Source organism: Oreochromis aureus, linkage group 14, assembly GCF_013358895.1.
Source record: "Oreochromis aureus strain Israel breed Guangdong linkage group 14, ZZ_aureus, whole genome shotgun sequence".
NCBI lineage: Eukaryota > Metazoa > Chordata > Actinopteri > Cichliformes > Cichlidae > Oreochromis > Oreochromis aureus.
Genome location: NC_052955.1, coordinates 19291642 through 19866251, shown reverse-complemented (window position 1 = coordinate 19866251; position 574610 = coordinate 19291642). Strand labels below are relative to the sequence as shown.

Sequence of the window (574610 nt, the reverse complement as noted above, 5' to 3'; positions counted from 1 at the left end):
GGCATGTTGTATAGAGCACTTTGAGTAATCTGGGAGAGTAAAAAAGGGCTATATAAGACTCAGTCCATTCACTGTCTGAACAGAGTTTTGTCATGTTACTTTTGCACTATTATGTTCCGGCACATGTTGTTATTACATGGCTTGATTAAGGTACACATTAGGCTGACATCTGGGGCCAGAGCTGAAACTGGTCTGGATCAGCACAGGGCCAGCTGTGTGTCTGCAACTGGCCCGTGGCTGCACACATCTTACACAAGGCCCACATACCGCAAAGAATGACGGCCCTTTGGTGGCCCACATCAGGTTTGCCAGAGGTAATCTATGCATGGGCCAGCACAGGACCACCATTGTGTCTGCAACTGGCCTTGTGCTGGTCCATGTGTGGGCCACCTCTGGCAAACCTGATCTGGTGCAGGTGGAAGAGAGCCTATAGAGGTGGAGGTGTGCTCTGGAGAGAAAAGGAAAGAAAGTCAGTTGAAGCAAGACAGAATATATGTGTGTGTAAATGAGAGGGAGAAGGCTGGAAAGCTGAAGGTGCATAGAGCAGCGGCAGTAGGGATGGGTACCGGTATCCGGTTCTGGCATAAACGGTAGTAACCAGACCAAAAAGCAGCACACATTTCGGTGTTTTATTTCGGTGCTTTTTTTTCTTTTAGAGCAGAGCTACAGATTAAAAATGCCCAAGGCGAAGCGGTCGAAGTCTGGCTGTACTTCACAGCAAAAGATGCAAACTCAGCAGCCTGCAACAGGTGCTTTAAGGTGATACTGTGCAAAGGACGTAACTCCTCGAATCTGATGAAACACCTGGCGACGCATAATTAAATTAAAAGCCGAGAAATGCACCGTATTTGATAGCTTGCTGCAAGACCTCACACCGAGCACATCTACTGCGGGTGTGGTGCCTGTTATCGGACCCAGAGTTAGCAACATCCCCCAAGAACCCGAAGAGTAGAGTCCTGGCCCCTAGCCCTGTCAGTGTAGCAGAAATGATGACGGATGATGATGGCAGCAGCAGACGTTCTTCTCTGGGTGAGTAGCTTAATGTTGTTCGTGTGTAATTTACGTTGAGTAGGCTAACCACGTTATTAAATTAATGCATGTAGGTGCATGCAGGTGAACTAGCAAACACCGTCGTAGTTACATGCGGCTGTCTTCTTGTTTGATGGCAGATACTCCCTTCACCCTGGCCAAAAAGGCTAAAATGACCAAAGAAAAAGTGGAAAACAGCTAAACATGAGAGGTTTTTGGACAAAGTTTGTGTTTTTTCCATTGATTAAGCACTGCTTCCAGCCAAGAGTGATACCATATATCCCCTATAGCTGCAGAAAAGGCTAACATTGTTATCATTTTACAAAAAAACAGCTGAACATGAGAGGTTTTTGGACCAATTTTGTGTTTTTTCCATTGATTAAGCACTGCTTCCAGCCAAGAGTGATACCATATATCCCCTATAGCTGCAGAAAAGGCTAACATTGTTATCATTTTACAAAAAAACAGCTGAACATGAGAGGTTTTTGGACCAATTTTGTGTTCTCCATTCTTTAAGCACCGGTTCGAGCACCATTTAAGCACCGGCACCGTTTCAAAAGTACCGGTTTGGTACTGGTATCGGCTAAAACCTAAACGATACCCATCCCTAAGCGGCAGTGAAGGTAGATGAGTTTAAATACCTGGGGTCAACCATTCAAAGAACAAACAGAGCACAAGAAAAATGAAGAGTGGTGGAGTAGGTGGAGACACGTGTTAGGGGTTATTTGTGACAGAAAAATAGCAGCCAGAGACAAGTCAAAGTTTATATCTAAAGAACATAAAAAAAACCAAAAAAAACCTCACTAAACAAACAACAAATATACACTAAAAACCCTAAATAACACTGTGTTTGTTAAACTAGAATGGAAAGCACCTGAGAATACAATAACAAAATACCAACGGAGATAGGATATAGGACAGGAACCCCCAGAGTCTAGACACTGGCGGTGGTGAAGATGAAGAGTGAGGCTTGGCTGGAGCTCTGACTGAGGTGTCAGATTTGAACCATGCAAAGTGGCAGCTGATTGGCCCAAGGAAAGGGAACTGATGCATAAGCTTCATTTGCTTTGTAAACCCCAGTGCTCTGGCAGGAGTGTAGGGTTGCAAAAGTTCAGTTAACTATGGTGGCAGCAAACTATTGAGACTCTTAAAAACAAGTAAAATTTTAACCTGGATCCAGAAATGGACTGGAAGCCAGGGTAAGTAAGTAAGTAAGTAAAACTTTATTTATATAGCACCTTTTAAGATAAAAATCACAAAGTGCTTCACAGAAGCTAAAACCTAAAAATAAAAATCAACCAAAAGCAAGTTTAAAAAGATGAGTTTTTAGCTGTTTTTTAAAAGCGACCACGGAGTCCACAGATCTCAGGCTCAAAGGGAGAGAGTTCCACAATCTGGGGGCCACAGTTACAAAAGCTTTGTCGCCTTTTGTTTTCAGCCTCGTGTGTTGGACAACCAGCAAGCCCTGGTCACATGACCTCAGGGACCTGCTGGGAATGTATGGATGTAAAAGTTCACTTATATATGTTGGTGCTTGTCCATGTAGAGCCCTGAAAGTCAAGGTCAAAACCTTAAAGTGGATTCTGAATTTAACGGGGAGCCAGTGCAGCTGAATCAGCAGGGGTGTGACATGGGAATACTTGGAGGACTTGGTCAGAAGCTTTGCAGCAGTGTTCTGAACAACTTGCAGATGCTCCAAAGAGGCTTTACATGAACAAGTAAACAAAGAATTACAATAATCCAGACGAGATGAAACAAATGCATGAATGACAATTTCTAATTCGGAGCGCGATACAATGGGACTCAGCTTAGCAATGTTTCTCAAGTGATAAAAACAGGAGAGAACCAGAGATTTTACATGAGCATCCGAAGTCAGAGCTGAGTCAATAGTAACACTAAGGTTCCTGATAGACGGTTTGGCAAATGTAACAAGTGGACCCAAGTTTTCCATAACACTAGGTACAAAATTTTTAGGAGCACAAACAAGAACTTCAGTCTTCTCCTCATTTAGTTGAAGAAAGTTTCCAGCCATCCAACCTCTAATGGAGTCTATGCACTTATGCAAAATCTGTAGCTTGGAAACTTGGCTTAAAGGAGATATATAACTGAATATCATCTGCATAGCAGTGATACGAAATGTCCTTAAAAGTGCTCAATAAGTGTTGAAGAGGAAGTAAATACAGCAAGAACAATAAAGGCCCCAAAACTGAACCTTGTGGCACACCATAGGCAAGAAAAGTAGAAGAGGAACTGTACTTAGAGGTAGCCACAGAAAAGGATCGTTCATGCAAATAGGATTCAAACCAGTCCAAAGCAGCCCCTGATATACCCACCCAGTGTCTCAGCCTATCTAGCAGAATATGATGGTCCACAGTATCAAAGGCGGAAGTCAGGTCCAACATCAACAGAACGGAGCATTCTCCTGCATCACATCTCATCAAAATGTCGTTGGAGACTCTAAGACAGGGGTCCCCAATCCCAGTCCACGAGGGCCGGTGTCCCTGCAGGTTTTAGATTTCACCCTGGGTCCACACACCTGAATCACATGATTAGTTCATTACCAGGCCTCTGGAAAACTTCAAGACATGTTGAGAAGGTAATTTATCCATTTAAATCATCTGTGATGGATCAAAGACACATCTAAAACCTGCAGGGACATCAGCCCTCGTGGACTGGGATTGGGGACCCCTGCTCTAAGAAGTATAGTTTCAGTAGAGTGAGCTCTACGTAAGCCAAATAAAGTACTGTGATCACACCATTTCTTTCTTGCCAAAAAGCAAGCTGCTGCAGGCAACAAAGTAACGACTAATCAGAGCCAAAATATAAATGACTGCAACAGTCTAAGTGAGAGGTAATAATAGAGTGAACTGATCTCTCAAAGTTATGTTACAGGAAGCAGGCCTTGACTTTACTGAGGAGCCTTAGTTTAAAAAAGCTCATCTTAACAGAGTTAATCTGTTTATCTAATTTTAAAGAGTCAAAAAATCACACCAAGTTTCCTTGCCATTAGGTAACAATAAGAAGCGACTCTCATACTTATCTAAAAGAGTTAAAGGAAAGGTTTATAAGATGGTAGTGAGTCCTGCTACCTCTGCCTCCTCCTGTCAAGCTGATGTGGCAGAGGGAAAAATTTTCACTGGGAGTAACCAGAATGGACAGGATTAGAAATTCTTATATGGGAGGGACAGCTCAAGTTCAGTGGTTTGGAGACAAAATTATAGAGGCAAGGCTGAAATGGTTTGGACATGTTGAGAAGAGGGATAGTGGATATATTGGACAAAGGATATAGAAGATGGAGCTGCCAGGCAGGAGAAAAAGAGGAAGACCTCAGAGAGCATGGCTGGTGTGACAGAAGAAGGGATACAGTGAAATTGGGGGAAGATGATCCGCTATGGTGACCTCTAAAGGCAGCAGCTGAAAGAAGTATGTTACTCAGCACTAATTCACAGGTATCTTTATATAGAACGGCCTGCTTACCAAGCTAGCTAGCATTAGCTGATAACGTAGCACTCCCACCTCTTGCTTAAATTTGTTAACTTCTGACTCCTAAAAAAGTAGTGTTAGCGGTGGCAATGTAAAACAGAGGCTGTAAAGCAGCAGTTTATGTGGCTACGTCCGTCTTTCGGTGCCATGCAAACTGTATAATGAGTCCTCTGTTACTTTAACTCTACCAGGACACTGGGAAGAAAATGCAATATTGACCCTCAGCAGCTCTTAAGTCATGTTCTCCTTATTATCTGTGACTGCAATGGTGATGAAAAGAAAGAAGTTGGCTTTAAATCAACCACAATAAGCCCCACTGGCATTCACAGCTCTCATTAACTCAGCAGAAAAGCAGCTAGCAAAACGCCTTCCGATTAGTTTCGACTTGAATTAAACTCGGTGTATTTTAATTGTCTGTCTTCACAGAGCTTAAACACATATGTACAGAGGGGTTTTATTCCGTGGGAAGAGAGCTCCTTCAGATATGCAAAGTCAGAGGGGCTGCGGAAGACAAAAAGACAGCAAAAGGCGAAGGTACTGGCAGGGAGAAATAGATGAAAACCGGCACTTAAGAGGGATGTGATGTATGTTGCTCTTTTAGCTAGCCGTGACCCACAGCAGTGACAGATATAGCAGCAGCTGTTGTTATAGCAACCCAGGCATGCCTGAAGCAAGGCAGATTGCCTGGAAAAGATATTACCATGTGATAGTTGAGACACATTAAGTTTTGCACTAGAGAAAATCTGGAGTGCTTGTTATAAGCAAAGTATAAAGACGCCACCGGTCACATAACATCTGCTCCAGGTGGAAGTAAAAAGCCTTGGCAGATTATTCCAGAACATAAGTGAACACAAACCAAGGTCAGCTATACTGTCCGAATGGGAAACAGGTAATGTAACCAGTGTGGCCTTTATCCATCCATCAAGTTCACATAAATTGGTTATTGATTGTGGGACACATCCCATAAACTCTGTAACAATGTGCCATTATGGATTTGAGATACATTGTGAAAGTGCAATTCTGCCTCCTCCTCGCACCACCCCTCCTCACTCTGTCTTCCTCTCTCCTCGCCTCACCATGTCTCTACCTTCGCCTGCTCTTTTGTTACAATATGCCTCCCTGAGGATACAACCCAGTAATACGGCCCACATTCTACTAAAATATGTTTCAATTAAACTGCCATGCCCCGACTGCCTCAGTGCTCCGGTAAGCATTTCAAGTTGCATAGGTTTAAGAAGGCAGGACAAGCTGTGACAACAAACACTCTTTATTTGGAGGTAATTTCCTTTAAAATCACATAAAGCATCGCTAATAGTGGAGAGGGATCTTGAAACGTAAAAGTCCATGGATGAAACAGGCTGTACACATGGCATTTTAAACACATAAAGTGGATGTCAGTGGATTCAAAGACTTTTTTTCATCTACACAAACATCATACAATGTGACCTTAAATCATTAATCATGCAAGTGTAGCTGAGTGCTTGTCATCTGTGAAGGGTCTTTGTCTCCCTCTAGTGTGAAGCATATTATGTAATAAAAAAAAGCAGTGTAATGAATTTAGAGCTTTCTGTTCCTCTGTCAAGAAAGATTACAACACCTAAAGCAACATCTGTTGGACAGCTCAAGATTATTGTAATATTTCACGATGAATTCAGACATGTATTTAATTAATTTATTCACACTTTCTGAATTGGAAGGCTGATCAGAAAAGCTCGGCTGTGGCCTCTCTATTGATACAGCAGCAGGCTGTAGGCTACCAGACATTACAGTCACCCAGAAACAAAGCCTATTGATTGGCGATCAATAGTCACTTTGGTGGATGTGAGCTCCTATCTGTTTTAGCATTACATTGTCATGATAGATGGGAACATGCTGAGTGAGTAAAGTGAGCAATTATTATGCTTTGATATTCTGGTTTTTAAACATTTCTTCTCTGAACAGCATGCTGCTTGTTTCTGGGAGAGATTTAACCTTTCCCCCTTTAACTGCTGTTTATAAACTCATTATAAAGCTTCTTTTGGGTCCTCAGTTACTCTCTCTTTTAGACATGGTTTCGATTCTTTTGGCTATTGAAGAAAAGATAAAAATATTACTTTGGGAACAGATAAAAGAAAAGGTAAAAATATTACTCGGGGCTCTCGGATAAACAAGCCCAAAGTAGTTTTCATGAGAGAAGATAAGGCCTGTTTGTCCTCCATGTGTTTGTATCACTGACATTTATTCTGAATGAGTTCACTGAAAACAATCCTATTTCAGAAATTGGTTTTCTTGGCGATTAAGTCCTGATTGTAGCACACTCAGTCTCTGCTATAAACTGTATCTAGGATGGATTTGGCAACCCATTTACTTTGTCCATTTTGAAGCCCCCACGTTAGTATTGGGCAGGGTTGTAGCCATCATGGTCTTTCAGAAATGACCAAATTTGGATGAGAAGGTAGAGTCCTAAGCTATCAGATGACTCTTGCAAGCTCAATCCATGGATTTTATGGGTTCAGGCAAAGTCAGATGAATGCTTCAAATAAAATTCAAGATTCTGCTCCAAAGCTCAAGGACCTCTTGATGACCCACCTGTACAGTTTATTAGTTATTTGTCAGACATTTACAAATTACTCCAAAAACATCAGCGGCACATGCACAGTTGAGTTCAGTGATTCAAATAAACTCAGTGAAGTCATTTTAACATAGGAACCAGCCTCAGATGGTCATTCGATGAACATCAGATACCTGCATCCCCATATGACCTCAACAGAGCACAAGCTGAAGGTATAAAAAACCAATGTGCTAATGTACCTAAAGAGGAAAGAAATCACGTTCTTTTTGTAAAGAAGTACAAACATTGTGGCATTGTGAAAAAAACATTCACATTTAACAAGCCACTGGAAATCAGAAGATGAAAAGCCTGAGATTCCTCGAGAAACATTAGAGCTATTTCAGCAATATGTCTCGCTTTTTCCACATTCACTCAGTCTACTGTCATTACAGAGAAACTCTGCTGTTGTAAATCATAGAAACATGCTGGCATGGGTCCTTGACTTCACCATTTTCAAAGTGGTATGACAAGCTATTGGTAATGTCTGTGTTACGAAGAAGGCTGTAAAAATGATCATGGTTCAGACCTCAGGCCCGGATAATATCTCAGATAAGCTTTTTTGTGATGTGGTAGACCGGTGAAAAAAAAAGTCCAAACATTATATCCTCATTCTCTTTTATTTTCACATTTTTATATTCATATAGCATTTTATGCTTTATATGCAAGCTCTGGCAGCAATGACGTCACTTGAGGGCTGTGACGTTGGGCTTGGATCATGTCCACAGGAGGAATAGGTAGCAGGGAGTAGCTCAGGTAAGCAACAGGTGACAGGTAACACGCGAAGCAGCAGATAGTGGAGGAGACCATAGCCAGTGACCCGCAACCTGAAACCAGGAGCAACGCATCAAATGATGTAAAAGTAATAGAAAAATATAATGAGTGACAGGCCCCGGAGGAAAACTGAAGCAAACTGAGGGAGCTGGTGACACAGTGGCAGGTGAGGCTGTACGAGCTGCTGCAGCAGCACAAAGACAAATAAATAGGTGATGACATGCTGCCTCGTTTTCTGACATGTAGCACAAGATGATCAACAGTGCTATTCATTAAAAGACATAAATGATTTTCTGCATGACAGATACGGCTGACTAAATCTGAAATTACTTTTTCTTTTCTCTGACTTTCAGAAGTGGAGTGAGAGTTAGACGGACAGCAGGATCTAAGGAAAGCAAGAACATAAAGGAGATGAAGATGCCTCTAAATAAATATCACTACTCTGATGGGAATTTTAACTGGAATAATGTGTGCGTGTGTGACTTGGCCTCTGCTTGGAGGCTTCCAACATATTACAAATGAATGTCAGCGACAGACAAAAACTGTTTTAAGGAGCTAAAATGACAGATTATCTGCTAAAGAACAGGATCATCAAGAGCTAATGTAGTGGAAATAATTATGCTGCCTGAGCAGTTCTAAAAGAAACTGCTAACTATACAGTAGATGCAATACTGAAGGGTCTGTCTAAGTTGAGTGTGGCAGCTCTCTTATGGGGTTCTCTCGCCCCCCTCTCTTCTTTCCGCAGCTCATCTGTGACTGTGTTTCAAAAACCTAAGGACTTCCTGCAGATCTCTAAAGAAGATAGAGCTGGGAGAGGACCTGTACAGAGTTTTCAAAGACTTTTTAGACTCTGGGACGATGACATTGTGCTGTAAAGAAAGCTGCTCTTCTCATGCTGTTTCAAAAAAAAAAAGAAAGAAAGGAAAAGAACTACTTAAAATTTGAGTACATTTCAGCTCATTTTCACATCGAATTCCTGTACACACAAGTATGAACATTTATGTATTGCATTTTGTGTTTTTGTGACATCAAAAGAGCTGTCTGGATGTGACACTTGTCAGTAGCTCAAATGAAAGCTTTAAGTCTGGTTGATCGTGTGTATTTGTTTAGGAGACTTGAAGCATTTGACTATGTAAAATAAGATCAGTTCATGGGCTAATTTGTTATGCTCAAAACACTGGAATCGCTTTGACGACAGGAGGAAGGCGTAGTTAACTCCACTTTCTGCATTTGTAAGTAAGCGAAGGAGACAGTCTAAGTTGCATAAATGTCCTCATCAGGAGGTGCAAGATAGGATATCTGCAAAAGTCTGAGCACGCACCTACTACAAGAGCACCAATTTTCGAGCTTTCACCTAGCAGGCTATAAGAGAAAGATACTTCTAATTATAAACTAAAGATACCTAGACAGGATCTCATGAGGTGAACTTTGCAGCAGATACCAAATACAGGTCAGCTCATCTGCTTTTGCTGCTAATGTTACAGCGTTTGTTACCAGCCAAAACTGATATTAACAGACCTGAGCAATAAATGGAAAAATATGAAAGCATGTATCCTCTGAAAGTGTTGGATAAAGTATAAGGACATACTGTTAGCAGGCTGTGAAAATTAAACAGCAGGCAAAAGTTCCAGCTGTGCTGCAATGGAGCAGAGAGGGATGAGTGTTTCTAGTGAATGATATCAGTAAGAAAAAAAAACTATAAAAAAAAATATTTTGAGGCACATCTTTACTAAATTAAGCATAAATAAATGAATAAATTAATGATGTTTGTGTTTGGATTAATCTTGTCCCAGGTTTTGATTAATTTGTGAGGTTTTCACTGGTATTTTGCACCATGGCATTTTTTGCAAAATACATGGATGCAGCTGGTCCCCAATGATGCATCCATGTATATACGTTTATCTAATACCCAGAAATAAATCATTACGTGGACACAAATTAATCAGGATGTGCAGACAAATTAAGCAGGCCATGCACAGGAGTTGTATTTTGTGAGCCATTTTATTATCATTGACTGTCTTTTTATAGGGAGGATTAACTGGAAAAAACTGGGAATGAGACAGTTGGTAAACTCAGTGCTCATATATCAGCTGCTCAGGCAGGCCACTGAGAGTGAGGTGTGGACGACCGGGGGAAAACATGGAGTGAAACTAAAATGAATGAATATGATTTTTTGTTGAGGAAAAAAAGGAAAACACGAGCTAAATCACTTGTGCACAAACTTTAACTGGAATGGTGTCTTTGATTCATTAGAAAATACAGGATGTTGGCCATGAGCTTTTGAAATGGTGCACTGGGCCAGATGGACCTTTTTCCTATTGGAGGGGGTGTTTGTGAATAATAGCTGGCTCAATGCCCTGCCCAAATCAGCATCCGAAGGTGGAGAGCAAAAACCCCTGAATCTATATTTTCTGATGAGCATCCGTTTTGTTAATAAATACAGATCTAGACTGAAACAGCTTCTGTGTTCATGCATAAAGTAACAATCTTGGCTGCGAAAAACATCAGTTTATGCTGGAGCTGACTGGTTTGGAGACATTCAAGAGCACACCTCTCTACCCGTCTGTTGAAGGACCACAGTTTTAAATGCTAAGAGAGATTGTTCTGAATTATATGGTAATGTGTGCTGCTCCATAACAGTTAAAGGTCAAGTTCTCCTCCTCTCCTGAAAAGTCCACTCTGCAGAATCATCTAAAAGGATTTTCAAACCATTGTATCACAGGCTAAAGTGAGAAAGGTGTTACCACTAATTCCACAGCCTACTGATTTCTTTTAGCTGGAGGAACGCAAACATTTGAAATGGAGGGAAAGAAATTGAATTTTTCCCAAAGAAGCTTTCCCAAGATTATCACTGGCAATCCACTTATAATTAAATCTTCACACATTTCATGCTGTATAGTTAGACAAGCACTAGTGTTGACTTTGCCACACATAAAAAGTGCACAGTTATTAAGCCATTTCTAGAGTGTGCAGCTTGATTGACTTCCAGCCAAAGAACATAATTTGTTGGTCTATTTTAGCAGGCATAAAGTAAAAAACTGGAATGTACAGCTTTAAACCAAATACGGAGTAAAAGCCAGACTCTTCGTTTAGGCTGTGTCGATAATAAATCAGTAACAACTAAACTCTCTTCTGAAAACATGTAGTGGCTTATTTTAAAAGGTAAATCAATGATTCAAAGGATCCTTGAAAACTATTTTTATTTTTTGACTCCAGATAAATATGTCTGGAGCTACACCATATTAAACATCAGTATTGATCTGGCAGTCAAAGCAATCACATTTGGCAACCCCCACCCTCCAAAAATACAAAAAATCAAAGTCACATTTAATTGAATTGTTTGACATTTTCAAAAATGAACATATTTATTGTGAGATTATTGTGAGAACATGGATAAAACTGGAGAGGCCACAGCCATTTTGATGAGCCTAATATAAAAAGAAGAAGAAACTTAGCTCTTTATAAATGTAATATTCAACCAACCAATCACAAATCAAGCTCTAACATGTTCATTTGTGATTTAGTGGTTGTAATGGCTTACCAGTATGTCACTTGGTCATTTTGACTAATGTATGATGTATGTTGTAAAAAAAAATGAGGGGTTACTCAGTGATTGTTTTAAAGTTTTTTGTTGCCTGAAACTGAGTGCAAGTAGCTGAGCATGCAACACCTTCAACTTCTGGATGATGACTTTCAGTGACAAGGTAATTGCACAAGTTGCCTGGTGCAGGCGTGCAACCCATCTCCCAACAATTGCAGTCCAACTTGGACTGACTGCAGTCACTTGCAGACATATTGTAGTCCACCCTGATTTCATGGCAAAGCATGCAATAGACACACTGGTCCACATTGTGATTGTCACGCTTTGATTTGCTTAAGTTGCATGTAGTAGTAGTATCTATTTAAACCTTTGTTTTCCTCTTGGCTTGAAATAAAATATTTGCAGCTGCTGGTACCGTAGCTTATTGTAGTTATATAAGGAGAGATCACTTTTAAGAGTTGAACATGTCTAGATTGTGATGATGATGGTGGTGGTGAAGATGAAGACTAAGGCTTGACTAGAGCTCTGGGTGAGGTGTCTAAGGTGGAAATGGGGAGTCGTCTTTGACGTCTGTCTTTGCAATAGGGGAATCAAACTTCTGGTTGTATTCCTATATAAAAGCAAGGCTGCCATGTGCCATGCCATTTCTTAAACTACTGTGCTGCAGTAAAAAAATTACTATTCTTTGAGGAATTTCTCTTTTTTCAAATCATCTGGGTTCTGGCTGGACAGATTTGCAAAAGACAGAAATAGATTTGCGATGTTCACTGATTTATTACAGTTATTCACAAATGGCTTGCATGTTATTGCCATTCAGTGACAAACTGATAGCAGGACTAACTCCATCTTCTTGAGGCACCAAAGTCACTTTTTGCAACAGACTGCGAGTTGCCGCAGGCCTGCTCTCTGTCTTCAAAGCGAGCATTTCAAAGGTGATCAGATGGGCAACTCTGCACATGGTCACAATATTTTAGCCCTTGTTGCGTGTCTAACTGCTGTTTTCATTCCTTTCCCTACCATTAGACATCACTTTGCTGGTTCTTATAAATTAATTCATTACACAGACTTTACCACTGTTGCTATCATAACTGTTCGCATCATGGTCAATAAAATTATTTATCTCATGTATTAACCGTTGCTTTGTGCACACATTCACACTACATGTGACTGCACCCTAGTGTACAAAATGTGCATTACAGCAAAACAAATGCAAAGCGACACAAAAGGGAACACATGGCTCTCTGTGACCCTGAGAGAGATTAGCGCTCTCAGCTTGCAAACTTCTAATCGAACTCATGCTCAGAATAATAAAAATAAGCAAATCCCCAATTTTTAATGACTGAAATTAAAAATCAGTCTGAAAATATTTAAAATTTAAATAAAATGAAAAAAAAAATCAATTACTCTTAGACTTCTGCTCTTGAGAGGAAAAGCTCAACAGCTGCTCACTGACTTATTTCCGCTGATTTTGCTGATACACGTTTTGTCGTAAGCCAGACGAATAATTACAAAAATAAACAAACAAAAACTCAATTTTTGCTTCTGAATGTGATGCTTTGTCATCAGTCACGCTACCTGGCTGTGTTAATTGGCTATATTGGCACACTATTATTTGGTCAACATTTGATTAGAGGTTTAACTTTGTCCCCTGACTCATATATTCTTCAAAGTTAATGCCCATTATGGAAACAGAAAGCTGCTGGCACAACACATCATTCAACAGTTCATAGGCTCCCTGACAGCAATTATATTACCTGAACAACTTTGAAGCACCTTTGGAGAATCTTTTCACTTAAGTTTAGCATAATCTAACTTTGGACAATGTATACCGTGCCCATGAATGAAACCCGAGTGCCTGTATAATTATATCTTTCTTGCAGTTACAGGGTTCTTATCATCACCTTGTGGTGTCATTGGCATAAAGGGGAGCATGGAGGTGGAGGTTTTTAACAAACAGAGGGCTGCTCTGGACTACTCAATGAGCAGCCGGTCTTCTCAGGAATATTCATTTACTGTCATGCAATCCATCAAAGCTGCTTTTTAGCAGAAGTCCCCCACTGGGTATGTTATTTTCCTGAAATCTAGCTTCAGTAGCAGATTTCTGTCATGCATATATCTCACTTTGATCTCCTTGTAATTCCACACAGATGCATGATATTTCTATGGCAATATTCCTCAGCCCTGCCATGCCTTTTTCGATATGGGAGTTAAGGAATTCTTTCAGCTTTAGTATAAATAAAGTATATTATATAACCACAAAGAGCTTGTGGATTCTTTGTTTCCTTAAATACAGCACACAGGGAAAAAAGCAGATGCAAAATCAGCAATAAACCACATGGAGAATTATTCTTGAGAGGCACATTGTCACCCTCTCCATCTCATCTGTTGTGTGTATTAGAGGAAGCAGGTGCCGTGTTTACTTTCTCAGTGGCATTAATCTTATGGAGTAGCCGATATTGGCTGTTTCTTTTATCTTTAGTGCGTGTTCCCAAATAAATCACCGAGCTCAAGCCTTCCCATTGTCTTTGTTAGTCATTACACGATTGTCACAGCGGGCTGATACTGGGTAAGGGGGGGAAAAAAGAGATAACATATCAAAACCCCCAGCTGTTTAAAACTTCTAAACAGACCTGAATCCATGAATTAAACAGGAGGCCTTTCACCGTGTACCTTAACCTTTCCTCTCTCCCATCCATCGCTCCTATCCATCATCCCATTCTTCATTTCATTCACCCGCTTTTTAAACAAGTGGCATCTTTGATTAGCAAAACAAAGGGGATGCCTTAAATAAAAAGACCATTTACAAGTCAGACTGGGAAGCGAGGCAGTGACTGGGCCCTGCTCTTTCATTCGTGATGAGAGGATGGAGCTGGCCCATAGTACAATGACGTTGCAGCGCCATTGTTAGTGAAATGAACACCTGGCTGCCAGAGAAGTGCTAAATCACTGCTGTGTTTAGCCACACCTGAGGTTCGCTGCACAGACTGGCACAAAGCAGAACATTACATTGCAGGCTGGTTGAATTCAAAGGTAATGAGCACTGGATGCAGAGTGTACTTTATTATTTAATCAATCATCTGCTGGTCTGTCAATTAGATGATTTACTGTTTTTGTTGTTTTTTTTACATATTGCTATACTAACTGCAAGATTATTTCCCGAGAGAAGAAGCACTGAACCAAACTGGATTATAAACACACAGTGGGCTGGGTAATTAATCCACTGGATTTGCAAAGATTTGCAATTATGCTACGAGGTCTAAAGTTAATATGGGGAGAAAAAACCCCAGAAGGTTTTAAAACACAACCGAGCATCTGACAAACCCGCTGATTTACTACTTCTGTGGTGCAGCCAAAGAAGCAGCTGACTGATATCCTTCCCGACACTACTAGTTAGAGAGAGCCCCAATATGTCCGATAAATGGTATTTTGGCCCCATGGCTATGAGTGCAAACATACCTGAGAAACCTCACACTCAGTCAGGGCAATCACTAAGAAATATATATATATCTCACAACCCAAGATTCGACTCACTATTCCACAGATAAAACCCAGATAATTAAAGTCGCTTGCTTCTCACCCATACAGGTTTAATCTGTGGGGGTTAACGTTATACACCGGCAGCGAGAAATAACAGGTGCTCTTTTTTTACTGCTATTTCATGCGATGTGGGAGACCGTCCTCTGGGATTACTTAACACAGGGTGCACGTAAACAGGAAATTTCAACCACATCTTTAATCATATTTCAGGTTTTTATGTTTTTAAATAATTTGCAATATGCCCTCTGTACTTTAATTGAGCCTTCAAGCTTCCCTGGCAGAGACGAATGCGTGCATCCTCTGTGACTCAACTAATAATTTTGGGGCAGCGACTAATGAACACTTTGGATCAATAGGAAACCACACAGCATAGCCGGTTACTGAGGTATCCATGCTTTTAAATCCCTGCAGCGGTTTACTGCCAGTGAAAACAGCTGACGTTATCTGCCTCGACTTAGGTCAAAGGCCCAAAATCAGGAGAAACTGTGAGATGCAGGAAGAAGTGGAAAAAAGCAGATGTTGAAGCAGTTTTGTAGGCAAAACCTCAAAAACAAAACAAGCCACTTCGAATAAAATAGGATGAATGATTGAAGTATTTTGGTGTTAGACAGGGAAGGGAGCTGTTTACAAAAGTCACATTTTATTTTATGTGTTTATTTATTTATTTTCAGCTTCAGTCTTTTTTCTTGTGGGCTGTAATTTCCTACAAAACCATGAACCTATTTAATAATGTAGTCAGAGTAATAATACGAGGAAATCGTAGCGCTGCTGTTGTGTGCTTGTAGCCAATCTGATCCCAGTGATCTTTTTTAAAAGTTCTGCCCTTCAAAGGGAGAGTGAAGTAATTACAGAAGCAGTGAAGTTTTAAAGAGTGCCTAGTAAATGATCTTTTTTAGTATTTACCGAGAAAATTGGCCCTCTCAGTTTTCTCATTTTAACTACCCTGTGGAAGAACATTAACTTTCATTTGATTACTCAAACCTTGTCCTAAAAAGCTGGGAAAACATGTGAAATGTCAATAAAAGCACAAAAAATTATTTTATAAATAATTGCATTGTACTGGCCCTGTGATAGATGTGTAACTGGATCAGGGTGCACCCTGCATCTCCCCCAAAGTAAGCTATGATTTGCTCCAAACCTGCTGTGGACCCGAATTGGATAATTAGTTAAGAAAATGCATGGAATGATTGATGCATTCTTATATACATATAAATATTAATACAATTCATTAATTTACAGTCTGCTCTTAGTAGGTCAGTAATATAAAAGTATGAATGTGTTTTGACTTGAAACCCAGTAACTCTCTGAGCCTTTCTTTTAAACATGGTTTTGTAGTTACAGAAAGAAAGAAGTCCAGTTACTACAGGAAATATAGATTAGACCTCCACTAATATACTGTCCTCATCCACCAAAGCATAGTTTAATTATTCATCTTTCAGTTGTACAAGTGCCCAGATTTCTGGAACTTAAACTAGGGACTTCAGCACCTGTGGACCATGGCTGAGGATGGTTAATGGCAAGCACAGCGAGAACACTTATGAGAAGGATAGAAGAACACTGGAGCAAAAGCAGACGCTGACAATTGGCTGGCAGTACGCAATGTTCACACTTACCAAATGTGCTGGACTTTTGGCTTAAACATATTCGAACACCATCCAGATCTCCGAGTGTGAAAACAATCTTTATTTACATCACATAATCATGAGTGCTGGCTAGCTATGCTGCCATAAACCCTTAGAAGAAAGCCTTTTCACATTGTTCTGTTCATTATTGCTAAAAAATCCAGCAATTTAGAATCAATTGGAGGAAAAACACTGACTCATCAGCAGATATAATGTATGTATGGAAGTAGGCTAAATAAGTAAAAACTCAAATTTGAATCATTAGTGGAATTGTAAAATGGTTTAATGCCTCCTGAACTTGACTAGGTACAAAAGGATTACAGAAACAGTATGTGTAAGATTTGCTTTTATTTTAAAATGGTAAGTCATGTCCTAAAAGTTCTCTTATGTCACAATATCTGGACATAAAACTGACTGTTCCACACAGAGTGTATGCAGTCTGAACAGGGGACTTAAGACAATTGAGTTTCCTAGATGACATAAGTGCATTTCTGGTGTCTTATTCATTTTTCTTTAAGCAGAACTGCTTCCCTGTAAAAAGCCACCTTAACTGAGTGTGCAGGGATCATGCACAAACACACACACACACACACACACACACACACACACACACACACACACACACACACACACACACACACACACACACACACACACACACACACACAAACAGACATTTCACGGCACATATTTGTCCTGCAGTAAATTTGTTTCCTGAGGAAAAAAATGAGTTATGCAAGCTCTTTTCTTGTTTCAATCTTGTTGTAAAAGCTAGACTGAATATATTAGTCTCCACAGTCACACAATGAATTATACTGTGTACCTTTCCTCTTCACTGCAAAAGCCAGAGGATAGACTAAATATTTCAAAGTAAAAATGGCTAGGCTTTGATGCAGTATGTGTCACTGAATACCTTTAAAAGAATAGGGAAAAAACACCCAACAATAAAACGATGCGCTGCCACTTTTTCGCTGTTTGGGATTAGACAAAACATCAAGTTCATATCTTGGCTTTTTACTTCTTTACATTCATGCAGCGACATGAACGTGCGTCGGCGCTCTATGAAGTTTTTATCCTTACAAAAGCTCTCGCTGTAACTCCTGACATGTGTTATCGATGACACAGGTAAACATGCTTTTTACATTCCTTAAACACTCTTTTTAAATATATGGTTTTCCAATATGGAAAATAGCCAATGTCCATGGTTATTTGTCTTCTAATAGTTTGTGCAAATACATGCTCGTAGACATTCTGGGTAGCTTGAAAAAAACTAACGCCAGAGTGCATATATAGATTTATGCACAAAGGATTCCAATCTGCAGCCTTGAGGTCTCCAGGTTTTCCAACAGGAACTGCTGGAAATAAAGCAGGTAAAGCTTGGTGAGAAAGTGAAAAGCTTTTTGACCGTGCTCCTAATAGATCTACTTGATTGGTAACAGCTCTGCAGAACCAACAGTGGGGGTTGGTGGAGGCTTTCATGCTGGAAAACAAGACCGAGCAGCAGGGGAGCTGCGCATGGGTTCAAAATCACTGATGCGCAAGAGAAATTAATGTGAAGGGGTGATTCTTATCATTCTCCTGTCGCCAAGCAACAAATATCCATGTGCCTATGAGCAAAGCATCTATCTCCAGCTACTAATGGAGCCACTCATGCTGCATTTGTGCTAAAAAAGAGCATAAAAGACAAAAACATGCCTATCACTTATTTTCCTATCTGTGTCTCTTTCTTTTGATTTATAGACAGATCTTACCTGCACAGCACTGCGATGTCTGAGTGTACAGTATCTAATTCCACTTGCCACATGCCTGGCTGTGTACACATAGCGACTCATGAGCAGCTCTTTCAGAAGGTGATGTTTGCACTGCTGGCTGTGAGACGTAAACCTGAAGCAGTTGCAGTAAATCAATATTAATATAGCCTCTGTACGAACATCACTCTGAACTGAATGCAATTCAAAACAGTGCAAGGGATCAGTTAGCAATCTAGTTTCAAGGTGTCTTACACTTTCATGGGTCTTGCATTTTGTGGTGAATTCATTTTCCATAAAAGAGGAAATAACACACACAACTAATAACACTCATTATAATTGTGTGTTGAAATTGTGAAATCTACTAGAAAACTAAACAAAAGAGTGAAATTTAACAGAAACCTCAACATGTCGTCAACTTATTCATATTATGTGTTAACCAAGCAGCTGAGAGGCAACATCAAATGCTGACTTTACAATATGTCTTAGTATATGTCACTTCCAAAGTGTTTTTTTTCTTTTACTTCATTTCATGTGTCCTGATAAATCAGCCAGTTCTATTTGTGCTCCCTGGGCATGTCAAACGTATAGACAAGGTGGCCTTTGGCATCTGTTCTATGACTCACCATCGGCCTTTGGCAAAGGTTATCAACAGTCTCTCACCAACTTGTCACAGATGGGTGATTGTTATGGGCCCAGTTTTCAAAGTGCAGGATTATTGTTGTTAAAGGGTCTGTTTTATACTTCATACTCCCCCTAAACCGAGACAAATGATGTATGAGTGAAAGTTAAAAAAAGAGACAGTGAAGGACTAAGTGGATGATTGAAATGAAAGCGTAACAAATAACAAACGACAAAACTCCTAAACTGGATACAAACTGTAGTCTCATGACTGGCAAACTAATGACTAATCATTTTACCACATTTTTAATTTTTTTTCCCGTTCTGTGTCAATATAAAATGTTTTCCTGAATTAAATCCCTGCAAACTAAACTTAATGCAGGTGTTAAAATAAATACAATAACATATGTTCATCATTTTTAACAGTGACTGATAAAAAATGACTCCCTGTAATTAACTGGTGCATTTGGGGTCATTTTATTTATAAAATATTGCCTTCTTCTCACAGTATGTGCTCCTGGGAAGACTTGGCAGAAAATACGGCCCTTCTTCAAGTGATAGTGATTAATAGCCCCTTTTCACTACTACCTACTCAGATCAGCTCGGTTTTTAGGGTTTTCCATTAGGTGGTAGTACCTGGTACCAGGTAATTTTTTCATACTCAGGCTGGGATTTCAAGTGATCTGAGGCGATCTGAAAATGTAAGTTATGAGAGTGACCCCTTCATAAAAATCAAAAGTGCCATGTTTGAAACCTGGCATCGAGGGAAACAGCTACACTAAAAACAACACTGTGGTCCCGAGTCTGACAAAAGCCACACACCGAGCTGCAGGTATGTCACCCCCTCAACTTCTTCCACTGTTGTGCTTGTGTAGCACACAAATGATGTCACAGGACTTTCAGCCACGTTGTGTTAACAGCCCTGCACACTTTAGAGGGTTCTTAATTGTAATGGAAAGTGAGTTGAGTCAAGCCAAGTAGGTACTTGTGGAAAAGGACTATAGCACACCTTACTGGACTGGCCCTTTGTACTTTTTGGTTGTTTTAATCTTTTGAAGAAAAGACCCATTAACTATACATAAGTCTTGAAAAAATATTGTGCGTTACAGATCTGGAGCTGGTTTCTAACACCAGCACCAGTGTGGTGGTTAGCATCATTGCCTCACAGCAAGAAGGTTCTGAGTTTGAATCCAGGCTTCCTCCCACAGTCCACAGGCATGCTGTTACTAACAAAGCAGCAAAAGCAAAATAACACGCTTACAAAGTTTATGTAACTGAGCTGTTTCAAAAGGAAACTACAGCTCCAAAATGCACCTACACATCTCAGTTGCTTTTCTTTCTTTTTTTTAGCCATACAGCCTTTTCTTTGTACTACCTGGTGATTAAGGATGAGGAAGGAAAGACAGATTACTAATGAGCATTGACTGCTGAAAGTGGACACATACAGCATAAGCAGCAGATTGAATGTCGTTAAATAATTCTGTTTTTCTTCTGTACGTGAAATTGATCCCCGTTACTCCCTTGTTTTTCTCCAAGTCTTATTTTGTTTTAAATGGACTTTCTGTCTTTGGCCGGCCTCAATGACAAACTGCGCGAGTGGATTACTCAGCTCATCTGTGTTGCCCTTGAAATCAACCCACCATAGAGACATTTCTACCCACTTCTTGGCTATATGATAAGACGTTAATTGATTGTGATGGTTATGAAGGTCCCGGTGAGTGACAGTCAATAACACATTGCGTAGCGATGACTTCTGTCAGCAGTCATTCCACCAGATAAAGGCCACTCTCAAACACACAAACATATACAAACACAGCCACTCACTCACACGCACCCATGCCAATCAAGTGGCACTATCACAGAGGGACAGCGTGAACAGGCAATGCCACAAACGCTCCAAATCATGTCGTTCCCTGTAGACCTTTGAGGCTGCAGTACCCTGTACAGTAAGTCTCCCTTTTAAGACTGCATCACTAAATATTTCAAAGGTTCTCGTTGCCCAGAGCCATTCGTTCAAACCTGCTGCTAAAAAAAAAAGAAAAAAAAAGTTTTTTAATGCCCATAACCAGTAGAGTTTGTGCTGCAATGCTTACAGGATGAAATACCTGTGGACTATCATGGTACTTGAATACAACTGAATAAATGCCTGAATCAAAACGATGTTTAAATGTTTATGGGAAATTTTTGAAACCACATGCCTCGTAGCTTTCGAGACAGCAGGGTACTTCTGATCTTTCCTTTGTGGTGTCATTTCATATTATTCATGGACTCCCCCCAGCCTCTATTGGTTCCTTGCCCATCCCAGCTTCTTATCTTTCTCTTTTTCTTCTCCTCCTATCTCTCTGAATCCTCTTTCTGCATCCTCGTCCTATCCTCTCCTGCCTCACAGCATGGCAGCAGCAGCAAAGCAATGGCTTCTGTACCCCAATCAATCAGAACACTAAAGGATAACTAATAGACGACCTGCTGCCATACACATACAGGTTTATGGCAAAGAGGAATTTTCTGAGACAGGCAATCAATGAGCAGAATGGCTCCTCTGTAAGTTCTCCCAACAGACGCCGTGAATTCAGTCCAACACAAAATGCGAGGAGGAGGAAGAGAGAGAACAGAAAAGGCAGACACAAAACATTGACTTCCAGCTCCGAGATGACAGTGACAGTGTAAAGTGCACTCAGTGAAGTGAGAGAAGACGGAAAGAGAGATTAAAACAAAAGAGTGAGGAAGAGAGAGACAGCATGACAGTTTTGAAGTTGACACACTCCGTGGATCAACACAGGAAGTACATAGGTTGCCTGAGGATGCATGTTTAGAGTCAGAGGAGACGGCACTCGGGCACACCAACACACCCAGGGCAAGGAGACCTCTTGCCTGGTCCAGACTCCTTATGTAAATACAGATCACAGCTTCTCAGTGTTTGGGGCTTATGAATAATTGTAAAGATGCAGATGAGGACAGTGTTTGCACTGTAATCCCCCCTCCCCATCGTCTCTGCTGTAAGGCGATGAATAACACTGTCCCTGCCTGGACATGAAAAGAGAGAGTCTGAAAAGAGCAATGCTGCAATGTAAGCAGGTGAGGCTAAACCAGTGTGTACAGATATTACATGAAAATCATGAAAATTCATGTGTGGCCTTTGACTCAGACTGCATGCCTCACTTGTAAACCCCATGTCTCCACAGCACCATTCTTTAGACATGGTTCATTTGTCCATCTTTAATGCATTTGTTGTTTGCTGACACATCTACAGAGGTCTGTGCTCCCGGACCGTTCTCTTCATTATTTTTCTTAGAGTAATGCAAAATGATTCCTGTTTTGGTCACGGTGCCTGGCTTTGATAATTGCATAAATTAAGGCGTTTTCTTAAATCGCATCCTATACGGGGCTTCAACACGACCTTCACTGCAAGATAAAATATTTAGCTCGAGTGGTGGTTCTACTTGGAACTAATTAGAGGAGGGCGCTTGAGTCAGTTGGCAAGATCAGGACAATCTATGGCTCGGTGCAGTGTTAAAGGATGGGAGATGCACTTTATGTGAGTGACAGATAGCAATGAATCAAGTTTAATAGAAATAGAAATATATAATAGCAGCTAAAGCATCCTTTCTCAGGCCCACAACTGCAAGGTAAGTACCTTTTTTGATTGATTGATTTTTATTGATTAGCATACAGAATACAAAATAAAGATTACCAAAAAGCAAAAAAAAAATCATGAGACAAGGCTAATCAAAGGGTATTGGCTGAAGCATTTGCTTATTATGCCAACCCTTTTTAAAAAATCTTTTGCATGCAGCTCCTGTACACAGGGCTCAAGCAAAGAATAAAAGAAAGCAAAGCAAAAAAACAAACAAACAAACAAACAAAAATTTTTTCCACCTAGATAATTACATCAAAGCAAAACAATCAAGAGTTTCAGAATTATTATTTTTGCTCTTTTCATTCTTGATTAATATATTTTTCTAATACTCTATTTTTAAACATGTTTTTAAACAAGGAAAATGAACTACACCTTTTCAAATCATTGTCATAACTATTCCACAGGTTAACTCCTCTAACAGAAACACATCTTTGCTTTATGTTTGTCCTTATCTTGTTTGTTTTAAAGACATCTGTTCCCCTTAAGTCATATTGACTCTCTCTGACTTTAAACAGCTTCTGAATACTGCGGCAAAGCAAGTTATTTTGTGCTTTATACATTATCTGTGCCATTTTATATTCGACTAAATCATAAAATTTCAGGGTATTCAGATTAATAAACAAAATGTTAGTTGGTTCTATATAGTTTGATTGATTTATAATTCTTATAGCTCTTTTTGTAACTTGAAAATAGGAAGAGTATTTGTTTTATATGCATTACCCCATATCTCCAGACAATAAGTCATATATGGAAGCAACAGAGAACAATAAAGTGTGTATAATGATTTTTTGTTCAGGACATGCTTTGTTTTGTAGAGAATAGCAATGGTTTTTGACATTTTTGTTGTCACATGATTTATATGAGACTTCCAGCTCAGCTTATCATCAATTAGCACTCCAAGAAATTTATTTTCGAACACTCTTTCAATTTCAATTCCATTAACCCTGATTTTAGATACATTTTTCATTTGTCTAGTGCCAAAAATAATCAATTTTGTTTTCTTTATATTTAATGATAACTTATTTACATCAAACCAGTTTTTAATATATTTAACTCCTTTTCCACTGTAGTCAGAAGCTGTTCTAGGTCTTTACCTGAGCAATACAGAGTGGTATCATCAGCAAACAATACACATTTTAACAGTTTGGAAACACTACATATGTCATTTATATATAATATGAATAATTTAGGGCCCAGCACAGAGCCCTGAGGAACACCACAAGTTACCTTCAACTGATTAGATTTTACATTATTGATTTCAACATATTGATATCTGTCATCCAGGTAACTTTTCATCCACTTATATGCTATCCTCTTATACCATATCTCTCTAGTTTATTCATTAATATAGAATGATCAATTGTATCAAACGCCTTTTTAAGTCTATAAAAACACCAACGGTATATTCCTTATTATCTATTGCATTAGATATCCCTTCTACAAGTTCCATCACTGCCATCGAAGTGGACCTTTTCACTCTAAAGCCATATTGGTTATCACTTAGGAGATTATGCTTTCTATATATTTATCAAGTCTATTAACAAATAACTTTTCTAAAATTTTTGAGAACTGTGGGAGTAGTGATATTGGCCTGTAATTGGTAAACTGACATCTCTCTCCGTTTTTATGGATTGGAATAACTTTTGCTGTTTTCATTTGTGAGGGAAACACACCAGTTCGAAAGGACAGATTACAAATGTATGCGAAAGGTTGCACTATATATTCTATAATACTCTTAACTAATTTCATGTCAATACCAAAACAGTCAGTGGACTTTTTATTTTTGAATGTCTTCACAATGTTAATTATTTCTCTATGAGTTACAGCACCAATAAACATGGAGGACACATTCTGAGTAATATGTTTATTTAGGTCATTATTATTTCTTGACTCTGGAATTTCTTTTGCTAAATTAAAGCCAACATTTACAAAGAAATCATTAAATTCATTTACAATGTCTTTAGTTTTATCAAGCACAATATCTTTATCTTTTTAAAATAGTCTGGATAATTCTTATTTTTTGAGCCCTTTTGATTATGCTATTTAATATCCTCCATGTTTCTTGTGTGTTACTTCTATTTTGCTCCAATAATGTGTGGTAATATTCTTTCTTACTTGTTCTTATAATATTTACTAATCTATTTTTATATAACTTGTACTTTATTTCAGCATCTTTTGTCCTCAGTTTTATGAATCTCTTATATAGATTATTTTTCATTTTACATGCATCTTCTATCCCTTTGTGATGCATGGCTTATTTGATCTGTGATGCTTTCTGGTGATTTTCATTAAAGGACAATGTTTTTCATATAGTGAAATTACAGTTGATAGGAATGCATCATATGCACTACTTGAATCTTCATTTGCAAAAACCTCATTCCAATTGTGTTCCTTTAAGTCCGCCTGGAGGGCAGCAATGGCTCTTGTTGTTCTATGTGGTATCATATCAAATGTTTGATTCTTTTTTTAGTTTTAATCCCAAAATAATTTTGAAAAATTGCAAAAACAGGAAGATGATCGCTTATATCAGTTATAAGAAGTCCACCTACTATTTCATGGTCAATTTTATTTGTGAATATATTATCTATCAATGTAGCTGTATCAATTGTTATTCTACTTGGTTTTATAATTACAGGAAAAGGCAGTTACTATACATTGTACTGATGAAATCTGTTGTTTTCTGATGTCCATTTGGGTTTAGCAAATCTATATTAAAATCACCACAAATTATTTGCACTTTTTATCATTTAGGTTGCTAAACATAGCAGCAAGTTTTTCATTGAATGTGTCAAGGCATGATCCTGGTGTCCTATAGATGCAACTTATAATTATATTGCTAGCTTTTTCAACATGGATTTCAATAGTAACACATTCCAATACGTCGTCTATGGTGCTTGACATACATTCAATCAGACTACATTTCAAAACTTTATCTACATATAAAGCAACACCGCCTCCTTTTTTATTCACCCTGTTCATTGTAAATAATTCGTATCCTTCCAGTCCCATTTCACTAACTTTCTCATTATCGAGCCATGTTTCTGATATTGCAATTATATTAAACTTTTTAACTTACTTAAACATTCCGTAATTTTAGAGAAATTTTATACAGGCTTCTACTATTGAAATGTATGACTGACAATGCATTTGCCATTTTAATATTCATATTAAATTGGTCATCTGTATAGTACTCACAAGTACTATTATTGTTATTGTAGAAGTAATTATCTGGGTCAATGTTAGTTTCAGGGTCATGCATGTTGTGCTCTGCATAGTTAAACATTTTGAAGTTCATCTTCTCAGCGTGTGTGGCAAAATAACCTCCTTGACAGTCCTTCTCATAATCAAAGTCTTCCTCTTCAATATCTCTGAATGGAAACCTATAATCTGTGTCCAAACTTGTCATTTATGTGTTTTTGTTGTTGTTTTTCCCATTGTTTTTTGAGCCATAAGGCCAGAAACACTTTCCATACCCATTGTTCATTATCCAGTCGTCACTTTTCCAATAGATTCCATAGCAGATTCCTGATTATTTATATTGCTCCAAGTCTTTGAGTTCTCTTATCATCACAACTTTCGCTTCTTCTGGAGTGCCATTTAGTCTTATCATTACTTTGCAGTTCCTCGTCCATGTCGCTTGTATCTTATTTTGTTTTCTCAGGCTGCGTGCCTGTCTTGCAATTTCAGCAGTCTTTTTTGTTAAATGTTCATTTAAATACACACCGGTCCCTTTTAGCTTCTTACCCTGTTTCAGTAACTCAATCTTTGTTTTGCGACTCACAAACCGAAGAATAATTGCTGGCTTTGTTTTACTGTCTTTTCTGGGGAGCGTGTGACATGCTGCGATATGATGGCTCTGAATACTTACATTCTTCGTTTGAAGGAATTTTATCACTTGCTGTTCAAGCGTTTGCAGCTCCTCAACCGGGGCATCTTCACCGTCTTTACCTCCGCCAGCTGTTACTCTGGCATAGGTTCGGTGTTGCGTCTCCAGTCCACTTATGACTAAGTCATCCATTCTTGTGTACTGTTCAAGATCCTCGAGTCGCCGTTCCAAGTCGTCTATTTTCTTGTCCTTCTCCTTTATCAAGTTTTTTAGTTGTTTTATTTCATCCATTAGGTCATGTAGCATACCTTGTTGTTTAGCCACTTTGCTCAGTTCATCAGACATGAAATTAAGTGATTTCCTAATCTCCTCCAACTCCTCTTCAACTCCTGGGTTTGCTTTTTTAGGCGGCATTTTGACAATGGTGAGATTGGTATTACCTTGTGATGGCCCGTTGAAGTCACTGTCGATTTACTTGTTGGTGCCTTGCTAGAGGAGCCTGGGCCCAGCGGTTGCTGGAGGATCCCGGGCCTGGTGGAGCAGGAGGATCCTGGGCCTAGCAGCTGCTGGAGGATCCTGGGCCTAGTAGCTGCTGGAGGATCCTGGGCCTAGCAGCTGCTGGAGGATCCTGGGCCTAGTAGCTGCTGGAGGATCCTGGGCCTGGTGGAGCAGGAGGATCCTGGGCCTAGCAGCTGCTGGAGGATCCTGGGCCTGGTGGAGCAGGAGGATCCTGGGCCTAGCAGCTGCTGGAGGATCCTGGGCCTAGTGGCTGCTGGAGGATCCTGGGCCTGGTGGCTTCTGGTGGATCCTAGGCCTGGTGGAGCAGGAGGGCCCTGGGCCTAGCAGCTGCTGGAGGATCCTGGGCCTGGTGGCTGCTGGTGGATCCTGGGCCTGGTGGAGCAGGAGGGTCCTGGGCCTGTCACTGCTTTTTCTCCCGTCAATTCGAGCCTGTCATCAAGGTGATGTTTGTTTTTCCGCAGAAGCTCTTCATCCTCCTCATCAGCCTCATCTTCTCCACAGTCAGTTGTTGCTTCTCAGTAACTGCTCAGGTGTGTTTCCTCTGTGTGTTCATTACCTGTGATCAGTGAGGAGGCATTCACTGTACCTAGGGTTTACATGTCCATTTAAAACAGGTGATAATGACTCATTTACTGCGATCATTGGTGTAGTGGCGTTAACACTAATACTACAGTTGTCACACTGCAAAAGCGAATGCCTTAATCCGCACGCTCTCCATTACCTTTACCAAACCAATGCCAGGTATTACAAAGGAGCACCAACAGTCCCATTTTTCTTGTTGCCACACAGTCCAAGCACAAGAAGCTGCTCCCTGCTGCCTTTTTCTGACACAGATGTATTGTTTTACTCTGTGTTCAGTCCTCGCAGGTTGGTGGATGAAGTGTCAGCGGATGTCCTGGATGAGTGTGATTATTCTTGGGTATTTTCAACCTCTGTCAGGTCTGACTGTGAGCTTCCTTCCTCCTCCATCTCTCCATCAAGACACTTGCGGTTTTGCACTTTGGTGCCTGTTTTCTGTTTTAAAAAACAACAACAAAACCCAAAAGAAACCTTCCCCCCTTTGGCTTTACTAGTCTCTCTATCTCTGTTCATCGTCCTTCCTCTCCCCTCACTCACTACACAGGAGCCCTCCACACTTGGCCTAATGATCACATCATAGATTCACTTCTCAGCACTCACTAGCTTCCAATTATAGTCAAGAGTTGGGTTCTTTAAAATGAAGATCCTTATCCTCCTGCTACTGAGGGCATTTGAACTCTTTATGCCTTTATTACCTGAGGTTTTGTGTTTCTGTACTTGTCCAGCAGTCTTTGCAGCCCTACCATCTCTCATCCATCTGCCCTTCTGTTTGTGATCTTTTTCTCCCCCCCCTCCCAATCTTCTACTGTTTGTTTATCTGTTTCCTTATAATGAGCCAAAGTTTTCCTAAGAACTCGAAAAGTCTTGTTCAAAACTTTGCCCTTTTTATCGAGCGATGCTGAGCAAAGAAAATGCCCAGCTTTTGTCGACGTAGTCAGCTGTAATGGAAATAATTCTTCATTCCGAACAGAAGAAAAATGTCTTCTTTTGTACATCGCTGTAATTTTTACCAGCAAGATTGATAGTTCACCTAATCGAAAAGGACTTTGTCACACAATCCTTTGAAATGACGTACAGAATGCAAATGGGAATAAGCACGCTCACAGCTGGGAGCTGTGGAAATCAGAAAGAATTGACAAACTTTTCAATTTAATAATTTCTTTCGGCACAATCTATTTAACTGCATTATATTGTGTAGACTGTGCGAAAGAGCCTCGGAAATATTCCCGCCAGGCCCTGCAGCTATAAAAGTGTCTTTCAGGCAAACTTTGAATATAATGAGCCTATCTGGGCATTAGCATGGAAATAGAGGGCAGTCGCAAGCTGTGCACTACTGGGGTTAAAATGTTCAAATTAAATATTTAGGAGAAATGATGCATGCATACATTATTTATTTATTTGTTTTTAAAAAATGACAAGGTTTTCTCAAACTAAACGAAAACACACGGCGGGCTGCATTCCAAATGCTGCTCGAACTCACCCCGGCCATTATAGGCTCCAAAAGACTACAGAATGAGATTTTAAAGTAAAGTGCAAGTGTTCCTTTGATACTAAACAAGATTTGACTTGACGTTAGTGAAAAATGAATGCAGAAGTGGCATTTTTGCAACAAAAAAAGTGGTGGAATGAAGGTAGGAGAAAAACAGAGGCAAAACGGAATTTGAAAACTCTTCCTCTCACATTGTGTCGCTTTATGTCCTTTCATCTGTCCTCTCCAGTCTTGCACACGCTGTGTTTTTAGTTGCGGCAGTCTATAAAGGCCGTAGGCCAATCTCTGGGATTCTGGAAAAGCAAAACTGCTGCTTGTTTTCTCATCTTAACAAATGACAGTTGGTCTCAGCGGGAAGGTGAGACCATAGATGGTGACTGAATGCGGTTCGCTTTATGTTGGTAATAGCAGAAGCATCAGCAGCTATACTGTTAGTACATGGGCTGTAAAACACATGCACAAACACAAGCCCACACTGGCAATTTATAGCAACGTTTCTCAAACTTTTTTCAACAATGAACGCCCTTTAAAAACCGAATAGTGCAAAACATGTTTTGGTAGAAATAAAATCTCGTAAAGGGTTATAATATGTGCCATCTGTGTCTGATTTATTAAAACCCATTATGAAATGAACAACAAATCATTTCTGTAATGTGATGACATTGTGGATGTGATGAGTTGAGCCTGTGCTGCACTTAAATCTTAGTGAGAAGAATTGGCTTATGCTTCACTGAGGGTCTTTTTTAGAGGGTTGGGCAGTGGCTCCAGTCATCAAACTATTTCTCAGGTACAGTCTTATTCTTTGTAACAACAGATTAGATTGATTAGGCTTCTTATAGAAAAGGAGACGTCACAGAAATATAGGGATCCATTCTTTGTGTGTTTTTTACCATTAAATATTGTAAACTGACATTGGTTTTGTTTTTTTCTTCTCATTTTGTGAAGTTTTAAGGACATCAAAATCTCAGACTTTGCATGAAAGATTAATGCAACCATTGGAAATCCTCTGTTGTTCCCTGGGTTTTAGCGTCAAGGCTAAAATCGATGGCGACTCATAGCCGGTAGTGCACATATTTGTACCAAAGTGTGGAGTGCTAAGTAATGAAACTCATGTGTAAGTTCAATAAGAAAGATCTGTAATCACTTATCTGCCTGCTTTGCTGGGTGTTAGGCTGCTAGTCTATTCATTATCCTACCACTACCATCACTACCACTTTCTCATGCTGTCAATCTCTATACTAACGCCACTACTCTAATCATCTCACCCACCCCCTTTTGAGCCAATCAGTGACCACTCTGCATTGTTTAAATCTATGCTCTCTTTCACTCTCCCTTTCACATGCTCACTTTTGCAACCAACTTTCAAACCATCTCCATATCACCCAAGTCACTCAGAGCTCCATCCAAGCCGCAGTCTTCACCTCCACCACCACCAGCATCTGGACTCCAAGGGGATCCTGTCCTAAATCCTATCACCATTGTGGTTTCATTCTGCCATCTGATGGGTCATCGGAGTCTAATCTCCAAATACACTGACTAATTTCTCTATTTCATTTTGATTCTTCAAAATAATCTTTCCTTATTGAAATCGTGTTAGATTTTCTTTGCTTGGAGCGTTGCAGCAGTTGTTTAACACTGACAAGAAAGAGGTTAAAAACCTTTAGACCTTTAATTATAATATAACAGGGCCCACACTGTCACCATTTTTCACTTGCAATAGTTGCAACAGGAATATTTGCAAATGGGGATAATTTACTTACATATGTAATTAATATTCACAACATTTAATCAGGTAATTCATCTTACCCTCCCTCCCAGTTATGTAGAAGAAGCTGTTAATGACAGAGCTAAGAAACATCACATGCATCCCTCTGTGGCTCTGGGCCCACATAGAGCTGATTAAACTAGCAGTAAAGCCACTGGAGGAATCAGTGCTCAAGTCTGAGGCACACAAAAGAGCCAATACATGCAGTCACATGCCACAGCACAGCTGCAATTAATGCTGATATGGTGCGCAGCATTGGCTTGTTTATTTTCTAAAGCCTTTTTATGCTTTTCTTTTTATCTGCTGTTTATGTAGCAGCTGTCTGCTCCAGGAGGTTTAATTATACCTCCTGGTCATCTATCTATCTATCTATCTATCTATCTATCTATCTATCTATCTATCTATCTATCTATCTATCTATCTATCTACCTATCTACCTATCTATCTATCTATCTATCTATCTATCTATCTATCTATCTATCTATCTATCTATCTATCTATCTATCTATCTATCTATCTATCTATCTATCTATCTACCTATCTATCTATCTATCTATCAAATGTCCCATCATTTAAAAAATACCAAACTGTATTGGAAGCCAAAGAGATCTATACAAAAATACAGAAATATATAATTGTATAGAAACAAAATAAGCAATGCTGAATGTGTACACGCTACAGGCAAGTGAAAAACAAAGACAAAAATGTAAATCGATTTTGGATTGAATCAAACTGTTAACAGCTACTTTGAAGCAAAAGCCTTTTCAATTTGAAATCAGTGTGCAATCAGTTCCCAGCAGCTGGAACGGGATAAATGAAAGCATCTTATCAAGTTCTTCCCAGGCAAACACTCAAGTCACTTCCTTGCACTTACTCATAGTTGGCCATAAGGCTAACAAACTGTTTGTGAATGCAGAGGCAACTCCACTGTGCCCCATCAGACTGTCCACATGCTGCTTGGCTTGGCAGCTACAGTGGCTATTGACCTTGAGCTTTACAATTCCCAGACTGTTTTCTGTTCACCCTGCCTCTCTCTCTCTCTGTTCTACCAACCACAGTGTGAATCCACTTTTACTTTGGACAAACATGTACGGGTCAGTCATCATAAAGCAAAGTATGGCTCATTAGATGTTTTCTAGATTTCTGGAAATAATCATTAACATTGCTGTTTCTCCCACTACCTGCAGCACATCACTTCCTCTCCCATCCGTAGTTTCCTGTACTGCTCTAGCGTACCGTCCAATAAAATGTAACAATGATGCCGTGTTTTTTGTACAGCTCAATTCAAATGTAGTGAGGAAAGTTCAATTCCACATTCCACAGGAAATGGCGCAATTGAACATGGATGTGAAATAAACAAAAATCCTGCCTGCAGAAAGCGGATTCTTGTTTTTGTTTATGGCTACATCCTTCCCCATAATGTCCTCTAAGATGCATAATTACTTTGCCTGAGAGTACAAGTTGAATCAGTATCAGTGAGGAAGAGACAAACTTAAGCAGCTCTGCAGTTGGTTTCTAGGGCAAGCTATGGCTTGCCTTCACATTAATTTAAATTTTTTCTAATGTAAATTCACTTAAAGCCTTTTTCCACATTGTTTTTGTGTCTTATGCATACTTCTGGGTTTCATGTTGTTAAACAGCTTTGCATTCAGTTTTCAGAAGTTAACAGTGCTTTCTTCATTAATGCGTTTAACTGACTATCACCATTTCATCATTTCATTTACTATTGTTTTCTTCTCCTTTTTAAATTCTTTCACCCCTTTATGTTTTTATTTCTTTCGACCACCAGATTGTGGTACATTATGCAGTTGTAACACTATATTACAAGGAATTAGTGAGCCATGTAACAATTTGCTTAGTTTATCTTTTACAGTTTGTTCTTATTAAATGATAACGAGGGACTTATTATCAATATTTTGATAGCTGTCAAGGAATTAAAAACCCCATAACCAACAATGTGTTGTTTAGTAGCATTGGAAGTGCATGGATGAGTGCAAGTGTTTGACGGTGTTGGATGAGACATTAAACGGTCTCTAACCTTGCTGCTGCTGCTGCTGCTGCGTGCCAATCTAAGAGTAGTGCAGGAAATAGAAGTCACAGTTAGCGAGTGATCGTGTTGTGTCCTGCCTCCTGCCTTCTCTGCCCAGGCAGCAACCTCATGTAAACTAAACTGAGCATTTCTAGTGAAGAGAATGCGACTGACACTGACTACATCCTTTTACATAAGAACTTCAGACAGGATCCCGAGTTTATTTGCTCACTTCCCGAGTGACCCTTTAAAATTAGACTATAAGCGTTTAATTTAGTTTTTACAGATTCTTTTTTTTTTTTTAAACAGGACTCAAGCAAATCTGATTTTGTGAGGCCCACATTGTTTTAGCTGACTTTGAAAATGAATTTGGTGGCATGACTGTACTGCCCATGAAGCTTCTGAAAGTAAAATGTATATGTACAACTTAGCATGTTATCACACTGGCTGCTTTCACACTCACTTTCAGTCTAGTGCCTTTAAAGCTACTTTGCTCCCAAGCGGTTGCTGGAGCAGGTAGCACCAGGTAGTATGTACTTGGTAAAGTACCCCAAATGGGATTTGTGCCTTCAGCTGGAGTTGAACCAGCAACCCTTCATTTGTTAGGTGAATGCATTAAGCTACATTATGGAGCCACCTTTCAGTTTTGTACCTGACCATTTTCACAGGAATGTTTTATTAAACCACCACTGACCTATAAATCATTCACGCATGAAAAGAACACCCATCTCAAGGAATGAACTGGTTTTGTCCGATTAAGCAAAGTATTAGTTTTACATTGTATCATTAGGGACTTTATTACCAGCAGCCTGTGACAAAAACACACAAATTCTTTAGCTGCATTCATAAAAAATGCCAAAGATAACATGGTAGCATTGTGGTTTTCAAAGCCAAGAAAAACTTTGCATAACTCAGTTTCTTGTGAAGAGTGTACTTAAAATTTTTAAAGAAACTGGACAAGTGGGAGGACAAAAGATAAATAGCCAGGCCTAAAAAAGATGTCTACAACAGATGAATAGCATCTGAAAGTCATGCCCTTGAGAAACAGGAGACAATTCATCTTACTGTTCACTGAAGATCACCAGAAATGATCTAATTGGAAAGCTTGCTGTCAATAAACCAGGAGAAAGAAGTTGAGTTATGCCAGATAAAACAAGAACTGGACCGAGAATCAGTGGTCCTATAGAGTGAGATTAATGAGGTCAGGAGAGAGGTACAAAGTGTCTGCAGCCATCTGTAAAACATGGTGAAGGCTCTGTCATGGTTTGGGGCTGCATTTCCACCAGTGATGCTGTGGATCTTGTCAAAGCTGATGGAATTATGAGCATCAGATTTTGATCCACCATGCAATACCATCTGGAAAGCATTACATTTTCAACAGCTTCATTTTTCAGCATGAGAATAACCACAAACACACAGTCATGCACTATACCTGGATAAGAAAACACACAGTGGAACATCATCACTCATGGATTGGCCTCCCCAGAGCTTGGACCTCAACATTACTGAAGCAGTGTGGGATCACACTGACTTTCAAGCTAGTTAAAATTATATGTGTTTCCATTTATTTTTCCACATGTTTTGCACACCCACGTGAGGGGCGCCTGAGACTTTTCTACAACACTGTTAGGGTCTAAAACAAAAATATCAGAGCTTATGAATTTCACATTTTGACATGTTGCAAGACTGAAGGTGAAGTGATCATCAAAAGAAGTCATCCTTAAGTGATGCTTGTTGTTATACATTTTAGTTTGGGGCAAAGACGTGCAACGTGTAACATCCTCATTTCTGGTGTTAGACTACTTGCATGACTAAAAAGATTAAATCGTCAACAACTTGAATCTGCCGAGCAAATGTTACCTAGACGGAAGTGGCAATGTCTATGTTTTGGATTCATTACAGCTGCAAGTTAATGCATATTTGATGCGCTTGTTAATGAACATAATTGCATTATCGGTCTTTATCATCATAAAGAAATACACAATGCAAATCCAAGGTTTGTGTTTTTCAGTCATGTCTGGCCAACAGTGGATTGCATGAAGGTATTATTGCTTTCAGTCATACTGTGGGATATGTTGAAAACAGAATATTAAATTCTGTAATTTACATGCCTCAACCCTACTGCTGCGAGCACGTCTCCTATATCTGGATATCTCTAATCTCATGCTTCCTCATCATGCCCTAAGTCCTTTCTGCAGAGCAACTGCTGTCACTATTATCTCCCAAACAGATAGTCATGCCAACACTGTCTCCCTCTTTGTCACTCTGTTTCGCTCAGCATACAGTGTGACAGGGTATAGTGCAAGTGTTAAACCAGGGAAAGAGCTCAGAAACAAGCACACAATGTCACACCAGTGTCACACCATATAAATTCTTTATAGGATGAGTTCAAGTTTAAAGCATTGACTGCTGGTGTGTAAAATATGATTCATTTTAAGGACTAGTGAATGGGAAATATGTGCATGCTTTTTGTGCTCATGTGAGTTAAATAGGGACTGAACGTCTTTTCTGTCACAGTAGGGCCCTCCTTCATGCCAGGTCAATGTGTTTTTTTCCACAGCTCACCTAAAGCCAGCATCTGCTCACTGGTGGTGGCTCTGTGCTTGGCGAGGCTTAGAAAGGCGTGCATGTGTCTAGAATGTACAATATTTCTCCAAGCTCCATTCAAGGCTGAAAATGCATGCCAGTTGGAGACGAGAACTTAGCGCCATGACATCAAGACTATGCTTTGTGGTTCTCTTGTCTGGAAGGAATCTTTTTGTGGGTTGTGAGATGTTCATTAGCGTGACATGTGGGTGAAACTGGTTTGTAAATTAATCTGATTTGGGGGGCGTCAAAGTTGTTGTCATTTATTTTGCGATCTGCTGACATCCACTCATCGTCACAAATTAATAGAGGCCGTATCAGTTACCATCAGGCTCCAGCGTTACCTTATGGCAGTTAGCAGTTAGATGTGTTTGCGCCTCCCACAGATAGCCTGGGGAGTGTGCATATTTGTGTGTGTGCAGTATGAATTTATGTGCCTGTTTGTGTCTGTGTTTATGTGTGATTCAGACATAAAGTCAAAACTGGCTATCTGCCTCAGTACAGACGTCCCCACAAGAGTGCAAAAGCAAAAAAAAAGAAAAGCTGCTTCTTGTGAGGGCTGCCTCCAACAGAGGAGAATTTTAATGCTCTGGTTGTGTCACTAATATGTGACATTTCATCCGCTGTGAAGATTTGGGGTGTTGTAATCTAGCTTTTTTTTTTTTGCTTTGTCTGTGTTCTCTCAGCCGTGTTGCCATGTTTTAGTCACACTTCAGTTACTTATTTCTTATAACTGAGTATGTAGATGATGTCTCCAAACTTTTCCCTCAGCTGAACTGCCCACAGAAGCAATACAACCAAAACATTATCTGTGTTTTAATTACATTTGCAGCAAAGGGAAAACATCTATCTGGTAGTGGGTTGCCATTTCCTTTTCTCTTGAATGAAAAAAATATGCACATGCAAAATGATTACTTTTGGAACCATGTGAAAGCAGTCATAAAGCTTGATGTTAAACATTAAATTTATCTTCTTATTGCACTTGAATTATATTTGAAAAATGTCAGGTTTGCTAATCAATGCAAAGAAATGTCACCCTTTAAAAAAAATGAGGCAAGCTTCATTAAACATAACATTTGTGCATTCAAATAGTGTTAATAGTGAAGAAGTGCACTTAGGAAAACTGCACGTGAGAAATTCCAAGTCAAAGTATGCATGATGAGGAATTCATTTGGAAAAACATATTTAAAAACTGTAGGTGATTCGTCTGCCACCAAGTATAACATACTGTTGGACTTATTCTACCTCTTCCTTTTTTAATGTATTTCTGTGCCTACAGGCAGTAATTAATATTTTATTTCAATGTCAAATGAGATATGAATATATTATCCAGGTCTTACTTAAATGGAAGTTCTTATTTAAGTCACATGTGTAAAGGGTAGAGAGCAAGATGATATAAAAGCTAGATTTTAAGTGCTGCAGTTGGGCAGGACTGCACTTAATATAACTATTCATGTACTTCCTAAAGTGCCAAAACATTGCATTTCTAGTTGTAAAATAATGGATAAATGGATCATCAATGGATTATCAACAACTATGTTTCTTTCCAGGAGGTTCTGTCTAACACACACACACAGTCATTAAAAGAGAGCGACGGTCCAATGCCACTTACAAAGAGTCAAAAATTGATCCTGATGTAACATTTATATTTCTGGTTTGGACTTCCCTATACATGCACACACTCAGGAAGGTGGTTTGTGTCATTTGTATTGAATGGAACCAGCAGGTACAAATAAATCTCAGTGGTGTAATATGAAATTGTACATTCTTTCCTTATTACTTGTCCCAAGGACAAACAAAACGGTTTGCTTCCTGTCCTTTCACTTGGCTTGGTAGCATTCACTGTGTAAAATTGCTGGGATGAAAGCCAACAGAATCCTAAGAAATGCCAGCAATTAACAATAATGACAAGGTTTGGCAATAGATGAAAAAAAAAATACATATATAAATATAAAAGATCATTATCTAAGAAAATGACAATGAGGAATGCGTGGGATGGATTTGTAAGTCCATGTGTTCGCTTATTTCTTTCATTACCATTTTTCACGGCTTTTGCTGATCCACCAACTCACATCCTAACAGAGCATGTGCCCACTTATTAACCAACTGTTTCTTTAGTGATCAAAAGATGTCCAAAAATGTTTTAAATCCCACACTGTCATTTTCCATTATTTACTTATTACACAAAAAGCGCAAACCGTGCCACGGAGAGAAGACTGAACTGTGGAAAATCGGAGGCAAACATAAGGGAATAGGGTTTCACTTACACCGGTGACATTAAAAAAAAAAAAACATGCATCCCTCTTAGGAATTAAACAGATGTAACCCCGCCTTGATTTTCCACAGTTCTTCACAGCCGCCGCGTCTCCCGTCTCCGTCAGTGCAGAAGGTAACTCTTAGCTCTCTGCGTAAAGCTCCTGGACACCAGAAGGGCACCGCTCAGTTTCCGCTTCTGCTTCTCCGCTCTCTCAAGATCAGAACTGATTTAAAAAAATTAAAAAAAAAAAAAAATCAAACCTCGAGGCTTTAATTAAACGACCGGAAAACAGCAAGTGATCCTAGGTGTTGTTTTAAATCATTCTTTCACTGTTAGGCTATGTATTTTGGCTCCCAGTAGTGCGTTTATTTTTTACCTACCAGCTTGAACTAATGCCTCGCACCAGAGACGACGCGCAGAGACTGTTCTTTCTTTAAAGAGTAAGCAATGAGTAAAGCAAATAAAGGATACAGTGGGAGCTAACTGTGGATGATCTTGGATTTAACAGCCGCTTCCCGTGAAAACAAAGATTCAGAAACTTATGGCGTGAAGGTAAGACAGTTCTTACTGTTTTCTCTGTGTGATGTATTAAACTTAAGAAAAATAAAATAATCCAGGGTATAGCTTATAATCTATGACATGTCGCTCAAAGATGCATACATACATTAACTAACACTGCAGGTAGCGCAAGCGGCTGTGCACTGTGGGGAGGATTTATTTGTATGACAGGTCTACTGTTTACCTTATCGATCCTGGCTGGGCGTTAATATAAGACATTTTTAACCACCCCAAGAAAGAGTGGGGGGCTGGGGGGCTATAAGTGAGTTATACCCTAGTTTCAGACTTGAGAGTGGCGATGTGTCTGTGTCATGGTGCCCTTCCCAATCCGCGAAGCGCTGATTTCAGATCTGTTCGTGCTTTCTAATTTGTAATTAGTGCTGGGTTTTCAGAGGCACAAGCTTCGTGCTGCGCAGGTGACTGCTGTACACGCTGCACACTCCGTCCTGTATCAGCATTGCTAAGCAGCTTTAACAAGTTACCAACAACAGGGGAAATAAATGAAGTGGAAAATTTATCTAAACCTCTCCTGATAAGCCTGCGTGCCTCGAAAGCGCCTTTGATGGAGTTTGTTACCCATTTATGATCTATGTGAATATTAAAAAAAACCAAATGTGTATATTATATGCATGTTCCGAGTCACTGCCATATTCTAAATAACACATAAACAGCATAACAAATAACTGAATAATGCTAATGATTGTGGTGATTTTGATTTAAGACTTGTCACTTTTGATTGAGTCAGTGCTAAAAGGGGAGAAAGAAAGGAAAGAAAAGTGTGACTGCCTTCTGGAAAATATTAATAAGCCACCATAACAACAAAAACCTGCTTTGACATTTGGTCAGCAGCTGCTCTGTACCCAGCAGGTATGGATATCTGAATAGGTCAGGTGGTTATAACACCTGGTTGGCAAATTGGTGGTTTCATCAAAAGGGACACTGTCAGGCTTTATTTGTCAAGGAAAATTGCTCATGTCAACTCCACTTGACTAGAATTAACTATTTAAATCTTCTTTAAAATAGAAACCAAACCAGTAATCCTTAGTGAAACCATCTTAGGTTAAATGGATAGAGGCTGAGCCTGGTTATTGAATTCCCTTGACACATTTTGAATTCTATACATTCCTGTGTCTGATCTGCTGGACCGTTTTGTGTGGAAAACAGTCTGACCGGAGCTGCCTGATGCAGGTTTGTCAAGCCTAGCTGTTTGGCCACAAGCAGATTTTCTGAAACAAATCTCCTGGATGCTTCGAGTCAAATGTCTGTATACACAAATTAATCCCTACACGGATTATTTGAATTAATACTAGGGAAAAAACATTAACAATGGTTCAGATTCCATAAGATTCCATAAGATGCATTGTGAGAGATTTGATTTCATGGCAACATTTACGTTAAGGTGGTGCACAGACTTTGAATGGATTAAGCGCATAAAGATCTAAAGGGAAATCATTTGATTCGGCCGGTCGATCGATAAAATGCTCAGATTCAATGCATTGCTCTCAAATGACATGCAGTCAACAGAAACAACACTGTGTCGCAGCTTGTGCTTGTTAAATCCAATTACAAACCCAAACAAAAGTTGTTTGGGTGCAGGGAGCTGCTGCTGTGAAACCACAGCGTCTTTTATTAATCAGACAGATTTGAAAGTCATTCACAGGAGAAATCTTACGTCGGACTGGGGTGGTGCAGTTGTTTTGTTTTGCAAAAGAAGAAACTGTAAGGAATTCAAATTTAATTTTGTTGTCTGTATATATTTATACTGTATATATATATCTATATTTGTATAATGCTGTGCACCTTCTGTAAATCTGTTTGCAGTCTTGTATAGTTTATGCCTTGCCATGGTCTGGAGGAACATTTAATTTCATGGTGTATAGTATTACCTGTACATTATATGGCTGAATGAAGCCGCTTGGCTTGCCATTTCAGAAAGGAATACACTTTAAAAAGTGATGTATTTTTTTTTACTAATCAAGTCTTACGTGACTTCATGCATCTTGCGAAGTGCAACTTCATAAATGTATAGGTGCAGAAATTAAACCACATATATGCCAAGATCTATAAACACTTTTTAATCATTGTGTATAGAAGATGCAGCTCAGACCCAGAATGTCATGAAGCACTTGATGATACTCAGTTGGGCCTCAAAGAACAGCACACCTGACCTTTGCTTGTGGTGCCATCTGACATCAAAGATGAAATATAAATAGTTTAGATTTTCAGCGGAACATAGAGCTTACTAACCACCATGGTAAATGGCCTGTATTTATATAGCGCTTTACTAGTCCCTAAGGACCCCAAAGCGCTTTACACACCCAGTCATCCACCCATTCACACACACATTCACACACTGGTGATGGCAAGCTACATTGTAGTCACAGCCACCCTGGGGCACACATCCACAAGCTCTAACTCAGCTATAGGGTTCTTCTTGTATGTCTCGCAGATTTTATATCATGGTCATGAGCCACAAACATCCCTGTAAGTAAATTACTTAATTGTATTGGATCTCTGAGACTTTATCCAACTCGCTTACAGTCTTTCTCTCCTGAAACCCATTTCCCAGCATGTCAAATACATCAACACTCAAGGGACACACACAATTACTGACAGGATGGATGAGCCAATTAGGTCCAAAACCAATAGGAGATCTATTATGATCATGGTTCTACTGTTATATGCTGCGATAGTCAGGTTAGCTGGTTGGTCTATATATGCATTAATGGTGTGTCCATATTACATATTGATCTAAATGGTTTAAACAGTATTTACATTGACTAGGCTTTGTTTGTTGTGAATAACTGGATATTGAATTTTTTATTACTCATTTAACACTTTGCAATCACACATATTTTATTTTTAAATATAGTCACATGGAGAGGGGTACACACACAGTAGTTTGTTTTTTTTTGTTTGCAATTACAGTGCACTTCATAACATTTGAAAATCACTAACACCTTCACAAATTCAATTTTATATTTAGAAGAGATGCACAAACATACAGAAAAAAGCTGCAAAACTTACTCGCTTGCATTTAGAAACAGACAAAAATAACTTCTGCATACTTACTGCTCTGCTGGATAGAAATCCACCATTGTACATTTTTAATAAAAAAAAGAGCCTGTTGGTCTTTATGTTTTTAAGCTTGAGCAACAGGCAGTCAAAACTTAGAATGCCTGGAAAACACATTGAACCTTTGAACAGTTCTCTAGCTCACTAATCCACAGATATACACACACATACAATATTTTCCCAGAGGTATGATTCTGCTTTACCTGCAGTTAGAGAACAGTGTCAGAAAAAATTAGGATGCTCCCTAATTTCTGCATGATTGTACGCATACGCCATCCATTTTTGCTTTGTTTCACATTGCTGATACTAGGTTTCACCCACCTTTGGAACTCAGAACTGTGGCATAGATTCAACAAGGTGCTGGAAACAATTCTCAGAGATTTTGGTCCATAATGACATGATATCATCACACAGTTAGTGCACATCTGTGTGAGGTGAATTTTTCATTCGACCACATCGTAAAAGTGCTCGACTTGATTGAAATCTTTTGATTGTGGAATAGAGCCTGACCAATATATTGGCAAGTTGATTTTATCTGCCAATATGGGCTATTTGCTGATCGATCAGTATCTGCTTTTATAACAGCCTATAAATGAAAAAGAAAAAGTAAAGAAGAGACAGGAGAAACACTCTTCAATCATGTTACGAGTGTTGATGTTGTGTAGTTTTTCCTTGTTGGCAGCACATTTGCTTGTAAAGTGTAAACAGTGAATAAATGAATAAATAAGTCAATAAATGATAACCAGTTAATTTGTGCTGTGTGTGTGTGATAAAATGTAAAAAAAACAACTGCGCAAATGTCCAAACATCAGTATCAATCTTACAAATCCTATATCAGTTGGGCTCTCCTGTGGAGGCAGTTTGAGTAAACCAAATAAATCTTCATGTTGAGGAAACCAGTTTCAAATCATTTGAGCTTTGGGACATGGGGTGGTCATAAAGCAACCCGATATCACGCCAAAACATGTAATAGACACGCTGGTCCACCGTGTCTATTTCACACTTTGCTTCTCCAAAATGTGAAATGGACACACATGCAGAAGTTGCATTACCAGCAGGGGGAGATAATCTATTAAAGACAAGAAGTCAGTAGTGAACAAAAAATGTATGAAGTAAATCCAGGGTCCTTAATCATCAGAAATGAATAAGCTGAGTGCCTAATATGTATATACATGTAAATGGGTAATAATGTCTGTCTAGCACTTTCCTGTGGTTATTTTCATGTTGGATTGAAATAAAGTATCTCCCTCTGCGGTTGCAGCAACTTACTGCAACTTCTGTCTTTTTCATGCTTTGGAAAGGCGTGAAAAGGGTCAGATGGATCCATGCTTTCATGGTGTTTATGCTAAATTCTGACCCAACCATCTGCATGTAGATGAAGACTTTTCTGATCTTCTATTGTCCAATTTGGGTGAGCCTGTGTAAACTGTAGACTCAACTTCCTGTTCTTAGCTGGCAGGAGTGGGCAAGCCAGTGTGGTCTTCTGCTGCTATACCCAATGTTTTCGTACCTCTGGCATCAATAACACATTTTAACTGACCAATTTATGTAAATCCTAGAGATGGTTGCGAGGGAAAATCCCAGTAGATCACCAGTTTCAGAAACACTCAAAACCAGCCTGTCTGGCATCAACAACCATTTGTTAAGAGTCACCTTTCTTCCCGATTCTGCTCTGTTTAAATTTCTGAAGGTTCTTTTGACCATGTCTACGCGGTTAGATGCATTGAAACACAGTGATGTAAATAGCTGAGTAGAAATTTGCATTAATGAGCAGGTGAACAGGTATACCTAATAAAGTGACCAGGGAATATGGACAGTAGACATCATTGGCTAATTGGCTGTAGCTCCTATAGAGCTTCATAAAATATAAGAGGCTTAGAAACCTTGGCTCAATATGCAGGAGAATTTTTTCTGGTGTAAAACTGGGTGAGACAGATGAAAGACTTTGGGTTGGTATTGACAGGATGATCATTATAAGACAAGGATTGAGGATTAATAGCGAAATAGAAATAAATAAATAATTTCTCAGGAGAAATGAACTTACTTCACCGTTCTCTTGTTGTCTGGACGGTTTGGTATGAAAAGCTTTTAAAAACCACAAATATGTGGTTCACCAAGGGTTTCTCACTGTAGACTTTAAATTAGCGGCACTTGTTCGAAATCATTCCAAATTCTGCAGATGATGCTTGACACCCAGAGACCCTGTAGGTGGTGTAGAAAGAAAAAAATACTCTTCTTGGCTGTGAATGTCAACCTTAACAAGGGCCAAAATTAAAAGGTGAAAGTGAGATGAAGTAGGGCGATGTGTCAGTTTTGATACAGCACGTGACTCACTCGTCTCTTTGAACTATTTCTTTTTAAGCTATGTCAAATGCCAAATGAAAGCTGGGTTTGTATTATGTTAAAGACTCTTTCATGGAAGTTCCCTTGACATTTTCCTCAGCAGCTCGGGAGTCTTTTGTTTTCAAAAGCAAAACAAGCGTTTATTCTGAATAACTTAAGTCTTACTCTTTGTGAACTTGATGTCCAGTCAAATACTATTTCATTAAAAGTGACATTTTTAGATGCTTTCCTCTAGTTAGGTATTCATAACCACAGTCAGGAGCATAGTATAAGAAAACTGAAGAAGTGATTTACTGCAGTTATAATACTTTAATTGATCAGTCCTGGTTATGTAAACGGTTGCTTGCAGTAACAATCTCACTGAAACCAGCCCTTTGATTTCATTATTCTTGCTGTTGCTTTGAACTCATTGTCTTGGTTTTCTGGTATGGATTTTTTGGTTGCTTGCCATAGTTTTCGCCAGCTCTGAGCACAAAACCATAGACAGCTATTTAAAACAGACAAGCTTAGATTAGCTTTGCGCCCAGCGTGAAACTGCAGCAAAACAAAGGTATTACTGGTGGCTGCTAAAAAATGTGATCAAACACTGAGCATTTTAAGATTTTCTTCAAAAAAGAAAAGAAAAAAGATCTAAGTTAAGGCAGGGATTAAAAATAAATGGATTACTGGACTGCTCTTGTTTTTGTTGTACTGTGTAAGCAGTAGAAAACTGACTCCTAACAATATGGGGACATTGGGCGTCATTCAGTAATATTTTCATAGAAATGTTATCAGTATGCGTACACAATAAGTTTGCACTCACTTCATTTAGTGAATCAGGTTTATTCCTCATTTCACTATATGAGAAACTATATTTGTCTACACGTGCATAACAGAAGGAGAAATCAACAACGTAAAATAATATAAAGAGCACTTTGGAGGAAGTACTCTAAAATACTTCGAGGTCGTGATCATAGCTATAAAAAGCAAGTGTTGCTTATATAAAAAGGTCTTACACTTAAGTGTTGCTTAGGTATTTTGGCCCTTTGGAAAGACAGCTTGGTTCCTAGAATCCGCTTAAGCCTTTCTCCCAATACTTCCGTGTAATTCATGTTACTAATGGGACCATTCTGGATTTCACCTTTCATACCCTTCATCAGACCGTGAGACTTTGCTTTAATTTTACTGTGTGCTTACCTGTTCTGCTCTTTGTCAATAACCACTGTGTTTGGTTTTCCAACAGTTGCTAGTCAGACTAGAACTTGAACCCCACAAGATAAGCGACATTTTGTTGTGCAACCCCTCAGAACCTGAGAACTTCTGACACATAGTCACATGTTCCCATACACTTTTGTGGGTAATTGTGTTTCTCAGCAGGACTGCTTTGTTCTACATTTTTCTGTGTCATCATTACACACCCTGTGCCACTAGGCCTTATGTGGAAGGACCCTGGTCGGGGCCTGGTCTTGAGCTTCTCTGAACTGATACAATACGCTTTCTTTCAGACTTGTAGGATTGCTTTATGTCAGCGATCTCCTCTTTATGCCAGTGAGACTTTCCAAGAGCCCGAGATACTCATTTGTTAGTTCAACCCATGGATGAGTATCTTTTTAATTCATGCAATAAATATGTGTAGTATATAGGAAGAAGTAAAATAAGTACTAACACTTGAATATTTCTTGTGTTTCAAACTGCAGATAGGGCTTTCGTTCTTTCACATCTCAGTGATCACAGAACAGCTTGAGAGTAAATAAATAAAGTGAAACCACCACAAGACGCCATTACGGTTTCTGTTTTCACAGCCAATCCATCTGGCCACCTGACCTTTGGCAGACTTACACTTGTTGCACCTCATTTCCCACTGTGGAAATGTGAGAAGCAGCTGCTCAGAATCTCCATTTAATGACATACAGTTAAAAATTCACCTTGAAACAAAGCGACATATTTTCATGTGTTTAATTAAAAAATCCAGGACAAATCCAGGGAATCGTTGGTACGTTTCAAGTTTCTGGTATAATAAGACCTAAAGCGTGTGAGCAAAAAAGAAGGGGCAGATACTCAACATTACAGGTGCATGCACTTCTGTTCACCTGTTTCTGGCACTGTGTTAAATGGGATGAAATGGAAAAGTAGTAAACGGTGTGTGTGTGTGTGTGTATGCAACCTCACAAGGGACCACACCAGTTGTTAGGTTGGAACTACCCTATCACCTAATGAGGTCAAGGGAGGATTGTTACCAACCTCTGTTTCCTCTTTTGGCAGTGGGTGGATGTCCTTCCATTTTTACTTTTATGGCTTGATCTGAATAGAGAATAGCTTGAATGTTCACAACAGTAACCTTTATGTCTTACTGTATAAGCAACGTTGTAGCATTGGTAGAATTTCGTAACCTCTGCGGTTAAGCCTTCACGGTTGACTCATCGGTGCTTTTTATTTAGCCCTTTATGTATCTCTTTCACTCTGTTTCAGTGTGCCGTGTCTTGACGCTTCCTGAATCTCCAATATATCATTTGTTTTCACCTCCTTCAGACAGCATATTCACAGTGAAAGCTCCCTTGCCAGTGTTAAAACTCGTACTTTGATTTCCCTTGATATGGGTTATTGCATACTATATCTCAACCAAATAAATGGCTGGGTGGTCTCTTATGTAAGTCAAGTTGGCGCTTCTGCATCCTAATGCAAACTGCTGAGTGCCTTTCTTCTTTCTTCTGTTTAAACAGAGATATGCTAACCTGGTGCACACTGTGTGAGAATGATGGATTTGATTTATTATGATACATATATAAATATAAATACAGCTTTCAAACTTCTCCAACACCTCTTTGTTATGAAATTTGATTGTCCACTTTCATTTGAACAGAAAACACAGCTTACCAATTATTTTTAGTAAACAAGCTCCACCTTTTCCTTTTTATGTCAAATGTTTATTGCTTTTATGTCAGAGGTGTGCCCGATCAAAGCAAATGCACCCCATATGGATGTTGCAAGAAAAACTTGTTATAATTGCAAGAGCCGAGAGAAAGGCGGCATAATTGCAACGACAAGATAATGACACACTAATTGCTACCCGGAATGAGCAGGTTTATTTTAGGCACAGTAAAAGTCATACCAGCTACCACCTACACAGCCGGTCCGTAGAACGTGGCTTCACATTTGCAACGAGCTGCTTTTTCACTCACACAGCAACAAAGGGGAGCTATTTTCTGAGAAAGCAAATTTACAACATAGTCACTGACTTCCCCAGCTTCGGTCATTCTGACCCAACAACAAACAGGGCTGTGCTAGATAGAAAACTAATTAGGATGAAGGTTATCATGGGCTTAAATCAAACATTTCGTTGGTATTGACAGACTGATATCAGTTTAAGCTTTTGTTTTCAGCTTGTATAGGCTGTTACTAAAAATTAGACAAAGATTTAACAATGAAGGGTCTGAAGAAGGTTAACTAAGACTAAATCCCTGTCTGCACATAGAAGAGCATAAGCTTGTTAACTTATTTCACGAAAAAGAAAAACAGGCGTGACTATTTGGCATAATCAGTTTAGAAAAGGCAATTACCTTGATCCAACATCCGCAAATTAGATTTATGTAACAGAAGAGAAGATGGGGGAAAAAAGGCAAAAAGAGCCACAACAGACAATGTGTATCTCCAGAAGCATAATGACGGTTGTGTAGTACAGTGAGGGAAGTTATTTATTTATTTATTATCCTTCTTTTCTCCAAGTTAAAGTCTCATTGAGATTTAAATCTCACTTCCAGGAGAGACCTGGCCATCATGGCAGCAAAGGTCACAGCAAATACCACACATAACAAGTAAAAAACAAATACAATATTTCACACAAACATACATTAAGAGCCATATTTAAAAACAGTCCCAGACTAAAAGAGTTATTCTCTCGCTCCTTTAAAATGGACCTAAACTCCCCCATGGTAACCATTTCTGACAATTTCAGTTCCTTCTGTAGACTATTCCAGGAAACAGGGACAGCCTTTTATTTAAATGCCTTTTTTTCCCAGTTCTGTTCCGATTTTCAGGACAACTTATTTGCATGGCGTTGTGACAGCGAAGGCTATATTGGTTGTAGTTTTTACACATATAAACACACAGATAAGAGGGAACTAGCCCGAGGAGAGAGTTATAGATAAAAACCAAACAATGGGAACGTCTGCTTATATGCAGAGATGGCCGATTTCCACAGCCAATAATAAAAAAAAGGCACAATGATAGACAGTATTCAACCTCTTTATGTACTGGGCAGGTGCATTCATAAAAAGCAGATCACCATAATCTAATAACGGTTAAAAAAAAGTTTCATAAATTAAGTGTTTTCTCACTTGAATAGAGAAACAAGATTTCTAAAAAACTTCACTTTTACTTTCACCTTGGACACAAGCCTTTGGATGTGAGTTTTAAATGACAAACTTTGATCTCTAATGATACCTACAATAGATAGAAACACAGATAACAATTCTTTGCCATTTGAGAATAACGTGAACTTGGATTTATCCACATTTAACAAAAATATATATTGAGTTAAATGTTACTGAACAACATCAAAGGCAGACTGTAAAAATTCAAGGGGATTGTGCTACTGAAGGAAATGAGCAATAGATGTATCATCTGCATAAAGACGGAATGGAGCATTAGATACATTTTCACAAAGGTTATTTATATAGATAGAAACGATTATTTGATCTCATTCAGAATATGTAAGTTTGCTCACTTGTAAAGAAATTAACAGTCTCTGATTTTTAGGGTAGCTTCATTTAATGGAGAGAGACAAAATTTCAAGCCAAAATCCAGAAATCCAGAGTGACCAGCATTTGATCCCTAAGCAAATCACGATTTAGTACTTGGTGAAGAAACCCTTTACACATCTCAATAGAGGTTTTGTTCCACTTTATAAATCCTTTAGGTTTCTTGGCTGCTGCTTGGTAACTCGAAGCTGCAGCTCCCTCCACAAATTTTCTATAGGATTGAGGTGTGAAGAACAACTTGGTTACTCCATTACCTTAATGTGTTGCTTTTTCAGCCACTCTTTTGTTGCCTTGGTGGTATGTTTTGGATCATTGCATACTGGAAGATCCATCCATGATATGGCCTCCGTTTATTGGCTTGTCATTGTAGTGAAGTCATATTGTACCCTCAGCAGAAAAATAGCCCCAAAGCATAAAGTTTCCAGCTCCATGTTTTACTGTGTTCTTTGGGCCATCCTCAGTATTTCCCATACAAAAATATCAGGACAAATTGATACAACTCATCTTGATTTTGGTTTTATCTACCGCAGCACTTTCTCTGAAGCCCTTTCTGAATCATTTAGATGTTCACTAGTAAACTTAAGATTGGCCTGTACATGTGCCTTCTGGATCAGGGGGACCTTCCAGACACTCCAACATATGCTGTAGTGTGTTGCTATTGGTTATCTTGGTGACTGTGGCTAGATCTTCCATGGAGCTCTACACTGAGGGTGATAGATGGTCATTTTTACTTCCATTTTTGAGTCGTTGCACCAACAGTTTTACCTTATCGCCAAGCTTCTTGCCAATGCTCTTGTAGCCCATTCCAGCATTGTACAGGTCTACACTCTTGTCCATAGAGGTGGAGAGGATGGAATAGAAGAATTTGACTGAAAAATTAATTGATTCTGTGCTCAGGTGTGCTTTATACATCGATCTAATAAGTTGAGATCGGGAGTATCTGTAATTGACTGAATGATTGATTGACTGTAATCTGTGTGCTGCATGATCATGACTTGTAGAGGTCAAATGCTAAATACATAAGGTACTAAATCCTGTTTTGCTTTGGGATCAAATAGTTGTCACTCAGTGGCATGCAAATCAATTTGTAACTTTTATATAATGTGTTTTTTCTACATTTTTGGTTGATTTTGGTTGATGTCTCTCTCCATTAGAATGAAAATATCATAAAAATTAAAGACTGTTCATTTCTATGTAAGTGACCACACTTACAAATTCAGCAAGGAATCAAATAATTATTTTTCCCCACTGTAAATGTTTGAGTTTGAGTGCTTCTGTGAGATTAATAATCAACTTTGAAGGCTCTTAAATAGCAGCAATTTAATACAGCTGCTATTAAATGGGGCTTACTGTAAGATTAACAGGGTAGTTGCGTGGTTTATTAAACTGAATTTTCACAACTGGTACACGACTGAATGAGATCAGTACTTAATGCCAACATTTGTTGTTGTTTAATGTCGTTTAATGCCAACAGAGTTGTGTGTTTTTCCTAATTAAAGTTGCAGGCTAGGTGTGCATTTATGAGAGGATTATAAAGTCATTATGCTTAAACTATTTTCAGATTATGAGGGAGATTTATAATTACAGGGTGTGTTTTGTAAATGCTCTATTATTAAAAGGTAATTACAACATATATTTGCTAGCTGAAATTTTATCCAATAACACAGAAACTAGGGAACTACAAAAAAATGACCAATATATATCAGTATGCATGCTTATGAGTCTATTCAATCTTTTATAATGCATGAATCAAAACCTGTCTGGGGGGGAATAAAAATCCTTATTTTATACAATTAAAGAAAGTGTCCAAAAGCCCAAAGTGAAGTTACTATCTGTTGTTTTTTAGAGGGTCGACTTGGCAGTGTGAAGAGGAAAATCACATTCAAGATAGTTAGATAATGCCTTATGCTCCCATAGATCACTGTTGGGTCACCTGGGAATAAGAGGATGCAGTTAGATGTGAAACTGAGGGATTGTGGGTAGAAAGTGAGGTCAAGCTATTTAAAGATTTTATTCAGGACCGGTCAACTGCGCACAATTCAGAGGTCATCTGGTTGGATAGAGTGCTACATAAAAGCTGGAACAGGCAACATGTTGTTAAAATCGCTGAATAATAAATCTGTAATTTCCTTTTAGCAAATTTGTTTGTTTGTTTTAGAGAAGATCACAAGTAAGGGGTGACTTTGGCAAGTTACAGGTGTTTTACAGCCAGATCTACTGGGAAATGTGAAGCATTATCCAGAACAAAGTGTGGTGGAGTGAGTGAAAAGGGACAGATGAAGCCAAATCTGAGCGCGGACTTATTTCAAATATACTTGGATAGAAAAGAAGAAGGAATGGTTTTGGGGGAATTGTTGAATTCAAAATTTGGCCTTTTTTCCTCTTTAGATTTTAGCACAGAGAGCTGGATGTACTTCATCCGCTGTTCTGTGGTGCAGCTGTTCAATAATGCAAACGTGCCATATGTCTAAGACTGTGTAAGACGCTTTATAGCATGAACAGCTCTCAGTAGGTTGGCAATCTTAGCCGGTCTCTATGGATAGTGGTTGCACAGTGTGTGGGAGAAAAAAAAGGAATTTTCAAACTAACAGTGCTTCTATTGACCATGAATCTATTCAACTCACTCACTGTCTCCACATCAGCGCCGTAAATATATTTATGCATTGTCACCAGTCACTTTAAGGAACATTCAGTTACCATTATTTTGTGAAATGCAGTGCATTTAAAAACACCGCTTTCACTTTTGTCCAAACAATCACAAGTCAAGGTTTTCGATGGACTTTCTGATAACATTTTTTTTTTTTAACAAATGGCTGTTTTTGTTGTTGTTAAGTTTAATAGACAATTTCACAATGTTTCTTACTAATTCATCTTGTGAGTCGTAATGTACTACAAAATCGCTCTTCTACTAAAACACATTGTAAAAAAAAACTTAAAAAAAAATTACAAATTACAAAGCAGCTGATTCTATTATTCCTGAGTTACAGAAAAGGAAAAAACGAGTTGCATTGAGTTTATTGTGGCTGTTTTTCTGTCAAGAGTTTAAAAAAAAAGAAATTATATTGGTCTTCACAGGTTTCCTTTCAACAGGAAAAAGAGAGAGGTGTGGGGAAAGGTTTGAGGACAAAGAAATCTCCCAAAAGACTGTGCAGCTGTATTATTTACAGATCCATTTGATACATGTAGTCAGCTAAAGAGCTCAAAAATACCACTGCTTATAAGCAATGACCACATCATAATGTCAGCCTGCAGTTTTCTCCCACAAGCAGTGAAAATGCCCCCTGGACATGAGTGAACACTACATGACACATGGGAAATATTAGATTTCCTGCAAGCTAGTAAGCCATCCTCTATGGCAGCTGCTGCCTCTAAAAGGGAACCAATGGTGATGACCCTTATCACCGAGGAGCCTAACAATCTGCCTGTTCAGTCAGCTCAGTGTTCTCAAATAAAGGCCAATACACGTCGGACGCAGATGTACGGGAGTCAGCAGATGTGAGTGAACTGGCAATTATGGAGCATGTTTACGAGTGTGAACAAGCAATTGACTGGGATTAAAAAGCAGAGGAGGACTACATTACAGACCTGTATGTTTATGTCTGAAATTAAGCTCTCCCTCCCAGTTAGTAAGCTGTTGCTGTTTGTTACCTGTGTCACAAAAATGGCAGCAGTTTGCCCCATTTTTACCTTCTGGCCTCGCTCATGGTTTTCTTCTTTTATTTACTTGTAAAAAACATATACACAAAGATTAAAAATGGCTTAAAAAGGCAGGTAGATAATGGAACAAACATCTTTTAATCATTCAATTCAATTCAATTTTATTTATATAGCGCCAAATCACAACAAAAGTCTCCTCAAGGCGATCATACACAAAAGTACTATATCTACACCACAAGGAGCATTCTTGGGTTTTATTTAAGTTACTCTGTTTTTTGTACTTGTCCTCTTGGTTCTCTTGGTTCTCTAACTCATTTGCTAGCTTGTAGCTCCCTTCCAAGAATCTGCTTTTTAATAGTGTCAATCCAAATAGGAGCTATCAGTCAGCTCTTGGCCACATGTGAGCTCTTTCATGCAGGAACTTTGTTGTTTGAGCATGCAAATAATTCTTAGATTTCACTGCGGAAGCACTGCTTGCCTTGAGCTAAAAGGCGAACTGTACCACTCAGTGTCAGATTTTCTTTAAAATCTTATGACTTCCTGTCTGACTTTTCAATTAATCAGTTTACTGGCAACACTGATCTCCAACAGACAAATGCACAATGCTCACAGTTCACACTTACGTCATACATTACACATCTTATGATAATAACTGATGCAACTGGTGCAACAATTTTCACATAATTTCATCTGTAATGGTCCACTTGATTCCTTTTTTACCCTTGCTTTGTTTACTGCTCTATGTTTACTGTTCTGGCTGTCAGCTTTGTTTCATAGGACACTCACAACACCCAGGGGGTTACTTCAGTTTTTATCTGTGATTGTAAACTCACACTTTAAAGTTAAAGCTCTTAGGCACACCGTGGTCATTTTGTGTATCCGAGCGTGTGTGCAAGCGCTGTCCTACCAGCAGCTTTCTGACTGCTGCTCTCATTTACATGCCACAGACACACAGAAGCTTCTGAGCTGAGAGGACAATAATGCAGAGGATTGTAACACCACTGACAGGTGTCTGGCGTCGCATGCTGCGGCCCCAGATAGACGTGACTAAAACAAAAGACATAAATTTAAGAGTAAAAAACAAAAAACAAAAGCAATGAAACTGACAGCTAATTAGTGGTGCGCCTCAATGGAATTAACACCATAATGGGCCGCAAAAAATCGCATAGTAACAGCTTGTTTTTAACCGCATCGTCTTTTGTTAGAGGATCACAAAGTGCATGTTTTTGTTAGGAAACAGAAAACAGTCTGAATGGTGGGTTTTTAAAAGCAGGAAACAGTTCGCCTATATAAGTAATTGCAAAGAAAAGTGATATTGATCAGCAGTACAGGCAAACCTTTGCAGATGTTGAAAGGAAAATCTGTGCTCAGAGAGAGAAAGCTCCTTTATGGCCATTCTGACAGTGTTATTTGTATATCAATCATAGTGATCATTTAAGTTAGTTTTGTACCCCCGTAAACATCTGACAAACAACTAACAACAACAAGTAGGATCTAAAAATTGACATGGACAAAAATCTTTTTTTTTAATTACTTTTACTTTAAAATTGAAAGAAAAATAATTATATATTATATATAATAATTGTTTTTCTGGGCTGTTGGCTCCCCAGACCACAGGCAGCAATTCGGGCCTGCAACACTCGGACCTGGGTGATTTAGGCTTGATGTGTGAGTGTGTGTGAGTGGGGCCCATTAAGGTAAAGTAGTAAATCAAATCATAAGTTAATTTGGGACTTTATTCTAGTGAATTTTGATACTGTCAGTCGCTGTTTGATTTCTTTTTTCTTTCTGTTTATTTTTCGTCTGTCACTCTGTAAACAACTTTTGTTTAACTTGAAGATCTTGCTGCATTTTAATGTGTCCCATTTCCAGATAAGTATTTAGTAAGTAGTTATTTGTGTGACTAGAGTGGGAAGTGTATATATATATATAAAAAACACCCATCTCGCCCCTGCGGGCGGTCAATCCTTCAAGCTCGGGTCCTCTACCAGAGGCCTGGGAGCTTGAGGGTCCTGCGCAGTATCTTAGCTGTTCCCAGGACTGCGCTCTTCTGGACAGAGATCTCCGATGTTGTTCCCGGGATCTGCTGGAGCCACTCGCCTAGCTTGGGAGTCACCGCACCTAGTGCTCCGATTACCACGGGAACCACCGTTACCTTCACCCTCCACATCCTCTCGAGCTCTTCTCTGAGCCCTTGGTATTTCTCCAGCTTCTCGTGTTCCTTCTTCCTGATATTGCTGTCATTCGGAACCACTACATCGATCACTACGGCCGTCTTCTTCTGTTTGTCTACCACCACTATGTCCGGTTGGTTAGCCACCACCATTTTGTCCGTCTGCATCTGGAAGTCCCACAGGATCTTAGCTCGGTCATTCTCCATCACCCTTGGGGCATCTCCCATTTTGACCTCGGGACTTCCAGGTTATACTCGGCACAGATGTTCCTGTACACTATGCCGGCCACTTGGTTATGGCGTTCCATGTATGCCTTGCCTGCTAGCATCTTGCACCCTGCTGTTATGTGCTGGATTGTCTCTGGGGCATCTTTACACAGCCTGCACCTGGGGTCTTGCCTGGTGTGATAGACCCCAGCCTCTATGGATCTTGTATATATATATATATATATATATATATATATATATATATATATATATATATATATATGCTGTGTGATGTGGTCTCAGTTATAATCATTAAGCTGTAGTTTCTGACTATTATGAAGCAGTTTGCACTGTTTAAATTTTCTGTTAAAAAAAAAAACCCATTGTTGCCTTAGTGCCATCAAATATTTGCAAGGGGAAAAACACATGACATGACTAGGCACTAAGCTAATTGCTCAGACACCCCCCGCTGTTGCCACAAAGTATTTAATGTCCACACAGCCCCAGATAGCACTGGCCATCCTGTCCAAGAGAGTTTTGCTTTCTGTGCTGTTTGTGTAATTTGGGATTTTCATTAATTCAAAGTCCTTACTTATCCTGATCGTAATATGTTCTTTGCTTGAGATTAATGCAGTTATGCAGTGTGGCAAGAGCCTGATATTGAGACTAGGCCTAGTTCCAGAACAAAAATAAATTACGGTGCATCTGCGATAACTGCTTATGACAGTCATGTGGACACCTAAAAGCAATCCTCATCTGCCAAAAAGTGGTTATCACTGACTTTACGTCTGCAGCTGCTTTTTAATTTAATTTTATTTTTTTATCTAGAGCAAACAGACATAACATTCGCATACACATAACTTTATTTCTATGGGAACAGGAAGGTTGCGTGTTTGTTAAATTTTAACACTTCTTTAACACTTCAAAGCCAAAGAAGCATTTCCAGTATACAGCTTAACAACATGTGGCATGTGTGGGATTATAAGCAATACAGTAGTGCTACTTGAGTTAAATTTGTATCTACTTGATATTTCTAATCTTCTTTTTTAAGCCTATATATTTGAAAACTAGATCATAATTGATACGATTCATATACTAGTCATATATAACATGATAACAGCAATTATTTTATTAAGAAAAACTTAATGATGTTGCAAAATATTCACTGACAGTGCAATGTGTGCGTTTGCATCCCTGTAGAATTTAGCCTGATTGAGATGGAAACATTCATTTAGCAATTTGTGTGAAACTACTCCCCGTTACCATGTGTGCCACAGGCCTCATTTACTTATATGTCCACAGAAATGTTCTTACCCTGCACAAAAAATAATAATAGTACATGCAAAAATTACCATCAGATTCATAAAACATTGCCCTCCAGCCAATTTTGTTCTTCTCACAGTGCAAATGTTAGTGAATCAGAATCTGCATCCTGTCTACATGCTGCCATACTCTTTGTAAGGAAGCAGTTCACTTCAAGGTGAAGTGGAGAAGGCAGGGAGGATGTTGCAAAAGATAAGTGTAGTGTCTGAAGGGAAAGAAAGAAATGGCACACCTTTGCAAAGTGTTTTCTACAGAAGTGATGATAGTTTTAAAAAAACAAAAAAGGGTAAGGCTCGGGTTGAAATGATAGTGCTGAATATCATTTGCCCTGAGACGCTCACTGTGCTACAAGTAAAATAAAAAAAAAAGTTTGACAAAAAAAATAAAATAAAATACTGGACATACTGGACTGTAAGTGATAGCATCCAGCATGAATGATAACATAAAGTAAGATAACGCTAATGTGATATGTTTAAAAATGTTGAAGGTTGTGGCCATTACATGTCATTTAATATCTTACTTCTATACATTTCATTCTCATTATGAGGATTTTTGGCTCATGGTGATTGGGAAAACTGTAACTAATAGCCAAAGGAAATAGAGAGAGATAATAATATCCCCCCCATGCATCTATCAGTTATCTTCCACTTATCTGATGTCAGGTTGCACTGCAGGGGATTTTGCAGACAACCTTCTCCCCAGCCACATTTTCAAGCTTTTGCTGGGGAATCTCATTGCATTCCCAGGCCAGATGAGAAATATCATCTCTAGTGGGTTCTGGGTCCGGGGTCTCTTCCCAGTTGGGCGTACCCGGCGCACTTCCAAAAGGGGAGGCATCCTCATGACCTCTTCTGGCTCTAGGGATCTGTGCATCTAGTCAACTCGACATTTAAACTAAATTCCTGCCCTTGCTTGTCATTACCAGAAATACTAGTCATTAAAATATATTATTTTTATTTATTATTGTACAGTGACAGTAATCAGCTCAAAGATGTTACCATGCCACCGGCCACTGCCCAACACTGCAGCCCTGACAGGCAGTGGCACCTTGCCCCCGTCTCACTCTCTGTGTGAATAAAACTGAAGAAGCTTCTCGGATGAGAGGTTAAACATCTTCAAGCAACTTAAAGGAGTCCAGATGCTTTTCTTTCCAAGCTCCTTTGACTCAGTGAGCGATGGTTAGGTGAGGTCCTTATCAAAATTGATTTTGACCCACCATTCAATACAATCTCAGTGGCAACAGCTTTATTTTTCAGTATGACAATGATCCCAAAGACACTGCACATGCAGTAAAAGCAAACCTGGGTAGGAAAACACACAATGGAACACTATCAGCCCTGGATTGGTCTCCCCAGAGTCCAGATGTCAACATTACTAAAGCAGTGTGGGATCATCTTGACAGAGAACAGAACAAAAGGCAGCCAACATCCAAAGAAGAGCTGTGAATGTCCTTCAAGAATCCTGGAGGACTATTGCTGAAGACAGCTTAAACAAATGAAAAGGAAGCTGCCTAAGAGAGTTCAGCTGAAGGTGGACATACCCCATGAACTGTTTTTGCTTTATATAATGTTTTTCTATTTCTATTTGCATGTCTTGATAAATTGCTGCTATTTTCCATTTTCCTAACAAAATACAAAAAAATGACAAGACTCAAGAGTCTCAAGAGTATGTTCTAATTTTTGGATTAGTCACCCAGTTTATTTTATTTTCTCTTGTTTAAATTACTAGCAAATGAGTTCCCAGAAGCATCCAAAGCATTAACATGTGCGACATGGTAAGTTAAACTTTAAATTTCCAGAAGCTTCATGGACAAAAATAAAAGCATATGCCTTTTTAAGGAATACGTACATTCAAAAAATGCTTTCAGGCCCTCGCCTTTCATTTATTTTCTTCGGTGTACCAATTACAGAGCTGTTTTTTTTAGTCATTTTACAACAGCTATAAAAATCTGCAGTGTTTGAATTCTATACTGAGACTGCTTGTTAATATTAATTGGTTGTTACCAATCCAAGATTTTACTGAACTGTGCAGAACCCTTACGTCTTGTAATGAGTAACTTGCTGGTGAGATTATGTATCAGATCGCTTTGCTTGCTTTACATGTAAAAGTTTAAATGTTAAAAAGTGACGTGAAAGCAAATCTCATGCAATCTGCTCAAAACAGAAACAGCACAGGACCTGAGAAACCCGACAACCTACAGTGTTTGGGGCCAGGTAGCTGGCTGGGGATTGGCAAGAGCAATCTTACAGATGACAGCTGCTTTCACAAAGTTGAAAGGCTCTTTCCAGTGTTGTTTGTTCAGAAGAACACACAAAATATCCTAAATATATTCAACGGTGTATTTCAATATTCTATTAGATATTTTAATATAAGCACTCAGCAAGTGTTCTTTGGTGAAAACTTCCTGCGTGCAATGACTTTGAAACGTTTTGTTGACCACCTATAATGTCTCTCTTACCTGTCTGAAAGATATACTCTATTTTATTAACCAAACAGGTCACAGAGGGTGGAATTCAAAGTATATGAGCTATTTAAGGCAGCACAGAGAGCGTGGATGTTTTTGTTTATAAGCAGGCACCAACTATCAGGCCAGCAGTGGGAACAGTCTCACGTACTGTATCTAAGTAAGTAGAGTGGGAAAATAAATAAGATTAGACAGCACAGGGCATCTGCAGGGTACACACACAGACTGGTGCCCTAGAGCACCGCTTACACATCCTAACGGGAGCATGCTTCCCTCCCTTCTACTTCTCTCACTGCTTCTCACTTAATCCTTCTTTACCCTCTCCCTGGCTTTTGGTTTTCCTCTGCCCTCCGCTGGTAACTTTTCTTAATAATTCAGCTGGCTTCTGGGCTCAAGAAATAGAAAAACAGAAAGAAAGAGACCTAGTTTTTGGTGTTGTTTTTCACTGTACTTGGTTGCATAAATATGATCACAATGTGGGGATAGTATAGTTCCATCTCCAAGGTCAAAATAATTGAGGCCAGAACCAGTGTGTGAACCTCTCAAAAATATAAATAATCTAATCATTGCAGTGACCACAGACCCTATTAAAATTCCTAACAGTGTGTCCTTTGCAATGTCCTGATCAACAGAGATTTTCAAGGATGTCAAAATAAGAAACTTATTTGAAGGGCACAAAAAACATCTGCAAAAAGATACGTCCTTTACACACCAATTGTTGCAAGCAGGTGTTAAAAGTCTTCAGAGAAACTTGATGAAGAAACTAGATTCAGTAAAGACACTATAAAGAACACAAGCCTGAAAAACAAAACATTGGCTGACATGTCTGGTTTGCTACAGGTGACCTGGATGGATGTTTCCCTATTTTGTCAAGGCAAGCAAGGCGAGCACTGCTTGCCAAAACTCCACCTTCTTTGTTCATTCATATTTTCAACCCTGCTGTATATATTGACAGTTCACCATGTCACACACTGCTCAAGGCTTTTAATTCAGCTGTTTAGTTTTTTATTATTCATATATTTAATATGCTAAAAAAAATAATCAGGACAGCAACTATAATCTGTGATTTGTAGAATATGATGCTGGACACTGAACAGATATTATAATATTATATTAAATATATAAAGTATAAAGATACGTATCTGCAAAAGTAACTGCATGTCACTTGGTTTCATGTTGTATTATTTTAGGAAGGCAACTTCACAGCAACACTTGAACATAGAGTAGATTCACATTTTCACATTCCCATTAAATATTCTGTTCATCAAAACAATATTCTAGTAAAATGTAGAATTATAGATCATATACCTAAAGTTATCTTAATGTTATCTTAAATTTAAAAGTCATTTTTCCTGTAAGTAATGTTACATAAAATCAGTAAACATGTAGAAAAGAAAACAACAGTAGAAACAGTAGCAGTTTCCACACAAAACCTCCATTTGAAAATAACACCGAACCAGATATGCAGCTCTGCCTTTGGCCGTAAGCAAGGGGGTAACACTGACTGATGACGGTCATAACCCAGCAACAAAGCAAAAACAAAAACAACCAACCGAAACAATTAAAGGACAAGAAAATAATTGTTGGCTTTAGAAATGAAATTAGCTGAAGAGATAAAGCGAGTTGGATCCAGATGGGGATTTGAAGTAGATTTCTGTCAGCAGAAGTGGCAGCTTGAAAGGCTGTAGAACCAATTAGTGCGTGAGTGAGGAGGAAAGAGGGGGTGAAAATGGAGCTTGGAAAGTGGAGGATGACATAAACATTAATCTAGACAGGTATGTGAGGGTAAAACCACTGCTAAGGGTATTGTAAAATAGGATGCGCTTTGCAGTGGATGAGTTCATTTTGTGACTATGACAAATCTGAAGGCACGATAATATTTAGTGTAACTTTCACTGAGAAGTAGCAATATTGTAGTCAACCAAAGATGAATGCACAGCACACATCAGAGTAAACAGACTTTCATATCCCAGAACCATCTGGGGTTCAGTCATATTCCCTACGGCATGATTTTTAGGCAAGCTGCAATTTTGCTTCTAGCACAAGCTCTCTAAATCAGTTTAATAGATAAGGGAATGTTTCATAAACTGTAACATATCAAGTGTTACAACTGGACTTAGATGACAGAGAGATATAAAGTTGCTTACACATGATAATGAATTGTGGCTTGTTTGTGATTGCATCTATATTACAGCTTTGTGGAAATTTAAGCATACCACAGTACTGAAGACACTTCATTGCCTCCAAGTACAATATTCAATTACCTTTAAAATTGTTTTATTAGTTCATAAGGCCCTCGCTGGTTTGCCCCCCCCCAATACCTCTCTGACTTTCTCACTGTTTACAGCCTCTCAGGTCATCAGGTGCAGATCTTTTAATTGTTCCTAGAGTTAGATCTAAATGTGCTGAAGGTGCTATCATGTATTGTGTGTCTGTTCTTTGGAAAAAGCTGTGTTCTAACCTGAGATCAATTACAGCTGTGCATACATTTAAAAACAAATTAAAACTTTTATTTACACAGGCTGACACTCAAGAGTTTTTACTCTTGAGTGTATATATATATATATACATATATATTATAGTAAACATTTAAAGTCAATATATTATATAGACTTAAATGTAATAATACGTCTTTTGTGTGTTTGCCTAATTTATTATTATTTATTTATTTATTTTATTGAGGTGCATGATATATAAAATTAACAGGTTAGTAGAATTGTACTATCAGACACGATTGTGTAAAGGCGCACATATAAGGAGGGACACATGGAAATTTATGCAGCATTAAAAGCACCCTAAAGCACAGGTCAGATTTTAGAGTTTGGAGCTACTGATGAATCCAGTGAGATTCGGAGCTCCTTTGTGGAGACAGGAGAACCTTACAGAAGTACAATCTTCAGTGCATCGCTTCAACCATCAGGCCTTTTTGTTAGAGTTGGCAGAAAACCCATTCTTCACTAAAAGGCACATAACAGCCCCCAGGGAGTTAGCTAAAAGACATCTGAACAACTCTCAGACCATGAAAAGCCAAAGCCTCAGGTTTGATGAAACAAAGGTGGCCTTTGGTCACAGTTCCCAAGGGCATGTGTAGAGGACAATCAGGCACCAAGAATCACCTCATAGGACTTTTTTTCCCCCCACAATTGCTTTGTCTCATTCTGAAAGCTTTTTAAGTACAATTGTCAGAGCTGTATCATGGGACATAACAACTCTATTGTGTGTCTGCAAGCAGTAGTCGATCTAGTTATTGTTTCACCGAACTAAAGAATGCCTCTAATTGTTTTTCAGTGCTTTAACAAAAATAAGCTTTGTTCTTCTTGCTGATACTGATTGCTTATTGTACTGTATAAGGATGAGTTTTGTCCAGCTGAATGGCATTCAGTATCACACTGGGATTTTTAGATTCTCATTTTAAACTGGGAGACAATTCATGAGAAAATTCCATGCTGTACAGTATATTAATTACAGATAGGCATGAACAATAGTATTTGAATCCTAGCTCCAAGATTAATGTTATCATTTTATTATTGAGCCACTGGCTGGCCCATTAATAAATGACGACTAATGTGGCTGCAGGATAATCGCTAATAGTTAAATGGCTAACATTAACATTTGCACTGGTCTGGTTAATAACTGTTTGATACTTTAATCTTGTTGAAACATGAGCTCCACTGACCTCTAGAAGTTCCTCAAAGTGTCCTTCAGTGTTGTGAATGGTGACTACTTCGGCTGCTGGTGAGGGGAGGGGCTTTGTGCCGTCCTGTCTGCAGATGCTGTGTGAAATTGTGTCAACTGGAGGAGGTGAAGATGGCACTGTTGGTATGTTACTGCTGCAAATAAGTAAGCCAAGTAAGCCAAGAAAATAAGCCAAGATTTTTTATTTATTTATTTATTTATTTTTGCACTGATTAGTATCCGAGTGTTGGCTTCTTTTTTTGACAACAATGATTTACAGTAAAAATCATGGTTGTCAGAATCAGTCATCCATATGTAACACGTGCACTCCTTCAGCAAAAATCAACAGATTGCACCTCCAAACAGCTTAAAATTCCACAATTTGCCATATTTTTATGGACATCTGTTTCTCTTATTAATAATACGTATTTGATGTCTTCCCTCACAGTGGACCAGGGAAGAAGTCTCCTGCCATGGTGCAGCCATACCCTAAAATAACTTTTCAGTGTCCTCACGGCTAGCATTCATGGTGTATAACAAATGATGTTGTGGCTGGTGGTTGCATACTTACCAACATCATGCTAAAAAGAGCTCCTCTCTCATATTTTATTCAGAACAGTGGAAGGAACTTGGTGGAAGTGAACATTATCCAACACAGTTACATAATTTCGCATCTAGTGTTCTCCCACTAGGGTCTCTTTAGGTCAGGTGGGGTGTTATAGGGACCAATGTGTAGAAGTACCAGTCATAAACATGGCAGAATACATTGGTTTGATATGTCAGTCAAAATCCATCAAAGCTCAGCTGAGAGGAGTAATGTTTACATCCTGTATGTCTGTCGCTAGCATGAGCTTGTTGTCACTGGAATATGGATGGATGCAGACTGAAGAAGTCGATCGATATAGTTCAATATATAGAAAATAGTTCATGCTCACAACAAGGTTTGTGGATTTTTTATATCCATTTTTATTTCTGTGTAAATGGTCCTGTTAACTTTTGCACCGATAAACAGTTCTTAATGCCATTAGTCACTTGTCAGATGCAGCACTTATTCCACTTCAGCCGTCAGGGCCTCTGTACTCCAAACACTACCAAGATGATGTTGTGTGATCTGGTAGGAAGGGTTCTGTCCCCCTTGTAGCCTGAAAGATTGTCGCATTTGAGGGTTTATCATAGATCACCATGTCCTTCTCACATCATGTCAGCAGGCTACAATCTAAAGATAAACCTAATGATGTAGTATTCCCAAACAGATTATTCTCCACCTTACCTTTGATGGATAAACCGACCATTCTCGTGCTAGACTAACGCCGGTCAGCACACAACGGTGAACTACGGAGACAGATATTCTTACTTCTCATACTCTGTATTTCTCTGGTAAGTGGTTAACCTCATGAACCTGTTGTAATATGCATTAGTTCGTGCTCTTCATACCTTTACCGTGTCACTGAGATCACTGCTCTTCTTTCTCTTTAAATTTTAAAAAGCTGTTAACTGAACAAAGTCATCTTCAACTAAAATAATAGGGATCACTCCATATATTGCCACTTTTGCAGCTGTTTCCCAATCTGCCAGTATCCTGCTAACTTTTTACGGCTAATGCTTTTGCATTTTTTTCTTTTGGTGTTTTTTTTTCCTATTTGTCTGCTTCTCTGATGTCTTTCTGTTGTTTATCTTGATGATGTTGCCTCTTAATTACATGTGTTATGTTTATATAATGCCCATATGCTTGTATGCGTCTTCTTATGGCACATAACTAGTGGTTGGTTGAAATGGTTTCAAATTTGTGCAGGTGCCCGTTTAGCTTTTGATATTTCTGCCATCAAATGTTCTTAAAGTCTTCCCAGGTTTTAAAAAAAAGGTAAATGAATATAATAGTTAAAAAACACAAAAGAAACCAAAAAAATCTACCTGGAGAGAGTTGAAAAAGACTGTCCATCCAACCAATCAGGTTAAACTTTGAACGATTCTACCAAGAAAATCGATGTGTCAGACTTGTTAGATAATTCCACACCAGATTTGATGCTCTAACTGCAGCCAAAGATGCCTAAGTACCTACTAAGGAATGCACTTAGGAAAACACTTCGAAGGTCTGTTTTTGCTTTGAACTGGAGTACAGTGTCTGAGGAAAGATATTAATTTTACATTTCCATTACAAGATAAACCTGTATCAAAATCTTGAAAACTTAACCCCAGATGCCATCCTGTAGCTTTTTATTTCTCAGTCGGCAAACCCTAAATGTATACAACATTAATAAAGTGTTTCTTTCCTTTTGCATATTTTGCAGGGCCCATTCTTGGCCTTTGTCACTCACAGCTAATGGATGTCTTTACCCAGTATGCCTACAATGATAGTTTCTATGATAATGGAACATGGAGCTTCAACGACACAGACCAAGAGCAGAAGCACCCCTACAACTACTACGCCATGCTGCTTACTCTCCTCATCTTCGTCATCGTCTTCGGCAACGTGCTGGTGTGTATGGCTGTGTCCAGGGAAAAGGCTCTGCAGACCACCACAAACTACCTGATCGTCAGCCTGGCTGTCGCTGACCTTCTGGTGGCCACACTTGTTATGCCCTGGGTCGTCTACTTAGAGGTAGGATTGTAGAAATGCACGCACACACACACTCTTTGCACATATTCGAAGAGACATATAGCCTGACATGACCTATGCAGCAGACATGCTGTTTTATTTCTTTTTCTTAAACCTTTTTTCCCTCCTCTGCATCTCAGGTTTTCAGAAAGCAGAAAATTGCCATCTTAAAGAGCAGTATTTAGTTTTCTTTTTAAAACGTTCTTTTTAGAAAGGGGTTAAAAACTGGAAAGGGCAGGACTTTAAGTGAAATTGCATGCCAGTAAAATAATCTTGGTGAAAAGGGTTTGAGCCAAACAGTCACCCACAGTTAACTACAGGTCACGGGCTCAAGGTGATACAAAGGTGAAGACTAATGTGTTCACATCAGTCCTGCAGTGGATAAAAGCCTGTAATGTAGTCCCAGTATGTGACAACAGCAAAATGTCAGAGCAGCCTATTTGAACAAGAGCTGGATGTTAGGCTATAATTCCCCCAAATACTGGGCTACATCCTTTTGCATTCAGAGAATTGCTGCATTTGTTTTTTAAATGAATTATGATACATCATTTAAATATGACACATCGGAATCACATTTTTAAAGAGAAGGCAGACTTCGATGTTTCATAATATCATGCACATCCTGCCAAATCACTAGTGAGTGGGATGTGGTCGGTCTTTTTGAGAAATCTTTGCCCATCTCTTGAAGCTACCTCCTTCATCCTGCGGTTATTTCTGACCATTAGGCTTTAGGTCACGCTGTCTGATGTAGAAAAAAAGCAATCTTAGACTGCAGGGACTTTAATCCCCCGTGTTTCTCAGAAACTCTTGATGATTATCACTTTAACCAGATTATATTGCATTTAAAGAATTTCATAGCACAACTCTGTCCGTATGCCTGGGCATATTTTTTTCAAATAAACAAAAGAATATTTTTGTGGTCATTGTTAGAAATGATCAGATTAAAGCTTGTTCATGCATAAAGTATCCAACCTGCGCATTCTGTTTGTTTTTATCCAAATTATTTACTTGTTGTCTCTGTTGATTTGGCCAGCTGGATACACGCAGAGGGAGCCTACATCAAAGCGGATCGCATAAGTGGGAGATGAATTGTAATCAGCAACGTATCAAAGCCCACAAATTACAGCATAAAACTTTATCAATAAAAGATAGCATTTGATATCAGAAAAGTAAGTCTTTGATGGTGTAAAGGGATTTAACTGAACAAGTGTGTGTTACTAACTGTAACACATTTGGAGTGCGGCGAACACTAAAACCACTCAGGATCTTTCATCAAATATAAGTCACAGCATGCTTTTGGACAAAAATCTGACTGTTTGCTGCTCCTCTATAGGATCGGTTGTGTGCAAACATAACATCAGATTACAAAACACTCACCGAGTACTTGGCTGCTCTTGTTTCTCCTGATGCCCTACACTTATTTCTGGCTCTACACATCATAAATGTAGTTTGGCAAAATTATTCATGTAAATCTATAGGAATCAAAGTCTAGCTCTATAGGATTATTATTTTATTTAGCTAAATGTTTGGTGTCTGTGTTTCCCATTCAATCTACATCTCTTACAATTCAATGGGGGGAAAAAGACCCACGTGAGCTGTTTGGTGCATTAAGAAACACAGATTTTATCAGTTTTATAGCCATTTAATCCAAACACAGGCTAATAACAGCAATTTGGAGAGTGAAGTCCTCCTTAGAATAATATGCTGGGAAGCAAGTGCTGGCTGTTTGTCAAAGTCAAAAGGGATTACTTCCCAGCATGTGTTTAGAGTGGGATGCTCATCTGATTCTGGTGTGTCCCTCCAAGGCTGTCAGGCCTCCTACTAATGTGAGATGGGATAAAGTGAGATGCTAGTAGTTGGTCTGCTGGAAATCCTTACAAATAGGAAATTATTTGGAACTGCTGCACAGTTCACGTCATTTTGAGGTAAACACCAGACAGTTTCATAATCTCTGGATTTGCGTGTTGAGTGAAGATGGCCTTATATGTTCAGAGCTCACAACGGAGGAATTTAGGCAGAGATTTGTTAGTTATTCACCTCATGTTCTTCATAACATCTTTCTTCCATCACGGACACTATCTGAAATTAGGCTTAGTTTCAGATGATTAAGACAAACAAACTTCATGACAATATTTTGACAATATTGTGTTTGTTTTGTTTTTTTGCTGAACTCGGGGAGGCCTTTCTTCAAGTCACATCTTTCCTTTTCGTTCCTGTTTTTCTGTATTCATGTGTAGGCACTGAATTTCTTTATAATGCCACTGACTGTGGTCATCATGTAACTCGTGTATTAACTCGTGTTAAGGATGTAACAGCATGAACTACAGCGGGAACATAGTCACAGAGTGTGGGCAGGTTATTCAACTTGCCCTTTATTATTAAATACTAAATTTGCATTAATTAGTGCAGGTTTCGCTTTCTGCCTAGTGTGACTGATTTAGAAAGTGTACAGAGGGAACATTTTGCATAACTAGAAGTTGAGAGTTAGTTTAAAGTAAGGGTGAATAAAAAGTGTACATTGTAGAATATTTGCTTTCAAGGTGCTGCCTCATATGTCGTTATAGCATCCACACAGCAGGTAGATGTTTGAAAAACTACTGCAAACCAAATGGCTCATAAATGTAATCAGTGGAGAATTTATCATGCCAAGAACTAAACCTGTTAGTCTATTACCTTGGAGTGCATAATTGGCGATCAGCTGCAGTGACCTGGTCAGAGCCGTGAATTTAATGAAGGCTATGAACAGTGTTGCACAAAAAACTGCAGGAATAAACACCTGCCTTACCTGCGGAGGCAGCTAATGCTGTAGTTTAAATCCTGTTTAAGGCTTTGTAAAGAATATGCTGTCAGGCTCTGTGGCTGACATGTGTACAGAATTTCAATTTGGAAACCAGAGGAAGTTGGTAGAGTAGAGTGATGGCTCCTGTTGTATTTGCTTCTTTTGAAATTTTCAGGGAAAAATCCCATCTGACTGATGAGTGACATAACCCCATTTTTGTAGTAAAGCTCTACATGTGTACATTACAGGGTCAAATTTCCATTTTTACCAATATGATTATTTATTCATGTATGTATTTATTGGGTATTTGCCTATCTACTTACACTATATTGCCAAAAGTTTTCCCTCGCCTGCCTTCACTCACATGTGAACTAGAATGTCATCCTATTCTTATTCTTTATGGTTAAAATGACGTCTGCCCATCCTTTGCAGACTTAACAGTGTCAGCTCTCCTGCGAAGGCTTTCCACTCTTCTAGAAGCATATTTGTGAGGTCAGACACTGTTGTTGGACGAGAAGGCCTTGCTTGCAGTGTCTGCTCTAATTTATCCCAAAGGTGTTATATCAGGTTGAGGTCAGGACTGTGTAGGCCAGTCAAGTTCTTCCATACCAAACTCGCTCATCCATGTTTTTATGGTCCTTTCCTTTCTTTGTGTACTGGTGCGCAGTCATGTTGGAACATGAAGGGGCCACCCTGAAAATGTTTCCACAAAGTTGGGAACATGAAATTGTCTTGGTATGCTGAAGATTAAAGTGTTCCTTCCACTAGAACTAAGGGGCCGAGCACAACTGAAAACCAACCCCACACCACACCAACAAACTTTTACTTGGCACAGTGCCGTGAAACAGGTACCATTCTCCTGACAACTTCCAAACCCAGACTCCTCCATCAGATTGCCAGACGGGGAAGCATGATTCATCGCTCAAGATAACATGTCTCCATTGCCCTAGAGTCCAGTTTTAACCCAACTGCATCAGATGCTGTATCGCTTTTCATAATGTGGATAAAGCTGCTCTGATAAGCCCCTTGAGGAGACTGTTGTTGTGATTTAGTGCTATATAAATAAATTTTAATTGAGGTAATCTGAAAGCCACATGAAGTTTGGAGATCTGTGGCTACTGATTCTGCAGAAATTTGATGATCTCTGCACACTTTGCACCTCAGCATGTACTGACCATGCTCTGTGATTTTAGGTGGCCTAGGGTTAGGGTTAGGGGTTAGACGCGCGACTGGCGCGTTTTCGCGACGCAAATCTGCTTCTGAATTTTCGCGGGACCCCCAGTCACGCGTCATCGCGCTTCTTCATTGACTTTACATGTAAACCTGACGCTCTGGTCGCGTCTATCGCATTCAGTGTGAACACACGGTTATGGCCTAACACTTCATGGCTGAGTTGCTGCTGTTGTTGTCATAATACCAATAACAATTGACTTATATTTAGTTGTGAGGAAATTTCAAGACTGGACTTGTTGCACAGGTGGCATCCTATCACATTACTACGTTGGAATTTACTGAGCTGCTGAGGGCGACACATTCATTTGCAAATGTTTGTAGAAGCACTCTGCATGCCTAGGTGCTTGATTTAATACAACAGTGATCATTAAAGTGATCCAAACACCTGAATTCAGTTATTTGGACAGGCAAGAGAATCCGTTTGGAAATATTGTGATTTCCTTTAATGTACCACACTCATCAGCCACTTTTTAAGGTAAAGAAGTTCAGCTGCTTGTAAATGGAAATAATCTAATCAGCCATCACATGGGAGCAACTCAATGCATTTAGGGAAGTAGACATGGTCAGTACAACCTGCTGGATGCCAAACTGAGCATCAGAATGGGAAAGAAAGCAATTTAAATGATTTTGAATGTGGCATGTTTGTTGGTAAAACTCTAAGCATATAAGAAACTTAAAATACTGGGATTTTTCCACACGACCATGTGGAGGGTTTGCAAAGGTCCTAAAAGAGAAAGTATCCAGTGAGTGTCAGTTCTATATTTAAAAATCTGCTTAATACCAGAGGTCAGAGGAGAATTGCCAGCCTGCTCCCAGCTTAAGGCAATGGTGTCTCAAACAGACACTCATTACAACCATAGTATGCAGAAGAGCTACAGAAGCAGAAGAGCACACCGGGTGCCACTCCTGTCATATAAGAACAAAAAACACAAGGCTAAAATTCTTACCATTCACCAAAGTTGGAAAAATATTGCCTTTTTTATTTTTGGTAGGATCAGAATTTGGTGTAAACAACATCATATCAGGGGTTCAGGCTGCTGCTGCTGCTGGTGTAATGGTGTGGGGGATATTTTGGTGTTACTCACTGAGTTTCTTTGTACTACTTCAAGCATACCTGAATACAGTCATGATAAAAGAAAGTCTTGTTTTACATATCAGGACATAATAAACAATTGTCTAGTTCTTATAGAATTCAAATGAGATGGCTCAGGGGGTTGGGAAGGGCACCTGTAACCGGAAGGTCGCCGGTTCGATCCCCGGCCTCTCTGTCCTGGTCGTTGTGTCCTTGGGCAAGACACTTTACCCTACCGCCTACTGGTGTTGGCCAGAGGGGCCGATGGCGCGATATGGCAGCCTCGCTTCTGTCAGCCTGCCCCAGGGCAGCTGTGGCTACAACCGTAGCTTGCCTCCACCAGTGTGTGAATGAATAATGTCATTGTAAAGTGCTTTGGGTGCCTTGAAAAGCACTATATAAATCTGCATTATTATTATTATATAAGACTGTTTCATTTTTTTTTTATCTAAAAACTAAGCCAAAATGCAGAACCACGTTGTGAAAAACTAAGTACCCTCCATGATTCTGTAGCTTGTAGCAGCAATAATTTGCAGTAATTAAATTTTCTGTATGACTTTAGTCTCAGTCTGTCACATGATGCAGGAGGAATCTCAGCCCTCTCTTATTTACAGTGTTGTTTCAGTTCAATGAAGTTTGCAGGTATTTGTTTATGCACGGGTTTCAGTCGGGTTGAGTTTTGGACTTTGACTCGGCCATTGTAACGTCCTTTTTTACTAATTCTATTGCAAACTTGCCGCTGTGCTTGGAATCATTGTCCTGTTGCATGACAATATTTTGGCAAAGCTTTAACTCTCTGACTGATAGTCTTATATTTGGCTGTACAATGCTTTAATATACAGAGGAGATCATAGTCAACTCAATGACTGCAAAGTCCCTGGATCCTGTAGCTGCAAAACAAGCCCAAATCACCCTCCATCACTGTGCTTGACACCTGGTATGAGGTGTTTGCGCTGATGTGTTCATGCTATGTTTTCACCAAATGTGATGCTGTGTATTACAGCCAGATTTATAGCCAGATATCTCCACTTTGCTGTTGCCTGCCCAAAGGACACTGTTCCAGAAGTCTTGTAGCTCAAAACCTGATCTTATGAATCTTACAATAATAATCAAGCTGCTTTGCAAGGCAGACAGCACAAGTCAAAACATGCACAAACAGTGTTAATTGTAGTAAAGGTGGGAAGAAAAGCATTACACTGCTGTTCAAAGACATGCAGCACTTCTGTCAGTAAAACACAGATACTGATGCTCCACCCTGCTGAGCAAAAATAGCATTTCTAAAAGAATACATTTTCCTTCTTTTTAGTTATAAAACACTAATAAAAGATCAAAATTAATAAAACAGCACATTAATAAATCCAAATCAACTGATCCTTTCTCCAGTTGACATGCTTCAGAATTCATTTGCCAGACTAGCTAATGATGTATCTCAAATAGCATCCTTATTTCTACTTTTTCCCAGCATTGTAGATTGAAATCAAATGCAAAAACCTTCTAAATTATATGCATAATATGAATTATAGATGAAGATTCACACAAAAAAAAATTAGCTTGGCAAATCAAAATGACACTGCAGTATTACAAGAAAACCCATTATGGGAATGGAAAGTTCTGCAAACAGTCTGCTAATTTGCAAACAAAGATGCAGTCAATTAATTTCAATAATGAAGTGAAGTGCAGGATTTAAGGAGAAAGGCTGCTTTGTTACAAATAAACCCATCATTAAAATTCAATAATATAACAGCACTGTTGTGTGTTGCTGATGGACAACATTAGTAAACTTGTCATATTTTTTATCCTTTTACTGCCTACATTTTTCATTTGTTGCCAGAAGCATAATGCCATTGGGTTAATCATCCCATTCCCATTCTCATGAATGAAATATTTCAGAACGTGCTGAGGGAATATCTTCAAATTTGGCACAAATGGACTCAAAATTAACTGATTTGAATAAATTGCACAAAAGTAAAGACCTCATACCCAAATATTTTCAAGTGAAGCACTTATAATGACAAAAATCTACATAAATATTTCACAGCATAAAATGATGATGTGCCATAATTAAAGTCATCTTCACTTTAACAGAAAAATGCAAACGGTGGGATAACTCAGAAGGACAGATCGATGTTTCCTGACAGGGGATCACGCCAGTTTTGGGACACATCCATTTATTATGACTGTCTTGTAAAAAGCTGTTTAATATCCACAAAAGGTGTTTCGCGACATAGACTGAACAGACCTCTGTTGCAGCCACAAGGACATGAAATGGCTTTCAGCTCTTGTGGGCCTTTTAAATTTTAACAGTAAAATTTGTTCAGAGCTCCAGCGCTGCTCAGGACGGGAAATTGTACGGGTGTGTTGGAGTAGCTTTGACTGAAAAATAAAAGTCAAGTACAAGGAGCAAAATGATGATAGCAAAGAGAGAAACAGTCAGAATGAAAGCAGACTATCATAGTGGTGCTCAGCCACAGTGAAGAGAAATGTCAAGAGTTAAAGGTTGGAAAATTGTGGAAAAGAGAAGAGAGGAGAGGTGAAATCAGTTTTCAGGGCAACAGACCACTGGGTATAACGGCCTTGTAGACACCAGCAAAAATGCACAGCTCTTTAATGGTGGGAGCTTAATTTTATGAAGACACATCCTCAGGACAAAGATTAATCAGCCAGGCAGGAGTTGCCCCTGAACAAACACATCTCCCTTACCCTTGATAGAGTTGTGGGAGGAAGCAGGCAGGCTTCAGTGTCAGACAAGGCGGGCGGCTTCAGACCTGTCACAACATCACTGATGTTGGTTTCATCATGAGCTTAGATCATACAGCTGAGAGCAACGGTGGCATGAATTCAAACAGGTTTCGATCGCGTCTCTGATCAAACGCTTCCTCGAGCTAAAGAGCAGGATACATGGTAAAGAATACTTGTCTTGCTAAGGAGGATGTCTATATGTTTTCAAAGCCTTTACTTCTTACCACTGTCAGTGGAGAGATAAGATAATCTGTCAAATTTCAACAAGTCACTTGTAAAATTCCTCATAAAAACAGAAACTGACACATTATTTGGATTTGGATCTCTTGCAAAATGTTTATGACAGCGTTATATTTCCTGCAAGAAATCTCTTCATGTGATAGAACGGATGCTTTTTTATACTTACTCATTCATAATTCATTTCAATGTCATCCATTCTTTCCTCTTATGTTTCAGTTTTGTTCCTTTGCCTCTCTCTTTTTGTTGCCAAGTTTGAAATGAAATGGGAAATTATGCAAGAAGGCTTTAGTGTCAGGTTTGCTTTTTATTGCTGAACGCAAACACATTATTTCTGCCAAGAAGCTTCCATTGCTAGCATATTGACTTTTCTCGGTTGACTCTGGCAGTAAACTGTCATTTGTTGATGTTTTCCTCTTCTAGGTGGTGGGAGAGTGGCGCTTTAGCAAGATCCACTGTGACATCTTTGTCACTCTGGATGTGATGATGTGTACAGCCAGCATCCTCAATCTCTGTGCCATCAGCATTGATCGGTGAGTTTGCCATCTCACACATTGTTTAGTCCTGCCTGTTATGATTCCAGCATGGATTTCCGATGGAAATCTTTACCCGTTGAATAATATGAAACAGAGAACTGGTGTCTTTTAACTGCATGACCATCAATGCACACACAGCTATTAACAAACAAAATGAGATTTTTAAGCCATGAATTCTACACCATAGACAACACATTCAGTTTCTGTTTATCTGCCATCCTGATTACCAGCCACCAGATGTTCAGGACACAAACACGTATGCACATCAATATGGCATATTGATGCAATTTTGGAACTAAAATGAGTGCATTATCCAAGGACCACCTGTAAGACAGGTGCAGTGGAGAATGAAATCTAATAGCATATTTGTGGGTGCCTGCACACTGTCAGCAGCAACTTTTTCATAGACACATGCCAGGGATAAAAAAAAGATGAACTTTAGCAAAATGTTTAACTACCAGGTACAAATCACTGAAAAGGATTTAATCCATCCATCCATCCATCTTCATCCGCTTTATCCGAGGCCGGGTCGCGGGGGCAGCAGCCTAAGCAGAGAAGCCCAGACCTCCCTCTCCCCAGCCACCTCCTCCAGCTTATCCGGGGGAACACCAAGGCATTCCCAACCAGCCGAGAGATATAATCTCTCCAGCGTGTCCTGGGTCTGCCCCAGGGCCTCCTCCCGGTGGGACCTCACCCAGGAGGCGCCCAGGAGGCATCCTTGTCAGATGCCCGAACCACCTCAACTGGCTCCTTTCGATGTGGAGGAGCAGCGGCTCTACTCTGAGCCCCTCCTGGATGGCCGAACTTCTCACCCTATCTCTAAGGGAGAGGCCAGCCACCCTTCGGAGGAAGCTCATTTCTGCCGCTTGTATCCGCGATCTCTTTCTTTCGTTTAATCTTGAGTAATTAATTCCTAATGGAATATGTAAAAATAAATACATTTTTAAATATAAATATACATGAAATTAAAAGAAGAGTTTTAATTAATTAAGTCTTAATTTAAGAACAAATAAATAAATAAATAAATATTTGCTGAGCCCAATTTCTCAAATAAATATTGTTGGAAATAAAGATCTTAATGCCAAGTGCGTCATATTTAATACATATAGATTTTTGTGTGGTTTGGGGATTTCTGCATAATCTGGTTTTTAATCCTGAAAAACCCAAATAAATTACACAATGCATTTTTAAGCATTTTTTAATGCCAGATGTAGCAAATTAAAATATATCTAACTGTAATTTAATCAGTTTTTTAACAAGATTTGTTAGATGGTTCAATAAGCTCAATAAATGGTTCAGAAAATGTGAATTTCCTGGCAGTTATTATATAGTTCATGCTTTAAAGGGTTAAGTCAGTGTGATGACTTATCAGCTAGTGTTTTAGCTTAGTTGATAAGCGTTGAGTAAACACCAAACACTATTTACAAAAAAGTTGTGAAATCGCAACGGGCAAGGCTGAGAATCAACACTGGCAGTGCAATAAAACAGGAATCATCCTGTCATAAAAATTCCTGCATGGGCTCAGGAACACTTCCGCATAATATTGTCTGTAAGAAAAAGTTGTATAATCCAAGTTTCATGATCCATAAATGCTGTATCTTCTGTGCTCATTTAAAATGGACTGAAGCAAAGAGGGAAACGGTTCTGTGGTCAGACAAATCGAAATTTCTCGTATTTTTTGGAAAATATGAATGCCACATCATCCACACTACAGGAGAGGGAGAGAGACCATGCTTGTTGTTAAGCCTGCATCGCTGATGGCATAGGGGTGCATTAGTGCATGTAGAAATGGCTGATTGCAGGTGTAGAAAGGCACCATCAGTGCAACATATAGAGAAAAATAGACGTCACTTTTTCAGGGAAGGCCTTTCATATTTTTGTAGGACAGTGTTAAAAAGCATGCCGCTAATATTACAACAGCATGGCTTTGTAATGTAAGAGTCCGAGTGCTGAAACAGCCTGTCAGCAGACCAGACCTTTCACCAACTGAAAACATTTGGCACATCATGAAACAAAAAATAGGACAAAGAAGTCCAGCAGCGGCTCCCCTCAGTTCCCAGACATTTACAGACTGTTGTTAAATGAATAGAGGACACTAAATTGTGGTAAACATGGCCCTGTAACAACTTTTTAGAGAAGTGCTTCTGCCATAAAATAAAAATTAACCTTTTTTTGGTTTTAAAATCATGAAACTTTCTCATTTTGTTGCCTTTTTCTATGATCTGTTGTGAATGGAATATGGGTGGAAATAGGTTTGTGTACACTATGTTATAATAAGTCTAAGTGGTTCCATTAAGATATAGTAATAACACACTAAAATGTCAAAATTCTAGAATAAAGATAAACTTTATATATAACCAATTTTTACTATACTTATTGCATAACTTTTATTATTTAAAAAAACATATGCATTAAATGCAAATTTGTTTTCTGTCTTTCCTTTAAAGTTGTCATCCTGAATCATTAGTCATTTGTTTTTTATGCAATTTACACACGGCATATTTTCTGCGTGAGAGTGGAGACAAAGCAAACACTCTACATAGTCATTTAGACTGCAGAGCTTGCTGGCTTTTCAACCAAACTACCTGCAAAAATCCTTGAAATAATCCAAGAGCGGAGGACTTTGACTGTGGTTTAGTACTAAACTTGTAGCAAACAGTCAGGTTTATAGAGCGTATTTGCTGAAAAAGGGTTTTGCTGCAGCAGAGACCACAAAGAGAGCAAGGAGTGCATCAAAATAATAACACTAGTGGAAAACTAAAAGAGTGAGCTGAGAAATGTTCCACAGACCTGAGTCATATTTGAAGGTTTCTTTAGTAGAGGTGGCAACTGCATTTACACAGCAGCTTAATAATGGCATTCGATACATTAATAAAAAAGTGTAATTGAAAAATAACAGTGAATAATATCACTTTAGATTACTTACAGTATCTCAATTAAAGTAGATTACAAACATCTAAAATTACACTGTAAAACTGTGACTATCAGTATTAAAGCTATGAGATATAATTGTGTAAATCTAAATGCTAAATGATGTATTAAAAGCAAGAAAGTTTCAATGAGTATAGGTTATTAAGCATTCATTTTACATAATTCTCTCATATATGGATGCAGTTTAACATAGTCTGTAATGACTAAATTACAATACAGATGATGCTTATGTGAATATGAATCTCAAGGTAAGATGGTGCCATGATTTTTGCAAATATCCTAAATAAGTGTCAGTAGTAAAACAAAGTTTGAATTTTTATGTTACTCACATCAATTGTCCTCCTATAAAGATGTGTAAAGATGATCAAAATACCAAAGAGCCTCTCAAATGCAAAAAGGGTGTAAAAGTAAGATTTAGAAGAAACTATTAAATAAAACAAAAAGCTCCGTTTTGAATATTAAACTGAGCTAGAGGTTTTCTTTTCCTCGTAATTCAGATTTCTGATTGCATATTACATAGTATGTGTTACAAACAGCATATGCATGAATATTATTTAACAGCAACATATAATAATGGTAGAATAAAGAATTAATACAAATTATTTTAACAGAAGTCAAAATAGCTTAAATGTAGCATCTCGGTGTTATATTTTACTAGCATCGGTTTTTAACTAGCTGCCCAGAGACAGTCTTTCTGAACGCCCATGCATGTACACTGTAGTTTAATTCATTGTTTAAATATTGATCGAAACTGCTTAAAATCAATAGTCTCTGTTTAATTCAAAATAACAGTGCAAGAACACTGCTTCTTGTCTTGTCAGTAAACCTGAATTCTTTAAAAACTAAATCCTCTCATTTTGTTTTGTGATTTTAAAAAAACTCTCTTTAACGATATATATTTACCACATTTTCCATCCATCCATCTATTCTCTTCTATGTTCATTTAATTTAATTCTGTCACGATTAATTTAAAGATACGCTAAAGGAGCATATCCAGTGACAATGATTTATTTCACAGTTTTAAAGAAGTGACCTGCATCCACAGCAAAATTAAATGGGTTCTTCTTTTGCCAGTGTTACACCTTTCCACCTATGGTCCTATAATTACACTTGGTAGAAATCGCATAGTCTTGCTGACTAGCAAACAAACACAATAATCTCATAACTCCACACGGGCTTTCACCTTAGTAGAGTAATAAATATTCACCCTGGTCACACATGGACACATTTTCAGCTCTTATTGAAGTGAATGAATTAGAATACAGATGACTTGCATGTGGGGAAAATCTTATTAATCTGAATAATATGAACGTAGATCGTTGTTTTTGTATGTAAATGAATGTTACAAGCACACTAGAGAGGAATCTCATCTGAATTTCCATTTAGATATCAGTGATATGTCCCGTGCTTGTTTGCTGCATATTTGTGAATACCAAATACGTGAATGACAGAATCAAGAATCACTTCACCTGGCTTTGGCACAGTTAAGGATCCACTCACATGATGGCGATTTATTTGCATAGATTCATATAACAGTCACAGATAAATGTGTTTCCTTTTATTACTTCAGCAGCTCTAGGCAGCACAGTAATTTCTACATCAAAGGATTGCTTCCTGCTGTGCTAACTTTGTTCTTATTCTCTAATGTGGAGCAAATTGGGGTGTGATGAAATTATGGGGTCTATTTCTGTGTGCAAATGTAAGTATTCACTCTTGTTAGAAGGATGACTAGATTAATTGCAATTGGAGTTGGGGCGCCCTCCAACAATGGCCAATCAATTTAACCACTCACTTCCTCTTTAGAAGCAGAAGACTAATGGGACTAAGACAAAACTGCTTATGTGTAGGAGGTAATACGAATATACGCGTGGACTCCAATCTCCAATTATGCTCGCCAAAAAGCAGGCGGTTTTATGGTTGAAAACACTTCTCTGTAATAATGCTCTCAGTGAGTCATAATATGCAATAGAATAAATTAATTTAGCGTTATTTGAATGTGTTTATGTACAGCACGTTGCTCCAATTACTGTGAGAAAAACTAATGTCTGTTTACATAAATGGTTTACATAATTACATAAAACTACAGCTCCTCAGAACAATCTTATTAATGTAATATGAAGCACATGACAAAAAAAAAGGTTGGAAGAAAACATGCATCCCATGTCTCCAGGTGTTTGAGCTGCTTTACCTTAGCGCAGGTGCTTATTTAGTGGGTGCATATTTTGCTACAGATTGATAGTGTCTCACAAGGTTTTCAGACCATTGACCTGATGCACACTGGTCCTACTTTTGTGTGTAAGTACAATGACAAGCTTGAAGTGACAGGTCTTTTGTGTGCAGGCTGTGTGGGTTTCTGCGAGGCTGCCACTGGCACAAAAAGCCAAAGAGCTTGATTAATACTAAGTGAGCTATTAATCAAGGGTGTGGTGGTTATTATATGTTCACTGAGTGAGTCATATCGCCGTACTCAATGTTCTGAAGCAATTGTGCTAACTACACTGATGAATGCCATCAACAGCTCAAAATAGGGGGAAAAAACACTTAAAATGGTTATTATTGTTTGAATGATTCATGTCATGTATGCCAAAAATGTTATTGAACTGTCTGACGCTTATTACACTTCAACTTCTTTGCAACCACCTTCCTAACCTGTGCTCTCCACCAGCCACCAAAAAATTGTAAGGTAATGTTACAAAAATCCCCTATGAGCAAGCAGTTGGCTTCTTGCTCATAGGAGGAAAAAGTAACTTTTACTGGAAGAAATCTCTGCCAATATCATCTTAAACATTAGATTGGTAGTCAGTAACCACTAATTTCCTTTCACAAAGACACTCAGTCATACGATTAAAGGCTTTTCCAAGCTGACTTTCTGAGTAAAGCACTTCAAAACCAAAGAGCGCAAAAAAAAAATCAATGAATGAGAAAGCTGGGCATTTCCTGGTGATTACTGCAAGCTCACTAATAAGGTCAACTAATGTATCAGGGTTAAATGATAAGGCCTTTCCTGCAAGAGACTGGGGTAAAAACAGCCTTCCTAGTAGTATCTCATTTTATGGGAACTGCAGCTTACAGCACCTGTTTCCACAGGCCAGTCCATTTTGGAAAAGGATCTGATTAAAAATGACAGGCAGCATTTCTTGCTTCACGCTTTTCTGGCTTCATGCTCTCTGTTGTGCTTTGAGCTAAAATTTCAACTGATGGAGAAAGAGAACTGGAAAAAGAAGTGGTGTGATGATTTAATGAAAAAAACAGAATAAAATGAAATTTTATAAAAAGCATATGTGTGTATATAAATGCTTCACACCTGCTTTACTCAGTATGTATAACTATAAAAATGTGCCATGTTTTTCACCAATTATAACTATGACAACTATGTTTCCTTTACCCCATACAGCTACACTGCAGTTGCAATGCCAATGCTGTACAATACCCGCTACAGTTCCAGGAGACGGGTCACGGTGATGATCTCTGTGGTTTGGGTACTGTCTTTCGCCATATCCTGTCCCCTGTTGTTTGGCCTAAATAACACAGGTAAGAGAGAGAACAATACACACATGATCTTCAGTCTGTGAATCAGAAATGTTTTTTTGATGGTGCAAGACAGAGTGATAGTAAAGGTAACAGACTTTTGCCATTGCACTTAAGTGTCAGCACCCAGTTACAGCTACAATACTGCGCTGTAAATTTTCTATGGAGCTATTTGTGCCGGTAAAGAAGTCATTCATACCCGTGTGTATCTACTTTTAGTGAGCCTTTGGCCTTTAGGTTGGTTATTCCAAGGAACAGGGGCTTAAAGGAGGATTACTAGTAAAGCACTTTTGATTAAGTGCTTTTTGCGAGGCGCCACCTTGTTGTTGACCAACTCCAGTGGCCTGTCACTTTGAAGCTCCACTCATCCCTTTGAGTCCCTCATTTAATGCTGGTTCAGCTCAGACTCAAACCCTGAGAAATAAACACTGACTGCAGATTGAGTTGGTATATTTGGTAGAAAGCATGAAAGAAAGAATTACAAAAAAACAAAATAAGCAGCTCAGCTTATATTTAAATGCTAACATAGCTTTGTGTGCCTGTGTATTTAACTGTGAACAAGATCACTGCTAACCATCTAAATTGCAGTTCATGTATTCATATCTCGGGGTTCAGTGACTCAACACTTCAATAAAACATGTCCCTAGCAATTTAGTAAGTGACTTCTGTGAAGTTTAGCAGTTCAAAAGACATTTAAAAATGGAGAAAACTGAAGCAGCAGATAGCCAGACTTCTAGCCCAGAGTGTTAACTGAGCTTTAAAAACACTGGATCCTACATTTCTCTGATAGCAACTACTGAAGATCTCTTGCATCTGTCTTGAACCTTGTTAAGGAAAGATAATTCTATGTGTAAAATTGGTGAAGTCCTCCTTAAACAGACTACTTTCTATAGCCTTCTAGCCACAGCCTTCAGCAATTGGACAGGTTTAACTTGAAATGCTGCAACTTTCTTTATAATTTTTGGTTTTGGTTTGTCCAAAAAGCTGGAAATACAAGCCCAAAGAACCATCGCCTCAGTTTCTAAACTAGTTTGAAGGGAATTTAAAAAATGAGGGCAAATTCATCTAGTAAATTATTAAAATCTAAATTTAACAAACAACCGTTGCAGAGTCTAAAACTGGGGTGATATGATCTCTGCATTTGGCTCCACAGCTATAACGCAGTCCACATGGGCAGTGAGAAGTGGGAGTACAGTTAATGTGAGTGGAGGTGAGGTAGAACGAGTGCTGTGTAAATAACCTCCAAGTGAGGGGAATCTAGAAGTGGTGACATTTTTGGATCTACTTACAATCAAAAAGCTATTATTGGTTCAAGCAAATCTAAGGTTCCAGATTTTTCTGGTTTAACAGACTTTTAAAAGTGGAAGTAAAATAAGATTAAACACACACATGCACAAAAACAGCAAGTCTTGGGAGAAAGAGAACACGCAGTCTTAATTCACGTTGTGCTTATCTCCACAGCTACTCGTGATGAGTCTCTCTGTGTGATCGCCAATCCAGCCTTTGTGGTGTACTCTTCCATTGTGTCCTTTTATGTACCCTTCATCATCACTCTGCTCGTTTATGTCCAAATTTATGTGGTCCTGAGGAAGCGCAGAAAACGCGTCAACACAAAACCAAAGCTGCGTGTCTCTCAGGCTGCTGACCCTGATGTGGCCACCTCACTAAAGGTGAGCTCCTGTAGCTGGCTTGTGTTTTTATGGCTTCAGTATGAAATTGGAATTCATTTGCACATTTATTTTACCAAAGCTCCTTTATCTTTCTGTACTGTCGTAATATTTAAACTAAAAAACATCATAAAAGACATCATTTGCTGTTTGATTTTGTTTGTTCCTTTAGAAAACTGCAATAATTTTTTTTTTTCAGTCCAGCTATTCTTGTTGGTTTTACAAGCAGACATTGTATTACAGAACAACACATTATTACAATAAAAACACAGATTACGATTGATTTTCTTTGAATACACGATGGATTAAAATAAGGGGTTGAATTAAGCAAGACTCTGTTAGAAAAGGCATTTTACCTGTTTTAGTTTTTAGCACCTTACATGAAAACAAGATATTTAATATCAGGTTTAATCCAGGACACAAATTTGAATCTTAAATGGCAAATTTCACTATAAAAATGTGACATGCAACACTAATTGTGACGGCCCTCAAATGACCTTTTGCTTTTCTGGGTATTGACTTTCCTGTCATAGCAAACTTACTGATGTCTGTACAGAAAGTAAGCAATGCTCTCGATCCAGTGCAGTACATTACTCATGTTTATGCATGGCTTCGTGCTGTGGTTTTGGTCAATATATGGCGGCATATTGACAGATAGCTATAATCTTTATGGAGTAACGGAGCATAATCTTTCACTTCTTATCTTAATTATCAAATTAAGGTTGGTGAAATTATTTCACACAACAATATATTACATGGTCACATTGATGGATTGGGTTTTCAGCGGGTATAGAAGCTGCAGATCAGAGTGCTGCTAAACAGCCTTTTCCGTGCATTTGACTGTGTAGGAAGCGGGACCTGTTCCTCCATGCTTAGACGGCCCTTTTTGTCAGTTGCTTTGACATTGTACTCTCTCCTTGCCTGACACAGCTGTTTTCATTTCAGGATAAGTGCACTCATCCAGAGGATGTGAGGCTGTGCACCATGATTGTTAAAACTAATGGGAGTTTTCCTGTCAACAAGAAGAAAGTGGTGTGTATTCATTTTTGTTCTTTTGTTTTTATGCTTTTCCCTAAAAGTTTAATTGATGGAAAAAAAAAAAGGTTTTGCCTGCAGAGATTTCAAAAGATGTCACCTTGAAGTTTTACCCATCTGCTAGAATAAATGTAATTTTAAAATTCAAAGTTAAATAAAGAAAAAGTTTTATACTCATTACCCCCTATCCGAACCAACCTTTACTAAATCTGTCTTCATTCAGATATTTATCAAAGATGTGGTGAATGAGGGAGAAGATCTGGAGCTGGATGAGCTGAATAACAGTGGAAGCAGTGTGAAGCAGAAACAGCAGATACAATGTGCTCTTGGAGACACTCCAGCCACGAGCCATCAGCTATTGATGCCCAACAAGGCCAGCGCTAGCCCCATCTCGACACCCCCTACGCCCCACAAGGAGGGCCAGAAAGCAGAAAAGAACGGTGATCCTGCCAGTGAGACCTTGGGCAATCCGGCACCCATCGTAGCCAAAGCCTTCCAGACACAGGCCTTACCTAATGGCAAGACTCAGACTTCTGTGAAAACCATGAGCAAGAGAAAGATCTCCCAGCAAAAGGAAAAGAAGGCTACCCAGATGTTAGCCATCGTCCTTGGTAAGTTAGTCCCCTTATTATTATTATTTTTCATTCATTTGATTTTTTTAAAAAGTCATAAAAATGAATACATGCTCAATTAAAGTTTTATGTGATTCTGCACATCAAAGTTGAAGTGACACTGGAAAATTAAGCATTTTTAGAACCAAATGTTATCTTTGAACATGCAAGAAGCATTCACAGCATGAAACCACTGGGGAAACTAACAAACCCATTTTTGTTCTAATTTACCTCAAGCTATTTTTGCAATGGTAAATGGCCTGTATATATATATATATATATAGCGCTTTACTAGTCCCTAAGGACCCCAAAGCGCTTTACATATCCAGTCATCCACCCATTCACACACACATTCACACACTGGTGATGGCAAGCTACGTTGTAGCCACAACCACCCTGGGGCGCACTGACAGAGGCGAGGCTGCCGGACACTGGCGCCACCGGGCCCTCTGACCACCACCAGTAGGAAGCGGGTGAAGTGTCTTGCCCAAGGACACAACGACCGAGACTGTCCAAGCCGGGGATCGAACCGGCAACCTTCCGATTGCAAGGCGAACTCCCAACTCTTGAGCCACGATCGCCCATGTACGCAATGTACATATCTTTTTTTTTCCACTGCTCTATCATATGTATTTGGCTGTCTTTACGTTTGTTTTTGTTTTCATTTCAATCAATCTTTTCAGTAGGACCTAAAAAAAGAGTTTGAAAAACAAGTCAGACAGTGATGCAACAAAAAGAAATTGTTCTGATACTTTAGAATCCAACTCCTCAGTAGGGCCACCCATATTTGGGCTTTATTTCCTCATTCTCTGTGTCTTATTCTAATACCTAATTTTTTTTCCTTTCCTCAGGTGTATTCATTATATGCTGGCTGCCGTTTTTCATCACACATATCTTGAACACCCACTGCACCAAATGCAAGGTTCCTGCCGAGATGTATAACGCTTTCACCTGGCTGGGCTATGTGAATAGTGCTGTAAATCCCATCATATACACCACCTTTAATGTTGAGTTCAGAAAGGCATTCATTAAGATCTTGCACTGCTGAGCTGCAACATCACTTATCTGATCAGACTGAAGGAGAAGTGATGAATGAAAGCATATCCTGTGGCAAATACCTCATCCTCTTAAGGAAAATACACCACATGGGGAAACTGCGATCTGCTCATTTAAAGTTACGGAGTTAAGTGACTGAAAAAAAAGAAAAGAAAAAAAGAACTGGCTTTGTCTTCTTGAAAGGCGTCTTGGATCTATATGTTAAATTTCGTGTGGAGTCCCGTTCTCCAAATCACTGAATGTAAAACAAGAAATGTCTGTAACGATGACCCGTTTTATGGAGAGAGAAAAAAAATGACATTGTTCTCTGACATCATTGTGCTTGTCATGTAAGGAGCCATCTGTGTATACCACACACATGCAAACTGCTATTTATTGTATGTGTACTTTATGTTCTAATCATAGATGTTTTCTGCAAATCTTAAAGATATCGAGTCAGTGTTCATTGCAGTGTTAAAATTGAAAACAATTCACTGATTAGATTCACTGATTGTCTGAAAGACACGGTATAATTTACTTGCTGTATGATGCGGCCATGCCAATATCTGCATTTTAGCAATTTTATAAATAAATATCTATTATAATTACTAATGCTATTATTATTATTATTTGCTGTACATAGTTTTTCTTAATACATTTATTGTGATTATATGGCTGCAATAGAAATGTGATGCATGCTACACTGCTCCTCTACTTGAAATGCATGTTTAACAATAAATTGCAAAAGATCTCCAATAAATGAAGTTAAGATACCGTGTGAAGTGCCACATGAATATCACCGCTCACTGTGTGTATACGAATACACTCATAACTGACTGGTCATAATTCAAAAGCTTCTCTGTTATTCCTAGGACTGGTCTGCAGTTTGAGTACTGTTGTTTACTGGAAGCAACACCAAGCTCTGCTGCAGAGGAGTTGTTCCATTAAAACTAATGACTAGTATGTGGACTTTGCAGCTTCCAGGTATAATCATGTGGATATGTGCAACCCAACCCCTGAAGCCACTCCCTGGGGCCTTTGCTGAGCAAGAATGGGGTGAAACTGAAATAATAGCTACTGCAATACATCTATACAACTGATACAACTACAGTGTTTGGAGTGATGATCTCATTTTATATTTACAGTATATACGCACACACAGAGGTGCCAGACTGACTCGATATGTGCCACTATTTGGATAGCCTCAGTCCTAATGAACAGGTGGGAAAAGGGTGTTCACGTCTGAAGATGAGATCAAAATGAAGCGTAAACAACACTCCAGCTTATTCTTTAGTAATGAACACTGACTGAATTCACTGTGTTATTCTTTTCATTGTTGTTATTCATGTTTAGTTATTTAAAACACAATTTTGAGTCAGTTTGATGCTTCTGTGCATCTGCTACAGATCTCGTTTTTGAATATTTCTTTTTCTTTAAAGGGCACGCTGTGTTACGAGTCATTGGGAAACTGAATATTTGTGGGCACCATGGTTTGCCACTAAACCATGGTATCTATGTGTGACAAACTGACAAGTGGAAATAAATATTTGAAATAAAGTTTTGTGTGTTATGGAAAAGAGTAAGAATACAGTGTCAATGGATAGATATCACCATGTCTGGGTCAAGAGGGGGATGACATAATTCCTTTGTTGTTGCTGTGAAATGCACTCTTTACTCTCATGAGTAGCTGACATCATTTATACTTTCATTCAAGCTCAACATCAGTCTTCGTGATGGCCAAATATGGTTGAGCATTGCATCATTTCAGGATAAACAAAAAGAATAACAAGGGGTTGAGCAAGAAACAACATATTAAAGTATTTCTACCGCTGTTAGCAATCCCCAAGTCTGACTAAGGCAACCGAATGAAAAATAGTTGCTTTTCAAGGTAATTCATCACCTGTGTTGAGTGCTGCAGTTGCAGTCTGAATACTCGATGCTCTGGAAATGCAGCTTTCACCTTTTTTTTGTTGTCATGTCATCTCAGAAGACCAAACCTTTCCTTAAAATATATCTGAGCAGCTACAGTGTTGAAAGCAGCGCTAGTAAAAGTGATTATTCATGCTTGATTTTATTCTGAGGAGTTGACATTTAACTGCAGATTGTGCTGGCTTTACATCAATAAACTGGGAGTTCAAATGATACCTATACACCATAAAGTATCCAAAATCAATGTCTTAAAGAAGAGCCAGGGAAGTTATGTATCTTACTGTATCTTAGCCTTATCAAGGGAAACAGATGAGAGCAATTTATAACACCAGCAAAAACCAAAATTGTGAAACTGAGTTCTATTTCTATAGGAGTTTGAATATTGAGACGAGTGTTATATAGATATATAGATATAGCTATAGATAATATATATAGATAGATAGATATGTATATTATATATATATGATATATATATTTCCAAAATGATAAAAGTCCTATATCATAAAAATATAATTTGAGATGGAAACTGTAAAAGAAAATATGAAACCCCAATTTCCAAGCTAGTACAAACTTCCTTCACTTGGCGCTGGCAAAAATGGATGACAAATAAGCAAGCAACTTAACACCAAAGTCACTCAGCTGTAGAGCAGCAATTCACATTCATGTTCTGCAAGGTAAAATATTATAATTATTATTGGTAACAGTAGTAGTAGTAGTATTGAATTTGCCCTTTAAGCACTTCCAAGGCCGCATGGTTGACTTTGGTTTTTTAATGTAAATGAAAAATTCTTATATGAGGCAATCATTTATATTGATCATATGTACCCACAGAACAAAGCCGTAAGGCAAATGTTTTGCTGGTAGTTGGTTAGAAACCGTGGAAACATTTAAGATAAATTTAAAACCTGTAAAAAAGGGCTTGTGGTGGTCAGCTTTACTTTTTGCCTTCTGTGCTTCTCTGCAAACTAAACTCAGCTCACTCTCTATTAATTTTGTCTTTTGCAAAGATAATGTAATTAATGTTATTATATTTCATAACTGCAGTCCTTAGTATTCACTCAGCAGTACTTACATTTTATTCATTAGCTTATCATACCCCACAGTCACAACAAACAGAATTAAAACTGTGATTGCTGCATTACAACAGAGCAGAATCAGTAAGGAGGCTGTTATGTCAGTTTCGGTGAATACCTTCATTCAGCAGCTGACTTATGTGAAATAGATGGTGACACAACTTAATGGACTTGTGCAATCTATAGGGATTTGAATTTTATTTGCCCCTTGAGCAACGTTGGTATAGAAGGGCTGTGACTTATGACATAGGCTTGTTGTGTGTGTGTGTGTGTGTGTGTGTGTGTGTGTGTGTGTGTGTGTGTGTGTGTGTGTGTGTGTGTGTGTGTGTGTGTGTGTGTGTGTGAGAAAGAGAGAGAGAGAGAGAGAGATAGCCTCACAAAGAAGCTATGTAAGGCTCATGAATCCCAGTCGACTGTGTAAAAGGGTTTCTTCCTTTAAGTCAAAGTGGTATTTGTTTATGGATCTTTCTGCCTTTTAGCTCATTAAACTGAAGGACCATTAAGTTCATGCCTTCTGTCGAGCCATCCATCTACAATTCACAAAACTACAGTAATCAAACATACAGACACTAATCGCCTTATGGGTTTTCTCCCAAACAGTGTTCAAGGTCAAGATTTATGTCATGTTTGTTTTCCCACTTTATTTTACAAGGTAAAGACCCTACAACAATACAAAGAAAACAGAGAAAACCCCAACAATCATATGGCCCCCTATAAGCATGCGCTTTGGTGACAGTGGGAAGGAAAAGCTCCTTTTTAACAGGAAGATACCTCAGCAGAGCCAGGCTCTGGAAGGGGCGGCAATTTGCTGTGACCGGCTGTGGATGAGTAGATGAAGACAGGACAAAAGGCATGCTGTGGAAGAGAGCCAGAGATTTATGATGGTATTATAAGGTCATTGTGATTTAACTGCTGCAAATAAATCCATTACTGATTACACAGCAAATAGGGGTTTTCGGGAAACACTGTTAAATGTTCAGTTTCTATGCCACAAATAAAAATGTTTTTGTTTTTTTTTTTAGTTTTCCAGCTAGGGTGGACAAGGCAAAGCATCAATTAGTGTAACTCAGGGGTTATTTAAACTAATATAATCATCCTGCTATAACAGGGTTTCTGTTAGGCAGAGTCAATCTGTTTGTTAATTAATTGTTAAGTCATGCACTAATAGGAACTTAGAAGAGAGAGACCTAATGTTTAATAATCCAAATGTCACTGTTTTATTTGTTGTAGATAGAATATTGTTCTTTCTTTGTGGTTTTTTTGTGTTTAAATTATTTTTGCTGATTTTTTGTTTGTTTGTTTGTTTTTTTTGTCAGGGAGCAGATAGAGTCTCTAAGGGGATGGGGTTTGGGGGGGTAACAGGAGGAGAGAAGCTGTAGAGAGTGAGAGCTGCTCCATCCATAGTGGGATGGATGCCATCTCTCTCCTAACAAGACCAGACTTCGCCCAGAAGGTTACGCAGTTATCTATAAAGCCCACGTCGTTTTTTGTTCCACAATCACCATCCACCTCTCCTTTCTGAATGCACAAAACTTTTTTTAGTTTTTCAAAATATATCAGAATCAACATTTTTTGTGTTATATTTTGTTTTGGAGACTAAGGATGGTCACTTTCGCTTACACTGAGAGCTACTTTGAAGGCCTCTTGTGGGTTCTTTCAGAAAAAATACAACAGAAATATCCCACATCTCTTCATGAAACAGCTTTTAGGGGATTGCCTCTGAAAAACAGGGGTGTCATGATCAGTGTGTAGGAGTGGAGGAGCCGAATGCAGAGCACTGCAGGCGGAATTCAACACAAAAGGCTTTTATTGTGCCTGATCAAAGTTACAAACAAAACACAAAAGTCCAAACAAAGCCATAATCTAAAGAACAAGGACATACCAGGAGATACAGGATACACGAGATTTTCAGGCCCCTTTTCTCTTCTGTGGAACCAGCTTCCAGTTTGGATTCGGGAGACAGACACTATCTCTACTTTTAAGATTAGGCTTAAAACTTTCCTTTTTGCTAAAGCATATCGTTAGGGCTGGATCAGGTGACCCTGAATTCTCCCTTAGTTATGCTTCAATAGGTGTAGACTGCTGGGGAATTCTCATGATGCATTGAGTATTTCCTTTTCAGTCACCTTTCTCACTCAACATGTGTTAATAGACCTCTCTGCTGAATCACACTTGTTATTAATCTGTGTCTCTCTTCCACAGCATGTCTTTATCCTGTCTTCCTTCTCTCACCCCAACCAGTCGCAGCAGATGACCCCGCCCCTCCCTGAGCCTGATTCTGCCGGAGGTTTCTTCCTGTTAAAAGGGAGTTTTTCCTTCCCACTGTCGCCAAAGTGCTTGCTCATAGGGGGTCATATGGTTGTTGGGTTTTTTTCTCTGTATGTATTATTGTCTACCTTAAAATAAAAAGCACCTTGAGGCGACTGTTGTTGTGATTTGACGCTACATATTGAACTGAATTGAATTGAATTGAATTGAATACACAGGAAGGAGAGCAAGATAGCTCACTATTAATAAGAACTTCAGCAATCCCAGATATGTATATAATATATTTAATATATATTATATTAAATATTAGTTTAACTTCCCAACTAAAGAGTTCGATCACAAATCTTGGAGTTAAAATTGATTCTGCACTTACCTTTGATGACCATGTAAACGGGGTGGTAAAATCAACATTTTATCACCTCAGACGTTTATCAAAGGTTAAGCCCTTTCTCTCCAAGCGTGACTTGGAAAGTGTTATTCATGCCTTTATTACCTCATGTTTAGATTATTGTAATTCTCTTTTAATAGGGGTTGGGCAGGGCACTTTGTCACGCTTGCAATTAGTGCAAAATTTTGCGGCACGATTTTTAACTGGCAGAAGATAATTTGATCACATCACGCCGATATTGGCCTCTATACACTGACTTCCAATTGAATTTAGGATCTGTTTTAAAGTCCTTTTATTGGTTTTTAAATTTCTAAATGGTCTGGCACCTGTTTATTTGTCTGACTTTTGAAGCCCCACATCCCCACTCGTTCCCTTCGGTCAGCTGAGCAGTTGCTGCTTTCTGTCCCAAAGTCACGGCTGAAACTTAGAGGAGACCGAGCGTTCTCTGTTGCAGCGCCGATGCTTTGGAATAACCTTCCTCTCCATATTAGACAGGCTACATCAGTGCCAGTTTTTAAGTCTTTATTAAAAACCTATTTTTATTCCTTGGCTTTTAACTCTGTGAGTAACTGATTTTTTATTATTTTTATTTTTTTTAATTTAATTTAATTTAATTTTTTTTATTACTATGTGCATATTAGTATTGTACAGCACTTTGGTCTACCAGGTGTGTTTTTAAAGTGCTATATAAATAAATGATGATGATGATGATGATGATGATGATGATGATATGCCATGGTATTGAGAAAAAACTGACAAGTTTCAGCCTGTGGCTTTTGAAAGCCATCTCTTAAGCTACTGAGAGTACCATGACAAAGGAAAAAGGGAAGGCTGTCCAAAAGAAGACACATGAGGAAACTAGCTATCAGAATAAAAAAGGAAATAAACTACAACATAAGAAAACACCTGAATGAAGTTACTCAGAGGGAGAACACAGAGAGATAAAAGAGAGGAAGGAATAATCAGGAAACCTCCAAATGAACAAAACTTGGAACTGTTACCAGAAGAGTATATCATATAATCAGCTTTACACAGCTCCATGAAAATTAGACAGGAACTACCAGCTTCGGAAGATAATGATGAAGTCATCAACCAAAACACAGGATTTAGGCATTTCTCACTTGAAAAGTAAAGACAGAAATCAGACTTGACAATGAAACAATAAACCAAACTCACATTTAGAATAATAAAGAAATCAAAACTTGAATCCAGAAATTCAAAATTTCAAACGCTAGAATAATAAAACCCAAAGTCAAATACTGTATAATTCCCTGAAAATGGTAAACTCAGATGCAGATACAGATGAACTGCGTATAAAAATGCTTGTCACTTTAAATGCATCAAATAACTGTAATCTGTTTTGGTACCAAGCTAAAATATGAAGATAATGTCATTGTCCAATCATATATGGGACTAACCATAAACCTTTTGAACCTCTACGTTGGAGCTATGGTGTATATTTATGTAGTCCGATTGAATTTGCTACAAAACTGCTACACATATCTGACATTCATTTTTTGAGGTTGCAATGCAAGATTAACATAAAGTAATTCAGAGTGACAGACTCGGGAATGAGAAAGCCACACAGCCACAATTATAGGTGTCTTAAATAGGCATTCTTCACAATGCAATCTTTTTGTATTCATTCTTTTTTTTTGTCATTTTATGAACAACTATGGTTTTGATCTCTCCTTTTTTATTGTTGCTACAGGGCACCGCCATGTCTCTGATTAAATTTCAGATTATATCAGGAGGAAAATGTTGGAATGCTGGACAGCCCGTCCCCAGTGTCATTCCTTATGCACCGCCTTAGGGCTCCAGTTCAAGGATTACTGATATGCTGAAGCGCCATTGTACCCAGTGTTCCCCAACACAGGCATATACACAATAGGAAAGATAGAGCGATACAGCCTCTCGAGTTCTGGCCAGTCTTCTCAGTATTATATTTCACATGTCATGTGACCAAGCAGTGATTTACATTTGGCTTTAAAGGTGGTTGGATATATGCTTTTGCACAATATGTCTTTGATATTGCAATATAATATCAAATATCACATCAGTAATAAACTAAATAACACTGGCAGTCAGCTGTTCATGAAGTGCAATGCTGTACCATAGAGTCTCTGAGGAGAGTTTTTGTTGTGTCTGTTCCCCCCACCCTCTTCTTTCTTCAATCTCTAGTGTATGTTTTCCCTCATCACCTCTGTACAGTTTCTATCTTTGCAGAAATAATTGACAGGCGTGTCCAAAAATAGCCTCAGGGGTTGGAGAAGTAGGATTCAGACAGCACTGTTGTTGTGTAGACAATAAGGAATCTAAGGTAATGATTGGATAATGATAGTGTTCCTATATAACTGAAATCTTCTCATGCCTATGAAATGAGTCCTATCGAGTGCCTATGCTGGCCCATCAACAATTAGAAAAATGTATTATCTGCTAAGACTCCAAAAGGCCCTAAAGGGCATACGCTTACTAAGAACATGTGGTGCAATATGATAATACCTTCAGAGAAAGTTAAATACTTACAAAAAACCTGACAAATTTCCTTCCTCTGTTCCTGATAGAGACTAAATGTAAACATGTAAAATTTCATATGGCACACCGAGATAGTTTCTTGTGCATGGTTGTGTTCTAGCCTAATCCTAAAGCAAGCATTAGCATAGTGGATGCACAGTGGCTGAGCAGATTGGAGGCAAACTGCCAAGAATGTATTTGATAATCAGTGGTGGAATGAGTACATGAAAGTATTCAAAGAAAGAGGCTAGTAAATTTATAGTGGAATAGTAATAACAGAGAGGAGTACTAGGAGTACTGAGAGGCTAGGTGTATGAGTTGTATGTGAGCCTGGACACCAAGGAAGGAGAGAAGGACTGAAAAGTACTGGTTGATTTGTCCGGGAGAGCAAGCGTGAAAGGATGTGCAGCAGGTTAGAGGTATACAGATGGAAGGGGTACTTCGAGAAGCTGATGAATGAAGAAATATATGAGAGAGAGATGTGGTATGTGGTTGTATGAAGATGTCTAGGAGAGAGGCCAGGGGAACTTGTGACCAGGTTATTTAACACAAACCTGGAAAGAACAGGGCTGTAATAACTACAGAGGGACAAAGCTGAAGAGTCATACCATGAAGGTATGAGAAAGACTTGATGAAGCTTTGTTAAGAGAGGTGATGATCATTGAGCAGTAGTTTATCCTCATGCTGAGAAAGAGCATTAAAGATGCAATTTTGGCTTTGAGAGTGTCCTTGGAGTAGTATAGAAAAGGTCAGTCGGACCTTAACTGTGTCTTTGTGAATCTAGAGAAACCATTTGATAGGGTGCAAAGAGAGGAACTGTGAGGGCAGTAACACAGTGGTGAGGTGTGCAGTAGGAGTGACAGATGGAGGTTTAAGGAGGGAGTATGAATGCATCAGGGCCCCTTTTTGTTTTCTATGGTGATGAACAGCCTGAGATCAAGTAGGAGTCTCCATAGACTGTAACGTTTATGGATGATATTATGATCTGTAGTGAGAGTATGCAGAAGGAGTAACCTGGAGGGGTGGAGGTATGCTCTGGAGAGAAGAGGAATGAAAACCATAAGAAGCACAACCAAGGGTGTAACACGGTAAGATGTAGATAAAAGGAGTAGATGCAATGAAGGTGGATGAGTTTAAATACCCGGGGTCAGCTCAGATGTGGTCAGATGGTCAAATCAGTGGGCTCTGTGTTTAAAATTTTAGAGTAAGCGTTGCATGAAGACTGTCTTAAGTTAGTCAACTAGCAGCAACAACTTGCAGATTCAGCAGATACTAAAAATGGAAAATGGGAGTAGTAAAAAAAACCTAATAAATACAGTATCGTAGCGTTAGTAGTAGCGTTTTCAGTTGGTTTAAAGATTTGGCAATCAGTCAAATGACTTCTTCACTCACTGTGTGTGTGTGTGAGGTTAAACTAAATCTCAGTGATAAGGAGCATTACAAGGTAATTTTGAGGATGTCTGGTAATAGCTCTGATCCTTTAGCAGTTAAGGAGTTAAAAGTTGATTAAGGAAATATCTTTTAAAAGTTTTGTGACTCTTTCAAGTTCGAAGTTCATTCAAGAGGTTAATTAAAACATTACATGGAGTGATTCAGAGCAGAGAGATAAATCTGCCACCTGTTGGTGATTTCCTTGTAGTAGCTCCTCCTACAGCCATCCAAGTGAGTGATTCTACTTTTAGGCCCAGCAGCTAAGTGGTGCAAAAGGGTCTTAGTCTGATAAACTTTTTCTGTCTGACTATTCAATCGGGAAATTTCCGGTGCTTTCCTGTGAACAATCTTCCAAGTCTGATATGAAAAGAAAAGTTAATCTAAATTGCATAAAGATTGAGGAAGGTGCAGGCCTCTCCTTCTGATGAACCAGATAAATGTATTATGCAAGGCCCACTCAAAATTTAGACACTAGTAACCTTGTTGGGTTATTTGCCTGATGAGGAGGAATTCTCTAACCCCTTTTTGACATTTGTATCTTTAAACACAAGACACTGGAGTCAATTTTACAAGTTTTCTCATAACAAGAGATGCAATTTATGCTGGAGGAAGCAAATCAGGTCAAACCTCTAGATTGTGCATAGATCTTTGCAAGTGTAATAATATCATCATGTTAAGTTATCTCTATTCTGTGCTTGAAATGACTTTCCACCTTCAAAGCTAAATGTAGCTTACACTAATTATCCCCTTTTTGTTAAAGAACAATTTCTAAGAAACTAATGAAAAAGTAAAATAATTCACAGTCCAACAAGCTAATCATGCCATGTGCTCTGTCTTGCCTGACTGTAACTGCCTGCAGTTTCTTAGTGCCAGAAGGTGGCAGTGTGGTTCATACCGCATTTATACACTCTCATACTGAGAACACAGGTCAGACTCGGAGGTTGTTTTTTGTAGACATTTCCCCGTTGCCAAGTTTCAAAACTGGAGGTTTGAAATTTTGTGAACAAGATGCTCTCAAGACTCATCGAGTGACGCTACTGACCAGCCAGTCGGTGGCGTGCATTGTGACAATGTCACATTTTAGTACCTGCTTGGATCGCTTGGACCCCCGTCTAAACAGGTAGTAAAAAAAGGACCTGGTACCAGGTACAATGACCTAATGGAAAACCCTGGAAACCGTGGTGAACCATGACGAATCGATGTACTAATGGAAAGGGGACTTTTGTCACTGCTAAGAAATATGTTGGCAAAACGTCTGAGGGGCCAGTCATTTCTGTGTGTTTAGTTGTCTTTAAGGAAAACAGCATCCCCAATGTTGCCATTTGGCATCTCATCTGTCCATTCTCTTTGACTCTTGAGAGTAAAAAGGCATTTTCTCCTCCAGAGTTTCCAGGGTATTTGCAAGACTCTGTACTTGTTTCTGCTGTTTTGCGTGGAAACAAGTGTGGGTCAAAGTTGGCAGTGGATGCCATTAGAGTGCTTGACCTCTGATTAAAAAGCATAGCTGGAGTGAGTACAGTTGCACAGGTGATTTTGCATTAGTTACTGTCATAACTTCTGCCTTGAATGTACTCAGGATTCACAGCAGAAGTGTTGGTTGTGTGTATGCAAACCGAAGAAGCACTGCATCCAAAATCTGTTTAGCAATGCCGATAAGTATCTCCCAAGAACCACTCATGTGTGAGGAATGGGGACGGATTAAACGTCCATGTGGGGCCTTTTTCCTTTAAGTAGCTGGTTAATGTTGCATCACTGTGATCGATTTTCAATTCATTACAAGTTCCTGAGGAATTTGTGTCTCTGTCAGACCACAGAGGTTTTGGAGGTCAGCAAATGGAGTGACATCTTCTTAGTGCATTGATGAAGCTTTATGTTGACATTGATTCTATACAGTAAGCTCAGTGCATGTCTGTGCTACCTCCAAGAGCAGAGGTGTCAAACATTAGGCCGGGGGGCCATAATCAGCCTGGCAAAAACTCCAATCTGGCCAGCTGGACAGCTTTGGATGGATGGCATACATTTTGGACTTCTAACTGTAATTTCGATAAATTTTAAAGTTTTTCCTGCTTCTTATCCAACATTTTCCCGTGAGATCAATACAAGACAGTAGTGCAGTTTAGAGGCAGTGTAAGGTCATTGAGAGCTCCTTAATCACAATTTTGCTGGGACATAGATTAAAAACTATGCACGGCCATTGTGCAGCACATGTGTTTTCAAAACACTGACATTTGGCAGCTTATGGGCTGTCCCCAGGCAGGCGTCACCCACGGTGACCCATCCTAGATCTAGCCGTTGTGCAGAAGGCGCACTGTGAGGGCCATTGATTTGTTCCCTCACCTTGTCAACCCACAGGATATCTCTACCCAAGAGCAGGAGGAAGGAGCATCTGGCTCTTTAGGGGGAATTTTATCTGCAACTCACTGTAAGTGTCGGTGATGTTGTGCCATTACAAGGGATGGGCTCTCTTTCCTGTCGTCAGGGATCACGTCACGTTTAATCAAATTTGGAAGTGGAGGTTGATTTTACCATCCACAGACTCTCTAGCAAAGTTTCTTCCCATAATTGTCATTACCCCAGAGCAGGTCTTGAGTGTGTGTTGAAAAGGTCAAAAACACTGATTTGCAAGAGACTCATTGCTCTCTTCATTGTCTTTGCCTCCTTTGAGCTGTAATGTTGACTTTATTCATTACCACAAACTCCGTGCATTTGCATGTAACTTGATTTTATACATTATAATTTTTGGGTACGTGTGTTCCACTTCCACAGTCAATACATTTGATTGTCAGTCAGCAGTCTTTGATTATATGTTAAGTTGATCTGCAACAAATGCGATTATCCTACAGAACTAATTTGCATGCTTCAATAAGTTTTCAATAGGTTCCTTATTTTTGCTGTCTTACAAAGATGAAAGATGTTCCCCCTTACACTTGGATCTCACTGAAACTGACTTCTCATGCAAACTGAGGTAGCTTCTCCATAAGGGGATTTACTCCTCTAGCATCCAAGTATAACAGTCCCGGAAGACAGTCACCAGCTTTTGCAGACTATCACTGGAAGAATGCCACAAAACTCTTTTAACTTCAAGTTGTCTTTGTTGCTGAGTTTAGGGAAATTTTCAAACTTTTTCAGCAGTGAGTGTTACACCATTTTTGTGCATCCCCACAACATTCTTGGAGTCTTTGCCAGCTTAGGTTAAGTTATGGTGTAGGGTTGAACATGTGCAGAAAAAATTCTCCTTGCATGCTGTTCAGACTTTACATTCAGCCACGTTATCAATCAAAATCCATCTTCTTGAGGTGAGAGGTGGCAATTTATACTTGCATATGACCAATAATTTTCTGGGCAGCCAGCACTCAACAATTCCCTCCATATGAGGTGTTTTGTGAAGTCTTATATACCTTGAGGTTCAGATGACACCTATCATTGGGAATAAAATTGTGGCTGTGATACTCCAGAGGGATTCATTCCACTTCTGCCTTAGCTCGTGCCTTGATTGCTGAGGAACTGGCTGATGAAGCCTGACTTTCCATCCCGGTGCTGGGAAGCTAGCTAATACTGTTTGCCTGAGCATAGACTAATTGTTACCATGTATTATTTTATTTGTTTATGCCCGCTCTGCTTGTATCCTTTTGTCCTTATAATAATGTTTTTTTTTTCATAGTTATACCAGTTACCTTGTGAACTTTTCAAATAAAAACAAAGCATAACTTTCCTTGACTTTATTGAAGATACTCATAACTACTTATCGTCCTTTTGGAAAAGGACAAATAATTTCCAAGACAACAATGCAGAAGAGTAATCCACAGTAGAACAAACTAGTCACACCATGTGCGACTAAAGGAATTTGTAAGCCCCTCTCCAGATAGGCCTGACATGCTTGGGCTCTTATACTGTCGTGCCATTCAGTTTGCAAAATCCACAAGATGATTATTTGATGAATACGATTGTGGGTTTGAAGGGTAAGCCAAGTATTTACAATCAATTATGAATCTGGAAGAGCACATACAGTACACTGCACTCTAGCTCTTTTCAACCATGTTGCATGCAATGGACTGTAAATATATTTATATGAGAGTTTTACTTTGTACTGACCAGAACTTAGATTCAATACAGCATTCAAATCAATGTCTTTTCATTGATTGTTTTTTTCTTTCAATTTTAGACATTAATTGTGTAAAAGGTTGTGACTGATGCTGTCACAGACATCGCCTATTTAGGGTCTGTCTTGGAAGGTGCAAATTTATGTCTTCTGACAAATTGGCCCCCTCCTCCTCATCGCACTTTGATTCTTCTTGGTACCAAAGAGACTGAGTGAGATTGGGTGGAGTGGTTGACTTGAATGGTAAATGGATTGTTAAAAATATTAGCTCAGTTTAAATTTGATGACAGCAACAATTCATAAATAAGATAGAAAAGCCTGGAAAAATAAGTGACACTAAAAGGAAGTAGCTGAGGGAACATTTTGTAACTAATTAACAAATTACTGGCAACAGATATATAAACGTTGGAGACCCTCTTAGAGAGGCAGAGTTTCTCAGAAGTGCAGATGGTCAGAGGTTCACCAATCTACATAAAAAAGGTGTAAAAAAAAACTGTGAGGCCTTATGAATATCACTGTCATTATACAAAATCATCAAAAGATTATAAAAATCAGCAGAAGTCTCTGTGTGCAAGAGACAAGTTCGAAAATCAAAACTGGAGACAGCGCTGCATTATAATTAGGCATGATTCTGTGTATACACTCACTGTACTCCTCATGCTGTAGTTTTTGATCTTTCATGTTTTTTTTCACTCATTTCTGGTGAGCTCCACTGTTGCTCTCTTTCCTGTTCCAGCTCACTTGTCAACCAATCAGCATTCAACCAACAGCATCATACACATCAAGCAGCATGCAGCTGGGATTTTGCAGGATTGCACAGGAGTGCACACTCTTCATAGGCAAATACCTTTACAAACAGACGTAACCGTAGTAGGTCAGTCAGGCATGTTATCATTCAAACACATTTCCACACAATATAAAAGACTACACTCCAGGTAAAGTTGTCAGTTTCTCACCAGTGCCTCCAGCTCGTCACTTGTAGGCTAGTGACTTTACATTTCCCATTAGAATCAAAAGCAGAAATGCCCCGTACCTCCACATGCTAGCCTTTAGTTCAGCCTTTAGTTAAGTTATTGCTCTGGATCATCAGAAAGGCTTCCACAGCTCTGTGTTTGACCCCCATATCTGGTCCTTTCCTGTGCCGGAAAGTCATCCCTCATGCACGTTGCTTTACCCAAGCTTGTCAACATCATAATGAAATGTTTACCAAAAAAAATAAAAGCAGTAAAAAATACCATCAGAGGTACAGTGAGTGCTAAAACAATATCCAGGATGAATGAGCAGCTAAAATCCTGTATCAGCCAAGAAGGGGACAACAGTCCTCTCCCAAAAGTCCAGCAGCTGGTCTCTTTAGTTTGTGGACTGTTGCTAAAAGAAGAGTGGATCCTAGATAGTGGTAAACACAAACACTTTCCCAACTAAATGGTATATTTTCTCAGTTTAAACACTTGATCTGTCTGCTATGTTCTATTGTCAATGAAATATGGGTTTAAGAGATGTGCAAGTCATTCAGTTTTAATTTACATTTTGCAGGATATTCCAGATTTTTAGGATTGGGGTTGCACTTCCCAAGTTATTAAGCTTATTTTAATAATTTATTAGTGTGGACTCTCATTGGCTCAAGTCTTTAGCCATATTTGTCTTCATCTGTTATTAATGTAACTTAGTTATCACTGACACAATTTAAATAGTTTTCTTACGTATTGCTAGTAGTGATGCATTCATTCATCTCACAAAATTTGTCAGGCAGATAATGCGTTATTTAGGAGGAGAAAGAAACATTTGAATCAGAGAGAAGTCTGTGTCATCATCTCGTGCTACAATGAGAAAAAACACTGAGTTTCTATCTGACCTTTTTGAAATGTGTTTTTACTGGTAGCTGTCCAACAGCTTAATCACCACTCAAGGAAATAAGCAGTTATTAAATTATTGCATTGATTTTAAGGTTCAATTAAATTCCCATTAAAAGTATGAATATTGCTCTTCTTGTCTAAACTCTTGACTCTAGTATAGCATTAATGTCATGATTTCCACGAATTTTTATTGTTTTCTTTTTTCTTTTTTTTGGTACTTTGCTCACTAAAGTGATGTTTTAAAATGTCAGCAATGTGTAACCGCTGTCAGAGCGCAAGAGGCTGAGAGATACTTGTTCAGTCAAAGAAAAGTTACTCAGTCTTTTTAGTCACAGTATGCGCCCCTTTGTGGTATTTTTTAGCATTCCCATTCATCTATATCAATAGTCGGTGTATAGATCCACTGCTATTATATAATACACGGTATGTTTTGGGAAATGATTTAAAAAAAGATAAAGGACAGATGACACTTTAGAAAAAGGTCAAACTCCAACAATACACAGCCACATGGTATTGAGCACAGCTACCCTGCTTGTCTCAGTTGCGCCTGTGTTTGTCATGGTGCCACCAGTCCTCCACGTCTGTCCTAACTTCTATTTGTCTCTCTTCTTCCACTCTAACTGTCACTCTCCCTTCCTTACTTGAGTGGGTGTGTGTGTGTGCGCCTGATAACTCTGCTGCTTACTTCACTCATGAAATGGGTGTGGCCACCTGGGATCCAGTCACCACATTTTTTTTTACATCACTCTCTTCTTCAGTATTTCCCATTCGTTAGAGCCAGCTAAGCCTGCTCAGAGTAGAAAACCCGCAAGTAGTGTCAACTGGTCAGTAAACCAAATCAGTGAAAAAACCAGTGGGAAAATAGAAAACCCAGAGGGCCAAACCTTGGAATCCAAAAGAAATGCTGGAGCATATTCCAGCTGTCATAGGGCAAGAAGCAGGTCACCAATCTGTTACAGGGCTGACACATAAGAGACAGGCAGCCATTCACACTCAAATTTAGGCCTGTGGCCAATCTGGAATCACCAATAAACCTAACATGTATAACTTTGGACTGTGGGAAGTCTGAAGAGCTGAAGCCTGGAGAAACTAAAAGCAGACATGGGGAGAACAAACACATATTGCAGGGTGTTTATATTACAGTATAAAGCACCCTGAGGGGGCTGCTCTTGTGGCTTGGAGCTATATAAATAAAATTGAATTTAATTTAATTGAACTAATTTGAAGTCTGCAAGAAAGCCCCAGACTAGATTTAAACCTGGGACCTTCTACCACACAATCATACTGCCCAGCTAGTGAAATTAAATAGCGAACGAAACGAAATAGCGATGGATGGATCCTATCCCGGCTTCATTTTTTTTTCCTGGATAATGTAGCCTCTGTATATTTAGCTTACAGAGAGACTATAATCCAAACCATTTGTGTCTGGTGATTTTGCTTAGCTGTTTGAAAATCACCAAGGAAAGGAACACTCACTCCGCTCCGTTTATTCTCTCAAGGATAAAGTTGCTCAGAGGCTGGAGTACTCTGGCCACGACTTTCACATCTGCGTGCATATCAGAAATGAGATGTAAAAAAGAAAGTGTAGAGGGCATTAAAAGGACTGCAGGGTAATATTATTTTCTAATGTGTGGAGCAAGTACATACCAAACATCAACAGCAAGCAAGGCCAGTCCCCATGAAAAATCCACTTGCTTGACATCATTATCTATTAAACGCCCTAATAGATTTAATTACTCATTCACTGAGGGTGCTGGAACTGTTCTGGATCGATCCCCCCACTTTAATCCCTGGTTGCTTCTCATACTAGCATTATACAAGAAAGCATAATTATCTCACAACATAAATGAGCAAGCAATGCTTTATCATTTATGAGAGATGTGTTACCAATACAGTGCTTGCAAAGATTTTCTTTATATTTTGCTAGGAAATGTGAAATAGATGCAGCAATATACTGAAACGTGCAAACAAAGGTGAAAATACAGTATATAAATCAAAAATCACTTCTTTTGCCCTCCACTTGTGCAGTTTTCTTAAATGTTTGAAGGATGCACTGGACAGCATGCAAAGATATGCCAAGTTTTCAGCTAGTAGCTCTTTTGGGATCATCTTGTTGGTGCAAACATATAATTTTATGCCTGTAATACTTTGTTCAACAAAAGCAATAGGAAAAACAGGCTGCTTGGGAAAAAACACCTACAGATACAATTTAATATTGCTTCTATGTGCTTGTTTTATGCTTGAGCATAGGTCACTGTTAAGCATTTTTAAAAAGAAATCCTTCCTCTGAAAATGATTAGGTACAAAGACTAGCCCCAAAATGACTGAAAAAGCAGCCAAAATACAAAGAAGGTCTTCTGAAAACCTAGAAAGCTATTGTGCAAGATGACTTAAGAAATAAAGAAGTGTAACTCCTTGGAAGCAGAATATAAAGAAATGAGGGGTGGATCGTGACTTTTACACTTTACTATACGTCACTTTAAAAGCCATAACAACCAAAGCAAAATATCTACAATCAAAGCTTTCTTCTTTCTCAGCCAGCCTTGGCAACAGGCGGTGGGAGAGCATGTGTGTGAGAGCTAGGTTAACTATCTCCGTTAGTAATCTAACTTCAAGGGTAGAGAGCCATGCCTGAGCCAGCCACCGCTTAAGATACACCCACTCATGCTGTGCCACAACCAAGCTACTACATAATGCATGACACTCTATGGATCAGAGGGAATAAAAGAAGAAGAAAAAAAAATGCAAATTGTAAATTTAAATACTGCGAAGTCAAACTCACTACTTAAATTGAAGAACTTTTTAATAGAGTTCTGTCAGCAGGCCTTAGTATAAAATTCAAATACAAGATTCTGAAAAAGTGTTGATGAAGATTGATTTTAATCATCTATGTTTTTAATCTGTGTTCTTACAGCATCTTAGTAAGAGGTTACGAATATCAAGCATGATGCCATTAGAGTGGGAGCCGCTTGTAGTAGCACTAATTAAACAGCTGCAAAAACAACTAGTAAAAGCAGGTTAAAACTTTCGAAGAGGTTCAAAGTAAGTCTGCAAAACATCTGTAATGTTTCAACTTAAGTTGTATGATAAAACAAAAAGAATACAATGGAGTTTGATATGCATGACAGTATGATGTTGAAAGCAAATCGTTAAGTTACTGAGCTTTTTCATTCTTTTTACCTTCTCTACATCTTCTTCCATCTGGATCTTTTATGCCTTTGAGGCACTCAATTAAGATTAAACCGGAATTACTGATCATTATTCACCCCCACCCCCCACCCCACCCCCCAGGCTTAGTATTAATCAAAATCTTTACACAGTTTATCAAATCCGAAGCATGAGGTTAGTATTGGAACAGTGGGGTGTGCTGTTAATTGTGCTGGGAGTGAAAGTGGCATTGAAGAGGTGTCTTGGTGCAGAGCTGAGAGTCATAATCACATTCTTGATATGATGAATCCTTTTTTTTTCTCTCTGCAGCCAGTTTGGCTGTTTAATGTATTCCACTTTTTGCTTTATACCTCTCTCCCCATTTTCCAAGAGATGCATTAGAGTGCTGACCTGACTTATGTAAATAGACATCTTTACAAAAATGTTTGTTTCTTAGGTTCAGTTGCTGGATGTGGGCAAATACAGAGCAGTAGCTGGCTTTAAACACACAGGGATCAAGCGCTTGGCATTTCAAAGTGGGTTCCATTATAGTGTATTCAATGAGTTAAAATGAAAAACTCCCAAATTGCATTTTGTTCTGAAATATCCAGTCTCAGAGCTTAAAATTCTGTCATATGTGTTGCTAATGGGTGGAGGGAGTTTATGATTACACTGCTACAAACTAGAGCTTAATACAGTTCACTTTTGGTTTCTTCGGCACTTCAGGATGAAAAAAAAAACCTGCTATTTTATGTATCTGTCTATAAGTGTGGGCTACTTTAATTTAGCTTCTGGGATTCTGAACCGCACCTCAATCCATACAACATTAAAGACCATCAACTAACTAACAGGCTGCTTCTGCTAAGCAAAACTTAAACCATGCTGTGTGCTTGAATGGGTGATTAAGGTAAGTAGGCTCAGCTGTTAAATTCAGTACTCATAGGTTTATTAAAAAAAATCATTTCTTTGATTATGCAATTTCAAATTTTCAGTGTTGAGAAGAATTTGATTTTGATTGATTGGAGAATATCCTAGAAACCCAACAGATATGCAGATGTGAATGACTGAGAATTAAGAATACAGCTAAAAAAAAATACAGATAGACAGAAAATACTGAAATATTATGCTATTATATTATACTCATAACTTATTATAAATCTAAAAAATGTAAACACCCCTTACATTTTTTTCCGATATGCAGAAAATACCATCTTTGGTCATATTGTTTTTTGGTTCGCCTTGTCCTCTCAGCATCCGAGGCACATTGCCCATCCTTAGACTATGGCAGTCTTTGCTTTTTCATCGACCCAAGAGACCATATCAACATCCTTGCAGCCAAGGCATCACATTTACAGCTTGACAATCATTATTTGTGTCTGATTTACTGAGACACGACTGTCACCTAAGTGGCATACTAATACAAGAGAAAAGAAGGCTAAAAGTTTTGAAAAACCTTCATTATTTGGATTATTCAATCTCTTACAACGTTTTTCCCATATTAAAAAATAAATAAATGGAAAGAGGAATGATTAAAGATGCACTATATCTACACAGACAGAGACTAATTAAAGGTTTTCTACACTTTCCAATAGTCCAAGACATGATTCTCACCTTAATCTACACTTGTATTGAATGTATTGACTCAGTCTTTACCTCAAGATTGTGACATTAAGACTGCTGTGAAGAAGTGTTCAAGGGTAGCATGTTTTCAGTTCATGTTTTCTATCTTTGAATTTTCTTTATAAAGAGGATGACAGTGGTGGTTTTAAAGGAGACTTTCAAGGAGACAGTTTAAAATGCTTTAAGATCTTTTTGAAATTGTAGAGGAATGTAAAATAGGAAGTCAGGCCATTATCAACACAGCTAATATGCACTTTTTTCTGACATCATTAGCCATTTCCAGGTATAAATATTCCTTTAGTTCCCAAAATCAAACAAATACAGGTGCACCACTGAGAGGTGTCAAAATTCTTTAATCTTCAATAAAATGATCAGCTTGGCTGCTGTCTCAGGTGTTGCAGGAAAGACACCCAGGCAGGCATCAATGACAAAGAGGATTTACAAGGTTTATCAAATGGTCGCTGGTTTGATTCCATCTGGAGATACACTACAAATCCCATTTGAGGTTTTGTCAAGAATGCAATCTCTGCCAAATCAAACATGTGCAGCGACCCCCTTGTGACAAGGGAAAAAGAAAAGAAGCAGCCAAAAGAAGCAGATTACGCTTCATTTAAACTTCTTCAGGAAATCTACTGTAACCACAATGTAACTGTTAACTACGGTGGCCCTGAGAGGCCAAACGGACTGCAACTTAAGTTTTTTCCTTATTTTATTTCTTATTTTATTTCTTATTGCTGGTGTTTTCTTAAGTTGCAGTCCGTTTGGCCTCTCAGAGCTACCGTAGTTAACCCCTCTTAGCGCTACACCACAACCTTCCACGTCATTCAAGTTATTCTGGGCTGCATTGACCTGACGTGTAGTTACATTTATCAGAAGGAGCACGTCATGATGGTTATAAAGTAGTTTAAAACCAGTTCCGGTTACGATGTAAGTTACAACACCAATTTCCCAGTGAAGCATAAGGTAGTTAGCTAGTTTCCATCCAAAGATACACCATGTTATGACTTAAATATTTTTTTTTAAATTAAAACTAAGGCTAAAACATAGCTCTGCTACAACTCTGGATGTAAACAAATATGGAAATCTAAATAACTGGGACAAGGTTTTTTTCCCAAGTGTTCAAATATTTGGTGTCCAGGACACCATGAGCCTATGGGCTATAATGTATCGAGTGAATTTAAACTTAAAAACCTGCTGCACGTGACTAATGCGAATAAAAGCTGAGGAACATGAGAATGGCCGCAAATTGCTTTTGAGAGGCTTGTTTCTTTTAAATATAATGAGACATTAAGCCTGTTAAAAGAGAGACTGCTTTAATCAATGCTTTATACGCCTTGCATGCAATTCTAGTAAAACAATCTAACCTTTTTGTTGTTTGTGTGTAAAAATGAATGAGATCAGCTGCAGTTCTCCCTATTTACTTTTATTACCTTCTCATAGGAGTCAGTAATGGCTCTGTTATAGTCTGTCCCTCCCCAATGAGAAAGAAAAATGCCGCATACTGTACACCTTTATGTCAGTGGCTACAATGCGAAGACAGCCCTGCATATTTAAAGGAACCTGCAACACCCTTGTTGGTACTGAAGAGTTTGCTGCGACTGCATTATTATGCTCTGTTAACATGCAGTTTAAACTGTATAATACTGCATAAAATAGGGAAATTGGTAAAACCTTGAACATTATTTGCCAGTTTGCCAAAGCATTTTGTTTAGCTGCACACATTTAGAGGTCACCTTCATGTTCAGATAAATTTACAATGAAAATATTACCTTAGCTGAATCATGCTGTGTCGGGATATAGCCATGTCATGTCCTATCTCGTGCAATGCAGTAAATTTGTGTGCTTACATGATGTCTAACAATCCTGCATGCCATGCATGACTTGTACTCAAAAAGGCATGAAATTACCAAACAGTCTGTTGAGACTGACAGGAAGTGAGCAGTCACAATATTTGCTGTCGGTATAAGAACAGTTGTTATTCATCTTATTCATCTGCAGAGATTGAATACAATCTAAACAAGAAGTAAAGAGGTGAAGGTGGGAGGAAATAAAGCAGAAACACGCTGTATCTGAGTGATGTTTTACATAACGTAGGCTTTGTGCTACTGGCAGCTTGTCCAAGGAGAGAAATGTTTGGACATTATTATTGTCCAGTGTGTTGGCTTAACATAGGAAATATGTATTTGTGTTATTATTCTGCAGTGCAAAAAAATTCAATATTTGCTATACTTTTTGATACCTTGTAAGAGTTTGCTGTCCCCAAGTCGTTCAGTGCCTTGAAGAACTTGGAGAAAAATGTTTTGCACAATGTCAATAAGACCTTTCTGTCAAGCCCACTCGACTCAGGTATGTGTTGATTTTGACATAATGGCTCAAAAGTCTAACTTCAGCTTATCTTCCAACATAAATCATTCCAAGCTGAAATGTTTACCTCACGCCTCTGTGACATGCTCTATCAACCCACGACCTTGCCAGGTATTACTTGTGTCATTGTTGCTTCTATTATGTATGTCTGGCACACTGTGCTTTGTTATCTAGAACATCAAAATCTGCACGGCTGTTTTTCATGTCATGAACAACACATGGATACTAACACATGTAAGGCCCCAGTTTCTTACACAAAATATGCTAGAAATGCTCTTAAAAGACCAAACTACATCAGGGACTCTAAAATATGTTAGCTTTTCAAAATAAAATGCATTGTCATGATATGACTATATATATAGATATAGATATATAGATATATATGTGTGTGAGTGTGTGTGTGTTTTAGCATTTATTTTTTGTTCCTTAGCATTCTCTGTATTAGACCATCTGAATGCAGGAGAATTTCTTGACATGTATATTCCTGATTGGTTTTAAATTACTTGATAAAAGTCATGTGCAATAGAAATTACAGATAGAAAATAGAACTAATGTAAATACATTCTTATCATTATTATTATTATTGTTGTTGTTGTTAAAAAAACATTTATATTTCCCCATATCCCTCCTAAATTATTTATTAATAGTAAAATTGCTTATTTTGACTGAAAATCCATCATCCAAGGAATATGAATATTTGCTTTCTCTAGTTGTCGTTGTCACTCGAATCTCATATAATTAAACTCATTGTCCTTCCCATGATTCCATTAAAACCTGGAGAATGAAAAACCTACCAATTACTTTCAGGTTATACTGAAATCCTGATGACACACAATGTTCTTTGCTGCTTGTTAAAAGCATTTTTTCCCGGGACTGTTTTGACAACTACATTTAAATGTTTTATTGAGATAATTTTCATTGAGCCAATTTAGACAAGGCTGGGGTAACAACAATTAAAGAATAGCATATTATTATATATGTACAAGAAAAACAAAGTAAAATGGTAAATGGTAAATGGCCTGTATTTATATAGCGCTTTCTAGTCCCTAAGGACCCCAAAGCGCTTTACATATCCAGACATCCACCCATTCACACACACATTCACACACTGGTGATGGCAAGCTACATAGTAGCCACAGCCACCCTGGGGCACACCAAAGTGTATTGTCTTTGGTTGTAACCCCTAATGTCAACCCCTATATATTCAGATGCTATCTTTCTTTAAACCTGTCCATTAAAAGCCAATTCAACAATCTTTAAGAAAGAATAAAAACAAGACATGCATTGTGTAAATTGGAGAGGGACGATGCTAGGCTAAAAGCATCGATTAAGATATTTTACATAGCCTGCTGAGCACAAAAAAACATTAGAAAGCCAAACAATGGCTAATTGCTCTGCACTAATGTGCAAATGATGCTCTTCAGTAGCACTCAAACACTAAAATCACTGCTCAGCCTTATGACTGTTAGTTCTCTTTTTTTTAATATATAATCTCAAATAATATTAAACTTTCAATAATGAAATCATTTAACACTCTTTGAACTACAAATAAGTTTGAAGAATAAAATAGGAAACACAAGTCAAATCTATTAATCTAAAGATTAATTAACTTTAAGTTTGAGGGAGATGCTGCTACTACAATGCAGCCTCAAGGGAGTGAAACTGTCCCAAAACTTAATTTACTGAATTATGAAGCATGAGTGTGTGTTGGAAAGCGTAGTTTCATTTCTAGAAAGCAGTGAGCTTCATTAATAACTTTACAGAAAAATCAGGACACTAGGGAAATGAAGCATAAAAGCATAATAGGAATAAACTAGAAAAAATGAGATAATAATTCAGTAGTTTTTTGACTATATAACAAAATATATGAATACACATTTAAAAATCTTCAAGGAATTATAATTGGGCATGTTGATTAATTTCTCAGTGTTTCAATGTAAAAGTCATTTTTAATACAATCACAGGTATGACCAAAATGCTTCAACCGGTAATGTGAAGGGCGGTTCACTCAAGTGAAAAACAGCAAGCACTAATGCTCGGTATTTAGACAGGCCGAGGTGGGGTCTTCTCACAGAGTGAGAGGTCACAGAGAGATGACAGTGCCAGTATTTTCTATGTCATCACTCTGAAAAAAAATCATCTCCCATGAGGCATGACAGATCACTCACTCAATTATTGTAGCACGCACCAAAGATGCCTGCTTGCCCCTGCTGAGGCTGCACACCTGGGTCAAAAGACACAGCTGCATCAGTCATGATTGCAGCTGCTTAACACCACGGGGCTCAGCTCAAAGGTGAGTTTAACCCTGCTAAAGAGGGTTGTCTGCAGAGAGCATAATGGCTCTCTTCTGAGAAGCTAAATATACCAAGTAAATGGCCAGATTAATTCCTATCATTAAAATAAGAGCCGTGAATGTCAAAGAGTCCTTCTTTGCATCATTTATGGTTTAAAAGTTGACGAAATATTCTGAACAGTGCATGAGGGGTTAAGGCAGCATAAGACAATGAGATTTAAAAATGTATCAGCAGCCTCATATCCACATGATATTATTTGATAAGCTTTTGAAAGCACTAGTATGCAATATTGCAAAGAGTTTTGGTGAATACATCACCGTGAACTGTTGTCTAGAGTCACTTCAAAACAATTAGGCCGTGAAGTCTGAGTTTAATTTAGATTAAAACTCCACAAAGTAGTATAACTGCATCACACAAGACATCAGAGCACAGAGGGGAAGAACATCAGAGAATGTTTAATTAAGCTATTGTTCAATTCTCTGTGAATAATATATGTTGAATGAATACATTCACTAAGAAAAAAAGGGGGATGAACTATAGCAGGACGCAGTGTGAAGCTAAAGACCACAACAATGCAATTTTCTTCTTTCTCCCTGATGCTGTTGGTGTCTGCGTTAGTGGCAACTTACACGGCATTATCTTCTTCCTGCTGGTCTCCCTATTAGAAAATAAAATTTGTTTAGGTGCCTTCAAACCCAATTACTGGCTGCGATAGAAGGTATCCAATGTGTCACCGTACGTGTAAAAAGGTTGAGGCAGAATCATCGATTTAGGTGGGCTTGATTAGATGCTAGAAAAGCGAGGGGTTTTTTTTTTTAGGAAGTGGCATCAGAAGACCTGTATAGTTTTTTTTATGTTTTTTTTTTTTAATGAATTGTTTGATTTGAATACTAGTAGGACAGAAATGCTGTTAGACAGTTTACACAAAGACACAGCTCTGGTTTCCACGGATAAGTTTCATTCACATCTGTTAAATTGTCATCTGACTGTTTACAGTGGATAACAACTGCACAAATGTCATTTGCTTTCAATTCTTTAGACATTAAAGGCTTCATACATTTCAAATGTGAACTGCTGCAGTTAAAAGGACACTTTGAACTATAATCTGCTTCACATCCAACCCGACCTGAAATAAACAGAACTCTGCAAATGAGATTCTTTCCATAACACAATGCCTGCTTTTCAAACTCTGTTCAATGAAAACACGGTCAACATATACTTCACCTTGTTGGGTTTCTGATATAAAACTACATGACATTATGAATCAGGACTTTGCATATAGGAACAAGGAAAAATCTATGCAAATAATTAGAATTTGTTTGCAGGTGTAAATTAAATAAAAATCTTATGATTTTAAAGTAAAGGATTTGACTGTTGTCTATAGGTTATAGTTTGTATTGAGACTCTAGTATTTTAGTCAAGTGGTTCAAAGCACAGACTGTAATTAAAAGATGGATGTAGCCACCATGATGTCACGCATTAGTTAAGGATGTCTTGTTGTGAAACATTAAGCTGTTTGCCTTCACCTTTGCCATCTTGAACATGATGAGCAAGGGGAGGAGTTGTTTTCACAACCAGGAGTGTTACCCCCTGCTGGCCAATGGAAAGAATGCACTTCTGGAGTGGACCCAGGTTTTTAGACTTGAAAAATATGTCCATCATTTACATAATCTATCGTTTCTAATAGTGTATTGGTCGGGTAAAAAGACAAATGGCAAGACACAGAGAAAGAAATAGTTTACCCAGTTCTTCTAATGACCAGGAGAAGAGGACTGATGGTTTCATGCTGTCACGATGTAATCAAAATCAACACAGGTAAACAGGCACTTAATTTACTCAGGGTCAGAGATGCTGTGAAGGGGAAAAATGAACTTGGAATAAAATAGCAATTTAAAAATGATACAGCAGACATTCACTTAGCAACATATTAAAAAAAAATCAAGCTCAGTGTAGGTCAAATATAACTCTGCTCTGTTCATTTACAGTAATTTGATTCAGCTCAGCTCCTAGCACTACATCTAAGTCACTGTGGTTCCAAGAAAACCCTGTGAATGTGTAGGTCAATACAGCTCCTGAATCCATGCATTTCATTTCAATTTAATAAGGTGTCACAGTGGTAAATGAGTGTGTCACATGCTGGGAAGTGACTCCTTCAGTCTGTAAGGAATTATCGTGGCTTGTCATGAAGCATACATGGATTTTTAATCAGAAATTCTCACATGACACTGTTAAAAATGGCTATATCAATTCTGATATATGTCATTTAACCAGATTGGACAAATAATACCTGCATAAAGTCTGACAGGTTTAACCAGAAGAATGCCTTAGTAACAGCAACACTTTTTACTATATCATTTCCATCTTCCAGTCGACAGGAAAGCACACATAAAGAAGCAAACAAGCACAGGGATTCAATAAGGAGAATCAATATACTTTGTCATAATAGTATACTTCACCTGATTGTGACCTCCGTGTGTGTGGCTCACTACAGTTTATCACAATAATGACCCTGTCAAACATTCACAGAGTTTAAAGTAATTATTTTCAATACAAATGCCTGATCGTGTGGCACGTCTGTGGAACTTACGGGAAAGTAATTACTGGAAAAATCAGATGCTGTTTTTTTAAGCAAGGACAGCAATAGATTTCTGCTTTCAGTTGTGCAATGGTCTGACAAAATTCAAAATATAGATGGGTTTGTGAAATTGATTTGGTTTTCTTACGCGTGGCAAAACTGGTCTTTTTTTCTGTGAAAAAATCATCAATATCATGCTTTAAGTTGCCTGATAATCCCTCCTCTATAGTGCAACTTCGCCATTATATTGTAATCCTCATGATAGTTAACATCCATTTTCTAGTAGTTCCACTATTTCCAACTTTTCACTCTGCTGAGCTACATTTAAAGCTGTGGATCCAAAAGAATCCAGCAGTGTCCCATCTGCTCCATTCATCAGTAAAGCTTTTACAATGGGTACACAGCCATGCTGGGCAGCCAGGTGTAAAGGTGTGGCATTTCCATAATTTAAAACATTGACATTTGCGCCATGGGATATCAAGTGGAGGACACTTGGAAAACTCATACTGTTACAGGCCACATGCAGTGGTGTCCATCCTTTACTCTCCTCTGTGACATTTGGGTCAGCCTTGGCTGATAAGAGTTTTGCCACCAAATCTGGCTTACTCTGGTGACAGGCCAGGTGTAGTGGAGTCCATCCGTTCTCACCTCTTGCATTTACACAACCACCCTGACTCTCCAGCTGGACCAGTGTTGCTTCATGTCCCTTTAGGGCAGCCAGATGCACGGGGGTCCATCCCTGGATATTGGTGGCATCTGGGTTGGCTCCGTTTGACAACAGCTGCCTACATATGCCTGTATGACCCTTCAGAGCAGCCAGGTGAAGTGGAGTGTTCCCTTTGCTGTCTGCAATGTCAACAGTTGCTCCACTCTGTATCAACTGTCTGACTACTCTGTTATGGCCTTCCTCGGCTGATAGGTGAAGAGCAGTGCAGAGACATTTGTCTGTCGCATTGGGATCTGCTCCATGAGTTAGGAGGAGTTTCACGATACTGAGATGCCCGTAGATGGAGGCCAAGTGGAGCGGTGTCCTCCCGTTTGCCTTCTCCTGTTCTACGACAGCTTCCTGCGATTGTCGCAAAAGCAGCAGGCGCACCACAGTTTCATGTCCATTTTGACAGGCCAGGTGGAAGGGCATCCAGCCGGTTTTTTCCTGGGCGTTGACGACAGCACCTTTGTCCAGCAGGAGTCGGACAGTCCTGTCATCACCATTTTGAGCTGCAAAATGGAGTGGTGTCCAATCATCCTCATCTCCCAGGCTCACATCTGCGCCATGTTCCAGCAACAAAGAGATGATGTCATGTAGCCTGTTGAAATTAAGTTTCATTAATAGAGTACAACTTAAAAATAAACAGTCCTACACTTCAGAAAACTACATAATGCCACCTTATTAGGATCAAGACAAGCTTGACTTTGCTTAAAAAACATAAATAGTGTGGAAACATGGGCAAATCACTACATTATACTTTTGCAGTGACCCTTGCCTACCAGACGTGGAACAAGATTCAGAGATAGCATGAAGTGCATGTAGTTTTGCAATCGAGCAACTAGAGCAGAGACAGTGTTGCAGTTTTCAGGGATGTTTAGGCAAAAGTTCAAGCATACTTAGTCTTATACTATGGATGATTTTCTGATCTCTCTGTGTGAACACTTTGTTGCATACAAGTATAAATACAATTTCAGGAAATGCATGTTTTCTAGATATTTATGCCTTTCTACCAAGCATTGCATAAAGATCTTGCGCAAATGTGATGCCATAATCAAGATCTTTATAACATTTCAGAATATTTGTAGAGTTCTATAGATATGGCATAATAAAAAGATGTAGAGCCATTAAAAATATATTAATTTATGACCCATAATGGAGTCCTAAATGACTCACTCAGTGTTTAATGTAGCCTAAATAACTTGGTAGCTTGAGGGTTAATAATACCTGTTGGTAAAGAAATGGGGTACATATATGCAACACGCATACACGCCTTGCCATATAGACAAATAGAAGATAGAAACACAAGGACTATAGCAAGACTACAGTACAGACTGCTAAAAAACAGTGATACTGAATCAATGTTTTCCTTTAGTTCTTAGTAAGAAAGCAAAAACTGTATTTCCCTCATTTTCAGTGCCTCCCTTAAAGAGCAGGAAATCTGGTTAAACTAAGGATCAAAACAGGCAGTTGTTAGCACAGCATTGTCCCTTAGTTGCTTGTAACTGATTTAAGACAACATACACAGGTTTATACACACCTCTGCAGAACAGCAATAAGAAGAGGAGTGTAACCTTTGGCAGTCGTACAGTTGACTTCGGCACCCAGATTCAGGATGTGCTCGACACTCTCTGAATCACCGCTGGCTACTGTGCAGTGAAGGAGTGTTTTTTTGCCGGAAAACTGTGTGGATACGTGTTCCCTTCTCACAGACTTCCTGAAACTGCCAAAGTCCTTTTTTGATAGCATAGAGAGAATGGCCTCCTTGTCATACTGGCCATCTGTGAAATAAAAAGAAATTTGCATTATACAGCTTAGAAAAAAGAACAAAGTCTGATGTTAATGTCTCTATTTGAACCTTTTGTAAGCCGACGTTTAAAAGGATGTAGAGCTTTTGAGTAATAGTGTTGAAGATGCAGCGCTGTGCAAAAGTCATTTTTTTAAAGTGGCTTTCTGAAGGTCTTTTATAATTTTTCTTTGGACTTTGGCTGCTTTTTCACCTAATTTCAATCCAGTCCATGTACCTGACCATTTTAACACTGACCTATGAATCAGTCAAGGATATTAAAGAAACCTAACTCAAGGGATGAACCAGTGTTGTGTCTACACTGTATCTTTAAGCACTTTAAGTACTAAGCCTGTCATCGCAAAAGCAAGAGAATACATTTTAACATGCATTAAATAGTATTTTTGTACCAAGAAGTAAGTGTGCATTGAGTGTAAGGAGCAGATGGAAGAGAACATGGGGAGGTGGAAGTATAGCTTGAAAGTCAGTAAAAGCAAGATAGAAGTGTGGGAATACATGTGTTGGGACTTTTTTTGGACATTTGCACGTGTGCAAGTGGATATTCTGGAGGAAGGCTGTTAAAGGTGGAGTGGCTGCTCAGGAGGAAAAGACACAACACAGAGAAGATTCATGGGTTTTGTGAAGGAGGACATGCAAAGGGTTAGACTGATGAAAGAATGAGAGGGACATAGTGAAATGATCCACTGTGGTGACACCTAAAAGGGGAAGTGAATATCTACAGCCATGTGTAAAACATGGTTTCTGCCTGGATTTCAGTAAGTGGTGTTGGGGATCTTTTTAAAACTGATTCAAATATGAATGTAGAAAAGTAGCATCAGATGCACCATGAGCCACCATGATCTACCATGACTTTAATCCCCCATGAAATACTCTGAAAAGAATCTAATTGCCAGCCTTTATGAGCGTGACAATGGTGCTAAAAAATGCCAGTGTGTTTTTAAAAAACATACCTCGATTGAAAAGCACACAATGGAGCACAATCAGTCATGGATTGGCCTCCTCAGAGCCTGGACTTCAACATTACTGCAGCAGTGTGGGATCATTTTGATAGAGAAAAGAGAAAAGGCAGCCAACATCCAACGAAAAGCTTCGAATGACCTTCAGGAAGCCTCAAGAACTATTCCTGAAGACTATTTAAAGAAGTTACAAGAAAGCTGCCTATAAGAGTTCAGGCTGTGTTGAAGAATCGTGGTGGTTCATTTTCAAGCTTGTTAGAATTGCAGAAACTCTTCAATCTTTTTGCATGAATGTCTGGGTAGGTTGTCAGTCATCCAGGTCACCAGTCTGAAGAACTTAGTAAGAAAGCAACTGTTGTTTTCTTTTTAAGCTCCTCGGATTAAAATCTGTACTTCCATTTATATTTGAATTTGTTTCAATAAATCGCAGCAAATATTTTTTAGCAAAACATAGAGGAATAAGGGTTTTTTCAAGACTTATGCACAGTATTCTGTATCAGAATGTGTTCATAATTATAACAGACTGTAAGAGTGGAAAGTAGCCTGACTTATTATCTTAATGTTGTTTGCAACGCTGGGTCAAAAGCATCAACAACGCATTACTGTCTCCTCCACTGAACAACAGCTCATCCACTCTATTGATTGTATTGACTCTATTTGTCAGTGTGAAAGGTAATGTTTTTTTTTTATGTGACAGCACTGTAAACATCACTTTTGAAATGTCAGCCCTGCAAAAATTATATTGAACTGAACATTTCCATCATGCTCTGTTGTTTCTTTGGTGTATTAGAGTTTTTTTCATGTGCTATGTGCAGAGGTGTTTTTTTTCTGTTCTCAAACTGATCTCCCTGTTGGAGCTCAGTCTGGGGGGAGTTATTTTTTTCTCCTTATCTTTCCTCATGTTGTGCTTTTCCATGTTATACCCCTCTGACCTGTCTTCCCCATGTGATGTTTGTGTAATGTATGTATGGTCGGAAGGGTAAGACGGCGCTGGCACGGCTGGCAGCCTTAATCCAATTTCCCTCGGGATGAATAAAGTATGATCAATCAATCAATGCTCTAAGAGCGGGTTTACCTGAAGGAGAGTCGGACATTTCGGGAATAGTGATCTAAAATGGAAACAAAAGAAAATAAAACAAGTCATCACAAGTGGTTTAAAAGCACATTAATTAATCAGCTCCACAGTTAAACAGAGTAATAAAAGCTGATCACATTATTCATCTTATTTACACAGAATAATAAAGAGGGGGGGGGGGGATCCTGGTTGGCCACACTTTTTCATGCCTTGAAAATTTGTACAGAACTTCAAAGACGAGACTGAGACCTACCCTAAGCTGGAAAAATCGTTTTAAATTTCCCTTCAATACTACCATGACTTTTATCCTCTTGAAATAATGTGTAGGTTACTAGACTGACTGCCATGAAGCTTCCATATTTTTTCCAGCCATTTTAACCTCTTATCCAGTTTAGGGTCATGGGGGCAGGTGGGTGAGTGTGTTAGAGGTCATCAAAGATAACCAGTTCAAGTGTTAGTAAAGTGTCCGTTTAGAGAATGATGGTTTTAATTATGGAATTTGTTGTTTTTTAATGACCCGAATTAGTTTGCAGGATTTTTTAACCACAGTTGAGGTGGCTGCTGGATGCGTTCTCCACTAACTCTGTTGGTTAATCTTATGATGGGTTTTGTTGTTGTTGTTGTTGTTTTGCTTTTGAAGGAGCCCGGGGTGCCAGAAAACACTTGAAAGCAACTGGCTTTGAGGGTAAATCCTACTAAAACTGGCGATCCCCTGACTTTTCATTTGGTGTAACACAATTGACATTTTAATCGGCCTCAGATGTACATTGTGCTAATTAGCGAACGCTAGTGAACATTATAGTCAAGCTCCCTATAATACCACTAATCTGCCCTCAAAGCTGGAGTAGATACAGTGCATACAACAGAGCAACTAGGGTGGAGTCTAAAGAGTGGAGTCGAACAAACCTTTTTCACTGATGAGAACAGCCAGGGATAATTTGCTTTCTGTTCCACATCTCCATTTTTGCCTCTGTGAATTGGTCCCGGGACCTTAAAGACTTCGCTCAGAGCCTCCGTTTGCTTCACAATGTCTGCACACAAACAGCAGTCAAGAAAATCTTTGAATTGGCCTGTTCAAGTTAATGTATTCACCAAAACCCAGTGAGGACTGCGCCTCTACACAGCATGAATGGTCATCGAGGAATCGCAGGTGAATTATTTCATGGATACGGTACTAATTGTGGAGAGATTTGTGAACACGACAAATTGGACAAGGTGCTGTTTATGAATAAACATGGAGGTGATTTGTATTCATCAGCATGACTTCTCAAGTCATGAGTGCTTGCTTAAACAATGGTGACCCTGCTTCTTATTATGTAAAGGATGAAAACCTCATTTGAATGTATGTATTTCACTAAAGCATTTCACGCATTATACTGTGTGCTCTGGGAGCATATCATTGACTTTTGGCTTTAAAATTACTTCAAGCTAAAAGGAACAACATGACTATTTGTTGTTTATGCATTTATTTTTCTGGGAGTTCAAACACTGGTCTGATGAAACTGATGTGCACTAGTAATCTTATTAAAATCCGATTGCCGTGGCTCTGCTCTGAGCGCTCGAATGCAAAACTGCACGTAGTTCAGGATATCTCTAAATCTTGTTTCAGGTCTGGCTAGTAACCTGGAATGCCCCCTCCAACAAGTTTTGCATTTAAAACATTTAAATTCATAACAAAAAGCCTCCTGAAAGCATCCTTTTGCTGCACCTGAAAACGGTGGCCTCTTCCTGTGATCATCGTCCCAGGACTGCTTCATGATGCTGATCATCCGTTCGCACTCAGGAGGCCTCTGATCGGGTATCATAGTCACACAGGGCCTCTTCCCCTGTGACACCTGTAAGAGCACTGTGGTCACACTGCAACCTGCATCCAGATTTATATGTAGATGAGCACATGCAGTAAGCAGTCAATGGAGCAAAGTGAACCTACTTGTTTGATGGCTTTTTTCAAATTATGTGCAGGGCACTGACCCAAAGTATGCTATACATTCATTTAGGAGAGTGTAATTTTCTTCTTGTACAAATGATCCCTCTGATTATCCCTCTAAGGTTTAAGTTCTCACATAAAAATAGTCACATTTTTAACCTCAAAATCCGATTATTTTTTTCTAAAACATTGTGATAGGGGTTATGAATCATTAGTGGCTTATAATCAATGTGGTATTGCTTCAGAGGTCTAGACATACCAAATGAATTATTGTGCTTTTAACGTGTTTGTGGGTCGTTACCATTGTACTAAGCTTACAGACAGTTACTGTCGATATGCCAAGTTAAGATAACAATCTCTTGGCGTTGACTTGACTTTGAAAGTAGTATCAAGTTTATCTGATTCTGTAGGAAGACATCTGGCTTTTCTAACTCGTCTGACTTGCCACTTTAAAATGTTCACAGACAAGTTTTTTCTCAGGAGGAAATGTCTAATAATGGAATCATGAGTACTAATTACGCCAGTTTACCACAAAGCACATTTTGGTGCCGTGTTTTAAAGGTTCTGCGAGTTTTGTTTTATATGTTTCATAGTGTTATTCACATCATTTAAGAACTATTTCTAAAAACACTAAAATGAAATCCCTTTATGTTTATGCGGTGTTTTATAATTCCTTTCTAAAGAAACACCTATTAATCATTTTGGAATGAAGATGGGATTCATATCAAATGAATAATTTCCTACCTGCATACGGTTTCTGTTGTGTCAGAATTTCCCATATCACAATTCCAAAGCTGCAAATCAAAGCAGAAGGAAGCACTTCAGTCCTAGCGTTCTCATTGAACTTTGTGGATGTACTCCTCATACATAAAAGGCATTGAAAGCTCTTTTTTGTTCAACGAAAAGCTTTTCAGCAATGAAAAATAAATAAATAAAAGCGCAACAAGGAGTGAGTGATATACATCTAGTATGTCCCTCTGAGTTCTGAAAGATTAAAGTATATATATTGTACAGCAAGGTTACACTGTGTGAAGTGTGGACTGTGCGCCGAATCGGAAAAAAAGCTGTGATTCTGATGGTGCAATTTCAAAAACACCCTTGGCAAGTCACCTGTAAACATCAAAGGTAGTTCCTGGAGGATCGGGGGAGTCAGTGAAGGTCTCTGGAGGAATGTAACTTATGTTCCCTCTTGCAGTCAGACGCTCCATGAACAAGGTCTTGTTCATGCCCTCCTCCCAGTGGATTAAACCAAAATCTGAAATCTTAGTAAAAAAAAAAAAATACACACACACACACACACACACAAAACAAGAATAAGACAATGTTATTGAATTATCATAGAGCGCTCTGCAGAGCTCAGAATAAGCCAGGAGTTCATTTTAAGTTTCCAGAAGTTTACTGACCTTGATGTGGAGATGATCGTCCACAAGGATATTGGAAGTCTTCAGGTTAAGATGGAGTAGTGGAGGTTTCATGCTGTGAAGGAAATTCATGCCCAAGGAGGTCTCATGAATCATCTGAAACTTCTTTGGCCACATCAAAGTGTGACTGGCTAGAAGATTGTTCAGGGACCCATTACTCATGTACTCCATCACAAGTGCAGTCACTTCACTGCACATGCCATATATGGGCATTATGTACTTGAATTTCAATTTGGCTATGCTGGACACCTCCTCTATTATTTTCCTGGAACAGAAAAAAAAAAAGGCTGTGATTTTATTCGAATTTTGAACTTTGACCACTGGAAATGTTTTCTGTGAAAAACATCAAAAGTAGATGTGTTGAGAGCGATGGATACAATGAATCCAATAGTTTTTCTACAATTCAAGATGAAGTCACAGTCCAATAAGCATTACAAAATATTAGTTTAATCTTGAATTTGTTCCGGTTCACTGATATTTGCCTTGGACAATATACTGTTTACCTTTTTTAGAATAGCTAGTGATCAATCTCTTGGTTTAAGCCATGTTAATTCTGTGGTTGGTTAATGTTTAACTAATACGTATTCAACAATCAGTTGTCATGTCTGGTTCAGAGAAGGAGAAATGAAAGTGATAAATCATAGCTGTGTTGTAACTAGTCCATGTGGTGTTTTACATTGCATGGACTTGTTCTGTATAGCCGTTACACTCCTATTGCCAAGTCTAAGTACTCCCTGTTGCCTGTGATGGTGTTAATTTAGCCTTTCAGAGGGTGCGTGGTGCTATAATATAGTGGGGTGGGATTCGTTAACAGCTTTGTCATATTACAATAAGATTTCCTGGCATCGCAAATGGTAATTAAATGATAAGCTGTGGGCCTTTCCTTTCTATAGACCCAATATTCTTCAAAGTATTCTAACAATTATAACTTAGTTCCCACCTGTAAAAGTTGTTTCCACACAAGGTTGTGTCAAAAGTTTTCAACGCACATTTTTCCCGCCAGAGCTTGACCTTGACCTGGTACACCTCACCAGATTTGCATTTTGCCACCTTAATCCAGTCAGCCTCAAAATCATCCTTTTGGAAGTTCCTGAACTGCCCAGGAGCTCGGTCAAGGCGATCCATGAGTGCAAAGCTCCTCTCTCACACAAGCCCTCAAAACAATCTCAGTCTTTAATCCTTCACATCAACGGGGTTTATCTTCCAGATCAACATTGATCAGCAGCACCGCAGGAGCTTGTGTCTCACACGGGGAGAGGAAAAAGCCCAAGAACACAGACACACTTTAAAATAAGTGGAGCTGGCTGTGTGGAAGTTACGAGGAGTGACATCCAAACTAAACTACACTCAAGATCTGTGGGCGGAGCTGAGCTGAGGTGTAGAACTTGTTTGCTCTGCAATGCTGCAAAGCCGGTTTTTAGCAGCCGTTACTGCTGTCATAGCTTTCGGTCAATAGTAAAAGCACTTTTTCTTTCTCCTCTGATGCCAAGTTGTGATATTTTTTACATGCCAGTTCTCTCCTGTCATTCGATTCTGTTTACAAGTGTTTGTCGAAACACTAAAACCACCAGAAGTAAGGTGAATGAGACTGAACACATCAGTGCAGTGGTCTGCTGGGGGGACCTGCGGGTCAAAGAGGTGGTTTTATCATTATGGCTGTTCACAGTAACCTTACTGGCTCATGACCCATCCACTTTAACAAGGCACACCACTAACACACATAGTTGAATGGCTCAGTTGTAATCTGAGTTGAAGGATATGCCCATTTTGCTAGCACCAGGGAGCCATGGTATGCATTAGTGTATGTGTTTTGTGTGTAAATGACATGCAGGCTCTTACATGTACGTAAGAGCCTGCATGTACAGGCGTAAAGATGTACGTATTATATAACTAATAAATGGGCTAAAATTAACAACACACACACACACACAGAAAAAGCTTTCACGTGCTGCTTGCTTGTGCTTTTATTTAGAGTTCACTCTCCTGCACTAGTGTTCTTATGCTTGTGTGCCTTGGCAAAACCTCAGTGTCAGGTTGCTCAGACATCAGTGCTTCCAAGGCGTCTGCAGGTCCCAGTCCACTGTTGCATCAATAAGAGACACTGATTAGACGATATTCAACAGCTCTGCCACTCAGCCTGAACCTCCCGCTCCACCTCTCCTCCTAAAATCTGAGCCAAAACCACACCTGAATACTACAATCAGTTTTAAGATCAATAACCCACCAGAACCCCCTAGAGTAACACAATATGGCGGCTCTGCTATGCCTTGGGAATGGTTTGACTCAATTTTTCCTCTTAACAGGAAGGCTCAATGGAACTGCAACTCAGACAAGGTTGATGGGAGTGTTCCCTTCAAACTAATGATGCCCCCATCCATACGATCCACGGCATTGATTGAATAGCTGTGATAACTATGAAAATTTTGTCGTCATAGATCTCTGAATGAATATACTAGACAGTGCTCTGTACTGCCACCATAAAAACACTAATTGAGGGAATGTGTTTTTGACAAATGTTATTTATTGTTCCTGCAGAGCTCCAAAGATTTGAACAATTATTTTCACACACACTGACCCTGGAGCTGTTTTGGCAGCATGTGGTGGCCCAGCACCTGGAAAATCTCATCTAACTCATCTAGTAGGAGAAGTTTTGCCACAAAGCTCTACTCTCTTTTTTTAAAGCTTATTCTTTGTTCAGGCACTTATTTTTTAGTTATTCATTTGTTTTTTAATGTGTTGGGCACTGAACTGCACACCAGCTGGTTTCTCTGTGATTAGATGTGAAATCAAAGACGGTGTGCAAACACATTAGCAAACACCTTGTCTTTTTATGCACTTCAAGTAGAGGACACAACGTGACTGTCAAAATAAGAAATAATATAAAAAAAAATCGAAAACAGTCATAGTCATAAGAACATGATGTGTTTCTCATTTAAAGTTCAAAATTACCTGAAACTGTGTGGAAAATTGACTGAATAGCTTTAGAAATCTTTGAGCATTCGTTATGTGTAAGCATCCACTACCACAAAGCAATGCCAGATCATCATTTCACCTACACCTTACCCTCAGCCTAGCTGGTTTTCCTGCCACAGTTTAGGACACAGAGATGCAGAGAAAATGAAATAAGAAAAGACTTTGACCTGGTAGAGTCTTATTGTTTTCTGCATACAAGAAGAAGGACATCATTTCAATTACATTGTGCCTCTATCTTCATTAAGGCTGAAATGAGGCACAGCATTGCTTCATTCTACTGTGGAGCTGGTCATAGAGTTAATTTAGCATATTCCAAATGTATCAATAATCCTTAATAATGAATTGTAAATTTAGCATCGCTGCAAGCGGACTTTCAATGATGCTGCATCTTGCTGGGATAATAGTGCATAGGCACTATTATCTGTGAACCCATTTCATCTCTCGATCTTTCACAACATTTATTGTGAAGGATCGGGAGCCTTATATTTTCTAATCATGTATTTCCATCTTTCTGCATCATTAAAGCAGGCTGTTCCTTGAGAGAAAAGATTAAACTGCCCGGCTTATGCAAAAGGATTACGGTAATAGAAAGCTCAATCAGGAAGATGAGAAAACAAAGACGTCCTCTACCTTCTCTTCTATTCCCACCTGCTGTTCTGGTTTATAGGCTCATTCAGTTATACTCCACCACCATTCAACCCCCTTTAGAGCTGAATTTATCTTGGGACATGAGGTTTTGTTGCAGTGTTAACGATAGTGATGAACTCCCACATACATTTATAGACACACACATATATAAATAATTCCTGTGGGTCCCTAGTAGCTATGGTACTCATTTGGGCCGTCTCCCTTGGGTTTCTTGATTCCCATATAGCACATTTAGAATAAATATGGCTCCCTTGAGAGCAAAAGTCCAGCAAAAATTCCCAGTTGTGTGCAACTCTCTCTGTGAAGTCTATTTCTTATTGTATGTGTCTTTGTCTTATTTTTTTAAACTACAAATGTAAATGTGATTCATCAGGTTTTCTATGCATAATGCACGTCTTATGAGAGACCAACCACAGCCCAGCATTCTGCAGTCATTTCATCCTCTGAGCTAGCTTTTTGTTCAGGCTTTCATTTGGGAGACATGGTTAGAATTCTTTGGTTAATAATTCTACTTCTAAAGGATTTTCCCTTGCCGGCTCCTTTTAAATCTGTCAGCTCTCTCTGCAGGGATGTAGAGCGCATGTGGAACACATCTACAGGGTCACGTTCATTTAGACATGTCCTATTGATTATATGTTTATTTTGCAAACCCCAAAATGGGATAAGCTCTAACTATATTATTGTGAGGCTTGACAAGATTATAGATTCATTTTTTTGCAGAGCACTATCAAAGGGTGGAGCATTGTGGTGAGCTGTGAATGCCTTTGCACTCAAATATAGGAAGACATGAGCAGAATTACTAATTTAATGATATGAAAGATCTTCACTTAATAGAAGGTCACATTTGTTTTATTTTGACAGCATATTTTCTTCCACAAAGACCAGAAAGGCTGTTCAGGATATGCCCTGCTTATATATATATATATATATATTTTATTCTGGAGATGGCAAAAGTGTCAACCCCTCAACTCAAGTCCTAACTACCCAATCGCTTTCACTCATCCTACAAATACGGGTGCAATAATAAATGAATTTAACATTTACTGACAGCCACAGCTTCATGCCTCACTAACTAGCACTATTATTTAGGAGAGACTCATGGATTGATGTTCCAGTGTAAAGCAGGCAGCCGTGATAAGATTTCAGATAGGCTACCTGAGGGTGGAAGTCTGTCTTCTTTGATGGAACCCGCATCTTGTGGCTCAGCCAATGGCATTAGCAAGCTCCACCACACCGGGTAAGCTGACTGGTTAGAGCTAAAGGGTTTACGTCCTCTAATGGCTAACAAGCTTAACTCCAGCATTTCTTATTAATATTCTGTGAACACAGACGCCACCACTGGACTAGAACATTGCTGGGCTCCATGCACCTCTCAATAGCAACAAACATTTTTTATTCATTATTCATTTCTGCAGAATAATAAACATTGACACAAAAAAAAAAAAAAAAAAAAAAAAAAAAAAATTAATAAAAAAAGGAGAAATATAATGGTTACCAAAAAAGAGTCAGACTGAAAACTGTGAAATAATTATTTATCTTTTTTTGCAGTGGTTCAAAATCTGAGGGTGCAGTAATTTAGTAGTGTTTCACATTTAAATCCCATATAATATAAAGCTGGGTCTGTTTCGATTTGCCTAGATCAGCCAAAGTCAAGAGTCACTCTGCACACTGAGCTGTGGCCCACTTAAAAACAGAGAAAATCCCATGGAGCCCACCTAAAAAAAGAAAGTGATGTATTTCTTGGAAAATTGTAGTCAAAAAACACTAACAACACAGGCTGTTGACTATGTTTTTGCTAATGCTAACCAGTCATATGCAAAGTGTTAAGATCAATGTGTGACCCACCTGCCACAAACTTCCATTTAAAAGCAGCACATTCTGGTCAGGTTAATATCACAAACTAACCACCTCCTATTACCAGTTTTAATTCACTTTTTACATAAATAAATACATTTATATAAACATCTAACTGTACTCATGTAAGTCAGTAATTTCAAACTGAATTACTGTGGCTTACCTGCAGTAACTTCACCAGCAGTGCCCACCCCACACTGTGGGAATCACTGGCCTAGGCACACTCAAAGTAACATATAATTTACTTATTGTTTGGACTTTGATTTAAAGATATATTATGTAAATTCTGACACCACTAGTTAAAAACATGTCTGCTAGTGCAGGAAAATGGGAGCACAGGAGTTGCTGTCTTCACCAATGTGTCATATTTTGGCTTAAAATGGACTCAAGGAGAAGACTGGTTAATATTTAGGGACAGCTGGTAATTGGTTGGTTTATCAACAGGGACGCGACCAGGAGCCCTGCCAGAGAAGAGAGAAAGTGTTAACAGCAGCCAAGATCAATTGAACAACACAATGCAGTCTTGTTTAATTAATTTCCACTGTCTTGCTTGTTGGTCTTGAATAAAGTTTCCAGAGATGCTCACGGCTGGTAGGCCAAAATCCAAAGCAGACCAGGGATGGAGGGAATGGTGTCTAGGCAGGTGGAAAGCAGGTAAATCCATTCCTTTGCAAGGAATGAAAGTGACTGAATGAAGCAGGCGAGAGTAGCTGGAGGTGTTTGAAATATTCTTCAGGTAGGTTGTGATTCAGATTTACAGGACAGGCTCCAAGCGGTTAACTAGAAAGGAGATGGACAAAACTGGGTTACGAAGGAAAAAGCACAAACACTAACATATAGCAGGGAGGGACTTATTATAATTATCATTATGATTATCATCATCAATCACCGGCCAGAATTTGAAGACCAGCTCTAGCCTCCACTCTTCGCCAGATGGTCTGCTACCTCGCAGTGGGAAATCAGCTCATATAATATTGCTTAAATTTCATGTTCCTCCTCATGTTATGTTAACATGATTTTCTCCCTGCATCTTCAGTATCCACGCTCTAGGTTCAACACTCACCTGTCTCTCACCTGGTCTTCCAGTGCTGGTCAACTCAGTCTCCATGTTTCTTACTTGTCTGCCCTCCTGCCTGCAACAATCCTCCGGACACTGAAAAGGGAAAAAGGTCGGACATCTTGGCTACTCACTCCTTGACTCTCTCGGACACTCACCTAGCTGCCTCCCCTGGAATCATTGCTCTTCATCTCTCCAAGTGAGCGATTTAATTCTTCTCACTCTTCTGAAAATTCTCACCTCAACATCCCTGATCGCATTTACTGGATTAACCCACCTTTTCTTCTCTTACAGTGAACTCATCTGCTGTGACATTCACAAAACTCTCTCTATTAAGATTCCTGAGTTAAATAAAACCTTTGCTCTAAAGAAACACTTAACCACTGTGTCTGCATTTGGATCTAAACTCAAGCCTTTGTGGTCGTTTGTATTTTCTAATTAGTTTTTATTTTTATTTTGACTCTTTGTTTTTATTAATTTTTAGTTTTGTTCAGTCCATGAATGACTCATCAGACAAGCTGTAGTCATTTTTTTTTTACCAAACTAACAGATACTAAAACTAAGAATTTTTTTTTTTTTTGACCAAATTCACGAAATCATTTTCAGTTCATTTTTGATTTTTGTTAAATGTGGTATATAGACCAGATATGGAGGCCGTTCACCTTCAAAATAAAAGTTGCACACCACCGATATGGCCAACATGTTTCAAAAGGCCCAAGTTATTGCCAATGTATCCATTCCACTTCTAATCTTGTGTGAATGGGATCAAGTTGGCAATTACACATAATCTGCTTGTGATAATTGAGCAATTAATTGTGATAGGTGTGTGATAGCCCTGCGACAGACTGGCGACCTGTCCGGGTGTACCCTGCCTCTCGCCCTAAGACATCTGGGATACACTGCAGCACCCTTGCAACCCTGAAAAAGGATAAGCGTAAGCGAATGGATGGATGAGTGGATGGATGGATGGATGGATGTGACTGAAGTGTGATAAATCTGTGAAATCTATTTCATGTGCGTCACACATGAAACAGAAATTGCCATTAACTTTTACACTGAATCTGTCAAATCAGCTCTTCATAGATTAGAATCAGAAATTCATATTTTGTCCACAAATATTGGCATAGCTGCAACATGACATGGGTCATGTCATGGTCACACGGAGATTGCCATCCTATTTTTCCTGAAGTCTGACTGACATATTTAGCAGCAGTGAGGGCTTCCATTAATGCCAGGAAATCCTGACATCAGATAAAATGTCATTCAAGGCACTGTGTTCTGGGCACCTTGCAATGTTTACAAATAAAAGTTAGAGAAATTTTAAATTTCTACAACTATGAAGTCTGAGTTTATACTTTTAACAGCCACACTGAGAATGTTAATAGATAGAAATATAAAATAAAAGTGCACAAGGTCACTGAAACAGTTGTGCAATGAATTAAAAGGATAAACCCCACTTTCTTCCTTTTGCCCAGTGACTGTGTGAAACATGTGGGACTATTTCAGAAAATCACCGATGCAAAACCTGAACTCTGATTTCAGATAGGCGCAGAGGGAGGGAGTCTTGAACACCGTGAGCTGAACTCTATGCTGATGGAATCTTATCATTCAAATACTGCCCCTGAATTTCGTGTCTGTTTTTTCTCCCACTAAAAACCCTGAAGGTCAACATCCTTCATTGGGAGTCAGTGTTGAACTCGCTGCACAGCAGTGCACCTACATTTAAAATGAGGAAAGAGAAAGAAACAGTGCTAACAATGTTCCCCCAAAAAAACTTTACTGGTGCACATAAAATGGATCAAGGAATATTATGTTAGGAATACTGCTAGAAAGGCTTTTCCCACTCGTATTTTGTTTCATTGTACTTATTAAGGATTCAAGTTAAAGATTGAGATCAGGAAAAAATTCTTCTTTAGAGACAGATTAATAGTAAATCAGTGCTAATACATATTCTGATATTGTTTTCCACTATTTCATATTATTAGCCACATTATATTACAGTGTATAGATACAGAAGCAATATTTCAGGGGTGTTGTAAGTTCTCTTGCGATAATAAATGAGCTTCTACCACATAGACTCGATATAGGTAACAAGACACAAATGCATACATTATTGTGTATTAAACAGTTATTAACAAGCCATTATTCTCGAAGTGGGAAACAAAGCATGCTGATTTCTTGCCCCTGGGGAAAAAACAAAGGTCTCAAGGTTTTTTTTGTCTGTCTGTGAATGATAATAGACTGCTCATGGTTAAGTACAAAATTAGACTGCAACAGCTGTGTCACCTGTGAAAGGCGGTGTGAATTGGATTGCTCCTCATTGTCTAGTCTAGCCTATACCAGCCGATGCAGCTGGCCGCCTCTGCTCTGTGGCTAATATGATTGACTGCTCCACTGTCTGTTGACTAATGTAATTGTCTGCAGCTATTTTGGTAAAGACTTGATCCGTGTAAAAGGCGACAGTCCCTCCTTGGTCACGGAAGGATCAAGTCACCTCCTGGGCGAAGACAGCCGCAGCAGGCTCGTGGTGGAGCCGCCGAGCGGAGCAGCCAGTCACCCCGTTTACGGTAGGCCAGCCACACCAGCAGCAGCATCACTGTGACAAGCGAGGAGCCAACCACCAGGCTGACTATGACCAGAGCCAGGTCCAGTTCTGATGGTTCTGAAAACCCCCCCAAAACAAACAGACCATAAAAGCCACAGCCATGACTTGTTTGTGCAGTGTTCCCTAGTCTCTTTTACTTTCATCGTGTAGCTTTATATGACGCACTCATGAGGAGAATATCTCATTTCCTGTCACATCATCTGCCATGCATTCTCTGTTATCTCAGATCATCATTTTTGTGTAAGGACCAGCTAATAATTACCTATCTCCTCTGGAAAGGTAGAGTTCTTCACTTGTTTCAACATGGGTCCAAAGGATATGCGATTTTTCAGATTGGTGACAATAGTTTGCGAGCCCTCTGAGGGAAGTGCACGCCTCTGCTGAAGGCACTGCTACAAAAAGACAACGAGATATGAAACAATTAAGTTTGGAAAATGGTGAAACAGCTAACAGGTTATTATCTGTTTGGGTGATGGATGGTTGTTCTTTCTGTCTGTGATGATAAACAGAAAGAAATGTGCACGAAAGCAACACAAATAAATCACTCGTCTGATAAATATTTTGGAAAAACCTGATTTCTTTCCTGGCAGTTTGTTTTAGTTGAATAAAAAGAGCATGAGCAGAAGTATTTATTTCAAATAAAGAGCTGCAAATAAGGATCTGAGCTTGTAAGGAACAGCTTTCATTTAATCTAGGCACCCATTCTGATTTAGAGCAGCTCAAACAGGGTTTTTGCAGTGCAATGTATAGCTTTTCTGTAGCTGATGTGCTTCACCAGAATACATAGTCTCACATCAAGTGCAAAGAAGAAAAACAATTTGTCACAACAAGAGGGGGGAAAGGAGCAATAGATGTGGACAAAGAAAGTTGCAGATAATGTGGTACAATTTGTGTCAAAGCTCAAACTCTCAAAGTGTTTTACTGCTCTATATGATGGAGCTTTTATCATCTATCATATATCCCCACTGTTTTACGTGACCACTGCAACAGGAAAAAACAAAAAAAAATGGCTGAGAACTTAGCAATACTAGAAACACAGCTGCTGTGGGAGCTGTAGAAGTGCTCTTCAAAGCCAGACATCAAAATGAGTCTCTGGAGTTTTTCCTCTCTTTCACCTCCGCCCTCTAACATGCACTTATCAGATGATTCCCCTTTTCCCATTAAATCAGAGCCCTCATTCCCAAAACAGCAGGATACAGGGGTTGGTATTAGAGCAGCCATATCCTTTGCTGCTCGTGTAGTGTTATTCTCTAACTTTGTGAAGACCTCATCTAACCTATAGTGTGTGTGTATAATCACGTGACCAGGGCTCCAGGCTGTGTGTTTGATTCCTGGGGTTAGCCTGCATGTCGGTCTTTGTATTCTTTCTAAAGAGTGAGATGTATAAAATACTTGTATTAGCAATGGCATGTTGCATTAGTTGTACCAAAGCATTCTTTTCACTTCTGATTCTAAAAAATTATGCATGCTTCTGCTTTCAAATAATTCTTCCTCACATAGTTTTTCTATCATATATCCCATATTTTCATTTACCCTCTCTCTTTGCTCTTGTACCCAACCAATTTAAAGGAGCCCGCTCACTTCTAGTCTGTCTCCATGTTTTCCGTGTCACAAAATTTAAATTACCTTCAGTCACTTCCTCTTTCATTCTCTCACATCATTACGCTGTGCACCCACTGCAATCTTACCCTTTCACAGTCAGAGTGGTTCCTCAGGCAGACACTCAGATCGCAGTGTAGGTACACTACTGAGTAATTAATCATTTGGAAGAGACTGATGGTGAAGCTGGCGCTCGTTGACAAGGCAGTGGGCAGTAGTGTGATCCCTGCTGGTTCTGCTGCTAACCTGAGGCACCAAAACAAATGCAGAGTATAACCTTAGTGGATTTTTTTTCTTTAAAAGGAATAGTGGAATGTTTAGGGAAAAGCGGTTAAAGTGAGAAAATCCTGCAGGTAAAGTCTCGGTCACATTGCTGCCACAGGCCATGGAAGCTGCAGCGATCAATAAACAGTGCACCGTTTTTTTGTCAATATTTTGGATTGGACTGAGCTGAACACTTAAAAAACAATAAATCATATTAGGTAAATGTCAGCTTTTGTTTTAGGGTGTTGTAAGATTGGTAGTTATGGTATGTAATGTTAATATGTTTTGCTATAAATTCTGATTTAGCGTCCAGAATATATTCACCAGTGTGCTGATTTTTTAATCGTTTCCTCAACTCTTTAGGAGGTATTAAGGTTATTATTTCAAGGTAATTTAAAATGATTTGCTTTTTTTTTTCTTCATTTCACTCAGGAGAAATACATTTGGTGTAAACATTTTTTTAAGTTTAACAGTCACTCAGACTTTGATATTTTACAGGTTGTCTATTTACAGTATATTGCTGCTTCTCCATATGTGTGGAGTGCACCCAATTTCCATCTATGTGACTGATCCTGGCTCAGAGAGATAACGCCATCAACCTACAACAGCCTTCTTTTTATCTAGAATATTTAACTCTTAGAAATGGACCTGCAGCTTCCTGGATTGATGTGAATTATAGTAAAACTGTTTATCTGGTAAAAATAAATAAATAAAAATAGATATACTTTTAAGCAGTGACAGTCTAGCCCTATGTATAATAACAACCCTGGGCCGTGTGGATAAGTGTTACCTGGTAAAAATTTAATACCTGAATTTTTTTCATTATTTTTTTCCCCCATCACCAGCTCAGAGATTTGGGAAAAACTGAACATTTAAACTTATATTTAATCAAAAGTTTAAATGAGACTGCGTAACAACCTTATTACAAGAAGTCAACAAACACTGATGTTATCAAAGACATCAGAACTCTATCCATCCATCCATTTTCTTGACAGTTTATCCAATTCATGGTGGTGGGGGATTGCTGAAACACAAGAGTTGGAAAAGAACACAAACTCTTATTTCCGACTTTCCCGTTTACCTGGAGAAAAGACAGCAGGTAGAGTTTGCAAGGTCTGGCTGGATGGTTGGAGACAGACAACAGGAGGTGACCCCGAGGTTTATCTGACTGTTGTTTGTCTTTAGGTTGATAACCACTCTGAGGTTCCCCCGGGCAGGTACAGCATCACCAGGCTCTACACCTCTCCCAAGGTCAAGACTCATTTCTGCTGTGTAGTTTCCACTGCCACACAGGTCCTCTGAAACTTCCGTTATACTACCAACAAATCGGTGTATTTGCAACATGAATCTTAACATATTTACATCATAAATATCTTTAAAGAAGGGCGGCACCAAAAATGTTATTGTGTAAGGTACTGCATATTACATACTTTATGTTATTGCTAAACATAAACACAGGAATCTTATTTTGTGATTGATTTCTCAGTGTAGACATTCATTTACATCTATTTTGATTTAGTATAGAAATCAGCTTTAGGACTTGCAGTCACATGAGTATCTCAGGTTGAACAAATACAGCTCTGAAAACTCTCCCCACCTCAGAGTTTTCACAGTTGGGAAGGGTAGTAGTAGTTATGTCTAAGTTATTTTGCTCAGCTAAAATTCCTAATTATGCTATAAACATTACATTGACTGCAGAAATAAATAAATAAATAAATAAACTGGCATCCTAGTCTGTTTGCCAACTGTGGTTCCTGACTTCTTTTCACAAATTAGGAAGAAAAAAAAGCGTAAAAGTCATGGGATCATTTCTAGTCAATATTTAAATCATTCAAAATCTCCAGTATGTGTTAACTAATTATAAATAGTAACATTACCCAGAGAGATACAGATGTGATGAGGTCCTTCCCCTGCGCTTCAGCTTTGGCAGCTCTGACTCAGACTCTGGCAGTAACAGGCTGCGCCCTGACTCTTCTTTAGCTGCGGCACTCACTGACCTGGTGGCATTTTGCGCTTCAAGTACCTCGACGTTGCCTGCTCCTCGGTCTAATTGTGTTTTTGTGTTTTTTTCAGAGAGCACCGTCAGCTCAGTAGCCTTTATTGTGGTCTGCAGAGGAGCTGCTTCAGGTTCAGATAAAGTGACCTCTTTACCAGGAGCCTCCTGAGCCTTAGAGGTCTCTCTGTGAAAGCCTCTTTGTGTTGCTTTCCTTACAAAGTGGGGCCTCTCAGGTGTCCAGTGCCTCTCCAAATGAACAGCTTTAGCTGCCACACTCCTGGCCTTTTTTGACATCGTTTCATCAACGCCGCGATCGGATTCACCGATACTGATGAATGCTGAAAGCGTTGCATATTCAAGGTCAGCAGCCCGCGGTGTAGCCTTTCCAGCTACAAGACAGTCAGAGCTGCAATTGCCATTTTCTGGTTTTGCGCCAGCAGTAACCTCGGCCCTGAAATGATCTCTTTCTGTGACTGCACCCTGTGTTTTATACATTTTCTGACTATGATCAGTTTCACCTGCTCCAGTTGTTGTTTCAGTCGCCTTGGTTGACCGAGCACAGCCGATAGTCCTACAGCTGCTTTTATTAATAATCTCTGTGGGCAAGATCCTTGTAGTTGGTGCAGAATCTGCCATAAATCCAGATATCAATTGACTTATTGAAGTCTTTTCATGCGAGGTCTGCCTGTCAGGCTGCTCTGTTCTGTCCTGCGTATATGCTGCAGAAATTTTCTCAAGTAGAGATTGTTTGGCTTCAAAAGCACTCTTTGTAGTCAGAGCTGTTTTGATGTCTTTAATTAATGAATATTCCATTTTTCTAAGCATGGTAGATGTTGGACCATGCAAACCTTCAGCTCTGTGGGATGTCTGCAGCAAGTCTCTTTGGATGTCCTTCTCTGGGTCATTAATATTATGTGTTATTGCAAATACAGCAGGAGCAGCATGCTGACTCTGTTCAATAGTCCTTACAGAAATTTTATCCTCAGGCAGCTCGGCGCTCTGTGTTTCTGTTGTGTGTTGTCTTTTCACAGCAGGGGTGGGTTTGCCAGTAGTAGGAGTTATGGGAGGCCCTATCAATGACAAAGGTTCAGTATGACTGTTCGAGTGCTCTATGTGCTCAGCAGCAGCGCGAGATGACTTTTCCACAACTGGCACACTCTCACTAGCCATCAGCAGTGATTCGTGATCTTCTTTGGACACAGTAACACCATCTATGGTAGGAGTTGGAGCCAGGGACACGAAATCATCAGTTACTGCTGTGATCATTTGAAAGGAAGAAGTAATTAGCTGGTCGTCAGTCTGGTGTGTGGATTTACTGAGCATAATGATATCATTTCTGAAAGTAATATGTGCAGCAGGGAGAGCACTGTTGCTCACTGAATTGTTTTGCTTTCCGGGTGTTTTTTCTGCATGATGCTTCACATCAGAAACAGACATTTTAGTCACATCATCATGCTGGATTTTAGGCATTTCAGGCCGACCTTCTGACTCAACATCTGGAGAGGTGCCAGATGTGGCATGTGTGCTAAAGGCAGGTGTTCCAAAATCATACACAAAATTGTCATCTGTAGCCTGCTCAGTCCTGGGCCCGGTATGAACCGCAAGCATGACAGACTTGATGGGAACTGTCACTGTGCTGTTTGCTTCTTTTTTGCCATTTACACTGATCAGGTCATTCTCATTAATCATTTTCATTGCTGGTTTATCAGCCTGCATTATAGACACAGAGTTAAGCTCATCTATGTTATCTTTATTGCTGCCGGTCATTGGTGTAATAAAAGGTAAACTGTTCTTTTCAAGTCTCATCTCTGATATTTGCTCTGTCACCAGCTTTAAATGTTTCACTTTCAAGGTCACCATTGTTCTTGCATTGTCGTTCTCCTTGATTTGATTTGTCTCATCAACAGTCCCTAACAAAGACTCGACACGGTCACTTTCACCATTCGCATGTTGAGTGTTGGAATTGGCCCTAAGTAAGTTTAGCAAGACAGGGCTAACTGCTGATTCGGTTAGCCCTGTCAGCCTATAGGTGCCAGGTAAAATGTCACCTCCAAACAGGCTGAGATTTAGCAACGGTGACATGTTGGTGTGGGGAAATTGATCGTTTTCCGCTTTAGGACTCAATGGCGCCGTTAGGGTATGCACAGATCTCTGCTCGTTACCATCAACAGAGGTATGCAGAGCATCTGGATGGGCTGTCTGCTCTGACAGTTTAAATGAGCATGACTGGCCTGAAGTCATGTCAAAAGAGGGGGAGGAGGAGGACTCGCTGATATGAGGGACAGGCTGCGCTTGGCGAGGCTGCAACTGGCCTATGGAGATGTGGGCCTCGGATGACAAGGATGTGGCCGTGGGTGGCCTAGTAGATGAGTCATTATACATCTTCTGGTGTGGAGCGGGATTCACTGATGCTATAATGTATTCTGCTTGCACGCTCTCATTTGCGGTATGTAAAATTGAATTGGCCTTTGAAACTGAAGCACTAAATTTATGCCTGTGATTTGGGATGCCGTTAATAATTGATATATTGGGAGTAGAACTATTTACAGTAAAGTGGGGCTCAGCTCTCAGGAATCCAGCTGCGGTTGTCAATCGATGGGTGGTGAGTGACAACATATTGCTGATAATCTTTAGTAAAGGGTGAGTGAATTTAGCTGCACTGCTGTGTGGGGAAACCGATGGCTTTAATACGTCCCCAAACTTTAAAGTGTGATGTCCAAATGTAGCTTCAACAACTTCGTTCCGGGCACTTTCTTTAGCGAGTGCTGACGTAACTTCATGCTTTGGAAGAACGGCCTTGGGGGGAGAGAGATGAGATTTAATCTGTGTGTATGGCTCTTTGGGAAGAGATGTTGTTTTCGACTGGTTTGGGCTCTGCCTCGTTGTTCTGTGATTTTTTGTCACTTTATAGGTAAATGATTTATTTGTGATTTCCACAATTGTTGTAGCATTTTCTCCCAGATGAATGCCCTTGTTCTCAGTGGTTCCCAGCTGTTTAATCAAACTGGGGCAGGGAGACAGGTTCTCAACAACGTGTCCTTTATCTCTGTTAAATTCTTTCGAATTAGTAGGGGGTCCAAAGGGAACATTTGTCATGTCCTTTTTCCCAGTTTCCCCAACACATTTATTGTCTTCTTTCCCCTCCAGTGTTTCCTCACTTCTGTCCTCTGCTTCTTCCCTTTTTAAAGACTCACTCTGCTTCTCAGCTGCAACTTTTAGGAAATTCTCTTCATATATTTTAGTCACACTGTCTCTTTCAGCTCCTTCATCACTGATTTGCCCTTCGCTTTGATCCACGTTTTGTCTCAAGGTTACACCCTCCTCTCCATTGGTCGTTCCACCTTTTTCCCTACTTATGTTGGCGGTTTGCGCTGCCATTTCTTCCCCTTCCCTGTCTTCATTTTGATTTGTCTTTGCTCCGGTATTGATTATTTTTTCTTGTTCTTCTTCTCTGCTCTCTTTAAATTTTTCTCTTTGATAGTTCAAAGTTGTGTCTTTCCCGTTTTTCTCTCCTTCCTGCAACTTTCTTATTGCCTTCATCTCCTCATTGTTTTCCATCTTGTTCCCATTTTCTACAACTGCATACAACACCTGTTCATTTTCATCTCTTGGTTTTGCGTCATAATCTCTTAGTGACTCTCTGATTAAATCCCCACTATATGCTGAATAAGACTGAAGAGTTGACGCTACATTCTTCCCTCTACCTACATCATAAGTTCCTACCTGGATGAGTTTAGACTGAGTCCCTGAAAATGTACTTATTGTCAGTTTCTCAGAAAGGGATTTGCTTGATAGTGTTGGTAGTGTCAACACGGACATGTCATCACCAAAGTCCTGTCTCAACTCTGAGAGAAACAACTTCCTGGGGAAAACTTCTGTTGTTGCGGTGGTTGTAGTTTGTGGTTCTCTTATAACTGGTTTATTCATTGGCCCTGGGGGATCAACAAAAGAATGTTTAACAATGCTGTGTACAGCGTTAAATGTCAGAGGATCTTGTTTATCTGTCAAGTGTGTCTTTGTGGTTGCAGATGCAAGCTTTATGGCAGAATCCTTTGGTAACAAAGTCAGTATGGGTCCTTTGGTCTGAAAGCTTGGTTTAGCTGGTGTTTGCAGTCTCAGAAGAGAGATCAAAGAATCCACTCTTCCTGTCTGAAAGTGAGACTCAGGATTTTTGACTGGCAAAGTGGTTGGCCTACTCCCGCTGAAGGGTGTTGCTGCACTGTGAGCTTCAGTCGAGCTCATTCTTACTGCTGGATGAGATGCAGTGCTGTGATCACTACCCTCTGTAAGAACACTTATGTGACTGCTGTGGGGAGCTGAACTAATAACAGGCATATTGCTTACCGGCCCACTGCTGATGTCCAAAGACTGTCTTTGAATGAAACTTTTTAAGTTTGTTGAGACACTGTGGGAAGCCGTTTTGTTATTCTTACTGAAATACATCAGGTCCGACTGCGGGACCCCAGTGCTTACTTTTTTTTCATACAGCTCTTTTTCTCCACTTTCTACTGGTTTCCTTGCAATATAAAAGGACTTTGATGAGTGATAAAGTGTTGTAGATGTTGAGACGGGTCTCTCTGTGACAGAAGCTTCACTAGGATAGGTATGCCTCAATTGCTTCTTGGTGTCTTCTTTTGTTTCTGACGACATCTCAGCAAGAGGTCGTGTGTGAAATGCAACCGCTTCTGGAGCTGATGAAAAAAAAATGTTTGGGGAATCATTCAAAACGCTTTGAGTATGACTCTGAGTTTTACTGAAGGAAAAAGAAATTAAAGTCTGATCGTAAAGTAAACTTCCTCCCTCGCTGAAACTGGAATGCTTGGTGAGGTTTGCATGACTGACGTCTGTGTTTAACATTTCTTCTTCCACTCGAGCTGACTGGTGATATAAACTGGTTAATGAGGCTGTGAGTTTATTGTTGTCTGGGGAGCCATGAGTTGACAGTGCAGCTTTCCCGGTGGAGCTTGGCCTTTGATCTTTCAGGCAGGTCAAACACAAGTTTGTTATTGTGCTTCCTCTCGGTGAATCTTCTGCTGTAGCATTCTGAAAGATGGATTGCACTGTGCCCAAGCCATACAGGTCTCTTCCCGGGTTTGTGGTGTCCTTGCCTTGAGACTGTTTGTCACTGCTGTCATTACCTGCTGCATCCAGGTTATCAATTACACGAGAATGAGATGCAGATAGCACTGGAGGTCTCAGGGATCCATCAGCAGATGTGAGCTTAACAGAGTTAGTGTTTCTTTGATTCCTGTAATCAAGAAGAGTGTGAAACCAAGGAGGGGCTTTCACTGCATCTGCAGTCAAATTGCCCTCTGGGTCAGAGGTGTCATTCATCATTGATTCTATTGCGGATTGCGCAGAAGATGATGAGATCTTTTCATAATTAGAGATCAATAGTTTTTCTGATTCAGTGTCAATCCTCATAGCCGACGGCTCTCTCTTTAATATGAGAGAGCTATTCCCATTTCTAGAGACAAAATGCTTTGAGCTTGGTAGGGAAATTATAGCTGACGCCTTTGTGATTTGACTTTTCTTATAAGGTTGAGTCGGTCTGGTGTCAAGCAAGACTGCCCCTGGAAACTTGGCAGTCAATGCCATTGCGGTATGTTGATGCGTCTTCTCTGTAGGTATTGCTTCTGTGCCATGACCAGTTGTGTTTTCGTTTTTCAGAAGCAGATCTTTTGTGACAGTTGTGCCTTTTGTTTGCTCTGTGAAGTAACCTTGGAAATCTTCTTTTTCTGCCCTGACTACGAAGACAAAAGCAAAACATGTCACTCAAATGTCCTCCCTAGAGGCTCTGTTTCTTAAACCTAGCATGAAAAATAGCAAAAATAAAAAATAAAAAAAAATTGTCACTGTTTAGTGCTATTGAACTCTTAAAATCACATCAGTACAAACACCTGGCATTCAAAATAAGACTGAGTGAGGTTAAAGCATTTTATATTAGCATCACTGTTTTAGTTGTTGTAGAGGTGGTCTTGCCCTCATTTAACTTGTCCTTGCTGGTGATTTTGAGAAGTTTAAAAGAGTGTTAGAAAAAGAGCCTTGCTGCTATAGTACATGTATGCATAAGATTCAAAATGTCTGAGGTTGATGTTTACACTGATAATTGCAGCACTGATATCAGCCAGTTTACAAACTGAATTAATCTTTGCACATTAACATTGTGAGTTATTACCCTATGGCAAACTAAGGAGACAGCAAAAAAACCATAAACCTATACCATAACATCATATATTTAAATACAGGATAAATGGTCACAGATAGATTCAAGATTCTTTAATTATCACATGCGTAGTTATACAAGTACACCACGCAGTGAAATGTATCCTGACACACTCCTCGACTGTGCAAAGGGGGAGAGAAGAACATTATATACATTAAATGAATAAAAAAATAATGAGGGGAGAGCGCGAACGCAGTCCCCCACTACCACAAATTATGCAGTTGAGATACCCGCATTTGGGGAATTCACAGGGGTCAGCACAACCGCAGTGCAATGGCTGAGCCTCGCCCTGGATGAACCACCTTCATGATAAATCAATTAATACTGATTATATTAAAACATGATCATAAAGCTAAACAAAGTATGAATGTAATACGTCTTAACTTATGAATGTATTCCTCTGATTTAAGTAATTACTTTAAAATCAAAATGCTAAGTAAGAGCGAGAATATTATTTATGTATACATCCATCTACCAGGCATGATACACAATTAAATAAATATGTGAGGAAAATTCTTTTCATTTATTCAAAGAGCTGCTATTTTATTTTATTATTTTCAGCATCTTTATTCTACTCTGTAGACTACTTTTTGCTGTTTTTATATTGGTACTTTCTTCAGATGAACAAATAAATAATCTTTTCTGTATTTTTTTAATATTGCTTTAATATTTTCAAAATTTTAATTATTACAACTTTACAGCTCATATATGTGTACAGTTATACAGTTTATATATAGCTGCAAACTGCAAAAAACAAACATATTGTATCTAACATAGAAATTATTAAATCTGTAGTATACCAGGCTTCCCATTAAGTTAAGTTGCTATACTGAGAAAATAAACACAACTGTGAGTACATACCTGGAAGCAGAAAGAGTCCTAGTATAAAACAGTGAAGCGTTTTCATTTCTGTTCTGTCTTGTTTGCGATTTATCAGTCCCAGTGATTAAATGCTCTTATTACTGTTTAATCCACCTGAGCAGAAGGTATCAGCTGTTTGCAGTTACTAGCAGATGGTGTCATCCCATGCAGGGAGCTTTTGTCCTCTCAAGTTCATTTATACGTGGATTAGATTTCACAGTAATCCTCCCTCTTTACAGTCACAACTACATGGTCATGGGTTAGAAGATGAAAGAATTCAATAAGGGATTTTACACAATATGTATCAGAAACTCTGACTATATGGCAACAATACAATTAATTGTACTGAAAATGCTACATGTTAATGTAAAAAAAAAACAACCCAGAAACTTTGTATCTAAAGGTCTCAAGATGTATAAACATGTTAATTTTTCTAATCAATTTCCCAATAGAAATACCATCACCATGTTAATGTTGCCTGGTCAATATTAATCCTTCACAATACAACAAATACGGCTTATTCAACTGTACAAGAAGAAGATATTTGATGTTATAAAATAATGGCATTCAAATCATATAAGATACAGATAAACAAGGTATAACTGGGTGCACTTATGTGGTGATTCATACATGAGATACCTACATGAAAAATAAGCACAGAATGTTGTTGCTGTTCACTGTATGGCCTTGTTTAAATACGAGGAGAAAGGAGCAGACTCAAATCCAAATGAAAAGCAGCAAATATTTAATGAATCTCTAGTCAGACTTGGTTTTCTGTAATAACAAATCAATATAATCTTAAAAGAAACTAAATAAATAGGAAGACTAATAAACATCCAGGATTGGCACGTCTTAATTTCTAAGGTAAGCAAGCATCAACGCCTAAAACAGAAGACAGGAGAAAACAAGACTGGGGTCAAGGAAGGATATTATAAAATGTGTGGTCAGGGGTTCATGAGATGAGCTTTACACAGGATTGCAGAATCTCAAGGCCGTGTAGTTCTCGAAGTTTGCTCATGTGTCTGGAAATGAAGAAAAAGTTTTTGGGGTTTTTTGCAAAAGAAAGTAGCGGTAATATATTCAGTGGGTTGGCATTCAATTATAACTACACTCGTGTGAGCTCAGGAACTGAAGACTAACACATCCTCAACACAGTCACATGCAAATGCTTCAGCCTGGAGGAATATTTTAGTCTTTCTAGGAATAAAGAGACACGTTGTCGCTGCCGGCTCCTATTATAAAGTGTACTATTCCAGTTGTACTTACATAATCACAGAGGTTCTATAGTGGATGATGGTGGATGATATAATATTTAGGCTATATCTCTCACCTCTACTATCAATGCTCTGTGCTGGCTAATTTATAGAATGCAATCAGCAAGTTGTGGTTAACACTGTGTAGACACCGAAAACGATTCGCAGCGACGTGGCGACCAGAAGTCATTGAAAGTGAAAGATATTTGGTGACTTTAAGGGGTGAAAAGAAGTGGCAGAATAATAAACTATACTGACTAAAACTTACTAATAAACTTTGATATAAGTGACTAAAATGACAATGAGATCAATGAGAGTGAACATGGCTCTTTGACATAAGACCTGCTAGTAAATATATTAACATGCCACCTAGGAAGCATGCAATGTCCGGAAGCAACAAGGCTTCAAAGCGATACTCAGTGAGCGACTTGGTTCTAGTGTACGCGGCTTTATAGAGTAGGATGAGAGGGTACCTGGGTTCGCATCGACACAACTTCCCAAGAGCTATTGCTGCATTTTGCTGCACAGCTGTCCTCTTAGCATCCCCTGCAGCCTGCCGCAGCAGCAACAGCACAATATCAGTGCCCAGCAGGTCACTGGCAACTCCCTCCAAATCAAGGCAGTGAGCCAAGCACAGGGCTGCATTTCCTGAGACCATCTCGTCACAGCTGGAGCTCAGCAAACAACGTAAAATAGACAATTCTGTGTGAAACAGTAAATGAAAGGCAATTAGGATGCATATTAAATATATTTAAAAACACCTAAAGAAATTTTTAAAAATCAGTGATTGTATATACTGTCCTCATATGTGAATCAACACACGCATGCACACACTTTATTTGAATATTAGGTCAGCACTCAAATTTTATTCATGGACTAATGAAGGAGCTTGTTAAAACTAACACGTCAATCATTCCTCACTTTTATCAGAGTTCACCAGCTTCTCCCGTGCCAAGTGACTGGCAGCAGTGCACACTGTCAAAGTCTTAATGGCATACTTAGTGGCAGTCTGCCCGGTTCCCTGGGTAGGCAAGCACAAAAATAACAATGACATTAAAACCAGCAGAATGAATGTGGATAAACATTAAATTTATGGTGACAGTCAGAGGTCACGTGAAATATGAAGAAAAACTGTCTTTTAGTGGAATTACTGCAAATATACATATATATAGAAAATCTGAGTCTCTGGGTTTGTTGCATTTTGTGTTGCTTTGATGATACATTACCGTATACAAAACATGAATGCACAAGACAAATAACCAAGCTCACAAATAAGCCAATGTATTCAGCTTAGGCCAAGTAGTTACATGCGCTACTATGAAATGAATATGTGTTATATAATGACATCTTTCAACAAGAAGCAGATAACTATGGTGACATTTGGGCAACAGATTAGTATTCACTTGGAAGATCAGAATGATTGTGCACAGTTACCACCTTCAGGAGCCTGCACATGGTTTTGACCATTTCCCTTTGGATAACATGCTGAACGGCTTGTGAGGACTGAGGGAGGACAGTGCTTAGCACACCTGTGGCTCTCTGGAAAACAATGAAGAATGCTGGCATTAGAAAATGAAATAATACAAGACTGACAAAAGTAGAGGCTTTAAAAACAAAGCGGAGAATTTGGATAGCAGATTATCAAAAAACTGCTATGGGGCAAGGAAAACTAGTAGGAAAAAAACATTTGAAGAAAAAGGGTGTTTTCAGAAATAGGTGGAGAAAAAAATAAAAATAAGGCTATTAAAAACTGGAAACTCATTGCAGGTTAAAATGTCTGAATTGCACTGTATTATCCATGATTTTGAAAGCACAGTTTAATATTTAGGAGATACAAACTACACAATATGTGGGTGTGCAGTAGACAAAAAAGCAATGAAAAGAATTGTTCCTTCTTTTCTCTTTGTTTGGTGACACAAAGGAGGTTATTCTTAACAACAAATTAGGACCAGACTGGGTTTCAGGCTGCAGTCAGCTTGGTCTAAAGCCACTAGTGGCAATAATGTGAACAATGCATCTTTAAAAACTTTGAAGGGTGTTTTGAAGAAGTTTTTACTTAATATTTTACCAGAAAGACGACTTTCTCATGCTTTAAAGCAAATGGCAACTGTAGTTTCCAACGTATAATTCCTAGATCACACATACATGCTCATTACAGATCCTCTCAGCAAAGCTAATCAGAAGAATATGTACACAATATAGCAATACAATAATAATAGTAATAATAACACTGGATTACATATGCATGCAATTAGTGTGTTTTGGGGTTTATTTATTAATTTAATTTTTCCTGTTAGCCAGACCCACTTTATAGCTTGAAAGAGCAACAATCATTATACATTAAAGACAAAAGTGTAAGCAAAATATATTCTTCAGTAATGACTTAAAAGCAAAGAAAGCAACAGAACAGATGGTGCAATTGCAGGACTCTGAAAGGGTGTACAAACAGTAAATGACTAGCAGCGATGTGGTGGAAAGAGTTCATATAATATTGATGAAATTGGCAACTTGAAGTGATGACGGGAAAAATAAGTGTTGCAAAGTGGGTATCAAGTGAAACTAATGTCAGTTTTAAGGAGACTACCAATAAAAGTGAAAGATAATTTTGATTATGTTGTTGCACTTGGAAGACATTCTGGGAATAGAAACACATGAGCTGTACTGTCTATATTCTGGTTAGGCAAACAGACCCTTATATAAAGTCCACTACTGACTTACTTTAAACTGCAAACTGACTGAATGCGTATGTGATTTTATGTGGACATATGTGTGTAAGTGATACAATAGTCTAATCTGAGTTTTCTTACCAATGAAGGAACTGCATACACCAATAAGGTATAACATTATAACCACCTGCCTAATATTGTGTTAGTCCCCCTTTTGCTGGCAAAACACCCTTGACCCATTGAGGCATGGACCCCCTGAAGGTGTGCTGTGGTATCTGGGACCAAGATGTTAGCAACAGATCCTGTAAGTTGCGTGGTGTGGCCCCTATGGATCGTACTTGCTGGTCCAGCACATCTCAAGGGAACACCTTACCTCAGTTCTGCTTTGTGGCAAGGTGTGTTATCCTACTGAAAGAAACCACAGCCAACAGGGAGTACCATTTCCATGAAAGGGTGCACATGGTCTGCAACAATTCTTAGATAGGTGGTGCATGACAACATAACACCCACATGGATGGCTGGACCCAAGGTCTCCCAGCAGAATATTGTCCGAAGTATCACAGTGCTTGCTTTTTTCCCATAGTGCATCCTGGTGCTGGGTGTTCCCTAGGTAAGTGCACCCAGCCATCCACCACGTGATGTAAAAGAAAAAACATGATGCATCAGACCAGGTCACCTTCTTCCACTGCTCTGAGGTCCCGTTCTGATGCTCACAAGCCCAATGTCAGAGCTTTGGCGATGGACAGGAGTCAGCATGGGCACCCTGACTGGTCTGCTGCAATAAAATGCGATGCACTGTGTATTCTGACACCTTTCTATCAGAACCAGCATTAACCTGTTCAGTAACAGTAGCTTGTCTGTTGAGTTGAACCACATAGGCTAGCCTTTGCTCCCCACATGCATTATTGAGCCTTGGCCACGCTTGACTCTGTCGCCTGTTCACCGGTGATCCTTAGTTAGACCTTTTGATCGATACTGACCACTGTAGACTGGTAATACGCCACAAGAGAGAGAGTTTTGGAGATGCTGTGATGCAGTCGTCAAGCCACAACTTGGCTTTTGTCAAACTCACTCAAATCCTTACGCTTACCCATTTTTCCAGCTTCTAACACATCAACCCTTATGACAAAAGCTGATATATCCCACTCACTAAAAGGAGCCATGATGAAGAAATAATGAGTGCTGTACACTTCACATGTCCATGGTCATAATGTTATGTCCGATCAGTCTATATTCTTTGTTAAGATTAAAGTCTTCAGAGTGCTGGAGCATAAGCTTTACTCACAGTTATGATTCCCTCGTCGTTATGCCTCAGGAGATCCACACAGGAGTCGCAGAGTGAAACAGAAAGCTCCTTCAAACAGCCACAGATGGAAAAGTGGATAATCCAATTTTCACATTTAATTCACCTTTAAATAGGTGTCACAACAAATAATTGCTCTTTCTGCTTCTTTGCCCATTGGCTTTTATTCATTTTTTTAATATAGTCTAATCTATCAATTTTACTACTATTAATGACTTTTGTAGTAAGAATGTTCTTCTTTAAGTTGTCAGGAGAAAAGTCAGAGAACTTGAGGACTTACCTGGACGACAGGGGAGGTGACGGTTGAAAGGTTCATAATCAAGCCGAGTAAAGGGTAGAGGATCTCTCTGTATTCAGATGCAATGCATGTCCTCTGTGTGGAGAGAGAATAAAACCCTCCACTAAATAATAAGCAGACATCTTTTCTGTCTCATTGTGACAACACTACAGAAGACATTTAATTTCTTTGGCATATGACGTCAACACAATGAATAGCAATTTGCACTTTTCTAAAGAAAGAGACAAGTGTGTAACCATTACTAACAACAGCAACCAGAAAGGCCTTCCAACAATCAGGATCATGAGCAAGCTTGTGACGAATGACGTCATCTCTAGCCAGACAGCCGAGACCTGATATCAGTGACGGAAGTATATGTTGATTGGACGTGTTGACATTTTTCTGAAAAATACAAGAAACACTTGAGTACTTTGTCCACATGCACACAAACTGGATATAAAATGAACCAGTATTTGCATATATTACCAGTATTGTTGTAACTGGCAGAATGACTGAGTCTGTCAAAACATTTCTCAACTGAATACAAAACCTACAAGAGAAAAAAATATATATACATATATATATATATAAAAAATGTGTCTGCTGCAAATGCAAAACAGGATTTGTCTGAGTATAAATATGGGAAATGACAGAAGGTCTTCTACAGTCACACTAAAGTAGCAAATTGACAACATCCTGTATACTGTTTTTACAATGAGAATAAAGTCAAAGGTGAGAGAATGACGTCAGGTTAAGTTCTCCACAGCCATGCACCACAGAAGAAAGCAAATCAAGAACTTCAAGAAAAGAAAACTGTGTATAACCTCAAAGGAGGGGACCTCTTTCCAAGCAGAACAAGAGTCCAGTGACTCATCTTCGAACCCCAGAGCCTCACCAATTGTAAATACTCCCCAAATGCACAAAATCATACAAGAGATACAGGACAATTCAATTTAGTGGTCAAACAGCACTGACCGTCATGTCTCTGAAGACTGTCACTCATCCACATCAAAGGCTGTGAGCTCTGTATCTGCACTGCACAGTCATTTTCCCTTTGATTCAACACTAAAGGTTTAGTATTCTGTATGATATCTATACTGTTTATATGTATACTACACCAAAATAGCTTCTTTAAGTTTAAGTCGATCAGAAATAGAGAAGCCTTGGCTTTAATGAGTGTAATTAAGGTTTGGATAACTCATGTTTATTTCTCTCTAGACCTCTGCTGATACAGGTAGATCTTTGCTAGGCAAACAGGAGTGTCCCGTAGGTCTTTCTTCTGTTTTATTAGTTTGTAAAGACTGCATGAAGTGATCATGACTTGAGTATTTTGTTGGGTTAGTAATGATTCTTACCGGCTTTCTGTTGCAAAGTTCTGCAGAATGCTGACCGCTGTGTTCTCCTGCTGCTTCTTTGGCTTTGAGACGCACACCATGAGGTTCCTCACTAACCTTTACATTCAGATAAGAGCAAAGGCAGATAAACAAAGAGAGAGGGAGAAGATATTACTGAATGAAATTAATATTTTGTTCCCATATAATGATGGCATTTAGCCTGGGACCAACAACTGTGATAATAATGCCAAAAATACTTTGACAATAAAAATCATTCTTTTTACGTTTTCTGAAAATCTGCTCAGCCGCAGGTGTACGGGTAGCAAAACAAATTATTTGGGCTGCTCAGAGTTAACAGAGCAATGACAGAGCAAAAGTTCGTGAAATATCATTAAAATGATGTTGCACCTGGAGTGACAATAACAAACATACTGCCCAGGGCTAGACTAAAGTCCCTCCACTGCAGGGAGGAGGTAAAAGAGCATTACTGTTTCTGTCTATATAATATATAATTCCCTGTCCCTGCAAAGCGATTGACTATGGTGCACAATAACTGAATCTTCACTCCAACTGAGTCATCGCTAGTGGAATCTCCCGACAGCATAAAGTAATATCTTACATGTTCAAATCAAGGCTCTCAATGGCCAAATGTCTGCCACGTGGTATCTCTGAGTACACTGACAGCAGTGCCAGACATTCTTTCGCCACTTCATCATGCTCCGATGAAGCCAAATGAACAATGGACTGTGTGGTGACCGGACATGTCATCAACAGCTTCTGGTTTTCATCTGAAAGCAGTGGAAAAACAAAGAAGAATAAAGAGACAGATACACTAGACACAGTGGTCCCATTGTCAGTTCCCAGTGAACAACAACCTAGTTTTAATGAATTTAGCATTGTACTATTAATCCTATGTTAGTAACAGAGATGGGCCGTAACGCGTAATCCGATTACTTTTTTCAAGTAACGAGTAATGTAAGGGATTACCATTGCAAAAACGGTAATTAGATTACCGTTACTTTCACGTAGGAACGCTGCGTTACTGCGTTACTAAAACCGTGAGTTTTTTGCGAGAATGTCTCATGACAGTGACGTAAGCGAGTGCGACGTTCATGACAACAGCTGTCTGCAGATCAACAATGGATAATATATCGAGTGCGGGAGAGCGTATGAGCACGCAGCGTTTAAAGCGTGGAAGTACTGACCTTATTTTGAGTTTGATTCCATAAAAAGTGACAAAAACATTAGTGTCCCTTGTGCGTGGGAAGAAAACTTCTTTTTACAGCGAAAACCCCCCTAAACTTCCAAGCAAGCACCGAATGCGCTAGACTGTAATGGGAACTTCACAGAGAAACTCGCGGAGTCTTCAACTGACCGCTGCGGCACACTTGCACCAGGGCAAACCTCCGCCTACCCCAGTCCTGCTTTACAGGTGAAAATAGAGCAACTAGTCTTTGACTTTATTTATTTTCTGCTGTGTTTTACTTGCATCTATTTGAAAGAGTGAGTGTAAACACAAAAAAATATTTTATTTTATGTGCTGGAATTGTCACGGTTCTGGGTCCAGTATTTTGAGTTTATTATGTTTTGGTTTACTTTTGCATCATGGATTATTCTTTATGTTTCTCTGGTACTTTGTGTTTCAGTTATCTTGGTGTTTTGGATTGTTTTCTCATTCTCTTGTGGTGGTGGTGATGATGGTTATTATTAGAGTTCATGTTTCTGTTTATTCCGTGCTTTAGGATTTGTGGTTTCATGTATTGTTTGAGTTCCATGTGGTATTTTCTGTCTCTCAGTGTTAAGTCTGCGTGCTTGTTCAGTAATTCATGTTTCCCGTTTTATTGTGAAAGTCTTTGTCTTATGTTAGTGTGTGCAGCTTGGTTCCCCCGTCTCGTTAGCTCTGATCTCTCCCAGCTGTGTCTCCCTTCCGTTGCCCATTCCCTCATTACTACCCTGTGTATTTAAGCCCTGTGTTTTCCTCAACCCGGTGTCGCGTCGTACCATCAGACTATGCCTGTGTGTTTCCATGTTAGTGTTCAGTACTCGCTACCATTGCTCAGTTTATGTTTTGTTTTCGTGCCAGCAATAAAGCTGAGGTTTAAGTTACAATTCAGTGTCTGAGTCCTGCGATTGGATCCACCTCTCCATCCGCCTGCACACAGAGCCCTGACAGGAATGTGCAGAAAATAGGTTTAAATGTTAAACAAATTTCTTCCAGTCAGAGAATGTTGCATATAATTACATTTTTGCTTGATGCATAAAGTTAAAAGATTAAAACTAATAAAACAAGTTTTAAAAGGAGACATTTCCATTTGATTACATTTTGTATGATGGATTATGCAGAAAAAGTAGAATTGGGCTGAAAGATCTATCGCTTTATCACCTATTGTTTTTAAAAAGTAACTAAGTAACTAAGTAATTAATTACTTTTGAAAATAAGTAATCAGTAAAGTAACGGGATTACTTTTTGGGGGAAGTAATCAGTAATTAGTAACTGATTACTTTTTTCAAGTAACTTGACCAACACTGGTTGGTAATGAAGGTATTTATATTACAGATACACAGTGTGCAAAAATGATCAAGGTTTGCACAAAATGCTAGACATTCCCGTGTCACCAGTCTGCAGTTTGAGTGAATAAGCACAAAAAACATGCTCAACAAAATACTGACAAAATGTGCATAACGACCACAATACCAATTTAGAGGTCAACAGTATTGTTTTCTCATTTTACTCTCGACTTCCTTCTAAATCGGTGATAGTAAACTGTTACATGGACAAAGACAGACACTGATGTGTACCTCAGTTGTCGACATACCATTTCCACAACAAACTCTCCTCCATAATTTCAAAACAGACACACACAGCTCACGACTCTCTGGATCATTTGTTTTCTCCAACAGGCAACTGCAGAGAAATTATACAAGCAATGTGAGTATGTCAGTAAACATAAAATCCGGTTGCCAAAGACAACATAGCTGATTTTTTTATATGAAACAACCCTGCTGCAGAACAGTGTTTATGTTTTTTAAAGGCACTCGCAAAAAAATTCTTCATTCATTTTTTAGGTTCAGCTATATATGTAAAAGTGAAGAGCCTGAAAGACACCTTGAAATAAAAATACTATATTTAGTATAAAATGTAACTTTGAAGCACTCTAGACCTTTTTTCCTGCTTATCTTTAACTCTCAGAAATGACCAAGAGCACCCAAACTCAGAGTGCCCCTTCAATTTGTGATTAGGACAGGCCACAATGGCACTGGCTTTCCCTGCTTCGTGGCTCACATAGGTGTTAGGTGATTTATCTGGCTCACACCAGCAGCCTTACTGAGTATTTCCATCAAGCTCAGACTGCAGTTTCTTTGCACCCTCTGCTTCCTGGACACTGTGTTCCAGCTTGAAAAAGGATATTGCTAACAATGGACTACATTGAAAGTATGTGACAAGTTAATAATAACCTTACTGATCTGACACGAGGGAGTCATAATTTGTATCTTGTACAAAAACACACCCTCTTTCTGGGACAGAACAGGGGCCGTTGCTTATTTCAGCACTCATCTCAATCTCTAGTGTGATCATCTTTTCTTCTCTGGGCTATCATAGAAACAGCTGAGGAGGGAGAGGGGGCGGTGAATGATCTCTCGAGTTTATGCCATCATTGTCTCTGTATGCCCCTGTCTCTAAGTCCATCTGTCAAAGCTCCACTGAGGGCTGCTACCTCTCCCTCTGGTCTCCTTACCTTCTCACCGTGACATTGCTGGTGATGATACTAAAGCCATTGTTCAGCCTGAAAAGGGTCTGCCCTGTACCTGTTTAGAGAGAACAATATATAGTGTAAGAAGACGGAAAGCAGTGGAACATCATCAGGAAGCTTGGAGATTTTACAGACGCACCTTTTTCACTGACTGATTTACAGTCAAGGGCAAGAATGAAAAATACATAAAACATGTTAAGACACTAAGGCAAAGTAAGAAACAGTTTATTATCTAATACCAAAGAAGACGAAGTAAAGCAGAGCAGCGAAGGAGTACTTTTAGGGGAGAAAGCTTGTAATGTCAGCCCTGCTGAGATCCTTTCAGTCGTAAGTTATGTAAGTTTTGCCCTTTTCTGTTGAATGGCACTGTAAGACAGGCATTATATCATTTGACATGACACTTTTATTCTTCTAAATGAAGAAAAAAGAGAAATTGGATAAGAGATGTTTGCCATTTGGCAGACAATACCCAGGGCAACATAACATCCTATGTTACAAGCAGTCATACAAGTTAAAAAAAAAGAAGTAGAGAGAGTTACCATTTCATTTTGATGTGCTTTCCTTTCTTATGGTTTGCTGAGTGATGAACTTTAAACATTATTAGTTTCATCAGCCTTGCCCCTGCAGTCAAAATACCTGAAAATTTACAATGCAGGTAGCAGAACACTCGATGCACTTCATTACCACTTCTTTTGTAGTTGAATGTTTAAAGTATAAGTAGACAAAAAAACAAACTTCTGAGGGAGCCACTGACCTTGGTGAGTTATACTGTTACAGTGTTGCTATTGAATAAAAAAACTGCAATTTTTTGCCTTGTGGCAATAACTAAAAAGAGTTACATTAGTAGCATGGACTTTCAAAGTTATTTGGCAGGTCAAAAACATTCACAAAAATATCACCAGCTCAAATAGGAAGGGTGAATCACCCGGTGAAGTTCAATTGCTCCCTGTCTACAGTGGCCCCTTTTCAGACTGCAGAGGACTTGGTAAACATATCAGTTATTTTTCAGCCTGAGTGTATCATTGTCAAACAGGAGCATGGGGTGGAATAGTGGTTGGCCGCCCAATTCCCTACTTCACCCAAGAAGAAATCAGGCCCATAAGAGTGTGTTCCTGCCTATCTAAAACCTTGAGAAACAAGCTCTGTGCTACAACCAAGCAAAAGGAATTAGATATTTTTCTTTTCAACAGCTCACTTCTTGCACTAAAATGTATATAAACATGTCATTTTGAGGCCCATGTCCATCGAGAGTGCCCGGGGCCAGGCTGTCACAAATCTAGTGTGTCAATGGACAAGTTCCAACATTCAGTAGTGACCTACAGGACAGAGTGAAATACTGCTGCTGAGCTTGGCAAATGGACAAGTTCTATCATGGATGCTTTGTTAAATATTACACTAAAGCTGCTCCACCAGGCACAGTAAAACAAAAAGGAAAAAAAACCTTCTGTCTGTACTAGACGCTAAAGAAAAATTCAGAGTGGCAATTCCAGGATTTTTATATAAGGAAATGCAACAAGGGACAAAGAACCAGTGAAGAAGAAATAAAAAAAATTCACATAAGTGGCACTGCAAAAAAGCCTGAAAATTATTTATTGAATAACAGTTTCACATGTAAAGGTGGATATATCATTTCACTGTTGGAGGGACAATAAACAGGAACATTTTTCAGGAGCAATCGCTGAAGATAAGTTTCTAACAAAAGTACTGTTGCTTTATATGTAGAGTTATAAGGAAAAGAAAGTTTTCACAGGACTCTGCAGACTGTGCAGTCCTGTGAAAAACCAATAATTCAATAGCTTGCATGTTGCTTTCGTTGATTGAGATGAGGTTTTCTCATGGTAACCCTAATTGTACTGTCATGAAATTTAACATTTAACATGCTTGCTGAGGCTCTCCGATGTAGCTATCAAGCTTCGTGCAAGTCACAGGACTGCACAGAGGTCCTGAAAACTTTCTTTTTCGTGACTATATACAGAGGATTTCAGCACTGCTATGAAATTCTCTTCTATTTTAACTGAGGCAGCATCCTGACAAAATAAATAAACACACATAACACAAACACAGCAGCAACCAAGCTAGATGTAGTTTTTCTAAGAAAGCAAACCTCTGATGTCTGTACCATCAATATCTAAAGTACAGAATGTTAGGCGGTCTGTCGAAAAAGTGCTTAATTTTTAAACATACTGTAACGTGCTGTAATGGTGTTTTTAATGAAGCAATTCATTGTTTATTTATAGATTCAAGTACAAAATTGCGTCACTCTACAAGCAGGGTGGAAAAGGAATATACAGTACTTAAAATTAATGAATATTTTTTTTAATTAACCAATATCTTGATTTGACATGTCTCTGGTAGAAAACACAAAAAAATAGCTGGAAATACAATCATTTAAGATAATATTTTATATAAAATAAAAGTGAAAATGCCCTGTGCCAATATGGAATCTGTATTGATATTAATGCACTGATCATTATTAAATAAACTAAAGAACAATGGCTGGCACACCTTTCATTTTACATTAACGTCTGCGAAGCTGATGATACTTAATGGACATCAGCCACCATTTACACACTTGCTCCACTGTCACTGGTACCAAAGACTAATGGTGCAGGACTTCATGGATGGTAGGCATTTAACCTACCATGAAGCAATCCTGCAAAACTTAAAAATGCATTTTTGTAATTAACACAAGCTTTTAGAGCATATTATTGTAATCTCTTTTTCTGCTTCAAGTCTTCTTATGCAATCTAGCCTGAAATCCGGTCTTTTTCTTTTCTTTTTGTCATAAATCCAACAAATAGGTGCACCAAAGAAGCAGTCTACCAAGAAAAAACTGAAAGAGAAAAAGAGAAACACAATTGTTTGAACACTCACAGTCAGTAAGTGCTTGTGACAGAATCTCCAATCCTCCGCAGTAGTAGAGGGCAATCTGACCGGGTTTTGACAGCTTCTCCAACAGCTCCACCACCGTTGTGGCCTTCCTCTCCCCCTTGTCAAACTCTTCCTTTGCCTTTATCGCCTGAGTCTCTTTCTCCTTTTCCAAATCAACCTGGGTCAGGTATTCTGCAAAGGAGAACAAAAGAGAATAGAGAAGGAAGAAGAGAAAGTAAGTTATTCCACAGCAGTAAGTGCAGCTGCCCCTATCTGAGAAGAGTCTCCTGTGGTGCATCTGTCAACCTGGCTTGACTACCACACCCACTACCTGCTATTAATATTCACTCAAATAGAAAGAGGTCACTTGCCAATGTATAAGAAACATATTGGTACATCACATATGACCTAATAGCCCAAATAAGAAAATAGCAAAATCAGTGTAAAACGCTGAACCTGACGCATTATATGCATTAAAGTAACAAAGTCCAGGAAGTTTAGGTTCTGTCTGGGAATAAAACAAAATAGAGCACAGTGCTAGTTCAGATAAACCAGGTCAGTCAAGCCAGCAGACCACATGATCCCAGTTCACATCAGCTTAAGTCTCAGCCGGTACCATCATATGAATCTGATCAGCAAATCTGGTACAGGGCCCACTACTTAAGTTGCTTTAGTTAGCCTGAAGTCAATTTGCCTCAGGAAGTCACACTGCAACCCACCTCCACTCAAGCTCCTCCTTTTCAAACTATTTCTGATCTAACCAGTGTCTAATCTTTTGTCACTGACAGGATAAGACATGAGGATGTCTCACTGCTGCTCTTACTGCCTCAGTCATTGTGCATGTACTATATGTGTTAGGAGCAGGGAGTTCCAAGTACGTGTGTAAAAGTAGGGCCCAAGAAAAGACTCATACTGTTAAAATCACAAGTTTTTAAACCCTTTCTACTCTTTTACATACAACTCTACTCTTTTGGCCTGGTAAGCATTTTTGCCTTCTTACCATCAGACTGAGAACAAAGAGTCCTGTATGCTAAAAATACTGCTTAACCCTTTAATTACCTGAGTAATATTTCATGTGGATGGATACTTCATCACTTAAATGTATATATGTTTTTTATCAAGGGCGGCACTGTCACCTCACAGCAAGAAGGTCCTGAATTCAAATCCACAATCCAGCTGATGCCTTTCTGTGTAGAGTTAGCATGTTCTCTCCCTGCCTGTGTGAATTCTCTCCAGGTACTCTGGCTTCCTCCCACAGACCAAAGGCATGCATGTTACAGTAGGTTAACTGGTGATTCTAAATTGGCCATAGGTGTGAATGTGAGTGTGAATGGTTGTCTGTCTCTATGTGTTAGCCCTGTGATAGACCGAGATACACTCCCAGCTGTCACAGGGTGCTACCCTGATAAGAGGAAGAAAATGAACGGATGCATTCTTCCTCTAACGGTCATGTTTTTGGGGAGTATGACGTTTTTATATTATTAGGAAACGTATGACTCTTTTCACAGAATAATTAAGCGAAGTATTAAAAAAAACAAAATATTGTGGATGTTTTTCAAAGAAAAACATAAATGTTTGCTGCACCCATCTTAAAACAGTTCTGGATGATACATGACCAAAGATGGTGATTTTCATTAATGGACCTTTTCCTAGCGTAGTTCATGGGAAATAGTTCTTTACCTTTCACTATTTTTTCCTTCCCAGGTTGAATTTCTTGTATCTTTTCAAAGCAGCCTCTTGCCTAAAAAAGGAAAAATGTTCTGCATCATTTTCTATATAATGTGTTTCAATCATGTACTAAAGACTCCAGAAGATTCTAGACTCTCAGCAAAACTGGTATACAGTTTGCAAAAAGCTACAGTGCACTTTAATGTGATTCGTAAAATAAATCTTGCTTTACTGGTTATCTGTGTTAGATATAATCCTATTTTGGAATAAATAAATTGAAATAATTATGAAATCAGATTTACAGACGATTACCGTGAGACCACATTCTCTTAATCAGAAACATACTTATAATTTCTTGAGAATTCTTATTATCTTTCTACTTCAGGCGTACAACTGTAATGAGAGGTATTCTTACTCACCTCGTTATATTTCATCAATCCCAGATATGCTTTACCCATGTGTAGATAAGCCTTTATGCACCTCTCATTACACTGGCAGAAAGGAAATAATCATGGGATTACTTAATAAAGCTCTTCATCTACATAATGGTCGTTTAATGACTCCAGCACACTAGCACAGTAAGAAATAAATATTCAACCTGAACTTCAGACACACTGCACTGGAGAAAATTGCATGAACAGTTTACAGAGCACATCTCCCACCCAAAACTTGTGTCTTTTACATTCTGGAGAAGCATAAAGAAAACATCATTCTGAGGATATTACCAAATTAAATATACTCATATGCATTTTTCTCCAGTTTTTCAAACATCCCAGTTTCTTTAGAGAATATTTCTAAAGTGCTGGTGAGCTCACTAGACTTCAGTATAACACATGCGGCAGACGTTACCTTCAGGGCCCATTCACAGTCACTGATGGCCTCATTGTACTTTCCCAGTTTAATATAGGCCTACACAGATGTAAACATTAGACAGGACATTTTGAAAGGGAACATAACGATTTTACAATTTCACTGCAGATGGTGACAAAGATTATAAAATTAAAATCTCTAAAGTTCTGTTTCACAGATGCCTAAAGCACTTTGTGTCCACATAAACACACAAAAGCATCTCTGCTCTGTTTCCCCTGAGAAAAAAGGGCAGTCTGTGTTTTCATTGTAAAGCATAGATTGAAGATATTTACTTGAGCTCTGTTTGTGTACAGTGGCTGCATATCCTTGATTTCAGCCAAACCATCGCTGTAATACTTTACAGCAGTTTCATAGTCTTCTTGAGCATAAGCTTCATTCCCTTTGTCCTTGAACGCTGCAGGGATGAACACAAGCAGTTACATTTGAAAAGGACACACTGTCAGCTCAGCAGAGCAATGACTATAGAGAAATGCTCATCTACAACAGGTGAACCCTCTGAAGTCTGAGTTACCACAGGTGATAACCCTAATCTTGTATTTTTGGAGAAATGCAAACTGCAAAGACACACAAAAAATAAAAATACATATATTTTGATTGCTTGGAGTTCGGATTAGGTTTCAAATTGTTACTGATGATGACTCAGACCTCTGAGGGTTTGGTAGTCTCACAAACCGATAGCCTTTTTCACATTTGCAGCTTTCCGAACTCTCCTTTCTTCTGCATCCATCTCCATAATCTTGATGAAATTCTCTGATCAAAACAGAAATTTCAACAATAATCTTAAGCATGAGTACTACAACAGGAAAGGAGGAAATAGCCAGAAAATGTCATTTTTAACGAGCACAGTGTGAAGAGAGTTTGCACACCATTTAAATAAACAAAATCAAACCAATGCTGTCTGAGAAGCTCTTCTATTTTTAAACTACAGTCGTTTTAGAAAGTCATTATTGGTAACTACACAGATCCAGACAGTGTACAGAGTGTGTGTTTATAATGCAAAGAGGGTTCACACAAAGCTAGATATTACTCTATAAATAAGAGCTGGAGAAATTTAAAATCTGTTTTGCTTTCTCAGCCCCAAGCGCAAGATTATTTTTCTTACTCATCATGAATTCAGTGTATGGTGTGTTAATTTCAATATTAGAAGATTCACACACAGAGGTGTGAGTTTTTTACACATTTGCAGCTTAACTGTTAATGAGTTTTACCCCAGGGAGACTTGAAAAGAAGTGCCGGCTGAAAAGCTGTTTTAAATGGAATATCACATTCAGGGTGCTGGGTTCAGTGGGGTGTCATCACAGCGCTTCTCAGTATATAAAAATACTGTACACTAGCCTTGAGATTACTCCCATTTGCATATGTTTAAGCAATAAAACTGTTGATGTAATGCAATGCCTTGGTGAGCTACACAGTTAACAAGGCTCCTTGACTAAAGGTCCTCTAGACAAATCAACTCAAAAAGAAAAGCACATCACTGATTTCGAGTCATTCATATCCTCTAATGCATGGCAGTTCATGGGAGGAATAAATCATTTATGTTCTTCTAAGTTTTATTAATTTATCTTTGAAAAATGGATACTAGTTGTTATTTCTTTGGTTGAAATATTTCATTACTGGGCACCGTATCAGTGTGCTTTCAATCACTGCAACTGACAACCACAGAGACATTTATTTTCATTGTGGCTCACCTGGAGTTTCACTCTGTGGAGTCTGTAAAAGAGGAAAAAATTATTTAAAAAACAATAACAGTAGCAAAGAGGCCAAATCCTACTCACTGCTTAATGTACACCGTGTTCTTTTTCTTAAAGAACAAGTGAGGACAAGGTGGATAACACAACAAGAAGCTGTTTGTAGTGTCTGTAGTGTTCCTGCCTGAGGGTCAGAGAGTGGAAGAGAGACAGAGAAAGCTACAAGGAGTTGCAGACTAAGACACATGCTGTTGACTGCGTGCATGTCTTTACTATGGAAGGAGGGAGTGGCGGTGGGTTTGTGTTGATTGTAGTCTTGTTGATTTTGGTTCTGCAGGGCTCTGTCAGGGAAGTGATGTAGCAATCAGCTTTTTCCATTGCTTTTTGTTGGGCTTCAGCATCAGAAGACCTTAGGTCCTCCACAAGCTGACCTGAAAGGAATTCAAAGAAATAGAGAGATCTTTTCCAAGAGGCTTTGGCATTTGAAATAGGGCTAAAAGTAAAGAAATAGCTCAACAATCTACACCTTCAAACCAACAAAGTTCCCAGTAACACAGAAATATATACTAGATGTGCGTTTTGGGCTCAATATTTAATTGAACACAATAGTTTTCTAGCGTTTACAGCTAATTAACTTAGCAAAATAAGTACAAGAGAATAACTTTGTGTTAGCTAATATCGTTAGCAAACTATACTTCTACCATTACTCACTTATTTCATCAACACTCTTCAGAAAACTTTCGACGTCTTCAAATTTCTCCATGGTCCGTTTTAGACAGCTTTTGCCACGTGGCTCCGTTTTATCTCAACTAAACAATGAATGTACTTCTCTCTCAGGTTTCAGTGTTGAGTTACCAAAGCAACGTGATGCCTTCAGGCCCGCCCGTACATAAGTACAGGCGGTACATAAGTAAGCTATGCCAAAAGAATGCCAAGAAGAAGCCGGAACAAACACCGAAAGTAAATCACTAGGGGTTTAACTACACTACTTTTAGCTAACTACTCTGGGTTATAAATGCAGGATTTTTTTTTTTTTTTTTTTTTTTTTTTTTTTTTTAAAGGGTAATTCTTAACTAAATCAAAACTGAATCACAATAGCACTGAGACGTGTCTGATTCATTGTGAATGTAAGTTAGTTCCGTCATGGTTATGAATACGATATTTAACATATTTTTATCACTGAAATAAGTGCATTGTGCTAAATAATTATGTTTATGTTTTTTGTAATCGCCGATTAGAGGAAATATGTGAAGGCAGCACTCACTACCATAGAAATTAGTAGTCTTTTTAATTTATTATTATTATTATTCCAATGAAAAGAAATATTTATTCTTAATATACCAGCAGTTGTTGTAGTACTACTAGTGATGAGTTCATGCCATTACTCCTTTAAGGAGTAAATATTATGCTGTAAATTGCCCCTCATACATTAACTATAACGACAGAGGGCCGTGAATTCTGCAGAGACCTTGTATATTATCTCAATAGGAAACCCCATCGTCCATTTTTCTCTACAGTGGAGCTAAACTGCCTCCTTGTGGTTGAAAAACACATCTATCCAAATATGTTGTCCGTCTAGCTGTCCGTTTATAGTACTGTGGGTCTTTTATTATTGCATTGTATGTACTGCATTCTTTTCATCTTTAACTACAGAATATTCAAAATAGTCTTAATGAAGAGACTAAATCCGTTCTTAAGTTTCATCCTTCAACCAGTGAAAATAGTCAGGAATTACAAAATGTAAAAAAAAAAAAAATTTAAATTTTAAAAAAACTGTGCCCCCTACTTGACTGCATATTTGTCACATTTACATGTGTCAAAGAAATTTTAATATTACACAAAGTTTACCCGAGTAATACAAAACAACCATTTTTAAATGAGGATTTTTTTTTTATTAAGGGAAAAAAACAAGTCACAGTGAGAGCCAGAACCAGAACAGCATCTAAAGAACTGCATTCCTGAATTTCCTCACTTGAGTTGAGAATTCACGATTCAATAATAAGAAAGAAATTAAATAAAATAAAATGTATGGGATAGTTGCAATAAGAAAACCACTGCTGACCAGAAAGAGTCAAAGGCTCAACTCACATTTGACAAAAAAAAACCCATCTTGATGAGGTTTGGACATGTTTTCCCCCATAAGAAATGAAATTATCATTTAAAAAACTGCATTTTGTATTTCCTAGGGTTATTTTTGTCTAATATTAATATTTGTTTGGTGATCTGAAACATGCACGAGAGACAAAAATGCAAAACAATAAGAAATCAGGAAGGTAGCTATTTCTGTCTGAGTGTAGGCTTTGTACCAAGCTGCTTGTGCAAAATAGGAATTCTTACTGTCTATTACAAGAAGACTCAAGTATGGTACTACAGGAAAGCTCTCTGCCTCCCTCATAGGCTATCTGTGTTCACAGCTCGACATTTCAATACAGATCCAAATCATCACACACAGTGAGGCTCATTGTCCACATCTGCACAAAGAAAATGAGGATAGAGTTGCAATTATATCACTTACGGTCTCGACTTGAATTAGATTTTTTTGTATAATGTTCTGTGTAATATCCTACACAAGTCTTAAACTAGGAAGCTGAAAATATTTCCAGAAAAGAGGCTTCAAAGGTTAAGAGCACAGCGAGACACAGAAACAAATCACATAAAATTAATTTGATCAAACAAAAGCAGAAATTATAGAAATTATAGACTTGTTTTCAGACTAAAGTTGTCATGTCTAATCTGGTGTCCAGCTACTGCTTGTGAATTTCCGTGTCAGAATATAGTTTGTGAACTTCCGTGGTAGAGTGCATGCACTGGAGCAGGACAGAATGCATATTGTGTGAGTTATTGCAAAATCTTACAGACAGGGGCTTGTGTATGGCCGGATCTAGCTCCTGCAGTTCCGTCCCTCAGTGGACAACAGATACTGACAGCACAGAGCAGTCATTCATTAAATACGTTCCACTTTATCTTTCTTTGTGCACTAACTCTCCACAAGACTCCATGCCTGCTTCTTCTTCTTGATCTGTAAAGATCAGTGTGAATGTTTCTACTTTTTAAAACATTTAACACCAGTAAACTTATTGCAATTCATGCCATTTTCCTCACAAAACTGAACACTGTGTGCTTTCTGCTACTTCTATTACATGCATACATATTGTTAGTGCTTCAAAATGAAGCTTTTAATCCCTCTATTTGATCTTGTTTGTTTATAAATATTCAGGCACATCTTCCACTTATCCTGTAGTTTTTAATTGATGCAGAATAACAGAGGCCATCCTCTATCCCAAATTTGATCTGATGTTAGGGAACCTTTTTGAAGCATTTAGACCAATACTTACAGCGAATATGCAAATTGTATGACAAGAATTCAATTGCACTACAGAAAGACACTAAATCATCAGTTCCACTCCAAAGAGGGATTGCTATAGCAGTATTGCATTCATGGATTGATCTTAAACCAAACCACAGGTGGGCCACAAGCTAGTGTACTCTGAGTGCAAGCCCGAATAAATAGAGAACGTTGGGTCAGGAAGGGCATCCAGCTTAAAATCTTGGCCAGATCAAACGTGTGACTCATAAAGAATGAGATTTCCATACTAGGCTTGTGGGGGCTCAGGTTAACAACAACCACTTCTAGTGCTGTTGGCCAACAGTTAAAGTGCAAATGTGATGGATAAGAAATCTGATTCTTTACTGAGGTATTTAATTCTGTTTCTTATAACATAACAGAAATTCATTGTTTTTTGACTGTGTTGCCTTAGGGAATATGCAGTGAGAATGTAAAGAGCAGAAACTGGTGTTGCCTGGGTTGATTGTGCTTTGGTCCACTGGTTGTGTCTTACATGAGTTAATAAAATGCATTTATTTCATGTTATGGTTCATACGGTTAATATATTCCTCAGTTAGAAAAGAAAAGAAGGATAATTTAGTTTGGGAATGGTGAGAAAATCTGGATTTGGTTTTGTGAGCTAAAGGCGAGAGTAGCATGTCAATCTCTTCTATTTCCCCTGTTTAAGGGCAGAACAAACGGTGGCTACAACTACTGCTGGCCAAAGACAAAGAAAGAGGAAAGAAGGAAGGCACACTGAAAAGAAGCATGAGAGAAGAAAAGGCCAGAGTGTGGATATAGACGGTCTGTGTGACAGAAGAGGAGACCCCTGTCTCATTATATCTGGTTAGTCCCAGCTGTGTTTCCACCTGTTGCTCCCAGTTCCCTCCTAGTGTTCGTGTTTTTTTCCCAGTGTTTCAGCTCTCAGTTTCTGGTTTAGTGTATTTTTTCGTGAGTTTATTTTCCAAACATCTGCACAGTGCAATAAAGCTTCTCTAAGTTCACCCTTCTGTGTCTGTGAGTCCTGCGTTTGGGTCCTTATCTAGTCCTGCAGAGCACCAATGATAGTAATTGCATCTTGTAATCATGCTCAGCACAGTTACAATGATTTGGTAAAAATTTAATTTTTGAACATGCCATCTCATAAAAAAGCTACTGCAAAAAAGGAGGCAGGTTTAATTATCTACCAAAACTTATCTTTCCTTAATCCTGTTAATTATACAATGATTTAAGTCTCAGAAGTAAAAACAAACAAAAAAAGAATTAATTTCTGTTGCAATGTCCTGATTAGATAGAAAGCCAAAAGTAAAACAGTTTAACCAATGACACATTGTTTTGGGTGTTATAAATCAATGTGAGCTACAGAATAAAACTGTAACTGTAATTAATTAGAATTACACAAGCAGATTTTACTTTATTCTGGTTTCTTCCAGACTCAACCAGGGATGAGGCTCTTTACAGTAGGAAGTTTCTTGGCTTCATCTGAATCTTTCTTGGTTTTCAGTCCTATAGAAGTGCATGGATTGTGTTTTTCCCCTTCTCTGGTTCCACACATACATGCAGCTGTTAGCTATTAAACTCCAAAACCACACCCCTAAAGTATAAAAGGTTTTGGGTCACAACACCCACCAGCCACTGGATCCAGACACTGACCAATAAACCATAATTCCCGTGAAGTACAAGAGATTGACACAATGGAAGTAGGCGCGACCCACGCTGTTGCTCCATCCTATCTTGGATGGTCCATCTTTAACACTTTATGCTGCTGTCTGCCACTTGGGATTCCTGCTATTATCTTTTCCTGCAAGGTAGGGAACATTCCCTGACAATCAAGCTTTTTTTCTCCCTGCTCAAACTTTTGCTCTTCTGTACCTGCTTTCAGAGACACACCAAAAGATCAGAAACAATCATCTAAAGCCTTCCAGTCTTTTTGAATATCATTGCTGTTGTTGTTTTTAAAAAATAATAATAATAACCAGATAAAATACTTAAAAGCAAAATTCAAAGTAATATATTTGAATTTTTATTTTTAGGTTTTCTCCAGGCTGATTTGTTATGATTTGTGCTTATTAATATGTAGCCAGTCAGATTTCATTGACACATCATTTTTTCCATCACACATAAACATATCTCTCTAAGCAAGTTAAATATACAAGAAAAAAAATGTGATCTTTTTTTTCTTAAAGGCACAAAATGCAAACACTCTGGGAGAATCAGCTATTGCTGAGGAAGCATCAAGGACGGCCAAGACCCTGAACATCATTGGAACAGTCTTTGGAGTAATCATCATCACCGTTTGGATTACAGCTACATTTATTTAAGAAAGAGAAGGCCAAATTTTGCCAGAAAATGAAGAGTAAAAATCAAAAAAGTTTTTATAATTATGTGCTACACCTCCTCTACATGGATCATTAATTAGGCATATATGTCTGTAGGTCCTTGTTCACATATGTTTGCAGACTGTGTTTAATCGGCTTTTTCCATTTAAAATAAAAAAACAAAATGATATGAAGATTATAGGAAGAACAATGAGTGCATGTCAGCATCAGAGTACTGCACGAGTGTGCCATTTACTAAAAGGAAGGAAAAAAGGCATATTATTGTAAAAATATAGTTTTTATTTGTCTTATTTACATTTATGTTAGCGTGGGCCGTGATAAAAGAAGAAAATATATAAAAATTGTAACAAAGGGTGTTTATTATAATAAAAGCGCTTCTTTTAATTTGATAGTGAAAATTGTCTGTGGCTTATTTTAAACATTTCTGTTTGTAAAACATCTATTATTGGGTTTATGATACTTGACACCTCCTTTCCTTTGGCAACTGGTGGCCATGTGGTAAATATTGCCTCTGTTTTTGTTCCATTTCTTACATTGACTTGGATTTTATAACCTTCTGTAAATTAAACATTAATATGGATGCATAAAAGATGTACCATATGTTTATTCAGTCTTGTCTTCACCTTCAGAGAATTCTCTTTTCCCAAAATTCCTTCAAGATGAGAAAACAGAGGCATTTCCCTGGGTCCTCTGAAGTTTTTCAACTTACTGTCTGTATGATCATAAACAGACTCAAGAAGCAGGCAAGGTCGTGGTGCTTACTTGAAATATATTCTATATTCTATATTTATGTGGTGTAAATAAATACAATATTCTGGGAAACTGGGAACAATAATTTGAAACATCAAATGAAGTTAAAATTATGTTTTACGTGTGACCCATCCTGCAGTAAATGATTATAAATGAAAATACAGAAATTTAAATATTCTAGAGGACAGTCTGGGCAATGAGCTTCCACAACTTTTTCTTTAATTTTACACATGTATTTCTGTCAACTTTAGCCTAAAGTTGACAGATTTCTTTCTGTAGCTGCAGCAGCATATTGCAACATGTTCAGCTATGTTGAAATCCTGCAACTTGTTCTTATATTGAGATAGCTCAAGGATTAAATGTGCACTTAAACTATACTTTACACTGACAAAAAAGCTATTTTTACTAGTCAGGACCACTTAAGATTAAAGTAGGTTGTATGAGGCCCATGATGTAAAGTATGTTTCACATCCCGGACTTAAAGGATATATAGCCTTTATAACATAGAATAATGACAGACAGAACAGGCTTATAAAATCATTTACAGCCTATAGAAAGTATTTTAAATGTTGAAATTTAATTGAGCTTTGAAAGTTAAGACAGCAAGAGTGGGATGGACCATGCAACAAGTGCTTAACTGTAGAAATTAAACACACTAAATACTTCTGTCGAATCAAAAGATACAACTTAAGCAGTAATTATAGTGTGAAATAGATATTATTCATAGAAATCTCCATCAGGGAAGAAATCAGAGCCTAACTTGTTTGGTTATTCCTCTGAAACCTTAGGAAATAAGAACTGTGCTACAACCAATGTGTAGAAATTAGATATGACCTGTGTTCTGCAACCATTTCTGCCATCATGTGGCAGTATAGGATTTAACATCTCATTCTGCTCATTCTACTGGGGCTTATAGTATAGGAGCCACACCTTTTAATCCATCCATACATGCTCATTCATGTGGTCCTGTCCCTTACCTCAATTCTAACCCTATGTCAAGATGTGCCTCCAAACACTATCAGTACAAGGTTTTTAAATGTATTCATTTTTTATTTAACTAACAGCGCAGACCTGGCATGCCCATAGATTATATCAGGGATAGCAGCCCAGTGAAATAGAGCAGGACTATTATATTATATTATATTATATTATATTATATTATATTATATTATATTATATTATATTATATTATATTATATTATATAGGTCAGGGACAGATGGCTTACAAATAAATCAGCATAACACAATTTTTATGTGTATATGAGCTCCCATGTGCACACCTGTGTGCATGAGTGTGCATGCATCAAAAGGTTTCTCCATGTAATGATCTGCTAGAGGGTGTGGTGAGCCATAGCCGTCCCCCCCCATAGCATGAAGCAGGCGCGGAGGAGACCCGAGCCCGTACTTCCATAGGCTCCTCAGAGTGCGAAAACCCAAGGAGGACCATCGGAGAGGCAACCACGCCACCCTCCCGCAAAGAGCTGAGGAAAGCCCCAGACATGGCGTCACCCAACAACCAAGGTGCAGAAACCACAGAGGGCCACAGTGACGAGCCCGCAGGGCCTGCCAGCAGCCACACCAGGGTGGACCAAGCCACGGTCTCAGAGGCCATCGGGAGTGAGTCAGGTGCATACCTCAGCATCCAGCCCCAAACGGCAAGAATGACCAAGGCACCAACGGCTGAGGGTATCAGCCACCAGCAGATAGTGTGGTGGGTGGAGCTAGACCTCTACACCTGGGGGGGTGTAGAGGTCTAGCCCTATATGTATGTGTTATGAGACTATCAGTAATGTGGATGTCTTGGCTGCGGAATAAAAAGGAGGCACAGGTGGACAGAAGACGACAGAGGAGGAATGTCTCCCCTGCACCCTGGAGACACACCTGTACCCCAAGGCCTTATGTGTGGTGGGTGAGATGGAGCAGGAAGAGGTGAGGCAGTTGGGGATGGGGAGGGAAGGAATGGGGGGGGCGGGAAGCCCCTCCCTGGGGCCAGCTCACCCGCTGACCCCAATAGGCACCCCCACCAAAGCTAGGGGGCCCAGGCCCGTCCAGACCGGGGCTCACAGCAGCAGCACCGCCAATTCTTTATTTATACATCATTGGGTGTGTGTGTGTGTGTGTGTGTGTGTGTGTGTGTGTGTGACCCCATAAACGACTTCCCTAAACCTGCTGGTCTGGAAAATCCAACAGTTCATCTATATGTAAAAAAGGCACTTAGACTTAAACTGACATAGCTACGTTTATCCTGCCATAAAACAATTAAACAAGGCACGACCTTTCCCATGCTCCCAGAGTGTGGGTGTGAAAACCAGAACACCCTGGAAATGCACACAAAGCCTACTAAAGATCACACATCTTATCACTACACAATCGATTATACACCTCTAAGCATATATGGAAACTTATATCATTAAAAGCTTATACTGACTACTAAGTACAATTTTCCATTGACAGACCCCCATTTCCGCCAGCGCATCAGAGGCCCCAGACCACCCAGGGGCAGCTACGCCACCATGCCAGTGACCCACGTCCGCCAGTGCACCCACACCAGCCCTGCTGCACGCAGCCACCAGGAAAACACCACCCAAGTGTTACCAGAGCCCCCACTAGAACATGACCTACTCTTAAGATATCCATCATGAATCACATCACATTAAATTACTGAAAACATTTACTTCACCTCTCACTATCATTTCTTTATTTCTTTATTTGCCAAAAATATATTTCATGACAAGCTTCACTGATTTGAATTGCTCCATCTGAAAACATAAATCGAAAGCTGGACAGCATGAACAAGCATGAGACAAGTGAGAGCTCTGGTTAGGAGTGAAGCAAGTGTACAAACACAATGAGAAAGGCAGTGTGGGTGGGGAAATGCATTCCTGATGTGAGAACTGCATCAAAGGGATGAAGAAAAACTGTGACACTTGAGTGAACTCGCGGTTAAATGATCTACTCTGCTTGGTTGCAAAGAAAACACATTGATGCAAACTTGTCAGAGCCACCGGTTTATTGAAGGTCAAGTTTAAGAAGTTGTGTAAAAAAAGTTAGTTTCTTTTAGTGTCTATGTCTTAAAACATTGGTGAAATTATTTTATTCACTGGGCACAGCTGAAGTGATTTACTGATTTTGCATGTATTGACAAGTGAAAAAGGTTTTGTTTTCGACTGTTTGAGTGACAAATTCCTTAACTGTTTTGAGAACTGCTTTAAGAGTGGTGAGAGTAACGTTCCCAATGTGAGAGCAACGGGTTATGGCAGATGGCTTTCCTCATTCTGCCAGAGGTTTCTTTCTTTCCTTTAAAAGAGAGTTTTTCCTTGCCACTGTTGTCAAGTGCTTTCTCGTAGCTCACCAGGTTAAATTGAACTGAATTAAAAAATAATCATGTTTGTGACAGAAAGACCCATATGCAGGATTTTCAATCAAAAATTAGAAGAAAAAAAAACAACTTTTATTTAGGTGGAATGAACTGAAGTCCATAAAAACCAAAAAGAAAATTCATTGTAGAGATCAAAATCTTCCTGAGCTCCAGAAGCACAAATTAGTGTAAGATAAATAGACTAAAGGGACCTTAGTAAATGAATTCAGAGTTCAAAAAGCCCAAAGCTGATGGTCCTGAATGCAGCATGTTAAACCACAATCTCATAAATTTTCCCTTTATATCATTTTGAAAGACTTATTTGTGGGTTTTTAGGTTATTTTATTCCCAGCTACTCGGTTCCACTGTAATTATTCCTGCACTAGAGTTTCTCTTGCTTCTTTGCGATATGATAGATTTTTATATACCATGTGTTGATGTAAAACACTTTGAAACCCTGTTTTTGATATCTCAGATCAGGTTGTCATATCTTTAAAAAAAATTAAATTAATGAAATAAATAAAAAATAACAAAATAACATACAATGAGTCCAGGGCTCAGTCTGATGATCTGGTGAAATGTGTGCATATTGGTTGTAAATACAATTGGTTTTCTTATTTAACTCATTTTGGAAATTCTTTAAAAATGTGTTAACCTACATTCATATCACAAAGAGGTCAGCTCTATGTAAGCAGTTAAACCACACCCCAACACAATAAAATGATATGAGTCATAACCCCCACCAGCCACTCGATCCAGACACTTGCCAATAACTCATAATTCTCATCTACTACAAGTTGACAAAGAGGACCAAATGGAAATTGGCCAAACTCGTGCTCCTCCTCCATCCTATCTTGGATGGTCTTACTTCAGTGCTCTTTGTTGCTGTCTGCCTCTTGGGGCTTTTGCCATTCGTTACTCTAAGAAGGTAGGTAATATTTGCTGAACTTGTTTTTCTCATTGATTCTCTTTATTCTGATGCACAGCTTAAAAACACATTTTGTGTTTTACAAAGATGATTTTTATTTAAATTAAACTGTCAATGTAAAATCATTAAAGTATACAGTAAATTCTAAGAATTCCAGTCAAAATCATGAGTATTCAATTCATGCTTACTGATTAGATAATAAGAAGTTCTAAACAGGTATACCGTATGTTACACTTTAATCATGTCCTACAAGTGAAATCGAAAAAATTGAATTGCTTATACTAAACATTTCACTGATTATTTTCATACACTCTTCTTCTCACGTCTTTAATTGCATGTAAAATGAAACTGAGCTTTGATTATTAAAAACTTTAAAGGTGAAAGCAGCAAACGAACAGGGAGACATAGCTCTAGCTGAGGATGCATCACAAACTGCCATGGCCTTGAACATCGCTTCAGTCATCCTGGGAGGCATTTTCATCACCATCTTTGTTATTTACAAAGTCCATGAAATTCAGGAATTAAAAAAACGACATTGAAGGTCCTTGCTTTGGGAAGAAGACACACTGCAATTTTACTGTCTGCGTTCTCTCTTCAGCATCCATCTCTAAATACAAAGTAATACCTTTATATGCTTGTTCACCTCTGTGTATTGCTTTAATTGGTTGTCAATACAAATAACAAAAGAATGCCTTGACCTCAACATGGTACATGCCAAAAATATGTACGAGTTGTTAAATGAAACATGTCTCTGGATTTATGTATTCTGTGTTGTGGGTTATATAAAACTAATTAAATGATTTTTGCTTTGTTTTATTTTGAAATGAGTGATCTGAACCTAATATGACAGTCATGATATGTTTTCTTGATCAGCGACTCACTTTCACATTATTAAAATGACATAAAGACTCTAATTAGTTTAGTTTATTGACTGCAGCAGTGCAGCAGCTACTATTCCTGGGGTAGCACATATTTACATTTTGACAATGCATTGTAAGACAGACACACATATACAATATAACATTCTGACATGACAAACTTCATATACACACAGCAAAACAGTTCTGTACAACACAAATATGTCTCCTGTCAGGGTAAGGATTGATAACCTCACATTTGCACAACATTATATTCATAATTCACTACATTGCTTTAATGAAAAATTTACTAACCTAACCTTAGGATAGAAAAAATTCACCATCACCTTCTTTCTTTGCCAAGAAAAGGAGGAAACTTTTCTTCATGATGACTTACTTCACTAATCTCTATAAACCAAATAAGAGATGATTATAGCCACACCCCGCAGGAAGAGCAGATACTGAATCAACAAAATTGATTTACCAGTTTACTTTGATTAATCCACAGATGATCGACAAATGTTGCTGAGATTTCTTTAACATGTTGCTGCAGAAACCATTTTTCTATGTCTTAATAATAAATTTCTCTTTTAAAACATCTTTGAAAATAACAATAGATTGATTTTCTCTAAAATACAAGTTTTTCCTACTGCACACAGCATAGCAAAACACAACTACCAAAACTCACCTGCTCACCTGAACTTTTATTTTGTGTATGAAAAGTGACTGAAAGAGTATAAACAAACAAATCCTCACCAAGTCGCTGCTTAATGTAAACCACTCTCTCCTTCAGAGGAGAGCAACAGGGTGCAAGGTAGACAACACAATAAGGTGATAGTAGTTTTTGTTGCACAGAGACAATGACAGTGGGAAGTGGCAGACACAGAAAGAAACAACAACGGTGAGAAAGACTGTGTGCATGTGTTTATCTGGAAAGTGTTGTGGGTATGCTGATGGCAGGCTCTAAAGACTGTGTATGTAATTTTAACACCTAAGTGAGCATGTGGTTAGACAATCTACTGTGCCTGCCAGTGTTAAAAACACAATGTTGCAAACTTGTCAGAACCACTGCTTTTGACTTATTTATAGAAAAGCAATTATTGTTATTATAACCACAGGAAAGAATGAGAAATGACCAGCACAAAAAGAGAAAAGGTGCGAGTAACTGGATTCAGGATTATTAACTTGGGTCTTGGCCGAGCAGCATGACTTCATCATCTGATCCTCCCACACTTTCCTGCTCAGTGTGTCAAATGTTTAGCTGCTTCTCAGTCTTTACTCAATCAGTTGAAGATCTGGCTCTGTAACCTTGAAAATCCTGAAAAGCCAGGCCTCTGTAGTTGGAGGGAAGGCTGCATAGCCGCAGTTAGCTAGAGAGTTAGAGTTAGTTAGAGACACCTGCTACCAATGTGCACTGTTGTCCAGGGGCCACGGTAAGGGGCACTGAATGAACCCTGAAATTGCTTGCCAACGATAATGTTGACTTAGTAAAATAATAATTTGTGTCGGCACCAATCCATGATGAATATGAAATTCATATTGGTGGGTAAATTTGCACAACACTGTCAGACTCTGTACTCTGGTCCCCTCCCCAATCAGACTGGGAGTGGCATGTTTAGTAGCATGTTTTCCTTAAATTGCTGATGTCCAATAAAATGATGTGGGGTTTTTAGATAATCTCACTTTGGATGGAACAGCTCTCATTTCTACAAATCTACTTCCATAGAGGTTGATTATCTTGTTAACAATGTTACATCTTCACTGCATACAGCCCTAGATGCTGTGGCTCAAGAAGCCTCAAAGCAAAAGTTCTTGGCTCCCTGGTACAACTCTCAAATGCATGCCTTAAAGCAAATAACGAGGAAATTGTCATGGTTCCCCATGTCTCCCCAGCGAGCGATCTCGTCTAAGATCGCTCACTGAACACTATGTTGCCAGGGCGGAACTCATTGCGGGTTCTCACCTGCAAACAATCACGCACCTGCTACTTGTTGTCCTGACACTCCATCTACTACTCAAGGCGACAGCTCAGTGTTTCTCATCACTGGATCGTTGTGCGACAGTCAGTGTAGCCTTGGCTCTTTCCTGTGTATTCTCATTCCTAGCGTTTTTCCTGGCTTCTAATTTTGCTTTCATGTACATAGATCATCCTGGCCCATCCCAATTTCCACCCCTGGAGTGACCTGTGAGCATGAGTGTATTTGCTCAGTGTCACGTGTGTGACTGAGCAGGAGTGTGGTGTGTGTGACCGAAGAAGAGTGTGGTTTTCCCCCTGGATTTCCTGAAGCCCCGTTTCCAGTCGCACTTTGTGATTGTGTAAATGAACTATTATTGTTGCAACATCAACAGAGTCCTGCACTTGAGTCTGCTCATTCTTAAAACAGAAATTACATTTCTCAAAATTATAATATAATTGGACCTGGAAAAAAAAGACTTTGTCCTATAAAACGCCCAATTAAAAAAAAAATCCCAACATATAGCTAGGGCTTCTTTCTTCATCACTGTTTAAGGAAAGTAAGAATAACCCCAGGTTTCTTTTTAGCACTGTAGCCAAAGTCAGAGTATTCCTTTAACCTTAATGCATAATAACTTCATGAATTTCTTCACAAATAACATTTTAACCATTAGAGAAAAAGTTATCCACATTCATCTCAAAGAGTTATTATGTACAGCTATTTTCAACACTATTGATATTTATTTATTCTCTCTGATTGGCCATTCCAAGCTAACTTCAGTGATTACTTCCTCTTAACCTTTGATGTGTCTAATAGAACCCATTCCTACAAGACTGCTAAAAAGAGTCAAGCCATGAATTAATGCTTTGATTACAAGAAAAATATATCTCTATTAATTGGCTAGGTATCGCAGATCTTTAAGGTGGCAATATCATCTAAAAACCCATCACTTGAGCCAGAGACTCAACCACCAAGTGTCCTGGCAGCTCTTGACCTCGAAAGCCCTGCCCCTGCCTCTGTGCCAAGTGCACTGCAGGCTGGCAGGCCTGCAGTGGGTCCTATGATCAAATATTGACCACACGATGCCCACAAGTTAAGCACCCGCCACACAGGATGGCAGGTACAAGTACAGCAAAAGTCTGGAGGCTGGGCTAGCTCAGCCTAGCAATAGCGGCTGGGCTGCAACAATTGTGATGATGAAAAAGAAGGATCTAAGTCTCAGACTGTGTGTGGACACCCTGGACACGCTGTCCACTACCAAGTACTTCAGTACACTAGACTTAATGTCAGGATACTGGCAAGTAGAGATGACCCTCAGAGCCTGAAAAGCAGCTTCATGTTGTACATGAAAGGGATTATTCAAGTGGAATATGATGCCTTTTGGACTGTGAAAAACACCAGCTTCATTTCAAAGACTTAGGAACTGTGTGGTCCCTAGGATTTTTAGTCCATCCTCTGATTAAAAAACCTGCTCTTGATCCCATGGTTTTTGCAAATTACAGGCCTATCTCCAAACTACCTTTTCTTTCTAAAATCCTTGAAAAGATAGCACTGAATCATCAACTGGCTCTGAAATATGTAAGGACTTAACACCAGATTAGAAAGCCTCTAAAACCAAAATGTTTTAGAGGTTTTCCAATCTGTTTTTAAATACTTACATAGCACTGAATCAGTCTTTAATCACAGCATATACTGTATGTTCTCAGAATTGAAATGTTTACCAGAGAAGTATTTTGAAACACTGTTTACAGATTCCAACATGTCTCAGAGAAAACAATCCTACAGATTTCTAACATAAGTTTTCTTTCTTTTTCTGTTTTTCTGTTGTTCACTAACAGAAAAAAGACTCACACAGGCTCACCTCTACACGGCTGGCATCTCCTGTATCCCTGCACGGTTCTAAGCTATGTTTTCTTTCTTGTTTCTGTTTTTGTACTTAGATGAGGTTTGAAGTGTCTGTGTTGTGCAGCTGGTCTGGTCTGTCTCTAGGCTGCACTCAGTCCAGGCTGCACCCACCAGTAAATGGTGGAGGCTCACAAGGACATACTCAACACACAAGTTTCTGGCTTTCTGAACTCCTCTGCACGAGGGTTTCTCCGACGAGGGCAGGGCAGTGAGGCACAGCCCCCCGTCCCCCGGTGACCCTGCTAGGCCCACCTTCTTAGGGAAACCCTCTGCAGAGGAGCCGAGAGAGCCAGGAACTTGTGAGTTGTGTACATCCACTCAGGCATCATTCATACTTGCTCTGTAGGCACTTCCTGTCAGAAGGAGAAGGCACAGCAGGAGCGTCGGGGGGCGGAAGACGGTGCCTCAGTGCCTCTCTCCTTCTGACATTGTTAAAACAAAACAAAAAAAAACAACTTATATTTATTTATATATTTATATGTAGGTAATGTCCTCAAGTTCTTGATAACCACTCTTTCTCTCTCTTAGGGAAACCCTTTGCAGAGGGGCTGTGACAGCTAGGAACTTTTTAGTTTTTTGGCCTCAACATCATATTTAAAAAACTAAATTTAAAACTAAATTTTCAGTGAACATTTGAACCCCACCCGGTCGCGACAGATGGCCACCCCTTTTTGAGCCTGGTTCTGTCGGAGGTTTCTTCCTGTTAAAAGGGAGTTTTTCCTCCCCACTGTCGCCAAGTGCTTGCTCATAGGGGATTTTGGGGCTTTGTTAAAACAACTGCTGATAAGTTCAGTGGCATCAAATTTAGGACTCAGCAAATATGTAAATGGATGATTCGTCATCAAGTGAGGACTCATCCATTTGAAAACATATTCGCGAGTCATACTTAGTTCTGTATAAATATGATTTCTGGGACACTAAGGCCAAACACAGACTAATTTGTACAATTGGGGGGAAAATTAATAAAAAATTTGGAATAAATAGATGTGTCATTGTTTCATGTAGATTTCAAATTCAATTCAATTCAGTTCAATTCAATTTTATTTATATAGCGCCAAATCACAACAGAAGTTGCCTCAATGCACTTTATATTGTACAGTAGATCGCACAATAATACATACAGAGAAAAACCGAACAATCATATGACCCCCTATGAGCAAGCACTTTGGCGACAGTGGGAAGGAAAAACTCCCTTTTAACAGGAAGAAACCTCCGGCAGAACCAGGCTCAGGGAGGGGCGGCCATCTGCTGTGACTGGTTGGGGTGAGAGAAGGAAAACAGGATAAAGACATGCTGTGGAAGAGAGACAGAGATTAATAACAGATATGATTTGATGCAGAGAGGTCTATTAACACATAGTGAGTGAGAAAGGTGACTGGAAAGGAAAAACTCAATGCATCATGGGAATCCCGGCAGCCACGTCTATTGCAGCATAACTAAGGGAGGATTCAGGGTCACCTGGTCCAGCCCTAACTATATGCTTTAGCAAAAGGAAAGTTTTAAGCCTAATCTTGAAAGTAGAGATAGTGTCTGTCTCCCGAATCCAAACTGGAAGCTGGTTCCACAGAAGAGGGGCCTGAAAACTGAAGGCTCTCCCTCCCATTCTACTTTTAAATACTCTAGGAACAGCAAGTAAGCCTGCAGAGCGAGAGCGAAGTGCTCTAATAGGGTGATATGGTACTACAAGGTCATTAAGATAAGATGGGGCCTGATTATTTAAGACCTTGTATGTGAGGAGCAGGATTTTGAATTCAATTCTGGATTTAACAGGAAGCCAGTGAAGGGAAGCCAAAACAGGAGAAATATGGTCTCTCTTTCTAGTCCCTGTCAGTACTCTTGCTGCAGCATTTTGGATTAGCTGAAGACTTTTCAGCAAGTTTTTAGGACATCCTGATAATAAAGAATTACAGTAGTCCAGCCTGGAAGTAATGAATGCATGAACTAGTTTTTCAGCGTCACTCTGAGACAGGATATTTCTAATTTTAGAGATGTTGCACAAATGGAAGAAAGCAGTCTTACATATTTGTTTAATATGTGCGTTGAAGGACATGTCCTGGTCAAAAATCACTCCAAGTTTCCTCACAGTGTTACTGGAGGCCAAGGTAATGCCATCCAGAGTAAGAATCTGGTTAGATACCATATTTCTAAGATTTTCAGGGCCGAGTACAATAACCTCAGTTTTATCTGAATTAAGAAGCAGAAAGTTAGCGGCCATCCAGGTCTTTATGTCTTTAAGACATTCCTGCAGTTTAACTAATTGGTGTGTGTTACCTGGCTTCATGGATAGATAGAGCTGCGTGTCATCTGCATAGCAGTGAAAATTTATGCTATGTCTTCTAATGATGCTGCCTAAGGGAAGCATGTATAATGTAAACAGAATTGGTCCTAGCACTGAACCCTGTGGAACACCATAATTGACCTTAGTGTGTGAAGAGGATTCTCCATTTACATGTACAAACTGGAGTCTATTAGATAGATATGATGCAAACCACTGCAGTGCAGTACCTGTAATACCTACAGCATGTTCTAATCGCTCTAATAGGATATTATGGTCAACAGTATCGAACGCAGCACTGAGGTCTAGCAGGACAAGCACAGAGATGAGTCCACTGTCAGAGGCCATAAGAAGATCATTTGTAACCTTCACTAAAGCTGTTTCTGTGCTGTGATGAGCTCTGAAACCTGACTGAAACTCTTCAAATAAGCCATTCCTCTGCAGATGATCTGTTAGCTGTTTGACAACTACTCTTTCAAGGATTTTTGATATGAAAGGAAGGTTGGAGATTGGCCTATAATTAGCTAAGACAGCTGGGTCTAGAGATGGCTTTTTAAGTAAAGGTTTAACTACAGCAACCTTGAAGGCCTGTGGTACATAGCCGATTATTAGAGATAGGTTGATCATATTTAAGATTGAAGCATTAATTAATGGCAGGACTTCTTTGAGCAGTTTTGTAGGAATGGGGTCTAAAAGACACGTTGATGGTTTGGAGGAAGTAATTATTGAAGTTAACTCAGAAAGATCAATTGGAGAAAAAGAGTCTAACTTAACATCAATGGTACTAAAAGTAGCTGTAGATAAGATTACATCTGTGGGATGATTATTGGTAATTTTTTCTCTAATGATAAAAATTTTATTTGTGAAGAAGTTCATGAAGTCATTACTAGTTAACGTTAAAGGGATGGTTGGCTCAGTAGAGCTCTGACTTTTTGTCAGCCTGGCTACAGTGCTGAAGAGAAACCCGGGGTTGTTCTTATTTTCTTCAATCAGTGACGAATAGTAAGATGTTCTGGCTTTGCAGAGGGCTTTCTTATAAAGCAGCAAACTATTTCTCCAGGCTAAATGATGATCCTCTAAATTTGTGACACGCCATTTCCTCTTCAGCTTACGAGTTATCTGCTTTAGGCTGGGTGTTTGAGAATTATACCACGGAGTCAGGTACTTCTGATTTGAGACCTTAGTTTTCACAGGAGCTACAGTATCCAGAGTCGTACGTAGTGAGGAGGTAAAATTATTAACAAGATAATCGACCTCTGTTGGAGTAGCGTTCAGGTAGCTGCTCTGCTCTATGTTGGTACAGGGCATTGAAGATGATAACAGTGGGTGGATTATATTCTTAAACTTAGTTACAGCACTTTCAGAAAGACATCTACTTTGATAAAGTCTACTCTCCACTGCTGTGTAATCAATTATTGTAAATGTAAATGTTATCAGGAAATGATCAGACAGCAGAGGGTTTTCAGGAAACACTGTTAAATGTCCAGTTTCTATGCCTATGTCATTCTATGTCATTTTTAGCATCTACATGGATGTTAAAATCACCCACAATAATTATTTTATCTGAGCTGAGCACTAAATCAGATAAAAAGTCTGAGAAATCAGAGAGAAACTCTGTGTAAGGCCCGGGTGGACGATAGATGATAACAAGTAAGACTGGTTTCTGAGTTTTACAGCTGGGGTGGACAAGGCTAAGCATCAGGCTTTCAAATGAATTAAAAGTCTGTCTTGGTCTTTCGTTAATTAATAGGCTGGTGTGAAAAATTGCTGCCACACCGCCCCCTCGGCCTGTGCTTCGAGGTTTCTGGTAGTTAGAATGACTCGGGGGTGTTGATTCATTTAAACTAACATAATCATCCGGCTGCAACCAGGTTTCTGTAAGGCAGAGTAAATCGATTTGTTGATCAATTATTAAGTCATGTAGTAACAGAGACTTGGAGGAGAGAGACCTAATATTTAATAATCCACATTTCACTGTTTTACTCTTTGGTTCAGATGTGGATACTGTATTGTTCTTTCTTTTTGATTTTTTATGTTTAAGTTGTTTATTGCTGGTTTTTAGTTTGTTTTTTGTCTGTTTGGGAGCTGACACAGTCTCAATGGAGATGGGTTTTTTGGGGGGTAGCAGGAGGAGAGAAGCTGCAGAGAGGCGTGTAAGACTGCAACTCTGCTTAGCACACCATTTGATGTCAATATATTTTTGTTGCATTTGCAGTGCTGGTGTTATATTCTTATGATTTTGTTCATTTGATGAGTATGTCTTTCTGCCTTGCTTCATATATTTACTGCTTCTTGGCTAGCTTTAGTCATGCTAGCATCAACACAGGTAGAAACAGATACACATGAGAGAATCAAATGGAAAACGACAAAAATCAAAATATAAATAAGTTTCAGATTACTAAAGCTATCAATGGATCCACAGTCCCCATAGTGAAAACACATTTATATTATGTTCAAGTCAGTTGTTATCCAATTTTAAAACTATAAAATACAGTAATGTCTATTTTTAGTTTGTTTTGTTAATAAAGAATTTTTTTAGGATTTTCAGAAAAACTAACATTATACATAGTAAAATAAGTAAGTACAAATTAAGTAACATTTTATTTGTATAGCACTTTTCAAGATAAAAATCACAAACATAAAAAAATTAACCACAAGCAAGTTTTAAAAGATGAGTTTTTAGCATTTTTTTTAGCAGTGATAAGAAATGTCCTTAAGAGTGCTCAGAAGGTGCTGAAAAGAAAGTAAATACAACAAAAACAATGAAGGTCCCAAACAGGACCTCGCGGCACACCTGGCTGTAGCTCAGGCAGGTAGAGTAGGTCATCTACTGATTCGAAGGTTGGTGGTTCTATTCCTGGCTTCCCACTAGTCTATGTGCCAAATAGAATAGAATAGAATAGAATAATCCTTTAATTGTCCCACAAGGGGAAATTTGGTTGTAACAGCAGCCAAAAAGACACATATACAAACAAACAGTACACAGGACACAGAACAGAAACATACACAATTTTTCTTACATATTTACATTAAGGACAATGGTTACTATATACAGAGAGTACTGTACAGTTATTAAATTAAATATAAATAACTACAGATAAGAGGCAAACCAGGTTGTAGTGCGAATCGGTTGATTAACTTATTGCAGTTACAGCGCAGATGTAAACATCTATGATTGTTGGGAGCAGTTCTGGTTGTACAGTCTGACAGCTGCAGGGAGGGAGGACCTGCGGAAACGCTCCTTCATGCATCTAGGATGCAGCAGTCTGTCTCTGAAGGAGCTCTGCAGTTCAGCAACATTTACATGCATGGGGTGGGAGACTCTGTCAATCAGAGATGTTATTTTGGGCAGAGTCCTTCTGTCTCCCACCACCTGCACTGGGTCCAGGGTGCATCCCAGAACAGAGCTGGCCTTCCTGATGAGTTTATCCAACCTCTTCCTCTCAGCTGCCGATAAACTGCTGTTCCAACATACCACACTGTAAAAAATGACAGATGCCACCACAGAGTCATAGAAGGTCTTTAAAAGCGCTCCCTGTACTCCAAATGACCTCAGCCGCCTCAGCAGGTAGAGTCTGCTCTGACCCTTCCTGTAAAGAGCATCAGTGTTGTGGCTCCATTATATTATTCAGGTGAACACCCAGGTACCTATAAGAGTCCACTATCTCAATGTCCACTCCCTGGATGTTCACCGGTGTCAGTGTGGTGGGTCTGCGTCTCCGGAAGTCCACCACCAACTCCTTGGTTTTCCTGGCATTGATCAGCAGGTGGTTCTGCTGACACCAGTCAACAAAGTCCAGAGTCCACTGTCTGTACTCTGAGTCATCCTCACCTGTGATGAGGCCGACTATGGCAGAGTCATCAGAGAACTTCTGTAGGTGGCAACGTGGGGAGTTGATGGAGAAGTCTGCAGTGTAGAGGGTGAAGAGGAACGGTGCCAGCACAGTTCCCTGTGGGGCCCCCGTACTGCAGACCAGCGTGTCAGAGACACAGCCCTGTGACCTCACATACTGTGGACGTTCTGTGAGGTAGTCCAGTATCCACTGGGACATGCGGTGGTCCACTCCCGATAGCTCCAGCTTGTCTCTCAGAAGTCGTGGCTGGATGGTGTTGAAAGCACTGGAGAAATCAAAGAACATGATCCTCACAGTGCTTCCAGACTTCTCCAGGTGAGTCAGAGCTCGGTGCAGGAGGTAGATGATGGCGTCCTCCACCCCAGTGCCAGGCTGGTAAGCAAACTGCAGCGGATCTAATGAAGACCTCACCAGGGGGCGCAGATGGTTTAGAACCAACCTCTCGAGGGTCTTCATCAGATGCGATGTCAGGGCTACCGGCCTGTAGCTGCTGAGGTCCTTGGGATGGGAGGTCTTTGGTACAGGTACCACACAGGAGGTCTTCCACAGCTGTGGTACTTTCCCCAGTGACAGGCTCAGGTTGAACAGATAACCTAGGATGCCACACAGTTCATCTGCGCAGCATCTCAGGAGCCTGGAGCTGACGCCATCTGGACCTGCAGCCTTCCGCACCTTGATCTTGCGAAGCTCATTCCTCACTTGAAGTGCTGAGATAGAAAGAGTGGATTTTGGGGAGGGGTGTGTATGTTGGAGTCCACAGAAGCCGGGGGTGGGTGTAATGACTGGGAGCTGGGAGGTGTGAAGCTGAGAGGTGTGAAGTCCTGAGATGAAGGACAGGCAGTCCCTGAAGATGAAGGAGATTGCAGCAGGGGGGGCAATGCTGTGGGAGGGGTGATGGGAGGGGTGGGTGTTTGATCAAACCTATTAAAATATTTATTTAGGTCATTCACCCACCCCAAGTCAAATATCCTTGGGCAAGATACTAACCTTTTACATTGCATTCATGAATGCACTAACAGCTTAGGAAAAAAGTGCTTGTGTGAATGGGTGAGATTTGGTGAATGAATTAGTTGTATAAAGCACTTTGAGTGCTCACATAGAGTAGAAAAGCGCTATATAAGAACCAGTCCATTTACCACAGGTAAGAGAAGTCGAAAAGGAACTAAATTTAGAGATGTGAACTATTCCAAAGCAGACCCAGATACACCCACCCAGTGTCTTTAGCAAAATGTGATTAGCTATATTATCAAAGGCAGAGGTCAGGTCCAACATCAGCAAAACAGAGCATTCGCCTGCATCATATCTCATCAAGATGTCACTGGAGACTCTGAGAAGTGCAGTTTCAGTAGAGTGAGCTCTATGGAAGCCAGATGGGAATTTATCCAGAATGTTGTAGTCATCCAGAACAGCTATCAGCTGCTTAGCCACAACCATTTCTAAAGTCTTAGTGATGAATGGTAGTTTTGAAATTGGTCTATACCCACATAGCAAGCAGGTCTGGCCCGGATCTGGTATCAAGCCGGCACTGCTGGCGGACTTCTGGCATGATAAGACCTATGTCATCCAGATATGGGCCAGGCCTGGCATAGATGGCACTGTCTATGTGATGGCATGCCATATCTGGCTCGAGGTTTGGTTTGGTTTATGTGGCCCAGGCGCATAGAAAACAGGTCTGGCCCGGATCTGGCATCAAGCTGGCACTTCTGACTGACCGGTGTCATGGCAGAGTGTATGTCAACCAGATGTGCGCCATGTCTGGCAATGACGCCACTGTTTATGCAATGGCATGCCACATCTGTCCCGATTGTGGTTTGGTTTATGTGGCCCAGGCCCATAAAAAACAGGTCTTCCCTGGGTCCAGCATCAAGCTGGCACTACTGACTGACCGGTGTCATGGCAGGGTGTATGTCAAACAGATGTGAGCCAGATCCGGGCCATACCAATTTTGCTATGTGGGTAAGCAGAGAAATGTCAAGCTTGGTTTTTTTTAGCAGTGGGTGAATGGCAGCATTCTTACAATGAACAGGGACCTGACCAGAAACCAGTGAGGTATTGATAATTGTAAGCACACAGGGACAGATAGACTGAAAGATATTTTTAAACAAAGATCCAGGTAAAATATCAAGTCAGCCGGAGGATGCTTTCATCGAACTAACTAATTTGACCAGCTCAGATAAGGACACAGGTAAAAATCTTTCTAAAATCACCAGCCTAGCTTGAGGTGGAGAAGACAACAGAGACACAGAAGGAGAGGTGTTGTTCCTCACATTACTAACTTTTTCAGTGAGGAAAGAAAGAAAATGTTTACAATCTTCATTCAATGAAACTGGGCCAGCAGGTGGAGCAGGAGCAACAATATCACTAATGGTGTCTAATAACACCTTGGGGTTACCTCTGCTCCTGGAAACTAAGTCTGAGAAATAAGCAGCTCCTGCATCTCAAACTGATGTGTTGAAACTAAAAGGTCCTTTAAATGAAGGAGATGAACATGTAGACAAGTTTTCCTCAATAATGGCTCAACTTTACAACAGGAATGCTTTAAACAGCGAATGCCATCATTTATTCACGGGGACGGTTTTGACAGGATAAACATTGTCTAAAATAGAAAGACAATGATTATTAAAAAGATTTGTTAGTAAATCAACATCGATATAAGAAGGTAAAACTAAATTCAAAATATCAGAAAATTTAGCAGCAGTAGAAGAATTTAAGGTGCGAGAGCTAACCACATGTCAAACAGGAGAGAGGAACAGATGGAAAGTCAAGTTAAAAATCAATGTTTAAACCTAAAGTAAAAACAAGGTCCAGTGTGTGTCCTTTGGTGTGTGGGACCAGACACAGTCTGGACAGCTTCAAGGTGGAGGATAAAAGGTCCCTGTGTACCTGCACAGACCACATGTCCATACTGTTGCTCACATAAACTCACAGATGTATCTGACAACTCAAGTTTGTGACATTAAATTTGTATTCTAATGTTAAATGTAATACATACATTTAATTAGGGCAGGTTATCATCACTGATTTCTATAATAGATTTGATATCGATTCACAAGGTCCCAATTTGATTTGATTCGATTCAATTTTGACTCAGACAGTCAGAAATAATATAATTATGATCATTTATTAGTACTGGCACTTCTGAGGCTTCATCAGAAGTGTAAGCATCTGCCAGCAGATGCCTTTGTGTCAAAGTAGCTGAGGATAAAACAGAAAAGCATGAAGGAGATGTTCCTGGCCTGGCTTTTTAAATGGTAAAATGGTAAATGGCCTGTATTTATATAGCGCTTTCTAGTCCCTAAGGACCCCAAAGCGCTTTACATATCCAGTCATTCACCCATTCACACACACATTCACACACTGGTGATGGCAAGCTACGTTGTAGCCACAGCCACCCTGGGGCGCACTGACATAGCAGATAGCAGATAACCTTAAAATATTCTGCAGTAGAACAAAATGGAAGAACACCATGAATTAACATATGAACATTACTTGCTGAAGTGAAGCAGGGCAATGTTACAGAGGTCTTATATAAGACACAGCTAAGCATTTTGCAATTTGGCACAATTTAAAAGGTTTTAATTTCTTCTCTATTAAACAGCAGAAATTAAGCTTTCTTGTGGGAGGTCATTTTTGAAAAACAAAACAAAAAAACAACAGCCAACAGCACTGTACACATCAGTAGACTGGTGCATAATAACCAAGCGAATCATGCACAAAACAGAGATTTGAATGGAAAACTGTTCTTGAAGTACACAGATAGAGAGGAAGAGAGAGAGAGCTCTGCAGGAAGTGTGATTTTTATTGTGGTGGAAGCAAAACAGCGAAAGTAAGAGGGAATTCATGATGGTATTTATTAAATGTGAAGCGTAGTTTTGATCTTCTTTTGCTGCTTGTTCAGTCAGTTTTGGTTGAAGAGTGGCAAAACCTGCAGCTTCAGAATCTGTGAGATGTTGGCTTTTAGCCACGGCGGCGTGTTGGGTGAGAAAGCCGACAACTCACAGATTTTAATGTGTCGGCGCCGCACTTTGTGTTTACATCTTTGTGTGGAATCTGTTTACCTGCTCTCATTTGCTGTTTTAGCTGTTTGGTGGTTGTTGAAATAGCTTTAACCTGAGATTCTGGCGATTCTTACAAAATACATATTTATTTAAGCTATAATCGATTTGAATCAGAAAGTCGTTGTTTTTTTTTAAATCCACTCCTATTAAATATTCACACCAGGCCATCTAACAACAACAGCAATGCCACATTCCTTCATCATTCTTCCTTATTCTGAGGCTCGGTTTGGTTTCAGCAGGCTGTCTTGAGGATGTTTACATGTCTAAGTGCTTTGAGTTGCTGCTGATGTAAAAGGATGATTAGATTTGTGAATTACTGCAATGAATAGTGGAACAGATGTACCTAATAAAGTGGTTGCTAATTACATAACTTTGCTGGACTATACATCATGCTTTGTTGTCAGATTGACTGATTGTATAAAGTTTTCAAAAAAATCTACTCTACATTAGGCCTGTGTAACCAAGGTAACATCTGACCCCACTTCCGGAAATCCCTTCATTGTGGCGGGAATGAACTCTATATAAGTTCCAGGTAATCTGCTGCATCTCCCTTGTTGCTCCTCCTGTTTTATCGAGCATGCATCAGTGGTGACTTGTGTGGACTTGGTACAGCTAAATATCCCAGAATGCATTTCGTCCAAAACTCAAACGAGAGGAGCGTGGCTAAAAACTTCAAAATATTACTTTTTCTGGGTAACAAAATAAACTTTTAAGATAAACTTTTAAGATGTTTTCAGGCGAGACTGTAGCTGTGTAAACTTAAAATATCTGCTTGATTTATCAAGACATCACATAATTGCAAAAGTGCTCCGACGTTTTCGGAATCATAAGAAACATTTTGGGGTTGCCTAAGTTACATATAAACACTGCCATATGTTTTACGTGGTCATTTGCTTATTAGAAACTTTATATAGTGGAATTTAGTTTTTAACAAGCATGTAATGATTATATTTAAATTAGGTGGTCCTTTTAAAAACACACACACACACATATCTCTTTAGGCCTAAACTGACAGTGCCAATACACATTCAGACACAGTAGTAGATGGTGTTTTTAATACTATATGTGCTACATTTGCTACGACACAAAAGGTCTACATTGACCTTTTGTGTCGTACGTTATAATTTAGAAACAGCTTCTAAATAATTTTATGGTTTTTCTCCCTCTGCTTGCTTCTTACTGTCTTTGAGGCTCGGGACCAGCACTCCACACATTACATCAAACTCTTACAAGTCTAGAAAAGGAGCTGTTGGACAGAAAGACATCAAGTGAGTGATAAGGATTTTGGTTTTCCAATATATTAGCAATTGTCAGTGACATTTATATTAATCAGGCTGAACTTTAATCATACTTTAGATAAACCTGCTTTACTTATTGTTTCATTTGTACTTTGGTTTGGGGAAGTTGTTTGTGCCCAGATCATTTTGCACATCATCAGAATGAAAGTTATTGGCCATGTTTGCATAGCCCTTTTTAAAATGATGCATTCATGACATTATTGTATGTTGGGTGGTGGTCAGGGCTATCCAGACTGACAAGTGGGACATTGAATGTCACCTCTCCAGTGGGGAGGGAGCCTGAGATTGTCTAAATTGGGGTCTGTTCTATAGTAAATGCAGAAAAAAAATGTTTTAAGAAAGCAAATATGTTGGTTTTCTAAAAAATATGATTGTTTGCTTGCAGGACACCAGGAGAGATGAGTCCTCCGTCACAGATGGTGTGGTCAGTGAAGATGGTCACCAGCAGGTTCAAGCTCATTGCATCTCCAACCCACATCCACTGCCACTGTACTTAAGGGAAGTTAAAGACTTTCTTCTGCACTTACATTTGGATCACCTCGATCCATGACAGTCATTTAGGCAGTAATACCTGGACTGGAAGCAAGCCATCCTTAAAATATTACAACATACCAAGCTCCTATTTGAATGCAAAACAAATGTGTTATTTAAACTAGAGACTGCAGTTGTGACTGAACAATAAATACATTTTATTTTGATTATGTAAGTGATGTAAGTACAAAACAAAGTTGTGGAAAGCCTAAACTTAGTTTCAGAATCATTAAATCTGAGACTTTGTTTCATTGTAAGATTATAACAATGATGGCAGTATAATTGTTTGTTGTTCAGCAGAACAGTGTCCAGTATGTTGGCTGTTATACGTTTTTTGCATTTGAAAATAAAAGTTGTGCTGATTTTAACATCATTACAAAAAGTGTTGTTAATTATTTTTTAATCATATTCAGGTTACCACAAATTGTTTTTTTTTATTTAGTTGAACTTGAAATGTTTATCAGTGGGTAAACAATTAGTATTGTACAGTCAGAAACATCAAGTTATTCTTAATACTGCAGACTTGCAATGAATAAGTTGTCCTAACAGTCATCTTAAGTAAGCTTTACTTAGTTTTTTGAGGCAACAAGTTTGCATAGTTTTTTTGAGTTCTGTGAACTAATTAGATTTTACAGTGTACAGTGTTTTTGGTTTGGCACCAACATTTTGTCCAACCCCTCAGCTTTCCAGCTGACTCCCCTCTCCCATCACCAGTTCCCAGTGTCACTAAAAAGGGAGAGACCTGATTACACAAATAAGCTACCCCATCAGCCTTCCTGCCACTCGACCCTGCTGCACCACCCCTCCCCTGCAGTGGTGCCAAAAACCACATCAGGCCATGACCCTCTCCTGAGTTTTACACCCTGTTGCAGACTGCAGCGGATGAAGCGAGCACCAGACAGGTTTGGTGACTGGACTCATTAGAGCTAGAATGCCCAAACTGAGTCAGGGTGTAGGCAGCTTGCTGCCCTACTCAGGCATTTCAAAAACAAGCAAAAAGGTGTTGTCAGTGTTAGTGATGTTAGGAGAGATAAGGGTGCTGTAGATTAAACTGTTGTAGTGTCAGGGTGCTGGGTCAGAAGACCCCACATTTTTAGTTTATGGTGTTTTTGTGAGTCTTTTGCATTATAATCGTTTAACTACTAATTTTAAAGTTTAGTCTTGCTTTTAGTTTTTAGTTTTTTATGCCTCCAAGTTTATTCGTATTTTGGGTTAATGTTTTGTCGCTGTCTCATCCCTGTCTCCCCTATGAGAGTCTGTGTATGTGTCTTCAGTCATGTCTTTGTCTCCCTCCATGTCTCGTCTCCCTTTTCAGTCCCTATGTTCCCCTCCTTGTGTTTCATTTCAGGTCCCCCCTGTTTGTCATGTGCATCCATATGTGTTCTCCCCAGCCCGTCTTGTCTCTTTCCCCCTGTCATTCTCCTCAGTCTGTTTTTCCTCATGTTTACGAATGGTTGAACGATGCACAGTGACTCCATCTGCTGCAAGATGATGTTGTAGGTCTTTGGTGCTGGTCTGTGGGTTGACTCTGACTGTTCTCAACATTCGTCGCTTCTGTCTATCCGAGATTTTTCTTGGTCTGCCACTGCGAGCCTTAACTTGAACTGAGCCTGTGGTCTTCCATTTTCTCAGTATGTTCCTAACTGTGGAAAAAGACAGCTTAAATCTCTGAGACAGCTTTCTGTATCCGTCCCCTAAACCATGATGGTGAACAATCTTTGTCTTCAGGTCATTTGAGAGTTGTTTTGAGACCCCCATGTTGCTACTCTTCAGAGAAAATTAAAAGAGGAGGGAAACTTACAATTGACCCCCTTAAATACTCTTTCTCATTATTGGATTCACCTGTGTATGTAGGTCAGGGGCAGGGTTTTAATAGTTTTGCAATTTTCATTAGTTTTTATTTTTATTTAGTTTTGACTTTAGATTTTCAATTTTATATCAGTTTTAATTAGTTTTTACCAATTGTTTGCTAGTTTACTTTAGTTTTTATTTTTTTGAAAATCCTTAGTTTCAGTTTAGTTTTGATTAGTTTCAGTTATAGTTTTAGTTGTGTTTGCAATAATTAAGTGTAACAAAATCCCAGTTTCATCATATCAGTCATTCTCTTCTGCTTATCCTTGGGTATGTTGCTATTCCAGCTACCATACCCTGCACCCTGGACAGGTCGCCTGTCTGTCGCAGGGCTAACACGCAGAGACAGACAACTCACATTCCCACCTATGGGTTCTTTAAATAAATAAATAAATTAGGGCAGATGAACAACCATTGATACCAGGCAACTATAAAATGTATATCATGGCCCCAATGAGACTATTAACTCTTGCAGCACCGGGTGTTCGTAATTTTGGTTCAAGTGAATTGATAAACTTTTTGAAGGCAATTGACTCACACAGTTATGTAGATGTCCCAGTCCTGTTGTGTCGGGATGCATCACGCTGCCTTGCCTGGGATTAGCTTCTGTTTTCTGGGGATGAGGGTTGAGTGTGCTCCCTTACCTTCTCAAGGTAAGCTAGCTTAGCCTTCTTGTGTGAGCTTTCCAAGTGCACTTAAAGGTTTGTGGGATTTTTTTCCCTTTAGAAATGTCCCTCATAATTTGTCTCTTTCCACTACAAGACACTTGCTTTATCCAAAACACAGTCATATTCAAAGTAATCCAAAATTGGACTCTGGCGCTTTCTCCCGACTTTTCCTGACATGATTCTGCGCGTGGACGGAGCAGCAACACAGACGACTCGACTAACGTACTTTGCCACCTGCTGGCATAATGAGACACAGCACGAAAAAAATCTGGAAACTAAACTTCATTTTCACCCTTGACTATTGTATGACACACACACATCTACGAAAACTAAACACATTTTTGCTATAAATTCAGTTAATTTTAGTTAGTTTTGTGAACACTCATTACAGTTTTAGTTAGTTTTCCTTTTTTTGTTTTTGTTTTTATTTTTATTTCCGTTAACGAAAATGTTTTTTCACTTCTAGTTTTCGTTATTTCGTTAGTTTTCGTTAACGATAATAACCTTGGTCAGGGGTCACTGAGCTTACCAAGCCAATTTGAGTTCCAATAATTAGTTCTAAAGGTGTTGGAATCAATAAAATGACAACAGTGCCCAAATTTATGCACCTGCCTGATTTTGTTTAAACAGTTATTGCACACTTTCTGTAAATCCAATAAACTTCATTTCACTTCTCAAATATCACTGTGTGTGTCTCCTACATGATATATTTAACTGACATTTTTTATTGTAACAACCAACGATTTATACAGGAAAATAATGACTATTAACAGGGTTGCCCAAACTTTTGCATCCCACTGTATTTAGAACAAACAATAAAAAGTACACAAGCCTAGTAATTTGCACCGCACAGGTGAACTGTCCCCTGCGTCAATTATACTTGGTATGATACTTGATCCTAGCACATACCAGAAAGGTATTGCCATATATATAGTGCTCTCTGTGGCGACTGGAGCAAATCGAACATGCAGATACAAATATCACTGTAAACAAACACCAGCAAAAAGAGAGAGAGAGAGAGAGAGAGTAGCTCATCTGGCTGCACAAGGTATGGACAATTGTTTACGTCAAGACCTTCTTGACATTCATGGACTGTAGGGAAGTGGGGGAAGTGGCTGTTCTGCTTTCATAGAATGTCAAATGTTTCCTAGTGCACATGAAAATTAACAAATCAGGGAGATCTTTTACAGCTAATTCACCTTTCAGTCCCTAATTTAAACTGTGCAACAAGGACGCACAGAATGCATTCTTCTACCAACCATTCTCCTCTGCCAAAATCAAAAAATCAATGGAAAAATCTGCCATGTTTTGCTTCCCGTACCTGAGAATAAATAGTCTATGAGCTGCACCGTCAGGTTTAGAGCTACTGTCACTCTGAATTTTGTTTAAAACTCCTCAACACAGATCTGGGTGTGACTTCAAACCCAGGTCCTCGGCAGCTCTGTCATGACAGCACTCTTTGAACAATCTAAGAAGAAACTCAGGCCGAGTCCCGCTTCTGACCAAAAACCAAAACACACACACACACACACACTCAAGATAGACAGAGGAGATGTACAGCGGGACAGAGGTCCATGAAGGACCCTGGTTCTGCGGGAGTTTTCTTCCAGTTAAAAGGGAGTTTTTCGTTGCTACTGTTGCCAGGGGGGGCGTCTGATTGTTGAGGTTTTCTCTGTATTGACATAAGATCTTTACCTTAGAGCACAAAGCGCTTTGAGGCGACTGCTGTTGTGATTTGAAACTTAATAAATAAAACTGAATTGAATTGAACCGAACTGAAATCACTGAATGTGGGACAGGACCATTTGAATTATCTTCCTTCGTGGTTTGATCAACTTAAATAACGATAGAACAGCATGAAGAAACAGTCGAAAGAGACAGAAAGTAACAATATACTTATATTTAACGCGTGTTTGGTAAACTTAAAGCCAGGTGCTATGAAATAGAGTTGACTAAAGCTTACGAGGTTTGTGGAACACCCTGTAATAAATCTGATGTATCAAGGGCTCAGTGTAATAGGTCATATGTGTGCATATTAAATGTGGGGAAAAACATCCTTTGGGCTGTCTTCGCTGTGATATGTTCATATCACAATGATGAAGATAATACAGTTCATTCGTCAACACTGAATATTCACTCAAACCACACCCTGCACTTTCCCCGATAAAATGATGCGAGTCACAACCCCCACCAGCCACTTAATACAGACATTTGCCAGTGAATCATAGTTGTCATCAACTTGAAGTTGACAGAGGGATACAATGGAAATACGCCAAACTCATCCTCCTCCTTCATCCTATCTTGGATGGTCCATCTTTAATACTTTTTGCTGTTGTCTGCCTCTCGGGATTGCAGCTATTATCTATTCTAGCAAGGTAGGTAATATATACTGAACACTAAACTTTTTTTATATGTACTCCTGCACTATGATGCGCAGCATTCAAACCAATTTTTAGTATTCTGCAGCATAATATATTTTCTAAATAAGATATATTGAAAGTGACAGTGGACGGAAAAATAATTTACATTTTATTAAAAAAAAATATTACTGGGGCATCGATTAAAAAAAAAAGTCTGGTTTGCTGGGATTAAACAACTGTTACTTCAGTTGTGTCCCAAAAGTAAAACTAAATTGCTCAGCAGCACTTTAATTTTTTACTTCAAGTGAACTCTCTTCTAGAAAACTGAAATTAAATTGAATCGTTTTGATTGTTGTCTTTTAAAGGTAGAGTCGGCAAATGGACGCGGAGACATTGACAGAGCTCAAGATGCATCACAAACAGCCAAGATGCTGAACATCGCCGGACTCATCTGTGGAATAATTATTATCATCATTTATGTCTCCATCAAATTAACTGAACCAAAGTGAAGGTTCTGGTATTTCCCAGAAGGCGCACTGCAATCCCAGCCATTTTATGCCCTCTGCTTTCGCTTTTCAACATTCACCATATGGACTGACGTCTTTATGTGTGGCGTTTACGTTACCAGTAAAAAGCAGAACAATTCTTTGCTTTCATGGTGCAAGCCAAAAATACGAACGAGTTGTCAAATGAGAAGCCTCAATTAAGTTTTGATTTTCATGTGCATAAACTTGATTTTTTGGATTTATTGCTTAATTTGCTTAGATTTTTTTTTTCAAGTAATCTCTTGAAGAAAGCTGAGGAGGAAAAAAATAAATATTTAACCCCCCAAAAATTTGGCGTCATAAAACACAATATGAACTTTTTATTGTTTTATTGTTGATACTGTTATTGTTGGTCTCATTGCATTTACCGTTTACAATTTTATTTTTGGAGATTTGTTTTTCTGTTTGTACAACCCCTTCAGATGGCATTATAATAAATGCACAGTTTGTCAGACACATAATAAATTTTGTCTGTCTTTATTGTATTTATTTCTTAAATAGATTTGAGATTTTCCTATATATTTAACATTTTCATGAAACCGTGAAACCCATGCACTATGTTCAACCAGGCTGGTCTTCAGCTTTTTCTGTGGCTTCAGAACTCTTCTCTCTCAGAAGTTCTTCAAGATGAGAGAATAAAGATGTTTCTCTGTGCTTCCTCTGAAGTTTCTCAACTTCCTGTTTGTATAAATCAAAATCAGACATAAAAAAACAGTCAAAGTCACTCACTCACTCACTCAGACAGATAGATTATATACTTACATCTTCAGAGAGCAACCCTCTGCTTGGTTTGTGAAGTCTCTGAAGCAGTGAGGCAGCATGAGAACCACACCAAGTCTCACTCATGGTTTTTGTTGAAGCATCTTGGTTCTGATACCAAACACACAAACTGGCATCCTGTTCAGATGAAGAGGCACCCAGTCTAGCCTGAAAGAGCTCACCCAGACATTCCTGGAGAACCTGTGACATGGCATGAAGTAAATTAAATTAGTTTAATTAATTCCAACAAACACTGTCATAGAGCAAAAGTCATCCAACCTAGAATCAAACAATAGGTAACCTGAAATGTAAAGTTTGGCTTTAAAGCCAAATCAAAGCTCATTAAAGGCCTTTTTTATATCAAATAGAAAAAAAAACCATTTAATTCATGCACACTTAGTGTGTTTGCACCTTGAAAAAAAGTCTCTGGAAGGCAGAACTGGAGTCAGAGCTCATGTCTTTAATTTTGATATGGGACAGACAGTGGAGTAGCAGGAGAGAGAAGCCTCCAACTGAGTGCAGCCTCTGGCGACGGACAAAGAGAGTTTCTGCGGCTTCCTGTCAACATACATCAGAGATTTACACTCTAACTAGATTTCATTGGAAAATTTAATATATATATATATATATTTTCATTCATTTCATTTATTTATTTATTTCACACTTGGTACAACAGTTCAAACAAACCAACCACACTTTCTATCAATAAAACACTACAACCATGTGTGAAAAGGAGCAGGAAGAAGAAAATATTCTTATTAAACCCTGCCCCCTATCTACAATTCAACTTATATTACAAGTGGGCACCAAAAATCAGGGAACAAACTAACATTAACATTTATCTCCGGTCCTACCACAAACCAAACAACAAATTTACCATCAGAATATACAAATTTACAATCAAAATATACCACTCCACATGGTAACAAGGAGAAAAATAAAATTAAAATAAATAAAACAAAAAAATATAATGGATCCTTCTTCAATGAACTCCAATTTCATTCACATTCTTCATATTGAGTTATCGTTTTAAGCATGTAACACTTTTTAAAACAATGTAAATTTATACAATTCTTTAAATTATAATGAAGAGAGTTCCACAGTCGTATACCCCTAACCTTTGGACTCATTAACCTTTGTGTAGTCCTAGCTAACTGATATATATATTATATAGTTCTAAGTTTACCTGATAAAAGAAGGAATTTCTGAAGACATTGTTGAAATAGGTGTTGTTTGGGAGACTAGATGCTATCTCGATTGAAACGACTGGAGTCTGTTAAAAAAGAACAATTTTATTTTCCTATAACATTCCAGCTTAATGTTTAAAAAGACATTCAGACAAATGTATGCATGGATTCAAATATATCCAGTATATAATTAATAACTGAACATGTAATAGATAAATAGTTATATTGAGGCGAAAGGAAAAGAAATGAAAAAAACAAAAAACAAAACAGCAAGGTTGAGATTTCTGTCCACCAGGCAACTATTAAGCAAATTACAATGTCTAGCCCACGTAGGATACAGCTTCTGTCTGCTGCCTTGAGCTTTTTGTCCTATATTATAAAGAGGGTGAGAATAATGAGGATAAGATGGTGCATTTTCCCAGCACACCTTCAAACCGTGCTCTTTTTATGCCCAGTTGGTGATTTGAGTTGAGTTATATTCAAAAACACACATCTGATGAGGTCCCAGTGACCCTGACCACGAGAAAACATTTGTGCGATTTGTAAGGAAATCCTCTCCTGATTTTCCTGACATATCAAATGGTATAGACATGATTTCACATAACAAAGGGCCAAAGACTGCAGCTTTTAGTTGTTTAACAGTACGCAACACAGTGAGAGTAAGGCTTTGACACTAACCAGTTTTAGCTTATGCAGAGTGTGCATCAGGAACAGTCCATGCTGATAGACAAGAAACTCTCTGGGCTTCAGGACTGACAGCTCCAAAGGAATCAGCTCACCTTCACATTGCCACTGAGCATCGAGGACATCGACAAAACCTTTGCCTCTGTCTATGCACCACACAAAAAACAATGAATTGCATTTTAGTGGATATAGTTAGAAAACAAGAACAACCAAGGTTGTGTTTCCCCCAAGATTCATTCTGCAAGTGTCACATGATAAGGGGAAGGAAAAGAAATCAATACCCCGAACCCCAAATTGAAAGTTATCTGAAAATATTGTTTTGTATGTGTCAGTTCTTGATGTCAATTAGAAGACTTTTTTTTTTATTGGTTAGGTTTAATTTAGTTCTATCTGTGAATTTCGATAAGCACATTCAGCGGTTAGCAGATCATCTGTAGATGATGTTTGTCAAGTCTTGAAATCTTCCGCTTAACCTCAACAAAACCACACCTGCAAAATTTCCCGTATAAGTCATATTGTGAATGCAGACTGCATGCACATCAAAGAGCACGTCTCAAATATTTTTATGTGTGAAGATAATTTAATCAAACTGTTCAAATGTAACTCTTATTCAGGAGGTCTTTCTTCTGTATTTTTTTTTTTTTTTTTTTTGACATTGAATGAACATTCTCACAATAACAAAATAATCTTGCCTCATGTACAAAAGGATTTTATGCAACTTGCCAGTAAAACATGCTAATGAAATTTTGAGCCATCGAGATCTTTCAATCAGACTTTAATTCAAACAAATTTTAATTTATTGAAGTCATCACATTATATTTGAATAGAAAACAGAATAATTTTGAAATGAGTTTAATATGCATGGTGCTTAAAACACATCATTTGTACTCAATCTTTGATGAAGGAACAACTCAAAGTAAGTTCAAATGAATAGATGAAATTATAACCCCTAAAATATAAGATTGTATATTTGTACATGTTATTTTTTTTTGGTCTAAATACTGTTCATAACTGTTCATAACTGACAGTTAAAGTCAGTCATGATCACTAATGTGACGCTTGTCAAGGTAAACACACTGTAGAATCTTCAGCATCACTTATTAAAAGTTTTAAGTGAGTGTATCTATATATTTGAACCTTGATCCATACTTTCTTGATTAGAGAAAATCCTAAATGAATTCAGACTTGTGAACCCAATTCCGTTTTTTTTGTTTGTTTGTTTGTTTGTTTTGTTTTGTTTTTCCTCTGCTGAAACACAGGAGAAGAGGAGGTAACAGCAAGGTTGAGACTTCTGAGATGTATGATGCTCACAAGGCAATCAAAGAGGTGAAGAAAAGCCCATTGGCCAGACAATGGATGGTACAGCTTTGGCGCACCGCAATTTAATGTAGACTGTGATGGTTTTGTCTTTTGTTACTAGTATAAAAAATAATAAGTGAAGCTTTGACAGCAACCAGTTTTAAGTAATGTTTGTAACAATCTATGTTGGAAGTCCTGAAAATCTGTGGGTGTCAGAACTGACGGGCTCAATAGGAATTTTTCCCTCTCTTTGAATACAACAGAATTTTAGTAACTATAGTTTGAAGACAAGAAGGAACAAGCTTGTACTTTCTCTATACTCATTCTGCACTAAACTAGACCGGGAGGGAAAAGACAAGAAGACTGAGAGAGAAAATAAACACTTTCTTCCAAAGACTGAACTGCTGTCTAAAACATAATTTAATGTGTTTAAACTGTCTTATCTTATTTAGAATGCCTTTTTGGGTTTGGTTCAAACTCAACACTGTGCATACATTGTGCTGCAGACTGTATTTTTAGCACAAGACATCAATAGGTGTTACTTGTCAGTTATTGGAATCTTCTGCTAAACCCCAAAAACCACATCTGCAGTTTCGTGTATCATTTTGTGTCGTGTGAAAATGTGTGTTGTTTCAGCAATGGAAAAAAAATCAACCAGAATGTATATGACATCAGTGTTTGTTCAATGAATAAACATTCTAACAACATCAAAACAATCGTGCTTGATTTACAGATGGATTTTACTATTCTAATAACATAAGAATTACTTTATCAACTACTGTTACAAGTGTGAAAATGCAGGAAAATGCTGTGGAAAGTCCCAAGCAAGCAAAAAAAAAAGGAAATGATGGAAGGGAAGTTCCTAAACTGAAAAATCAGTAAACGCTTCCTTATCTTATAGTATTGCTATATTGTATTCAGTATCAGTATCTTCTCAACAGCGAAAAATACAGTTTGCATGTGCGTAGGTGAGGCCCATGCATGATTGCTCTTACTGGTCAGTCTACAGTTATTAAAATTAACATTGTCTTAGCAGTAAAAGTATACTTCCACCTTTAAAAGTGGTCAGAAATTAAGAGCTATTAAGACTTAAAGGGAAGCTATCATTAACCAAAGCATTTTCCTTGGGAATTCTTTAGATTGGTCAGTAGCAGTGCTAATGAAAAGGGAGTGAGGAAGGATATGAAAATACACTTGGCAGTTGGAAGAACATCCATCACTTAGGCTTTTGTATTTTTTTTTAAATAAAATAACTAGCATGTGTTCTATTAAGTTATCAGCCAGACAAATTTACCACCTTAAAGCGAGCTCTCAACTGGCTTCCTGTATTGTGGTTGCAGTGTAATGGTCAGTGGTTTTGTGGACTCATTTCGAGTCTTCTCATGTTTACTATTAAGAGCTTTCAGTTTGTCTGTCATTTTTATTTTTTAAGTTTTGTAACAATAACAATAATAATAATAATATTTAATCCCACTAACTGCATGTCTTTGGACTGGGGAGGAAGCCAGAGTACCCAGAGAGAATGCACATGGGGAGAACATGCAAACTCCAGCTAAACCCCAGTTAGGTGGATTAGGGTATTGGTGGATAAGTGGAGGAGAATGAATGGATGGATAATAATAATAATGATAATAATAATAATAATAATAATAATAATAATAATAATAACTTACATTTGTATAGCACCTTTCAAGAAGGATGCTTTTCAAAAGAATATAAATAAACAAAACTATAGACATAAAGAAAAAAAGGTAAAGTCTCTGTATTATGCATTTTCCCGGCTACTATAACAAGCTTACTAGCTCACAGCAGTAGACAGCTATTTATATTTATCAAGAGAATTAAAGTTGACAGATATCAACACAGTCACTATGCAAGAAACATCTCCTGGATGCACTGGCACGCATCTTCACTGATGTATCCTGGGGTCATCAGGTGTTTCGGGTCAAGCAACATCATACACCCTCGCCCAGGCGACCCAGTCAGCAGTGATCAGGCCCCGACTTGCATACCAGTAGCTACCACAGATCAGCCCTCTGAAACCACAGCCACCTTGTGGCTTTCTCTGCTGCTTCGCTCATAGCTTGGATGGCCCTCTTCTTGGCTGCCCAAGCCAAAACCAGCCAGCCCGGGACTTTGCAGAGTGATCGTCCTGCAAAACCCCTACAACCCACTTCTGTGGGCTCATAGAAAGTCTTCCAGCTCCTTCCCCTGCACTCCTACACTAGTTGCGTGTTTCCTCTCATTGGCCTCCTCGATCCCCTCTTCCCAGTTCCAGCATGATCAGATGTTTTGAGGCCTCAGAAATAATGATCATGTCTGGTTGGAGGGATATTTTTTCAATGTGCTGTGGGAACTTCAGCTGTTTACCCAGGTCAGCCTGTAGCTGCAAATCAGAGACGGTGTTGAGGAGGCCGGTTGTTAAATGTGGGCATACCTGGGGTTTCTCTCCAGCCTTAATGACAGAGATTGCCTTACTCGGAGCAAGATGGTGCTTGTTGGTCCTGATTGACGCTGACAGATGTCAGCAGAGTCAAAGTCTGAATTGTGAAAGATTTTACATTTTTCTTTAAAGTGGGGAAGCACAGGTGGCAGGCAGGTAATTCTCTCAACATGAGGAGCCTACTCTACACTACCTCCCACACTACTCTCTCGAAACACAAACAAGAGGTCGTAGAGGAGGATAATTCAAAAAACAGAATTACCTATTTCCAATTATATTATATTATATTATATTATATTATATTATATTACATTATATTACATTATATTATATTTTTTTATTTTAGATTAGAATCAAATGCATGTTTTAATCCAGAGGATTCTAACAAACTTACTATCTGATCTAAATTGCAACACAGCCAGAAACAAAAGCTTAAAAATGTAGGAGAGCAGAAAGTACAATATTATCAATCTCAAAACACTGCTTAAGCAATTAACTTAAAAACTTAAAAAGATATTTATTATAACATAATGCTGGAAACATATAGTTGTCCTTACAGTGCTTGATAGGTGATGTATCATGTCGTCATCATCTCTCTTTTTGCATTTCCTGTCCTCCTTTCTTTGTACAGAGTAAGAAATACACTTGTCTCATCTTGGTGGCAGTGCCATTTCCTGTTGTCAGTACAGAGGGGGCTGCAGCTATCTCTTCTTGTATGCAGATGTTTTCACACCTGCCTCTTTGGGTTCGCACCCATTGCTTTTTCTCACGCTATATTTCTTCCAAGCCCACATACACAAACAGACACATCTCAAAGTTAGTATTTATGATCATTTGTTTTCAGAAATAAGTACTGTAGTGTCTTTTACAAACGCGCATGCTGACCACCCCTCCTAACCAATAACACACACATCAGCAGCTTGTCACAGTGGTTAGGATAGAGATACTGCCTTTTCAGAAATGAGTATTGTAAGCTGGTACTAACGCACATAGCTGTGCTTTTGCGGCAACCTCCATTTGTACCTCAATGGTTATTTTGGGTTGCACTTGACTTTATGTAGGTATGTTTGTGTCAAGCACCACCATGCGCATGTTCCCTCTGGTATTAGCAAATACACTTCCTTCTTCTAGTATAGTCCTGTGATCCATTTTACCTAATGTATGTTATTATTCACTAAATGTACTTATTGTACTACAGTCTGTGATCTTCTTTTGTCTTTGCCTGTCCTCCAGTCATACTGCAAGTGACCCTAGGAGCCGCACTTCGCAGCTCTAAGTCTCAGATCCTGTTTAGGATGTTATCATGCAATGCCATCTGTTGACTGGGACCATAGTAAAAAAAAACTCAGCTGAAGCTAGGCGCTGCACTATGGAGGGAGTTTGATATCCATGATATACTTCTGTTATCTGTCAGTTACATGAAGGTGATTATCAACTTGATAGAACAACTTAAGCTTTTCCACAGAAACACAGCTGCTGTTAGCTAACAGACATGTCAGTATGATGTTAAGATGTGTTATATGATTCAGTAAAAAGGAGTAGATGTTACAGTCCCTGATAATGCATTGCTTTTGATGGAGAGCCTCTTGAGGGATGGCTGTTATGAGGAAAGGCAGCCCAGAAACTTTGCCAGCAGCACGTATCGTTGTGTGCCTCAACTTTCGGTCTTTTACCCAGGCTAATCTGCCATTTTCCTTCCTTGGTTAGGTTTAGGGATTAGAGATCTGATCTAGCTTATCATTTTAAAATTTGGGAAACATCGTCAGTGGACCTTGGATTCATCGGGTGTTTTGGCCATTATCACTAGACACCCTCATCCAAGGAGGCCCTGCCAGGGTTGATCAGGCCCCGGAGTGTGTCACTGGTTTATGTTAACTTGTTATTTCTCTTCTTCTTTCTTCTGTTTAGTTTCCTACAGTTTATTTTCTATCTATTCACTGCAACTGAGAAATAATACTTACCTCTTTAGCATTTATGGAGCCTAACTTCTTCAAAGGGATAGAAAAGGTGATAGAGAGCAGAGAGGAGAGCCGGAAGGGGGGCACCCGATCTGGCTTCCCACACCTCCCCGCCGGATCGGGCTGTACGCTCTACTTCCCCACTGCCTCCCAGAAAAGGGAAGAAGAGCAGAGGGGAGAAGAGCAGAATATTTGTTTTCTCTTGCGGTTAGCTGACAGCCTTAGCTGCCCAAGTGATGTCAGCCCTTTTTAGCCACAGCCAGTGACTGGTCCTCTCAGCAGTGTTAGCTAGTTCTCTTATAGCCTGCCGTTGCGCCTGTCCTCTGATCCCAATCTCTCCAAGCAGCTTTGCTGTTGTGCTGGCAACAAAGCCCCTGCACCCCTCTGCCCTCTGCCTCAGCTGCCAAGTTGGCATACCGCAGCTTCTTATCCTCAAACATTTCCTCAATTGCTTCCTCCCATGGTACCGTCAGCTCAATGACGTACGCAGGTTTTTGGGAGTTAGACCAAAAGACGAGGTCTGGTCGCAAAGTTGTCGTTACGATCTCTTATCATTATTACTTTATTAAATTCATGTTTGTATGTGTATAAGACAGTTTTTTATTCTTTCAGCTGCAGCAAAGAATAAATTTAAAAACAGAGTTTTGGCCTAACGTTGTAAATCCAACCAGCTTTGTTTTCTGATCATAAATAAAAGATTATAGAACAATAAAATTGTTTAGAGTTTCTTTATAGTTATGACAATATCAATTTTGATGTCACAATGTTTCTGCAAAAGAGGTCTGATGGGAGTTTCTTAATTAAATGGTGTTGTCTTAGAAGCCAAACACACTAACATATGGAGAAAATCTCTCCCATCTGGGCTTCATTAAACAGCAACTAAAACACATGTGGCGATTGATGAAATCCTATCAACTGTTTAATATCAACCTACCTGAGTCACATTATCTGTAACATTTTAGATAAAGTATGTGACACACTAGCTAGCTACACAGCAATGATCCAAATGATCTGCACATCTTATTCTTCAAACATGATGGTTACTTCATCTAAAAATATCTAGTTGACTCTACCACCTGAGCCATGCCCACATGCATAAAAACCTCATTTATAGAGTTTACCTTTCTGATTAAAATCAGGTCAGTTAAAGATTAGCTCTCATCTCTTCAGTGCTCAAATGTCTATAAATTACAATTAATGATTATGCTATCTAAAAGTGTCCCAATGTGAGCTGCTGCATACAGTTGGTGACTGTAATCGAAACAAAAAACTCAAATCTTTCCAACTTACTCGCTAGCTCTCCTGCAAGAAGCCCTGCCTTGGAGGCCCAACCCTTTAGCTGCAGCTCTACACCCTTCAACAGCTGGAACAGAGGAGAGAGCTCCAGCAGCCTCGTCCACTCCTCATCTAAGAAACAAAAGAAGAATGGATGGCGGTTGGTATGTCTTATCCCTGTGAACATTTAAACTGTCCTATTATGGCATCATATCATAAATACCTGGAACTGTGGGAATAGCGATGTGTGTCGACTGAGTGGATTCTTTCATATGCTGGCTCTCTGTAAGAGTAAATTAAAACACAATTGTTATTATTTTGTGACTATTTATAATTCACCTTCTGACTGAAAATTTTAAAAGGAAGTTCTCTGATCTGTGTAGTATGAGGCCAGGATGTGTGCTCTGTCTCACCCTGGGATTGAATGCCAGAAGATCCAGTGTGTCTCTGCGAGTTGTGTGTCACTGCTGAGCTGGCTTGTAGGCCGGTGTCCTGAGATTGAGCAATGTTGACGGTCTCCCTGAAAGACTGGGTTGAGATTCCTTTGAGAAGGCACAAAGAAACATGTTAAACCATGTATTTAAGCTGCAGAGGTTTAATATGCAAGTTGCTTGCACATTATCTCAGGATGTGAAAGAAACCAAAAATGAAATCCTGACTAAAAAAGCAAAAAAAGGCCACAAAAAGTACTGATAAAACCCTCAGTTGACTTCACCTTTGTGTGAACACATTGCTGATGTTAGGGTAAGGGACGCCTGATAAGGAACTGGTAAACTAAACTTGCTTCATAGAAATACCCCAAGTTAATATTTGGACACAGCACTCAAATACACTCACAGGAATTAAGACTCTATTTATTCTCTTCTTTAAAACTCCTTAGGTTTTAATTAGTTTTTTCCTCGTGCATTGTATGGTATTGCTATGAAAGCATCGGGGGGTTGTGTATCGTTCCTAACCCTGGACATAATATGTTTAAATACAATGACCTAGGAATAAAGTTCCCTTTAAAAGAAAACTCCATTGTCATGGTCTATACCCAGTGTTTCTGTGTTTCCATGTTCATCTTAGTTTAATCGTTTGTATTTCTAGTTCTGTGTTTCTTGTTCATTTAGTTTGTTCCCTCTTGTGGCTCCATGTTTAGTCGACATGTCGATCATGTATGTTACATTCAGGCTCTCGTGTTTGTCTCTCGCTCCCTCTGTTCTGTTCTGTGTCTTCGTGTGTGTGTCTCGTGTTTTCTGTTTTCAGGTTTGCTTCCTCCTTGTCTCATTACATTAGATCTGATCCAGCTGTTTCTCATTCCCGTGTTACCCTCAGTCTTCTGTCTTTCTCTGCATGTTGTCACACCCTCCCACATTGCTGTGTGTGCTCCAGTGTACCCTATGTTTTCAAGCTTTCTCCCTAGCTCCTTGTTCTTGTTTTTGTTCCTAGTTCCTTGTTCTCAGTTTCCAATTTTAGGTTTTGTTTTCATGTATTTAGAGTGTTTTGTTTCGAGTCTAGTGTTTAGGTCCAACTCCTACCTGCCGCACAGCATCTCATGACATTCATACCATATACATAGGCTTAAAATAAAATATTAAATACAAAATCGAAGGGGAAACCATGACAAGTGACCTACACAATAAGTTGTTTGCTCAATAAACATTTTATTATCTTAGTGTTTTCTCTTTTGGGGCAAAGATTACTCCGAAACTTAGCCAGCAGGTACATTTGTTTCACTGCTTTAAATGCTTTAATGTGCTTTTTGGCATATTGAACATATTTGTATGCTTATATGCACTATTTCTACATATACACTCATATGGCACATACCTTTCACGACAGGCACGGAGGCTGTCCAGACTCTAGATGCACTCTCCAAACCATATGCCTGCTTTGTTGACAAACCTAAAACATTAAAAATCCAACTTTAGAAGTCTGTACATTTTTGAAATGTACAGACTTCATCATGACCCTGATGAAGGCCAATTATTAAAGTTGTTCTTCTTCCCTCAAGTGTTGCTGGAGTTCCTGCTTTTTGAATTCTTTCATCCTCTCCATGCACCTTGGAAGCAGGTGAAGTTGTGCCAGAAATTTTTGCTAAAATGTGGGAGTTAAAATAAAGATGAGCTCTGGAGATTGTCATAATTGATTGTCATGGGTTGTGGTCATGTGACCAGTCACAGGTGATTTAAGATCCTTGATCTAAGATGATGAAAAGCAGGTGTGCTCAAAATGTCACACACTGCTAAGATACAGGAAATAAGTTGATTGGACCTCTGCAGTATGCTTTTTTGTGTCCTTAAATTTTTTTTGGCCCAGTACTTAACTCACATATTTGTGAGTGCATGGATGTTTTTTTTCTGTTTTATGCAGACTTTATATACAAACATCTTAAACTGGCACGTCGAATGGCATGGAAAAAAGCCGAAAATTGCCTTTATTTAACTGGAAATTGTGCTTTCGTCAGGGCAATCTGTAGTATATATTATGTACCAGAGATGTGCTGATTGCATGTGTTGGAGGAGAATCCAGCTGGCTGTTTTTCTTCAAGGAGCTGGTTCAGTCTCTCGAGCAGAGGCAAAGCCTTCTGCTGAAGCAAACCCATGATCTTCACATTCTGTTTGTATCCACTGTACTGCACCAGGCCATATTCCTTGAACCAAAACTTCCCACACAGTACAGCCTAGAAAGTCGAGCAGAAAAAGATGCATTTATACAACAAGAGCGCAATCTTCCACCAAGGCGCCTCACTGTCTTACTTTTACCTTCTAGTTTACCTTGAAGACCTAGAAGGATTTTAATGGATTGTTAAAATGACCCCAGTGTACACCCCTACAAAGTTTTATCAGATTTAATTTAAAAGTTTATGAATTATCATGCAAACTCTACCAACAAAGCCATAACTTTGATGGTGAAGGGATTAAGCTTGCTTTCACCTCACTTTGGCTGTTTACTAAAGGTTCAAACAAAACTGAGAGCAAAGTAAAAGACAAACATATCCATTCTGTTTTCTGCTATTTTTATTTCTTTTAAGGGGTTTATTTATATTCAGTGTTCTTTATTCACCTGAGCAGTGTCTGCACGGAGCAGCGAAAGGTGTCTGATAAAGTGAAGCGGATTAAGAGCGGCCTCCAACTCAGTCTGTCTGGAACAACACTGCTCCACCAGCTCTCTCTGTCTCAGCTCTCTGTCCTGCAGGAAAAATAATGACAGCCTTGTTATTTACAGTGTTAGAAAGTGCTTTTCACAGCAAAGAGCTGGCGTTAAAGTTTAACTACAAGACGTTCCAAACCTCTCTATTGCATACATTTTTTACTGCTGGCATAAAAGAGGAAGTGAACTTTTGGCCTAACGGTGTCACTCACTTACACAGCTGAAGTGACAGCAATAAACCATAAAGCAACTGTTCTTACTGTAGCATGAATGTTTGTAGACCAATCTCCTGCCTGTGCCATCCATTTTTCCTGGTCCTCTTGTAGCTGATCCATACACATGTCCAATTTATCAAGGCCAGAGAGGAGCTGTGAATGCCAAACACACTGCTGATCCCATTCCTCCTCATCACCTGTTCCCACAGATGGAGAAACATAAGCTTAAATGCCCGCCAAACCAAATAAAAAGAAAAATAATATTTTAATTAATTAGTGTGCTGTGAGACACTGGCACGAAACCACTCTGCTTTGGAAAGCTATGAATATAAGTGCACTGCAGGTCATGACTATAATTTCCTTCGTGCTTTCATTCATTCCTACCAGCTTGCCAAATAATTTACCTAACGTGAGGATGTGCAGAACAAGTGGAGGCAGGATCAGAGCCAAGCGGGAGTGCTGAGCTGCTCTCCTCTGGGCCTCCGTCTGTGCTGAATCCTGCAGCTCCATGGCTGCTTCCCTCAGCTGCTTCCCAGACCACTGGGCCTGAAACAGAGTACAGACACTGTGAATGAGAAAAAGATGCACATATTTGCACAATGACACTAAAAAGCCAAATGCATGCACATATCCCCATTCTAAGGTGCAGAGAACAGACACACACTTTCATATCTTCATGTAGAGGAACATTGAGAAGGAACAACATTTTGACTTGCAGTGCAGGGAAAGAAATGGAAAACTTTATTTTCCAGTGTTTGCTCCCGATTCATTTGCATTATTTGTAAATGTTAAAACAGCTCAACCCCTTTGAATTTCTTGCTCTATACTTCGAGTTAAGGCTCTATAAGATATTTAGAACCAGAAAGGAAACCGCTCCTGCTGACCTGATAAGAGTTTACGTCTGTGACTCTAAAGAAACACTGGGACAGAGTCGAGTCCAGATCAGTTAGAATATCTTCCTCCCGCTGCCTCTGCTGCTGCCAGTAACTGTTTCGCACACACACCTCTCTTTGAAGTGCCTCCACCTGGCATACAACAGGAAGTAACAAAAAATATATATATTACCGAGAAGAACGGGGCATTTGTGAAAACATCTATCTGTTACCTGCACACTGTCAGTTTGATCTCTAATCATTAACCAGTAGGAAGGCGGAACTGGCACAACATTTTTTCTAGATGCGTCCAGCCTTGCCCCGACAACTGGGGCCAACAGCCCTGTCACTGGGTCAACAGTCTGAGATCCATAACGGATCGCCACCAGTCCTGTGAAGTATAACAGCATCAGTAAGCAGAACTTCCACAATGCTGTAATGTTTAACAGAATTTAATTGGAGATTATTTATCTGAAATTTCCTGAGTAGGACTAAACGTCAAACGCTCCCGTCCTGGTTCTTGGTTTATATATACAGCTCACCTGCACTACAAATGTTAGTTCTCATTCTCATGCCCTCCCTTCTTTTTTCAATTAATTCCTTTGTCATTAGTACATGGGGATCCGCCAGGCTCGGGAGCCGCTGCCAGTCTCCTCTGAAGCCTTCCCCAAACTGCAGCCTCAGTTCATACTCATGCCACCTGCCATTATCTCCTAGACATGCTATCAAACCTAAATGAGGATGCAGTCCTAGCTAGTGAAAAGCCAATTAGACAAGATTAGGTTTTATACTATATATCAAAAGCATGTTTTCACAATACCTTTTCCATTTGGGTCCTCCATGGTCCCTGCCAGTGGTATTGTTTTCCCAGAACCAAGGTCAGTCTGAAATCCCAGGATCGGTACACTAAGGCCAGATCCCAAAGGATCAGGATACTCCATCCCCAGCAAAGCCGGTACACATATATCTGAACCTGGCAGAGGCATCTCTCCTGGTATGAACAAAACAGGAGCGTGTTATAGAAGAAGAAACAAATGCAATCATTCAAGTTCTGTCAACTAACATATTTCTATCAAGGCTTTTTAACCAGTTTAAAAAAGAATGAATTTTTACATTCATTACACATAAATGCAGACAAAACCTTTTTTAAATGAAGGATGATCATGATTTCTCGAAACATCTTACAAAACCTGTTAAACATCATGAGAAGTGAATCTAATCACCTTTATGGTTATCAAGCAAAAAAACACTGCAGTTGTGGCAACTACAATGGGAAAGTCAAAGGAACTCACTGAAGATCTAAGAAAAACTATAGATTTATATAAGTTGGGAAGCTCTCTTGGAGCCATTTCAAGCAGCTGTAGATTCCAAGACTTCAACAACTGTAGACACAAACAATTGTACATAAGAGGAAATAAAACAGCTCCACCCAGAGGAAATTGGTTTGTTCAGAAACCACAAAGGCTCAACCATGCCATGAACTGGAAACTTCTGGAACACCAGCATAACTGTTTCCAGTCAATCACAGTGGTGGTAGCATCATGCTGTGGGGTTGTTTTGCTGCCAGTGGTACTGGTGCATTGCACAAAGTCGATGAAATATTGAAGGATGGTTACTTCAAGTTCTTTTACTTCACCTCAAATCAACAGCTAAGTGGCTGAAACACGGGGGAATATGTATATATTTGAGCCTGAATATATTTTTGACAATGTGTGGATGTCAAAGGCCAATTCTTGTTTTTTAAAGTTATTAAAAATGTATGCTGTATAATAGTTCCACTGTGGAAAAGGAAAAATTGAAAAAAATAATTAAAAACGCCAAAGTACCGTGGTTTTCGAAAGTGTATATAAACTTCTGACCACAACTGTTTATGGGCAGTTGCACAGATATTGAAATCCATGCCATAAAGTTCCCAGTGCACAGTTTCTGTGCTGATGTTAATGTCAGAGAAGGTTTGCAGCTGTGCAGTTATTGAGCGAGCAGTAAGTAGCTCACCACTTAAAGACCTCGTTGTGTAAGTTGATGTAGTCTGACACTTCATGACTGTGTTGTTGTGATTGTGGTACACTAATGCCACTTACAGTTTGTCATATCTAGGGGGGAAGAAATGTTTTGTTGCAACCATGCCATCGCGTTAATATAAACTACTCAAATTCAGTGAACTCTTTATAAAAACCCATTACTTCATTAGCATTTTTGTAGGTGTTTTATTTTATGGAGCTGTGAGTGTGGGACCGAAAAACATCTGAATTCAAAGATTAACATGTAAAGGTCAAAACTCTATGCAAAGCCTTTCTGGAATTTCTTAATACGTGTAGTTTCCTATTGTGCAGGAAACTGTTGAACTCTCTCACAAAGGCTGCCTTTTGGTTTTTGGCCTAACACTCTCTCTGGTTACCAATCAGCTATTTCTAATTACTTGAATTCAGGACTTTGTACTACTGGAGAAACACGTTTCCATGCCTGCAGGAGACTGTAATGCAAACTATGTAAATCAAAACTGGATTATTTCTGGCTCTTGTGCATACTGAATTATAAATATGCTTTATCTGCGGCTAAGGTAATATGTTTCTTTTACATAACCAATAGCAACAAAAAGTCAAGCATACTTCTCGGTGCAGCAGCCAAGTTTAGCTTAGAGGTTTAAGATTACTTAGGTTAACTAGAGGCTGGCCTGTCTGCTGTGAAAAGTCAAATGTCTCTTAATTTCCAGCTGAAAAAAAAAACAGACACTGGCCATTAAACTAACAATAACTTTGAATTCTCAAATTGTGAAAAATGTTTATGTTCCCCAAGTAATAAATCACCAATGTTGGTGAAATAGTGGAATTACCTATAAAATGGAGATAAGGTTTTTTTAGGTCAAGGTTTTTTAATTCAGGTTGTTTTCTGTGTCAGAAAAAGGTCATATGAAAAAAGTGAGGCAGGAGACATTCTCTTTGGGCTAATGACTCATTTCCAAAAGCCATATTACGCTTCAAATTTTATGGGTTATTAACTCTTTGTGTATTATATATATATATAGATATATATAGATATATATAGATAGATAGATATAGATATATATACACATCATTTGCTTTGTTTTATTTATTTATTTATTTATTTGTTTAGTGTGAAAGGATTGTTCCCCATATCGTGAATGGTTCTGGGTTAAGGTTAGCTCAGTTACAGAGTTATAAGGGTGACTTTCTTTCGTTTTTTTGAGACAGGCTTCTTGTGATATATAAAGGTCATGTAAAAAAAAAAAAAAACATCTTTAACTTAGTAAATGTCATTGTCCTGGAGCTCTTCCTACCTTCCAAAACCTAATTTAAACCTAATTTAAACACACACGGACAGACAGATTACCCATGAAATGTTTCTCCTTTGTTCTCGGCAGCAGTAGATATTTACTCACTTTTTATAGAAACACCCAAAAAGCAAATCAAATGGTGTGCATGTTCCCATGTGCAATACGATAAATAAAATGGCTACATCTTCCTGTTTTCAAAAGCAATGACATAGCCTTCACTTTGAGGGGTGTGTATCACATGATGATTCACACCACTAACAACAGTTCACAGGTGTATGAAGTCATTTGTCACAGAAGAAAAAGTGTGACAATGTGAATTGTATTGTCTGTGTGGCATTAACCCCTGGTGGGACAAAGGGTTATCAGAATTCAAGTTTTTCCTAATTAATAAATCAAAGAAACCTTTCTTATTATTGTTTTGTCAAGATTCAATTCTACTCCATTACAAATTACTGGTAACAAATTGAAAAAAAAAAAACACTGTTTTGTTTTGTTTTTTGTTTTTTGGTTTTTTTTTTGGACACTTCTATGATTATCTAAGTTCCTAACTATACTCTCATGTATTTTAAGGATGAATTACACTATTATGATAATACCTTTAAAATCAACAGTTCACTGTTAATGGTGCCAATTAATATCCAAGCCATTGATTTTTGCAGTAAATACATTAGGCTTTGCATGTCTCTGTGTTCTACTTCTACTAATGTGCAACACTTTTCTACTTTGGTATTTTAACCTCAGTCTTAAAAGTAGGTTAGCTCATGAGTTTCATTTTGCACACTTGGGGAAATCCAAGCTGTGGAGCCTAAATATCCTTTGACTTCTTTTCACATTTACAGTTTATGGTCCCAGCGTTTATGGGTCAGCACCTGCTTCTTTGTATTTGCTCCCACTTTATCTCTCAGTTTCATTTTCTTTGTAAATACTTCCCCTGACATGCAATTATGAGATATTTCTCTTCACTGCTACGCTGACGATACTCTGCTGCACCTGGGTGTTAAAGCCTGTGACCTTAGCATGCTGAGTTCACTAAATGACTCACAAGATTATATCAAAAACAAAATGTCTGAGACATTTTCTGCAGCTTAATTATATCAGGAAATAAATCAAGCTGCAGAAAATGTCTGAGACATTTTCTGCAGCTTAATTATATCAGGAAATAAATCCTGTGTTTTGCTGACTCCCTGATGGATCACATTAAGCCCCCTACAAACAATCATAGGTCTTGCTTTGATAGTAACTTAAGCTGTTTACATCAACTTTCAAAAGTAAATACAAAATAGAAATAAATCTAAATTTACAAGATATAAAGGCCTTTTCACATGTCTTTGTCTCCTCATCCCTCAAATATTTCAACAGCCTCTTCCCCTGCCTCAATTAAAAACTCATTAATTGCCTCCTGAATGTACAGAACTTGGTTGCCATGACTACTGAACAAAAACTAAAAGCAATGACAACATTTTATCAGTACTTTATCAGACTTTTTTTAACCATGTTCATCAATTATGAGCATTTTTATTGTTTTATGTTTTCAGTATCTTGTGATCAGAGATGGGCAATAACGTGTTTCTGTAATCCAATTACTTTTTCAAGTAACAAGTAAAGTAAGGGATTACTGTTACAAAAAAGTAATTAGATTACTGTTACTTTCTCATAAAGAGGCTGCGTTACTGCGTTACTAAACCATGATTGTTTGTGAGAGTGTCTCATGACAATGACGTACGGGCGTGCGACGTCCATGGCAGCAACAGATGTGTGCAGATAAGCAATGGATAATACGGAGTGTAGGAGAGAGTATGACCGTGCAGCGCTTAAAGCTTGGAAGTACTGACGTTACTTTGAGTTTGACTCCGTAAAAAGCGACACAAACATTAGTGTCTGATGTACACTCTGCGTGGGAAGAAAACTTCTTTCTACAGCAAAAAATTAAACTTCAAATCTGAGCAAGCACCTAGCACGCTGCAACGGGAATGTGAAATTCCCAGAGAAACCCCGGGATCCTCCCACTGACATGACCGCTGCAGCACCAGGCCCCACTCCTGCTAAACAAGTGAAAATACATGTAAGAGTGACAGGATTTTGTGCTGTGGAATCTTTGGTTTTATTTATTTTTTGCTGTCTTTTACTTGCATCTATTTGAAAGAGTGAGTATAAACACAAAACATTATTTTATTTTATATGCTCGAATATGCAGAAAATAGGTTTAAATGTTAAACACATTTCTTCAGGTCAAAGACTGTTGCGTATAATTTAATTTTTGCTTGATGCAGTGTGCATAAAGTTAAAAATTAAAACTCTTAAAACAAGTTTTAAAAAGAGACTTTTTCATTTGATTCAATTTTATATGATGGATTATGCAGGAAAAATAGAATTGGGCTGAAAGCTCTATTGCTTTATTACATTTTTAAAATAACTAAGTAATAAGTAATTAATTACTTTTGAAAATAAGTAATCAGTAAAGTAACAGGATTACTTTCTTGGAGAAGTAATCAGTAATTAGTAACTATTACTTCTTGTATTCTTGTGTAGGTTGTAGAATTAAAAGTAAAACTGTATACTTATGCAACCTTCGGTTGTTCTTGGCCTCTGCACAGAACTGTGTATTTCAGCTTTCTTACCATTTATATTTGCTCCAATATCAAGTCTGAATCTCTCTTCTCTGAGAAATGACTTCATTAAACTTTCTGAAGTTAGTAATAAGTGTATTTCAATATGCTGAGTAATAGACCAACACCTCGTAATTTTTCCTTTCAGCAACCAGACTGTTTGTGGTAGATGGTGAGCAAAGATTAAGATGAAAAGCTAAAAGGAGGAAGAAATGCTAACTTTCTTTCTCCATGTGGGGAAACGTATTTTCAGTAAACTTAGAGAAGCTAAACTTTTAGAGAGCACCTAAAGGTGAAAGATAAGAGCTTCTCAAGAGAGAAAGAAGCAAAAAGAAAGGAAAAAATGTTTTTTTTAAAAACTGTTTTGTACTGCCCAAAACAAACTATTCAAGCATTTCCTCACCCAGAGTCCCTCCATCCTGCTGCAGACCCATGGTCCACTCCTGCAGGATCTCCAACCTGGTCTGCAGCTGTAGTTGACAGTGCAAGCTCCTCCCGAAGGCCTGCTGGAGCTCTTTGGCTGCAGTGAGAAGATGATCTTGTTGACTACTCCCTCTGTCGCTGCCAGGTTGGGACTGCACATGTTGCAAACTTTGATCTGAACCCCACTCTTCAGTCAGTGGCTTAAGCACGTTCAGTACTTTGAACATTGCTGCCAGAACCTGTGAGACACAAATCTTACTTTGACTCCAAAAATGTTTTTATTTTTGAATCAAACGTCTGCTATTATCTGTTTTTTGGGGGGAGGTTTACATAGAAATAGTTACATTTTATCATATCGATACTTATTATGTAAATGCAACCAAAAGCAATCAGTCTAATTAAGCACCTTGCTGTCTAATAACGTTTGATATCCTCCTGCATGGGGCACTAGTTGTCCAGCCCGTATGGTTGCCCCTCCAACTCTCACCATCTGCCCACTTAGTGGTTCAACAAAGGGCTCACCCAGCAGGACTCCACCTACTGGCAGCACATCTCCTACAGAGGCATACAGAACAAGTTTGTCTGATTGAAGTTATATACTCTAGAGTGTAACGGGAACTCCAGCAGCTCTAACCTGTTATTGGATCCAAGCTCACCCCGACGGTGAGCACAATGTTCCCTGTCCTGGAGTCCAGCATAGGATAACCAATCTGTATAGGCTGTGGTAAGCAGGTGAGAGGGCAGACATGGACTCTTCCCAGAGGGTAGACTAAGCCAGTTTGGGGGTGGATGGTTACTGCCAGAATAGGTACTGGGACCCCTTTGTCAGGGTCTGCCATGGGAATCCCCAGCTGCAGTCTCTGGCCTGGTCGGAGGCCTCTGAGGTGAGTGCTGGGGAGAGGCTGGTCTGAGTGGCAGGAGGTCGGGTAAGGAATGAAAGGAAGGAGAGGATTATCCCACTTCCGGTTATCATCTGGAATCATTTAAAAACAGAAGATAACTGCTTTTTAATGCAGAGGTTGGTGCTTGGAACCTATCTCAGACATGTTTCATGAACCATATGAGCCCTTCTTCAGTAATCTTTAATGCGTGTCATAAGTTATTTTCCATGAGATGAGCTATTTTAGCATAAAGCGGTTACATTCATTTTGAGTCAGTTCATTACTGCTTGAAATGACCATGATCCCAGTGTATTAGGCATATCATTTGTAGAAACAGCATGTTTTGGTCAGGTTGTAACATGTTTAACACAAATGATCTGTTCTTCTTTAGTAATTGTATTCTAATAGCACAGTTTTAAAAGTCACTCTTGGTGAATTTAGATTTATTCATCTCTAAAACACAAAAGATTGCCATCGGTGTTTTGTGTTTTCTGAGCATAAACACAAGATTGATTGATTGGGCATTGCCCTCCTCAGTAACCCACAGACAATTCATACCTGTACAATGGTCAGTTGTGCAAACTAATGTAGAGCTGGCAGGATCATAGGCCACGTTTCCAGCAATGGGCAGAACTCTACCGGTGTGCGGATGAACAAAGAAATTAGGTGGCACTGCCATCGTGTGGCCGCTGCTCAGCAGCACATGGCTGTGAGCATTTGGCCTTATGAGGCCTGTGACTGAATCACAATAAACAGCCCCAGAAACACGTACGGACCCATCGGCATCTGGAATTAAGCAGAAGAGGAGATTATTGTGATCAATCATCTAAATAAAATTTTCATTTAAAACCACTGACACTGTTTGTAAATTTAAATCCCCAGTAGTTAATCAGCTTTATGTGGCTATACAGCTATGTTTGATTTACAACAAAAACATACAGTATACATTTTATTGGATACATCATCTAACATTTAGCAAATTAATAATGTATTCTGACCCAGCTTTTCTCAGCCATAGTCTGTCTGCATGTTGCAGTGCACCTAATAAGCAGCAGATGGTGTCGTTTCTTTAAGAAACATAGGCACAGATAATCAAATGAAAGAGTTTTGACTCACCAAAGATGTCGTCTTTGGTAAGGACAGTCCCAGTATCAGGGCACAGCAGTTTGGCTCCTATACCTTCGCCCAACAAGCCCCAAGACCCCTGACGGTGGCACTCTGCTGACAGTAGCTCTCCCATCTCATCAACCAGTGATGTTAACCTCTGGATCAAACTGAAGATGGGAGAGCAAATTGAATATTCAAGGGAATTTAAACTCTTAAACTCTAAGGTTCCTCATTATTACAGTCATGTGGAAAAAGAAAGTTTTCACAGGACTCTATGCATGTGAAAAACGACATACATCCCATGATTCAAAAGCTTGTAGAATCACTTTTTAGCCACATTAACTTGAATGAATTGATTATTAATAATTGAGTATTCACATATGGACAGCTCTTGTAAGGTCCCACCATTGTATTTCACTAAGAACTTTGATTTGCCAACTGCACCGCCTTCTTTTCTTTTTCATCCAATTTCTTGTACCTTCTTTCTTGTGCCTTTGCTGCTGCACTGAAAATCACTGTCCCGTTATGTTACCCAGTTTCAGCCATTTTTGTCTACTCAAAGACTGCAAGTTGCTTAGGTCCTGTTGGTGCAAAACAAGCCCAATTATCACCCCTCCACCACTGTGCTTTACAGTTAGTATCAGATGATTGTGCTGATATGCTGTGTTTGGTTGAGCATTATGTCCAAACATCACTACTTTGGACTCATCTGTCCAAAGGACAGTCAGTCAGTCTTATAGAGCCAGTCTTTTTTTTTTAATTGTGCTGTCATAAACTTTAACATTTAACATGCCAACTGAGGCCTGTAGAGTCTGATATGTGGCTCCTGGGTTTTTTGGTCACACCCTGGGGTGAATTTGTTGGGACCTCCACTGTTGGGGTACTGAGTAAACACACCTGGCTCTTTCTTTTTCACATGGCTGTACTTGAATAACTGAACAAATGAAAGCTTTACATTTGTTGGAAGAGTTCAGTGGAAGTCTGGTTGTTACTATGAAGCTTAGACAGTAGTCTGGTGCACTCTCTGAGCTGAGATGTGAACACACTGTGGATCCTCCACTGGGCCTGCTGCTCTCGCCTCAGAACCTGAAGAAAACCAGTCATACTTGATGCTGTATACCTTGCTAATGCAATAATTTTACATGTGAAAGCATATACTTGTTGAATGATGCTATATAAATATACTTTACTCAAACTGATGCTACACTTGCTATTAAACCTTTTATTAAAAATCTGAATATAATTTGACATGTATATGCAGCTTAATAAAATGTAAACCTTCAGCTGACTGTCAAGTAGTGTCCTCAGCTGTGAGGCCAAAGATTTTCGTCGCACCACCTCTCGTTCAATCTCCCTCCTCAACATCTCATAACCTCCCCCCAGCTTTTCCTCAGCCATCATACGCGGATGGAGTATTTGCAGTTTCCCAAGCACTCCTTGGTATAGCTCTTTTACCTAGATGAACACATATTTTGGAGACAAAAAGAAAACATTAAGTGTTTGTCATAACCAGATAATCTAACTACAGCCCAAAGCAACAACCACACATTTAAATAGCACTAGTGAGAAATGCAAGCTGCAAGAAGTGCATCAGTGCAAAATGTTCCATCTCCACTTACATCTTTAACACCTGAGCTGTCCTGAGGGCTGTAACCAAATTTTTGGTTGTTTTAATAAATTAACTCTGCGCAGTGTTGGGAGAAATGTTTTCCAAACATTCCCTGAAGTTGCTCTTTCTCAAATTTACAACACAAAAATAAGATTCTCTCTTCCAAATGTTCATTACAGCAAATATTCTGTTTTGGCAAGAGATGGTTCCCAAAGCGTGCAGGATGTAGCATGGCACATGTATGCTGTGAATTCTCCACAAAGTGTCCTGTTCAATGGGGCATTACTGAAAGTTTGTACTCGGTAGCTGTCAGGTTTTCCAATCAGACTGAATCAGACATTTGTATTCTTCCCTGCAAAGAAGCTTTATTTTAAAAAAGAAAAAAAGACACCTGAGGGCTAAATTATTTATTGCCTATTCATAAACCAATAATATAGGCATATTCAATATGCAGTTTTTAATTTAAGAGTGCAAAAGAGAATACTCTTTTGTCTGATGTGTTTCTTGAGAGAATAAGCATGAGTGTGTGTGTGTGTGAGTGAGACAAGAGAGTAAGTGTTTATCATTTGACATGCTTTGTGATTGATTGGCATTTAAACTAACAGCTGCAGACCTCAGTGGTGAGCTGTCCCAGTCGTGTAGTGACAGACAGGCTCTGCTTGAGCAGGAGGCTGTAAAAGGTGTTGCTGTTGAATGCCTCCAGATCCACCTGGTGTTCATAATCCCAGAACTCCTCCGAGGCATCTGTGGAGGCTGTAAAAAACACACAGTCACAAAGAAAAGGATCACAACAATATAAAAAACTCATCCCTATTCCATAACTTATCTCAAGGTGAACTTTGATGGGTTATAGCATTATATGATCTTTTGAAACACGTAAGCATGTTTTGCAACATCCTCTCTACTGTTCATTTACAGACACACAGAAGCTTTGCTAAACATTTCACATTTTACAAGCGTGTAGCAGGTACTTATTTCTCCCTTTTAACAGATATTTGAATATGAAAATGTAACATTTTGTGGCTGAAGAATTAATTTTAAATGAAGTAATAAGGTCTTGATCACTGATGTCCATGGACAAGCTGTTCCTGGCAGTTCCCAAAGCTTTTTCAGCTATTGCCCCAAAATTGTGGAATGATCTCGCTGCCCATGTTAGGTTGCTACCCCTGTTTGTCTGTTTTTTTAAAACACATTTTACAATTTATTTTTATTCCTTAGCTTTTATTTCAGAATAAGCCTTTACCTGCTATTTGTTCATATTATTATTCTAGTTTTTGTTGTATTGTCACATTAATTTGGGGTGTATTTTTGGGGGTATTTTGGTGCTTTGTATAGCACTTTGTCAAAACTGTGTTTTTTAAAAGGGCTCTATAAATAGATTGGATTGGATGTGGGCTGTTTTTATTTTACTATCAATGAGAAATCAGGAATGTAAAGAGGTTTTTTTTTCAGCAGTGATTGGTTGGAAACTTCACCTTAGGGTCACTGCCGGTGCTACTTAAGATGTTACAACGTGTCAGTGTGTCCTTTCATGTTCATTCAAGTGCCATATGTGTACACTCTGCAGGTGCATTAGAAAAACCATGTTATTTATGTAATGTATTGGGCTTTAGGGTTTCCACGAATGAGTAAAGTGTCAAAGTGTTTACATCTACAATGTTCCACCTGGCTGAATGGAGCCTTGAGTCATTCTGGATTGTTGGTTTCGATGAGTCTTTCTCTGTGAGATCACCCTTGAACCTTTTGACGAGTAGTCATCCATTTGGTAGGCCAGCTGCAGCGAGCGGTACTGTGCTTTGATTGGCTCCTTCTCCGGCCATCCATATTCACGAAACAGGATCTACGTAGTACAGACTCATCAATTAGAGTGATACTTATATATTTCATATATACTTGTGTATGTAGACTAACCAGCATTGTCACACATAAACAGAGGACGACCACAGCTCCAAACAGTATTCCTACGGTCACCAGCCAGTCTGGCCGGAGCAACAGGTTGCGTCTCCTACTGATTCCCAACCTGGTCACGTGACGTGGGATAGTAGGGAAGAAGGAGCCAGGCTCATAGCACTGGCCACCTGCAGGCATCACTCGTACATACTGAATAATGAAAAATAAGTAGTTAGAGTATCGTGGCATAGCAGAAAGAGAGAGAGAATTTGTCTAAATTTACATTTACTGTACACTTACTATTTACTTGTTGCTACATCAAGGAAGTTATTGTGTTTGGCTTCACTGATTGGGATTTGTTTTTCATTGTATAAGAGAGGTAAAGACAAGAGTCCAAGTAGGGTGGATTTATGACAGAAGGACAGCAGCAAGAATGACACGGAGAGTTTACAAGATGGTAGTGAGACATTTTGGAGACAGCGTCAGTGGCAAAGAAACAGGAGGCCAGGCTGGAGGTGGCAAAGCTGCTCAGATTTTTGTTGGGATTGACTAGAAGGGAGAGGATTGTAAATGAGTACATCACAGGGAAAGCTTAAGTTCAGCATCTTAGAAACAAGATGGAGATGGACATGGACGTGCAGAGGGTTGATGTGACGGAAGAGGATGTAAAGGATGGAGAAAGTGGAGCAGCCAAAAGAAGAAGAAGCCTTAAATTTCCTTGTTTGATGGAACAAACATGTGGATTACGTACTAGCTATTTACTAACAAGGTGTAGCTGTTTATAACGCGAGTTTCACGGGGTATGCTTAAAGAATACAGCTGTGGTCAGAAGCTAACATCCGCTCATCATGTGCATAAATGTCGTGGCAATTTGGGCTTTTAATGATTTCTTTGAACTGTTCTTTTCCAGGGTGAAATGACTGTACAGCATACATGTTTAATGACTTTAAAAACGAAGAATTTGGTGCACAAGCTTGAATTTCTTTTGGGTTGTCTCTAATCCACACAGCATCAAAAGCATACATAAGACTTCAAATATGTACATACACCCACACTACTATTTGGTTCATTGCACCTGAAGCTTTTGGTAGCCAACAGCAAGCGTATGGCATTTTCCTTCTGGATATTTGACCTCTCTTCTTGGCAGAATAGTTCATTTAGATCGGTTGGTTTCCTGTCAGGAACAAGCTTTTAAGTATATTCCATAAATGTTCAATAGAGTTGAGGTTGGGGCTTTGGGAAGGTCATTGCAGAAGCTTAATGTTAGCCTGCCTTATCCATATCAAACCCAGTTCTGATGTGTGTTTGGGGTCATTATCGTGTTGGAGCACTCGACTCTGTCCAAGTTTCAACCATCTAGCTGCTGTTCTGAGGTGAGGTTGAAGACCTTAGAGGTAGTCCTACTCTTCACAATCAGTACAACGAAATCATTAAAAATCCCCCAAATAACCATGACTATGATGAGTCCGTAAACTTCTGAGCATAACTGTGTATTTTTGTAAAGTTTGTTACCAAATGTTTGTGCTGATGGCTGCTCGGTGTAAAGACATATACTCCCGGCTGGCTAAAGACCACAGTAAAGCAGCTAGGAGGAGTCCATGACAATGTCAGCTCTTCTTTTAACTGTCTGAATGCACCCCAGTCAAAGTCAGTGTTTGTGTTGTACAAGTTGTCACTGAAAGACATAAATAAGAGAGTTGGGAGAACATGTACAAACAGAGAAATGGCAGGAGAAAATGGGCATGAAAACAAGTATCCGGCTTACATGTCATACTGGGGATAGTGACGTGGGCTGACAGTGAAGAGTATTACATCACCCAGATGGAGACATGCTGTCGGGTTCAAAACTCCACTTATACTTGACCTTCTTCCTTTTCCATTAATATCAGCCTTATCTCCCCTCTCCATTTCTCTGTCTCCATGACTGATGTTTCTAATACTGACATAATGTTTCCCTGAAAATCCACAATGCGGTGCCCTCATTATTGCAGCAATTACTTGGGTAAAATTGGTCATGCATTCATTTGCGTTTTCATGATGAGAAAAGATTGTTTTATTATGGCACACCAGCTGAGCTCTGAGAATCCTGCTGAGCGGTGTCAGGAAACAGTTGCTCAAGTTCCTTTGGGAGGCCGCTGAGGAGGCCAAGGAAGCCTGCATCTGCAATCAGACAGGAAGAAGACAGATAGATGGGGGGAGGGAGTAGAGAGAGAAAGAGAGGGGGAGTCGCAAAGCGATAAAGTGCAGGACATAAAAGGCATTGTGTGCGGCTGCGTCGCCACCTGTTGTTTGAACAATGTAGACAGGACGTGATGACTGGATCTGGCTGCTGCACTGCAGGTTCCCGTGGGAGTCCCACTGTTTAAAAATTGTCTCTAGCACACTGCCTGAGACGCTCGACACCTGAACACACACAATAAGAGTGTTTGCCATTAATAGGTCACTGCAGCACTGTCTGCAGCTTTCTCTTTTGGAGAAATAAAGAGGTTTTTTGCATAGATGCGTGCATATTGTACCTAAAAACTGTCCATCATATGATAGTTTCAGTGCAAATGTTACATTATATAGTCATCACACAGTTTTTGTGCTTCGGTGCATGAACCTGCAATTTCCTTTCTTCACCTGATTGTCATAGCTCCACACCAGTCCCATTTCCCCATTGGTCTCGCACTGGAGCTTCAGTTCAGTAGCTGGCCTGCTCCTGCAAAGGCCTCCACATGCAGCTCTGCCAGGAGGCTCTCTACAAATACACAGGCCCAGCTCCCCATCAAAACCCCAGTAGTCCTCTGCAGTATGGCACACCTGCAGGAAAAAGGCAGAGCAAGAATCAGCTCACATTTCTAAACAGAAAGAACAGTGAAAGCATTGCTAATGAAGTTAGAGTTTCATGCAGTAGTTAATGGTTAAAAGCTAAGTGGACTTAATATGAGTCTGTGCTAGGTAAACTATTGTCAGGTTCATGTAAGAGAGGGCAAAGACATCTGGGTTGTACTCATTAGCCTTGCTTAATATGTTTAGTCAGTGTGTTCTGTAAACAGACTGCAGTTTAAAACTGAGCTTGTTTCACATATCTTGAGCACGAGTTTCCTGTCTAATGTCATTTTGTGGGGGATACCTTTGCCCTACTTTGACTGTATACATCTGAGTATGACATGATTGCACAATGCATAACCTGCTGACTACAGTGAAATGACCACTGGTGTCTGTCCAGGCAGTCTCCATACTGTGTACGAGTTTTTCCGTCTCTGCAGACATCGTACTGTTGTTGCACACATACGTCTCCGTTTCCGGTGGTTTGAAAGCCGATGGTGCAGTGGCAACGTCCATCACTGGCCTGTGGAAAACTCAGGGAGATAGCAGTTCATGCTGTGGTCAGTTTGTTACCTAATATTCCAAAGTGCTCATTCATTCATTCCTTCATTCATTGACACAAACAGACACACTGCACATTGAACCTTACTACATATCAGAGTATTATTATTGCTCAGTCTGAACATTGATTTTCCTGTCCTTCCTTTTTTATACACCTGTATACACAAACACCAATATGACAGCAAGACAAATCTCATATCTGTTAGTCTGAGCTGATGAAAGAATATCTCAACACCTGCGCGCACTGCAGCAGGCTAGGAAATTTGACCCTGAAGTGAGGGAACTTGATCTGAAGCTATTCAGCTTGAAGCTACAGATTGTTCTGTCGAATGCTTCAGAGGGAAAGTGAGGAAGATACTCTGCCGACTATAAAAGTGTTCACACTGGAACAGGGCTTTCCTAACCCAAAAAAATACAGGCTTGAGAAATTTGAGCTCTTCCTTGGGTTTCATTTATAATAGATGAACTCACAAGACAATAAAGGAAGTGTGTGACTAGCGCTGTCGAAAGCTGTGATGTGTCAGATGAAGTCAAATGAAAACAATGGGGAGAACACATAGATACTCTTAACCCACAATCTGCACAAATAACCGGGTGGATCCTTCAACCATGTGAAAAACACTTCAACAAAACAAACCAGTGAACAACACCTGAAAACTCTGTCCCTCTTCTGGGCAGATGCAGGTTTCCTGGCCAGGCACAGGCTGCTGAGCCACTGGACCACAGGGAAGGGGGGAATACAAGCCTGGTCTAGGGCAGTAGTGATGGGCAGGACACTTCAGACAGCTGTCCATGGACACAGCTCCAGCATGTGGACCATATGTTCCTTTAGGACATGGGACTGGAGTGGGGCTCCCCAGTGGGCAGTAGAAACCTAATAGAAACAATAATATTGTGTCACACACACACACTATAAAACAAATCTTTTATCATCCATTTTTCCAGATGTTTTCCAGAATAATGCCACTTTATTATGCACTCAAAACAGCCTACCTGACTGACAGCGTGGTGTCTCTAGGTTATGTCCACTGAAGTTGTTTCCACGAGCCACAGTTAGCAGCACAGAAGCAAACAGCCACCGCAGAGAAGCTAACCCCATGCATTTGCATGTTTGCTGCATTGTTAATATCTCCACCACTGAAGTAAAAAACAGATGAACAGCAATCCCAACTCTATTCCAGACTGTGGAGGAGAAAAATGAATAGTTTAATCTGCGATCCTTGTTTTCATCATAGACTGGAAAGTACTTCTAGAGATGCTGCAAACCCACAGAGATGCAAGGTAAGTAGTGTGCTAGTTAATCTGCATTACTTTCAATGGCTTGCTGAAAAATTTATAAGGCCAGTAAGGTAAGGTGACAGTAAGAGTGGAGTGACTGGTCACTGGTGAAAAGCAGCAAGGAAAAACAGACTGATGCTGCCTGATCACATTACTGCTTTTGTTCTTCTCAATGCTACCATGATACTGATTAATGATTTGGCTCCTGATGCACAACAACGCAGCTTTGCTTTAGAGGAGTCTACTGAGAACGAGGTGCGTCTCATCTAAGAGAGCATATCAATAAGATTTTTGTATAGAAATGCCACTGCAGATTCTGCTTACAGGTCAAATTCTTTATTGATTTCCTTATTGATTCCTGAAAAAATCTAAGTCTACATGAGTTTTCAGGGTCATCGCAGCTTCATTATCTCTGAGTTTAAACACAGCGTGAAAACACAGAAGAATAAAGGCTTCCAAGAAACTGGGGTGTACAAAAGCTCCATTGCTCTGAGTTTCACGTCATTGTTTTGTGATGTGAGACTGTCAGAAAAACACACCAGCACTGATAGAAGGAACAGAGAATCCGGAATCCTGTTATTTCTAGAATCTTTTTAGCTTGTAATCAAATACATTTCCCATTCACAGAGGTAACTTTTAAATTCACATAGTATGACAAGTATGGTATGGATAACTGATCAGATCAAGAGTCTGTCATTGTGCAAGCTTTAGCTTCACCTGCCGATGAACCAGTCTCACAAACCTGTCGAATGCTGCGTTGTCCGTTTGTGTTTACTTTTTGATAGCTGCTGCAAATTAGCTGAAAGTGGAATGAAACTGAGGTCAAGGTCTGTGTGGCTCAAAAGTGACAGATCATTTGCATCAATAAATACCACTTTTATCTGTGAACTGATTAAATTGCCCATTGATCACCAGTAATCCAGGTTGTTGTTATATAAAGTGTAATGATCTGACGAGTTATTTCCATGCAGTTTTATGTAATGTTGAACAACATCATGATTTTCTAGAAATATAAACTCTTGGTTATACATGCATGTGCCCTCAGCTCACCATATACGTGTGACAAGAATCACATATGCTCAAACTCTTCAGTGCAAAGAGGAGTCAGCAGGTCTGTTTTTGTGTACAGTAACCAAAGTCTTTCTCACTCTGTGCTGTTTTTGTAGTGAAATAGATATTGGACTTTAGATAATATGAATAACCTAGATATTCCACTAGGGTAGCCATGAACTATGATCTTCCGATGACTACTCACAATTTATCTAACTGAGCAGCATTCAACTTTCACCCACACACGCGTGTCACTGGTGGAAAAAGCCTGCACATTTCACTTACAAATGTTTAAAAAAGAACCAAAAAACTGTAAACATAGCCAACAAAGAACTGCTAAATAATATCACAGATTTTATTACCAGCAGCATAAAAATATAAAAAGCAAAAGCAACTCCAAAATTTAAAAGGACCTCAGCGCTGTTTACATGAGTTGTTTTTTTCGGTTCTTACTAGCAGCACAAACACTGATGAGTAAACTCTTCTCTGTCAAGCATCCAAAGCTATCCATGATAAACCAAAGCTTGGTGAGCTGGTCCAAAACGCATTTCGTTGAACTCTTACACAATTTAAAGACTACAAAACACACAACAAACAACTTTTCGTCGAGAATGATGCATAAAAAGCCATAACCTTGACTGCAAGTCAAACAAGTTACTCAGTGCAAATATTCACGTAGTCTGGGTTCTTGTAAAATGGGCCTTTGACGTAAAAAGACAGAAATCAGGGCGAAGTTCACATGTGTCTGCGAATGAACTTGTTAAACTTGTTTTGGGTCACCCTAATAAATCCAAACCCCTTTTGTTATTCAGTCTATGCGCCATAGCACTGACTGCAAGAATTCAAGGTAAAATGTCCACATTTGGGAGGAATGAGACCTTTCCATGAACTATAGACTGACATTTACCTCTTGCACAGATTACCCAGCTTTCTTCCTCTTTTTGCTTTTTAGCATGGAGGTGAGGACAAAGACACTTTAAGGCCTTTTAGAACAAAAGAATGAAAGAGGTACTAAGCAAAGAGCAGATTCTTGCAAGCACAAGGAGAATGTGCCAAATAGCGCTAGGCGGTCGGTGGCTTCTCAGACTCAAACTCCAGCACACCACTGTGCTGTCCTTTCATTAAACAACATGTAGACATGCAATCTGAACTAGTTCATTATAATGTGAACTTTGAGCTAGCTGCCTCTTGTCCAGTGTAAACTTACCCACTGGGTTTGTAGGCTTTGTTTTTGCATTTTGATAATTACCCTTTTCTTGCTGGGGGTTGTAGCCAGGAGTGAAAATATTTTTACAAAAGGGGTAGATGGACTGAAACAAGAGATCCTGTCTAAACTTTGCATGCAAACGCTAAGGTACAGGTTGAAACTAGCACTAGCTAGCTAGCTTGGGTGAAAAGGTGTTCATGTAATTCATAAAATGGACATCAGACTTCTTTAAGTATAATCTTGAAAGCTGCTTTTAGGTGCTCCAAATGTTATCAGTTATCTCCCGTGACAGTGTAGAAGGGGCAAAGGTACAAAACGCTGCCATAAATAGGCCAGGTTACACCTTTGTTACTTGAAATAATGGCTTCTGAATCACAAGGTAGCCACAACCTATAGCATACACATCTTACTTCCATTTTTCTGCTATAAATCCAACTATAGTATACAAATTGCATCCCACACTGTATTGAAATGAGTGTCTGAGGCCAGAAGCTACTGTGGTATCTAATCAAATGAGAACAAGAATGAGTTCAGTACAATCAGACTCTTTATTTTTTCTTTTCACTAGTTTGCTGGCTATTAGGGTTACAAGTGTAATACACTTTCAAGCATTTGCAGACGTGTAGGCCACTTCTTCTGTGCAGGGTCTGTTTCTAACTTACTTTAGGCTTTTTTTCACTCAAGATTCCAAAGGTGTTGTTGAGCTTTGCTGGAAACATTTTTATTGTTATTTTTTAAATTCTTTAATCCTCTCCAATCCTTCAATCCTAATTTCATTTCAATAATGCGGCAAAAAATCTGGGTACGTTTTATAACAGCTAAACAGTTATAGGCATGACATCACCGTGTGTGTGTGTGTGTGTGTGTGTGTGTGTGTGTATGTGTGTGTGTTTGTATGTATGTATGTTGTTCTATCATCAGTGTGACCCTCCACGTGTTGACTGTTGACATAAGCAGAGTTGGGGCAGCTGCTCTGATAACAAGGACTTTATAAGTCAGATGAGATGAGCAGTCAGTCCACACACCCCTGATACTCAGGTAAAGACATACTTACATGCATAATGTGCTTATTTTTGTACTGGGAGAGGAATATATTGAAAAGTTCTTATAGTTATATGTTTTGAGGGTAAAATTCAATATTTTTCTATCATCTGTCCTTCTACAGAAAGATGAACATGTATTTAAAAGTTGTAATCTTTGCCGTGTCCTTCCTGACAACTTCAGGTATGTTTATCTTCTCCTTTCCTCCTTTTTCTTCATTTTGCCGTGTGATTCTTTATTTATGTAGATTTATGCTTTTTTTTAAACTATAGGATACCCACTACACAGTGACAGCAGAGAGCCAACTTGGTCTGATGGAAAGACCAACCAAGCTCATGACAAGGCAGACCTCACAAAAGATTTGCAGTGAGTTGTCTTCATGAACGACAATATCTTCAGTGTCTAAATACATATGCAAATATAAATACTTGCTCACTACTATTTTGTAGCATATAACCTGTCTTCACACGTTATAATTCAGTTCTTCTTTCTTGATTTCTGCAGAAAGGTTTACAAGAGCAGCATAGACAGCAGTGCACTTTACAACCAGGAACATGATGACAACCCTGTGGCAGAGGAAATGCAGCGCAAGCTCGCCATGGAGTCGGAGCGCCTGCGCATCCGTCTGCGTCAAGAGCTGGTGGAGCTGCGAGAGAGGCTGTCCCCGTCTTCGGCGCATCTCAGTTCCCGTCTGGCCAGCATGAGGGAACGCTTAACTCCCCTGACTCAGCAGCTCCAAGGCTCTCTTAGTAGCAACAGCCAAGATCTGTGCAGCCAGCTGAGTCTCTATCTACAGGCTTTAGACACAGCTGAGGCTCAGGAGGAGGCCAGTCCATCTCTGTATCAGGAAGCCTTCGAGTTAATGAGCCAATCCCTGGAGCACAGCAGTTTTAAGTTTGCTAACACCATCAGTGACTTTTATACCAAAGCAAGTGGAGTGATTGAACAACTAAAACAGACTAGCGATCAAGAAGAAGAGCCAAGCGCATCAAATGTATGGCTGGAAATGAGCTCCAAGTTGGGACAGAAAGTGAGTTCACTTAAAGAGGAGGCACAGAGCAGGGTGGATGCCCTGAAAGTACAGCTTTCTGCAGTGCTACAATCTGCACAACCTCATACTGCAGAAGTGAGAGGTAGCATAGAGCAGTTCTGCCAAAATGCATCCATGCAGGTCCAAGTGCTTCAAGCCCGAATGGAAAGGCTGTTTACAGGGCTGGAAAAGGAGCTCGTGGTCCCAAGAGCCTCCAGCGCGACGTCTTCTTCATTTACACTCCAAAGTGGCTCTTTGCGGGAGGACTTCTCAGTTAAGCTCTCAGCTCTGATCCAGGAGATTATGCAGTCAATGCAGTGACAACAGAAATCTTTATTCTTTTTCATTTATTTGTTTGTTTGTTGCCATTGTAGCAGCACAGTGAGTATGTTGTAAATATGTCTGAATGTGTGAATTTGATGCATTTGTTTCATTCTGTATGTGACCGAGTGAGGAATTGTCAATATGTATATATATGTATATATATCGCTGTCTTTTGGGAGTAAAGTTATTCATGACACTGTACAAATGACCCGTTCTTTCTGTCAATTAATTATTGCATGTCAGTCAAAGAGTCTCTGAGTTTGTTTGTTTGTTTGTATTTATTTAAAGCATATATTTCATTTGCTTATAAGCAGTTGAGATTCTGTAGAAGACATCTTACAGAAAAAAAATCTTGTAGACAAGTATCATCAAAATTTATTTCTACTGCCATAAGTAGTTCAAGTTTTACAGTTCAAGTTTGACTTTCCCTTCACAACTGACATCTAAGTATGGATACAAAATTATATTTGATAGGATGAAAACTACAACATTATCAGATTTTACCTCACACTCTACAGAACTATGCAGCTTCAGCATTGACAATGCAAAGAGAATTGGCTGGTTGATCTGTCAGTCCAGTGCAATCAAACAGCTTCAGAACAAACCAGCCACCAAGACCCAGCAGGACAGCAGGCGCACAATCAGGCCTGTCATGTTATGGCCATCGCTGCCTGAGGTCACGGTATTACCTGATGCACACAAGAACAGATGAATTAACTTTGCTTTCAGAATTATGAAACAATATTAAGATGCATTTATGAGTCTAACTAAAGTATACTCACTGTCTTCTGCATTGGAAGAGTCTTTAATAAAGTAAGAAAAGAAAAATGGAAAGTGAGAAACTTTATAACTTAAGTATTCTTGGAAAATCGCAAGAAAAGAATACAAATATGTTTCAAACCTTCTTTAGCCGTGTAAAGAGGTCCGACTGAAATGGTAGTTGATTCACTGCTTTCTTTACCAAAAGGAACCAAAGACCTTTTTCTTCTGTTATTAGCACAATTCTGAAAATATTTAACACAATATTAAACACATAGGGATAAGCATACAGCCCCAGGGATTTAGTGGGCCAGCTGTGAACCACAAAGTGTTGTTGGTGGAAATAACATCTCTTTCCTGCCAAGTTCTATAAAACCATTAAGTAATATATATTATATTGTGGCGTGGGTGTGGTCTCTGGTCGGCTGCAGAGGAGGGGTGACGCAGTGAGCTCCCGGGGTGGCGCAGGGGTGGGGTTGAACAGGTGTGCTGGGACGTGAGTGTGATGATGTCTCTTAATATGTTCAGAGTGACAGTCGGAGGGGGAGAGAGCAGACGTGACAGCAAAGCGGGAGTGTCTGTGTCCCAGTATAATGAAAACCACAGTATAATCACAGTTGAAAATAAAGTAGTGCTGTCAGTACGTTCGTGTCCTGCCTATGATTAACGGGTCCAGCGTTACATATATATTATTAAATATTGGCTGTGGTATTTTTTCTCTACCATGACTTTCTCTGGTGTTTCAAAGAACGCGTTCATTCTTGACTTTTCAAGTTACTTGAAACTACCTGAATTTGTTGACATGTGCTCGGCTCACAGAGTCTCAGCATGCAGTGCACATAGATGCTGGACTTTGCCTGGTTACGGTCCTGAACAAAGCGGAAGGCCTCAAAGTTAAACCGGGCAACCTTGGAGACGCCATTGCTCATCACAGTCGTCCTGTTAGCTATATTGCAGCTGGTGGAAAGCGTTTGATTTTTTTTATTAGAGACATGAAAATATCTTAATGTAAAATTACACTGTGCTTGTGTGTGCTTTCTTACCCAGTGAAGAAGTCATACTGCACGCTCTGCGACATGTTGTAAGGGGTGGGTGTAGCAAAACAACGATCCAAGAGCAAATTGAAACTAAAAAAAAGACAACACTGAATCAACAGGAATGAAGTCTGATGAGTTCGTTATGAGCATCTGAAAGGCATTTACTTACTTTTGTGTCAGATTATCAGCCTTGACCTCCACATATATCTTGGTTCGCAGCTCAAGTCCTGTTGGAGGCACCACTAACAGAGAGTTATAGTTAGAGTCCTAGAAAAAGTGTCAGAGTAAACCAAGTCATTAGAAACACAGTTGATTTGTGTCCTCATGAGCTGACTGATAACTTATACCTACGTTAAAAACGCTCATTTTGAGTGAATTGATGAAGGTCCCATTATTGTTGCTGGTTGCCACAGAGACTGAGGAGCTAGAAAAATAATTGAAAACATGCAAAACAGACAGAGAAAGATATGGTAACTTTTAGATTCACTGTATAAATGTGCAATAACTAACATATCTCTAGAGTAAGTATATCAGGGTCCTCACGCTGCAATCTGTGTATTGTTCAAAAGGTATTCCAGTGGATATCGGCAGGAGAAGTGGTAATAGAGATCTGTGGAGTAGCTGATCAGCCCCTGGTTAGATCTAGGTGTGTCAATGTATCCTGTAACAACAACTGCCTGGATACTCAAGAAGCTGCTGAAGGGACCTGTAGGGTCTGGCTTTTCATCTACAATCTAAGAAAGATAGAAAGAGACACGATCGTGGTTCATATTTGCTGCTAAACAGTTTCCCAAAAAGCAGCCGGATAGCTAACATCTGGCAGCTCCATTTTCCAGATATGTGTCATTTTTTTGTCAATCTCTCCATTCTCCAATATCCAATAACCTGCAGAGACTGGCGACAGGAGTTATCCTGACTCTGGTTGACAGGAAGCTGGAAATGGACGACCGGAGGGTTCACACTGGTGTCCACAGAGCCCTGGCACGCTGTATTACTATACTGGCTATTCAGTGCTAGCTCTGTGGCATTGAAGCCTGCCCACAGAACTGTGCATAGGTTGATGTCCAGGGTAATCATGCTGGTGCCACATTGAACCATTAGATCTGAGTTGCCTGTGAAAGAAAGACATTTTAAAAACCCTGGGAGTTAAATTGTTGTTTAATTTTATATATTAATACTGTGATATTTTTTTTATTTTTGAATTAAAAGGTTAAATGATTATGATTTAGTGGCTGCCATGTTTAAAGCCTAAATCTTGTACAGCTAGATAAATGTCCAACAAAATTGGACCCAAAAAAGGTTTTAAAAAGAGCGTTATTTTTGTTTTCTTCATAGCACTGATATTTTATTTGGTGAAAGTCACACAAAACATACCTGGGGTCCTTTGATATTCAGAGGAGCAGTTATAGAGGCACTGAACCGGCTGCAAAAGCATCACCAGCAGGGGGAGACAAAGGTAAAGAGCCATAATGGCAGTTCCTGTAAAAGGAGTAAAACAACAGTAGCAACAGTTATTATTATTATTATTATATGTGAAAAATGTGTAAATAAGTTGCTGTTTTTCTGCTAGATTGCACATCAAAGCAACAAACATTTAATTTATGCCCCTATTTTCTTACATGCAAGTATGATTCCAATGTTTATAATAAGGTCTACAATCATGTGGAAAGGTCCGGAGCCACACTTCATTTCTTTAGAGAAGCCAGACGCTTTTGTAATTTCTTTTAAAGTGGTCTTGAGCAGTTTTCTGGGCTAGGGTTAGCTTTCTGATGCTTGTTTTTTTTTGTTTTTTTTTAATTTCACTGACCTACACTGTAAAATCTAATTAGTTCCCAGAACTCAAAAAAATTATGGAAACTCGTTGCCTCAAAAAAATTGAGTAAAGCTTAGCTAAACATGACTAAGTTAGGACAACTTATTTACTTTGAGTACTCTGTACAAACTCATTTGTTCCCAGAACTCAAAAAAATTGGATCAGGTTTACTTAAGATGACCAAGTTAGGGCAACTTACTCATTTTGAGTACACTGTACAGCCGTGTTAGTTCCCAGAACTCAAAAAAATTATGGAAACTCGTTGCCTCAAAAAAACTAAGTAAAGCTTACTTAAGATGACTGTTAGGACAACTTATACATTGCAAGTCTGCAGTATTAACAAGAACTTGATATTTCTGACTGTACAATACTAATTGTTTACCTACTGACAAACATGTTAAGTTCAACTAAATGAAAAAACAATTTGTGGTAACCTGAATGTGATTAAAAATAATTAACAACAATTTTTGTAATGATGTTAAAATGAGCCCAACTTTTATTTTCAAACACAACAAAGTATAACAGCCAACATACTGGACACTGTTCTGCTGAACAACAAACAATTATATTGCCATCACTGTTATAATCTTACAATGAAACAAAGTCTCAGATGTAATTATTCTGAAAATAAGTTTAGGCCTACCACAGTTTGTTTTGTACTTACATTACTTATATAATCAAAATAAAATATTTATTGTTCTGTCACAAGTGCAGTCTCTAATTTAAACAACACATTTGTTTTCCATTCCAACACAGGAGCTGGAATGTTGTAATATTTTAAGGATGCTTTTTTCCAGTCCAGGCATTACTGCCTGAATGACTGTCATGGATCGAGGTGATCCAAATGTAGGTGCAGAAGAAAGTCTTTAACTTCCCTTAAGTACAGTGGCAGTGGATGTGGGTTGGAGATGCAATGAGCTTGAACCTGCAGGCGACCATCTTCACTGACCACACCATCTGTGACGGAGGACTCATCTCTCCTGGTGTCCTGCAAGCAAACAATCATATTTTTGGAACATGAACTTAATTGCTTTCTTAAAACATTTTTTTCTGCATTTGGTATAGAACAGACTCCAATTTAGACGATCTCAGGCCCCTCCCCACGGAGGTGACATTCAATGTCCCAATTGTCAGTCTGCATAGCCCTGACCACCACCCAACACACAATAATGTCATGAAAGCATCATTTTAAAAAGGGCTATGCAAACATGGCCAATAACTTTCATTCTAATGATGTGCAAAATGATTTTGGGCACAAAACAGATTTTGCTGTTAGAAAACTTGCAGACTTCACTATATACAGTGTAGACCCTCTAAACTAAGTTTGGGGATGTGATCTTTCAAGAAATGCAGACCAAACTGTTGTTGTTTGTTTACTTACACAGCATGTCTTGTAGAATTAACTGGAGTCACCAGCAACAGCATAGTGCAGTCATATCTCAAGTCTAATAACAGAAGACAGGAAAAGATCAGTAAAGAAACAACTTCCCCAAACCAAAGCACAAATAAAACAATAAGTAAAACAGGCTGATCTAAAGTATGATTAAACTTCAGCCTGATTAATATAAATGTCACTGACAGTTGCTAATATATTGGAAAACCAAAATACTTACTGATGTCTTTCTGTCCAACAGCAGGAGTGCTGGTCCCGAGCCTCAAAGACAGTAAGAAGCAAGCAGAGGAGAAAAACAGAACATTTTTCAGAAACTGATTTGATCCTTAATGGCTGTGCAATCATTGTAACATAGAGTTTGCTTATGTTGTTAAATAAAGGCTAGATTTGACATTAATAGATGCCACAGATGTTCTAAAGCTGCCACAAAGCATGAAAAAAAAAAAAATAATAGAAGTCTCCGAAAACGTCGGGGCATTTTTGCCAATATGTGATGTCTTGATAAATCGAGCAGACATTTGAAATTTACACAGCTACATTCTCGCCTGAAAATATCTTAAAAGTTTATTTTGTGACCCAGAAAAAGTAATAAGTTTTTCAGCGGCGCTCCTCCCCCATTGCCGCGCTTACAAGTACGCACAGGCTCCGACAACCGTGGCGACAAATGCGATCCTCCGTTTCCCCAGACTACCCTTTCTGGGTCACAAAATAACCTTTTAAGATATTTTCAAGCGACAATGTAGCTATGTAATGCTCAAATATCTACTTAATTTATCAAAATATCACATATTTGCAAAAGTGCTTCCACGCCGGAGAGCTCTGTTATCCACCCCCACACCCTACCCCACCCCTAACGGCTGCACCTCCCGAAGAATTTTGTCTGGGCTCTTACCTCACTTATTTATTTCAAACGATCAACAGAAAATTTCACCACATAGTTTTATGTAAGGTTTTTAAGGCTGTGGTGTTAATTTTTAAGTAACATGAGCCCAGCGGCAGCAGCAATGCTAGGCTAACACTAACTAGCTAGCAAGATTTTAAACCTAGTGCTAAACTAAGAGAAGCCACAAAATCAGTTTGAATAAGAGTAAACATTTACTCACCAAGTCAGTGTATCAGGTAAAGATCCACAGCAATGACAACAATAATATCTTGAGCTGACGCTTCTCAGGTTTGCTCAACATATTCCATAAAAATGCACCGTGAACATGCGGACTGATCCGAGAGGGAGGAGGACGGTAGTCACGTGGCATTTTCAAAACACATCTTTCATCCTTCCGCACTGAGAAGCAAAACTTCCAGCTTACTTAGTTTTTCTAAGTTAAGACAACTCAAATAAATGGAGTTTATCAGCGTTTTTGCATAAAAAGTACTGGTAACTTATTTAAATTGAGTTCTAATAACAAATTGATAAAAATTGAGTTCAGCCTATTTAATATTTTTAATTAAACACAATATTACATTTTACAGTGTATGATAATAGCAGATAACTTATCGGAGAGCCAATTTCAAATTGTATCATGCCTGGTATATCACAGTATACAATCCTTAAAAAATCAGAGGAGGACAAAAGAAGAAGTGGTAGGCCTAAAGAACTATCTACAGCACATGCACATGAACAAAATCTGAAAATAATGTCCTTAAGAAATTGGATAAATACAGCAACGACCTGACATAGGACCTGAGAGATGCATCTGGCCCTTTAGTGCATTCATCTACTGTTCACTGAAGCCTCATCAGAAATGGTCTCAGTCGAATTGTGGCTGTCAAGAAACCATTCTCAAGGAAGGAAACAGGGAGAAAAGGATGAGGTTTGCCAATTTACACAAGAACTGGACTGAAAATCAGTGGCATCTTGACATGGAGCTGACCAACAGGCAACCAACATCCAAAGAAAAGCTTTGAGCTTCAAGACGCCTGGAGAACTATTCTTGAAGACTACTTAACAATAAATGTATCATTGCACCTATTTCCCATTTCCACATTACTGTATTTTTAAAAGATGACAATTGACTCAATCCTTTTTCACAGTACTGCATATATAATTCTTTATTTTAGGCGGAGACCTATCCAACAACCAGAAGAGGGTCTTACCTTGGTGATACCTGAGCAGGTGCTTGACACAGTATTTGAGATATATGGCTTATATAGTATTCAGGATACCTACCACAGTTGCGTGACTCTGTAGCCCTCCCTTTGTCTAATTTTAGACCCCTACACACACACACACACACACACACACACACACACACACACTTTCCCCTATCTTTGTGTACTGTGACTTGTGTGACACAGCTCCCGCAGGTTAGCTGCAACTGTTGTTTCAGGTTTCTTCCATCAGAAATCATTATTAAAGAACAGAAGTTAGATATAGCTGTCGGCTGTCGCACCTTCCTGCAATGAGGCAAGTGAGGTTTAAACCTTGATGCAGTGTGCGTATTTGGTTGTTAAACTTTTCTACTGACTTCAGACATAGTGAGCCACGGACACATTTCTCCCTTACTTAATTTTCCACTATAATTTCTTACAAAAATCAGTCAAAATTACTGAAGATCTGCAGGTTTTTCACTATCATATTGCAGCTAATGTTTCTAATAAAACAATGCGTGAAACACATGCAGAGCAAATGCATTTTACAAAACAGAACCCCGGCCAATGCATAAATTTAATCACTGAGATCCTCCATCAACTCGCAAATAATTCAAGAATCAGATTTCAAACCCAAAAGCAAAAAAAACAAAAAGACTACATTTACATGCTTCAAGAGTGGCTTTATCTCTTGAGAATTATGCACAATGAATGCTTGAAAGGTGATCTTGCCACAACAGCGTATTAAAAACTTGCTGTTAGTTCCCCTTGCGTGTCAGACTTACTTCAATCTCGATAGAACTGCATTGCCTATAGACTAGATACCTATAGGCCACAACTGTTACAACTCTACTGAGAACCAGTGTTGGGTAAGTTACTTTAAATTAGTAACTTAGTTACATTACTAGTTACTTCTCTAAAAAAGTAACTCAGTTACTTCAAGTTACTCGTTACTTTCAGAGTAACTAGTTACTAGGGAAAGTAACTTTGGTTTTACTCAGACTTCTCTTGTTAATGTGTTGCTTCCGTAACTGGATACCCAGCCAGATTGCCAGTCTTCTAGCTTGCTTACTTGCCACAAGTGCACTGTTCCACCTACCAATAGAAAGGAAAAAATAATGTGCACATTTCCACGAGAGAAATCCCACGCCTGGACCATCGTTGACCGCCGCCATGATTCTAGCCTGCTTTTTACATCCAACACAAAAACTGCAGTCGTGGTGCTTTTGATTGTACTCAGAACTCGGAAATTCTGCCTTCTGAATAGGAAGATGTAGGTAACACCAGACTGCAGATGAGCTGCATACAGAGCTGGACTGGGACAAAAAAAAATCATCCCGGGCATTTTGACTACAGACCGGCCCACCATTATAGGAAAAATCATAAAGCCTTTGAATGAAAATAAACACTGTTGTGACAGTGATGTACACTGTTCTGATGGTATATATGTATCAATCTATCAATCGTTTGTTGTAAGACTCAGATAATTATTTTTTTAAAAGCGAGACATTTTAAATGAGAATAATAAAGAAAAGTATTTCTTTGTGCCCCCCTTTCCCTGTTAATGCCCTACCTGCCCCCCTGGCAACACTTTGCTAGACCCGCCCCTGCACAGTTACCAGCTGTCAGCTACATAGAAAAGGATCCTGGTGTTATTTGTCTCTCAGAAACAGTTCATAACTTCCCTTCAACTCATTCATGTCACCTAAAAGGTAAACCTGTTTCTACATCACCTGTTCAGCTCTGATGATTCAGTAAGGACATCTCCTGGTTTCATCTGCATGTTTCCCTCTCACCAGATAACCAAACCGATATCATGACCAGAAGCTTTACAGCTGTGGCTCCAGCAAACATCAGCTGATACTAGAAAGTAATATTAAATAAATTCTAACAACAGCTGATCAAGCTTAAACGTGCTGCTGTTGTTTAGCGCGACATCCGCTGGTTTCCTCTTTCTGGCGCAAAGTGGGCGATAAACAAACAAGAGAGAAAAGCCGATCAGCTGATCATTGATCAGTTTCGTGATTGAAGTAGAAACGGGAGAGAATGAGAGAAGAAGAGGCAGCTGTGCAGCTTCAGCTTTGTGTCTTTTTCATTGTAGCTGAAGTCCGGGACAAACTGTGTTCCTTTTCACCTCAGTACGAAACGCGTAATATTTTCTCTGAATACCAGACGATTCTGTTTTTTACGGGACGGTTGGCAACTCTAATAATTAACTGTATGAACAAAATAAAGTTCAACATCAGTAACATAGCACCCACCCAGCTGTATAGAAACTCCGTCATGCTAGCTAGCACGCAGTACGAAAGAGTCAGCATACCGAAAATAAACTCCACCTAAACTTGGTTTATATCTGACTCAGATAGACTGCAGGTCATAACTTCTTACCTGAAGTTCAGTTCACCTGACACGCGGACCGGCGGCCGCTTCGGGTCTCTCCTCTTGCCTCCCTTTTCCTTCATCCACCTGCTGGCTTCCACCACTTGCTAATGTTATTGAATCTGTGGAAGCTCCGTGATAGCCACCACACGAAGTAACGAGTAACGAGCCTATCTAAATCCCAGTAACGAGTAACGCGTTCCTGGTTTTGGCATAATAACTAGTTACCGTGCTCGTTACCACAATAATAACGTAGTTACTGTAACGCGTTACTTAATAACGCGTTAGTCCCAACACTGCTGAGAACACCCATCGTTCACTAGTAATATAGAAGAAAAGAAGCTTAGTGTTCTGCTAAAGAGCCCAAGGTGAAAGAAAACATTTGTCACTCTATCCAGTGTCACTTGTTTAGAAAAAGTTCACAGGCCATTCTTCCACTCCTTAGTCATTGTATTGTTAAAAAAAATTTTCCTGCAATGACCTTGACTGCAAAGTCATCAGTGAATTATGCAAGTAGAATGATTCAGTTCAAATCAGTTTTATTTATATAGCGCCAAATTACAACAACAGTTGCCTCAGCACATTTTATATTGAAGGCAAAGCCCCTATAATAATATACAGAAAACAGAGAACATGATGGTCACATGTCCAGAGGTTAATGGGTCAGCTTTAGCCACCAGTGTCTCAAACACTGGACATGTGGGGCTTAATCTTAATATTTAATAGTTAATCTTAATACTTAATGTTTATCTTTATATAGATTAAGATTAGGTATCAAACCCATTTCGTTTGATAAGCTTAACAGAAGCACTACCACTGTAAAATATGTGAATTTTACAGTGAAATGAACTTGCCTGATGCATCCATATATTGCTCCCAGAACAGGGGGCTGAAATTAACTGTAGTGTCACCATCTTTAGCAGGGTATGTTTCACAGACCACACAGGATAATCATGACAGTGAGCTCCAACAATGATTTGTGTGCAGCTTTAATGGCTCCTTTCACCAAGAACTATAATGATTACTGACACATAATCACACTAGAAAAGTATAAAACCAGGGCACAAGAGAGGGCAAGGATTTAGATTTGGAGGAAAGAAGATACGCTGGGAAGCTTGTGAGGAGATGGTACTGTACTCTGCAGACATGTACAGCTGAGAAAATCCCCACTGTTACAGATAACCCCTCTGGGTGGGAATATAGAATATCACTTGGACAAGAAACTGAGAAACCTGTATGTTTAATAACATTTGTAATACTTCGTAGTTGGAGAGGGTTCATTTTTTTATTTATTTTGACAACTTGTAATAAATACATAGATAATTGCTTCTATGACATACTGCTGTAATCATCTTACAGTGTAAAGCAAATCCTGAATGGGTTTCAGTTGCTTTTGATGGTAACAGATATTGTGTTACTCACATCAAGTGTCGGAGCACCAAGAAGAAGCATGAGTAAAACTACCAAAGCAGTGATCCCACAAGAAAATTCATATTATTTAACAGTACCTAAAGTAAACAAAAGTAAAAGCATTTGTTCGACATCAAAAAATCTTCTGCAACAAATATGTGATTTCAGGAATGGCTGATGGTTTGTTACTAGAAACCCACGACTCTCAAGTTTAACCACATTTTAATGCAGTATTAAATCCAGTTCTACCAAATAAATGTAAACGTTTTCTGTAAATTTTCTGTAATGTGTTACTTTTTTGTAACGTACAAAAAATATAATTATTTACATAAATAAATCATTTTTCATAAATAATAATAAATATGGACCTTTTCAGATTACAAACTGATTTACAAGGTAAATGAAACGCAGGTAAGAAATGTATGAGATAAAAAAGACCGTTCAAATTAAAGACTGCAGTGTCCCCTTTAGTTTTTAGTCAAGGTAGGAAGTGGTGCTGCAAAAATAATCAGTACAATCTTAAAATTAATTCCAACACATACTGATGTGATCCCGTATCTTTGCTCTAAATGGTAAATGGCCTGTATTTGTATAGCACTTTACTTAGTCTCTATGGACCCCAAACTGCTTTATACACATTCACACACGGGTGATGGCAAGCTACATTGTAGCCACAGCTGCCCTGGGGCGCACTGACAGAGGCGAGGCTGCCGGACACTGGCGCCACCGGGCCCTCTGACCACCACCAGGAGGCAACGGGTGAAGTGTCTTGCCCAAAGACACAACGACCGAGGCTGTTGGAGCCGGGGCTTGTAACCGGCAACCTTCCGATTACAAGACAAACTGCCAACTCTTGAGCCACGATCGCCCCTCTATAAATCATGACACCTGAGTTCTGTATAGTCTGCAGTCATTCAGTAGGTTAGGAAGTAAAACAGTCATTGTAGTAATCTAGATGTTAAGAGACAAAAGCATGTAAAATAGTCTGTGTCTTTAAATATTAAAATAGGTCTTACTTTTGAAATATTTCCATAAGTACAGATTAAAACATGACTGTGTTAGTTTACAGGCTTAAAAGTAAATAGTTGTCGGAAAAAATGAGTGTAGTTGGTAAGTAAGGATAATATTTTCTATTTTAAGTTCGGTATCCAAAGTAAAGAAAAAAAGCTGAGTTGATGTGAGTTCTGGACACTTAATCAGGTTAAACCATGAATGGGAGTGGCTGCTTAACCTTACTTCTGTGTGGTTTGGTGTCATCTGCTGGGCAAATTTAGACAGAGTTCAAATGCTTCGTTGTTGTTGGGTCTGGGTTACAACTCGTGATCTTCCAGAGCTGAAGAGTTCAAACCAAGAGACCCAACTTCCACTCCAGCAGAGTCACTCAGAAAGTTCTAATAAATATCCAATAAAGTGATACATGAAAAATTCAGGTACGATTTTTTTTTTTTTTTTAATGAAGTCTACATTAGTCGATTCGTTATGTTTGCCTTGCTTATTACAAGCTGTGCAAAGCAGTGAAATTCACAGGTTTATTTATTTTATTGTATTGTATTTAATTGGTACTTTGAAATAGGCTTAGTATCGCCTAACATGATGATGGATTTAAGGTGGATCCTGAGCTCGAGGTGTTGTAGGAGGGTTAGAGTTATAAGTTGTATTTTATGCAGCTTTGCTATGAAAATAGTCCCTCCTATATTATTTTCATGTTTACAAACTTAAAAGATGAATATGCCAGTGTCTCTGCAATAATCCTGAAGGACTTGTTTACAGAATAACAAGTCTGCTTTACAGTCTAGCATTTGAGTCCTCTCATGAAGTTATCCACGTTGCATTCCTGTGCCGAGGAAATAAGATTTAAGCCTGTTGCCCGATAATAAACTCAATGATGATGTGAGGAGAGGCTCAACAGTGGCAGGATTTATAACACACAGTCACAGCTCTTCATCACATGACAAACGTTTGCCTGCACCAGCCAATAATCAAATTTACTGCACAGGCAGCAAAAGACCAAAATGAAGGAGAGGAAATCAGTCCAGAGGCTCAGTCTCTCTAGAGATACCCACATGACCGACACAGCTGTGTCACCAACAAAGAGACAGCCAGCGAGACTGCTTGATCCCAGGTAGCAGACCACATGCCTATGAACCTATGATTATCTGTCCTCTCTCAGCTCTCCACAGAATGGTATTTTTACTCCACTTCCAAGGTCATGTGTTGATAGCTGTTATTAGAGGACATGCAAGACAACAGGGTGAAGCCAACATCTGTGTTGTGAGTCTATGTGAGTCTCTTTATGCCTTAAAAATGTCTCAGATTCTTTCAGCATATCGCCACCAAAAGAATTTTAACTCGTCAGCATTACAGTACAAGCAAGTACAAGTCTTTGATGGATACTCTCTGGAAATTAGTCTGGAAGACCTAAGAAGAGGGTCCTTCTATTTTTCCTACATTTTCCCCATCCATCCATCCATCCATCCATCCACATAGATAAACTGTTTTCTTTATGTGTGTTTGTATATGTTTCCAATAGAACTGTAGTGGGTATATAGCAATATGCCATTATGTTACTGCAACTTAGGTTGAAATGTGCAGTTTTTTGTGTACCATTATCCAAAAGGTTATGAAGGAAAGATTTACCAAACATGGGGCTTTAGAGGTGCAACTTACAGGATTTTGTGTTGGGAAACAGGTACATTGTGTGTCATATGTTAACAAATACTTGTGAAATCAAAATAAGACAAAATGGGGGGCATTATCAAAATATTCTTAAGAAAATATCAAAACGCATGTCCAGATATGCTTCTTGATGCAAGGAGTCACCTGATGCAGGTGCAGATTGGGCACTTGTCTTGTGATCTGATTGCACACTGGCAAGTGAAGATAGCAAACAGATGGGTGACCATGTACGTAGTCTTCAGTTGGTTTTATGGCTGCAAAGGCCAGTGCATATAATTCAGCCCACTCAGTTCGTCTTGATCACAGAAAGCCTCCCACCCTGGAAAGGGCCACTGACTTCACATTCATTTAGAATAGTGATGAAATAATTTGGCCAGAAAGAAAAATATCTGGTGGAACTGGCGTTGAAATGTGATTTATTTTCATTGCATAATTCATGACTGATCCAGACAGTCTAACCTCAGTCATTTCTACTCTGAAAATTAAGGAAACCAGACCAAAGCAATGAACAGGAAGTGCGGGTCTAAAAAAAATACTTTCCTCTTCCTCCACTGCCTGTTTTCCTGTTTTATGGGCAATCCCTTGCTCTCTTCCACCCAATTCCCCTTTATTTTTTACTCTGTAATAATCTTCGTGTCCTTACTGTTTCTCTCTCTTTGAATGTTGTTCACAGTGTGGTCTAAATCATTTTCCTCTAAACGTATTACTTACTGATTCATTTCCTTTAGTTGTGAGCAGTATGTTTTTAAATAAATAAAATACAAAAAGCAGCATAATATCAAATCAACTTGTTTATCAGAAAGACACAATGAAAAACTGAATTCTACTTTTAACGAGCAACACATTTTGAAGTAAACCTATTTTTTTTCCTCCTCTGCGCTGTTTTTTCCCTGGACATGGCGCTCAGCCAGAAAGAATGAAAGATACTCATTAACAGTTTTAATACAACGCGCATGATATGCACAAAGAACTCTATTCATCCTATCATGGCATCAGTATATATGAAATGGGACTCTGCATTGTTGATTAAGAACTGCAAGGACTTATACCTCAGTGATTACAGCTAAAAAGAACACCAACTCTATTTTTTCTTGCGACATATGTACTTTTTTTCTTTTTCTTTTCTTTTTTTTTCGAAAATCGTGCTCTGTCTCTCCCTCCTGATTTTTTTTTCTTTTTTTCCGCCTCAGCAGACGGCATATGCACGCCTTCAGCAAGACGACCCACTTTTAGACTGAATAGACTATTCTGCTGCTCCCTCTGTGTCATCACTGTTTACCACGGAGGTCTGAAGCTCAAGCTCATATCCCAGCTCCCTAGTTTGCATCTTATTTACGATTCCAGCACACTAGGTGAACATGTAGAGATGGATTTTATGAAGCTGTTTGGCACTGTTATCGCCGTTTTGTTCCACCCTGGATCCGCTTCTAAACTTAATGGTAAGAATTTCCTTCGAAGTGGGGAAAACTCCCTTTAAAAAAAACAAAACAAAAACTTATAGTAGTTTTATTTCCGAAGTTTACGAGTTTTGTTGTTTTTGTTTTGTTTTGTTTGTCGAGAAAGCTCCGATAATATGTGAATGACCATGAGTTGCATTTGTGTTGTTGTTAATGTTTAAGTTAACGGGCTTAAACCAGAACCGCTGGAAAACTTGTCCTCGGTGTGAGTGTGCTATAATCATAAACAGACAGCAGTCAAACTCACAGCACAGCAGTAGGCGGACGAACTCATTTGATATGAGGAAGAATTATAATTTAACACCTTTAACTGTACTATGGCGCATCAGTAGGACTAAAAGGATACAATAATGCTGCTAACTATAGGCCTAATCACAACAATAGCCATAACTACGCCAAAAATGTAAATCCCTATGCAGTATTGTAGTTTTTCCCCTTCACAGTCTCCGCTGCGAGCCAGTCTGAAGTATTTCGAGCCCATGGTTTGATCCCTTGTCTCTCCCAGGCTAGCATAAGTGATGTGCAGCAAGTAGCTAACTAGGATCAATTGATTGTGAAAAGCTGAAGAGACTGGGACCGTTGCAACACTTTTTGCACTTCTCTCAGTCACTCTGGGGCTGTTTGGGTTGCTTCTAGTCTGGGCAGATGTTGATATTTTGGTCATGTTTCCCTTGAAAGAGATATTAATCTCAAGGGATTTCCTGGTTAAATAATGCCAGTGATCAAAAGAGACTAGCCAGACTGTTTTGATTTGATAGGAAAACAACAATAACTCCAATACCAACTCCTTACAAGCAAGATATGCGGAAGAGCATCTCTGAACATCAAAGCCTTGAAGATGATGGGCAGGAGCAAAAGACCACACCAGGTGCCACTGCGGTCTAAGAAAAGCAATGGAAGTTGAAGTTTGTATGGGGTTTGCAAGATTATAAAAACATCGCCTGGTCTGATGAGTCTTGATTTGTCCTGTGACATTTGGTTTGCAGGGTCAGGATTTGGTGTAAACAGCAGGAAAGGACCCATTCTGCCTTTTATCAGTGGGTCAGGCTTGTGGTGCTGGTGTAAAAGTGTGGGGGACATTTTCTTGACTCACTCTGGGTCCCTGTGTACCAACTCAGTGTTGTTCAAACGCCACAGTCTACCTAACTGTTGGTGACCATGTCCATCCTTTAATGACTGTAGTGCCTAATGAAGGTTCTGGTTAGTGTATATGATGTATCACTCAAAATCTTGATGTGACTTTTGAGAAAGTCAGAAGTTGCACATGACCCAGTCTCAAGGGACATTTGCACCATGAAGAAACTTGATTACATTTGACTAATTAATTAATTGCATAACTACTATCAATTAATGGTAGTTATAAAATAGCAATGACTTTGCTGATCTTGATTTAACTTGCAGATTCTACTGAAGACAAGTTCTGTATGTTTTTATTTTAGTTAGATTTATCAGCACACAATGTCATTTAATTCAGATTTGACCCTTTTTCAAAGTTTGGTTCTTAGTTTTACTTCAGTTTTACAAAAATGGTTTATTCTTTATTTTATTTTAGCAAACTTCAACAACCTTGCACTGCAGCGAAACACAGCCACGTGTTTTCGATTGTTCTTGGGAATGTATAGGCAATCAGATTTTGCAATCAGAACACAACAAATTCAATTGTGCATTTTAATATAAGAAAATAGAAACAGCCTGTCATGGTCTCATATTTCTTCATTCTTTTTATCAGATGCAATAGGATAAAGTGTGCGTAAGCTAACTAAAAATCTAGAAAACCTAGAAAAACATTATTCTGATGACTGCTTTGATATGGTTGCCCTGCTCTCTCCCATGACAAAATATCATGTACCAGCCTGACACACTAAGTTTGACGGATGTGGAAGTCAGAAAAACAGTGATTAAAACTAAGTCTGGACATACAGAGGGTTGAGACAGCAAATTTTGAAATGTGAAAAAATGAGAGTAAAATTGTTTTTACTGGAATGAGACTGATGTAGAAAAAAAAGAAAACTTTTTTAAGCCCTTGAAAGTAAAGGTATAAATATCAGTACCATCTGGTTGACTCTGCCCACATTGCAGTGGAAAGAATTTGGCAATGCAACCGAAACATTCTGGTTCCTATTTTTTGTCTGTGACACTGTAAGCAGCTTAAAATCTTCCTGCCACACGGATACCACAGGAAGAGTTCAGAAAACAAAAACCCTGTATTTATCATCTTGTTTTCTCCTCAATGCTCCCGGTTGGTGTCCAGGGCAAAGAATATGCCGGAGCGGGACACAGCGTCCGTGTTACAAGGCGTCCTACATCCACGACAGCAGGCGAAGGCTGACCTTTGAGGATGCCAGACAGGCCTGCAGGTTGGATGGAGGCGAGCTGCTAAGCATCGAGACGGAAAGTGAGCAGCGACTGATAGAGAGGTACATACAACAGCTGGCGCCTGGAGATGGCGACTTCTGGATCGGGCTCCGTCGCAACCCGCAACGTTACAGCGTCGGGACGTCAAGCCCAGGTTGCCCCTCGCAGTATTACTGGCTGGATGGAAGCAAGGCTAAGTTCAGGTTTTTCCTCATTGTTTTAAAATATATTTTTCATCTGTGTAAATGTTTCAGCTGCATCTGTGAAAACAGTAAGAGTGGTCCCCCGAGACACAGTGTGCTGCAGATGGAAGTGGAAAAAGGCTGTATTCAATGATGACTCAGAAAAAATATTGGATTAGGTGATGTTTGTGTGGGAGCGAAGGAATGTCTAATGTCCATTGCAAGAATTTGGGATTGAGATAGAAATAAATGACACACTGTTTGAGCTCAGGACAGCACGGTGGTGTGGTGGTTAGCATTGCTGCCACACAGTAAGCAGGTCCTGGGTTTGAATCCACCATCCACCAGTGGAGTTTGCATGCTCTCCCTATATCTGAGTCCATTCTCTTGAGGTACCACAGGTTTCTCTCACAGACCAAACATGTGCAGTTTAATGAGGTTTGTGTTAGGTGATTGTAAATTGCCCATAGGTGTTAGTAAGAATAGTCATCTGTCTCTGTCAGCAGTCAAGTGAAAGAAAATGGATGTATAGTCTAAACTTGTGCATCTTATTTGTTGCAGGAACTGGCACTGGGATGAGCCATCGTGCGGTAAGGAAATGTGCGTGGTTTTGTATCACCAGCCCTCTGAAACACCTGAGGGTCGTTTCCAGTTCCACTGGAATGATGACAACTGCAGCTCCAAGAACAACTTTGTCTGCAAATACCCAGAAGGTGAGCTGGTATACCTCACAAATACTAGTGATCTAGAGTCCTGGCTTAAGAGTCCTGGAAAATGTTAAAATTTGGTACTCTTGGTTGTTTTTTTAGTTCCTAAATCTACAAAAACTAGAATTTTATCGTCTAGGGATCGCTGCTACAATGTATCCACTGCTGCCAGCAGCTAAAACTAAACAGAAAGAGTTTTAACGGTATGTTTTCTTACAACCGACATTAAAATATAGCTGATTACATGAAAAGAAGGGAAAAAATGACTCATTTCTTTCCGTAAAGCAACCTTTAGTAGTCTCACCCATGTATTGCTTTCTTCCTCTGAATAACACTAATTTATTTCCCTGTTCTGCAGAAAAAGTACCAGTATTTACCGAGGACAGAAACACAGCATACGCAGGTACTTGTCAGCTTAGAAATGCAAATATTAGAAGGTGATACACCTCTGTACTCACGTCTGCTGTGTACTGTGCATTCTGAAAACAACCATGTATTCCATGTAATGTGATCACATGAAAATTGTTATATTATACATAATATTCTGTATGTTCGATTACATTTTGTTTATTGTCCTTTGAGACAACCAACACCTGCAGGAAGCATCCTAATCAGATGCCTGAACCACTTCGACTGGCTCCTTTCAATGTGGAGGAGCAGCAGCTCTACTCTAAATCCAATTTGAATAACCAAGCTCTTCACCATCACTTTAAGGGAGAGCTCCGCCACCCTTTTCATTGCTTATATCTGCAGCCTCATTCTTTTGGGTATTATTACAGTCTTCATAAATACATAAAAGGCTAAAGAAAATTTATACATGCTTGTGACCTCTTTTAAACACTTTTTCTGCAAGAAACATGGTAAATGGGCTGGATATTTATACTACATGCATCATTCACCCATACACACCTATTCATAAATCACTTTTTTCTACTCATAAATCCTTTCTAGCTAAATTTCACACACATTCATACTCCGATAAATGCGTTGGAGAGCAACCTGAGGTTCAGTATCTTGCCTAAGCATATTTGGTATGCAGACTGGAGCAGCCAAGGATCCAGCCACCAACCATATAAAGATAAAACATGAAGAACACACAGATACAAAACGTATTCTCTGGAGAACTCTTTTTTTTTAACTGCTAAATTTTCTAGAAATTAAAATGCAACTGTCCTCTGCAGTAGAACATATGCGTCAGCTGTTATAGTCTATCTATGGGTGAGTTTAGTGAAATCATACATTATGTGATAACAAGATAGATAGATAGATAGATAGATAGATAGATAGATAGATAGATAGATAGATAGATAGATAGATAGATAGATAGATAGATAGATAGATAGAGATAAATTAGGGACTAATCGAATCATTTAAAATATTTTTCACACGCACCTGTTGATTTTGTTTTCTGGTTTCTCTAGTTCCATCTGTGATTCCAAGCATACTGTCAACCACAGAAAGTAACGAAAGGATAAAAATAGCACTACCTGAATCCTCTGGTAAGAAAGGAAAGAAAATATTCTTGATGCTCGGAGTCAGCACAGTATGTTTTGGGAAACTATGAAAAACCACTGTGTCACAAGCAAAGTTCTTTTGTTTGCAGTATCTTTCTCTGGCAACACCCTCAACATTTCCTACATCCTTTATGCAACTATCCCTGCGCTGCTGTTGCTGTTGTTTGCAGCTGCTGGTTTCTTTTGCTACAAACAGCATGCTAAGAGGTAAAACTATAACTATAAAAAGCTATGAGAGATTTTTTTTTTTTTTTTTTTTTTAAATGCATTTGATTATATGAGTATGTCCTGTTGATTTTAACTTGGGCCCTCTTTCATATTTAGGAGGAAGACAGAAACAGAAAGCTATCCCAGCAGATCAAAACAGTGGGTGCTAGCAACAGCTTCATCTTGCCCTGTGCAAGGACCTTATGCCTACAGTGACATTACCAAACTGCCTCACACTGCTCTGGACAGCAGGATAGCAGCAGAAATCATGACAAAGTACTCCGGTTCTCCGTCCCATGACTCCCAGTGCAACGATTATGAGAATGTGTCGTGTGTGGACAATGAGAGCGGCTTTGTCACCAATGACATTTACGAGCCCTGCAGAGCTCAAAGCCGGCGCTGCCGCAGTCAGACTGGATGGGTGGAAAATGAGATCTATGGATAACACCGGTGTCTGCAAATGTCCGTCAACCACAGACAGACTACAGTTACACTGTGCGGTGCAGGATTTCTAAGCAGCTTGGCCATATCTGCACAGGTTTCACTCAATTTTCTAGTCCTGCGTGTAGAATGTACTGTGTCTGCAAATCAGTGTATTCCATAAAACAGGGATTCTTAATGTTTTGTCCATGACTCAGTATTCACCTACACATGACTTTATATTTCTGATGTTTTAATAAAAATGTGTTACAGTCAGACCAATGGCACTGTTAGCTCCGTGAATCACTGTGATAGCATGCTGATAGATGTAGACACATTGTTTTCCATATTCACCATCATAGTATGCCCAAAATTGCAGACTAGTTCCACACACTAAATAAAGCTGAAGCTAATCGAATCTGATTGAAAAAGAAAAGGATGAGAAGTTAAAGGACTGCCAAAGTGATTCTGAAGAGGGCACGGATGTGTGTATACAATTTCATAGTAATCCATCCAACAGCTGTTGAGACCCTTGTTGTAATCCACTAATCTTATAGTGGCATTACTACATTACAGGCTATGCACTGAAATGCATAGGCTGGAAACTGCAAAAATTCATAACCAAATCATGTCATAAAGGTTCCAATATTTCATAAGGTTAATGAAAAGTGGGTGAAGATATTACAGAAAAGTTAAAGTGGAATATCAAAAGCATTTATTGTCTGGGGAGAATGCACAAATTTTCAAGGCAAATTTTGGTCCTGTATTAAAGTAATTCAGGCTAAAGAGGCAGGCCATCTGATAGACTGCTGATAATGCTGTCCTTAAAAATTGTGTTATATTTTAAGTTAACTGAATAAATGGTAAGATCAATTCATCAAGCAGCTAAAGATGCAGGTCATGTGTGCACAGGTCTCTAAGCTAAGCTAATGGAATGGGCTTTGAGTAATTTTTTATGTTTCAACTCAAAGAAAAACACGTTTTTGTGCCCACTTATTTCCTTTGTTCAGTTTAAACCTTCAGCTCTAATAAATTATGCAACATTACAGCAGCACTAAAGTTCTTAGAGGTTTTAGGAGGCATTAATGAAACCAAAGAAGCATTAATAGTTCAGGTCAGCTTGGTGGAGCAGCAGTGCTGCTGAATCTGACATAACAGATTATGCAATTAGCCTAATCTTGTAATATTGCACCCCCACAGGGTTACTCATTTTGTAAACAATTGTACATTAAACTACTCAGGTTCTCTTTTTAAAATAATGTCAATGGATATGATGAGTCAGAAGACAGAGAGGGTTTGCTTGTTGGCTTGCTGCTGTGATGGAGACTCCAACCCAGGGACTTTTTTGACCTTTTCTCTAAACTTGAACTTTGGTGTCATCCCTGTGTAAGGCTTCCTGTTTGGTCTCTGATGTCAGAGCCCAGCAGAGAACATGAGGAAACACCGATGGCTGAACTGCTGTGGCCAAAATAAACCTCAAAGTTGTGCGGTTTCCTGACTCCACCTGATTGTGCACGAGGTTCAACTTTCCCACTGATCTGACAGAAACTTGAGGCCACTTTAGAATATATCACACCGTTAATCAATGCATGTGCATTTCCATGTTCATTTTTAAAGATCACTCTTTGCGTTACGTATACAAATGTCTGTGTTTTTTTCTAAATGTGCACCGAGTGGGTGTTGGATCGGTGTCTTGGAAAGATGTAGCAAGCCCAGTAAGGAGAGGCTGAGTGTGTTCTTGGAGAATGTTAGACAGGAAATGCCAAAAGCACATCTGGAACTCTTACATTCAGGAAGTCGATGCGTGACAGCGGAGGCCTTTGGAGCACTGCTCTGCCTGCCTGCTTAGCAATCCACTGTTCTGTTTGACTGTCACTACACAACATGAAGAAAAGCAGTGCCAGTTGCAGAGCTGTGCTGCAATTCAGACATGAAGATAGTTTCTTTTTCTGATGTGTAGTTAAGATATTTTGGCTGCATTCTTTGTTTAATAATAATATAGATATACTGGTGGGATCTGCTTGAAAGCATGAAGCGTGATAAGTCAAGCACTGGGGAAAAGGAAAATATGGAGCCTCGCTTCAGTTTTCTACTTTTGCCAACAGATGGTGCTGTCATGTAGCTGACAAAAGTTTCTTTGTGGCTGATAAAATGTCTGATTTTATATGAGGCTCTGTATATTCCATTATGTAATGTTATAGATTAGAAATGCACGTTGCATAGCTGGATTAATCAGCTATACACACACACACACATACACACACACACACACATAAATATATATATGTATATATAAAAGCAACACTAGCTGTTTGTTTGGTTTTTTGCTTCTTAAATTATTATTTTTTACTTTTTTTTGCAGACCCCACTCTGGAGGCTTTCAGGCCGGTTCAGACCGCTTTTAGCTCCTGTCTCCCCCTGCATTTTTCACTCGCAGCCGACAAAAGCTTATTAAACACCTGCAGGGCAAAAACTTCAAAGTTACCTATGCGTGCAATCAAGAAGGGCAGGCGAGCAAACAGATTTCAGAATAGCAATTTTACCGGTTGACGTAAGAGGTGGGTCTGGTTGTCCTGGCAACCAATTGGCACTGAAGTGTGGAGCGGCTCGGTGGCCCCGCCCCCTGTACAAATACCCCTATGGCTTTGACGTCAATACACGTCAACCGGAGAACATGATGCCTCTTTGCAAGTCAACTCGTGTGCTCTGTCGCTGATAGAGGCGCCTCAAGCTGAAATATTATAGCTCTATTGTACTGAAGAACGTGGTGTGACAGCCCGCGGGCTCAGCAAATGGCCAGCTTCGTATCGCCACACTAGCGGACAGGGTCGCCACAGTCGCGTTCAGGCGGCCGAGGGCGACACAGAAATCAACTTTGTGTATTTTTAATGGACACGCTTCGAGCGGCGGCGGCGGCAGCAGCGGCGGTGGCGGGCGGTTTGTTTTCCTTTCGTCTTTATCTCGAGCTGCTCAAGTAAGCCCCAGTCTGCCCCTCGTGTGTCCCTGCACGTCTGGCTGCCTCCTACTCTTCCACTGAACAGTCCCGTTTTAGAACAGCATGGTCATGGCTGACAGTGTCCAAAAACCGCTGATCCGGGGTCCGGTCCGAGTGGGCTTTTACGACATCGAGCGCACTTTAGGAAAGGGCAATTTCGCTGTGGTGAAGTTGGCCCGACACCGCATAACCAAGACGGAGGTGAGTGTGTGAGCAAACTAGTTAGCCCGAAAGCTAACTTGTGCTACTGTTTTAGCGGAGTTATATAACTTTTATGCACAAGTTGACACCCCTAGATAGCGAAATGCTCTCCAGCACCGTGCACTAAATAGCATCTTTGGATCATATAACTACCGGCCACTTGGACTGCTCCGGTTCGAGCAACAGCTGGTGTGCCTGAAAGCTTGCAGGTACAGGAGCAGTGAATGACTGCACGTTCACCCCTCTCAGCTGACATCACTGCCAGTAAAAAAAATAAATAAAAAAAGGTCTGACCACTAGCGCTGCTGGGAAACACAAACTGTAAACATGCATGCTTTATTATTATTTTTATTTATTTGTTTTTCTGCACATGCATCCGTTTGGTTAATGACCCAGACGGCAGCCACAGTGTACCTACTCAAGAGTGGCTGGTGCCGTATTTGGGGCATGCAGCATGGGTCGGTGGTCCCCTTATGTAATTCAAGTAATGATGTGATTTTTTTTTTTTTTTTTTAGTTGTTTCTTATCCCAGCACAGCTCAGAGCTTTGTGATGAGCAGGGTATGTCATGCCAGATATGCTGTAATTGGAAAGCAAAGTATTTTGCATGCAGACACTGCTTTTTAGGGGGGTGGGGGTCGAGGGTCTTAACTAAGCTTGGAGTGATATTACAAACATTGCACACTCTTAGGCAATGCAGCATGAGTGCAGAGGGAACAGGGCTCGGGGTTTGTTTGAGTTTACTTCTGGGTTTATGTCAGCTTTGTGCAGAAGGGCCCTTTCTCAACCAGTACCACGGAGTGCCACGACTTTCTGCTGTAATGACAGAGACACAAGGAATTTGCTGTAAAGGGTGTTCAGTTAGAAAAAGAAAAGGGGGCAAAGGAAAAAAATAAAATAAAAGCTGTATTGTGTGAGACAGTGATAAGACTGGAGAGCTGCTGCACACTTTGATCTCTGGAGCCTCCAACTGATTACACCGTACAGAAAAAAACAAAGATTTACATCATCCAGGCGAGACCCTTGGTAGGTTTAATGAATAACAAGGCAACAAAATGGCTCTGTAGACTCTTATCTTGTTACTCTGGTTATTAAAGCACGCAAAGTGGCACAGCATTAGTCTAGCCAGGTAATCTGCACCGTGTAACATTAACAGCTCTGAATGCAGGTTTTAATTTCAGGCAAACGTTACACCAGGTGATTTCACTAAGCGACTACACCTCTCCCTCAGCTGGAGTGGTATTAAAGATGAATGAAAACATGGGTTGTTTTTTAGGCTGGGTTTGGCAGAGGTCACTCAGTGATGGTCAGTACGGAGAGCGAATGCAGCTGCCTAGCTCTGGCAGTGGGCCTGGCACTGTTGTTTTTTTAATTTTTTTATTTTACAGCAGCCAAGGTCGGCCGGAGTGGCAGGCTATTAACTTATGTGATGCCATCTGCCTTGAGAATTTGCCCGGGCACAAGTGATATTAGCATAGTGTAAAGAAAACCAGTGTACTGACACATGAAACAGCAGATGTGGTGCGACGATGTGAATGTGTGGGCATATTCCCGGACAGGTTTATCTCTGTGTAAATAACCTACTTATTCTGTGCGTGGCCCCTGCATGTGATACTGACCCATTCATCCCAGTAAGTACATATTGCAGCTTGTGGCTTTACATACTGTTGAGCCATTCCCTTCTGGTCTTGTGTGTCAGCTCAGCAAGTAGTACATCAATCCATATCTGATTATAGCGTCATCATGTCTTTCTGCTTTCATTGTATGAGCTAAATTCCCCTCTAACTCATTGTCCTCCAGTGACCTTGTGCCAGCACAGTTCATGAGAAGTCTTATGTGCTGTGTGTGAGTTTAGTTTTGTTGACAATGTAATCAGCTAGCACAGATCTTTTCATGTTAGGTGCTCTGTTGTCCCTCTGTAGCAGAACAAAGATTTTGAATCTCATGCTCGAAGGGTCTGCACAGGTAGCTGGAGTGCCATTAAAAGATTTCAATTTAATCCTGAATTGAACACCTGCCTGTACGTAGCTAGGGAGATGATAATGGAAAGTGTTAAACCTATCAAAATACCCATTGCTACTCATCTGTAAGTCCAAACTGTTAATATGTTAAAGGCAGGTCAATAAGTTACAGATCTGTCGTTAAAATAAAAAGCTGTGCTCACGGTCCGTGCAAGAGAATGCATTACATTTCCTTGACTTACTTGAATAATACCGCTTCACTGACACAGTGGGCTTGAACCTAAAAAAAAAAAAATATGCAGTGCACTGTGATAGTCGATCACTGCAACTTTCCTGATGAAAATTTTAGTAATGTGAAAAGAATCTGCTGTTTATATGATCGTCACGCTACAGACAAAATGCCTGTGATAAGTGCCCGGATGAAAATCCAGTGTCAGACAGTATTATTTTGGAATCAGATAAATCCTCAAACCACATGGCTCTGTAACCCAACTTGCCTTTCTAAGATAGTACCCTATAGTCTGTGCTGCCACATTCTTGTTTTGTCTAAGCAGTTCCAGAAGTCAAATTTATTCAGTTTTATATCATGGAAGAATTGGAAAAATGTTAAATATTCATGTTTCTGAAGCAGTAACTAGATGCTTTTTAGAGATATTTGCTTAAAACAAACTTGAATAAATAGCCACTATTTTGATAGCTGATTAGGACTACTAAAAAATTCTTAAAAAAAAAATCTAAATCAAAAGTTATATTCCTGTATTTCTTTGTTTTGATTTTTATTTGAATTTCCCAAAAAGTCAAAATTCAGACTTTTTCCCCACTCAGAATTAAGAATTTCTTTTTTGCCCTCATAATTCTGTGTGTGGGTAGGTAAATAAAAAATAAATAAATAAATAAAAGTCTAATAAATTCTTTGAAAATCTAAATTCTGACTCAGAATTCTGAATAAAACATTTAAATCTAAAAACTTAATGTTTCAGCTCAGTGCTTTAAAATCCTGCCCTCAGCTGAGTTTTCTAGCTCAGTCTAACGGTGGTGTGATTGCCGGGGTCCCCTGTTGTTTACTCGTTCAGCTTCGCTCACAGATGCTTGGAGCACTTCTGATGAAATGCTGTTTATGAGACAGTCTAAAGATGAGATGTTAATGTTGCCCTGATCCTTCCCAGCCATCGTTAATCAAAGCCAAGCGTGCTGGAAGTTTTGCGTGTGTGATTTACACTTGTTCGTGTCATTGTGGCCGTGTGTATATCCAGTAATGCAGGTGGTTGCATCAGCGGGATCTCCGATGTAATTTTTCATTATTTGAAGACTGTTTACGGAGGTTTCGGTACAAGCTGTATTTATCTCACAGTTTTCTCATTTCCACAAAAAAAAGGCACAAAGAAACCCTGAAGAGGAGCAGACTGTCCGCCTTTGTTGCTTGGAGAACATCAAATTCCTGTCTGCACTAGTGTTTGCGTGAATGGGGGGAGCTCCTTGTCATTGTCCGTCAAATTCTGATGAGCTTTAACAATGACTCCGTTGTGTGTTATTAAGAAACTGATTGTTTACAGTTGTGTTGTTGATGCTTGATTCTGCAGGTGGCCATTAAGATCATCGACAAGACCCAGCTGGATGCCGTCAACCTGGAGAAGATCTACAGAGAAGTTCAGATCATGAAAATGCTGGACCACCCCCACATTATTAAGCTCTACCAGGTGAGTCTCTGGCTTCATTGTGTGTAGCGCAGAATCTTTTGAGTGCCAAATGGGGACTAAACGATTAATCTTTTTCGATGTGCTGATTTCATCTTTCTACTTTGATTTGGACTACAGCATGGCATGATTTTTTTTTTTTTTCTAGTCTCTGGTGCATTTAAGTCTCTCCCAAAAGGAAATATTTGTTAATTGTTATTCCCCCGTGTTGCAATGCTGTGAAGATAAGTAGTCTGGTGTCATTTTTTAAATTTAGTGTTTGTCTCCCACTTGACAAGCCTTGATCAAGAGTTTTTCCAGAGATTTATTTCTGTCTTGAGTGCTTAGATCTGACTTTTCTTTAACCCGTCCAATCCCAATCTCTTGCGATTTGTCACAGACACTGTAGAGGTGATGTTGGAAGAATGCCCAGAGTACTGCATATATTTAAACAGGAATTTAACAGTTTACAAAAAAGTTTGTCAAAATTTATTAAAAGCGTCATCACACGGGCCCAAATTAACACATGCTGCTAGAGTGTTTTCTAATGTAAACTGCTGTAATGGGTGCTCTGGGTTAGTCTTTATCATCAATCAGCCCGAACTGTGCAAACAGTCTCACAGAAAAGACAGAAAGAGAACATCATGGGTCAATATTTGTGGTTGGGAAACAATGTTTTCGGGTGAGTAAGGATAACATGCTTCAGAGAGTGGAGTAATTTGTTGAAAATGTACATTGATGAGGACATTATGAGTCATTTTTATTTTCACCCAGAAAAGTTTTCCGGAGCCTGTTGATATTACTTTCGTCTTTTGAATGAATACGTGCACTTTTCCACGTCTCCAGTCAAAGTTTATCTTTGTGAAGGCAGGGGTGAGATTGTAATGTGTAACATGCATTGACTGTGTGGACCCAAAGTAACAGCTGTTGAAGGGCCCAAGAATTTGCAAGGAGACACTTATGTGGAGGAGAACTTGCTGTAGTAGTAGCAGTAGTAATAGTAGTGTGAAAACGTAGGAGCAGTCCAGGTCATTTTCTAATGCATAAGCAAACAACTGTGGCCTAGCAGAACCTGCCACTGCAGTTAAAGATATGAGAGCATAGTTAATGACTGACTGGCTCTCTGCACTTATTTCATCTCTGTGTATGTGTTGCACACTGTATGAAGATACCAGCGGCAGAAATTTAACAAACTATTTTTGGATTCATCATATGTGACGTGTGTTTTAAAATGAGTTGTAACTGACTGCTCGACTCCAGCACAAGTCACCACGTCAGTTTGTATGTGCTAAAACAAACTGAAACCACAAATGTTCCATCAGACTTTGATTCACCATCTGGCAGCAGCTTTACTTTTCAGCATGCACTGCCAGTGCAGTAAAAGCATACCTGGATTTTAAAAAAACACACACAAACTTTGTAGCGCTATCATTCATAGATTGGCCTCCCCAGAGTCTTGAATTGTGCGGTACATGAATGTCCTCCAAGAAGCCTGGAGAACTATTCCCAAAGACTACTTAAAGAAATTACAAGAAAGTTTGCTTAAGAGTTCAGGCTGTGTTGAAGAATAAAAAGGTTTTTACTTCCAGCTTCAAGCTTGCCTTGTGTACTGTTTTTATTTACGTTTGCACATATTCTTAAATTTTGTGGGCACCATCAGCAAACAATGCCAGTTTGGTGTGTTCTATTGTTTTTTAATTTGTAGTAAAATGTCTCTTTGCCTTGAGCTGAGATTGTTTTCAGATGAAGTACGTTTCAGTGGTTTCTTCACCAAGTTGATTTTTGGATGATATCATGAGCACAAACCATTAAATAGAGAAGAATGCTGAAGAACATGAACATCTTTTTTTCTGCAGACAGAGGAGTCAGTATGTTATACTTCAGTATTATACTGGTTTACATCTGAATGCACGAGACACAGTCCAGAGTTTGATAATTGGACATTTAAAGGTGAACTCTGGTATTGCTCCTTTCCCCACAGGTTTTCTTGTCTGAAGACATCCTGACATGTTGCAGTAGAAAATCACTGGGTACATAAGGAAAATTAATGTTGGCTATGTTCCCTTCAGAGTTAGTTCTGCTGTTCTGCGTGTGGTTCGTTGTCAACCTGTCATGAGATACTGGGATGCTTGAATAGATTATAGCTGCTGTTAATGTTATTATTAAGAGCTTTATTTCTTTTTCCTCCTATGGAAAGTCAAGAATTATGTTGTTGGACAAATATATTTCACTTTCTACACACCTTTTTTTTTCTTTTCTTTTTTTCTTTTTGATGACATGCTGCTAATTGGGGTGAGTGTGATTTTATTTTATTTTAAATGTGGTACTATTAATGCTTTTAATTCATTAGTACTATTAAACCAGAGCACATTATTAGCAGTATGAACATATACTGAAAATATTTCAGGGAAATAAATCCTGCAACTAAATAATTTCCCATGTGCCACCTGGGCACTTTTACAGCATTCAAATAAATTTAGTCGACTCACAAAATAGTGTTTTCTAAAGTGAACGATCGTGATTGTTGGACTCTATTGGCGTTTTAGACAGCCGAAGGTAAACTCATTTCAAATAGTTACCATGATGGCCGCTGCTTTACACAAAATAACCCTAACCACTGATAACTCAACAGTTTTGGTGATTCAGTTGTATTACATAAGCCTTTGGGTCCTGTTACATTTACTGTGTAGGAAAAGTAAATGAGTGTTCATTATCATTACACAACCATGTGGCACTGTTCCAGCTTTCTGTTGAGTTATTTTGGTGCGTATCATTATTTCCAGCAGCCTAACCATCCAATCAGCGCCGGTCAATTAGTGATTTCCTTTCCAGTCTCATAAACTAGGATTGGCTCTGTGGCCCAGAGGAAAACCTAGCCAATGAAGGCGCACAAAGATACAGAACAGTGGATCCAGACTCTTGTTTTTCATGTGTCGTGTAGCCTTTTTTTGTATTGGCCCCTGATCTGACTTCCAAACTTTTTTTGTCCATCTTTTAATCCTCTGGCTGTTTTTAGGGCTTCAGCTCTCTGCTTTCGCTCTTATTCCAGTTGATGTTATTTTTTGAAAGAGGTTTTGTAATACTGAGAGTAATGCCAGTACAATGTGAGTGCTTCATTTGAATATGAGTCATACTAAAGAAAAATGCTTGAATCCATTAAGGATAGTACTGGATTGACCCTGACCCCATGTCAGTACACCGAACACTGCAATCAATGGTTGGTGTGAAAACCCATTCAGTTCATTACATTTAAAGCTATAAATCACTATTTCACCGTACTTTTATTAAAACAATATACTGTAGTGTGATTAATACTAGAAAGGTAGCAGCTTCAATTATTATGTTATTTATTATTGGGGGGGTTCCTATCTAACTACAGTTAGAGGTAACTAACTGACAGCTTATGCAAGCCAAACATCTTTAGTTTTTTGGTTTTGTCAACTAAACTTTTTATGTTCATACTAAAATTAATTTTTAAACTTCAGTTTCCCCCAAAACTACAATAAGTTATTACTGAAACAGCTAGAAATAAAGTGCTCTTCCACTGGAAAGATTTACGGATGATTAATTGAAAATGACCTTCTGCACACCCACCTTTACCTGACACATTTTACCTTACCAAACAAAAGCATGTGCAACACAGTTATATAACCAAAAAAATTTAATTTTCCATTGTGTTGATTACTTCACCAGATAACAGGATATCAGACTTTTTTTCACTCGGTGCTGTTATTTTCCTTATAACTGCTTTAATCCTTTGCTTCTAACAAGGCTGCTGTCTTGTCACAAAGGTTTAGCTACTTACTGGCTTTGTTAGCTTCTTTAAGCTAACAATCTCGTGAAGGTGACTAAAGTGTCTAATTAAATTGATTGTTAGGTTTTCCACATGTTGGTGAACTTGTCTTCATACGCGCGCATGAAAAGGGCCAGCTCATCATCAGGCGTAAGTGAAGCTGACCAGCCGATCACTGAGTCCCGAGTCGAGGATGTTGAAAATCAGCAGATTCCCGTCACTGTTGGGTCAATAAGTCCCTCTTTAACTAACAGAGGAAACTAGAGGTGCTCTTTATCATAGTCTGATACTTAAAGTAGACAGTATCTAAAATAAGTCTAAAATAAATGTTTAATTGATCTTCAAACCTTCTCGTGACGTTATCTCAAAGGACATCCAAAGCCAGCCCACATGTAACACCAAGCACTAACACACAGTGCATTTTTCTTTTATTGGTTTTTAAAATTCAAACTATGAATTCTCTCAGAATTTACTGCATGCCATTAAACCTCTCAAGCAGGACTGGCTATATCAAACCTCTGTAATTTTTATTTTGTCATGAATTATTCATTGTCTTGTTTACTTACTTTGATCAGAAAGTCCCGATGATGAAAATTGCCTTGCTTTTTATTATTTCCACCACTTACACTGTTATTGTTGTGCTTGTGATAGGTTTGGTTGGTTGGTTTTTTTTTTTTTTTTGTCACAGGTGTCAAAAATCATTGCCTGCAGTTGCACAAGAGCATCTCTAAAATTAAAGTAGAAGAATAAACTGTTGATTTTTATTACATGGCAATGTCGGCACTTCTTGAAGATGTTGCCCAAAACATCTGCTGCATCTGTCTGCCCTTAGCTCTGCTGCCTTCCCAGATGTATGAACTTTAGAAAATGACCAACAATATAAGAAGGTAGCAATCCCGTGTTTGTGTTATTCATTCGCAGGAGAAGCTGGGAGATCAGCCACAGAATAAAAACTGCTCTCTCCCACAGTGGGCATTTTATCTTGTCAAACACGGGTGATTTAATATCATTAATAATGACTACATCTACTCAGGTGGGGCCAGTGCCAGGGCCCAACTACTCTCCATGCTGGTTTACTGGCACGCCGACATGAAACAGAGCCATCGTTAATACTATTAGTTACACCTGTGCTTTTCCTGCTGCGACGGGTCAAAATGTCTGCTGTGAAAAGGTTTATTTTCCATTAGATGCTGTATTGGCTCTCAACAGAGTACCAATACCCAGATTTAATTCATCAATCGGTTGTAAACAGAGGACAGACAATGTGTTTGTTACAAAACGAAGACCAACCAAAAAGAAAAACAAGAAGAAAAAAGAGGGAAAAAAAGGCTTTAATTTCCTAAATCCATGAATCGGTCAGTGTAACAGATGGAAAATTGATCATAAACAATGAGCGTGGGATTTCTAGTGTGAATGTCTGGCTCGCTGTGTCTGATTCATCCTCTTCTCTGCATCTGACTCTCCCCTCCGCATTTAATTCTATTCATCTCCTGAGTGTTTCTGCTTCTAAATCGGTTCTCCTCCTCCTACACAACACGGCACCGGGTGAGGATGGAAAGGTTTTAAGTACCATTCAGATATACTCAACAACACCAACCGTCCACCTCCATTCTTTTACATGGTTGCCATATTTAGACCCGTGCCATTCATGCATTTAGTTTTTCTCACGATTTTACGAACGCCAGACACTGCAGTTTAAACACACATTGAGCCCTGTAGTCAATTGTGTGATATTTCTGGTTATTTTTATTTTTTGGGTTTTTTTAACTACTACTTCTTCTTTCTTCTTTTTTTTTTTTTTTAATTTATTTTTACTTAATCTAATTCTTTTTGTGTGTCTCTTTCCCCCCCTCCCCCCTCGGCCCTGTTCCTTCATCCTCTCCCTCTCTCAGGTGATGGAGACGAAGAACATGCTTTATTTAGTCACGGAGTATGCCAAGAGTGGGGAGATCTTTGGTGAGTGATCTTTTCAAGTATACGATCAGTCTGCCCATTGCTATTTGCGTTCTTCCCATATCAACTGAAAAACAATGTACTCTGTTGCGTCAGTAAGGTTTTTTACAAACAAGGAAGTATCAAAGTCTTGTTGAGCTTGAGTTGCTATTACGGTTATCCCAGCCTCAATCTCAAAGGTCATATGATTGATGCAAATCTGACACGAGTATCCTGTGACCCTTGTCATGTGCTGCTGGTAATTGTTGCAGTAAATGTGCTGACATTTCTTTCCTGCTGTATAAAATGACGTCACCCCGGGCCTATAAAATCTGCCGGAGGGCAGCCTCAAAGGGGAATAAGTTCGATTTATTACTATCTGTACCGCAGAATCGCCCACACTGGACTGGTTTACTGCTCAAATGTTGAGATAATGCATGTCATGGAGATAAGATTCCTTTCTTTGTCCTGGCAAGCAACATGTCATTCCTCCACTTTCATTAAGATGGCACTTAGATTAATTTTCAGTGCTCCCTTTGTTCAACTCCGGTGGGATGTTTAAGAGCATTTGTCATATACTTGTACAGGTACAACAATGGTTTCAGTTTCTTTTCTTTTTTGCTTTTCTTTATTTTGTCTTTTGCACCATACAAATAGTAATATACCAGAAACCAAGGAGGTTTTATAGGTGAACCTTCCTTTCCGAATCTGCAAGTCAGTGAGTCCTTGCAGCTAGTTTTGTGCAACCAAGTTTCCAAAATCCAAAGAGAATTATTTTACTATCACTTAGAGAAAACAAACGTTGCAAAGTCTCACATTGTGATGTCATTGAAATCCTTTTGTTTTCTGTTGATCAGCAGATTTATTTATTACCTAACTGCTGCAACTGCATTAAAGTTTCCTCTTACAAAACAGATCGGTGCACCATTTTAGAAGCTAAAGCTGTAACCAGACTTAATGCGTTCTTCTTGATCTTTCAGACAAGCAACAGTCACAAATTTAGTTTTCACTTAAAATGTGGCTGTGCCTGACTGGATGATCGTGGCTTGCAGCTTTGTTTAAAACTGCATGGTAAGTAAAATAAAGTTAATTTTAGACCAAATAACAGAAGAACTCAGTGTTGCACTTCTTCCACCTAGCTTGAAATTCTTTGGAAGTGCTGATCCTGAAATAGCTGTTGGCCAAAAGACCAAAGAACAAACATACAGAGATTTCTTCATTTACTAGTCAGATGAATGTGAACAATTGGGGTCTATAAGTCAGAAAGAAAACCAGAAGGTTTAAATGTGAAGGCTAGATAGATTAGGAATGTGCCAATCAAACGTTTATCTGTTTCTTGCTGTCATGGTCTTGGATATCTGCCCACACTTACCTGATCATGGTCTTATATTAATAGGCTAAGGAAGAATCTTTCCTTCATGACATTTTCTTGTCATTTCTTCAAGTAGTCTTCATAAATAGTTCTCCAGGCTTCTTGAAAGATATTCAAAGCTCTTCTTCGATGTTGGCTGCCTTTTGTTCCATTGTCTGTCAAGATGATCCCACACTGCTCCAATAATGTTGAGGTCTGGGCTCTGGGGAGGCCGATCCATGACTGATGGCGTTCCGTTATGTGTTTTTCTGTCTAGAATGCTTTTACTGCATGGACAGTGGGTTTGGGATTATTGCCATATTGGAAAATGAAGCTGTTGCCCACTTTCCACATGGTATTGCATGGTGGATCAAAATCTATTGGTACCTTTGTCCATTTATCATTCAGTCCATTTTGACATATCCCACTGGCTGAAATGGAGCCCTAAACCATGACAGAGCCTCCACTGTGTTTTACAGATGGCTGTAGACACTGTTGTAGCTTTCTCATCACCTCCTGTGGCAATTTTAACCAAAAGTTTCACATTTGGATTCATCATTCCATAAGACCTGTTGACACTATTTTTTTCAGTCCAATTCTGGAATAATTTGACACTCTTCCAGTGAAACCACTTCTCGTGAGATTTTGTGAACAGTAGATGGATCGACTGAAGTGCCAGATCTATCTCTCATGTCCTGTGTCAGGTCTTTGTTGAATATTTTTTTTCTTAAGGACATGACAAATGCTGATCATCTTCTATAGATGGTTCATTTATTCATCAGTTTATTTTAGGTTTGCCACTTCTTTAGTCCTCTATTTGTCCAGTTTCCGCAAATGTTTTTAAGGTCACACTGCACACCATGCCGAGATATTGATTGATTGATTGATTGATCATACTTTATTCATCCCGAGGGAAATTGGGTTAAGGCTGCCAGCCGTGCCAGCGCCGTCTTACCCATCCGACCATATGCTAGGTGTTCAGCTAACAGCTCTTTGGGAATCATCTTGTTGCTACAAAAATAGTATAATATGTCTGGCAAACTGTGTTATCTTTGACATTTTTCATACATTTAACTAAAGAAATTGGAATAAATCCAGTTTTTGTTTTTTGGGGGTTTTTTTGTTTTGTTTTTAACATCGGGCTGTGCCTAAATATGCAAAATATAAGGAAATGTATGTGCATTTTGCGAATAAAGAAAGCTAAAAGTTTTGCTGTTAGCTTCCTTCGTACTGTCTTAGCTCTCCAACCAGCAACCACCAGCTCTCCAACTGGTGCTGGTATGTGGGGTACTGAAAACAAACAACTACAGAGACCGACTAGTATGTAGGTTTATATTTGGTATTTCATGTCTGAATCCAGAAGAGACAATAAAATGTTTTTAAAGTGAGTTTATTAAATTGTTCTGGGTTTTTTTGTCAGAATCACAAACAAAATATACTGGTGCTGGAAAATACAGACAAGTCAGAACATATCGAAAATAGTACACGAAGATAAGAAGTTATCTCAGTCGGCCATAGCACCACACGCGCTATATCGCTGCACAACACACACACTCAGTTTGTACACTTTGTACAGACTACAATCTTCAATCCAGGTTGCTGGACACGAGCCCATAGGCGTTTCAGTTTGTTGCATAAATTTCTAGATTTTTAATATTTTGCTAAATATAACCAAAATAGTCTTTTTAAAAAGTAGTCTTTGGAAAAATTCTAGTTCAGAAATAATAATATAATACAAGTAATACAAGAATTATGAACACAAGTGTAGGCCTGTCTAATGGGGACAACCTGTAAGTGTCTCATGATCCAGATAGATTAATGGCCTCACCTATTAGACAGTCTGAGAATGCTTGCACGTAGCCTGCTTCCAGACACGGGAATTGATAGGATTAGTCAAGCAATAGTCCATGGTAAACTTGATAGTCATGTCTGTTATGTGTGAGTGTATGTTGTTGTTGTTTTTATTATTTTAGTGTCTTTGTAATTCAAAGAGCAGACCAGTGTTCCACTTGTGATGTTGACTCAGCAGCAACAACTACTGCCTCTGTGACCTAGAGAGAGCGGCGAAGCAGACCCAGAAAAACATGAATGAAACGAGTGTGGTTTAAAAACAAGAAGGAAATACAGAAGTGTACAGCGATAAGGATGGAGAGGCTCACATGTTGTTGCAACTAAAACTTGGAATTTGGAACTCGTCCCATACTGGAGCGACTGCTGTGGTTTCAAATAAAAACTTCATGTTATGTACATATATACTATATTCATTCATTTGAGCCAAAAGCTTTAATTAATTTATGCAAGGAGCCACATGAGAAACTGGGACTGTTGTTGAAGACCGTACCAATAAACTGAGCTCAGTTCGTTTCGATATTAATTTTATCTCTTTATAAACTGCTGCTGGTAGGAGTACGTGTTACAATTAGGTCTTAAGTGTGGCCTAATTGCCCACCCCTGTTTTAAGCCCCCTTCTGTGTGCAGCTACTCAAACTAATAGCAGTACAAATGATAATTGCTTGCATTTCAATAATTTAGTTTCTTTTAAATATGAATCAGGAGCCAGGAAACTGTTAGTCTTGCTTAGCAGAAAGATTGAGAAATGACTAATGTGGGATAAAATCTTGCGGTTATAAATAAATTGTTTTAAAAGCGTTGGTATGGGTGGGTGCTTTTGGACACTGTCAACCTAGCCGGTTTTTTCTAGTTTGCTTCTATTATTATTATTATTATTATTATTATTATTTTTATCGTCTAATTGTGTCCTGGCTGTAGAGAGTGGTGTCAGTTTAATCATCCAGCTATGAGCAAGAGTTTGCACAATTCCCAAAATGTCAACCTATCCCTTTAAATAACTGATCATGATGATGGGTCAGCCTCATTTTCTGTAATCCATAGATGTTCTCATGGATCATCTCTGGGTATTATAAAACCATTGTGTCCTGATTCCTCAGACCCCTCTGCCCTGATTGCACAATGTAATGTAGTTATGTAAGACATTTATATGTCATCATCAGCCGCAGCAATAGCAGCTTTGACTCAGCCAGGCAGACAACAACTGGTATCTGCAGCACTAGACTAGTATTACAGTATTCAATCTCGTGAAATTGAACAATCATTTCAGATTTCCAAATACACTTTGTGGAGGTGGATCAAGTCATGATGCACTCAGACAAATGGATAAGCTGCCAAGCCAGATCTCCAGTCTCTTCCTCCACAATCGCCCTCCAGAGAGTTGCCTCCGCTTTGCTGACATGATGAATATCTCAGGTCTGTTCCTGGCCATAGGTTATAAAGAGCGGAATTTGTGAGGTTGTAGTGTAGTGCATGCCATTACAGCCAGTCAGTGAAACGAAGGATGAGCCTGCAGTTCTGTCTTCAGACCAAATAGTAAATGGTGCTGTGGAGGAGCAGGAGGGGGTAGCATGTTTGTGTCTGGAGCCGCAAAGACAAAGAAGCGGATCTGGGTTTGGCACCAAGAGGCGGAGAGTGATGGGTTCACTCTTGCGAAAGGGTGGGTGGGTACAGCATAGGCATCGATGCCAGCTCGCTGATGTGCTTTGTGTCTGTCTGTCTGTCAGTCAGTCAGTCAGTCTGCTGCTCCACAGTCTGCCTCGACACCACAGGATGGATCAAACCTGGAAATTGGGTCAACCACAAATAAAGCAGAGAGCAGAAGCAGTAAGGGAGAGGAGGCAGAAGAGAATGGAGGCGAGAGCAGGGGACATCCATTTGAATTTGGAAGGTGGTGGGGAAATGTAGGGCATGCATATTTAAGAAAGCACTGCTGGAGAGAGGGGAGTATAATAGCTGGCAGTGAGTAAAATCACTCATGCAGATCTCTGTCTGGGTGTTGGGAAGGGAATGAGATGCAGAGTGTGTTGACTTCAAAGGAGTACTCAGGCTATTTTTGAAAAACAGTTACTTAGACTGTCAATTTCAATTTCTCCGTGAGCCATCCTTCATATTGCTTGGTCACTTTTCAGCAGATCTGTCAACCATCAGAAGCTTGGACTTCAGTGACATCAAAAGACAAACAAACGGATGGCTTAAAGAAAACTAGAAGTACTTGCAAGCTTTGAGGGCAAAAAAATACCTTATATGCCTGTATATAGATCTTTCGAATACATATGGTACTAAGCCTGAACTATAGATATTTCCTCCATAAAATTAGAAATAATAAAGAAAGAAGAAAAAGAAGAAATGCAGGGACATTTAATTCTAGAGTTCTACAAAGACTGTTCAAGGTCATCTCACCAACTGCTCTTTGATCAACTAATTAGTGTCGGGGTGGCTTCTCAAAAGTTTTAAGTATGCATTACTTATTTGTACACTCCAAAAAGCATACTTTCCACAAAGAGCACTAACTTGTTACTGTACTTGTGACATTACTCCACAACATCACCTGAGATGCATTGCTATGTAATTGCTGGTTAACAGTACAGTATAATTATGCCCACATGTCAACACAAATTCATATTAAAGGTGATTCTTGCCAAACAAATGTCTCTACCTTTCTGCAATTTTTTTTCAAATCCACTGTCAGTGGTCAGGTGAGGTGAGGCCAGGTGATTGTTACTTGAGAACATGTGAAAATATGCATTTATGCATATATGCGTTAATATACTCATACTCTGCCCATAATGGCAATGCACTGCATTTCAATTAAATCTGACCACAGTAATTTGTTATCCCCAACACTGCAGCTAACCAAACTGAAGCTACACGATTAATGCAGTCAGTACCAGTGCTTTCTATTATGCAGAAAGCACTAAAGTTAGTTATTTCATAGCTTTGTGAAAGTGCATTCAGATTCTTTTAGCACTGTGTTTTTCCTTTCTTATGTCCTCATGAATTCTTCCACGTCTTTGCTTGACCTCCGTAAGACTTTCCATTGAGGTCAAGGAGGGTATTTTGGAGAAGCCCTGGAACTTTTTGTGACAAGTATACCACAATTTCAAGTACTATTCATGTAGACTAGTTAAACCAACCTCTGCATTGTGCAGATAATATATGGAAAGTCAAAGAAGCGCATTCTACTTGTGTGTGTGATTGTAATCATTGCTATCTAAATTCCAGTAGATAAGGTAATATATGGCTTTTTGAACAGGGATAGGGGTTAAGCATAAGCTTGCTGACTTCCTTAGTTTTGAAAGAAGTAATATAAAGTATTTTTAGTTGAGCGACAGGCAGAGTTTTCCACAGAAGTTTTCAAGGAGCCAAAAAAAATAAATACATAATAATGATAATAATGATAATAATAATAATAATAATAATAATAGTAAAAAAAAAAATGTTAGAAGAAAAATGTGCCTTACTTAACCTGATATGTTTGTCTACATTTGAGCTCAGCTAATTTGCTCCTGTCTTCAGTGTGAGTTCAGACATTTGGAAGCAATGTAAGTTTTAGTGATTGATAAAACAGAACATGTATCTTTTAGACGTGCACATTTTCACACAGCTTTAACACCTCACTCCGATTACTTTATAAACTCACCTTCATATATTTATATTTATCTCAGCAGTAGTTTATCATTTTTAATGACACTGCTATTAATCATCTAGGTAACACGCTAGCAAGGCTAATGTGAGTTACATGATCTTGTATGTCAAACTCCTTTTAATGCGTTTTCTTTTTTCTTTTTGGGGTCTTGCAACCCACACTTAAAATAACCATGATTGACAGACTACAGCATACCTGAATACAGCTTTATTTTTCATCAAGAAAATATGCTCACAGGCCTATGTAGAGTCAGGTGTTAGCGCTATAAAATCCCTTTTGATGAAGCTCTTTCTACAGGCTTTGCCCTCGTCATAAAATATATCAGCATACAAAAATATGTCAATGTTATTTTTATGGGTCATTTATATGTCGAGGCTTTCAAAACAACATATTTAGCTCATCTCACTCTCAGGTCACATGAAGACGTCTGTAAGTAAAATCGCAGCTTCAGATATAAAGTAACATGGATATTGTATGCCATACATTTTTATGGGAATGTTAAAGTATGTCAAGATGTATTTATTTAAGCGTAATTCAGTGTCCTTGACTTCTAAATGCCTCCCATGTGGCTGCAACTAATTGCTGTTTTTCTTGTGGATTAGTCTGCCCGTCGCTTTTTAGATTTGTTATAATTGTCAGAATGTAGTCTGACGTGTTGAAATGTTAGTGTTATCTGACCACCGAACCCACTACAGTATAGAAGAAACTACTCATTCACGAGGGGTTGCCACAGTGGGTATCTTCACATGTGGTGGAGTTTCTTCACCAGCTGCCTTTCCTGACTCAAGACCAGAGGGATTTATATCTACTCCCGGGATCGAACTGGGAGTCTTAGTCTCTGTTTTAGACAATGTGTAAATCACTATACCAGGGATGTCATACTCATTTTACATCCTGGGCCATATACAGTCCACTTTGAACTTAAGTGGGCTGGACCAGTGAAACCCGCCTTTTTTCCCGTGCAAAGAAGTCTAATTACACAGTTAATCCCTGAGATGTTTTAATATAAGAAAAAAGAAGTGCAATTTCACAGTACATCTGTTTTTCTACTTTATAAAATGCTGCCAGAGCAAATAAAAAGTCTGTCAACACGAGTCTAAGAAAGAAATGTCCTTTTTTACCCCTCATTAGTAAATTGTCTTCACTGGTGGACAAGGTGATATAGGATTTTGATATTGATACATAGCTGCAACTACTGAAAATCTCGGAAAAATTTGAATCCCGTTGACCCTTGACCTTGAGGTCAAGGTCAGAGGTCTAGTTTGCTGAAAATCTTGTGAATGGGATAACTCGAACGCAGTGATGTAGGATTTTCAAATTGTGTGTCTACTAGAAGATTGGCATTGGCAATCGCCAGTAAAAAACCAAGAAATCTTCTTTTATTTAATTATTTATCTGTTATTTGTTTACCATGCTGTAGTATGAATGGCCATGGGGGAGAGCTTTATCAGTCAGAGAAGCTGCAAAATTGATGAAAGTATACTTAGAAGTCCAAATTTATGCCCTGCTTCACATTTTCCAAAGCCGCCAAACGGGTTAGATTGGAGTCTTTGTCAACCGATTTTGGCCCTGGGCCTTTTGTTTGACACCCCTGCACAGCGCTGTGGAGCCATTCAAAGGGTACTTCAAAATACACAAACCTACATGTTTTTGTTTTTTTGTTGTTGTTGTTGTTTTTTTTGTTTTGTTTTGTTTTGTTTTTTAAGGTAATTCATTAAATGTAGGTACAAAAGTTTGTTTCTTCCTTTTAAAAATAAGTATCGGAATAAAGGATTACCGAGACAGTGGTATCACTTGATCACCTAATCCAACCCTGAATGTGTTTTTAAAAACCCATGCCCTAGTTAAATAACCAGTAAGTTTCAATGGGATGGGGTTACAGTAAATAGGTGGAGTATGTAGGTTTAAGATGTGGGCTTTGTTTCTCCAGATAAAACAGAGGTGTTATTTTTATGTGTGTATTTATAAGTATCCAAAGAAGGACAAGTGAGGTCAACTATAACCACCAGTAGCTGCAGCTGATGTTTGCCTGATTGGTACTTGGATGACACGGCATTGCTCTGTTCCAATTGGCTCTGTTCCCCTTTAACCCCTTTGGTGTGCCAGTATTAAATCAACGCCAGCATCCATCACCGTGCATATAGATGTGACTTTAATGAGGCTGTCGTATTTAAGTGGTTAGGGTATCAGTTACTGATGTGTGTGACCATGTGCCCCATGTCCTCTGCGTTCACACACACACTCGCATGTATACACGCTCCCAGCGCCTGGCCCACGGTGTTATCTGAAGTCTGTCCAACAAGCCGGTCTGTACCCATGATGTTTGTCCCCTTCAAACCTGAGCAGCTGTTAAGAGATTTAGCTCCTCACGCAGCTCTCAGCAGAAGTGGAACACAGTGGCTTTTGAGCTGTTCCCTAATACCCCTATGATTCATACTTGTTCTGTTCGCTTTCCCAGAATGCCACTCTGCATGCCTCACTGTGCTGAGGTCCTTACCCTCACCAACATTGTATCAGTGGATTACTCATCCTTCCACTGGGGCAACATGCTGCATACTCTGTGTGAGTGTGTGTGTGTGTTGTACAGTGTTGTTTGCTTAAACAGTAATGGCTTGTTTTTCCAGTGTGACTGTAGAACAAGCAGTAGCAACACCGTGCTGCTGTTCATACAGAGCTAAGATACGCTTTAGTGTTCAGCGTTTGGTTTGTTGAGCATTTCAGTGTAAAAGCAGTCAGGCGGTGTTCTTTCCACAGCTGCAAACAATAGTCAGTTGATCAAGCGGTCATTGAGAGAAATTAATCTGCAGCTGTTTTAGGGTTTAAATTGATTTCTTTCTCCTGTTTTTTCTTTAACAAAATTACTTTTACACTAGGTTTTGCATGAAGAAGTGTGCAACACCACAGGAAAAATAGAAGTCTTACCTCTCTCTGTAATGGCTGCAAGGAACCCTGCTTTGACTCTTTACCCCATAAAGAGGACCTTCCCTTCTAAGGGTAGCTGCACAGGCACAGACAACCCTCACTAACTTCTGATGCAAACCTTGTCATTTTTGTCTTATAAGCAGGCCTGAAATGTGAGAGAAAAGACCTTCAGTGTATCCCTAGTTGGTTTTTAAGGGGTAAAGAGTTAAATCAACCACTTTGTACACTGTTAGGCTCTGTAACAGTATGGCGAGTATTTATGTTGACCCATAAAGAAGGCTTTAACGACCAAGAAAAGGAGAGGTTATGTCCTGAAACGGTTTTTATTTTAGATTGCTGTATTCCACAGGTGCAACCTTGGACCTCCCCAACACATTCCCCTCCCCAGTGTGTTTTTTGATTAGCACCATTGCTTGAAAATTCCCCCGTTCATTAAAGGGACCTACTCTTATGGAATTTGTCAGCCACTCGCTAATAAGGTTTTCTCATTCTGTTGCTATCTGTCACACACAATTTTAATATCGGAGCTTTGAGATGCAGGGCTGTGTAGATGAGGTGTAGTGTGACGCACAATGGTGGCCTCAACACATACACTTTGAATATTTTATGTTTAATTGACTGCACACATCTGAAAAAAGTGTGCAATCAACTAAATTGGCTTTAAAAGAGGCTTAGTATGACTTTGCTGTGCCTGTAAGTACTTGATGTGTGCACACCACTGAAATGACAGCGATATGAAAAGGAAAGCATATCAGGTATGTCTAACGAGTTAAAAGACAAAAGCAAAACATTGTTTTTATTGTCTCGATCAAACCAAGCTGCCAGTCTGCATCTGCTTCCTGATTACAAAAATGCTGTCTTATGAAACTGGCCTAGTGGGTCTTCCCATAATTACATTCCTCATGATTTTGTGTTGGTGGGGTTTGTTGTGGTTGTTGTGCATTGTTGTCAGGTTTAGTTGGTGGTCTGTAACCATGCCAGCTGGAAGGACAGGCAGCAGAGTGTCCTATCTTGTTTGCCACTGAGTGTGAATTGAAGAGTTAGCAAGCTATCTGGACAGAGAGGTGTGAAGAGGAGCCCTGCCGACAGCAACAAACGCCACACTTTTCAAAGTTCACAGGGCTGTAAAAAAGAAAAAAAATCATACATCTTGTAAAATAGTCTGTCGAGACAAACTTCACACAAACAGTAAGGCCAGAGCGAGAGCACACCATGAGAGAAAGGTCAGCGATCTGAGTGCTTGGAAAAAGACGACGGCAAAATTTATGACTGTGGCTCTCCAGAGAGAGAATCGACTCTGGTTTCTTGTGTCTTTCTAAACAACCACAAACTCACTCTTTGGTCCTGCTGTGTGCAGAGTGTGTGCTAAGCAGATAAACTGCTAAATCCAGTGTTTTTGCTTTTCATTGGAAAAAGAACTCAGTTTGTATTTATTTCAGTATCCTATTAAACCGACCCCCAACTTACAAGCTGAGCAGTGTGCGCTAATCTAGGCATTATATAGCAGAAGACCTGTTCTCGGAAACCTCTGTCTCCGCTTTCCTCATTCCGCTATGACAACACGGTGCATTCTTCGCCGTCAGCCAATGCCTACTCACGCATGCACACGCGGGGCTAGAGCAGGGGTCTCCAAAGAAAAATTACGTCTTGCATCTTGCACTGAATGAGTTCACAAAACATGCTGTAATGTAGAGCAGCTGTAAGCTACCACTGGCACCAAGCCTGCACCTCATCAAAACTAAATTATACTTTCAGCACAACCACTCAGTTGAATGAAGAAATTCAACTTTCATTGCATTCTTTTCAACTGTATGGTGATACCTTAAGCCGTGTTCGGAAGGCCTGTAGAGCCAGCTTATGTAATCAATAAAAAAAAAAATGATATAGACTTAAAGTTCTAACATGACACGTCACCTCTTTCCAATGTCTGCAGACTATCTGGCAAAGCATGGCCGTCTCAGTGAGCTAGAGGCCAGGAGGAAGTTCTGGCAGATCCTGTCAGCGGTTGAGTACTGTCACAACCGGAACATCGTTCACAGAGACCTGAAGGCTGAGAATCTGCTGCTGGATGGCCATATGAACATCAAGATTGCAGGTAACACATTGCACAGGGGACCCATAAACTCAGTAGATGAAAAATCCAGGATCTCCACATGAGTTTTTGATCTATTGCCTGTCATGATCTCAGCGCTCGTGGAGTTCAGAAATGTCTTCACTGCCTGCTTAGGTCATTTTTGCAGTGCTGAGAATTGGTCAGAGATTGCTTGCAAGATAGCTGTTTGGCGAGAGATCCCATGACAGACATCTTAAAAGCTTAAAGGCCTGTGTTACTTTTTCAAAACTGATGATCAGAGGAACTTAAAAATGCTTCCCTGGTGACTCTTGAGTTTAAAAACATGAAAGATGGAGGACAAAGACAAGAACAGACCCAGAGGCAGATATTTGAGGCTAAGCTGGAAGTCTGTAGTACAGGCATCAAAGTGCGATTATTAAGCAGCTGGTGTTTAGAGCTAGCTTGTGGGAATGTCACCCCGCTGCCTTGTCCCAGAGCGGAGAAGGGGAAGGCTGGGGTAGTCGCAGGGACGGTTAGGTTTAATGGAAGAGGAGATAGGGCGATGGGATTGACTAGCTACTTTGGAGACAGAGTATCGGATAAGGGGATGAAGGAAGAATGATAAGGAGCGTGCATAGCAGGGTGGCAGGCCTTCAGTTAGGACCATGTTATGAGAGAGTCTGAGGTTTATCTGAGGCTTAATTCAGAGCTGATACTGAAATCCATCTAAGGTGAGCTGATCACATGAGAGCGGCTAAAAATACGAGTGTGAAAGGATACCAGACCCTGAATATGTGCTAGAGAAGGAAATGGCTTCCTGTCCTCAAAGGACTTCATATCATCAGCTTCAGGTAGTTGAATCAAATCCTTGTTTATTGGTGTGATAAATGCACCTTTTTCTTTCTTCCGAGACCAGAAAAGGACAAAGCGGACAGAACTACAGAATAACTGTTTTCGTTGCATCATTACTCACATCATCCTGTCCACGGTTTCTCAGAAGGGTCCAAGATGATAACCTGGAGATGTTATTACCCGAGCAGTAATTTTCACAAACATGTCTGACTCACAGCTGATTGTCCGCACAGCAGATTAGATTTGAAGCAGGAAAACAATGAACAGAACATTACCTGGCTTGTGATTAGTGAAAATTTCTCTGGGGAGGACATCATCTCCAAGGTACACGCCGTGCTCCTCTTGACTACAACATGCTCGGACAAGTTTGGTAAATGGCACATGAAGTTTGGATGAGTACAGGTGTCAGATTTGCACTGTACATGGGATCGACTCGTTTCGAGAGAGTTATAGATGTACTGCTTTTTGTGCATGTGCATGCTGAAACGTAATGGTTATTTTTCATTGTTAAGTAATCAGATTATTTTCAGATCTTAAGGGAAAATGTGCTAGGCCTTCTGCTATCAGGGTGCTATTGATTGAACCATTAGTTTGTTCATAAAATGTCCTCAGTTTAGTAACATCCAGACGAATCTTTTTCACAGTCTTAAGCAGCATTGTTCATCATAGTCTTCTGTACAAGGACAAGTTATATTGGTGAAATACACTCTGTAGTCACAATATGAATCGAAACAATGAAGGTCGTGAGACTGATTTCTAAAGAAAACGTTGCTTAAGTCTCCTACTTTTATCTAGTATCTTGCTTTTAATGGTATTTCTGTTATTTCTTTTTATTTAAAATCTTAGTTATTGTTGTGTTATTAAATGTTATTTTGCAAATGGGTCTGCAAGATTAACAAGAAAAGATTAAAATGAAAGTAATAGTCCTAATAATAAACATTAATAGTAATGCAGTGGTTGTATAGGTTTAAAATAGAGGTTGAAAGGTATTTTTAGCTGACTGACTCGCTGTCAATCAGGAGCCCATTTAGCCTTTCTAATCCTGACATGCATTTGTCGGACATTTCATTAGGTATACCTTGCTAGTACCAGGTTGGACTCACTTTTGCTTTCACAGCTGCTTGATTTCTTCGTGGCATAGATTTAAGATAAGATAAGATAAGATAAGATAACTCTTTATTGTCATTGCACAGTCATACATAGTACACTAGTACAATGAAATTGGAAAACTGTCCTACGTCGGCAACAACCAACCATGTAACACAACACAACATGACACGATACGGCACATCACAACGCAACACAAACAACACAACACAGTATAATAACTTAGTTAAAAAGAAGAAGAAGAAGAAGTGTATTTGTATTACTGTTATTATTGCACATTAATTATTATTGCACCTTGTTATAAATATAAATATTATTATTATTATTACTGTTTTTACTAGGGATGCACCGATACCGATACTGGTATCGGGTATCGGGGCCGATACTGTAAAATGCGCGCGTACTCGTACTCGTAAAAGTTAACCGATACCATGAACCGATACTAATGTAGCCCGGATGGGAATTTGGGAGTAGATACTCATAATTCCCATGGACTTGAACGCCACGGTAACATAAGGTGTTCACAGTTATGTGATGTAACTGTACCCTGAATTTAATTTGCCCTGTAATATGTCACAAGGTAAATACAGGTAATTAATTAGAGCAATCAAACTGTTATGTTAATCATAAAGTATTATTGTATGGTATGTAACTCTGAAGGAGTTAAAATATTGTTCAGAGTTCTAATTTTCTGGAGGCCCGTGAAGGTAGCATATAACGGGACCTGTGTATCTGTTGCAATGGAGGAGGAGAAGAGAACGGCATGGAGAGATGCACGAGGTTAGCTGAGCCAAAGTGAGACTCCGCTAGTTTTACTGAGGTTAACTAGCACAAAAGAGTGTGTGACTAGAAAGCTAACCGTGTGGGAGCTTCGCAACAGAGTGTGGGTGAAGTGACTTTTGTTTCAACGGTAGCACCACCGTGGAAATCTGTGTTTCCAGCTAAGACCGTTGAGGCTAAAGGCTAGCCCGGACTGCTTGGCTGCGCCACGGCGGCAGCCGCTATGGACTGTCGGAGAGCTGGACAGTGACGGGCTAACGCGCTGTAGCAGAGACAGCATCGGGTCCGCAGGGAGTGGATTTAGTGTGGGACTGGTGAACGGCGACCTACCGAGCAACGGAACTGTAAGTCAGACTTTTGTGCTCTTACTGGGGAGAAGAGGATTTTTCTCCATCATCCGGCGTGAGCAGCAAACAGGCCTGCAACAAGTGTGAATGTGAGTGTGTGTGGGGCCCCATGTGAATATTGTATGTTTAGTGGAGTTATATAACGTGTTTTGGAGTGTATATTAGTGAGTCACTTACCAAAAGGTGATAACATAAGTTGGGTTGTTTAATATAATTTGAAAGGGAATTATTTCATTTATACAGTGTATTTCATTTGGTTAAGGAATTGGAATATCATTTGAGTTTAAAAAGGGATGTGTTGTACAGTATTTGTCTCTGCCCTTCACGTTCAGTAAACGTTTCGTTTGTGTTAAAGAGTTGTCTGGGGTCGTTTCTTTACTACTGGTTAAGTTTAACTTGTGTGTGGTAGAAGTATCGGATTTTGTACTCGGTATCGGCAAGTACTCAGATCTAAGTATCGGTATCGGATCGGTTTGAAAAAATTGGTATCGTTGCATCCCTAGTTTTTACCGTTGTTAACGGTAAGTCCAGGTAGGTAGCCAGTCAAGTTTAGCTATTTGCATTGACTAGGGCTATTGCCCTGTTGTAAAAGCTGTCCTTGAGTCTATTCGTTCGGGACCTCAGCAGCCTGAACCTCCTGCCAGACGGCAGCAGCTTAAACACCCAGTGTCCTGGGTGTGTGCAGTCCCGTAGGATGCTGCGTGCCCTCTTGAGACAGCGAGTGCTGTACAGGTCCTTCAGGGAGGGAAGAGGATGTCCAATGATTTTTTGGGCCATGTTGATGACCCTCTGGAGTGCCTTTCTGTGTGCTGCGGTGCAGCTGGAGAACCACACACTGATGCAATATGTCAGCACACTTTCAATGGAGCAGCGGTAGAAGACGGTCAGCAGCTCCTTCTTCAGGTCCATTTTTCTGAGGATTCTCAGAAAGTGGAGACGCTGTTGGGCCTTCTTTAAAACTGCAGAGGTGTTTGAGCTCCATTGGAGGTCTGTGTCTATGTGCACACCCAGAAACTTGAAACTGGAGACCCTTTCCACACACTCCCCGTTGATGCTGACAGGCTGCAGCTCAGACTTCCTCCTTCTGAAATCAACAACAAGTTCTTTTGTCTTGTTGGTATTGAGGTCCAGGTTGTTATCTACACAAGAAGGTGCTGGAAACAGTCCTCGTGGGTTTTGGTCCATATTGACACAATAGCATCACACAGCTGCTGCAGATTTTCCAGCTGCACCTATGATGTGAATCACCTGTTCCACTACATCACAAAGGTGCTCTATTGGATTGAGATGATTATGAAGTGATTATGAAGCCTATCGGAGTACACCGTTACACCGCTACCATCAGCGTGAACTGTTTATAAAAGGCAGGAAGGAACCACGACCACATCTACGTGTCTAAAGGCACTGAGGTGCTGCCATGCGGTTGGCTGATTACGTATTTGCATTAATAAGCAGTTGAGCAAGTGTTTGGTATTTTGCGTTGATAAAATAAACGGCTAATTAAATCTTAATATAATCAATTCTTTTTCTATTTGTCGGCTAAATACGTTTTGGCACTACTCTGAATGTGTACATCCAGATAAAGTGCCAATGCTTCTGGGTTTTTCTCTTCAGTCCAGTGGTGGCTTCGTGGCTTCTAAAGGCCACCTCTGCTCAGTCTGTATGTACCTTAACAGGCGATCAGTCAAAGAAAGGTCATTCTCCTGGTGGCTGCAGAGGAAAGAGGAACAGGAGCAGCAGGGTGTGCCCTTAATGTTTTCACTTCAAACAGCCCCTTTACATTCGAGTTGACAGATTGAAAGCAATGGAAAGAGAGGAGGAGGAATAACAAAAACAAAAGCAGGCATTGGCTGCTGGTTCAGAGTAAGCGAGAACGCCGCCATTGTGGTTAAGCAGGGAAATGCACGCGTACAGTGCAGTGTATACATTTCCTGTTTTTGAGCTTTATTCACTTCACGTGTTTTGATCACATTATCCAATACATGTTGTCATATCACTAAAATGCTTTCAGCAGCTATTTACAGCTTCATTATTTGAAGCTTTCATGTTGAAAGTATCCACAATGACGTTGCTAAAAGTGCACCACACCCTAAAGGTGTTTCATGTCTACGTCCAGATCAGAATCACCACTCTAAATGCTTTTTGACGAGAATGAGTTTAATTAATATTAGCATTAAATTAATAACAATGTAAAAAAAATATGAAAAGTCTAATAGCTGCATAATTAAGATTGTTTTCTTGGCTGAGCCGAGGAGAGCACACCACATTTTACAATGTATGCCAGATTCTCAAAATTTCAACTTTGAAGGAAGTTGAAGGAAGAAATTTTCTTTTCTTCGCATGCTACATAGAAACTTACAACTTGCTTCATTTCAATTCATCATGTTTAATCATGGGAGGAAAGTTAAAGGGTGAAAAATGTTGCAGGTGAAGGAAGCAATAAGAAGGTTCAAGAATCCAGTTCAGTGTTTTGGAAAACCTGATCTAGAAGAAAAAGGAGGATAAAGAAAAGCAGCTGCAGCCACAAGTTTACTGATGCTCCGTACTGCTTAAGTACAAGTGTGCCGTCCTCTAACTGCACCATCATACAATTGTTTTGTTTTACACGTGCAGTCTTATAAACCTTTATAGGTTCTTGCCTGACATCTTTTAGCTAATATTATGTTAATGTTGCCGTGTGCGACACACGCCCGCTCGCGCCCCGCCCTTTCTGTAGAGCTGGGACTGCTGTTAGTAGCCTGCAGCATGCTGGAGTGTTTGACGTCAACCAGTCTGCTCAGTATTCAGCTCCATGAAATGGGTCACAGCTTCTGACGATAAACCAGCTGCACTGCTCCACTCAGCTCTGCCTGCATCTCACATCTCGCATCTCACCTTCGCAGCAGCTTTAGACAGCAAACATACTTGTAATAAACCCACAGTGTCACGCTGCTTTAGCTCTCATTTTATTCCAGCCGCACCTGCTGCTACCTGCATTGCAGTAATTAAACGGTTCGACTACACGAGCTCACGTACACACTCAAAGAGCCGCTCAGCTCTGTTCAGGAGTTTACCCTTTGCTAATTGCTTAAACTTGATTCCTCCAGGTATTTAAGCTATAATCTCCTGCAGCTTTTCTTGTGTGTGCAAAAAACAAAAAAACATTTGACAGCCTGGATTCTTCATAGTCTTCTTTATTTTTAAGCATTTTGCCTTTAAGAGACACCATGCAGCAAAGTTTGCTGTAGAAATGGCCAGTCTGATCACATTTTATGATGTAACTCTTGACTATCAGACCTCTGCACACCCACACAGCCTCAGTTTTTAACACTAAAACAATTTGTCACTACACAGAAAAAAACAAAACCCCTAATAATTTACTTACCATTGTTTTTCTAGCATTCTAAATCTGACTGAGTCATACAGATTCAAACTACTAAAAACTAGGTCTGTCCAGCTTATTTATAAGAGTTTGCTCAAATATCCCCAGTTCGAGATCAGGAGGAGAGACAGACCCAGCCTCCGGAGGTCACAAGTTAGTGCACTCCTAAGTGCTGGTGCCAAGCCCGGGAGGGGTTTATGGAAGGGTATAAAATCTGTGCCAAATCAAATATGCGGATCCATCCGCTGTGTCGACCCTTCGGGAAATAAGGGAGCAGCCGAAAGTACCTCTCACCTATTAAAGTTAGAAATGGATACTTGGTTTGGTCTGGTTTTGATTTTTGTGAAGAAAACAACAAAACAAGAAAAAAACTGAACTTTGGAGAAAATTGTGTTTCCACAATTCTCTGAACACATGGAGTTGACACAGGAAAAAAATACAAATTTCTTGGTAATTAAAAGTCACACGATCAGTCCTGATCATCTCATCAGTTTGAATTTGGCTTAAATTGGTCGATAGTTTCTTTTACATGAACTGCAAAGGATCATGTTGAGGAAAAGGGGGTTTGGGTCGCACTGGCTCTTGCTCTCACACACACTGCTCATTGTGTTGTTTGTGTCTTTGCATGTGTGTGTGAACCCACATCACCTCCAGCCCCATTATGTAAGCCAGATTTTTATTTTTTTTTTAATCTCTTATTTATTTGTTTTGCAATACATTTTTGGTGTTTATGTAACTGTTTCAAATTATGGAAAAACGGTGGGGGTGGAGGGCTAAGTGAGCGTGATTGTCTGCTCCTGTAGCTGTCAGGCTCCGTGACGCCTTCCCATTGATAATGAACTAACTAAGCATGAAATTATTTATCCATTGTTATTTTTCCGTTTCTCTTTTCTTTTCTTTTGATAGAGCAAAGAGTATTAAAAATTCAATCCAGTCTCCAAGTTGATAAATAAAAATCAAATTCTCAAAACTAAGAAACTTTTTTTTTTTTTATTTTGTATAAACTGAATTAGAACAAACTGATATTTTAGTTGAGAGGACCTGAGGGATGAGAAGAAGAGAACATAGGTGAAAGTCATATTGACTCATAAGAAAATAGGTTAGCTGAGTGATTGCAGGCACACATGTTGGCTCAGTGCAATTTGTCCAATTATGCTGCAGCATTTAGTTGGATGGTAATGAAAGGCAGACATGAACTTCCCATCATTTTGTCCATTTGTTCACATTTTTTTTTCTTCTGAAGATTAAAATCTGACTTTTAGCCATTCTAAGGGAACCAATCAGAGAACAGCACCGATTACCTCATGTCGGTCTCCAGGGGAGGTTACCTCATACAAAGGTCCATTTCGTAAATGTACAAATATGTGGATCACACATTGCGTTATACAAAACTTGCATGAAGACACAAAACTATGAACTGCTACTCTGAGTTTTGTCTTCATGCTGAATTTGATAAACTATTTATAGTTTTCCCATTTCAACATATCACATCCATACTGTTTATAGTCTCAAAGTGCCTGAACTCTCTTTTTTCTTTTCTTTTTCTTTCATTTTACGGTCACAGGGCAGAAACTGCTGGACAACAGCAGGATTTCTGTGTGCCATTACCAACTCTACAAGCCTAAATGTCTGAAACGATCTTTAATCTACTTACCGCCCTGATGTTTCGCCTTCTGCAGATTTTGGATTTGGCAACTTTTTCCAGCCCGGGAAGCCTCTGGCCACATGGTGTGGCAGCCCGCCCTATGCTGCTCCAGAGGTCTTTGAGGGACAACAGTATGAAGGCCCACAGCTGGATATCTGGGTAAAATGGCTGATTGCATAAATCGGACATCTCTTTAACACCTTATTTTTAATAATTCCTTTTAACTGCATACCCGTGGATTGAATTTCCCTGTAATATCTTCTCAGCTCTATTGCTGAGATTTTAAGCACCGTCTGCTTTAGTAAGCCACGTGAAATCATCGGATGCTCACTTCTGAGACTGTTATGTATTCATATATTAGTGGAAACAAAGTTTTGATTTCATACAGTCAGCAGGTTTGGTTCCTGTCATGTCATTCTGCGGTTACGTGGAATGTTTTTTCCCAACCACAGTTTGTAGCCTCCTATATATCGCAATCATTTACCATAAAGTTGTGTGTGTGGACTCATGCTTTAGTGGGACACATGTCTGAGTTGTTTACATTTACATACCTAAGATTGATTAATCTACTGGTTGTTCTTCACTCCTATCCTCACCTTGTTTTCTTGTGTGTGCATTTTTTCATGTTTCCAGAGTATGGGGGTGGTGCTTTACGTGCTGGTGTGTGGTGCATTGCCATTTGATGGGCCCACTCTGCCTGACCTCCGGCAGAGAGTACTAGAGGGAAGGTTTCGCATCCCCTACTTCATGACTGAAGGTAAGAGGAGAGGGCCTCGCTTTTTCCTGCAAGCGCAGATGCGTTTGGTGTAATAGTGAAAGACGTTCGGGTCTTCTATACAACAGCATGTAGTCAACTTGAGGAAAAAAAGTCATTAAAGTTCTTGGTAGGAACACTGACGCACAGACGAATAGATCACGCTTTCCTATTTGAGTCACTCCTGCAGCTATAACCAGTCAAGAGGTCAGTCAGCATTCCACCAGTTTGAAGGGGATACAATATGAAGCACTGCAGTGTGTGTGTGTGTGTGTGTGTGTGTGTGTGTGTGTGTGTGTGTGTTTATGTGAGCGTTCAGGCTGCAGAGTGAGTCAGTTCGGCTAACGGTCTCAAGCAGCCCTGCTGTTAGCGGCTGTGCTGGCTGGCTGGCTGTAGATTGAGTCCAGAGCTGGAGCTGTTTATGTAACCTGGGGAAGAGCCAGTGAAGCCCTCCAGCAGCTTGCCTGTCTGTCCCTCTGTCTGTTAGGATGTCTGCCTGACTCATACCCTCTGTGAGACAGCTTCCTGTCCGTCTGTAGCCCTGTCTGTTTCTTCTGTCTTGTTTCTCTGTGTCCCATCTGCACGTCTGAAGCAACTTCTCCGCAGGGGGGTGTGGTTAGAGAGTCGACCAGACTTTTTTTTTTTTTTTTTTCCCCCTCCTCCTCCTCCTTGCTGTTCGGGACCTTGAAACAATTAAGACATACGGGGAATGTAGGAGTGTAATGTCAGCTCCCTGGCCAGACTGACACTCGAACCCGCCTACCCACCCCCAGTCCAGCCCCTGTTCTGCGAACAAGGAGAACATAGTGTGCTGATTTCTTTATCCAGAAACGGTCCGTCTTATTTCCTCCAGTCGCTCGCACTGGCCGACACTATAGTGCACTATACTACAGACCACACACTGTACATGCTGTGGTTAACCCCACAGCCAGCGACTTACTTAGTGACTTAATAACTGTAAAAGATGTCATTTTTTTTAAGGCTTGTTGGCCTGTTTGAGTATTCTTTGGTCAGCAAAAACTAAGGTCATCTTTTAAATGCTAGGTTTAGAGGGCTATCATATTTACATGTAATAGCTACCTATGTGTAGCTGCTTCCCTTTCTTTAGGGCAGAACACCATTGAGCAGAGGAATGTGTGTATGCTGGGGTAATTACCACAGCAGCCTGTAATCGTTCTGTATGTTCAGTCATGTTTGATGGTGGTTAAAATACTGGGATATTACCTGTGAGATAAAAATCAATGACATCTAAAACGATTACTTGCTCTTAAATCCATTGCAGTTCCTCTTTATTGGAAACTGGTGGTGGTGTAAGGCACTGGATAAGAACAGACTGTCGATCAGGCAGTCAGCTACATGGGCATGCATTCTCACCCCCTTTACATGTAGTCTGACCTTTCCTGGTGGTTAGCAGAAGCTCACCTTCAACTGTTCTTATAAACAGGGCTGTAGCAACAAGCAGAGACTCAGACAAATTGTAGTGCGTTGTGCCGCATTTTATTCAAAAGGAATTTGTAACTTAGCAGCTGCACAAGCTGCTAAGTGGCCACAGCATGTAGTAGAAGTGCATTGAAGGACGTGCTGGTTATGCACATAACGAGGAGAAAATTGAGTTGGCTGCACTACCAGGCACGAGGTAGAGGAAAAAAAAAGTGTGATGTAAGCAGATGTTAGTAGATCAGCAGGGCAACTGAGAAGAATGTGCAGCAGGGAGTTAATGTTAGCAGACAGGTCCTTGGGCTCTGTGTTTATGAACTGCTGAGGGTCTCTCTCTTCACAGGATATCTGCTGAAGGTGATGCACGGATGAAAATGTTCCGAAAATCAAATTCTCTTTGAAAACTCAATTTTGGCATATTTGTATGTGAGATGTTTGTTTGCTAAAGTAAAAAGATAATATGACGACTACTCTTGAGAAAGTGAAATAATTCAGTCATCATGTTTTGATTTTTTTTTTTAATTTTAATATAAATGCTACAAAATAGGAGTGATTAATTTCAAAAATAATGATGACCAATTGCAGGGCTTATTTGATGAAAGCTCGCCTGTTTTGCTTTAAGACAACTGCAGTCAAGTAAATGTGTAAGGTTGCTGTCTGGTAGGCAGGAATGCACTGCAGGCAGTAGGGGTGCAGTCAGGCCAAAGCAGCACAGCCAGGGGAGCTGTAATCCTGTTAAGAACCCAGCTGTGTCTGACGTCAAACTCATCTAGCCTCTAACTAGAGGTGAGGAGCTCTCATTAGGAGGGAAGGAAAGTAGAAAGGAGTGTAGTCACGCTGTTCAGATGTGACGGCAGGAGAACCTAAGAAAAGAACTTAGCAGATTTTAGGCTCTTAAAGTGTTATTTCTGCCCCACTTCATCTGGGCTACTTTGATAAGGGCATGACGCTTCGAGGCTTTGTTTGCGTCATTATATTTACAAGAAGTACTTAGCATTAACCAAACATAAAGGAACATTTTCTGATCATAAAAAAAAAATCCTGACTGATTGCTCTTCCCACCCCTCGCAGACTGTGAGCACCTGATCCGCAGAATGTTGGTCCTGGACCCGTCAAAGCGTCTCTCTGTGGCCCAGATTAAAGAACACAAGTGGATGACTCTGGATGTTCCAATACAGAGGCCAGTACTGTACCAACAGCCTCTGTCTTCTGAGGGTGAGGCCGGCGTAGGAGAATACAGTGAACAGGTCCTTCGGTTGATGCACAGCCTTGGTATCGACCAGCACAAGACTATAGAGGTGAGAACAGAGCAAGAAGGAAGTTTTTTATATTTTTTTCAAGCTGAATTATAGTGTAAATGTGTGAGGTTTAAAGGTCATGTCTTTAGACTGTGGAGGAGGCGATAATAATGATAGTGGCCAAGACAAGACTAGATAAGCATAACTCTAACTTTGCAGGTAACAGATATATTGCACTAGGCTGCATATAAAGCTGAGAGTTCAGCAGTAAACTACTTAAGCTGATAAAAGTAGGGGGAAAAGGGTTCCTCATTGTGATCCAAGGAAAGATTTAATAGTGGGTCCATAATTGGGTATTTGGGTAGTTGCCTATCTCAACTAAACAGTATAATGTCATTGCGATCCTCTCTCTTAAACCCTTCTCTTGCTAAGAAATTAAATTTATCAATTACTTCATTGGCATAAAGAACATGCACACTTCTGAACTGATTTTCCACTATTCAGCAGTCACAGTACAGTTGTGTTAAGGCATTTACACACATTCATCATGGGCATAAATGCTAATGCTAATTTTAATCATTTCTTTAAACTGTTCTTTTTTCCTTTTTCCTGGATGGAATGATTGTACAGCGTACATCTTAAATGACCTTAAAAACAAGAATTGGGAGCACAAGTTTGAATTTATTCTGGATTTTCTCTAATCCACCCACGGTCAAAATTATTTAGGCTCAAATACACAAATACAGCACTAGTAATATGTGGTTAAATGTCTCTAAGCAAGTTGCGACTCGACCAGGAGCTTTTGGTAGCTATCAACAAGCTTCTGGCTGAATATTTGACAAATCTTCTTGGTAGAATTAGTAGAGTTCAATTAAATTGTTTGTTTTCCTGGAACAGAGTGTGCAGTGTTCTTTGAAAACCTCACCTTTACTCCTCAAAACATACCTCTTGTCAGTTTAGCCAGACAGCTCGAGCTTTGTCTCGTCTGGCCATAAAACATTCCCCAGAAGGTATTTGTCTTGTCCATAGAGACAGCTGCAAATTTCAGTTGAAGATGTCAATTTTGTGGCACTTATTAATAAGAATACAATTTTATTTCTCAGATCTTCATTGAGTTCTGTGGACTTTCCCATTGCTCAGAGTATTGGTCAGTCCAATGAGTCGAACAAATCCATCTTATCCCCACAAAGAGAAAATACTAGATGTAGTCGATTATGATCATTAACCAGAAGTTATTAGAGCTTGTAAAGTGAAGACATTTTAGAAACTTAAAAAAAACACAAGAATTAGGTGCACAGGTTTGAATTTATTTAACTCCTTAAAGATGTGTGCTGTACAATCATTCCATCCTGGAAAAAAAAACGTTAAAACAAACCATTAAAACCATGTAAATGTGTATGTAAACTTCTGCCCACGACTCTATGTAAATATCTTACAGCCCTGATTGAAACAGATTCTTTTTACTCTCGAGGAATCGAAACCACTTTTTGAACTACTAAATCGAGCTGTGATTAAAGTGAAACTCTGAACTGCTGTATATAATGTATGCTGCCTTGTCAGCTTCCATATTCTCTGCATTGTATTTTTATCAACACTCTGCCCTTCAGCTGCTGCAATAACCCAGTTTCATACAGGGATAATTAAAGAATTATCTCACCATATCTTAAGAGCTGTCACAGTCAAGTCATCCTCATAACTTCAATCACAGACACTACCATTTATATTGTCTGTCATCCTCCAGTCTCTGCAGAACAAAAGCTACAACCACTTTGCTGCTATCTACTACCTGCTGGTGGAGCGGCTAAAGGCCCATCGCTGCAGCTTCCCCGTCGAACAGAGGCTCGACGCCCGCCAGCGACGACCCAGCACCATCGCCGAACAGACTGTCGTCAAGGTAACTTCGGGGCATTGAGGCGTTTCTGAATAATGCGTTTAGATTATTTTCCACGCCTCCCTGATCAAAGATCTGTTATTCACACCTGCACCCAGGAACAAACAAACGGAAAGACATGGCCCAACCATTTATTTGTCCGTGTCTTCGTGTGCTCTCGTGCAGTCTTTTCTACCCAGCCTTGATCTTAATGCCTTTCCCTCAGTTGCATTATTCATGTTTTTCTTTTCTCTGCCTACTGCCTCTTCTTACCAGCACTATGCAATTCCTCTCTCATTTCCATCACCATGTAGGACCTAGCTTTCCTTTCTGGTTGGCGTTGTAAATGCAAAAATTTACCGCCCCTCGTACTTTGTCGTAGTTACATGTTTAAGAAGGATATTGTTATGAGCTGGTCTTAAATTAAGGGGCTTTGATGTAATTTCTAAGACTCATCTTAATTTTTTCCCTCTCCACAGTCGACCAGTGTTTCTGCCCAGGTGGGTTTGCTCCAGCAGGGCGGTCGTTTGTTGCGTTCTCCTGCTGTGCCTCAAGCGTCCTCTGATGCTTTCGCCTTCCCCCAGACTGCATCTCCCCTGGAGCAGACTTTCATGGTGGAGGATGTCAACACACCCAAAGTAGGTGCAATGCTAGTAAAAACAAGTTGTGGCTTTGTAAATGGGGATGTATTTTTGTTTTGTTGTGCGTCTGCTTGTTTGTTCACTGTCCTTGTTTTACAGCTCGCTCACACGAGACGACTTAGTCGCTGAATTTGTAGTTATTACGGTCATTATCAGCTGCTGCAAGTATCATCCCAATAAGCTTGCCATGCTTTGATGAGCATGCCCGCTCGCTGTAAATCACAAATGTCTCTCTACACCTCAGTGTGTGTGTGTGTGTGTGTACGTGTGTGTGTGTGTGTGTGTGTGTGTGTGTGTGTGTGTGTGTGTACCAGACTCCTTTGAAGTTTTGAGCATCTGCAGCCTGGCAGTGTTGGGACTAGGCGATTAAAAGACATTTTATTTTCAGTTACAATCCTGGCTTCCAATGACTTTGGGAAAAAAATAAATGCAGCACAATAATCATACAGGTATATTTCCCCCCCAGTCTTCTGGCTCATGTTATAAATCCAGATCATCCCTTTTTCTTTAAAGCAGTGTGCTTTGATCCCCTTCCTAAAAGGCCAGACTTGCTCACAGTTTAGTTCAGCTCGAGTCAGCTTGATGGAAAGAAAGCCTTCGGTCAACAAAGGTCAATCTGGAGGAAGTTTCCATACCTGTGGAAACGCTGTGTTGCTCTCCGGTGGCTTCATGCAGATCTCCCGAGGCCTGCAATTCTCCCCGGGCCTCTTGTTACTCTTGTGAGAACAGATTCGCAGTCAGAAATCCCCACCTGCCTGTGCCTTACCTTCACCACATCAACCCTGTGTCCTACACCACATGCACCTTTTTTTTTTTACTAGATTTTTGATCAAAATTAAATGTAATGAAAAGTACAGCTTTCAGCATAGTTATTGAGTAATCATGTCAAATCGCTGTGATTTTAGTGTTAACCGCAGATAACAGATTCCAATTTTTGCAATTAACGAGTTGCCAGAGTGCAGCTGACAATATCCTCTTATGTAAGCACTCAACCAGCACTCACATCAGACAGGACAGCTGCTTGTCCTGCAAGGCTCCTTGACAGAAATACACACACACACACACACACGCTCTCCCTCTTTCTTTATTCATCTGAGCTAACCAACGGCACTTTCCTACATGCCTGTTGTTAGGAACCCCCCCACCCCCCACCAAACAACAGGCATGCAGGAAGAACAAATACAGATACATGCAGTATCGGTCAAAATTTCTTGTCCATCCCACCTGCACGCCTGGCTCCAATAAAGAATGATTTGTGCGTGTGAGACAGTCTGTGGTAACAGAACAGGGCAGAGAGTCAGAGTGCGTGTTATCTGCGTGAATGGAGTGCGGTTATGTAAGCGGTCCTGTGATGATGATGTGACCTAATGCAGAACTGAGTGAACACACATGGACAGGAAGCTTCTGCACTGCTCCAGCGATCTCGCCGCCCAGACTTCCTACCCATCCGCAGACAGCTCATCTCTTCTTTTTTAAGCTTCTGTCTTTCTTTATCCTTCTCTGTTTCTGGTTCACTCTTTTCTTTTCCTTTTAGCTTCATGTCTCTCCCCTCTTCATCGTAACCTCACCACACACACGCACGCACACACTTTTGCCTGTTTCTCAGTCTAGTTTTTCCCTCTTGTCCTCTGTGTGTGAGTGTGTCTGTTGAGCAATAGCATTCCTATCCCAGCACACTACAGAAAGCAGATGGAGAACTGGGCAAAGCTGTTCTTACTAGACCAACACCAGGCATTCCAGTTATTGCAGCAAATCATGCAGATGATCTATGTGTGTGATTTTATCCCTCTGTGTATGTGTGTGTGTGTGTGTGTGTGTCAGTTTCACTGAATCGAAGCTTGCTTCCTGGCACTGCATTCCTTCATCCCAACCCTCCACCTCTAGGCCAACACATACAGGCCTGTGTGCTGCAACAAACACACACTCCCATCATTGTGAGTGGAGGGAAAACGGTTTTCAGCACAGTGATCGGCCCTCTTATACCCAAGTTTTTATTGCAGCTGATGGATTTGTCATGTTTTTCTTCTGTTTGTGTGTGAACCTTGTGCATATTTAAGAAGCCTGATTTTAACTGATAACTTCAGTTTTTGAGTGGTTTTAAGTCAATAATCCAGAATTTTCTCTCTTTTGCTATCTAGGTTAACGGCTGCCTGCTGGACCCCCTACCTCCCCCCACTGTCCTGCGCAAGTCCTCCACCTCGTCGCCTAGCAACATGATGGAGACATCCATTGATGAGGGCATTGAAACAGAGGAGCCCGACACAGAGGATGATCCGCCTCACCTGCTCTCAGCCTATCAGACAGCTCGATTTGGCCAGCGGCGACACACCTTGTCTGAGGTCACCAACCAGCCAGGGCCTTCGAACCAGGGTATGATTGGCCTTTGGTAGCAGACAGACAGTGTTCAGATGAAACCGTTTATCATGATCTCTGTAATGATGTGGAAAAAATATTTCGTCCCTCAGGTAAATTATTCACTTTAGGCCAAAATCCTTCCATGGGTAGTGTGGACTCGGACATTGGCTACGACATGGGCTCGATGCACAGCGATCTCGGTCTGCTGGAGGATCCTCCCTGTCTGAGTGAAGTGGTTCCGCCCAACAGCTCTCCCCCTGGTGTCACCCCTACGTCTTTCTTGAGTGCCAGGCCTGCCAACCCAGCTATGGCTGCACTGACTTCCCAGCATAGGGAGACCCACAACCGTTCCCCAATCAGCTTCAGGGAAGGGCGCCGTGCCTCCGACACCTCCCTCACCCAAGGTCAGAAGCAGTTGGAATTCTTTCTCTTTCTTTGTTTTTTTTAAAACCAGTTTTTGTGATCTGTATCCTTTGAGAAGCAGATTGTCTTTTAAACAGTCGTGAGCTAAAGTAGGCAGCCATAACCTTGACTTCACTTGCTTGATAACAGATTAAATACAGTGTATATTCCTTGTTAAATGCATGCACCCGAACTCAGGTCACCTGAGTATTCATGTAGCCAGCCTACCTTAATATAAGGTTTTGCTACACTTTGCAATTTTAACTGCAGCTTCGTGTGCAGCAGAAAAACAGTCCAGTGCCCCTTTAAGGTGGATGTGACTCCTTCTGCATATTCAGATCCAGTATGTGTTTAAGTGTTTGGCCCATGTTTCCTAATTTTTCCTGGTATACTACCAGAATGGAATAAAAATGAAGCAATCAAGATCTGATTTAAGTGGAGACTGTGAGCTTTAATCCACAAGTTTTATCAAAAATTTTCTGCTAACCTTTTAAGGAGTCAAAGCCATTTTTTACAAAGTCATTCCATTTTCACAGGCTCTGAAGAAACTGTGCAAACTAAGATAATTATAAATATAAGGGTTATTTTTTTCTACTTGGACTCAAATACTAGGTCTGGAACATTACCAGCTGAGTTTCCTCCATGTGAACCTTTGCCAGGTCTTTATTGCAGTTTCCTTCAATAGCTGCTTGTTGTTTTTTGTTGTTTTTTTTCCTCACTTTCGTCCTCAGTAATTGAAGCAGCTCGACTGGGTTAAGGTCAGGTGACTGACTCAGACATTTAACAACATCCCTTTTATTTATTTATTTGAGTTTTGCGGCGCTCTCCGATTGCTTTTGCAGTATTCTTTTGGACAGTTTTTCATGTGTGCGATGAAACCCCTGCGGCATTTGACTGAAACAGAGCAGACGATATAGCTCCTGTTAAACTGGTACTCTTGCATTCCCATGTTGCAAACACAGCCTCCTCCATGTTTTACAGAAGCTGTTGGACGCATTGTAGATTTTATTGATTGACTGATTGCAGGACTGGGCAGACTTGTTTAATGGCTTTCAAGAAAATCTGATCTAGTCTTTCTTTTTAGCGCCGCCAGTTGTTTCCATGTTGAGGTAAACCCTCGATTTACTTCTTGACTGTAGACTTCCCTAAAAGAATGTGCAAATGTTGTTTGTTTGGCCACTCCTTAAGCATCTGCCATTTCTCTCAGAGGCCTGTTTGATTTTACAAAGCCCAGTGCTGACGACCTCCTTTACTTGCTTTGGAATCCATTGGGACTACAACATTAAAAGCACTTGCCTAATATGCAGCAGCTCTGACCTGTTTGACTTAATAAGACCTCTGAAGGTTTTACTTTCACTTTACATAACTCTCATCTAGCCTGCTCTTCGACAGGTGCCACAGTCATGAGATTCTCTGTCGTATCTGATTGGTATATTTTGCTTTAAGATAAAAGTGCTTCACTATCCCCCACCCTCCCCCCCCTTTTCACACATACTCCCCCCTCCCCCCAATCTCTCTGATGACTACAATGGTGATGATTCACCTTATGAATCAGAGACAGATATTTGAAGGTTTCAGCCCACATATCCCCCCTCCTCCCTCCCTCCTATCCTCAGTCATTTTCGCTCACTTTCTTTCTCCCTCTTCACATACTCGTTCCCTGGCTTGCTTTTCTTCTCTATTCAAAGTTTCAGTCTGCGGCAGGCGGGATTTGTTTCCCCTTCACATCAAAGAGAAGCCAAAATATAAGAGAGAATGTTAAACAACATCTATCTACCTCTCAGTTTCTCGCCCCCCCCTCCTCCACCCTTCACTGCTACTTTATTCTGTGCCTGCTGGTTATAAATCACCTGCACTTTAGCCCAGTAGAATCTATAATTACATTTCAGAAATGTGTGTTTCTTCCCTGGCTCCACGGTGACAGTCTGTACCGCGCGCTCCCACTTGGTTGTGTCAGTTATTTATTTATTTTTCGTAATCCTCTTTGGAGAGTGTTGATGTGGTGGATTCTTTTGCGTCAGACTGCTGACTCTGGTTTTAAATAACTCCCACCATCACAGTGAGTCAGGTCCTATCGTTCGCAGCCACAGCTCGTCACCACTGGATGGGTCTTATCTGAGCTGCTTGCCGTTGCGCACACACAAGCGCTCGCACGGAGATGCTGTCATATATGTGCATACACAAACGCACAGGAGCCGCAGCTTGTGACGTGCATGCAGTCACAATGTTCGTAAGGGCTATGAAAAGCGCTAACCAGTCAACCAGCTTGCTTGCGTCAGCGACTGTTAAGCCTGGCTCTGAGAAAGGCTAGAAACTTTGACTTCCTGTTGTGGGGAAAAAAAAAAAGAGTGATTCTATTGATCAGGTGCACAAATCAATGCTGACTCTGTTTTGTGGGGATTCGTCTGTGCTCTCAGGTCTAGTCGCATTTCGGCAGCACCTTCAGAACTTGGCGAGGACCAAAGGCATCCTGGAGCTGAACAAAGTCCAGCTGCTGGTGGAGCAGATGGGCTCTGGGGATGGGGCCACCATGGACCCCTTGGGACCACAGCACCACTTGCACAACCTCCTCGAGGTTAGTCCTGCTGCATAATCACGCACAAACACACACAGTTCCTTCTCTTTCAAAACCTGTTGTCACATTCAGCCTCATCTACTGTCCTGACCCCATGTCACCAAAAAAAACAAACAAAAAAAAAAAACGCACCCAGGCTGTTGTGTAACCCCAGGAGAGGCAGCCAATTGTGGCTTGTTTACTGTCTCCTGTCCCCCTGGGGCCTGGAGCCTGGAGTCTTGGCTAAAATGAATACAGCCATTGTTGCAGTCGGCCAGACGTACCCATAGTAGTGGCTGGAATTGCATTGACACAAAAAGACAGGCACACATTGATACTAAATGATACAAGCACAGTGTAATAATGCAAGGGGGGGAAAAAACAAGCAAAATTAGTCGTACTAGCCGACAAGATCTAGTAGTTTTCCTTTTGTCCACCTCTCATAATGCAATGAAGCAGCTCTTTGTTGGTTATGATGCTCAGGCCCCATCATCCTTTTAATTTGCTTTCATTTCATTTACCTAATGTGTAATCCCAATGGTGCATGCCATTTAGAGCAAGGCATCTGGCTGATCAGTCACCACACAGGCATTTCGGCAGGAGACAGCAAAGATAATTCACTTAAAGCTTTATTAACCGGCAGCAGAGGGGATCTGGGCCCTTGTCCTAATGCTTCATATTTTTGATTGAAGGGTGAAGCATGCAAGCAGCAGGAAGGCCTAGCTTTATACCAAGGTGGGCCGCAGCCGCCTCTGCTGTCCCGCAGACAGAGTTTGGAGACACATTACCTCACACACAGACTACAGGTACAGTCTCCTACCACCTACTCTCATTATGACTGTGTTTATACCTGATACAGACGTTTCTTATCGAGCCAAATGACTGTTTTGCGTAACATTCAGTGATATCATTTGTAAAGTTAAGATGGTTACCAAGGTATTTATCTCGAACCCAATCATCAGTCCAAATCTCTCTTGTACCCAGAAGGCCAACGTCTTGGCTAACAGTCCTGCTAGCTGCCAGGTTTTCTGTAAGGAGACTCCTCGAAGTTTAGAGCAACAGCTGCAGGAACACAGGTAAATGGCACTGGAAAATGTTTTTCACTGTATGAAATATTATCAGGGATGGTTTTTTTTTATTCTTGTTGTGTTAGCATAGCTGTGGTGGTCTTTCCCTGTTGAGATTTGAAGCAAAAATAATTTTCAATCTAAATTTTTAAACTTTTTTTGTTTTAAAAACAAGGAATCCAGGAATTAAGCGTTTTTTTGTTTGTGTTCCTTGACTTTTTCTGTAGTTGGATAAGACGGGTTACACTGTTAGTAAGAAAAGTAGGACTTGTCATACCTTTAAGTAGACAATTTCTACTGCCACACTGATCTCATCCATGCTTCCAACCACTTTTCTTTTGCTATTTTTCATGTATCCAGCTATATAGAGACACGGTGTCTTCTGTGTGCCATCGGCTAAATTCAGATTGCTTGATTGGTTTTTCAACTGTCATCAAATACAGCCGATCATTTTCATTTGATTAACAAATCGTGACGCACGAGCAATAATGATTAGATGTTTAGCTTGAGATGTTTTATCATTTCATAACAACATATTGGCTCATTCTTAATTTGATGGTTGCAACATGGGTGATATGAGGAAACAAAAGGCTGGAAAAGTAAATGGTGCTTTAAAAAACAGCTTAAGGAGCATTTTGCAACAATTTCAGCTAAATGTCAGCAGGTCAGTCACATGATTGGGTATAAAAAGAACATCTTAGATAGGTGGAGTAAAGATCAGCATCTAAAACAGCATCTAAAAATTGTGGAACAATTTCAGAATAATGTTTCTCGGTGTAGAAATTTGGAAACTTCATATCTCATCATAGAGTACATATTGTCTTCAAAAGACTCAGAAAATCTGGAAAAATCTCTGTGTGCAAGAGATGAGGTTTGGGCCCCAGATGATGGCACTGCATTAAAAACAGACCTGATTCTGTCATGAAAATCACTGCACAGGCTCACAGACAATGATTTCCAGAAATCATTGTCCATGAACACAGTTCACCATGCAATCCTCAAATGCATCATACAAAGAAGAAGCAATATGTAAGAGTTTTATTAGCGCTGCATCTCTGATGGTATGCATCAGTTCCTCTGGAATGATCAGCTTGCACATCTGGAAAGGCATCATCAGTGCTGAAGGTATATACAGGCTTTTGAGCAACATGTGCCTTCAGTATTTCAGCCAGATGATGCTAAACTGCATACTGCATCTATTAGAACAGCGTCACTTTATAGCAGATGAGTCCGGGTGCTGCCTGCAGTCAAGACCTTTCATTGATTTAAAAACCTTCGACACATCATGAAACAAAAAATACAACAAAGTAGGCCAAGGACTGTTGAGCAGCTAAAATCCTGTGTCAATCAAGAACAGGACAACTTTCCTGTCCAGCAGCTGTGTTCCTCAGTTCCCAGATGTTTGCTGACTGTTGCTGAAAGAAGAGTAGATGCTACACAGTGGTAAACATGGCCCTGTCCCAGCTTTGAGACATGTTGCTGCCATCAAATTCAAAATGAACTAATATTTTTCTCTTAAAGTGGTACATTTGATGTTTTCTATGATCTGCTGTGAATAAAATATGGGTTTATGAGATCTGGAAGTCATTGCATTCCGTTTTTTAAATACTACCCAGTGCACCATCATTTTTTTGGCAAATTGGGGTTTTATATTTTGTACTCTGGAAAATTTTTGTTTCAACTTGTGTTGCTTCAAAGTGTTATCTTGCTTGAAGTGAGTTACACCTGTTCTCCCTGCAGACTGCATCAGAAGAGGATGTACCTGCAGCAATCACAGGGCATGGGGCTGCAGACCTACTTCAACCAGATGCAGATTGATGAAGGATCCTACCCAACAGGCAGCCCTCCGCTGGACCCAGCGGCATCTCAAAGTTCCCCTCAGGGCTCCCCAATGTCAGCCACCCACCAGCCTCAGGCTCAGCAGCAGGGCAGCCCTCAGGCCTCACCTCCATTCAGCCACGCTCATAACCTGAGCCCTGTGATGGAACCAGGCGAGGCCTTGGGTTATGATGCCTACATGACCCATCACCACTACACCCAACATCTGCCTCCAGGATCTCACCTCCACCACCAGTTCCACCATCCTCAGCCTCATGAAGCTGCTGCCAGCAGCCTGGGCTTCAGCTACCCTGGAGGCTGCGAGCAGCAGGTCCTGGGGCCTTCCACTGAGGCTCTTCTGCCAGAGCAGTACGAGTTCGCACTGGATCCCTCCTGCCTGCCCCCACCTGCTGGAGGAGAGGTTAATACCGGAGCTATGGGTGGAGTTTTGGCTGCTTCTGGGCAGTCCGACGGCTTAGGCTTGCCTGAGCTGCAGGGCTCCCTCTTGGACAGTGAGATGATGGAGACTGTGGACTCGCAGCATGGCTTTGTACTGGTCAACTAAAGCCAGCTGAGGGGCTTTATAGAAAGCAGTATTAAGAAATGAGAATCCACACAGCATTGAGAGCAGAGAGAATGGAGATATAAGTGGAGGCCATAAGCGTAGCAACAGGGGAAGGAAGTGTTAATTTTTGTGCAACTAATACAAACTTCATTTCTTAGTTGTGACGAACCTCGACCTTTCTACCAGAATCCTCCCTTAACCTACCTCCCTTTCTCCCTCGTCTCCTCTGTTCTCGTTCTCATCAGCCCTGTGAGGCAGGAACAGGCCCGGTATGTGGCACAGCGGGAGTTTCACCGTACTGACTCGGCGAGGCTGCTGTTGTCACGTACGTTGTGTGAGGACTGCGCCGTGCAGCCCAAGGGGGGGGTTGGGATGCCGCACATCCCAGAGGTCGATGGAGCGCAGCGAGTCACCTATGGTTTGGAAGCGAACTCATTTAAGACCCGACTGCGTGGCAACCAAAAGCACAATGGCTGGCAGTGCTTTTTTGTATTTAAAATAGGACACCATCAACAACAATAGACTGGTTCTCAAAACACTTTGACTTTTTTTTTCTCCTTCTAAGAAACCGGTAGGTTTAAAAAAAAAAAAAAAATTGTAAAAAAAAGAGAGAAATTGGCCCTCATTTATCACGGTACCATGAAGATGCCCACAGTGTTTTTGGTTTTTTTGCAGTTATAGAAGTTATTTAAACACTAATGTACAAAGCCCAACACGGCTCTCATGCATAGGCTCCAACACTATCATTATACATTAAACCTCTCAGTACCTAAACACGTACCCTAAACCTGCTACATTTGTGCTTTTAACCATGTCTCCAAGCTATTACGTGGGTTGACTAATGAGAATATTAATGTAAGCTATGTGTGATATGCATCTTTTTTTTTTTTTTTTAGCTCATTGTAACTACTGATCCTGATTTTCTCACACTACTGAACTGCTTTTTCATCGTTCAATCCAGCTGCACACAGCTGCCAGCTCCAGCTTTTATTGTACTGACGGAGATGACCACCAGTTTTTGCGACGAAATGGCTACACCTTTGTTTAACAGTTGAATTGTGGGTCATGCGTGTGCCTGATAAATGAGGGCTGACGTAATTAAAACGTTAGGATCAGGAAGCTGCGATGTGAAACAGTCGATATTACTCTGTTTTGTTTTTTGTTTTTGTGGCAATACTGAAGCAATATTAATCCTTAATATGGAGGGGGATTTGTGAATGAAAATAGCCTCACCAGTACAGCCAGCTCTGATTGGTTCCTGGGGCCCTCTGTGTCGTCAGAAGTGACATCACTTGAGCCGATGATGTAACCAGGAGATAATCTCTCGCTTACTTTCCACAGAAGTGCAGGGACGAACTCGGAAACAGCTGTTTGGATGGTACTGTGCAAAAGTTTTAGGCTCTTAAAAAAAAAAAAAAGTGAGTTTAAATCGGGTTTGAGCGCCCTCGACCTTTAAAACAGAACCGATTCTCTTTGGTACACTCGCACGCAACCTTCCCAGGTACTTGGCAGGTAGGTTGTTGCGAGCATCTTGGAGAACTTGATGACTTTTTATGTCAGACTGATTCAGCGATGGAGATCAGGGTCACCCTGCTGGTAAAGAAACGAAACAATTGAATTGGAAATTCCTGAAAGCTTTTGCACAGTACTCGGTGTAAATGTGTGCGTGCGTGTGCGTTGGTGTGTTTGCACAATCCAGAATTCATCATTTTCACAGCATTTGTTATCATTGCTGAACTAGACAAACACTGTATTGACGGCTTTATTCAGAATAACACAGTGCAGTAGTAGCTTTTAGATTAATTCTGGTTTACATCCTTAATGCTCCAGTCATGCCGCCGTGTTGTTTTTAATCATGGATGATGTTTATAATAATGAAACGACCCCTGAAAGAATCCCCTGCATTAGATTTTATGAAAGAATGTGTTCTCTCTTACGCTAAGGCTTCTGTTAGCAGAACATCAGTCAGCACACACTGGATCTTGACTGTTGGCTCACCACCACTCTGACTGACAGCAAGCCAGCAACAAGATGAGAGATTATATATATATTTTTTTGTTTTGTTTTGTTTTTTAATTTCCTCACAGCACTCGGACTGTGTTCAATCTACTTGAAAAACACAGACGCATCTTCTCTGACAAATGATTATGATAACTTTTAGAAAATGATCATGATAATAGAGAATAGGACTGTGACCATCTGCTACACTGTCACCTTCAGTGGTCATATGAGTTAGCCTTTAGAAGTGTAGACGGCACTGACCCGGAGTGAAGAAGGTCGTTTGACAGTTAACAGTTTTCAGTGAAGGGAAAATAATGTGGACCAACTGGGGCTGCAGTGTTGGTTAAGACTGAAAGGAAAATCCATCCTAAAATGCTTTAACACTGTTCCACAGCAGATCATCTGTAATTAATTAACCAATTAAACAATCTGCTGATTATTTCATTGGCCAGCTAGCTCTTGGTTTTTTGAGTGGCATTGGAAAAAGGCTCATCTTGCTTTAAGTATCACGACCCAGCTCTTTGATATTTCTCATCAACAGTCCAAAACTCAAATGAGGTTTTACCAGATACTGACGTTAACCTGTCACTATGACGATCATGGTCCAGTGACTAAGCCGTCATTCACTCAGGTTTCCAGACGTTTCAGTTAGTCAGTGAGCGTTACTAAGGAAAAATGCGCATGCCCTGACCAAAGCTTTGCGATTGTTTTGGCTGCTAGCAGGTTACCGCGGTCGCCTGTAGTTTGCATGGTACACGGCAAATTGTCCACAGATGCTCGCCAGCTGCAGGTGCGATGCAGACCAGAAAAGGAGACAGTTTGCCTCTTGAAACACGATGGCTTTCACTTTGAAGGCAAACATTCCCCATTTCTTGTTTGCATCTTACATCTTCCCGCTTAAGTAGGCCTCAGCTGGTAGTGGGTATTTGCAGACATGTCGGCGTCAGAGACCGCTGCAGTCTGCTAGCAATAAAACCAACCATGAGGACGTTTTTAATGCAGTTGACTTGATTGATTTAATGCAGGGAATACACTCACACCCCCCGCGCAACCTGTGGTCATAGAACATTTAACATGACAGGCAGCGTTCAAGTAATGAGGGTGACAAACCTCATTTCTTTAACTCACTCTCTGGTTCTCGCAGTAGAATTGTGGCCTATCATTAAAAAAAGAGAGCTGCACTGATGTGCACAAGCCTCATTCCCTCCCACATTTTGTTTTAGCCAGTAGAAGCTCCGAAAGACTCTGACACAACACATCTGTCATGAAGTCACCTCTCTCAGGTTGCAACGACCTGTTCTTGCTGCTAGGTAGCTTGGCTTATTAGCCTGTGAGGAGAAATGAGTCACCCAACATCATCCAGCGAAACCAAGATCAGACTGAATAAAATGGTGTTGGCGTCCTTGGCCACAAAATTTTGAGAACCCTTTACTTGAATAACGCCACCTCTATAGCAAACACTGTAGTCGAGTTCTGACGTCGGTGCCTCAGGATTTAAAAGACAGAGAGCTTAGTAAGTCACCATTTTCCACATTTAACAGTCAAATGAGCAAAGATATCACCTTCAGAAACAATGGCCTCAATAGACCAGAGTGCACTGAAGCTACAAGACCTGTTGCAAAACAAGTCTTGTGGTTGCATTAACAGTTCCACCCTTGACTTTACAAAACTAGTCCGTGAGCTGGATGTGTTTATGGTGTTATCTGCCCACATTTTATTGACGCAAATAAGCTCACACCCAGTTTGTGGGTCATGCTGAAATTGTCCTTTAGAAAGAATGAAGTCCGCTGAAGTGTGTGAGCTTTGTTTACAATGAAATAATTACTCTGAGGTTTGAAGAGCATTAGATTGTCACTAATGGTGGTGCAAGAGCATTAAAGGGTGGATTTCTCCTTGAAGTGAATATTGCGATAATTGTTTTTCATTTTGTCAACGGCTACAGGATGATCTGTGGAAGTTTTAAATACTGGAGCACTTTGACAGCAAAGGGGAAGAAGAGATGTAGCGAGAGAGGAGGAGGTGGGAAGGGTTCGTTTTGGCTCTGCTTGTTTTTTCCCCCAGCAGATTAAAAACGAACCGCAGATCTGTAAGGAAACACCTTTTTCTTCGCTCTCTTCCTCAACAATAATGGAAACAAAACGACAACAAAAAAAACTTTCAAAAAAAGACCTGATGTAGTAACACTTTATTCAAATGTTGTTTTTAATTCAAGAAAAAGCAACACGTTTGAGTTTATTATGATGTGTTCTGTGTACAGATTAGGGGTGTAATGAATCGTCGGTGCGCGCTCAGTTTGCACCGACTTTTGTGTTGAACGTGAATAGTGTTCAGTGTGCCTTTTACTTTTTCGTATTTTCAGTCTAAATTGATTTTGAAATAGCACCAATATTTCCTGTCGGACCCTTTTTTGTTGGTTATTTTACGATGATTATTTCTTTCTTTTCTGTATTTTTTTCTTTTCTTTTCTGAAAGTAAGTAGAGCCAGGTTTTACAAAGGTACAAAACCAAAGTCGCTCAGAAGTTTCCCTGTACGACCCACCGTGTGGAGTTTTGGAGCTTCTTTGTCAGCTTCTCTACCGTGCTTTTTTTTTCTTATTGGTCAATCAGTGTATGCCATTTAAAAGTATTATAGCAATATTTCTCTAGTGGAAGACTACAGTCATGAAGATTCTAGTTGATGTGTTTCCAAGTATAATTTCACCTCCTGCTGACAACAGAAAATCTATCAATAGAAATCCAGTTTTATATTTACCTTCATTGATGTTGACCACACATAAGCTAACTTGCTGTTGAGATTAAAAAGGTTTATTGAACAGAAGAGCCTTGTGTGAGTGTTTCTTTGCAACAATGCCGTTCATCCTGGTAGTTGGAGAGTCTTCTCCACCTAGTCCAGTTGTCCTATAACTTCACACTACAGCCGACTGATAGTGCCCCACAGTGGCGCGGCAGAGGCGAGGGTTAATGAATCACGCTCAGCAGTTGAGTCATACCTGAACCTGAAACCGCTTCAACCAGAGCTAATCTTCTCAAGGTGGACAATTCAGCAGGAGCCACGAAACCGGTTCAGGTGCAGCATTACAATTTATATTCTCCAGTGTGAGACTTGCCAAGTAAAACTTTCTTGATACCAGTGAACACTTTCGTTGTTGGCAGGAACGTTGTAACATTAAAACACTCAAAGAATCCTGAGATTAATAGGATAAATGTATAACACACTTTTGAAATATTTCCAGGCATTTTTTTTTAAATCAAAGTTGACAATTGATTATATATGTGAAGGATTTATGTCCTAGTGATGATTGAAATTAAAGGTAATATAACCCACTGGCCACTTCATTAGGTACACCTGTTCTGCTTGACTTTAAAACATGGCCAAGTGAGTCCAAGTATTTCAGAAACTGCTGATCTGCTGGGATTTTTCCCACATGACCATCTCTAGGGTTTACAGAGAATAGTCTTTATTTAAAAAATGAGGAAACACTTGGCAACAGTGGGAAGGAAAAACTTCTTTTTAACAGGAAGGAACCTCCAGCAGAACAAGGCACGGGGAGGGGAAGCCAGCTGCTGATACCGGTTGAGGGTGAGGGGAAGAAGACGGGACAGAAACACTGGAAGAGAGCCACAGTTTAACAATAATTAGTGATTAAAACCAGAGTGCTCTACATGGACATATTTAGTGGAAAAGGTGATTGAAGAAGAAACAGTGCATTGTGGGAGGCCACCAGCAGCCTAGGCCTATTGCAGTGAGACTAAGGTAGGATTCAGGGTCACCTGATCCAGCAGGAACTATATGCTTTATCAAAAAGGACATTTTTAAGGCTAAGGGGGGAAGAAATATAGTAAGGAACAAATTGCCAGAATCTGAAAATATAAGACACCCTCCTGCTATCCTTTCTCTAAGCCCCTCCCCCCAGACAGTCACATTCACGTGCACATACTTCATGCAGGTTAAAAATAAGTCTAAACTGACTTTTGGCTTAACACAGGAATCCAGACCTGCAAGCCCACTACTAAACCCATTTCGTTCTAATATTGTAGGGTCTTTACTTTTCAATATAAAAGTGCCTTGGGGCAACTCTTGAATTGGCGCTATATAAATAAAAGTGAATTGGATTGTGCCACCACATCTTCCATCCAAAGAGGGTTTTTTGTTTTGTTTCTTTGCTCTTTATACAAGTCACGTAATCAGGTCTGAAAAGACCTGCGATTGGTTAAAGTCTTTTCTCACGGGCTAGGTTTTCCAAAGCCTGTAAACAAAGCCCCAAGAAGATACAGGGGTCTAGTTTCACCTCAGAGTACTTTTGTTTTATTCTGATGTGACACCTTTATCCCTGAGTCATTTCCTCAAAGTCAAACGCTTTAAAGGAAATGTGTATTCTTCGATTCCCAACAACAGAAGTGTTTAAAATCTAATATACTGAGTGGTCTCTAATGACAGCAGGCCTGGAGTGAAACTGTTCAGCTCTTTTAAGCAACAAACACGGTTTTTCATTCTCATCTGCCTTTAAAGAGACATTATAATGCTAAAGATAACCAACTTAACACTGACAGACAAGACTATATTTGATATTACTGCTGATAATCCAGCATAGATTGCAATGAAAGGGAAAGTCGGTGCATTTCAGGTGCTCACTGATTTTAAAAAAAACAAAAACAAATTAGCTACACCTTGATCACTGCGCAGCCATTCATTTTCTCCCCAATACTTAGAGTCCATGAACTAATCACCAACAGGTGCATCAACAGTTTTAAAAGGCCCATTACCCCCCCCCCCCCCAAAAAGGCAGAACTTCTTATTTCAAAGAGCTGCAACAAGGCAGACAAACAGGTGACATCATGGAGCAAAAATATCTGCTTCCCTAAATACTTTTTTGTGTTCCTTGGGCATCATTAACCATAAATACTGAATGCACATTTCTCCTATTAAAACACCACAACCACATATGAATTAGACAACAAACTCACACTCTCCCCCTCTGTTGTACAACCAGCTGTGAGCCACTGCAGCGATTTTGCACGTCTCTTTTACACTCGGTGTTAACGGGGCAGGGGGAGGCTGAATAATTCATCACCACTGACACGACATGAAGCCCCGACCAGTGAGCAAGATCACTGCTCTCATATCACATTTAGTCCATCTCCATGGCAATCATCTGTCAATATTTAGCAAACTGCATGAAACTCAAACACCTTTTTTGTTCTGATAGTAAAGTGCAGCTAAGGAAGGGGGGGCTGTCCTGAGCAGAGCTCCAATTGGTTGACCTCAGCTGCAGATCTCCAGCCTGTAAACACATTTGGAGCAAAATGTGCTTCGAGAAAGCAGAAGAAGTTCTGAAAGCTGTTTGAGTGCAGAGGCTTGCTCCCTCTTGAGTGGAAAGGGATCATGTAGTGAGACCACGTCAATCCAATCAGCCCACTCAGACAGAGAACAGCTAATCCCACTAATACACCACCAGAGGTAGGTGATGTGGGTGGAGGGCAGCAGGGGGGAGGGGAAGGCGGGGGTCAATCTGTTCATGGAAACCAGGGTCTCGCTTCTTTTCCTGGGATCAGACCATGTGCACAACATGCTGCTGGTACTGCTGAGTCAAACACATGTTTCATCTGTGAGCTCTGCATTACAGGAGATGACAACACTCGGCTATTTTGATGCGCTTTTAATTTCGCATTTGAAAAGTGCAACCTCGCCGGCAAATTTCCCTAAAAGACGGCACCATTTTCCAGTCAAACGTGGGTATTTATAGAACGTATTCACCAGCACAGTGGAATGCTGCTGAGACCTCCAGCAGGCTGCCTGTGACAGACAGAGAAAAGAAGGCTGATACAATAACAGACAGTGTAATCTTTTTTTTTCCTCCCCTCAGTAAAATATTACAATATCAGAAGCCTGTTCACTCATCAGGCCAAAGTATACTGTAATGACATCAATGGTTGTCATGACAACGGGAGGAGGGTGGATGACAACATCCTACTGCGTCTTTTAGAGCAGGAGATCACAGCACTGTTCAGGATTAGAGATGCACCAAAAAGAAAAGAGAGAGAGAGAAATACTCTGAATGCAGAGGAGAAACTAAACTTCTGTAACAAGCGATGCATTTTCTTTTCTTCATCATGCAATTCATCCAAAAAATAAATACATGTATGAATAAAAACCTCTAAAAGCCCACTGCAGGCTTTGTAGTAAGTGGGTTTGAGGTATATGCTATAGCTCTGCAGGGCGTCTGCCGAAGATTTTCTTCTATAAAATGATCTCCTGTTCGAAGGAAGGTCACGCAGCACTCCCATTTCCTCCTCCACTGAATGCACACTGATCACATGCTAGCCAGCAGATGGACAGAGTCAGAAAATCCCAGCACACATGACCCAGTAGTGCCTGGAAAAATCAGGTCCTGCAGGGGATCTGAGCTGGATGTTACAGCCGAGCCAAGTGTGAACCACACACTTGCTTGAGCGTTCTTCGTGTGGGCTTGGATATTATTTAAGGGCGGGGTGTGGGGGGGGAGAAAAAAAAAAGTTTGTACAGCTTATAAACCTCATGATAAAAGACGACAGAATAGAAGAGAAGGAGGAGGGAGCGCTGAGATGACAAGGTGACTTGAGGAGGGAAGAAAAAAAAGAAAAATGAGTGGGCCAACGTTCCTCTTCTCCCAACTGATATTTGTCATTTGTCACCCTGAGAGCGTCTGACCTCACTCTGTGTGTGTGTGTGTGTGTGTGTGTGTGTGTGTGTGTGTGTGTGTGTGTGTGTGTGTGTGTGTGTGTGTGTGTGTGTGTGTGTGTGTGTGTGTGAGCCGTGCTGTGTGGGGGCTTTGCTTGACTCCTTTCATTATAAATGACATGGTCCTGGGAGGCAGCTGCATTGACGTCAGGGCTCTCAGCTCTGTCAAGGGTTCTAGCTGCTGAAAATCCCCCCGAATAACAGGATCTAAATAGATAGGAATAGGTTGCTGCTGTTTCATTACTGCCTCATGAACTCAAGTGGATTTAGAGGGCGGATTAGCCCTTGTCCTCAAGTAATCGTGTTTTAATGAAGATTTTGGGCTGTAATGGGGGGAAAAAAATGTGCTTCAAAGCTTCTAGATCACCAGATAGTTTTGAAAGAAAAAAAGAAAAACCTTCATTATCTATTATGTCAGGCCATGTCTGAGGTATGGTTTGGCTTTGTTATCAGTCTCACAGCTTCCATCTACCATCAAGCCTCCTCCTTCTCCTCCTACTACTTCACACCATTTCTTGAAAAGCACATCCTGCCTTTAAGCTGCTATATTCTCAATGGCTCTCGAGTGGGTCCTGCTGTAGCAGAATGTGCTGACACGCAGCAGCCACACCAGGCTGTGCATTACAGTATGTGTGCATAATGTGCTCCGGAAATTAGGGCTGGGTGGAGGATAGGGAGAGCACACAGCTCCAAGGAGGGCTGATGGAAGATTTGAGGCGATTAAAAAAAAAAAAAAAAAAAAAAAAAGTAAGGTTGGGATTCTCATAAAGATCCCTGCCATGTGATTCATTGCCTCAAAGCTCTCTGCTGACTGCTCTTTTGGAATGAACAGAAACGATGGGGCATCTCGGATGTGCTGCACATAGCATATGCATAACAAGAAAGTGGCATGTTATTCAAACACTTGCTTACAACGCATGTCCACTTCCCAGCCGAGCCCTTATTTTGCAGTCTCCCTCTCCACAGTAGTAGTCGAGATGAGGGCAGGTGTCAGCTGCAGACCCTGCCCCTGGTCTGCGTGGTTCCCCGTGGCCAAAACAGCCCGCAGGACCTTCGCTTTCATCTCTGAACAGCTGCCTACCAGGTCAGAACTGAGCAAATATGAGACCAGGAGCTAGTGAAATTAATGCCACATTTTCCACCAGACGTCTACAGGCTGAGAAGCACTCCTTCCAAATCGAACAAAGAGCATTTAAATCACAAGGACAAAATTGGATCTTTCTGCTTGTGACCAACTTTTCTAGTTGTCGATTAGACTTAAATACACAGATACATAAATCCACAATCTTCCTGTAGTGAGAAAGAGACAGTGTGTTAGAATGCCTGTCTTTGTCATAAATGCTGGGGGGGGGATTAGACGTTGTCCTTTAACCAGAAATATGTGATCATGCACCCCGCTTTGGGGATGCTACTTCTGGGAAAGCTGGTAAACGAGGAGCATAACCCGCACCGGCATCAGCACTGTGATCAGACTCAACTTCACTGCAAGAAAACAGGTTCAATCATTAAGCCAAAGTGACACAAGTGATTTTAACACCATGTTAAATCAGAATGGGCAAGTCCCAGCCTTGAGCCACTGCTTTTTTCTTTCTTTTCCTTTGATGCTTCACTTGCTTTCAATTATTTCAACTCCTTCAGGCACATTTAACCGATACGTCAACTCGACTCAGGACTTAAGACCAGAAACCCTCCAAATTCATCCATCGCCAGAAACTTCAGCTGTTTTCTCTCACTGATTGCATTCTGACTCACAGACTTCTTTCAGTGGTGAAATCATTTCAAGTACTATGACGGGAAATTTCAAGCAGAAAAGCTGAAAGTCATTCTTGATTATTATGGTAGCACTTTGATGCCCTTCTCATAGGTCTCATAATGAGTGACCCGTTAGACCCCGCCAATTGTCAAAGCAGGCCACCATTATGATGCCTTTTGTTTTTTTAAGGGGGTGGAACAGGTGTTTTCTATAAAATCTTTCCATGGGTACAGTCATAGCCTATAAACCAATGCTGAGGTACCAAAGTCTACTTTGACAATATATACACACACACGTATGTATACATATGTGGCAATTTATGACCTTTTTTTCTTTAAACAGCAAATTATGCCCTCAGTTACACTTAGTTATTATAAGTTCTATCTAGTAAGTTACTTATCTTCAGTTTCCTGCAAAATCAGATTGTCAAGCATAGAAACACTAAAACCTGCCACAAGACAGTCAATTAGTCTGTAGTGAACAGGGTCCTGTTGGCAATTGCTTGCAATCTTTTTCTGATAATACAGCAATTAACCACTATAAATCATCAAAAAACAAACATCTGTCTTATAAGACTGATATTTGATACGACATATCTGTCTGATCTTTATTTAATATTTGTATTTGGTGTCCCTGTAATGGAATAATATTGCAATATTATGTATCAATACCCACCCCATACTTTCTATCCAGATTGAAGAGGTCTGAAAGCAGGCACAGCCCCCTATGCAGATTGCACAAGAGATCAATGTGATGACTTCAGTCACAGGTCCTCCATCCAGTGGAGTACACTGTAGAACAAAATGGTAGACATCTCTCCTTTCCCATCATCAAAACACTAGATGAGGAATATCTCTGGGAAGAATGGTTCCATCCATCCAGCAGGTTTGTAAATACAAAGATAGACCCCCAATAGACAGTTTGTACTGGTTTTTCCTTTAATTTGTCACCATTTTTAATAGTAATTTGTATATAAGAAGCTAAACATCCACAGCAGACCTGTGATTTGATTTCAATACAATTTATATTTGAAGAATATTTTAAAGTGGTTCGTCTGTTATTCTCCAAATTGTTTTAATTGGATGATTCCTGTCTTCACCCTGAAGCGGCCAATTATACTGACAAAAAGGACTTCATGTCCTAACTGCGAAGTTACAAAAGAAGGGTACACTGGCTCCTCTGTGTTACTTTATTCAGATCAAGATACAGTAGTACAGCATCCCAATTTAGAAGAGAATTCAAAACAAAAATAAAAGCGCAGTCTTCGTGATACAGGACAATCAACAATCAAGGTTTATTCAAGAACAAAATGAGGAGGGAGGGAGGGGAGAGGAGAGGGGAATGGCATAAGGAGTTCAGGGAAAGACAAAAGTTCCTTTTATCAGCACAGACGATACATTTATTCAATCCGCCCATAACCACCCCAGCTCCCACCCCGTAATAAAACATTATGCAGCCTTACGTACACATGCTCCCCGTTCCCCTTCCCACTTTCTTTCAAAGCATGCACTTGTTCTCCATTGTGTAGAGGTTTTTAAGCAACGATTAAAAGTGATGGCCTTTAACGTTTATTGAAAGGCTTTTAAACCTCCTGTTCAGTGGGGAGGAGGAGGAGAGAGGGGGGCACCCAAGCATGGATTTAAGGAAAAAATTGATCGGCTCTATAGCGCATGGACTGCTGTGGTTGTGCGCTTGCCCCGATAGCTGTAGTCAATTAAGTTGTACGATCCCATTACCGTCAAGACTAATAGTGTCGCTTCCAGAAAACAATGCTGTCTTTTTACACAACATGGCAGGCGAAAACGGTTTACCGGCATATTAAAAGAAAACACAGCTGCTTTCTAAAGTCATTGGCACAAAGATTAAGAGCAATGCTGACATTATATTACAGAACATTACTTCTCATCCTTCCGCGCGTATCAAAAATTACTAATTTGGATGTGGGACAGTTATAAGCAACAATTTACAACTGATCTGGCCCCTCTCCATTACTGACCAACTCAGAGCACAGCAGTCTGGTGGATGAGGAATTACACAGGACATCATTTCTTTAAAACCTTGTAGATTCTAATTCTGTGAAGGATTTCAGAGGAGAGGGGTTTGATTTGGTGACAAAATCAAAAAAATATTCCACAACACCTTGAAAGACCTTTCAATTTCTACTTCTCTGTAGAGCTGCATCTCTGGGAAAAGGGGGGCTGTTTCAAGACGAAGCTCAGGGAAAAAAAATTAACAGCTTGTTGCACCATCTGCTGCTAAAACTTTCCATCTAACACTGGGAGAAAAAGTGCTGCAGCACAGACAGTTAGCACAGTCCTAGGTAGCTAACAGAGACGTGGTACGCTGCGGTGACTGCGGCTCAAGTATAACAGCGGCCAAAGGCGTAAAAAGGGAGGAATGTGAGGGGGGGTACTGGTTAGCGATGACTAGCGAGTACAGTAGCACATTAGTCAGCATGCACCACTTATTTCAGTTTCATCAACACTCTGCCTTTGTAGAAGCACCCATTTACAGCAAAGAGAAAGGTTAACAAAGAAGCCTATGTGCTATGCCTGGACACGGACACCCATTGGACAGTAAAAAAAAGAAAAGAAAAGAAAGAGGAATAAACATAGGGAAAAAGAAACAAAAATAAAACTGTTGACAGCTTTCTCTATACATTAACCAGTTGATCCTGAACATCAATAAATATCTTGTAAAAGTGTTGCCTTGACTCAGGTGGGTATCTGGTTAACCCATGTCGGGCTGGCCGGTTATGCTAGCGCCAGAACTGTGTATGAAAGAGAAGATAAGAATGGCAATTTTAGTCATTTTTAAATATATGTCAAATATAACTCAATCTGTTAAATGGTTTTAATGCTCAGTGATAGGAAATGACTTACCACTAATGGCCTCCTGGGCAAAGTATTTAACATCCATGTCTGTGTCTGAAGCCAGCTTCTCCAGCACTGGCTTCACTTCTGTTTGAAGGGCACTGGAGGGGACAAAGCGACAACAACATTTATTAGACTCAAAGCTGGTTCTGGATTTCAGACTTTCTCCCTCCACTTTGCAGAGAAAGCACTAAACGCTCAAATTCCAGACAACATACTTGCTGTCGAGGATAGGGCCAATCTTCTGAAGGGATTTTGCCACATTGAAGCGGACGTTGGCCACTTGGTCATTGGACATCTTGAGGACCACGGGTAGCATCTGCTTAGTGGTGATCTCCTGGCCACATGCCTTTGACAAAGCCTGAGACAGAGATTGCAGGAGTTTACCAAGATGACAAAATCTACATGTAAGTGATTTATTTTTTAAGAAGCTCATACACTTCTTTCCTAATAGTGACTGATGCCTTTGTTTACCTTAAGTGAAGAAGGTAGGTGATCCAGATAAGTATACTTGGGTCATATTTTAGTACAGAGCCTAGCTTGCCCTGTTAAAGTTGCTGCGTTTACACTAATAAAACAAAACCTTCATTCCTAAACTGGGCTTTTCCCATGTGCAGTGCAATAAAGTGGATGAGCATTATTGAATCTAGCTTCAATGCTGTGAGTCTGAACCCTTTAAGACATAACAGGTATTCAAAGAGTGCCAAAGAAAAACAAGTTATGTTGAGGCGCTGTAACAGAAGGCAAAGCTGCCACAACAAAACAAACCTCACGATCTAACGATCCACTACGAGAAAGCACTTGGTGACAGCTGGTAGTATAAGAAAAACAACTAAGCCCTTCAAACAAACTTTAAAGGCCATCATGTGCATTCAAGCATAGAGAATAAAGTTCTGTCGACTCACATTGATGCAGAACAGAGTGGTCATCCTGTGGAGGTAATTGGGATCGTTGGCCATACCCAGCACTTTGGGCACGATGGTGTTCTGGGCCCACTCTGCTCCAAACTTCTCCACGAGCTTCATTAGGTTACAGGTCGCTGCCTCACGGATGGCATACACTAGAAAAAACACAACAGCATTCTGTGTGAAAGGTCTGTGTGTGCCGTGTCTCCCTTTCCAGGTCTCTGTGAATCAGCTTGATGGGTAGCTCTTTCCAAACCTGCTTTTCTTGCTAAAAATCCTCCAAGATTACATTCTTCATTTTGCTCGGTGTTTGCAATCCACAATTTTAAAATCTTGCTTGTCATTATAGTAACTTTGCTCCTCATATCTATTTCGTTTGCGTGTCCTGAAATAAGACAAACTCTTATCCTTCATGCTAAGATTTTGTTGTTGTTGTTTTTTTTTTTAATAACAAGCAAGTGTCTAACGGCCTTTACATAGCAGATATATAAAATCCATGCTTTAAAAAATACTTTTCTGAGTCATCTATTCTTAATGCAGCAGTTTACAGTTTGGAGCATCAACTCTTGGAGTAAAGCATGAAATTCTGTCTGCTGCCGCTTTCTTGTGACAACTGGATGAACCGAGAATCTCAGTTTCTTCCATTTCCTGTTTAGAAACATCCGGACCAGCTCATCACTGCTTGACGTCAACTTCATTTTTGTCCACAGCGCATTTATGGAGGACAGATTTTCTGCTAAAACGCACATGTTAGGTGTGTAATGGCCTCAACACTTTGCTAACATACGGCTTGTTTTACACCTCTTTAACAGACAGAGCGGCTGTGCTGGGATCAGAGTGTGGCCCTGTCCTTACACAGGACACACTCAGGTTCAACAATGAGTGTGGGTTAACACATGCTTCAGGTTATATATAAACATCCATGTAGTGTGACAAAATATGCCATGCACACAGTTGTACTGATTTCAGTGGGAGTGAGTGCGTCCATTAGTGTGAGAGATGGCCGACTTAAAAAGGTGACTGAAATTCTCTCTGGGCACTGGTATAAACTGCAGAGCCCCGAGGCAAACAAGACTCATCATACTGAACCAATTTGGTCAAGGGAACAGTAAGAGCAGTCTGCTTGCGAACATCTTCGAGCTGGACAATAAAATATCAGGGCGATAATTGCACGCACACACAAGCCAGAAAAACACGCCCTCAAAACACATTATTATGTGATGACTAACTTACTATAATTGTATCTATTCTGTTTTGGTTACATCTCATCTGGACAGCCATCCTTTTAAGGCCAGAAGGTTACTCAGCCAACACATGCAGGCCATTACTGTCTTCTCTGTGACAATTCAGATCTTTGTTACTGAAGGAGCCTTCTTTTGATTTATCCATCTCATTGCATATTTTAAATCTGTAGCCAGGAAATGTAAATACAGCTGCCAATCTTGTTATAAATACACCCAAAAGCATTTCAGCAGTTGCGTTGTTGGCCAAAGCTACACTGGTTGTGAAGAGAATCTTCATGATATTTCACAACCACAACATCCATGAAGATTTGGTTACATGCATGTCCATCAGTGAAGTCTGACATACATTTTAAAGTTACTGTAATGAAAGTATAAAATGTCTCATCCATTGTTTTACCCCATTGTTAGATTATATGCAGTATCTACAATACATTCAACAAAAATTACATATTTTATTTATCAGCATTATTGACAATTATGACACTACATCTTTTATTTCAAATAGAATTTAGAGCAATAAAGCGATAAATAGAAGAACTCACAGTTAGAAATTAGATTAATTGTATTTGTATGCTGTGTGAAAAAAAATGGAAAATACACAAATAATTTTCTCTGTAATTAAGCCGGTGAGGGAAAGATTCTGGGCTGATTCCTGTGCTCCCGTCTTTCTCTGAAGGGCTTACGTAAGTGTGGCACAGCCCTAACCCCAGCCATAGACATACACACAGACACACAGACACACACACACACACACACACACACACACACACACACGTAGAGAAACTCACACCAGCAGCATTCCAATGATGTAACCCAGCTGGCCCTTTGTCCTCAACAGAGAGCGTGTCTCTCTCTAATTGGAAAACTCAATGTCAAAAGAACACTACATACTCAGTGAAAACTTAATGCATACCACAAATATTCTAGGTTATAAATACAGTTGGGTGTGTTGTGAAGTTCTAAGGATAAACAGCTCTTTCAGCGTTTGAATAAGGATGATTGTTTCGCAGAACCGTTTAAAACTACCGGGAAGAGAAAGACCCCAGGGCAAACATGCACAGATAAACACACACAGACTCGCTCAGTGACCCAACAGGGATTTTAAAGTCCATTAACAACAGTAAAAATCCAAAGCTAGAACTGCAGGCTGTTGTATAGAAAAACAAGGTTAACTGACGTAATGAAGTATGACAGAGTGGCTGAACTGTTCTACGGGGATGCAAACAGCGAAGGGTGACAGCATTGCATGGACAGAGTAAAATGCTGCAACAGCTAGGAGGGTCTGAGGGCAAGCTCCCCTGGGAGCAAATTTTCAGAAAAATTCTCTTTACAGGCTTTCTGTGTGTTACATAAAACACAATGTGAATCGATAACAGTGGGAGATAAATACATCAACAAGACCCGTTTAAAAAATATACTGGAAATAATAGTACACAATTATCCATCAGGATAAAATTATTAAAAGCTTCCAACAGGACTCCGTTTACCTCATTTCTGTGTATTTGCTTCAATTTCCGGTCAGTGCAAGTCTTTGTGCCGACAACTGTTTTCACTCAAGGTTCTAGATTCTCTTTTTCTTTGTTTTCTGTTTCACTGAGTGCGTGCAGCTACTCACACAAAGCAGAGCGAATGGAGAAGATGGGTTAAGATAACGTTTCTTAAATTGACTGAAACTTGCTACGTGACTGAGTGCAATGAAAGAGGAGCCCTTGAACTGTGCAGATGAGCTGAAAAACCAATAGAAGAACTGCTGTGATTAACACAACATAGCAACTCGAGATCACCCAAGATCTGCACAAATGTAGATGACTCCTTGTGTCAAAATGGGAAATAAGAGGCTCTATATACCGTTCTATTGTGACACAAGATCTGACAACTTCTCAACCATTGTACTAGATGATTTAGTTCTTTGCTGACTTACAGCTGTACTACTCTACAGATGGAGAGTCTCCAATGGTATGTACAAAACACCTGCAGATTGTCTCATTGCATCTCATCCCTTCTTTACCCTGAAATTTCCTCACTTCCATCCTCTAAGCTTATTAGTCTCTTCTCTCCAACAGTCTCTCTGACCTGGTCATAAAATAGTATCAGACTGGTAAGAGGACCTCTCTAAACTGCGTGCAAAGTTCAGTTAGAGAAATTAAAGAGAGAATCAAAATACAACCGTGTGGATATATAATAGTGAAATTCATAAAGGAATAAGCAGCTCCTACTTATGTGTTTAAAAAAAAAAAGAAAGAAAGAGCTAGTCTATGATGAAAGTATCATAGTGCTACAGAGCACTGACAGCCAAAGCAAATAACATGCCACTGGGAAGAGGCGAGAGAATTAGGGGCATTGCCACAGTAAGTGCAACCCTCCTGCAGCGAAAACTAGAAAACGAGGACAATTTTCAGGCTCAGATTTGTATTCATAGGATAAAAGGGGTGTTCCAAAGAAAGCTGCCCATTTAAGCATCTGTTTAAGCAGCGTCTCATAAGTTCGCCAAGTTGGCAACAATGAGGTGAACTGAAGTGTGAAGATCACTGCTGTGAGTGAGAAGGGTGTCAGGCACCAAAGCTGACTGTATGCATTTCCATATATTAATATAAACAAATATCCAAATCCCAAAATTGAAAACCTAATACCTCCCCAACAAACAAATATGCAAACAGTCAAATACTCAGCTCCACCTTAAGACCCAACAGATAAAGTATCATTCTATGATGATGATAGTACATCAATCTGACAAACTTTGAAACCCATAACAGCACCTTACCATGGTCAATAAGCCAGGCCATACAAAGGGTATTGAGCTTCTCGTCAAAGAACTCGACTCCCTGCAGGAAAAAGGATAAAATATAATCACAACCATTTCCTGGTTATCTACAGTCAAATTGGGCCTGATAGCATTTTAGCTAATATTGGTGTTTTTACACATGGTGTTAATTAAGGATGACATTTAAAACATGTTATATGGCTTGCAGCCGTCTTTCCTAGACTCCACGACTCACCAGCTGTCCTGCCAGCAAGGGCATGTACTCTATGATGGCAAGGCGAACCCTCCACTTTGCATCTTCTGCCAACTCCACAATGGCCGGCAGCAGTGACTGAGAGAGCTGTCGTATGCCAATCACCTCGTTCACACAGTCAAGGTTGGAGATGATGTTCAGACGCACCTCAGGGCACTAAAACAGACGAATTACAAGGGATAGGTTAAGGTCATGCCAGCCTACTGTCATCAAATTCTGATTCATTTAATAATCGAAAATGTAAAACTTTTTAACCTACATATTTTACACTTAGGAAAAAAAAAAAAAGACCAATCACATATCATGTATCCAACAACCCCATCAAAAAAAGGCCAGACTGCCAAGAGGTTATGTCTTACAAAGCGCACCCAATGTTTATTATAAAGAGCCTGAAATTAAAGCTTGCGTTTGTTCAGCTTTGAACAGGATATTAACTGGAACAGCAAAAGTACACAGCTAAACTTTTTAAATCAACATACTTTAAACTCCAGAAGCCACAAATTGAAGAATGATTTGACACATTCAGTCACACTAACTTAAGGGGACAGAGCAGTAGCTGAACAGGCCACAGAAACTATCTGAAATCTGCACAGTGTCTCCCTTTTCTCAGATAAATGTACTTTGATTTGAAATTTGCAAGTCAAAGCTGTCAGTTTAGACGTTAATCTAATTAGTCACTTAGTCTTGTGTTTGTGCCGTGAGGAAAATGGGCCGTCTTTAAATAGGACTAGAGGAAGAGAGTTGAGGAACTTAAAGCATAAGCCTTCCAAAACATTGATACACGTTTGTCTCTGACCTGCCAAACTTGTGTCTGATCTCAATATTCACTGATGTAATGGGACAATGTATTAATTTGGGAAAATGTGAGTGAGCTATTCTTCTACACGAACCTAACACACTTAGAGGAACAATGTAAATCAATATTCAGGAGCTAAAACACGGCTCACATTAACCTAATACAGAATCAGGACTGCTCTACAATTTGATTCTTGCAGCAGCTTCTTTGAAAAATGATTAGAAAAGTAATACTGACAGTTGCAAAAATAACTCAGATGTTAGACACACAACCCTACCTCCTTTAATCAGCAAATATCCACAATTATTCCTTATTACTGAAAATACAATCAGAATGCATCAAGCAGTAACCCATTTGGCTAAGCTGTGTCTGACTTAATTATGCTTTTCTCCAGACAGCAGCCAATCAGTCTTCCAATTGTAAGGTCTCAGTTAGGCTGCCAACTGCATGAATCATCCTCCTACCCAGCCAGGTGGCAGCCAGGTACATCTGGTGGCTGTGGCTAAGTGGCTTTGCTGTCTCAGACGTGCTGATCACAGAAGGCCAAAGAACTTGGTCAAATTGCGCTGCCTTGTAAGAAGCTTTTGTTTACAGTGGTACCAAACTACAACCGTGCCTTCTGGATATCCAAAGCCAGCTGTCTAATATAAAGAAACTGGGGTCCACAATTAAAAATCTGCATTTCCTTTACCTCGTCCTTGAGCTGAGCCAGAAATAGAGGCAGTAAGTGCTCTATTGTGTTGTCCTTGCCCAGGATGGTTGAAAGTCCCATAATGACTGAGGCCAGAGCCGATTTCACATGCTGGTTGGTGTCTGAAACAAGTTCCTAATGGAGGACGGGAAACACAGGAGACAGAGAGATCAGCCCAAACAAATAGTTAAGACAAAGTATGTAAATAAACATCAAGACCGCTGCAATGGCTCATATTTGCAACGCAGCACACAAGGAGCCTATAATCGACCTGTGTGTAAATACATGGTAAAGTGAACTTAATACTAGTGAGAATTACAGTCATTGCATCTAACAACTGTGGGTGGAAAAACTTAAAATGTGATGTAGACAGAAACAGAAATGGGTGTACATAAACAAGCAAAGAAATCGCTTGTTATCTAAATGCTCATGTTTACTTGTGTTTTCAAACCAGTATCACATGGAAGCCTTTAATGAACTACAAAACCTTTGAAAAATTATTTTTCCCTTCCCAGAACATACAAATATATCAGCACACCAGGCATTTCAATCTACCAATAAAATCAACTCCGCAGTGGGAGTGATGGTATGTGTGTGCCAAGTGCCCGTGTTATGACGTTTATTACATTTTTCCAGGGAAGTGTTTTTGTTGCTACCTGGATGGCTTTTCCCACTGCTGTATGTATGTTTACAGGACAAACAAAGACTTCTTATGACAGTCATGCAGCTTTCTCTCTTTCAAACACACACACTAAAAAAAAAAAAAAAAAGTACAGTTCCAGGAATTCCACTGTGAGGCTACCTGTATTTCCACTACCCTTAGTGACACAATAGTTAGTTACAACACAATAGTGCCACCTGCTGCTTAAAACTTGAACAACACTGGCATGTATAGTCTATACAACATAACCGCAAAACATAAGGCCTTGATGTCAATTTAAAGTAATTCAGACATTTGCTTCCAAACAGATTAAACAAATAAATGATATATTCTAGAGAATATAAGAGATATGGATGCCACCTTTTCAACATCATGACTTCATGACAGTGTAACCATATTTAACCATTATCTGCCCCAAACACTACATTATAAGATCTAGAGCTCATTAGAATTAGATTCCCCTGCTATTCTTACAGACTACGGCTTTACTGTTAACTATGTCTTTGTCTGACAAATAGATCTTCCCTGCAGAAACAGCTCGGTGCTCTTATTCAAAATTCTTAGGTTTAGACAAACAAATGTTTTACTTTTTGTAAAGGTGATGGCAGACTAAGGGTCACCAACCAAACCTGTCTGCTCAGTGAACACTTTACACAAGATAGTCTCTTTTTTTCCTCTCTCCACAGGAGACAACTAAGATTCAAGGATTATCCACACTTTAAATCTGAATGTAGCTGAACCGACTACATCCTTCCCCATCCTGCCAGGTGATACAGCTGGCAAGGTATACATGCAGCCAGGCATCAAAGACCGTTCATATCTACACTGTGCAACCAGCCAGTTTGGTCGAAAGAACTTAAGTTTGTATATTTAGGCTGGTCAGAGAGCTGACAATTACTCCTTTAACAGACACGCCCCTGGTACTTTAGAGGATATTTTTTCCCTGAAACCATTATTATTATTATTATAATCATTTCTGTTGCTGCTCCCACATGTGGCTGTGTGGTTTAAACCACATTCTCTGTGGTTTGACCAACTCAGAACACATTTATTAATCCTTCACAAAAACTTTAAAAGCTCTCTTGGTTAAAGAAGTTAGTGGGCATCTTTGAGTATCTCATGGTCTGCTGCCCCTACAGATTGCAGTCACACAACAGGCGCTTTGTTTTCTGCATGTGGATGCTGTCCATTTGTTTTGCATTTATGGTGTAGTCTGATCAAAGCACACCATATTTACAATGTTTCAATTTTTCTTTTGATCCAAATACTTAACTATGAAAATAAATAAGGTTTATTTTCATTGTTTTGACCACATGTAAAAATCTCATCAATTGCTCAAATCTGGGAAGAAGCTGGGAAAATTTCAGTCTTTATGGGTACGCTTGCAGCTTTAAACATGCATTCAATTTTAAGAGGACCTTGGTGGCTCCACTGCCCTACCAGAGTCCTAATAAGCACATTTATCTACAGCAAGGACATTTCAGTGTATAACAATGCTGTTAAAGTTGGCAAAATAAGACAAGCAGGTACCGCAACATCATATGCATTCGAAAATGCTTCAAGGGAAAAATAAAAAGATAAGCTTTTATTTGTTTTTCTTGCTTTACCAGTGAACACAAAACTCTTGTCTTACTGACAAGAAATGTCACACTGCAGCTAACAGAAAAGGTTTTTTTGTTTTTTTTACCTTGACGCAGGGCAAGATGTGAGTCATGATGATCTGCTCACGATTGTCCTCTGGAAGGTTCTCGCAGAATTCTAACAAAGGGAAAAATACATCATCAAAATATAGAAAGCAATGGTCAAGAGGCTGAATCAAGTTCGGCCAGTGCGATTCATTTTAGGAAAATCTCCCACCTTTGACTTTGTTGGCTGCAGCCGCACGGACCTCAGCTTCACAGTCCTTCAGAAGATTCTGGAAAGCTGGGACCAGGTCGTTCTTTGTGATCTCTGGGCCCACTGCTTTCTGGAGCTACATTCAGACAGAAATCAATTAATCTCCATTTACTACGTAAGCATGTGAGACAATTCCCAGTGTGTTCCAGTAAAAAGGTTACTGGAAGATACTGGGAGGTTTTAATGTGGCTAAACGTTCACATTGTGATATTAGGAGCAAACAACCTGACTCAAAATTCTCAACACTGATAGTTAAGAGGTTTCAATGAATATTAAGATGGAAATAAACTTTAAGATTTCTATGTATAAACCAGAATAATTTTTTTTTATGCATGTGTCATGGCCTGGGTCTATCACCTGGCACCTTATCCTCTTGATTTTGCTGACCCTGTATAGCCGTGTATTGCATGGATGCATGTGTCAAAGCTGCAGTCTTGCTAAATCTTCGGCTTGACTGGAAACTGACTTTTTAAAATGTACAATACTTAAATCTTTTCTGCTGCTACTTATAATCTGATTTATTTGCACAGACACGGGTAAAACTCAAAATGGCCTCTGAAATAGGCCTGTTCAAGCTAATACATATTTACTACACATTTTTCCTTATATCACAACTGTTTTGTTGCCAATAAAAACAAATGTTTTTTTATTAGTTCTAGAACTTACTAAATAGATCAAAAACATGGTGTTATTGTAATGAAGATGCAAAGCTAAAGCTCCAAACAATACAAATCTTAATTAAAGCCCACTGGTAAAAGATTTTAATTAGTAATGTTTGTGGGCTAATTTATACTTGTGTCACCTTCATAATAAAGCTCAATAAAGTTTTGCAGCTGCACAGATTCTTTTGATCAAAAATGGCTCAATGACCTAGTTGAATGCATGTGATTAGTTGTGCCCACGGCAGCATGGCAACAAAGAACTTTAATTCAGCTCAAGTCTAAGAGAGCCACCTTGAAATCTCTCCATCCTGTTTTTGCTCTTAGTATTTTTTCTGAAGGTTCTGACAGGAAATTAAGATTTAATCTCAGCTACTTGTTTGAGGATGTCGGGTTTGTTAATCATTATTATTCCAATGACACCTTTGCTCAGTTAATGTGCAGCACAAATGTTTGGACAGGGGTGGTTTATTTAATGATGTGATGTCAAACAATTCTTTGAAAGCACTACATGTGTCTAAACATTTATCAAAGAAATACAGCAGGTTAACAATGAAATATATAAACCTTTTACTGTTGTTGGTTTTATATCCAGTAAAAGAAAAACAGTCAACTTCACTTCAGAATTACTCTATATCAAAAAAGTGCCCTATTTAAAGTTAGCTTTAAACAGAATTTCCAAAATGTTAATTCTACATTTAAATCAAAGAAGAAGTTTTTCGGTTTACCTCAGAGAACTTGTCAGCAACCATGTAACGGACCCTCCAGGACTTATCTTCTGCAGCCTGACGTAGGGTTGGCATCACCAAGGTCTCCAGATCCTCCTGAGGCAGCAGAGTGGCAATGCTGACACAAGCCTCCACTGCAAGCAGCCGCACTGAGTCCTGATGGAGAAAGATGGGATCAGTTTGGCCTCCCAACAGGCAACGACACCAAGAATGGACTACAGGGCTCGCAAAATTTCAAAATCCCTGGTAGCCCTTTGGGCAGGCACTCTTCAGTTTTTGGTAACCCAAAATAAAAGTAGCCCGAATAAAAAAGAGAGCAATTTTTTAATGTTTTGTTTCCTTTACAATATTATACATTAAAGTATAATATTGTAACGGAAACAAAAATTAATCAGAAAATTGTTAAAATACAAATCACAACAACTGTATAAAAATTACAGTCATCAACTCAAATACTTGTTTCTAATTGAACAGAAATTTCTATGAACTTGTAGAACTGTGTAGAACATGAATCAGTCTGTCAGATCCTGAATCTGAAATTTCCACTGAAGTCACGGGTAAGGGGTAAGTGGAACCAAGATCGAGGCCATTTGCTTTTTGAAGTTTGCATAGACTGCTAAATTTGGCCAATAGTGGTTCACTCTTTGCAACATAGTACGCTTTTGAAAGATTTTTCAGGACTTCTTCTTGTGCTTGGTTTATTTTTAGTATGTTTTTTGCAATTGCTGTTTGTTCTGGGAAAGATATTGCAGACTGGGCAATAATGCATTTCTCATGGGTTCTGATGGGGTCTTTCTTAAAATTACTGGTCCCAGTTACAAAGGCGCTTGTCGACTCAAATGAAATGAAACTCACGACACACCCGGCAGAGCATCATGTTATTTAGCTCGTCATATTCCAGCCACATAAATTCTTTTGTCCATGAAACCAAAAAACCTGCGCTTTCTTTTTGCCTCATAGTCTGATCTGTCATAACTTTTCCGTTTTGTGGTAGGCTTTTATTTGGCTGCCCCTTCTTCACCCTGACCTTTATTATTTGGCTCAGCAGAACTAAAATACCGGCGGAAAGCCATCTGCTTTTACACACGTACTTACATAACGGTCAGCGATTCTCTGCGCAATCAACCTCTCACATGTTTAAGCTTGCTGTGGGAGATTTCACTTGTCACGTTTGAATAGTAGCTAATGAGTGATAAGACAATGTCAGAGGAATTGGTGCGCAATTAATCGTCACTCACAAATCAGTGCTGCCGCTCTCTACACACCGTTCGCACGATCACAAAGTGAAAGCAACAAACAAGCGCAAATTCAAATGCGATTTCAATATGTCACATATTGACAGTGGCTCATCGATGCCAATGACATAATTACTCAGCTACATTTGCGAAAGAAAATGCAAAAGCATTGACACATATTTTTCCTTCCTATGATAGCCCAACGGGCAGGGCTGAGACGGGATTTTGGTAGCCCGACTGGAAAAATCGCTAGCCCCAGGACGTCGGGCTAGCGATTTTGCAAGCCCTGGACTACCCAAAATAAGAACACTGCAGTTCAATGGATTTTTAAATTGTTTTTTTAAGTGTTCATACCTGCTCATCAGAGGCCAGGGCAGTGAAAAGGGAAATTATGTCACTTTTTACATACTCCAGCTCCAGGACTTTGGCAAATTCCCCCAGTTTGGATGCTGCAGCACGACGCACCATAGGAGTGTCATCTGAGCACAAGGTGCGAAAATGCCTAGAAATAACAACAAACATCAAATGAAACCTTGTTAGAAGACTAAATCAACCACCAAATGACTCATTACAAGCAAATAAGTTAAGAAAAAAGGATTTGGAGCAATTTAAAAATCTGTCCCCTTTTCAAGAAGCCACTTACTGGCGAATCTCAGCCTTGACGGTGCTGGAGACACGAGGATAACAGACGCTAAAGAGGCCACAGGCAGATGTGCGAGAAGTGAACCAGTCACCACTGGCCAACCGCTTCACCAAAGGCTCAAAGTGGACCTCCAGGTCAACTGGAGAGTGCTCCTGAGAGATCTTTCGCAGGGACTCCACAGCTTTGTCTCTGACTACTGTCTCTTCCACTGTAGCTAGGCTCTCCAGAGGAGGCTAAACATCAAGAAGAAATAAGTGAAGATCAACTTAATCCACACTGATGATGGAGAAGCATCACACACAAACATCTCACAAAAACTCTATATAGCAAATATGATACAATAGGCATTAAGGGGTTACTCACAATGAATCTCTAGATGCTACATAAATACTAACAAATGACTGACTGTATAGGATTGCTTACAGTCTGAATTTAGAAAATGTACCTTTGAACAAACTGAAAATTTACACAAGGTTGCGATATAACAATTATATAGAATATGATGTACTGCTAATTCCAAATTTAAAATCTCTATACAGTGAACAAAGGAAAGTTAACAAAATCATCAAATCTGAAGAGCTGAAATGTCAGTCGATTACTTTTATTTTTGTCAGCACAAACATGATCATCTTTGATCCTAAGTCCACAGGTCAGTCCTATGTTGAAACTGTTAAGCTGAGGGACTGATGTAATTGTGTCAACAGTTTGTTATTACTAGTCTAAAACCAGTAAATGAACTGTGTGGGTTAAGATGTGTTTAGATACTACCTTTTGTGTCCTAGTGCAACCTCATATAACCTGACTTTAACGTTAGCATTTGGCACACTTGTGAAAAATACGTTGTTGATGCAAAGTTCATGAAAACACTGTATGTGTAATAAATTGACTTTTACATAAACTAGCTAAAACTAATGAAATATCATTACAGAGGTCTGAAAGATTTAATATAATGGGGAATGCATCTCCTTGAAGCATGTGTTTACAAAAACGATCATCTGAAGCTTGTACTTACCAGAAGACAGTGGACATACTCTGGACCTCCCACCAGCATAGTGAAATTGCCAAGCTGTTCAGCCAATGCCAAAAGCACCTCATCTTCATCATAGATGGTGTCTGAGGATGAGAGAAGGACTGTAAATCTAAATGTGGATTACTGGCAGCCTCAGCAAATACAAGGCCCAGTTTAAAGTGCAACACATTCAGCGCTTTAATATAAAACTTTTATTACCTGTGAGGAAAGGGAGGAGTTCAGTGCGGGTCCTCTCTACACCCAGGGCCAGAGCAATAGTGGACAGCTTCTTGATGCTGTTCAGACGCAACTGGAAGCAAAATGGAAAACAATTCAGAAACCCTGAGCCAATAACAAAATAAATAAATAAATACAACCCTATAATTCATACTGCTAACCCAAAAAAGCGTATTACTGTTATCACCTGGTTTAAAATTGCGTCACAAGTTGCTAACTTAAGCTACCCAGCGTTTCAAATTGTTTGCTAGAAGACAAAGCTTTCCATTGACTGATAGGAATAAATTGCGTGATCAGCCGTGATCTATACCCACTGCGGCCTCAAACGCCCCGCTGTTGTGATTCCTTAGTTGAACGCTCATTCGGCTAGCTTGGCTAGACATTAGCTAGCAGCTAAATGAATGACCTAGTTTGTCAATCTTCGTGATAATATATTAAAATGTACATCTGCGTAAAAAAACAACTCAAAGAGCGGTATATTACTGTCGACAACAAACTAGACTAGCCGGGTAGGGTGGGCCCGGCAGAAAATTCCTGATAGGCCCAGACCGGGAACGTTACTTAGCATATTTGCTAGATAGGTAGCTAACAATCTGACGACTAAGAAATTATGCCAAACGCTTTGATCTTTAATATAAAAAAAGAAATATTATTAAAATCAGGGTTCCTACCTGAACGTCCTCATTTCGCAGTTCATCAATGAGAACGGCGATAGGGTAAAGAGAATCGTCTCCATCAGCTCCTGCCATTTTGGATACTGTTGCAGTTACCGAATGGCGCTGCGGTGCTACACTACGGGGTTTCTGCCAGAAAGCAGCAGCTGCAGGGCCCTCCCCTCCTCGGAGCTTGCTTCTTCTTCTACCTTTGGCGACTTTCAAACTAGCCTAGCGGTGTTTTATCGCCACCTACTGGACTGGAGAATATTACGATAAACTAGGGTTTGTTTGTTTTTTAGCTGAATCAATCTCTCTTTCCTCCCCTTAAAGACCTCTTTTTTCTTCTTTAAACTGCTTATTTAGGAGGCGGATCACCTGCCTCTATATCACCCTATCCTCAGCATCTCTCGTCATTACATCCATGAATCTTCTCTGAGGTCTTCCTTATTTGTTCCTGCTTTGCAAAGCCTGTAATTTTTTTTAAGTCATTGATACAATCATTGGTACAGAAAATACATTAAATATTGCAAAATAAAAATTGTATGTTTATGTAAATGAACGAAGAACCACGGAAAACAAACTAAAGTATTATTACAATTAATAAAAACAGTATCTCTGGGAATGAACAATGTACATGTAGTTCAAAATAATCAAGACTGTACAACAGCGTATTAGGGCCACAGAAGGTAGGAAAAAACTAAGGGACAGGGCGTGGGGAGTGTAAAAAAACAACAGCTTTTTTACATTAAAGTGGCAAATTGATACACAAAAGCTATCACCTAACCTAAATCAGTCTGTTATTTTGTTCTGAATGGACCCATTTCTTTACAAGGTCTCTTCAAAGTCTGGAAGTTTATAATAATGTGGTGACTCTGTGCTAAAATCACAAGTATTTGTTTGTCGCTTAATCCAATTAAAATGTATAATATAAGGTGCCGCTTTAATATAGAAAATTTTGAGGGTTTTTTTTGTTTTTTGTTTTTTGTTTTTTTTATACCCCTCCCTGCCCTCTTTGCCCCTAACTTCAGTGGCCCGCTTAAGAATTACTTTTATTTTGAAAATTATAGAACCGGATATTTTTCCGGATATTCTAATCATAGCAGAACAAGATGGCGTCTCAGCAGCCGCAACCAGGAGGTTCGATGTCTCAGCCCGGATTACAACAACAGCCTGCTTCAATGCAGCAACAACAACAGCAGCAGCAGCAGCAGCAACAGCAACAACAACAACAACAACTGAGTCAACAGCAAGACTTTGACCCAGTTCAGAGATTTAAGATGCTTATACCGCAGCTAAAGGAGAGCTTACAGGTAACTGCTGCGCATGTAGCTGGCTGAAGATTGAATAGCTTAACTTGCTAACGATTTCCCATTCCAGACAATGAAATCTACAACCCTCACATACTGTTCACTTTGACATTTAACAGCAGTAAAATTAAAAAAAAAAAAAAACCCAAAACAAAACAAATTTAATTCTTTTAGCCAGAAATTTGAGAACTTTCCCGAAAGTCACCCAGTATACATAAAAATATATTTTCTAATTTGATACTGTTGCACAGGTGCTTCAAATTTTTGTACAATGACGTTAATCCCGATCTATTGTGGTGGATTTTAGATCCACCAGTGTGGTTCTACTTCAATTAAACTGTGATTTTAGTGAATCTTGAAACCGTGAAACTGTACATCCCACGCCTCTTGGTGTGTATTTTTATTATTTCTTTAGTATTATTTATGTTCTTTGAAACATTAATAAGGATCGTTAGTCACTAATTCATTATTATTCAAAATCTGTTGTAGACACTTAGGAAGGAATTCTTTGCCTGGCTCAATATTGATCTGAAACATTCTGTGAAGGTGTAGAATGTGAATAAAATTTACTTTACTTCTTTCCAATGCAGAATCTAATGAGAATCGCCTCCCTGAATTTGGCATATAACACGACGATTGACAACGGCATGTAAGTAGTGTCGTTTGTGGCAACCTCTGATCTGTATGTCTGTGTCAAGCAGCCTTCTGATTCATTTCTATGTGTCTTTTTTTCCTTTTGGTTTAGCAAAAGCAGCGACACTTCAGTGACAGTTCAGCGCTTTGACAAAAGCCTGGAAGAGTTTTATGCCCTTTGCGATCAACTTGAGCTGTGTTTGGTAAGATTGAAACAAACAAATGCTCCATCATGGAATAAAAACAGACATCATTGTGATATGTTTTAATGACTTAAACGGATGAAAAAGAACTTAACTCAAGACTGACTATTGACAAAAGCATTAAAATTAAAGAAGAGTTATCAGTCAAATCTAAAAGTGTTTAATTGTGTTGAACAAATCTAGCATGTACAGTGGTCCCTCGCTATAACGCGGTTCACCTTTCGCAGCCTCACTGTTTCACAGATTTTTTTTGTGCAATTTTCAATGGGGTTTTTTTTTTTTGTGCAATTTTTTTCTTTTTTTTTACTTTACAGCGCATTGTGTTTTGTCCTGATTCGCTGTAGACCATTGTCAATCAATCTCGTGCCGTGTCTCCTGTACAGTACAGAATGCATCCAGCTTGTCAAATTTACATAAATCTTCTATCGCTAGCCGTGTGACTCTGAGGTGCTGTACTGTATGTTTGTAAGTTTTCTTCCCAACAAACAACAATGTCGACGAAACGTTTTGCACCATCAAACGCAACCGCAGGTGACTTTGGTTTCATTCTATAACACTGAACTTATTTTTTTATGAAGGTTTGAACTTTGAGCGTGTTTAAACAAGAGAGAAAAGTGTGAAAATGTTCGTGCCTGTCTGAAAAAAGTGTATAAAGTGTGTAGTGAGGGGGTTTACAGCCTTAAAACATCTATAATAATTGTAAAAAAGTAAAGCTGTCACCTATCGCGGGTTATTTTTAGAATGTAACTCCCACGATAAACGAGGGACCATTGTACTGTATCTACACTTAAGATTTCCTCCACAAACTGAAATTTTCTGTTCTCTATGCAGCGACTGGCATACGAGTGCCTCTCACAGAGCATCGACAGTGCCAAACACTCACCCAACCTGGTCCCAACAGCCACCAAGCCAGACACAGTCCAGACAGAGTCCATGTCATATGCCCAGTACCTCGGCATGATCAAATCTCAGATCTCCTGTGCCAAAGATATCCACAACGCTTTGCTGGAGTGTTCTAAGAAGATTGCAGGAAAGGGACAGCCTCAAGGAATCATGTAGATTTGGACTGATGGTTACAGCTCTTTATGCACCAGGTGTTTTGTAAAAGGTGACAGAATTGCAAAATATTTACTTCTCACTTTCATGCTACATTGGCCATGATGATGATTTATGTCAGCAGGTCAAAAGGTCATGTATATTTGGTGGAGCGTGAAGTTGTGTTTTTGCCACCACTTTGTAATTCTGACAGACGTTATGTTGGAAGATGACCAGCAGGTGGCGGCAGAGGCGCAGGTGAAGTCTTTTATAACACATTTGTATTCGCTAATAAAATCTTTCTACTTATGTTTTCTGTTTATTCAAGGTGCACAAGTGGGGGAGGGGGGGTTGTCATTTATTAGCATCTTATGTATTTATGTAATGATTGAATTTTAAAATGTTAATAGAGCAAAAAACCCACTAGAACAGATTAGCTTTGCATGCAGGAGCCACAATGACTGTAGAAAAAGATTCTAAAAACAGCAAATGGATTACAGCGTGTTTAATTTTGTCTTAAGTAAAGTGCTTTGATAAAGAAATAAAGTTAAAGAGCCACTGGGATAAAATGACCATCCTAAAGATACTCACATTCAGCAAGTAAAAGCTCAGGTCTCTGTCCTCTGACAGAATGGTAGCTTATTTTAAATAGTTTATTTATTTCTTTAAATAGGAATAGTTCTCCAGGCTTCTTGAAGGACATTTAAAGCTCTACTCCTTTTCTCAGTTCCCTGTCAAGATGATTCCCACACTGGTGTGGTTGTGGCACAAATCATCTACTAATTGGAAGGTTTGTGGTTTGTTCCTTAGCTTCTCTGGTCTGTGTGCCGAAGTATCCTTGGGCAAGGTGCTGAACCCCAAGTTGCTCTCTGAATGTGTGTGAATGTTGGTTACAAAGCACTTAGGTGTAGAAAGACGTTTTTGTGTGAGTGAGTAGAAATGAACAAGTCCATACAGATATCTATTTGGGATCATTGTCATGCTGAAAAATGAAGATGTTACCCATCAGATGTTTTCCACAAGGTGGATCAAAATCTAATAGCATATTCCTGTGCTCAGAAGTCCAGCCCCAAACCACGACACACCTCAGACTAACCAGATGGCGAGGGCGCTCACTGATGTACCTCTCCCCTGACCTCCCCTGTTTATAGTGACAATGATTTGTACCAAACATTTGCTGAAATTTTTCATGTTTCTTAAGGATGTGACTTTCAGATACCGTTCCCCTGCTGCAATTAGTTTTTTTTAAGCTTGTCACGTCTTCTTTTGTCTCTCACTTATCCAGTTTCCTAATTTTTTGAAGGACAAGCTGGACACAATGCAGAAATATGCAAGTTTTCTGTTAATATTTCTTTGGGGATCACTTTGTTGGTGGAAAAAATAGTATTTAATGTCAACATATGTTATTGTTGGGATTTTTCATAGATTCAGCTAAAGAAATGTGAATAAATTGTGTTTTTATGACAGGCTGCTAATGACAAAGTGCCTAAAGATAATATTTAAAATTGCTTTGCTTAGTTGTCTGTGAAGGCTCAAACATGGTTCATCCCTTGAATATGGTGCCTTTGTGCTTGAATAACTCATAAGTCAGTGTTAAGTGGCTTAACAAAAAAAAGCACTTTTTTAAAAAATGGTTCAGGCATAAGGACTGGACTGAAAATGATTGAAAAAGCAGCCAATGTACAGAGCTCTTCAGTAAAGGTCTGGCTCATTGGAAGCAAAATATAATGAAATGAAAGGTGTCTCAAGACTTTTGCACAGCACTCGATATTTACATACCATCATGCTCTTTTGGCCCTTGTGCTGTGTATTCAGAGGGTAAATGAGGACTTTGTTAACAGGTCAGGTTACTGCAGCTTCTTCCAATTGTAGCTGAAGCTCTGGGATGTATGCGGTCTGATATAGAAACATGTGAGAGGCACGCTTGCAGCTGTGTAACATCTCAGACCAATCTGAGCTACTGACAAGTGCTTAGATCCAAAAATACCAGCCCAGGTCACTCCTAGAGACAAGGGGTTCATTACAACACTGGCTTATGCTCCTGAACCTTTTGTAGGGCTACACCAAACATATGTATTTTTTTTAGTTATTCAGTATTCAGACTGACTTCCAACCTTGGGATAACCTTGTTTGTATATAGTTAAAAAACCCCACCAGATTAGTCTTATCATTTTTATTTTCAGTTGATACATTTTCTTCACTGTTAAAGCTCGTAAAAATACACAAATCACTGAGAAAAATTCACACGTCGACAGTTTGTGCAATGCAGAACGGAGTTCATCACATGAAAAGCGAGACAACACCAAATTAATAATATAAAAAGAGATGGGTAATAGTTCTTTTTACATAGATTACAGCAGATAAAGTACATCTATCGCATCAGGTACAAGACAACATAATCACAGACAAAACAGGTATGATCTAAGTGCATTAGCGCATTCCACACAGCTCAGTAATTCACTATGTTCTCTCCGGTCTGGCTGCATGACAATATTAAAAAAGACAATAAGAGAAACTGATGAAATCAACTGCGTATTGAATGTGTTACCCCTATATGATGACATCACTACATCCACAAGGAAAAAAAATATAATGAAACCAAGCATATTCAAAGTACACTATAACTGCTTTTGCAATTTCATTGCATTACATTTCTATATCATTAATACCCCAGAGATATAAACATTTTCTAGTGTTTATTAATTCTTTTGTCTCGTGTAGTGCCAAACGCCTTACCATTTATGTGTAGTAAATAGTGCACCGATTCAAACTAAGTGCTAAAAAGGTTTTAGCATTCTCATAGTTGTGCGGCATGTTTCTGAAAATGTGCAGCAGTAGTGTGAAATGTAAGTAACTGAGCCAAAATATTGAAAAACCAGACAGAGCTTGACCTTTTAAAATCAAGGTCAGTGGTTTGACTCTGTTTATGGGTAAGAAGGGCACCAGTTTGTACTGTATGCTGTTTTAAAAAAACAACAACTTTATTGCACACTGCTTCATCGTCCCTGAGCTCTTACTTTTTCTGTTTTCCTTTAGCCTTGCTCCTTGGTTGGTCTCTGCAGGAAACACCAAAACAAAGACACAAAATTAAATACGTATCTTCCATATGTTTGTCATTTGATGGTGATCTGGAATTTCTCAGCTGTCTTCAGCATTACATGTAATCCAACCTGTGGGCCTGCTCAGGGCCGGTGAGGGCTGCCTGGTGAACAACACGGGGTTGTGGTTCGTTCAAGCGAGACATGGGCCCGGGTTGCTGAAACTTGGACACCTCCTGCTGCCACTCATCATCAAAAGACTGTGCTTCAGCTGAGAGTAAGGAATTATTATCATGTTAGGCAGAGTCAGACCTAAACAATGGCATTTCATAGTAGTATAAAATTTTTATCTGAAATCTTTTTTAAACATAAAGTTTTTATGGAACTTGTTGGTAACGCTTTATAATACAGCCCGCCACTAAGAACATAATTACCCTGTAATTAAACGGAATTTCAGTGTATGTTATTTGGAATTACAATGTATTTTATTTACCTACAGATACTTCAAGGTAGATAGACAAAAACAACAAGTCAGATTTTCTTTTAAAGAAAACAAAGAAATAATTACATTGTAAGTAATTTTAAGTAATGCATAAGTAATGTTATTAAAGATGTAAGGGGCCAAGATGAATCCACTCCATTACAAATTTGCAATGTTTTTTGTTGTTCCACAAAATTATGATAAAATTACACACTACAGAAAATTGCTTAGTATATTTTATGTCTCACTTCCTGTAAAATATCTGACGTTACATAATACTTAAAAATACTTATGTATTAAGCAAAATTACTTACATTTACTTGTGTATAGTTTTTTGTTTCTTGTAAAAATCTGACTTGTTGCAGCCTTACTGTAGTGTATCTACTTTTAAGTTTTTGTATAAGTAAAATGACATTGTAATTTCAAATAAAATACATGGAAATTCCATTTAATTACAGGGGAATTACACCCTTAGTCGTGGGTCGTATTATAAAGTGTTACCAACTTATCCAAACACACCATAAAACTATGGTGGCACGCTTAAAAAACATAGAGGGAGAATACATTTTTGCAGCCTTTACATACAGAAATAGGAAAGTTATAACATACATTCATCCATATTTTGGAAGTCCTGGTTGAACTCCTTCTCTCCTGTTTTCTTGTTGTATTTCTTCTCAACAACATGCCCCCGGTCCTGGATGTGGTGTCCGATTTTCATCTTCTCAAGACCGCTCTCAGAGTCTCTGATTGCTTGCCGGGTCTCCTTGATCTGGGGCGCGTTAAAAATAAGCGCATATCATTAAAGTCATGCGACATAGGAGTTACAAGGAAAGCTGTAATAATTCCAATAAAACAAGCTCATATTGAGTATATGACAGTCAAAGTGTAGACGTTTCTCATGTTGGACAGGAAACTTACAGCACTAACATGCATTTAGTTTTGATATAATATAGTACAGTAATACATCCACAGGGTTACTTACCCCTCCTGGGGCACAGCGTGTTGACGAGGTTGCTTGGTAGACCTTGGGAGGCTCATTTCCAACCTTTGAATATGTCATTACTGATGAGGAGCTAAATGAGTGGGTGTTTGAATCTGCAGACATATTCTCCTGAAACACACAGAAACAAATACTGTCAGGCAATCTACTTTTGTATAACATAATTTTCAATATCAATTCAGTTTTAGTTAAATCGTGCCAAATCACAACAATAGTTCCCTCAAGGCACTTTATATTGTAAGTTAATAGAGAGAAAACACCAACAATCGGACAACCCACTATTAGCAACCACTTGGTAACAGTGGGAAGGAAAAACTCCTTTTTAACAGGAAGAAACTGCCAAGAGAAACAGGCTCAGGGAGGGGCAGCAATCTGCCACGACTGTGAGTCTGAGAAAACCAAGAAGGAAGAGGCTGAACGTAAACTCACAAGGTTTCTGTGCATTCCCTCCATCCTGCTTCTCATGCTGGCCATCATGTTGTCAAACACACCGAAAGGGTTTCTCATCAAGTCCTGCGCAGACACAACGGGAAAATAATAACAGTCATTTGATGGCTGGGCTCACATGCCACTGGGTCACAAAACATTTTCAGCTCATAAACAGCCGCAGCATGCGTACAAACATACATGTACGGACTTCACTGCGCTAAATGTATCTTACACATGTGCTGCCCGGGACACATTTTATCACTTCACCATACTGTATCATGTTACCTCCTGGGATTCGTGACAAAAGTTTAAGCAAGTACAGCAGAGGATTCCTTAATCTGGATTTTTCTTGATTAGAGATATTAAAAGTGGATAACTTCAACTGTTTCTGTGCTGCTTTTGTCAAGCAGGGTTTTCCCCTAATTAAATCGACCCAGATCTTACAGAAACAGACGCATCATCAGTCTTGTACTTCAGAAACTGCAAACCACTATTACATCCTTATAACTTGTCAGAGTAAAGACATAATCTTGTGCCAAACAACGATGATGATGCCACAGTTGGCGTCATCATCTAGTTATAAACTAGATTATGTAAAACTCCTAAAGCAACCCGCCAGTCATTCCACATACTGGTCACAAAGTTTTAATAGGAATTATTCTTTGTATTTTTTTCACAAGTTTAAAAATAGACTCTGCCTTCATGTATTCTGAGTATTGTTACAAGTAATGTATATGTTTAGGTGTAATCTAGCACCACAATAATATTTATGTTACTAATCATCTCCCAAACACCATTTCATGATTAACTTTGACTTTAAAATGTTAAAGCCTTGAAAGAGTAATGTGATAGTATAAATTTGGAGTTCAATTCAGTTTTACTTCTTGCTTAATATTTTAAGGTAACCAACATAAAACATTAAGGAGAAACCCCAAACAATACGTTATGAGTAAACACTCAGGGTTTAGGGGACTGGTGAGGAACCATCCATTACAACTGGTGACAGGGTGAGGGAAAACAGAAGAGAAAAAAGGAGAGCATAGAGAGACAAGGACAAGACATTTTTGCAGAGAGTTGGCAGAAGTTAATAGCATGGAGTAGTGGCATATAAATGGATCAGAAGAAATGGTCGGCGAGCGCTTGTTCCTGGACAAAGAGTAGTGGAAAGAACTAGTTACAGACTTAGGAGCACGCACATAGCCTATATATGAGAAAGTCACATTAGTTTTAATGAACAATAGAGAACTCTACTGACCGTACTGTCAATCCCACCAAACGGCAACAACGACCGGCTCATATCCTGAGGAGTCAAACAACACCAGTTCAGCAACACAACTTCACACACAATATTTGAATAATTTGGAACAGTAATAGTAAAAATGTCTGCATTATACAGCTGTGATCGTAAGTTCAAATGTAGTTGGCCTCATCAAGTTGAAAGACATTGTAGAACCTTCAGCACTACTCATTAAATGATTTACGTGAGTGTATGTATTTATTTGAGCCTATATGCTTTCTTTTGACTCAATGTGGGGTAGAGAAAATCTGTATGCTGTACGATCATTTTACCCTGGAAAGAAAACAGTTCAAACAAATCATTAAAAGCCCCAAATTAGCATGACATTGATGTCCATGATGAGTGTGTGTAAACTTTGGACAACAACTGTACATACATGTTCTAGCTCAGTGATATGTTGCTACATACAAAAACTGTAGACTTTCCATGTGTTTGCTGTGGTTATTGCCAGTAGCTGTTAGATTTTCTTAAATCAGTAAGTAAGCCCTTGACACGGTCACACACAACTCCCCACATAGCTCAAAGCACAGCCGTTCAAGGCCTTGAACCTTCTGGAAGTGTAAGGAGTGAGAAACCAGGAGGGGCCAGCCTGCAGGCTTCATTCAGAGTCTGTGTTCCCTCGACCAAAATCACAGGTGTTTGTGACCCTTTGACCCTGGATAAACATCTCAACTGCCATCATGATGTGTGCCAATGGATTTTCAGTGAGTGTGATGCACAGTGGTATTGTGCGTGATCAGTGGGGTGTTGAGTGACTTGTGTTCCAAGTGTAATTGGGTCGCATTGCCAGAGATTAGTGTGGCTTGAACACTGAAACTGAGCTTCATTCTAGGAAGGCTTCAGTGGGCAGGGTGGACCACTGAGGACAGGAATCTCACAGCGGGCCCAGAGTCCAAGGCTGCTCTCTCAGCTCTTTTCAAAGGTCAAGCTGATGTAAAATGCTCCTGACCCGTATCTATGAGGCCCCCACAGCCATTTTTATCCCACAGTGGCATCTATGAACTAATAAATGCCAGTTACATATCTGCCAGCATTATATTTAGACCAGGGTTGAGCAGAGGAGAGACTGAGGGTGAAAAATAATGTGGTCTACATGTTACACATTATTTTTGGCTGGTGGATAGCTGAAAATCGATCTTTTCTGTCTGTCTGTTTGATATTAAACCTACAACTTTGCATCCCGAGGCAGGCTGCAGGAACCAAAGAAGTGATAAATCACCAGAAAGTTTTCTGTTAAATTTGTTCTCTCAGAGCTAAACGACTACAGAGAAGGTAAAGAGGCACTGAGTCAGGTGATTAACGTTAATAGGTGAATAAAGTTAACTTTCTACATTTCTATAGATTTTTTATTCAGTGTAAACAGAATATTAATCAGCAACAAAAAGAGCTCACACGAGCTCCTTCGCTGGTAGTTACCACATCTCTTTGTAACCCTAACTAAACAGAACCACCGTAGAATTACAGTGAGGCTTGATTGTCAGTGATACTTTTGTAAACAAATGCCTAGATGAAGACGTGTTTTGAAATGTAATATAAACCCGGTGGTTGATATTGGCAAGCGACAGAGAAATGTGAGTACTCAAAGCAGCCATGGAAGGTAAGGCAGGACTTATTGTCCTGCTGAGAATCTAATGCTTGGTAAGCGAATACAAGAAGTACAAGCCTTCCAGCATTTATGTTGTCAGTGTGTGTGTGCCATTGCATCCATGTTACTTTGTAAGCTGCGACGGCGCGTAATTATGCTTGCGAAGATGTTTTAATGATGTATTTTTGCGTGCACATTTGTGCCTGTGATATTGGAGAACAGTTAGAGGGAGAGAGTGAGCTGTCTGTCGTGCAGCCGCTAATTGCGGTAGCATTGCCAAGGCACATTCTGCCAAACAGATGGATGAAAAGAGCAACAATGAATAAACCGAGTGTCCGTGACATCTGTACATACAAGCCACTGCAAAGACAATAACACAGCTCCACAGCTTCAGACCACTCTTGGGCAGCATTTCTCCTTATCTTCAGATAAATGAGGCAAAGCAGAGACTTAATTTCATATGTCTTACCACAAAGTAGGTCTTCTGATTGTTGTTTTAACAAAACAGTGTAAGAGAACCTGTAAGCCATATTTGCTGTTGAAGGAAACAACAGAGCAGCACAACAGCTTTCAGTGTAGCCCCTTTCTTGTTCTTGACTTGAAGGAGGAAGTGTCTGTTCTGTTATGTGTAGACTATAACAGGGTGAATGAAGATCCACCGTTCGATGTTTATTCAGTGCCCCAGGCTGATGAGCTCCTGGACCAGTTAGGCTTTTCAAAACCCTGTGTTTGGAACACTGTCAGATTTGACATCTCAGCAGAGTGCAAGCTGAAAGCCACTTCTTTAGTCTGTCAGTTTGTGGTACTTCCTTCTAACTTTTCTGGGTCTCCATGAGGTGTTGTATCCACATCAGCATACACTGCACATATCTGGATGATGGTAGGATTCCAAGCAAAAGCTGGGAGAAATATGTCATGGTGCATGATGGGCTCAAAACCAGCGTGTGAGGTAGGGCACAGCAAGATGCAATTACTTGACCAAAGAAGAAATCTTCTAGAAACTAGAAGCAAGTCTCACCACTTGGCAGTCATCTTTTGGTCGATTATTAGGAAGCATTATCCAAAGTTAAAGTTAACTCCAGTAGTCACTGGGACATAAAAAAAGTCTGATTAAAAGAAAAAAAAAAGCAATTTTTTTAAAAGATTTGTTTCTGGATGCTATACTTATATTCTCCCACAGACCTAAATTCAAGAAGCTTGAAGGGCCATGTTTGTGTTCCTGGGCTTTGTAAGTTATGAGTGGGTGTTTTTCCCGGAACTGCACAGCTCTAACAAGGCCCCTGACCAACCTAAGATTGACTCAGATCTGGTGAAGCAGCCACTCTGTAGAGAACCACACCTCCGCTCACCTAACCTAACCTCTCTCCTATTTATTCTGCAGGCTGAAGCTTTAAACAAGAGGGTGAAGCAGTGCAGAGCAATCCGTCAGTCCCACTTTTTAGGATTTGCCTTGTGTCCATGACCCCCTGCAGTGCCTCCACTGCTTGAAGAAAACCCAGATCACCTGGTGGTTCTGTCTTTTCAGTGTTTTAAGCTCAAGGTGGTCTATAGGCTGTGCGTGCAGATAGTTGTGGCAGACTTCCTTTCCACTCTCATTAGACAAGTTGTCAGAGCTTCCCTCTCAGCTGGCATTAGCTAGTTAAAGGTATGGTGCTAATAAAGAAAAAGCAGACAGCTGGCGATTGAGGGCAGGCTTCTGATGTAAGTCATTATCGAGGATATAAATACAGGCTCTCATGAGGTAGTGGGATTAAAGCAGGTGACGGGAACTAAGTTTGACTAAAAGCAGGCAGTGGAGGGGCGATTTGGAAAAGGTTAACGGGTGCAGTAGCAAGTCTAAACTAACCCCTGGTCTATCTACTCGTTAATTCATTACATCGAGGACAGTTAACATCAAAAAGTTCTAGAGCAAACATCTGGTCAATGAATACTGTCTAACCATCATACCTTGAGGAAATATGTTGCAAAGCCATGGCCTTACGCTCAGGTGATAAGACAAATTGCATGAAATAAAAGATTATTGGGAAAGCACTTGTATTTAATGATGAAAGACCAGCTAAAGTAATATCTAAATAAACACTTATCTTCAGCAGAGAAAAGCAGAATTCTTTGGGGGTCATATGGCTTGGAGTTTTCAAGCTTTAAGACTGTGCATGTTTTTGCAAGAAAGCAGTGTGTCAGTGGAACAATGCACTATAAATAGGGCTCTTCAGGGCTAGATATAACTGTCCAGAGAGGCCAAGGGGGTTGCCCTTTCACAAAACCAAAGACTCACATGGCCCCATACCTCAGTGAGAGGTGCCAGTGGCAGGCTTCCAGTATAGCCTTAGTAAACTCAAAATACCAGCCATCTGTGGTTATAAACTCACAGATCATAAGTGTTACACTTAAGCAGCGGCTTCATTCATTTCCCTTGTAGAGCTAAACTGTTGGTGTCTATTACACGTTAGCTGAGTTTACAAGTTGACGAAACACTTTCTCACCCTGTGTTCGTTTCTCAGTGGATGGGATGAACTAGGATGTTCTATCATCTCGTGGCCACGGTTTCTCCCATCCATTAGACTTGGCATAAGGGCCCCACCGAAAGGCTCGGAGAAGCTACGCATCATCTGCCGCATATGCTCCCTATGTGCACGGAAAGGATCCCTGTGGGAAAGGAAGAAACAGTAAAGACAAAGTGCATCTCAATATTCGCTAAGGAAAAGAAAAGGAAAAGAAAAAACACAAATAAAAAAAGATTTATGTTTACATGTCAGAATGACTTACATCTTTTAGTTACATCAGCTTGAAACTCATTATAGACAAAGTCTTTACTGAAGACAACACACTACGAAGGACTCCTAATATAATTTTAGCCACCTTTAACACTTGACTTAGAAGTCAGGTCAAGTGTGGCTGCCCTAACTAAGTGATAGCACAGTGCCAGTGTAGACACTATACTACACTTTCTGCAAACTGCACTGGCTCTTCCTTATAATGATAGAAAGCTGCATCAAAAACAAATATGGACACAAAGTAACGCCCTTGTATTTATTTTTTAACAAGTAAAGGGGTTCACATTAAAACCAACTATAGCAACTTAAACTTATTAAAAACTGTATCATATCACAATAATAGTTACTGTGTTCAGTGCAGATTGGCAGTAACATGACTAAGTCAAAGAAAACTATCAGGCTGTTATTATCTTGTAAGTTGCACATCTAATTAACCGAACAACAGATAACACAGGTAATTTAGTTAGGTCTAATGTGCCAATGACAGCTTTTAATAAAAACAATATTCCCACTGCTGTTCATCCGCGTGATAAATTGACAAATACATACACGAATGCAGAGACTTAGCAAGACTTCCAAACTAAAAACCCAACAGATTTGAACAGTGACAGCTCTTCAGAAACATTTAACACACTGGTTCAGTTACTCACGAGACGAACGGATCTTCATCAAACTCCCTGAGACTGCTGTTGAACATTTTCAGGTGTTTTCGAAGCGGTAAAGGTTTTCTAGAAAAAAATCCGCCACAGGTGTCCGGAGCCCCCCCGCTCAGCCTCGATATCGTTACTATGGAGGCGATGACAGGCAACCTGATTTTTAAAAGCAAAGACGCGCTGACGGCAGACCACGTGGTACGAATCCGTCCCTCGAACTGGCTGGTTCATCATGGGGGTCGAACGGGTTCTCTCCGCGCGCTGTCTGTTGTGGCTGGCTGCTATGGCAACGCAACTCTCGAAATTTCTTGGAAAACTGAAGTTTCTTATCCTGTTAATGTACGTTGCTGCAAAAAGTTGAAGTGTGTTTATCCGACTTATTCACACACGGAGCTGTTACATTCATACAGCAAGCTATGCCACTAAAGAACATAAAAAGTAGACATATTGGTGACATGAGGGAACTCTCTGGAGCATCTGCTGGAGTGATTCTTGGAAGACATTTGTAAGAGTGGCTCTGTTTAAACAGTAACCCTATCCCAGAACATGCCAGGAGGCCATGCACATAAGTAAAAGTTGTACTTGACCCCATGCAAGCGCCCACACAGGCAAGCTTAATTTTGTCGCTTAGTTTATCACACATTCTTATTTATTATTTCATCGCTACACTCACTATTTGGAGTGTACTTGAGTGACACAGTGGATCCTAGAAGCAATATAGATTACCATCTGGCGGTTCCACAAATAGACCTGAGTGTAGACTCAACCCTGACTTGGATCCAATCTTGCTGAAACATGGATACAGCACTAAAAACAAACACAAACATAAATAACTAAGAAGCACACATCTGATATATATATATATATGTGTGTGTTATCTACATATATATATATTTAGGCCCTAGGCAGATGAGAGAAGAGGGTGCTTTCTTATGCAACCCTCCATGGTGTAATTTGGAGCCTTACAAATAAAATGCAAAATGTCACAAGTTCGTGTTGTTTCTTTCATGTCACGTCCAATTCTACTTCATTCACACAAAATCACAAGACAGCTTTCATTTGCACAAACAAACAGTTACAGCACTGTGTAGCTCACCCTCACTTCTTTTTATTTTACTTCCAAGGAGCCAGACTTCCTTGGAATTTTTTTAAGTGGTCTTGATCAGTAGTTCTCCGTGCTTCCAGATGCTCTCTCAAAGTTTTCCTTTGGGGGTTAGCTGCTTTTTCCACTTACTTTCAGTCAGATACCTAACTGAAGGGATGAACCAGTGTTGGGTCCAGTGGTACACATAAATGACTCAGCAAAGACAGTAAGTATCTACAGCCATCTGTAAAACATGGTGGTGCTGTCATTGTGTGGTGCTGCATTTCAACCGGTGGTGTTGGAGATATTGGAAAAAGTTAATGGAAAATTTTGATCGATGCTGAAATAACATGTGGAAAGCACCTGACTGGCAACAGTGTCATTTTTCAGAATAACAATGATCCCAAACACACTACCAGTGCAGTAAAAGCATATCTGGATAGGGAAAAAACAAACAAAAAACCCCAAACCAGACACACACACACACACACACACACACACACACACACACACACACACACAATAGGCTGCTGTCAGCCATAGTTTGGCCTCTCAAGAGCCTGGACCTCAGTTAAGCTAGTTAGAGCTTGGACCTTAACTGGCAGTAAGATTTCCCTTCATTAAATATGAAATGAGTAAAAACAAAAGAAAAGCGCTGATCTTAACAAACACACACACAAACAGCACACATTGAAACCAAAAAATGTTTATTTGTACAAAGTCTCACTAGTCTGTATAATTACTAAGAGAAATTAGAGGAAGGGGGATAAAAACATACTGTGATGTCCTGAAACATGAGAAAATATGACAGGGGCTAAAATAAAATAAAACCAAACATGACTATATGAATGAGGTTCAAACGGAGACTGAAATTGTCCTGGGAACAGGAAAGACCTCTCGGGTCACCGATGCTGCTCAGGGCACGGGGCTTCCCATCAGCCTCTCCTGTCGCAGCGAGATCAGCCTTAGCAGCCACAGCTCCTCAGCCTTCTCCTTATCCAAAAACAACTGCAGACCAACAAAGAGAGGATATCTTAGTAAACACAAAGACAAAGGCACACCGGTACTATGGACTGCTATGAAACCATACAATCATTTTCTTTGATTTTGTTAGAGTGTAGAGTGTGAAGTCACTGTGATTGAGAAGAAATCACAGTAGAATAAAAAAACAAATTATTTTATCTGATAATAAGAAATTGAAATCCTCAATAACTATGACCAAACGGAAACAGCACAAAACAGTTTGATTTTGATTTCTGTAACGAAAATTCTCACACCTGAGAAATAAAAACCACAGAATCTTTTCTTAAAAAAAATTGATTTTACCAATCCATCAAATACACAGATATTTAAGAGTTAAATCTATATGCATCTTTAAAAAAAGAAAAGTGATATGGAAGTAATCCCTCTCAATGATCACATAATCCAGTGTATGAAATGTGTGGCAGTGGATTTATTTGAATTGACCCTGACATGCTGTTATTAAAGATAGCTTATTTTATCTAAGGCTACTTTGCAAAAGTGAAGCCATTCCTCTGTTTGAGAGAACTACCCATGCCTTTATTTTGTCTCGACTTGATTATTGTACTCTTCTTTATTCAGGTGTCAGTTTGCGGTTGGTTAGCCAAGTACAGCTGGTCCAAAACACTGCAGCACGGTTATTAACTGACTACATATCTCCCATACTAGCATCCCTACACTGGCTGCCAGAGTTTTCAAATCCATTTGAAGATCTTATTAATTGTTTTTAAGCCACTGCATGGATTAGCGTCCTAGTACATCTCCAATCTTTTAAGTTGGCTCATTCCTTAAAGATCACTAATGTCTGCGGAGCAAATTCTCCTAGCTGTGCTCAGGTCCAGGTTAAAGCACAGAGGAGATTGTCCCTGATTTGGCTTTTGTCTGGCAGAAAATATGTCTATGTATCTAATCTAATATTTAATATCTAATATGTAGAGCCCTACAAAAAAAAGAAACACATTGCCATGTAGCTAAATATGCTCAATTTAAAAAAAAAACTGGTGATATTTAATGCCAACTGCAACATGCAACATCTAGCCAAAAAAGCTTCTACCTGGATTTATCTGAGAAAGCAGGAAGGAACTTTAAACACTCTTAAACAACCATGTTGGAAGACACTAGCATACACTGAAAAATCTCTTGATACATGCCAAACTACTAACATTGTGTTATGACCTGTAAAACCCATTATTAAACTCTGGAAGGATAGCGGTGAACTATCTTGTTCAAAGAATAAATGTGGTCATTAAAAAATCTAATGATGCGAGAAAGCTATGTTTAATGGTGAAAGTAAGCACTTTTCCACAGATACCATGTGAAGAAAACTCACTAAACAGCTGTGTGGTATTAAAAAAAACAACAACACACTTATCAGTGAGGCTAAGACTTTGATTTGGTATGAAACATAAAGATTGGATTCTGAAGCAAAGAAAAAGGTCACATGGTTGGATGAGTCCAGATGTTCCTGCTTCCAGATTGGTGGGTGCATGGGGTAAGGAGAGAAATATCATGCCTCATGGCTACTGTACATGCCTGTAGGGGGCAGTGTTATGATTGGGGGTTGTTCCAGTTGGTTAGATCTGGGTGGAGCAGAATCGCGCATCCAAATAAAATGAGATCAGCTGAAAACATGAATTTAGTGAAGGACAGGGATTTTCTATCAACTGATTTTTTTTCTTCTGTCACATTCCAAGATGAAAAACCAGGATTTATTAGCCTAAAATTATAAAAGAGGGGTTCAGGAAGCATGAAACAATTTTCACACATGGATTGGCCACCACAGAATCCAGAATCGATCGATCGATCAACCAATCAATCATAACATAGTCACCAGCTCCAGGTGACCCTACATCCTGAATGAAAATAAATCAGAAATAAATCAGTTAAGTTTCCCTGTAAGTAAGAGAGCACAACATGGAGTAGTCTGTGCTGCTCGCCGAGACCCATGTGGACAGATTAATGATGCTGAAATACACCAGTGAAGTCTCGGGCACCTTACACATCATATCAGTCCTTTTCTATCTACTCAGTCCTAAATGCACATTAGAAAAACCTTAAAAAACAAACAAACAAAAACCATGTAACTCTCCTCTTGTCCCATAGACCTAGGTGGATGTAAAAGCCTGGTGATAGAAAAGACCAACGCAAGCGACTTGCATTCACCTCAGTACTTCACCAGCAGTAATGATATTGATTGCAAGTGGGGTATAAAAACTGCTGCTGCAAGTGCCTGATGAATGAAGGCATCTGTTTATTACAAAGTAACATAATGACTGTGAGGCTGTGAAGCAAGGCGCTGAGACATAGGGGGAAAATTGGAAGATCATTTCTATATTCACTGCATGTGTTTGTGTGAGGGTGAGAGATAATGTTGACATGCTGACTATGTGTACATACTGTACATCTATGTGGTGATATGTGTCCATTATTATGCAGATTGCAGCGCAAACCCCGGGCATGCCAATCCTTCATTCCTAACCTACGCTGCTTACAGCTGCACTGCATGTTAGCTCCGTGTTAGATTCAGCACCAGTGAGTTCTTGTCTGTCGGCCCTGCGCTGGTGTCATGGTGCTAATGAGGCTGTGTGTGTGGGATGACAGTATCTGAGCTGGGCTAATGGGACTCATCTGTTCTAATTGGAAGTAGAGCTGGAGCTGGAGCTGGGGCTGGGGCCCGCCTGGGGCATATTGCTACCATACATCAGCCTGTCTAAGGGTGTGTATGTGTGCGGATTAGGCTGGGGGGCACTGTGTGCGTATGTAAGAGTGTGTGTGTGTGTGTGTGTGTGTGTGTGTGATGGGGGTTATCTGCATACATCAAAACATAACTTAGTTTCCCCAGTGGAGATAGATGACTGGGAAGCCCCAGGGAGCGTTATTGGAGTTTAAAGTTTTCCTTCTCGTTTTTCATCGTTGGTCGGCAGAAGAGGAGGAGGAGGTGATGTTAGGCGGCTCTAAACTGCTGTACTACAGTGTCCTGCTTGCTATATGCAGGAGTGGTGTATCTAGTGGTGATGACAGCAGCAGCATTTTTAACATAAAAACTTTACAAAGTTTGTCCACAAATCGATAAATTCAAGCGACACAAATGACATGATCAACTTCAGCGACGCCTCAGGATTAGAAACTCCTCACTAGCTCGGAGGCTGTTAAAAATTTGGCTGTTATTGAGAAGAACGACAGCTTGTGGGTCATACTGTAGCAGAGGAAAACAGCGGAAGGGTTTGCCTGGTGAGAACTTACACTTGGATGAGCAAGCGTGTCAGTGTCACTGTATACTATTGACGTGGGAAGTGTGACGTCCTGCGAATATGCCCTCTCTGGCTCCTGCTTCACCTCAGGCAGCTCAGTCTGTATTCACAGGAATACACAAAAACACACACAAAAAATTTAAAATGAGCACAGAGACTTGCCTGAGTGTACAAAAAAAAAAAAGTTAAATGAATTACAAAAGTTCCAGAAAGGTCCAGAGGACCAAAACAAAAACTTTCACAACTGCAGTTTCAGGATTCCTGCAAACAATGTAAAAAACACTATATAGATTTGAATATACAGAACATGTCCAGACTATATATGCACAATTGTGTGATAGAAAACAATCATTAAATGCAATATGTCACTTCTCCAGCAGATGGCAGTGAAACCCTGGCCTAATGCAGTATCTCTGAGGAAAGCAGAGTACTGATAAGCATCAGCTTGTATCCTGAATGCAATACATTTATCTGTGCATGTAATAAGGCAGTGTGATATCTTATATATTCATCTGAGGATGTCAGCCAGCTTGTGTCTTGTGTGAGGCATCAAATAAGCAGAAAGACAAGTCCACGTAGGTCTATTAAGCTCTTTTTTTGCTCGTGATTACTGAAGTTTAAAATCTGGAAATATAAAAATATTAAAACATAACTTTGTGACAGGTGAGCCCTGCCGGTCAAACACCAACAACACACGCATTTTGTTAATTTTGTTGCAGGTACAGACACATATTAGGACGGAGGCTCTTTACTTAACTTAGATTTTCATCTGTGGAGTCAAAGCTGATAGAAGGAAATGTGACATTTTAAAATACTCTTTCTGTTTACTTAAATCTGTTGTCCTTGTTGTTAAGATGACATGTCAAAATGATTGCGTTGCCAAGTCCATTCATGTTTCAAACACTTCTAATACCAGTCTCAGAGCAAAGGTTTACCCAGCTGGAAAGATCCATTTCACAATAATTTGGCAGGATAAACAAATCCAAGCGAGATCTAAAACATGCCGATTAATAAGCACCATGCCGTGCCAAATATCTGATAGTAAAAGCAGTCATTACATTTTCCAGGGAACAATATGCTGAATTCACATTTTTACTCAATGAAACTTGCTTGAAAGGGGAGAAATATTTCTGATGAGCTACGGGAGCAGATGTTTAAGGTTTCACTGGATTCTCCTCATTAACAGTTAATTATATATCATTAATAAACTCAACTCACAGATACACTACTATAAATAACAAATCCACTTCACAAGAGGGAGTGAAGATATGCCGAAATACATTTCAATTATGGGCAAACATATTTGGAGATTTTGGGACAACATAGTTTAAATGGGTCAATTATCTGTGTATTTAAAAGAACAGTATAGCCAAAATACACCTAAATAATATGAATTATTAAGATCAATCAGTAATACTTGACTCATAATTGCCCCAAAAGAAGAGCTGGTTTAAACTTGAACTAAATTACAACTAAAACCTGAGTGTTCTTAAAAAAGCAACTCATTAAAGAAATATTTTCTTTAGCAATTTAAATAAAATGAAATATTGTTGTTCATCTTTTACAATTGATCCCTGATCCTGGTAAATTTATGTGAAAGGCGCTCAAAACAGAAAGCATACTTTGCATGTGCAACCTGTGCAGCCCGCTGGTGCCAGAGCACGCTGGCTCAGTCCATTTCAAATTGCAACCACACGGGTCTTGACCTTTGTCAGACTCACCAAGCTATGTCACAAAAGTCTGCGCAGGCTTGCTGTCACATGTTGTCGCCTATCTTTTCAAAAGAGCCATGAGCCCCAACAAATCGAATTCCTGCTCCTTTGGAGACACGAACATTTCAATAATGACTTCTGTGTTTTGTCTGCATCTGCACAACCAGAGGGGGGAGAAAGAGACAGAGAGAGGGAGACAGAGGATGGCTGTTGCCTGCTGTGGCTTTTGTGTGGGTGCTGCCGCTTTGGAGGCGGCGGAACAGTGGAGCGTCTGATGAAACCGTCTCAGGTCGGAACAAACGGCGCTGAATGGGAATGTTTGATTTGGTCTGGGCTGTCTCTGGACAGACGGCACAGCATTGCAGAGAGGGAAATTCAATAAGAGACGGAGTGAAAAGCTAGAGACAGTGAGGGGCAGGGAGAGAAAGACAGACAGAACGCACCTTTATTTCATCCCTGGATGATTTGAAAGCCTGAGGAACAAAAGAATCACTCTCGATGGCCTCAATGTCCTTTATCCTTCGCACTTGTTCCTCCAGAGAAGTTCCCTCTGAAACACATGTAACACAGACAGAAGATATGAACAAAAGCACGCACACACATGTACACAGACAGACACGTGTGTGTCAGCCAATCCTTGTCATGTTCTGAAAGGCACCAGATTTCATGTGGATTGGGCTATGGCTCTTTATAATGCCCTTTGACACATACAATATCAGATATCTGATATTCCCCTATTTTAATCTTGGCCTCCATGAAAAAAAGGAGTCTTGGCTTAGCCAAGGGCAAAGAGTTCCTACAAAAGCCAGCGAAAAAAAAAAAAAATACTAACAGGATAATAGCCAGACAGTGAATTACACTCAGATAATGCATTCTAAAATAATCAAAAATATGAACACAAACTCATTGCAATGGAATTTCATTATGGAGACTAAATGTGATTAGGTTTCATACAGTTTTCATGCATCAGAAAGTATTTTGCTCGGGCTTGTCCAATCAAACAAAGAGACACAAAGGGTTTCAATAAATTACTCTTGGATATAAACACACCAGGATTCTGCATATCAGATAATAAAATCATTTCAAGAATTCGAGAGCAGTCTTTGTAGCGTAGGAGGGCAAAAATAGGTGTGCCGGGAAAGTTAGTGACGGGGAAAAAAAAGAGAAAGTCTGAATGCCGCTATTATTCTCTGCCTGTCAATCTTTCTACTGATCAGTCAATATTCATCCCTCTCTCCCCCATCCATCCGTCCTCTCCTGCACTCTCCCATCTCTCTATCTGTCAATCCAGCAGACATCCATGTTTCTCTGCTGCACTGATGTAGGCTGTGTCATGAAAAGAAGTACACAAATGTGAACACACACACACACACAGAACGGGATACAAGTGCTTCCGCATGCATAGGTGTTCGCAAACTTACATACTTACACTTGTGGCTTGCATAAATCTGTCCATACTACACACTCGCTCACACACACTCTCACTTTGTGCATTTGGAGCTAATAGCGGGAATTAATTCAATCCATTAGCAGCTACAGAAAGGGTGTCACAACAGATATTCATGGCCCTGGTGTTTAATGAATAAATGAATATTTGTTCCAGCTTTCACAGCAAAGCATCACACACAATCAAACACACACACATACATACACAGGCAAACACACACACACACACACCCTATTAAAGTTCATAATAGCACTCAAACAAACTCGGTTTTGATTTTAATGCAGTGCAGAATTGGACAAGTGAGTGACAAGTGGAATTAAGCCTTCCTATATGACAGACTATCAGCTTGTCATCCTGTGCGGGAAGATGCGAGCATAGACGCACTGCACAGCAGCTCCAAAAATAGTCATTACCTTGACTGGGCTGCTAGATGAAGTCTGAACACTGGCCCAATATCCTCTTCAAGACTGTGGCCTGTCCTTCACACCACTATCACACCACAGCTCACTGCACGAGCATCCGCGCGCTCGCATGAAAACTAATGCCTGTGATTGGCCCACAATTAATTCAGCACATTAATTCACTTTTTTTTAATTACCCCTTCTCTATTGTCCTTTGAGCATGAATGCCCTATATAAACAATCACCACACAAACAGCCACACTGACAAGTATCCGCACACATACACACACTCCATATCTGCTAGCATCTCCTTGGCAGGCCCGTCTGTTGCTGGGCTGTCCGTGCGCGCTGCAGGAATCCATTAAGAGCTCAGACTTTTTGACAAACACATTATTGGTAGATAAAATGACTTCCATATGCTGTTTGTCAGATGTCAGCGGGAAAAGATATGTATTTCATGAGAAAATCCAAAATAATGGACTTTGAGTGCGGGCCTAGCAAGCTCAGAGGCAGACAAAAATCAATACTCTAGCTGGGTGAGCGCACTCTGCAGCTCGGAGAGGTCAAAGTTGATATTTAATATTGACACATTATCTGGCAAATTAATTTAACAGGTCGACTCGATTGTCACCGCATTAGGAATGCGTCTCTGTCAGCGATGAGAGGAGGATGAAGTGAAAGCAGATAGAGAGAAAACAGACGCAGAAAATGAGACGGGAAGGACAAGGAACAAAAGTAGACACAATTAAATGCGCAGTATGCACTGCGTTAAATTAAGTTATTTCTTTATCTCTCGGTGGCATCTGTCTGGATTGTCAAATGCACTCCAACCATTACTTTGACCGAGGAAATGAAATAAAAATCAGTCAATAAACTTTTCTTATGCATCTGCAGATTTGAATAATGGATAGTGACAAACCAATGTATGTCAGCATGCGTTTGTGTCCTTGCATGATTACATCTACACGTGTGTGTGTGTGTGTGTGTGTGTGTGTGGGCGCTCTTAGGAGTCAGAAAACTCACTTGCCGTCTCATTACTGAAATTAGTTAGATAGACAGCGGTGCTGATGAGTGGCTCAGAATCAATAGGCTATTGTTCGCTCTAAATAGCTGTTTGTCCACTTCATTGATTAAGACCCAAAGACGGGGAGAGAAAATCAAACCAGCAAATGGAAGCAGATTTCCGCTCATCTCCTTCAGCCTTGAAGACGAGAGCGCCACGCAGCAGTTGCGCTTCACTGCCAGAAGAGGGAACTCTTCAACAACACATGCCCACATGAGAGCCTAAGCCCTGGGCTATGGCAGCATTGTCTTTGTATACTTGACTTCGGTCTGCTGTTTGTCAATCAGGAACAGCGGAGCTGAATATATTACTGCTGCTGATTAATTCCAGTAATTGACTGACCTAGCGTGTCTGCCAAAGCACCATAGCACTTGTTTTGTAAATAAATAAATAAAAAGGAAAACAAAATGCTTGTTTAATTGCATTGTTGCAAACTGTGGCAAATCTTTGGAATAATATGGCAGGGAAATTAAAGGCGGTTAATGATTTTATTAAAATCAATAGGCCAAAGCAAAGGCAAACCGAGCTCATGTGTTTATGATGGGTAGTAAAATGTGGAAGAGCAATACATGCATTTGTGATCTGCCTAATAAAAAAAAGTCCATTATAAATTTTAATATTTAATCAATGAATAAAGCATTTTAAAAAAGATTCAAATTGACACAAAGTAAATTTTATTCCGGTTTATTTTTTAACAGAACACTTATTTCCTGTGTATTGGAAACTCCAATCCCTACAAGACGTCTGGATAAACATTTATCCAACTTTTGTATCCCATGCCCGACTTTCAGATGTGCACGTACACGTGCTTGCACATCACAGCATCTCTCAGTGTCCCAGGTTTCAATAATGCGCCTCTCTCTCCTCTGCCCCCCTGCACCGCACTAAAGATGTGTAATTCAATGCTCAATTTAGGCCTGTCTCGGTGGAGATTTTTTTGCCTGCTAATTGATAGAAATTAAGCCATTAATCAAGCCACTAGCCATCATTCAACCCAGGGAAGATGAATACAAACTTTCATAATAACCACCTTCCCCATTTTAGCCCTCATTAGCATTAATTTTTAATGTAATTATGCTATTCTTTTACACTGAGCTCATAAATTACTGCTCTTTTGTTGCTGGCTGGCCTTGTAAAATCCAAAGTAATGCTTTGTAGTCTGATCTTTAAGGCAATTACTGGCTTCTTCACTCTTTTATCTCCCTGCATTTCCAATAACCTGCTCTCTAATGATTTATCTCCGCTGCACCCCCCCTCCCTCCCCCACCATCATCCCCTTCCTCGCTCTTTCTCTCGCTCTGCACCAGCGGCCAAATGCCCAGCTGCCAGCCTCCGCCTCCAATCCCCCATCCGCCCACATTCTCCCCATCTCTTTTCAGCAGCCCCAGATACATTTGGGGATGCACAAAAACACATGCACGGATGCTTGCCTCCGCCAGCTTAACTGTATTAATGCACCACACTCACACGTGTATGAGGACATCCAGACAGTGTGTGTGTGTGTGTGTGTGTGTGTGTGTGTGCAGAACAACTTTGTTTACTATCTCCTTAAAGTAATTTTCCATCTCACCCTTCATTAGTATATATCCAGCTCCAGCAATGGCGACAACACCCAGGGAATGCCAAGGTAAGAGACTGCCGCTGCATCTCTCTCTCTCCCGGCTGGTCTCCTGTGGGTCTTACCTGTAGGCTAACTGCTCTTGTTTATGTAACCCCTGAGCTGAGCAAACTCACACATGATCGCATGCACGCACACAGGCACACACTTGCCGAGCTTGGCATCAAACAGCTGAGTTAAGCTTAGCAGGGCTGTGTGCTGGGGGCGATAGAGGGGCTCCGGTCTGGCCCTGTTCTCAGCAGCAGCATCCTGGCTGCATCAAAGTCTTTACTGTATGATTCTCCGGGCCCAAACAACAGGCTGCTCCGATGCATGACTGGGAATTGGACTAAATAACAACAACAGGAAAAAAATAAATAACCAAAAGGTTACTTATTAAAATCGTCGGCACAAATTGACTGTCTGGAAGACGTTTTGCTTTGCGGATGGGGATGTCGGTGTTGCTGCTAATGAGATATTTTGTCCTGTCCTGCTCGGGACCAGAAGCACAGAGTCAGACCTATTGTTTCATTTACGGATGGAAAGCAAAACAAGCAGCTTAGGTTATTAAAAATAGGTGTCCTGTGTGGGCCTTGGTTGGGTAATACTTTTAGACTGTATCGATTACAGAACGCTGACAGGTTCTTATGTTAGCCCTGGAAATGTATCAAGTGGCTAATGAGCAGCTATTAGACCCATCGATTTGCTGATTTCAATTGATAGCTAGCAGGCCAAAGCTGCACGTCAATATTTGCATAACTAATACCCCGCAGCTTAAGGCACCAAAAAAAAGAGAGAACTCTATGAGTAAGGAGGACAGAAAAGAAAGACAGAACAAGAGAAATGAAGAGACATACTGAAAGTGAGAAAGCGTGGAAATGAGGATAATGAGAAATGACAAAAATAGATCAGCAACATCCTCTGTGTGAATTTGTTGATTATAAGGCAGCAGACCACCAAATGTGGTGTTACACCAATGACAAAATGTGATGCTGATGCCTGTCTGATGCCTGTGGCGGCCTGGGGTCAACAGGTTAAAAAAAAAAAAAGGAAAATTGTGACACTCTGAGCCAGATGTCCCGAGTCTGTCCCTGGGGGTGTGTGCGTATATGTATATATGAGTTTGTAAGTGAGCAGGGAGATGTCCACTGACAGAGCAGGTGGCTAAGCTAGTCTAATGTGGTTTCCCATGAGACCACACACACAAAATGCAGTCACTCATATGTTACCCCCCACCACCCCCTTTCAAAAAAGCCACATGTCTTTATAAACCCATGTCCTCCAACAATGCGCCATCCACCACAGTACAAACACAGGCCAAGTGATCCCCTGCGGTGCTCAACTTGTTATCAGTGTCGACCGGTCTCTGTGGAGTTTTCTGTCCTGTCAGCTCCTGTCACAGTCATCAAGAGCCTGTCACACATCACTAATACTCAGCTGTCTGACTAAAACCACCCTGATAGAAACACTAAGGTGAAACTTAGCAAACCATATATGATTGTTTTCTTTGGATCAAACAGCATCGAATAAAATTTGACCTTGGCATTACATGTGATATGTTTATATGATCTTACGTGATATCTATTTGGCACGAGGAAATGAAGAGCAGCTGGTGACTGAGTGTCTCTCTTTCTCACACACACACACACACACACACACACACACACTTTGTAGCGTCTCCTGCTGATAGTGATCTCCCACTCTCCAGTCAATAAAGGTCTGAATGATGAATTAAAGACCCAAACAACCTGCTAATGACAGGATGACATGGCAGCCACGCGCCACGCTTGGCTATCTCCTTCCACATCTCCATTCCTCCCTCTATACTCACCCTTCTCTCCTCTGCCATTCAACCCCCATTCTGCTCATCTATCCTCTCAACTTCCTTTCCTCAACTGACCCTATATAATGTACTGTATAATCCTGCTGCTACGATTAATTTTATGTGTTTAGCCTCTTTTGGTGGCCTCTGCCTATAATGAAAAAGACAGTCAATCATGCTGCGATGCGCATAGACTTTAATTATAAGGAATGATGTTGTATCTACTTGTTTAATTCTAGAATTAAGTGACAGTTCATAAAAACCTACACAGTGTTTGTTTTTATGTGTGTATGTGATTTTGCTTTCAGAGCTGCTTACCAAGAAAATATCCTCCACACCACTACACCACCACTGTATGGATACCAGAAGATAGGATGGCTCCATTCTGACCCTACCATCCAAGAAATTCAAGAGATCATTTTTGCCAAGCAAGTGTGAACTGGAGCTTTAGTTTGATCTTCTCATCTGACAGGAGTGGCACCCAGCATAGTCATCTGCTGCTGTAGCGCATCTGCATCGAGGTTCAAGACGTTGTGCATTCAGAGATGCTCTCTTACACACCACACTTGTAACGATTTGAGTTATTGCTGCATTTTCTCACAGAGAACTGCTGCTGACTAGATATTTTCTCTTAAGTCACTTAAATCACCTTTCTTCCTCACTTTGATGCTCAGCAGGTGATCTCGCTGAAGTTCCTATATGCATCAAGTTCCTGCCATGTGATTGGCTGATTATATATTTGTGCTAATATCAAAGTGGTTATTCAGTGTATGTTTGTACATGTATGTCATGAAATCCCAATATCATTTAAAACATGTTGATAACCAAAAAAAAAATGCTTTGAGAAAAGTAGAAAGGTGTTAAATTAATACCCCTCCATTAACAATTTTTCTGAGAATTCATAATATTAATTAAAAACATCACATAAAAATATCTCAATCATAAAAAATACTTAAATTTCCTTCAGCAACTCAACTTTAATTGGAGAATTAGAGGAGAATGTTTATTTATTGTTGACATTACACCTTTCCCTCTCGGGGTTGTAATATTTATTTTTTAAGACAGATTTTTAAAAAGTGTGCTAATATGTTAGCTATTTATCTGAAATACCTAATCAAGTCCTGCAGGTTCCTGCTGACCTGACTGTGCTGGTACAAACAAAGTGCGATAACTAAAACCAGGTGAGTGCTTTTCTCTTGTTGTGTGTGTGCGTGTTAGTGAGGGAAAAAAAATAGTGTGAGTGTTAGTCGATGTTCTGAGTCTGGGCAGCATCACAGAATCTCATTAAATAGTGAAGCTTTCACAGGCTGACTGGTGAAATCTTCAAGATCACCGCCACTTTCTCTGTTGTCAGTCCCATATGGGGGGGGATTGGTGGCATTCCTAAAAATTTTGTCTCCCCATATTCAATCAGTTTATCACAGAATTTAGGACTATGCCGCTTGTATGGACTTTGCTATTTTAGGGATATTGTCAGCATAGGGCACCAAAGGATTTCCCAAGAAACTCAGGGATGTAGTTAGTGAGGAAAAATGACTTTAAGACAATACTGGGATGAAAATGCATTCAACAAACACTGTATCTCTACTGAATACAGAACAGGAGGACATGTAAATATAATTAAATACATATACATATAGATATATATATATATATATATATATATATATATATATATATATATATGTATATGTATTTAAAGAGAGAGATGAAGGTATGTATACTTTAAATATATTTCAAATGTTTTTCATTTCTTACTTTTCAGTAACCGTGAGTAGAATAATTGCCAATCCATCTGTGAGTCTCAAGCGCTTTATTAAGCACAGTGCTGTTTTAGTGTGATTAGAAATACAGAGTCCCGCCCTGCCCTTTACCAGAAATAACAAGGATTTGACTGCATTAACTTGATTTTAAACTAGAATGTGTGTGTGTGCATGTGCGTGTGTGTCGAAAAAAGTGCAGCGCTCTCCATTTTTCAATCCCAGGCTGGTCAGCAGCTCTTTTATGAACAACTCTATAATTACAGAAACACCAAGCAACTAATTACTTAATTGGAGCAAGGTCTTTAAAATGAAAGTGATGTAATCAGAATCCTGGAAACAGACTCAAACACTGGTACATGACCACATGACCACACACATGCGCGTGCGCACACACAGACACGCACATGTGACCTACACTGTTCTTGACATGTAGCCATCAAGCAAGCAGCTCTTTTCCCTTAGTTGAGTTGTAATGGAGTCTCCCTTTGAGTCTGCTGGCTATAACTCTGTGTGTGTGTGTGTGTGTGTGTGTGTGTGTGTGTGTGTGTGTGTGTGTGTGTGTGTGTGTGTCACAGGAAAAGGGACAGGGTCCTGTTTGTGTGGTCTGCTACAAACTATATTAGTAAAGGTCATGGCAGTGTGTGTATGTGTGTGTGAGTGTGTCTGAGTAGCAATTAATTAGGCAAATGTCCTCCTACCTCCTCCTCTCTTGACCTCAGTTGTAGACTAATAACCTTGGCACTGTGTAGAGCATTACTCTCCTTTATTCCACATTATTGGAGGGAATCATGCAAAATAACTAAACAAAAGTGACATTATCATTTCGAAGTACATCCCAAACCCCTCGCTGAGTAAGACTCTCTCTAATTATCTAAATTAAAGGAAGGAAATGCATGAATAGTTTTCTGACTCTAGTGTCTAGTCAATTCGAGATTTCTATAAACAGATACCTGCATATGACCAATTTTAATTTGACTGAAAGCTTTCTCATTTCTCTTTGTAGTCCGAGTAGTATTTACCAATTCGTGTCTCAGTGGGATTTAGGAACATGCAAGCAAATGGTCTCTTAGCTTTTTAAATTTATCTACATTTATATTCAGACATTTAGACACACACTGTGCAGCAAGTCTTGGCACAGACAGCAGTTATCTGTTGTGTAGATATCTGCTGGATACACTGGAAACCCCACAACACTGGTCACAGACAGACACAAAAGCAGTCTGTTGTCCTGATTAAGTCAATCCTAACATGTTTAATACCTGTCAGCTATATAGTGTGAGTAAGGGGTTAGAGAGACACTTTCCCTGTATTATCTACAGTGCACCCAGCTCCATGTCTCACCAGTCTAAAGCTGTCCTGATGCTAATGGGGAAAAATGTCGCTAAATGAACTACAGGAGCAGACTATCACCAAACCACGCCACCGTGTTTTTCTCGTAGTCTTAAAGACCAATATAATAATAATAATAATAATCAAAATATTAATATGTTCCAAACACCGTCCTGGTGCATGATTGATTATAGCCAATGGCAACTAAAGGGCTTGTCAAAAAATAATGAAAAAACTGTTAAAAATAGGAATTTCAAGAGGTCAGTAAAGCTCCTGTTTCAACTGTTTCATTAAAGTATTAAACATAAATGTTGACCTGGCCGGCACGCATTATTAGCAACTGCCTGATAGCCACATTAGCTTTCTGCTCAGTTAAGGTAGCAGCTATGGCTAATAATAAAATGACAACAAATAATGTAGGAGCTAGGTAGCACAGCTTATGTATGTAATGTTAATTTAAAAGGATAACACAATTATCTGGGCCTAAATTATTTGTGTTTCTCTTCAAGTCCCAGACTGAATCTGAGAAAAGTCTCCCAGCAGCTACAGACAGTAAGATCGATGCAAAGTGCCTTAACCCTGCATTCTATCTGAAGAACACCAGATGGCGCTAGCTGTGGTTACAAAAAGATTTCCTATCATAGAGAAATGGGGGGCAAAACCTTTCAGCCTTGACCTCTATAAACACTCTCCAGCTGAGTTTATGGTCTCAGTCATTGATGGTGCGTTCCTGAGTAAGGGGGAATTTCCAAGTTAACAGTCGGAATTTGAATCTGGAATGCCCCCTCAACTCGGAGATAAATAAAAGACAGCCAGAAATCAATATTAAAAATGACTGCCGAATTACAAACACAGCCTCTCCCCTCGCTAGCAGCTGCAACCTCCCCAGCAACCGCCGACTTAACAATCCAATATAGCGACAGTGTTCGCAAATACCAGTAAAACTGTAAAACTTATGTTTCCTGCCACTGTTGTGCATTTGTGACTCACAAATTAAGCACTGATCAGGGTCTATCCATGAATGTGTTTGCATGCACACCAAAACAAGTATTATGCTGTATTTCCTGTGATACCTGAATGGCTGCTTAAGAACCAAAATAAATCCTGTTTTTCCTTGTTTTTTCTTTTTCGGGAATGGCATCACTCCTTACTTCCAAGCTCAGAGTTCAGAGGCATCTGAACATTATTTTAGGTTACGCTGAATATAAAATTCTTTGAAAGTCTATTTTGAAAATCTTGGACATACTATGTTTCAGACTGGTAGATTATCAGGCAATGAAACCACACAAGTGTCATTGACTAATGACTTGTCAATCACACGTCGCTTGACAGTCATTCAGTTTGACAGTCAGACCTGCCCCTCCTCACATCCAGGTTTTCACTCCTCATGAGTTTGTGAGATGATATTGTTTTAATTAAACAATTGAATTCATTCTGTAAACCACAAACAAACTATGTTTCAAAATGGAGAATTACCTGTGGTATGCTCATTAATTAACGACTTATAATTGACAAGCTCCTAGCCAATAAGCAAACAATTTCACAGTAAGACCCGCCTCTCCTCATCATGACTGTTTTTTTTTTGTTTGTTTTAAACCAAGATGGCGACTGTGGAAATGCTAATCTCAAAACTTCAATTCAGAAACCAGCGGATGATGTCACAGCAGCTATATCCATCTTTTATGCCTTTTATGCAAGCAGCTATACAAAAACACTGGCAGCCTACTTTATCAGCTCTATTTGATCAGAAACAAAAACATGATGCCAAGTCACCGTAAGCCCATCACTACATCAGACAACCTAAAAATACTGTGTGTTTTCATATTTTTGCTTAGAAAATGTGCCAGATGTGTATCTTAGTTATGTTCAGGAATTTTTTGGACTACCTCAAAAAACTTACAAATAGTGTTGTGATTGATGTTATAGTTTGTATTTTTCTAATCTTTACATATATATATTAAAAAAACAAACAAACCGATTTTTTCTTGTAGTATTGAAAATTATATCAAGTTTATTCATCAGTTTATTATTACATCACTATTTTTCTGACTATGTTGCTTTCTTTGCAGACAAATATATGCTCGCCCTAAAAACACCCATCACTCACACCCACCGGACTGCCACGACTTCATTCCAGGTATATCAAAAGAACAATCGCTCACACTACATTTATAAAACGATACAACCACAGCCACATATTAGAACTTCCTAAACAGAACAGACACGCACACTTAAGTGACCTCTGATGTCAATGACAAACCTTGCAGGAGCCACCACATGTCCACAGCCACCCAGGAAGCCAGCATTTTGACCTGTAGGGTGTGTCTAATCACAGCAGTCTGACCACCCTGCTAGACTGTGTGTGATCATGCCCAGACATACACGTGTACGTGTATGTGTGTATGTGTGTGTGTGTGCATGTGCTGAGAAGTCGTTTTCACATATTAGGAATGTTGTTAGTTATGGGGTCAAACTGGTGGTGTAATGCTAACCCAGTGTTCTTATACCTGGGCCAAAATGTTCATATCACTCCTCATTTTTTAATCAAACTGTGTAAAATTACTCTTAATCACCAAAATCATTTGCAGGATCCTGATTAAATATGTGTTACACCAGTTTTTAATTTAATCAAGAAAGAAGTCCACATTAAGTGTCGTAATTTTCAACAAATTTTTCCCAAAGCTGTCATTAATCTAAATGGAAAGGAGAGGAAATCTGGAATAAATATCAAGCCTGTGACTCAATGCAAAGTTGCTGAACGTACATCGGTTTACTGGCAGCGGGTTAATTGATAAGGGTGACCCGAGAAACGATTACCAATCACGGAGGGCAGCAGGGTGCTGTCAATCATCTGTCTGCTTGACCTGAATGAACAGAGGATGGAAGCCTGCGTGGTCAATTTCTGTCGTAATCTAGCCAACGGCAGAGACAGCCCGGCCGCTATCGAGTCAAACATGTCATTCCATAGATATCCTTATAGAAATGATTAGGTTGTAGGCTCCATAGCTGCGATTTAACAGCCACACTGGGCGGCATCAGCATCCCATTACCCTGGGACAACAAGGGGTCAAACAGGGTTAGCAGAATTCGGCATTCACCTCCACACCTCTGCGGCGACCGGCAGCGCTTAGGACAGGCGGGTCACCTAATCACCTTCCTGAGCCACTGCTCAGCGAAAAATGGGGGGAGCGAGAGGTAGATGGAGGTGGGAGGGGGGGAGGGAAAAAAAATCAACTTTAAATTTGCAGTGATGAAAAATCAATAAAGCAGTAATTGCTTGGCTTATCACCATGTAATGAAACAAATTGGGAGGAGAAGGAAGGCAAGGAGAGGGCTGGCTTGCATGCTGCACGCCAGGGCTTTTTTGGCTGCAGAGTGTGGAGCTCAGAGTAGAACGGGAGAAAGAAAGAGAGAGAGAGGAGACGGGTTTGGGCTTCAGTGGGCCAAGGCAAGGAAAAAAGGTCTCCTCGTGATAATTAAATCTTCTCACACTGATTTTCTGCCAAATTTATTTCCCCGGGGACCATAACTCTGATTCAGTGCTTACAAGCCTTGCATAACTAATCATTTCAACGTGGGGGGAACCACAAACCTGAATGAATAGGGAGGAGAGAGGAGCAAATAAAAGAGAGATGGCTGGAGTGAGGCACTGTAGCACTATTCATCTCCAAATCAATCATTATTTAGGCAGGATAAAAAAAAATAAAAAGTGGAACATTCTTCTGTAGGACTGTGTTTGAAAAAGACCTTTAAAGTGAAGGTGTAATTGATTGTCAATATGCTCTCTTTTTCCACTTTCAATGTGGCGCTATACTGGCAGAAAACATCCTTTAATTCCTGGAACAAATGGAGCCCATGAAGCCAATGAAGTGTCGGTTCAATATTCCTCTGACTGTTCCTGGCATGATTGTGTTGAACATAATAACACAACAAATAAGGCCATTTATCTGAAGTAACGACAGGAGATGAGGCTAACTCCGCTGATCAATACCGAATCGATACAAACCAGATTTTCTTACATCAAAATCACTGAGATGGATCTTCCTTCAGTGCAGAGTGCACAAGAGCAATACAGCGCCTCCCTCGAGTCCTCGGGTAGATCATATAGCCGGTGGAAAGAACACAGGTTAAAAAAAAATTAAAAATAAAGTATGTGGTCTACTCTGAGGGAGAATGCTAGGAACTATAATTATAGCCTGGCAAAATTCCCCCTATCGGATCCTTATGTTTTAGTTAATACGATAAGATCACGGACACCAGATCACTCGTGTTTACCAGCAGTTGAATTTCACCGCTTGTCCTTCAAGTGACGCTGCTCGGCGAGGTAGCGTGGCACGCCACACCACACCGCGGCACCGGTAATTAAAACATTTAAAGCAGAGGCAGCCCCCCATGCACCCAGGGTGTGATATGGGGGTCACGCGCCTGTAGATTCTAATTTGCGCGCCATTTGTATTCATGACAGGCACGTGCTAAATATTTAACAGCAGCCTGGCAGGAGTTTTGTATTGTTAGGCTTTCCAGGTCAAATAATTTGATTTCAAGGCAGATTACATTAAGCGTCAATGTCCAAGCCACCACTCTCACTTGCCTCTCATTTCCTGTCTTTTATTACAGCCGAGATAGGCCAGAACTGAAGGGATATGGCTTTGGATTATACAAGAGCTTGTTATCCATGGATTAGTTATTATTTTCAATTAGAAAAAGGGATCACATCATTTATTATGGACACCCACACCAGTGCTGCATGAAGAGGTTTGCATGCAGAGTTGAAATTTTAGCTGACTGCCAAATTGTTTAGGACGGTATGTAACCATACCTAAAAAGAGAGATATTATATCAGACAAATTACAGTGAAGGCATACTCACCCTTAATGATTCGGTTATATTGATTGTCCTTGACTGAGGTATCCTTCAGTTAGAAAGGCTGTTTATTCTCATTCACTCGTTTTTTTTTCTGTATGTAGAACAAGTAAGACAGGAAACCAAATCCAGACATTTTCTGTTTCAACCGAGGCCCTGTGGTGATTGACAACAGAGCTAGTTAAATGGTGATGAGGCGTTAATGGATGCTGGGTCGAGGGAGGGTTGGGGCTGGAGCGGGGGGGGCTGTGGTTGAATATTTAATGGTCATATAATTCCTGAACGCAGACACACTCACAGACAGGTACACACCCAACTCGTGACCTGTCCTACACACAGCGTAATTAGGGAAACAGTCCTTTCGTTTAACTGCCAAAAGAGCAAACGGTAGGTATATATTCCCCTAATGATATGGGTTAAAGAGCTATTATACGTCTCATTAAAATATATGATCTCCCAATCTGGTGTTGGATTGAGGTAATGGGGAAAGTGCAGGTTCGGGGCTAAAATACCATCTGCAGGCTATAGGCTAGTGTCCAATCCACAATTACATAAATGTTGAAGAATGGCTGCACGAATGAAAAAATGTTTCTATCAGAGCTTGATAAAAAGACACGCACGACCCAGATTTCACGAGACAATAGTGTTGAGAGCGCGCTGTTTTTGGAGGCTTTTCAAACAGCATGTCAGTCTGAACGAATTAATCGGGGTCACTGAGAATTTGACACAAATTTTAATGTCAGCTACTCAATGTGTTACCTCTTTTTTTGGTTACACAAAAGCAAGAGCTGACATAACATCTTAATTAAACCTAATGAGGCTAGGTATAATGAAAAACATTACTGCAATGGAGGCTTTCTCATTATGTTTTAAGCACACCATCAAAGTTTTCCAGATCGGAGCATACACCTGCAGAGACCGTGCCTGAAACTGAACAGTTTATGCTGTTTAGCAGAAGCTACGCAGATTTAAACAGAGATATGTATTTGAAATAATCTATAAATACAGTACTGCGCAAAGGTCTTCAGCCATCCCTCATTTCTTTATATTTTGCCAGGAAAATGAAAAATCAGGGCAGAAAATTAACTGAAACATGAAAACATACATGGAAATGCATATAATGCATAAACAGAGCTTGTACAATATTTGGTAAGACCACCTTTATTCTTCAACATAGCCTGAACTCTCTTAGGCAAGCTTTTTTGCAATTTTTGGAAGGTCATTCAAACCTCTTCTTTGGCTGCCGTTCTCTGTCAAGATGATCTCACACTGCTTCAGTAACGCTGAGGTCTGTGCACTGAGGAGACCAATCCATGTCTGACAGAGTTGCGTGTTTCCATCCAGGTATGCTTTTACTGCAATGGCGGTGTGTTTGGGATCATTGTCATGCTAAAATACTTAACACATTGTACTGCATGGTGGATCAAAACCTGATGGTACTTCCATCAATTTTGACTAGCTCCCCAGCAGCACTGGCTAAAATGACGCCCCAAACCATGAGCCTTCACCGTGTTTTACTCCCGACTACAATTTGAACCAAAAATTTCTAATTTGGATTCATTTCACCGCAAGACCTGTTGCCACTGACTTTTAATTTGGCATACCTCAAACATCTCTTTCTCTTTCCCTTCCTTAAGCATAGCTACTTGTCAGCAACCCTTCTACTAGTAACAAAATCCCTAAAAATACCATTTAAAAACTGGTTGTTTGCCCTTAATATCTGCACATCCCTTAGAAAACAATTCAGTATGATAACAGGGACACCTCAAAATCAACTTTATATTTCTTTTAATAATAAATCAGGAATATTTATACATTAGAGCCATTTGTATACAGAGGTATTTTATAATATACCATTTTATTTAATATTTGTAGTTTAGCTTGTTTGCCTTACTGTCTTGGAGCAGCTGTGACTACATCATTTCCTCTGGGATTAATAAAGTACTCTGATTCTGTTATGTTGTTCATCCCTAGGGTTAGGTGTTGTTTTATGAATGAATGATTGCTAGTTGAGTCTTAAGTGCGGTCACAACAAAAAAAACACAAAAAAATCTTCCTCTGAAAAAGGCCAGGTATAAGGACAAACTGAAAATGAAATAAAAAAAAGCAACAAATGAACAAAGACAAACTTTGAAAGGCCTCTAGAAAGCTTGGAGAACTATTGCTCAAGATCATTTTAAAAAAATTATAAGAAAGTCTGGCTCTTTGGAAGAAAACTATAAAGAAATGAGGGGTGGCACACGACGCTTGCAGAGTGCTGTAAATAAAGAGACTGGCTGGCTGAAAATCCCTCTCTCTCTATTTGGGTAATAATTAATTATTTTGTCTTCATGGGTACCTGTGACATTCTCATAGTTTTCTGTGATATATATCATAATAAACTGACTATACTTGGGTTTTAGATTACAATTATTATTATTATTATTGGGAATATTATTTCAAATTTATGTATTCAAAAAATACACATTTGATTTGATCTCATTTGATCTACCTGTGAACATTGGTATGAATGAATTACTAGATACAGTTTTGTCAGTGTTGTTTGTAGCGAAAGATATTTCCAGTAAATTACAACAGGCACACAGTGATGTAACAGGTACGCCAGGTGTAAAGACCTCACGGAAAGACGGACAAGTCTGGAAAAGATTCATAATGGCTGTGATTTAACATACTGTCCAGCAGGACATATAGTACTACTACACACACTGACTCTGGTTATAAAAGTGCCAGCTGATAGTACAGTCCCCACACACACACACACACACACACACACAAACACACCGAACAGTCAGTCCATCTTATTATAGCTGGACTCACCACGTTGGCTAAAAGCCCCCTGGGCAAACAAACAGCATCTCTCAGCCTTAATAGCCTAAACAAGGCATGCAACTAACAAAGGAATCATCCACCCCTCTCGTTCTCACACCCTTTCATATCATATGTTTCCTTTTTCAACCGCTAGCATCATCTGGCTGCCCTTAACCAGAGAGCCAAACACTCCTTTTAAGTGGAAACTACTTTGTTAACTGATGACCACAGGGCCAGTTATTGATCCTCTCCTTCCTCTCTGTCAGTAAACCCTGCTGATAAAAACCCCTCTCTTCTCTCAGGGCTCCGCAGTATGCAGCCACAGTTCGCTACAATAATAGCTTGCATATCATAGCATCCACATGAATCAGATCTCGATGGTTTCGATTAGGGCTAAACTAACTCAAACACATTGCCAGTCTAGGATGTGAATCTATTTATGAACGAGGAGTGTAGGTGGTAGTGTTCTTCACTTCTCCCCTCCATTCTGTTTAAAAGGTTTTCTCATTTCAGTTGACTTAGCGGTTCAAGTGTAAACTTTCTAGTTGTGTTGACCTCTGAGAGCCCCTGCAGGGAATCAGGAGAACTTTGGTGATCTGCTGTTTAGCAGCAGCAGTGGCCCACCTCCTCCATTTTTCAATGTGCTGGAAGGAAAGGCAGAAGAGGATGGAGCTAGCCGACGCCACTTGTGCATACGTGCTCGTGTGTATTTGTGACGGCGGTTCCTATTGGTGCAGAGACAAGGGCGAGTCGTCAGGGCCACTTTGTCGTGACTCTGATCTCACTTCTTGTGTCCCTGTGCAGGGGGAAAGGAATAAAATGATCATCCTCCAAAGCAGTGCCTGTTCAGTATGCTGTACTGCACCGCTCCACTACAGTCGAGCACAACACCTTCTTTTTTTTTCTCTACGCAAAAAGAACAGTTGGAGTGAGGGTAGAGGGAGCTTTGAGCAAAGGGGAGAAAGAGTCAACTGATTCTAAAAAGAGGCAACGGTGCAGTGTGAACTTTGCTTAAGAAAGCTATTTGACTGGGAGCCTTGATCTGTTGCCCCAAGCAAGACACTTAGTCACCACTTTGGCAATGCATCCACACAGAGATGTGAAAAAACAGAGAAAGAAAGACACAGAAAGAGAGCTGGAGGTGCAGGTGATGAGGGCAAATGGAGACAAGGAAAGGAAAGGAAAGGAAAGGAAAGGAAAGGTAGATACAGTGCACTAGACCAGAAAAAAAAGAGTAATATGAAAATGAAAATGAACATGAAAAAAGAGATGCTGAATAAAACAAACAAACAAAAACAAAAAAAGGACGAAAACATTGTGCAATACAGAGGAGGAAGGAATCAATTCCTCCCACTACTAGGGGACTAAAGTAAGAGTGCAGGGCTAATTAGTTTCTGATGGCTGGACTTTCATTTGGCTAAAAGGTCAGCTAACTTTAAAGGTCACACTGCCATGCATCCTTGACGTAAACACAAAAAATTATACAAGAAGAAAAGTGGGAGAGTCCAGAAATATAAAACATCAGAAAAAAGAAATGACATGACTACACAAGTATGTGTGTGCCTGTACACATAAACACACACAGTTTGTTGATAACATTTGATATTCTCATTTATATCGTGCTGGTCAGAAAGGGACCAGGGTCATTATTCTATCTAAGGACTTTTATTAGTGTTAGCACATCCTCTGCAAATTACTCTTGACTTAATTTGAATGTGTATTGAGATAATGTGTGTGTCTGCTTGTCCTTTGCTGGTGGTAGTGGGGGATTCGGGATAGATTTATTGCCTGCAATGCTGTGTGTATTTCTACTTTTCTACCAGGGTTTTTAATGTAAATTACAGCTGTCCCAATAAAAACTAATCAGCAGCTCAGAATCCATGTTTTGCAAAGTATAGATGGTGTGTGAAAGCATAAGACGGGTTGCTGATCTGTTAATGTAAACACATTAGATGAGTAACACTGTGTAAAATCCCCAATGCTGCCGAGCGCGGAGGGATTTCTTGCTATAAGAATGAGGACTACATTTCGTGCTCTTTCACTTCATAGGATTTGAAACGTTTGCTTTTTTACGTGCCACTAAGCTTTATAAAATATGTCTGAACACACATGCAACAATTCTGCCTTTTTGTTGTTTACCAGTTACACCTGATCCTGCTGATTTTAGACAAACGTGTAGAAACTGAAGTTGAGCAACAGATGTCTTACAGCCCACAATTTTGTCTGTTTTTCGTTTCATGTTTACCACTCCTCAAAATTAATATTGATGGCTCTTAATAGAGAACAAAATATGAACAAAGATTACTAGTAATATAATTAGAATGAACTATTTTATTCTTTCCACTGCTCAATCTTGCCAACGTCTCTAATTTGGCAGTTTTTACTATAGTTAATGGTTCAGGCTTTGATTTTTTCTATTTTTTTTGTAAAAATTAAAACTGCTTTTGGTGCCGACATTAATGTGAACACAAAAGCACACCAACTCGTATCACTCACCTTCTTCTAGCTTCTTCCGGGCCGCCTCCTCCTCTCTTTTGGCAACTTTGGCCTTCAGGACTTCATCAGTCTTAGCTGAAAGGAAAGACGTATATCATTTTAATAATCATTTCAACAATAAATCATTTATTCGAAATAATGATCAAAGGTATATGATCATTTTGTGTCCTGTAAAAAAATAGAAATAAATTCAGTCCAAACCCTTTCTTTCAATTAAATCTGAGCACCTCTAAAATAAATACATCTCTTTGTGGCCTTTTTTCTGTATTTTGAAACAAATGTGCTCATCGGAGAGGAAATGCAGGGAATTTTCACAGAATTCGTCACTGAATAAACAGTATGCCTGGAAATACACAAAATATGAATGATGCCTTATCCTCCTCTCCATATCAGGCAGCACCCCTTCACTGCTTTCCCTTCATGCTGCTGTAAAAGTCAGCATTTCTTCCTGAGAGGTGTTTATCGTCTTGGCATAATGAAAAGCTTAAGAGAAAGTGAGGCAGCGGGAGTAAACACTCGTCAGGGCATTTTACGCATGTCTCATCATGAATCGTGTTGTCTCCGCTCCCTTTTCCTCCACCTTTTCCCCCTGAATAATCAAGATGTTAAGCCACATTAAAGAATATAATGCCGTGTATGGCAGGACTATCAATACTGCCTCTAAATTAATTACATTTCCGTTGCGGCGCATCATTTATTTTGCAGCGTTAGGGCCTCAGCGGAGCCATTCGCCTTTATTGCTATCTCACTTGGTTGATGAGTGAGCTATGTAAAATTGAGTCTCCAATATCATTACACTTAATGAGTTTAAACTTTGAGAAAAAAAGGGAAAAAAAAAGAGGGAGAGAAACAGAAGAAGAGAGTGAGCCGGCGAGAGGGAAGGGGGAGGAAGAGAATGAGAGCGCTGCACTGTTTTTGGGGAAGTTAATACAATATAAGAGTGGGTGTAAGTGTTTGTGAGCGCTTACAGCATGTTTGTGTCAGGGCACAGCTGTGGGTGTCCAAATGTGGTTTATTGTACTGCTCGAGGTGTCTGCATATGCATGTGTGCTCAGCGCACGCTTCTCATTTTGTGCCTGACTTTGTGTATTAGTTAGACTGCAAGTAAATATGTTACATAAAAATACAATACATAGGCCCGTGTACGTGTCTGTGTGTGTTTGGATGCAGGAGGCCATGGGTTGTGCCAGTCTCTCTGTGACTGCGCTGCTGTTTTTGTTCAGTAATTGGCGTAGACAAAGAACCCGTCACACTGCTGTTACGGCTGGTTAAGTCTGGAGGTTCCGCATCTTTACTAACAATGACTCTACATGGATGACTGAACCCTCCACTACCTCCCTCAGCTATGGTGGGTGCATGTATGTGTATGCGCATGGGAGCAAGCCTAACCAAATCAACAGCAGCCAATCTATTTCTCTTAGCAAACACAGCCATAATTTAGTAAGTTTGTGTCTGTGTGAATGTGCCAAATGAAAAAAAGAGAAGGGAAAAAAAGACGATCGGCACCATCCTTCACGAGTTTTCTTGCCTGCGTGCACAGATGTGCATGCGTGTGTTTTTGTATGTGTGTGTGAACTCCTCTGTGTTCTTCAGTTCACTCTTTGCTCGGGGCTACCGAGAGGCAGGTAGGAGACAGAGCGGTATTGGTGGTGTGATGGAGTGGAAGGGAGACGGGGAGAAAGAGGAGGGAAAAAAGGGAGAGGGAGATCGGCAGATATACGGGGGCCATGTACGATAAAGGAGGAACTAAAACAGCACGGGAAACCGACAAACAAGCAAAAATAAGAGGCAAAGCTTCGCCTCTGTGCACACAAACGTGTACACAAAACAAAAGGAGTGATTTGTCGCCCCTTTTTCTTTGCATGTTTATCCTCCACCTCTATCCCTTCATCCCTCCCCCAACAGGTTCTCTTATCCTCTTGCTCGCTTCTCTCCTTCTGTTTTGCCCTATCCCACCCCTCCTCGTTTTTAATGCTTTCTCTTCCTTCTCTTGCTCATCTCTCCAGTACACTGCGCCTGGGGGCGATAGCAGAAAATCAAACTGTTTATCCATCTCTCATCAGTGCACTGCCTCACGGGGCTCCTGCCCCCTCAAAACAATGAAAGTAGGCCTGAGCGCTGAGCCAGGGATATGATTTAATTACATCAATAAGTAGCTCTGCTTTAAAAAAAAAAAGATTAACTACAGAAAAATACATTAAAGCAACATACTTTGCTGCACTAGCATGAAAAGCCTGTTAACATTACAGGTGCAAAATGCATGTAAAATGAATTAACAGCAACGACGCACATAGGCGCATCTGCGCGTAGACGTTGCTTATTGGAAGTATCTTTCTCGGCAACTTAGCAGCTCCAGTTCATTGTCGGATAATTCTGTGATGGACTTTTATTAAAGCAGGTAATAAACGGCCGGCTGTTGGGAGAGGAGAGGCCTTTCACTTCATTTAGACTTCGTTCAGTCTTGGCTGCAGGGGTGGAGGGAAAGAGGAGGGAAGGCAGCGGCAAGGGGCGGAGAGTGTCAGTGAAATCGCATTGTGATTATGAGTGTAATTGCAGCTCAGGGGCCCAGGGGCTATGTAGCTGTGATGGCGCTGGAAGATGTTTTATGCGCGGCAACAGAAAGGAAGAAAGTGTGAAAGAGAGAAGGCAGGAGAGTGGGAGGTAGATGGAGGATGCCAGGATGGATCTTTTTTTTTTTTCTCCTTTTTTTTTTTTAAACCCTCTTCTATCTCTTTCCTCCTCCCTACTTTTTCTCTTTTCTTCTCTTCCTCCCCCAACATTTTCCTTCACTCCTCTCTCTCCTATTCTCTACTTTTCTCCCCTCTTCTGTTCTCCTCCCTTGGCAGGATTAGCTGGGTCTCGTTAGAGGGGAAATGTAATAATGCTCCCACCAGGTGGAATCGGGCCCGCTCCATTATCAGCCGGGAGATGGATGGGCCGTGTAGGGCCGGCGGGGGCCAAGCGCGCACGCAATTTAGATTCAATAAACTGGCAAAGCAAGACCCCCAATCTGATTTATCTCTTACACGCCGCCAATGCTTGCTGCTACGATGCTGATTCCCTATTACCGCTCAGAGAAGGACTATTCATTGGATGTAAGGCACGGCAGTCAGAGAGGCTTGTCGGGCCCCCGGGACGGCAGCAAAACAGATACAGCAGAGGGTTAATACGTTTACACACAGATAAGCAATTAAATCTAAGGCTGAGGTGAGTTATAGAGTTATTAAGGAGGGATGGGGAGCGGAGGGGGTGGAGGCGGCGGTTATTCAACGCAAAAGTATGCTAGCTTGGGCCTTAGGCCGCGTACAGTAAGTGAGCATTAAAAGTGAGAAAGGCTAGCATATTATAGAGTTCGTGGGGTGAAGGAACAACAAAAGAGCAGCAGTCTGCCCACATTGTTCGATAAACTCAATACAACACTCACAAACTAGCGTGCAGAAGACAGAGTTCATAACTCTGCTCAGACTCTGTGTATTTGTGCAAGTTTATGAGTGAGTTTATGTATGCAAGTGCATGTCTTCAAGTGTAAGTGGGAATGTGTTGGTGGAATAGGCATATTCATATTCACTGCGTACCTGTCTGCGAGTATGCAGAGCATCACATTTGACTATCTGTGTGTGTGTGTGTGTGTGTGTGTGTGTGTGTGTGTGTGTGTGTGTGTGTGTGTGTGTGTGTGAGAGAGAGAATGTGCGTGCAAACACTGTAGTGGTGTTTCAGTGTTGGAAGCGGTGGGTGTCATTCTGTCCAGCCGCCAATCAAAGTGAATCTGAATGTCAGCAGGAGAGGGGGCGTGATAAATCAGCCTCACACCCAACGACAAACAGAATATTAGAGGCAGCGCGGCGCCATTGGAAAAATGTCCCTTCCAATCAGCCGAGCACTTTACAGTGAAGCTCGGCAGCTGGGCCTCCAACCAACACAGCACACCGAAGAGACAGCTAAGACAGTAAATAAATAAATAATACACAGACAGGCTGGAGGACAGGCAGACAGACACGTTGACACACTGACGGATAATGACACTGACAGGCAGAAAGGCGAGAATAAGAAACTTAAGAAAACAATGGGGATGGCAAACAGACATGTGGCATACCGGTAGATGCATAACAGGCCGGGCAGGCAGGAAGACAAGACAGACGGACAGACCGACATGCTAATCAGTGCAGAACAGTATACTGTCACATTTAAAAATACAAAGCAGTATTAGTGTTAGAGCTACTTCTGTTTTGGAATGACTGTATTAGGACCATTTTATCATTAAATCTGTAACAGCTTGGAAAACCCAAATAGCTGTGTAGCTAATGTAGCTTGTTACAAAGTCAGATCACCATTTGATGATGAAGAAATATTTTCGAGGCTGTGGATGAAAAATTCAAACACCACAAAAAAGAGACGATATTTCAGTTTAATACCAAAGCCTCACTGGGCTGACATTTCAAAAAAGGCAAGAGAGAGAACTTTTGAACTTTTCTCTAACTGTTAAAAAAAATATGAATTCAGGAAATACTATGAAAAAGCCTGTAACACATGACACATGAGGACGAAGAAAAAAAACAGACTTTGGCTATCTATGAGACATCTATCTGAGGGAGCAATGTGATTATGCACTGCAGGTTTGGAGGTGAGAGTGATCATGGGAAGATGCAATATCCTGAGCGACCACTAGGTGGCACAGTCCACAGTCAACACAGGCAGAATGCTTTATCCAGGCCTGGATTTTATGTGCATGTCTGAGTTGACATGCAGGTGCCTGTGGGTCTATCAAAACCAGCTCACTTAGACCTCATAGCTGTAAACTGTAATTTGATATGATCGGATGGGCAGAGATGAAACGATACTACATAAAGTCATTTAAATATTTAACACCAGAACGCGTGAAATTATACAAGGGGGAGGCTTTATTATGGCAACAGATCATTTTTGGTATTTGGGCCTTGAAAAAGGCCTTCAGGTCAAAATAACGTGAACAAAATCGTAATCAAGTCACAAAATTTATGTTTATGAATGAGTGCGACTCAATCAGATCTCTCTAAAAGCCATTCGAGAACAAATCTTTTAGGCACTGAACTTCGATGATCCTTATCACAAGCTTCTCTTAGCTTCTGTCGTCAATCTGAATTAATGACGCACATGAAATATTTACAAACTAAACAATTAGAGAACGATATCTTACAAAAAAAAAATCAATGAATTATTCATCTGCAGTCGTCTGAAAAGCTTTTTTTTATTTTGCTGCTATATCGTGATGCTGGGGGGGGATGCATCAATTAGGTCTTCTGTTCCTGTGGTGTAATGGATGCTTCAGTGAAGAGTTATTGTCTAAATGACGGAGCCAGATGTAAGATGCTGGTTCTGTAATGCTGCCATGTTGTTGTGACAGATTGACATGCTGATCTCTACACTATGAAGTCATAAGGACTATTAGGATCATTCGTCTCAGTATGTGAAGAATTTTGACTTTCCCTACTTTTCACAGTGTCAGACTCGACACCCAAAACTCTCCTCCTCCTCCTCTTCTCAACATTTGTTCTTTCATTTTTTAAAAACAGCCTCTTAACTCCAGACACCTGGGCTCCATGTTTGTATTTTCATTTCAGTGATCACGCTGAGATTGCATCTGTCAAACCCAGAGGAAAGGAATTAAGAGGAGTTTTAGCTAAAGGAAAAACTCTGGATCGAGTTTATATCTTTGCATACTGAGAACAAAAGCTCGAGGGAACACAAAGTCCAACATCTTCCCTTTCACAACCTATTTCCCAAGATAGAGAGTACCCAGGCCAAAACTTTGATCTTTCACACTGCAACCCTTTGTCCACATCACATAGAAAGATTTATTTCAAAGCTGAAATGATTAAAAACAATGATTTTCATCACAAATGAATTACATGGAGTAATTTTTAATGTAAAAATGCCAAAAATGACATAATGATGTTGGTGCTTACTGGGTTTTGAACCATTTTCTAGTCAAAACAAGATGAGAGTACGCGTATGTGTGTTAAAAACAATACCTGAAGTCACCCCAAAAGTTCTGCAATGTCAACACTCATAATATGGTTGAATGGTGTTTGTCCCATCTCTCCTGTACTTTTTATTTTTCATTTATTGGCTAATAAATGAAAATTATTTGCCTATGCTGACAGATCAGTATACATCAGTGGGGCTTTAACTCCAACAGATCCAGAAACCACTGGATTAAAAAAAATGTAATGAAACTGCTATTTATCTATGTTATGTGGACTTTATCACAGCTCAGTGTCAGAGCATCGTCTTCCTGAGCAGCAAATAACAGATGACAGTTGCTGTTATGGCGCCATGTGTAGCTTCAGATCTTGAATATATTGTTTAGCATTAATGGTGCCTTCACAAATGTGCAAGCTACACATAAAGTGTGGACTACTGCACCCCCATATTATCATTGATGCTTTGGTTTTAATGGTGTGATTTTTGCTTTCTGCTTTAGCCTCCAAGATGCAATGTGCATCCAGCTATTTTTTCTGTGCATAGTAGAGTTTAATTTGCATTTGAGAATGCAGTGGGAGCTGTGTTGAATTATGGTATTTTCAGAAGTTTTTCTGAGTACACGCAGTAATTTCCACTACAGAATCCTGTCTGTTTTTAATGCAGTGCTGCCTGACAGCCTGGAGATCACAACCGTTCGCCCAACACACAACAGTATCTCCAGACTCTCTGAATCGTTCTTTGATATTATGTAGTATAGATGATGCAACCTTCAAATTCTTAAAATTTTTATATTAAGAAACTGTATTCTTAAATAGTTCAACTGTTTGCCGACACGGTCTTTCACAGAATAATGAATCCCTCTTCATCTTTACTTCTCAAAGATTCACTGATGGCTGTGTTATACCCAGTTATGTCACTTACCTGTGGTCACTTAATCTTCTTAGTTGTTCGATTAAGTCAATATTTTACTGGTGCAAAACCGGTCTTTTGTCCCATGTGTCCCAACTTTTTTGAGAGGTATTGGAAAAAAACTACGTTTCAACATCTCATATGCTGCCTTTTTAATGAAATAACAGTTTTAAATGACAGTGTCACTGCATTCATGAAAAAGAGCTTGAATGAATGTGTGAGAACAGGTGAATGAGATGTGTTGTTTAAAGCCCTTTGAATGCTCAAGGAGAATAGGAAAGCACTATATAAGAACTAGTAGATTTACCAAATTAACTGCACATTTAAAATAATTTATAAGTGAGACTTAATAATAAGGTTGATCAATACAAACACCATGTTTGCCCTAGTGGGGTCCAGGTCTTATTTCCTTTGGGCAAAATCTTTCACAGGAGGTCTGCCGATGAGCACCGGCTTCATTAAGGCCAGGCGAGGAAATAACAAGGTAAGCAGCGGGGTCTTCCTGATGCATGTGGGTGGCTTGGACCAGGCACCCCATCTTGCCCTTTAGACTCAATGGTTAAAATGTATATCAGGATTCGCTGAGATAACAGGCCCTGGACCCTGGACCAGAAAGGAGAATTGCTGAAAACCTTGGGATGAACAGAGGCCTGCAGCGGTCAGGGAGATCAGAAAGGGACGTTACTCTAAGGACCATACACTGCCACAGGCTGTTCACACACATGCACACATAAACACACCTTAAGGAAAACACACGGCTGGACATGAGACACACACAGAAGTGCCTCATATACACATACAGGCCTTAGGGGGGAAAAAGGCTAACAACAAAGCCTCTATATGGTAGTTACAAGGTCAAACAAAGTTCAACCTTGAAACCTCAGTATGGAAATCCCATATATACATTGCAAATACTTCAAGTGCTTCCAGTGCATACTAAAATATCCCGTTTATATGTGTGCCTCTAATATTTAAAATGACAGATTTTGTGGTTTCATAGGACGGCGGGAATGTCTTTGAGACAAATACTAAAGTTTTGTAATTAAGAACTTCGCACTAAGAAGTGCATAACAGAGGTCTTGAGAGGGCAATCAGACCAATCCATAATGCAGGGATCACACGGTGAAATATTAAGCATCCCGGGGCCTCTGAATGACATCTCACCCTCAACTTCAACCCTGCCACTTCTACAAATGCCATCGTCTCCCCTTTACAGATGTCTAGTTTTTCCTTTCTTCTTCGTCATGCGCTCTCTTCTCCTCTGCGATCTCTCCCTAACCTTTCACACTCTCCTGCCCCTTTTCTATTTTTTAACCTTTCAACGTATTTGTGCACTTGATTCATATCATCTTGAGATGTTATATCAACATCACGATTTAAAAAAAAAAAAAAACTGGCCATAGTAATGCCTTTTTAGGAAATGAAACGCAAGTTTCCATCACTAAATAGCGTGCACCCCTGAGCTCACACTGGCAGCAACTTAGTTGTGTCAGCAAGTACCTTTCACTTGTTTTTCTCACTTTTTGGAAACGACCAATTTTTAGGGGAAAACGCACAAAGCAGAGCCAGTTGCTGGTAAGTTTGCAATAAACCAATGATTAATTTTTTCTCATGTTCTCAATTTAAAAAACGTTCAGTTGTTTTGTGAAGAAAAAGCAGGAAATAATTGGTATTCTTACATTTTTGATCAAAAAGGAAACCTAAAAGACCCAAGACCTAATACCTAAGACAAGTTATAAAAAAGTAGAACCTAATGTAATTTATGCATGTTTCATATGCTCTTTGTTACAATAAACACTACAACCAAATGTGGGATCCCTCTGCCAGCTGCTGCTCCACTCTGTTGCTTCATACTCAGGTGATCCCGGTCTTAGAATGCTCATTGAAAAATTAAAGGAGCACAGCTAATGATTTTTACCTCTCCACTGAGCTGGTCCAGCAGTCCCACCATGTGTGTCTGCACAGGTTTATGCTTTACTTTTTTGCACATACGAGTGGCTCACAGTCACACTTTTTGTTGTGCCCAACTGGCAACCGTCCCTCCGACATGTGGTTTTCTTAAGTTGCTGCGTGCCAGTAGTGGCAGTATCTCCGGACACTTCATAACAGACTCTACAGGAAGTCACTACATAAACTAGCGATCTCAGAGCCCGCCTAATCCCAAAAAATATATAAGCACAATTCAAATGCATGTGTTCAAATCTGAGTGTCTGTCTTTACAAATAAATTTAGAGCCCTTGTCAGCAAGAATGCATGTAAATTATACACATTTAATTCTGTCTTGTAGTTTGCCTCTAAAGACCAGAATAGAAATTATTATTACAACAGTAGTGCAATTATTGTTGAGTCTGTTGATTGCAAAATTTCATTTTTCCCAAATTAAACAAGGATGCCACAAGTCCAGAACAGCTGCACAAGAAACAGAAACAATTCATTTGCAAAAGCATTGAGTGTGATTATGAATTTGTGTGCTCTACAATGCCAGGGCCAAAATATTCTTGCCTAGTGTGTGTGTGTGTGTGTGTGTGTGTGTGCATCTGTGTGTTTATATCTGCTCATTTATTCCTGTGTGAATGCACTTCAGCATGCTGTTGAATGGCGGAGAATAGGCTCTGGTTCCCATGCTGAAAGCCTGTTGGATGCCATTGTAATGGCACACCACTGAGTGTGTGTCTCATGTGTGTGCAGGCGGTTACAAAGGGGGTAGATGGGACTAAATCTATGAGGACCCCCGCACATGAAAGGTAAACTCAAGCCGCTAATCGCAGCGCTGACACAAGGAGGTTCAAAAGGGCGGCCACTTAGAAAAAAGGCAGGAGAGGCGGGACCCTGCCAGCATCAATAGGACCCAGCACAACTGACCACATTACAGGAACAAACACACACTACAGAAAAGACATACAAACTTGGTGGTCTCGGGTACTCCCAGTCCACTCTTTGGTCTGGACTTCATGAATGACGAGTGTGTGTGTGTTCGTGTGCACGTGGTTCTCCTCAGAAAGATTATTTAATTTCATGTCACAAATTCTGTCGAGCCACAGTCTGACAGACAGTGCCCTCAGTGTAGCCGGCTACAGCGATTTCTTTTCTTTCTTACAGGAAAAAAAAAAAAATTAATAAGTGATTACCATCCTAAATTATGCACTCTGAGACACAAGATGACTGATAGCAGCAAATCATCAGAGACAAAACTGAAGGTGAGAGCGAAGAAATAAAGTGCAGCATTGCAATACGAGTCCAGGAACATATTTGACAATTAACGCTGAAATATCAGCTCACAAGTCATGATTAAGGAAAACCAAAAGGAGGAATGCATTAAAAAAGTAGAGGGGGGTAATGAGGGAGACAGCCTGGCCGCGGGAGCAGCAGACGCAAGAGAGAGGGAGAGAAAGAAGGAGGTAGACTGGACAAATGACAGCCCCCCCTCACCCCCCCTTTTAAGGCACTGTTCTGCACTCTCTTTCCTCTTTCTCATCTCTTAATGCTTATTTTCATCACTTTGCTTAAAATATTGATAATCAATTAGCACTACGTCTGTTTTGCTACAGAATCTGTGTCACGGTCTATCACTCTGTCAGAGCCAATTCGCCACTCATTCAAAGTTCATTTTTCCTTGGCGGCTCTGTGCCTTTGGAGGAGTCATTACGCGGGGAACATAGCCCGGGGTGCAATCACCTATTCTCTTTCATTACTGGGGAGATGGAGAAGGTGAGAGAGATTATTAGAACTTTGGAATGATCACAAAGCTTCACGCCGCCTGTCAGATCCCCCCTACGTGTAATTCATCTGGCCTCCCTCCCTCCCTCCAACCCCCGACTTACCCCCTTCCCTTCCCTTCCCCTCTCCCTCATCCCACTATCCCTCCTCCCCCAGCCTCAGCCAGGGGTTTGGCCACAGACATTATTCATGAACATCTGCAGCGCACTGAATATTCCACAGCTTCTGCCGTGATGAAAAGGGAGCTGCCCCTTTGACTCGAAAATTAACATGCCGGCACAGAGATTATGGACGCGCCGCTTCATTCCAAGCCGAGCTGGGCCACGCTGCGACCGGCCAAGCTGATGGTTCAGGCTGGGCTGAGCAGAGCAGAATAAACGACGCAGGTGGAAGAATTTGCTCTTTGTAACGGTGTGCTGTCAGTTTCAGTGGTTAACAGAGGAAACAATCAAGTTATTAAAATTATTATTTTATTTCAAAGGGATGAGAGCGACCGTGGTCTTGGTGCACAAACACAAACTGTCATGAAAACACACTCAAACCTGACGCTCCTAGGAGAGAAGCCCTCAACTTTGTAGACTAGAGCCTTCATTATCTCAGGTACAATTTAATAGATATAACTGCAGTTCTATGAGAAACACAATATGACTTTCTATAAGCTATTAGCCCGTTATTTATCGAATATTTTCATTTTGTCTATGTAATATGCCGGATAAAACCTGACCTGAATAGGTTTGATCAAAAACAACAAATATGAAAAGATTTGGCAATTTGTGCTCAACTAATTGATTAATCGAATAATAACAGCTGCAGCTCCATTTCAAAGACCGGCGATAAAGCTGGGTCAAAGCTAAAATGTTCCCTCGTAAACACCTCGTTGCACACTCTCACCTCTGCGCATCTCTTGCTTTCATTCTCTCATAGGCATCTCTACATGAAAGCTCAGCCAGAGCACGGAGACCCTTCCTCCCTCACACCAGGAGCACCACTGCTGGAAAGAAGCCAAGCAACCTCCCTCTTTCTGTCTCTCTTATGTTCATGTGTGCCGTCCCTCGCCCTCCCTATGTGACATACCACAATGTTTTAAAAAAAACCCATTTCAATCACTTTTTGGTTAAGAAGTTGGATCCAAACACGGGTGCTCTAAGGTAAACCTCTACACTACCTCATAACTACGCAATTTGTACATGATGCCTTGATATGATGCCAAAAAACTAGGAGACTAAGGAATTCCCTCTTGAGTGGAATTACCTTGCCATAACTTAATCATCTTCCCGTACGGCAGCGGCCTATCAGAACAATCTTCACTATTACCACAAATGTTATAAACATGCAATGTGCAAACCAGGAAAATGCAATAAAAGCAGACTGACTACCTGAATTTTCTAACCATAAGAATATGCATTACATGCCTATAAACATCGCTAAATACACCAGGCAGTCTTATCATCAAAGTAAATGTACAAACTGGACCACAAAGGCAGAAAACAGAAGAAAAGATCAAGAATATAAGTAGCGAAACATAATGTAAAGAGAGAAAATGCACTTTAACACATCTGAAAAGGGGAGCAGTTGGAGGGTTCTGACACAGGCTGGAGCGAGACTTTGCACTGCCTCTTGTTGATTGTGAATGGCAGAGCAAGTTTACTCTGGCAGTTGGAGCCAAAATGGAGTCTGACAGCTTTGTCAGGGAGTTTGAGCAGCTCAGTGGCAGGGCAGGAATCGGGATGATTCCATCCCTTTCATCTCCAAATCGCCGGCGTACGTTCGTGAAACCTCCACGGTAATAAAAAAAAAAGAGGGGGAAAAAGAAAACCAGCCTGGCATAGCGTCGGGGATGACAAGCGATTTTTTCGAAACACTTGTCAAAATGGAACACAGAAATAAAGCCAAAAAAAAGGAGCAAAGAACGGGAGAAATGGCAGACCAAAGTCTGAACGAGCCAGACGCAGAACAAACATGTCAGGAAATGTTAGCACTCGCCTCAAAAAAACACCAATATTAATAATCCTAACAGTCATTCCTACCTTTTCTTTCTCTTCCCCTTTCATTTCCTTTTTGTAAATTGCTCCACAAGATACTGCTGCATTAAAACCCTCTGTGTACCATAACTCTGGCCTCTATACAATCTGACCAACTTTGCAACCTTTGAGTCTCTTATTTCTTTTATAACAGATCTTTAAACGCTCTCATGGCCTGTTTATTTTCTCTTTTAGTTTCACGAACAGTTCGTTCTCCAAATTCTTTACTTTTCTTCGGGAGAGTCTGAGGAGAAACAGCTGAGAAATGTAAAGACATGCCTATAGCTTGTGCTTGAGAGGAGAATAAAGGAAGTCTTACTCGTACTGCTTTGTACTGTTACGCTCCCATATCTTTATCCCTCTGATCCCTCCTGCCTCTATCTGCCTGCCTCGGGTTTTTTTTTTCTTTTTCAATTTACAGGATTTGTCTCTGTGTGTCTGACAGTGAGAAGGATGAGGTATAAAATTAATCTTTATCCCCGTTTTGTTGTGTTTCCTCCTCGTCGACAATGCATGTCAGTAATTAGCTGGCCAGTTTGGTTCCAGGCTTTTCGATGGGTGCCTCCGTTTGCCAACTTCTGCCTTTTGTTCTTGCCACACAATACCGCCCACTCGCCCTCGGTGTCTCTCTCCTTCTCTCCCCTCCCCGCCTCACACCCACACAGGGCGTTACACAATCTATCCAAATGTGCTTCGCTTTAAAACCCCATTACTTAGCCCCTCTTGTTTTGTTCAACACAATTAAAAGAACAGACCATTCATGAGAACTTAGCGAGCCGCGCTCTGCCCCTGTCTTCCCTCTCCTCTCTTCTGTGGTTCAGCGTTGGCCGAGGAGTTACTGTGAACAGGCCAGCTTAGTTCCCCTAATTCCCTGGGTTTTGTTTGCATATAGGCTTAGTTTGGTTCCATTTGAAACTACTCAATGCCATGCCTCACCCCCTGGCTGTAACCAGACCAGTGAGCAACTTTAAAGATCAGCCAGCAGAATGGAAACAGGGAAGTCTGCACACAGACACACAGCTGACGAGCCCTTACAAGGTCAAAGGGCACCAGCATCTAAGCACTGACACACTTCAAAAGGGTGGCAAACTAAGTAATGACAACCTGGCCAGAGTTTGGCAGAGGGTTTGTTAGTGTGGTTAGCCTTACAGGACAGGTTTAACTCAAAGGTAAGTCTACGAGTTAGTTGTAGCCAGAAGGTCCAATCTGATCTACAGTGTGATTTAAAGAGGCAGCCATAGAAAGTATGAACGTACAACCATGTTTCCATAAACACTGGGACTCTGCAAATAAAAACAGAATGCAATCATTTGTAAACCATTCAAACCCTTAAAAATCTTAAAACTGTGATGTTTTATTTATTATTTGATGATATTAACATCTTTCAAGAACTTTGTGACAAAGGTCATCAGATTCTACAAACATCTGGTGGAACATCTGGCAGCAATTCTTTTATTGTGATACTAAATTTACTGTTTGTACAAAATGTCACAATAGGCTTTCAGAAAATTAAAATTTTACTGCTTACTGAAGCCTCAGACATTTTTTTTTTTTTTGGTAATGAACATTTTTGGTTTAGTTCAGTTTGGCATTTTCTTGTGTTAAATGTAAAAATATAAATGGTCTTTCCAGGACACACTGATTAAAATTTCAGAACAATAAATGTATCTTTTTCCAAGAAGCTGAAGATGATTACACTCTGTAAACTGACAATAATGACAGGATAGGTTTAACAATTTCAAAAAGATTTATTCACCACAAACACAGAGAAACATCAGCTCAATGTTATGCCGTTATTTGTCAAGCTGAACGCCTCAAACTGAATTACATGATCACCTGAACGTGCATGTGTCTAAATACAGTAGATACAGAGGCCTGCATTTAGCCAGTGCTCTCCGTCTTTGTTACAGAGTGAAGAGGAAGGCTGGCCCTGCCCACCAAATGACAGGTGTGATGTTATGGGCGAGTTGTCTCAAGTTGAAGACAGCTCTATAATTCACCCCTGACAAGGCTTTTAAGAACAAACACGAATAACAGCTTTAAAGTAGAAACCAGGAAACTGTTAATGTGTGCGTGCTCGCTCCTGACAGTGAGCACAGCAAATATCCACCTTGTTTCTTTTTTTTTCCCCAAACAGCAACACAGAGGAAATACAATCATCTAAGAATGCTAAACATGTGCAAAATGCTGAGAAGAATAAGCAAAATATAGACCTTCCATTAGCATTCATAATCAGACATCTGAGCCATGTTTTCCTCCTGTTGCATCACAGTGCAAGAACCAAGTTAATCACCTCAATCTGACAGCGACACATATCAGTATCACTAGTGTGCATTTAATGACCCCAAATCCCAAATAGTTCCGCTTCACACAACAAAGCTTGGCTGTATTTGTCCTCACTGGATAAGAGCTCTTTGTTGTGGTTAGGAAATTAGGTTTAACTCATTTTGTCGTTGAAAATCGGTATCAACACCAAAGATAGTTTGTATTAATCATTTGACCATTTGCATTCGGGCAATCCTGTTTAAGCTTAAACCACTTAATCATGTTAATTAATAAAACAACCCTTTCCTAATAAGATAACACCAAACTTACATATATTAATGTGATGGATTGTGTGTAAGAAATTGAATTGTTTTGGGAAGATTTTAATTGCTTTGACTTAATATTCATAGTTATCCAAACAGCACCAACTGTTGCAAGTTTGGAGAGAATGCAGTGTAATCGGAAAAGGGTACGATTTGTGTTTTTCTGTCTGGTTCCCTGTTTCTGTTGATGCAACCCTTTGTGTGAGTTGATATTGATCTTCCTATAAATATAATCCCCCCCGCCCTCAAAAAAGGGGAAAAAAACACAGATAGAAGAACAAAACTGGCTTAAAACCACTAATTACATCAATGCTGAAAGGAAATCATTGATCAATGGTATTATGGGAAATTAAACTGCTCCCCAAAACTGGATCAAAGTGAATGAAGTGGCTTAGTGGGGTTTCACTTGGGCTCTACAGATGGGAGACAGGATTATCACCCCCAGACACACACACTCACACACCAAAACACACACCATTATGGTGATACTGTAGTATGTTACAGGCTCAAATGATGGACACATGTTTTCCAGTGCTGTAGTCGTTCACACTTGCATGCAAACCAAAGTTTGCTTGCTTTTATCAACATGAGCCTTCAATCAGTCCATGCTAAATCATCCAAACTCTACAAAACCCCAAACTTCACATGCTCTGTCAACACAGTTACTTCAACACAATAATGCACACAAAAATAACTGTTTTAAAATGCAGGCCTGGGCTGGTGTGCACAGGCCTTCTGTCCCAGACCTGTGGGGTCGTCCACTGGGAGAATGAATAAAAGAAAGGGGCCCCTGCTGGTTCATCTATCCATCTATTAGTGCCCCGAGACCAAAGTAATCTGTTTCTCCTGTCCCAACAGCTTCACCACTGGCCCCTAAGGGCGCCTGGCCTGCTGCTAAGAGACCTCTCTAAGTGTAATTAGTGGCTCCCAAAGCTGCAACACACATACAAAGAAATAATTCTGGTACTTTTCAGACCACTGATTATGTTTACGTGGCCTGCAGTTTTTTAGATATTTACTTGATTAAGAAAAAATTTCCTGATTTTGCCTACCGCTCTAATTATAGATACATTGTGACAATATGTGTGATTCATGTACACAACCCAGCACCTAGAGGAGCTAAAATTGATCTATTTTGACTTTTGTATACAAAGTGCACACCAACATGTGTGAGTAATACAGTACAACAACAGCTGGACACTTATAGTCCCTTAACAACAGGAGAAGTCAAGGGTTAATAAGATGAAGGTATTAGAGCTGGCCTACGCTTGAAGCAAACTAGTACTTAAGGGAGGCCAACTGTTTAAATGGAGATAAGGCCTCACACTTTCCATTGGCTTATGGTCACTTAAGGTTTTCCATATGAAAAGTCAAGTGAGGTGAAGAGCAAGCATTCAACAAGTTTGACTGGAACCATTTTCTACCATCTAGCTGATTTCTGGCTTAGATTGATTTCTGTTCAATTATGAGCCAGTCAGTTTTATGCATGTGCAAGACAGGCACAGCAGCACCAGCAAATAGCTAAGACATAATTGTTGTGACAACAAAACTAATCAGGCATTTAATTCAACTTTACCCAGGAGAACACTGACATTTTAAAGAAGCTAACAAAGTCAAAGCTATCCGGCACTCACAGCCAGTCACAAGCCAGCAGCCTCGGTATGAGCAAAGGATTAAAGGAGCTACAAGGATAATCATGGAGATGAGTGAAAAAGATAAAAGTAGCACTGCAAAAAGATGCAAGTAACTGGCATTTGTTGTGTTACATAAATCAGTTGCTTCTGCTTTTGTTTGGTAAGTTAAAATGTGTCAGGTGAAGGCGGGTTTAGAGCAGCTCATTTTCAGGTAATTTGTAGCTCTTTCCAGTAGCAGAGCATTTTATTTTTGTTTTTTTAATATACTCAGTGCAGTTTTGATGAAATTTTAAAGTTCCTTTAAATTAGTTTTTTTATGAAATTAAAATTTCATGTTTAAAAACAAGATGATTTTGTTGTATGTATTTGCTGTCGATTATTTACTCCATCACTTTCAACCTGTCAAATAGCAAACTATGTGGACATGATGAAGACAATGGTAGGAACTCTATAATCATCAAAGGATCAACATAAATGGATAAATGTTGATCTGATTAGTTCTGAAATCATTCGGACCAATTTTGAAATAAAAACCCTGAAAAATATTAACCAACATGTACACTTGCAAATATATAAGACATGAAAACAGAGCCCCTGAATACAATTTCTGCGCCTAAAATGATGTGTCATCAAAAACTTTGTGACTCACCTGCTGGATTATGTGGCACTTAAGGCTTCTCCCTTACTGCCCAAAGGATCCACCACAGTAGGTGGATCTGCATGTTTGATTTGGCATAGATTTTATGCCAGATACCCTTCCTGACACAACCCTCTCATTTATCTGGGATTGGGACTGGGAGGACACAGGAAAGATGATGAGGAGGCACGGTGGTGGAATGAGGGAGTACAGGAAAGTATTCCAAGGAAGAGGTTAGCAAAGAAAAAGCGGGACACTTAGGGAGAAGAAGTAGTAGACAGGAGTGCTGGGAGGTGCGACATATAGCAAAGAGAGAGGTGGAAAAGGCTCAGTGAGTTACTGTGTGAGAAAAAAACACTGATTAGCAAGGCACAGAGCTGGAAAGCTGGAAAGGATGTGCAGCAGGTTAAGTTTAAATGAGGGATAGAGATGGAAATGTATTAACAAGTGAAGATAGTGTTTTGAGAAAACAGAAGGGATACTTTGAGGACCTGATGAATGAAGAAAATGCAAGAGAGGAAGATGGATGGATGGAGGATAATTAGTGAATTGGGAAGTCTGGAGAACTAGCGTAACATACCTGTGGGCGTATGGAGATGCCTGGGAGAAAGGGCAGTGACTTTTTGACTAGACTGTCTAACGTAATCTTGCAGAGCTGGAGGACGACAAACCAATAGAGAAGCATAGAGAAGTGGTGTAGATTTTTAAGAACAAGGGTGCTGTGCAGAGCTGCTGCAACTACAGAGGGATAACACTGATAAACCACGAAGGTTTCCACGAAGATATGGAAACCGAATTGTTGAAGCTAGGCTAGGAAGAGAGGTGATGATCAGCGAGCAGCAGTAGGGCTTCAATGCTGAGAATGAGCATTACAGATGTTGTTTTAACAGTATTGATGAAAAAGTATTGGGATGGTCAGAAAGAGTTGCACTGTATCATTGTGGATTTAGAGAAAGCATATGCTAGGGTGCCAAGAGAGGAAAGCCAGCTCAGACTTGACTGATCAGTAGAACTTGAACTCAATGTGGAGACTAGAAAACCTTGAAATTATTCTTAATACTCATTTGTGGATATCTGTTTATAGCAATTAGTGTGTGACAAATAACGCTTTTATAATTAGATTTCATGTGGGAAACTTTGCACTTGTTCTAATACTGTATTTACTATGACAATGCGATTTATGATTGGTGTTTTCATAGTCAGCAGTTAAAATATTATACCTCTTAAACCTTGTTCAGATTCAAAATCATGTGCATAAACAACTACTGATAAGAACCTTTGGCTCAGTCAGTACTACCTCTCCAAAGGTAACCCCAAAACCACCTCAGTGGTTCCAGCAGCTGCAGCCAATTACTGCAAAAATCTCTGAAAACTCAACAAAGACAGAGAGGAGCTCTCACGAAAACACAGCAAGCAGCCACTTAGTACAAAGTTAGCTACATCAACTCCACTTGTACTTACATTATGCCCCAATCTACTTACACTGGCAAATCCAGGGCTTACATTACGCAGAAATAAGCACTGGATATCGGCAGAATGGGCTTACCCAGTCATTGTTTTAACTGGGCTTTTGTGAGAGAATTTTCAGGCCTGCTGTTTAAAAAAGAAAATATTGAGGACAAAAATAAAGTAGTTGTTGGCCACCGTCTTCAGGAGATGGAGTTCAGGGGATTCAGAGGGTGTTAAGATGATTTGGAGGCCTTTTCTCCTATCAGATCATCTAAAATGTAAGTGATTACACCGGTAATCAGCTGCAAGCCCACACTGGCACAGTCTGTGTTTAAGAGATAAAGGCAGAGAGAGAGAGAGAGAGTTAAGAATGAAGAGAGAGCCAGAAAATGAGAGACCTATGAGATACACAACGGAAAGAAAGAGAAAAGGAGTAAGAAGGTGGCAGATTATTTCTCAATATTATCACACGCCAGGATGGCCATTCTCCCTCTACTTCAGCTTTCTCTCTCACACTCTTGCTATTCAGAGATTCATTTGTGCTTGGCCAAACAAATAGCTGACACTGGCTCATCAAAGCTCTGGATTGGCAGTCTGGGCCAAGTGGGGCTGTTGACAAGCGAGGGCAGCGAAAGCAGAGGAGGAGAGGAAAGAGCAAGACAGAAAGAGAAACAACAGAAATCCCTACTGTAATTCCCCAAACTGTAATCCACTGGGTTTAATGGTGTATGTGTGTGTGCGGGGATTATACATTTATCATCAGTGCTCATCCCTGCTCTCCTAGCGTTGTGTGTGTGTTGGTGTGTATGACAGGAGAAAAGCCAACTTGTATAGAAGGCCCAATGATGCCAGTAGAAGGATTTAATCCCTCACGCTCTATCATATAACCACATATCTTGGCCAATTCAGAATAACAACTACCCTATTCACGGTGGCTGATCCCACCGATTAGCCCTGAGATGGAGACAACCCCCAACACACACACACACTTACTTTCCTCCTCATCTCTACCACTAGTCAAACATACTGCACATTTTGTCAAAAGTGAGGATCCCCCCACTCCCTCTTGCTACTGTGTGTCCATCAGTCTTTCACAACTCATTTGTTTCTCACTATTAGTAAACTGGTTCCAGAAGGAGTAATCAAGACTCCCATAAGCTTGTTGAAGTCCATAACCTCCATCAACTCAAGGTCAAAGGTTACACCAGGGTGTGTAAAACCCTGGCAGGTTTTTTAACGCAGAAAGGCGACTTAAAGGTTTGCTGCCGTTAGAAACAAGATTACACATTTAATTCACCAATGCAGCACAAACGATCTCAAAGATATAGATTGTATACAAACCTCTCTCTCTCTTTCTCACACACACGGATTAGGTGTGTGTTTAGGTCTCCTTCTTTAGAGAGACAGGAAATCAGAGGTTTAGAGTATTAGCAGAGCAGACTACAAAAATAGGTGATGCTAGTGAGGTTAACCCACATCTGCAGGATTTTCAAGCCACACAGAGGCTTCTCTTGGCTCAAAATGGGCCTTTGGAGGGGAACTATACACAGCACCGAGTATGATTGGTATGTACGGTAAAGGCAAGTAAAGACTATCCCCTTATTAGACATCAGGCTTGATAAACAAAAATGTGTATAATGTTTCCTTGAATGAAAAGCCTAATTATTTTCATAACAACATTGAAGGAGGGAGGTTATTAGGGTGGGTGAAAGCTTTTTGAAAGGGGCACCAAAAATCTTTCTACCCAGGGAAAAAACTGCATCTTCAACTGTACTTGATTTACGCTTTTGTAGGAAATCTTTGTCATAATTTGAGGTAAGAACCCCCTTTTCACCCTACGCCGTAACCTTCCATGTCACCTGACGTGCACCCCCCAAAAAACAGAATCACACATCAGGTTGACTCAGCCGACAATGATGAAATGGTGTGGAAAATGTAAGGTTAAGAGGGTTTTCTGAGCCAGATTTACTAAGGAGTTGCATCAGCGCAAACTTGGTTTTGGTGTAAAAAAGTTCTGTCTGTATTAACAAAGAGTGTGCAATGACAAGATTGCGTGTAGAAGGTGGGAACTCTGACAACTGAACCTGTTACATATGTATTACATTTAAAATATAGGGAGAGGAAAACTGATTTGCTAAATTTTGTGATGTGCAATTTACTGCTGATACTTTATGCCTAAAACAGACATGTTTTATTTTTTTGCACTTGATGTCAAAATTAACCGAACGCGCATGCATTTAGAAAATGATACAAATTTTGTAAATCACTTATAAAAGTAATCACACCTCTGAGCACTATTTGAGGACTGCACTCAGAGTCTACTATACCCTGTTTAGTAAATAGCTTGAAGTAAGAATGAATCAACATAATATGCATAAGTATGAGTATCTGACCAGCTGCGGTTGAATATTTTTATTAGATAGTAGAAAAGCCTTGCCGGTTGATCAAAAGAGTGATCATTCATGCCTCTATGTTTAAGTATTTTGCAGATAATTTGTATTATACAGTAGCCAGTCGTCAGTTCACAGGACAAAGCCAGCCAAAACTAGCACTGCCGCACACAAAACACTATCAAACAGTAAATCATGCCTTCATGAAGTGTGCAGTCTCCAGTTTTGGTTGAAACTGGTGATTAAATGTTGATTCAGGGAGAGAAGTATTTCTGTTCTTTAGTTGAACCTTGCTTAGTTCAACAGTGAGAAAAAACATAAAAACAGATAAAGAAATCTGCATTAGCAGAACAAAGATTTGTTACTGAACCAAAAATTTTACCTCCCTGAATCAAATCCTTTCCAAATGAAAACTGTACATCAGCACCTTGATGTGAAATTTATGCATTACTGCAGCAATCGCTTACAGGACTACAAAGTAACGAAGACATCATGGTAACCCCCCATTAGACACAACAACCAGAGCAGATCTTTCTCATAGTGCAGAGATTTGGACTCTAAGTAACCCTTTATATGTCACACTGAACATTTTAACCATGTTGCATCCTTCAAAATTCACAGGCTGTTTTTGCCCATTTACTCCTTCAAATTGAGGACTCAAGTTTAACTACGAAATTTAACCATCTAAATGTCCTGAGTGTTGACTGAACTTTATATGATGACAGATGCAGAATAATGGTATAAGGAATACAAAACGCTGCATTAAACAAATAACTCAGTGGAACACACTAAGTCCTAAACTTTGACCCGTTGACTCGTTTGTCGATTTAGAAACATTAGCGGTGTAGGTGTTTAGACCAAAGCATCCTTGGCCGTCGTGACCTCTCAGGTATGCGACTGTCACTAAAACCCCTGGGCCATTTGGGGATTTTGAATGTGGCGTCTAGATAGCTAAAACATGTCCATAAAGCTGCAGCTCAAGATTGCTTTCCTTTGAGTATGAACAGAGCTGATCGCATCAATCTCTGCTCTGGAGCTCTGCGGCTCGGATTGGCTTCGGCTTTTGTCCACTGGCTCTAAAAGGACATGAATCAAACTGAGGGAGACAGATTAGCCTTTGGTAACAAGGGATAATGTTCAGCACATCAGAAAAACATACTTTCACCATCAGCAGATACAGGCCCAGACATCTTTCTTTTAAGCTAACACACTCTAATTCATGGCACGCTGACACTCACACAAATGTACATACACTCAACATGTGTCCTGCAGATGTAGTAGCTATGAAACAAGGCCCTGTTCTCTGTGTATATGAGAGAAAGTGCGAGGGGGAAAGAGAGCAAGAGAAACAGAGAGAGAGACAAGAAATACCTGAAGAATGCAAATATATGAGGGGAAGAAAGAAGGGAAATTAAATGAACATTAATTCTCCCACAGCAATTCCCTCTTCTCAGCACGAGGAGATGAAAGAGCAGCAATGCACTTTCTGATATTTATTTCTCCTTAAACACACGGCTGGAGTTCTGTTCTGGTACACTGGGCCTTGCTTGAGAGGATAGGGGCACCCAGGGGCCCCTTAGTGCCTGGTTTACTAATTAGACTTAAATATGCAAGATTGAGCCAATTGAGGATTAATTAACTGTTTATTTCTCTTCACTCCTTCTACTGGACCCACTAGACTTGGGTAGGATGAGCATAAGAAGGAGCGCTGGGTGTGGCTGCTTGGACAAGTGAGCAGTTTAGATGAGTGCGTGTATGGGTGAGCGTGGCCCACTGTAAATAGTGTGGCGGTAATGCCTTTTTGAATGAGTGTGGGTGGATGTCTCTGTCATCGGCCACACAGTGGAGAGCTGTTCTAGTTGTTATGTCTGCGTGTGGATTGCAAATGACTACAAGACGGTGGCATGAGGGGACAGTAAGGGAAAACCTGAGGAGCAGCTGTAGCTGAAATATGATGAGTAGCTAAAAAAGGGCGTCAGAGGAAGAAAGACAGGAAAAACAAAAAAAACCCTCTATATATAGAGATGTGGGTGACACGACAACAGAGGAGTGAGACAGAAGCATGTAAAAGGATACAGGAGAGGGAACTAATAAGGTGGGTGTGTGTGTGTCAGTTGGGATTGTTGTAGCAGCACAATCTGTACACAATTAGGACTCCATTAGAAGTTTAAAACAACTCATGACTTCCATCTGTTCCTGAGGCCTGGAACGTGAGATTGGAGACGACAGGTGTCTAAATGTTTATCAGCCATGCTGCATTTATTCCTGTGTCTCCGAGTTAGGAGGAAAAATGACCCACACTAATCTAATTCAAACTAACATTCACTTTGGAAGGTTTCTGGTGTGGCAGGAATAAAACACATGCTGTTCAAAACCACTCGAGTCGGTACAGTATGAACATTGGCATGTGCTATTTAACTCCTCAGCTTCGTGAGAATAAACACATGCGCACATGCTGATGCATCAATCTTACAAAATGAAGTCAAAATACGTAGCTAACACTTAGAAAGTCAGGGCGTTAAAAACATGCTGCAGCCCATTTAGCTACAAATCTGAAATCAGCAGAAAGAATAAGCAGCTAGTACACGCAGCGACTCTAGCTAATAACATTCAGCTGAATGGCAGGGAGAAAAAGGTTAAGTGTACACTTAAGTATCTGAGCAATTTGAAAATCTCTGTTGGTGGAAACTCCATGGAAAAGTAAAGTAAGCTACACAATGTAATAGTCCCAACATATGACAGCACAACCATACTTTACACAGTAATTGTCACATTTCAAGCATGTGACTGGATTCATGCTAATCAGATCAGATTTTTCAAGTTCAGGCAACACATACAAAGGTTACACACTTTATTTGCCCTTCAGCTCCTGTGGTTACATTTAAACATACAATCTGAAAAAACGTACCAAGGCTGACCTTAGATTTGAGATGGTTTTATGTCAATAGCAGAAGAACTGTGTGAGAAACAGTGATTGTCATGAATTTCACATTTTTCATCATCAAGTTATTTATAAAATAGTCTATGTAAATAGTTTCCCTTGCTGCAGTGCTACTGTTGAAAGAAGGGGGCAGTAAAGCACCTACAACACCATGAAACAACAAGAAGAGAAGAACAACATGCTAATAAAGATCAGGCCTCAAACTGACAAAGTGTGCAAGTAAAATCAGGAAAAACATGCAAAGCCAGCCAACGACAGCTGTTAAAAAGATCCGCATGGAGGACTAAACAAAAGCAAGCTCCAGCACAAACAGTGCCAGGTAAAGCTAGCATGCTGCAAGTCTGCCACAGCCAATACGCGGTCATCTGAGAGCAGCATATGGTTGACTTGCTTCAAAAGCCCATCCTAAGAAAAAAATAACAGACTTTCAAACACAATTCCCAAATACAAAAGTATAAAAGTATTTGGAAACGTGGCTATTCAATGTTTTCTGAAGCAGATTCTACTTGCATCATTTTTTCCTTGTGCTAATTCACATTGATATTCAATTTGCATGAGGATAAATGAGATGAATGCACATGAACAGGAGATGATGCAAAAAAAAAAAAAAAATCTTACACATATTAAAGTTTTGCAAAATCAAAAGAAACCAAGAATACTTTAATGTGCATGTATGTGTTTTCTTAGTCGTACGTATGTACAGTACATCATCACAGTAGTTGTTGCAGTATGGCGAGATTGCTCAAGTGTTTTGCTTTTAGAATGATTTAATATAAAATCTATCCAAAATAAAACTAATAAAATACACAAACATAACCGCTCTTACATAAACATTCACCACAGCCTGTAATGACGTTTTCCTCCTAAATTAAAAGCAAAGCAAAAAAAATTGCAATTTATTGTAAATAATTTTACGTTTAGAAAAAATGAAAGAAGAAACTACAAGAAAAAAAGATAAACAGACAAAAGTAACGTTCCGTTATCTTCACACAGTAGTAAACAACTGGTTAACAGATTTAGCTAGATTTTGTGTTTAATAGAATAAAATCTGAAGCATTGCTGGGTCATTTAACAGGAGCAGCAAATGGAAGTAAATAACAGACAGCAGCTAATCGTAGGAAGTTAAGTTTGACGTAATTTAATTGGTCCTGAGTTGGGATGTAAACATTAATACCAATGACAATCTTCTTATTTCTCAAGTCGATTATATCGCGACAAGTTATTTTATCAGTGTGTGCCGCGGGACATCAGCCATTAATCCATGAGCTACATCATAATCTCCTTCTGCTGGCCATTAAACCCCCTACCTTTTCCTGATCTGTAAATCAGCCCCATTCCTTGATACACCTCCACATTTTGGTCCCCTGGGGGAAGCCGTTGCTGTTGAGGAGTTTTACACCGATTTGTTGCCAATTTGTTGCTTTCCAGAGGAAAAAAGTAAATGTAATAATGAGGGGGGAGAAATTCATTAAACGTGCAGAAAATACTTTTCAAGAACAAGAAAAAGATTCACGCGGATGTTCGTGCGGCGCATAATCATGCCTCTGTCTGCTTAGCCCACGACTGCATAAAACATTGAATCTGGGGATGAACACGTTCTGCTGCTTTCATTCTCTCTTTGGACCCTCTTCCTCTAAACACTCCATCCCCACTCCTTATTTTCCTCCCTCCCAAATCCCTCTATCTTCCTTTCTATCCCTCTCCCCTCTCTCTCTCTCTCTCCTCTCTCTCTCTCTCTCTCTCTCTCTCTCTCTCTCTCTCGAGATCTTTCTCTGCGACTGCCAGAAACCACAATCATAAAATTATTAAAATGCTGTTTGGCTGCCATTAATCAGTAATGGTGATAAATCCTTGTGTGGGAAGTGACAGAGCATTAGTTACATACCTCTTGGCCTCAAAGACAGAGAGTAATGAGCCACGAGCCGGACCGGGTCAATCATAAACTCATCAAATGCGTCATTTAATTTCTTCATTTAGACAAACACAATTTGTTTATGGGAAAGATATCAGGTGTTGTGGAATGAGAAACAGCGCTGAAACGCTGGTACATTAATCAGGGCTTGATTACACGCGACTCTGCGGTTGTTTATCCTAATTTCATTCATTTCCATCAACAAAGCAAACACAGACGAACACAGCCATTAGTGATGGTTGGGGATGGCACAATTACAGCCTCGTATTAAATAAAGTGATGATGAATGGTCCAATACAAACTAAAACAAAGGGGTTTTTATTACTTCAATTCCATCCCAGCCTCGCCTTCCTGTGTGTGTGTGTGTGTGTGTGTGTGTCTGTGAAGCTTCTCTGGTGTGAAAGGAGAGAAGCTGTTTCAAATTTATTACCAGAGGAGGACATATTGATGAGAGAAAAAGAATAGGGAAAAATAAAAAAAAAAAACTTTGAGAAGTAGTGACTCCTTTCAATTGGCTGTTGGTTGCATATGATAGCAAAGGACAGCGTTATATACAGCAAATCCTCTGTTACCGTTTCTAATTGAAATTGGTGGGTGAGCTTGTTACAGAAGCAGCTCAACCCCAGAAAGTAACACACAAACACATGCATTTATCTATAAACACACAAACACTAGTTTAGCATAAACTCGAGTGTATGCGTACCCCCAGACAACCCCCCTACACAAGCTGATAAAGATGAAAAAACTAACAGCAAAGTTGGATATTTTTCTTGATCATGTAAAGCTTCAAGAAGCTCAACCAGCATGTCTGCAGCTTGTTGATGCCGGCTTACAAAAAGCTACAGAACCGCACGGGGTGTTTTTCTCCAAACCACTCACTGTTAGCCATAACAACACCCGACACCTCCTTTAAATATAGCTGTAAAATTAGCCATGTGTAATTGTATAATGCTGCACTCGTTTCAACAATATCATAATTATGCACTTGCGTGATTTGTAAACCTCTCACAGAGCAGAGGCACATTCTGGGGAGTACAGTAGATACTCAGTTTCTTGCCTGCAGCCATGAAAACACAACTTGTTTTTACACTTTTACATATTAAATGAGATATAATTTGTTTGTTTGTGAGCTTTGGAGGCGCTGGTAGGCAGATTCGGTTACATTTACACAAAGCTTGACTAGCATTTGCTTGGATTTACATTTGTCATTTCCTGTGACTCAGTCATGCAGGACTGTAGCACAACAGCTGAGGCTCTACATGCTGGCATGAAGAGATGCATAATGTGTGGTCTTGGACTTGATCTCACTAAGACAACACCTAAGCTTGGACATTAACAGTCAAAATAAAAACAAACAAATATCTAAATTTGAGCTTAACAAGCTCTGGAGTTTTTGCCACTGATAAAGGAATAGTTCACCTTTGTTCGTCTAGCCTGTATATTGAGACAGCTCCTGAAGAAATGTCTTCCTTCTCCTAAGATCTCAGTCACAAATGCCTAGAGACCAGTCGGCAACCCCATGACAACTGCCAGTTGCTGTGGGAAAATATGCATTTCTAAACCAGTTCTTGAGCGTCTGCTTGAGGTTGTTGCAATAAAAACTTGCTTCCATCATGGAAGACAGAGTTGTCTGCACTTGCCAACAACTGACAAGTCTCTAGCAATGTGTGACTGGAGCCCAACTTACAGTTTAGATTAGATTTAGTGACATCAAACAACCCTTGACGCTTGTTCCTTTGACCTGTAGTGCTACTTATCGAATGCACTGTTACCCAGTCTTGGAAACAGCCACTGTAGACATGTCTGCCTTCTATTAATCTAATTCAGCAATATTTCTTTCCATTAATCATGACACTGTTAACCATAAAACCATGCTGTAAGCTGTTTCAGCCATTTTCTTTCCACTGACAAATCATATCAGCCTGGTTTCGAATCTACTTTTGATGACAATACAAACATTAAAGTATCTCCAAAACGGGACATCTCACACCAAAACAATCTACATGGATAAATACCATTACAGGCCAGAGGAAATCTAATACACCTTATCTATTCAATTACCAAAATGGCTATCAAAAGAATGCAGCTGGATGTGTACAAAATCCAAGGTTGCTTCAGCTTCCCATCCGACATTCATTCAGCCATTTTCTGTATCTGCTTATTTGTATTCACGGTCACAGTTGGGCTGCGGCTTGCACTGGGCAGAAGGCAGCGAAACATCACAAACACACATTCGGGCCTATGAGCGTTTTTAATTTCAAACGCACCTCACCTGTGAACCTTTTCTGGCCTGTGATACGAGACCAGCCGAGGCTACAGACAGGCTACACGTCGGGCCAACTGGACAGTTTTGTTGCCGATTCAAATCACACAAATAAGCTGCATGAAATGTCAACACAGCCGATCTTCATTTAAACAATTATGCTCGTTCCAAAGTTGGAAAGACGACTAGAAAAAAAAAAAGTGGTCGAATATTTCCCTGTGAAAATTGGAGAGTGTTAAAATCTGACTATATATATACACATGATTCATCAAATGGCAAATGCTTAGTAACATGGTGATGTTATTAATGACATCACAGAGTTTGTTTCTCTTCAGTTCATAGCAGAGGGGGAGGGGGTTTGGGGGTAAAGTACTTTTCAGAAACCCAGCAAGCATGTAGAGCCATGTTGCCGAAGTAGCACTATCCCACTCTGCATAAATTCACCGAGACCAACAATCATGATTAACAACCACAGCTACGGTAACAGCCAAAACACGATTGCATTTCTGGCATAATTGTATGGCCCCGGCCTTAACATGAAGAATAGTGTGTCACAGGGTGGAAATTATTCCAAATCACGAAAGCAGGAATGCACAGGTCAACACTTTGCTGCAATCCATTTATGTCTAATCCAGGGCCAATTGGACAGCTACATCTATTAAACGCCCCGCAGAAATATTTACAAACACAAAGTGAGGAGATGGGGCGATCCTAAAAACCACATGATATCACAGTACGACTTGCTAAAAGATTCACCTCTTCACCGTCTTCCCTTGCAAGAAGAAAAAAAATGCCCTAGACACAAAATCTTTTGCAGCAATACCTTTCACATGGTGAGAATTCCAGTACTGCTGCTACACACGGTCTTTACTCTTTCCTTCTAATCTTTCTCTCACGCTCTGCATTCTTTGCATTCAGCCTCCCTTCTCCACCATCTTCCAAAAAAAGCCCTGAGTGCCTGCCAGTGGTCCAAGGTAATTAAATTACTTAGCAAAGTTTACTTAACAGTAAATGGTTAGCAAAATTTAAGGTGATTGCAAATTTGCTTTCATTTCACTTCAATGGCTGGCCTGTTTAAGGCTCGTCTGCAAATAATTAGCACATACATTTGCATCAAAATCGTTTAAACCATATGTTGCAAAATTATGGAAAGCAGCAAATTAAAAATATTCCTTTTCTGTTATGGAAATGCCTACATGTTGAGAGGAGAGAAAGAGAGAGTTAGAGCGGGAGGGAGGAGGGAAAGATATCACCATGTGTCTCCAAACACCAACAACAAGGAGGGGAGAAAAAGAAAAGGAGGAGGAAGGAGGGTGCAATAATGATTCAGTTTGGATTTGAACACACTCATAACGGTCTTTTTCAAGAGCTCACCAGATGCTGTTTGAAATCTGCCCACAGAAGAAAAACAAAGCTTTCCTCAATCTCTTACTCTCCTTCTCTTTCTCTCTCTCTCTCTCACACACACACACAAACAGAATCAGAGAACTTCCTCTAAGTGGCTCTGTCTGGTACAGTATATACTACTCCCTAAGGCAGGGCAAGGAAAGCTGTACATTAATTTGACAAGTAGTATCGACAACCTGAACCCTCAGTATCACAGAGAAGGATAAGTAAGGCTAAAATAAGTGACAATAAATAAGGCGATTGTGGACCCCAGCATCCAAATAACCTAATATTTTCTCAACTAATGAAGTAATTATTTAGTCAGTGCAATTCCAGAAAGTAAAAGAAGAAATCCTCAAATGTTTTGTCCAACCCACACCCTCCTCAAACCCAAAAATATTGAATATATAATGATGTTAAGATAGAGAAACGCAGCAAATCTCCATGTTTTGAAAGCTTTAACCAGCATGTGTTTCGCGTCAATAAACAGAGTTATCAAAATAATTGACAAGTGAGTATCTGCTGATCCGCTCGTCAGTTAATCTCCCCTGTAGCCAATTATTTTCAGTTACCGCTGCATCTACCAGTTATTTGCATGAGGGGTTTGTTGAAAATATTGTTTGATTAAATGTTTGACAATAAAATATTGACAACCTGTGAAAAATGTCCACAGTTTGCAAGGGGTGCAAACTGACAAAAGCCAGCGTAGATTCCCGTTTAAAGACTGCACCCATAATCAAAAAAGCTGCAGATACATTTTACTTAAATGAACAATTAATACAGTGTATGCATTCCTTTTAATTAAAAAAAATATAATAATTAAAGCACAATAAAAACAATGAATAAGATGAAAACATCACACAAAGCTCTGGACCGATTGATGAACAGCTTCCTGTTAAAATTAGTGAAATTCAAGTTGATAAACTTATTGTAGAGGAGCAGTCAAGAGGACCAAATTCTCCTCAAAATCCTTGAACGTTTCTTCTTTAAAGGTGCAGCGCACTCATCATTTCGCCAAAGTTAAGACTGCTTTAGCGTTTCGCAGTGTGCTGTTGAATTTTTGCCGTAGCTTTAATGTTAAATCAGCTAAACTGTTCCCGTAACCTGGCAATGCAGGAAAAGCAAGAAAGCAGGACATGACAAAGCGTAGGATGCAGCCGGACCTGCGTTTATTATACCCATAAAACAAACCAAAAATCAATTGGCACATAAACCTCGTATCCGTGCAGTCATTTGCTCAATCATACCCCCCTCCCCACGACTAACAGACGCCTGACCTGAAAGACTTCCTATTGAAAATAGAGATTACTTGTAAGTATAGATGAACGCAGATCCAGTTCTTTTTAAAACTCACACACACACCCTTAAAATGTGCACTTCTTTTGAGGGGATTTTGTGGAAGCTCACTATATGGTATAGTTTTTAAAGGGAGCTTGACAAACCCTTCCATCCATCACATGGCTATCAGTGTGTGTTAGGGGCTGTTTGTTAAAAATCTTATTCAGGTATTGGGGTCTTGTATAAGTGGAGGCCCCATACTCACTCTCTCTCGCTCCCTCTCCCTCAGAGACATAATTACGAGTGTTGACTGGAACAGTGAGGTAATGGCACATAAATCCAGCTGATCAATGGTTACGGAGACTAAATTACAGGACACTCTTGTCCCATTATCCTCTCAGAGGACAACAGGAGATGCATTCCTGCTGAGATGCAAAGGGGATTTCTGCTGCAGTTGTGTAATTGTTTCCTTTATTTGAATACGCTGGAAGCAATGTTGTTACCTTTCTAGCTTTATGATCACACAAACAGGAAACCAAACTGTATATCAAACTACACTCTCTGTAATTCCACTAAACTAATAAGATGTTTTAGGTAAGGCTTTTAAAACATGAGCAAATATCACTTAAGAAGCTTTATTAGTACTTCTCCTGTTTTTTCTTTATTCTTTGACCACACCTTTATTGTTAAATTAGGAAAGCAAAACATGACTGTTATAACAAATAAGTAAATTACAAAAAGCATATAGTGCTGTGTCTTGTTCTTTAAATAACACCATCATGTCTAATTGTTTACAATGTTTTAATCCAAGAGGTTCCCTGATTCTGATTACAGAGCACCCTGGTCATAGTAAACGGGCATGCATTTAGACTGAATGCGAGCGAGGGGGAACGTGAAGTTAGGGGTTATTACAGGGTAATTCCCTTGTGTTTTTACAGAGAAAATCCCCTTTGAAATGAAGGTCATCGCTTGTGTTTGTGACAATCATTTCAGTCATGTCATACAAAGAGTGTTGCCACAACCGGAGTGACAGCAAGGTGATGAAGATGGATAATGCGATAACTGCAATTCGCCGGCTAACAAATCCTGTGCTGCAATCGCGTGAAGATTGCTCAATCTAAGTAGATGGCAATAACAGTAGAGATGAGAAAAAACGAAGAAAGACAAAGTTTATAAAGAAAAAGTATGTATTTGAGCGAGCAACAAAAAGAAGAAAAAGAATTGGGTCTCGCCTCTGTCGCCCAGTCCCCGTCACCTCTTATCCTATCAGAACAAAGGGCGGCAGCCTCCTAAATGCAGCGCATTAGCCCTTTAGTTCCAGAGGGGGTAAGGTGACACCCTCCATGTATGTGGTCTGTTCAGCACACATCTGTCAGGGCCTAAGGGGGTAGGCAGGAGGGGGTGGGAGGGACAGCAGGACCTAGAAGCACAAGGAAGACGGAGGAAAGAAGGAGAAAGCTGAAGAAAAAGGGGGGGGGGGGTGTTTTGGGAACCCTGCTGCGACCAAGAAGCCGAATACCCTGTATTTACTCTGGATGAATTAGTCCTATCGTATGATGCTGCTAAGCTTCGCTGATCACGCAATGCTTTGCCTCTTCAGTAAAAGACACACAAACCCAAACAGAAGAGACTGAGACACTTCAACAGACAAGCTGATAAAAATAAATAAATGCGCACCATCACACCCCGGTAGCAGCAGTAGTGATATTTATTAAAACTGAGTTAAACATGTCATGCTGAACGACTGGTCTCTGAGACTTCAACAGGACTTGTTCTCTGTCTCGCCTCTTATTTATTTTTTTTACAGAACGCCATAAAAGCAAACGTAAACACGGGATTTCGACTGACATGAACAGATATCAACAGTGAATTTATCGGTTACTCTTACTGACTCAATAAAACAAGATTTTGTTAAAGATCCTTGTTAAAAATAATACTACTTGACTTGGAATGTAACATAATTTCATAAAAAGGCAATACGTTTCAGAATAATTAGTATGAAGAATTTGGACTATATTTAAACTTGGCCGGACTGTTGATGAACAGAATATAAAAATATTTGCACTATTACTGATGAAAGTTGGAGCTCTTTTTCCTAATCAAAGCTGTATTTTAAAAAAAGAGGCATCGATACAAAAAAACTGCAAATTTGAGCCTTTTGTATTTCAATATGACGCATATTCACGAACACCACTTATTATCAAAAAGTACATTGGCCAGACATTCAAATACATGTGTCTTATTTTTCATTATTAATAAAGCATTAGGTGTTTTAATTATAACTCTGTAGCTGAAGTTGAAAACTGAAACAACGCTCGGTTTTTCAGCTAGGTGTCAAACTGACAGAAGAAGTTAATTCAGACCAGTGAAGCCCTTCCAAGTTCAAGCCTCTGATGAGATCTTAAGGATTGTTTGTTTTGCTGCTGTCAAAGGTTCAAATGGGGAGAAGAAGGAGGTTTTGATGACCCTTGGCCCTCAGGTCCTAAGTGGGTGTTCTGCAAACACTCCCTATTGACATGTGGATAAGGAGAGGCCCGCTGCTGTGCACAGTACTTATGCTCATTTGAGTGGAAATGGACACTGCTATGAAAAGAGCCAAGAACCAAGCAAGTGGCTGAAAGGAACAAGAGTATTAGATATAGTAAGGGTGTCATGGTTGCTGTGTGTCTGAATGGAGGTATGTATGGATCGAATAAAGTGGTTTCTTTTGTGTTTGTCAGCTTTGAAAACAACAAGGTTGCTATACTTCTTATTTATGTGTGATTTATGACGGCTCAGTATGTCGCTCAAGAGATGTGCACATGAATCAGGGGACAGAAATAAGTTGTGCTGAAATCCAAATGAATCAAACATATGGAGGGTGTCACACAGTGTTACTTTGGCCTCTATGTAAATTGTACACTGCCCAAATAAATCCAGATAAACTTCTAGTAATGACAACCTTTCCAAAAAGTTTTTCTGTTTTCTGTCTCATACATTTTTTGATAATCCACACTATGCAGGAAAAGCAAGCACTATATAATAATATATAATAATATTAATAATAATGATGAAAAAAATGCTTTAAATGCTTTATATATCATAAACAAGATACAGAAAAGGTTTCTCTTCATATATTTTGGAAAGATGAACCAGATTCAGGATGTAATAAATAAAATGTATGCATCCTGCTATGATGCAACATTTTACTATAAATTCTATGTGCATAAGAATTATTACATATATAAATAGTGAAATTTTGATCAGTATCTTATTATTGATTAAATTATGATAAGCAGGTTTGGTGTGGAAATACGGGGTGTACTCTGTGAGTGTGTGTGTAGGTGTGTGCATGTTTGATATGTAGGCCAAGCAGGAAGTGACCCATAAACATATCCATCCAGCTCTTTCATTGGGGGCCAGTGTTGCCCTCCTCATCCCGCTCCACACACACACACACACACACACACACACACACACACACACACACACACACACACACACACACTCTCAAAGCCCCTAGTGAGCGCTAAGCAGGCCAGCGGGCCAGCCGAGGGGGCTCATTACAGGTCCACAGAGCCCCCCAACACAAAGGCCTGAGCCGCTTTAGCCATGGGATGATCTGCTCTCTACTGACTAGAGAGAGTCCATAGACGGACAAAAGGAGGGAGGGGAGGGAGGGGATGGGAGAGAAAGAGGTGAAGGAGAGCAGAGATGAGGAGAGGAGAGGAGAGCCGCGGGCTTTAAGGATGTCAGGAGACCCCGAGAGAGAAAGCCTGGCGGGCGCTCAGAGAGGAACGGAGAGAAGGAGGAGGAGGAAGCTTAAGCTCCACGGCTACGTCAGGACATTAACATTCACACAACCTCCCAACATCTGCTGCTTCCTTCTCGCCTTCCATCCCTATCTCCCTCTACCCGCTAACAACGCTGGAACAAAGACGGTGAGACAGAATGAGCGGACAGATAGACGGAGAGAAGAGAAACAAAAATGGGGAGAGCAAGGAGAGATGTGAGCCAGATGAATTAAGAAGATTTGGCAGCAAGAGACTTAGCAGCTGCAGGTTCAGAGGATTTTAGAAGTAAAACTAAAAAAAAAGGATATCCCTAATAATTGTAATTATACAAATGTGATGAAATTACCAAGGGCACACTGACTAAAACTGAGGGTGAAAAGCTGAAAATAAACCTGAAATAAAAACACAATTATAAAAGTATTAAATATAAAGTATTTCATCAAGTTAAAACCGTTTGCCTATTTATCTTTTATTATGGGTCTTTATGAGTGACATGATCACCCGAAGACCTGATACAGGCCAGGCTCGGCTCTATGGTGGAGACAGTTTCTGACTGAGCCATAAAACTGTTCTTCTGGAAGCCTCCAGGAAAGAGAGGAAAACCAGAGACATGTCCAGCGCATTAAACCCTCTCCTTTAGTCCTGCGTCTGGCCCTGAGCCTGTGTCTGCACCAGTGTGACCCAATGCACTCAAAGCCACATGCTCAATTTTATGATGCTTCACCGCCATTAGTACAACATTAGCCTTGAGGTGCCAGTGCAACGAGCTGGGGCTATACAAGAATACGCATGAGAAAAAGAGAGAACTCAAATATTTCTAAACTAGTTCCCATTCTTTAACAAAATAAATGTTAAAAATCACCAATCGTCACATGTAAACTATGCCAATTTAACATATGATGGAGTATGTAAGATATGGCTCCGAAAGTTAAAGTTCAACTGAGTGAAATCACATCAAGGGATGGCAGTGTTGTTCTGTGGCCTACGGCGAGGGTGAACAAGTCTTAAGTGAGCTAAGTATGTGGCTGGCGGGTGCTTTATAGATGATGTATAGATGCTTGGTTCTTTCATATATTTCCTGTGGTGAAATTAGAGCCCTGTTCTGAAGTGCTGTGTGAGTGTGTGTGAGAGTGTGTGTGTGTGTGTGTATGACTGTAAACATGAAGACATCTTTCTCCACAGTCAATCTCTGCCTGTCACATCTGGCTCGCAACTCTACCCCTCGAATACACACTGGAATATATACACCGTGTACATGGTGACATCTATGACTTATGTACTGGGAGGAGTGTTTGAAATTAAGCTGCAGTGAATATGGGCCCAGAAGCACTCAAAGTGGAGAGTGTGGGTGTGTGTGTGTGTGTGTGCGCATTTGTCTGTGTGTGTGTGAGGTAGTTGTAATGTATGTGGGGAGGGTTGCTTTGACTCTGTGCGGAGGAAAACAACCATGAAACCCATTCAGGTTCACAGTGGAGAGAGACAAGAGACTGTGGCTTAATCCCAAAAAGTTTAGCGGTCCAGCTGGAAAACGTGTTTAAAAAAGTGTTATATTTTTAAATGTAACATATTTATCACTGTATATAAAAGAGGTCACCTGCTGGTTTCTTGACTACTGTCTCGAAGCCTTGAGTTTGGCATTTTAGTCAATTATAGTTTTCTTTGGGAGCTGCAAGTGGCCAAATTTGGAAGTGAGGGTGGCTCCAACGCTATCACCTAGTGCTAATTTGCTGGGTTAGTAAGGTGGACAGACCATATGAGTGCATTGCAAAGACACAGTTAGCTACTTTCTTGGCCAATTACAATTATTGAGAATGCTAAACATTGGTGAAGCCGCCCAGTGGCTACCAATAAGTACTAACACAACTATTACAGTTACTAGAATTTCACCTACTGAAAGCACTGCAATCAACTTGGCCAACACGGGAAAGTAGCACATTTATCCAATCAAAACACTCAGCTGTGACTTTAATATGTAGCTACGTCAAAAAGGGTGCCACTGTGTAGTGGTTGGTGGATTCTGCTGCTGCTGCCTATTCCTGAGTGAAATTAGATGAAAAGTCTTTATTTCACCAAAATCTTTCTTGTGATTGTTTTGGTCGCTAGCAGATTGCCACAAGGGCCAGTGTTTGCATGGAAGACAACAACTTGTCTGCAAACTGTTGTCAACTACTTGTGGAGCAGTTGAAAAACTACAAAAACTGTGACACAAACCAGAAACAGAGAACGCTCGCCTTACAACTGTGCCACACTGCTCCGGTCAAGACATGTTAAACTTTTATTTTGAAGTTAAATGCTCGACTTTTTACCACCACTGCCAGAGTTTTAATTGAGTCTTTGCAGACAAGTCTGCATCTTCCATGCAAACTATGAACGAATGTTTGCAACCAGTGCAATCTTGCTTTCGAGAACATATACCTCTTCACAATCATTTTCAACTAGCAACTGCCAGCAACCAAGTTGGGGAACACACATTTTTTCTCACTGGGTGACGGATGGTTACCAGATGGTTGCTAAATGGTCTCTAGGACTCTGACAGGGAACAGTCAGTGGTAATCTCAAGAAATGATCAATAATCACTTTAAAGTAATCAGCAACCAAAAAAATGTTGCATTGTTTTTCCAAACATTATACCATAAATAATTTGTAAATCCACTGCTTTAGTGTTTAACCTTAAGTACTATCAAAGGGTTATTTGTCTTTCAATTAATAAAAAGGAGACTGAAAGTGGACAGACTGACCTATACTGACATCCTTAGAAAATACTGTACTGTACTGTCAGACTACAGATGCGCAGCACTGCACAGTATTTTTACATACTTCCACAGATTCCCGACATGAGGGAGCAACATTTCTGAGCCACACTGTGACAAAAATAAAAACATTAATATTATCCACTTACCCGCAGCCTGCAGGACCAAATGCATTCGAACCTTAGCCTGCTCTGCTGGAGTCTGCAGAAGAGTGACAGACAAAGAGATATCGAAATAAAAAAATCAGACAGTAACATGATATTTTAATTGTTGGATTTTGTTATTTTGATTGGTTTATTGGTAAAGGCCAGCTACAGATTAGCTGGTAGACTGAGTGTGCTTGAGGGCATTTTTAGCAAGATAGACACTTGTTGAGACAAAAGCTTTCCAAATTTTTATTTTTTATAAAGAAGAAAGAAGAAAAAAGAAAAAAGACGATCTACCTTTCACTTTGGCACCCTGCTGCCTGACACATCACAAAGCACAGTTTGCGACACGACCGACGGCAGCCACACTTACAAAATGTCATCTATGTAATTTAGCTCGAAAACAGCTGTGTCCCTTAGGCCAACAAAATATTTTACCCATGATAATCTTTAACTGCAACCATTAGAGTGAATGCTCCCGTAAACTGTCCTCATAGAGCACCAAGGGACAACTTCACCAAGCTACTAGGCCTCGTCATCTATAAAAATGCTGCTAGTGGAGAAAAAAAAAAAAAAAAAAAGAATAAAATGAAATAAAACAGAAAGCAGCATCTCTGACACACCAGGGAGAATCAATGAGTAAAAGATGAAGAGAAATTTAGAGACAAAGAAAGAGAGAGAGGGTAGGAGAGAAAACAAAAGCTGCTGTAACAAGTCTTTGGAGAGTTGGATAAGAGGGCACGGAGAGCACATTTTACAAAGATCACAGCCAAAGACTCAACATATTCCCCCTTCCTATTGTGAGTGTGTGTGTGTGTGTGTGTGTGTGTGCGCATCAGAAACATTTAGCGGGAATGAACAGGGGAGGGCCTTGTGCTTTGACAGCTGTATTGGGAAGCACATCCCTTTTCTTTTTTTTCCCGTGACACGGCCTCAAAAGGGTCTTGCTGTAATTCCAATATCACTGCTATTAGATTTGAGGGTCTTAATTGTCAAGCAAGAATGATGGCTACGACAGGGCACGAGCTATAAAAGGCGAAGCGCGATGCAGATTGCTCTTGGAGGTGTTTTGGCGCTGCCGTGGCAAAGCGGCCCTCGTTACCATGCAGCGGCAGAGGCTGTGTGTAGGATTAGAGAGAAATTAAATGCTAATGGGGATGGGATCTGAATCCGCTGCCTGGGAGCATCATTTAGACGACAGGGCCGGGGCGTCGCTGACAGGCAGCGCTTCCTCCCTCCGCCTCCTCCTCCTTCTCCTCCTCCAACAGACAACCCAGCTCTTCCTCCCATCCTTCCATCTCATGACTCCCCACCCCACGCACAACAAAAAAAAATCGGATTTATCAAACTGTAAACTTGTCACTTTGTAAAAATGTCACTTTTCGGTGGCAGTCGGGGAAATATAATGACCCCCTTTAATGTAGTGATGTCAGGGTGCTGTATCCTAGATGGTACACACATCAAGGCACGACTGACACTGAGACATACGTAATGCAACATGGATGTGTGCTGACATGGCGGATCACACGCACTGACTGGCACTGCTTGACAGCCAAAATTATGAAGTGCTATTATAAGAAGAGGAAAAACACTTGAGGCCTTCATTCACACATAAATGTATGTATACACACACACAAACACTCCTTCACAAAAAAGGGATTATACCATAATTCGTCTGATTTTTCCTCCTTTTTCAGCAGCTTTGCATTCAGAGGACAGGTTTTGAACCCGGTTTAAAGGCACAATTATGACAAAGTAATCAGTCTTGCTACAACCAGCCACATAACGCAATAACACATCACTGCTTAACTATCCTGATCATTGTGTGCTACGCAATCATCTTAGTTACAGTTTATTACAACGCCCACTCCGTAATTACATTAGCATTTGTTTACATTGGCCTTAAGGCAGGTGCAAGTCCATGCATCCTAAATGCGCACGCACACAAACACACACACACTTCCAACAGTTCCTCAAGGGGTAATGAAACACTGAATCACACTACTGCTGCTACTGTACGCCATCTCTGCAAGGGCTGAAACTCCCAAGCAATTCTTACAACATTAACCAGTAAAGTGAAAACAACTATTTCCTAATAACAACAACAATGATTGGATTGAGGCCAGAGGGGTGAAGCGTGTTTCCAAGTTTTAGCAGAGAGAATGAAAGCAGTTTTCTCCTCACAGTCACGCATGGTTTGAGTTTCCCTTTAAATAAATGCAGAACAACAAGGGAGGGGGGGGGGGCATCTTAAAAAAAGCTGCGCTCCTCGTATAAAGTACTAAATGAAGCGTGACAGAGTAACAGTCTAATTAATATCAAGTTATCATCACAAGTAATGTAAAAGGTACTCAGAAGTCAGCTAACAAACATACACACACGCCCAAAATTGCATGTTTTTTTGCTTCACAACTAACTCTTTATTTTTCACTCTAATTCACACGCGCACGCCTGCTCCCTCTGTGTGTAATTCATTAGTAAACAATAAAAAGGCGTTAATTGTGTTCCCCAGAGGCAGATCTGAGCTCCCCCCACTGGGAGAGAGGCACCCGCTGCATCTGAAGTGGCTTTGCCCCTCAATTAGAACTGCGCCTTTCCCCACGTGCACAAACAAACACGAGACACCGGGAGGAGGACTGTGTGTGTGTGTAGGGAAGTAATGTGACTTGGAAATGAGCAGTGCTTTCCTTGTAGAGGTTTTAGATTATCACACTGTGAGAAAAAGGGAGAATGGCACAGAAAAAAATGAGACAGGGAAAAAGAAGTTTTGTTTTCTTTATGGTTCTGGAAATATAGAAGATCAAATGAAGGGGAGTGTTAAGAAGAGGGGAAAAAACTTAAAAGAGGAAGAATATAGACATATAGGGGACCAAAAACAAATTAGAAAAAAGCAATATAAATACTTTTAATTGTGTTATGTTAGCAAGCACTTATAGGCCATACCACTAACAGCTTGAGAACAATGCAGATCTGCTCATTCAGAGCCATCAAAGAAGTGTCTTTCTGAAGGACACTGTGGACAAGAAAAGCTGAAAGAAACCCTCCAATTAACTGACCAGCACCTTTACCAATAAACTTCCAGGCACATTAAAACCACAATTATATTCCAATAGAACTTTTTCATATGATTTTCATTGAATCATATTGCACGCTGAAATGTTTTCAGGTGTTCCAAATAGGACCATCGGCAGACAAGGTGAAGAGCTAACTGTCAAAGAGGGGCATACAGTCGTACTAGTATGCACTTTTGACATTAATTTCAAAGGAATTTTTTGGCTTGTACTTCATTATAAAATAAAAACTGACAGATCTAGTACCGTTCAGTTTTTCTATTTATTTATTTTTAAATTCTACCTATTTTTTCTTCTTTCCACACATCTGGCGAACTGCTGCAGCATGTAAACAGTGCTTATGTATAAGCCCTGTTTGTCAAAATCTGCAGTATTTCAGTTTTATTTAGCAAGGAAATATTAAATCTGTGTCCTGCTATGGAGCCCTCTAAGTGTTGTATGTATGACAATGAAAAATCCAGTCATGCACGTATGGAGCAGGTAATATTATCAACAGCATAGGTATTGCATTTTTCCTCTTTTTCGCTATCAAGCTGTAAAGAAACAACTTTAAAAAAACACATTCCCCTATCATAAAAGAATCTGCTCTTATTGGTTTGACAACACTGTGGCACCCACACCCTCTTGAAAATTCTTGTTCCAAATGTAACAGGAAGTCCAGTGTGCTCAAAGCAGCTCGCACGCTTACCTCACCACGCCGACGACAGACGCACTGAGACACGCTTAGCTGAGCTAAGTGCCATTAGTCAAAAATAAACACGTCCCATTAGAAAAATAAATTACCCTCACACTGCTTGGTAAAAACAATGCTAGCCTGTGTATAATGAGGTCCCGCATGCAGGAAATTTCATCTTTTTGCGGTAATTCACTAGTTCGAGACGCAGACAAAGCAAAGTGTGGTGGGTCAGGTGATGATTGTTAAAGCAGGAAGAGTGAAGCCAAACAAAGGTCAGAAAAGCCATCTCTAACCAGAGTGATGTGTCTACTCCATCTAACCACACAACAGGAAGAGTTCATTTATGATTAAGCAAAAAGAGGTGGAGGACAGAAGTAAAGAACAAAAAGCACACAGAGAGTGCAAACCTCCAACCAAGGCACAGCTTAAATTCTCAGCAGTATTTACTTTCAAGGGAATATTCTTGTATTTTCTATATATTCATTTTCCCCCCTTTTTTCTTTTTAAATGTACTTTAAGAAGTTTGTAGTGCAGTGAAAACAAGTGCAAAGAACAGGCTTTTGTTACTTGTCTCATTTTAATATACTTTACATAATTTTCAGCATATTTTTTTAATTTATGTGGATATAGTGCATTCACGTCATTGTTTAGAAAGAATTGTTTAAATGTTTACTAATAATTATCAAGTTATTTTTTTATTTCCCCAAAAACTATACATATTCAGGAAAATGGTGCATGTATTTAAATTGTTATGTATTTAAATGTTTATAATCTGTTACTGTCATGTATGTAACAAAGTCATAATAAAATAAAGTGATAGTTAGAAGCCCCATATATCATTCCCTGTACATCTATTAGATCTATATATAATCATTATCACTTTCACTATCACTGACCTTCAGTCCATTGACCTTGAAGGAGAGGTCAGGGGTCATATGGGACATGATATTTTAAATCTTTACATATGCTCATAGTTTCATAATCACAGTTTCTATGTTGGTCAATATTCAATATTCGACCAATAAATCATTTAAAAGACTTTGGTGGAATCTACATTTTAACGGCTTGTTAAAACGACCTCAATCCACACCCTTAAAAAGTTTTATCAGAATTCACTCAAAACTTTTTGAAGCATCGTGTTTACAGAGAAAATGCTGACACACATGCACACGCTACAAAAAGATAAACAAAACGAAACACATAACCAGCAGCGGTAACTAAACTTAACGATATTAGAAAGACTTGAAGTGGATGAGCAAAGCAGAGCGTCAGCACATGAGGGAAAATGACCAACATGAGCTGCAGTAAATAAATAATGAACACTGGGCTGGTCCTACCTTACAAAGCGCTCCGGGTCTATCTTGTTTAATGCAGTTTGCATGTTACAATCGAACAATCAACATCTTAAAAACAACGGGTTAACTGATCTGTGGGTATTCTGCCAACTTTTATTTCAACGCTCAAGGCTCTGAGTGAGCGCATTTCATTATATCTGACCAAATAATAATTTTTTAAACAACGGACTAAGCTTGAGGTGAGGCCAAAATAAAATGTTAAAATGATTCTATTGCTTAAGATGTGAGGCCTGTTGGCGTTAATCTTCAACAGTTGTTGTGCTCACATTAAAAAAAAAAAAAATCATATACAGGCAGATGCACACTAGTTGGCTCTGAGTTTATTGATTTCATTATGAAATAATGAAGCTAAAATTAGTTAATATGCTGCAAAGGCTAGATATTTATACATATTTATGAATAATTTAGGCAATAGGGTTGGAAGAGTGCACTTAATGCACTGTGGCCATTTAAGTAAATATAGAGATAGTGCACAACCAATTGATTGGTTTAAGGGCAGGTATGATTTAAGTCAGCCAACAGTGTGCCACCTCTTTCCTGCTTCTCATAGAACACATTAGTGAAATGTGGGTTTGGCTAAAGTCACCTTTCTCTTCAAATGTCTTTAAAGAAACCATCTATGGGGGGTGGGAGGAAATGGGACATCAATGACATCATCAGTCCATCTACTGTAACATTAATCCTAATTGCGCCACTGTAACCATTATTTTCTGTCAATAAACGGCTTCAATATACACAGTGCCTACCTCAACAAACTCTTTATGCTGGAGTTGATATGCTCAATATTCATCTCATTATATTTTTAAAGTCTTCATCTGTTTCCATTTTCTTTCATTTGTTGAATTCCTCTCGGGCTTCCCCTGCATCGCCTCCTCTTCTTCCTCTCCCTCTCTCTCATACCCCCCATAAACAAACACACAGATATATCCCATACCCAAAAGAGGACAGGGGAAAACAGAGCCCCTAGAAAATGCAATATTTCTGTTTTTAATATCGAGGTCTATAAGATCAGGGCAAAGATGGGTTCCATGGCAATATGTTTATTTATATATTTTATAAGAAGGAAAAAAATCTGCCTATCTGTATGTATTCGGGGTGCCTGAGCCACAGTATCTTAGCTCATCTTATATGAAAAATAATGTTGTGTATGGCTATACTTTTATATATAATGGCAATATGGGATCAGGGCTCTTTTACAATGCGCCATACTTCAGGCTAGGCCTAACAGCATTTTATGACCCGCCAGCAGTTCATCTTCATGTCTCAGGCAGGCAGGAGCACTGCATAATAATGTCGTTTCCTGCCCCCAAATGCTATTTCACAGGCCGGGGCTCATTTCTCAAACTTCACCACTTTTACAATTTCCTAAACTTTTATTCCCGTCATTATTACCAACAAGATTTCATTACGTATTTAGAATGTAAACAAGTCTGAGTAATGACACTCCCCCGTCTCCCTGGAATCATTCCCATTGATGGCTCTGCTGCTATCTCAGGCGCGTGTATTCATAAAGACACACTAGTACAAACACACACACACAAACAGACAAACATGCACGTGCATACAAATACACAAAACTCCATGCACTGCCACAAACATCCATACAGAAATGATGCATACACTTGCATAAACTGCCCCAGACAAGATACAACTCAAAGGCAGTAATTTACTACCCCGTGTGTGTGTGTGTGTGTCTGTGTGTGTGTACATGCATGTATGTGTTCCTGATAAAGGGGAATGTGGTGGGGGGTAAAGAGGGGGGGAGAAGAAGAAGGAGAGAGTTTTATACTCAACTCACATAAATCATGTAGAAGAAAAATGAGCAAATGTGCAGGCTAACTCATCTTCTTCCCATCCGGAGAAAATGAAATTCACTGGAATACCTATCAAAACTGCAATCATCCAGAGATAATATCTTCTTTGGTCTATCTGCACTTTCCGATTTAATTTCCTCCATGCCCTTGACATCCAGCGATACCATTAAGATGAAGCACATACAGTAAGGGAGTAGTTCTCACGTTTTGATATATGAGAGCTCCGCGCTTAATGTAATATCATCATTTGAAAATTAATGCAATCTTTCTTTTGTTTGGGGTCTCTTTTTAACATTTTTCTTGGGAAACACTCAAGGAGCGAACCGCAGTGAGACAAGCAACAAGACAGGGACTGGGTTCACATGAAAAGGAGACACAGAAACAACCAGAGATATGTGAGAAAGACCGGACAGACGGGGGGGGGGGATATTTTGTATTTTGAGGAGCCGCGCACACCCACCCACCCCTTCCTCATTCCGTGCGAGAATGACATGCAATTATGTCTGGGCCTGCCCCAAGTCAGAGGTCACTCAAATTACTCCATCATTTAGCCGTGCCGTTGAGATGAGAGAGACACAGAGAGAGAGAGGGGGGGAGAGAGAAAGAGCGAGACCCCCAGCCCTTCCTCGCAAATCCTCCCAATCCCAGCCACAACATCAAATATCATGAAATCATTAGTGTAATAAGCATGGAAATCTGTTTGCAGATTATCAACGCCCCCTCTCCCCCTCCTTTATCTGTCCACAATCTCTTCATCTAAGCTGTTTTCACCTCTTTATCCTATACAATTAGTGCAAGAAAGACAGAAGAAATAGAGAAAGGAATACAAAGATTAATTAAAAGAAAGTCCGTGACATACACAAAGACAGAACTGAGAGAAAAAAAAACATCTATATTGACCTAACTCTTTGTATTTCATACTAAGACCTCTCTAGGACAAAACCCTGCCATATGAGGCAATGTCACAGTTTCGGTGTGCGAGTGTCCTGGCTACAGCTGTTGGTCCATATCTGTCATTAGCCCAACCAGGCAATTTGCCTCAGTAAACTCTTCAACTCACCAAGGGACACTCAGACATCAGCTATCCCCGAAGAGAACCATGTGGACAACAACCTGTGATGCATCGCAAAAATAAAGAGGCTTGTTTCCAGGCTGCCCGTTCCAATAAAACAAACCCACTTTGTTTTCACAAAGAAAAAAACATCTGAAACTAAACCACAGTTTTACAGAAAAAAAGGGAACGGTAGCTCCCACAGAGATAACATGGAACACCCAATGTCCCCAAACACCAGATCATGTTAAGGTTTATCAGCAAACTAGTTTGTCAAAACTGCATATAAGTCACATTTAAAATATGATGAGGATTTGACAGCATTATGGGATATGTACTATCTGTATTTCTAATACTATGTATTAAAGGTGAAGCTGTAGGATTAATCCCTGGATTACTTTTTACTTCCCTGATGAAAATGACATTAACATATAAATTATATTGATAGTCAACAGGTAAGTTTAATGGGTATTTGAGTCACAATTGTTTTAGTTATGGACAGCATGCTGTTTATGCTCATAGCATTAGTAGAGCCAGAACTAACCAACACAAAAATTCGATGAGCAATCTTTTTTTTAATCTCTGACAGCACCTAACTATCATAGCTGTTTAGGGTATAGAGTCAAGACATGTATGTTACCATAGTAAATCATGTCATGTGACTCATTAGTAATGGCACAAGCCATTAGTAAACCTGACACTTACTTTTGTACAACTGAGGTTTATTAAATTATGCTACTTTGGAGGGGATGACACAAAGTTGTTCAGACAACATTGTTTTTACTGCTTTTATTTAATTTTTATATAAAGCACAAAACTTATTTTTACATGTGTTCTAGAGTTTTATTTATGATATCTGAACGACATTACTTACATGTAGTTGGGCGTGAATATTAAGTTTGACTTTTTTTCCCCTTGCTGTCCACTTCCTTGAGTATTGTTTAACATCATCATGACTCCTTTTTAAAACACTTACAGTTATTCTGAGTTTTTGTGCACTTTTTGACATGTATGGGGTTTGCACCATACCGCAGGTGTTGGTAGATGTTTTTACCTATAACACATAAAATCCATCTTATTTGAGGTCTATTTCGGTTTGATTTTTAAGAGGAGCTACTCCTCATTAGCCACATGTAATATGGTAATCCAACTGTCAAGCATATGATTAAAAATTGGTATGATTAAAAAAAAAAAGAACAGAAACAGAAACAAACTCAAACTTTGTGACAACAGAGCTTCTCACCCCGTGAAAAGCAGATGCTACATTTAAACACCAGACTTTTAAAGGTCCTTTAAAGAGTTGAGGTATAAATTTATTCTAAGCAGGACCCCCAGCAAGCGAGTGAAGCAACACATTTTACCTCACACACCCCAACAAACACTTGTTAAAATGAGAATAAAGGGCTATTTAAGAAAGGGCATTAAGTAACAATATCTTAGAGTCACATTCTATGTGAATTTAGTTGTTTTCAATACTTGCACTTCAACAAAGGGAGGCATGTTTTTAAAGGATAATGGCTACCATGTGTTAAATGAGAGGAGGAGATGTTATTCGCTTATACACTAATACTTCCAAATTAAAATACTGTTAAACACAGATAATGTAATACAGAGCAACCCACGTTACAAAAAATGTGGCTTTGCTATTAAGAAAAAAAGTCCTTCAATTTACTTTTAGCAAAGGTCTACAATGCCATATCATGACATAAGGTAAATTCAACAGTTACAGTTTTCTATGAATCGTGACCTTAACTCAACCTGCAACCCTGGACTGACCTGTAAGTCACCCTCCACCATTAGGGTTTCTTCAGACTCTTTCCTCAGAACCGATGACGTACCCTCCTCCCCCCTCGTTCTTCTACTCCCCCCTCTTGTCTTGTATCCTTCCTTGGGCAGTGTGTGCGGTAGAACGATGGGTACAGCTGCTGATTGAGCCAGTAATCCTGATGAGGCTGATTCCTCGTGTATTGATTGAGCTGCTGGCTTTCTTCTACTTCACTCTAAAAAAGCTGTGCATCTGGACTGATTATCTGCTGTAGGCCACCTCTTTTGCTATCGCTCCAAATCTCCCAAAGCAAAAAAAAAAAAAAGAAAAAGAAAAAAAATCCAACTCAGACTTGGGTGATCTTTGTTTGTGTGTCTGTTTGTATGTGTGCCTGTGTGTATATGTGCCTGGACATGTACGTGAGTGCGAACAAAAACAGAAACTAACGCAGAGCCCTGGGAGCAATTAGCTTCACACTTTGTTTCTGCATCGCTACTGATCGCGTTCAGTCAATCTGCTGAAATGCAAAAACAAAACAAGCCAAACGTGAACAATGAAACAAACCTTAGACCACACAAGCCTTAAATGCCCACCTAATTACTTCACCACTCGTGAGGTTACAACAGGAAAAGGTAACATTAGTATTCATCATGAAAAATCAAGCTTCGGAATAATGTAAAGGGAAGCCTGACTGTCACATCAGTGTGAAATCTGATCCGGTTTTAGTCATGAATAAACAGCAAAACAGCTACTGACACCTATATAAAAATGATTTACAGTAATGTAAGCAAATAATTACTGTAAAAAATAAAACGTGTCTACTTGATAGAGAGTCAGGATAGCTGGTTAAAACACCATGGTAAGTGTCAATGTGGCTGCTGCACCAATCTTGAAAGCAATAGATCAGCAGAAAGTCATAAATGCCTGTTTGGAAATCTACACGAATATGCGTGTGAGGAATTGAGAAAAACATTTGCAACAGCCCTGGAACTCTACCTCTGAGAGAGATGAGCTCTGTTATTTACAGTTCTCTGTCCCGAATCGTAATCAGAGTCTTGCACTCCCCAGGCAGCTGACTACTGGGGTGCAATCTCTCCGTAAGCATTAAAATGCCCATAAATTCAAACACTCAGTATTCAACTATTCAAATTCCCTGAGACATACATATATACACAAAAAAAACATAAACTGGTAAACATACAAATGTGTTTGCGTGTGAGTCTTCGTAAGTTTGTAATGTTTAACTCCTCAGCTATCCTGATGAGTATAAAAACAAAGCAACAACCAAGAATCAAATGCAAATATGGTATAATCAGTCCCTGTGGGTATACTCAGGGGGAAAATGTATAGGAAAACATCTGCAGATGCACAGTGGCTAAAATATAAGTCTGCCAATCTCTGTGAGTACATGATTGTGTCAATAATTTGGTCTATGTGTACATCTCCAGCTTTTCTGTACAAAATGTTATAATCACAATAAAAATTGTGCCATAATAGAAACCTATAACTCAAGGCGTCTTGCCTTAAATTTGTAATAAGTTTGAAAACTCAGTGCACTCATTTGTGACTTTGCAAATGAGTTCACAGTCATGCACATGTCATTTAGAGAAACTTAAAACCACTAGCTTTCATATTTGCCAAGATAACGATATAAGCATATTGATTAATGCTGTTTATGCATCTAATCTTCTCTTGAATAATTCAAAGCGCCTTTTATGGAGTACTACATCAATCACACCTATAGACCAAGCAACAGACATCTCCAAACTCAATCTAGACCATTACCATACAACGTGCTATATTTAACGTTCACTTCATTTGAACGTCTACTTTTGAAGCACTTTGAGGGGAAACAACAGTGCTCTTAAAAAATACCAACATTGAAAAGATTTTAATGACAAATTTACAATCAGCTTAAAAACATTTAGTGATGATGCAGAGAAAAGAAGAGAATCCAAGATTGTATTTACCTCTAATATGGTCTGTTTGTTATTTGGTAATGATGAACAATGGAGTTTTGTTGAGAACTGAAAAGATCACAATAGCCAACCAGCACCTCTATACGGCATGGATAGTGTACTGAAAACACTCTTCGGAGACTTTGCTCCATATTGACATGATAGTGTCACACAGTTGTTGCACATCCATGATGCCAATCTGCCGTTCCACCACATCCATAAGGTGCTCTACTGGAATGAGATCTGATGAGTGTGGAGGTCATTTGAGTACAGTAAACACACTGTCATCTTAATGATACCAGTTTGAGAAGTACACTGAATGACCACTGTGGTTATAACAGGATGGAAATGGTCAGAAATAACACTTAGGTAGGCTGGGGCATTTAAACAATGCTGAGCTGGTGCTTAGGGGCCCAAAGTATGGCAAAAAATATCTGCATTATCACAATTTGCCAGCCTTAACCAATGATAGACAGCACAATTTATCTATGCTTTATGTTGTTTATGGTGACTTTGGACTGCACCATGGAAATTGTGACATCAGTTTCCTGTTCTTAGCTGACAGGTGTATCACCTGGTGTGGTCTTCTGCTGCTATAGCACATCTGCTTCAAGGTTAAACATGTGCATTCAGAGATGCTCTTCTGCATGCCTTAATTGTACCTTGATTTCCAAAAGTCTGGCCATTTTCCTTTGACCTTTGGTATTAACAAGTCGTTTTCACTCAGAACTGCTGTTCACTGGATATTTTCTCTTTTTGAGACCATTCTCTGTAAACCCCAGAGTGAGACAACCCCAGCAGATCATCAGTTACTGAAATACTCATACCAACAACCATGCCACGTTCAAAGTCGCTTTAATCTCCCTTTTTCCCCTATTCTGATAGTCTGAACTTCAGCAGGTCCTCTTGACCATCACTAAATGTGCTGAGTCCCTCCCATGTGATCGGTTCATTAGCTATTTGCGTTATCAAGCAGTTGAACAGGTGTACCTTATAAAATGGCTGGTGAGCAATCACACCACTTTAAATCCAATGTCACTCAAATCAAAGTTATGAATATCCTTAACAACAGAGTTAAGTGGCAATTGCAGCTGTGCTTGACAGTGCTGAAAAATGATTTTAACTTTATGAGCTCAGACGTTTGCAGAAGTGGAGAGTTACTGAGAAGTGTTTGAATTTCGGGGTCACTCATTTGTGTGGCATATTCAGGGTCATTTGTGTAGCGTGTGGTGGGGCGAGGGTCATTTGCGTAAGGGTGCTGGGAGCTGCAGTTTAGTATGCAGGGAGGCAAGGGAGGGAGGGCATGTGACATCCGCAGAGAGCCAGGACCCTCACTGACCCCTGTCTATAATTCATCCCCTGGAATATGGGGCACATCAAACCTTCGTTTCTTCCCACCCAAAAAGAGGAGAGAAAACCTTTTCACTTTGTTGCACGGCACTCTGACCCCGTATTAAAGCGAGTAGCAAGAGAAACCCTGAAAATGTCGGTTATTAAATTTTCAATGCTGTCCCAGGAGAGCGTTTCCAGCAGCTCTCTGATTCATAGCTGGAAGAGGACTGAGGAAAGGCCCCATACTGACAAAAGGACCAAGAGGGACAAGGGGATGAGGAGAAAAACTTTTGCTTTCATTTTTAGCGTTTACGAACAGGTACACACAAACGCACACACACAAAAGTAGCAGCTAATATGAGAGAGGACACAGTGGATTACCTGTGTGTGTGTTTGGGCACAATTTGGGATGAATTAAATGCTAATATAAAAGCGGGACCAGACCCTCGGGGAGGCTCCATCCTCCCTCTATCCCCGTTTTCTCTGCCACTCTCTCCCTCTCTCCCTGCTTGTTAGCTGCAGGTATTCAGCTCCAATTGCAGAGGTTTCATTAGGAATGCAGATATCAAAGTGTGCAAGGGTGTGTGTGTGTGTGTGTGTGTGTGTGTGTGTGTGTGTGTGTGTGTGTGTGTGTGTGTGTGTGTGTGTTTTGAATAGAACTTACCAGATGTTCTAATCTGCCTTTGATGTTCCCAGCGTCCCTGCAACACAACAACACATTTCCCCCACTGTAAATAAAGTGCCGGCACAAAAAGTCATTTAATAAAAGCAGATTTGCAGACACACACACACAAACATCAACTAACACACACAACAAACTCTGTCAAGTGCGATTTTCTGATTTAATTTCACAGTTTGAGTCATTGCACTGAAACACTACCTGTGGCCAATCCTAAGTAGCCAGAATTAGACTCCAGCTACGAATCATTGTTATTAATAAACAATCTATTTTCTTGATTCCTCGATGAATGGGGAGGCAAGCCATCAGTGGTTTTCTGAGGTTATGATGATACCTTAAAATGTCTCACTGTGGTGGTAGTTAAGCCAAATTATTTTCAACTAATCATTTCACAGTCGGCAACTGTCATAATCACTAAACCCTCTTTCTGTTTCACCTGTAACGTACGCGGGATGAGAATAGCTGTAAGAGGGGGAAAAAATCCTGATGATATCAAAAGGCATTTGGTTAATCAAAAGAGGTAACAAAAAAAAAAGCACATAATGAGGAATTATACTAATTGTTAACCTTTCAGACTGAAATGCTGTGTGCATTTTCATGTGTTTGCATCTGCACAACACAGAGGTTAACTAATATTGTTGCCACACTGCTGGCATTCATAATAATAATTTCCAACTACAAAGAAAGAACTGGGAGCTTATTATCTGTGAATTAATAAAAAATGTGTGTATGATTATCAGGGTAGCAACAGCAGAACGGCGAGCCGAGGAAGCGGAGGAGTGGGGAGCAGTCTGTTTTTAAAAAGAGCAAATTGGCAGTAAATAATAGATGCAATTTTGGCACATTTCAAATTTGCAGCAGTGGAAATCAAAAGATCAAGAGAACACAAACAGCCCCCGTCCCCCCGATCTCAGCACCCCTCGTCCAACTCTGGCCTCCATTACTGACAACTCCACCCAGGCTGTGGCGTTTTACAGCGTTCATGTGTGTCTGTGTGTATATGTGCTGAAAGGGAGAAAGGCTTATCGACAGGCTTCAGTTGCTAATGCAGCCAGCAGCATCACAGTGTAAATCTACACCATCTCTAAAATTACATACTGTCTAATCCATCCCACCCCTCCAGCCCCCTCTACCTCCATTCACTCATCCATATGTGTCTCAACACCATCAACCTTTCCGAAAAGCATCAAGGAATGAAGAAAAAGCCAAACACCCTAGAAAACTTAAAACAAAAAAAAACACAACAAGAACTAAAGAAAAACAAAAAAATAAAGTCATGAAGAAAAGATGTTTGCTTGTTTATTCTGAGCTCTGTCACTGAGCCACAGGCAGACAAGTCAACCACTTAAGGCAAACTTCATCTAGCTGTAATTACATTACATTCTGACAAACACCCCGCCACATTCATTATACATGACGGGCGCCCGGCTACTAGACAGCAAGACATTTGTTACCGTGGTGACAGTGTGTGTAATCCACTAATGAAGCGCAATTAGTGAGAAACAATCTAACACAGGGGAGACGCAGCGCTCGATCCCTCCTCCTCCACTCATTTCCCTTTGCTTTTTTTCTCCCCCTGTCTCCCCTCTTCCTTTTTATAGCTAGTTTTTCTTTTTTTCCCTTTTTTTTTTTTGATTCAACCTTTATTAAGCTCTTAACATGCATTTAATCTCCCACGCTTTCATCTGTTGTCCTGACTTCATCAAGGACAAGCTGTCCAGCATGGTCCGCACCAGTGCCGAAGGGATCGCTCTATCCATTAGACAACCACAGCTGACACACACACACACACACACACACACACACACACACACACACACACACACACACACACACACACACACACACACACACACTTTTACATCCTCATCTCTCTTTTCAAAACATCATATAATCTGCGGAGGTCTTCGGGGACCGAGCTTTCCTTTTCTCCTTATCTGTCTCTCCCTCCCTCCTTCTGTACTCTGTGCATTCAGCGCAGAGGCAGCATCGATTTCTGAATTACGCCACAATATTAAATAATTAATATACTTGCCGTGATTGATGTTTTGCATTAGGCCAATATTAGGTTATCAATCAAAATCCACTTGGTTTAATGTAATAATATTGAAAATGTGTCAGTGCCTGTTCATCCAATTTGTAGTGGAGGCAGGCCAGATAGTAATGGTGGTGTAGCACAAGGCCTCAGAGACACTATGGCCTGCTTACTACAACCACAGGAGCACATTACAGCCCCGGCACACAGCATGAGAGAGGGAGGGCGGCAATGGCAAGAGAGATGAAGTGCAGACATGGGAAGACGAGAATGAAGCAGACAGACAGTGATTTGTGATGTGATGGGATGTGATGGACTTGGCACGGTGAGAAGGCGCACTAATCATGTGACATATTTAGTAGCCCTCTATGAAGAAAATGAATTCATGGCGCATTAAAATCACACTATTCATACCGTATAAATACTGATTAATTTGTTTTAAAGTGAGCAGTTTACTCATAAGAGCTAATAGTTTTTCAGTGGTAGTCATTTTATAACTGTTAAGGTCTATTAAAGGCAGCTAAGTTTGGCTGAAAAAAAACTGTGGTTCAAATCGGGCCCTAAAACTTGCTTTAGATATTAGTCTTCCAAACTCCAAATCATTTACTCACTTCAGTTAAAAAAGTATTTTCACATTAGAAATTGACTAATTAAAGCAAGATAAGCCCCATACACTACCGCTGTTTACTGTTGTAATGTACGGCTGCAGTAAACCAAGACAGCTCGACAATATATAACATATGGAATTAAGAAATCATTTATTTTAATGGCTACGTCTGTACCTTTGTCATCGTGACATATCAAAATATCTTCACAAAAAATGGATTGGTTGACAGGTGAGTGTTTTAAACATTCCCACACTGCTGCATATTAGCTCTGACAAACACTGGTCAACTGTGACCTCTAAGACAAAGTCTATTTAAGTGTACACACACACTTTGGTACTGCACAACTTTGGGACTTTGAGTTGGGAGATAACCAACATGAAAGAACTACGGTATTATCTCTGGTCTTGCCTTCAGGACAGTAGTCCTGTTTCGCACAATGAGCGAGGTTACAGCTTGGCTATTGTAATGGTCTTGCAACAGCTGGGATCAAATGGCCCATGATATGAGGGCAGCAACAACCTACATTTACTGATCAGCTGATACAAATATCCCATGAATGTGCTTATTATGGCACCATTTTAAGTTAAAATAATACTAATGGTATACCATTAAAAAAAACCCTAAGAAAATTCTTGTTGAGTTGTGGCAGCAGATTTGTTTGCAGCCATTAGTAAGTTTTGCCATCATGCAGTCTACATACATAAAATATGACCACTTAAAGTTGCAGGGAAGCTAACAGAGGGAAGCTAACAGCCACGGGGTAACGCTAATGTCATACCCAAGTTTATTAAATCCAATGTGTACACCATGGCTTGCAAAAAGGTTACAAAATTGCTAAAATCACACAGTCTGGACACACACATGTAAGTGGAAAGCTTTTCCTTTAAAATTGAAAATGTAGCAGCCATTGAATGGTCACTTGTCCCCACTAAAGCTATGGCTTGCCATGGCATGTGAGTGTCTTTACAGAATCACTGGGAGTTAACCAGCAACTATTTAAGGAAATAATGCCAGAATCTGACAGAAGAGACACTGCAGTGCAGAAGGAGACAGGTTGGACTATTGAGCAGACTAAAACATGAAAATCTCTGACCTTCACCCATCCTAGTCAGACAGCGATTTGTCATTGTGTTCAGTGTTTCACACAACAACAAAAAAAGGAAATTTATGTCATTACTTGTTCACATTACCTCTCTTTTCTCTTCGGAATAGTTCGAAGCCAGGATGACTGAGAGGCCTGGCAGAGAATGGCAAGTGGGCAAGAAGGGGAAAGACACAGGGAGAGTAATGCCCTGTTGTTCCAGGAAATTTAATTAGTTATCTGCGGTCAATTAAGTAAAACTGGACAAACAAGGGAGAGTGTTAAGCTCTGGCAAGGTCAATACTGACCAATTTAACATGGTCGCTGGATCCATCACACTGTCTGCACTCATGCTTTCTCATTCCTGCTCCTTTTTTCTTTTTTTTTTCCCCCTCTCCTTCCACTCAGTCGCATACCTTTTCTTCTCAACGTGCCCTCCCAGCATTCTTTCTTCCTCTATCACTCACAGTAGATGCTCTGTTACAATGTGTCCAAAGCCCTTTTGTCTCTTGTATTCAACCAATGATTTTTAAGCTGTTGCCTCATCTTACCTCATCGTTTTCCTTATGTCTCTCCTTACCTGTCATGTTGCCTTCTTCCAAACCCCCCCGGATGGCTTTCTTTCTCTTTTCTCTCTTTACCCGACCCTCCAAAGCCCCCGCAATTCTGCTAGCAGACAATTAATTACACAGCTAGCGCCAGATGAGTTGTCATTTGCGGTTCACGTTTCTAATAATTGCATTAGGTCTTCAGGTTTTTCTAAGATCCCCTCCCTTTCTTTCCTTCACTCTCTTTCCCTTTCTTTCTCTTTCCATCTTTGCTAGATTCCCCCCCTTTTGACACAGCTGATCTGAATATCTTTAGTCAGTCAATGGAGGTGACAGAGGGACTTAAAATGCAGAGGCAGTCATTTGATTTCCAGCTAACAGAGCTGCCCATTAGCCCAGCACTCATCAGCCATGCATTACCTCTCAGACCCACAATCCGGTGTGCGGAAGATTTAACCCTTTTACTCTCCACTACTGGCCAGGTTTACCATGTAATATCAGGCTTTCATACATCAATGGGTTTGCTTCCACAGGCCATGTTACACACCTTTAACTTTCCCCTTTATCTGACTGTAATGATTTCGCTGCCCTTTACTCACAGTTTCAGTTCAGGAACCATAAGAGGCTTCCTATTAAATAAAAATGACTTATAATAAGAACACACTGTGTTATGACTTGTGTTGTAATGTATTGTATTACACATTACTCTATTTCACTGATTTACCCCGTATGGAAAGTCATATGTTACACTTGTTGTTACAGCACTTTTGAATTAGCATGTAACACTGCTGCCAGCTGACATGTTAACAGTAAGCTTATCGTATCCTCGCATACATGCAAAAAATAAATCCCTAAACTAATGAGACGGACATAATTACGATTTGATAGCAAACTCATAAAGCACTTTCACAGGAAGCTGTTGTGGTGACAGTGGCACTACTGTAGGAACACGTATATGCAGAAATGTGTTGTTAGCTGTTAAAAATCAAGCTCAGCATAAACTCCCCTGCAGCATCACTCCAAGTGTTTGTCACAGCATCACAGCTGATAAGTCAGGACAAGGGAACATCTGGATATTTTGCTTAAGGAATTAATTATTAAAAATTTACTTCGTATGTTGATAGACCATAATCTAACTCACAGTCATAGTCCAACACAATCTGACTAAAATAATAAAACAGTTTTCCCTTTTTAAACCTTACTCTACATACTAACCTGTATGATCTATATAAGTCTTCACTCTGTATTTAGTGGTGACTCGAACAAAATTCCATCACAGATAACATTTTTTATGACTGTTAAGTTACGTAGAGGTGACACGTTGAATGTGGCATGGGAAACAAACGGAGAACGTAACGTCGCATTCACAAGGATATGATGAAATAAACATAATATACAGGAAAATCAAAAGAATTAGAAAACACATAGATGTTATTAATCATATGTGTGACGATACTTGTGCAAAGTTTCTCTCCGACTGGCCCACCTGTTAAGAAGGCGATATAGGTCCCCATGTACCCTATATACACATATGCTACGGTCATTACAGTAAGATTCATTAATCACTCAGTGATCGATGGAAAGGTGACAAGCAGTAGCAGCAGCAACTTCAACTAGATATTTCTCACTTTGCCATGACAAAACATGACTTTCTTTTTGCTGCCGATTTGCAAAACCTGAGGAAGCCAAACAGCCGAATAATGCTTTACATTTGGGGTGATTGACTTTTATCTCTTTCATTCAGAAAATCCCAGAAATGTTTGGATACGTCTGGGTGGTTTATAGAAAAAGTTAAAACATAACATAACAAAACAAAAAACTAACCAAAAAAGTGTGATCCATAAAGAAAACACTTAATATAAAACTGTTTGTATGTTATTAGTTTTGTCAGATTGTATTTATGACTGTGAGTTGAAGACTTCTTGGTATTCCAAACAAAGATTTCACAAACGATATCTTGCGACTGTATAACCAACAGAAGTCTTTAACCTTTTTATTAGCAACAGTGCATTTTTCTATTTTCTCATACAATTAAAAAATAAAATAAAATAAAATAAAAAAAAACCTGGCCCTCAGCAGCCTCTTCATCCTCAACTTATCATCAGTTATTGATAGTGAGAAGAGGAGCAGAACAGGAGCAAAAGAAGGCAAGACACCGTATTACTATAGAGAAGACATCATAAGAGAGAGTGAGAGAGAGAGTGTGTGAGTGTATATGTGTGTGTGTGAGAGAGAGTGTGAATTTGTGACTCATTTGCTACAGTTGCATGCCTTGTCAAGCATGTCATTGAGCATTCATATGTTGTTTGACTGCTGACAGAATGGCAGGCATATTTATTAAAAAGTCAATGTGATGGGGACACTGGAGCAAGCATATCCACTCACACATACACACTCACATAAAGCACACTAATACAGAGCCCACATCAGTGGGATCTGCCTGTTTAACTAATATAGGGATAAAGCTTGATATTGAACTGTAGAGGACTGGGTATAGAGACGCACACACAAGCACAATAGTACAGGGAGTGCAGCTTTCCCTCAGGCCTGATTGCCATCTCCATAGCCCTTTTTTAACAGGGCTGCCAATTGAAATTGAAATTGTATTCTTGTGTGTGCTATCAGAACTACCTCTCAGGGTTTTATACAGCTAAGAGGAGGGCTGGTGGGACACACACTCTCAGACTCACACACACATATACACAGGAAGGGATAATACAGGGGCAAGTCGGGGGCTGTCACTCTTCCATGCAGAACACAGAGAGGGAACAAAACGCAGACTTATCGTTCTATGCTTTTATGTAATTCAGCATGCATACAGGCGCGCACACACACACATACATTTGCGGGTACACAAGCTGACCTCCCTCCCAGTGGAAGGGGCTTTACTTTAGCATAATCCCAAAATGGTAGAGAAAAGCAGGCCATTAAAATGGGGGTAACAAATTCAGCACTTTATGTTTCTCTCAAGGAGGTTTAAGTGCAGTCAATAAAAAAGTCAAAGAAGTATGAATATGAAAAGAAGAAGTTGATTTAAGGAGGCTCTTTCTGTTGTATGAGATAAAAACGCAAGCAGACACCTGTTCGTGTTATCCGTGTCTGCCAAACACGGGACCAACGCCCAAATAAAAGAGCGACAGCAACACTTGTGGAGCGAGAAAATGAAGAATAAATCTCTTTAAAGTCTTCCAGGGTTTATTACTTGAACTGACAGGATTAACATCATCTTCATTTATAATAAGAACAGCAATATCGTCACAATGTAAAACTGGGAAAACCTTTCAAGAAGCAGCATCATGATTGCTATCTTATCAGTATCTCCAAACTAAAAAAAAACATTTATTTAGCCCACACTAATTAACTGACAGGACCTAATTTTGTACAATCAACACAAAAATGCAACAGAGCCATCAATGACAAACACGGGCATTTTTTTCAATATGGTGGGCATTACGAATATAAATAGCACTGAGAAGAAAACAAAGAAAGGGACAAATTATGGAGAGACTGGTGTTGGTGAACATTGTAGTGGAGACTGTAAATAATTTTCTTTCTAAAGTTAGATTAGTTATATTAGCAAATAATTAAACTGGAGAGTATAAATGCCAAACTAGGTTTAAACTAATTTTTAAAAAAGTGTCACCAATGCATAATCAATTTTATGTTGATTTTACCTTTTACAGAATGTGATTATAAGAGCAAGTTACACTGAAGCTCTAAGCAATCCACTACACAAGAAGACAAACTCCACAGGTGTGTCTACAACTGTGAAACTCATTTAAAATCACAAGACAGATAAATAGCATAAAGGCAATTCAAGAATTGGGTTTAAATAAACAAACTTGGAGATTAACATCAATATATTGATTCATTTACATCTTATGTCAAATCAAAACAAAATATGGAAGAGTCTAAAATTATAAACAGGACTTACTTCAGTCCAGGGACACATACAGTCCTGTTTGATGTCAACTGGGCCGAGGCAGTAAACACATTGAATAATAACCCATTAAAATAAAAATAATCATCCCAACAAACCTAATCACACACTCAAATCACCTACACCTAGATCAATACGGATATTTTAAAGAATCTAATAAGGGCAAAGTGCAGAGTCAGCCGGCAGCCTCGGTATGAGCAAAGGATCAAAGTCATCCTGAGGACATTTATGGAGACCAGCGAAAAACACAAAAGGGTTCAGATTCTGTTATCTGGTGATGTTATAAACATACAGGAAAATAATTAAAGTACCTGACACTTGTTTTGTTATATAAATCTGTTCCACCTGCTTTTGTTTTGCAACGCAAAATATGTCAAGTAAAGGTGGGTGTACAGCAACTCATTTTCAGTTAATTACTTGTACTAATTTCCTGTACCAGAGCACCTTATTCTCAATTGTTTTCAGTGAGAGAAGAACCTGTAGTTTGGGGAAATTTATTGTTTTTTTTTATGACAAAAATATTTCACATTGTGGAAAAGTTCCATTTTTGTTTCTACAGTTCTCAGAAAGAAAATAACAGAAGAAAAAATAAGTTGGTATCGGCAGGTCACACAAAGAAAAAAAATTATAACAACCGAAGAAATTTGCTACTGGTGCATCTCTCGTATTTAATATATAGTTTTTGTGTTTGTTTAAACAGCCAGTTTATGGATATTACAAAGCGAAACATTGCTGTGGTCAAGAAACACATCGCCCTCCTTTGACTTAAGCGTCCTGGGTACAGGACAATGAATCTGATCTGTCACTCTGATAACAGCTCAGACAACCGTTCACATAATCAAACATTAGCAGGCCATAGTTAAAGGACCACCTTCAGCTCCCTGTGAGCTAAGAAATGCTAAACTGCTGAAGACGTCATATCACAGATAAAATATTACACACAGAACATGTCTCCCTATTTAAAAAACTATATCTCCCCCTTCTTAGCCTATACACACCAGCTCTGGAGGGATCTGAAGGCTGGGGCCAAGTTTTAAAGAAAATTGACTTCTTTTTATCGTGTTACATAGAGGGAGATCAGGACAAAGACAGAGAGAGAAAAGCAAAAGGGAGATATTTCCCCATGGTTTTCTTCAATAGCCAGTGGTCCTTTTCATACTTCCCAATTATAACCTTTCCTAATCAGAGAAATGCCTCTCTATTATTGAGGCTGAGACAATGACGCTCCCCAACATTACTGCCTGCTCCAAAACTATGTAGATTGCCGTACTGATACACAAAGACTACACTGGGCTATACGGCAAGGACTGGGGGGGTGATGGCTGTGTTAAAATCACATGTGGAAATCTTTTGGCTCTCCTCTCGGCCCCAGCAAAACTGATGGGGAACAATGGCAGCCCGGCACAGCATCTGTCATGGCACAATATAAAAAGATGATCTTGGCACCGAATGGACAAAAAAAAAAAAGAAAAAAGAAAAAAAAAAGAACGAAAGAGAGGGAGGAAGACGGGGGAATGAAGAGGAGGGGAAGGGGAGGGCCAGGCGAGAGGTAATTCATTTGCAAATCAGGCCCTGGTGCTCAGGTCTATTTCAAGCTGCCAGTGGGTGCCAGGAGTTAACAAGGTAATCAGTTTCAATCCTGCCCTTCAATTGTACATCACACCCTCATCCAGAGAATACCCAGGCCTTTCTATACGGGGTAGAGGGGGAAATAGCAATCTGGCTGCTGGCTTGCCGCACACAAAACACACACACACAGACACACAGACACGCGCGTGCACACACACACCTGAAGACAAGTTATTAATAGCCACGTATCCACTACATGTCCTTACAAGCAACTGTACGGAGACAAGTAGAGCTGACACAAGCAGCTGAAGAATCTATAGAAGAAAACTAAACTGATATTTCCTGATTTTATGATTTCCACTTAAGAGTCAATGACTTATTGTTTTTAAATACTTTACTTACATTAGGGCAAAATATTAGGGATAAAACTAAAGAAATCTCTGCTCAAGTTCTGGAAAAAAAACATCGACAAAGCCCACGGTAAATGCCTTTCTTTTACACTAATTCATCAAGAATATAAACATTAGATTGGTAGGCATTAAAAATAAATGAGATTCAGCACAACTAAAGCACTGTAAAATATTGCTTTGGTAGTCCTACACTTTTTCCCCGTCTTACTTTTACTGCATGTTTTAATCTGTCTATGTATACTCTCACTTGTATTTTGAGTTATTGAACGTAAAATAAAAAAATCTGCATGAATTTTAGGGTGTGAGTCTTCCAACTTTATACCTACTTTCAGTCTCAACTTTAGTGGCAGCAGGAGCAGTAGGTTGCCCTGAACCAAACAGTGGTACATGCAAAGTGGCAGAGGAAAAACAGAGCTAAACCTGTTCTAATCTTTTCTTTCCTCTCTCTGCATCCCTCCCTTTAGCCTTTGTCAGCTGTAACCGGCTGGCCGAGAGGCAGTCAGCCCCCGTTAGTCCCTCATCTACATAATCAATATGACAACCTTATTTTTCTGATGCAAACAGGATTTCACTGCTGAGCTGTGTTTGTTGATGTGTGTGTGTAAGTGTGAGTGAGGGAGTGTGTGAGTGTGTGTGTGAGAGAGAAAGAGTGCCCAGTCTGCTCGTAGCCAGCCTCAGTCATGGCCCTCTTTAGCCTAATTAGATTAGGTGTGATTATCCCGGCTCTACCTTACAAGTGTACAGGCGGGATAAAGTGGCCACAAAGGCCAGCCTGTCACAGACACCGGGCTCTGGTCTGCAGGTTATCAGGGTCCAGGGAGACACACCGCGTACATTGTTATTCATATCATCTACACACCGTTTTCTACTGTGCCTTTTTCACTTCTCTTCGTTCAACCCCCCACCCCCCTTCAGTGTCTGTGGTGTCAAACTGGCGTAAGCACCGGCCAGGGTAACTGTCTTTTTTTTTCTCTCTCTCGTTCTGTCTGTCAGAAGACAAAACAACATGGCCCCAAGCACTCTGCAGTTTAGCCTACAGGGAGAAATGTCAGGAGCAGTCGTGTGTATGTGCATGCATGTGTGTGTGTCTGTTTTTCTGCAGACTTCAAGGAAAAGTGGTAAAAAAAAGAAAGAAAAGTTAACCCCAGTCTTCGAGTAATGCAAGAAGACAAACGAACACAGCAAAGGCTAACGTGCACACAAAGATTGCCAAGAAAGTGTTTAACCTTACTCTGAAGACCTGAATCTACTCCATTCTACTCTAAACGCTTTAGTGGTAGAGACCAAAATGTGTCAGAAGCATTGCAATGAGTCGCTGAATGTCTCATCACATCTGTGGCTTGTTGGCATATTTCGTTTACGTCTTAAAAAGTCCTGATTAAAATATAAATGTTACACGTTTGTGATCATTTTTAGGATTTCAATTTGGGTATCATTTTATGTCAAAGTCTTTAGCAAAACTCAAACAGTTTTGTAGAAAAACATGTTCATGTTTTTAAAAGTAAAGCCATCGCAAGTACCTCAGCATCTTGCTCAGTGTGCGGTAACACGCTTTCTATACATTAGAGGTTTCAACATACAGTATGACCACAAATAAACTTCTCCTCTCTAATGCACACTCAACATACAGCAATTATGGCATATGTATACCTGCCAAAATGTGCGTGCCATAACATTAGCTCCAGTGGCATTTTTCATTCTGATTAATATGTGTTTGAAAATTTAACGAGATGATTTGCTACTCGGTTTCATTTTTGTGAAATGCTCCACCATTTTCCCCTAAAAACATTTTCCACATACAGCTCGGCACTGACAGATTTCAGTTGGCCTCCATCAGTGAGTGTGTACGTGGAGGAAAAGAAGTGAATTATTTCACTCTGTTGATTAGACAGCAGTGCCCGCGATATTTATACACACCGTACATACTTTCCGTGTCGTCAGAACTGGGCATAGAAAGAGGCAGAAACAGGGAGTTAGAGGCGCACAAAAAAAGAGAAGAGAGAGCGAAAAAGAAGAGAAGAGGCAGTTACAGTAAGGCAGTAAGCAATGAGAAACATACAGCATCGGATCTGAGAAAAGACTAGTAACTCATATAACAGCCTGGCATTAATTCCACAGTATTACTCACGCATCTAAACTGCAAGAAGAGCCGATATATCATACAAAAATGAAGACTGCATATACGCTACTGGCAAAAAGTGGACAGAAGTAGAGTGAGCGCTGTGTGTGTGTTAGGGAGAATGAGTGAGATGCAAGGTGGAATAACTCTATTAGAGAACCACAGGGACTACGCTGGCGAGAGAGTAAGACAGAGCACACGAGGATGAAGGAGAGCCAGAGTGAGCGAGACATTAGTACAAATGAATTAAACATCGGCCCAGAGATCTAAACTTCTGTTGAAAAAGAGGCAGACTAAATGGGTAGGAGGGAAGGAGGAAGACGAGGAGGGAGGCTTCGTAACTTTCCTGCGGCTACTAAATGTTCAGCATAAGCCGTGCGGGGCCGCCAACTCCATCAGCGACACAAATAAGCGCACACCCACTTGCGTGATCGGCGACTACGATCACAACTCTTTTGTTTCAGCTCGTTTCTGCGCAAAAGAAAAAAACACTCTGAGCATGGCTGTCGATTTCAAACCTCCGCTGAGGATGATTGTTATACACCCCTCTCAGGCAAGATTTACTTCCTTACTTCTACAACTGAGTCATGGTACTTAAACTCAATGCCTGGAAAGCTGTTTACCCAGTCTGAAGGAGGTATTCTTGCAATGATCAATGCCACGAGGGAAGACCTGCAGAGCAGTATTTTTGTCTCGGGCCAGCAGAGGTCAAATGCACGGTGAGAGGTACTCCTCAGCTAACTGAAAACCATCGTCTGCTCTTCTTCTTCATGTTACTTTGCCAGTTCAACTAAAAGGAACATCGCTTTCTATAACGTTTTCTCACTCTCAGCCTTCCTCATAAAGACTTCAGTCAACACCTTTCCTTGCCCCTGGTGCAGATGAATAAGCACCGGAGCCTGGAGAAAATTAAACATTAACAGTGCGTCTCTTTTACACATCATTCTGCATAACCGCCTTCTCGTTTAGCTCCCCTCCTTGCCTTCAACACCACTCTGCATCCTCCAAACCAAACTAACCCAGCTTTTCCAGAAAGGGAGAGAGAGTGCAGAAAAACGTATTTTGTCAACAAGCGCAACATAAACCCTCCTAAAATCGGAGCTGGCCCGTCATGTTTGCTGCTCATAACCTGCTGCTTATAATCCTGCCCGCATCCTCTCCTGATCCATAAAGCAGAGCAGCCAGCCACTTAAACAGCAGCCAGGACTGCCATCACTAGCTCCTGCTAAGAAAAAGGCCATAAAATGAGGAGAGGAGAGGAGAGGCAAGGAGAGAAGAGGAGAAAATAAAAGAGAGGAACAGGGTAATTGGATTGGGGGATCTTCTATTTGGCCAGGTCTCGTCTCTGTCATCACGCTCCAGGCCTGGCTTCTCTCAGTGCCTACAGTAGGTCTCAAAGACATCAACACACTCACAAACAAATGAACACACACACTCTTCCCTAGATGTGTAACGGCACTGAATTGCTACCAAGTTGTCCTGTGTGCCGCTACAGCCTGCAGGGTGTTTAGTGTGCTTTTTTTTTCTTTTTCCCCCAATGTGAGTGTTTGCATACTCCCTTAACAACTCACTAAATGGTTAAACAGATTACAGAGCGCAGTAAGTGGATTGTCACAGCTCTCTATCGCTCACTCAGGGTGTCTCTCCTGTGATTAAAAGTGGCCAAATTTTTCTCTCTCGCTCTCTCTGTCTATGCAAACACACACACACACACACCCACACACACCAGTTTACACAGGAAACAGGGAGGTCATTCTCAGCCAAACACAGCAAGAAAGCCCTCTTATTCATTTCAGTCCTAAGAGTTTCTGATTACTTATTTATAACAACGTTAATAATTAACAATTCAGTCTAAAAATCATATCAAATATTAAACATTATAATAGTAAGAATTATCACCATTATTGACTTTTAGTTTTGTCTTCAGTTCAGTTTCAGGGCAGTACCCTGAAATAAGGCTAATCTCTCTTGGCCTGGGACTGCTGTTTAACATCCCAAAGCTGTAAAAACCTCTAATTTCAGGAGGAAATATCAATCTGACTGAACCCATACCCATCCACTATTTCAGTAAAATACTGACATAGGCAAAGAAATGTGAACGAGTGAAAGTTGACCTTTTTCTATGCTTTTTTTAAGCAGAAAAATATTTCCAGAGACAACGGGAACCAAAGAAATCTTCCCAGACCATCCAACCATCCCCAAAAAGCACTAATTATGTGTTTCACATTTGCATAGCCAGTCCAAGTGACATAAATTTCAGAAATGGGTCACGCCCACAGAATGAATGCACTGTCTGTGTCTCCTGTCTGCATCATACGTGGCACTTACGAACCATTAATCGTCCCAGACTGGCAAAGACCAAATACATTTTCTGGAGCTACAAGTTGCACAGATCCCTGTGGAGGATTCCTATGATAATAGCCCTTTGACAAAGCTATTTATAAGTCATTATACCGTTCACTTTTTTTGGCCTTAAACTGAGTTTTGGAGAAGGGCCGTGGAGTCTAGTTAGATGACCTGCTTTTGTATCTAAAAGGGTTATCTAGATGTATATTAAGTCTATTATTAATGACTACTTTGTTTTATTTGTTTGTTTTTTAATCTAATCTGCTCATTATTTGTATTAAAATAAATAAATAATGAATACATGCAGCCATAGGCCAAGAAATGCTACAGCTGAACCAAACTGTGTGTGCATTTATCTACTGGGACCTGAGTGTGCGCCTGTGTGCACATGCTCGCTGTCCACCCTTTGCATGTAGGCATCACTCCTATTTCAGCCACCCAGCCCCCATCCAGACTACACACACGCACACCTACTCCTCTTCAGCTTCACCCACGTCTCATCTTGCTCCTGGCCACTAGGCTACCCCCCTTGACGCACACACAAATAAAACACACACTTACAGTTCATTGATTCAAGTCAATGTGAGTGTATCCTAACCTTCCGAGGACGGTGTTTGAAGTCTCTCTTACCTCCCCGGACCCGCTCCCAGAGCCAGACACAGCCTAGAGTCCTGCAAGAGTGCAGTGAAACGCACATACAACAAACACACACACAAACACAAACACAGAAGCAGCAGCTAGTGGTCCCATCCACACCACCCATACACACATTCCCACCAGGCTGAGAGGATGCCGCAGGCAGGGGCTACACACCCACAAACACACACACAAACACACTTACTTTCTCTGTGTATTACCAACACTAATGAGCTGATAGATGTTCAACAGAAGCAAAGAAGCAGACAATCATTTCCTCAGAGTAAGGCAAGAAGGGAGAGAAAATCAACAGTAGTAAGTGAAAATGTGTGTGTGCCGGTGTCTAGGGTCTTGTTTTATTTTCTCTCTCTGCCTCACAGCATCCCGGCTTCCAGAGGTTAAGGCTGAGCAATGGAGCAAAGCTAGCCAAACTCAGGCCTGCAGGTCCTGCTGGGACCCCTGTGGTGAGGTTGGGTTCTGTTTAGTTTGTCAGCAGGGAAAACAGACTAATGAGAGGAATTACTAAACAATCACTTTCACAGAAAGAAAACAGCAATGGGTGGGTTGGTGAGGACGGCTTGTTGTATAAAAATGTCAAGAAAATATGTTTTATATTAATGGTTTATTTTTTTAAAAAGAAACTCTACCAACGTGAACTAAGCTGTCCTATTCTATACAAATAATGGATGCTGTTGAACTGCTGTTCCTCTCTAGCAGACAAAAACCTCTAAATGATTCTTTCATAGAAAAAGACTTCAAAAAAAGGCTTCAATGAAAGGTAGGCTGTCTTTTCATTTTTTTTAACCCTAAGCTCATTATACAAACTCCTTTTACATGCACAGGGAAAAGATGGCTCTCTGCTGCCATGAGGTCTCCACGCTGCTCTCTGTACCTCGGTTGCCCAGCCTGTGCCCATTTCTTACTCAAATTACATTAAATTGAGTAAGATGAACCAATGTGTTCCCGTGACCCGGCATAGGCAAGCAGTTCAGCCTAATTGGACAGACCTCTCAGACTGAGCATGTGAAGCATGTGAAGCTTGCAGTGCCTCTATGATCTGTTACAGAGAAAAGAGGTCAGCACCACCCAAAGCAAAAGGGTGACGACTTCTCCGAAAGAAGTAAAAAATTTTGTTGAAGGCGTTGAGTTCCGAGGAGGTTGCTCAAGATGAAGGGGGAAAAGTGAGAGTGTGCACACCTGTGTGTATGGCGTATGCATGCATTAACAATATAATGAAATGCAGAAAAACTGGAGCCTGACTGTTCTCCATCCACGACCTAACAAAATCCCTTCAAGCCTGATCAAAGCCTGAACCACTACAGCGTTTAATGATGCCAAACCCTTACTTACTAACAAACACTTACTTCCTACTATAAAATTTAGTTGTAATTTAAAAATAAATAAATAAATAAAAATGTAAAATGCTTAAAACCTGTCACTTTCTGTGAAGAAACAGCCATCTGTTAGCGTAAATTCTCAGTGTCTGCTCATTAATCAGGGGTGTGAATTGGGTCGGAACATCAGGTGAAATACGCTCTTACTTCTGTCAATTACCAGCCTGGGGGCAGATGCGCACTTGTTAACATGAGACACTGTTTACCTCTTGTACTTTGTTTCAGGGAATACGATAAAACTCTGACAAATAAAATTAATAAAATTAATCTTGACCTGTGCACAAGGTATTCTGAGAAAGTATCTGGTGTGCTGCAAAGCTAATTTATATATATTCAGAAAACTGTCATTCGGCAGTAATTCTATCGCCTGCCAGGGGTGTTCAGATGGCCTTAATTTAGTGATATTTGTCAAATAAAGTCTTGCATGAGTTTAGATTCACCTAGTTTGTGTTTGGATATTTCTGCATAAATCCTGCTCCAGCTCAGCACTGCAGATGATGAATTACAGTACCGTGCAAAAGTCTTGAGCCACCGTTTGTTTCTTTATATTTTGTTTCCATGGAGCCAGACTCTCTTGTTGGACAACAGACTTTCTGAAAGTCTTTTAGTTTTTCACTCATTTTCAGTCCAGTCCTTTTTTTTGTTTGTCTGTTAAGATACTTAACGCCGATCTATGACTTATTCAAAAATAAAAAAGGCACCTAACTCAAGAGATGAACCAGTGTTGGGTCTACACATAACCGAAAACATAGGAAATAATAATAGAAAAAAAACAGCTTGTCAGGAAAAGGCTTTCTTCTCATTTATTTAGTAGAATACAAAAAAAAAGACAAGACAGTTTGACAAATGTTTAGCTATTTTTGCACCAGCAATCTAATTCCCAAAGAGCTATTGCCAAAATATTTGGCACAATTTAGCCGTTTTGCCACAATGCTGCATTTTCATGCACGGTAGCACACATTTCAATGAGTCACTGCATCTATTTCCTAGCGACATATAAAGAAATGTGGGGTGACTCAAGACTTTTGCACAGTAACCGTAGAGCTGTGCAGGGGTTTGAAGGTTTACCATGTGTATTCATTTAGGTGATGCACTCTAACAATTGTTTTGAGGACAGCAAATACACTCTGGATGTAATCTGATCTTCTTGAACTTTGCCCCTGGCATATTTCATTACTCGTGGAAAATTTATGAAGTAATTCAGGTAATTTTAAAAAGGAAAAAAAAACCTCACAGCTTGCTGAAATTTAATCTAGAGAATAAACAGGTCATGATGTCTTTATGAAATTGTGTTAAACCGTTTCAGTTTTTTTTAAATCCATGAAACGGATCGTTTCTCAATTATTGTCATCATAAATCATGAAACAGAAGTGCTCATCAAAAGGCACTGGGCACATGTTAAAAATCACCACTGCATTCAGCTTAATGCTGAATAAAAACAGCATGCAGTACACAAGCATGCAATCTTATTGAGAAAAGTGTCAATGAAAAGAAAAAGGTAAACAATGTAAGCGGTGGTTAAATTAAAGGAAACTAACGCCCTCTCTGTAAGTACTAACCCAGATGCTTATCCAGAGCAAAGTTGACCTACTAACCTTGTACATAATCCTGTGTAAACACACACACACACACACACACTTGCATAGAAGTACACAAGTACACTCAACCTTACAATCACCCACTTACCCTTTGCCACTGGTGAAAAGCAACAAGATCTCTTAACAACAGCTCGTCTTTTTCAATAAATTTTGCATGAAAACATGCCACTGGAGCACCAAGTTGCCTGCTGTCATACTAGAGGAGTCTTAAATGTTTAATGACAACAACACCAAACACATGTGCGCACACACAGAGTCGGTGTCAGGGTGCCGCTCTGAGGGGCCCCTCTTTCATCCTGACAGACACTATAAAGCTCCTGAGCCGCTTCTCCACCCCGCCCCGCCATCAGCATACCACCGCCGCACTCCTCTCCTATCACCCAGCAAGAAAACCTGGATGTAAATGAGGCTGGAGTGTAATAGCATGTGGGAGTGTGCAGGTGTTTGTGTTCAAGTGGTGAGGATCAGGGGCTTGCATAGACCCTACCCCCATTGCCATTAAAAAAAGAAGAAGAATTGAAATGGAAAAGGAAGAGGAAGTAGCTTGTCAAATTAGATACAGTAGAAAGGGAAAAAAATGTTTTACATATCCCTGAAGCATCTTGTTGCTTCTGCCTTTCTTCTGCTGAAAGAGGACATGCTAGGCAGCTAAACTCCTGTGAGCATCAAGCAGATTTTGGACAGTTATAAGATCACATCAGCATCTGCAGGCAGAAATGGCAGCCATACTGACAGCTATCCAACCTGTGTGTTGTTGCGCTGACTATCAAAAGTCAAAGTTAAGCTGAAAACATTCCTTCATAAAATTCATCATCTCAAACACTATTTATCAATTTCAAATGAAATGCCAACTCTTTATGCTGGAAATGCAAGACTGAAAGAGGCACTTATGTGCTTGGATTATGGAAATGTTGCAGTGTTTTTCCTTTTTGGAGAGATGTTTTGGATTATATGGGCCAATAGTTGAAGTGTGATTTGCCTAGGTCACGAGATGCCCTACAGCAGCTAAGTAAGTATGTAATGGGAGTATTTATAGTTGGTTTAGTAACTTCAGACTTCAGACATTAGTGTCAGACTAATTCTCAGGCTTTGCTGCCTGTGAGAAGATTTTAGGGAGGCTTAATTGTAAAAACGATGTGGTCAATGAGCAATGGGACAGTTACTGAGAGTTTATATCCAGAATTAAAACATAACTTGATAAGAACTGTCCTGTGTGTACTGGACACTTTGCAAATGAATATTACCAAGTAACTTATTGTACAAAGTGTTTCGTATACCTCACTCTATGTCAGTGTCTTTGAACATTATTGTTCTGTCTTGATGCTTTTATATCTAATTAAAAAAAAAAAAAATCTAACAATTGCAACAGTCTATTGTAAAGTAATATCACAAGACTTGGAGAATAATGTCTTTAGTGTTAAATCTGAAGTTAAAACTCCCCACCCCCGCAAAAAACAAAAGAATTAACTAACTTAGAAAGAAAAGATGTTTATATTTTATTTGTAAAAGGGCAAAAAACTCTATCAACACCCTGATATTGTTTAAAAAAAAACATCTTTAAAAACCATATACATGTAAAATGTAGAAGCTTTGTAAAGGTAGGTTTTAGCACAGCGGTGCATTGCAACAGATTTCACAGTTGTACCTACTAAAGTGGGTGCTGACTCGATATGTCACGTCAGTTAGTGGGTCAGCGCCATATGTCGAAATTATTCAATCTTTAAACCTCCACAGGCTTAGGCAGTTTGAAATAAATCAACACTGCCACAGGTGGAAATGCACGCACGCGCGCACGCACAGACTTACACAAATATGCACACAGACAAGCTAAAGCAGGGTCAGAGATAAAAGAAGAGATTCCTATCGATGCTAAAGGATATTGAAGCCTTAATAAGAAAATGGATATAGTCTACTGGCCTTACATTTCACTGTTAGCTTTATTTGTTTTCCTGATACTGATCTAAGAAAGGCAATATGTAATGGCGGCAAATAAATGGGAGCACTTTTCCTTTAAAAGCAAATATCCAGTCTCTGGCCATACAGAGAAGTCTTAACACCAAAGCTTTTCACTTACGACCAACAAACGTGATGAAAAAACAAGTGCTGAATACACAGAAATCCTTCAAAAATTGTTATTAACAACAAATACAACCCTATGATCTTTAATTCTAAATAAACAGCTTGAATGTGTTTAACAATATTCCTGATCGTGCTCGTGTTTTCCTCAATGACGTCAATGTATAATACTTCCTAAATACATAAAATCTGTTGTGCTAGCAAAGATATACATTTTCTTCTGTTCTTGGCATTTAACTCAGTTAATGAGATTCAGTACACGTGATTTCCACCCAAAGTTGTTCAAGTGCATTATTTAACAAAAAAACAGAAAGAAATGTTCTTAGATATACCATACAGCATTTCTGGTCTCTCACAGCCACTGCTACAGTGATAAGTTTCCTCATCTGAGTGCACAGTTGCATCAAGAACACATCTGAGGAATGGAGATTTTAGTCAGATCAAACAGTCACAAAATCACAAACTGTCGTACAGCTATTACCGCATGTTTCTGTAAAGAAAAACCAATGAAAAGCCTAGAAAATACTCCCTCAAAGTGTTTCCTCCCAGAAAACTTTATGTGTAAAGTTTCAGCATAATATAGGCAATCCTTTAAACAAGAGTTTTGACAGTAACTGACAAATGCATCTGCTAATCTGCCAATGAGATCCTCAACTAATCATTTATCCGAAGCTGAAAAGTGTCCATGATTGTTTTCTTAAGCTGAATATACTTGTTTATTATCAGCATTAAGGCTACATTTGCCATTAAATTTTCAGTTGATGAATTAATCAATTAATCGGCTTAAGGTTTTGTCGACTGTGAAGTAAATTCAGCCTGTCCCTGAGTTTCCATGCAGTAACACAGGGGGGACTAAAGTCTGGTAAGCCGATGTGTAGCACAACAGCTGCTCTGTATCACTCTTGGGATCCACAGTTTAATACACACATCTGTGCCATTCAATGTGACAGGCAACAACTGAGTACCAGTCGTATTATAGTGGCCTCCAATCACATTAGAGAATGGCGCGATGGGGGAGGGATTGAGAGTGCTATATCGGCAGACGCAAAGAGAAGCCTCTAAGGTAGTTATACCTGTAGTGGAGTGTACAACTGCTAACACTCTGAACCTGTTCCTCGTCTGTATTAGAGTCTTTAGTAGACATAAACTTGCAAGTGTAGATGTCCTTTGCTAACTTTCCTAACTTTAATAATAAGACACTCTTGTTTATTGTTTTTTCTTTTCCTGGCAGAGACAACAAAGACATTTGGAGGTGCATATAATCCTGTTATGTTTCTAGACTTATTGCTGCCGGGTCCAGAGGGTGAAAAGTGCAGTTAAAGACATCAGAAATCATCTGGTGACCAACGCATTCAGTAAAAACCGAACCTGTGCCACACTCCTAACTACCATCTATTTTTATATCACTGTGAGATTTTCCTCTTACAAGAGGGAACTATATCGCATTACATGGCCCGTGCTGCCCGGTGCTTGATGAGAAGGAGAAATGGAGAAAGAAAGGGAATGATGGATTGATGGATGGAAGGATCGAGTGATGGATGGATGGATGGAGGAGCTGAGACCGAGCTCCGCATTTATGTCCGTATTACACCAATCAGCATTTTCTGCTCTCCTGTGGTCCAATAGAGTCGACCGTACCTAAGACTTATTAAGGTATCTTTGTGTCTACCTGTGCTGTCACCTCACATATAAGAGACAATATCATCCTACTTACCCCTTTTTCTCTGCCTTATCTTTACTCTTGTCCTTCTCTTTGTCCTTGTCTCTGTCCCGTCCTCTCTCCTTGTCTTTTTCCCTCTCCCGGTCACGGCCCTTGCGCCGGCTCCGGTCCCGGTCCCTGCTGTGGCTGCGGCTCCTTTTGCGGCTGTGGGTACCTCGACGGCTGCGACTGCCGCTCCTACTTCGAGACCGCCGGTGGCGAGAATGAGACCTAAAAAAGAGATAAGGTAAAGTTAAAGGAGATAAACCACTGATATTGTAACATTTCTTTTCATTTTTAGCACAGTGAATATAAAAGGAAAAGCACCTTTATATTTTTAGCTACTCGTGTTCTGCCTTGTAAGTGTTTATATTTCCCAGAATGCCTTTTAATCCCTAAATGCCTAATCAAATGTGGCTGAAACTGTTTCACACCACAAAAATATGGCAAGAGTAATAGGAAATAGAAATAGGGATAGCAGGTACAATTAAACTCAATTCAGTTTTACTTATAAAGCGCCAAATCACAACAACAATCTCCTCAAGGCTGTTTATACTGTAAGGTAAAGACCTGACAATGTGAGAGAGAATATGCAGTTTTCAGAACTGAAATTCAAAGCAAATTGATAACAACTACGGGAAATTACACCCAACACGGTTCAAGTTTTAGCAAATTGCGACTTTACACAATGACATAGCAGCATCTCTGTCAGTTTATGTTGCAATATAATGCTGAAACATCCATGTCAATACTTCTAGGCTATACAAGCGACAGAGCACCGATTCCCAGTTAACGTCATTCACATACAGCAGTAGTAACAAGTGGATACAGGTTTCACAATTTTTAATTTAAGTTGACTTAAAATGACAGTTTTAAGTCATTACATTTGTTTGGTAATTTATTACAAAACATCTTTACAGCTTTAATATATTTCAGCTGTTTTTATACGTGTAACAAAGACAAACTATTTTAGCTAAATTAATAGTTGCACTTTTCTTCATATATAAAACAAAACTCCATTGCTTATCGGTACGTTCGGTAGAGGATCAATTTAGTTCCATCTGAGCTGCCAGGCTTTGAAACACTGGTGAAATTCCTGCATAGCAACACTTTGAGGCTTGCATCTGCTAAAACACGAAATGAAACTCTCTGAGATCAAATTTCACAGGAGCTGATAGATTCATCGTTCACTGGTCCACAGTAATATTAGTTATATACAAGCCCACACACTATAAACACACACACACACACACACACACACACACACGCTCACAGAAAAACCACACCGACATTTTAGAAATTGAGCCAATTAGAGGCTGGCTCAGAGGAAGACCTATCATTGGTATTGATCCTGACACTGGCCCTCTGGTCTCAAAAAGATTTGCAGTGGGAGATTTACTTTGTTAGCCATGACACACGAACATAAACACACTTACTTTGAACATGCAGAAAAGGGAAAATTCAAAGTGTAATTTATATCCCGAAGAGTTCGATGCATAAAGACACGTAATACTGAAATATAAACTTATTGATGTGTCGCTGCATGTTCCTATCAAAGCAGAAATGTGCTGCAACTGTGTGCGTTTGTGTGTGTGCAGAGGGGAAAGATCATGATTTGAAACCCCAGTAGAAATCGGCAGCTGAGATGCCGTTATTTTCCATCATCTATCATTTTATTGATTTGTCTATAAAAACAGTCAAACCTGCTGTCCACGAGCTTTATTGCTTTCCCCCCTTTATTAGTTTGCAGTTTGGGACATCCAGAGCTGTCTCTCTCCCGACAGAAAACTAATCATTTTCTTCAGACGCCTGTCACCATCCTAACAGACAACACTCTGACAACTGTTGCAATCAATTAGGCCGGGACGATCCTGATCACCGGAGAATCCCTGCTCTGTTTCTGTGCTCTATGTCTACACAGAAGGAAGGGGGGGGTACCTGAAGTTAATTCTTTCCCTCTCTCTCTCTCTCTCTCTTTTTTTTTTACCTGACACCGAAATCCAAAAACATGTCTCATAAGCAAAAATCAGACACCAGTATCTTTGAAGTAATTACTAAATGTTAGAAATCCCTCAAATCTCCAATCAAACACTCCGGTTGGAAAAACTATTACCATATTGATTATTCTGCTTGTATTTTTTTTAGATAAAAATGTAGAGAATGGTGAAAAAAATCCCAAGGTGACACCTTTAATCCCAGAGTCAGCTGCATAACTACATAACATGCACTGCAGTCATCTGAACAGCTACAACAGCCCCTGTGTGGTATAATTTTCCTGCCAAGCCATTCTCATTGCATCTGCAGATCAGAAACGAAAGCAGTAACCTGGGGTGATTATCAAAACTTATTGTTATGATACATCCTATTCATAGGTAAAGGTCCAGTTCCAGGCCTTGTGATTGGCTTGTTATAGCCTGTACTGGAACTATGATTCAGCCAGTCAGGGAATCACTTGTAAAGAAAAAAGAAAAATCTTGCACTTTTTGGGGGGTATGGAGTCTCCAAGAGAGATAATCCATCATGGCCCTGACTGACCTTGGAATGAGTGAATATATGTGTTGACAATGCATGCGTATGTTTTTAATCAGCAGTACATGAGGGGAAATACAACAGAGCTGCAGTGTTCCAAGTCCAAGTCCTATATTTACAGCCAAGCAAATTGTGGTCAGAAGCAGCAGATGCAATAAACAGAACTTCCCTCTCTCCCTCTCCCTCTATTTCTCTGTCTCTGTCTCCCATTCCCTTCCTCCCTCTGATGGCAAAGAAAACAGCCCACTTCTGGGGTGTGCAGCAAATTAAATTTACTGTAGTTAATAGAGTGAGCCTATGCTGCTAAATGTCAATTTCCTGACCAAGTCCTTCCCCTTGGAGAATGATTAGCTAATTTAAGGCTGGGGATAAATGGGCTAATGCAGGACACACACAGATAAACAGCCACAGTTGGACCCCATTCCAAGCCCTTCCCCTGCTTTACATTTTATTGGCCTTATTATCTCCAGGGAAAATGGGTCCCCCTATGACCTAAACATATTTTCATTTCTAATAAAAGGCCCTTGCTGGTTGCCCCCATGTGCAGACCTCCCTCCACACGCGCACACACACACACACACTCCCCCCTCGCAGCCTCCTTTCCTCCATTCCTTCCTCGTTTCATCGTCCAATCCATTAAATCGAAGCTCTGCAATTGGCTGGGACCATTTTCCTGGTGAATTATCAATAGAGTAATTATGCTCCATGTTGGGAGCTGGGCTGAAGCTTATCGCCGCTGACCCCCCAGCGCGCGCCAGGATATGATCCCTCACCACAGCCCATTGGGGTAATTATGTGGTCGGGTGTGAAGCTGGATGGTGTTTTACCTTTATCTGTATTCTATTTCTGTTTTCACTGAAAATTGGACATTAATGGCAGCTACGCGATACCACTAGTGTCAGATACAGGTGAACGCCTCCAATGGAATCTGACCCGAGTCGAATCATTATTCACGGTTTGCAGTGTACGGACGAGCAGCACATGAACCCCCCACACAAACACAGAAAAAGACCAATCATCCGCACTGTTCGTTTAACCTTATCTGGCACCTGTTTGAGCAGACGCGATGGACATTCACACAGTTTCCTCTCCTTTCTTCCCAACCTCCATCCTCTGCTGGGAAGACAAAGTTTGCGTCCGTGGTGTTTTGTTTTGTTTTTTTTCCCCCCTGTAGAAGAAAACACCAACACAACAGCTCGTCTCCTCGGTAACACCACGAGTGTCGCACCTGTCCATTACCCCAGTGGAGCAAAGCAGTGATTAATGGCAGTATAACTTTAACTATATCACATTTCAGAAGACACTGGCAACAGTTACCCCCTGTTTGACCAGCAATGCATTAAGAGATAGACATGCAGTATAAAAATGACCATCTCAGTTTTCTTGTAAGAAAACTGTATTTAAGAGGGCACGAGGGCAAAATGATTGATCATTGTAACTTTTAATTTGCTTATTCCCATCACCGCAGGCTTGCTAGAAATGTGTCAGGGGAATGAAATCCCGCAGCACTTCTAAACTAGCATCCAGGCCAGCCTTATTTAAAGATTATGGGTTTTTCTGGAACTTTGTGTAATAAAGCATCTTCTATTTTAAGCTAAAAATAAGTGACATTTGAACACTTTGTCATCTTCCAAAAGATGCAACAAAATTATTAGCTTTTATTAGCTTTTTATATCATCATTTGAGCTTTGTAAAATGAGTTTGTCTTGCTTTACGCAGAAATTCAAACGTCAACAATACACTCCAAAGGGACAGCTGAGCAGATGTTAATGATGATATTTATGCTATGGCTTTAAAAATTATTTGTGGCATATCAGATGAAACAGAAATGATAGGCTATTCATTATTAACTGGGACCTGCTTGAAGGAGGAGGGGGGCACATAAACTTAAAAATCCTTATTTATTCAGACAGCATGATCCAGAAACAATAAAAAAAGCAGGACCTGACACCAATATCCAAACTATGTCTGACCTAAACTGACATAAAAACAGCATAAATAAAAAAGATAAACTTACTGTAATAACTTGTAAGTCATTTTTAAATACCACAGAAAGACGATTTAGGACACCTCAACTATTACAATAAAAACAGAGTATTATTGCATTGCCTGGAAAGTGTATTTGACTAGAATATGGGAAAAATTAAACCTATTAAGTTAACGGTAAAGCACTGGATTTAAGTACTCTACAGCCACACACACACACACACACACACACACACACACACAAAGTAGAAAAAGCTTGCCAGTCGACTTTTCCGAGCAATAGACAGATTGAAAAAGAAACAGGCCTATTGAAAGCGAGACGATCCATATTTGAAGAACTTCATTAATGCACTGTTCCCCGCCGAGTTATTTCCAGTGACAGAGCACACAGCAGCAGCTTCATGTTCAAGTTAAAAGTCACTTTTCTTTTTTTTATGCAATTTCAATGTGTCTAAAAGCACCTTGAGTGAGCAATGTGCATTTCCTGCTGCCAAAAGACGTGGAAAACAGCTGTTCCTGCCCGACGCTGCCTGCTGAATGGAATGCAAATATGTTAACCATCCAGAATTTATTACTTTTGAGTGCTCTTCAAACGCAACGGCAGACACAAGTTTAATTTATGATATTCCTCTAATTATGAGAGCTGTTGAAATCATTTCCCAAGCTGCTTCCTCCTTCCAAGCAGCCACAATATCTGTTCCCTCGGTTCACAGTACACGCACAGACGCACACACTCAGACGGATTCAGTCATCCACTGTGCACACCCACACAGAAACATAAATATACATACACACACACTAGCACACAAGGAATCGCTGCAAAGTAGCTGATTGTGAGCACAATTAACACAGCAAAGACGGAGCATGAAAGATTCACAGAAATGTTTTTTCTTCATTCCGCTCTGCTTCATAAAAGCAAAGTTTAGATTTGTCATAATCTTCAGTTTGCTTTTAATTTGGCAGTCGTCAACACAAACGTCTGCAATGCCCTGCTACGCTGTGAAACAGAAATGAGACCCCATGCAGGCCACCCACTCACTATCTCCCATACACACCCAAACACACACACACACACACAGCTACAGCCACAAGCCACAAGGTCAAGTCATTTAGCAGAGTTCAAAGGCCTTCAAAGATCCCTCAGATCTATATGAACCTAAACGGCCAGCCAACAATGAGGGAAAAGATGACTTTCTGCAGCAAGATACAGTTTCCATGTGCGTGCACGCATGTTTCTATGCCCATGTATGTGCATGTGCTGCTGGGTGCTTGTGTGTTGATTACCCACCGTCTTCACTGGCACATATGCGCAGTGTCACTCAGCCTCTACGTCGCAATCCTAAACTTGGCCGTCTGGTGTGCACTCGCAACCTTTGACCTCCTTGCAGCCGCAGCTTGACATGACACCCATTAGCAGCTGGAGCTTGGGCTGGCCCAGCCACTCGCTCTGACACAAGGTCAAGTAGAGGTCACGCTCAGACTAGGTGCTAACTCGCCAACTCGCTCACAGCCACTCACGCAATTGAAACCACTTTTTTCTCCCCCTCTTTCCAAATCCATCACGGCTCGGAACAATTAGCTACGCTGAATCAGAGAGTTGTTTTGGATGTCGCCGTCCCCATCGGTAAGAGCAGGGAATGAAAGGGGGGAGAGAAAAGTAGAAGGACAAACAAAAAGAGGAGAAGGACATGGAGCACGGGCTAGACGAGGAGCAAAAGGTGAAGGACAGAAGGAGTTAAGGAGGGAAAAGAGGGGATAGGATTTTTTAAAAAGGTAGGATTATAAAAGTTGGAAAGTCAAGAACAATCAGGGTTTGTCTTTTTTTTTAAAAAAAACAAAAAAAACAAGGAAGAATGAAAAAGAAATTGGGAGAAGACGGAGCAGACAGCCGTACTTCACATCAAGCTGGCTCCAATTAGCAGGTGTGCTCTCAGACGCTCACTCTCCCTCTCTCTCTGGTCAGGGAAGATGTATTTTTCTGCCTTTTATACGCATGTATTTATGAAGTGGTAGGAGATCTGAGGGCCCTTAGCATAACAGCCTTTTATTGTTTAAATGTGGACTGCTCGGCCCCGTGTGCTTAAGTGATTTAGGAACCTCACAACTCCGGTATAAGAAAAATCATAAACGCTGAGACAAACCATGTGGGTGGACTGTAAAAGGCACAGAGGAACGGGCCGACAAAAAGCAGACACACATTCCACTACTAAAGGGAAACTACACTTAATTAAACACCCAAGACACAACTGGAATAGTGCCCTGTAAAAAACATGGAACTATTAGTTTCGCCTCTTCGGTGGAATAACATAAAGTTGTCTTCTAACAGAACAGAGACTTGTCTCATAAAGAAGTTTCTAAAAATCTTTTTTTTATAAACCGCTGTCGAGATTGAACAAGGAGAGGAGAGAAACACTGGAAGAGAGATCAAGAAATGAATAGAAAGAGAAAACACTCGTACCCTTCGAGGAAAACCCCCCCCACTTCTGTCACTTCACATAATCTACATGTCCTGTGCATTGAACTAGAAGTAGGAGAAGTATGATTTTTCCCCCTTTACTGCTCACAGACAAACACAAACACAGAACTTTATGACTCGAGAACCCGAGACGCTCCAGTTTCGTAAACATTGAGCAGAAAAATATACAAACATATAGACCAGCTCTGGTGAAAATTTAGTTTAGTATACTGTATACCATAACTCAATTTTTTATACATGCGGCATGCTGAGTATATGGCTTTTATCCCTAAGGGAATTTTGAGGCCATTTTATATCTTTACATTTTATGTTATATTAAATGTAAAGATAATAAAGATATTAGAATTCATGTTTTTAAAAAAAAAGTTCCTGTGATGGCATGAATGTCATTCTTTACACATCTGCAGTGCCACACTTTATTATCCCTCTTTTAGTGTCAATATCCCACTGAGTTTATAGAGAAATCTGCCCAACTTCCACTCCAACAAAACCGTTGACTGCATTTAGAATAATTACATTTCCCGGCTTTTATTTAATGCCAAAATCCCAACGTCAAGTTCTCTGTTCAACCAGTCACAGAAACGCTCTGCTCCTTTGTTCGACCAATCACACGACAGTTGGCCACGTATCCTTTGGCTGATCCATCTATCTCCACTTCCTCCTCATGTCCTCGACTGTGCCAAAACCCAAATGGATACATAGAGCAAAAAAAAAAAAAAGAAGAAGGAAGACAAATTTCAAATAGAAAACCTCATGCGCATGCTGAGAAAGTGTTTCATTACTTTTAAAAAGATTGTCAAGGTTTCAGTCAAGGCGCACATGATCCTCGTTTCATTTCTCTGCCATTCTCTCTCATTTTTCTTCTCTTTTTCCACAAATAAATTACCAAATGTGTGAGTGAAACCACGTGCGTGTGTGTGCGGTTGCTTTGCTTGTCCAAAGAGAACTGACAAGTGCAGGCAGTCGATCCATTAGCTGGCAATTTGCTCTCGAGTTGTCCGGGTTGGGGACGGGGGCGAGGGCGGTGGGGGGAGAAGGGTTTTTTGGCAAAGACAATGCACATGACTCTGCTGAGGACAAGTTAAGTGAGGTGCTCACACACATAATCCTAGGCCATCACTCAAACACCCCTTTAGGACATGCACTCTTACGCACAGCCTAAATGGAAATCAGTGGCCCAATAATGAAAACAAAAGTCTGTTGTAAAAAAATTGGATGCATTTAATAATGTTAAAAAAATCATTATAGTATAAACAGGGCCATGCCAGCAAACGTGAAACTATATGTGTTTACATATGCATCCTCCAAGTTCAAGTGTCCATATGGCACACAACGAGAGTACAAGGTAAACACGGCTGACTGAGGTTTGTCCATGCATGCTCTCTGAGCTCAGGTCTCCATGGACTGGCTCAAAACCTGGCCAGTGAATCACACACACACACAGAGCACATAAACATACCTCCCATCCACCCTCCCTCCCTGTGTGTGTATGTGTGTGTGTGTAGTATGTTTAAGAGTGAAAAGAAGAACTGTGGACAGACGGTGGCGTTTATGTGTGCATAAATTAAGAGCAGAAGCTGTTAATTAAAAGGGGGAGAAAATAAGCAGGGATGAAATAAAACTTTGCTAATCGACTGCTTGGCAAGGTGACCTCCGAGTGCGTCGGCCATCGTTCTAGGACCTGCTGTCCTGCTGGGCGAGTGACACAGGAGGGCAATGTGCAGGTCTGACTATGAAAAGAAGACAACCGGTAGAGCGCCCCTCTTCTCTTTGCTCTCTCGCTCTCTAGCAATGCATCTCTAGCTCGCTCTACCCTCCTTCTCCGCCCAGAGCGTTATTAGACCCAGAGCTCCGCTGTGGCTCCAAACAGCTCAATGACAACACACAGGGCCTGCCAATTAGAAATAATTAGACAGTCATTTCAGTGGCAAGTCTTTTTAAGTGCATATATAACGATGCAATGATGCTTATTAGCCGGCCTGAGCCGGCGAGGACCAGGGCCTCAAACGCTTTGGTGCTGGAGAAAATAATTATGCCAGTGATCACAAAGCGAGCTGCACATCTCTGTACTTCACCTCCACGCGTTTCAAAAATCCACTTCATTAGCTCCCGTAATTAATCCTCCATTAATTGCAGGAAAAGCCCAGTTTACCTCCCTTCGTTTCTAATTATCATCTTATAAATAGTTATGGTTCTAATTAATGTGTTCATTAGGCAGGATATTTCTCTCAAAGCCTCGCTGGGAGCCAAAGGTCCGGCTCGGCTCTCTCTGAAGCCTAACCAGCCAGAAGGTGAGGCCATCCTGCCTGCATTTGCTTTTATTTTACTACATTCAACCTCCTAATTGGCATTTAAAACCCAATTTGGAAGAACTTCAAGAAGCTTAAATAGGAGAGAGAGACACAGAAAAAGCAGGAAGGAGAGCGAGAGAGATACATTTGGTGTTCATTTTCCTATGCCTGAGCTAAAAGCATTTCTGTCTCCGTCTTTCTCTCGGTCTGGCCAGACGGATGAGGCTTTTCACTGTCATAAAGTGAACACAATGAGGGCTGATTGCATGTTATTAGTGTTTGGCATTTCAGTGGTTTTATTTGCAAAACAGCGAATCTGTTTCTCTACCCAAAAAATTAACACTGGAAATGACATACTTCTACTGAGTTTCAGTCATCAAAGAACTAAATTGTGTCTTTGGTATACAAACAGAAATGAACTTTAGGCTGGTGTCTATGATACCTAATTAACCCTGAAGACTTTCACTGGCAGAGCTGCGAAACAATACAAAACCTTGTCACTTATCACAGGTATGATCTTGAAACTGTATCCTCATTTTATCATTATTTATTATTCACTGTAATGCTATTAATACAGTTATTTTGGGGTACTTACATCACTCATCCTCAAATATGATGTTGCTCGGCACAAATTATATTGATTTACTGTATGTTTTATGTCTCCAGTATATATATATTAACATAAAATGTTAATTTGTGTTTATAACTTCTGCTCCTGGGCATCACCGCTGCTTCCCAGCAAGAAGGTCCTTGGTTCAAATCCACTGGCCGGCTCAGGCCTCTGTGTGAAATCTGCATGTTGTGCTTGTGTGTGTGTGTTCTCTCCAGGTATTCTGGCTTCCTCCAACAGTCCAAAGACATGCATGGGGCTAGGTTAATTGGCAATGCTAACTGGGCTGTAGGTGTGAATGCAAATGGCTGGAATGGTGAAAGGTTTGACTGCAATAGACAGGCGACCTGTTCACATGTACCCAGCCTTCACCCTATAGTTTTTGCTGCTTCAAAACAAATGTGTTGAGTGACCTTCAGAGAAAACTGATTATTAGATTTTGCATGTTCGTAGTGATTATGGACAACAGTTGGTGTGTTTTATACTGAAAATCTCGATAGGTACTAGTGGTTAAACAGGCAGTTAGTCCAAGTGTATTAATAATGCCTTCCTATGTGATGATTTGAGTTTTAGGGAAATACATAATCTCCTCATTTTACAACCATACTAATGAGAATGAGTGTGAATGTTCTTTTCTAATTTTGAAGTAACTTTCTGCTTTGAACCCAGATCAATGTGCTCAAATCATTTCTGACATAATGATTAGGCAACTGAGAGATTCCTCTTTACCCTCGATGAACTGACATTTTTTTAAAAATTGTTTTTTTAAACTACATTTTCCAACCGCCGCTACAACGTAACAAGCTTTATGCGTCATTACTACCCATTTGTTTAGCAGACGGATAATATGAGTAAAGGGACCAGTCTGTGCCGTCTGTGATGTTAAACTCGTCTTTGTTTAGGACCATCGAATTTTTGTGCGTGTGCGCGAGTGCAGACTACAGCTAGGTTTCTACCCAGGGGAGTGGGCTAGTGTGTTGTGAGCCTGCAGGATGGAGGGGTGCGATGGAGAGGGGGGTGGCTTGGCAGAAGTGAAGGGGAGGGTGGGTAGGAGGGGGGTTTCCTCTGGCAGTAGAGGGGAACACTGCTTGCGGCGAAGCGGGGATGAAAGAGGCTGTCTGTGTCAGTCACTTATTCCTCCCTTTGGTAAATAAAGGTTTCTGACAACAAAGCCGAGCAGCGCTTGACTGGCCTTTACAGCAGATAAATAAAAAAGACAACACAGAAAGAGAGTAAGACAGAGAGAGGGGGGAAAGAGAGAAACACAACAACAAACGCGCTCAGATCTCACGACTGGAAGCATGTTGATTTTTATGGAGTAGAGAAGACGTAGCTGAACTAAACCAGGTCATCTTTCAGTTTAAATCAACACTTTGCAAGTCCGGTAATAGGGGAAGAAGGAAAAAAGGGCTAAATGTCATCCTGAGGAAAGGGGAGAAGAAAAGATGTTGAGAGTCAATGGGATAACAGACAGATGGATGGAAAAACAGCCAGGAGCCTGCTCTTAAATTCCAGTATAAGACCCACTACAACACTGGGAGAACACAAGTGAGATTCTGTACCTTGAAGAAGAAAAAGGATTTAAGGATTGTTAGCAGTCTTCCTCATTTTATTTTGTATCCATCAGCAACACAATTCAGCCCTTATGGCCAACTTATAAAAGCAAAATCTCAGTGTGTTTTTGAGGAAATCAGATTTCACATGTCATTTCCTCAAAACACACTTGGGCTCGTTTCCCTCATGAAGCTAGCGACACCCAAAACCACCTGCTACTTCTCGCTCACAGACACACTTGAAACCGTGCGAATAAAAATATATGTCCGAGAAAAACGCAGAGAAAAATTCCCACCCCGCCACCTGACAGGGGAATTGCTGATCCAGGTGCAATGAAAGCTGGGAGGCTTCACTTCAGCCTCCCCACAATAAAGTTGCTGATTTTCCTCCTCCCTCTTCTGTCTACTTGCACTCAGCTGCCCCACCGTCCACTCCTCCCTTCCGCTGCTCACCTCGGCGCTCCCTGTTCCAAGCTGCCTGGATGACCTTGTACACACTCCGTGTCAGTGCAAGGCAGAAAAAGCTATCTAGCAGATGTACGACACCTCATCTTATACGGGAGAAAATTGCTGAGTGAAATAAATACCAGGCCATCGCTCAACCTTTGCACGTACACGTGCACACGCCTGGAGTGCTTCTGTGATCTCCTGTGCAGAAAACAGAGCTCATGTTATGGTCTGTAACATCCAAATAACCTAGTTCTTGCAGTCTTGCTGGAGAAGTTCCACAATGAGGTTCCAATCGTACCGCTGTCTGTGATATTTACAAACACAAAGAAAGCAATTTGGAAATCATCAATCTAATACTCCCACAATCTTAAATTAATCTGAGTGTAGCCATTGATTTGACTTGTTCCAGCATCCTGAATCTCGTCTACTACAGACCTGAATAGGTCAGCGTTTTGATATTTTAACCCGTTTCATTATCGATCCCCATTCTTATTGCTCCAAAATGAAAAGCTTTTGCTGTTGCAACCAAGCCTGGACATGCAAAAGGAACACTCGAGGCTTACTTTATAAAAAATCAATACAACACATAGATATGAAAACAAACTCTGTACAATTACTGATAATTATTTCCAGCTTCAACAAATTTAAAATGCACTTATTCATTTCCTAATAGCTGAAATACTATCCAAAGGTGGTGGAGATTAAAATCCAGCTACACCTCTAAGGTGCTCCAATCTAGTCTTAGTGACCAATCGAAGCACTTTATACTACAAGGTGCATTTAAGAATGTATTCATTTATTCTATAAACTTTCAGCTCTTTTACTATTTTACAAGCATGACCAATTTAACGCACAGGTCTTTAGAGTGTGAAAGGAAGCTGGAGTACCAGCCAAGAAACCACATAGGCACAGGAGAACATGCACCTCTCACATGAAAGGATCTAGATGGGGTTCAAAGCAGGAACCTTCTTGCTGTGAAGTGACCGTTGTAACCATTGCACCCCCGTGCTGCCAAACATATGCATGTTCAGTTTATTAGTCATTCCAAACTGGCCAAAGGTGTGAAAGTGAGTATGAATGATTTCAACAGACTGGCAAACTGTGCCCTATAAGAGCTAGGTTAAGCTCCACCCCTCATCACTGCCCTGGCACCAGTTTGGAACTCATCTTGACATGTGTGAGAGTCTGAGACAATCCTAACTCTGGTCAGCATAGCATAGCACTTTGGATGGTGTGTTTATATCTCGCTACTACTAGGAAAATGACTGCTAATTAGAGGTCTCACTCACCATATAATTATGACAGCAGTGATGAAGTCACTCTGTATCAGCAGGGCTAAACCCTGACGCTAGCACTCTGCTAGCTCAACACACCCTGAAATATTAATGAGGAAAATGTAAGTGTTACCATGTGCCCTCCAGTATATGCTCACCTACGTGTGAAAAGCTAACATTACCCGAAATGCTCAGCTTCCTTTTGATGGGTCAAGTGGTGGATTTGACGCATGAGACATTCCTCCTCATCTTCCAACGGCCCTCTAAAGCTAACTGTTGTGAATGAAAGGCTGACAGAATGACTGACTGCGCCACACACATTTAACCCCTGCTGTGGCCGCCCATGAAAGCGGAGCACACCGATGCTCCGTTGAGCTCACCTAAAGACGTTCCTGTGATCCGACTGTGATGATAGGCCGTGTCGCCTTTGTTGGACTGGGTATGCATCAGATCACTCTACTCTGCTGCTGCCATGCTCCGCTCTGCTCTCCCCCAGTGGACTAGGCCGTGACACTCCCCCACATATTCACGTAAATTTGCACATACATGCATTCTCTCAATCAGCCTCACACATGTTCACTTGACAGCGTGCTCACAGGAAGGCACGACACACACCCACAGAGCCTGATATGCCTGCTCACATCAAAGAGAATAAACATTAATGGCAAATAGGTAATCTGCTCCTCTTGTCTGTTTTACATTTCAGGGCTAGATTGACTGCCTCTGGGGGACCTGGCCCTTCTCTGATTGAGGGCAGGAAAAAAAAAGAGAGAGTAAAAGATAGGAGAGAAGGAGGAAGCAACGATAGATGGTAAACACATGATAGAGCGTTATTCTTATTTCATGTATCTCTTTATTTTTTATTTATACAAAGGGGATTGAAAAGGAGGTAATAAAATTCCTTCACTTCAACCCACGATGGCCCACTATGGTCCTAATCTTCTCCCCAGCAATATTCCAATGCAGACATTATTATTCTTATTTCTTCTGAATAATATCCCTCTCAAGTCTATCTCTTCTCTACACTGGGGCTCACTTTTGTCTTTCCACTTTATTCCTCCCCCTGTTTTAGGATCTTCTCTGCTCTATCCCTCGCCTAAAGAAACTCAACCTATTCTCTCCACACTTTTTCATTCCCTTCTAACTTCTGAACCCCTCTCTCCATCTTCTCCTCCAGCCAGTGCTCTCTGTATCTTCTTACTCCTCTGTTTCACATGCTGAAGGAGGTGCCAGTTTGGCGTGGCCAGGGTGGGGGGTGGGGGGGTTGGCAGACAGCACCTCATATCCGATCTGCGTATCAATCATGAGCTCCTGTCCATGCAATCCTCCTCTGATCCATCAGCCAGCCTCTCAGGGAGCTCAGGCAGCCTCATCCCCACGCACACACACACACAGCACTGACTAATAGCAGTCAGGGCACCTGTGCACACATCAACCTGCTTTCATTTCACAACCCCCAGCTGCTGTAAAATATGCAGTGTCCCACCAAAGACATGCACAGCGCAGATGCAGCACTTCTGATAAATACAGACGGAAGAATAGTCATATAATTTCCCCACAACTGCTCAACTACCATTTAGCTTTGCTGCCAATTAAATTGAATGTTATGCTCTAGATGTATTTTTAAATTGATGTTTAAATGTTTAAAACACTAACAAAAAAAATGAAATTATTATTTTTTGCCAATCAATCATCTCATCACTTACACTCTTGTCCCATTTCTTACACAAGAAAACCGCCACTGGATTCTTCGAACGCTAACACAGGAGCACATGTGCCCGTGTCAACTTCTGCAGACACAAATTGTAGCTGCCATCACTTAACTGCATAAATTTAATCATCAATGCCATCATTTTGCACATCCCCACCTCCAACACCGCCTCAACCTCATAACGCCCCACCACGCACTCCCACCAACACCAGCCCAGCCCACCTGCTCCTTGCTTACCGCTAAGCCGATTACACAACGCAACCCTCCTAATCACACTGCAGCGTTTGTAAACACCGATGTCATCGACTGTAGTTCTAAATCTCCCAAATCCCTTCCACCTTTCATCTCGCACCACACCATTTTCAACTGATGTTTTAATCACCAGTGGTGCTGTGAGTGACTGCCACTGTACCGCAGAGAGCAGCGAGAGAATGTGTGGAAAATGTTTGGCTGAATTCTCCCAATAAATGGCCTCAGCGCGCAGTCAAACACCGAAATTCGCTTATTCCGAAAGCCTGTGAGCATTACATCGGAGAGTTGAAGTGCGGTGCCTTTTCATGGCGCAATCAACCACACGTGTCAGAACATCCCTGTTGCATCATCCCTTCATCCTGACACCTCTGTAATCAAGATATTAAAACACTTTTTCCTTTGTGATTAAAATGATCTATGCTCTCCCCCGCAGCCATACACAAGTAAACAAAGGGCCTTGCTTGCGCATATATTATGACAACCTTTTCTTCAAATGTGCGTCTGTGCATGTATTTATGCATTTTTGTGTGTGTGTGAGAGAGAGAGAGGGATTTAAAAACAGCACAGTTTACTGGTTCATTAGCACCAGATTAGCTATGCTAATGACATGGACCACCACACACAGAGACTTTCTCTTTATGTTTCTGAAAGGGACACGGGACTGTGAGTGTGTGCATAGTGTGGTGCAGCCGTGTACACATTTGTCGCGTGAATAACTTTGTTCCACATTTTTTTAAAAAAGAGCGACAACATTAATAATCATAATTCAACAGAGTACGTACCGCTAATGGCGGTTTAATGGTGCTAATGAGTGAAAGGAGAGGTGCTTCCAGAAAAGGGTTTGGCAGGCAGACTGGAGTGGTGCTGCATGTGACCTGCTGTCTCTGCGTGTCACGGTCTCATTAATACTCATGCAGTAAGACGGATAGTCGGAGCAAACGGAGACACAACTAGATGCACACGCAATACAGTAATTCAGACCTAAAACATAAGTTTCCATGTGCTTCCATTTGATGACATAAGACATAAATACGAAATGATGTGTTGTTTAGACTACAATAAACTTTCAAAAAAATGTATTTTTCTGTAATAAGAAAAATCTGCAATGGCATTCCTTGCACTGATTTGTAATACAAACACCCTTAACCTTTCCAAGCCTCCCCCCACCACCCCCAAACAAACTTTTAAAATGATGTGGGTACCGTCTCTCTCACTCCTTTTCTCCAAGCGTGACTAAAACTTAGAAAATCTGACTTTAAAATCCTGCTAGGAAACTTCAAGTGACTGGAAATAATACAGCAGTTTGAGAGAGTGTGCAGAATGAGCAGAATGAATAATGTCCACGATGGTGCTACCTCCTGTCCCGGCTGCGTGACCTGTGTGAACGGTGGCTCCTCCCTTTGTCTCTCTCTGCGCTTCGACTCCTCCTCCTGCGAGATGAACTGTGAGACGAACTGCTGCTGGAACGTCTTCTCCTCCTGGGACAGGAAAAAAAACCCACACACATACACATAATCTTATTATAGAATCTTTAAAAAAAGATCAATCATACAGGAGTATTATTGTACAACTAATCATTGTTTTGGACTTAAAAAAAATCTGCACAAATTTGTCCTGAATGCTTAGGGTGGTTAATGGGGGAGTCATTCAGCTGTATTGTTTAGTTTCTCACAGTTTACTTTCCACAAAAATCAAAATCTTACCATTCCCGTAAAAGGTCTCTCCTCACTTCACCCTAATGCTCCACTACGTCAAGCACATTTTTCTGTGTTCATTTTCCCAGTGGACAAAAACTCAGAAAGCACCATCTAAAATTCTTCCCTCTTCTAAAAAAGTGAATATCGTGTCACTACTTTATTTTGCTGTTATGTTTAAGAGAAAACATACCCACACGACCCAGAAAACTTAGCTTGTTATCAGAATCACAAGCAGCTACTGTGCATTAGTGAATACTCTGGTCCGAGGCCCAGAGCTGCAGAGCCATGCAGGATGCCTTACAGTTCCTCCACAGGGGCCCTTTAGTTCTCTGCTGCTCTTTAATGTGGCTACAGCAGCGTGTGCAGCGTCTATTTTCCAAACACCGCTCACACTGAGTTCCTATTGATATCATGTAGCAGGAGTCATTTATGGGAGTGAATGTAAATGCTGAAACAGCCCCACGCCCGATACTGCAAACACTTTTTGCAATATTCATTATTTAAAACATCTTCTTTTGTTTCACCAGAACCAAAAATACCCAAATCTTTAACACACATGCCCCCCCCCCCACAAAAAACCCCGCTCTCAGTCCTGTGGGAGCTCTGCTAGATAGAGAAGGAGAGAAGAAAAAGGCAAGCAATACAAATAACACAGAGGCTGAACTATCAAACCAGATTTGTACCACTTAGAGAAACCCAGCAAAGATCTATTAGTATTCTAAAGGCTGGATCCCAAGAGCGGGGCCTTATGAAATAACTTCCACAGCCCCTGCACAACCACTTCACACACTGCACAGAAGAAGCACACAGTAGTGAGATGGGATTATTTGGAAGGAGGGGTAAGCTCACACATTTTCACAAAAGCCTGCGTGCACGTAATAAAACATAATGGGTAGAACACATGCGAGATGGAAGCAATGGCCAACACAGAAGTCTTTAACGTGAACGCCAATAACACCTCACAACTTGAACTTCATTTTGCATTTATTCACACATGCTTTTCCATCTCACTCCTGTATTGTAACTTAACCACGGCCAGGGATACAATTACTTTCCTTACATATACATGTTAATTATGTGGTTATGATGTCACCCAGCCAGAACATAAGCCCTCTTCTGTTTTACCTCATATAAGGTCACTTTACATTACTCAGGTTGACAGTGCTACAAAACGTGTGGTCGCTTTCATGAGCCTATTTAAAGCAAGTAGATCCAACACACATACACACACACACACACATACACACACACACACACACACACAGAAATACAGAAGGTCTTAGTCAATTGTTCAAAACACAGAAACAGTTAATAGATGAGGGACTGTGGTCCCAGGGTTTACACTGCCCACCCAGCCCCACCCTGCGCAGGCAGCCAATGACTTCCCATCAGCAGTAATGGACCTTGACCAAGCCTCATAAATAATTACCATCAACTGGCCTTGTCTGAACAGCCGCACACACCCAGTGGCAGCTGTGGATAGACGGTTGGATGGATGGAGGTCAGGTCCAGTCAGTAGCTACTTGCAAAGAAGGTTGATTATTACTGAACCTCCTCATTCCTCAGCAACAGCTAAACACTGAAATGTTTTACTTTACAAAGATCAGAATAAAATGATAAAACTGATTTTATGTCATAACCTTTTATATTTAAGCCTTCACATTATCAAGGGGAGGGTAGACATGAAATAAGCCCACCAAAAACAAACATCTCTCAATCAGCTCTTCTATCTAGCTTCATCACCTAAGCTTCTGTCGAGAAAAAGTCTGAATAAGATATAATCCAACATCATGACGTTCTTCATTTTGCCACAAAAACTAGAGAACTTTTTAAAGTCAAAACAAAATAATGTCCACCATTTTTTCGTGTATCAGCTGGTATGCAAATACATTCCTCTACTTGGCTGTCTGAAATGCAAATTCCTGAAATTCTCACGATTCCAGACACATTTTGATGGGATGACAACCAAAGATATAAACGATCAAATTTATGAAAATATATATAATTAGTTTAGCTGCTCCTGTTTCAGGGTGCCAGTACCATGTATGTCCAGTGGCTGTCATACTTTCATGTTTTACTGGAATGCTTGAATACAAAAGAGTGACAGTAATGAAAACCTGCTCTTTTCCAACTACAATAAGTCAAAATGTGTGAGTGGAAAAAAAATCTGCGTACAATGTTTATGTTTTTTTTTTTTAAACGCTATCCAAGCTATCCAGATAATATATGTATACAGAAGAATGTGGTAACTTAACTACAGAGCACAAGAAATATACAAGAAGTATACACCAGTGTTTTCAGCCTCTGCTTTATCGACTTTTGCAAGAAAAGACTGACTGCTGGGAAGCATAATACCACTAAAATCCAAGTGGAACCCAAAATGCATATCAACTGGTGATAGTGGCCAAAAGTGATCCCTCAGAGACACGTCAGCATCAGTGCAATTGTTGTCCCATAGACAATACATACAACTTTAATCCAGGAAAAAGATATACTAGGGTTGAATGCAGCCAGTCTACAGCACGTGTTACAGAGTTAGTCATAACGAAGCAACCAGCAGCTCCTTCACGTGAAGTCTGTGGAATACATTCCCCTTTTCAATAACTCTAGAACAGTATAGGGTTATACCTTATATTCAAATATATTGGCCAAAATACAGTGTGTGATTGGACACGTTTTATTACTAGTTTACAAGAGCATGGTCATTTGTGTGCATTTGAAATGCTGTGTATTTTAATGTACATGCCAAGCATTAATCTCCTTCCATTTATCCAGGGCCAAGTCACGGGGGTAGCAGCGTACCAGAGTTCATTTGGATATTATACTTTAATAAGCATTTCATAACATTTTTGCAGATAGTGGACCCTCATAATGTTGTGGACTCCAACAGAAATTGTGTATGTCACACAGCATGACTGACAATGGCAACCCTTCAAAAACAATTCCCCGGTCACTTCAGTTTGATATTCAGTGATATCCATTGGCCATCCAGATCACCGGATCTAACCACAGTGGACTACTTCCCTAAACTGAGAACTGTTTAGACAGAAAGAGAGAGACAGAGAGAGGGGGATGAAATCTTCTAAACTGAGAATCCTGAATGACCTCCTGAATTTTAGTTATGCAATAAATATATTTTGTACAAAACAAAATACTTGTGTTAAAAATGTGTCACATTTTCATGAGACACCCTGTATATATCAACACTGAAACTGTGGTTCTTTAAAACTTGGGTCTTGTCATCAGCCCTTCCAATAAAATGCTCAACTTCTGAATGCATCTGGCTTTTAACCTTTCAGAAGCTTTAAATGCAAAACAGTCGTTGGTTAAACACACTCCAGCCGAACAGAGAGCCACACTCTGCACACATGTAAGAAGGAAAATTTCACGGTGAAGCCTAACCTCCTGTCTCTGGAGCGAGAGCGGCTCCGGCGGCGACTGGACCTCCGACTGCGGCTACTTCTCACTCTGCTGCCAGAGGAAGAGGACGAAGAAGAAGAAGAGGAAGACGAGCGGCGACGCTGTTTCTTTTTTCTCCTGCTTCGGCTGTCATCATCACTGTCGGACGAGCGCCTACCCATGCTGGCGGTCAGTCAGCTGGCAAAACATACACAAGAGTGGGGTTGCTCCTTTTGACATCTCTCAGACAACCCTTAGAGACAGTTTGCTGGAATATCAGTGTGAACCGACCTATTTATTTACTTCTTCACGTGTATAAAACACAATGTTTTTACTACTCTGACCACTGTACCATAAGCCCATTTAACGACTATTAAAACACAGCCACCTACATACAGTAGTATTTGACTTATTAAATCACCACCGACAGCTAAAAGAAAGGTAAAGTACCGTTGCCGCAAGCGGCTAATAAATGTTTGTTTTTGTGCAGAGGCTAGCTAGTAAGCTAACGGTGCTAACTTAACCAGCTTGGGACCGCGGTTCTTGTCCTAAATAAAGGCCCCGGATGTGCAATAGTAAACGTATCACATCTCCTAGTATGTCTTATATTAAAGATAAATGTATCCCAATAAAAATTAAAAGGAGAATCCCGCTTCTCACCTTTAAATGGCACTGCCTCTCAACAACAGCCATGCAGTGTTTGGGAGACTCTGCTTGTCAAACCGGAAAGCATCGATCAAGGAACTAGAATCAAACACAGAGCAATCGATCGAAGGACTATTTTTTTTTACCATAGCTTTACGGATTTTGCCTCTATTATGTTTCATTTACCTAAAACGAACACTTATTTAATAATTCGGGATACATAGTTTGTCGTTGTTGTTGTTGTTGCAACGTTAGGTATTGTGTTAAACAGTTTTAAAGTATTTTTGTATAACACTACTACATAAACAAAGTCGCTTGAATCGCCTTAATTAAACGAGATAAAGTTAGACAATTACATCTTCATAATAGCATGACTATTATGACGATTTGAGGGAGGGTGAAAGCTCTTTAAAAACGAGCATTTCTAAATGGAGATTAATTTAATATAGTATTTTAATGAGAGACTAACAATATACAGTAAGCTTCATTTGTAATTTTTCTCTCTTTATGGTGTATTTTCTGTGCAGTTTTTAAAATAGCATCCAGTCGATGAAAAATAATGACTACAAATGTATTGCAAGTGTATGTATGCCAACAGCACGAGCTACTTATATTTCGTTTTAATCTGACAAAATACGCACTCGCAATGCGCCCAAATAAACGAGTGGATGTGTGTCAGTGATTATTTGCATGAGATCATCTTCTAAGATATTAATCTTTTTCACAAACAAGGCCAGGCAGAGGATCCAAACAACATTAAGTGAATAACTGCTTCCTGACATTTAAAAACAGAAGAAAGGACAACCTTATATTGACTGATACATTCCTAATGTGCACAGGAATGGCAGATAAGAGAGCATTAAATGGGGCAGTTTCAGTGCAAATACACACAGGAGGCAACTCAACGCTACAGGAGGAATCCTCCCGCTTTCTGATGCAGTAGAAATAATAGTAATTAATGCCTAAGGTTTAAGCTGAAACTTCATTAATATTTAATCAGGAGAACTGTAAAGAGGCCTTGTGTGGAAATGAGGCTTTTTATAGATTATCAATAAACGTGCTTAATTTTACATCAAATTCATGTCGACTTTTTTTTTTTTTTTTAAATCCCGCTGTATCCTGTTTCTTCTCTGGCTACACGTCCCCTCCTCTTCTGGCTTAATTGCCATCTCTTCACTGCACTCGCTATATACCTACCTGAACACGCAAGTGAACCATTGTTTATTTTTTTATTTTTTGCAAATAATCGTTTCAGCTGGAGGGGGAGAAAAAAGCGAGTTGAAAGCGTTAATTAGTGAGCCCAATGGCAACGCATCGCAAGAGGCACTATAATTAAACGTTTAGCTGCTTAAACATCCTAATGACTTAAAAACCCCACTGAGGATTAATATGAAGCGATGTGGCGTGTCTAATGATGACGATGCAAAATGCAACAATTAGTGATCGGAAACACAAACGGGATGGTCTAAAAAAATATTAAGTTGTCCAAAAAAACATCCGATAATATTAATAATAATAATAATAATAATAATAATAATAATAATAATACTTTACCATACAATATTTTTTATCCAATTTTATTATTATTTTTAAACCGTGAAAATCCACTTTCAAATTAAAAGCGCAATAAAATAAAATAAATAAATAGAGCAGGCCTGAAGCGAACTATGTACAACTGTGAGTTAAAGCCAGATGTGTTCACTTGAACTTGATTTGAAGCTCCGTGTATAAGTTGGTGCTGCACCTCTCGGCATCCCAGCTGGTCCCAGCTTTCACCGCTTTCTCTCTCCGTGTCAGCGTTGCGTCTTTTTTTGTTATTATTTTTTCCCCCTCCGCAGATCACAGAGATATAGCGAGGAAGGACTCCTCATCCATGTGCTTCCCTCTCTCTTGTCATTTTCTGATTTTTTTAAGCCACACCCCTGCAGAGAGAGAGAGAGAGAGAGAGAGAGAGAGAGAGAGAGGAGAGAGAGCGAGAGAGAGAGAGAGATCCGTGACCATCTCCCGGGTGTTTAAAAAACTAACTCAGGACAATAGCAGCGAATGAGCGCTTAATTAAATTAATTAGTCCTTCTTGTCAATCTCGGATTAATGGCCAATAGCGGTGGTGCTGCTTAATGTTTTTACTCCGCTCCTCTCTCTCTCTCTCTCGCTCCAGTATCAGTGAAGGGGAAGGAGGTGGGGGGCGTGGGGGGGGGGCTCATCCCGGCATCCTGAGGGGAGGTAATTTGCACGGATCAAGGGGGCAAGGCGCCGCAAAGTATAAATACTGTGACTTCAATAGAGGATCACCAGCAGGTTCCCAACTCCGCTACCAAAGGAGGAGGAATTGGCTGAGAAGATATATCTTCATATATTTTTTACCTTTTGTCCACAGTTTGGCTGCATCACCTTGTATCATTTTCAAGGGGTCGACTTTAAAAAGAGCCGCACCACTGATGTCTTAAGCTGTCGTGGAGCAAAGGGAGAGTGTGTGAGTGAGTGTGTGTGTGGTGTGTGTGATTTTTTTTAAAGAGGAGAGGAAGGAGTGATGGAAGAGCTCACCGCTTTCGTGTCTAAGTCTTTCGATCAGAAAGTGAAGGAGAAGAAGGAAGTGATAACCTACAGGGAGGTGTTGGAGACCGGGTCGACGCGAGCAGGGAGCAGGGAGTCTTTATCTGCGGAGCCGGGGAGCCGAGAGGAGCCGGCCGCCGTTAACCGGAACGTTGCGCTCTCGCCGGGCAGGGAAACTGACATGCTCGGCCCGGAAAGAATCAGGGACGCCGGGAGCCCCAAACTCATTGACGGTAGGACTTCACGGTGTTCTGTACACAGTCTTTACGAGCAGGAATGTCTAGAGGACTTAGAGGAGAGAAAGAGAGAGAGAGAGAGAGAGGAGTGATCGAGCCCTGAGACGACAAGCGAGCGTGCAGCCACATGTTTATTTGCGAAAAAGAGTTGAGCTCATGACTGTCATCCACACGGATATACTGCAGATTTTTAGCAGCCCGGTGGAGCGATTCTCGATTTAGTGACAGTCAGTTAGCGAGGTAAGAAGAGAAATTATTAACTGGTGCTTTCTGGAAGTGTAGGCTATCGATTGTTTTTGGTAACTGTAGCTGTTTGCCTTATTAAAAAAAGAAAGAAAGAAAAGAGCTATTCCTCAGACTGTAATGCTAATTAAAATATAGCTTATTATCTGTTTATTATGCATTAAAAAAGTTTCAATTTTCATAAAATACAGAACACCAGGAAAAGGCCCACGTGTGACAAACAGTAAGGCCCGCATGTGGAAAACTATCCATATTTCTATAATATTAGTGCACTTGCGATATCGTGCGTTTTATGTATATATATATTTGTATATATATACATATTTATATAGGCTATGTCAAGAGATCATACAAGTAATTATGTGGATTGTGGCCCTCGATTTGTCTTCAGTAAGGCAGCAAGTTAACCTACTTGAGAGTGATCAGATTTATTTAAGGAGCATTGATCGTCAGTGACCTCGGGCATCTGTACTTGCTATATTGTGAGGCCTATAGGGGGAACGTTTGAACTCAAAGAAGGCGTAAAAACACACCTGGCGTTCAAATCGGTGGACGCGAGCGATTCAGTACGAGTCCTGTCATTTCTGCAGTCACTAACGTGTGATCCCGCACACCAATATAACACAGGCTTACACCAGAAGGAGAATTATTTATCACCGCTATCCTCAATAATTTAGTGTTTTTTATGTATATATTTATGATTGCATAACCAAAACATTAGCAGGTAAACAAACCGGTGATGTAAAAATCGTACTTCCAACACTAAAGGCTGAACCAAATAGAAATATTTACATTTGATTGAGATTTTCAGAGAAAATTTTGCTTGACGTTTTAATGAAAGTGGAGCAGATGCTCGTGTGTCCCGTGCAAGCCTTCCCCACAGTGTTTTCTGAAACCTGGACAAAATGTGACAACATACTGGACAAGATATCTTAGAGCTGGGTGCTTGCGAAAAAAAGACATCTGTTCGTCATGGGCAGCGTGGTTAAAAGCGGAACTGCGACAAGCGTGTATCAGACATCCAACAGTGGGCACAGCGTTGCATATTTATAAGCAGTTAATAATTAAAGAGCTTTATGTAGCTCTACAAAACATCCGAGGTCTGATAGCTCTGTGATATTTGAGGGCACGTCTTTCTTTCTTTCTTTCTTTCTTTGGCGGTTGTAAGCTTTTATTTAATTGCTTTATTTAAATTCCTAGCTGATTTTTGTGTGTGTTAGGTGCCCTTTAATCTCCGTTTGCATACCCAGGTGGGTGGCTTGTGTTTTTACCTGTTTATAATCTGAATTATGCTCTAGCCTAAACACGACAGTGAAGCCTTTTTGCACATTAAAAAAAACAAAGAAAAAATAACACTTTTAAGCACCTCAGAAATATGCAGTCCGGTATAAGCAGGCTGGAGGTCACAGTACAGCCACATGATGTTGACGTCTCCCTCTTTTCTCGTCCGCACAACAGGCACCACGGATGTAAAAGAGAGAAAAGAGGACTCGAAGCCCATTGAAGACGAGACACAGACTAAAATCAAACAGAGGAGAAGTCGGACTAACTTCACATTAGAGCAGCTCAATGAGCTGGAGCGGCTCTTCGACGAAACCCACTACCCGGACGCCTTCATGCGGGAGGAGCTTAGCCAGCGACTGGGACTGTCGGAGGCCCGAGTACAGGTAGGGACAGTCAGTTAAACGAGACTGTAATAATAATAATAATAATAATAATAATGATAATAATAATAATAATAATAATAATAATAATAGAGGAAAAAATTAAGACAACATCTGTGATAGAAAAAGTGACCATATTTTGAGTCTAAGCATGAAATTAAGATCTAAAACATAATTAAAAATTCATTATAATGACAATTATAATTACCACTATCGGCATTATGGAAGTGTAAGATGATGTTTGCTGTAATAATAATAATAATAATAATAATAATAATAATAATAATAATAATGATAATTATAAACGGGGGAAAAACTTCCACGGGTCTTTCCTTTTACAGGAAGGATTTTACACTCTTCCCTGATTTTTGTTTTGCTTGGTATCCCGCATGTAAACGGTGTGAGGGTGATAATATTTTGTTTGATTGAGGGTTGTTGTTTTCTTTTAATGCAATATGATAAGTGTGGCCCGACTGACTTGTATTAATGCTGCATTTATTGATGTAATGCTGTATTTGTGAGACGGTTGAGTGGATCACCAAAAGTGTTCTGGAAGTTGTAATAAGTTAAATGAGATCTTAAGATCTTAAGAAAGGAAGGCAGAGTTCACCAACAGCATGCAACTTCCTCTCCCACTTATTCTCTGTGATTAGGGTTTTTTCCCCCCCTCAACACGTTTGGATTATTTAACGTGTTCATTATCTCAATTTGGCGCTGCTCGTGTCACCAGACCACGTTTTGAATCTTTATTGTCCAAACGGGCGGAAACAAATAAAGCCTCCAAATATTTGTCTTCGGTTTCTGGGTGTATATGTTACCATGGCCCTGTTTGTCAGCGCTGCTGTAGTTTTTCACGGGGACAGGCCATCTGCGCAGAAACCCAGTAAGGGCTTCGCCGAGTCTGTGGGGTGGGTGGTTGGTTGGTGGGGGCTCAGACAGGTCTTGTGAGAGGGGCGTGGGGGCATATAGAACACAGTTGTTGTTTTTGTTGTTTTTTTGTTTTTTTGTTGTCATCTGTTTTTTTTTTTTTTTAATCAAAAACCTTACAGCATCTTATTTCACACTCGTAGCCCGATTTCGTGGAGGACTCAGTATTTGTCTCCACAACGAACATGGCGGTCGTTCTGGATTGGGGTGGGGGGCATAACAAAACGGGTACCTCCATAAAAAAACAAAAAAAACCCCAAAACATTTCAAACTCAACCCACCACACCCCCTGAAAGAAAGTTAAAGCCAGCTTTTTGCAGGGCTCTATACCGGCCTCAACTGGAATCTCACCAATAAGGCGTATTGTGTCCCGAACAAGGGGCACAGCTCGGGGGATTTGCATAAATTATGTATTATTTTCTACCCAAATCAAGAACAGCTCACCCTCTCTCTCTATCTGTCTCGTTCTCTCTCTCTTTTATCTCTGCTGGGGCGTTATAAATTTTTACCAGTTGCATGCACAGACCACACATTTATTTTTATGTATTTTTTTATTTTTGAAATTGCGCCTCAATCAATAACTGCAGTGCATTTTCCTGCTTTTATCGTGCTAATAAATTATACCTGAAGCGTGCACAAAAGGACTTCCGATTGACATCTAACTGTGATCAATAAATGAAGCCAGCTGACAGCCAAATCAATATGATATTTCAATCAAGCTTTCGCCGTACGTGTATATGGGCCTGCTGACGTGAAAGGGGGACTGCACGCCGACGCGTTGCATCGTGGGCTAATTCAGCCCGTGCTTTGTCTGAGAGATTCAAAGCAGATTATCATAGTAATAAATCGTTTAATCTGTGTTCCAAGGCGTTTCTCTGAAATTGACGCTTGTCGATTTCAACAGGAGGAAAAAGAGAAGTGAGCTGTCTTTGAAGCGAGGTTTTTGTGTGTGTGTGCGTCTGTGTGTGAGTGCGTGTTATGGCGGTGATTAGACAAAACTGCGAGGCATTTAAGCGATTCTCTGACATGGATTTTTCTGCAGATAAGGGTAATTAATTTCAGTGGTCATTTAATGAGAGGGAGGCGGAAAGAGAAAGAGGGAGATGCTCTCAGATCGCTTTGCTCTGATGTCCAAAACCATAATAGCATTGCTGCTATTCGATATCCGAGAGACCATTCAACTCTTCAGGGACACTAATCTATAGAAAGATGAAACCAGCGCTGACAAGGTTATTTATTATAGTCCAATAGTCCTACATATTTCCAACAAGAGCGTTTCATTTCTGATATGATTTTAATATCTCCCTTTAGTAGATTTACACTTTCCCTTTTTTTCTTTCTTTTTTTTGACTCCACTGTGTCCCTTCTCTCTGCTTCCCCCCAAACCGTCTCTCTCTTGTTGTAGACTAAACGTAATAATTAAAATCTGGGGTTAAGCAGCGCCATTAATATTTCACTGCTCCTCGGGGATATTGTTTTTCTGCGGTTGTTGTCACTTTGAGAGGAATTACACATGGCCTCGCAAGCAGCTGCCAATCAGTGGGTCTCTAATTAATTTCTGTCCCCACAGGTTTGGTTCCAGAACAGAAGAGCCAAATGCAGAAAGCAGGAGAACCAATTACATAAAGGTACACTTTTATCCCACACAACACAAACGACTATATGTTTATGTCTATTCCACTTTACTTTTATTCAACTGCAAAGCAACTGCACACTCGAACGCGAGCCAGCCTTTATGTTACTATTTAGTTAGTGGCTTAATTTCCAGTTAATTACGCCATCAGAAGCATCGCGTTTTCTTTCTTTTTGTTTATATATTTTTTAAGTGAGTGTCTATCTTGGACGTTATTGCAAGTTTACTCCAGACAATCAGCTTTTACTGCTCGTTATTCAGCCCTGCGGTTTTACTCTTTGTGTCGTTGAATATTCTTCTCACAATTAGGCTATCATCTGTGTTTTCGCAGGAGTCCTGATTGGAGCAGCGAATCAGTTTGAAGCTTGTCGTGTAGCGCCATATGTCAACGTGGGGGCTTTACGGATGCCATTCCAACAGGCAAGTTACTTTGAAGCGTCTAGTCTTAAAACCAGACCAATCCCCCGACTGCTGTCTTGGCACAGGCTCTGCCCAAGTGCTATGCAGAGACTCCAGATCCAATGTAGGGGGTAACTAAACTCTTATTACCACACTGACAAAAACACTGTGCCAACACAGAGGAGTCTGTACAGCCTAATTGAAAAATTCCTTTTATTTTTTACAAATTTATTTTATTTTATTTTTTTAAACCAGCTATTTGTCTTTTTTTTTTTTTTTTTTTTTTTTTTAAAAAACCATTAAACCACAGCACACAAACATATTAACAGGCCCAGCAGGCCAAAACTACTACTAGTAGTACTAAAGCATTTTAACATTTAAATAAGTGAAGGGAAATTCCTGATATTTGATATAGGCTACTAATTTGAACACCTGTATATATGGTAGCTCATAGCACGATACAGAGAATCTGGATAAAGCTGTTAAGTTATTGAGTTTATATCTTCTGTCATGTCAGTGAAGTCTAGTCTTTAGGCTGAGCACCGCTGGTTAACTTTATTTCCCAAAGGCCACATAAGTTTGGCTTTAGATTGCATTTCATGCAGTCGATGTCCAGCAAAATAAAAACACAAATTTGATCTTTGACTCACAAGAGTTGCAGTGTAGCCACTAAAACCCCAGGAGCTAAACGACACGGCCAGTGATTATTGCTCACTGTTGCACTGAGCAGCCATACATTTTCTTTCTTTCTTCTTTTTTTAAAGCAGCCTAATCGAAACTAAATCTGCAGTCACACCAGTGAAAATGAGCCTACAGACAAAGTTAACGCATGTTCTCCCCCTTCTCTCCCCATCCGTGCGTCCCGTCCTGTAGGATAGTCATTGCAACGTGCCGCCCTTCTCCTTTCAGGTGCAGGCGCAGCTACAGCTGGACAGCGCCGTGGCGCACGCGCAACACCACCTGCACTCTCACCTGGCGGCGCACGCGCCCTACATGATGTTCCCCGCACCGCCGTTCGGCCTCCCCCTGGCGACGCTCGCGGCAGAGTCAGCCTCCGCCGCCTCCGTCGTGGCCGCCGCCGCTGCCGCCAAGAACACCAGCAAAAACTCCAGCATCGCCGACCTAAGACTGAAGGCCAAAAAGCACACGGCCGCGTTGGGACTGTGACCCCCCCTCCCTCTCCCCCCTTCCACTCCACGCCACTTCCCTCACCTCACCTCCCCCCAGAGAGACGTTACAGGACACGAGGCGCGGACGCACTACGGAACTTGCGACTGAGAGACACTGAACTTTAACGCTTATAAAGTGTGCGGGGAAAAAAATAATCCAAGGACAAAGTGAGAAAAAAAATTATCCGTGGACGTTATTTATGTTTTTAAAACGAAGGACAACGAACATGACTATTAAATATAGGCTATTTATGAGAAAAATAAAAGGAGACTGTGACGTTATAGCCTACCCAGACGTGGTTTTTGACGCCAAAAAACAAAAACAAAACAAATAGACAAACAAACGAACAAAAAAAGATTTAAAAAAAAAATTGGCGATGGGGTGGATAGCAAGGCTATACCCACCGCCTTCTCTCTGCAGCCACACGGCTGAGGAGGCCGGCGGGACACCTCGAGGAGCAGGAGGAGGAGGATGCAGCTGGGTCGGTTAATACTTTGTCAAACAAGGCGAACCATTCTGCAGTTGTTTTGATCTGTTTTATTATTATTGTTATATTATTATTGTTATTATTATTTCAGTTTGAACCTATATAGAGGCTGGCCTCGTTATATTTCCAAACCAATTTCTCTGTGTAAGGACAGAGCGGGAATTCTTTGACAAACAACAAACAAACAAACAAACAAACAAAAAAGAGAGAGACAATAATCGAAGTGTTTTTCCCTCCTCTGTTTCCTATCCAACTTGGAAATGCCTCGGCAGTGTTGTGCATGAGTATGTCTTCACGGATGACGTGACGTGAGCCATCTCCCTCCCCTCCCTTTCTCTATCTCTCCCCACCACCACCTCCTCGACAAAGGGCAACTCTCACTTGAATGTCTGGCCCATCTGACCTTGTTTGGACCTCTTCTGGTAAAGGTGAAACGGGCGACACACCAGAAATGTGAGATTGTAAAACATGTGTAGGCTATGCTGAACTTTCTGTTAGGATAACCCGATCTGCTGTCCATATTCACAAGGCGACCTGTGCCTCCCTCCCAGCCCCCCTCCTCCAGCGCTTTAAAGGAGGGCGTATTGCCATAAATGCCATCTTTAAGGCAGTGAACAAACAGAGAAATTACAGCAACACGAAGACTGTATTCAAACCGGTACGGGCACGTGTAAAATATGTTTATAAACCAGACACATGCATTATTTTATTATTTAGTGGCTTCATGAATGCCTTGTGTGTGGGAGGGGGTGGGGTTTGTTCATTTTGTATTTTACTTTATTTCCGTGTATTAAAAAAAATCATGTGCTTTCTGTATGTAATTTTGATGTTTTTATAAACAGTGAAAGTGAACTCACCTGAGGCACGGGTTTCTACAAAAGTAAAAACAAGCAAACCAAAAAAAAAAAGTTTAAAAAAATCACGAGATTGTTTAACTTTTTTTCCCCCATCACATGTGAAACGTGGATCCACCTAAACAAAAGTGTTTTTCGGTCATATAATAAATTAACAAACGTTTCTTAAACGAGTCGACATTTTTTTTTACAAAAACAATTGGCTATTATTATTATTATTATTATTATTATTATTATTATTATTATTATTATTGCCAGTAAAACATGAAAAGCAACAGCTCTTTATTAATTCATTCCTGTGGCTGTGGTCTTTTTGATACGTCACGGTTGTGACAGGCCCGTTTAGCAGGAACATCGGTGTCTGCTGCTGCGTGCATGCCAATCCGATGCATTATTCATAGTTTGGTTATGGAGGGTTTGTGGAAAAGGACTGGTAATTTCCAGTACAAGCTAAAACGGGCAGATAAAGATTTAAAGAAAAGAAGAAGAAGACTCAGTGACTCGAGTTCTGCAGCATTTAGGCACTTCAAATGCACACAGTTATATTCGTTTTTAGGCTACTCATTTAGATTTGAAACGACTCTGTTATTCTTGCAGGAAATTAAATCCCCCCGGACCCACGAGCCAACCCCAAATGGCCTGATGATTACATAAAACAAAGATGGATTTTTAATGTAATTATACTCGCGCGGTTTGTTTGTGCGTGCAGCTTGCAACAGCCTTAATGCTACAGATTATAAATATTAGGCTACTTAGTCTTAGTCCTAATGCCTTAAACAAATAGCAGGTGTCGCACTTTGTTACATGCGCAACATTAAGGTTGCTTTAAGTAACTGCGATGGGAAATAACTGTAATAGAAAAACTGTAACATAGGTTAATGACACAGTGTAACACCATTTCTGAAAAGCTTGCTCTCCACTAAATACAAATGCTGCTTTCCCCCCTTCTTCTTTATATCATTGGCCAAAGTTGGACATCACGTATGAAAACATGCAGGCGGCTCACAGGCTAACCAAAGCCAAAGTGTTTGGAAAAAAATAGGGAGAGATTTATTAACGCCTGCCTCACTTGACTTACAAATTCGCCTGATTCATTTCCTGACATCTTAACCGCCTCTTATTGAACATTTAATAAACACCTGACACGGGAGCCTATAATTATAGGAATCCAGATCGCATTACCCTTCCGATATTTCCACACAAAACACAATGTCTTTAGCTATTAATTAATACTGATCTCACAGAGTCTGCACTACAGTCTGGACTGTTTGTATAGCCCAGCTCTGCGTTCAGGGCAGGATTTAGACGCCAAAACTATTGACTTATTGATTCTGAACCTCGCCAGTAATGGAGGAGACGGAACTGGGAAACTGCTGAATCGAGAGCGCGCATGCATGCTGTCCTGCGAGGGAACAGATACCGGGATGCGGGAGCGCGCCTGACCTGCCACTGTCCCGCTTGGGAACTGTGGAGTTAGTGTGATCGGTTTAGCTGCGGTGACCACAGAGTGAGCTCAAATCCATCACATTATCTGCTACATATTGAGATATTTTGTAGCATCAAAAAAATAAATGAATAAAGGAAGTTGGGCACAGATCATGAATTTAGTTTAAAAAGGCATTTAAGGAACACCTTCTACAAATGATATTTAAATAGCATAACCTTCATTACCGAGTACACCACAAGCACATTCCTGTACAACTTAATGAAAACTACAAGTGAGATTTTTACGAAGGGTTAATTACTTGTAAAGTAATTACCCGAATGGTGTCTGTGCTTCAACCACGTGTGGGTTGTTGCACTCTCCACTTCTTTGTGACATCAACCCAAAGTCTTGATTTCCAGCGTGAGCCGTGCGTGTCCCGTTGTGGAGTGGCCGAGCAGCTATCAGCATGTCCTGGAGGTGTAGTGCCTGGAGTGGAGGGCCTCTGCTCAGAGGGGCCCAGGAGACAAAGAGACTGGGACACACAAGTGTTCTGATTAGACATGGAGACTAGCAGTGCTCGCACTCTCCTCTCAACACACTCTTAACACACACACTCCCACACAGCCAGCCGGGAGCCAGCCGTGCAGGCTTCTTCTCACTGCCTTTCCTTCTTGCTTGCTTCAACCTGCTTCACTCTCCTCAGCTCTTACTCTCTGTCTGTTGCAATGGATTATTTTACACCGAGCTGGATGAGTCAAGAGGTGGTCGGTAATATTAACGTTGATCAAATGAATGAAAGCAGCACGCATGTTCAAATGCATAACACATCTATCGGGAACCTACACGCACACACACGCCGACGCGCACATACAGATCATCATAGTCTGGTGAGTCACAACAGCACTCGACACCATGGGATCCTTCATATCAACTGGTGCTGTCTTGCTGCTATATTTACCCCACTACAACCCCTGAGACAAATACACTACTCTCTCATTTCCCACACTTGGCCCTTTATCAAATTAGGGCACGTTAAACAACCACATAGAGCAGTTTTTTTTTTCCTTTACTGACAGCAAAATCATTTTTCTTTTTTTCGCTGTTTTCTTCTTCCATGTGAATGGCTACAGCTAAATGTTTTGTGTATACAGTTGGTAACCATGCTTATGTGTGAGTGAATTTATGTGAGAAAGTATGAGAGAGAACTCCCTTTCTCTTCTTTTCTCTCTAAGGGCTTGCCTTTGTTACATGTTAGGAGTGCTCAAAGAGCAGGGCGCACACAGCACTGCACCAAAGACAACAGCCATCAGGAGCAAAGGCAGATAAAAGACCAACTTCAAAGACATCAAATGGAGCGAAAGTGAAAAAGAAACCTGCTGAAAACTCCCTCCAATAGCACTCAGACCAGCAATTAGGACGCCGTATCGCTGCCTGTTATCACATGCATGCGCTGTACGGGCCTGGGTGGCTAACCGCAGCACTTGGTGTGGGCTGCAGTCAGCGGAGAATTACTGCATTTATAGAGCTCGACTGTAACACTGTATTTAATTTCACTGTAGGATGAAAAGTGGGTGTTCACACAGATTTGACCCCTGCTATGACCAGGGAGGCTTAACCATGGTGATTACAGACACAGAAAAACAACAGCCTCTATCTCCAGCCTCCTTCTATTCAGCAGCGAAGTAGAACAAAACAAAACAGAGGTCAGAACAAAACAAGAAGTCTAATTGTTTCACTGTTTCCTGTTTAGGTGCCCCAGGGCAATCTACACATTTTTATGTACTAGGCGCATTTTATTTGTTATTAATTCATTTCCAGTTGCAGCTGGTTTGCAGATTAGAGAGATAACATAATGTATAACTCCCTGCCCTGGGAAGAAGACATAACAAGGGTGTATGTGTTGAGACCTGTGGGCATTAGTAACCCTGAGGGGATTTTATTGTTTCCACTGAAAAAAAGAAAGAAAAAGAAAGTGACATTTGGTGGAGCGTGGATGCACTAGGCATTTTTGTGTAGATAGGTTTATGCGTGCATTGTGGCCCAACAGAGAAAGAGTGTGAGAACAAAATGAAACACTAAGACAGAGAGGGAGAGAGAGAGAGGGAGAGAGGGAGAGTAATGAGGGGCACACAGTAAATGTTAAACATTTGGCCCATGCCGTTCTGTATTTACAAGCTGGTAAGATCCAATCATCTGTGTGTGAGTATAATCGAGTACTTGCTTTTCAATCATCAGATGTTTGTACACAGACTCTTAAATTACAAAAAGCCTTTTGGAAACACAGGCCTAACTCATCTCATATTGATTGTATTCACGCTGTCTGAAGTTTACAAAATGTCATTTTAAAATGTCATGAAATGACAAAAAAGCCGACAAATCACCCAATATTTGTATCAGGATGCTCAAGTGTCTTTTTAATGTGGGCAAATCCAGGGAGGTCCACGATCATTCATTCTGGGGTTAAATGCTTTTTCAACATTCTGTCCAGGGAACCATTTATGACCATTTATATATCTTTCAGCTGCATTCAAATGCTCTCTGAACTGGTGACAGACATGTGTGGTCAAGGCAAAGTTTAGATGTGATGGAAAATGGTGCCTGGCTTTCAGTATAAGCATCAATCACCTGTGTACTGTAAATGTTATACTCATAAAGCTGTTAGCTGTTTTCGCACGGCCATAAATCTGTGTAGGACAAAAATCAATACGTCTTGCTGATGTTCGAAAACATACAACCCCGTGATGGATACACTGGTTGCATTCTACTTAAAGTTTTCCATCCTTTTTGCTACAGTTGCATGCAAACGCATCATAACTGGATGAGAAGTGCACTGTTAATCTTTTATGAGAATCTGACCCATGAACTGTACTTGTAACATTTATTTGCTCTCTCAAATTGATTCTGAATTCATGTGTCAACTGGTAACATCTAAAGAACTTGAACTTTTTGACAGTTTGGACACGTGTTATGTAACAATGTAACTACATGTGGCTTAGCTAATATAAAATCTACAGGCACAGTTTTTTTTTAAATAAAAAAGACAAATATAAAAATAAATAAATAATCAGAAACATAGTTTATCTCATGCAAAACCTGTGTAATTAAAAAATGTGCCCGTCACAATCATGTAGTCAAAAAGTGTTGCATGTCATCCCTCATGTACTTCCCCTTCCCCTTGTCAGCTCCCAGCTGTCAAGTAAATGCCCACCCCCACCCCCTGAGGTGAACATGGATCGCGAACGTATAAGGTTAAAGTTAAAGTAGTAAGCTGCCAGATTACTGTAGTAGAGGTATATTTTCATATCTGTATGTCTCTGTGACTTGAGAAGTAATGCAGACATAGTAAAATACGTCAGCCTATAACAAAAATATATAAATCTTACTTGACTAACTGTACTTACATTCAGCCAATGATTTCAGTTAGGAACTTTGAATGTTCAAAATAAAATAAAAACTAGCAGCAGGTTATCATGAGTTCAGCTTTATTATCTCTTCACATTTCCTGCCTGCCTCTAAACTAAACTTTAATGCAAATAAATGCCTCCAAAATGTTTAAAAATGCAGTACTTTGGGGCAAATTCACATCTCCACGTAACCTATTCCTAATTTTTTTTTCACACTGCTGCATGAGAATGCAGCGAAAGCTATTACACAGGATTCAAGATTATGCATCCGCCTACAGTATGTTAACTTGAATTCATTGTTTAAGCATTACCCCAGAAAATTAAAATTTACCTGTCCAAGTGCTCTGCTGTATATTAATCAGTCTTTGGGGCAGTGGAATATAGGAGCAGGAGGTCAAGTGCTTTAGAAGTAATAGAATTTTAAAGCAGGGTACTACTTCCAGGGCATCTTATTCAGATGTTTTCATTGATCCTGCTACTTGTGTCCCCTCACTGATACAGCAGTATTGACAGCTTTATTGCTATGGTAATTTACTCTTTCGATGAGTTTCTGTGCATGGGCCGGAAGATAAATACATACCACACACAAACACATAATGCACACATGCACACATGCCATATTATGGGCTAATAAGATGAGCGTGAAAAGTAATGTATAACGGTGGGGGAGCATGTCAAGTTCAACTGGGCGCAGCAGGTCGGAAGAACGCGTCTTGTTCCAGCGCAGGCTAATATAAATTGATGTCGCAAGCTGAGAGAAGGGCAGACAAAATGCGAAGAGCTGACGGTGCTGCATTATAGGGCCAAGGAGGCATCAGAGGCGGCAGGACCCCATAGTGGTGCGATGTTCTATTGGATTACAGAGTTGGCTCAACGATCTGCCGATGTCTAATTAAATAGGCCTGCATTACTTTCCTCCACAGTGGGGTGTGTGAGAAGTACACTTGTATCTCATTCTGAAATGGAAAGTAAAAATAGACCTTAAAAGTTAGCCCTCACCCTCCCTCCCTCCCTCCCTCCTGTGATATTGCCACAGTGTGTGTGTGTATGTGTGCGTCAGCCTCTCTTTGTCTCTTTGACTTTCTCTCTGACTTTTCTCACAGTCTTTGCTTTCAAATGCTTTATATCATTATTCATGTTATAAACTAAACAAAGAAAATGACTGCTAAAATTTGTTGGTGTAGCTGTTACGTTACACCCAATTTAATGCAGGATTGTGTTTACTCAGTGGATTCGGTGATGACTTACAAAGCAGACAATGGAAAAAATGGGCAATCGTTTCGCTTCAACAAGAGGAAATCTTTAAAAGTTTAATGACACTGGATGCCAGTCCGTGCAGTGAGCAAAACTTTCCCTCTCCTTTTTGTTTTGAAGTGGGGAAAAAAATTCGAGGAAGTGACACATGAATTGAGAATGAATACAGCATGCATCCTAAAATAGCTGACACTTACAGCTGGAGATAACTGGTTGTGTTATAGAAAGGAAGGAAGCGAGCTGACTGAAAACAACTGTATCTCTCAACCGGCGCTGATATTCTTATACGAGATTTAACAGCACGACGTTTTCCTTTTTGAAAAACTCAGTTTCTGAGCCGACTAACTGACAGCGAATTTGGACATCTATGGACTAAACATAGTGGAATGTGAAAGGAGGGGAAACAGAAAAGACTCCGAAAGAATGAGAAGGCAGAGTTATAAGGACAAAGGCAGCGATATGAGTAGAATATCTTGGAGAGGATAGGCAGAAGTGCCAAAGACATGAGTGTGCCAAAGAGGAAGCACTTTGTTGAGCTAAAGCATGCTTGAAAGACTGCCTCTTATCTTAATGATGACAGGGACCCTTTTAAAGGGTCACATGTAACACACTGTCTGCTGGAAGTACACTTGTAGGACCACCGAAGAGAAGCTAAAGGAGTTGGTTTAAAGCCATGCTAGAAAATCACATGCAATTTATAATTTTTCTGAAATTCACATGTGGTAAAAGCAAGCAGGATATATTTCTAAATACTGTTTTTTTTTAAACTAATAGCACTATATAGATATATCTGAAAGCTTTTAATGTTAAACTGTTGATCAGCCAGAACATTGCTCCTGAGTTTTTGTTTTTTGTCATTAGCTAGTTAGCTTAGCTTAGCATAAAGACCAGAAACAGGTAAACGATTGTCTTAGCTCTGTCTAACCCTGTTTGCTAGCAAGTATGGATTTGACCAGCTATTATATATATTTCTATCAGTAAAAATATATGTATGCATATGTAAGCTCATGTGTATTTATGTCCTTGTCAATTCATAAAATACACAAAATGCTCATAAATGGGTGTTTTTTCCCGCCAAAATATCTGGCAAGCATAAGATTTGTTATGGCTAGTATAGTTTATAAAAGTAGTTCATTATTCAAATAATTCTTTATTAAAAAAAACTTAATTTCAATTCAAAACCATTTAGTTATCTAGAAATGTAAATTTTAGAAGATAGGATTGCTTTGTCTCATAGCTAATAATTATACAGTGTTTTTTAAAATTGACCAGTTTGCACAGTATTGCTTGGTTAACAAGCAGTGTTGGGTGCAATGTGTTACAAAGGAACAAAGCCACATGCTACTGTCATCATATTACATTTTCCAATAACACAGCAATGTAATGATTTACTGTACTAAATTTAGTAATCATATTACAGTTATAATTATGTTGTGAATTGCATTCTAAAAGTTCTTCAGTTTTCTGCATGATGAGAAGACAAAAAACCCAAAATCAATATAACTGTCTTCCCGTAAGTCAGCTGACTTCAGTCCTGTGCAGGTATGGGGATAATGGTAAAGCAGTCTAGAGCTTTTAAGGAGTGGCAATGTGAACACTATTTTCATTTCTATTGAACAAAAGAACTAGAGCATGATGGTAAAATGCAAACTGTGCACATGCTTGAAACAATTGCATCCCCATAGACAGCATGCTAACACAAAGCTAATTTGGTTGGCTAACCCAAACCAAAGAGCCAGAGCAGGAAACACAAGCAGAGATAAACAGACTTGCAACGTTGTAGCCTTCTTTTCTCTGCATACCTGACTCTACAGTATAATCGCAGTAGTAATCACTGTGAAACAGTGTGTGAGGTGGTTTCCAGCCTAGGAGTTACTGATGGAGCTTTGTGTTTAAATTTAAACACTAAAAGAACATTCATGTGTGTGTCACCATTAGGACAGCAATTTGTGTGAAATTATGTGGGACTATATTGGGTCTATATTGTTAAATTTAAATTATGTAAGAGGCCATGTTTCAAAGACAAAAGCAATTATAAAGGGTAGTGTAAAAAATTACTTTCTTGAAAAAGTGATTAAGTATAAGTTATGTATTACTTTTTAAAGTAACATATAATACATTACTTTTTTTGCTTGTTGGTGCCATTTGCCACCACCACACAGAGAACGGGTTAGGTGCTTTCAGGGCACAAAGCTTCACTATAAGAGTCTCTATCAGAAAGTGAATGATACTGCTATTACTGCCATGAGAAAATGCTTTAAAAATGAAGCAAATGACGCAAATTTTTCTTACAAAGACAAACATTCTTTGTCTTATATTTAAACAGTTTCACTGGATTACTGAACAAGACTTGAAAATGTTACTTTTAATGCTTATGTTCTTGTTTCCATCTGTAATGCTTATCATTGATATTGTATTATACAGTTAATGTAACTTGATATTATAGAATTATCATAAATGTTCAATAATACATTTATTTAGAGTATTAAACTCTAAAGTTTTATATAATAAGGAATGCCAAATAACACAGTTGGCATTATCCAATAAATCAATACATGTTTTTAAGCATAAATAATTTTACAGGTAAACAGCGAATGTATTGTTTTGTCTTACTATTGTTTCTGTGATATAGAATCAGCATATTTATGCAACCACACCTTATATTTTCTTGTTTTTTTGTTTTTAATGAGAACAAAACTCTGCTTTATGACTTGTTTATCGCTACTGGTACCCTGTTTTTATATGCATACACAGCTGTCTGAGCATTCAAAGGCAGTACTGGTAAACAATATAACATGTTATTGGGCTATATGAGGTAGAAAACACAAACATTATAATTTTCTGGGCTCGGCGAGCATGGCACATATAGAATTGCACTACTGACGATAAAAGCAATATTATATTTTTTCTAGCGTCTTGCAAATTTAGAAAATTAAAATGACACGGCATTATAGTGTAATTATTTTTTGTTGAAAGACATGAACTAAAACATGAAGGCATTCACAAACCTTTTTTTTAATAGTAACATTCAGCATTTTTTGACTGATAATTATAATTGTGAGCTCTCTACTGCCGCCAACATCAACAATTTTTTCCATATTAGTCACATTTGCTTACTTTATTCCCTAAAAGCCATTCTCATTTCATGAGTGGGTTGGATAAATATAGCACTGCTTCTCTGAGAGAGGTTTCAGCTGCTCCTGATGAAGCAAATACAATGTATCTTTATCATATTTCCTTTGGGTGATATTTACAATCCCAACACTCATATCACAGTGATTTCCCTTAAATACTATTAGAAATAATTTGGGGAAGCAGCAACATGCTGGAGTAACTGAACTTCTCATAAGTGCTCACTCAATTGGCTTTATGACCAAAATATGAAATGAAAACCTGAGTTGAGAGCCTGCAGACCACAGAGAGATGGTGTAGTGTGGTCTGGAGGGCGTGCGTGGACACAGAAGAGATCTGAGCACTGTAAAAACACATCCCTCCGGCACCATTATATAAGCATACATATGGGACAGTAAAAATGGAAGACGACACTTTAAATGACATTATTATAAAATGCAATACTCCTGGAATGATCCCTTATTAAATTAGGCCCTATGATCCAAGATGAATTTCCCGCTTCCCTAATCCATCAAGAGGGGAATATTAAAAGATAGGCCTCAACTGGCATTAGAAGCTCACTCCGTCTTGACTTTCATTATTCTGCATTAGGGTGCTGCTGGGGGAGAGCCTCTTAATGAGAATTACAATGATTCATTGGCCCCGGCCCCACTTCTGACAAGTCAAATATTAACTCCTCAGTCACAGCTGTCGGAATTAAAATACTTTGTAGCCGCGGACGTGCTAAATTAAATTGGCCTTTTATGTTCCTTACATGGCTGACCCCCGTGGGGCTCCACTGCCTCAGTCGCCACTGAGACGGCTATGACAGAGCAAGAGGAAGAGGCGAGGCAAGCAGTGCACTCGGCACAGAGAGGCAGGCTCACACGAAAACAAACATTTCTGTCCCCCGTGTGTCATTCTGTCATCTTCTCTTGCTATCGCTCTATTCTCCCCCTCTTCCTTCATTCTGTGTTTCTCACCAGAGGCTGTTTCTTTGGCAGACATCTTCACCGCGCTGTTTGTTTGATAGCCAGTGTCAGCTACTGTCGACTACTGTCTGCGTTTCGCTGCAGTCTCTCTCTATTACTCGGGCCACAGACACACATAAAGGCTCCTCACCTGTTGCTTGCCCTTCATGTTTAACAGCCAAACAGATTAACATGGCAGAGGAGCCGTTTTCAAAGAGCAAAGGAACTTTGTTCTAATGTGATTAAGGTTTAGTGTGCAGACAACAAATCAAATTTCTATTGACCTTTAAAAGTTTTATTTCAGTTAATTTGCACTCACTTAAGCAGAGGGCTAGGGCTCACAGACCTGCGCTTCTCTCTGCCTTCCTAATTCCTCTGTGTGTGCACCAACGCTTGTTGGGCGGTTCCTCCACCCGCCTCCTTGCTAGCTCACTCTGGCCCCAAGGTCATGTGCACTGATGCTGTGAGTGGGGAGGTTTTCTGCCTTTTGCCTGTCTCTTTCCCCAGCAGCATTTCTGCTCTGCTTGCGTTGCCAGCAGAGCTATGAATCCTTCTCCCGTTCTGTTTGAGCTGCTCACAAACAAACGATCGATTTCACAGGGAGAGAGAGAGGAGGGAGAGGGAAAATATAACTGCCAGTGACCCTGCAGTCTGCAAATGTTACACTTGAAATCGCTGGATTTAAAAAAATAAAATAAAAAAAAATACCACATACATGCCCCGGGACATGTCACCTCTCCCCTTTCAAAAGTCAACTGAATGAATAAAGAAATGGATGGAGCTGATAAAGAAAACAAAAAACGGCCAAATGGAAGAGAGTGGAGGATTAATTCAGTGGGCAGATGGGTCTTGGTGTCAATTTGAGCTATTCTGATCCACTGAATTGAAACCAGAGCTTCAACCAAGCCCCAAACAAGCCACCTTTGACCCCCATGACAGACACAATACTGATACTCTGTATTCATTCAGTTCCTCTGCATGCTTTGTTTTAAGTAAATCTGCTTCTCCCTTTACTGCTCTGGCCTTACTTTAAAACTCTGCACCTTAGGTCAGCTGATTAGCATAGGGCAATATACAGCAGACTGTAATAGACAGCTTGACTACTGCTGCCTATAAGATACAGCTGCTTTGTACTACTTTGTAACACTTTAAATAACTTTTAACGAATAAATTAAATGAACCAGTGCATTGTTGACCCAGGATTATCGTAAAGGTTTTTAATTATCACCCAGAAAGCAATTACCTCTTCTTGAAAGCATATCTCTCGTTGCATTTTCTGGTTTTTTTGACTCTTTGCGGAAAATATATTCCTTATAATAAAAGCTGTTAGGATTAAAAATTGTTCTGACCTTAAAATTGAATATCGAACATTTTCATGGGTCTCATTATCTGGTTACAATGAGCTTCAAGTATTAGCTATATCCATTCACATGTTAAGAACAAAAGTAAGCAGCGGGTTATATTAAAATCCCCCCAAATCAATGTTTCCTGAAGGGCTGTGCATAAATGGCCCCATTACTGTGCTTAGAGGCTTCAGCGGGGAATGATTTAGACGACACCCCTGCAGTGGACCATCAGTCACTCTTTTAGAGTTAAATAAGCCATGAGAAGGACTGTTATCCTTACTGGCTTAAGCTACCATTAATCAGTCCACTTCACCTGTCAATACAGCCACTGGCTTCCAATCAAACAACCATTACAGCAGTGAGCATCCCAATAAAGGAGATCTTTGTTTCTTATTGAGTTAATCACTCAGCATGCACACACTGCTCTCATAAGACTGGCACTGGCAGTGTATACGCCTCTCCTCATGTGTGGAGGAGTGCAGGGGTCAGGCTTAACACACAGTGTGACTTGGAATGTGGAGGAGGCGTAGGATGAAACAATATTATAAGCGATGCTTTGCAATTACAACTGTGTGGAGACAGATCATTGATCGAGATTGCCCTTTGAAGATGTACCATTGATCTATGCAAATTGATAGCCAATGAAAATAATAAGTGCTCATTGCGAGTGTCATTATCTCTAAAGCTATGATTAATGCTAACAGTGTGAGAGTAGCGAACGAGGGAGAGGCGAGGGGGGATCGGGCCAGAACAACGTGATGGACTGATGTGTCATCCGCAACCTGAGTTGGAGGATATGGCTCCAAGCAGGTGGGAGTGAACTACCCTCTGACAGCCCTCTTCAAAATGACAAAATCCATCCTCCTGTATTGATCAGTTATTCCTCTGTCTTTCACCAGGCATCTTCGGACACTCCCTTCTTCTCTTCATCCCTCTGTCCAGCCCCTCCCTCCACCACAACCCTGCCCAGCCGCTCCCTATTGATCCTCACCAGTGATTGGTTGAGCTGTAATTTGAGATGGACATTGACGGATGAGTGCAAACTGTTTTTCTTTTTCTCTCTTTTTTCCTCCTCTCCGGGGTGATGAAGTCATAATGCTAGTGACAAATCCAGACAGGGACCAATTGCAATGGAGTAGTGGCCTGAGTAACCTTTAGAACCAAGGCAGGATGTCGCCCGGTTTGTCACACATGCCCCCCGGGTACAGGATGGTCACAGCACTCATAAATCCTCCCATACAGGCAGTCAGAGCTGTTTGAATGGACAGAGAGAGGATAGTGAAACAGAGAGCCTGGAAATTGGCTTCTTTGTAGTGGATTTCTGAAGTGCTACCTTTTTTTTTTCCCGTGAAACAGGATAAATATCCCTTTGTAAAATGCCAAACAGATTATCTTATTCATTTCTAGGTAACTTGTAGCTAGAAAGAATGCAGATAATCGTGTAAAGGTGGTTAGTACTGTCAACATTTTCAATTCTGTAAAGTAGCTACTGTGTAACTGACAATCACATAGTAGCTATTTTAAAAGCAATGACATAACGTGCAATTAACCATTCTTACCATAAACCTACAAATAATTTTTACTCAAAGCAGGGCTTGTTTTAGGTGCCCAACTTTAATGATTTCATTAGGCCCCGGTCATATAGGCTTAGATACTCATTGGAGACCCCCTGGCAACCACAAGTTGCTATAGAAAAATGAGTGTTTCATGATCAGTTGCAAATGGTTGCTGTGAAAATGATTGCTAAAGCTCTAGTGATGCAGGCCCAGAGGCTTGTCAGTAACTTTCTGATAGCCAAAGGAAAGAAATATATGTTCCCCAACTGGTTGGCAAGTGGTTGTAGGAGGTCGCTGGCAGTTGCTGGGTGAAATTAGCTATAAATATCCAAAAACCTCTGTGGTCTGTCTTGAGTTTGCATGGAAAATGTCGACTTGTTTGCAAATGCTACTCACTAAGTGGCATGAAGATTGCGACACAAACACAAAACAGAAACAGTTCAACTTCACAGTAATGGTAATACCTTGTAAAACGTGTTGTTTTAGCGGTAAGGCACAACTTTTACTTTGAAAGTAAATGTTCTCCGTTTCTGTTTTGCCTTCCAATGTTACCAAGTTTCACTTTCGCTCAGTGAGTAGTTAGTGAGGGTTTGCAGACAAGTCAGCTTCTGCCATGCAAACAACTGCTTTTAGAAACAAAAGCAATCACAATGAAGACTTTAATATAGCACCCTCTTTTTTGACCAGTATCACCCAGCAGCCAGCAGCCTCTAGCAGCAACTTGCAAACAGCCGGTGATACACATTTTCCCCTTAAACCTGGAGGTTGATAGGGGGTTGCCGACTGCTATCTCTAGGTCTGTGTGACTGAGGTGTCAGCACTAACTGCAGTAAAAACAACAACAAAACAACCGATCAAACAAAAAAGCCCAAAACATTAAATTAGGCCTACTACTTACACAGGACTGAAAGACAGACTCACACCAGTAACAAGGTGGTGAAGATAGCAGATAATTTAATAGTTTATGGACCAGATATTTTTCTCAGGAGTTGGTTGTGATTAAAAACAGAGTTGAAGAGGGTAGCAAATGGACTTCAGCAGGTGCCCAAATGTGTGACTCCTAATATATGCACATAACAAGTGAAAAAAATATTCAGAAAGTTTGTTCTCTAGCTCTCATTTAGGATTGACTGAAGTTTAATGGAAAACTGATCTGCAGATGACCCACCTCAGTTCAAAATTCTTTCGGAGGTCACGAATTCCTAGAGGTTAAGTGGGAAAAAGCCTAACATCAGTGCACAATTCAAAATGTGACGGTGCATTAGTGCACATAGCATCAGTATCATGCTCATCTGTGAAGGCACCATTAATGTTAGATTGTTTGTAGAAACACATGGTATCATCCAGACATCACATTTTTATTTGAGGCTTGATTATTTCAGAAGAGAGTGCTACGCCACATTCTGCACATATTCTAATAACAATGTGGCTTCATAATAAGAATCTGCATGCTATACTGTCCTGTCTGTAGTCACCCTCACTGAAAAGATTTGGTAAATTATGAAACAAGAAATATGACAAAGAATCCTACATCAAGTGAGAATGGAAACATTTCTCTTTTAAATCACAGAGTGGTTTTTTTTTTGAAGAAGTGATGCAACACTGTAGTAAGCATGCCCCTGTTACATTTTTTTTTTTTAAATGTGTTGCAGGCATCAATTTCAGAATGGGCCATATATTTTTCAAAAACAATCATATTTCTCTGTTTCAACATTGAATATCTTGTCTTTGTACTATTTTCAACAAATATTGGGTTTAAATGGGTCGCAAATTATCGGACCCTCTTTTGATTTGAATTTCAAACAGCATCTCAGCTTTTGTGGAAACCAGGGTTAATCTAGTGATCAAGAATAAGCTAGAAGTAACCCAAGTAAGCCTACTGACCAACCGGTCCACAACACACATATGAGACAAATAAGACTGGGAAGCTGAAAATAAGGAGATAAAAGAACAGGAGATGCATCACTCTCTGCATATCAAACTTTTGAAAGCTGTCTTGACCAGCTCTCTCTTGAAAGAGAACAGTAACTCCTGATCAGTACTTGTGGTAAATAACCAGCCAATTAGGAGCAGACAAACAGGCAGAGAATCGTGCCAGAGGCAAGATTTCAGAGAGCGGCACAGATTCTGACGCACAGGAATAACTTTGAGAAATGACAAAGATCAAGAAGATAATGAGATAAAGAAAAAAGAAAAAAAAATGAAGCCGTCAGAATCTGCCCACAACAGTATGCCCTCTGGTTTTTACTTCAAACCAATTTGAGTTTTTATTGTCTTAAACTGTTTATTGCTATATGTGAATAAAGTTATAAAGTATCCAAGAGATCTGTTCAAATATGCCATTTGAACAGATCTCTTAAAGTGGCAGGTCTTAAAATAGTCTTTTCTGTCTGTGATTACAGCCAGACATCCTGTTTTAACAGCATCCCTGTCTCTGTAATTGCACGCATATTGGATTTTAATAATAGTGTAGAATATTATCAAACAGAGAACACGCTGATAACGAGCCTTGTGCTTTGACTATTTGACAACTCAATCTTTCACTGCCGTTTACTTTGTCTAATGCCGTAACAGCAGAGGAGTCATCCTTCTATTAAAAAAAGCAGCTTGTAACAGTGGTTGAACAGGAGACAGTTTGATTAATATTTCCCATTTGTTTAGCGAGCTTTGAGCTAAAATTAGATGGCCACCTTTTCCCTCGACAGGACAGCGGTGACTTTGGTTTCCCCGCCAGGCCAGTCCGACGCGCACACACACCAGTTCCAGGGAGGAGAAGAAGGGAGGGAGAGCTGGTGCGGGAGTAATTTCAGCGGATTGTGAGCGGACAGTAGCTCCGCTGGGAGAGCTGGCAATCATGGGGGAAACAATGTTTACATCGATCAGCTGTCAGGAAGATTTATGGCCTCATTTTGCTGTAATGGAGAATTAGTGGGGAGATTATCAGCGACTCAACACCATTGCTTGTTACCCGTGTCCAGGCCTGGCAATTTGTCTCTCCCCAGGAGCAGCCCAAACACTTGTGACAGCATCAGCACTTGCCCTAATTCAATCAAGAGAAAATGTTGGAATTAATTTGTTACAAGAAAATCTAAATATGTTCCAGTTGAGCAGTGGCCTATAGCCACTCGAAAAAGCAAAGGGGAAAGAGAGAAGGGGAGAGAGAAAGAATCTGATTTATTGTGGCGGGCAAGATATTGATCCATTTCGATCCTGGCCAGCGCGCAGAGGGTTTAATGTGTAATAATTTCCAATTTAAAGCTCTTTCTCAAGATCATGGCTGTAAAGAGTGGCGAGGTGAAAGCAGGCCGGGGCTCCGCAGCCAGACCGCTGATTAAGGAGCCTGTTGCTAAGGCTTTGTCAAAAGCTCAGTTTGAATGTAAATGCAGGGTTATCTCTCCCCTGAATCTCCCGCGTGCCTAACACACGCTTTATTTGTCTGTCATGGAGATGGCCGTGAGGACAGGGTGAATGCTCAGCCCGTGTAATAACAGACAAGTGGGAATGACTTAAGGTAGCCTTTCTTTGTAATGTAATTGGAAAAGAGACGATGTGCAAACTCATCAAGGCCCGGGATTAACCTTACAGTGCAGCGCATATCATGAAGACAAGAAGAAGGCAAGAAATGGCAAATTCAGGACCTCTGAAAGTATTGATTTAGGTTTTGGAATCAAGGTATGAGACCAGCGCCTTCGAGTTCAGAGTCAGTGGCTGGGATAAGGGTCATCCGTTAAGTGAGTGTTTTGTGGGTTTTGTTCCACCTGCTTAGTTGATTCTATTGTCTGTGGGATACATGATCACCCTTAACTACCCCCTTCCTCAACCCACCCAGTCTCTCCATCTACCAAGACCCCGAGGACTGCTGTCAGAACACTGACCTATTGATCAAGCTGTCTGTGCACTGCTAAGGGTCCTCAACGCGAGCAGGCTAAGGTTAACAGAGCACAGCAAGAAAGCTAGATAACCATCATATAAATCAGCAGTCAGATGACACGGGGCATGTTACTCGATGCTGCACGTTGGGTTTTATTTCAGGGAACATTTTACTCTGGCCTGAGCTGCACGTTCCTTTTTAGTCTGTTTTACAAACAAATGAGTAATAAAGAGAGTCAATAGTGTATTTAATATTAGACAGGTGACACTATCCTGTAACTGTGAGTTGGCTACGCAGTAGAGAAAACATTATGACATTATCCCAGATAGAAGTTTCTATATTGTTTATATTGAGTGTGCTTAAAAAAAAATCAGTGTATTAATATATAATATGTTCCACTCTGCATATGCTGTATGTATTATGCAGTTTACATGACCCCGTGAGCTTTCTCTATAAACCAGACAACACTGCTGTTGGAGTGGCTAGCCTACTACTGTATTAACACAAGAGCTGTTGGAAACCTCCTGGCAAAAGAAAGCAACAAGACAGTGGGCTCAACACACACACACACACACACACGCATACACACACACACGCTTTCTCTGAACTCTACCTTTGGGGTTTCCCTGCCAAACCAGCAGCCCGTTAAGAGTGAAACAACAAATAAACGCCTCACTTCCCTTTCCTCTCCCTCCATCTCACTTTCCCACTCTCTACATCTTTCTATGAATCTGTGTGTGTGTGTGTGTGTGTGTTAGCTTGCAGGCCATTCTAGGCCAGGGACAGTTAAATGAAGAGGAGAAGCAGGCTTCGGCGTCGTGACCTCTGCAGGCCACATTCTCCTCCTCCTCCAGCTTTGTTTATTAACATCTCAAGGCTTTTCTCTATTCCACTCTGATTTCATTCTTTTTTTTTTCTCTGTGTGTGAGAAAATAGCCTACAAGACACTGTCTGTTCCTGACTGTTGACGTTTCTGTGAAACAGTTTTTACAAATTAGTTAACAGCCGGGCTCTTAAAAAAAAACCAACTCAATGCATACGCATTAGCATGAGTTAATTGATGCCTAATTAATTTCTGCTGCCATGCATAAATTTGGGCTGCCTTCCCTCGCTGCCACAGGAGACCAAGACAAGGGCCATGATTTCCAGGCTTCCCATAAATAAATGAATAAACATCAAGATGGGCCAGAGAGAAGCTGGTCTCGCAGAGTATCCAGGTGTGCAAGGTTAAAGACCAACTATGTGGGCGTACACACTCACAAACACATGCACGAAGCACGGCAGGAGCAGGTGCAAATACAAATGATCTTTGAAACTCACTAGAAGTGCTAGGCTAAAGCACAAAGGCGCAGAACTAAGTGCGCTGTGGAGCAACGCATACACAATGTTAACAGCATCCTCTCTGAACATCACACCTCCAGGAATCCAAAACGCACGTCCCTGTCACGATTATTTTCCCGCCTCATTACTTATTCTACCTGAGCATCCCACTACATCCGAATCCCGTGGAAGTGTTGAGAAGAGTGTGTGGAGTGGATGATAGCAGTGGCCTCTCTCTCGCCTAATTTGTAGTAATTGGTAGCTCATTAGGTGAAGCAGGTCAGTGTCACAGGGAGCAGGCTGTCAGGGCATGAGGTTAATGACAGAGAGGAGACACAGACAGACAGATTAAAAACTCTGCTGCCTGCCATGCTTCTCCTCTGCCGGCTTGTCTCTAGCCAAAGGTCCAGATGTCCACCATATGCAGAGCTCCGAACATATCTATCCCAGCACTCATTTAAAGCCTTCACTGCAAAGTGGCTGCTTTATGATGTGACGGTGACCATCTTTACAGGAACTTGGTACGGAACTTGTTTACAGGAAGTTGTCACTTTTGGTAAAGAGCGACGTCTGTGGTTACAAATGTACATTAAATCGGCAGCAGTTTGCAAATAATTGTCATCTTATTTATAAATGCAGACAGGCTGACAAAATGCTGCAATTAGTCTGAGTTAGTTTGCAGGAATGAGTGCAACTCGTCTGTGACGCTTCTATTTGCAGTGGGAGATTTGACTCAACTGGTTGCCAACTGGCTGTATTCTGGTTATACATTTCTATATAAAAGCATTTCCTGTCCTTTTGGCATCATCTCATTTTACAGTTAAATTGCAATCCTGTAGCAACTATGTTACTATTTGTGTAATTCAATTCAATTCAATTTTATTTATATAGCGCCAAATCACAACAAAAGTCGCCTCAAGGCGCTTTATATTGTACAGTAGATAGCACAATAATAAATACAGAGAAAAACCCAACAATCATATGACCCCCTATGAGCAAGCACTTTGGCAACAGTGGGAAGGAAAAACTCCCTTTTAACAGGAAGAAACCTCCGGCAGAACCAGGCTCAGGGAGGGGCGGCCATCTGCTGCGACCGGTTGGGGTGAGAGAAGGAAGACAGGATAAAGACATGCTGTGGAAGAGAGACAGAGATTAATAACAGATATGATTCAATGCAGAGAGGTCTATTAACACATAGTGAGTGAGAAAGGTGACTGGAAAGGAAAAACTCAATGCATCATGGGAATCCCCGGCAGCTCACGTCTATTGCAGCATAACTAAGGGAGGATTCAGGGTCACCTGGTCCAGCCCTAACTATATGCTTTAGCAAAAGGAAAGTTTTAAGCCTAATCTTAAAAGTAGAGATAGTGTCTGTCTCCGAATCCAAACTGGAAGCTGGTTCCACAGAAGAGGGGCCTGAAAACTGAAGGCTCTGCCTCCCATTCTACTTTTAAATACTCTAGGAACAACAAGTAAGCCTGCAGTGCGAGGCGAAGTGCTCTAATAGGGTGATATGGTACTACAAGGTCATTAAGATAAGATGGGGCCTGATTATTTAAGACCTTGTATGTGAGGAGCAGGATTTTGAATTCAATTCTGGATTTAACAGGAAGCCAATGAAGGGAAGCCAAAACAGGAGAAATATGCTCTCTCTTTCTAGTCCCTGTCAGTACTCTTGCTGCAGCATTTTGGATCAGCTGAAGGCTTTTCAGGGAGTTTTAGGACATCCTGATAATAAAGAATTACAGTAGTCCAGCCTGGAAGTAATAAATGCATGAACTAGTTTTTCAGCGTCACTCTGAGACAGGATATTTCTAATTTTAGAGATGTTGCGCAAATGGAAGAAAGCAGTCTTACATATTTGTTTAATATGTGCATTGAAGGACATGTCCTGGTCAAAAATGACTCAAGGTTCCTCACAGCGTTACTGGAGGCCAAGGTAATGCCATCCAGAGTAAGAATCTGGTTAGATACCATATTTCTAAGATTTTCAGGGCCGAGTACAATAACCTCAGTTTTATCTGAATTAAGAAGCAGAAAGTTAGCGGCCATCCAGGTCTTTATGTCTTTAAGACATTCCTGCAGTTTAACTAATTGGTCTGTGATACCTGGCTTCATGGATAGATAGAGCTGCGTGTCATCTGCATAGCAGTGAAAATTTATGCTATGTCTTCTAATGATGCTGCCTAAGGGAAGCATGTATAATGTAAATAGAATTGGTCCTAGCACTGAACCCTGTGGAACACCATAATTGACCTTAGTGTGTGGAGAGGACTTTACATGTACAAATTGGAGTCTATTAGATAGATATGATACAAACCACTGCAGTGCAGTACCTGTAATACCTACAGCATGTTCTAATCGCTCTAATAGGATATTATGGTCAACAGTATCGAACGCAGCACTAAGGTCTAGCAGGACAAGCACAGAGATGAGTCCACTGTCAGAGGCCATAAGAAGATCATTTGTAACCTTCACTAAAGCTGTTTCTGTGCTGTGATGAGCTCTGAAACCTGACTGAAACGCTTCAAATAAGCCATTCCTCTGCAGATGATCTGTTAGCTGTTTGACAACTACTCTTTCAAGGATTTTTGATATGAAAGGAAGGTTGGAGATTGGCCTATAATTAGCTAAGACAGCTGGGTCTAGAGATGGCTTTTTAAGTAAAGGTTTAACTACAGCCAGCTTGAAGGCCTGTGGTACATAGCCGATTATTAGAGATAGGTTGATCATATTTAAGATCGAAGAATTAATTAATGGCAGGACTTCTTTGAGCAGTTTTGTAGGAATGGGGTCTAAAAGACACGTTGATGGTTTGGAGGAATTAATTATTGAAGTTAACTCAGAAAGATCAATTGGAGAAAAAGAGTCTAACTTAACATCAATGGTACTAAGAGTAGCTGTAGATAATATTACATCTGTGGGATGAAGAATTTATATATTTCTGTTTGAAATCTTTAAGGTCTGGTTGGACTCTGAATGCATGCAGTTAGTGTATGGAAACAGACAGAATTTGCCAGGTTAGATTATAACAAACCAATCACATGTAACTGCCAACTTGGCCCCATTCAACAGCAAACTGATAGTAAACTGACTCTGTCTTAGTGCAACTTTATTGCCATCTTGGCTCACCAAAGTTGCTTTGAAGCTGGCAACAGACTGCGAGTGGTCGCAGATCTAGTTCCCAATTTTGAAGCAACTATTTCAAAGGCAACATGCTTTGAAACATGGCCGCAACAATTTGGATCCCGCTGCTGTCTCCAACTGCTGTTTTCCATAGATTGCAGCATTATTAACTACAGTTATAAAGGCAGTGACAACTAGTTCTCAATCAGCAATCTACTTTAAGGTCTATGTCTATAAATGTCTATCAGAAAGTATTCCAAAGGTAGTGGATTTTAAACATCATCATCATACTATAATGATGGTAGCTTATGTATGTCTGTACAATGCAAATCACACAGATCAGGAAATACATATATATTTAATATATTTATGTAAAAATAAATTGCAAGTGCACACAAGGTTACGTTGCATGTTCCTCAGTGTTTTTCTTATTTGCATGTCATGCAACATCCATCCATACAGCCTATAAAAAGAAGACTAAATAAACACATACGTTTATTATTCAATATTTTTAAGCTTTTAAAAACCTTTTTGTTGTCTGACTATATACAGTAACTCAAAGAATGTCTAAGCATGAGTGAAATGAACAAGTACTGCAGGCCTGGCAAAAATTGCCCGCAGGTTGGGTTTTTGCTTGACCTTTAAGTGATGAGAAACAGGAAGGAGGAAAAAAGTACGCAAATTTGGTTTAGAAAGAAAGATGAGCAGGATTGGAGAGCTACAACAGAAACGTAATTTAGAGCTGATTATTATTTTGTGAGATGTCTGTGATTTACAGGAAGACTTGATGCAGCTTGATGCATGGTCATGCCTGAAAATATGAGACAGAATCAGTGGGTTTGGGCAGCTATCTATTTCCCCAGAAATGACCACGGCATACATTAAGTGACATCTATTAGAACGAGGCTGCGTTAACCTGATAGTGAGACGACAGTAAGAAATACAGACCTAAGGCTGAGAGAACGGGGGCGAACCACATGCAGGTGGTTTGAACGTTAGATGGAGTCCCATCAGTCCTAGTGGAGGATGTGTGTGTTTGAGGCCACTCTGTGGGAGGAAAAACCTGTTTCTAATGTATCAAATAAAGAGAGTAACTGTGTAACTTAAGAGTGACGGTGAAATAAACGAAACTGAGCTTGTAAAAGCTCCTATGGTTATGTAAATCTAGCCCAAGAATCTTTTTATATTTATCCACCTTACGTAGGCCTTTTCCCATCACAACTTGGAATGGATTACTGTACCTAATTTAGATTGTGTTTCATCAATTTTCTTTTGCAAAGATTCAAACCTCTGGCAGGAATTGTGGGTAATTATCAGCTGCCAGTTTCCCAGACATAATCGGGTACTTTTGACAGGTGAGTTATTAAAATGTCCTCTGTACCTGATAAACATATTAATTTATTTCAAGATAGATAATTTCATCAATGCTGGAGTCACATCATATATGGGGTAGACGATACCCTCTCCGTTTTAATTATACAAATATCACAGTCGTCAGAATGACGGATTTTTAGACATTTAGATCCTTCATTGCTGCTTCTTCCCTGGGACGCTTTGATTAAAAGAGCAACACTGCTCTCACAGTTGCACTGAAAAGCTGAGGGCATTTTATTCACGGTAATCCAACAGTTATTTACAGACAAAACTGCCCTGAATCAGATCTTATCCAGCTTCCTTTTTTTCAGGCTAATTTATTCAGAAGAAACATTTAGCCTTCAGCCATCCTTAACTTACAACAGCTCTTAAAGATAATCAATAATTTACTTAAACATGGGTCTAGTGTAAGTTTTCATGTTTTCAATATTCACTGTGTCCTGTTAATGATTCTGAGTAAGTCGTCTTAAAAGGTTAAAATGAACGTACCCATTAAATAAAAACAAACATGTTTGCAAATCTAAGCAGACATAAGAGCTCTCTGTAGGAGTGGCTGTCTTGTACATATCTCAACATCTGACGGAGGAAAGATACTGGACTTTATAGAGGCTAACAATGGTAACAGCACTCCTTATTGACTGGCTTCTCTCTAACTATCCATTGTGACTTACAGCTCCAAAAAAGATTATTAGGGACACATTAAAATTTACACATTTACTTGACAAAAGATAGGTGATCAAAGATGTGCCCACACGTGCGTGATTGGATCACAAAGCATCTTAGTCGTCGTTTAAACTTCTTTTTGGGATTGCAGAATCAAGTGTAAATAGCTCTTAATGTAACGTCTTTCCCTAAATGAAAATAAAAATCTTGCTACTTTTGGTAAGCTTGACAGAGATATACACCTTCTCCTGCTGATATTAAATTGGTAATAGAGCTAAGATGCACCAAAAAGAAAGTTTGATATTGTCGTAGGTTTTACAAAATCAGGTTTTAAAATTGTAGACCCGAGGTGCTGCATTGTCCCAGGAGGGGTTATGAAATTTGTCAGAACTTATGAAGAAAATTTGGCTAGCTCAGAAAAAAAGCATCAAGCTAAAGAGAGGCACATTCTGCAAAAAAAGGCTCTTCACTTTACAGTGACAGTGGTAGGTATTGCTGCTCATCTAGCTCCAGGAGATGATGATGTTCATTACAAACAGAAGGAGAGGGAAGAGCACGAGCTTCAGTGAGTGAAAAGACAATTCCCCCTGGTAGATCCAAATGGCCCACATTGTAAAACAGCCAACCCATCACAGCAGTATGTGGATGAGTGTAAACACACAGCTTTGTACATCTAACTCACAGTTTGCATCTTTATTCTTGAGTCAGAACTCGCAGTCTGCTGCTTTACATTTTTTGCATTATGCAGCATGGCAATCAGTGCTGCCTTAAATACATTACAACAAACTGCTTGTATGTCTCGCTGAGAGATGAACAAGACAACTGCACTCATTCACTGAGTGTTCTGAGTGTGACTTTTCCTGCAGAAAGCTGACGAGATGAGAAAAGAAGGCAATTCAAAAAACAGTAGGTGCGTTAACATTTCCCTGGTGTGGAGCTACTGTGTTCCTGTTGTAATGTTTTCCTGGCCACTGTGGAAGCTGTGTTTGGAGTATGGTGACCCTGCATCAGTGGACCTGGTTGTGCTTGTCCACACAGCTGTGTAGCCTCTGTGCAGGCATTGTCCTACAGACTCAGATCTTGTTCCTGGACAAAGAAGATACATGAGATTAATTCAGATGTTTATACAGCTCATCAGCTGTGTTAGTTTTAGCACACACACACACGCACACACACAGATTCTGAGCCAATACCATTAAGTTAGTGATCCCAGAAAAAAAAGTGTAAAATGCTGTTGTTATGCTGGTTTTTGTACAGATTAAACAAAATAAGATATGATACATTAATACTGAGATTAAACAGTATACGCTGACAGTACAAAAGTGGACTCTTCGTCATGTATGTCAAAGGAGTTTGCAAAGAAAAGCGTCTGGACTTCTTTAAGTTGCTTGAAGACGTTTCACCTCTCATCCGAGAAGCTTCTTCAGTTCTAAGGTCAAATGGCCGAGAGTCCCAGATTTAAACCCAGTGGGAGTATCCCCCCCAAGGAGGGACAAAGGACCCCCTGGTGATCCTCTAATCACATGCGCCAAGGTGTAAAGATGCAAAGTGAATACTGGATTTCAGATATTGGCTAACGACAAACAAACGGGCATATCTTTCTGTTTTGGGGCTTTGCGGAATACATTTGAACCGAGACAAATTAACAGTTTCATTTGCAACTTTGTTGGTTAACACGATACACTGCTGAGTCAATTTCCCATTAAGGGTCGTCTTCTTCTGAAAATCCTTGCAATTTGGAGCTCTGCGGATATGGGATTCCCTGCTTGAGGTGACCTCGGCGGACCAGGCCTCGGCCCGAAGGAACGTGATTGACAGGTAAGGTTGACCTCATCTGTGGTGGTGGGTCCCTGAAGACTGATCACTATCACACAACATGGGACAGATGGGATGAAGCCATCACCAACAACATCACTGGAGGGACGCCACAACACCTCAGGGCTTCCTCATCCTCTCATTTACTTTTTTTTTTAGCAGTTTCCTTTTTCTATGGCTTTCTTTGATTCTCTACCTTCCTCAATAACTCACACTTTTTTGATTGCTTCATTCCTTTTTCAATTTGTTTTCTATCACACCACTTAACACGACACATCTAAAGCCTCTAAATGTTGATAAACGGTAAAAACCCCTCACATCACACATCAAGTGGCTTCTGAAAATTCACTTAAAAACTGCTGCAAACACACGCAAGTTGCAAGGTAATAACTTGATAATAAACAGTCAAGTTTGAAATGAAAGTAGAACATAAGGTCTGCGCTGATCATTAGGTATCAATTAATCACTCAATTATCTAAATGGTTAAGCGTGTGCGTTAAGGCAGACAGGATCTAAGACTCCAACATCAGTTAAAACAGTCTAATGAACTGAGCTGAATTCATCATGAAACACCGAATAATTAGCAACCGTGTCTTAGGGGAAAACTTCAAAAGGAACCTCAAAGTGGTTATGTTTAGTGAAGCTTTCCCTTCAAAAGCAGAACATAAACATACCGCTTAAGACTACACAGGCAGGAAAAGCTGTCCCCCATGCCTTTCATTTACAGCAATAAATAATGATTCATCACCAAAAAAGTTTAGAGAGGGTGTATTTGTTTGCATCAGAAGACGGTGACCTTTGTGGCGTTGTTTGGAGATTAAAGTGACACAGCAGCCAAACATGTTCAGAATCAACAAATTAACATAAAAACCAGCCTGTCATAGCTTTGGTTGACAGGAAGGAGAGTTAAGTTTGTTGTTTTTCTTTTTGTTTTTTTTGCAAAGCTCTGCTGGGACCTGGTGCAGTCGCACACATGGCAGCAGAGCTAAGAGACTGAAGGTTCACTGGTGGCTTCACTGCTGGGGACCGCACCGTAATTAAAATGACACAAACAAAGTGAATCTAATTAGGAATCCCTCTGCTCTAGCTCGTTAGCGCCCGACACCGCTAAATTATTTTCCTCCATGGAAATAAATGAGGCCACTTGTCTTTGCAGATTTGGGGGCTGCGAGGTGCTCAGGGAAGCAGCGCACACTGAAAGTAATTATTGAAGTGTAACTAGCAGATCCCTGCCTGCGCCTCGACCCAAACTCTTATGCGCTCGCATATGCTGACATCTATATTGGTCAGCAGCAGAGCGACATGTCAGTACAATCACAGACCTGAAAGCACTTGTTTTGCTGGCTAACACGGGTCTCCCTCTTTATGTGGGCCCAATGAGTAGGTGTTTGTGAGAACGTGAGATTTCCAGCCCTCCCATCCACCACCTGCGTTCCATTACACAGAAAACACATAGCTCATCAGAAACAGTTGGACCTCCTCTGTCTGTCCGTGGTCTGGCTTTCTGTCTCACACCTACACTCAATCATTCACACACACACACACACACACGCACACACGAGCACACTTTCTTTGCCTTATGCCACGTCCACACCACTCAGACCCCCCACACTCACCCTTAGTTGGTGTAGTGAGGTAAGTGAATCCAGTGGCTGATAGTTTTGAGGGAGCCAGGGGAGCCATTGAGAGCCCATTAGGAGGTTAAGTGGAGGAAGCTCTCCATTGTTCTGCTGTTTGATTCCTGCCCTGTGACCCACACTCCTTTGGCCAGAGCATGGGAAACCCTGTTAGTGATGATGAGGGGGGATAAAAGATGGCCACACGTGCATGAGTATACACATACACATACACACACGTACACAGCTCACACTGAGAGTTGACGCGAGGCTGGAACAGTACAGAGCACTGACAGTTAGATGACTCTCTGCGGACCCACTGGCTGTCTGTAAGGGCAGCAAGGTTTTCCGGCCAGACGACAGTAGCAGTGCACAAGGCCAACAAAAGGGCAAATCCAGAACTTACTGAAAATTAACGCTTTTCTAATAAGATCCTTGAGAGAAAATTTATTAATGCAGAATGATTTTTTTAATTAATGCTGTCAGCTCAGAGTCATTATTGTCTAGTTACCAAGTTGTAGAAAATCCCTTTGATCAGTGTTTATTTTCCTCCTTGGTCTTTTGAGCTCTTTATTTTATTGTGAAAAGCCCTCCAACGGACCATTTGATCAGTAACCACATGAAAAATACTGATGGATGAAACATGAGAGCCACAATAGCGTCTCTGAGAGGCTGTACTCAGACACGGTGATACTTTGAGATAAATTCTAACATTAGCATGTTAATGCGCATGTAGTGACAGCGCTAAGTTACTATCAGCTGCTCCCTTAGTCACAAGAGGTCGGCACAGTGGGTAACTCTGCATATTTGATTTAGCAGATTTTTATGGATGCCCTCCCTGACGCCATTATATTTCTGGGATCAAACCAGTGACCAGTATGGAGCTACCAATGCAGTGACGGTGCTAATGTGCAAAAATTTATCAGGTATAATGTCCATTTTAGTTCAGTCTGATTGCTAACATTACCTGGTATTAAGTAATGAAACTTGGGTTAATTACTGTAGTAAGAAAATCCAACTATTTTGTGGTGTGCTGCCAGCATTTTACTATCAGAACCAGATGTTTTTTAATGGAAATGTTGGACCCGATTCTACGTTAGGCACTAGTATGACTTGTCAATTGCTGGAAAAGGTATGCAGGGGCAGACCGGCTATCCTATCTAGTATCTATCTTGGATATGTCAAGTAAGTTAGAAGTGACTTTCAGTCATAGAAGTCACAGAAAAACCAGTCTAATTACAACGTATCCTCTGGGAACCATGAATGTCATATTAAGTTTCATTGTAATGTTGAGATATTTCACATAAGTTGTGGACAGATCAACAAAGCCTGGGTTTGTAAAGGGGCCTTAATATGAAGATTTGGTACCAGAGTAACATAAAATAATATCAAACAACATAAGAGAAAATATTGGAGATGCATCGAGCAGAGTTTGAAAAGAGTCAATTCAAGAACATCGGATTACATGTAAAAAAAACAACAACAAAAAAAAAACGTGTTTGAGCAGCTTAGGAGGACTTCTGATTTTTCCTTAGTCCTACTCATTGATTTGTGGATTAACCTTCCTCTTTAATGCTCTATTGTGCTTTTAGCTCTTTAAATCTTGTTGAGGTGGATCTCATTTAGGGAAACTGAGTTGAGGATGGGTTGCACAACAGGAGAAGGTGATGGGTGGTGGATGAAAACAAGGTTAAGTTGGAAAGAGAGGCACAGGTGGACAAAGAGGAGGACCAGACAACAACGTGGAAGATAGCAGTGGAGTATGTGGGAGAAAAGGGGAGGAGGGGGAAGGACAGGAGGCTGGATGTCTTGTTTGGCTGATAGTAATCTGACAGCTATTAGAGAGGGGAGAGTCAGAGACCTGCTGGCTTGGGGTGGTGGGTGGTAGTGGTGGAGTTTGGGGGTGGTATAACGGTGGCGTTGGGGTGATGTGATATATGCTCTCTTTCACACTGACACCAGCCTGAGTCTGTGTGTGTGTGTGTGTGTCTATATTACTTCATTCTTCTACATTCAATTCTCTCTTACCCTCAATGGCCTCTCTCTCATCTCTTCCCTCCCTCTATTTCTCGCTCTCTCTCCTTCCTCCCCTCTGTCACCTCCCCCAATCTCCCCTCTTTCTCCGGTGATGTGGGTGCCACTGTACATTTCAGTGTCTCACCATGTTACAAGGCTTGCCCTTAATTTGACAGTGTCACAGGGATCCATCTTCATTCTCTTACTCTTTTCATAATCTGATCCTCTTCCTCTAGCATGCAATTAGTGCCCCTCCCCTTTTTTCCCTCCTCCCATTGCTCCGTCCTCGGTCTCCTCGCTGCCCCCCGAGCGGCGTGCCGCTGCCCCCTCTGAGCGGCCCGGATGATTGCTACAGCTTTCCCTGTGCAATCCATTTAGAGCCGGGGCCCTGTAATGAATATGTACATTGAGAGGGACCTCGGCAGGGGGGAGGGTCACGAGCAATCAACCTTGAATTCAATTATGCCAGTGAAGGTTAATGACTGTGCTCAGTGGTCAGAGGCACGCGCCACATCGCCCATTAAAGCAGCTTGTCAGAACTGACAACGTGGGGGCAGGGATGCGCTGGCTCGGAGGGAGAGTGTGGCTGGGTGAGAGAGGTGGGAGAAAGATATAGGTGAGGGGAAGGAGGAGGGGGGCAGAGAAAACAAGCAAGAGGGATGAGAAAGAGTTTGCAGCGTGGATGTGCGCTGGAGGGGTGGAGAGGGAGACAGAGCGAGCCGGCGAGCAGGGGAGGAGTCATGTGACACACGCAGCCAGATAGATGGACAGATAGATAAAACGGTGTCAGTTAGAGGTGCTAGATTACATTGAGTTCTCCCGGACAAATCAGATTGTAAAGTTCGCCAACCTCTCCCCCCCTTCCTCCTCCGACTGTCTCCCCCGGGGTGAAGCTGAGCGCGGTAGCTGTAATATGATTAGTCTACATAAAGACGTGTCTGGAGTGTAATTCACTGCTCACTAATGAGGCCCTGTCTGAACCCAGGACAGATGAATCCCCCTGGTGGCACATGCTCACCTGCTGCCTGAATCCCCCCAACGCCACCACCACCCTCCCTCCGTCAGACCCCTCCGTGCCTCCGCGTGCCCGCTTCCTCACCTTTACTTCCAATGCCTCACCTTCACCTCAACCTCATAAATTCACCTAAGTTTCTCACATGCTGTGTCTCATCTGTTTCTGTAAACTGTGTACTGGTCTTCATTTTAACCAACTATCATTTTACCAGAGCTGTCTGTAAATATTTGTTGTCCATGATGAGTCTCAAGTTCAGAGTGAAGGAAAAAAATAAATATTTCTCAAGGCTTAGTCAGTTGCAGATCATCAAAATCTCCAAGTGGTGACCATAAAGGACGTGCCATCTAAACAAAACTTGCTCCCGATGTCTGTTTTGTTTTTAATAGAGACGGGATTTGATCAGGTTGGCACTAGTTTTTTTTTTTTTTTGCTTTCATCTAGACAAGTGGAGGATAATAGAATCAAGTCCCAGTCAGTCAGGGCCAAATCAAGTATTAAGTCATCATTTTGTGACTTAAGTCGAAGTGACACAAGTTTATGTTAAACACTCTGCATCATATTTTCCATCTTTTCACCCACAAGGCCAAAATATTAGAAGGCACCTTTGATGTCTGATCTCAGGTATTTCCAGTTCCATTGCTGCATGTGTAGGAAATCAAGCGCCTAGCCATGCAGTCTGCCTTTACAAACATTTGCGAAAGAATGGGTCGTTCTAAAGAGCTCACTGAATTTAAGCATGATACTGTGAAAGGATTCCACCAGTGCAACAAGTCAGTTTGTGAAATTTCTTAGGTGGTGCTGAGCAGATGACCCCATATGTCATAAGGCTACCGCAGAGGCCTGGGTTTGAATATGCTCTGTGTCTATCTCCTAACTTTTCTGTCTTTTCCTATTGAATAAAGGTAATAAAAAATAAATTTCTCCTTTAGATATTTCACAATCAACTCTATGTGGTATTATTATAAAGTGAAAGTATTTAGGAAATAACAGCAATTCAGCTACAAAGTGGCTACATCAAGCAATAAGGTGCATAGTGTATAAAAGTTACGCTGTTACTCCATAACTGCAGAACTCTAAACCTCCCCCGGCATTAACATCAACAAAAAATCTGTGCAGTGGGAGCTTCATGGCATGGCTTTCCATGGCTGATCAGCTACTATAGTTGTATAGGGGCCCAATGCTTTTGCCTATATAGTGCTCACGCCTATTCCTACTAGTATAATACATATTGACCTGCATCACTAAATAAGGCAACTTTTTCCTCCTCTACCTACATTTACAAATGTAACACACACACACACACACACACACACACACACACACACCCACACACCTGCTACATTTTCCCCCATTAAGAATTCCTAATTTTTTTTTCAAAATTGTTCACATTTGAAAGAAACAGGCAAATTTCAGAAGGTCAATTATCAAAAAGAAAAAATGAAAACATCTACAACATCACAAAAATCAGCTTTTAGAAGTAATACAAAGCCTAACACTGATTTAACGAGACTAAATTTTGTATGCATTTTAGAATGAGGAAGGTCTGACGCCGAAAGCCCTCTCACCTTTTGTCCTTAGCCTACAATTGAGAGCAGCCAAGGGAGCCCTGCCTGAGGATGTATAGCTGAACTGTTGCTCATAAGGGCTTAAAATGTCAAATGCAAAAGCTCCTGTCTGGAAGCATGCCACTTTTTTTTCTGCTGCGAGAAAAACATGAATGTATTTGTTTTACTTAAGTATAATGAAGACGCTCTACTACTACACTACTGTATATACCTTCATCAAAGCAAGAGGTGAGGCAGAGGTAGATCTAATAATAACAAAACAGTGAGCTGAAAGACACTAAGAAGCATCTCCGGTGAATTTTAATTAGTTAGCAATCGTTTTTGACCCATTTTTCATATGAATGTATAAAAAGAATTTAAAGACCACAAGTTTGGTCACTCACTGAACTTACTTGATATACATATTAAATCAAGTAAGTTGGATTATAGTCCAACAGCCATGCATTGTGTCATGTTACAAATCATTAATTTTTTACAAAACATCAGGTTAAGTAGATCAAACAGATGACTTCAGCACTTGGGATTTATCAGTTCCATTTAATTAATAAACAGATTAGTCTCTGACAAGAGCTGGACCTGACAGTGAACTTAAATGATTCATGAATAGAGCACCCAGGGTCATGGATGTTATGATAAACCTGAGTGATGTGATGTGTGTGTGTGTGTGCGTGTGCGTGCCCCAGCCTGTGATACTCTAGCTGCCCAATATTTGTATCCCTTCTAGGCTGACTCCTGCGGTATCCATCACAGGGGAATATCCAAAAGCAGATTTAAGGATGGGAGGAAAAGTTTGCCACACCAGCATCCTCTTTAAATAGTTTATGTTGTTCACTGATGAAGAAAATATCAAATTCCAGATGAAAATTTATGGAAATTAGATCAGCGCTATTACGGCAGCGACTTTTTAAAGCAATATATTCTTTCCACCGACAGTCTATGCACGGATGATAAATAGAAGGTAGTCAGAGAGAGTTGCAAGGGTCTTTCCTCCTGTGGAGCGGACCTACGTATCTGTTATTGCATTTCAGCCTAACAGGATCAACATGCATACTAAAAAATGCAGCTTCCAAAGAAAACCCCCATCCCAACATTCCTGTCATTCTCCACCTCTCTTCCTCACTTTCTTTATTTGTCATCCACAATCTAATACTATTTCCACCACAGTGGATTGTATTGTAAATAAGATGATATTTTCCCAGAGAGAGAGAGATAGAGAGTGTGTGTGTGTGTGTGTGTGTGTTTGCACAAGGAGACAGTAAAGCTTTATAATGTTGATTTATCAGCTTGTCAGAATCAAGTATGCTTTAGACACTAATGCGTATGTGCACATTTCTGTGTGTGTGCGCGCGCGAGTGTGTGTATTTGAGTGACAGCACCTCATACACAGCCCTTGTGCACTTGCTTTGATTCAGTGACAGTCGCCCAGTCTGTCCTGGCTTCCTATCAGTGTGTGTTGATTGGTTCAGTCACATCAAACCAGCAATATTTCTGTTCATCTATTGGCCACTCTCGGCTCTCTGGTTTGTCTGCCAGCGGGGTGGTATTGGCTTTCCAATCAATGCTTTGATTGTTGTGGGGGTGGGGTCGTGGGGATGATTATTCAAAACTGAATGCTCATTCTGTCTTTAAAACTTCCTCTGATAGCACATGATATTGATTTTGTATTTCTCGCATGCAGCTATTAAGTTCCCTCCTTCACAAACAATCAGCTGTTTAAGTAAAATGATAATATCAGCTGGAGCGAGAGCTCAATTCCCTGACGGTATTATCTCCTGTGGTGTGCCACTGTGTACTTTTCCAGAGGTACAATTCTTTAACAATTAGGTGAATAGAATATGGTAAAATCAACTACATGTTTGATACGTGTGTTACTGTGCACTGCCTTACAGTATGGTTTTAAAGATGGATGTAGCCACCATGATTAGTTCAACTTTTAAAGCTTGAACTGAGTGTTTTGATCAATGCCAATCTTGGTGTTTGGAAAGCCGACATGAAAACCTTATTCTGCTAAAGCATCAGTTTTACTCTACCACAATTTACAAAATAAAGCTTGTGGAATAAACAGGACATAAAACTAGTGATCTATAACATAAACTGATCAGGAACAAGATTACTGAGTTCATAAAACAACCACAATAGTTCCTGCATGTTAGAAAGGATGACCCTCCCAACCAAACCAAACCAAAACCCCCAAAATGGAAAAACATCCATAAAAACTGAACATTTAACAATTTCTTTATTTTAAAACAGTACTGTATTTTTACAGATTTAGTTTTTACTGTGTAAATGCTTCTTAAAAATGCACCGAACCAATGTAGTATCTATTTCTTTAAAGAGTAAGTATTGTCTATAATTTCAATTTGAACCATCAGTAACATTCAGTAAATCAGACACTATTTTTTGCACATACTGATACCTATTGTCAACATAACTATTTAACCATGTGCGCTCTCTTTAATATCGTGCCTCTTTTCACACACACTGTGATCCACCCTTGATGTTGAGTCTACAGTATTTTTAACATCAATCAACACTCCCACAGTGTATTCCTTGTCAGTCATTATATTTGATATCTCTTCTGTAAGTTGTATTATAGCCACTATCACTTTAAACCCAAACTGGTAGTCAGTGAAAAAGTCACACCATTGTAGCCAAGATTCGCTGCTCTGTAAGGGACAAATTTGTCAAATGTTAACGTTTTACATCTTAAGGGGATCTGTTGTGTAGTGGTTACTGCTTGCTATAAATCTTGACCAAGACTAGAAGGAGACACAAATCAGCTTCAAGGGCTCATAAGTGTGGATAAAGAGGCTGTGGCAACTGACTGGGTAACAAGGGAGCAGTCAAAAGTACTTTTTAACTTTGGATATTGGAATCTACTCAAAACAACTTGAACTCAATTGGACCACAGTGGTCATTCTCCACAAAAATAAAACTTTGTTGCCATATTGGAGTCATCACTATTTATGCTTTGTTATTATTTAAAAGATCAGCAATTTTTAAGGGTTTGAAGAGTTTATGTTGCATAACTGTTTTTTCCCCCTTTCACTCTGTTTTTGGCTCTTGTTAAAAATGTTGTTTTTTTGTACTTAAATTGATATAAATACTCACGTTAACGTATAAAGTAGAAAATAGAAATGTATTAATCAATTTTGGCTGGACTATAAATGTGTTAACAATTAATATAAGGTATTATTCACTTCTGAAAGACCTTCAGATGTGTCACGTATTCTATCTGAATAAACCCTATGAGATGCAAATTCTCAATTTACAGGTATGAATAATAAACTTTATCTCTTCTAAACCAAAGTTACAAGGTGCTTCAGGGAATTTATAAAAAATAGTAGCATTAAAACACTGAAAAATATGGAGAATGAGTGAAAAAAATACAGTCACTAACAAAAGGTAAAGAAGACAAAAGTAAAAAATGATTAATTGTAAAACATCATACAGAAGCCAATCTATACGTGTGGGTTTTAAAAAATGTCCTCTTACAAACTTTGTTCTACAGTGCTGGGTCTAAAGCAATGAAAACACAGTCCCCTTTTATTTTTAAAGCTGGACAGTGGTAACTGTAAAATGTATGTTTTTCCATATTAACAACAAATCATGAAAAAGAAATGAATACACGGTAAATGACTAAACTGACAAGAGTATACATCCCCAAACATTTCTGCGGTGGGTCTGCCAGTTTCCGTCTGGGACAATGAAGGTCTCAAATGAATGCAGGGAAGTGTGATAATTACTGCTATTCTGAGAAGCAGACAGAGAACAGGAGAAGGAGGGAATTATTGTTCTACAGCTAGGGAGGGGAAATACATGTTTCCTCTCCTGGGCCTAAATATTTACCCTCCTCTATGGCCAGCTGATTCGCACTCAGACGACGGCACACACGGCCCCGGAAAGACCCCTTGCCGTGTTAAAGTGATGCCTAAAACTCTTCAAGTCCACCGCCTCCTCAAACACAACTGCCATTAGCGCCACGTTTACATGCCGCGGCTCACGCACATACAGAAACACACGCAGACATGCTTTCTCTCGCTAAGACACACACACCCAGCTTCCTGATCTGATTAGTGGACTGCGGTACCCTGTTAGCCTGATAACAGCCCATTTCCCATTTTCCCATCAGGCTACTGTCCTGCCCTCGCCCTGCAGTGGGCATTTGGTGGAGCAGGTGACAAAAGATTGAAGGAAGTCGGCAGCATGTGTTTGCCATGTGTGCTTTGACCCTGCGCCACAGAGAAGGCTGATGGAGGAGCCTGAAGGAGGAGCACTGTTTAGCTTCTCTTTTTTTTGTTCATTTGTTAGTTTTAAAATTTGGAATTTTGTCAAAGGGTAAAATCAGAAAACAAACAATTCAAGGCAGATTTTTTTAAAACTCAACTTGTTTAACTTTCTAATTCACTTCATGTTTCCCAAGAAGAAACTGCCCTCACAGGAAAAGTTTGCACATTCCACTCCAGTTTATTACATAGCATCCAGCTAACCTTTTGAATTCAGACAATCTCGAGAACAGGTGGTCAGATATCTTCCTCACAGTATAGGGCGACCTGATAGAGAATTCCTATTGTAATATTAGTAGGTGGTGACTGAATTAAACAGCAGAAGAAAGGCGCGGTGAGCAGAGTTTTGTGCCGACCACAGTGACCCTAAAGCTGGAGTCCTTCTGTCACCTGCTGCGTGTTTGGGTTGTTCTTGTTGTTTTTCTTGTTTCTTCCCTGAGTGTATGGTCAATCTGTCTTCATGGCCCGAACACACATACAAACATGCACACATGTACATGCTTTTCTTTACAATAATGCAAGTCCCACCGCCTCCTCCGTGGTAACTGAGACAACCATGTGGCAGATAGTTTACAAAGAAAGAGCTGTGGACCCCAAACTGATGGAACTGAAATGAGAACATCTGAAAGGAAATCAACTTCATGGTTTCTCTGCTTATAATGAATTGATTAAAAATGAAGAAAATTAAATACATTATATCAAACTATATGAGTTAAAAAACTATTAATATTTCAGAGAGTGTGGGCTCAGATTATTTGGTGTTAATGTGCTTGGCAGCGGCTGAGAGTAAAAGATGACTTGCAAACAGATTCATTCATAAAACAAGGAAATGTCCTAATGTTATCATGACTTCTTTGATAAGAGGAAGCAAAATAATGAGAAAGGGACCCAAAAAAACGTTATTTGTTAAGAGTGTAATTGGCATATTGCAGAAATCTGAAATTAAGGGCTTTTTTGAGTTTTTTTTTTTTTTTTTTTTTTTTTTACAACTGGATATATCGTCATTCATTCATTGCAACCTGATACAGTTTGTGTTGCTGCCAATCTTCAACAGTTCTTCTGATGTGGTGAAAGTTTATAAGTGTGCAAAAAACACATTTTGAGCTTACTGGAGGTACTGAGTTTGGTTTCTTGGAAAGACTTGGTCAAAAAGGATTTCAACTTACCATGACTGGGACTGCCAACCTTTGTGCTAGGAGAAAATTTGAGCAGCTTTCAGAGAGCTTTCACACCGAACACAAATGTAAAACAAGCCGTAATCGACCACAAAAACTGTTACCTTCAATATGTGTTGTGTGTGCACAAAACGGGAGCTAAAGAAGCAGGTGAAAAAAAAAAAGCCTGTTTTTTCAGCTTTGTCTTTAAAGAATTACAGTTTCTGAGGCTCACGGTAGAACCGGCGTATTCCCTGCTGTAATCCTGAGTAAAAACAAAAGAGACAATAAATAATAAATGGTTCTCTTTAAGCTGTGTTCCTAACATCAAAAAGTAATGCCTCTAATATGCATCTAATAACCCATATTTTGTCCTCAGAGGAATCTAATGAATAACAGAGCTATACCAATTAGGTGCAGGAAGTTACTGTTAATTACATTTCTAAGTTCTATTATGTAGTTAGCATGCATTAATCACAATGTTATTTTTCCAAATCCTATTTGTGGTTAAAGCAGAGTCAAAGTTTATTTGGAGTGGATTAGGGCTCAGCTATGGGATGCAAAAGATCCCAAATAAACAGAAATGGATCTTGATACATCAAGGCTGCATATTATCAGATAGAAATAAAAAACACATTTGTGAAGGGAACTAATTCAATAATATGTATTCAAATGCATATTGCGACTTTAATATGGAATTATAAAAGCAAAGACCAGACAAGACAAATAAAGTAATGTAATATCTAAACCACTTTGGCTAAAGTCACAGAATTGTTTTGAGCATGCAAATGTAAAATACAGGCTAAGAGTACTCAGAGGTAATGCTAATATCGGCATTAGGGCTATAAGTAGCAATTATTCCCACGATAAAGCAATTAAGTCCCTGTTAAAATAATCAGTTAACGGTGACATAAGTGAGACAAAAAACAGCAAATCTTTTAAATGTCCAAATCTGGAGCCAGAGAACATTTGGCATATTTACCCTTCTATTTCTACATGAAAAATCATTTGAATTATTTGCTGATTATTGAAAATGGTGTTCATATGTCGCCTAACTGATTAATCACTGTAGCTGTTTCTGCTGTACTCAACTGCAACATGACTTTCAGCTGCCGTGGTGTTATTAATGTGCTGCTTTTTGCTAAAGTAATAAAGAAATGATAACTCTGTCACAGTAATAACTGCTTGGACCATGCAGAGGAAAGTGACCGGCACCGCAGGCTGTAAGGAGCCAATAATTGTTTTCCTGAGGTCAAAGAGAGAGTGACAGAGAGACACAGTTCCTTCTAATCAAGCTCAGTACAACCGTCTCCAGTTTCCTCCTGTTCACTGTGTATTCTCCAGCAGGAGGAAATACTGAGCTAACAGGAAATGTCAGATTATAAAGCCACTGAGCAAGAGTTAGATTATCAAATCAAAGAGGAAGTGAAAGTTTAAAAACTATGAGATATTCTGAAACTTTTGTCCTGCACACGCAATGGCGCTGGTTGAGGTTTTAAGTTTTTCTAAAAACAACAACGCCCTTCCAAACCCCCTCCACGTTCATCGACTGTTAAATCCACTGAGACAAACTCCTCTCTTGGCACCCTTTCTCCCTACAATTAAAAAAGCTCCTCTCGGTCTGATTGTACACTTAATACTCGGCAGGAAGAACAAACCAACAAACATGCACGCACTTGCCAAAACAAATGATGGAGACAAAAAGGGACTGATTCAGTGGCAATGTACGACTGAGGCTGTCAGCATTGTGCCTGCTTTCATCCAGGCCGCACCTTTAAATAGACATGAACTATTGATAGGAGGAGCAGGACGCAAATGAGAAGAAGGTGTTGAAAGAAGCAGAGGACTGCTTCAGAGAAACAATCTCCTCTGACCCTAATCCACCATTGAAGAACCAAGACAACCTATTGGCATCTATTAATTCCGAATTGGCTTACAATCAATGGGCTCTTCAATAACCTCTTATTCATTCATTCATCGATAATTATTGATGAGTGCATTGGGCCACTCCTGATCGCCATTGCACTTGCCTGTGCTTCCTTTTGGTTTTAAATCCATGCTGAAAGAGCGGCTCCAATCAGCTTCAGTCATTCAGTTGTCCACCAGAGTGCGTGAGACCGAATTACAGCCGCTGAATGATGTCTCTGAATTTTTTGTTGTTCAGGCTCAACAACATGAAACATATGGAAGCTTGTTTCCACCACTGAAAAGAAAAACAAATAGCTCTTTCCATTTATAGGTCAAGATTTTTAGTGGGACAAACAAGCTTCCACAGAAATCCAAAGGCTTTGATGGCAGAAGAATTCGATGGACTGCTGTTGAATTTGGTTCAGAAAGTTGTGTCCCCAGGATGAACTACAATAGGGGGCACAGGGACCCTAGCACGTGCCACTGACACATGTCCTGATGGACGTGTGAATGGGCGTGTCACTGTGCACAGCGTAAATCAATTAGGCTGCGGGGATCTCAAGGGAGTGACTAGAGGTGCTATTTCCTGTCTCCAATTCCCCTAAGGCCCTTAAAATACACATATAATTTAAAAAGCAATCTGTGTTTCCATTACAAAGTCCACAACCATACTGTAGTCACATGTCTTGGCTTCACGGTCGCAGCTGTCGAACCCGCAAAAAGAAATCAGCCTTGATTTGTATCGCTGCATCTTCTACTTGAGCAACAAATTAATGATGCTTAATCAACTCCATCTGCAATCAAATTAGGTTATGATGAAGCATAAAGTATAATCCAGTCTCATGGTACCTCAGGGATGGAAAGCATCTACATTTGTTGCGTATTTGTCTGATGTTGAATATCTGGGGCACAAAAACCACCACTTCTGCTGTCTCCTGGGTTATTTATGTACATTGGCAATTACTGTAAACAACTGTAAACAAAGACAAATATTTCCGTGATAATGTGCGCCACTGTGGTGTTGTACAGAGGTCGCAAAGCTAAACTCTAGAGCTTAAAGGTTGAACTGTCCCTGAGGAGAGTGGGGAGCGGTTAAGGGGTTGAGATGGTGTGAATGGGGTTGGGCAACCATCTAGGATGTGCTTAGCTTCTTCAAAAGAAAGACCAGAACCCTGCCCCAAAGGGGGAGGTCCACAGGGAGACTGTATCAATGCTTGTTTTTCGTCCTTTTTTTAAAAAAGTATTAGCAATTCATGAATGACTCTGTTGTTTTATATCTATGTGCCATACGATTAAACACATAAAATAAGCAGAAGTGATGCTGATTAGATGTTTATATCTAACACAAATTACTCACAATAAATCAGCCGGGCTAAAACAGAGCAGCGAAACGTTTACCGCCCACCCCCTGCCTGCCTGCTTCCACCCTCACCCTGAACTTTCACCTTAACCATCCCACCCCCCAAGAGGCACAGGGGGAGCCCAGGGAGTGGGATGCACAGGCTAGATGAAAACAGCGAAAAAGAGCAGCGTTTTAATTGACACCCTTTAAGTTATCTGCAATATAATTATAGCCAACAGCTGTAGACGGTGCAACATGCAACAATGAGACTTATTAACATTCTGGTGGAAGCCTGTCAGGGAGTGCCAGACCACATGAATGACACTGTTTACATGAAGTATCTGCACGCTCAAGAAAGTATTTATACACAGTGGAAATATTCATGCACAAAAGATGTGCACGGGCATTAATTGTATTGACACATAACAGCTTCGCGCCGCTTTGAAAGGGATGGGAAAATAGTTGAAAAGACACTGCAGCCAATGACTATTGTTATTTTTTGTTCATGTCAAAGGGTCAAAGCTCTCCCCACACTCTCCACTTTGCCTCAAAGCAACAGAGGAACCCACCGAGCTTAAGAATATGTGCTCTCCATTTTAGTCCTAATGCAGGAATTAATTATGAATTAATTAACAGTACACTTAGGAGTGGCTACTTTTAAATCGCCACATTTTATTTTCTCTCTCTCTCGCTTTCTGTGCAGTCAGGAATAGCAGGAGAGAGAAAGCCGAGGAGAAACAAAGAGAAAGGATCGAGATATAGATGCATTGTGTTCTTATGTCTAAGACTATCTCCAGGATATGAATTAGAGAATGTGTATAGAGTTTGTTTCTCCCGGCGAGCCATTAAATATTTCATGGAGGGGGATAAATGTTGCTAGAACACCACCACCCCCACCCCCCCTCCTACCAACCTGATCCACACTGCAATTAGAGGCCCATTATCCCTTTCTCAACCCTCACACTCTTTACAAACTGCGCCTCAAAAGCAGCAATAAAAAGCCCTGTGATGAGATATGACAACAGAAACGATGAGTAGTTATCTTTAGGTTTTTATAATGAAATTACATAGTTTTGCTAACCCGTGTGATTTTATAGGTCATTTCCCACCAAACATCATCAAAAAAAATTTTTTAAAAAGAGTGAGAGAGCGAGAGAAAGGAAACCCTCCAGCTTCACACTATTGGGTTTCATTCATTTCATTTGATTTGACATATCATGCTTCTGTGCCTTGGCAATAAGGACACAACATTGCAGCATATTGGCAAGCTCATTTGCTTTTCATAGTGAGCGTCGTGGCCAAAAAAAGTGCCCCCTGGGATAAACACGTGTACGGGGACTGCGGGCTCGCCGCCCCAGCAGCAGGTGGCCCATTGCTGCCTAATGAACACCGCAATCTGTTACTATCGCAGCGGTGCTTTTCACCAGACAATTAGGCGACTAAGCATGTCATTATTCCAGGCCAACAAGAAGAGCCTCTTCTCTAATTTCATCTTTTCATTCCTGTTTACTCACCCACACTCCCCTCATTAACGAGAGATTTTCCAGTCCATGCTAATTGGTTTCAATAACATTCATTTTAGTTGAAAGGAAACGATTCTGTTAATTGAGGAGCGCAGAGAGAGGAGTGAGCGAGCGAGGAGGGGGAGAGGAAGAGAGAGAGAGAGAGATTGAGAGAGGAAAAAAAAAAGCGAGGGTTTCTTTTCATTTTCAAGTGCGTCCATGATGTAGCAATGGGAATTGCATTTACCTGTGTGTTCCGCCCGGAGTTTAGAGAGTGTAACACCGGAAGGTGAGAAGTAGAGACTCCGGACTGTTTATTAAGAGTTTAATAAAAGTTTACCTCGGAGGAGGGAAAGTTCAACCGAGCATCTTGTGGAGTTTATGGAGAGAACAAGATGAAACATGGTGGCAGCGGGGTCTAGAGTGATCCACACCGCGCTTTGATGACAACAGATTGAGCGGACGGTATCGACGCGTCCAGCTAGGCTAGTTAGCCTCGGAGGTGCTAACGGCTCAGGACAGCAGGTGAGACGCTGACGAGAAGAGCGCAGCGGCGGCTACGATGGATGGATTGAAGCCACCCGCACAGTGGAGTATGGATTCAGTGAACCTGTCTAAGGCGTGGAAAACATGGAAAGAAGAGTTTACACTCTACACGGAACTAGCTCTGCCGGATGCTGAGGAAAAGGCGAGAGTGAAGTTGTTTTACTATCTGATCGGGGAACGGGGCAGGGAGCTCTGTGGAACGCTGATCGGAGCTGAGTCAAGAGTAACAGTAAGTGAGCTGATGAAAAAAATAGATGAACACTGTAATCCCAAAGTTAATGAGACTGTCGAGAGATACAGATTTTTTGCACGCAATCAGGCTCCTGGAGAAAATATTGACAAATATGTTACGGACCTGAGAATGCTGGCGAGCACCTGCAACTTTGGACAATTAAAAGACTCACTGATTAGAGACAGGATCGTCTGTGGCACGAACAGCTCCAGTTGGAGGGAAAGGTTGCTCAGAGAAGAGAACCTCACATTAGACAGATGTCTAGATATTTGCAGAGCAATGGAGATTTCAAGAGAATACCACAAAACAATAGCGGGACAGGCTGTAGAAGAACTGCATGCAGTAAAACAAAAAGAGAGAAAAAGACTGGATAAAGAGATATCATGCAGATTTTGTGGAAGAGCACATGAAAGACTCAAATCAAAATGCCCAGCATATGGAAGAAAATGCAAAAAATGTGGCAAAGAAAATCATTTTGCTATAGCATGCAGGAGTAAAAGCAGACAGAGTGAACATGGAAAAAAGGTTCACACAGTGACGGAGCAGGACTCTGATTCCTGTGAGGACATAATGACTGTCACAGCTATGACACAGACTGCAGTAGAAGTGAACCAGATCAAAGAGTCAGACATGAAAAAACGAGAGCAGCTGTTTGCAGGCATGATGATTGGCAACAGCCTGGTCAAGTTTCAAGTTGACTGTGGTGCAACATGCAACGTTATTCCCATCAACCTGTTGAACCCGAACATCAAAATGGAGCACACAGACAAGGTTCTTGTAATGTACAATAAGTCAAGGCTGTGTCCATTAGGAAAGTGTAAGGTCAAGCTGACAAACCCAAGAAACAACAAAAAGTATAGAGTCGAGTTCCAAGTGGTAGAGGAGGATTGTAAGACGCCTCTACTTGGGAGAACAGCTAGTGAAGCGATGAAGCTAATACAAGTTAGATATGATAACATCTGTGCATTGGACAGCTCAGTGACAACAGGTCCATCAGAGAAAAACACATGGTTGTTGGAAGAGATAAAGACTGAGTTTCAGGATGTGTTTACAGGAGATGGATGTTTGCAAGGTGAATATGAGCTGGAAATCGACACAACAGTGCAGCCCGTCAAACTGCCAAAACGCAGAGTCCCAGTGTCGATGATGAAACCACTGAAAGAGGAACTGATGAGCCTTGCAGACAGACAAATAATAGCACCAGTGGATTGTAGTACTGATTGGATCAGTGGGATGGTGACAGTGCAGAAGCCAAACGGCAAACCCAGGATATGTATTGACCCGAGACCGCTCAACAAAGCTTTGAAGCGTAGTCATTTCCCGTTACCAACAATAGATGACATCTTGCCAGATGTGTCAAAAGCGAAAGTTTTCACAGTTTGTGATGTGAAACATGGCTTTTGGCATGTGAAGCTTACAGAAGAGTCAAGCCATCTCACGACATTCGCAACACCATTTGGTCGCTTTCGTTGGCTGAGAATGCCGATGGGGATCAGCCCAGCGCCAGAGGTCTTTCAGCGCAAACTGATGCAAGCGTTAGAGAACCTGCCTGGCACATACATCATAGCTGATGACATCTTGATCACTGGAAAAGGAGAGACAACTGAGTTAGCAGAAATGGATCATGATAGAAACCTGAGACTTTTCCTGGAACGCTGCAGAGAGAGGAACATCAAATTGAATGTGGAAAAACTCAAGCTTAGAAGACAGGAAGTACCATACATCGGACATCTACTCACGGCAGAGGGGCTGAGAGCTGACCCAGAGAAGGTACGGGCCATCACAGAGATGCCAGCACCAACTGACATAAAAGGGGTGCAGAGACTAGTTGGAATGGTCAACTATTTATCAAAGTTCTACAAGCATCTGTCGGATGACTGTGAGCCTCTCAGACAACTGACGCACAGAGACAGCCTATGGGAGTGGACAGACGTGCAGGAAGATGCATTTAAAAGACTGAAAGAAAAACTAACACAAGTCCCAGTTTTGAAATATTACAGCCCTGAAGAAGAGCTGACACTGCAGTGTGATGCCAGCGAGACAGGGCTGGGAGCAGCTCTGACTCAACATGGAAAACCAGTGGCATTTGCAAGTCGTGCACTGACGCTCACGGAAAGAGGTTATGCACAAATTGAAAAGGAATGTTTAGCTATTGTGTTTGGGATGGAGAAATTCCACCAATATACATATGGTCGTCTTGTGAGAGTGCAATCAGACCACAAGCCACTCGAGAACATTATTAAAAAGCCACTGTTACATGCACCTAAGAGACTGCAAAGGATGTTATTAAGGCTGCAAAAATATGATATAACCATAACATATGTTCCAGGCCGCGACATGCTACTCGCTGATACGCTGAGTAGGGCCTACCTGCAGGACAGCATCAAAAGCCAGACAGAGTTGGAGACAGAATGTGTCAACATGGTGGATTATGTTCCTGTTTCAACGGAAAGCATGGACAGAATACGAGCAGGGACAAGAACCGACCACACACTACAAACGCTGATAAAAACGATACAAAAGGGGTGGCCGGCCTGTAAAAAAGATGTACCTGTTGAAATAGCCCAGTTCCAATCTTTGCAGGATGAACTGAGCACACAGGATGGATTGGTCTTCAAGGGAGAGAGAGTGGTGATTCCACAAGCACTCCAGGCAGATATAACACAGCGAATTCACTCAACACACATCGGAACAGAAGGGTGCCTCAGGAGAGCTAGAGACTGCATCTACTGGCACGGTATGAATGACCACATCAAAAAGTACATCGCAACATGTGACATATGTCGGTCTGTGGATGCAAAACAACAGAAAGAGACACTAAAACCACACGAGCTGACCACTAGACCATGGACCAAAGTTGGGACAGATTTATTCAACTTTGAGGGTAGGGACTACCTAATAACGGTTGATTATTACTCCAACTTTTGGGAGATAGATTATCTACCTGATACCAAGTCGAGTACTGTGATTAGGAAACTAAAGGCTCATTTCGCACGTCAGGGAATCCCAAATATTGTCTTTTCTGACAACGGGCCCCAGTACAGCTCGACAGAGTTTGCCAACTTCAGCCGGAAATGGGAATTTCAACACCATACCTCATCGCCTGGCTATCCACAGAGTAACGGCAAAGCTGAGTCTGCTGTTAAAACTGCCAAACGACTCATGACAAAGGCGAAATTGGCTGGACAGGATCCATATCTGGCCTTATTGGACCACAGAAACACCCCAACACAAGGTTTGACTACCAGCCCTGCACAGAGACTGTTAAGCAGGAGGACGAGGACACTCCTCCCAATAGGAGACAGACTGTTGCAACCCAAAGTGACTGATAACAAGGTAGCATTGATGAAAAACAGAGAGAGACAAACAAAGTACTACAACAGGATGGCGAAGGACATGGACACATTAAACCCAGGGGACTTGGTGCGAGTCCAACCTTTTGAACCACACACCTTATGGACCAAGGCTAGAGTGTGTAACACTCTGGGAAACAGATCCTATGATGTGGAGTTGGACAACGGCAGAGTCCTCAGAAGGAATCGTCGCCATCTGAGGCGAGCTGGGGAGGTCAAAAGGACATGTCGGTACATCTCCAGCCTGAGGGACAGGACATTACTGTGCCGACACAGAACAAAGAGAACACACAAAACAGTACTACCAGGTCAGGACGGGTAGTACAACACCCTGGATATCTGAAGGACTATGTATGCAACTAAGGGGTAATCTGTGAGGTATATGTTGTGATTTGTTTACTGGTCTGAGGAAAGACAAAAGAAAAAAAAAAAAAAAAAAAAACCCATCTGTGACGATATTTTGAGTTATATGTTGTGATTTGTTTACTGGTTAGAGAACAGAACAAAACAGCTGTGATAATATTTTGAGTTATGGCCTTGTGATCTGTTTACTTGTTTGAAAAAAAAAAAAGAGAGAGAGAAAGAGAAACGAAATGGGGAAAAAAAATGAATAAAAGTGATAATAAAGGAAAAGAAAAGAAAAAGGAAAAAAAAGCTAAAAATGTAAGTGGAAGGAAGAAATTTTTATTTTTGAAGAAAATTGTGTCCAACAAAGAAATGTCATGTCTAAGTTTTGTTCCAGTTGCAAACTGAGTTCTCAACTTATGAATAGTTCATTGTCTTTGTAAAAGAAAAGGATGTAGCAATGGGAATTGCATTTACCTGTGTGTTCCGCCGGAGTTTAGAGAGTGTAACATCGGAAGGTGAGAAGTAGAGACTCCGGACTGTTTATTAAGAGTTTAATAAAAGTTTACCTCGGAGGAGGGAAAGTTCAACCGAGCATCTTGTGGAGTTTATGGAGAGAACAAGATGAAACACATGAGATGATGCTTTTGAAAAAGCGCTCTACAGGTTCAGAGCTAATGAAATTAAGTGATGCCGGCCGTGGCAAAAAGGAAAGCCTAAATTAAAAGCAATTTATTTTCATTGAGGCATGTGGCACTGTTCGGGCACAATTAATGGGCTGAACATAGACACGGATATGGAGAGAGAGAACAAAAAAAAAAGAGAGAGAGAGAGAGACAAAGATACAAAGAAATGACTGGTGGCACAGATGAGTCAAGAGAGAGCAAAGTCTAGACCTGGACAGATTAGCTGTAATGATTCCTATTATTCTATTTCTCTCTCCTTTTTTTTCTACTTTGCTAAGTTTAAATTGGGAATGTTGGAACTGGCAATCCAAATATTTAAAACAGTCTCAAATACTGTAAAGTCTAGCACAGAGAAAGTGCATTAAGAAATTACAGTTTATGTTAGAATTGATATTTTTAATAGAAAAAAAACGTATAATACTAACGACAATTTCCATCATCATTATTATGTGAAACATGAATCTCTTTAGTTGAAAGGAGGTGTGGTGGTGGTGATGGTCTGTTTGGAGGCTTTTAAGTTGCTTTTGATCATAACATATATGATCATCATCAGCAGAGTGGAGCAGCTGCCAGGGAATTATTAAATGTATGCCGGCATTTTCTTTCTAACCTAAAAATGCTTAATTCATTTAAGAATTCATCGTGTCAGTTAATGATTAATTCCCTATAAATGATAGAGTTTGATTAGATCACTAAATGCAACACAACACCCACAATATCAACATAGTTTTTGACTCTTTTTTCCCCCCAACTCAAACATTAGATGGAAAGCAATAACAGTAGAATGACCTTAAAGTCAAGTTGATTTTATATGTTGCTTCATATACTTTACAGTATATGTCTTTGGGGAGGAATTTGCAGTTTATACAGCATAAAATAAAGGCCAAGCATGAGGAACTCTGTAAGTAATATATAAAAAAAAGATTGCAGGGCGTATAATCTTGCAAGCCGTGTTTTGGTAGACTGATAAATTAGTCTGTAATCCTTCTGAGTGGTTATCAAGTGACAGAGCCCAGTGTCACTGCCAATAATAGAGCCACAGTTAAGGCCATAACCTCTCAGATACGGTCAGCCAGCTCCCTAACCAGCCATTGTACGGTTGTTTAGTGACGGCAGAGTGAGCGTGTTAATGGTCTGTCTAAACAGTCTCAGCTGGGGGCTGGCAGTAAAGAGAGGGGAGTGTAGCAACCCTCTGGTTGCGCTGCAGGCTGGAGGTGTGGCAGGCTGCAGCCTGTGGAGGCATCTAAAGACCGCAGAATGAAGGAACAGAAGGGATATGACTCAAGCTGCTCTATCATTACTGATCAATATGTTGACAAGCAGACTGAAGGGGGAGGAGGGAGCATGAGATGGAAAACAATTATACAAATTATTTTCAGGCTACTGTGCTGTCTGTTTCCTAGCTGAACCGTGAGTGTATCCGTCTCTGCCTGTGTTAAAGCCAATGAGAAACTAAACTAGTATAAAGTATGACTAAATGCCCTGCTAGTCTCCGAGGAGCTCTGAGTGCGGAGCTAGAGGGAGATCAGTGCAGTTAATTTACATAGCATTTGCATTATGTCAGGACATGAGCTACAAATAGGTATGAGTGTGTGGCTTAATTAGAAATGAGCCAGGCTTTTCAAAAACACCCTTTTGCATCATAATTGAGTCAGCTCAGTGCTGGATAAACGGCAGTGAGTGGGGGAAAGGATGCCTGTTTCTGAACACGCTCTGAGATGACTGGTAATTATGATACACCTACTTGGGCTCAGAGCATGGTGTATTATTCTTATAAAAAAAATAAAGCAAAAACAAAACACTTATGCATTCTTTGAACACCAGCAGAAGAAACTGCCCTATAATATCTGGGTCAAAACAATTAAATATATGATAAACACTGTGAATGGTCTGAATCCGGAAGGTTGTAACTTTATGGTTGCTTTTGTTTAGATATGTGGGATCAGACACAGTTGTTTTCAAGACTTTACTCATGCATGACAACTGCTTTCAATAGGAGGCCCCAAAAGGAAGCGGAAAGTTAAAGGTTTAACAATCAGTGCAAATAAATACATAATCAGATTTCTGAAAATTGAGTTCTTCCAGAGCCTGCGTGGGTTTTCTCCTGGTGCTCTTGTTTTCTCCCACGGTCCAAAGACATGCACTTTAGATTAATTAGTTATTTTAGATTGGCTATAGATGTGGTTGCAAGCATGAATGGATCATTGCATGCCTCTCTTGCAACTAGAAACCTGTCCATGGTCAATAAAGTAGAGATTTTTGGCCTTTTTTCCCATCAGAGAGTCTAAAAAATGGTTCTCTTATGGATTTAATAACTCTTTCTCCCATAAAGATGACATTTGAGGACCTCCCTGTACCCTTAATGATGAGTTTTGGTACTTCAGTGTATATCAATAAAAACGTGGTTTGACGACCATGAGTTTTCTGGTTTTTCTAAGGGTACCTGTGTGGGCAGACACAACCCACACCAGCTTCTGATGAAAACGTAATCATTTTGTTCTATAAGCAGGCCTGAAACATGACAGAAACTGCAACATTTCAATAAAGGGTTGCTCCTAATAGGCTGTATTTTAGAGTATTTTAGAGTCAGGGAAAGATTCAGCAAATGTAGGGAAAAAATACAGATCTATAATGCAAAATCTTTTGCACACTCCCTTTGATGTTTTTCAGGCTGATTAAGCCAAACTCATAGCAAAACATGGACATTTCAACACTCAAAATACATGATAATTTCCAGTTTCCTAAAAAGACTTTTGATAGTGTGTCAGTATCTGCTTGTGCATGTGCAAACTGAGCCAACATGTGGTGAGCCTTCCTAGCCTTGTTGGCTAATAATGGCTAGCACAGGGAGACCGTATGAACTGGACGGGCAACTTTTTGGACAGGCCAGCTTTGAAAGGATGGAATTCAGCAAGTCATCTTGTTATTCCATTAGTAAAGAAAAAAAAACAATTGCACACATACGCACTATGCAAAATTACAACTACACCCATAGCACCCTCATAGAGAAATGTGGCAATAGTTATATATTGCACAGGCAAAGCAGGAGACAAACACCAGAGACATTTTCTACAGGTGCAGAAGAGGATCAATGAACTCACCAAGCACTAGCACAGTTGACTGTAAGCGTACAATATCCTCAATGTAATTTTTGAGTAGGGTCATACTCTTAAACTCGCTGCACAAGCTGATGAGTGACCTCTATAGGTACTTCCCAAAGTCTGACCAGCACAGGCCCCGTTTTTACATTACCAAATTTGTTAGATTAGTGTAACTCAAAGTATTTAGTTTCAAAATAGAGAAAATTTACAGCAAATAGTGACAACGTAATTGGTGGTCACAAAAAGAACAATAACAATATGGTAAAAAAAGGTGGTTTTGACATATTATTATTTCCAGTTGAATGCAGTCTATCAGGGGTTGCCATGGGTACTTAAAACTTTTGGTGTTGCATCTTAATTTTGTACTTAGTATCTCCACTGGAATAACTCCAAAGATTTCTTTGTACCATTGAGTTATCGTGGGAGGTTTATCACAAATTCGGTTACACAGTATACATTTCCTACTTAAGAGGAGGAGTTTGTTAATAAACTCAAGTTTTTTACCTTTTATTCTTTTATCTGAGGGGGCAGTAGAAATTGCCCAGGATCTTTACAAACTTTTTACAATTGCACTTCTCTCTTTAGCTACATATTTCCACACTTGGAAATACAAGGGCATTCCCAAAAACAGTGAATATGCTTTTTGCTTGTAAACGTGCACGTTTTCTTACCGCACTTGCTAAGTGATGTGCCAAAAATGGGGATGTGATGGGGAGTGTGGTTGTTCACAGTACCTGGGGTTACCAAGGTTACCAAATTGAATCGCCCCCCTCAGACATGGCTGATCTACATAATTTGGTGGTATCATTCACAGCGTCTCATGGCTCGGGTGATGAATGGCATCCGCAGAAGATAATATTTCTGCTTGGATGTAATAAATCTTATGTAAAGTGTTCCACTGCTTATATAGAAAAGGCAGCGAGGTGATAGAAAAACAAACACTCCTTTTTTTTAAACTCTGCCTTGGTTTTCACTTTCATGCTTTTTTTCATCTCCACATGGTTCAGTTTTTAACTGAGAAACATGCAAACATGAGGCCTTTTCTAGGCAGCCTTGTATCTCTGCTGTGTGCGCAGTGTTCATAAGGGTTACCTTGTATTCCCAGTGTATATGTATGTGAAATCTCACTTAATGCTGTGGTGTGTCTCTTTGTATACAATAGATGTTTTTATTTTTTCACACTGTATAGATTCTGATAATGTTCATCTCCCCAGTGAGGTCCTCTCTCTGCTCCTTTTCTGCTGCTCCTTTACCTGTAGTATTGATCGCAGCCCCAGCAATCCCCTCAAAGGCAGCCTGCAGTGTCCTGCTATTACTAAACCAGCCCCGGGGTTGTGAACTTGTGACCTCCTGCTGCTCAGCACCACTCAGTGAGGGGGCATGACCCCCACAGGGGGCTGGGAGGCCAGGGACACTCTGAAAAACTATTCCTGTTATTCATATGGCCCTGATCGTCATGTGTTTGCATGTGTTTACCATGCATTACCGCCCGATTAAAAGCGCAACAACAACAACAACAACAACTGAGAACAGCTTTGCGTTACATATCCAGACAGATTCAAGTGATTGACACGACAATGAGAAACAGATGTGGAGCGGTTTGTATAGATAGAGACTTCTGAACAGTTTCTCCATGTAGAACCAGGAACGTGTGAAAATTAAATGCAACCTGTGTGCGTTACTCACTTGTAGTTTAATTCTAAATACGATGTGATGACACTGCTCGGAAAATGTCTATTTATTCCAAAGGTTACTAATCACAATTGTTTACTAATTAAGTTTTTCGATCTCCTTCCACCTATTAAGCCCGTTTTTAATAAGCTGAGAGTCAGGTGTACTTGACAGTAATGAATGACTGATTTTAGCTGATCGTTATTGCTGCCCTCCTCTTGCCTGCGATGCACCGGGTGTGTACGTGCGCACGCGCGCGTGTGTCTGCGCGTGATGCGGCTGCCTAATAAAAGGGATAATTGTTCCATCTTTGCTTGCAGACACATAAAGCAGTGTGTATTGACTGCTTGACAGGCTGTGATTCCAGTAAAGCTAATGGCTTTCTCAATTCTCCTGCTCCATCCATCAGGCCCCGAGAGCACCCCGTCATGTTTTCAATTAATGAAGAGAAAACCATAAAAAGTTAAAAGCCAGTGTGACAAAGTGGACGACAGCAAGTACACACACTCAGACAAGGGCGCACGCACACACTCAAAATTTGTAATCACCTGTGAAATATACACACATGCAGGAGGGAAACACAGGCTTTGGGCCTGGCAAAAACAAGCTCTCACAGTTTGGTTTTTTTTACCTTGACACACACAAAGAAAAACAATCATATCTTTTGTTTGCTGCGGGTTTGAAGCTCTCCCGTGTCTCAACTTCACACCTTCAGCTTGTAATCATAACGTCTCTGAATTCTGGTGTGAGGCCTGCTTAGTCTGGGTGAGGCTTGCTGTTTTTCTTTCTTTCCTTTTTTTTGCAGGAGATAAAGGGAAACTTCCGATCTGCCTGGGTGAGTGATAGTAAAGCCCTCCAATTCAGGCAGGAAATTATGGAGTAAGTGGCTCGGTGGCTGATAGTCAAATGAAGCCAGGGCGGCTGGATGCCTGCTCTAATTAACCGGCTGGCAGCGATATCAGGAATCCTACTGGCCAACCTGATGACAAGAGCAGGGTGCGCACAGGGGTACAAACAGGCACACGTCCGGAAATATCCAGGATAACGCACATATACATACACACACAATCATAAACACACATATTCACAGATGTGTACACGAGCGCTTTCTCAAAGTAAGATGCCTTTTTGGTGAATTAACAATATTGTATTATTATTATTTTTTTAAAAAGAGATCACAAAGAATGAGCAATGAGCATAAAATATAAATTTAGCATTTTATTCTGAAATGGAGGCAGCAGAGGAGGCAATTTTACCATCAGCGGTGTCGTCTGCTGCCTAATGATGGCTCATGTCTGAAAATCAGCAATCTAACAATCACACCGCATGACGCTTTACAGAATTAATTTTAAATGATTGACAGTCTTTTATATGCATTTCACTAATCTCTGTTGCTTTCCATTACCTGATTGGACAGAAATAGGGAAAGAAAATGGCTAAACTTTGTTAGTGGGACAATTAATTCAGAAGAAAAAAAGGAAAATGAAAAATCAGTGAAATTCACTGATCGTTTCGCAAATAAAAACTGAAGAGCGTTTTAGGAACGTGCTGCAATGTCAAGCCTGAATTCTTTTGTGACTGCGGTGTATAAACTCACAATAGGGGCCAAAATGGGACAGTAAAAAATTGGAGAAGGCGGGAGATTTATGTCTCTTCACATGTTTAATTTGCTGGTCTAAATCACCCCGTGATGGGAAAGTAAGTTAAAAAATAAATGTCACAGTGTCAAAAGTGCCCGCTGGGGAAATGTTTAACATGACTTCCATATTCCTGAAGTTTCCTGGCAGTGTTTACTCCAGATTGGCTTAAAAAACAAAACAAAAAAACATTCATCACCACTCCCGGTTTCACTGAAATTAATATTTACTGAGAGAGAATATTTCCTGATTTAGTGTTTGACATTCTCCTATTAAAGCCTGCGTGTGTGAGCATCTCTGACTCGCCGCTATGGGAGTTCACACCTTACCCTGCAGGCCCTTTTGTTTCCTGACCGGTAATAGGTTCAATAAGATGAAAATTTAAAGCTGGGAAAACGAGAAGTTAACTTGGTGAGAATGACTTGATAGAAATCACATGAGCGTCTAGCGCTGCGCCTACACGCCTCTTCACTTTAACCAAACAGAGCTGAAGGTGAGAGAGCTACTGGAGGATAGATGAAGACGGCGTAATCATGCGTGGGAGTGAGATACAACCAACACTTGTCAATCATCATCAAGCACCCTTCTAGATGCTCGCGGTTTGACTTTCCTCATCATTCAGGATAACTTCCAGCTCGACACACTCGAGGTTTCTTCTCTTTTCTTTCTTGATTTCGATGAAGTTATTTTTCACTTTACTTGTGCATGTTGAATGTGACACGCACCTTATTTTGTCTCACAAACACACTTGCATTTTCCCTGCAATGTTTTTCAGAGAGGAGAAAAGGAGGACTGGCAGCTGAAGATAAATGCATTTTTCATTATTATAGATTCTCTCCACTTCTCCGCTGGCAGTGAGAGCAACCTCTGCTTAAACATCTCTTCTCTGCCCCTCGGCGCTTCCCCACGTTTGGATGCCGGCCAAGCAAAAAAAAAAAAAAGAAAGAAAAGAAAAAAAAGAGAGAAAAAGAAAAAGTAATTTAAACATTACAGGAAATTAAATCTCACATTTCCAATTTTTACCCTAAAGTTTAAGTACAATGAAAATGTCACCCATGAATTATGGAATCAAGCTGAATTTCTCCTCTAAACTTTAAACGGCAAATCTAAGTGCCCTTGACAACAAGGTGGGCACTCGGAGGCTTTGCCGTTCCCATCCTCTGATGTGATGCTACAGCCAATCAGGAGCAGGAAGAGCGCGGAGAATAATACCATTTTGCTCGGCTGCGTTTCTCTACTTGAAATATGAAAGAATATCAGATGAGAGTGATCACTATCGGCTACATTTTTTAATCTGATTTGTACTTTTCTCGCAGTGGGGAGAATGCTGCACAGTGACGTATGGCTTAACATATATTTTCATGGCAAACTGTTGAATCGCTCACGAAGACATCATCTGCTCAGCCCAATTTACGACAGCATCTAATATTATATTTTATATTAAGACCTTATAGCAGTGTTCATAGTTATCCTAAAATCACCTGTTAAAACATGTCTTTGCTAGATTTCATTCTCTGAGCACAACATTACTGCAAAGATAATACATTCACTTGAAATGTCTCACACCAAGACCAAATTATATTTACTGCTAAATCACATTTCTGATGGCGCCGCGTTATTAGAAAATTGCATGTTGTGCGTTTGATTTATGTCCCAGCATATCTAGAAGAGGAAAAAAAAAAAAAACACACATCCACCCTCCCACGCTCGCAGGTGAGATGAGTTCCTACAGATTGCTTTTAGTGTCATCCTCCGGGCTAAGTGTTGTATATTAAAGAGACAACGCAGTGGATTGTCACCCTGGCGCCCCACCACCTAGCAATGGGCCATCTTTAATTATGGTCCAACGGAGGTGAATGCATTAGAAAAGGCCTGACAGAGCGGCCGGTGTGTAGATTATTTTAATTTGTGCCACGCCTCTAGGTGAGCGATGCAGCCGGCCTTGACCCTCCTCTGACTGCATGGATTAATGCCTGGTAATGACTGCTGAGGCTATCATTGCAGCGGGCATCATTAATTATCCTTATTGATTGTTGCTCTCAGAGATAAAGCATTCTGCTGACTGGAAAATACCCTGCATGCACAAGGTCAAAGTACAAAAAAAAGAGGAACTTAGGTAATGGCAATGAGAGAACAACACCTACTATTTTCCAATAGACAATAGAAAATAAATATGGTTGGTGCCCATTGCACATGTCCTGCTGTCTTCCCCCCGTCCGTTACTCCTGCCACCTGTCTCCTCCTCTACCCCTCAAATCTGTCTCACAGTTTCCTCCAATCCAATCATTTTATCCCAACTGGGAATTTAAGAAACCTGAGCAGGTTTGGTGTACACTGTACAGAAGGAAGATAAACTTTTATGTGACAGAAAAAAGTGGCGAGTCTTGAGGAAGCAATAGTGAAGCAACATGCTGTGTAAGAGAGAGAAACCAGGTGGATGATGGTGGGAATGAAGAGTCAGGGAGCAGAGGAGTCAGGCAAGCTGGCAGGCAGCTGTAGCGCTCAGGCGGATTATGTTTCTGTGGCTACCATAATGGAGGAGACAGCAGGAAGTCATGGTTTTATATTTACACTACCCTACTACATCACCCTGCCCTCAAATACACAGAAACTGGCACACACACCCATGTTACTAATATTCCACTCTGTGGAACAGTGTCAGAGCACAGGGTCAGAAATCACCCGATACACATGAAATCCACTGGTAAATTCCAATCCTGTCACCAAGCAACAACATCAACACTGATGCAAAATCCCAAACCGGATTTAATGTTTGTTTTTACATCTAAAGGAAGGGACTGGAAGCAGCTAGTCTCCTTTGGTTGGAGGAAAACAAGAAACAGCCAGTCACAGCAATATCCATATATCAGCCAAGTGACATGTTTTGTTGTCAAATCCCATAGATCCCAGATGTTAAAATGCCTGACTTCAAAACAAAACTAAGCATGTACTCTGGTCCCAGAACTGTTTTGGTCTCTATAGCTAATTTTCCATTCTTGACAGCTGCTCTGGGGGGAGTTATTGTAGAAATGAACCCAATGAAATAAAGCTCAAAGTTAGGCACTATCACTAATTCAAGTAACTGAACTGGACCTCTTGAGCACTGTGACCAATGACCATCGTGTGGCTAGGATGCAATCGTGGCAGGTAGAAGTAGGATTTGGTGCAGGCCAACTTTGCCTAATTTTTTTCACACACTTGATCTCCAGAGCCCAACATGGCAGGGCTATGTAGCACTAGGGACCTCAATCAGGAGCAACCACCAACTAAGCAGAGACGGTCGTTTATACCCTGCTGCTGATGAGCCACTCCTAGCGCATAACATGCCAAACATACTCAACATTTCCTAACATGAGATTAATCCATATAATAATTTTACACATTATAAGCTACAACAAAAACTGTCACCAATATCACACACACAAATACTGCATTTCCATAATGACATAACCCTAAAATCAGCCTGAAAACTAAAATATACGTTACTGAAAAAGTGTTGCTTGGACTGAATTAAAAGTGATTTAATGGTTTTTTTTGAGCTACTACTATAGGGAGACTTGTATAAATATCCTACAGATATAACTCTTTTATTAACAATTCTTTACAAAAGAGTGTAAACACTTTCCAAATGCCTTAACTATTCATTTAAAGTGAGGTAAAGAGTGGGTTAATAGCAATCCTACCAGGGTTCAGATTGTCTGCTAAAGTCCAGCCGTCTGTGAGAAAATCTGACTTGAGCTGCATCCAATCCATTCAGTCCCCCAGTATGAACATAGAAGGAAAGTGCAAATTTAGGCTCATTTGAGAGTATCTGTTAACTGTTAGCCTACCACCTTCATGTGTGTACCTCAGTGTTTACGGCTGAGTGTCTCCTATTCCCGGCTCAGACAGGCAGATAGAGCAGATGGGAAGTGAGTGTGACAGAAATGTATTTTCTTTTCAAAAGCTGGTTGGAGAGGCTGCAGAGCACCTCTCTTATTCTCCCTCTTCACTGCCTTCTCCTAAGCCTGTGATTGGCATTTCCTCATATGTGGATCCTGTTCTTCCTGTGACTTGCTCCTTTGTACAACTAGCCAATGTCAAACAACAAATCCACCCCAATCCCAACGTGGAAGACGAGGAGAGAGGGAACCACACCAAAGGGGAAGAATATGCAGATGCTTGGTCATAGAGGCTGACACAGTCCTGCAAAGAAATAAATTGGTTTTTCATGTTCTTAAAGTGATATTAAAGATGTATTTAAGTCAGCATTGGCTTTTTTTTTTTTTTGGTGGTCTTGATCCATAAATGTACTTGTCTAGGTTTCAGGAGGCAGCAGACAGTGGAGGTAGGGCAAGACGAAGGAACAGTCTATCTTTTTTTGTTAGTACCTGTTTGAAGTATATCAGAAGGAGCTTTTCAAGGTCTGGAAATTCATTACTGGACAGGAGCTTTGAAAGAGGTCTGTTGGATGTGTATGGCTTGCTGTGTATTTGTGCGAATGTGTGTGTGTGTGTATATATATACGTGTGAGTGAGTGCAAGCCTGCAGCCCATTGTATTCAGAGTGGAATTGCTAAGCAGTTGCCCGAGGCCATGAGAAGGCAGCTACGACCAGGTATGGCTAGCCATTACTGCAGGGCATCAGAGTCTGTGAGACTCTCTGGAGAAAAGATCATACAGACCATACGCATCCATATAGATAGTGTGTGTCTATCTGGGTGTGTGGACGCTTTTGTGCGACAAAGACAGGTGAAAAAAAAAAAATCACTGAGATACTGAAATCATAAAGCTTATACAGAATCCGTATCACATCAGCCTTGATTGTGATCTAATTGAAATTAGCTGTTTGATTTGGATTAGGCAAACCATATGTGAATATATATGCGTGTGTAGGACTTCAATAGTGAGAAAGAGAATCAAACTGTACATCTGTGTGCAAATCAATGCATAATGAAAACCGTACCAGGAGATCCTGATCACAGGCAAAAGGCTGAGGGTATGACTTTAGCATGTAGCTGTACACCGAAGTTTACACTGATGCAGAACAATAAACTTCTGTTTATTGCTTTACTTCTCATTTTTTTCGTTCTTGCATTGGAAGTGGAAATTCTCGGTTAAACAGACAGACTCTGGGACAGGTATGCCAGCCACTAGAGGCCTTGGATCAGGTCTTGCATCAATCATCCAGACTGGCCTGGGAGAAAAAACTAACTATTCCTGGTGGCTTAAATACTAATGCTGCATTATACAGTGCACGGTACAGCCTTCAGATACTAACTGCAGCGTGAAATAAAGTGCAAGACAACAAGACGATGGTATTACACCCAAGTTTTGGATATGCAATTTAAAGTAAATATTACCTATAGAACATTTTAGATTCACACATAGGTGAATGCGATATGTATGATAAGCACACACATGCAAAACAATTTGAGGGGTGTGTGGGGGGGGGCAGGGTGTCGTACCATGATGCCCATCTATCTTTCTGACATCTCCTAACCCAATCCCACTGGGGCTAACTGAATTCAATCCTCAACATTAGATAAGCACATACCCCCTCCCCTCTACACATGCGTGTAAGTGTGTGCGTGCATGTGTGTGTCTGAACATATCACACGCATAGCAGCAGGCCTAGATTGTTTCTACAGTGAAGTGTTAGTGTGCAGGTCACATAGCAAGAGGGGGAATGAGGCAGAAATCAAGGGAAAAATGCCAACAGGCCCAGAAGACAAAAAGAGACCCTGGCAGAGACAGAGGGGGAGAGAGAGAGAGAGGCTTGACGTTGCCTTTCCGGTGGGAGTCCATCCTCTGTTTCCCCTCTCACGCTTTCTCTCTTCCCTCCTCTCGCTCCCTCATACCCACTGCCCTGTACCCCCACCCACCCCAGCCCCCTCTCGACTGCTCTCTGCTGATTGTTTGGGTGCTTCTTGGTGCCTATCAGGCCCATCGCTCTATGTTTCCATCAAACACAGCATTTATCTTATCATTGCCTTGACAACTGCCTATTAGTCCAAAAGAGTCTGCGGGCTCTGTGTTCCCATGGCGATGACATGGTGACATTGCCTGGCAGCTCTGCACCGCCTGCTGAGACAGTGGACCATTTTCCTCTTCTCCTCTCACCCTCTGTCTTCCTCTTTGCCCATCCTTTTGCCTCCTTTTTTTCCCCTCCCCTGCTCCTCCTTTGGCAGCAGCCCCCCAACCTGGTCCCTGGGGCTTCCAACTCTTTGAGTCTGTGTGCACGGATGCATGTGCGTGTGAAAACATGCATGTGTATGGACAACAGATGGGGAATTCAGCACCATGCAAGTGGGCTAAAACCTCAACATAATAATAATAACAGATAAAATAGTAACCAAAATATTCCTTTTACTTTAGTGTGAACAAGTACAAAAATGTTAATCTTTTAATGAAAAATGATAAATAGACAATTTCTGCAATACTTCTCAGGTTTATTGTCATAAATAAAAGGAGCAGTGTTTAACACCCTTACTCCAGTTTTGTATGATAAGCCTTGGGGGTGTTTTTGTCAGTAAGAAAGCTGCAAAACTGCTTCTAATTAAGACCTTCTAATGATTTAGATTAAATTAACAGTTCAACCATTCTCATGACCTGATCTGTTGTAATGATTGTTGTTGATTGTTGTAATGAACAATGCTTCCTTGTGCAAAATACTGTAAAAAGTCCCCAAATTATATCCGCCTCCTCTACAGTTTTCTCTTGTTCTAAAGCCATCCAGTGGATTCTTCTGGGCTGAGAGACTTTGAGACGTCGGCCAGAATTCACACAACTTTTAACCATAAAGAACATTCGGCACTCATAATGATGTTAAAAACAAAGAGAGATCTAAGTTTGCAGGCACGCAGTGACCGTGCTTCAAGTTTTGACGAGCAAAATAGCCTTACAACTGCACGACCGTGTCCCGCAGTGCGTGCTATTCATGATGCTTATCATCTCTGTGGCATAATGTGTTCTTGTGTACTTAATAAGAAACACAAGTTCAACTTATAACAACCATGTTTGTCTGAACTGAAGACATGCAGAGTCAAAGTTAGCAGGAGGGGAAAAAAGGAAAATAGATTTCTGTTTAAAAAAAAAATACCAAAGACAGAAACAATGCTAATTAGATGCTAACCTAGCGAGTATTTTCCTGTTGAGCACAGAAACAAACAACTAATGAAAAGTGGCACCAGAAATGACTGGAACATATTTTGTCCTAACTAATTACTGTCTCCTTACCGTCTTCCTCTAGTCCGGTAACTGAGCTCCTAGGAGTGTTATTACGAGCAGTTGGGTTTATTGGGTTAACAGACTGAGTTAATGTATTTTGCTGCTCACCCGTTTTGTATGTTAAGCAATAACACAGACATGTTTAGAATTTCATCCTGTAATCTGGCTTGTACTTAGCAAAAAAAAGTAGAGATGAAGACACACAGTAGAGGCAATACTGCAATTATACTTCTTATCAGCATGTTATCCTGTGCTTGGCGATTCAGTGCATTAGCTGTGATCTGTGCTCTGTCTCTGTCCTCTCTCTTTCTGGATCTGGATGAGAGAGGAAGGGGTCTCCTGTGGCAGCTCACAGGGGCCCAGCTCTAATAATAGAGTGTAAATCTCAGTCATTACTTCTCTGACAGGACACTGTGTCATCATTGTCTGGCTCACAACTCCACTCGAGTGGAGAGGGTTCAAGTTAACTACTGTTTTCATTTCGAGTAGCCCCAGCTCGCTTGTAGTGTGGCAAATGGCAGAGGGCGAAGGGAATTATGAGGGAAGCACAGTCGGTACTAGATGTTTGATTCAAACGGCAACAGATTTTATGATCTTATATTGAACTTTGAATTGCTGCCTATCGATCCAGACAACTACCATGAGACAAAACGAAAACGAAAAAGTTTGCAATAATGAAAGATTTTCTTAGATTCAAACGTCACGTGCGGTTATCCCATCAAAACTGAAAAGCAGTGCTAGCACACCAGCAGTTTACAAGGCCGGTTTCCATTAAAACAGCACACCAGTGGGACTGACATTCCACAGCCTGTTAAACAGGAAATCATCATTGGTCTCAGTAACAACGGACCATAAAATCACATTTCAGCATCCATTGATTTTTATTTCATAGTAAATGGCAGGTAACAAACCGTGGGGCCGCTGAGCGGTGCAGTGTAAATGTGCCTCTGATAAACAGTTACAGAAGTTCATCCACTCTGCTGAACTGCGGCTTGGTGGCAGAAAAATCAACACTAATCTGATGAGAGGTAGCAAAACAAATTCCGCTGTTGTGCTCTCAACACAGAACTCAAGGGGGAGTAGGGCAGAGGAAAAATCAAGGCAAAGGAGTAGGGGGGATTGTAGAGGAGACACACATGGGAAGAAAGGAACAGGTGAAGAAGACAAAGGAAGGAGAAGAGCTAAAAATGGGAGGGCAGTGAAAATTACATAAACTAAAGGAATGGAAAGAGTAAGAAAGGAGGAGGAGAGATTAGGTTTGGAGAAAGGACATGAGGGATGCATGGGAAGATATATGGAAGAAAAAAGAAAATGGGATTGAACAATGAAACCAAATTAGATTATTCTCTCTGAATGGATTGTTTTGCTTTTTGTCTTGAACTTTAAATGGTTCCACTGCTTAAAAAGACCACACCATTACATTTTCATGTACTAACTCAGCAACGATAAAATCAAGTCTATTGCCTTAAGTAATGACCATTTTTGAAAAACATACCATTGATTTCAGTATAGTATGAAAATGAGTTTGCATACTCTACACTTTAAAAATTGACATTAGCTTTTAGTATTGTGGCCTTTGAGTCATCATATGAGATCTACGCATATTCACATTATTCATTTCACAACACAAGTGTTTAACTGCCGTTTGTCTTTCAGATTTGACTGACCCTTCAAAAGAGCCCTCATCTATTCGAAAATCTGTGATCAAGATAAAACTCTAACAGATGAAAGTGTAAAATAAATTCACTCTGATGGATTACCCACTTTAGGTAGACTTTAAGCTCTTGAAAGTTGATGTTTATATTCACCCGGCATGAACTAGTATGAAAATGGAAGGGTGTGTAATGTGCTGCAGTAATCCATTCTCACTTTCAGCCTCTCATATGGTTACGCTTGGTTAGGACTCATTAGTCTCACATTTTAACACACTGAACTTGTATACAGTGTCATATTTTAATGTGCTATGTGACAGACTTCAAAAGGTTCTTCATAGTAGATAGATGCTAGGGTATTGTAGCCAAATGTGCTCTCGTGGTGTAGTCTCTGTCACAGGGTGCAACACAGTGGCAGGAAATAGAGACAAGTGCTGCGAATGGAGCGGTGGTTAACATTGTGAAAAGAGCGTACAATAAACCATGAAATCATGATCTTGTACTAATGCCCCAGTCACACCAGCCTAGAGACCAGTTGGCAACCACCTGGCAACCACCAGGACAAGGGAAAAATGTGTATTCCCTGGTTGGTGTTTTCTGGAAGCTGCTGGCTGTCACTAGGTGAAAGAGGGTGGTGCTTCCTTGTGACTCCTTTGGTGTCTAGCAGAATGCTAAAGTAGCCCGTAGTTTGTATGTAAGATGGAGACTTATCTGCAAACACTTGCTAACTACTGACTGAGCGGAAACTTGAAAAATTGTGACGCAAACTGGAAATGGAGAAGATTTTTCTTCAAAATAAAAGTTGTACACAATATGTTTCAAAATAAATGCCATATTTACATTGAGGGTAAATGGTCTAAGTTTTAGGTTTGTGTCGCACTTTCATGACTTCACGTTTTCGCGTAGTTGGCAAGTTTTTGCAGATAAGTTGGAGCCTTCCATACAAACTACAGGCAGGAGCAGCAACAGCAAGGAGGTTTTGGGTGTAGCACCTTATACTTTTTGTGGCTGGTTTCACCTTGCAGAATAAGCTCTAGCAACACTAAATTGTGTAAAACCCCATGTGTTAAAATACATAAAATGCTGACCATGTGTCAGAATGTCAAGAGTTGTGAGAGTGTGCGAGAATATCTTGTTTTGTGTGTTGCAGTGTATGAATGCTGTAAGTAATGGGTTAAAAAAATGAAGAAAACCCTTCCTAGCATGTTCTTTTATCCTCATGTCTCCCTTTCCTCCTCTTCTGTTGTTTCTTTTAGCCGCTTTTGTCTCTGTGCTCTTTTTGGGGAAAAATGCCAGATCAACAGAAACGTCACATCCAGGATAGGGGGCTTACTTTTGTATCTTCTAATTGAAGTGCCTTCCTGCCTTAGTGTCTGACGGCTGCTTTTGACAAGTGATGTGTTTTTTGAAAGTGAATCAGCTTTCTTCAGCTCTGAGTGCTATAGACAGCAGAGATCAGTGAGGGTCAAGCTGAATGTTGGTCTCTATACTGAATTTCTACTGCCTCCCGCCATTACAAAACTTGTCATTCATTTTATCATTAATCCTGCCTCCTTCTTTCAGCGGATACATTCTGCTCATGACTCTTTCCCCCTACAGCAGTTCATATTTGTTTAAAGATATACTTAGTAATATTTCCAAATAACTAATGAACCACAGTGTCATGTCGAAGGAGCTGTTTGTGGTGGCTAGAATCATAAGACTCAAGTCTCTGCAACTCTTTTGATGTTTACTGATTTGGTTTGACCTCACAGACGTTTTGGTTCTTCAGTGTCACATTTTGTCGTTATATATTGAATAAACCTGCGGTACGCAACCAGCTCTGTACCAAACTGTAGATACAAAAAATGAGTTACCAAAAAAACCAGCGCTATAGGGGAAAGGTGAAGGTTGAACCAGCATCACAGACATTACCGTGACACTTGAATGTCCTCATTAAGAGTTTCTAGCAAGAGAAAATTCGTGTTTAAGGATTGCTTACAAAAAAGAGTTTCTGGATAAAAAAAACTTCACCTCAGTGACATTGCAAACTTGCACCCTCACGCTTTTGAATGCACCCCTAATCCTACTGAACTAGTTGAATTCTAATACAAACAACAGCATTCCTGAATTATGATGCTGACATCGCAGACAGACAGGCGACAATTCTAAGAGCCCAATATGCTAAATTCACTAGGCGCAGACAAAATGAAATTTAGATGTACAAAACTGTGTGCAGGTTAAAAGTGCTCCTCGTTTTGTTTTTTGTTTTTATTTAAAGAAAAACAGGCTCTGGTAATACTAGTCTGCGTACACGGAGATGTTGCGTGGACATCTGTTCAAAACCAGGTACTAATCATTTTGTATTTAGTCTCCCTTTTTGAGCAGGGAAATAAATAAAAAAAAACTTTAATGTAAAAAAATAAAATTCTTTTAGTTCTTCTTCACACAACTGAAAAAAGAGTATATTTTTTTGCAGATAGGAAAAGGTAAGCAACAAGCCAGCAATATATTCCACTGATGCTGATCAGCTGATCCACAGCAACATGTATCCCTAATTCTGTAATAATGGTGGGAAAATACACGTGTCTAACTTTTTTAGGCACATATTGGATAATTTCTCATTATTTAAAAATACCACAGTATCATGGTGAAACGACAATAAGTCATAAGTCCATTTTATGTCAAATATTCAGCATTTCTTTATTGCAGGTCTTGTGGTTGTGGCGGTGCAGGACAGAGCTCATCCATACCCTGCAGCTTCTGTATGCATAATCCCATCTTTGCCTGGACTGTTTGGCATTGCTCCGTCAACAGTCAGAGCGAACTTTCAATTATATCTTTGACCAACACACACAGCCAGTCCCCCTCACTGGAAGTCAGCCATGTCCACATGGACTGGAAATATGGTAGGAATCAAGTCTTTTTTGTCTGGACATTTTCCTAAATTTGACTCCCTTTGCTTCTCCTTGGCGTCTTCCCACTTTCCCACTCCAGGTCTGTGTGTGTGATATTATGAAGAACAGATTTTCCAGAAAGGAAATGAAAGGGTTTGTTAGAGAGAGAGAGAGAGAGAGAGAGAGAGAGAGAGAGAGAGAGAGAGATCAGAGGGCCTGTGTTGAGGCTGACAACAGACTAGTTTCTTTGCACCAACAACCCACCCACCCAGCAGCCAGCCAGCCTTCACAGGGCTGTATAAATCCACATGCAGGTCACATTACTGCTCTCCTTCATCAATGTTTACTGGCATGTTAAAGATTGTAATAACATTGGTCAGGGCAGAGATTTTTAATTTAGATGTTTTTTTTTTTTAAGGGTTTGTACGCCAGCTGTGGCAAGGAGTGAAGTAGTCAGAAGGAGACAGATTCTGGCAGCAGGGAGAGAGGTGTAACCGCATTTGGATAGAGATGAGAACGAGGCCTGCAAGGTCACGCTCTATAAACACTCTTCAAATCAGGATGCTAGACTTTTGTTATACATACTAGGTTCAGTCAACAATTTGTGCATGTCTTTGTGTTTTCAGTGGTCATTTGAGGTAAAACAATAAAAGCAGCTTGAGTCATGGCAGTAAACATTCAGCTACAGCAAGAAAATAACCCACAAAAACAAATGAGCAGAGGCCAATCAGTAATTCCCCTCATTACAGCTGCCATGCCTCTCTCTCTCTCTTTCCCTTTCTCTCATGGTTTAACTTTCGTGTTAATGCTTCAAGCTGAAACGCAGTTTATCAGTGTATTTTCTTTGGGTAGCGGGCCATAACTCTGCTCAACTTAGATATATTGGAATTTGATCAAATACTTGAAAGGTGGCATACGGACTCTGTGCTTATTTAAACTGTAAGGTTGAATACACAAATCAGACTGTGTGCTGTGATGAGATGAGGCGCGTGCGCACACACACGCACACACACATACACACACACTTGCACATTCCCCTCTGCCCTATAGATCGTTGCTTTGGCTGAAGCTTGAAGAGCCTTGCCTTGTTCAAGGTTTTACACCCACTGTTCTGTTCCACTGAGCTGTGTAACCATAACAGTTTAATGACATGCTATTACACGGCTATCACACTTACGGCATCATGTTAACACCCTAACCACTGCCTCGGTCCCACACAGACAGTAGGTTATATCAGATTTAGACCCTAATCTTACTCGTTTGGCCCATTGTTTGGTACTTTCTATAGCCCTGGCTTCTTTTTCCTACCCCCATTTCCTTTTACATTGTCTTTCATTTTTTCTGATATTGGTTTGTCAACTAATAATGTACCCAAGTATGCCTTGTTAGCTGTCTTTATATTCTAAACTACAGCATAATAACTCCATGGAGTATTATGCACTGTTATAAGGTACACAACATTATAATATTTCAGCTACAGCATCAAAATGGTATTTATTTGTATTGCAGCATTTGTACCTTGTGCTATTGTTACTTTTATATAAGTAACTGAATAGATCTTTCACCACTGCCTCTTCGTCATTCAAACTTGGCTTATCCCGCCTTTTTGATTCATCATCAAAATAGCAAAATACAAAAAAAGAAAGAAAGAAAAAATAGCTTGTATAGTCTGGCACATACAACAAACAAAGCTGGTCTGACTTGTTTATTTTGATGCATTAAACCTGACCCACAGAATTGGCCACAATGGCCAAATGCCTACCCTTGAAGCAGAGCTAATCACTTGTGATTTATTTCATACTTCCATTTGATTTGGGGCTGTTTTGGGGTAATCAGACTCTGACATTGGGCCCTGTGCTGTGGCTGAGCTGTTTACATAGCTTTGCTGGAGACTTGTTGACAGTGAGGAGGGGTGAGACGATGAGCCGAGCTGCTTTCAAGGTCTGGACAGTATCTGGATATGAGCTGGCCCGCTAAGGGGAAGGACAGGTCAATGAGGGCAAAGAATCAGGGTCAAAACATGCAGGACAAAGGACAGGAAAATGAGGAAACCAGAGTGAAGTGGAATATTTTCTAAAGTAAAAATCCACAGAACAACTTTAACATGGTTTAAAACAGCTATAGAGAGTGCTTTATGTTTCTTTTCCCAGTTTGTGGTTTGGTGGTACCCTATTAGTCTCCCCATTGTTAAGGATATTGTTCAAGTTATGTGGACGTTAGTGGGCCTACAGATAAATCTAAGCTTCCCTTACAACAGCAAAATCATACATCTGTGGGGGTCAGTTATGCCAAACCCTTCTAGAAGCAAGTCTTGATACTCTGCAGCCATCTTAGCAATGCCTCTGGACATTTATATGGGCAGTTACTTTTGAAAGGTCTGCTTAAATGATTAGGGAGAGAGCTAAAACTGTAATTTAATAAGTTACTGGGATATAACAGCTGCATGTTTGCAATTATCAGCCAAAATAAATAAATAAATAAATAAAGGTCTAATGTTTATGCCCAGAAATTTGCTTGAAAAAGCTTTTCTGCACTGCAAGTTGCGCAAAGTTAAACAACATTATGGCTTCATTAACAACTGAAAAAATACTATGCTGAATAACTTCATGAACAAAGCAAGCAAAGAGAGACTGTAAGTGCACTTAAATGCATATTTCCTGCACTAACAAGTAGATGGCTGTCACCGCACAATTTCTCTTTTGACTGTTGGCTGGCTTTTAATTTGGAGGGGCACGAAAACCTTCATCCTCACTGTTGTGTGAGTCTCCCGAACATTCACTTCGAATGACTTGTTTCGTAACACACCACTAACAACAACAACAAATAAACCAAACAAAGACCTCATTGTCCAAGACTGGCCTACATGTAACGGTCACTATAAGTGTCTTACATGGTGAACGACAAAAAAATGGGCTACAAGCGTGTGAAGCTGGTGGTCCAACTAATAAGCAGTGAAGTCTGTCTCTGTCCTTTACAAAGTGCATGCTGTTCACAAAGCTTGGATTATAACTCAATACCTGATTAGAGTCGGTTAGTAGAGTCTGATTAAAGAAACTAGTTTAATGAATATTCAAAGTTCAACACTCCAAACCTGAATGTGATGTTAACAGCAGTCAGTTTTTCACTGTTAATGGCCCCGAAAATTCAGAATGATGGTCTTTTCCTACTTTCAAATCTTCTTAAAGCAAAAATGCTCACTTGTCAAGATTTACATTATTCTTACTTTAGGGTCTCCCTTTTCATATCGTCCCATAAGTAGTTATCAAGCCACTGTCTGCAGCAGGATATCAAGCGAGCTGAATGTGCACGCCAAAGTAAAATAAGGAGCGAGAAGATCTGAACTCCAACTGGAAACACAGGACTGGAGAAAACTATAAAACTAAGCAGAAATAAATGTTTTACTCTCCCTAATTTTACTCGTAGGATTTTTTCCTCTCTCTTTTTTTTGGCAGTGTCCCCACCTTCTAGAAAATGAATTGATGCTAAATGCACAACTGCAACAAGTTCCAAAAAGTTAAATTCCCAAGACAGAACACATAGTTGGAGCTGTCACACAGGCATTTTTTCCTCAATAGTAAAAGACCCCAGCAGGAAAAGTCAGCAGCCCCTCTGCACCTGCTTTAGCAAAAGGCCCCAGGTCACTGACTGGAAAAGAAAAGAGGGAAAGAGAGAGACAAAAAGACATGTTTGTGAACTTTCCACTGTGAGCGAGTGGAATATTGAACATTTCACATTGAGTTGCATCAAAAACCTGAAAAGTTTTGGAGAGGCTAATCAATTTACCAAAAGGTTTTTATTTGACTGCAGAGCAAGAGTCAAATCTTTGAAAAGCAGAGGCTGACATCCTTGAAAAAAAGAGGCATGCACTGAACCCACGCCTTTGTGTTCTTTAGTCTTTGTTTGTAGAAGGTTTGTACGTGGAGGAGGAGGTAGTTGGCTCCAAGTATCAACCTCAAGTAATATCACACACATGCACACACGCACGCACGCACACACATTTGTTCGGTCTTTAAAAGAAATGTATAATGCTGTTAGATATTATTTTAAGTCGAGGTACTGATTTCAATGCCAAATGTCAAATCAGATGTAGATGACTGGGAGGGTTTTTTATGCTAATAAGGTAGTTAATATTCTGATGATATGTCTACATGAAGCCTGAGTGTGTTTTAATATCCCAGAGAAGGTGTGTGTGTGTGTGTGTGTGTGGCTCCCTGCACATAGAGACAGGGATGGTGCACCCAGGGGCGAACCGACGCGCTAGCTAGCCTGTGTCGGCTCGACTGGAGCGCCTCGCTGTTTTACCGCAGGAAGTAACACAAAAGAGCAGCAGGAATGTTTATGAACACCTCAGTCCCCGAGGACCTGCGGGCTGACCTGATTATCGCCTGCCTGTAATTCCACAGTCGGCAAGGTGCTGCTGCTCCTGGAGGGGTTTGAAGAGTGTGTGTGCGTGTGTGTGTTCCATCGCTGATAAGTATCATTAAACATCATTAGAGGGTTGGAAGAGTCTCGGGCTGCTTCGGTTTTGTGTGTAAGACTGTGTCTGTCAGACGCACTCTAGGAAGATCACTACCAGCACAGCCCCGAAGATGCACACAAACACATTTAAACACACACATGCTGTGAAAAGCGGGTATTTATCAGTCAAGCTTGTTTTGTTATTGCATGCATTCTTTTGACATGAGCTCTGACTGTGGCCTTTGTAAAAGAGGAAATCAAATAACAGGGCCAACAGGAGCAGAGCTACAATCCCCTCCAGCATATACAAACAGAAATAAACCTAGGCTGTCTATATCTAACAATAGGACAACAACTTTTACTTCAAGGCTATTGCGAAGTTTGAGCAGTCATTTAAGAGGTTTGTGTATATTTGTCTACTTGTGTATTCCGAGATGGCTGGCATCTTCTCATTCATTTCCCCAGACAGCTATTTGTTAAGTTATGTTTAGTATTCACTGCCAGGATGTGTCATGAGTGATTCTGTTGATCAGCTGTTGATTTGTGAGCCGTTCCAGGAATGCCGCGGTTAACTGGTTCAGCATGTTTCGAATGCAGAGAACAGCGAGGAGGACCAGGACCTGAATCAGGCCCAGTGACCTACGCTGTGTAGCAAGCGCAGCAGCCACGAAACATCTTTATCCATCATTGGACGTAACGTATCCATGTGCAGACCAACTGACACAACACTGAGATCAGAGGAGGCCAAAGTGTAGCTGGGTGCTGCCATCTTCTGGCCAGGCGCCATTTGAGGGGAGCAAATGCATCTCGGAGAGAGTACCGTGTACATTTTTAAATAAAACTCCATCCTAGTTTGGCTATTAGATCTTCATAGATTAGCGCAGAATTTTCTGCAATCACTCATCAAATGTTATCAAAGGTTTTGGAGAATAATTTAAAGATTTCGTTCCAATCCTGCTTCAAACATACAACAGTTGTGATGAGTGTGCAGACTATGCAGTTTCTTTCTGTTTGTGTAACAAAGACAGAAAAAAAAAGGCCCAATCCAAAACAAGCAACGTATAAGACTTCAAAGCATCAATAAACTGTATTTCTTTACAGCAAAAAATGCTGTATGTCCTCAGGTGTTTGTACAGTATAGAGAGCAGCTGGGAAAAAGCTCCTGGCTACCTCTCCCCACTTCGGTTGAGCGCGTCAAGTTAATGCGTGGCGACGCTTGGTGAGTTATTGCGCTGAGTACCAGGCCGCTGGTTCTGCTCAGAGGCCTGGTTTGATCTTTTATTTACACTCCTTTTTGCTCAGGATTTCAGAACAATTTTCCCAGCTCTTTACAGTCAAACTACAAAGCAAGACCCCCGTCTATGGCAGGCATGTTGAACAAAGAAAAAGACCACTGGTTTGGCTGCTCGCTTCAAAAACAAAGCAAAAAAAAAAGCAAAAATAAAAGAGAGAAAAGCTGCATCGGTTTAACCGCTTTGGACTCCTTGTTGGTCTGGTGAATAGGTTGAGGTGAGCGTGACAGCTTAGGAGAGAAAGGTGAGCAGATGGATGGATGAAGAGACAGCTACGAACCAATACTGTAAATCTATACCGACAAACAGGCTAACAGACTTCGAGATGGCACACGCTACAGACAGAAAGACAGGCGGACTATTACAGAGTGAAGGTGTAGGACAAACTATTTTGCCTGCAAGTACGGTTGCATATTCACTCAAGTGGCTGTCTGCATCAGAGAAACAGCGCCAGGACCTAAAACTATTATTCTGCCATTAGTTTTCTGCAGGTCACGATTGTGGCATAATGCAATAGCATTCATCTATTTCATTCATTTTAGTTCTTAGAGAGCGACACACAATTTAATTACCCATCCTCCTCCTTGGCTGTGGGAGCGAGAGCAAGCGCCTCGCCCCCTCCCTCCGCTCACTCACTTCTCGTAAAGGATCGAGGGTGCCGAAACAATGATGGATAGAGTCTGAAAAGTGCATTATTTCTGATGCATTTTTGATTATTTCTACCCTTTCCCTTTTTTCAGGTAATGCAATAAGCCTGATACGCTCTGAGTTCTGTCAGAGACATGGATATTGCAACAGCTCAGCCATCACTTTCTATCGGCAGGAAAGTCATTGTTTCTGAAACAAGGAGTTCTCCTCTTTTTTTTTATAGCTCTTTTACTCTTTTTCTCCCTTTTTTCATTTTTTTCGTCTATGTACGTCTGTCTGTCTTCGCGGCCTTTGTGATTTTGTCTGTCTGTCTGTCTCCAGCTTGGAGACATTCTCATTTGGACCGGTGCCTTAGACGCCCCAAAAGACTGCCACAACAGTTCCTCATCGAAACAATTTCAAGGACCTCTTCAAAGTGAATGAATCAATAGTGCTCATATGTGGGGTTAAAGCAGAGGTTACGCTGATGTTGTTCAACTCCAGACACTCCCTTAGCCCCAACATGCTAGCCACAGCCAGTGACCTCTTGTTTGGTTAATATAATTCATTCTGCAAATAGAGGATATCAGTCTCTCCGAATATAACCCCACTTCGCCCTAACCAACAACTAAAAAAAAAAATATATATATATATATATTTAAAAAACACAAAGCACAGAGCGAACCTTTGGGCTAATACTCTTATGTCTAAACTTGGTTTATCCACAATCAAACAATGCAAATGTTTCTGATGTCTGAAATGTAGGTGCTTCCAGCCAGCATTGATCCACAGCCCTCAGAGCTATTCTCAGCCAAACCAATTGTGGGTGCAGTTCTCGATACACAGATTAGTTTAACAATATTTCCCTCACTACACATATTACACTTTCTTCATTTGCGATTACATCTGGGAAAGAAAATGCTGTAGTATTTAAAGTAAGAACATTATTTTTTATCAGCTATTTACATTGATAATTCACTTTGAATTAATAATTTTATTATTTAAAAGTAGTTTTTCAATATTTCTGGCGGTCAGTCTCTTAACAGACAGACATTCTGGAAGATGGCTCCTGTAACAAGAATAAAAACTAAACAAAAACAAACAGTGATAAGAATAAACACAATGAATGATCCCTATAATGACTTCTGAATGGCAAAAGAAGCCTTTGGCAAGACTCGTGTGAAAGGATTTAATAGGCTATACTTTTTAATAGCTGTTAATACTAAATTTCAGTATGATAGCACTGACCTGTAAATCTATCATCAGTGCTTTAAACATAAAAAAAAATAATCTCATGGCTAAGAAAAGAAAAGCATAGGTGTAACGGCAATATTATAACATCTGATTTCCTATAAACTGCTTCAGTTTTATGGTCCTGGTACTGTGTGTGATTGCTCACTGTCACACTGATATGACTTACTGGGAACTATGACTATTTCTGATGTTGTTAGCAACACAGCTTTTCCTGCTATGACAAGTCACATGGTTGCTGTTAAAAAGGATTGCTGTCATCTATAAATATACTATACACGCTTTAGTCTTTGTTATTCTCTAATACTAAAAACAGGCACAAAAGGAAACTTTATGCTAATCTGAATTTACAATAGAATTACAGTAGAAATCTATAGTCAGTATGTATGGGTGACAGGACGGTGCTGTGGTTAGCACTATCACAGCGCAGCAGGCAGGCTCTTTGTTCGAACCACACTGTGTGCAGTTTGTACTGTGGTAGGAAGCCGGTACAGGCGCAGGGAGAACATGCAAAAGACAGATGTGACGTAGATACATTGCTTCGAGTGTGCAGAATAACATGCTGTATGAGTGTAGCTTAAAGCGTTTTGGTCAGTATGTCTTAATATGACACATGTTTGTAGTACAGATTAAGCTTTCCTGCAGTCTTTAATGGCATCCTGGAAAGTACCCGATGTCTGCTCTGATCCATATTTATACAACTTCCACTTTTGTCTCCTAACAATAAAATGTTTTATCTACCCATGCTAAAATAATGAAAATTGCATATCTTTCCCTTAGAGATCTTTTTCTGATTAAAAATGATTAAAGATTTATTTTGTCAGGATTTTGTTGAATTAGCATTAATGTTAACAGATGAAACAACACATTACATCAAAATTATATTACGTTCCTAAAGGGCTAAAACAAATCACATCACACCGATCACATATAAAATCAAAATCAAATCAAATCACTTTTATTGTCACGTCACATGTGCAGGTACACTGGTACAGTACATGCGAGTGAAATTCTTGTGTGCGAGCTTCTCAAGCAACAGAGTTGTGCAAAAATACAATAACGAAAGCAACGATAATAAAGCAACGATATATAATAGTTGTTTCTTCCTGATGTGTGGCAGCTCTTCTGTATGTCTTCACTGCACAGGTTCGGCATCGGACCTGAAGCTCACCACAGAACCAATATTTGGCACAGCTGTGCTTCTCTCACACTGTGAGAGTATGTCCTGTACCTTCCTAACCTTCTCCTCACTTGCAGTGTTGCACACCACTTTTCTTTGATTCAGCCAACAGCTCTACACATACAGAGCTGCACCGCACCACTGGGTCACGAGTACAGGTGAAGCAGTCCGGGTGAGCTTGGCAAGAGAAAGCAGAAGGCTGTCTTTAGGACGCGAGACTCAGATGTGCTCTGAAGCCTCATCTTGGCATCCCACTTCACACGAAAACACAATGTAATCAGGTAAGGCAATAATATACACTCTACCCAGCATTGGCTGGGCTCCATCGTGTATTTTATTGGCTGCAGTCCTTTTTTTTTGTAATATACAGTGAAAAGGGATGATTACTCATTGTTTAATTAGTGCATGTGAAACATAATCATTCAGGGTAAGACCCAAGTGTGCAGAATGTAAATTGATTTTCTGATGAATTAATGAAAGTATAATATAGCTTTATTGTGTTGTGTTAGTTGAGTCCCTCCAAAACAGCCTATCAGCTGGTGCCCTTTTATTGAAGAATGGCATAATGGCATTATCTTCCTGGCCCATCAGGTGATCTCAATACACAAAGCTCAAGTCATTTGCTCCATTATACAAAAGTTGCTGAAATACCAGCTGGTAATAAGGTTAGTCCATCATCTGTTTCGAAATTAAAGGGTCAGAGCACAAGTCAGTCACAGAACTTAACTTTCTTGCTACAAGATACAATACACGAGCCATATGAACACTTCTATTCACCAGCACCCAGAGTCCTCGGGATTTTCTGCTGTCTCACACACATTCAACAGGCCCACGGTCTCCTGACATAGCCTCTCCGGTGACATTTCGTCAGAGGGTGAGCGAGGCATCCCGACCGTGTTGATGTGATTGGCTTTGTGCTTTCCTGTCGCAGAGGCCAGGGAAGATTGATCATGGGGGTGTATGGTTTTTGTGTGTTTGTGTGAGAGTGTGTAGGAAGTATTGAGGTGTATTGTAGAGAGGGAACCAGGCTGTAAAGGTCAGGCTCTGAGGTGAAGCCTCTAATATTGACTCTACAAAGGTTCACTCTGATGAGTGTCTAATACCTCTGAGCCCACAGGTCTATGGCGTGAACACAAACATATTTTTAATTCTATGTTTGTGAGGACAGTCACAGACCCAGTGCATTCCCAAGCCCCTTTACTGAAGGTGACCCATCACAACTAAATACCTACTGCTAGCCTCTAAAGCTAATTCTAAGCTTAAAACAAAGCCTTTTTAGGGTTTTTCTTTTAATGCCGCCAGGCGTTTACCTTGCAATATAAAGGCAGCTGTTGCCGTGAATCGACATTATGTAAATAAAACTGAACTAGGCTGAACCAAAACTGCCTTTTGTGGATCTGTCCAAAAGTGAGGACTGGCCAAATTGTCCTTAGTCGACACACAAAGACAGACGTAAAACAGGGACACATACACACAGTGGCAATGAGACTTACCAAATAAAAATCATAATGCTGCTCTGAGGATTACTTTGAATTGATTATAGCGATACTGGAGTGCAACAAATTGCCTCAGGGCCTGGCATAAACAACCAATTATTGTCCTCTGATGTGTATCGGATTTCAACAAGTCAAAGTGCTCAAGATCTGTCACGCTTTAATTTGCCACCGCAAACTGTTGACCCTTTCTGATACCGTGCTGCTATTTGTCACATTGCAATGCGCGCGATGACACTATTATCTTACTTTGGTTTTTGATATTTACACACAGATGCAGCATGCGTGAATAACATTATTGCCAGACGTTCTGCTGTTCTTTAAAGACAAAATAGAGGAAGAAGTACTAAGATTAACTAAATGAGAATAGGAACATATATAAAAATAGTCTGGTAACTAAAAGAACAAATGCACTTCTTTTAACGTCAGCGGTGGCTCAGAACATTTGCAGTGTGTAAAATGTTTTCAATAAAAACTTCTTTAGGAGAGAAAAAGCTCTACAGCAGTGTTTGATAACTAACTTGTTAGCTTGGTTGGAAATGGGGCAATAAAAAAGATGTATTTACACCATAGATTTCTTTCTGCAGCCCATTGCTCTTTTGTCAAAATATGTATTTGTACCACGGCTTTCTGTCTGCAGCTCATTGCTCTTTTGTGTAGCAGTTTATACTTAGAGAGGGAATGTAAAATGCAACTCCTCCATTCTGAGACTCTGTGACTTTGTGTTCTTCAAAGTTAAACTCACAAAAAAAAAAGAATATATTTCAGGCATTTTTTTGAATCAGAAAAAGAACTTGTTGCTATAGCTGTCAGAAGAACCCATGAAATCTAAGGAAATTACACATAACTCAAGTAAACAAGTAAAATTACGTCAGGATATTAATGCACCTACAGTCACTGTATATTTAACACATGTAGCCTCCACTCATACTCATACCTTTCTCATTATTATTTCCAATTTCTTTCCTTTTGATTTCCTTTCTTTAATCTCTGTCGGACATTTCCCTCCTCTTGTTACCCCTCGTCTTTCTTTCCCTCCTTCTTTCCAGCCCTCTTTCACCATGGGCTGGTGTGTTTTCTCCAGGACATTTCCTATCATTGTTCTTCAGTTTGCAGCACTGTGCCTCTATGTTTCCTGCCCCGTCTTAGTCTGTGCCTGCGCACATTCGTCTTACGGCCACCTGGCAGCACAGACTGCCTCTCAGCACTTCCTCGTCTGATGCTGCTCCACGGGCCCCGGCCTTCTCACTCACTGAGCCCCATGCCCAGGGAACCTGCCTGGCTAATTAAACGAAAACAAACTCTGCGCTTTCCCTTCGCTCTCTGCAAAACACCGCTTATTAAGGAGTAAAAGTCAAACTTCATGATTCATTAACAAGAGGAAGTCTGAGCAGACTGGACAGATCAGTGAGACTGGAGAGCAGTGGAAAGATGGAGTGAAAGAGGAAACAGGGGGAGGGTGTGGGAGCGCATGTGTGTGTCTAACTTTATTTAACAGTGTGGGATGTCACAGCCTAAAAATCAATCAAGGAGGCTACAAATCACCACATGTAATTTTATTAATACATAACACTAAAGTGGAAGACACTGTTTTGGTATAACAGAGCCACAGTGATCTCTGACTCTCTCAGAGCAGATACTTTTGTGTTTTTGTTCTTTATGACTTCTGGCCTCTCTGTCTCCAGTGTGAGTCTTGTAATTTCATTTAGTAAATGTGCCGACTGACATATTGAAGTGAGTGCTGAGAAGCTAACCACACCTGCTTTGGTTTTACAGAACAGAACAGTTAAAGTACCGCAAAGTAGCAGCACCACACAATTACTGTGGAATAGCAAAATTTCAACAAGCTTTTTTTTTTTCTTTCCCAAAAAAGTTTCCAAAATATCACACTGAAAATGAAACTATTCATTAGATTTAAGTGTTTAACCCTTTGGGCATACACAAATGATTTCCATTGTACCAGTTTAAATGCTTTCATTGCTGTCAGCAAACACATCTGTGGTGGCGCTTTAGGGGTTCAAAAGCATCCATCAAAGTTTTCAGCTGAGCATTAGCATGACTAGTGATGAAACATTTTTTATGGAAAAGTTTTATAAAGTTTTTTTAAATGAAGTTTAATGTAAATGTGTAAAATATACACTCAATTTCAAGACATTTCAATTGATACATATTCAATCATATGTATTTATGTCACTTTTAAAGTGACAAATATTTTATTAATTGATCAGCAGCTTTAATATTTAATCAGAGTTAGATTCTGTCTTTACAAAAGAACAGACACGCACACTTGCAAGCGTGCACGCACACGCACGCAAACCAAATAAAATGATCGGATGGAACACATTTAGCACCTGAGGTGTTATACAAGTTATATAACTCAAACATTTTCAATATATTATATATAAATATGTATACAAAAAAACTTCATATATTCTGTATGTTTTACATACAGAATATATACATCACGTGCATGTTGAATCATGTGTGTATGAGATGGGAGTGTGGAGAAAGACTCCAGCTTTATAGTTCCCAGGATAAGTGTTTCTTGCTGTTACTGATGCCATAACAGAAATGAGTTTACAGTACCGTGCATCTGTGTCCACATGTGTATGTAAGTGCTTACCGTATGTGTGTGTGCATGTATAACTGTGCTGGCATGCATGTTTACACATGTCACTAACATTTTGCAATAACAAAGTAATGCACATGTCTGTAGATGTGCCAGCTAGCGTGAGTCTCACAGAGTGCACTGCATGTTAGAGTGTATGAACATGAGTGTGTGTGTGCCCCATTCCTCCTTTCTCCCTTCTCCTCCAGCTTTCCTCACTGTGATGTTTTGCTTTGGCTCTAATGAGTTGTAAGTGGCCAATACTTTCTTCTGCAGGAAACTCGTGTCAAACTAATTAACTTTTAATGAGAGGAAACCCACTGATTAGAGTGTTTTTCTTGGCAAATGAGCCTATTAATTCTGTTGGTTTGAGCAGCAGGGCTGAGGAGTCGGGTGAGAAGAAGGCCTCTCTTTAGCAGTCTGCACCACTCCCCACTCTCCCGCACACACACGCACACACACACACACACTGCTCCTGCCTGATCCCCTGCACAGTCTGTTTGGCCAGCTGCTTAAGCTTGGGCTTTTTAAGTCCAAGGCACTCTTCTGCATGCTCTGTCTGTTTCTACCACACACACACTTAACAATCGGCCCTTTCATCCATATCCAATACTGCTCTCTAGTGACCGGACAATTTCTCAAATATTAGGGTGTCTAATTTTTGTTTGAGCTACAATTTATCGAAAAGCACTTTTTTTGAGTGAAAGCAATGAATTTCAGTGTTGTTTTATAACTTCTAATAAACAGATTAAACAATACAGCGAGATATATTTGCTCTTTCAACTTACGATTTCCAGCAACTTCTTTATCCTTTACTTGGTTAGAGTGCAGATATGAAAAAGAGTTTAGATCAGCAACTTAGCGGCTAATATTATAGCAGTGACATACTGCTGGTAATCTCTTCTGTTTTTATATTGGTGATGAGATGAAACTGGAAATGTACAGAACATAACTGTAGGAATTTGAATAGTCTTTTATTTCATTAAACAAAATAGTCGAGAAAGCAATCAGAAGCTGACTGCGACTGTGTTAGGCCTTTTTTCTCTGCTCATTATCAAAAAAAACTATAAAAGAAAAATACTTTTAAATTCATTCTAATGTCTTCCATAATGCTGTGTAAAGTTAACATTAACTACAGATTTTCTGCTAACAACATGTGAAGCATACTTACTGTTTAACGAACACTGTTATAGTTAAAATACTTTATCAAAGATAACACCTTTGATGGTTATAAATCTGTGTAATGTTAAAAGCCTTTCACACTTATTAGTCTCTGTCTGGCATCGTAAGTACTACTTACACTTTACTAGTTTACTACTGACATGGACATAAAATCAACATCCTCCTACATGAAAAAGCCATTTCCTAGACCAATAGTCTCTTCAGAAATAATAAAAATAATAATAATGATGATGATGATAATAAAATTACAAATTACACTGATGCTTAACAGTATAAATGTGTGAGAATCCGAATAACATGGGTAATACTCAGTTTTAGCTTTAAGAAGTTTATCAATCAGATATGGTGCACTTTTAAGCGATGAAAGCATATACCTGTTCAGCTGCTCGTTAATAAAAGACAAAAACGATGTTTGTCTGATGAGTCTTGATTTCTGCTGGGAAAGGTCCGAATTTGGCACAAAAGCATACTTTAGGCACCAATAGCTGTATTGTTGAGGACCATGTCCATCACTTGACAGCCTTGGTTTACCCATCTTTTGCTTCCAGCAGGAAGAAAATGAATATTGAGGAGTTCTGAGGAATGTTTCCTGCACATTGTTGAATCTGAAGAATTAAAGTAGTTCTACAGGCAAAAGGGAGTCCAGCACAGTACTAGCAAGGTGAACCTACAAAGTGTAAATATGGTGTGAATGCTGGCCAGCATAGGGAATTAGGAAGGGCACTGTTGGGCCACATACTATGAGACAATGACATGCACCTTTTCATGATGGTAGTAGCCATTTTTAGGTACGTATGAATGTGTGTATATGTGCTTTACCAGGATCAGCAGTAAGCCTATTTGACATGTATTTTTTTTTTATATCAGAGCAGGTTTAACTGCCAATAGACCACATTAGAAAGTGTTAATACCTTATTACAGCAGCATTTAGATCCACTGGGAGCCCAGCGTTGCTCTCTGCCATTCCCTGGAATCCCGAGTGGGAGCGATTGATGTGAGGATCGGAGTGGGCCTCTCAGAACCTGGAAAATGTGCCCGTTTCATCTCTCAATTACTGTCATGGTTTGAAGTACTGATGTTCTACTTTTATCTGTCACAATATGGCTCAAGTTTGTTGAAGTATCAGGGTAAAAAAAAGGCAAGCCAACAAATCCAAAAGAGAAAGAAAGACGGACAAGTAGGGGCGGCAGTTGGTGCGGTTTCAAAGCCTGCCCGAGCCCTTAAAGATGAAATCCATTTTGTTTCAAGTTCCGCACCCAGCTTGCCTGATGAGGGCTCTAGGGGTGAAGAGAGAGAAAGAGAGGGATGGAGAGAAAGAGAGGGAGAGATAGAGAGAGAATCTGTTTGATTTGTCAGAAGTTCTTTAATTTAATCTACAGCTGTCAGGATGCTGAGGATCCAGACCTCATCACTGCCTTTTATCTGCCTGATTTCACCCCAGGCACCATACACTCTTCTCTAACAGACAGACACACACACACACACACACACACACAAGCACTGAATAAAAGAGGGAGAAGGCAGGATAAATACTATTCATTTTTTAAAGAACACAAAGAAAAGCTAGAAAGTAGGAGCACAAAACATATGAAATAAAGGCAGTGTCATCTAATATCTAGGAGTCTATGTTTAATCTGATGTTTCACGTGTGCAGCTGACTTTGTAAAATCGCAGGTGTATGAACAAGCAGCGCACGACCAGAGATGAAAGCATGCTAAAGTCAGGTGGCAGATGTTAAGGTAGGCATGGCGAGATGTAAATCATTACCAAAGCATGTACAGTAAGGGAACACTATAAAATCCATGTGCATGGTAAAACTCATGGCTTCCATGTGCCAGCTGTCAGGACTCATCTCTGTCTGATCTGCAGTAGAGGTGAAACAATTATCAGTTACCTTAGTAATTATATCAATAAAATAATTAACAAAACACAAACAGCAAACAATATCAAGCTGCAGCTCTTCAGATGTCCTTGTCATGAACCGTATTAACAAACGAGCCGGTCACGTTGGTATTTTAGGACATTACGTGTTTTTCTAAAAGCAAACTCATTGCTTTTAGAAATGATACAAGGATACATTCAAATATTGCCAAGAGTCTGGAAAAGCAACAAACGAGTTCATCTTTTTATATCTAGTGTTAAGAGGAAAATTGAAAAATTAATCTCGTTTGTGCTTGCTGTCTTGAAAAATATAAAACTCTTAATGGGCTATATGTTTATGCCATATATCTTCTCACAGCTGTGTCAGTATACTGAGTAAATGTGCAGATTGCTGCTGCCGGCCTATAAATATACATGGATTCTGGATTTTGGGGGCTGATGCCGATAGGTGCTGTCACAACACCAGAAAATGATACTAACCTGCCCTATATTCTTTATACTGACACTCAAACAATCTTGTGTTTTTAGGGTAAAAACCTAAAAGTTGCAGAATAAGACATATGGATAGTTAATCAGAATAAAATGACAGAAAGCAGAACTTTAAATATGTGTATCGGATATAGTCGTATATTGATGCTGATGAAAGCGATCGCTCAGAATAACTTGCATGTTCGCTGTATGGAGTAAGCAGTCAGACTTTTATTGTTCCACACATGTATACTACTTGTTCAGGGGTGAAGGATAACTCTTCTGACCACATCACTTTTTCCACATCTCTGAAATCCAGATGCACTCCGTATTAAACTGCGAGCATATGTAGAACAAACACTGTCTGGCATCTAATTGAGCTCATATACAGAGTAAAAGACTATCTGGCGAATTCACAGTGACTTAAAAGAACATCACGTGTCAGTGTCTACCTGGGCATCAACCCTACTCTGAACCAAGCAGAGCAGTCGTAAATATGCAACAGTACATGTGCAAAAAAGTTTGCTGTTGAAGCAACTCCAAGTTTTATCTCTTTGAGGCATTACAGAGAGGACACTATCCTCTGTTTTTTTCATTTGGAAATGGTGTTGCTTGGGTTCACATCTTTTTAAGTGGTGCGATATGCTTAGAATAAAAAAAAGAGAAGTCTAACTTTTGTTATACAGTGGAAATTCCCCTTGATATTAACTTCTTATCCCCAGTTGGACAGCAATATGTCCAAAACAGTCAACTCTCCTTATGTTTAATGTTTCTGATCTCCATCCATTTTTTTGCCTTTCCACCTACTTCTTAATATCCCCACAATTCTCCCTCTCTCAGCGGTTGTATATCCCCCATCAGCTTGTCCTCTCCTGGCAAAAGCTCTCATTTCCCGTACTCTCTCAATCTTACAAAAGTCCAGTCACTCACTCCCTTGCACATCGTACATCCACAGCTTTTAAAGCACCTCTCACACACATGCAGGCATCAGATCCAGACTCCGAGACTCACTATTCTTCGCTATCTCTCCCATAGGGCTATGCAACTGCAGATGGACGTACACTCCTTTAGTCTGTGAAAGAGGAAATTAGAATTAGACACTTGGGCAAAGCCTGGCCTGCAGAAATGGGATCTCACTGGTCTCCCTGAAGGCTTTAAATGGTCTCTTTCTCTCCTCTGTCCTCAAGATAGTTTTGAATTGAGGAACCTGTGGATGCCAGAGAGTGCTATCTTGTTATTGAATCTGGGAACTTGACAAGAATTATAGACTGCCTAAAGCTGCACTATGTCCAACCCCTGCCTGAAGAAATCCAGCATTTTACCAATTCTCTTCACTCCTTTTTTTCTGTCTTGGCTGCTGTATTTTCTCTTTTCCATATCCTGCATTTCTCTTTCACCTCCCAGTTAACCTTCACTGTCAGCCATATAGGACTGGGATTAGGCTAGAACTCACAGTGCATTTATGACTGTCTGGCTAATGCATTATGCGATTAATTTATCATTTATGAGCACACCAGCAGTTATTTCGTGACTACTTGACTTGTCTTCTTCATTTCAGATACTTAATACAACACTACAACTACCCCCTCTCCCCTGTTTCCCCCTCCCCATCTGGCTGCCTCTGTCTGAGGTGAAACTGGATGGCTGTCAGCCCGCACAAGATTTTGTCATGTGTCCAAATAGCATTTAAAATTCTGCTGCAACTGTATCAGCTGGAAATACTAGTAGTAAAGAGGATGTATCAGCTTAAAAGTACAGTGCCGGCCAGGCAATCAACAGACAGCATTTGAATGTTTTTCTTTTACATGAATATACGAATTCTTCCTCGCACAAGTAAATACACCTTCCGATAAATATAAACTCATCAAAGCTACAGACTGCATTTTCTGTTTTTTTAGTGGTTGTATCAAAAGTAAAGCAAGCCAAGGGAGTCCAACCTCACAACTCCAAAGAAAATCAGTGTAAATCCTGGATGTACAAACTCATGTAGCCAGCTTACCAAGTTACCAAAAAGTCAGCCGTCCAGCCATCCATTTGGGCTGCACCCAGCTATCACGGGGCAACACATTTTGTCAGTTCACAAAGATGAAATGAATATAAAATAATCTGTACCTGCCATTTCTTTAAGAAATTTCAACCATATGCCAAAGTTAGTTTCCCCCTTTTTGGATGAAGGTGTTGCAGACAAGACAGGCTGGGGCTCAGTGCATTTCATAACATGCAATGAATTTCAAATTGTATTCCTTACACATTTAAATCCTGTATATTTCTGAAAAAAAGCATCATTATCTCCTAGGGGTATTCTTTGAGGTGTGGTTTCAGTGCTGGAGTTTTTGTTGTCCACCTATGAGATCACAAGTCTGAGCCTGTGAGGCCCGACAATTAAGCCATACTCATTATGCGACTGGAGCTTTCTTTCTTATATGCACTCCAACACTTAAGGGCCTTAAGTTTGTTATTCACACAGCTCACCTTTGCATCAAAAAGGCTAATGCAGAACGTGGATAGGGTGGTATACCATTACACAACTAGCATCCATTACAAGGTTGTATTCATTAAATCTGCAGAACGATCAAAAATGAAGCCTTTTGTTAATGGAGCTCGTATTGTGCTTACAGAACCCCTGTGATAATGAAGACTAACTCAAATGAAAGATGTCCATGGAAATTATTTTGTGTTAGGTTTTCTCTTTAAAAATAATACTATTTTTTTTAGCATTAATATTATACCATATTTTCTAAAGAGTCTTGCTTAAGATAAGACAATGAGAATTTAATGGACAGATCAAGATATTACAAGATTTACTGAACAGGATGTATCAGAGTAGTGTTAAAAGTATGTTAAAAGTTACTTGATTAATGTTTTTTTATTTAAACAGTTAAATTACCCTCAGTAAACAGAAGCAGGCAGCGTGTTTAATGTAACCAGGTGTGAGGACACGTAGCTCTAATTGATGCATAATTTATTTCAGGTTATAACCATGATAAGGCAGACCAGTGCGTTGTGAACTGACTGAGAGACTAAATGGTTATACTTAAAATTGATACATCAAATACTAAAAATCGACTATTTTAACATTTTGCAGGTTTCCTCTGCACAGGTGAACAACCTTAACTTGAGCAATTCATGATACAATACTGCCACCCAGAGGTCAAATTTGGGACACCTAATTTATGTTCATGTCTTTGAACTCACTTTCAGAACATGAAATTATAACTTTTGTTCTGTAATGGCGTTTTGTTCACTGCACCCATCGGATTCTGAGAGAGAATTTTAGTCGTCACAAGAGTGTCAGCATCTGTTCAGCCTTAAAGTTAGCCCTGTTAGGTTAGGTTACGGTCATACACAGTGGAGATGACAGGTTGGGGTTAGGGCTCGGGTTGGGCTGACATCTTAAAATGTCCCACCACTGATGTTTTGTAATATAATAAATGCAAAACTGCACTGTCAAAATAGAGATTGAATTTTATACAACACATTTACACCTGCCACTTTTAGCATAGGATTTGAGCCCCTTTGCTTTCACAGTTGCCTTCATTTTTGTGGCATAGATTCAACAAGGTTGTCCTGCTGAAAGCAGGCATCAGATGATGGGTACACTGTGGTCATAAGGGGATGGATAGCAACCAACAGTTTTTGGTAAGGCTGAGACATTTAAACAACACTCAGTTGGCCCAAAGTGTGCCAAGAAAATATGCCCCACATTATTGCACAATCAGCAGACTGAACCAATGATACAAGTCAGGATGGATCCATGGAGTTTATGCCGAATGCTGAAACTACCCGTCTTCTGTTGCTGTAGCACATCTGCTTCAAGGTTTGATGTGTGGTATGTGGTGTGGTGTTCAGAGAAACTTTCCTGCATACCTTGGTTGTGATGAGTGGTAACTGGAGTTACTTTTCCTTTCAGCTTGAACGCAGCTTTGGCCATTCTGCTCTGGCCTCTGATGTCAAGCAGTTTTTGAAAAAACTCAGACCATCCCATCTGACACCAACAACCATGCCACATTTAAAGTCACATAAATCATCTTTTTCCCCATTCTGAAGTTCAGCTTGAACTTCAGCAGGTCACCTTGGCCATGCCTACATGCTTAAATGCACTGAGTTGCTGCCATGTGACTGAGTGATTAGATATTTGTGATAACAACAAGTTGAAAAAGTGTAAGCAATGAAGTGGAAATGAGCGTATTTTGACTCCCTGTACTTTGAACTCACAGTCAAGCTATCAAACATATCATTATCATCACCACACCAAAAAGTAAAGTTAAATATCTGACCAAAAGGATCTGTGTTAAGGGACTTTCAGTCATTACTATTGCCAATCAAACCATTCACTCAAAATGTACTTGAGTGAATCACAGTGTTTACAAGGCTACACAGACAAATTAAAGCCAAATATGTAAATAATATAATAAAAATAAAATATATCTAATTATTCGCAGTCTAGCCCAGTTCAGTGCCGAAATATGGTAAATACTACCATAGCTTTTATGTTTATTTTTTAAACAGAAGTAGAGGGGGGGAGGCAGTTTCCGACTCACCTTATTTGAAGCGCCCTGGTATCCATCTGTGTCGATTATTTTGTTGGACTGTTGCCAGCAGCCCACGGTCACGGACAACACATACAAAGCTCATTTAGCTAACTTTCCCGGTTATTTCATTTAGTTTAATCGTGTTTGAATTTTCTTCTGTTTGTTCGAGCATTCAGTGTCCGAGGAGCTTCGAAAGTTCTTCCTGCGTCATTGTGAATTCATAGTTTATGCAACTGATCGCATCATATTCTCGAAAACACATGAAAAGATCAGCTTCATCTCATTACCTTCTGACCTAGACTTTAATGTTGCAACTGCAAGCGACCACCTCTAGAGGCGCTGTTTCACTCATTTGGTGACCACAAGAAGAGAAAATAAACTTAGCACAAAAAATAAGGAAAGTTGTGCTGCAATAAGAATAATTAACGTGCATTTTATGAAAAAGCATTTGTTGCTCATTTTGGGTGGCTCTCAATAGAAAAAATATATACTCGATGAATAGTACATAGTTTAATGAATGAATGAATGAATTCGTTGTTTCATGAATGCAAATAAAAACGCTGGGAAAAACGAAAAAGCTACGCTGTACTTTGCTGGGTTAACGTCAACACGAGAAACTCATATGCATATCAATACGCAACGAATAATGCCTGCAGCCACATATTCTCAAACATAAAGTAGTCCCATGTAGGAACGTAAGTTCGTTGGTGCAGCGCTCCTTTTGAACACAAGGGGGAGGCAGAACAACATTATTGGAGCCGTTAACCCAGGGGTATTAAACTATAATTTGAGGAGGTCCAGTTGGAGAAAATGTTTTCAAGCAGAGGTCCGGGACATCATCAGAAGCAGCCTTTTTTTTTTTTTTTTTTTTTTTTTTAATCAATATCTGAACGTATGAACAATAGACTGTCAAATCAATGAAAATACAAGTTAAAAACATTTAAACAAAATTTATTGTTAACACTGAAACACAGTAGCCCTACATTAGATATAGGGCTGCAGTTTAAAATGAATTAGAGAAAATAAATTGTGGGCTAAATTGTGCATCTTAAAACAAAGTGCTTAATTTCAGAAAGAAAATAGCAGCAGCTTGAGTTTCCCTTTTTCTTTCCCTTTTACATCTCAACATTTTCAACAGATAACATCAAAACATCTGAACAGTTTCACAGTTTCTCTTTCTTTCGCTCTTATATTCCACTTCCCCACTTTCTGTTGTTCAGTGAGAGAATTGAGCTTTAGTTTGCCCTACCATGATTTTAAATCTGGGCTGGAATGGTGTCAGGGCCATTCTCATACACATGTGTAGGTGCTCATTGGTGAGCCTGGAACAATATTTAGTTTTTATTATGCTCATTGTGGAGAAAGCTGCCTCACAGCTGTATGTGGAGCCAAACATGGTCGATGTACAGGGCTACTTTGCTAGATTTGGGAAAGCTGTCTCAGAGACCGTTTGGAGCCAGAAAGTGGCAGGTTCAGTTCTTCCAAACTGCTCTTTAAGGGCCACATCTGCTTGGAGATCAACCAGTTGCATTTGAAGAGGCCCAGCATTTGCCCACTTGAAGTGCTGTGTGACTTCCTTTGAGAACCCTCTGACATCATTGATGAGAAATGGGTTCTTTATGAACATGGTGAGCTGCTATCCAAAGCTGAAGCTATCAAAACGTTTGCTGAAGTTTTCAATCAGCTTATCAACAAAGTCAACAAATGAGGACACATCTCTCTATCCATGAGCCTGTTCCTTCACTGTTGGGAAGTGTGCATAGTCTCCTTGCAGGTCTTCTTTGAACACTTCAAGTTTCCTCTGAAAGGAGCGGACAGCTGTCATCAGTTCACAAATTGAATTGTCCTTGCCCTGCAGCTTCAAATTCAGTTCATTCAGGTATGAAGTGATATCAACCAAAAAGGCCACAATATCCATGTTTTTCCCATCATTTTAAAAGAGAGAAAAGTTTGTTGCTTTCTGACTTTCCAGCTCTTCCAAGAAAGCTGCTACTTCACTTCTGATGGACCAAAATCGCTCCAATGCCCTGCCTTTGCTGAGCCATCTCACATTGTTGTGAAGCAGAAGATCATCAGCGTGTCCCTGAGCATGCAATGCTGACAAGAAGAAGATGCCCTGAGAAAATGTATCATTATCATCATCGTTTTCATCACCTCAGCATACTCATCTGACAGGGTGGAGCATAAGACAGACTGATGAATAATGCAATGGTAAGAGATTAGCTCAGGATTGTCCTCTTTCATTCTTGTTACAGCTCCTTTCTCTCTCCCCATCATAGCAGGGGATCCATCTGTGGTTATTGGCTCTATTCCTCGCTTTGTTAACATGTCCGTAATGGCCAGGTAAATATCCTCTCCTCTTGTAGTGCTCTGAAGGGAGGTTACACCAAACAGGTCTGCACAGAACTCTTTCTTATCAGTATTGAAGAACCTTACATAAACTAACAGCTGAGCATTGTCAGACACATCGGTGGACTCATCTACAGCCAAGCCTACATATAGTGTCTTATGAATAGCTTCTTCCAGCTGGGACATCACATCCTGAGCTAATATTTCACTTCTCTTTGTGGCTGTTGACGCTGACATAGGTATTTGCTTTATTTTGTCACAAAGCCCTTTTTTTGTTTACCCTCAAGTAATGTTTCTGCTGCTGCACTCATGCACTCTTTGACAACACCTGCATCTGTAAAGGGCTTTTTGTGTTGACCTAAAATCCAAGCAACTCTGAGGGAACATTCATGAGCATGTTGTTGGGTGGTGAAAGAATTTAAATTCCTTGAAAGAAGCTAAGATCCTTGTGGATTGATCATATTGGGCTCTGAGTCTGCTAATTTTCTGGGACCTGAGTTCAGACTTGGGTGGGTATGATTGTGCAAAGGCTTTGTGCTTTGTCTCATAGTGGCGTTTGACATTGCCACTTTTAATCAGTGCCACGGTTTCTGAACATATGAGACACACTGGTTTGCTGCTTGCGGCCGGAAGAATGAACATGTATGGGTTGGTCCATTCAGTCTTGAAAGTTCTATTTTCTGTGTTTACTTTTCTCTTTTTTGAAAGCGCCATAGTTGTTTTACCTCTTGTGACTCCCACTCACGTCATGTCTCCCTGTATCGTTAATTGTCTCGCTTGTCATTCGCCTTTCACCGTCTCTTTCCTCTGTCTGTCTGTGTCTGCGTTCAGCGTTGCGACGGCCCTGAATGCACAGATTTGATTGCCTAAGTAGCGTCACGTAGGTGGCTTAACTCGCTCACAGTTGGTTTGTATGTTCCCTGGTGTATTAATACAAGGTAACCTTACTGCTTAAAATTGAATCACCCCGTCAAAATTAAAAGTAATTTAATTTTTTGTTAACTATAGGTCCAGGTCCATATAGGGTGGTGTCTGGGTCCGGACTCGGACCCCGGTCCACCTGTTAGTGACCCCTGCTTTAGGGCTAAGCCCCGGGTGTATAAAGTGTCTGGCTCCGCCTCTGCTTGAAAATAACTTAAAAGTTTATTTTGTGACCCAGAAAGAGTAAGGTTTAAAAGTTTTTAGCCGCGCTCCTCCGCCATTGCCGCGTTTGAGTTTTGGACGAAATGCATTCTGGGATATTTAGCTGTACCAAGCAGCGATAAAACATGCGGAGCGAGAACACATCCAGGAATTTTTCGCGTTCTTGGGTTGATGCGTACTTTGAATTGGAACAGTACTTGGTCTCCGACTAATGACGTATCATGAGTACATGAGAACGCAAGTACACATATTGAGACAGGCCCAATATCTGACAACCACAGAAACAGCAGCAGTGATGAGAGCAGGGGAGATGCAGCAGATTGACCCGGAACTTATACAGAGTTCATTCCCGCCACAATAAAGAGATTTCCGGAAGTGGGGTCAGATGTTACCTTGGTTACACAGGCCTAATGTAGAGTAGATTTTTTTTTGAAAACTTTATACAATCAGGCAATCTGAGAACAAAGCATGATGTATTGTCCAGCAAAGTCATGCTACATGTAATTAGCAACCACTTTATTAGGTACATCTGTTCTACTATTCATTGCAGTAATCCACAAATGATCATCCTTTTGCAGCAACTCAAAGCACTTAGACATGTAAACATCCTCAAGACAGCCTGCTGAAACCAAGCCTCAGAATAAGGAATAATGATGAATGAATGTGGCATTGCTGTTGTTGTTAGATGGCCTGGTGTGAATATTTAATAGGAGTGGGCTAAGAAAAAAAAGATTTTCCGATTCAAATCGATTATAGTTTAAATAATGCGATATTAAATCCTGAATCGATTTTTGAATAAATATGTATTTTGTAAGAATCGCCAGAATCTCAGGTTAAAGCTATTTCAACAACCACCAAACAGCTAAAACAAGCAAATGAGAGCAGGTAAACAGATTCCACACAAAGATGTAAACACAAAGTGCGGCACCGACACATCAAAATCTGTGAGTTGTCGGCTTTCTCACCCAACACGCCACCGTGGCTGAAAGCCAACATCTCACAGATTCTGAAGCTGCAGGTTTTGTCACTTTTCAACCAAAACTGACTGAACAAGCAGCAAAAGAAGATCAAAACTACGCTTCACATTTAATAAATACCATCATGAATTCCCTCTTACTTTCGCTGTTTTGCTTCCACCACAATAAAAATCACACTTCCTGCAGAGCTCTCTCTCTCTTTCTCTCTATCTGTGTACTTCAAGAACAGTTTTCCATTCAAATCTCTGTTTTGTGCATGATTCGCTTGGTTATTATGCACCAGTCTACTGATGTGTACAGTGCTGTTGGCTGTTGTTTTTTTGTTTTGTTTTTCAAAAATGACCTCCCACAAGAAAGCTTAATTTCTGCTGTTTAATAGAGAAGAAATTAAAACCTTTTAAATTATGCCAAATTGCAAAATGCTTAGCTGTGTCTTATATAAGACCTCTGTAACATTGCCCTGCTTCACTTCAGCAAGTAATGTTCATATGTTAATTCATGGTGTTCTTCCATTTTGTTCTACTGCAGAATATTTTAAGGTTATCTGCTATAAAAAGCCAGGCCAGGAAAATCTCCTTCATGCCTTTCTGTTTTATCCTCAGCTACTTTGACACAAAGGCATCTGCTGGCAGATGCTTACACTTCTGATGAAGCCTCGCAAGTGTCAGTACTAATAAATGATCATAATTATATTATTTCTGTCTGAGTCAAAATTGAATCGAATCGAATCAAATTGGGGATTGAATCAAATCAAATTGGGACCTTGTGAATCGATATCAAATCGATTATAGAAATCAGTGATGATAACCTGCCCTAATTAAATGTATGTATTACATTTAACATTAGAATACAAATTTAATGCCACAAACTTGAGTTGTCAGATACATCTGTGAGTTTATGTGCACAACGGTATGCACATGTGGTCTGTGCAGGTACACAGGGACCTTTTATCCTCCACCTTGAAGCTGTCCAGACTGTGTCTGGTCCCACACACCAAAGGACACACACTGTACATTGTTTTTACTTTAGGTTTAAACATTGATTTTTAACTTGACTTTCCATCTGTTCCTCTCTCCTGTTTGACATGTGGTTAGCTCTCGCACCTTAAATTCTTCTACTGCTGCTAAATTTTCTGATATTTTGAATTTAGTTTTACCTTCTTATAATGATGTTGATTTACTAACAAATCTTTTTAAGAATCATTGTCTTTCTATTTTAGACAATGTTTATCCTGTCAAAACTGTCCCTGTGAATAAATGACAGCAGTCGCTGTTTAAAGCATTCCTGTCGTAAAGTTGAGCCATTATTGAGGAAAACTTGTCTACATGTTCATCTCCTTCGTTTACAGGACCTTGTAGTTTCAACACATCAGTTTGAGATGCAGGAGCTGCTTATTACTCAGACTTAGTTTCCAGGAGCAACAAGGTGTTATTAGACACCATTAGTGATATTGTTGCTCCTGCTCCACCTGCTGGCCCAGTTTCATTGAATGAAGACTGTAAACATTTTCTTTCTTTCCTCATTGAAAAAGTTAGTAATGTGAGGAACAACATCTCTCCTTCTGTGTCTCTGTTGTCTTCTCCACCTCAAGCTAGGCCTGTGATTTTAGAAAGATTTTTACCTGTGTCCTTATCTGAGCTGGTCAAATTAGTTAGTTCAATGAAAGCATCCTCCGGCTCTCTTGATATTTTACCTGGATCTTTGTTTAAAAATATCTTCCAGTCTATCTGTCCCTGTGTGCTTACAATTATCAATACCTCACTGGTTTCTGGTCAGGTCCCTGTTCATTGTAAGAATGCTGTCATTCACCCACTGCTAAAAAAAAAACAAAAAACCCAAGCTTGACGCTTCTCTGCTTAGCAGTTATAGACCAATTTCAAAACTACCATTCATCACTAAGATTTTAGAAATGGTTGTGGCTAAGCAGCTGATAGCTGTTCTGGATGACTACAACATTCTGGATAAATTCCCATCTGGCTTCCATAGAGCTCACTCTACTGAAACTGCACTTCTCAGAGTCTCCAGTGACATCTTGATGAGATATGATGCAGGCGAATGCTCTGTTTCGCTGATGTTGGACCTGACCTCTGCCTTTGATACTGTAGCTAATCACATTTTGCTAGATAGGCTGAGACACTGGGTGGGTGTATCTGGGTCTGCTTTGGATTAGTTCACATCTCTAAATATAGGTTCTTTTCTACTTCTCTTACCTGTGGTAAATGGACTGGTTCTTATGGGATCTAGGGACTCAGTGATCTCTTTTAAAAAAATGATAAAAACTCATCTTTTAAAACTTGCTTGTGGTTAATTTTTTTATGTTTTAGTTTCTCTGTGAAGCACTTTGTGATTTTTGTCTTGAAAAGTGCTATACAAATAAAATGTTACTTAGTAAAATAAGTAAGTACAAACTATGTATAACGTTATTTTTTCTGAAAATCCTAAAAAAACTTCTTTATTGACAAAATAAACTAAAAATAGACATTATTGTATTTTATTGTTTTAAAATTGGATAACAACTGACTTGAACATAATATAAATGTGTTTTCACTGTGGGGACTGTGGATCCATTGATAGCTTTAGTAATCTGAAACTCATTTATATTTTGATTTTTGTCGTTTTCCATTTGATTCTCTGATGTGTATCTGTTTCTACCTGTGTTGATGCTAGCATGAATCTAGCCAAGAAGCAGTAAATATATGAAGCAAGGCAGAAAGATATACTCATCAAATGAACAAAATCATAAGAATATAACACCAGCACTGCAAATGCAACAAAAATATATTGACATCAAATGGTGTGCTATTTGAAATCTACATGAAACAATGACACATCTATTTCATCCAATTTTTTTATTAGATTTTTCACCAATTCTACAAATTAGTCTGTGTTTGGCCTTAGTGTACCAGAAATCATATTTATATACAACTAAATATGACTCGCAAATATGTTTTAAATGAATAATTCCTAACTTGATGACAAATTATCTATTTCCATATTTGCTGAGTCCTAAATTTGATGCCAGTGAACTTATCAGTGGTTGTTTTAACACAGCCCCAAAATCCCCTATGAGCAAGCACTTGGCGACAGTGGGGAGGAAAAACTCCCTTTTAACAGGAAGAAACCTCCGACAGAACCAGGCTCAAAAAGGGGTGGCCATCTGTCGCGACCGGGTGGGGTTCAAATGTTCACTGAAAATTTAGTTTTATATAAAAATGATGTTGAGGCCAAAAAACTTAAAAAGTTACTAGCTGTCACAGCTCCTCTGCAAAGGGTTTCCCTAAGAGAGAGAGAAAAAGTGGTTATCACGAACTTGAGGACATTACCTACATATAAATAATTATAAATTTGTTGGGGTTTTTTTTTTAACAATGTCAGAAGGAGAGAGGCACTGAGGCACCGTCTTCCGCCCCCCGACGCTCCTGCTGTGCCTTCTCCTTCTGACAGGAAGTGCCTACAGAGCAAGTATGAATGATGCCTGAGTGGACGTACACAACTCACAAGTTCCTGGCTCTCTCGGCTCCTCTGCACAGGGTTTCCCTAAGAAGGTGGGCCTAGCAGGGTCACCGGGGGACGGGGGGCTGTGCCTCACTGCCCTGCCCTCGTCGGAGAAACCCTCGTGCAGAGGACCTCAGAAAGCCAGAAACTTGTGTGTTGAGTATGTCCTTGTGAGCCTCCACCATTTACTGGTGGGTGCAGCCTGGACTGTCTAGAGACAGACCAGACCAGCTGCACAACACAGACACTTCAAACCTCATCTGAGGACAAAAACTAAAAGAACAAAAGAAATAAGAAAGAAAACGTAGCTTAGGACCGTGCAGGGTTACACAGGAGACGGCACCACTGCAGAGGTGAGGACCGGCAGCTGTCTGAAAGAGACAAAACAATACACACAAACACACACAACAACAGAGGAGAAACAAACAGAGAGAGGGGAAAAAGTGGTTATCACGAACTTGAGGACATTACCTACATATAAATAATTATAAATTTGTTGGGGTTTTTTTTTTAACAATGTCAGAAGGAGAGAGGCACTGAGGCACCGTCTTCCGCCCCCCGACGCTCCTGCTGTGCCTTCTCCTTCTGACAGGAAGTGCCTACAGAGCAAGTATGAATGATGCCTGAGTGGACGTACACAACTCACAAGTTCCTGGCTCTCTCGGCTCCTCTGCACAGGGTTTCCCTAAGAAGGTGGGCCTAGCAGGGTCACCGGGGACGGGGGCTGTGCCTCACTGCCCTGCCCTCGTCGGAGAAACCCTCATGCAGAGGAGTTGAGAAAGCCAGAAACTTGTGTGTTGAGTATGTCCTTGTGAGCCTCCACCATTTACTGGTGGGTGCAGCCTGGACTGTCTAGAGACAGACCAGACCAGCTGCACAACACAGACACTTCAAACCTCATCTGAGGACAAAACTAAAAGAACAACAGAAATAAGAAAGAAAACGTAGCTTAGGACCGTGCAGGGTTACACAGGAGACGGCAGCACTGCAGAGGTGAGGACTGGCAGCTGTCTGAAAGAGACAAAACAATACACACAAACACACACAACAACAGAGGAGAAACAAACAGAGAGAGGGGAAAAAGTGGTTATCACGAACTTGAGGACATTACCTACATATAAATAATTATAAATTTGTTGGTTGTTTTTTTTTAACAATGTCAGAAGGAGAGAGGCACTGAGGCACCGTCTTCCGCCCCCCGACGCTCCTGCTGTGCCTTCTCCTTCTGACAGGAAGTGCCTACAGAGCAAGTATGAATGATGCCTGAGTGGACGTACACAACTCACAAGTTCCTGGCTCTCTCGGCTCCTCTGCACAGGGTTTCCCTAAGAAGGTGGGCCTAGCAGGGTCACCGGGGGACGGGGGGCTGTGCCTCACTGCCCTGCCCTCGTCTGAGAAACCCTCGTGCAGAGGAGTTCAGAAAGCCAGAAACTTGTGTGTTGAGTATGTCCTTGTGAGCCTCCACCATTTACTGGTGGGTGCAGCCTGGACTGTGTAGAGACAGACCAGACCAGCTGCACAACACAGACACTTCAAACCTCATCTGAGGACAAAAACTAAAAGAACAACAGAAATAAGAAAGAAAACGTAGCTTAGGACCGTGCAGGGTTACACAGGAGACCGCAGCACTGCAGAGGTGAGGACCGGCAGCTGTCTGAAAGAGACAAAACAATACACACAAACACACACACACAACAACAGAGGAGAAACAAACAGAGAGGGGAAAAGTGGTTATCACGAACTTGAGGACATTACCTACATATAAATAATTATAAATTTGTTGGTTGTTTTTTTTAACAATGTCAGAAGGAGAGAGGCACTGAGGCACCGTCTTCCGCCCCCCGACGCTCCTGCTGTGCCTTCTCCTTCTGACAGGAAGTGCCTACAGAGCAAGTATGAATGATGCCTGAGTGGACGTACACAACTCACAAGTTCCTGGCTCTCTCGGCTCCTCTGCACAGGGTTTCCCTAAGAAGGTGGGCCTAGCAGGGTCACCGGGGACGGGGCTGTGCCTCACTGCCCTGCCCTCGTCGGAGAAACCCTCGTGCAGAGGACCTCAGAAAGCCAGAAACTTGTGTGTTGAGTATGTCCTTGTGAGCCTCCACCATTTACTGGTGGGTGCAGCCTGGACTGTCTAGAGACAGACCAGACCAGCTGCACAACACAGACACTTCAAACCTCATCTGAGGACAAAAACTAAAAGAACAAAAGAAATAAGAAAGAAAACGTAGCTTAGGACCGTGCAGGGTTACACAGGAGACCGCAGCACTGCAGAGGTGAGGACCGGCAGCTGTCTGAAAGAGACAAAACAATACACACAAACACACACAACAACAGAGGAGAAACAAACAGAGAGAGGGGAAAAGTGGTTATCACGAACTTGAGGACATTACCTACATATAAATAATTATAAATTTGTTGGTTTTTTTTTTTTTAACAATGTCAGAAGGAGAGAGGCACTGAGGCACCGTCTTCCGCCCCCGACGCTCCTGCTGTGCCTTCTCCTTCTGACAGGAAGTGCCTACAGAGCAAGTATGAATGATGCCTGAGTGGACGTACACAACTCACAAGTTCCTGGCTCTCTCGGCTCCTCTGCACAGGGTTTCCCTAAGAAGGTGGGCCTAGCAGGGTCACCGGGGGGACGGGGGCTGTGCCTCACTGCCCTGCCCTCGCCTGAGAAACCCTCGTGCAGAGGAGTTCAGAAAGCCAGAAACTGTGTGTTGAGTATGTCCTGTGAGCCTCCACCATTTACTGGTGGGTGCAGCCTGGACTGTCTAGAGACAGACCAGACCAGCTGCACAACACAGACACTTCAAACCTCATCTGAGGACAAAACTACAAGAACAACAGAAATAAGAAAGAAAACATAGCTTAGGACCGTGCAGGGTTACACAGGAGACCGCAGCACTGCAGAGGTGAGGACCGGCAGCTGTCTGAAAGAGACAAAACAATACACACAAACACACACAACAACAGAGGAGAAACAAAGAGAGAGGGGAAAAAGTGGTTATCACGAACTTGAGGACATTACCTACATATAAATAATTATAAATTTGTTGGGGTTTTTTTTTAACAATGTCAGAAGGAGAGAGGCACTGAGGCACCGTCTTCCGCCCCCGACGCTCCTGCTGTGCCTTCTCCTTCTGACAGGAAGTGCCTACAGAGCAAGTATGAATGATGCCTGAGTGGACGTACACAACTCACAAGTTCCTGGCTCTCTCGGCTCCTCTGCACAGGGTTTCCCTAAGAAGGTGGGCCTAGCAGGGTCACCGGGGACGGGGGCTGTGCCTCACTGCCCTGCCCTCGTCGGAGAAACCCTCATGCAGAGGAGTTGAGAAAGCCAGAAACTTGTGTGTTGAGTATGTCCTGTGAGCCTCCACCATTTACTGGTGGGTGCAGCCTGGACTGTCTAGAGACAGACCAGACCAGCTGCACAACACAGACACTTCAAACCTCATCTGAGGACAAAAACTACAAGAACAACAGAAATAAGAAAGAAAACATAGCTTAGGACCGTGCAGGGTTACACAGGAGACGGCAGCACTGCAGAGGTGAGGACCGGCAGCTGTCTGAAAGAGACAAAACAATACACACAAACACACACAACAACAGAGGAGAAACAAACAGAGAGAGGGAAAAAGTGGTTATCACGAACTTGAGGACATTACCACATATAAATAATTATAAATTTGTTGGGGTTTTTTTTTTTAACAATGTCAGAAGGAGAGAGGCACTGAGGCACCGTCTTCCGCCCCGACGCTCCTGCTGTGCCTTCTCCTTCTGACAGGAAGTGCCTACAGAGCAAGTATGAATGATGCCTGAGTGGACGTACACAACTCACAAGTTCCTGGCTCTCTCGGCTCCTCTGCACAGGGTTTCCCTAAGAAGGTGGGCCTAGCAGGGTCACCGGGGACGGGGCTGTGCCTCACTGCCCTGCCCTCGTCGGAGAAACCCTCATGCAGAGGAGCTCAGAAAGCCAGAAACTTGTGTGTTGAGTATGTCCTTGTGAGCCTCCACCATTTACTGGTGGGTGCAGCCTGGACTGTCTAGAGACAGACCAGACCAGCTGCACAACACAGACACTTCAAACCTCATCTGAGGACAAAACTAAAAGAACAACAGAAATAAGAAAGAAAACGTAGCTTAGGACCGTGCAGGGTTACACAGGAGACGCAGCACTGCAGAGGTGAGGACCGGCAGCTGTCTGAAAGAGACAAAACAATACACACAAACACACACAACAACAGAGGAGAAACAAACAGAGAGAGGGAAAAAGTGGTTATCACGAACTTGAGGACATTACCTACATATAAATAATTATAAATTTGTTGGTTTTTTTTTTTAACAATGTCAGAAGGAGAGAGGCACTGAGGCACCGTCTTCTTCCGCCCCGACGCTCCTGCTGTGCCTTCTCCTTCTGACAGGAAGTGCCTACAGAGCAAGTATGAATGATGCCTGAGTGGACGTACACAACTCACAAGTTCCTGGCTCTCTCGGCTCCTCTGCACAGGGTTTCCCTAAGAAGGTGGGCCTAGCAGGGTCACCGGGGGACGGGGCTGTGCCTCACTGCCCTGCCCTCGTCTGAGAAACCCTCGTGCAGAGGAGTTCAGAAAGCCAGAAACTTGTGTGTTGAGTATGTCCTGTGAGCCTCCACCATTTACTGGTGGGTGAGCCTGGACTGTCTAGAGACAGACCAGACCAGCTGCACAACACAGACACTTCAAACCTCATCTGAGGACAAAAACTAAAAGAACAACAGAAATAAGAAAGAAAACGTAGCTTAGGACCGTGCAGGGTTACACAGGAGACCGCAGCACTGCAGAGGTGAGGACCGGCAGCTGTCTGAAAGAGACAAAACAATACACACAAACACACACAACAACAGAGGAGAAACAAACAGAGAGAGGGGAAAAAGTGGTTATCACGAACTTGAGGACATTACCTACATATAAATAATTATAAATTTGTTGGGTTGTTTTCTTTAACAATGTCAGAAGGAGCGAGGCACTGAGGCACCGTCTTCCGCCCCCCGACGCTCCTGCTGTGCCTTCTCCTTCTGACAGGAAGTGCCTACAGAGCAAGTATGAATGATGCCTGAGTGGACGTACACAACTCACAAGTTCCTGGCTCTCTCGGCTCCTCTGCACAGGGTTTCCCTAAGAAGGTGGGCCTAGCAGGGTCACCGGGGGACGGGGGGCTGTGCCTCACTGCCCTGCCCTCGTCGGAGAAACCCTCATGCAGAGGAGTTGAGAAAGCCAGAAACTTGTGTGTTGAGTATGTCCTTGTGAGCCTCCACCATTTACTGGTGGGTGCAGCCTGGACTGTCTAGAGACAGACCAGACCAGCTGCACAACACAGACACTTCAAACCTCATCTGAGGACAAAAACTAAAAGAACAACAGAAATAAGAAAGAAAAACGTAGCTTAGGACCGTGCAGGGTTACACAGGAGACGGCAGCACTGCAGAGGTGAGGACCGGCAGCTGTCTGAAAGAGACAAAACAATACACACAAACACACACAACAACAGAGGAGAAACAAACAGAGAGAGGGGAAAAAGTGGTTATCACGAACTTGAGGACATTACCTACATATAAATAATTATAAATTTGTTGGTTGTTTTTTTTTAACAATGTCAGAAGGAGAGAGGCACTGAGGCACCGTCTTCCGCCCGACGCTCCTGCTGTGCCTTCTCCTTCTGACAGGAAGTGCCTACAGAGCAAGTATGAATGATGCCTGAGTGGGACGTACACAACTCACAAGTTCCTGGCTCTCTCGGCTCCTCTGCACAGGGTTTCCCTAAGAAGGTGGGCCTAGCAGGGTCACGGGGGACGGGGCTGTGCCTCACTGCCCTGCCCTCGTCTGAGAAACCCTCGTGCAGAGGAGTTCAGAAAGCCAGAAACTTGTGTGTTGAGTATGTCCTGTGAGCCTCCACCATTTACTGGTGGGTGCAGCCTGGACTGTGTAGAGACAGACCAGACCAGCTGCACAACACAGACACTTCAAACCTCATCTGAGGACAAAAACTAAAAGAACAAAAGAAATAAGAAAGAAAACATAGCTTAGGACCGTGCAGGGTTACACAGGAGACCGCAGCACTGCAGAGGTGAGGACCGGCAGCTGTCTGAAAGAGACAAAACAATACACACAAACACACACAACAACAGAGGAGAAACAAACAGAGAGAGGGGAAAAAGTGGTTATCACGAACTTGAGGACATTACCTACATATAAATAATTATAAATTTGTTGGGTTGTTTTTTTTAACAATGTCAGAAGGAGAGAGGCACTGAGGCACCGTCTTCCGCCCCGACGCTCCTGCTGTGCCTTCTCCTTCTGACAGGAAGTGCCTACAGAGCAAGTATGAATGATGCCTGAGTGGACGTACACAACTCACAAGTTCCTGGCTCTCTCGGCTCCTCTGCACAGGGTTTCCCTAAGAAGGTGGGCCTAGCAGGGTCACCGGGGGACGGGGGGCTGTGCCTCACTGCCCTGCCCTCGTCGGAGAAACCCTCATGCAGAGGAGTTGAGAAAGCCAGAAACTTGTGTGTTGAGTATGTCCTTGTGAGCCTCCACCATTTACTGGTGGGTGCAGCCTGGACTGTCTAGAGACAGACCAGACCAGCTGCACAACACAGACACTTCAAACCTCATCTGAGGACAAAAACTAAAGAACAACAGAAATAAGAAAGAAAACGTAGCTTAGGACCGTGCAGGGTTACACAGGAGACGGCAGCACTGCAGAGGTGAGGACCGGCAGCTGTCTGAAAGAGACAAAACAATACACACAAACACACACAACAACAGAGGAGAAACAAACAGAGAGAGGGAAAAAGTGGTTATCACGAACTTGAGGACATTACCTACATATAAATAATTATAAATTTGTTGGTTGTTTTTTTTTTAACAATGTCAGAAGAGAGAGGCACTGAGGCACCGTCTTCCGCCCCCGACGCTCCTGCTGTGCCTTCTCCTTCTGACAGGAAGTGCCTACAGAGCAAGTATGAATGATGCCTGAGTGGACGTACACAACTCACAAGTTCCTGGCTCTCTCGGCTCCTCTGCACAGGGTTTCCCTAAGAAGGTGGGCCTAGCAGGGTCACCGGGGGACGGGGGGCTGTGCCTCACTGCCCTGCCCTCGTCTGAGAAACCCTCGTGCAGAGGAGTTCAGAAAAGCCAGAAACTTGTGTGTTGAGTATGTCCTGTGAGCCTCCACCATTTACTGGTGGGTGCAGCCTGGACTGTGTAGAGACAGACCAGACCAGCTGCACAACACAGACACTTCAAACCTCATCTGAGGACAAAAACTACAAGAACAACAGAAATAAGAAAGAAAACGTAGCTTAGGACCGTGCAGGGTTACACAGGAGACCGCAGCACTGCAGAGGTGAGGACCGGCAGCTGTCTGAAAGAGACAAAACAATACACACAAACACACACAACAACAGAGGAGAAACAAACAGAGAGAGGGAAAAAGTGGTTATCACGAACTTGAGGACATTACCTACATATAAATAATTATAAATTTGTTGGGTTGTTTTTTTTAACAATGTCAGAAGGAGAGAGGCACTGAGGCACCGTCTTCCGCCCGACGACGCTCCTGCTGTGCCTTCTCCTTCTGACAGGAAGTGCCTACAGAGCAAGTATGAATGATGCCTGAGTGGACGTACACAACTCACAAGTTCCTGGCTCTCTCGGCTCCTCTGCACAGGGTTTCCCTAAGAAGGTGGGCCTAGCAGGGTCACCGGGGACGGGGCTGTGCCTCACTGCCCTGCCCTCGTCGGAGAAACCCTCGTGCAGAGGACCTCAGAAAGCCAGAAACTTGTGTGTTGAGTATGTCCTTGTGAGCCTCCACCATTTACTGGTGGGTGCAGCCTGGAGTGTCTAGAGACAGACCAGACCAGCTGCACAACACAGACACTTCAAACCTCATCTGAGGACAAAAACTAAAAGAACAACAGAAATAAGAAAGAAAACGTAGCTTAGGACCGTGCAGGGTTACACAGGAGACGGCAGCACTGCAGAGGTGAGGACCGGCAGCTGTCTGAAAGAGACAAAACAATACACACAAACACACACAACAACAGAGGAGAAACAAACAGAGAGAGGGGAAAAGTGGTTATCACGAACTTGAGGACATTACCTACATATAAATAATTATAAATTTGTTGGGTTGTTTTTTTAACAATGTCAGAAGGAGAGAGGCACTGAGGCACCGTCTTCCGCCCCGACGCTCCTGCTGTGCCTTCTCCTTCTGACAGGAAGTGCCTACAGAGCAAGTATGAATGATGCCTGAGTGGGCGTACACAACTCACAAGTTCCTGGCTCTCTCGGCTCCTCTGCACAGGGTTTCCCTAAGAAGGTGGGCCTAGCAGGGTCACCGGGGGACGGGGGGCTGTGCCTCACTGCCCTGCCCTCGTCTGAGAAACCCTCGTGCAGAGGAGTTCAGAAAGCCAGAAACTTGTGTGTTGAGTATGTCCTTGTGAGCCTCCACCATTTACTGGTGGGTGCAGCCTGGACTGTGTAGAGACAGACCAGACCAGCTGCACAACACAGACACTTCAAACCTCATCTGAGGACAAAAACTAAAAGAACAACAGAAATAAGAAAGAAAACGTAGCTTAGGACCGTGCAGGGTTACACAGGAGACCGCAGCACTGCAGAGGTGAGGACCGGCAGCTGTCTGAAAGAGACAAAACAATACACACAAACACACACAACAACAGAGGAGAAACAAACAGAGAGAGGGGAAAAAGTGGTTATCACGAACTTGAGGACATTACCTACATATAAATAATTATAAATTTGTTGGGTTGTTTTTTTTAACAATGTCAGAAGGAGAGAGGCACTGAGGCACCGTCTTCCGCCCCCCGACGCTCCTGCTGTGCCTTCTCCTTCTGACAGGAAGTGCCTACAGAGCAAGTATGAATGATGCCTGAGTGGACGTACACAACTCACAAGTTCCTGGCTCTCTCGGCTCCTCTGCACAGGGTTTCCCTAAGAAGGTGGGCCTAGCAGGGTCACCGGGGACGGGGCTGTGCCTCACTGCCCTGCCCTCGTCGGAGAAACCCTCATGCAGAGGAGTTGAGAAAGCCAGAAACTTGTGTGTTGAGTATGTCCTGTGAGCCTCCACCATTTACTGGTGGGTGCAGCCTGGACTGTCTAGAGACAGACCAGACCAGCTGCACAACACAGACACTTCAAACCTCATCTGAGGACAAAACTACAAGAACAACAGAAATAAGAAAGAAAACGTAGCTTAGGACCGTGCAGGGTTACACAGGAGACCGCAGCACTGTAGAGGTGAGGACCGGCAGCTGTCTGAAAGAGACAAAACAATACACACAAACACACACAACAACAGAGGAGAAACAAACAGAGAGAGGGGAAAAGTGGTTATCACGAACTTGAGGACATTACCTACATATAAATAATTATAAATTTGTTGGTTGTTTTTTTAACAATGTCAGAAGGAGAGAGGCACTGAGGCACCGTCTTCCGCCCCCCGACGCTCCTGCTGTGCCTTCTCCTTCTGACAGGAAGTGCCTACAGAGCAAGTATGACTGATGCCTGAGTGGACGTACACAACTCACAAGTTCCTGGCTCTCTCGGCTCCTCTGCACAGGGTTTCCCTAAGAAGGTGGGCCTAGCAGGGTCACCGGGGACGGGGCTGTGCCTCACTGCCCTGCCCTCGTCTGAGAAACCCTCGTGCAGAGGACCTCAGAAAGCCAGAAACTTGTGTGTTGAGTATGTCCTTGTGAGCCTCCACCATTTACTGGTGGGTGCAGCCTGGAGTGTCTAGAGACAGACCAGACCAGCTGCACAACACAGACACTTCAAACCTCATCTGAGGACAAAACTAAAAGAACAACAGAAATAAGAAAGAAAACGTAGCTTAGGACCGTGCAGGGTTACACAGGAGACGGCAGCACTGCAGAGGTGAGGACCGGCAGCTGTCTGAAAGAGACAAAACAATACACACAAACACACACAACAACAGAGGAGAAACAAACAGAGAGAGGGGAAAAGTGGTTATCACGAACTTGAGGACATTACCTACATATAAATAATTATAAATTTGTTGGGTTGTTTTTTTTTAACAATGTCAGAAGGAGAGAGGCACTGAGGCACCGTCTTCCGCCCCGACGCTCCTGCTGTGCCTTCTCCTTCTGACAGGAAGTGCCTACAGAGCAAGTATGAATGATGCCTGAGTGGACGTACACAACTCACAAGTTCCTGGCTCTCGGCTCCTCTGCACAGGGTTTCCCTAAGAAGGTGGGCCTAGCAGGGTCACCGGGGACGGGGGCTGTGCCTCACTGCCCTGCCCTCGTCGGAGAAACCCTCATGCAGAGGAGTTGAGAAAGCCAGAAACTTGTGTGTTGAGTATGTCCTGTGAGCCTCCACCATTTACTGGTGGGTGCAGCCTGGACTGTCTAGAGACAGACCAGACCAGCTGCACAACACAGACACTTCAAACCTCATCTGAGGACAAAAACTACAAGAACAACAGAAACAAGAAAGAAAACGTAGCTTAGGACCGTGCAGGGTTACACAGGAGACCGCAGCACTGCAGAGGTGAGGACCGGCAGCTGTCTGAAAGAGACAAAACAATACACACAAACACACACAACAACAGAGGAGAAACAAACAGAGAGAGGGGAAAAAGTGGTTATACACGAACTTGAGGACATTACCTACATATAAATAATTATAAATTTGTTGGTTGTTTTTTTTTTAACAATGTCAGAAGGAGAGAGGCACTGAGGCACCGTCTTCCGCCCCGACGCCTCCTGCTGTGCCTTCTCCTTCTGACAGGAAGTGCCTACAGAGCAAGTATGAATGATGCCTGAGTGGACGTACACAACTCACAAGTTCCTGGCTCTCTCGGCTCCTCTGCACAGGGTTTCCCTAAGAAGGTGGGCCTAGCAGGGTCACCGGGGACGGGGGCTGTGCCTCACTGCCCTGCCCTCGTCTGAGAAACCCTCGTGCAGAGGAGTTCAGAAAGCCAGAAACTTGTGTGTTGAGTATGTCCTTGTGAGCCTCCACCATTTACTGGTGGGTGCAGCCTGGACTGTGTAGAGACAGACCAGACCAGCTGCACAACACAGACACTTCAAACCTCATCTGAGGACAAAAACTACAAGAACAACAGAAATAAGAAAGAAAACGTAGCTTAGGACCGTGCAGGGTTACACAGGAGACCGCAGCACTGCAGAGGTGAGGACCGGCAGCTGTCTGAAAGAGACAAAACAATACACACAAACACACACAACAACAGAGGAGAAACAAACAGAGAGAGGGGAAAAAGTGGTTATCACGAACTTGAGGACATTACCTACATATAAATAATTATAAATTTGTTGGGTTGTTTTTTTTAACAATGTCAGAAGGAGAGAGGCACTGAGGCACCGTCTTCCGCCCCCCGACGCTCCTGCTGTGCCTTCTCCTTCTGACAGGAAGTGCCTACAGAGCAAGTATGAATGATGCCTGAGTGGACGTACACAACTCACAAGTTCCTGGCTCTCTCGGCTCCTCTGCACAGGGTTTCCCTAAGAAGGTGGGCCTAGCAGGGTCACCGGGGGACGGGGGGCTGTGCCTCACTGCCCTGCCCTCGTCGGAGAAACCCTCATGCAGAGGAGTTGAGAAAGCCAGAAACTTGTGTGTTGAGTATGTCCTTGTGAGCCTCCACCATTTACTGGTGGGTGCAGCCTGGACTGTCTAGAGACAGACCAGACCAGCTGCACAACACAGACACTTCAAACCTCATCTGAGGACAAAAACTACAAGAACAACAGAAATAAGAAAGAAAACGTAGCTTAGGACCGTGCAGGGTTACACAGGAGACCGCAGCACTGCAGAGGTGAGGACCGGCAGCTGTCTGAAAGAGACAAAACAATACACACAAACACACACAACAACAGAGGAGAAACAAACAGAGAGAGGGGAAAAGTGGTTATCACGAACTTGAGGACATTACCTACATATAAATAATTATAAATTTGTTGGTTGTTTTTTTAACAATGTCAGAAGGAGAGAGGCACTGAGGCACCGTCTTCCCCCGACGCGCTCCTGCTGTGCCTTCTCCTTCTGACAGGAAGTGCCTACAGAGCAAGTATGACTGATGCCTGAGTGGACGTACACAACTCACAAGTTCCTGGCTCTCTCGGCTCCTCTGCACAGGGTTTCCCTAAGAAGGTGGGCCTAGCAGGGTCACCGGGGACGGGGCTGTGCCTCACTGCCCTGCCCTCGCCGGAGAAACCCTCGTGCAGAGGACCTCAGAAAGCCAGAAACTTGTGTGTTGAGTATGTCCTGTGAGCCTCCACCATTTACTGGTGGGTGCAGCCTGGACTGTGTAGAGACAGACCAGACCAGCTGCACAACACAGACACTTCAAACCTCATCTGAGGACAAAAACTACAAGAACAACAGAAATAAGAAAGAAAACGTAGCTTAGGACCGTGCAGGGTTACACAGGAGACCGCAGCACTGCAGAGGTGAGGACCGGCAGCTGTCTGAAAGAGACAAAACAATACACACAAACACACACAACAACAGAGGAGAAACAAACAGAGAGAGGGAAAAAGTGGTTATCACGAACTTGAGGACATTACCTACATATAAATAATTATAAATTTGTTGGGTTGTTTTTTTTAACAATGTCAGAAGGAGAGAGGCACTGAGGCACCGTCTTCCGCCCCGACGCTCCTGCTGTGCCTTCTCCTTCTGACAGGAAGTGCCTACAGAGCAAGTATGAATGATGCCTGAGTGGACGTACACAACTCACAAGTTCCTGGCTCTCTCGGCTCCTCTGCACAGGGTTTCCCTAAGAAGGTGGGCCTAGCAGGGTCACCGGGGACGGGGCTGTGCCTCACTGCCCTGCCCTCGTCGGAGAAACCCTCATGCAGAGGAGTTGAGAAAGCCAGAAACTTGTGTGTTGAGTATGTCCTGTGAGCCTCCACCATTTACTGGTGGGTGCAGCCTGGACTGTCTAGAGACAGACCAGACCAGCTGCACAACACAGACACTTCAAACCTCATCTGAGGACAAAACTACAAGAACAACAGAAATAAGAAAGAAAACGTAGCTTAGGACCGTGCAGGGTTACACAGGAGACCGCAGCACTGCAGAGGTGAGGACCGGCAGCTGTCTGAAAGAGACAAAACAATACACACAAACACACACAACAACAGAGGAGAAACAAACAGAGAGGGGAAAAGTGGTTATCACGAACTTGAGGACATTACCTACATATAAATAATTATAAATTTGTTGGTTGTTTTTTTTAACAATGTCAGAAGGAGAGAGGCACTGAGGCACCGTCTTCCGCCCCCCGACGCTCCTGCTGTGCCTTCTCCTTCTGACAGGAAGTGCCTACAGAGCAAGTATGAATGATGCCTGAGTGGACGTACACAACTCACAAGTTCCTGGCTCTCTCGGCTCCTCTGCACAGGGTTTCCCTAAGAAGGTGGGCCTAGCAGGGTCACCGGGGACGAGGGGCTGTGCCTCACTGCCCTGCCCTCGTCGGAGAAACCCTCGTGCAGAGGACCTCAGAAAGCCAGAAACTTTGTGTGTTGAGTATGTCTTGTGAGCCTCCACCATTTACTGGTGGGTGCAGCCTGGAGTGTCTAGAGACAGACCAGACCAGCTGCACAACACAGACACTTCAAACCTCATCTGAGGACAAAAACTAAAAGAACAACAGAAATAAGAAAGAAAACGTAGCTTAGGACCGTGCAGGGTTACACAGGAGACCGCAGCACTGCAGAGGTGAGGACCGGCAGCTGTCTGAAAGAGACAAAACAATACACACAAACACACACAACAACAGAGGAGAAACAAACAGAGAGAGGGGGAAAAGTGGTTATCACGAACTTGAGGACATTACCTACATATAAATAATTATAAATTTGTTGGTTGTTTTTTTTTTTAACAATGTCAGAAGGAGAGAGGCACTGAGGCACCGTCTTCCGCCCCCCGACGCTCCTGCTGTGCCTTCTCCTTCTGACAGGAAGTGCCTACAGAGCAAGTATGAATGATGCCTGAGTGGACGTACACAACTCAGAGGTGAGCCTTTGTGAGTCATTTTTCTGTTAGTAAACAACCGAAAAATAGAAAAAAGAAGGAAAACTTATCTTAGAAATCTGTAGGTTTGTTTCCTCTGAGACATGCTGGAATCTGTAAACAGTTACTCTCAAAAGGATCTAGGTATTTCAAAATACTTCACTGGGAAACATTTCAATTCTGCAAACATAAACTGATTAACGAAGCTGCGATTACCCAACTGAAAGTCATCGCTTTTCACCCCTATTTATGGATTTAGAGATCAAAAGATCAAAGGATCAATTTTTTTGTAAGATTCTAAATATATGTGACGTTAACATCCCGTAAGCCAGAGGTTCCCAAAGTGTGGGGCCCGCCCCCTAGGCTTTGGAGTTGACGTCACGCCGCAGTGCATTGTGGGATCGCGGCGCCATGACAGAAGGCCACAAATCAAAACAAACACACTGTGTTGGAAGCAGGACTGTCAGAACTATGCTTAAAATCAGCGCAAAAGACAAAGGGCTGTATCGTGACCGATTGCGCCCAGATGCCAAGAGACAGTACAAAATAGCGTGCATCGGTAATGTGGACCCATATGAAACAAGGCAGTGGAGCGGAAACCCAGACAGCCTACCGCCGTTGTCCTATCCCGATATTTTCGGGTACCTTGTCTGTGGAGTCAGCGCATACACGGCGAATCATTTTCGGAATTATAAATTCCTGGAGGCGCACATCTAATTCACAAAAGGTTGGGTACAAGATTTGGCCGTTTTTAAGCCTCCACATTGTGAGTACGTTGACCATATGACCAAGATACAGCCAGAGGTTGCACATAACATTGACTTCTCCTCAGCAGCTGCCCCAAAATTTGCTCTAGATGAACGATTCACGATTGATGCCAGCTGTGT

The 574610-nt window shown here is 40.3% G+C and overlaps 13 protein-coding genes, 3 long non-coding RNA genes and 1 other non-coding gene across 26 annotated transcripts; 8 read left to right on the top strand and 9 right to left on the bottom strand.

Annotated features, from left to right (window-relative positions):
* The first annotated feature begins 37750 nt into the window (after positions 1-37750).
* drd2a (dopamine receptor D2a) lies at positions 37751-84447 on the top strand. 2 transcript variants are annotated; one of them, XM_039622332.1, is made up of 9 exons: positions 37751-38181; positions 63094-63217; positions 64129-64439; positions 72920-73029; positions 79358-79494; positions 80953-81161; positions 82104-82190; positions 82417-82804; positions 83656-84447. In XM_039622332.1, exons 3-9 carry the CDS (start codon positions 64161-64163, stop codon positions 83850-83852), a joined length of 1407 nt encoding a protein of 468 aa, XP_039478266.1. In that variant the 5' UTR covers positions 37751-38181; positions 63094-63217; positions 64129-64160; the 3' UTR covers positions 83853-84447. The 2 variants fall into 2 exon arrangements, with proteins under 2 accessions (XP_039478266.1, XP_031605751.1); XM_031749891.2 differs by lacking the exon at positions 63094-63217.
* A 25310-nt stretch (positions 84448-109757) lies between these two features.
* Positions 109758-120599, bottom strand: ankk1 (ankyrin repeat and kinase domain containing 1). The gene is made up of 9 exons (XM_031749914.2): positions 120227-120599; positions 119269-119551; positions 118976-119127; positions 118610-118659; positions 117647-117802; positions 116845-116969; positions 115939-115972; positions 113641-113881; positions 109758-112701 (listed from the first exon to the last, which is right to left on the bottom strand). Exons 1-9 carry the CDS (start codon positions 120409-120411, stop codon positions 111660-111662), a joined length of 2268 nt encoding a protein of 755 aa, XP_031605774.1. The 5' UTR covers positions 120412-120599; the 3' UTR covers positions 109758-111659.
* An 18084-nt stretch (positions 120600-138683) lies between these two features.
* On the bottom strand, positions 138684-138840 carry LOC116328204. The gene has a single exon (XR_004200068.1). It is a non-coding gene; the product is annotated as a U1 spliceosomal RNA (small nuclear RNA).
* A 1251-nt stretch (positions 138841-140091) lies between these two features.
* Positions 140092-158026, bottom strand: ttc12 (tetratricopeptide repeat domain 12). 2 transcript variants are annotated; one of them, XM_031749916.2, is made up of 21 exons: positions 157763-158026; positions 157325-157482; positions 157052-157073; positions 156036-156113; positions 155636-155757; positions 155343-155402; positions 154913-154984; positions 154506-154566; positions 152829-153017; positions 149940-150009; positions 149019-149107; positions 146822-146990; positions 146224-146319; positions 145355-145418; positions 145136-145270; positions 144872-144964; positions 144574-144642; positions 142060-142161; positions 141544-141643; positions 141096-141324; positions 140092-140391 (listed from the first exon to the last, which is right to left on the bottom strand). In XM_031749916.2, the coding sequence occupies exons 1-21, from the start codon at positions 157812-157814 to the stop codon at positions 140322-140324; spliced, it is 2100 nt and encodes a 699-aa protein (XP_031605776.1). In that variant the 5' UTR covers positions 157815-158026; the 3' UTR covers positions 140092-140321. The 2 variants fall into 2 exon arrangements, with proteins under 2 accessions (XP_031605776.1, XP_039454318.1); XM_039598384.1 differs by lacking the exon at positions 157763-158026 and having other exon boundaries at positions 156009-157073; positions 157325-157430.
* A 3975-nt stretch (positions 158027-162001) lies between these two features.
* On the top strand, positions 162002-163113 carry LOC120432874. The gene is made up of 2 exons (XR_005608153.1): positions 162002-162184; positions 162563-163113. It is a non-coding gene; the product is annotated as an uncharacterized LOC120432874 (long non-coding RNA).
* Positions 163114-167584: 4471 nt separating this feature from the next.
* LOC116328196 lies at positions 167585-168575 on the top strand. The gene is made up of 2 exons (XR_004200067.2): positions 167585-167751; positions 168129-168575. It is a non-coding gene; the product is annotated as an uncharacterized LOC116328196 (long non-coding RNA).
* Positions 168576-190220: 21645 nt separating this feature from the next.
* Positions 190221-222502, bottom strand: si:dkey-103g5.4. Its single transcript, XM_039622378.1, has 35 exons — positions 222454-222502; positions 219912-220100; positions 219569-219792; positions 218719-218880; positions 218169-218348; positions 217829-217949; positions 217614-217706; positions 217312-217501; positions 217059-217221; positions 215568-215756; positions 215322-215496; positions 214270-214409; positions 213326-213502; positions 213003-213133; positions 212057-212214; positions 211499-211726; positions 210694-211032; positions 210466-210614; positions 210040-210298; positions 204556-204726; positions 203969-204126; positions 203748-203888; positions 203268-203409; positions 202909-203060; positions 202562-202687; positions 201989-202178; positions 201326-201400; positions 199927-200055; positions 199737-199796; positions 199529-199645; positions 192533-192684; positions 191854-191940; positions 191079-191225; positions 190671-190868; positions 190221-190586 (listed from the first exon to the last, which is right to left on the bottom strand). Exons 2-35 carry the CDS (start codon positions 220036-220038, stop codon positions 190470-190472), a joined length of 5367 nt encoding a protein of 1788 aa, XP_039478312.1. The 5' UTR covers positions 220039-220100; positions 222454-222502; the 3' UTR covers positions 190221-190469.
* An 877-nt stretch (positions 222503-223379) lies between these two features.
* On the top strand, positions 223380-225090 carry zgc:162608 (uncharacterized protein LOC100037332 homolog). The gene is made up of 4 exons (XM_031749887.2): positions 223380-223491; positions 223619-223677; positions 223767-223860; positions 223999-225090. Exons 2-4 carry the CDS (start codon positions 223623-223625, stop codon positions 224843-224845), a joined length of 996 nt encoding a protein of 331 aa, XP_031605747.1. The 5' UTR covers positions 223380-223491; positions 223619-223622; the 3' UTR covers positions 224846-225090.
* Positions 225091-225222: 132 nt separating this feature from the next.
* LOC116328164 (zona pellucida-like domain-containing protein 1) lies at positions 225223-247637 on the bottom strand. Of its 3 annotated transcripts, none has more exons than XM_039598038.1 (11): positions 247596-247637; positions 228019-228123; positions 227530-227756; positions 227188-227378; positions 226996-227068; positions 226814-226911; positions 226651-226734; positions 226396-226564; positions 225750-225852; positions 225631-225651; positions 225223-225537 (listed from the first exon to the last, which is right to left on the bottom strand). In XM_039598038.1, exons 2-11 carry the CDS (start codon positions 228110-228112, stop codon positions 225443-225445), a joined length of 1155 nt encoding a protein of 384 aa, XP_039453972.1. In that variant the 5' UTR covers positions 228113-228123; positions 247596-247637; the 3' UTR covers positions 225223-225442. The 3 variants fall into 3 exon arrangements, with proteins under 3 accessions (XP_039453972.1, XP_039453970.1, XP_039453969.1); XM_039598036.1 differs by lacking the exon at positions 247596-247637 and adding an exon at positions 234327-234377; XM_039598035.1 differs by lacking the exon at positions 247596-247637 and having other exon boundaries at positions 228019-228507.
* laynb (layilin b) lies at positions 239432-246737 on the top strand. Of its 2 annotated transcripts, XM_039598039.1 has the most exons (8): positions 239432-239842; positions 240619-240728; positions 242112-242418; positions 242959-243110; positions 243463-243507; positions 244526-244603; positions 244708-244825; positions 244943-246737. In XM_039598039.1, exons 2-8 carry the CDS (start codon positions 240662-240664, stop codon positions 245268-245270), a joined length of 1095 nt encoding a protein of 364 aa, XP_039453973.1. In that variant the 5' UTR covers positions 239432-239842; positions 240619-240661; the 3' UTR covers positions 245271-246737. The 2 variants fall into 2 exon arrangements, with proteins under 2 accessions (XP_039453973.1, XP_031605735.1); XM_031749875.2 differs by lacking the exon at positions 240619-240728 and having other exon boundaries at positions 239435-239842.
* Positions 247638-247920: 283 nt separating the features above from the next.
* sik2b (salt-inducible kinase 2b) lies at positions 247921-297234 on the top strand. 3 transcript variants are annotated; one of them, XM_031749893.2, is made up of 15 exons: positions 247921-248441; positions 251982-252098; positions 257760-257823; positions 269503-269664; positions 277749-277873; positions 278348-278471; positions 280977-281203; positions 282885-283037; positions 283493-283651; positions 285793-286024; positions 286120-286413; positions 288829-288986; positions 289658-289771; positions 289953-290041; positions 291773-297234. In XM_031749893.2, the coding sequence occupies exons 1-15, from the start codon at positions 248304-248306 to the stop codon at positions 292413-292415; spliced, it is 2799 nt and encodes a 932-aa protein (XP_031605753.1). In that variant the 5' UTR covers positions 247921-248303; the 3' UTR covers positions 292416-297234. The 3 variants fall into 3 exon arrangements, with proteins under 3 accessions (XP_031605753.1, XP_031605752.1, XP_039454232.1); XM_031749892.2 differs by having other exon boundaries at positions 289950-290041; XM_039598298.1 differs by lacking the exons at positions 247921-248441; positions 257760-257823 and having other exon boundaries at positions 289950-290041.
* Positions 297235-304062: 6828 nt separating this feature from the next.
* On the bottom strand, positions 304063-320315 carry ppp2r1bb (protein phosphatase 2, regulatory subunit A, beta b). The gene is made up of 15 exons (XM_031749929.2): positions 320150-320315; positions 319461-319551; positions 319245-319345; positions 318233-318465; positions 317944-318091; positions 316355-316510; positions 314929-315043; positions 314759-314829; positions 312411-312545; positions 310906-311079; positions 310671-310731; positions 306666-306820; positions 305979-306121; positions 305770-305861; positions 304063-305657 (listed from the first exon to the last, which is right to left on the bottom strand). Exons 1-15 carry the CDS (start codon positions 320225-320227, stop codon positions 305641-305643), a joined length of 1770 nt encoding a protein of 589 aa, XP_031605789.1. The 5' UTR covers positions 320228-320315; the 3' UTR covers positions 304063-305640.
* A 907-nt stretch (positions 320316-321222) lies between these two features.
* Positions 321223-323621, top strand: med29 (mediator complex subunit 29). Its single transcript, XM_031749889.2, has 4 exons — positions 321223-321444; positions 322032-322090; positions 322187-322277; positions 323109-323621. Exons 1-4 carry the CDS (start codon positions 321244-321246, stop codon positions 323334-323336), a joined length of 579 nt encoding a protein of 192 aa, XP_031605749.1. The 5' UTR covers positions 321223-321243; the 3' UTR covers positions 323337-323621.
* Positions 323622-326269: 2648 nt separating this feature from the next.
* On the bottom strand, positions 326270-334728 carry mlf1 (myeloid leukemia factor 1). 2 transcript variants are annotated; one of them, XM_031749894.2, is made up of 8 exons: positions 334567-334728; positions 333626-333788; positions 329516-329560; positions 328261-328344; positions 327814-327942; positions 327441-327600; positions 326483-326621; positions 326270-326368 (listed from the first exon to the last, which is right to left on the bottom strand). In XM_031749894.2, the coding sequence occupies exons 1-8, from the start codon at positions 334611-334613 to the stop codon at positions 326326-326328; spliced, it is 810 nt and encodes a 269-aa protein (XP_031605754.1). In that variant the 5' UTR covers positions 334614-334728; the 3' UTR covers positions 326270-326325. The 2 variants fall into 2 exon arrangements, with proteins under 2 accessions (XP_031605754.1, XP_031605755.1); XM_031749895.2 differs by lacking the exon at positions 329516-329560 and having other exon boundaries at positions 334567-334727.
* Positions 334729-336343: 1615 nt separating this feature from the next.
* rsrc1 (arginine/serine-rich coiled-coil 1) lies at positions 336344-455728 on the bottom strand. Of its 2 annotated transcripts, none has more exons than XM_031749925.2 (10): positions 455629-455728; positions 454972-455166; positions 451228-451350; positions 434756-434971; positions 412667-412703; positions 398984-399035; positions 361226-361300; positions 342080-342186; positions 339917-340024; positions 336344-336661 (listed from the first exon to the last, which is right to left on the bottom strand). In XM_031749925.2, exons 2-10 carry the CDS (start codon positions 455148-455150, stop codon positions 336569-336571), a joined length of 990 nt encoding a protein of 329 aa, XP_031605785.1. In that variant the 5' UTR covers positions 455151-455166; positions 455629-455728; the 3' UTR covers positions 336344-336568. The 2 variants fall into 2 exon arrangements, with proteins under 2 accessions (XP_031605785.1, XP_031605786.1); XM_031749926.2 differs by lacking the exon at positions 455629-455728 and adding an exon at positions 455260-455565.
* A 2412-nt stretch (positions 455729-458140) lies between these two features.
* shox2 (short stature homeobox 2) lies at positions 458141-464437 on the top strand. The gene is made up of 5 exons (XM_039598399.1): positions 458141-458399; positions 460104-460312; positions 462807-462864; positions 463201-463289; positions 464142-464437. Exons 1-5 carry the CDS (start codon positions 458144-458146, stop codon positions 464433-464435), a joined length of 906 nt encoding a protein of 301 aa, XP_039454333.1. The 5' UTR covers positions 458141-458143; the 3' UTR covers positions 464436-464437.
* Positions 464438-489879: 25442 nt separating this feature from the next.
* On the bottom strand, positions 489880-551965 carry LOC120432891. Its single transcript, XR_005608168.1, has 2 exons — positions 551709-551965; positions 489880-490287 (listed from the first exon to the last, which is right to left on the bottom strand). It is a non-coding gene; the product is annotated as an uncharacterized LOC120432891 (long non-coding RNA).
* Positions 551966-574610: the final 22645 nt, after the last annotated feature.

What these genes read in the sequence shown, in the direction of transcription:
- drd2a (XM_031749891.2), top strand. Translation starts at nt 64,161, where the DNA reads ATGGATGTCTTTACCCAGTATGCCTACAATGATAGTTTCTATGATAAT. An exon ending in CCTGGGTCGTCTACTTAGAG is followed by an intron (nt 64,440 to 72,919) that starts GTAGGATTGTAG and finishes TTCCTCTTCTAG; the next exon opens with GTGGTGGGAGAGTGGCGCTT. An exon ending in CTGTCAACAAGAAGAAAGTG is followed by an intron (nt 82,191 to 82,416) that starts GTGTGTATTCAT and finishes GTCTTCATTCAG; the next exon opens with ATATTTATCAAAGATGTGGT.
- ankk1 (XM_031749914.2), bottom strand. Translation starts at nt 120,411, where the DNA reads ATGGATCGCCTTGACCGAGCTCCTGGGCAGTTCAGGAACTTCCAAAAG. An exon ending in TGTGGAAACAACTTTTACAG is followed by an intron (nt 119,552 to 120,226) that starts GTGGGAACTAAG and finishes TTTCTGTTCCAG; the next exon opens with GAAAATAATAGAGGAGGTGT. An exon ending in GAAGAGGCCACCGTTTTCAG is followed by an intron (nt 116,970 to 117,646) that starts GTGCAGCAAAAG and finishes GTTTGTGTGCAG; the next exon opens with ACATTGTGAAGCAAACGGAG.
- ttc12 (XM_031749916.2), bottom strand. Translation starts at nt 157,814, where the DNA reads ATGGAGAAATTTGAAGACGTCGAAAGTTTTCTGAAGAGTGTTGATGAA. An exon ending in TCCACAGAGTGAAACTCCAG is followed by an intron (nt 156,114 to 157,051) that starts GTGAGCCACAAT and finishes TGTTTTGATCAG; the next exon opens with AGAATTTCATCAAGATTATG. An exon ending in TGCCAGTTACAACAATACTG is followed by an intron (nt 145,271 to 145,354) that starts GTAATATATGCA and finishes TGTATTTTTCAG; the next exon opens with AAAAATGTCAACACGTCCAA.
- si:dkey-103g5.4 (XM_039622378.1), bottom strand. Translation starts at nt 220,038, where the DNA reads ATGCAGCAAACATGCAAATGCATGGGGTTAGCTTCTCTGCGGTGGCTG. An exon ending in GCCATCAGCACAAACATTTG is followed by an intron (nt 215,757 to 217,058) that starts GTAACAAACTTT and finishes TTCATTATTCAG; the next exon opens with TATGTACGAGTGATGCCTGC. An exon ending in TACTTGACAGTCAGCTGAAG is followed by an intron (nt 213,134 to 213,325) that starts GTTTACATTTTA and finishes GGTTTTCTTCAG; the next exon opens with GTTCTGAGGCGAGAGCAGCA.
- zgc:162608 (XM_031749887.2), top strand. Translation starts at nt 223,623, where the DNA reads ATGAACATGTATTTAAAAGTTGTAATCTTTGCCGTGTCCTTCCTGACA. An exon ending in GTCCTTCCTGACAACTTCAG is followed by an intron (nt 223,678 to 223,766) that starts GTATGTTTATCT and finishes TTTAAACTATAG; the next exon opens with GATACCCACTACACAGTGAC. An exon ending in GACCTCACAAAAGATTTGCA is followed by an intron (nt 223,861 to 223,998) that starts GTGAGTTGTCTT and finishes TGATTTCTGCAG; the next exon opens with AAAGGTTTACAAGAGCAGCA.
- LOC116328164 (XM_039598035.1), bottom strand. Translation starts at nt 228,238, where the DNA reads ATGTTTGTTGCTTTGATGTGCAATCTAGCAGAAAAACAGCAACTTATT. An exon ending in AACAATACACAGATTGCAGC is followed by an intron (nt 227,069 to 227,187) that starts GTGAGGACCCTG and finishes TTATTTTTCTAG; the next exon opens with CTCCTCAGTCTCTGTGGCAA. An exon ending in GCACATGTCAACAAATTCAG is followed by an intron (nt 225,853 to 226,395) that starts GTAGTTTCAAGT and finishes AAATATTTTCAG; the next exon opens with AATTGTGCTAATAACAGAAG.
- laynb (XM_031749875.2), top strand. Translation starts at nt 239,770, where the DNA reads ATGGATTTTATGAAGCTGTTTGGCACTGTTATCGCCGTTTTGTTCCAC. An exon ending in TGTCTGCAAATACCCAGAAG is followed by an intron (nt 243,111 to 243,462) that starts GTGAGCTGGTAT and finishes CCTGTTCTGCAG; the next exon opens with AAAAAGTACCAGTATTTACC. An exon ending in CAGAAACACAGCATACGCAG is followed by an intron (nt 243,508 to 244,525) that starts GTACTTGTCAGC and finishes TGGTTTCTCTAG; the next exon opens with TTCCATCTGTGATTCCAAGC.
- sik2b (XM_031749892.2), top strand. Translation starts at nt 248,304, where the DNA reads ATGGTCATGGCTGACAGTGTCCAAAAACCGCTGATCCGGGGTCCGGTC. An exon ending in GCCCACAGCTGGATATCTGG is followed by an intron (nt 277,874 to 278,347) that starts GTAAAATGGCTG and finishes TCATGTTTCCAG; the next exon opens with AGTATGGGGGTGGTGCTTTA. An exon ending in CGACACCTCCCTCACCCAAG is followed by an intron (nt 286,414 to 288,828) that starts GTCAGAAGCAGT and finishes CTGTGCTCTCAG; the next exon opens with GTCTAGTCGCATTTCGGCAG.
- ppp2r1bb (XM_031749929.2), bottom strand. Translation starts at nt 320,227, where the DNA reads ATGGCAGGAGCTGATGGAGACGATTCTCTTTACCCTATCGCCGTTCTC. An exon ending in ACTCCTCCCTTTCCTCACAG is followed by an intron (nt 319,346 to 319,460) that starts GTAATAAAAGTT and finishes TCTCATCCTCAG; the next exon opens with ACACCATCTATGATGAAGAT. An exon ending in CCTTGCTGGCAGGACAGCTG is followed by an intron (nt 310,732 to 310,905) that starts GTGAGTCGTGGA and finishes TTTTTCCTGCAG; the next exon opens with GGAGTCGAGTTCTTTGACGA.
- med29 (XM_031749889.2), top strand. Translation starts at nt 321,244, where the DNA reads ATGGCGTCTCAGCAGCCGCAACCAGGAGGTTCGATGTCTCAGCCCGGA. An exon ending in ACGACGATTGACAACGGCAT is followed by an intron (nt 322,091 to 322,186) that starts GTAAGTAGTGTC and finishes CTTTTGGTTTAG; the next exon opens with CAAAAGCAGCGACACTTCAG. An exon ending in ATCAACTTGAGCTGTGTTTG is followed by an intron (nt 322,278 to 323,108) that starts GTAAGATTGAAA and finishes TTCTCTATGCAG; the next exon opens with CGACTGGCATACGAGTGCCT.
- mlf1 (XM_031749894.2), bottom strand. Translation starts at nt 334,613, where the DNA reads ATGTTCAACAGCAGTCTCAGGGAGTTTGATGAAGATCCGTTCGTCTC. An exon ending in TTGGTGGGATTGACAGTACG is followed by an intron (nt 328,345 to 329,515) that starts GTCAGTAGAGTT and finishes GTGTCTGCGCAG; the next exon opens with GACTTGATGAGAAACCCTTT. An exon ending in GGCCCTGAGCAGGCCCACAG is followed by an intron (nt 326,369 to 326,482) that starts GTTGGATTACAT and finishes TGTTTCCTGCAG; the next exon opens with AGACCAACCAAGGAGCAAGG.
- rsrc1 (XM_031749925.2), bottom strand. Translation starts at nt 455,150, where the DNA reads ATGGGTAGGCGCTCGTCCGACAGTGATGATGACAGCCGAAGCAGGAGA. An exon ending in CATCCAGGGATGAAATAAAG is followed by an intron (nt 340,025 to 342,079) that starts GTGCGTTCTGTC and finishes CTGTGAATACAG; the next exon opens with ACTGAGCTGCCTGAGGTGAA. An exon ending in ACACGCTTGCTCATCCAAGT is followed by an intron (nt 336,662 to 339,916) that starts GTAAGTTCTCAC and finishes GTTGGTCTGCAG; the next exon opens with TTGTTTTTGGATAAGGAGAA.
- shox2 (XM_039598399.1), top strand. Translation starts at nt 458,144, where the DNA reads ATGGAAGAGCTCACCGCTTTCGTGTCTAAGTCTTTCGATCAGAAAGTG. An exon ending in GAGCCCCAAACTCATTGACG is followed by an intron (nt 458,400 to 460,103) that starts GTAGGACTTCAC and finishes TCCGCACAACAG; the next exon opens with GCACCACGGATGTAAAAGAG. An exon ending in TGTCGGAGGCCCGAGTACAG is followed by an intron (nt 460,313 to 462,806) that starts GTAGGGACAGTC and finishes CTGTCCCCACAG; the next exon opens with GTTTGGTTCCAGAACAGAAG.